The 496,919-nt window shown below is 41.6% G+C and overlaps 10 protein-coding genes across 25 annotated transcripts; 3 read left to right on the top strand and 7 right to left on the bottom strand.

The window, feature by feature from the left end:
- The first annotated feature begins 28,894 nt into the window (after positions 1-28,894).
- STXBP5L (syntaxin binding protein 5L) lies at positions 28,895-220,781 on the top strand. Of its 2 annotated transcripts, XM_065642087.1 has the most exons (27): positions 28,895-29,092; positions 46,339-46,436; positions 99,749-99,830; positions 101,907-102,007; positions 120,464-120,598; positions 129,434-129,497; positions 135,559-135,642; positions 142,077-142,200; positions 143,506-143,584; positions 143,762-143,916; positions 145,480-145,552; positions 146,887-147,034; positions 148,664-148,731; positions 149,920-149,960; positions 153,159-153,376; positions 157,333-157,505; positions 165,787-165,912; positions 168,970-169,121; positions 170,747-170,818; positions 177,705-177,770; positions 199,449-199,619; positions 214,104-214,343; positions 215,270-215,630; positions 216,598-216,763; positions 218,995-219,106; positions 219,484-219,704; positions 220,740-220,781. In XM_065642087.1, exons 1-27 carry the CDS (start codon positions 28,895-28,897, stop codon positions 220,779-220,781), a joined length of 3,570 nt encoding a protein of 1,189 aa, XP_065498159.1. The 2 variants fall into 2 exon arrangements, with proteins under 2 accessions (XP_065498159.1, XP_065498169.1); XM_065642097.1 differs by lacking the exon at positions 170,747-170,818.
- An 8,253-nt stretch (positions 220,782-229,034) lies between these two features.
- Positions 229,035-284,242, bottom strand: POLQ (DNA polymerase theta). The gene is made up of 30 exons (XM_065646733.1): positions 284,023-284,242; positions 281,663-281,845; positions 280,408-280,538; positions 278,850-279,006; positions 273,715-273,823; positions 270,874-271,093; positions 268,840-268,984; positions 268,600-268,746; positions 266,578-266,790; positions 261,560-261,702; positions 259,921-260,125; positions 258,890-259,032; positions 256,396-256,589; positions 255,966-256,090; positions 254,303-254,546; positions 250,334-253,507; positions 249,096-249,235; positions 248,273-248,469; positions 246,611-246,851; positions 245,313-245,506; positions 243,482-243,619; positions 242,047-242,221; positions 241,622-241,757; positions 239,084-239,202; positions 238,157-238,341; positions 237,698-237,809; positions 236,139-236,263; positions 234,525-234,678; positions 232,732-232,847; positions 229,035-229,148 (listed from the first exon to the last, which is right to left on the bottom strand). The coding sequence occupies exons 1-30, from the start codon at positions 284,240-284,242 to the stop codon at positions 229,035-229,037; spliced, it is 7,899 nt and encodes a 2,632-aa protein (XP_065502805.1).
- A 1,728-nt stretch (positions 284,243-285,970) lies between these two features.
- Positions 285,971-299,186, bottom strand: METTL16 (methyltransferase 16, RNA N6-adenosine). The gene is made up of 9 exons (XM_065647340.1): positions 298,961-299,186; positions 298,576-298,775; positions 296,392-296,532; positions 294,045-294,160; positions 293,153-293,295; positions 290,145-290,214; positions 288,291-288,380; positions 287,228-287,401; positions 285,971-287,133 (listed from the first exon to the last, which is right to left on the bottom strand). Exons 1-9 carry the CDS (start codon positions 299,086-299,088, stop codon positions 286,516-286,518), a joined length of 1,680 nt encoding a protein of 559 aa, XP_065503412.1. The 5' UTR covers positions 299,089-299,186; the 3' UTR covers positions 285,971-286,515.
- A 2,491-nt stretch (positions 299,187-301,677) lies between these two features.
- TNFRSF1A (TNF receptor superfamily member 1A) lies at positions 301,678-320,950 on the bottom strand. Of its 5 annotated transcripts, none has more exons than XM_065658569.1 (10): positions 320,871-320,950; positions 308,905-309,106; positions 308,463-308,591; positions 308,007-308,153; positions 306,333-306,414; positions 305,944-306,011; positions 305,617-305,736; positions 305,230-305,267; positions 303,784-303,943; positions 301,678-303,240 (listed from the first exon to the last, which is right to left on the bottom strand). In XM_065658569.1, exons 2-10 carry the CDS (start codon positions 309,041-309,043, stop codon positions 302,939-302,941), a joined length of 1,185 nt encoding a protein of 394 aa, XP_065514641.1. In that variant the 5' UTR covers positions 309,044-309,106; positions 320,871-320,950; the 3' UTR covers positions 301,678-302,938. The 5 variants fall into 5 exon arrangements, with proteins under 5 accessions (XP_065514641.1, XP_065514639.1, XP_065514638.1 ...); XM_065658567.1 differs by lacking the exon at positions 320,871-320,950 and adding an exon at positions 319,416-320,825; XM_065658566.1 differs by lacking the exon at positions 320,871-320,950 and adding an exon at positions 318,535-318,703.
- A 133-nt stretch (positions 320,951-321,083) lies between these two features.
- Positions 321,084-337,137, top strand: CTC1 (CST telomere replication complex component 1). Of its 2 annotated transcripts, XM_065626830.1 has the most exons (25): positions 321,084-321,149; positions 321,225-321,373; positions 323,862-324,108; positions 325,026-325,222; positions 326,204-326,348; positions 326,835-327,134; positions 327,306-327,434; positions 327,745-327,971; positions 329,460-329,634; positions 329,719-329,919; positions 330,155-330,281; positions 330,484-330,598; positions 330,940-331,408; positions 331,676-331,765; positions 332,050-332,193; positions 332,479-332,549; positions 333,316-333,425; positions 333,756-333,921; positions 334,171-334,251; positions 334,336-334,495; positions 334,974-335,038; positions 335,294-335,456; positions 335,604-335,730; positions 336,681-336,838; positions 336,929-337,137. In XM_065626830.1, exons 1-25 carry the CDS (start codon positions 321,129-321,131, stop codon positions 336,956-336,958), a joined length of 3,867 nt encoding a protein of 1,288 aa, XP_065482902.1. In that variant the 5' UTR covers positions 321,084-321,128; the 3' UTR covers positions 336,959-337,137. The 2 variants fall into 2 exon arrangements, with proteins under 2 accessions (XP_065482902.1, XP_065482910.1); XM_065626838.1 differs by lacking the exon at positions 326,835-327,134.
- On the bottom strand, positions 334,806-355,871 carry VTCN1 (V-set domain containing T cell activation inhibitor 1). 5 transcript variants are annotated; one of them, XM_065626884.1, is made up of 7 exons: positions 349,082-349,223; positions 348,247-348,343; positions 345,128-345,192; positions 343,420-343,767; positions 340,668-340,946; positions 339,790-339,951; positions 334,813-335,045 (listed from the first exon to the last, which is right to left on the bottom strand). In XM_065626884.1, exons 3-6 carry the CDS (start codon positions 345,189-345,191, stop codon positions 339,830-339,832), a joined length of 813 nt encoding a protein of 270 aa, XP_065482956.1. In that variant the 5' UTR covers position 345,192; positions 348,247-348,343; positions 349,082-349,223; the 3' UTR covers positions 334,813-335,045; positions 339,790-339,829. The 5 variants fall into 5 exon arrangements, with proteins under 5 accessions (XP_065482984.1, XP_065482973.1, XP_065482956.1 ...); XM_065626901.1 differs by lacking the exons at positions 348,247-348,343; positions 349,082-349,223 and adding an exon at positions 345,733-345,799 and having other exon boundaries at positions 334,807-335,045; XM_065626893.1 differs by lacking the exons at positions 348,247-348,343; positions 349,082-349,223 and adding an exon at positions 355,789-355,871.
- Positions 351,655-363,980, bottom strand: TRIM45 (tripartite motif containing 45). 3 transcript variants are annotated; one of them, XM_065626855.1, is made up of 8 exons: positions 363,629-363,980; positions 360,298-361,031; positions 359,153-359,282; positions 357,127-357,241; positions 356,782-356,908; positions 356,388-356,484; positions 355,789-355,948; positions 351,655-351,744 (listed from the first exon to the last, which is right to left on the bottom strand). In XM_065626855.1, exons 1-8 carry the CDS (start codon positions 363,958-363,960, stop codon positions 351,718-351,720), a joined length of 1,722 nt encoding a protein of 573 aa, XP_065482927.1. In that variant the 5' UTR covers positions 363,961-363,980; the 3' UTR covers positions 351,655-351,717. The 3 variants fall into 3 exon arrangements, with proteins under 3 accessions (XP_065482927.1, XP_065482920.1, XP_065482935.1); XM_065626848.1 differs by lacking the exon at positions 351,655-351,744 and having other exon boundaries at positions 355,625-355,948; XM_065626863.1 differs by lacking the exons at positions 351,655-351,744; positions 356,388-356,484 and having other exon boundaries at positions 355,625-355,948.
- An 11,053-nt stretch (positions 363,981-375,033) lies between these two features.
- On the bottom strand, positions 375,034-401,876 carry SPICE1 (spindle and centriole associated protein 1). 2 transcript variants are annotated; one of them, XM_065642233.1, is made up of 17 exons: positions 401,750-401,876; positions 401,064-401,111; positions 399,850-399,996; positions 395,646-395,748; positions 394,757-394,878; positions 392,500-392,597; positions 392,059-392,201; positions 391,685-391,822; positions 390,620-390,885; positions 386,047-386,178; positions 385,226-385,373; positions 382,685-382,906; positions 380,215-380,609; positions 378,402-378,570; positions 377,104-377,206; positions 376,683-376,770; positions 375,034-375,811 (listed from the first exon to the last, which is right to left on the bottom strand). In XM_065642233.1, the coding sequence occupies exons 1-17, from the start codon at positions 401,831-401,833 to the stop codon at positions 375,758-375,760; spliced, it is 2,460 nt and encodes an 819-aa protein (XP_065498305.1). In that variant the 5' UTR covers positions 401,834-401,876; the 3' UTR covers positions 375,034-375,757. The 2 variants fall into 2 exon arrangements, with proteins under 2 accessions (XP_065498305.1, XP_065498306.1); XM_065642234.1 differs by having other exon boundaries at positions 385,226-385,370.
- Positions 401,877-407,967: 6,091 nt separating this feature from the next.
- Positions 407,968-454,758, top strand: SIDT1 (SID1 transmembrane family member 1). Its single transcript, XM_065635613.1, has 26 exons — positions 407,968-408,150; positions 426,202-426,323; positions 427,445-427,615; positions 427,807-427,852; positions 430,710-430,811; positions 431,869-431,952; positions 432,589-432,682; positions 433,317-433,388; positions 433,757-433,850; positions 434,478-434,521; positions 438,822-438,893; positions 439,977-440,125; positions 440,778-440,851; positions 443,487-443,553; positions 444,216-444,289; positions 444,874-444,997; positions 446,062-446,179; positions 447,162-447,298; positions 448,912-449,020; positions 449,439-449,453; positions 450,235-450,311; positions 451,443-451,489; positions 452,332-452,437; positions 452,753-452,863; positions 453,624-453,737; positions 454,696-454,758. The coding sequence occupies exons 1-26, from the start codon at positions 407,968-407,970 to the stop codon at positions 454,756-454,758; spliced, it is 2,469 nt and encodes an 822-aa protein (XP_065491685.1).
- A 6,771-nt stretch (positions 454,759-461,529) lies between these two features.
- Positions 461,530-494,538, bottom strand: USF3 (upstream transcription factor family member 3). 3 transcript variants are annotated; one of them, XR_010606504.1, is made up of 7 exons: positions 494,453-494,538; positions 482,372-482,436; positions 480,120-480,148; positions 477,703-477,785; positions 476,632-476,728; positions 464,244-475,504; positions 461,530-462,874 (listed from the first exon to the last, which is right to left on the bottom strand). XR_010606504.1 is itself a non-coding variant. In XM_065639685.1 (6 exons), exons 1-6 carry the CDS (start codon positions 494,498-494,500, stop codon positions 469,035-469,037), a joined length of 6,792 nt encoding a protein of 2,263 aa, XP_065495757.1. In that variant the 5' UTR covers positions 494,501-494,538; the 3' UTR covers positions 461,530-469,034. The 3 variants fall into 3 exon arrangements, 2 of the variants coding, with proteins under 2 accessions (XP_065495757.1, XP_065495772.1); XM_065639685.1 differs by having other exon boundaries at positions 461,530-475,504; XM_065639700.1 differs by having other exon boundaries at positions 461,530-475,504; positions 494,394-494,536.
- Positions 494,539-496,919: the final 2,381 nt, after the last annotated feature.

Raw genomic sequence — 496,919 nt, 5'->3', positions numbered from 1 at the left:
CGCTTGTTAAATATTGTTAAATGGCTTAAAATTCTCAAGGAGATTTGGACTGAAGTACAGACTTTCAGTATTTTTACTACCTATATTTGTGGCTGATGGGGTTTTTTTTCCCCCTCTGTTAACAGACTGACACTTTACATATATTTCTGTGACAAATCACTTACCTGAATTATGGTGCCATTTAGAAAAAAGCAAGGGGCTGGCAGTGAGGGAAGGTTTTGCTATATTATGCATGGATATATACATATTCTTTTTTATTCTAATGGACTATTCTAGGCATGTGAGAGGCCCAGGTCACTTACAGGCAGACATCAACATAGAAAATGTGTTAAAACAACAAAGCCTGTTGTTAAAACCAAGCCCCCGTGTTGAAAAGGCTGAATTATCAGGAGCAATTCCCATCCCATTTCTGACAAAATGGAATGTGTGTAGGATGTTTCTCTACATAGCCATCTCTTGTCCACCAGTATTCGCTCACTCAGATTTATATCTTTGGCATTTTTGTTATATCAGAAAACCTCTGGAGAAGCTATTTTCAATGCCTGTGAATGGTTTTCACTTTAACTTTCATTTTCAGAAGCAAACAGGCGATTGCCTCAAGAGAGGAGAATTAATAAACCTCACAAAACTCACACGGACCTCACATAACTCATTAATGTTAAAACTTTCTGCACCATGCTGCCAGCGTTGTTAAAACGTCACCTGTTATTTATGCCGCCGCAGCCAAACGTTTCATTTATGACTGTAAACGAGCAGCAAGCTTGATGAACAAATGAAGGTGCCAAGTCCCACCCCACGCAACCCCGTGCCTGTTGCTGCCCTTGGGGGTTGCGCTGCAGCCGCAGCCAAGCACGGGGAGAACCGGGCTGCAATCACTGCAGGGCTGCACTTCACCCCAGCTTTTGCACTGCTGCCGCAGTCTCGCGTTTCATAAAGTTTAGTGCTGATCGGAAAAACGCTTACTCCTGTTTAACTCAAGTGCTTCGTGCTGCCTATGTGTTTTTTGTAGGGAGGAAGAGCCAAAGAGCCCGCTGCTAATGAAGAATTGAAGTTCGAGTAGAAAGTAGCAATTCACTGTAGGTCATGTGTGAAAAATGTCTTTGCCTGTCTGGACCTGTTATATTTCTTCAGTGCACGGGGGATTTTTCTGACACTCCTGAAGCAAAGCTGCCAGCAGGTTATAAAGCAAAAGGCATTCAATTAGAGCCCATCTATCCTTCATCGGGGTGCCCGGCTTCCTCACCCTGTAAGCCACATACCAAACCCCTGTACAGCCAGAAGCCCTGTGCTGTTCTACCTGAAACAGCTGAGGAATCATAGAATCATCGAATAGTTTGGGTTGGAAGGGACCTTCAAAAGGTCCTCTAGTCCAACCCCCTGCAATGAGCAGGGACATCTGCAACTAGATCAGGTTGCTCAGAGCCCCGTCCAGCCTGGCCTGGAATGTGTCCAGGGATGGGGCATCCACCACCTCTCTGGGCAACCTGTGCCAGTGCTTCGCCACCCTCACTGTAAAAAATTGCTTCCTCATGTCTACTAGATCCCTGGGAGCTGCTCCCCGGTGAGAAATGACCGATCTGTGTATCTCATCTCACCTCCTGGCTCTCCACTGGCACTTCCAGGCTGGGAGGTGACTGTTGGGTCCCAGGTTACTCGAGGCTGCTGGACCTGGCAGCCCAAATCTGTACCTGGGGCTTGGGTGAATGACAAAGTCCCAACAGACGAGCTGGATGCTACAGGTTTGGAGCCAGCACTAGTGAAGCAATCTTGTACTTGCTGGGGATGATGATACATAAGATTTTCTTTTAGAAGGGGTAAAAACGAGTCCCTCCGTGAGCCATAAACTGGTGGCTCCATCATGGCAATGCTGACAAACTCTGCTGCGCACAGACTTCCAAGCCTGCAATAGTCTGGTACTTTCTCAAGACAATTTCCAGAGGTCAGCTGCAGTCAGATAATTGTTACAAGGAAAAATGTTAGCATAAAAATAAGAATATTATTTTTGAGAAAACCTTATTAGATTTCCCAAAACCCACAACCTGTCATTCTGAAAGAGGCTTCTTGATTTCAAGTCCATCTTAGTAAAGACAAGAAGTGAAAGTGGCAACCAATAATGATCACTACAAACCTTATTATACATAACAAATGTGAATAACAGAAAGTCTGATAGCTGTGCAAACAAGTCACCAGTTAGAAAAGAGACAGCTGATGGAGGAAGATAAAACATTAATGAAAAAATCCTGGTTTTAAGGATTAAGGGCAGGAAGGCATTATTTAAGTATACTCAGACGTAATGAAATCCTTGCTATCATACAGAATAGGATTCAAACGGACTTCTTGGATCACCAAATCCTCCTGCTATCTGTAGAGCCATAACAAATAATCCCCTCCATTAAAATAGTGATATTAATCTTAAAGTAGTTTTTTTTGTCCCCAGATCCCAAAGCGGGGCCGGGGGGGGGGAGAGGGCGGAGCGTAGAAACCATTTTAGAACCCAATAATTTGGTTGGTTATAACCTCCTTGTGATTTCATACTAAAATCTGTTCGTTGAAATTTCATACCAAATTTTTCTGACAAAAACCAGCACTCATCAAGCTCAGTAACTTCTCTTCTCTTTGTCAGTGCCTGTAGGTCCAGTGTTAAAGAAAGCAGAGTTGCTCATCATGATACACAAAAAGAAGAAATATTCATTGAATACTTATGTTCTGTATTTGGAATGGAATAAGATGTGCTTATTTCTCAGGAAGGAATAAATATTTTCTGCCTCATCAGTAGAAACGGAGGACGTCAAATAGCAACGATTATAGCAACATACAGTAGAAGTAACAGAAAATTTGTCACAAATAGTATCGAAAGAAGTGTCTGAGGAGCTTCCTGAATCAGTGGCAGTGATTTGTAAAAAATATTGGAAGACAAAGGAAGCTACAAAGGACCAGAAAAGTGCTGAGGTTACGCTGATGATCAAACAGCACAAACCAGGATTGTCCTCAGAAATCATGATGTCCTGGGCACTGCTCTTCCAGATGTACGGAAGACTCGGTTGTACATCTGTCTGGTCCCTCCTGACCAAGCACCCATACGGCTGGTACGGCGTGTCTGCTGCCACGCTGATCGTGTGCTAGCCAGCAGCGTGCCAGCCCCTCCAAACTGTGAGTCCATACTTCAAAATGGTATTGCGATGACCTGGGCTTCCCAAGCCCAAATAGTCTGACACCAGTCCCAGGCAAAACTGTGGCTAAGCAGGTACGGGAGGTGGATAAAGCATTAATGAATGGTAGCGCAGTCAATGCTGCCAATGGCAAAACCTATTTTCGTAAAAGCAATCAATGAAACCTCTTATAAAAATGAGATGTATTTATCTGATTAAAGTTATCTTTATAGATTGCTGGAAATCAGACATGTCTGTTTGACAGTTTCATGTGTCCTTCTGATTTAAAAAAAGCTATTAAAGAAATCAGTGTAGCCTGTACTACACTGGTGAGATTAAAGACTGGCTCATAGATGTCCAAATAATTGTCAAAGAGAAAGAGCTCAGTAAGTAGTTTTCATAAGAGCCTCAAGTTTAGCCCAGAGAAGATCAAGAACTGACTTTGGTTGTGTTCCATAAATACACACAAGGGCAACAATTTCTGGCAGTAGATAGCTGTATCATCTGGCTAAGCTAGATTTGTAAAACAGTGTAGCTAGGACCAACGCTCTACAAGTTCCAGGTAGGAAGAAGAAAAGATTTTGTCCATGGAGCAGCTGGCCATTATTAAGCAAATGGTGGATTCAGCGCTGTTGGAAACCTTTGACTGTTGTTTGCCCAGGCAGCTCCTCCAAGAGCCATTGGGCAGCACTGGGCAGCAAGTCTTACTGGGGGGATCTCCGTGTGCCTCACCGTTTCGGAAAGGGGCGTGGGTGTCTTTCCATCTTCAGCACTTTGGTGTAATTCCACAGTGCGCAGCAGCGGTGTCAGCTCACACCACGGTAGCTGCATCATTACCAGCTCCCCAGCTGGCGAGCTCTTCCCTTCCCAGGGGATCACAGAGCATCAGCACAAGCATCACACCCCCAGGAGGTATTTCAGAGTGCCCATCACTGCATCTAAGCTTTATCTCTCTTTCTCTCGGTGGTGTGCAGGGCAGCCACCTAACCCGGGGACAGATGTAAAAACAAACATTCACAATACCTCATGCGATAGCAATCATCTGATTGTTGCCTGCGTGCGCTGTTTTAAAACAGCTGCCTGGGCTATTTTCAAGCAGCTGCTTGCAAACATTGCAGATGCACACTTGAATTTCATTATCTGATCTGTTGCACAGGAATCACTCGGGTAGATATTTGAGGTCATATTACATTACTTCTGGTACTGCAATTTCTGTGAAGTTAACCTTGGGAATAGAGGAATCTGCATAACCAGCACCCTAAGCATCTAATCTCCACAAAAGACCACTTCTGGGACAACCTGAAAAGCTGAAACTATGGGTCAAGGGGTTTAAACTAACAGACAGACTAACAGACAGACAGTTTAAACTATCAGATCAGCAGCACCCACAGGACTACTGAATGAGAACAAATGCTTTCCTGGTAGGAAGATCATCTTGGCCCTGCCAAACACATCAATGCCACCTGGGATCTGGCTGCACTGCATGGTTACTGCTTAGTGGATAAGCTGGTGTCCACTTTTAAAACAAAAAAATGCACAAAGGGCAAACTTGGGGTAGTTGTGGTAACGGTATCTCGGGCAGTTTTTCATAACCCAGTAGTGAAGTAGCATCAGAGCAGACCTGTGGAGTGAAAGAGCTGGTGTTTGGGGTCAGGGGCAGCACCCTGGTTCAGACTAGCTCTGGTTTGGACCCATAGACCCACTATGGGGGGTCTTAGTCACAGTCAGCAGCTGGATCATATTAGGAATGTTTCTGGAGCATGTCTTTTGCTTCCATTTCAGGTGAAAGGAATCTGATTGTGTGCTCAGTGGCTGCCCCATGTTGCAAGCCAAGGCAGGAGACGGGGGACAAGCAGGAATGTCTCACCAAAAGTGCTCACCTAATCCAAACTGAAATGCTGATCTTGAGACACCTACAGATTTTCACAATGCAGTATGCAGGAGACTATTGGAGCTGAATATTTAAGGTTATCAAACTGTGATAAAAATTGCTACCATTGGCACATCTTTTTCTTACGGGGACATTGCTTAACAGGGAAAGCTTTTTTTTTTCCTTCAAGTAATCACAGACGGCCATCCGACTTTGTAAGGGTGCCAGACTCTCACGTCTGCTGTTAAAGTGATGGAACTTCTGTTCCTAATCACACTGTGGCTGATAATGACATGGGAAGGACAACTTTGCTCATTCTCTTTTTTTCCTCACTTAAATGTAGCTTGAACAAAAAGCATTTGTATTCTACATGGCTTCTTCATATGTCATTGGAAGGAAATATAAATGCCACAAGTACATTATTTCTTGTACACCTGACCCTCTCTGAAAATGCTGAACCTTAGCATATAGAAGCATCTGCTTTTAATGCAAAAATCAGTCTTGGGCATACTCTATAGAATCTGCCTCAAAGCCTGTTGGAGTCTAGGAAACTTATCTTTGATGGGGCTCTGAACAGACCCACAGACCTGTTTCCCACAATGTGAGGTGGATTGGCTTAGCCAGTACCATAATAATAGTTTTTTCTAAAATGTTCACAATATTAAGGCATACAGAGTGAGAGACAGCATGCGAGAGAGATCTAACTATCTGTCCTACATATTTCAACAAAACAAAACATAACATCTTTCAAATCACACAGGGTTGAGTCTACAAAGCTCCAAGCACTCTTTGAGGTGATGAAAGCTCTTACCTCTCATTGACCTCTTTGGAGAATCAAGCACTGTAGGTATCGAATCCCAAGATTTACTGAGGCGGTAAGTCTTTTTTTTTCTACTCTTTTTCCTCTGGACATCAATGGCTTTGTTTTGCTTTCCTCTACTCTTGTTCTCTGATCAGTGTGTTCCAGGCATGGAAGGAGAATGACTGAAGTATGCAGACATTTTCTACTGGCTTATGACACAGCACGAATATGCTGTAATGGCAGTAGTTTGTATTTATCTTCAGAATTTTTTTTTTTTTTTTTAATCTGTCCGTCTCTTCTAATATTGACTGCGTACAAGGAAATGATATTGCAATAGCCATTGATATATTAGGTAAGGGATGGTTACTGGCAAAGAAGTGATGATCAAAGGGTGACACGCTTCTCTTCACATGAAAAGACATTTTAGTTATTTCAGAAGCAGCACTGAAAAATCTGCATCCCAATTAAGGGGTAAACTGTGTGGCTTGCAAGGTGCAAGGAAATGGCTACGAGTCCCCTCTGCAGAGATAGCTCGAGAAATGGCAGCAATGGGTGCTGTAGCAGTAGCACAGGGAGAAAACATCACAAATATGAATGGGATAGGAATAAGTGACACCATCGTCACCCATCTGTGTGAGCTTCTCTGTTGCTGTAGAGATGGCAGTTTTTTCTGATGCCCATGAGCATAGATCACTGCTGTCTGTGTGCACGCCAGGTAACATGACTATGTCCCCCTGCTGTAGCTGGCTCTCCACATGCTATCGGGTACAAAGCAAAAACTTGATCCCTCTTCCTACTTGAAGGGTTTTTCCTTATCTAACATCAGCTGGCAGACTCACAGGCCCTCTCTTCTTGTGGGTCAGTCACAAGTGCCCATCTCCCCCTCCATCTTTTTCTAGTCTCAGCTGAAAACGTCACTGGTTCTCCTTTCCTGTGGTCTCTTAATGTACTTTTTGTACACTATTATTTATTATTTAAAGCAGTGTCTGTATTACTGAACTCACTGAGTATTTTTGGGATATGGTTTTCACGAGAGAGCCTGTGCAGCATCACTGTGTTGGACTGTGAGATGACAAGACTGAGGGTCACTCCCTTCTGTGTTGGAACAGCTTTCTACAGCTAAATTGTTCACAGGTTTAGAAATACCATTTCCGGTTATTTTCAGGTGTTTTTAAAGTCCGCAAACATAACACATGCATGCATAGGTGTTTGTGCACATACTCCCATGTGTCTGTGGCGTGTGTCAGGTGGATGTGATAACCTGCCAGATAACCTGCAGAGCCTTTGCTCAGCTGCAGCTTCCTGCACCCTGTGCTGCTCATCACGCGTCCTTGGCCGCTCCACCGGCACTTCAGCCTGTTTCCCAAAGAGCTTTTGCCTGCAGCACTGTGTCTCAGATCCCAGTCACAGCTTTTCTCCCCTCCTCACCCAAACTGGCCACTTTCTCCTGCGGATTAAGCTACAGGTTTGTGATAATGTGTGTGGACAAAACATGAAACAAACTAGCTAACCGTTTCATAAACCCTGACTCTCTCCTTCAGCCCAAAAGACATTTGTTTTTATGTATTCTGGGGGGACAGTGTCTCTGCTATTTCTACATGCTGACTGCTCTTTCTGCTGATCCACCACAGGACTATTTAGTAACTCCAGCTGAATTTTCAGTCTCGAGGATCCAAGGGCTGTTGTGTAATTTATTTATTCTTTGCCTGTGATTTGTCAGCCTTTCTCAGACTTCTCCCCATGCCACTCCTCTTCCTCTCATTCAGCCATAGGTTTTCCAGAGCCCTGGGCTACGCGTGCTCTGCGGATCTGTTTTAGTTCCCTGTCAATTATTCCTCCTTGTTTACGGGAATGGCTCATATCACATTTTATTACTGTGGCTCATGTGCCTTTCACATCATTGCTTTCGAAACACTGAATTTATTCTGAAATGCATCTGGTTTTTAGTCTAGCCTCCTCACCGTTCCTAAACCCAGGGGGATTTTGTTGTTGGCTTTGCGTATTTTTTTTGCTGGCTGCAGCCATATCTGTGTTTCAGGATTATTGTCCAAGTTTCTTTGAGAAACATGGAATTTTTTTCTTCTCTTCTCTGACTTCCAAGCCTTTTAGCCATCTCTGCCCCTACCTTCTCTCCCTTCTGAGCCTTAAGTGCTGTGTTCCCTTGCCAGCCATTGTGTCGAGCTCAAAGATGAAATGACTGGGGTGTGTGAAAGCACTTGCCGACACTTCAATATTATCTTCTCCTGCAGGATATCACAGTTAACCCTGCGTCTCCGTTGCCCTTTATAACCGCCTTATTTTCATTTTGAGAGAACTTGGCTCTTGCAGCAGCATGGGATTAATACCTCAGCTGCTGCTGTGGGCAGGCAGAGAGCTGGATCCCTCTCCCATCGCATCGCCAAAGTGTCTCGCACTTGGCCACCTGTATCACAGCACGATCAAGGCCGGCGCTGAGCCGATGTTTATCCCTCTTGCAGTTCCTTCAAGTCATTATCCCCTCCTGTGAGGGCCTGATTTCGCCTGTGAAGCTGAATTTTCTAGAGGGCACACGTGATAATTTGAGAGGAGCTCCTGCTGCCCCTTATCAGAAGGAGAGAAGCTCATGTTTCTGATGGGAACTTTCTATAAACCCACTATAGCTGACCAGGGGTGGGGAATGGGAGCAATGTACTGTGTTTATGATGTAAACAGAATTTAAGACTTCCCTAGATGTTCATACTTTAGCCAATGCCAAAGAATAAAAAAGCATGCGTCAGGTCTCAGAGCACAAGGTTGTCTTTAAAATCCATGACATTTAAGAATATAAATTTTGAATGTTTATTCACCCTGTGTGTTCTGGGCCTGGAAGTGTATTTAATAGAACCTTTCTTTTTCTTTAAAAAAGGAAGCTTTTACCTCAGATACTGGAACATGGAAAACACGGGGAGGTTATAGCTCAGGAAAAAAACGGGGGAAACCATGGAAAACCGGGGAGGTTATAGCTCAGGAACGGCTCAATGCTTCAGTGACTTTGGCAAAACTGAATTTTATTATTCCAGGGTTTAGGATCTTGGGAATAGGAGAGAGAAAGAAGGATAGGCCTGGATGGAAGAAGCAGGAGAAATGCCTGGAGAGACAAGTTTGTTGCTGCAGAGAAGAGAGGGTGGCTACATCTACCTCCAAGACTTGCTGTTCCCCACCAATTCCAAAGACGGGCTCTTCTTTCAGCAGCACCATGTAACTTGGCTCTCCACAGCTTAGGCAAAGCAGGCTGAATAAGATATGATGATTTTGCTACCCTTAAAAGTCTATTGTCCTAGGTGACAACGTTTTCTTTACCTCCACCCCCCTCCACCTTACCTCCTGGCAGCAGTCCCTCTGCAAAAGGATTTTAAGGAGATTAGGCTACAGGGTGCATCCGTAAGGTGAGGGAGACTGCCAGACCCACTTTTTTTCCTGTGAGTGGCAAAAACAACTGGGAGAAATTTAGAGAGCATTTCACCCAAAGTGTGTATCTGACTACTGCAAGAAGAGAAAGCATCTCAGGAAAGTGAGAGCTCCATTGTTGGGATCACAAGCCAGGAGACTGAGAAAGAAAGGTGTTTCAAAACCTCCTTCATGTTCCTGAAGCCGGAGGGCAGACCCTCATCTTCATACGTTGTTGTGCAAAACAGACAAATAGACGTAGACATAGACAACAACACAGAAGTGCCACCACTCAGGTGGTCTTAAGTAGAGATGAAGGAAAACTCCGTGTGGGAGGTTCTATCTGTGATGAATCCTCTGCACAACAGCAGGTTAATAGATGTTATCTGCTAACAGCAGATAGGAGATCTCAAAAGGAAGAGTCTGTGACACTGAGCAACAGATCTGCAGACCATTCTCAGCTATATGGAGACAACCGATGGGGTCAAACCAGAGCAACCCAAGCTTCCTACCTTAATTGACATAAGACAACTGTTGAACAGCCTCTGCTGCTGTATAGCTCCACCAAAAGCCTGCTACCAGCCTGTGTCTTGGCTTGGAGGGATTTCTAGTACTCCACGGGAACTCACCAGTTGTCAGGGTCTTACCGAGCTGAGAAAGCTGACTCTGGGGGGCTTCTGTGCTATATATTCCAGTACGGCCACTCTAAGGCAGGTGTTAAGGGTTTCAGTCACAGCTTGTAGCTCTCAATGAACTTGGAACAATCCTGCACCCTTTCCATGCCTCAGTTTGCCTTTTCTAAGAGATAGCAGTAATGACATTCTCTTATTACAGAGGGGCTGTTGAGAACATATTAATTCATATTAATAAAGCAGTTGGATACTCTTCAGTTACTACAGGAAAGACAAGCAGAGTATTATACTTTGTTTTATTGTATTTGTATGAAGATTTAAACACTTAACTATTTCCCATTGAAAAGGAAAATACCTTTACAAAATCTTACCTAATAGCAGGTAGGAAGCAACAAGGCAAATCATAAAACAAATCTATGAAGCAACCATTTGAACATGAAGACACAGAAAACTTGAATACACACTATTACTCAAGGTATCACAACCAAATGTAAGCTGGATAAGCAGCTGAATAAACACAACTGCTGATAATTACACATAAGCATTCCTGAAAAGGAGGCGTGACCCTAAACATTATCTGTTAGGAAAGAGTATAAAACAACTTTTCCTTTCAAGAAAAGAGATTACTTCCTCTCTGCACAGGTAATGGAGGACAGGGAACAAGAACACAAAGAACACTACATCATTAGCTAGCAAATAAGCAGAGGAATTAATAAAGTAGTTGCTGTGTAAGCAGCTATGGCAAAATAAGGTGATACACAGCAGGCAACTGGGGCTTATAATGCATCTGGCAAACCAACTTAATTATATTCTTTGACAGGATAACAAGCCTACTGGAGAAAAAATACTCCATAGTAGCTTTCCGTATAGTTCCCTGAGATGTTTTTTTATGTGGATTACTGAAATCTGAATGTTTCAGCCATTGTGGGAGATCTTTCCCTGGCCTTCTGTATAAGACACTTTCAGGCAACTAGCAAGGGGACTAGAAGAGGTAGAGAATGGTATAAATCTAAGTAATGCTATGCTATGCCAGATGCTCTCTGGAGAGGTTACAGAGCTCTGTTTGAAACAATAACCATGATCAGTACGTTGGCATTACTACAGTAAAAGGTATTTGTTCCCTGTGTCCTGGTTTTGGGTCTATAAACACCATGGGATCCAGTGGTTAAAAAATGCATAGCTAGCACAAGGACTTTGTGTCACTGCTAGGAGTTAAAACATGAGCCAGGTGTGGCATGGATGACATGGATCAGATCTGCTAACACAGAGGTACTACAAAATCCAGGAACCTGGATAGGGACGAAAAAACATATTCTCAGGAGAGGTCACACAAGAATATAGTTGGGTCCATGTCTCCTGAGAAGGTATGGAGCAAGTTTTTGAACTCTTTATCTCCTACTGGTGCTCTCAGCTGCATCCTGTATGACTTTGTACTCTATGAGTCCTCTCTTATCTTTAGATTGAACGACAAGGAAACCAGAAAAGCTATTTCTTTGGGAGAGGACAACAGAGGAACATAAGGTGGAGTGCACAACTGGTGATAGATCTGTCTTGTACAAAGGCTGATGAAAAATAGCCATATACCCAGGATGAGTGCTAACAGTGGAGGATTAAGCAAGGAGGTCTCCTGTCCTGCCCAAGCAACCCCTCTCAGCTTGAGAACAGGCTGCACAGAGCCTAACCTTACCTGCAGGATAGAAAGATTGAAGCATGTACATAACTCTGGAGGGTGAGAATACACAAAGCGCAAGCTCGAGAAATGAGCTGAAATCAATAAATTGAATTTCGACCCCAATAAATATAAAGGAAGAGATGAATAAACATGAGTATAGAGAAACAGAGAGACCACAGAAAAGAGTCCTAGGATTAATGAGAACATAGTCAAGGGGGAATTGCTAGATGTGGCTGACACAAATGCACAAAATGCTATAACAAATGGATATTGGGATTACTAGGTGTCACAACTTTAAGCAAGTAACGTAGCTGGGAAGTATTGAAGCTTGTTTTGGTCAGCACAATTCAAAAAATACCTAAGCCAAATGGATGGAAATGAGACAAAAGAATGCAAGAATCAGCGAATCTGGGCCCATTTTGTTTGTAAAAAAACCCAAGTAAACAACGCTCGGTGTAAGGTTTGATTAATGCTGGTATCAGTAAGTCTCCTAACTATGGAGCTTAGAGGAATAGGACCTCGGTTCCCTGCATGAGGGAAAATTGAATCAGCCAATAATCAGCCACATTTGCAGGAATTACAGTTTTGTTCACTTGTGGCTTCACATACCATGTTCTTTCGCTTTATTTATGAACTGAACAACTTCTAACTAATAATGTTATTGCTGTGAATGCACCCATTGAAAGGCACAGGGCATGCACATATGGGGTTTAGAAAGGGTGAACCGCAGCTGTGCAATAACTTTCTGGACTGGGGAGAGGGACGCAAAAGTATGAAGAAAGGGAAGAGAGCTCTGCCTACAAGCCTCTAAATCACTGTCAGGAAACCTGCACTTTCCAGACTCAGACTAGGCCCTGGGCCAATCATTTCACCTCCCAAGGCTGGCCCGGTGATGGTAAGGTGACTTCACAGCAAAGACCAAGTCAGAGCATTTGCAAAGATGCACAGGTGACATGTGCGATACCTGACTGAACCAGCACCAGTGATGCGAGTTCAACGTTTTAGACAGAGGTTGCCAGGCTCAGAAGAAAGGCAGACCAAACCAAAAGTGATGAGCCACAGCAGAAGGCACAGATTTGTCTGAATTGGAGAAGACAGAGCAAAGTCTGTGTGCTCCTGATAGCCATAACTGTGAATAAGCAGCAACAACTGTCTCTGTTCTTCCATTTATACAGCAGTAGCTGCTGTACCATACCAAGATATCCACTCTAGTTTTAGTTTAGGGTGGAGGTAAGCATGGGCTACCACCTTGCCAAAAACCAGAAAGGGATGGCAGAAAAAAGAAAAAAATCCCAAGGGACAAATAAAGTTAAATAAGTTTAAATTTTAAACATAACCAGGATACCTTACAGGTAAGAATAGACACTGTAAACATGATGGTGAAGTTTTAGTCTTTAGTTATTTTAAAACTGGCTTGTTACATCGGTCATTGAAGAAAAAAAACCCTCTGAACACAAGCTAAACACAAACCACTGGCTTCTCATTCTGAAACAGAGCTAACAGCAACAGCCCAAAGCAAAGCTGACTCTGGAAACAAATTATAACTTGGGACTTGTTAGCTTCAGTTCTTGGGAACTTGTTAACTCTTTCACTGATAGTAGTTACTGAAGAAATACCCAGTTACCATAGCTACATCTACACTGCTAAAGGCATCCATCCTAAGAGATGCTTACCCTGATTTCCAAGCCAAGTCATGAAGCAGAGCAGTCCCTCTGATCAGGGCTAGTTCCCTTTGGAGAATTCCCATATTTTCTGCTTCATGCTTGCTCTGGGCATCATCTGAATTCCCCACAAAGCTCCAATGGCCCTGAGACACCCCTTCCTTCCTTCCTTCCCTCCCTTCCTTTCTTCCCTTCCTTCCTTCCCCTGTTTTAAGTGGGTACATGTCATGAAGCTTGGTGTAGATACTTCATTCTCCAGTCCCAGCTCTGTTGGCCTAGATAGTGACTCACCTCACATGTTTCAGATCAGCTTCTTGTGAGGAGAAGAGGTGTGATACAGGTCCCACAGCTGTGCAGAAGAGTCTGTTATGCTTGCAAGACAGGTCTTAATTACTAAGTGCAAATTGTTATTTGGTGTTAACGTGCTGGGAGAAGATAAATGAAAGCAGAGGAAATATTCAGTAGCTGCTGAAAAGGACCTACATCACCCAGACACAAGGAGATATCTCATTAATTACTTGCTTTGGTCCCCTTTGGGCTCAGAAGACAGCAGCAATAGAATTACTTTTGTTTGCAGCTGTGAGTTCTGTTTTGTCTGAGATATGTGTTCTCTATTTATACCTTAATAGTTGGTTGTGGGGGTTTTTGGACACATTTCTTTTTGGTATGGGAATTAATTGCCTACAATTTACCTAGAGCCTGTACTTCGATCCATGTGTCAATCATTCTTGTTTCATAGTGTCAGCAGCAGAAATAAGGACTACTAAGAACAGAGCAATCCTTCCAGCCTAGACTGAGCCATTCAGGATTACAGCTGTAAAATGCCAGCACAAGTAGTTATGTGATATTCAGCATTTGAATTCTACCCAAAAAAAAGTACATTGAAGTATCTGTTGCTGGACTGAATTCCAGAGGAAAATCTCTCCTCCTGAAGACCAGCTTTGTCATTCTGTTTCACTTGTCCAATATTTTCCACTGCAAATCTTGAAGAAATCTCAGAGAAAAATAGCAGAAATAATTAGTGAAGGGACTAAGTTACTAAGAAGTAGTAAAGTAAACCAGTATCTTTTCCACAGATAGTGTTGCAACTTCAGATTGGCAAGGGGTCCTAACTTGTGATGTCACCTCCTAACCCCAACCCAAATGCAAGACCAGAGCTGTCAGTTGGTGCCTTGTGAGAGCAGGACAGCTTTGAAGTTTAACCTCATATTTGAATTTCCTGAAATTTGAAAGATACTGTGGACCCAGGGACTCATTTCAGAACCACTCCTTGTTAAACGGAGTTTGTGACCCTCTTAAAAATAGCTTAGCCCTAAGATTCATCCACATCCATACCTGTTTGGCAGGGAGGGAGGGTCAGGAGGAAGCATCAGTAACTGCAGCCACCCAGGATGCGGGTCTGCCTGCACTGTCCTTCTTGCTCCTTCCCACCTCATCGCCAAAAATAATAGAACATATAAAAGAGTATTTGGTCATCATGCTTTGTCACTGCTGCCTATGATCTTGACAGTTTATATGTATCCAGGGAGAGAGGAGGCGAAACGAGAGGAGAAAAAAAAAAAAAAACAAACACAAAAAACCCCAACAAAACAGAAGGAAAGATGGAGGAGTGGATGAGAAACTAACAATTTCTAAACCTGTAAAACCTGGCAGGCCTTGGTTTTATGGCATCATGGTGGATGGCTGCACAATGTAGAGCTGACTTCTGTTGTTAGCAATACTATCAGCAATTTCCCATCCAGCTGGGAAAGATTTTTTTGTTAATACACATCATGATTTTAATAGCAAGTGTGTAGGTGGTGAAGAATTGAATTTTTTTAAACTTTATAATCAAGGTGAGAGGAGGCAGGCACGGTATATGAGAGAAACATGCAGTGTCAAAATACTCTCATCTATTATCCCCCAGGTCACACTGGTAGATCCTTCCCACCTCCCACCTACCGAGTGGTCTTAAAGTTGAGAACGATACCCTGCTCTGAACACTTGGCTTTTTTGATTTATTTATTGTAAAAAAAGAGCTAAAGGTGTAGAAGTACAGCTGAGTATATCTGTAAAGTTCAGAGGTTAAAAGTGATTGCTCACACTTTGTATCTAAAAAATGTCTACAGGCAGACCTTAATGTAAATTGGGCCTATGGAAGGGAGTCTAAACAGTGTTTGCTTAGTAGAAGATGAAAAGGAATGTGCAAAAAGGCAAAGCCCATCAAAGACAAGGCAATTAGTAGTTTTGCTATTAATACATGTAAATACAATAGAAAACAGGAGCTTTGCACTCCGGTAACTTGAGTTTAAAGCACTGCCTGCTTCATCTTCACAAGAATGTTTTTACCCTACCCTCATGACAGGGAGACTGGCTCCAGTGCTGGTTTTTGTTGCACTTTGCCCAGTAGCTGCCGAAAGGGGCTGTCATTTCCCTGTCCTGGCCGTGCCCTCCTGCTTCTGCCCTTGCATTAGCTCTAAGCTCTAGAGGTTGTGCAACTGTGGGCTGAGCTGAGCAAAGAAGCCAATCCATCAGAAAACTGACACAGCCAAGAAGCAAATAGTTTCAGCATGTTGATCTGAGGTATACTTGTGACCTCGCAAGATCTGCTACTAGAGATGGAGCACAAGGCAAGGGAGATGGCTGGTGTAATGTCAGGGTAAGTCAGGCCAGGACTGCCCTACTATCATCAACACAAAGCCCAACTGAGTGGTCATCTATTACTCAGAGATACTCAGAGCGGTGGTCTGGGTTTTTTTTCTCCTCTTTATAAAGGAAGGGGAAGATTGAAAACTCAAGTGGTTGGCCTGGTGCCACTCCCATAATTACTACAAAAATGTTAGGCCCTGTGCTAAGTTTGCTGGCCCATGGATGTGTTAAGGACTCCTCTGCACTCACCATGGGGTAGGACAGAGATCCATTCCTTCCGATGACTGTCCACTAACGGAGCTCTGTTTTCAAATACGGCATGACATCCGCTGTCTCCAAGGACGGCACGGCATCCTGATCTCTGTGCTTCTGTGTCAGCCACATTTGGTTAGGATGATTCCAACCCCTCCAATGTGGCTCTGATGTCTGAAATGTTTTGTGGTGGTTCCATAGCCTTGACCCTAAAACATTTTTCCCTCTGCAGGCTCCCTGTAATTTCATCCACAAACACACATTCAGCCACTGTCACCATACTTGACAAACACAGTACTAACTGGTGTCAGTCTCCTGTCCAAACTAACACCTCAGCTTTTGTCTGACATAATTTTGGGGCTATCTAGCTGTCAACTTGAATTCAGTATGGCCAAAACAGAAAGCTGATTTTGTTTTCTTCTCTCCTGTTTCTCCCCTTCTGTTTTTCCTCCCTTCTCTGTTACTTGCTCTTCCCAAATCAACATTGAAAACGTGTGCCCTCCTAACATCAGTACGTATTCTGAATCAGTTTTCTCCCAAGTCTCCCACCTAGGTTCAGTTTAAGTCTTGCTGGCTCCCATTATATATTATTCTAGAATCCACCCTGTCCTGTTCATTGACCCAACTACATTTCTCATATGCTATCAGTTTATCAGCTTCTGCTTCTAATAAGGCAACGAGAACAGAGACTTTACTACCTCTGTTTATTACATTATTACCATACTGGTATCCTCCTGTTTACCAGCCAGAGCAGGTTGCATGGCAAAAGAAGAGAGTGAGGCCTAAACAAGTTGTTTCAAAATATATTTGTGATGCAGCAAGAAAAAACACAAGACCATCTTGTTTAATGAATTCTGTACCTGTGAGTTACAAGTCACACCAGGCAAAAACTGAGGCTCAGTATGTTTTCATACTTGATGCTGTCAAAGCATATTTAAAAGTAATACAAGTAATACTTCTATCTCAGCATGATAGCAAGCAGTTGTAAATATGAAGTTTTGTACTCAAAAGTGATTTTAACGTAATATCAGAAAGATTGCGATATAGACCCTTACCTGTCTCCTGGTATTTTATCTGTAATTGTTCCTAGAAGTAGGGAAAACTTCAAAAGCAAGTTCAGGTCAGTCTAACTCAGCTGCCTTTCCTGAGGTAAAAGAGCATCTGAATAAAATATAATGACCCCTCTCTTCCAGGAATGATTTTGTGAGGTAGGATTCTCCAGTGCCCAGTCAACAGTCTTAGGGGATTTCCTTGCTGGATGAGTCTAGTGTGGAGGCTGCATGAGCAAATGCCTCAGAGGAAGCTAGAACAGAAGAGCTGCTTAAGAAGATTAATGACTGGATTCCTTAAAAGCTACCTGTGGAAGAGGTGTTCTCTTACGTGTGAGCCAAAGACAGTTAATTAAAATGGGTCAATTAGCCTGTGAAATACAACATGTATCCAGAGTTCAAGCTTTTATGTATTCACACCAGAAATTGTAAAATAAAGGGTGAGGGAAGACCTACTTGAATCATACAGGGCAGATGGAGAACACGAGTTGGCGAAGAGGCAGAATACCTCCTTCAGCTTCCACAAGTCCCACACTCGTGAACAGGTAAATGCTGACGTGTTGGATCCTGTCATGGGTGTACATCACAGCAACCATTTGCATTTGCAGTGTCCTTTAATATAACAGTCAGAAAAAACTATAGAGATAGAAAAATGTGCAACCTAACACTGAAACAAAACTGTTCCTTGAGTGAAGGAGTCAAATCCCAACTATGTGAGCAAGGAGGGAATCCTAAGAAACTCGAGCCTTTTTTTCTTCTAAATAAACATTGGGACACCAGTAGCATCAGAACAGAAAAATCTTAAAATGTTGAGTTTTTTGTCCTAAGGATGCAGCATAGATTGAATTTTGAAGTCCCTGGAAAAAAAACCACACCTTGATAGAATCAGTTGTGTTGAGCCAAAACTAAATGCAGTGATCAAAATACTAACTCAGCCAGCTATGCGATATATTGTAAAGAATAGACTGATGAGAACTAGAAACCACCTTTGTTCTATCAGTCACTTGAAATGCATTTTCTTCCAGATGAGTCTAGAATCTGCACAAGCATCAATGTATGTAAATTCAGAGATGAAAGCAATAATTCATACTGGTAGGAAAGCATAATGCATTTCTAGTATGAATGCCAATCATCCTGCATAGGTTGTATTCCTGAACAATGAATTGCAAGTGTACGTGCACCTGAACAAAACTGAACGTTTCAGAAGGCACACAATCCAGAAAACATCTGGGGATCTTAATGGTCAAAATGAGTGAGAAATTTGGGTTTACAGCTTGTCTGTAAGCATATGGCAGATGCAAAACAGGGCTGGGATGCTGTGCTCATGTTAACCAAGAATGGAGAGCCTCAGACATGCTTCTCCCATGATTCTTCAAGAAATGCTGGGCTTATAAGGAAAAGGTCAGAATCTATACTGTCTGGGGGACTAGAGCAAGGAGCCTTTGATGAATCACCAGAACTCCTGCAGTCCAGGCACCAGTATGCAGTATGCAAACTTAAATACCACGTCTGTTATACCTATTCACCTTCAAACCTGCCAACAGGTGAAACAAATTACTAAAATGCATGACAAATGAATGAAAGGTAGCGTACTTATATTTGGGTGCATGTTATTTAATAACTGCCAAGTTCATAGCATTACCCTTTAGACTAAGATTTATAGTTGGATTTGCTTTACAGAAGTGAGAAAATAATTCTTTAAAATATAGAAAACTGAATTATATTAGGAAGAAACTATCAAGATGCTTCATGTAATTTATCAGTTTAAACACTTCCCTAGCAATGGAGCCAAATATTAAATGTGATTTTCCTTGTGGATAGAGATAAGCATGATGTGCTGTAGCTGAGTGGGCTATGCAATTATTTGCTAGTCACTTAGTAGAACAATAGAAAGATGTTTTAATTATTTTCTTGGATTTAGGCAATAAAGCATGACTTTATGACACAGATGGGACAAGCAAGCACATTGGTCTGGCGTGTCCCAGCTAGAAGGCGGTGGGTCTGCTTGAGAGAGACTTGAATTTGCAATGTGGGAGCACGGTCCCTACCAGATATTTCAGAAAACTCCTCCTGCAGCTTCTTAGAAAACTCATTTGGTTCAATGGTCATCACACAAATCTTGAGACATAGGACAGCTGTGTTTTAATTCTCTGCTGACAAATGCACCAAAATGGCCAAGGTTAGGACAGACTTTCACTGACAGTCTGGCGAATATTAAGCTCTCCCTCACACACAGACTTGCTAACCCACTAACTGTAATCCCCCAGCCCAACCACATGGCCACAGCTCCTGCCCAAGCTTGAGAGCCTGATTCACATCAGGTTCAGAGGTGGAGCTTGGTGGCCACCTCTGTCCCTTTCCTGCCAAGAGCATGAGACTTGCTCTGTGCTCCAGTCCTGCGGGACACCTGCATCTCCCAGGACCTGTGCCACAGCCCCTGCTTCTGCTCCCTGAGCTCTGCTTCTCCCTTCTGCCACTCAGAAGCCCTTGTGCTCATCCCCAAATGTCAGTTCAAACACACCCTTCCTTGTGTTCATATCCAGTCCTGCAGCAAAACCAATGGACCACATTTCCCTCACTCAATGGTATGGTCTAGGGATATTGGTATATACGACAGGCTGATCAGAAGCTAGTGGGGTGGGCCCCATAGATATCCTTTCCTATAGCAGAAATTAAAAACCTTGCGCAGTAAGAAGAAGTGGAAACAGCCACCACTGTGATAAGATGAGGAATCAAGGCATCCTGGCTTTTACTTCATTTTTCTTTGAAGAAAATTTCTCTGGTTATCTCTTGCTTGAAATGCCTTATTTTGGAGTATAGTGGAACAGGGAGCCTGGCACAACTGAGCTGCAGACTGTCCCTCAGAACGTAATAAATCTGAGTTCTCTGGGTTTTTTAAATGGAAGAATTGAAGCAGAATTTGAATAGACCTGAGTCACTGGCAAATCCTTTCTAAAGGACAGGAGTGGAGGTCAGTGACAGATATTCTGGGCTCATTTGAGTCAACGGGAAGACTGAATAAGTATGTCAGGCTTAGTAAATGGTTCTAGTACAAATAAAATGCAAGCAACATTTTCAAAAAATAATTTTGATATTTTCAAAGCAAATATTTCCTATTTTATTTTACATTCAGTCATTTATTACAATATATTTACAAATACTTTAACACTGTTTTGAGCTTCTGAACTGGAAAATAAATTATTCCTGTCACCCTAAATAAAATATGCTAATTATACACTGAAGAGTTAAGCTCAAATCTGGCCTGAGGTGGATAGCAGGCACTCTCATTTTCTTCAGCACTTGAAGAAATGGTCATTTATAGGATTACATACAGCACACAAATTGCAGAGGGACAGGCTTTATGTTCCACATTGTGTTGCAGTTCAGCAGTGCACTAACTTCTTAGCTGGAAAGCCACTCCAAATATCTGCTACCTGAAGGATGTGGATGGGACTGCAAAGATTTGAAGCCCTTGAGACAAGACAATCCAATCCAATCCAATCTAATCCAATCCAATCCAGGCACTACCAAATTGATATTTGATATATCATGTTGGCAGAAAGAAAATCCCTGACTGAGAGACAGAGCAAGGGCTGAGGAATAATACAGCTGTCATTCCTGGCATGGAGGACATTTTTTTTAACTTCTAGGACTGATCGGATTTTCACTGTTAACATTTCTGCCAGACTTCCTTTCAGTGAAGCATCGAGACTAGGATGGAATATTTCGTAGGATATTTGCAGAGGAGACAGAACGGTCCGATCTGTCCTCAATTTGTTCTTAAATTAAGATTAAAGGGGAAAAAAAAGCATGACAGAGAGAATGGGAAAGGAAAGCATAAGAGCCATTGTGGTGATCAAATTCACCCACGGACTAGCTCAGCTTGACGTAATCCTTAGACAGATGATTGGGTGGTTTGCTGTCCTTCTGCGATGAAGGACCAAGGCACGGCTGTGGTCAGAATGTGGCCCTGGTGGGGGGAAAGGTTTGGGGGAGATGATGCTGTTGAGTATTCGCCATCTTTTCTTCATAAGCTTCATAAAAGAGTTGCAAGTCAGACTGTAGGTAGCATTTCTTCCCTGGAGCCTTCTGGTAAGGCTGTTCATTATGAAGTATTGCTTAGTCTAGAAGAGACAAGTGTATTGGTCTTGTAGGTCAATAGTAATGTATTTACAGAACATCTCAATTGTTAAAAATGAAAGACGCAGACGTGAAACTGAATGCTCTTAATGACAGAGGGATTGAAATACTGGAATGTGGGCTCCACTTTTTCTTTGTTCTTCTCCCTTTCTCTCTCTGTTTTCATCACTCCAACTCTTATGCAAATGTCTACACCAAACTTAAGCCCATCTACATGAATTGCCAGTCACCTACTTCTGGACCAAGGTTACAGCAAGTCTAGACTTTTCTATAAAGATTTTTTTGCAGAGACCAAGGATGTGATATCTGATGTTTTGTAAACTGACACATCATATTTTTGGCTCCTATGATTCATTGAACTAGCTTGAGTGAATGGACCTTTTTACCCTATAATTTAAACTGAAGGATATTGAAGGGCAGCTGAAAGTCTCCCCAGCTAAAAAGAAGCCTCTTTTCTGTGAGCATTGGAAGAAACTCCCCAAAAATGCAAACTGTGCTGAGGGCTTTTCTATACAGCAAGTGTAGACTCATTACATGCATTTTTTCCTTTCTGACTCCTTATGCTCTTATTTTATAGTCTCCTGTAAGTGGAAAATGAATTCAAAGATTCTGTTTCAAACTTGCAAGACTGTGTGGGTTTGAAAGCAACCAAGACAAGTAGCCCAGTCCTAATTGAGACCTTTGTTAGTGCAGAATCTAGTAAAATGAACTAACAATTTGGAATACATTATCTGTCACTTCAAATGCCACTGATAATTTGCAAAAAACTCAGAGCAATAACGGGAAAAGGCATAAAACGTCAAATCTGTAGCAAAGCTGACAATAAAAAGAATATTCACTTTGAATTACAGTGTTCCTGATTTGCTAGAGCTCTTACTGATTCTGCTTTAATAAAGGATCTTGTTCTCTCAAGGGATTTATATACAGTAGATTATCTAACATGCTTAACTAATGCTTTAAGTTCCTAATCTGAAAGTTTATCCTTGACAACCTGGAAATCTGTGATCTCTTGCTAACGTGTTTGGGAGACCAATTGGCCAGTTTAGTGATCTGGCTATATATTACCTGGATAGGTACACATTTCGTCAAGAACCACGAGCCTTTCTTTCTGTTGAGAATTATCACATTTTCATAGCTTTTTTTGGAAAGCTGTTCTGAGAACTAATAACAACTGACATAGAAAAGGCATCAGTTCCTGGTGTTTTGCAGCTACTAGAAAAGATGAAAATGTTCAGAATGGAAAAATCATCAATGAAAATATTTTGCAAAAAATTCAGAGAAGGTACATATTGATCAAAAGTCAGACATGTGTTTGGTGGAATCTAAAACCTCAGGGTAAGAAAATAACAACTTTGCTTTCTGACAATCTGTGTCAGTTACTAAAAATATTTTAATGAACTGTTGCACCTTTAGATACATTGGATATGCACAGGCTGGGTTGCAAACCTAAGTCATTAGCAGTTCAAATAGCCTGGCTCACAGCGGAACCTGGAAAAGCCAGACAGTTTTGTTTAATCCTTACTGGAGGGGTAAGAGGGGAAAGAGGTAGCTAAGCTAGACAGCCAGTGATCTATAAAATGAAGTGCTGAGAAAAGGGCTTAAGGGGAAGAACCAGAAAACTGTGCATGGAATACAATGCAAGCTCACTGCAGAGAGAAAACCAAAAAGTCAGCCTCAAATCTACAATAAAAGCTGATAGGAAATCTGTGGTAACATGGTACATGGCATATATCAGGGGTGTGAAAATTATTTTCACCGGGGGCCACATCAGCCTGGCATTTGCCTTCAAAGGGCTGAATGTAATTTTAGGACTGCATAAATGTAGGAGTAGTTACTGATGTGGCCCCCATGAAAATGAATTTGACACTCCTGGCATATACTAACTACCCTAGTATTTACCCAGCCTCTTAGACCAATTTTGTGTCCCAGGCAAGGCCCCACATTGTCATGACTAGAACTCAAGCTTTCGATTTGGCATCCCAGAGTCACGCATATTTGCTATAGTAAAGATAAAGCAAGTAACTGCTGTGCAGAAAATAATCACTGAGGCTTTAACTTTTCTATGGCTTCTGCTACAGCCTGTACTCCACAATCCATTAGAAAAAGACTCCTGCCTCCAGAGCAACCATATCTAGGCTGAGTCCCACCTTAGTTTCGGGAGAACCCCCTGCAAGAAATAGATTGCTCTGCTTCAACAGGACAGTCTGTAAAATCTAGTCAAAATTTTAAACCCACGATTCGTGTTCAGGTGGCTAGTGATAGTTCTTCCCTGAGACATGCAGCCCTTCCTGGGTAGGGCATATATTCAGAATATAACTCAGTAGGCCACCAAATTAAGTTATATTGTACGCCTGAGCCAAACTAAGTTTGACAAAAGGGAGACTACCCTCACCTTTCTGGGCAGGCCTATAGCTCTGCGTTTCTTTTCACTGGCTCTGGTGCTCATCTGGCCCCACGCGGAGCTAATCCAAAAGAAAACTGCTGCCTTTCCTAGCAAATTAATTTATTGCTGAAGGAGCAAACAATCTAAGGGCTCAAGTGGATGCAGGCCCTTCCCTTTCAACAGCAAGGAGAAGGGATCACCTCCAGCTGTAACAGATAACTCTATCCATGGGCTAATTTACACCTGTACTTGGCCCACTGTGCAAAATGGAGTTCTTATAATATTACAAAATTACATTCTCAGTTTTGTACAGACACATCTGACCTTGTACCAGCTTCTTCATTAAGAAATCTAGTCCCTGAACATGCATAAAAGATCTAATTTTATGGTAAATATTTCTATCCTGCATTTATGAAGAAAAAAAAAGGATAATATATTAATATATCATGAGAATGATGAATTATTTTTCTATCCATTGACACCTATGGAGGATGAAAAAGGCAGTGCTGTTTTTCAATCAGCAATCTCTGTGACACCTGGGTATCCAAAGATCCTAAAACAGTAGGAGACTTCCAGCCTTCTAATGTTAATTTTTAACGGCTCTTAGTACAGCTACAAATTTGAAGGCCCAAAGGAAACCTCACGTTATCCCAAGGATCAAGTAGAACGACACAGGTAATAATAGACCCAGCATCCTTAGTAATCCTAAACAAAACAGTGATGTTATGTGAATTAAAGCAGTCATGCCATGTGCGATTCAATCAATAGGGAGCTAAAGGGTAGGAATATAATGAAAGCAAGTCCACATGGCTTTATGGAAACAAGTCTTGACAAGCAGGCCTGACTTCACTTTTTGATGAGATTACAGGTTTGTTTGATCAAGGTAACCACATGGATGTGATAGACTTGGACCTTCCTAATGAATTTGATTTAGTACTGCTTGACATTTTGATTAAAACATTAGCATTATGTAGCCTTAATAAAACACATTAACTAGATTAAGATCTGGCTAATTGATAGAGTTCAGCAAGCTGTTCTAACCAGATACTCAGCACTGACTGGGGATATTTTTAGTGGGGCTCTGCAGGCAGGAACACTATGCTTGCTGCCATTTGATGTTCTGGAATTACACAGAAACATGGATAATATTGGCAAATGTCCCACAATATAATGAGGAATCGGGCAACTATGGAAAGTCACAGTTTTGCCTGCATTGGCATAAATGGGTTTCTGGTATTTGATTACATCCTTTCTCTTCAGTTCTGCACAAGCACAGAGGTTTTCTTGCAAGGTAAAGTTGCAAGGCTGTGGTCTAGTCTGCTGCTGACGGGCTTACAATGATTTCGCTCAATGGTCATTGATTTTAACTACTAATTCATGGATTATCAAAAGTAGTATTATGAATCACTTAAAAAGTGAAAATTCTGAAACCAGGAGCCACCTATGAATGATCTTTAAAAGGCAAAGAAGCCCTATTGCAGACTTCTACATGTCTCTATTTAAAATAGCACTGATAGTTGCCTGAGATTTAAATATGTTTGCAGCTTTACAAAGTCAGGAAATTCTAGGCCATTGGCTGAATCAGAATTTACTATCAAAAATAAAACAAAAAAGCCAGATGAGGTGAGCAAAAACACCCAAAAGAGAACTCACCAAAACATTAATGATCAGTCACATGCAAAGCATATACAATCTCTACTATTACTTACAACTAATCATCTTACCTCTGTCCTCCCTATAACTGTGACCATTGTGTTATCAGATTTTCTTCCTCTAGCACCCTGACTCCCAATCTATTCTTTTTTGCAAGTCTGTCTGTGACATTTTCTTCATCCTAATTATTTCATTTTCAACCTTATCTTTCCCTTTCCTATTTACAGTTCATGTTGTTATCTTTCCTTTGGGGTTTGTTAGCTTTCCTTTCCTTGTCACTTGCATTACCTGTGGTGAACATAATATCAGTAGGACACAGCATTCTTCAAATCGCTTGAACTGCATTGTTTTGACTATTCCTTATTCTCCAAAAACCTGCACTTAAATCTTTGCAGATTTGCTCACTCGGTCCATCCTCTTTTTCATTTCTGACTCCCAGTCACAGTCCTCATATATTTTGTTTCCAATACAAAGTTCTGTTCCTTTTTTCTGGCTACAGAAACCTATCAACCTTTCCAGTTCCATCAGCAATATATCCTTTATTTTTCATGAGGCCATAAGTGAAGCTATAGTTGTTCTTCGAACTTCACTGGAAACTTTTTATTGTTTAGATGGGGAGTACCTGTTAACACACAGTGATGATCCACAGTTGTTTGGATTTTTTTTAAAAAAAAATTCAGTGCCAGAAGCTGAAATAAACACATACTACCTTGCTTCATGGAACTGTAGGATTTACAAAACGTGGATTAGGTATTAGAGGGGGTATGAGAACTATACTAAGCACTCTTGAAGAAGCCGTAAAATGAGGCGACCAATGTGCATTGTTTTTATGACTTCATTATATAAGCAGAGGTGCTATATGTTTAGTACTGTACAGAACAAGTTTGTTCCTTACACTGTTTTAGTCAGTTCCAAGCTTCCAACTACCTTGACAGCACTGTGCCATGAGTCACTTTTAATAGCTACTTCATTTGTTTCTGACCTGAGTAACCTTTTTATAGAGTCTTGTGTACAGTATAAAGCTTCTCGTGCCACATGGCACCACGGAGGCCGGAGATGCCATCCCATGTCGCATGCTTCCACGGCCTCAGAGCAAGCCCTCGAGAATCAGCCTGGAAGATGCTCCAGGGAGACCTTATTGCGGCCTTTCAGTGCTTAAAAGTGGCTTATAAGAAAGATGGGAACAGACTTTTTAGCAGGGTCTGTTGCAATAGGGCAAGGGGTAATGGCTTTAAACTAAAGGAGGGGAGATTCAGGGTGGACATGAGGAAGAAATGTTTTACAATGAGGGTGGTGAAACACTGGCCCAGGTTGCCCAGAGAGGTGGTAGATGCCCCATCCCTGGAGACATTCCAGGCCAGGCTGGACGGGGCTCTGAGCAACCTGATCTAGTTGCAGATGTCCCTGCTCATTGCAGGGGGGTTGGACTAGATGACCTCTGAAGGTCCCTCCCAACCCAAACTACTCTGTGATTCTATGAATCACCCAACCATCCACACCAGCGCCCGGAAGGGCGGCCAGGGGCTATCTTATTCCTCTTGGGAAGAAAAAGGGGACTTGCACCCGAGGTGCCAGCCAGTTATCAGCAGACGGGCTGGACACCAACCCGCACAGACCGCTCTGCGCCCCGGCGGGAAACGGAGACTCCCCCTTTCTCAGGGCCTCGCTCTGCCACCGCCGGGACCGCGACCTCCCGTCACATTTTGGGTTTCTTCGGCCTGAAGCTGAGAAACCAACTTCAGCCTCTCTCCACTGACAGGAACTACCGCGGGCTGTGTCCCCCGCCGGCCCCGCTCCCCCTCAGGCCTCCGCCGCGGGGAGCTCTCGGCGCTCGGAGCGGCCGCGGCGCCAGGAGCCGCTCCCGCTCCCGCCGCATTGGGGCGTGGCCGGCGCGGCGGAGGGCCCCGCCCCCGCGCTGCCCGCAGGTTCCCCGCCACAAGCCTGGCCCCGCCCCCGGGCCCCACACACCCGGGGAAGGCGCCTGACAGGTGGGGGGAGGAAAAACTCGCGGTGCGGCCTTTCCCATTGGTGGGAACGCGTGCCCATCTTTGCGGCGCCCCAATCGGATGCCGCGGCTCACAGCGGCGGTCAGCCATGCTGTCCCTACGGTAGCGAGCGCCGGCATGAGGCTCCGCCTGGAGCCCACCGACCGCCGAACCGTTGAGAGCAGTCCCCACCCTCCTCCCCTCTCCGCCATTCACATCCACCCGACTCGCCCTCAGCAACCAATCGCAAGCTGCCGCTGCTGCTGTCAATCACCAGCCTTTCCCCCGCCCTTCCCTCCGGCTCCCCTCCCAGTAGGGCCGGGCGCGCGCGCCGGGGGAGGGGCGGGGTGCGGGCGCCCGGGCGCGCGCTGGTGCGGCGGGCCGGGCTGGGCGGGGCGTGGAGGGCGGGCGTGGGGGAGGAGGAGGAGGAGGAGGAAGAAGAGGAGGAGGAGGAGCTGCGGCTGCCGCCTCTGCCGGCGGAGACTTCAGTACCTCGGAGAGCGGCTGCGAGCGCGCCGGGCGGACGGGAGCCGCCGCAGCTGGCTGGGGCCGCAGCCGCGCTCCGCTCCCCCGCGCCGCTCCGCTCCTGCCCCGGCCCGCCCCGCCCCGCGCCAGGCACGGGCGCCCCTGGGGACCGTTAGGAACCGTCGCCTCAGAGCGAGCGTCGCCCCCGTTACTCCCGGCGCCGAGGGAGTCCGGTCCCCCCGCTCCCCCCGCTCCCCGGGCACGGCGACGGCGCAGGCTCGGTGACGGGGGCGGGCGGGAGGGCTGAGGGGGTCCGTCACCTCGGGGACGGGACAGGTGGTCAGCCCGGGACGGCCGGGCTGGCTGAGGGGGTCGCTCGTTACCGCCGCCCGGTCCTCACGGCGCGGCGGCCGGGGCGGCGCGGGGCGGGCGGGCGGCGGGGACAGTGAGGGGCTCCCACCCCGCTGTGGGGCGGCCGCGCACCCGCCGGGCCGGGAGCCCCAGGGGAAGAGGAGGCTCGAGGGCGGCAGCGGCTGCCGGCACTCGGCGGGGCGGGCAGCGAACTCGGTAGCGAGAGTCGCGGCAGCGGCTGCGGGCGGAGAGCGGTGGCGGGGAGTCCGCTCCCCCGAAACCCCGGAGGCGAATACACCCCGGACTGCAAGGGGTTTGAGGGGAAGAGGGCATTGAATGTAGCCGAGTTTTTGTAGTTTTGTTAAGATAGTCAAGTACCGAAGGCAGATCTTAGGCAGCAAAGACAGAGACGTGGAGTCTACTGTTTTGGATGCCGGCTCGAATTTTTTATTTACTTTTCGGTTTTAACCACTGCTAAATGTGGATTTTGTGAGCGAACCCGGTGGCGGTTGTTCCATGTTCCTTGTTTGAACGTAAATCTTAGTTCTGCTTCTTGTGGAATATTTTTCTATTTATTTTTTAAAAGGACCGTTGCAGGTAGCTTTTACGTCTGACAAAATGAAGCCTTTGTATTTTTCACTCAATTATACCTAATATTGACATTGTTTGGTACAAGGGACTAAAGTGCTGCCTCACTCAGAGGACCATTAAAGACTTTTTTCTTTCGCTACATGTAGCTGAATGTGTTGCGACACATCCTTTCTCAGTCCCCAAATCTTCCAAAAGATTTTTCCAAAATGAAGAAATTTAATTTTCGCAAAGTTTTGGATGGTTTGACTGCCTCATCCCCCAGTGGAAGCAGTGGTGGTGGCAGTGGCGGTGGAAGTGGCGCTGGTGGCAGCTCCGTGCACCCAGGAGGGACTGCAGGAGCTGCAGGGACTCCCAGAGATGAGATCCAGGAGACGCTCACTTCGGATTATTTTCAGATTTGTAAGGTAAGGGCTGTATTTTTTTTTTTTTTTTTACCATGGAAATAATAAAAGCTACATTGTGTGTGTGGGCAGTAGTATGACATCAATAAGCCTTTTACTTGAGAACTGCAGTGGTTGTATAAGAACTTTGGAATGAAAAGACAGAGATCTTGTTGATGGTTTTGGTTTCTGTTTTTGTGTGTGTATTTGTTGTGGGTTTTGTTGTTGTTTTCTTCCTGCTGCAGAGTTGGGGTGGTCAGTAAATTAGTAAAAATCTTCATTTCAGCATTCAGGTCCAAATCCTAAATTCATGCTCAGATCCCAAATGAGTAACAAGATTGTGGGCAGGAAAGCAAATAAATTGGTGCTAGTACAGATAACACTTAAAAATCATTAGAAATTCAAAATTGTATACATCTACTTCCCTTCCTCACTTTTATCATCCTTTCTTCCTTTCCTTTTTTAAGGAAAAGTCACAAGCTAGAAATAAAAGACAGTGCATTGATTACTAAAGCTGACAATTCAATTATTTTTGAGGGACTGGCTGTAGATGTGAGGGGTTTTTTTTAGTGTTAGTACTGAAGAGTATGATTATATGACAATAAACTTAGTAGGACAGCATGAATACTCAAAGTTGCCGGATCTGTTTGGCATGGGTTTTTATGTGTTGTTTAGGTCCTTAAGTGGGAATGTTCTTTGAGTAGAAAGCATAACATATCCCTGTCTATGTTTTGAATATGTTTTCTACAACAAAGCTTTCAATGGTGTTCTTAAATGCACAAGTAGAATCAGTACAAACTATTCGGTACTTCTGACCAGCCCTGGAATATGAAAACCATACTTTTGTAATGAAGACCAACCAAAAGGAGAAATTATAATCCTCTGCTGTTAACTTTGACATTGTTTGCTTTACTAGAAGTTTTGTTTGCTTATTTGTTTTGCTTAGAAGCTTCAAAACCAGAATTCTTAATTAGTGCAATTTACATTATTAAGAGTAAATTAACTTCACCTATTAAGTATATATTTTCCTTTTATTAACCAGATACCAACTGATTTGAAATTTAGGTTATGGCCAACTCCAGCACATTCTCATTTCTTTTTGTGTTTTGGAAGAAATATAAACAAACAAGACAAGCTAATAAGGCAGTTTGTGTGCAGATCTGGTTCTTGTGAAACACACAGCTTTCCTGATCTCAGATTTCATGGTTCTAGTCTATTTGGTTTTCAGCTACAGCTAGTGTCAAAACCCTTATAGAGTTCAGGGGAAGAAGGATGAGCCCCCGTGGCTTAAAGGGTCAGAGGCCTGTGGAATAGGTTCTACATAATTCTAATTTCTGGAGGTTTTTAGTTCTTTGCCACCCCAAACCCAAATAGGCTCAAACCCTTTGAGTCAACTTATTTGGTAGTATAATAGTGTGTCAGTGATCAGTGCATTAGAATAATTTCTGGTTCCCAAGACTGAATTTGACTCCTCTTGTTTATGTACACAGTAACTTAGCATTTTGTGAAACTGCAGGTATTCAGTACAGCAATTCCCTATTTTTGTCACTTCAGTAAAAAGATAATGCAAGTAATCAAGATACATTAAGGTAGCATTAGAAGGTCTGACATTCTGAGACTTCTAAGTAAGGCTAAAACTCAACATAGTTCTTCATGTTTAAGTTATTTGATAGGGCCAAAGTTCTGTATTTAGTGTGATATATTTTTATTTTGTATGGCGTATTTGCAAAAAAAAAATAAAAGGCAGCATAAGATGAAAAGAAATATTCTGCCTAGTCTCAGTTATTTCCCTTCTTTGTCTTGATATTACTTGAAGACGGTGTTATGTTCTGATAGATCTACTTGCAAATAGATCTGTTTGGTGTACAGGAATATGTCATTTTGAGAAGATTTCAGTAGGCAATATTTGCCTGTCTTAGCTCTCAGGTTGAAATGTTCTCAACAAAGTAAATATTTGTTTAGGAAGGCTTTTAGTTGTTTGCAGCAGCTCTTGCTTATGAATGCATGGTACTGCAGAAGACTACTTTATAGTAGACAAAATACTAGCTTCCTTTTTTCAAGATATAAAGGTATGCTAAAAGCAAACTTCCAAAACACTCAGTGATTATGCGCTCATAAAATACTGCAATGTTTATTCAACAGGCTCTACTTAATCAGCTGTGTTACAGTTTAGTAACATTACATGTTTGAATGAACCAACCAAACCCCACAGGCCCCGATCCTGCGTTGTGCTATGGAAGTGTACCAAAGGCAGTGGGACTTGACGCAGGCACAGCTTTCACCCTGCATGCTTCAGGGTGCAAGATCTGAACCATAATTTGTACCTTAATCAGTTGGGATTAGATTAAAAATACAGCAAAACACATAAAATTCAAGCTTTGTCTTCCCTGAGCTTTTGTTGTGTAGAACTTCCGGTATTTCAGTTGTGTATTTTCATGTTAAGTTACATAAGTTACATGGGCTGCATATTTAAGGATCTATGATCTGTGATACTGCTGCACACAGAACTGAGTAAAGCTAATGGCAGTTTTGGTTTGTTATCATCTGCAGGATCAAGGCAGATGGGCTCACAGTCTAAGTAGCACCCCAAACTGGTTTTCCTTTCTTCACTGATTATAAAATCTTCATTTAGATATGAAACATAAAAGCTGACTCATACTTAAGAATTAAAGGGCCTTACTCTGCCATTCGTATTTAAATAAATTGCCTTTTTGAAGTTTGTGGGAGGTCTAACAGCACAGATCCAATCCTCTACCAGAGCACTGTTATTATTAGTAACACACCTGATTTCATTAGTAATACATGTGAAAGCACTCTCCCCATTTGGTGACATTTTTAGGATGCTTATTAGCACAGTGTCTTTTTGAAATATAGACTAGAACTTAATAGAAGAATATGGAATATTTAATTTTACATGGAGATGCTCACAATGAGTTACTTTTGGCATTTATATTTAAATCATTAATGTAAACTTCTGTACCAAAAGACTAAAAATATTCTTGAAACTATTACACATGAAATAGCTAAGGCCTTTTTAAAAGCATGATAAATTTATATGTTGGTAGCTGTATGAACGAATCAATGGCACTCTTTTCAAAGTATTCATGTAATGAGAAATTTTGTCAGAATTGTATTTTGTGACAACAGGAAGCTGAGGTATAGTTTATGTTATTTGTAGGGCTGCTCTTGGGGTTTGGATATCGAAGTGGAAATCATGGAAATACTGATTATGGTTCACATTAATTGAATTGAATGTGCGAGATAGCAGCATCATGCCAAAAACTAGGCATGATCCAGTAGAATATGTTAGTAAAGTCTATACTAATTTTAATGGGGATAGACCTAGTTTCCTTGGTTTTGATCCTTTGTATTTTTCCCTCTGTATATAAATACATATATTGTTTTTTCGTTCTGGCAAGGATTTCTTAGGCTCACCTATGTTTGTCCATAGCATATAGAAACTAAAATACAGCACTGAGGAGAGATGTCCTATTAATATAGGATGTGAGAAGATGACAGTTAGGATGTTGTAAATTTTTTGAATAGAACTTTGAGCAGAACAAACATTAAAGAAGAAAACAGTAATTTTATTACTTTTGCAGAAGGTTAATTGTTAGGGGATGATGCAGTTGGGGACAACTGAATAAGAATGAAGATATATATTTTCTGAACATGGACTGCATATTCTTCTTGGAAATAAATTCTCAGAGAATTACTTGAGCATTTCTTGAAGAACAATCAGAGAGTTGAATTTGTAGAGCATGACGTTGATAACTTCATCCAAAAAATGTTTGAAATCAAGACCTCAGTTAAGAGCATAGTAACAGCTGCACTTTACTAGACATACAATTAATCTAGTCCAGGATTTCTTTAGCTGTAGGCAGCAACTGGATACCCTAGAAAAGGTCCAAGAACAACTGAATTAATCTTCTCACAGAATTATTCCCCAAACTCTGATGGTTATGGACTGCCTTTGAACTCTGAAACAAAAAAAAATTTATTCTCTGCAAAACTGGTCTTTAGTGTTATTACTGTCTTGAATCTTGCTGTATTATTCGTTTTGATCGTATAGTCATAGTTTTAGTATGTGCATTACCGAGTCTTTTTACAAAACCCATGGAGGCCAGAGTAGTTTTAGGTTTTCATTGAAACTGGTATGGAAGCCCATTGCCAATTACAGTTATGCCATCCTAACCCTGCTTATCCTGGACAAAAACAGGCCCTCAATTTGCATCCAATCAGTAGCCAGTTAAAATACCTTAATTATCTGGATTTCCTATAAGGCAGTCTTCAATTTTAATTCCCAGAGTTTACAGATGGTAATACTTTATTTTGTCAACCCACAAAGATGAACATTTAGTCCCTCTGACAGCAGTCAAGTAGGTACTTTAACTGCACATGCGACATGAAGCCACAGTTCAATGATAATAGAGAGGAGATGAATTTTGCAATGGCAGTTTAAGAACAATTCTGCAGAAGCACATAGCTCTGTTTTTGGTTATGAAGAATTTTTTTAAAAAATCTTTGTTATAAGCTATAAAGTTAGCTTGAGCTGTTTGATTAATCCGTGTTGTTTCCTTAGTAAGGTCAGCTGGGGTGGGGGGAAGAAAAAAACCAAAAAAACCCCAACCAACCAAACAAAACCCTCCTCAAAAAACACCAACCAAACAAAAGCAAGAAAAAAACCCAAACCTGTGTCAAGTGCTACATTTCAGAGAAACCCCATTTTAAATTTTGTATTAACTCTTACTTCTAAGTGCTCAGAGTTCATGCAGTACTTAAGTGGTAAATAAGATAGTGTTGGGAACAATTTTTCCTATATAACAGAGTTTAGATCTAATGTTAGGTGCAAAACCCTTTTCTGTTTAAAACTACAGATTCATAAATGATACCTCTGTAATTAGATGATGTTCATTTTATGAAATGTGTGATACCTAATGTATTTTTCTTTTAAAAATATTTTTATTCATTAGAAATAGGACTCATTGGTGGTAAAGAGCATAGCACATTAAAAGCTTACTTTTTAAGAAGTTTGAACATTTTAAGCTACCTATAGTAGTATAACTAGACTCTTTTTTTGTCTTTTTTTCAAAAATGTAACTATGTTACATCACTATGTTTGGTTATTAATCAAATATTAATCCTAACTGCATTAATGCAGACCCTTCATGGCCCACACATGTAACTGCAGATTCAAAACCATTTTAAGATTTTTAAGGTTGCAAAACAAAGCACTTGAAAGTTCCAGATTTCTTAAGTTTGCTTACACATATTACCTTGAATTACATGATCCCATATTTCTTCTATAGGTCAAATTTAGTAAAATTAATAGCATTTGCTCAATGGAAAGCACTTCAATATTTTTTTACTTACTTAGAACTCAGAGCATACCTGAATATGAAGTACCCCATGGACTTTTGCAACAGAAGTGCTCACCACCGTAGTTTTGAAAGCTTTATAAACATTAAGGAATAGACCTTGGTAATATTTCTGTGAGATGGAGATTTTATTATTCCTACTGTATAGGTGAGGAACTGAGGCACAGAAAATCACAAATGCCAGACTATTTAGTGTCCACTGTTTTGAGTTTTCAGCTTGACCTTCTTTGGATCTGTTTGTTTGTTGTTGTTTGTTTGTTTGTTTTAGCATATTCTATATTTTTATACCACTTACGTCTTCCCATTATGCCTCCCATTGTTTTCACATTCTGTTGCAAGTATTCTGCACATCTACAGAGGAGTCTTTAGGATAGTTATTCATATTGTCAATTTATATGTCCACCTTAGGTAACCAGATGACTCTGAATTTCCTTCCTGTCTCAAATGATTACAGATGGAATTCTGGCTCCAAATTTGACCTGTGAATTGTACCTAAGACGTCTGAATACCATCCACCTCCAGTATCTCAAACTGGCCAGTCACAAAATGGAAACATGATTAGCAGCCACATGTGAAAAGCTTAATTAATGGCCCTTGGCTTGATCATTTATAAAACTAAGTGATAAGAGCATTGATAGAATTTCCTTCCCGCAATTTTCTATCTGAATTCTACCTTGCACCTTCCTGTTTTATACCAAATAGACAAGTTTGGCGGACAACAGCTCTTTACGTTTGGTTTGTCCATAGTTCAGACCAGACTACTGTCCATGGAGGCAAAAGTTCTATGGCAGAAAAAGATTATTTATTTAATCTTTACAAGGAGGGAACAAATTCATGTTGCATAGATTATCTTAGTTTGTGTATATTCTAATTTTTCTGCTTTTTATGGTTGACTTTGCATTTTTAGCAACACAAGAATATCCTGAGTTGAAAGGGACCCACAAGGATCACAGAGTTCAACTCCTGACTCTACACAGGGCAACCTAAAAGTTAAACTACTTATTGTAATTTTATGTGCCATTTCGAGTTGGCTTTTTTTGTGTTTTGCTTTGGTTTTTAATGCAACAATTCATTAATTTCAATCACATGGAGTCCTTGGATAAAGAAAATTTCAATGACGTGGAGTCCTTGGATAAATAACTGAAAATCAGGATATACTTTTTCTTCATGAGAAAGACAGAATGTCCCTGCTCACTGGAAGTATTTATTAAGGCTAGCTTAATGTTTTCTCTGTTCAGGAATCACTTTTTCACAGGCACTGGTTCAGAGATCAGACCATCAGAACTCTAGTCTTCCTTCCCTGAGCTGATGATGAGACTGGGAAATCCCTGGATATCCTGGAAACGGTGAAAAAATACCCCCCAAAACACAGAATGTACTGAGGAGTACAGTGTCTCCACATTTACATAGCACAGGTCTGACCTCTACAATTGAGTGTGCTGATGCTGACTCTCATCCCATGGGAATGGTACTGAGTTTATACCTGGAACACAGAGCATTTCTCCCAAAGTTAGTTCCTATCCCCAAGTTTTCTCTTGTTGTCTCTATTTTGTGTTCCATCATTTTTATCCTCTTAACTGTTATTGCCTGCTAGTGGGTACTGGACACACTGGATATACTGTACCTCAGCTGTGGACCACCAGTTAATGAGAAATTTTCTTACTATTTTATCGGAAAAAGCATTTTTGAATCTCTTCTGGGAGGATGAAGGAAACCTTGTTGCCCCATATCGCAGCTAGTGTTCTGACTGTAAAGCTGTCTTGTAAAGCATTAGTTATATAAGCAACTCTTTTCCCTACTTATTCCTGAAAGAAAAAGACTTATGCTTCATTTTTTTTAAGAAATGACTGAGAAATTACTTAGAGGTTCATGGATAAAAATATGAAATAGTGGGAGATTTTTTTTTTCCCAAGTAGAAATACATATACTACATAAAACATGCAGCTGTCCTCAGTGGAGGTGGAATAAATCTAAGGCAGACTCTATTCTCGGTTGGTTAGTTTAGATGAATCTTGGTTCCTATCTGACTCTTGTTCTGAGACATCTGATACTCCCTGGCGTATGGTATATGACCAAACCCCTTTTGGAGGTCTGTGTGAAAATACTGTGAAAAGCTAGTATTAGTACCTTCACTTTATAAACGGAGATAAGAAAGCAGTAGCAAAGTGAACTAATATACCTTAAGCTACATGAATATACTGGTCTATTGCTTATTCTAAGAAAAAGTGTTTATAAAAGCAGCTTGTAAGGTTATACTAATTTGTTGCAATGTATGTTAGAATCATTATAGGGGAAAGGTAGGGGACTGTATGATTAGAAGTCTAAGTAATGTGCATCTGTAGAGAGGAAAGCAATATTGTTAGGTACAGATGGCTGGTAAATATGCTCAAATGTAATAAGATGTTATCTTTGTGCAGTGCTGTGTCCACTCCTAACAGATCACCAGCACAGACTATGAATAGTAAAAAATACTAGAGACAATCTGTCTCCTGTAGCTAGGGTCAAAGTCTGATGAGGTACACTTTTTATGGATCCTTTGAAGTTGTATACAGTACTGAACAAAAAACAAAAAACAAACCCTTAATATTTAAGGCTTTGAGTTGATGAATGCATGTACTCAAAAACGGTCAGTGGTTTATGTGCAGGTACAGGTGTGTATGGTACCATGTCTTTATGAAGAATTTGAATCCAGTCCATTAAAAAGAATCGTTTATATTTCATTTTAAAATCTGCTATATAAGAATGCTGAGATGTCATACACTCAGAGGTCAGGTCCCTTATTCAGCTAATATTCAGCTACATCTGTATGTATGGCAATCTAATATTTGTAGCATATTTTTATTTTTTTGAAGTGTCTGCTTATATTTTATTCCTGTTCTCCATCACATTTGGCTTGAACGGTACACAACATGTGGGAAGGATGGATGCTATTCTGTCTGTGTTCTTTGCAATGGTTCCTGTGAGAAAATCTCTGCATTATCCGCTGGACATCACAAAAAATCATAATAAATAACGCTCATCTCAGCTTCGTTCATCCCATTCCAACTATTGTATCCCTTAAGGATGGATGTGTGCTTCCAGTTACACCCGCTCAGCATCAGTTGTATTACAGATACATTCCATCCTAGCTGTGGATGAAAGTTAATTGTAGTGGGTCTGAAGAACCCCAGTTTACGCGTCGTTTATATCCCTAGATATATTTTAAATGCTCACTGAATGAGGCAAAGGCAGGAAAACTGGCATGTGGTTATGTAAACAGAGATCTGATTCTTATATCTTTGCATATAGTGTCTTCATTTGTGTCTGTGAGCTATGCCCTTGGTAGCATCATAGGCAATGCAGGGGGGGATAGTCATGTGCAAGATCTGCTGAATTTCACTGCTGTTAGAGGGCAAAAAGATGCCACAAAATATCTCCATTTCATTTGGAATATGTCTTTACCACTTGTGATATGAGATGCTAGCCAATATCTCCAGATTAAATTCTCAATTCAGCATCAGAAAAAAAGTTCTCAAATTGCATATAATATGCATATAGAAAGAAGGTGGGAGAAGATTAATTATGAATTAGGAAGAAATAGTAAACAATGTTGTAAATGCTAGTAATGAAATCTAGTAATAGTATTTGTATACAGGAATGCCAAATTATGTTTCAAAATAAAATATTTCCATATGAACACACTAATTAATACAGATTATCTCTATATCAAAGTAGATTTTTAACACTGTGTTTCTATAGCTTTAAAACCAAACCAAACCAACAAAAAACCCCAAATAAAACCAACTGCACACACACGAAAACCACACACTAACTTCAAGAACTTTTTTGTAGGACCACAATTGTGAAATTCTCTTGCAAAATTTTTAAAATTCCCCGGTATGACTGATTTTTTTAAAAAAATTATTTTGAAAGCAGCGAGCAAAACATCTACTTCAGAACAGTAACCACAATCAGCCGTAACCGAACAGGACATAATCAGCCTAAAGTAGCAAAGTTCCAGAAAATCTAAAAATGGGAAGACATGCAAAATAATTAGAGCTATCACAATGTTGGTCTGGTATCACTTTAATAAAAACACCTTATTATTTTTTATTTCTCATTAAAGTTATGAAATTATGTTATTCTCTGCATCCACAGTGACAATGAAGACAAAAATACTTTCCTTTCGTTGCTGTCAGACATGTTGAATGATTTTAAGATTCTTGTAAATACCCATAAAACAGACTTTCATCATACAGATGATATTCTGAACCAAACTATTTCAAGTTTTAGAGTAATATAGTTAAATGATGCAACAACAAAATCAATATGAACTACTATTTGAATTACTTTGGCTATAATGATTCCCCATTTTGCCAGAAGTCTTGCTTAAGTACATAGGCCAAATTGAGCTTTGAAATCAGTGTTTTAGGGTTGGTTTTTTTAATTATTTTACATTAAAGACAAGGTCAAATATAGTTTAATAAAACTCTGTGGCATTTTTCAATAGGTTGATGCCCTATTTTTTCTTGCCAGTTTAAAAGGCAAGAGTGGGAAGTCTGTTATAGCACATTTACTGAACAGTGAATGCAATTCCTTCATTGTGTTCTCCATTTTCATCCCTTTTTGTATGTTCGTCTCTTTTTTTTTTTTTTTTTTTTTAACTTGGTAGAGTTCTTGTAGAAGGAATGAGAAGAAGTGAAATAATTTTGCATAAGTCTTCCACTTGCGATTTCTCCAAAGGCGATAGTATCTACCTTGGGATGATTATATTCATGTATTACCCTGTAACTTATTTTATTAACTTACTGTGCTGTAACTCAGTGCTGTGGTAGATGTGGCAAGATGGTGTAGTTGTCAAGCGGTCGCTTGGCCACAGTGACACTGATTTAAATAGATTAAATTAATAAGATTAAAACCACTCTGCTTTGAGCAGGGTGGGTTGGACTAGACAGTCTGCAGAATTCCCTTCCAGCCTCATCTGTGCTGTGAACTGGGAATAATGCAATTCAGGGATCCATGTCATTTAATTTATTTGCGGATTTTTCAGTTGGAATTATATTAATTTTGTATTTTTTTATGCACTACAGTATATTTCAAAGAACAAGCATGAGGAGGATGCTTTTTGAAATTCAGAATGCCTTGTTTTCCCCAGTGGTTCACTTAACTTGGCTATTGAATCAATATGAATCATATGTGAATAAGACCATCCTTATTTGATAGTCTTTAACATCCAGTCTGCAGAACTGAAAATGACAATGGAACAACACATCTCTGAAGTTTCTGCAGAGATTTTTGTCATGCAAAGAGGAATTTTAGTGAGGACTGCCAGATTTTAGTTATTTTTAAAATTAATTGTCTGGAAGATGCCTTCGAAAGTGCATTATTTTTCAGAGCTGAGCAATATGAGGAAATTGAAAAAGTTATGCAATGTGTGGTAGAACTAGCATGTTTCAAAAAACAGTCATATGGTCTGCATAGAGACTTTTTTAAAACAGTAGAGTGAAACCAATACATATTAATAATATAGACTTGAAACTCATTTTTGCAACCTTATGTTTTAATTTTTTGAAGTATGTTAAGCTGCTTTCAAAGGAAAAAAAGGTTTCATATGGTCATAGTACAAAAATGTGTAATATACAAGTCAGTTCATGTCAAATACTCTAATATATTTATCTGATTTTTTTCATATAAGTCTAATTATCAGTGTATAAAATTTGTGACACTAAACTGTTAAGATTTTGGGTTGTAGTTGAAGTCTCCTTTATGTCCAGGACAGATATTTTCTCAAAATTCTCCCATAGCTTATTAAGTGACTTATTGTAACAAAGTTTTGTAATTTAGAAATTAAAAGACCAAACAAATTTGCCTATTGCTGAAAGTATTATTTTTCTATGTCAAAAGTTGTCTATGTAAATATTATTAATATGTAATTATTATTTGATTGTTTCCTGTGCATATCTTTTCTTCCTGCTCCTGTATTCCCTATCTCAGTAACACTTCTCTTTTTCCCTTGTGTACCCACGTTTTCCATGTTTTTTCTCTCATGTGTTTTTCTCCACCAATACTGATCTCCTTTTCCCCCTCTCTCAGATGCACTGCTGCTGGTGAAGAGAATAAGCCCATAAGAAATACCCTGCTGAGACAAATCAATGGTCCGTATCACCCAGCAGTCAGTCTCTGACAGTGGCAATAGAATATGTCATTTAGGGAGAGTAATAAGTTAGATCATCACCTGCAGTCCATTCCCTTTCTAATCTCCCATCATCCACCATCACTGGATTGGAGATGTCAAGAGTGTATCCTTAGCCAGTCCTTTCAGAATCCATTTATCAATAATGTCCATGAATTTGTCTAATGCCTTTTTGAACCTGCTGATACTGTCAGCCTTCACAACCTCCTATGGTAGCAAGTTTCAGAAGTTCATTGCCTGTTGTGTAGAAGTATTTTCTTTTTTTTACCTTTTTTTTTCTGTTTTAAAATAATCTTTCATTTGTTTTGAGTGGCTCTGTTGTTTGCTGAAAAGCAGTTCCACATTTACCTTACCCACTCTCTCGACTATGTAAATCTCAGTTATATTCCCCCACAGCTTTTTCTTCTCCTAACCAAAGTTGCAGCACTTTTGGTCTTTTCTGATAAGCTTGCGTCCATCACCTTGAACATGACTTGCCTTCATTGTATCAGCTCTGACTTGACTGCTTCTACGGATGTGGAGAACAGAGCTGCATACAGTACTCAAGTAATGGGCTCACAGAGGTTTTATTACAGCAGCAAAACAATGCCCTCTCTATTATTCTTCCTGGTAATGTTCAATAGTACTTGGCTTTTTGAATTGCTGCTGCACATTAAACCAAAGACTTCAGAGGAATGCCAACCGTGCCCACAAAATCACTTTCCTGAGTTGTAAATGCTAGTTCCAAATTCATCATTGTGTAAGCCTTGTTAAGATTTGTTTTTTTCTCTAGATGCCTTATCTTACATCTATCCTCACTGAAGCTCATTTATCACCTTCTTGCCCATTTATTCAGACTAATGAGGTCTTTCAGGAGTTGGTTGCCGTTGGTACTGAATTTCACTATCCAAAGGAGCTTATTATCAGCTATGAACTTGGAGATTTCAGTGTTCACTATCATTTATATAGTAGATCATTAAAGATGAGGAATAATATTGGTCCAAGCACTCATCCACAGAGTACCCTACTTTTGAGTTTTCTTCATGGTAAAAATCCATTAAACCCTATCCTTAGTTTTCTGTTATCTAACCAGCTCTCAGACCACAAAAAAGCTTTCCTTCAGTTCTATGACAACTTTGTTTCTTTAATAACATTGCTGTGGAATGTTATGGAAGGCTTTTGGAAAACTTACATATATTCATACCCCCTTTATTTATATGCATGCTGATAGCTTCATAGAATTAGAGAAAACTAGTTAAACAGGATTTCCCATTGTAGAAACTCTGCTGGCTTCTACAATGGTCTTTATCCATGTGCTGAGTCTTTATTCTATCATCTTGCCAGGGGCAGCAGTCAGCCTTCCCAGTCTGCAGCTCCAGAGTCCCTTTTGTAGATGGCTTTTTCCATACAACTGTTTCTAGCTTCACTCAGAGTAAAAGAACTATCTGTGGGTATCGTTATCTAATTAAAACATAAGTAGTTTTTGGAATATCCTGTGAACATGCTCAGAAGTCCTGGTTCCTAATGTAGGTTAAGAGCTAAATGGAATCCCATGGCTTGCAACTGAAATTTTGGAAAGTTTTACCTAAGCTGGTATTTTTATAAAAAATAGTCATTCGAAAAATGAAAATTTAGCCAATAAAAAAACTTATCCCTCCTGGATAATTTTCTTAGGTTGGAAGCCTACTGATATCTTGTCCTTTTTTGATCATTTCTGAATAGGGAGCAGTCTTACTAATCAGAGATTCCAGGCACGTAAGCCTATGAAGGAGGGATGTCATGGTCTTACAGCAATATAATGCATGGCAGTTCATCTTTATGAGCATGTGTTTTCACCACTACAACCTTGGTGAAAGCTGTAATCATTGATATTTTTTTATTTCCTACACAGCTAAGTAAGAGGTTATACAGGTTTCTGTCAACACTTCATCGTCTAGTCAGTAAACCAATCAATTATTTGCTTCAGTGAGACTTTCAAATGTGGCACGTTGATCACAATTTGGAAGCAGATTCTACATACTTCAATTGTAACAAATAGACATCTTCTCAAAAATTGTCAACTTAAATAAATCATTTTTGCTGTCAGGTATTACACAAAACAGAGTAGCTGTAAAATATTAGAAGAAAAGTTAAAAATTTTAAGTTTATGCAAATTAGCAGGAACAGTTTTGACTACAAACTCTGATACTGGACACATTTTAAAATTGTGTTTAGTGCTGTATTTTCTGAAGCTATTTAGAGAATATAAAAATCACTTTGAAAAAATGGTGTCTTTACAATCTAATATAAACTACCATAGAACAAAAGTTAAGAAAAAACTCTTATACTGAAAAATTGCATTATTCACCATGCGAACAATTATACTGGATATTACATATTATTACTAGTGTGACTTTCGTTGTTCAGCTAATGAAATATATCATGGTATCTTCTGCAGGAAGAGATTATTGTCGTGTTCTGTACAGCATAGTAAAATGTTCATTGGTAGAAGACTGGCAAGCCCAAGTAATCAGTTTCCTGTATTCATGTAGGTAAACTGGTTGTGTAAAGATTACTTTAATGATATATACATGCAATTCACCATAAGAATATTTGCTTAAAATTATTTAAAACAGAATTTAAAAGAGAATAATAAAGCTGAACAAAGATATATGCTGCATTTTTAGCTGCATTTGTAATTGTTCTGTTTCAAATAAATTATTTCACATATTGCACATAAACTGTATGTTCTAGGGAGCACAGACTGCCTCTAGAGAGACAGCATGCCAAGAAAAGAGACAGAAAAGAAAGCTGGAGAATGTGGAGAAAAGCAGTCCTGGCTCCATCTGCTGTCTGCTTTTTTCCTCCTTTTTTTTTTTTTTTTTTGGTGGGGAGCGGGGACGGGCACCTTTGTTAGGGTATTTGGGATAGGTAGGTCCTATATTTCTTTGAATAATTTCTTTGAAATAATTTCTTTCTGGCGTTTTAGGGTATTTTTTTTTTCTGCTTTTGCCCACTATTGAGATAGTTTAATCTGGGGAAAAAAATCTACTTTGTTTTGCTTTTTCTGCTCACCATTGATAGTTTTGATCTATACTGTTCACACTGGACACAACTCGGATTAAGTAGGAACATACTTCTTTTTGTCACCCTAGGATCAAGTAATTTTGTGGCCTTCCCCTCCTCATCTGTTTTAGTAAATGCTGTAAGGAAGCCCAGGCCCAGTTCTATAATCATTACTCATTCTTACACGTATGCTCACACTACACAGCTTTATCAGTGCGTACTTGAAAAATCTACTTCAAGTGCTAGCTTTTCATGTCGACTTTTCTCATAGCCCTCGAAAATAGAAGGGTTGTTGGACCAAAGGAGAAGAGTCTGGGGATCTGATGTGCATCTCCTTCAAAACTGATTTTGTCCTTTATTTGGAGTCCTAATAAACAAATATAAATATTTTACTTGAAAATTGTTATTTACTTGGATATTCAGTAGACCTCAACAATTTTTTAAAATTATTCTACAAATGGCAGAATTTTGCATTCACAAGAACTTCCCAATTGGAATAGTGTAAATACTCAAATTTAGAAAATGGCTGCAAAATATTATAGAAATAACACTTTTGAGTCAATCCTAGAGTTCAAGAATTTTTACTGAACTATGATCCTGAAAAGATATATATCACTGTGCTTCTGAAACATAGTTCTGTGTCAATAACGGGACCCAATTAAAATTTCCAGATGAAAAGGCTGACTGTACATATCCTGAAAATACTAAGCAGATGCTAAATATATAAGGCACGGATGCAAATAAGTCTTGACAAATACTGATCTTTGCATTCTTAGATCTAAAAAACAGTACTGAAAGCTCCAGTCATAGCTAAACATCAGAAAAATTTCCTGTGACTGGAATTGCTAGAAATTCAAATGTTATTATGGAGATTATTTCTAAAATTTATTAATTAAAGTATAATTGATGAAACATGATGCTTTTTGTATAAGGAAGAACATTTATCGACAACAATACATAAATCTCACATATAATAGAGAATTACTAGTGCAGTTAGGCCAATCATTCAACACGCTAGAAAATACTACAGTTCATAATTCCTCATTTTTTGTGACACAAGAGGTAAAATCATTTTTATAGTATGTAAGTCTAGTTCCATCTTAGATGTCAGGAAAAAAAAACCCAACACAACAAACAAATAAACAAACAAACACAACTAAATTTGAGTAATCCTACCACTTGAGAAGATGAGAAGGTTTAAAAAAAATAAAAGAACACGAAGCAAACCAAACCAGAAACAGAGTTGTAGACATATTTGATAAATGTCTACGTTAACATAAAAAGTAAGTTACTTTTCTACATCTTACTGACGAAGCATATGTTTCTGGATTCTTGCAGTCTAGAAACTAATAAATAGATATTCTTTTAAAGGAAGACATCCGTTATCAGCAATAATTAAGGTATGAGGTGAGTAAGTTTTCTTTTAAGGAAGAGGTTATTTGCTGAAAAGCATTCAGTTTTCTTGTTCCCAAACTACTTTTGAATATCAGTTCAGTTGTTTCCAGCTGTAATGGAAAAGTTGGAGTGATACAGCTGTAGAAATCATCAGCTGCTTTTTACTCAACAGGTCTGCAATTAAGGAGTCCCTTTTGTTCAAGTTGTTCCAGAGGGACTGCTGAATACTTCAGCAGACGGTTCATGAACAAGACAATTTCAAGGAAGAAAAAAAATCTTTAAAAGTTAAATTTCGTTCATTTCAAAGTACTTCCTCTTCAATCCCAACCATGTACTAAAAAAGAGTCAGTCCCAGAGTTAAATATCATATGAAATATTATAAAACATTATTATTATTATTATTATCATTATTATTACTATTATTATTATTATTATTATTATTTACCCAATTTTAGGTAAGCAGTCTCACACACAAAATGAATTACAGTTCATTTTTATGTGTATTTGTGTAGTGTAGTTATTTTCATTTTTTTTGTGTTATGTTAGTGTTCTCCCTCATCAGATTCTTCCTCATAAAAATTAGGCAGGTCATATTGGTCATAACTTCCAGGTTAAGATAACTTAAAATATTCTTTGAGGCAGTCTTCAAACTCAAGGATGTGTTGCAGCATGCTCTGTTCATTTATTCCCCAAAGTATCTCTGGAAAAAATAGAATTAAAAGCATAGCATTATAAATGAAGATTAAGAAAGGGTAAGTGCTTCAGTTGCTCATTTTGAGAACATCTTCTCTGGTGTCTTTGTTCTTTAAGTTGATATTAAGAATTTTTACCTCATAGACTCAATTCAGTTTGTTGGTTTATTGGATCTCTTCTCCTGGACATGTCCTGTTTCTGCTGAAGCTGTTGTTGAGGCTGAGGTGATTTGTAACAGTGTTTTAAAAGCATATTATGTCTCTTTTTTCAGTTTACAGTTTGGCTGCCTTGCATATTGAGGTTATCTTTCTGTATACCATATAAGCAATATATACAGGTTGTATATTGGCATATACTTCGCAATCAACTTTGTTACAATAAAATAATTTAAAATATTACTGATTACAGTGTCTCTAGAAATAGGCATAAGTGAAATTCACCTCAGTATTCAAAACACTGTATCTTTTAAAATACTTTTCTTGAAAAATATTGCAATTAATACAACCTATAGCAAAATATGGATTCTTTTCCTATACATGAAACACAACACATACATGCTGTTATCTGTGATTACAGTTCAATCACTTTGCTCATTTGCTCTGTTTCAGACGGTTCGCCATGGTTTTCCTTATCTACCCACTGCCTTAGCTTTTGACCCAGTTCAGAAAATTCTGGCAATTGGAACAAGAACAGGAGCCATACGAATGTATCCTTTCTCATTCAAAATTTTCACCATTTCTGTGTATTTGTAATACAGTGATGTGAATCATCTTCTGCAAGCACTCAGGTAAGGTTAAAGTCTATGTTGTTATGTTCTGCTTCATTTTGCTTTACTAGATGGACTGGAAAAGGATGTGCTGTTGAAGAATTATCATTAGGTCCTTACGGTGTCCAAAGAAAAAATTTCGACTGAGTTTTTGGTTTATGGTTTTGGCATATAGTAGTTGATATAAAGCAGAATTACTTTTTGGTTTTTTTAGCATGAAAAGTAGACTCTTTTCAGTATGTAAAGGTAGACTACAATGTGGTAATCAGCAAGTTGTGAATGTTGTGCTAGCAATAAATAAATTAATTGCTGCAATGCAGCTAATCAACTGTAGACATCTTCACTGTAGATATCTATGTATGAAATATTGTTTAGACTCTTCCAAATGAATGGTGGAAAATAAGTGATTTTAGGGCAAAATTCATTCCTTCCTGAAGCAGAAGGTGAAACCCTCTAAAAGTACCTGTTTCTCTTCATTAATTATAAAGGCACATCAGTACCGGCATTTAATGTATTTTTTTGATACAGTAGGAATTTTAAGTTAGAAGTCTACACAGAATAAATTGAATATAAATGTAATAAAAAATCGAAAACTTTGATTTAAAAAAAAATCTGAGAATATTTAAATGTGATGTATTTCAAAATGTTTCTCTGCATAATTTTCCTAGTTTGTCAGGGTTCACATATGTTCCAAATTGGTGAAAATACATATAAAGTAAGGAAAAAAAAGAAGAAAGAACATTACCGGAAGGTTTAAAAGTTACAGGATATGAAAGCAATAAATGAATATTTTTACAACCTTCTTGTAGCTAGATAAATTCTGGGTTTAAAGTGGGGGACAGTGCTGTATGAAATACCAATCTAATATTTTCTGGTTCTTTTGCTGTCATTGTTCCCAAGGTAACTATAAACCTAATGAACCCAGAGGCAGGTTACAAAGTAAAGAAAAATCTCCCCCTGGAGAACCAGTCTGTGCTTCACATAACATAACTAAAACTTTGTTTCCTCCATTTTTGGGTGTGCTTGTTCTGAACAGTTGCATTTTCACAAGCCTTATTTTCTATTTGATCCAGAACTTTTCACAAGACTTAACATCTAGTTATGCAACAAGCTTTGCTTTGATAGTTCTACTCTTAGTATTTACCTATACAATGAAGATTGAATATATTCTGTTTGGTTACAAAGAGGAAAATCCCCTTGAATTTGTGCACTTCTAGGAAAGTGCAAGGCTAGTGGTCATGCTTTCCTCTTTTGAGAGGTATGCAAGGTTAGAAAGCTGGAGCTTTCTCTCCAGAAACTTCATTGATATCTTCTGTGTGTGGGCGTATCAGGAATTTCAGGGGTAATGTAGATGTAGGAAGAAGACCTTGCAGAAGACTGACTCCTGAGCCCACCTCTTTTTCCCATCTCAGCAACCTGGCTTTTGTAGGAGCAATGCTGTTACTGCCTAGGCATCCTATACCTCTATAAATCCCTCCTTTAAGAAAAATGCAAATATAGAGCCTGAATTAATACCAGTTCATGTAGAATTAAGTTAAACCTGCATGTCCTCTGCCACAGGAATGGAAAATTAGCTATATCTCCAACCTTATGTAAAACTCTATGGATATCTTCTATATAAATGGACTATAAATGGTGAGAGGAACAAGGGAGAGGAATGTTTTTCAAAGCACCCTTCCCTTTAATATCTGTTCTCCAGTTTTGCTAGCAAACCCCTACCTCATTGATGGAAAATTTCCTACCAGTTCTAGCATCTGAATCAAACAAAAGCATCAAGATTACCAGGGAATTTGATTTTTTTTTTTTTTTGTTAAAGACATGCCATATCATAACATGAATTCTTCTCAGCTTAGGCACACAGATCCTGGTTTGCTTAATTGAGCATTGAGTTAATGGAAGCTGTGCTTTCAAGACAGAGGGTACCATAAAAGGAATTACTTATTTATTCATTTTAGCTAAGGTTTCTCCACTTGGCTCTCAAAGATTCACAGAACATGTCACATAAAAAGCCTAGTTGTGGACTAATAACTTTGCATTTGTACACAGGGCTGGACAGTAACCAGTGAAACAGGGCCTGGAACCACACATGGAACACCACTCATTTAAGCCAGTCTTGCTGCAACCATTTCTAATTGTTGAAATCAGGCAAAAAATTGAGACATTCAAAACCCGCCTGGACGCCTTCCTGTGTAACCTCATCTGGGTGTTCCTGCTCTGGCAGGGGGATTGGACTAGATGATCTTTTGAGGTCCCTTCCAATCCCTAACTTTCTGTGATTCTGTGATTCAAGATGTAACAGATTTAGTATTACATCTGAAAATACAATTCATAATGGAATATTTTGATCAAACTGAAAAAGTATTGGTTTTAATGACTGTCTTCCACAGCATCCTGTAAAAATACTTTTTAACAGAGCTGCACAACAGAAAGGGAATTTGTTCCACACATACATTGTGTTTGGTTGGTGCTTCTAAACAGCACTGTGAATGGAGTGGAAGGACAGACTATTTGGCTACCATCAGAGAAATGCACCCAATTCCTTATTTGCTTATTTATTGGTAGCGTGAAAAGCACCTAGTTTGGATCGGACTCTGTTGTGCTGGGCAACACAAGGGCATAGCAAGACAGAATTTATGTTTAGTATTAGTGTAATGACGGAAAACAAGTTTTCCTGTGACCAGTGCAATTCACATAATGGTACTGTTGCTTTCCTGTCTCTCTAAAAGATTCAAAAAGTGTTGGTATTTATATTGGTCACAAGGTAACAGGTCTCAAAAGACAAGCTGTATCCTAAGAAAATGAAGCGTGTAGCTCTGTGTCGTGAAGTAATGTTTAACATCACGCCTTCAGGTGATCATTTCAAATGATCCAGCAGCAGGACCAAAACTGACTATGCTAAATTGGTCTGAAATAGAGTATATTATTCATAAGTTGCCATTAGGGTACAGAGATAAATGAAAGTTCATTTTTGTATGAGAGTCAATTTGTCTTCTAGATTTCTTTTCAGGCTGCTTTAGATGCAACTGCTATAACTTCTATAGCAATGGGAATTGCTGTTGCTATGCTCTAGTGAGCATAGCAGTCTCTGTGGGATTCTCAAGGAACTTCAACCAACAAACAATGTAGGCTTTACCTACGGTGATGACTGCTGGGTACTGGATCTTCATAGGGACAGCTATTCTCCAACCACAGAGTGAGAGTGCGCTGCAAGTCATCGATGAAAGATTATCTTCCTATTACCAACACAAACTAACAATGGCTGCAAAGAAAGGGCAAAAAGCCCACTCTTGAAACAATTGCTATGCCATCTGGTTGTTCTTTTTCTTTGTCCTAAACACAGCAAATTTTATTTCCCCTCCGAGGATTATTTTCCTCTTTGAAGCTTGTTCTCAGCTCCCATACCTTTGATCATTGCTCAGATTATTGCTCGATACCACTCTACCTGGACTATCCTTGCTTCAAGCAAACACATTCAGAAGAAGAGGGTCTATGAAATTCAGTTCCTTTCCTTATTGTCTCCATATCCTTCTTGAGTTCCAGTCTGGAGAACCTTCTGACATTGCACACAATGGAACAAAGTGTGCAGCCTCTGGTTACTATCAGAGAAGGTTCTGTATCACCATTCAAGGGGGTGAGAAATTAAAAGACTCAGTCAGATTTAAGTATCTTCCTGATTTCAGAGGAAATGGGGAAGTCTGGGGGTTTGTCACATTCTTGATCTGAATAAATAGATTAAAATCAGTGTTGTTAGCAGTTATTATTCCAGTATCAGGTCTGACAAAGTGGTGCGTTGTTTTCAGGATGCATATTTCTGTGTTGTCATTTATTCAGCTCACAAATGCTTGTTAAAATTAACGATAGGTGCTTTCTGGAGTCACCGAGTCCTTTCCTTTGGACTTTTTCCACCACATGAAGGATGTCCTTAGTCAGTAAAGCCATCTAGTTCAAACATATAGAATAGAACATCTACATACTTTTGTATTGAGTTGATGATTATTTGGTGGTCAGCTGCTGTGGGAAATTCTGAAAGAGACTCTTCTATAGCTATTATCATCTTTGCATATTAAGAAATGAGGGAGAGTTTGTCTTAAATCCACTGCAAAAAACCCAGCTTACTGGGTCCAGAGTGGCCTTCACACCACTGAAATCCTATCTATCCTCAAACAGGCTTAAATTAGTAGTATGTCTTTGAGCATGTTTTAGTGTTGTCTATTGTTGTCATTAATATGTATTCTTTAGACTTATGAGATTCTTTTTGTCATGGATGCAGGTTATGGGGCATACAAATGGTCATCTCACTATTTGTTGTGTGTGCAAAAAAGTAAGCCGTCCACAACACATGCAAGACCTTTCTAACAGATGTAACATCTTGCTGTATTTCACTGTTATCAGACAATATAGTAGCCGTTTCATACCTAAGCAAACAAAATTATTCTGACTCACTAGCACATAAAAGTGAAAGCGTTGCTCTACCCTCAGCTTTTGCTTAGCTACACAGTACTGACACTTTCCTTGGTCTGACTGTGGTGCTCATCAGATATTTTCATAAACAATCCAAGTCACTATCCTGGCAAAATACTAGTTCTTTCTTGCTGCGTTACTTTTTTGCCAGATTAGTGAACTAAACTATTTGTTGCTAATCAGAGCGATGCATAAGGAAGCTGGAAGGAATGCATTGTTGAGACTGGATGGAAAGGGAGATAGAGGAGAAATAGAAATTTGGCAGTAAGGAACAGGTTATAAGCTTGACTTGTCTCACTATGTGAAATTGCAACACGGAAATCCAGCTATGGCAGAATGTGATTGTCTATGAAATTTGCTACAAAATGTAGAAATAGCCTATCAATTTTGAGTGGTATGGAAGATAGCCTATCTTTTGCTTATGTTTAAAAGATCTTCATGTGAAGCCATTTTCAAATCACAAAAATTCTACAGGCTCTGCTCAAGAAAGATTCTGCTTTTGGATCATGTTTGGAATAATTTTTTTGGCCTGTTTTATGTGTTTCTTCCCACGCTTTGATAGCAAGGGTGATTTTTGAATGTCAAACACAGGACAGCAATACTTAATAGGTACGAACAAAACCAAAACAAAACATGCCTTCAAGATGGCCAAAAAGGCCAACAGTATCCTGGCTTGTATCAGAATCAGTGTGGCCAGCAGGACTAGAGGAGTGACTGTCCCCCTGTACTCGGTGCTGGTGAGGCTGCGCTTCGAATCCTGTGTTCAGTTTTGGGCCCCTCACTACAGGAAAGACATTGAGGTGCTGGAGAGAGTGCAGAGAAGGGCAACGAAGCTGGTGCGGGGTCTGGAGCACAAGTCTGATGAGGAGCGGCTGAGGGAACTGGGGCTGTTTAGCCTGGAGAAAAGGAGGCTGAGGGGAGACCTGATCGCTGTCTGCAACTGCCTGAAAGGAGGTTGTAGCGTGGAGGGTGTTGGTCTCTTTTCCCAATAACAAGTGATAGGACAAGAGAAAATGGCCTCAAGTTGCACCAGAGGAGGTTTAGATTGGATATTAGGAAAAAATTATTCACAGAAAGGGTTGTCAGGCACTGGAACAGGCTGCCCAGAGAAGTGGCTGAGTCACCATCCCTGGAGGTATTTATTATATAATATGTGTAGAAGTAGCACTTAGGGGCATAGTTTAGTGGTGGACTTGGTAGTGATACAAGTGGGACTCAATGATCTTGAGGGTCTTTTCCAACCTAAACAATTCTGTGATTCTATAAGATTATCTAGTTCTTTCTATGAAACAGCCAATAATAAGATATTTGATTCCAGAGTTACTATCTTCAGTCAAGTGAAAGGTGAAACTTAAACCTAAGATAGCCCTATTGAACAGCACAGATCCTTGGCAGCTGATGTGTGCGGAGAGACTGTATTATCAAGAGGTAAAACTGAGGCTGTTTGTGTGCTCTAGAAAAAAAATCAGGCAAAGTAAACAAATAGCACTAATTAAATCATTGCCTGCAGAGTTCTGAGGAGGCATGGAATTTTACAATAGTTAAAGTGTGGTAAAGTATGTTTGACATCAGGTTGCATGTACTTTAAAAGAAAGAAGATAATATAACTTGAGGTTTTGGTCTGTAAGAAGGATGGTATAACATCCAAATATAAAGTGTGACAGATTTACTCTCCTTAGAACTGCTGTTTCTAAATCTAAACAAGGTTTAAATAGATCTTTATCCTTAAAATAAACTAACTGTGTTCTATGCTGTTTATGTGGTTTATTGGGCAGATGGAATGGGGGAAGCACAGACAAGATCATAAAACCAAAGTTCTGTTATTTGACTTGAAAGAATCATTGATGCATTTCATCTTTAACTAACTGTGGAATATATTTCGGATTTTTCCGGAGCACTTGAGTGATCTAGGAACACAAATCGCACTGAGAGTCAGTACTCCTAATATAAGTTCTTTTAAAAATGCCCCTGGGAATCAACACATACATAAATGTTATTTTTATGTGTGTAGATACCTAAATAGGTTATTACAGAAATTATTTTATTGTTAATCTACAAGAAAAAAAAATCATAAAAGCTATAAAAATAATCAAATTTACCTGTATGATTAAATCTGACAGAACCAGAGTTTGTGGAATTTTATATCTATACTGAGATTACTATGCATCTGGTTACGTGTGCAGTCATATATGTATTCATATTAGGTGTCTGCATATATGCATAAATTTGGGGTCATTGGTCTCACAAGCCTTTTTTGTGCATTTTAAGTAGGCAGGTTATATATGTTACAGTTACATGTACTGAGCTTTCTTCACTTTGAATTGATGTTTATCCAGGAGGTAAAAATGGAATCTGACATCTGCAAGCAAATCTACTGAGCAAAAATAGATGTTCATATATTTGGAGATGCATATAAGAGTGGCATACAGGTGGATGGATCTGGCAGCATTTTAATTGGACCCGATGACTGTACTGGTGATCACTGTCTGAAAAAAAAAAAGCTTTCTGGATGTTTGTTTCAATAATTTTATTGAGTTTAATAAAAAAATCCCACCTTACTGTGATATTGAAAAGATGACTAGTGGTTATAGTCAAACATTTTAAAGAAGTGACGTGTCTTGATTAGACTTTGTGTGAGCTTTAAAGCTTTCCCTACCTTTTTTTCTTCAAAAACTTCTGTCATCAACGCAACTGTTGTCATGCAAAGGAAATAATGCATGGCAATTTGCCCTGCTTTCCAGTCTGCTAATTATCCTTTTTAGACAAATATCCATTACCTAAATGTGGCAAACATCCTTAAAACATAGAAATTTATAGTCATACTGCACAATTAGTTATTCATTTTGACTCTTTTCCTTTTATCTAGTGTGTACTTTCATGGGAGAGAGAAATTATATTTCTCCCAATAACTTCTTTTTGTGTTGTGAGAAGAGACCTATTTCTGTCTAGCTACAGGCACTCATTCAATTTAAATTCTTGATGACTTCTTGAAGTTAAGTGCCTTTCTCTCACATATGCTCTTTACGGAGGGAGGCCACGCACTAAAGGTAGCTGTGGAGGATTGAATGCGTGTTATGAGGTAAAAAGACTACGGTGACTGTGAATAATTGTCTCTGCTTGGGGAATACCAATGTAGAAGACCTCTGGAAGTTTCGGCAACCAAAGACATCCAGTTGTGAGGATCTTCTGCAGCAAGGAACATGTACCACGTGTTGGTGGTTCAGTATGAAATGGGATAGACAAAGTTGGACACTATTTCAACCAAAAGCTTAGGTGTAGGGCAAATGTGTAATTTTTATAGGAAGATAACCAACAATGACCTGCAGAAAGTTACTAGATTTCTCTTGGCAAGGTGAATCTTTTTTGGTTAGTCAGTGCTGACTAAAACTTAACCAGCAGAAGGTAATAGAAGTGTATAGCCACAGCAGCTGGAGTCATATGGCAAAAGACACATGTGCTTCTGCTGAAGAATGTACCTTTCAAATGTTTGCTCTAGCCCCACAGTGTAAGGGAATGCAAATTATATCTGTGCCTGGCTTCTGAATTATACTGTTATTAGTATAATGTCCTTGGTACCTCTTCTGATTTTCTGCTGATATGCAAAGATTAGCACAATAAAACTATCCATAATAACTACTGTACAGACTAATAAGCAAAGTACACATTGTTTAAACACTGGTCTGTCTGCCATTGTGCTAACATTGTACTAAAATACTTGTAAGCCAAAGCCAATGCTTAGCAAGCCAACTGTCAGTGATGCTGGGTTTTGATAAGAAAGGAGTCTCTTCCTTTATATTCTGTCCTTCTTACTCTATGAATGTTTGCTTTATAGGCACGCTGCATTTGGTATTACATCGCAGATTTTGCAATTACATTGTCTTTCCTAGGTTGTTTCTTGTGGTGGGTTGACCCAGCCAGCAGCTAAGCAACGCACAGCCACTCACTCATTCACTCTCCCTCAGCAGGATAGGGCAGAGAATTGGAAAAGCAAAAGTGAGAAAATTCATGAGTTCAGGTAGACACAGTTTAATAAGTGAAGCAAAGCTCTGCCCACCAGCAAAACAAATAAGGGATTCATTCACTACTTCCCATCAGCATGCAGATGTCCAGCCACTTGCCGGAAAGCAGGGAGGGCCTCAGCATGTGGAACCATTAGTTACCTGGGAAGACAAATGCCATATCCACAAACATCCCTGTTTCCTCCTCCTTTCCCTGGGCATTGTGCTGAGCATGATGTCATATGGTATGGAATATCCCTTCGGTCACTTTGGGTCAGCTGTCTTGACTCTGTCCCCCTGGCCCCCCAAACTCTTGTGTACCCCAGCCTTCTCATGGCAGGGGCAGAGTGGGTAAAATAGAAAATCTCAGTGCTGTGCAAGCACTGCTCTACAACAGCAAAAACTCCGGTGTGTCATCAATGCTGTTTTAGTCACGTATACATAACACTACACCATACAGGCTGCCATGAAGAAAATTAGCTCCATCTCAGCCAGACTCAGTACACTTCTCGAAAATTCTACAGTACTGTTTTCTTGAACAGTTGTTGTTTTCAGATGATGACTGGAAATCTAGTGATCTTAAAGTGCTTTAATTGTAAAACTGCTACTTGAGCAGAAGCAGGATTTCAGAGACTTCTCTCTAATTATTGATACTAACTGCTGGGATTTTTTCATTTTACTAAATAGATTTTAGCAAGTCTCTGTATATATTTACATGTTGCTGTTCAAAATTAGCTGTAAAAATGCTCACAGATAATGTAAGAAGGAAATACTGGAATTTGATTCTTTTGTACTATGGTTGATTTCTGTTAGTTTGGTTGATTGGTTGTTGTTGTCATTGCTCCAAGAAAGGTAAAGCCTTAATCACCCATTACACTGCTAGATTTCAAGCAGCTACAGCATGTGCGTTTTAAATGCCAAGCCTTTTAGAGGAGTGTGAGTTTCTATTTTGTTATTTAGGTGTATTTTATACAATGCAAAATTGCATGACTTTTTATTTACAATTATGTGATCCGATCTGAGACACACTTATTTCAAATGCACTATGCTTTTATTTTGAGATGAATTGATGCGATGTGTGGTAGAAGTATACCAACATTTGAGTAGATTCATGTAGTAGGTGTGCACGTGAATAACTTCACTCAACTCTACAGTCTTTTGGAAGCCTGCGATTAGAACTTACAACCTAATTTTTAAAAATAATTATCTTTAATTGTTGTGGGTTATTTTGTTGTGTTTTTTCCTTATTATTTGCACCATGTAATTTCACAGGTTTAAATAATTTATTTATTTCAGATGTGGATAGATGTTTGCCCCAGTTCCCGTTATATTATAACAGAAGTGCTTGCTTTTTCACAGCAGTTTTATTAATATTGATTTGTAGAGTTTGAGAGATTTCACTTTACAATAAATGCTTAGAGGAAGGAGTGGCTAATACATCAATACTTCATCTATCGAAGAACTTGACTGAAAATATTTTATTTGGTTAGGGGAAGTATCCTATATTCCTTCTACAGATGTCATATGTGCTAATCAGTAGATTATTTGCATAGCTTTAATGCAGTTCATTTTATCTTAGTAGCCAAATTCATGGTAGGGATATCATTATGAAACTCAAGATTGCAGTCTTTGAATTTGGCCATTTTTAAACAAAAAATTAACTAAGTGCCAGAGTGAAAAGTGTTTAGGTGCCATTCATGAAACCAAGCAAGCAGGGTAATGTTTATTTCCCTGTAGTGTATTGATAAGAGGCTACTGAAGATAAGAGCAATTTCACGGTGATGCAGAGAAGAGATTATTTGCCTATGTCTTATCCCACTGTGGAGAGTAATCTAACGACCAGTACATAAATTTGGCATAAGTAGCAATGTCTTTCTTTCCTGGTTTTTGAGAATTATCCAACAGGTATGAATTGAGTCCCTAAACTTCTAATAAATTATAAGGTGTACATGTCAACATTTTTTCCACAATATATTCAAGCCAAAATGATTTGGCAAATTCACCATTCTTTCATATTTTCATTTTATTCTTTTCTTCCTTGTCCTCTGTCAGGTTTGAGCAATTTCTCATGTTACTTATTTATTAGGACTGCAGAATACTTTCTCCGCATTATGCTAGTGTTATGGAGTACTTGTTTGTCCTCTGATTTCAGTTTAGTGAGGGTTGTTTGTCTTCTCTTTCAAGGTGTGAAAGATTTTGTTTATTCACTCCTTGAAGGAACCAAGTCATCCAATTTCTGTGTGAGATAGTTTTGTTAAGAGATCATGTGAGCACTTGAGAGATATGAGCATATACTTGTAGAGATACATCTGCTTACATGGAGAACTTAAAAAGTTAAGGGAGGGAATTTTATAAAACCACTGTATGGAGATAACAGCACATGGAGGCCTTAAGACCTGACTGAGTACATTGTTTTACTCACAAGAACAGCCTCATTGACATCTGTAATATCAAAAACCACACTGCAGTGCCTAAGCAAGATTCAAGTGGAATTCAGGCATCTGAAATTGAAGCTGAAATTCTGAACAACTCTGCACAGTTTTCTAGCTTGGGAAATGCCTCTTCAGATGCTTTAAGTGTTGTTTGTGTAGATACCCACAAGTGCCTTAGTTTTAAGAGGGTCAAATAGCTCAGCATCTGTCTCATAATAGAGTACTAATATGATTAATCAACTAGACACTTCTCCAGCAACCTCTGTTAAAGGATTAAGATCTGGCAAACCTTCTCAAAGTGTACAAGATCAGACTGAACATAAAATACAGTGGAAGATGCTACATCTAAGAGAGATATGGGAGTTCAATTTTCTCAGCAAAAAGTTTAAACCTACACATCTCATTACACACAACATTTTTACTATCAGACCGTATATCCCTGTGAGGTGTTTTTCACCTTGAAGTGTTCCACTTTGCAGGAAAAGCAAGCAAAACCATGTCTGTCTAGGTTAATCATTTAGTCACATTATTTAAAGTAGGAATTTTGCATGCCAGTTTGTGCTCAAGGACTGCTTATAAATTTTATTATGAACAGTGATTAGATGCAATAATTATAACATCTAAAGTTATTTTTATTTTTATAGATCATGTTATATTAGCAAGACAGATTCAATATTTAATTAATAATAACATCATGTGTTTGTTTCACACAAGTTTGTCATAAAATAATACTTTACACTGGAAGATCAAATGGTACCGGATAGATTAGGTAATTTCAAAGTAGCTCTTAAATTCAGAGCTGCCTGTCTGGGCTCATAGCTCTTGTCTTTAGTGAATGTATTTATTTTGTATTAACAGATCAATGGATAGTGCACACAGATTATATTTGGGGCTGGAACCCAAGACCTCTCTTTCCCAGGTGAAAACCCGGTAGTCATGATTTCTTGTTCCATCTCTCTTAATCAATGAGTCTTCTTCCCCAAGCCTCAACTTACTGCCCTTTGGAACTGAGAGAATCGAGAGTTCCAAGAAGGTTCTGGTCAGGACATTGCACTCATAGCACATTTATTTCAACACAGTAACTGTTAATTTTTGTTTTCTCATTATTTTTAGATGCAAGAACTGCCAAACTGTTAATGGGGCAGGTTTTGCATGCTTTCTAACTACACCTTTTCATTCATACAATAGGGTGTCTGATGGATAGAGGCACCTGCAGACTTAAAATTGGCTAAACAGAATTTTTGGAGATAAAGTTTTCATCTTTAGCAAGGCCTTTTCAAGTCCTTTGGCCTTTAGTAAATAGAGCCTTTAACTTTATTCCTGCTGTTCAGATCTGTAAAATGGAAAAGCATCTACCAGTGTCAAGAAGGCTTATAAAATGTAATGCATGGTTGTAAAATTCTTTTAAGATTAAGAATACCAGAATTATATTTTCCAGAGTTATAGGAAAAGGAAGTCCTTAAACACATTCATGACAGAGTGATAAGCACTGCTACAAACATCTGTGAATTATCCTGTGCATTTTGATCACGCCTCCACAGTGTGTGATTTTTATAAAGTGAATGAATAACCACTTGCAAAGATGTATTTGTCAGTTAAAATTTCACATAAAAATGGACCTAAAATTAGTTTAAAGATAACTCACCTAAATGAAAACTGTCATCTGGACCATAAGCTTTTCAAGCTGCCAACTTCCTCAAGTAGGATGTCCCAGAAAACAAAGCCAGAAGCTCCAGTCTTTTCTGAAACAACAGGGGAAGCAGATTCTCTCAAGAGGATGACCCTTAAAATGCCTTCTCCTATGCTCCTGAAGTTCATAGCTTAGCACTGCCAGCATTGCAACTCTCAAATGAAAGGGAAGAACAACGGAAAACTTTTATTTTATAGGTTTCTTCAGTTTTAATTGAGAGATCATTGTTTCGTACTTGAAAGTAGAAGAATCGCTTCATTAGGCTGACAATTTTTTGCTACAGCAAATAAGCTTTCTTGATTTCTTTTAAGGGTAAATTAAATCACAGGGAAATCAATATCTGCAATAAGAAACCAGTGTAATTTTCAGGGCTGCTGAACAACTTAAGGACTTCAGACATTTTACAGTTGTTTAATAAAACAAAGTTTAAACTATTTTTAAAGGAATATAAATAATGCTATATGCTACATATTCCTAGAAGTAAGCTATAACCTATGCTACAAGGAAGGACAGAAAAACACTTAGAGTCCTTACTAGTTTTGTTTAGAGGAATAATTCTCTTCTGACTTTAAATCCATTAGTTAATTTAATTCTGAGCAGGCAGGTAGAATGTTGTACCTTCCTTGCTTATTTTAGCCATTTCTAGGGCTTCACGGAAAGGCATTATGAGACATGATATTAGAAGTGAATATTTTTCTTCTAAGTTCCTACTCTAACCAATTAAACTCTGAAACATAGAGTTAATATCAGTACAGTACAACTAGGTCTGCACATTCAATTAATTAATTTTCCATTAGTCCCACATCAATTATCATCCCATACCCCTACAACTTTGCTTCTGCTACTGTCAGGATACTTCACCAATCTCATGCTTCTGGACCTGCTGAGGAAGAGCTGTATAAGAGTCCTTGTCCCTACTTTGCTGTGCTGTGTGCTGCAGTGAAAGGAAGAAGCAGAGACATTCCACTTATAAGGATGAAAGAATAAAATGCAGCCTCTGTGAACGACTGTATTATTTTTTCCGTCTTCTGTCATGTGAGACTGATGTTATATCATGAGGAGAAAAAGAAAATTTTGGTGGCTTCCTGAAGCAGTTTAGCTGCTTGCCTGCTCCCAAAGTAGGGGAATGAAAGTGTCTGCTCCAATTCCCCTAGCATGTTTGAAAATCATGGGAGGGACTGAAAGTTCTTCTATTCTTCCTAGAAGGGTACCAGGTTCAGCTAAATTTATTTCTGAGGGGTAAAGCTACCAAAACTGCTGCCACTGATTTAATTGATACTGAAGAATAGTTTAAAGATCCCTTCTACTTCCCTAGTTTAGAATAGGATCCTGAAAGGTGGCAACTGAGAAGCCAAAAAAGCCCTCTTCCAGCAGTTCTGATAATGTGGTGCAGTTTCTAACAGGACAGGTGAAACTTGTTAATGATGAAGACTGTCAGAAAGAATGTTCAGAGTCTGTGTGCTTGATGTCATCTTTGTTATCCAGAAACAAGTCTTCCACTGGTGCCTAATGGTTGTCTGGCTACTGGTTTGTCTTTAAGCACAACTAGATGAGGTTCATGCTGTAGACCTGGCTAGACAGATCTCTGAGTTTGCAAAGAAAAGGAATCAATGGTTAAGTAAGGATATGTTATCTGTCCTCCATTCTGATATTTCCCGTATCTCAAACTTCACCCGTGTGATCATCAGGTCTTAGTTTTACAAGATCTGTGCTTTGACAGAGGACAGGCTATTAAAGACTACTACCTTGTATTTTAGACTTCCAGTCCAGAATAAATATATTGCACTTCTGGACTCTTCGATATGATGACCATGATCATAATTATTACATAATGGAATAGCAAGTCAAGGTTGTACATGCAAATTTAACTCTTGCAGTTGATAATATTTTTGAATTCTTGCCTTATTATTCCTTTAACACTTCAGTATGATCATATAGTAAATAATTCTCTAAGAACTAGAAATAATTTTGCTCTAGTGTAGGAATTATAACTTATTTTCTTGATTTAAATATGTATTTAAGTGTATTTTAAAACATGTTTCTGATATCTTTATCTCTAGTAGTATTGCCTAACACAGAGGAAAAAAAAAGGAGTGTATATAAAGAATCCACCAATACACCCTGTTAAAAGCTGAAACAAAGAAATAATCCAGTTTTTTAATATTCTTGTTTGAGATTCCTCAGGTTTTGTTGTAGTTATTATTGTTTTGTAAGCTTGCCATTTCCAATATGATCAAAGCATTTCACATTTTTTTTTCCTTTACCTCACTTATTAGTCTGGACACTAGTGTAAATCTAAAGTAGCTTTTCTGAGTTGATTGTGGTTGTTCCAAATAGATGTTGTACTTTCCACAACCTCATAGCCTGATTGCATGTTCCCTCAGGTTTCATTCTCCTCATTAAAATAAAATAAAATATTTGAACAAGAACATATATTTGCTTTTTATTATAATGGGCAGAATTGTATTAAAAATTGGTTTTGTATAAAGAAATTTGGACTGTTAGCCCAGCTCCTGTTCTTATAATCATAAAATCTGAATTGTATATATTTTCTTCTACATCCTGCAGGACAAATGGCATTCATATTGGTTGCATCATGTTTAATATGTAACCTAGCCTTTACTTGAAGAGAATTTGGGCTTCCAGGAATTCTAAAACTAAGAAGATCTCTCTTATTAACCAATGCCTATGGGTGTAACATCAAGGAAAGTGCAGGGAATCATTAAAAAAAAAAATAAAAACAAAGCAAACAAAAAAACCTCTGCTGGATCTCAGTCTTTTTTTTTAAAGGATGTTTAAACACTTGAGAAGTATCACATGTAAAGGAAGGTGGAATTCATTAATTTTTAATGCTTCCATTTTGCATTTGCAGTTTGCACTGACTTTCAAATAGAATGGTTCTAAATCAATATTTTATAATCTATGCCAATATGAATTAAAACTACAAAAAGCAACACTATAGAAGAGGGGAAAAGTAGTGTCTCTTAGAGAGACCTTTAATCACCAAGTATCAAAATTATTAAAACAGGTATTGGTAGAGCTATCCCAGTTTTACTGACGAGGAAACTGAGGCACTGAGTAGGAGAGTGATTTGACCCAGTCCTTAATGAGAGATAGGTAAAGAGCATGGTTTCTGTGATTTCTAGGTTGGCACTTCAGCCACAAGCTGTTGTAACTCAATGACATTTAACCTGAAAGCTTGTGTGCATGTTTTTGATGATACCTTTATGTGTTGTCTTCCAGATCATAAGAAATTTGGGACTGATTCCCATATTCTTTTGCATTGTTCTGCTGTAATAGCAACCTAACAGTGTAATATGTTAAGTCAAGTACATCCTATACCTTATTTTTGCCATATACTTTACTATTGCTGAGGCTTGACCCATACGTTTTAGATTACATGCGGCAATCTCTGGATGGCATATAATATGCATGAAATTGTTCTCAGAGGGAGGTTTTGAGCACTCTAATGGCATATATAGGTGTTTGTTTAATGTTTCATTACATACAGAAATGCTATATAAAATCCCAGGATAAATAGATTCAATGTACACATTCCTCAAATGTAAGAAGAGGTTGTAAAAATTTCATAGCCCAAATGTGTGTTGCTGTGTGTTATTTTAGTTCCTATCTGAAGTGAGGAAAAGGGGAACAGTATACACAGAAAGAGAAAAGAAAAGAAGACATTCTTGGCAGTTGTATACTTCCAGATTGCATTTGCATTGGTGGGGGGGGACACGGTACCTGGGAAAATGCTGTGTAATATGGCCAAGTGTCAGAAGAATTACCACCTGTCTCCAGTCTTGATCTTAGTTGTTCAGAACACTAATAGAACAGAAAAATACTGGTATCCCTGTAAGGGAAAACAGCTGATTGGTTGATATTTTTTAATAGAGTTATGAACTATTTACTGCCCAGGTAAGAAAAGGCTGAATAAATTGTTCGTGCTATACATCAGAATATCAGTGTCTCAGGCAGACAGAACTGGCTCTTGATATCTGTCCTTATGTTAGTTTTTAGGCTCTGTAAGCCTACATATTAAAAAAACCTCTGAATTTCTCTTTCATCTCACCAACACTCATTTCAGTCATAGTGGCAAATTTTAATCACGATTGCTTATGGGCTCGAATGACAACCAACCTCATCATCCATACTGTAGAATCCCATTATTTGTTTCTGTTACCACCTTTCCCACAAACAGAGCATGGGAAGCTTCCAGGTTCTCCTTTGTCACTTCTTCCCTGTCTTTTCTCTCTGAAGGATGAGGCAGAGTTAATCATTGAACATTCACTAAAATTATGAATGTATATATGAAGATCTCAGCCTCCAGTAGCACGTTCCTACTACTACCATAGCCAGTCTAGAGTCCTCAAGCTACTCAGTGTGAATGACATCTTGAAGGACAGGCAAGTCCTCTTCCTCTTTCTTGTGTCCAATTTTGGTTTTTTACTAATTTCAATCACTTGGGCAACCTCCCGTGCCACTAAGTGACATGAAGCTTCCAGGTACTCCACATCTTACAACCCTGAAATGCTGCTTCTGTTCTGCTGCATTCTTGTGTTCTGCAAAACTCTAGGAAACCAGTAGGAGTTTTTCTGTAGCTCTGCACGTGTGATATTTGTCATATCTCCTGGACTGAAAGCTGGTATTTTCCATTTGGCTGTTGTGCAGGGATCTAACAAGGGAAGAGAGGGAAGCTAAAACATCATGTCAGGGTTGGGACACAGTCTTCCCACAGTCTGCTGCTGTAGAATACTGTGCTGCTATTACAGGAAAATCTAATATTTACTTCCAGCAGCTCCAAACTACTTATTCTCCATATAATGTAGCATTTCTGCTATTTCACAAATCCGTAGCCACTTCCCTGTGTCCTCTCAGTATCAGCAAAAATCCACATTAAAGCTGCCTGAGCAAACTCAGGAGTTCTTTACTCCTATCTGTCAAGCACTCCTCTGCATGTTACTATGCCTCTGCAAGTTTCTCAGCTCTGATGACTGCCTTTCATTCTACAGTGTTTCAGAAGTTCTCAATATACTCAATGAGACTTACCCTGTTTTTATCACCTGCAAGAGCTGCCAGGTTTTGCACAGAGCTGTGACCTTCCTTTGCTACTGTTTGCAACAGGATATATTGACCATATACACTGATATTTGTGGCTGAACACAAAGTATTTGCAGGTATACAAAATAACTCCATAAATTCTTCTACTTGCAATTGAAGAATATTCCAGTGACAGCTATAGCAATTGCTAGCAATGGAACATTAAAAAAAAAGTTTTTAACTTCTTTTAATCCAATTGAATCAGTTGAAAAGAGGCGAATAAATATAATCTGATTTGAACAGTTCTCTGCATTCATCAGCAAGTCTCCAAAGATTGTTCAAATACTCTTACACTTTGGAGTATGTTTTTTTTCAAGTATTTATAAAAATTTGAAACTTCTTGGAGTATAGCACCACTGCAAGCTCCTGTATCTGTGGACATCTGAGCTAGGTGCTTGGATTACGGTTGCAGTAGGAAAGAACTCAGGAATGAACTCACATTCTACCTGGGAATGTGAGTACATGTTGGGAGGTCAGCCCATACTGATTGTTGTGCTGCTGGGGATAACGTTGTTGCAACACTCAGCTTTGTGAGCTCATTGTGAATTACCTGCCTGAGTTGTAGTTATATCGTTGCCGGCTGTATGATTGTCTTTTTGTGACTAGAGGCTGTACTCCTTTCATACTTTACAGTAACTCATAAATGTTTAAGACAGCTTTTGAGCAATTAGTGCTGCTTCTGCTCTAGAAGTTATGAATTTGTTACGTGCAATGATTTTCATCATGTGTCACCTTAATTGATTTCACTCAGTTTGGCAAAGAAAAGCAGTAAAACTGAAAACATGTAAGACTGCAGTTTTCTAGTTGCATGAATAATGTGCAATATGAATTCTAATCTATTTTCATGAAAAAAATAACAAATGGCTTATCCCACTCTATTCTTAGCCTGGAAATATGCTGACACATCTAATGCATCATAAGAAGTGCTTTACATGTGAGTTACCTTGGTTAGCGGCTCACTGGGTCCCCACACTTGTGCTTCCTATTTATGAAGTGAGTCTACACTTGAATGCAATTTGTTTCATAATGCTTAAAGACAACCCTTTACAGCTATTAAAATGTGGGGAAAAAAATCCCTATTGGTCTAGAAATATCTTTTTGTACAAGCGTGTGTGTTTTTTTTTTCTTCAAAGATGTAGTCATCATGTATTTCTTGTTCATCCCTTGTGCATGGCCTATCAGACTGGAGGCACTTGTGGAGAGGAAAAGCAGTCCCAAGATAAAATACTAGGAGCAGCACTAGAAGAATACTGATGCAGGTTTATTTTTAAAAATCCGCATCAAAAAGACATTTAAGGGAATGAATTCTCGACTTGTTACCATGGGCAAACATTTTTTTTCAGAAAAAGTTGGAAAATACATCTACTTGTTTAGCTATTTATTCTCCTTTCAGAATGTGATCATATGTACTTGATATATTTCCTGAAAATCATGAAGATTCATGCCTTAGCGAGTTCTTGGGTTGCAGCTGAGGTTGGTTATTTGACCTTCCTAGAGAAGGTCACCTGCCAAGGCTAGGAGCCATCTGGGTGACTGGAAATGGTGAGCTGTGCTGCATACGTGCACTGGATAAGGAAGTACTAAGGAGGAGTGGTGTTGCAGTTCCTGGGAGTGTCCTTTTCACCACTGCTTTCTCTCACTAGATCTTTTCCATTTGCCTCTTTTCATCCTTTTTTCACTGCTGTGTGTTGGGGTGAAGCTTAAGAAGGGGTCTCTTTCTAGCACCTCCACAGGGAAGGTCAGAAAAAAGCACTAAAAACATGAAATCGTTTTTCTTCAGTAGATTCCTGAGAATATCCAGATCCAGTTCTTTTGTCCTGTAATTAGATTGCCCTTACAACACCTTATTCAGAATCACTATAACTCAAGCAAAGCAATTTTGAAATGTAATCCAGAGAATACCATGTCACAGTGCATATTCAAATTAAAAAATGTTCTCCTACATATCTACTTGATACACCTGATACAAATTTGGAATTCCCATTCTTTGGATTAACATACTGAAAGCTGCAGAAAAAAATAAAACCTTGCAGGAAAAAATATGTTTTATTTGCTGCTTTAATGTGTTCAGAGCCAAATCAGACATTAAATAAAGTCACTTTTGATTTTAACACTTCAAGATATTTTTCGTTTTTTAAGGTTCTTCAACCATTAAAATTTGTATGACTGGTTTTATATTTGGCTAAAGCTTCAGATCTCTCTCCATCATCCATTAGATCAGTGGAAGCTTTGCTTTAAGTTCTAATCACATTATTAGTTTTATTCTATGGGTAGGGTGAATAACTGGAAACCTCTTTGTAGAAACTGTTCAGCAAAACCCCTTTTTTTTCCTGTGCTGATGCAAATAGTGCAAAGAATAAGAAAAAATAAAAGGTCGTCTTCTGTTTGCATGTTCTCCCTTTAAACAAGGTATGAATTTACAGCCTTTTCCTTTGTAAAATACCATTAGAAGCAGGAAATCAGGTTACTACAGAATCACTTGCTGGTTGCTTTTACTTGCTGACTTTTGCTTTTTAATATACACTGCTATTAAGTATGACAGTTCCACTTTTGATTGTCACATGGTAATTTAATACTACTGTGGCTCCAAAATCTACAGAAACAAATTCAAATTAGAAGCAAAAATTCCAAAGAGGTGTTAAATAAACTAAAGAAAGTAGTGGGAAAATCCACCAAAGTATTTTAGGCTGTAACAATGTTTTAGAACCTGGATGCCTTGTATTAGATTTGTAGTCTATTTAGGCAGATAAGAATAGGTTGATTTTTTTCTGAAGTAACAAGCCAACAAATCCAATGTAATTTAATAAGTTGGGTTTTTTTTATAATGAACACCTGGAAAAATCAAGCATTTCCTCACTTTTCTTTTTGTAATCTGTTTTTGGATTTGAGGAGTTGAGGACTAAAAGATGAAAAAAGTTGGAATATAAAATTTAACATTCTCTCGAAGAGCGCAGCTGCCCAATCGATATACACTAATCTGCCTGTGTTCCTGCTCTGAGGGCTGGTTCCATTCAGTACACTTCACCACCAGCCAGCATTCCCATCCCTCCCTCTCACTGCCTGGCGGGACGGATCTGGGAACTGGGACATACAGTCTGTGGGAAAGGAGCACTAATGGTCCCCTGTTGTGCTGGTGTAGCAGTGGAATGAGCCGTCGTGTCAGCACAAGGAAAATGGGACTGTTCAGCCAAGGGTCGCAGTGAGAAAGTCAGGACCATTACTTTTCTTGACACTGTAGACTTAAATTTGTTTAGACCAATCATGGAATCACACAATAGGATTTCCCCCTTTACTATTTAACATTTCATGCTATGGATGAAGTGAAGGTATTAACTAGATTGATTTTCAATTTGTCAGGCATCTCGCCAACATGGTTTACCATCAAAATACAAGGTAAAGCACAAAGATCAGACAAACAAGCAGGAGGGAGTCAGGTCACAGAGTTCCAAATATAATAAGATGTTTCGAAAGAGTGCAATTATATTACCAATAGTCTAGATTTTATTAACATGTCTGTTGGTCACCGAAAACTGCAAAATTCAATAAGGAACATCTTTGTTTTGAGCAGCTTCTCTTGGGATGTAGGATGGCTATTCTTTAATCAGAATTTCCATCTTTAAGGCCTTGTCTTGACAATTTTTTGGTTTTAATTTCAGAAGAATAGTTATACAAGTAGTACAAAATTCCGAATAGTTTTTACCATCATCTTCAAAAGAGTGATCTCTGCATAAGCTACCTAGTTAATTAATTTTAAATTAATTAAATAAATTAAATTACCATTGTTGTAAACTTTAACTTTCCTATTCAGATGTTATGGGAAAATGTGACTGTGCCCTTCCTAACTTTGGCAGTTATTTTAATAAATATTTTAAATCACATTTTTGCTTTATATTATTTTAATCCCATCAGATAATATACATGATCCAAAACCTCCAATGTAACTCTTAATCCATAATTTTAATATTTGCCTGGGTTTCCAAGTACCATCCTCTTTTCCCTTTACCCTTTTGTTTCCTAGTACTTTGCGGAATTGTCATGGACGTTGAATCATCAACATGTTGCAGTCTACTATCAGAAGTGAACTACTGTTGACATCATTCCTGAATCAGTTAAAAGCAGGTTCCCACAGGGCAAATATTGCATGTGTACAAATTGTTTATAGCTTCTGTGTGGTTGGTGTCGACAATAAAAGTAGAAAAAAGGTCCTAGGAAGTAAGCCATGCAGAGATTTGCTCTTTAATTTTGACAGTATATTGGCTGCTGCATGATCTTAATGAAGGCTAGAAATACAAAGTGCAGTTCTTTTTAAAATATCGCCATCAGTGGCTGAGACAGATGCTCTTTATAATGAAATTTACTTATATCTGGCATTCAAGTAGTCAAAATGGGTCTTTTTCACTTATTCCTTCTCTTCTATAATACTATTTAGCAAATTTTGTCAGATTTTATTGTATTACTAACAGATGGCTTGTCATAGAATAGTAAAGAGTGTTATGACTTTGCTTTGTCCCTTTTTCTTTTCATTCGCTGTTCTCTGTCTCTAAGTGAACACTTTCCTCTTGTGACCATGATTTTTTGCATAAGAATCTGTTCTTTGAGTGGCTGAGTTTTAAAATGTTTGATAACATCCAGATACTGCTTTTCAAGCCTCTGTTCCTTTTCTTTCAGTGTTGCAGTTTCATTATTGCTGATAGAAATCTTAGAAATATATATATAAATCTTGTATATAGAGAGCGTTATCAATCTAAACATTTTTGAATTGATATAAAACCAGGTGTGTTTCATCAATCAGGCATAATTTTACATTTTAATGTATATTAGAAATCGAGCAATATGGGCATAACAGTTGTACAATAATACCTGTACATTATATAAAACAATATACGTGGAAAAATACACATAGAACAGAGCAAATACCATGAGACCTCAACTTCCATATTGGCTTAAATCCAAAAATGCTGTAAGTTGAAGAAATATGCAAGTCTTGTTTCTTAAGCATTAAAAGGCTACTGAACTCAAATTGTTGAAATGTATTAAATGACCTATGTTATGCTTATGTTTTATCCTTCAAGTGACTGGTCCAGGGAGCTTGCTAAATACATTTCCTGACATCCTTGGAATGTAGCATGTGTGTAGCTGAGGCAGCAGTTTCCTTTTGCACAAGCAGAAAAGACCTCAGCCAATTCGTATGCTGGATTTTGCCCTCTAGACTGTAAAGACAGGAGAGACACGTGGTGAATCAGAACACATTCAGGGTAGACCTCTGTCATACTTCAGGATTTTCCTGGAGCCAGGGAAAGTTCTTATCATTATACTTATTTTTGAAAAGCTTGAGCAAGATACATAGTTGCCCCACTGACCTTTTGCAGTCTTGGAAAAACTTCCACAGCCCTTAGGTTCTTAAACAATTCTTTTAACATTCATAGAAGCAAATCCTTCAGGATTAATTTTTTTTTAACCTGTAGAGGCAGAGCATTCTTAGGTTGACATTTTTTTACCATAGTTCATCCTGCTTTTCATCTTTCCACAGGCTTTAATAGTAAAGCAAAGACTTTAGTTTGCTGGACTTCAGGATTGTATGAGCAAGATTGTATTTTACACCTGATTATTTGTTGTCATTTTTTCCCCAATCTCTATTTATTACAATCTCTTCACCTGTTTCAGATTTTCCCAACCTATTTTTTTTTACTTTTTTCCTTTTAGTTCTGAGAGCTGGTGACTTAGAGGATGGGCAATGTAACGATGTGTCCATCTGAGGGAATGCTTGTTGACCTCCAAGGAATGGAGTATCTTGCCTCAAAACTGATCAGGTCTTTCTATTTCCTGAGATGTCACCCAGCATAAGACTTGACGGGAATCCACTGCGGGCCTAAGTTTTTTTCTTTTTTCATTTCAAAGCCTTTGAAATATGTGAGGGCTATAGCACAGTGGTTTTTTATAACACAAGACAAAGGATATGTCGTACAAGCTCCAGAATATGGTAGGAATGCATCTAGTGGTATTTGAGGATGAAAATCCTTTGGGGATGGAGCTGAAAGACTGCATAGGGCAGAAGAAGCCAAACCAGGCGCATCCTTTTCACATTGCCTGTGGAGACTGTTCCTTGGAATATTCCTTCCTCTGAACCACTCCCCGGTTAGGTCTCAGAGTGAGCTAAATGCATCTCTTCAAAACAGCCTGGGAGCTAAGTAACAGTTATGTCACATGGACAGTCAGGGAATCTGTTCCTAGCTTTGCTCCTGGGTATTATTTTACTTAGCAGAGAAGATGCAGCAATCTGCCTTCCAAGCACTCCTTACATTTTGGACTACTTCCACATTGCATTTATACTCCCTTAGATTTCAACACTAGACACAAATGCATTTGATGACAGCTGTCAGAATCAGGGACACTGACTACTTAAAGGTGCCTACCTAATTAACAAGGAGTTCTGTCAACTATGGCACAGTCACTGAGGTCTTCTCCTGGGACCAGCTGCCTTAGTTAAAGACTCTGTTCCTCTGGCTTGTCAGCTAGCTGCTGTTGTCCAGCATGAATTTTTTATTTTACGGTCATTGAATTACTTAAGTCACCAATACATTAATTCTAAACATTGCACAAGATATCTGTTATGCATACATTTAATGATCTTTGGTGCCCATCCTGTCTTCCCATGTTGTCAATAAAGTATCATATTAATAAATGAACATATGATGCTTTATTATTTATTTATTATTACCTTATCAGTAAGACTTAAGACCTGATGTGAAGACATAAAATGCCAGTTCACCCTTTTCCACTGGGTTCCTACATTACCTTCATAATTTTAAAAATAATAAATTTGTTCCATATTTCCAATTTGCTTCTTTTTCAAATTCAACGTTCAGGAATTGCTTCTTAGTATGGCTTTCTCAGATTAAAGAGCTCTTTAGCAGTAGGTTTTTTCTCTTCTTGAAGCAGATTTATAAGCAATAAGCAAATCTTTTAAGACCGTCTCTAATTTCATTGTCACATATCTAAAGGCTATGGTAGCATTTGGTTTTAGAAGTAGTTCATAAGGACCTGCTTGTGTGTGATGATACCTGACTCTTATTTAATCACTACTTTTCAGGATTCAGTCCTCCGTTTTGTTTGCCTGGGCCACAGGCTCTGGAATTCAGCGGAGCTGACTTACCTTCCCTTTATGTTTCCTCAAAGAATACCCTTTGTGCTACTTGCAAATTTTAGCAGCACTGGTTTAACTTTCAAGTCACTAACATAGAGCCTTACTAGAAGTGTAATCTTTCTGATGAGAGGAAGAACCTCATGACATTATCTGATACCTTTGTTTCTGGCAGGTTAGCAATGCATATTAATAAAGGCATTTTGGGACCACTCGATGATCTCTGAGGAATGCACCTTGGCAGTCTTGCCTTACATCTGTGTAGGAAGGTCATCCTCACTGGTTAAAAGATTTGCTGTCTTCATGATCTCTATTATGGTTTAGGTATGTTTCTCAATACGTGCTAGTGATATGCAATACATCCACTATAAAGTTGGACTGTATAGATTTTGCAGTGTGTTCCACTTCTTGGCTTTGAAGGTTTATCCAGCAGTCATCTAGTTCATTTCTATGTATCTATGTATCGCCCCAAAAAATGCTTATCTAATGAAATACTGTTGGCTAGTTTTCCATAAGCAAAAATGCAGAGAAACCTCTAGAAGGACACAAATAATTTGCTGGTTGTTGTTTTCTGTTTGAGGAAGTGACTTCACGTTTATACAGCTATCCATGTGAAAGTTTTGCATGACAGTGGAATGTTTGCTTTGGGAAGAGGAAAGAACCAGTAGGAAGTATTTATTTCTCCGTATCGAGTAAGAGAATAATACCATCTTCATGGAGGGCTCTTGTCTGAATGTGACTTTTTAAGACAGTTTTGTGGCTCAGTGTAAGAAGGGAGAATGTGCAATCTGCACCGTTGAACAGTGCTTGGTGTTGACATCTTTAAAGCAATATTCCGTCTCTTTCTAACTTACATATGCCTGTTGAAACAGAATCACAATAATGCAAGAACCACATAACAAAAACCTGTGACCTGTACTACATGAAAGATAAAACTATCTCATTGTAATAATCCTTTTTGCCTTGGAAGGTCCTTATGAATCACTTTCTTTTTAATGTGATCATTAACAAATCATCACACATGGCATCAGGAAGCCTATTCTATTTTCCAGTAATTCGTTCATATGCCTTTTGAAGGTATTCCAAATATCCTGCTAGCAAATAATTTGATTAGATGAAACTATTTCCTTCGCTGTTTCCGAGCAAGATATTATCAAATTTAAGAGCATAAAAAATACACTCCATAACTTGATAGTTATAAATTGCCACAGTCCAAAATGAAGCTGGATTATTTTTACTCCTAGTTCAAGAAAAGCTTTTTGAGATTCTGTTCAGACCTTTTCTTTTTCTGTAGCCCAGAAAGTTCAGAGTTTAAAAGCAATATCACCCCTTGAGATTCCCAGATTTTAAGAGTGAAATGTATGGCATAACTGCTGAACGCGAACGTATAGGCAAGCTGCAATAAATCAGTGCATCACTCAGAATTATACTGACTCAAGGGAACATTTAAAGGTTCTCTCAATGAGTTTATGTGCAATTGATTGACTATTGTTAATATATATGTTACCTAATGGTGATATCATTCCCAGGATTTATTTTAAATTAGGGAGCCTGGAAAATGATTTTTATTATGAGAATAACAACACAATATAACTCAGGAAGCCATGTGTTCAAAATAAAAGATTGTCATGCTTATATCTGCCATTATGGTTTTAGTTCTTTCTCTTGGAAATACTCTAGAGGTGATCTTTAATTACCTGAATATACAGTATTTTATCCACGGAATCCTTAATGCCATTAAACTTAGCTGATGGTTTATGTTCAGGATAAGCTATATGTTCAGTAGTTTTATGAACATTATTTGATTGCTTACCCGTATCATAGTTACGCTCCTGTCTTCAAATGTTGCAAAGAGTACACTGGTGGGGGTTTTTTACATTTCTTTTTAGAGTACTCTCTGCTGTTAGCACAAGCTTGCTACCATGGTAATGTTGCTACATGGCTTCCAAGGCATGGATGTGGCATGTATGTGGTCTGCCTGCAGCCCAAAAAACATGGATGAGTTACTGCAGCTTTCTGTCTGGGAAGGCTTAACTAGCAGTACCTTCTGGCTGATGTTTGGACATCTTAAGGGAGGAGACAAGAAGGGTGTTGGTGACATCCATTAAAGAATAAAGAGTAAACCAATCTGCTCATGTTCAGACTGGCATCTGGACAGTAGCTTCCTACCCACTAGGGAGCAAGGGAAGCTGCTGAGTTTCACTCGTGTGCCCGTCATGACCCAGTTTGTTCTCCTCAGCAGTTTACACTCTGTGAAGCCAACAGAGGGAATGAGGTGAGCGTTTATGCAGAGAAGCAGAACAGCTGTACCGCAGCATCAGTAGCCACCCACAGCTGTAAAAGAACTGACCCAGACTCTTCATTGTATTAATTTGGGAGAATGGTAATCCCTATTAGTCAGGTATCCCTGAGTTCTTGTCCTGTTCTGTTTGTCTTTTTAATTCAACAGACATTTGTTTGCTTAAATCTCTTTGATCCCCACTCTGCCACCCCCAGTGAGGGGGAAGTATTGCTCTATCTCACAAACGGTTTCTGAAATTTCTGGCCAGGAAGTTGCATTAATGTAATTTCAGTTGTTTTAGTAAGAACTCTTATGAGTTCTTCAGACTTCTAATATTGCCAGTTAAATAAGTATGCTGGCTCTGTAGAATCTAGTCACTGGATGTTTTCTTTTTTAACTCCTAGGAGAAAATAGAAGAAAAAAATGGCTGATCCAACTGTATTTTTGTATATTTTGAGGCATATTCCAAGAAGTCCTGGTAGCACAGCTTCTGCTTGGGCCACCTTGTCCAGGAGCTAAGGGGAAGGCTCTATCAAGGCTTGTAAATAAATGAACATTCTTGACTCAAGCATCCTCGAATATTAATGTTTGTAAGGATATGACAGATGGCATCATGTGCCTGTGTACCCTCCAATCTACTCCATGTGAAACCACCATAAATTCAAACTTCTGCATTTTTCATTTCAAAATGTACAGTTACTTGTGCAAAAGGCAACCTGTTATAGCATTCTATAATGATAACCTTAACATTTAGATACCCATTTGTTGAAAGTGATGTCCTAAAAGAATGAGAGGGAAAAAAACCCCTATTCGAATGGAAATAATAGCAGAATAGAACTAGCAGAGCTATTTAGACGTAGCTTCACCTCGCTGGAGTGTGAGGATAAATCATCGTTTTGGAAAGGTATGCAGATGGAATTTAAAATGGACATTCTCACAGTTTTACAAAATGTAGGGCTGGCATTGCATGTTTCTTTTCAAGGCATGAAATTGTTATCACTGGTCTTTCTCCTCCAAGTAGCGAAATGAGAAAGGGCAATGACAGTTCCAAAGATAGGAAATATGATTAAAAAACACTGACTAATGCTTTATACAAATGCAGAAATGGCAAATGGGCATTTTGACTGAAGTGTACCGCCTGAATTATTAAATAGCTGAGGAAAGAAAATGAGCAGAATTTTGGCAGGCTTCTTAAAAAGCTCATGCAAAGTTTGCCTCTTCCTTAATTGCTCCTCTTTCTAGGGGGAAAAAATCGTAGCTTTTATCAGTTCGTTTCATCTATTTGGGTTAACTCATTGATGTTATTAGGCTGAGCTCTCAAAACACAACATTTCAGGAATCCCAGAATCTGTAGAACAGTCTGCCCTCTGCTGCTTTCATTAATAAACTAGAAATTAAGAAGGCCCAAATTCTCATCTCCTGTCTTCCTTTGATTTGTTCTTGTTAGTTCCTTATGCTTCACAGTCCTAATCTTTGTTGACCAAATTTAATTACCCTGGCTCAAAGGTAGGATTATTGGGGCTTAAAATGCCTGCCTACAGTAGTGTTGTAATATTGAACGCTTTAACACACCGGCAATAAAAATGGGGCTACAGACAATGTTTCCAGTTATATTCAGATATTCACATCACCATGGTGAGTGCACAACAGATACTTTCACCAGTGTTAATGTTATACACCACACAAGTGGGATGCTGCAGTATTAGCAGGACAAAACAGGTAACTTAATCCTGGAGAAAAAGACAAAAGAAGATTTTTTGTAAGTTTCCAGAACCTTGAATGTCTAGAAAATTAAGCTGCCACTTTTGAATAGTTTCTTTATTTCTCTACTGCTTTGAATGGAAAAAAAAACCCAAAACATACCACCAGAAAGCGGACAGATCTCCAAAGAAAATAAGTGGCAGGACCTTATATGTTTTAATCACTTAAAGGTTTTGTAAGGAAGTCAAAGAATTCCAATTACTGATTTTTGGACATCCGTTAGAGCAGTGCAGGATAAGAGGAAGGACTAGATGACTTTTTGAAGTCTCTTGATCTGTTTTCTCTGAGTTCTACCCTTTTTTATGTTTCAATTATTTCTTGGCTGCATACTATTTGAAAAATTATGCAAAATATATTCTCCTACAACCTCGCATATAAATATGTACTACTTTTCTATTCCGTGTAGCCATTTATAATAAAAATCTTTATCTATTTGTGTGGTTTTCCTACTTTAATATGTTAATTAATTGATACATACTTTGATGCATTTTTCTCTCCTACAGACATGGCTTATACAATTAGACATTAGAAACTTATGTCTAGCATCAGTATAGTCAGTGTTGTTTGTAATATCTTTGCTTTCCAAGTTAAAAAAGAAGAAAAAAATCTATTTTGTTAAATTTTGGACATTTTACTTGAATAACAACTTGACACATTTTTGCTGTGTGTAACAAATAATAAATGTGTTTTAGGATTAAATTCAAGAAAGCTTGGATTCCTGTTACCATACATACACTAAGCTTTTTAATTTTACAAACTGTGAAAGTTATAACAGTGTGTCATTTAGAGATGGTTTGATCTATAAACAATTATTGCTGAAAAAATGGAGTACACAGTTTCTGACTACAGCAATTCTTAGATCACTAGACAAAAGAAACTGAGCTTGCTTAGCTCTATGAAATCAGGTTACTTTTGAAATTGTCTAGGCACATAACTTGAGGGGTATTATCGTAAGATCATAGTTTGACAGCTGGGGCAATTCTTGCTTTCTTGGCTTAGCAAAGGACAGAAAAGAAACAAATGCTTCGGCAAGGATTGGCTCGTAATGATGCTATTGATCTGGTTCCTCTTGCGACCAAAGGTCATGCTGACTGCTAAAAAGAGAAAGTGGTTGAGCAAAAGGGCACTGACTTAGAGCGAGGTTGTCATTAGAGGTGGCTCAGTAAATATTGACCTTTCAGCTGTAAGCTGAGCTGGGATTTTTGCAGAAATTATTGCTTCTGGTTTATGTCACCAAGTGCAAGAGGCCAATTCTGAGTGCTGAACCAAATAATATGAATAATGTAAGGTTTAGGAAAAGTACAGTTGTCCAGTATAGCATCCATATTCTGTCAATTGGCTTTATATATTTATATGTTTATATATCTCTCTCTAGATATGTTTATATAGATTAAATATATATATCTTTATATGTTTATATATCTCTTTCTTCTTCTTCTTGTGTATATGTATATTTATGTATGTATACACATAGGTATAGGTGTATATATATATATGTAATCCCGAGGTAGGGTTTTTTTTTTTAGTACAAGGATTTGGCAGCATTTGAAAAGGGATTAAGGAGATATGAACTGAGATCACCTCCCTTCAAAGCTTGTGTTAGTTTATGATGTAGGATATGAAACTCAGAACCAGGGCAATATTTATTTTGTCTGTTTTCTCCAGGCTATCTACACAGCTTAGTTTTTCATGCTTATTATTTCTATCTTGACATGTTGCAAGAGGGGGAAAAAAAGATGAACAGGCAGTGTTTGTTAGATTCTGATAAATGAACTGTTGTGCATCCACGTATTCCTTAGAAGACTTTTGACTTCCTTTCTCCTACTTTAGGATTTTCTAGTGTCTTCTCTTTGTACTTCCATCTTGTTTCCAAGGTCTCAAGGATGTAAATGGAAGGATTTTCACTGTAAAATTCTTCTGTATGCTAGCAACATATATGCACTTATCAGCCTGACATGGAGGTTCAGTAGTTGAAATATAATTTCATAAGCTGGGTATTGTTTGTTCCTGACTGTTCTCCAGGACGAAGTATCTTCCTTTCTTATTTTCTAGGTTCTTTGGTCATCATTCTGGTCATTGTGCTTTTTAACTGGTTCAGGCAAATGCATGCTGACTACATAAAGCGCTGCAGTCTACTTTCATGTTATCCTTAATCTTTCTGATTTTTTGCTTGCTTTTTAAAGGAGGTTTCTTTCATTTTCTCAGTGTTTTGTGCAGTCCAGCATTTACCAGAATTTATGTTATTGGTTTCTCCACCCTTTTCTGAGTTCATAGTTCATAATGGAAGGTGACCATATCAGCATTGTAGAGTCTGTTTCATAATATGGATTCTGCTTGTTAAATACCGTGTCTCCTGAGCTTTGACAGTGGTCTCTGAAAAAATCCAGTGACTGCAGAGTGGAGAAGCAGCACTGAAAACTTACTGCAGGGTGAGTCAGATGAAACACAATGGAATAATATTTTAGAGATTTCTACGGTTTCTGCAGTCATGGGGAGTGACATTGACATTTTTCAAGGTAAAATTTGTGTCTCTAGAGATTGCCTATACAAGCGTTATGCATCATGCAGCCTCACTTGAGCTCTTTAGAAGCTTTAAATGTTCCATGGTCTTCATTTGCCCTCTACAAAAGAATGAATTTCACTGTGACTGAGGCAATGTCTTTACTTGTTGAGCAGACATTCACTATGTGCCAAATGCAGCAGTGAATGAGTTGAGTTTGGTTTGCTTACCTGGAGATTTTTTTCCAGGCTGGATGGCTTTTAGTTTTGTTTTCTAGAACTGTAGACCACGCATCTTCCGAACATCCATGAGAAAATGAAATGGGGAGGTGTGGAGTCTGGGGTTCACTGCCTGGTTTGGAGGTGCAAGTTAACATATGAGGCCTCAGCATGTCAGTTCTGTTTATATGTGGGGAGTCCTGGTGCATGACAGCATGTCCGACCAAACAGGACCAGAAAGTGGGGAGCGTGCAGTGAGGACTCTAATTTTGGCATAATTATATGGGCTTATGGCTGAAGAACAGAGCATGCAGGTGCTGTGGTACAACCAATGGCTAGGAGAAATTAAAGGTGGTCCAAGTGTAGTATCTTTCACAGTTAAATGGAGATTTTTGGTATGTGTCTCATAAAGAAAGGAAGTATTGTATATTTATTTTATAATGCTATATTCTTCAGATTGGAAACTGATGTCCAGACCAGACACTAATGTCCTTAAATAGGAAAGCTATTTTCATTAACAACTCAAAGATATCTGTGTAGTTCATGGATTTTAAATATTTTCAAAAACCAGTTTATGTTTATATATAATACTATTTTAACTCTTCTGAAAAGATGAATCCCTCAGACACATTAGTGCATGACTTTTGGAGCTGGGTTAAGAAAGGGTCATGATCAGCAGACTTCTCTCAGACTTTAGCCTAGAGCTGTGGAAAGATACTACAAATCGACTATTTCATAGTTAGCGGGGCAAATATCTTCAGGAAGGCTAAGCCTAAGGTGAAACTAGACTGTTTTCTGTTGCATTTCTCATTATGTTACCTTACTTTCTTCTCTGGCCTGCAATGCCTGAATACTCTTATTTTCCTCCTCTCTCCACTGCAATCTTTCCATTTCCCATTTGGGGATCCATGGGAGTTTTTACACAGTGTAAGAATAACTTCTGTTTAATTATCACTTTTTCGTTCTGAAGAAATAAGCGTAGTGAACTATTTTACTGAAACTCTGAAAAGGATCACAAGTTTATAGTGAAAGATAAATTATAGCCTTTCCTATTATCGTAAGTAGTATTTATTAAATTACAGAACCACATTAATATTTTCTGTGATTATATAAATTACAAGATAACCCACATTTTAAAGTACAAATAGCAATAGTAACAACCATGTAAAATTTATAACTAACAAACTTATAAATTATTACTGTAGACCAAACTATAAAAGATCACAACTGATATGTAACAATAAACAACCACTGTATTTTCCTTTTATAGATTTACAAATCTTTTGGTAAAATAGTCTTGAATTTCAAAATATTGCTGGTTCTACTACCTTGCTTATATAATTTACTATGTACCAGTTTCATGTGTCTGACTTTGTTTCACTGATTTTGGGTACCTCACAGATACCTCAAAGGTAATGAGAGTTTAGCCTTTCATAGGAATCTGGCCACAAATCATGTCACTGAAAACTGGAGGTTCTAACATATATACATATTATAAACATATATGTGTATGTATGTATTTTATTTATATGTGTATATATATATAAAAGCTCTAATGAGTGAGTGTTCTGCACATAGAATAAGAGAGATGGCTTGATAGATTGAAAGTTGTATGAATGTAAGAGCCATTCAGATTAAATAGTTATCTGTATGATTTGATGAAATAACTTGTTTTACCTCTAGATATGTTATTTGTGAAGGATAGAAGATGACTTTCTGAAAAAAACTCATCCAGTTGAAAACAAATCCCTAAAATATGGAGGTCAGAAAAAAAAATCTTTTTTAGTAATATAACTGAGTGTTTTTCGAGGATAAATATATTTAGTCAATCTGATTCTTTCTAACTATATGAAGTAAAATAAAGGTATCAAACCAGTATGTTAACAATATATAGCATGTTTTAACGTACTTATATGTCCCAAATATTTTAGTGATGGAACTATGTACAGCTGTCTGCAGAGCTTTACTACATTACTTTTCATTAAAGCCAGCCAAAAATAATAAATTGCTATGTGGCTGATACACTTTTAAAAATAGATTATTAATCATGGGAATAATGCAATACCATACAAATATCATGTGACAACAAAAATAACTGTTGGAAAGACATTGTGTAACATAACTGAAAATATTAAAAAATATCCCACATACCTCTTCAAGTTTTTTCCAGGTCCCAAGTCACAGAATTATGAATTCTGTCCCGTAAGTATTTTGGGTAACCGTAAAGCATGTAGTCCCCCATAGCTCTTCTTTCTCATGGGAGCGTGGTAATCATTGACAAATTTGCCAAGAACAGTGTAGGCGAGTTCGTTCCCCATATCACTTCTATTGATGTCAGTTTCTTTTCAGTGTGCAAAATGGGCTGAGACCCCACACGGGTTCAAGAGAAACAGGCTCATGAAGACTTAGTCTGCATCAGCAGGTCAGCATTTGGAGCAGGTTTTTTGTCACGGAACTATCTTTCGCGTCTCTTTTATAGCCTCCTGGGGAAAGGACTGACTGACAGGAACACAGCAATAGGTTGTAGCAATAGGCAGGTCACCTAGCTGTGCTAGGAGGGAGCGTGCACATGGACTTCCAGTACTTGGAACTGTACTATTCCCAAACTATTCAGCTGAATTTTAGAGCATTGTTGGAGCACAGTTCAGCAGAGGCCTCTCGGAGTAAAGCAACAATTCCACAGCCTTTTAGTTGGTCGGCTTGTCTCCCCCAGCAGAACGCTGTAGTTCGCTTGCTCTTTTGATTCTGTTGCACCAGCAATGTCTAAGAGACATGCTTTTTTCCCTAAGCAAACAGATGTAATTATAGCAGATGGCATCACTTTTGCTTGCTTGGTTGTTTTTTGGTAAGTGGTTGTATGGGGAGCTGAAGGAGAGGTCTTCCATTTACCTTGTGGTGGTTCCATCTACATTCCTTGCTGGCTGGATCCCTGGGGTAAAGGTTGTGTCCCTGGTGTGTCCTCCCAGCCAGGGAAGTTTCCAGCTGTGGGGACAAGAGTAGGGAGTGAGAGACAATATTCCTGGGAGCTTGATCCACAGTCAGCTCTGGTGGATGACAAAGAAGAGATCTTTTCTAGGTGCCAAAGAGGGACTGTATTGGGTTAATGTGCCACTTCGCAGGTGTACAGTGCGGAGGTTTCTTCTTTTTAACTTGTATTTGGAGCTACCTCCCTCCCAACGGGCCTGAGTTTTCTTCCTTTCCCTTGTTTTGGTTTGTGCCCTGAGAAGAGCTAATGTCAGGAATTCTGAGCTCTTGGGGAGCTCTGGAGGTCATCTGCTTGGGAGGAAAGAAGTGGGAGGTTCTTCTGTAGGTGTGATCACAGTGGGGCTGAGGAGCAGTACTTCTCCTGTGTTGAGGATGGGAAATTTTCAAGAAGAACAGAGGCAAGTCTACATTGTGTTCTCTCCCTCCACGCTGGGGAAATGTCTGAAGCAGTGCTTTGTGCTTTCCATAAACACAAGCCTTTCTTTTCTGCAGTCTTAGGGTAGCTTTGCATGATTCGATAGATCTTCTCTTCCTGCTCAGTGGATACCTCTTTCTGTTCCCTTATCTTCTTGCTAAATGCAAATGTGGCCTGAAGGACTGGAAGAACTCCTGCTCTTTCTTATCTTTCATGATTACAAAATTGTATTCAGACTTGTCCTGAGTTCCCGACAGTTTCAGGCTTTTACACAAATTAGTCTCTTAGCCTCACAGTATTTGTCACCAAGCAGAGACATCACAGGTTGTGTCCATTTCTGCGTCAGTGACCTTTTTATTATGCACACCTGGAACAGATTCTGGATCAGGTTGTGTGTCAGACATCAGCGCATGGAGAACTAATTTAAGTGTGAGGTGGCAAGCTTTCCTACCTGTGTAATTTCAAATGTGTTTTTTTAGAAGTTAATACAAGGCCTAGTTATTGGGTTAAGAGTGTTTTACTCTGAAAAAGTGGTCTTTCTTGATCACCACACTTTTTTAAAAAAATCAGCCAATTGAAATGGGTACTATGAAAAATGTTTTTCAGTCTCTTCTGAATGCTGTTTGTGGTAGTCAACAATCAAATGGCATTAACTTGCAGAATACATACATGCCTTCATGCTATATGAGAAGTGATGATAATTGGAGGGACTACAGAAAATGCTCTAATTTCTAAGGCAGATCTTGTATGCTGTTGCTTACCTGACATAATCCATGGTATTTTTCATCCACCTGAAATTTTGCTCAGATTTTTTTAATAATACAGCTTATATAGTTAGGGAATCAAAAGCATTTTTGTCTGAACTCCAAGAAATTACTTCCTTGTTATCTTGTATGTCATCTTCATTTCTTAGTGAAAGCGAGGGAATTAGCAGCACTAGGTGAGAGCTCTGTGTCTAACGAAAAATCAGTCGCCATTTTTAATCGTTACTAATGTCTCCTTGAAAAATCAGGCTGTTGTGCTTGGAAGATATTTATGTTTAATGTATAGGAAATTTATTTTTAAAGGTTTACGTGCTTTCTTTGAAACAAAAAGATTTTTATGTAGTTCTCAAATGATACAATAATAATAGTGGGGTTTGTCTGTTTCTTTCTCAGCACTAATTAAAAAAAGGGAACTTCTAAACCACAATCACATTCATGAACTACATAAAGATTAACTCTCAAAATGAGAAGTGCTGTTGGAGTTGAGGAAAACATTCCTCGACTTCATCATGGTGCTTGACAACGCTAGAAGGCAGAAAATATTTTCACAGAATCACAGAATGGTTGGGGTTGGAAGGGACCTCTGAAGATCAAGTCCAACCCACCTGCTAAAGCAGGTTCACCCAGAGCAGATCACACAGGAAGGTGTCCAGGCGGGTTTTGAATGTCTCCAGAGAAGGAGACTCCACAACCTCTCTGGGCAGCCTGTTCCAGTGCTGTGTCACCCTCAAAGTAAATAAGTTTCTCCTCATATTCAGATGGAACCTCCTGTGCTTCAGTCTGTGCCCGTTGTCCCTCATCCTATCGTTGGGCACCACTGAAAGGAGTCTGGTCCCATCCTCTTGACATCCACCCTTGAGATATTTATAAACATTGATAAGATCCCCTCTCAGCCTTCTCTTCTCCAGGCTGAACAGACCCAGCTCTCTCAGTCTCTCCTCATAAGAAAGGTGCTCCAGACCCCTAATCATCCCTGTAGCTCTCCGCTGGACTCCCTCCAGTGATTCCTTGTCCTTCTTAAACTGGGGAGCCCAAAACTGGACTTATTACTTAACTCATTAATTTTCGTTAATGAGTTGTCAGATTAGCCAGGCTTTATAAGTTGAATACAATACCTTGAATGATGCCATCGAACACTTTAGTAGAAATCTGAGTAGTTCTATAGATAATGAGCATGCTTTGAGAACCTGCTTTAGGACTGGGTAAATGTTTTTCATTACCCTCAGCCTGGAGATGATACTGGAATTCTTCTCTAGTTAAAAGTCCAGTTTTGAGTATGATAGAAGTCTTAACAGCTGAGATAACTGCTATTTTGAGCCACAGAGTGCACAAGAATAGTCCGTAATTTAGGAAGGTCTATCTGTCTTTTAAATCACACGTTGTTTTAGAAGTCAGGGCAGAAGAGAGGAGAAAGAGACAGAAAAACAATTAACATTGAGAAATCTGTTACTTGGACAGAAATGTTCCCAAAGTAACCTAAAAATTTATCTGGCAGGCTCTCTCTCCCTGCTGCACAACAGCACAGACATTGATTATACTAACTAGATGCAGACCATTACTTTTCTGGCAGCCTTCCTGGTCAGGAAGCACACAAGTCTGATTATAGGTGGCAGCCCAAAGCACCCCAGAAGCTCCAGTGCTTTTGTGAGGAGCAGCAGCTGCAGTTTACAAACTGAAGACTTCATACCTGCCATACCACATCACAGCTCAGTCTGATCTTTACCTAAAAAGAAGGTATAAAGATAAATAGTTTGTATTTACTTTTTATGATCTGGGGCATACTCATTCCGCCTGGACTTTATGATAACGATATTGGGACATCTCTCTTAAGTGGCTGCAGAAAAAGGCCAGTAGATCACTTCATCTTCAGAGACAAAGCTGTCTTCTCATGAAGCAAGTGGTAATTTAGATAAAGATAATATTAATAAATTTATTTCCCATTAAGAAGCAGAATGCATGCCTCATTTTCTTCAGGCGTGAATACATGATATACCTCTTAATTTATGATACTGTACCTTAATGTAAGAGTTATCATTTAGATAATTGGTTAATTGCATTACCAACAGGAGTGTGTGTTAGTGGTACAGAAATTTAACAGTTGACTGCTACATTACTAGTTTAACTCTGCACTGGTGGTTGAGCTATTTCTTGTAGTGGAGATAGAAATTACCAGTCTGTGAAATCTAGATAAGGGCTATGTAACCAAAAGGCAGTGCTTATTAGGGAAGCTTTCACCGTTTTCTCACTTTTGCCTGCCCTGTCTTTTTGGTTTTGTGAATGTGAAAGACAACTGCAGAAACCTTGATAGATTTACAGGAGAGATACAAAAATGGTTTGGCTGGAAGAAGTATGTTATAATGAGAGACTGGGGATCTCAGACTGATTTAGTTTCTTAAAAAGAAGACTGAATGATGTTTTCACTGCTTCATACATGCCTTTTCACAGGAATGAAGTGGCTACTTAAAAGGTTTTCTAAGCTTACAGAGAAATGTGTTAGTGACTTGAAATTAAAGTCTGACAAATTGCCTTAAAATTTTTAGCAATATGTGGTTAGCCTTTGAAATTATTTACCAAGGAAAGTCAGAGGGTCTTCATTTATTGAAATCTTAAACTTTATTGCTTTTCTGGAAGACAGGCTTCTGTTAAACAAACAGTATTGCATTCATTGAGGTAATACAAGAAGTCAGCCTAGATATTTTCATGCTCCAACAACCAAGAAAATTTGCTTTTTCTCCATTAGCAATCAGAGAATTTTGGTTTAAAAATTTGATATCAGGCAGAGTAACTTTTTTTTTAGTAATTTGTCTAGTGTGGTTTTTTTTTCTTCTTCTTGCAGTTTGTTCTAATGCTAATCCAGCAATTCTAGTATTATTTGTAAAATTGGAGCTGGAAACAGAAGAGAGCTAATGATGAAAGAATGTTGTAGTGCTGTGGTTAGACAATCAATAATTGACCACTTGTACCTTTTATAATAACGTGCTATGTTACATAATGATCTGAAATAAATTCAGCGCTAGAAAAAGTGAGAGAATCTTGGCAAATTAAGTAAAATCTGGTTCAAGTTTCATAATCTGTCTTGCAAAAAAAAAGTCAAAACATACCTAAATTCATGCAGGACACTTTGACATGCAGAGCACCTTGGTGCAGAAGTTAGAATTTGTGGTATTTGACTCAAACAGGGCTTAAAAAAAGGAGCAGCTGCCCTGATTTATGCTTTGCCACCTGTATTTCTACCAGGCCTTTGCTAGTAAACATTTACAGTACCTTTTCTCTTCACCATTTCCTTCATCTGAAGAATTTCTTCTCTTCGTCAAGCTGCAGAGCAGTGACACCAGGGTCCAACTGTGGCACCTGCATGTGCTAGAGGAACAGTATTGCTGGGGATATCTTTGTGGGACAAATATGGCCAGCATCTGAGTATTTTGTATCCAACGATAATGTCTGGTACAGGAAGCAGGGTTTTAAAAACATTGCAGTAGAGCGCACTAAAGCTGGTGTCACTGTGCTGGGCTGTTAGGTAAAGCAGGATGCATAACACGTTGGTCATCCGCAAGCATGGATATCTTGAAGTTAACAGAAATTTAGGGTACTAGCTGTATTGCTTAAAAACAATCCCTCCCCAAAACCACAAGCAACAACAACAAAACCTTTCCCCATGAATCTCAAAGTACCAAAAGCTATTTTCCTCTTTCAGCCACTGTAGACTATAATAGTAATGGGGCAGATTAGCCAAAACAGAGGAAATATGAAATTTAGCATTGTAAATTAATTTCTTATCACATTTTTCTTTCTGGATCCTATTCATTAACAAACATACATGGCAGGAAAATAACGTGCAATGTGTATATTCAATGAACTGAAGTGCTTTTACTTTCCAGATGAAACAAAATCACTGTAGCAGTTGGAGCTGGCAGGTAGATTGTATGTACCCTCTTTGCAGAGTTGTAATTTGAAAGAAATTAAAGAAAATTACAAGTATTTACTTTCATGAGGCGGTAAAGGAAAAGAATAGCTTGAATTGTAACCCTTGATTCTAACGTGCTGTGGATTGTTGGTGCAAAAATGAATCCTCCTGAAACTGGTAGAGTACCTTTTTTATTGTCTACAGGGTAAGTTCAGCTTTTACTTTTGAGACTTTAATGTTTTGCTGATTTGCAAAATAAAAAAGTATTAAATATATAGCCTATATTTGAGTTATTAGGTAGATAAACCATCCAGATACTTTAACTGCTATTTGATAAATATTGCTGAATATATTATTTTTTGACGTCAGAGGGACCACTTAATTTTGATACTATCACTGTCATTTTACAGTACCATTAATAAGTTGGTCAGATGATTAGTGTGCAATGAATATGAATGCTGAAGATTAGAACAGGCGCTGGGAAGTACAAATGTCTTTGTGAATTGGATTTAAAATCTACTTTGGTGTGCAAGCCTTAATTAAAAAAAGAATCATAGTTTTGTTATGAGATCACAGAAATAATGTTGAGCGACCAATGCCATCCAACTCTTTGTAATAAGGCAAACACAGATCTTAGTCCCAGGAAAAGCTTTAGTGTGGTAGATTTACAGTTCTCTTATTCTTGACAGGATCAGCATGGGAAATGTTTGTTTATAGGCTGGAGCCAGGCCTCCTGCTCAAGAGCTGATTGTTTAAAAACAAACACAATTGAAATCAAGCCACAAGAAAAACAGGCCACTGAGCTGGATAGCAAAAGTCTGGTTTAGGAATTAACCTCTTTCATGTGTATAGAGCTGAACTCATTGGAAAATCCAACTCTAGAAAAGAATGTTTCACTGTGGAATACAACAGCAGAGGACTTTTTGTGAGGTTTTAATGTTCTTGTAGAAAAATGAATATGGATATTGAAGGTACATGTTCTACATAAATCCTAGCTCAACTTGCAGGAAAGTAGCTGCTGTAGACACCTATCAAGTTCAAATTCTGATGCCTGTGTTTGGCAGAGAGGAGTGGGGAGACCCAATAGGAATAAAGATTTGCTTTTAAACATAGCTTTACATCATCCCTTTCAGAGGCATTTCTTCTCTTTTACTTACTAATCAGTTCAGTTTTTCATGCTACAAATTAGTATTATGATGTAAAATATGTAAACTATGTAACTTAATCCATCGTATGGCCTTACATTTTTATCACATACTAGGATGTGAGTACACCTCATCTTTAAGAGAGATCCATCCGGAAATCTGGACAAGAAAGCCTCTGAGCATTATCAGTAGCTGTGAGTACATCTTGTCAATGCTTATTCTAATACAGCAGCATTCTCAGAAGACCTTCCTGTACAGCCCCTGCTTTATCTATACAGATATTGGCATTTCCTTGTGCAAACCCAAACTCTGAATCTGTTTATCTACCCTTTGAAGATTCTGAGTCTTTCCAAAATATAAAAATCACAACCCAAGAAGTCTGTGTTGAAGAGAACTGGGGCTTTTATTTTAGGGTTTTCTTTTTCTTTTTTTTTTTTTTTTTGTCTAGAATATGTCAGAAAGTTCCACTGCCATTCCTTAATTTTTAAATACTTTTTGCATTACAAAGTTTTGATTGTTCTATGCTGAGTCAGTGACTTTCTGGTAGGAATTATCCAATTTTTCTGCCTCTTGCAAGCACTGACCAGCTATATCCTTCCTTCCTTTCTATCTTCATATTTCACCCCCTCTTTTAAACACTTCTCTCTATTCCAGTGTGTTTGTGAGCGCACTTGTCTTTTCCAGTCTGATTAAGTTTTCTGTGCAGATTTAGCAAATATCTTGTGGTCCTGTCCCACAAAAGCCTCTCAAATATATATTCTTTTAGAAAGTTGATAGGCTCTTGAGCTTCAAATATTGGAAATCTCCTGCTCATTTTGGTAAGTCAAGCCACAGGGCAGGGGGTGACAACTGAAAGCAAGCTGTCTAATTTCCAAATTCAGAATCACCCTAATGTTTTCCTACACAGACATCCAAAGCAATGTGATGCTTATGTGCATCGAAGTGGACATAAATACCTCTCTTCCCCTAGACTTTGCTCCGTACCAACCTTTTGTATTTATATTATTTTATCTACCTTAAAATTAATCTAGATGCTAGTTTTTATGCTGCATTTGAAACAACAATGCTAGGAAAAGTAAAACATATTTTTTCCACTTAGATTAGTAAATTTGCATTAGTAAAAAAGCAACTCAGGAAGGTAGAGGTACAGAAAGAGTGTCTGTGCAGAGGTGTTCTTTATATTTTAATATGCTTTTCAAGTCTTGCAGGCAATATAGGATTAAAGAAATGTGATTTTTGTGGTAATCGTTTGTGGGATGGAATAAAATAGATGTAGCTTTTATGTTACTTAGTGTTCAGTAAAGCTTGTTAGGGTTTAACAAAATGAAAACTAACAGCACGCCTCCACGTTTAACCTCCCAAAGAAGATTTCTGTTTTGAGTTCACATGAGTGAGAGTCAAAGGCTTTAACTAGTCAGTGGTCACCCTTCCTCATCCTCCCTACAGTTTATATGCTAAAACTTCATTACAGCTATGTGAGTAATATCTCCAACTTCTGAAAATCAATGTGGGGAGAAGCTCACCCAATTTATGTGTGTGTACACTGTTAAGCTGGATTTCTCCCTGTTTTGCTCCAGGTTTCTCTTTCATTTTGCTTGCTACATGTATGACAGATTGCTCTTATGATTCTGTTTAGACTGTAAAAGCTGCCTCTTCCTAGATGAAACCTAGCTTAATAATTAAAATTAATATGAGGACTTCTTGCTTCCTCTGCCCAGTCTGTTTCCCTGCAGGCTTCCTCCCTCACATCACACTGCAGAAACACAATTAGATGGTCTTAAGGCATTTTTCTCATTGTCTTGAAACAAGCCCGGGGCCCTGGTGGTGTTTCATATTGTGCTATGCTAGCTCTGCAGCTGTTACTGCAGATCTGTGTCCTGAAGCAGATAACAAAACCTGCAGATCTTGCCAAAGATTATAGCAATGGGAAAACAGGGCTGGGCTGATACTCATCCAGCCTCAACAGTCGCCACTGCCTCTCTTCATCTGTGGGGAGAGATTTGGACTATTGGGCGCCACCACCCCCACTAGCACCATCTCGCTGTCAGCTATCTGGCAGAGCCTCAGCACCAGAGCTATGCTTCAGCTATGGCAGTGTGTCAGTTCTCTCAAATTCTGCAAAGAATAATCCCTTGGAGGGAGGCAGAGCTCTCAGCCTTTTTAATTTGGAATGCCAAGGAAGTGCAGAAGTAGTTTTGATCCCTTCTGATTCTTCTCCAACAAAATCTAGAATTGGGTTATTCTGAAATAATACCATATTAGTATGGTAAGTTCTGAAACAGGGTCCTGCTTCACTGAAACATGCATACTTTGAGTAACTGGCATGGAAAAACTGAGATCCTGAGAGATTTGTGCTATGTCCTGTTATATTCCAAAAAGCAGTCTTTCCTTAAAATGTAAATGCTCTTTAGTAGTTATTCAGTATTCACCAACTATGCTTTCAAACCTTTACTCATGTTTTAGCCCATGTTATCTAATGGGATTATAAATTTTAATTAAAATAAAACATAAATGCTTAATTCAGCTGGCACCAAACATGAACATAGTTTGTATAACACAATCTACAAGTGTCTGCTTAAAGTGGCAAAATCATAGTTTGTACTCATTTACACCAGAAGGGCTTCCTGAAATACGTTTTAACCAGCTGCTGGTTACCTATTTCATGTAGATTGAATGGAAGGGCTGATTAACTGTGGTCTATAGTGTATTTTATTTCGGAATCTGAATAATTATGTGGCTCGGGAGGATTATAAGAGTAATGAAATGTAGATAACAGATAGCCTGTATCATGTACTAGAAAAAAAGAGTAATGTCTCTTCCACGTAATTTGTTGCTGAAAACTTTTATTAAAAAACATAACTTTTACAATAATAGAACACAAAACTATTTAAGATTGATGGCCTGATATCTGGAATGCCTTTTAACAAAGGCACATTTATAGTATCATTTATATTGAACTAAACCTAAGAAAAACCCCATCAGATACTTCATTGAACTTTTGTCAAACTCTGAATTATTTTTTTTCAATTCTTAGTTTTTTTAAAATTATATTTATTCAAGCTTGAGCAGCTTCATTGCCCATTCTGAATTCCGTTGAAAGCATGTGAGTTCCCGTATGCTTTACACATCTATTCTTGCTTAACAAATGAAATTCTAAATTAACATATTTCTTTATTAAGTGTCGAAAATAAGTATATTGATTCGCAAAAGTGCTGAGTACATAGCTTGACTGAAATTTATAGAAATGTCGTTTGTCTGTTTTTTCTGGGGCAGGAATGAAATTACCGCCTAATTTAAAATATTGAACTTCCTTTTAATACATTTTTGAATGTGAAGTATTTTCTGTCTTGTACCAGAGACCTCCTGGAATCATCCAATACTAAACAGATGATAACAGAGCTGATGCAGCTGATGAATTTGAGGAATTGCTCATAAACCGACTAACAAGCTGTGAGCAGTTTCCTGCAGTTAAATAAAATTATCTAATATTTCAGGCAGCACTGCTCTACCTAAAAAGAATGTGGTTTATGACCTCAGCATTTGTATTATCTCGGCAGTAAGATAAACACTGAAATGTCTGAATGAAAGTCTTCTAAAGTAAGTATTTCTTTTGGCATATTGATGTTATTGAGCACATTCCGTGCAACAATGGAAATGTTCAAACGGTCAAGTGAAGGAACCTCAAAACCACTTACCACTTACAAAGCCTGAGTCAAAATCAGGTACCAACTTTCTCAATGCATTAGTATGTGCGTATTAGTGCAATTTTTTCTGACTAAAGTGCCCTTGCACAATATTTCTCAGTATATACGTACTTAGACCTCTCGGTTGAACAAAAATGTTCTGTGATGTTACGCATGGAAATTTTCTGACATGTTACTGAATAAGACAAAATGTATCACCGCTGGGCATCATCAAACAGTCCACTTTTATTTCAGTGCCTCAGGATTCTATTTGCACTGTATACCTTGCTGCTTGTTCCAGTAAAATCAGAAAACTTAACAGAATGATGATTTAATTTGATCTATAAAGTTGAGTTCTTACAGTAAATATGTGAAGCAGAATACAACCTCTGCTAATGTGTTATTGGACAATCAGCTCAATTTCATAACCAATTAAGTGTCTCGATAGCTAGTGGTCTGGAGATTTTCAGGGTCTAAATTTCTTAAAATTAATTCTGGGGGTTTTGGTCTTAGCAGGTTGATTTATTAGGTTCCGCACATAACTGTAAATCCAACTTTAAAAGAAAATAGGTTGATTATAGAAAGCACTTATTTTGTGCTTAAAGGACTTCCTTTTGAATGCCTTGTTGCTAAGATGTTAATTTTTCGGAGAAGTGTGGAATTATCTTACTGTTTCAGTAGAAAATTTTCATTACTTGTTTCAGGTGCATCGATCTGTTGGTAAGCCTAAGAAAAGTAGGTTTGGGGAGATCTTAGCATCTGATAAGAGTAAGATCCAGGACACTGCTTGCAGAACTGAGCACAAAATGGCCCATGTTAAGTTGTCATAGATGTGCTCTTGATTGCTTTTGCTTTGACCAAACTGGGAGCAAGTGCAGAGCAGAGCTCATCTTAAAACTCCATAACTGCTCAGGAAACACAGAACTGTAGTTGCTGTGAAATACCTGGCATGAGGAGTTAGCCACAATTAATCAGGGCAACTGATAATTATTCTAGCACCACTGAACAAAGCAGCTTCTCTTCCCCGTATCTGTATTAGCCAAAATAGATAGCGAAACACTTTCAGAAGAGAGGGGAACCTTATTTTATCATCTGTTCTCATCTCCTACAGACTACAGAATTGGCCATAGGATCTTCATCACTGTATTCCTAGTCCAGTGGCTGGGTCTGGAACTAGCATTTGGGAAAACATGCAGCCTTGTTTTAAAGATTTCCATTAATTGGCTAATTGTTCTCTCTGTTTAAAACAGAAAGGGCAATGTGTATTCTCAAGCTCTGTCGTGACGTGGATGAAGGATTAATATATTATTTTAGTTATATAAATTTCCCATTGCAGCTACAGGAAGAATTAATATTTGGAACAATGTCTTTTTATTTTTAGATACATTTAGTTTGACACGTCTTTTGACTTATTTAATAAAAGACATTATGTGATCACTTTTCATTTTATCTTCTGTTGTCACCAGTTGTTCTTCATAACTGGCAGCTACAGAGAAAATCAGTGCCTCGTGATCACTGTTACAAATTACTAAAAATTCAATGACCACCTAAAGAAATCTGTGCTGTAGGAAAATATAAGTCTTAAGTTTTGATCTTATGTACAGTTTATATAGATAATCTTCAATTTTTTTGCTTGAAGGGCACAAAACTTACTAAAACCTTCTCTAAACCTGTTATCAACAAATTGGTAGCTTATACAAGCAGGAATAACACAAATACTAACACAACATTCACGCTTAACTTTTAAATGCTGTGGGTTTTAGTATCAAATCATTGTAGATGGTTGCATTTGTTATCAGTAACTGCAGATGTGGTAACCTGCATGTGTTATGTGTATTCTGGGCGTACAAATATGCATGGAGCAAATACTGTGTTAACTATTAATATCTGAAGGTTGAGGAAAAAAAAGAAATTAAAATGGCTGAGTTAAAGCTACCTGTATGACTTCTATTGTAAGAGAGAGTGTTAGACTACCATCTGTACCCAGTGCATACAGATGGCTAGCAAATGGTCCAATTTGCATAGTCCTCTTAAAAGGCAGTAAATTCAATAAAATGCAGTTTTGTCATAATTTTTTTTAAATTGGTGTCTCTATATGTTGTTGTGCACACCCTTGGTTATGTTAAAGTGCCTTTCTGGTTTTAGAAAATTGCAAAATACACAGCCCTCTCAATTGTTTCTCAGTTTAGTTTTCCACAACCTCCAGTATACATTAGGACAAGAGTATCATTCTCTACCAGCATATTCTCTGTAGCTTTTTAACAGATGTATTTGTAAACAAGCTTTACAGATATGCTCCTCCTCCTGTTTGGTATTTGTCATGCTTTTGCCTAAACTTGTGCCTGCAGTTGTAAACTTCTCTGAAACTACAGCTCCTGTGAATAGAATCAATACACCCCTCACTCACTTCTATAGATACCAGTTTTCACACATCGTTGCCTTTCTTGTTTTTATCTGTATGTGTCAGTGAGCTTGCTGAGGCTGATGACTACCTGAAAAAAGATGAGGAAGCCCACTGTGAATGCAGACTCTTAATGTTGTTTGTTACTACTGCAAGAAGTACAACCTCGAAGTATAGCACTTTCAGGGTGGCTGCCTGGCCATGTAGAACTTTTACAGACTAGTAACTAAATGGCTTCTTTTTCAGAGGTGAATTTAGAGGTAGTGGTTTCTGTTAATTATTTTATATATATGTATGTGTGTATATATATATGCATACACAAATGGAAATTGGAAATTATTGATATTCCAAAAATGGAATATGAAATTATACACCTACACATTATTTGCAAAACATTGGCTAGAGTCATTACCTCTGAGCATCTGCTTTTCACAAGTTGCTATTTTAGGTTTAGGGTTGACTGAGTTAAATCATGTTATTTGTACTCTTTTTCTGGAACAGATGATTCCCAAAATGACAAAGGTCTTTGAAGGTAGTCTCACAAAGAGAGGAAAATATATAGACTTAGGAGTGCTGGTAATGCTTATGGTATCAATAGTTATTTTGGGAAACAAAAGAGCTTCTAACTCATAAGAATAAAAAGTTGTGAATAGCGTTGATGTGAATTTGCATTTTACTTCAATAAATGGTCATCTTTTTCATAGCATGCGTTCAGCTATCCAGCTGTACAGGCTTGCAATTAAATACGAGCTATCTGTAAGTGCTTTAAGCCGAAAGAAATCGAAGTTGCTGAAAGCAAATTTTTCAGCTTGCATATATATCACAATGGGTATTTAACTCTTCTAGAGAATGACTCTTATGTAATTTGCATGCATGAACAGAGAAATCTATGTCAAGAAAAATAAACAAGACAAAGGTCATTGTAGACCAAAAGCTCACTCTTATTGGTGAAAAAAAAAAGTATTAATAAATTACATCATGTTTAGCATCCTCAGAGAGCAGCCAAGCACAGCAGTGTTTCACCTTCTCATAGTGCAGGGCAAAAAAAGAAGAGCTCTTTCTGTAAAATTTCTACTAATAGAAAGTTATTTAATTTAGCACAGAGAGGCATAATGTGATCCAAAAGCTTGAAACTGAAGCTAAATGTATTAATTCTACATATGGTATGACACTTTTGATAGTGAGGATAACTAACCACTGCAGCAATATACTTCAGAAATAATGGATTCTCTGCTGTTTGAAATCTCTAAGATGAAATATCTCATGGGAAGAGGAAAAAGCCTCAGTTTGAAGCCCCTTTTAAGTACAAAACCTAGGACTGTGGCATTTATTTGTACCAGAATATGTACTTTCCTTAGCAGACAAAAAATAATGTATGTGAGACTTACAGAAATTCCACAAAGGAACTGTAAAACTATGTATTCCAGGAACTGAAAGTAGCTGTGTTCAGAACTACGAATCTAGGTGATGAAGGTGTTTTCATAATTGCCATCTCTTGATAAAATCCATCCTGTGACACAGCTACAACTGACTAACCTTGTAATTGTTTTAGTTGGTTAGTGGTCTGGTTGAGTCTTTTTACCACTCTATTACTTAATTATTTAGTTAAATACGCTGGTGCTTTTTAAGCTGATAAATCACTCAACTCAGTGGGGGAGGTCTTCTGCAAGAAAAAGCTGTCCTATATTCAGGTTACACACTAAATCAATTTTACAGTTGGTTTACATAACGGAGTAACACCAGCCCACAAGCATCTGCTCTTAGGGTGCTGCATATTCCTACTCAAACATGTACCAGTCAGTGTAGATCAGATGACAGGACTCCTTCAAGCAGCAATGCTACTTCTGCAGCACCCTACAATTCCCACGTGTTTTAAAGGAGAGGCTCTAAATGGGGGTTGCCCATTTCTATGTGTGTCTTCTAATAAAAACCCATGGTTTCTGCTTATTATAACCCCTTACTTCAGTGTTTATTTCTGTACATAGAATGATTCTAGTCATGGAAGAAGTTGGTTAAATAGTCAAAAAAAATGGAGGTTTTATTTACATAGCTCGGTGTCATTTTCTTCTATGGAAGAGTTTTGGTTTTGAAAAAGGTGCCATATGTAATTTAACAGTTTTCACTCAACAGGGGATATCTGTTAGCTGCTTGGCATGACTTGACAGGAGGTCTTTTATGATAGCCTGTCTTCAGTTCCTCTGCCTTGCAAGGAGGAATGAACAGACTGCAGTCTTTGTTGTTGCAAAAAGATTTGATCTGAAAACACTTGCATCTGACACTACTAAAGAAACGCCCATCTTAACGAAGGAAAACATATCTTACCTCTAGATGTCCAGGTCCTAAGAACTTAAATGCCTGCTGCAGCTAACAGTGGTCTCAACTCCAGGAGTCAGTTCTAAACTATCTGCATTTTTGGTTCTCAGCAAACACACAAGACTTTCAAGTCTTTGGATTCCATTAGTACTAACCTCTAGAAGAATGAGAGACATCAGATCTGAAAGTATCATAGATTGAAAATGAGTCATGGAATAAGAAAGTTGTGGGATGCTTTCGAAAGTTTGGTCATAGCTCATGCTTATGAGAAGCTTTGCCCATTGATACCTCTCCTATGTAATTATTCATTTGCAGCTTTGGTGTCCACTAAAACATATCCACATATGCATGTGCTGTAACATCAGGCATTCAAGATGCAGTGAGGATGGATATGGCATGATAATATCACTTAAATACTAGTTGATCTTTATACAAGTGACCAAAAGGATTTGGAGAGAAAATCTGCATCAGGTTGTAATATTGGGAAATGGGAATTTTGTGTGACTTGTAACGGAATGGCCCAACACATGACAGTGTAAATTATTTGTTAATATCGTATTATACTGTCATGGAAGACTGCATCTTGGAAGATGAATTCAAGTACTTAAAATTAGGCATCCTAACAACTGGTTCGTGGTTTTTAATTTTTTCCAAAATAATGATAAGCTTTGGAATAATAGGATGTTGAAATACTCTATGAAAACAAGTGAAGACAGAGCAAAATATCCTATTTCACACATATAGATCTTAAAACCAGGATTAAATGTTGTTTTCAGAAAGAATATTTCTCTGTCAGAATATTATTACTGTCACACTTCTGCTGCTTGATGTACATAATTTTGATTCTACTTGTTTCACTCTGGATCCCAACAGACATCCAGACTTTGTTTTCATCTTTTTCCCTTTTATGTATTAATTAGGATAATCTGGCATGTCTGTGAAGTCCCCTGGGAGATCCAGCATTCTGATAAGAGAGAGAAGATAGTGACTGGCTTTTATCCTTGAAACCCATGATGTTTACTTTGAGGTATTCGGATCTATCTGTATTAGTCTTCCCTTTTAATATCTTCAGAGATATTCCACTCTCCTTGATAGCAGAGTCATTACTTAATAAAAAGAAAAAAAAAAGTCAAAGAATAAATTCAGTCTAAACCCTGTACTATAGCTACTTCTGCTGTATGTCCTGGTAGAGTACACTAGTAAGAAAAGATGTGACGAGATCAGGTTGTATTCCTCCGTGCTTGGCAGCAAAGCACAGAATTTGCAGAAGATGGGCTGAAGTGCCAAGAAGATGTGCCAAGTCATCATAATTCTTCAGCTCCTTCTGCTGGAAGGACCTCACTCACCACAGTTCCCAGAATATTTGAAAACCACCATCAGTCAGCAATAATGTGGCTATTTAAGCATCAGTCCCTACTTCAGGGCAGTTGGCCAGCCTGAAGCAGACAGCACAATTTCTCTCTTATTTTAGTAATTTGTGAAGTATTTCAGGGTGAACACTTAGGCAAATGAATGTGAATTATTGGAGAGTGTTTTGTTTGTTTGGGATATGCCAAATTAAATCATCTACTTTGTTAGGATGTTTCCTGGAAAATTGACTTAGCATTATACTGATGCTGAAGGGTGACAGCCACTTAATCAGGGCAATTACTAGTGTAATTTTCATTAAGGATGATCATTAGCTAGTGCCATGTATTTATACTGGATATAAAGATCAAGTTAAAGGGAAAACGCCTATCTGTTAAAAATTCCGCTCAGTTTGAAATCCCCAGTGGGTGGGTCGGTTGGTTTTGGTGCTTGTCTTCCGTCCTCTCACAACAAGTAGCGGGGAACAATACAAAGTGCCCCAGAGCAGTCATTCGAAATGGACCAAAGGATTACCATCAACCCTTAAAATGTATCCCAGACTACCATATATCTTTATTGTCCATTTTAAATAGGTTGTTTAAATGATGCACAGTTTTTTATTATTCTGTTGGTTATGATTATATTCAGGACTACAGTTTGGGAATAAGTAGCAAAGTTAGGTTTTTTTCTTGACCTTGCTGTCCTATAATGTAGTTATGGTGTTTTATATACAGCTTTGCATCTGTAGATACCAGCACACTGACATCACTGTCAAAGGAGATGAATTCTTTTGTAAAACCCTATCTCCAGCTTACAAATAGGGAAACGAAGGCACAGGGAAGAAAACATATATATATTTTTTTTTTTTTTTTACTTAAGGTTATCCAGCAGACCAGTTGGCAATGTCAGGAGTAGAGCTCAGGTCTCTGAAGGTCAGTGGTTTCCACGAAACTACTTAACAATTGGAAAAGTAATAACTTATTATTTTACAGTTTTAACCCTCAAATTTGCTAATCTATGGACTTTACTTCCCCGAGGCCAATTTTAGAACGGTTTACTGCAAGTCTCTTCACCTGTGAAAGGGGAAGTAAAGATTCTGACATTTCCCTGCAGTCCAGGTGGGCATTGGACATTTTTGTTCAGGATTTTACAATATGCTAATAAGGTCATACATAAAAAGCAGGTAGGGCTTTATGTTGTAAAATCTCATTTCTGGTCATAATCTTGATGTTTTGAACACGTATGGAGGTGTTTCACCTGTCTCATACAACATGGTTGGCAATATGTTTCATATTCATCTCTTCTGTTGTTTTACTTTTTATCATCTCTGACTCGGATGGGAAGGGCCATCATCTAAGTTAGGTAAGTGGCAATGCAGCATACAGAGAAAAAGACACAAAGAGAACACACAGTGTCACAGAGGCACCCTGAAACTCAGTTTAGACAGGTGATAAGCTCCAGACTTTATTCCAACCAGAACTGTTTAGCAGAATACCAACTAGAGACTGTGTTGTCTGAATTATTCAGCACTCTAACAACACTATAAAACACAGATTTGGATACTGGTTAGGAGATTTAGTACTACACAGCTGATTCAAACTCAAGGGAACCCACCACTATAGAATGATGATGCAAAATGCACATCTTCCCGCTCGTATGAAGTGAGGGGTCTCAGGGGTATGCAGAGGATCACTTACCCATTCAGCCATGTGTCTTGGTCCTCAAGGAACAGCCCTTAGATGGCCTGTCTAAGGAGGAGAGTCTTCAACTGCAGACCTGCTGCTCCAAGGGAAACCAACCAAAGGGGGTCTCCAGTGGACTCCATTTATACACTAGTTGAATCTGAGCTGTGGTCACTTATGGTAGTGGTCCACAAAGGTCTCTCAACCGAGGCATTTCATTGGTCAAGGGCCCTGTCTGTTGACAAAGGGGCATGTGCATGACCATGGGGGTCCATCAGCCTAGAAGTTTCTGTTGTTTTCAGGGCGGGGGTAGAGGGGAGTTGGGATGCATCTGCTACTCATAGAAAGCTACATTCATGATAAATCTGGACAACAAGATATTGCAGCAAAGCAGTGTGTCAATGTTGATTCCAAGTGAACTAGCTGGGTTGCTGAAAGCAGTGTAACTGTGGTTGCACTCAGACTGGTGATGGGACTAGGAAATGTCGTTCATAGCTAGACTTGGGTAACTGTATGGCACTGCATGGTACTTGTGTTGCTGAAACAGCAATCGTTGCATGTGCGTTTTTATGTAAGTATGAAATGACTCACTCCAAAAAGCATTTGCTCAGATTTATAAAAGAAAGCCTGCTACAAAACTGTGTTACTGACCTTACTCCTAAAATACTAATTTTATGATGTTTTAATAAGTACAAAAATCTGATACACGCCTGTGGTATATGAACCAATAATGTGTAAAAAGATATTTAAGATGCATCCTGCTGAATTTTTGCATTAATTCATGTACTTTATTTCACAGGGGAAAAAACAGGCAAGAACAGATCACTCACAAATGCACGTTTCAGCCTGATGTTGTTGGTACTTTAATTAGAACAGTGGAAAGTCAGCATGAATTCTTTTGTTTTAAAGAAATCAAGAAGAATTGAGGCTAATTAAAGGTTAATTAGAGTTTAATTGGTAGTTCTTTTTTTTTTTTCCCCTTCTTCTGGTGATAACAGGAGTGTTAGAATCCTTGACTTTGATGGCAACAGATTGGGCAGGCCTGGTGTTGATTGCTACTGCCAACATGAAAGTGGTGCTGCAGTCCTACAGCTCCAGTTCTTAATCAATGAGGTAAGGACATATTTACTGAGATTCTTCTGTATAAAATTAGTTGAGTAAGTCAATTAGTGTATTGTAATTGAGTGATATAACTTTTCACATTGACAAATTGTGCCAACAAGTAAGTGTCGTACCTCCAGAGGATGTTCACCATACAGCCTTTTAGAAGACTATTTCTGGGACTGTATGCAGGGAAAGGCATTACCTTCATATAAATCAGTATAAAGTACTGAACAAAAGACAGTCAATATATGAATGTGTGCAGGTAGAGGTAAAATCCATTAAATTACTAAATATGTTGCACAGTCCTGTTTCAAACAGAAATTAATAAATGAGCTGAAACTTTCTATGGAAAGATATTGATAGTTATTGGCTGAAAGCTCAGTAGTTGGGGATATGCTACTACCTGAAGCAAGGAAAAGCAGTTGCAGGGTTCATCAATCAAACCAGCATGCTTAGTCTTTGTAAATTGTTTGTCAAAATCAAGTTTAGGCAACATGAAGAAAAAGTGATAGATTATAGCTCGCTCTGTGCAGAAGATCTCTGGAGATGGTAATAGGCAAGAAGACTTTCTGGAACATATAAATCTGTGGTGTGGGTTTTTTTTTTTTCCTAGAACCTCATAACTTTGCAAATTATTAGCTAGTCATAGTTGAGTTTTAATTCATTTTCTTCCATGATATAAGGAAGCACTTTGGACAGTTTTGAGTCCTCTTTCTAAGCATGGAGAACTTAAAGGTTCTCAAGCAAAGAGTTTTAGTTTTGTGGTTTTTTAAACATGGGAAATATTTTTATCAACACCCATATGGAGAAAGTACCTGAGCCACAGAAACTGAGGAGGGAGAAATGAAACTTTAGAAACAATCAGTCCAGTAGAATTCTTTAGAGGAAGGCAGGGATGAAAACAGGGAGGCCAAGGTTTGAATCAGTGTTCTTTCTTTTCATTAGATGACTAGCAGAACTCCTACTGCATAGGATTCATTTGATTTCTGTGGTAGAGATTTTGTCTGACATTGCTCCAAACTCTTTGGGAGATGAGAATTAAAGCATTGATTACACTGTATTAGAGAAGTCTTGCCTTCATAAACTTTATTTGTGTATGTCAACATTGAAAAGAAGTTGCTAGGATTAGGAAGGAATTCCAAGATGCGGAAAGAGAAGTTCATTGCTCAGTCATAGTTGGTATGAACTGATCTTTCAGTTATACCCTCTCCCTTCCTCAAAATAAAGCATTGCCTTCTGCTTGGGCAATATCTAGTTCCTCTCTGCCATAGTAATACACAGGGATAGATCCTTTGTACTAGACCTGATCTGAGGTATAAATGTACTAAACCACTGAAGCAGCAGTAGAGACCTTCCTCTGCAGCCCATATTTCCATGTTACCAGTGCTTCGTGGTGAGGAGGAAGATAGTGGAAAGGAGGCAGAATAAGTTCACGTCAAGCTGTCCATGCAGATCTTGGAAGATGTCCATTTTTGGGGTACCAGAAGGAGAACCAGTCTTCAGAGTATTTCTGACCTGTGATAAAGACTCGTTCCTTTTGTCTACGTCTCTTAGTTCTTCCTAGGTCCTCTCCTCCTGCTACCTGTTCCTGCTTTCCTATCTGCATCTTCTTTTCACAGTTCTGGTTATTCATGTTATTGATATGACTACTAAGCAGTGCTTGGCACTGTCACTTGTGTGTGTATGCGTGCACTAATCCTTTTTTCCTTTAGTTTTATCCTTCATACTCGCCTTTTTAAGTGAGTGTTGTCTGTCCTTCTTTTTATTAATCTCTGTGCTTATGTGGAAATACATCAGAGTCTGCATGTATAACCTTGGTACAAAGCTTTAATTTGAATTTTAAATTGGTGGGGGTTTAATTTAACTTTGGCTGATCTTATACTAATTTAAAATATTTATATTTACCAACTCAATTCAAAATTACTATTTTTTATGGCAGAATATATTTTTTAATAGAAGAAAACAACCGTTTTTCATAAACTGTATTGTTTTCTATGGGTAGATCATTAACAGTGAGTATCACTTAAGAATAAGACGGAATTGCAGAAAAGTAATATGTTGTGCTCTATTTTGTGTCTGCTCTAGGGTGCTTTGGTCAGTGCAAGTGCAGATGATGCACTTCATTTGTGGAATCTCCGACAGAAACGACCAGCCATCCTACACTCTCTGAAATTTAACAGAGAAAGGTAAGACTATATGACACACAAAAAAAATCTCATTTAAAAAACCCCAAACTTACTTTCTGGATTTCTAATTACACATGCTTATTAGTTTGCCTTTGTAAAGGGGCATATAGTTTTGCCTTGAAATTTTTTCTTCCATTGTTTGAGTCTTGTTTCCACAGGAAAAAAAAACCTTCACTTTCCGCAGTCTTCTCAGAACTAGAAAAAAATCATCTGCTTTTTGTCTAAATGTTTTTCATTTTACCTTCCGTTTGCATGAACTAGTGTGAACAGTAGTGTGTTTGTTTTTCTCTAAGACCAGATACAAACACTGTGATCCTTTAAGCTGATCTGTTGTTCAGTACTGGCCAGAGTACCTCAGCTGGCTGTATCAGGGAAATAATACTTTTTTCTACCTTGAAAGGGCTTTATTTTTGTAAAATACTGGAAGTTTAGCAAAAATAAATTGTGAATTTAAGTAACTATGGTAAATGTCAAGTGAATCAGAGACTGATTTACTACATTTTATTTTGTCAGAACCAGATTGTAGAAATCCCTGCTGAAAATAGATTAAATGAGTCATTGTAATTTCCATACTTAAAGAAAAGCTGAGCACTTTAATCTGTATTTAATCACCCAAGTAAAACCTGCTACAACATTATGGTGCTTGAATGTTAGACCTTTATTAATAGTAAGAAAAAGTTCCATGTTTCTGTTAAGGAATTAGGTCAGTAGTCAGAAGAATGAGGTTCAGTGCATAACTGCAGTGGTTGGCTTTTTGTGAGTCCTTGAGCCATACAGTTATTCTGTACTTCATCTTTGGGATGGATTTTTTGAAATTTGAAAATATAAGTATAATGCATAGTATGGTTTTGACTGGAAGTTTAAGTGATATTGTAATTCTCTGAGTATACACATTCAGTGTTTCTTGAGGTGCAGCAACTTCTTTTAGATATTTATATATTTGCTTCTGCAGTGGTGAAAGATATCATTTATTTTACCAGGGGTATGAAGTAAACAGGCTCATCAAAGCTTTAGCTGAAAATTATTACGGAAATAGACTTATTCGACTTATTCTTTGTTGTTTATTATTCAGATACATATTGTGTTTGCACTCAAATGTCACCAAGTTGCACATTTTGTTGTGGGAAGTACTATGTAATAATATAGAAAATATACATCCTAATTTCAAAGACTTTATAACCTATAGCAAAAGTATATCAAGTGGTTTGGGACTGCATGAGGGAAAATGAAAAAGAAAAATTATATGAAAAAAATATATATATTTTCATATATATATATATAGATCTATATATATATATAAAAATATATATATAGCTGTTTCTGGGTAATAAGTTGTCCTTTTACATATGTTGAAATATTTGAATCTTCGTATTCTTATCAGGTAGGTACCTTATCCACAATTTGTCAGTGGTAAATCTAAATATTGTAGAAGTTACTCCAGTACATCTTGGTCTTGCCTTCCCAGCAAACAACCCTCCATACAACCTAAGAAATCAAAAAGCAAAATAAATAACTCAGCTACTAGAACTAGACACCGGCTCTATCTGCTGCGAAGAACATTAAGAGTAAGCTAAACCACTGAAAACTATGATAGGCCTTAATTTTTTTTAATATAGTCAGAGCAGATTTCAGCAAGTATAGCTTTAAATATACAACAGTTTACATAGTTTTCCTGTTTGAGATTAATGCAACTGGGATAGGAAAAAACAACTAGGATCACAGTGTGAAATCCAGATCCTTTAGGCCTGTGTGCATTAGTTTCACATACAAACACAGTTCATCTCCCGTTATTGTTGAAGCTGAGCTATTTCAGTGTGTTGGCTGACATGGCAGATAGCCCTCCTGATTTTCTCCTTTTAGTCAGTGCTGACTGGCGTGTTTTGAGTGAGCTGACAGCACTACAACAGTTTATCCACAGACTGACACTCAGCCTGCATGAACACAGTGTGCGAGTTGTGTTGGGTAATTAAATCCATCTACATGCACAGTGCACCGATGCCAGAGCAGTACCGTAAGTGCCCTTCCGCAGCAGAGTCACCAGGTGACGAAATCTGTGTAACTGGCTTTGGGGCTCTGATCTGTAACACTTTCTTCAGTGTTAAGGGTGTGCTGGCACAAAGGAAGAGGAGCTTTTTAAGTGGGTGACCTTTAAAGCAATTATCTCAGTTAGCTGTAACTTACTGTTAATTAGAAACTTGACTCTTACAGCTGAGATTTTGCAGTATTTTAACAAGGTGATTGAAAGTGTTACTGCAATGCTTGGAAGCAAAGAGAAAAAACAGATATTTTTTGATCTAGTGACTTGTGTGTTGGCCTATATTATTTCCTGAGAGTGGCTGTATCTTTGTCCATCCGTCTGGCTGTATCTTTGTCCATCCGTCTTGCTGTATCTTTGCATGATTTTGTGTCCTATGTTGTTAAGAGTTTCCCTCATCAAAATGAGAGCAAGAGGCTATTGAATGAATACTAGTGACTGGCTGTGCTGTCTCAGCAGTACCTGTACGTGCTTACTTGTGTGTTAGGGACGTGTGAGTTACTAAGATTATCTGTCTCATTGGCTGTTCAAGGAACTGAATTCCTGTGATAGCTTGCCTGCTCATAAATGAGCCTCCTGTTAATATTGTATAGCTGCAAATTCTGTATTGTTTATGTACTTTCAAATTAGTCAGAGGTCTGTCATCAAGCATGAAAGTAGTTAATAGGCTCAGTGCAGTTGCACGGCTATGCTACACCACAAAACAGATTCTGATTCATGGTGTCGTGCAGCATTTAGCTGTTCAAAAGAACCGCAGAATTCAAATACAAAGCAATATTTCACCATACAATCCTGTCTACCTTTTACAATGAGACACAGTTTATAGAAAGGATTTAAACTTTCTCAAGTTGATGATGGGAAAAACTGAGGAAAGCAAAAGAAGCCATGCTGTTGATTGGCATTCGCTTCCACACCTTGAAGAAGTTTTTACAAAACTTCCTTGTGCAGATTCTTTTTTTGTCATCTTATGAAGCGCGTATTGCCAAGCATGAAGAGAGCACACACTTCAAACACGTAAGATAAATAATAAACGTGTGGGGCATGGTCTTACATCAGTGCGTGTCACTTTTGAAAGTGTGATGCTCAGGGATTTCAATAACTAATTAATGCTGTTTGCATGCAATTATTGAGCTTGGAAAGATTCCTGAAGCTCATAAAGAACATCTCTTGTCTATAGGGCTGTGCTGTAATACTGCAGGGCAGGGAAGTGAACTTTGCCAAATGTCATTTCAGAAAGACAGTATAAAAAGTTTCTCCAGTGAGACTGATCCAGATAATCTCCATGTAGTTACCACACAACTCTGCCTTCTCTATTTTGTTGTTTGTTTGTTTGTATTTTTAAAAAAAGTGAGAGAGAGAGAGAAAGAAAAACCACACAAAACCCCAAAGAAACCCCAATATTACATTCTTTTTTCAGGTCTTACATCAGGTTATGGAAAACTTCATAGTACACTTGACCTGTAGGATCAATGAGAGCCATAAACTTGTCCTGGAAAGGTGGTATGCAGCCTCATTGAAATGATGAATGTCTTGGTCATAAAAAGGTGTCTAGCACAGGCATTTTGTTGTGTGGTTTTGGTTTTTTTTTCACCGTACATTAACTAAAGGATCAACAAAAAATAAGAATACAAAAATAGATTAGCTTGTTGATACCAAGAATTAACCGTTTTGATTTGACAGATTTATGAGGTCATGCAATTCCACTAGAGTAGAATGAAAATTCACATGATCCCTAAGATTTTCTTTTTAATAGAGCATAACTATGTGTGCCTTCTAGTGGATTGGACCTGAATGGACTTCCTCAGTGTGGTTCTCTGAAGCTGCAGACTGGACAATTCATGTACCTCCTTTTACATAATGAACAAGCTGCATACATTTTGCATGAAGAGATGCTGGTCCCTAATGATCCCAATAAGAAAGGCACTCAGACTCTGTAAGGTATCATTCAAAATGGTATTTATTAGAGTTAGCACTATAGAAAATGAGAGAATAGTATAGATAATCTTATATCCCTGTAGATGTTGGGAACCCTGCGTTGTACATCATCAAACAGGCCTCAAATCAGCAGGCTGTGCAGGCCCCATTCATAGACAGTTTGGTCACTCAAGTTATTGTAGGATTTTCTCACAAGAAAACAACTGCGTTCATGATTTCTACTATTAAACGGAAAGGACATTCACACTAGAACTCCCTGGTATCCACATTGTTGGGCATTTTAAATATTTTGTCTCTTTTCTTTGCAGTTAAACAGCTCATTCATTTTTCTTCTTTTCTTCACTACAAAAATCAAGATTCTGTGTTTCCCTTTATAAACTTGTGTCTTCATTCCCTTTTCTTTTCTTTGGCCTTTCTTCTCATATTAGTTTTCACTGAGCTGGTGATTAGACAAGGAAACATATTCTAGATAGGGTCCCATCTGTGCTGTGGACATTGACATTACCATTTTCTTTTGTGATCTCTGCAGGAATATGTTTACTGATGCATACCATAACAAGGTCTTCCCCTTACATGGCTTCATCTTATCAGTGCTTGTGGTCTTGTTGTGATTGACTAATATACCCATTACACTTCTTCACTGATGTATATCTAGCTAGCAGGGAATGTGTTGCTTTTCAGTGCAATCCAGTGCAAGAGGGGAAGCAGCAAAGCAAGACAAGCGAAATTGAAATTATCTTTTTCCATCACTTCTGTATCACGAGTTCCAACTCTAAAGTAAAATTCTCATTCTTTGAAGTCTGAGGCCTTGCCCTTTGCATTTTAAATTTCATTCCTTTTCTTGTACCCTACTTGTGCAGATTGTCCTTCCTCTGTAATACTGTGTCCCTAAGAGGTGTCATTAGTATTAGTACCAAGATCACTTATGAAATTATAAGGTCGGCTGTAAAACTAATACTTGAGAATCCTTCAAATGTTCAGTAAAATATCCCATTTTCAGTAAAATCAAGTGGAAAATAGAAATTAAAACTGGAATTTTATAGGATTGGTTTTAATAAATATTGTATTTAGTTTGGGGAATCTGAAAAGTCCTTGTCTACCCAGCAACAAGCAAAACATCAGAGTGTTATCGACATTCTTCTCATACTAAATCCAAGACACAGTTACTAGAAAGAAAATTAGCTGTATCCCAGCTGAAACCAGGACAATATTACTCTAAAATAACATCACCCTTTATTGACTCATTAACTATTTACTAGAGAAATCTGTTGGTTGCCATTTCCAGGAATATTTAGACTCTACTGTTGTTAACAATACTTGTTTTCTACTCTGTACACGAGGCAACGAACTGTCTTCTAATTACAGAAGTCCTGGTCGTATTTTTCATCCCAGAATATAAAAAAGATCTCTGTTTACATCCAGATCCAACCTTAAATTTAAGTATCTCTGTTCTTTTTTTAATGGTGACTTTCACAGTCTTTCCCCAAAGTAGTTTTTAGTCAACCAGGATTCTGCCAATATTATTATTTTCAGTTTCATTTCAATTAAAAATGCCCTTAAATGCATTATGCCACAGTATCTGGTTTTACACCTGTTTGCTAAACAACTTATCTGAAGGCAAATAGAGCTGTTTAAGATATTCAAGATGTATTTTTACACAGCTTTGTACATAAATGTTCTGTTTCCGTAATGGGATTTTAAAATATGCAGTCATGACATTAGCACAGTATGTAGTAATTTCATTTTTGATAAGTACTCAGAAAAGTCTCAAAACAGCAAGTACAGTTACCATGTTACATTGGTTACATATATATCTTAATTTTAAAAGCATGTATCCAGGACTTAAGAAAACACATGATGAGTAATTTGGCAAATGTTTTTCTATTTCATAGTTACCAATCAATTGCGAATTAATTCATGTTTTCTTCCCACTGGTGTATTAAAAACAGGTTAACAGAAAATGGCTGATGTGCTATATATGAATTATGAAAGAGGCTTACAACCAATCACTTCTACTTTCCCCCATCGCTAAAACTATACCAGATAGCTTCTACTTCCCCCAATCCACTTCTGAGCTGTTCGTTGGACTTGTTTACTTTATTTAAAGATTTTTAGAGAAAATATTTTGGAAAATACATAAGAAAGTCTTGGGATTTGATCTGAGACCGTGGAAAGCATATTAAGTAAAGGTTTCTAAACAAGAACTTTCTCAACTCTCAAACACCAAAATCACTGTTTCTAGCTGGTAGCAGGCCGGATGTGGTGGCTATAAATACAGTATAGTTTAAATGTTTGAAAAGTGAAATTTACTTATAACAGTTAATTAAATAACTTCATAAATGTGCTATATGTATGTGTTTGAATGCATATATAAACTCATGTGCCTGTGTGCATGTGTGCATACAGATACACACATGTATGATATCATCATGACCCATAGAATTGCCAGAGAAAAATCCATAGTTAGCACAAGTACCTGAGCACTTGACAACGGTACAGGGACCACAGGGCTCTCAGGCCCGACAAACCCTCTTTTCCAACTTACCTCTTCCTCTGTGTCACTCTGGCTGTGCTTCCTTCTATTATTTCTATGAGAAAACAAGTATCTCTTTGAAATTCCATTTTGCAGAAGAACTTCGTGAAGTTTTGGGCTTACTTCAATAGGGAAGAAAAAAACCTTCTGAAATGCTTAAAATTTTGTGTCACCTGGCCACCTCTGATTGTCTGCCTCAGTAACTTGTGTGTTGCTTGCTTTCCTCCAAAAAAAAATTTGCCTCTTAGCAATAGACATGATGTTGCTACATTCTGCAAAACTTTAGCTCATACACTAAGCAATGTGCTTGTTGTTTTAATGCTTCATAGAAAATAAAACATGTTTGTCAGTAGACTTCTGCTTTTTTGAGGAAACACAGGGAAACATGTTATGTTTTCACATAGCAGCTCTATGGCCAAGTTTGGATAGCAAAATTTAAAATAAATACACACAGCCATACACTGAACAACTATGTTTTGTGGGCTTAGTCATAACAATGAGAAGTTTGATACTGTAATACAAAAATGCACCATCTACTTTCTGATCATACATACTCATATTAGACAAGAGCTAAAAAAGATATCTTTAAAAATTTAAACAGACTCAGATAGCATGAACAGTCTACATTATCAGTGGGAACTTTCAACTTGCTACAGTTATAGTATGGTTACAGGAATTCTGTGGGTTTATTTTTTTAAGTTTTCACATTTGAGTTTTAAGACATTTTCGTAGTCCTGTTCAGATCTCCCCTTTGACCTTTGTTACATTAGATTTCCAGTGATCTATTAACGCAATGGAGAATATGCACCCGTTGTGTTGCAGTAAGTCAGTTAGGTCTTGGAAACCACCCCACCCCTTTGCTGCCCAGGCACATGGCAGCTTCAGCCAGAATCCAATGCAATGATTTAGGATCCTTTTCCTTCTGTCAAAATAAACTCTGGGCATTGTTCCAGTAAATCAGAAATAGAGCTCGTAATGTCAGTGTTGAGATTATCTCATTAAACAGTACATGAGCAGGAAAAGAAGAGAGACTACAGATTGCAGAAAAACAAGGACTGTTAATCACAGTCCCTGTCTACTGAAGCATAACAAATGAGAACAGCTGGTCTCCAATAAGTCTACATGATTTTAATTGATGGAAGCTGTTAAGAACAGAAGTGTATACATAGAAACGTATACACGAGTAAAAATGTATCATTTTTTTTACTTTGAAGTCAATTTCAGTATTTCAGTGTTATCCTGAGTCATTCAAAATAGCTTGATCAATATTGATATAAAATAGGTTTTAAATTCATAGTAAGAATGTGTGATATAACCATGGATTTGTGTATGTTGCAGCAAACAGGGGATGAAATATTAGCATATCTAGGTATGTAAAGTTAAGCTGTTTAGCAGAAGACAAGTTTTAACCTGTCATCTTCGATCTAAGCCCCAATTTACTTTTTTGAAACTATGAGAATGGGAAGCAAAAGATGTGTTTTCAGTTTATAGCTTCCGTACTGGGTGAAAGGATGAGCGTAAATCTACCCTTAGATGGTTTGTTTGTTGTTTGTTTTGTTTGTTTGGATTTGTTTTGTGTTGTTTTCATGCAGCTCCTACAAAATCAATGAAATAAGTAAATCAAAAAAACTTTCTCTTTGGAGAACATAATCTTCTTCTTCCAAACTTCACTTTTTGGCTTTCTTTTATTGCTATGAAACTCAGTGTTTATTCTTGTGGTCTGTATTGACCATCACTGCCACTACACTTGGTATTACAACCCCATTTTTACTTAACCTTCAAAGAAATTAATGGAGAACAAGTGAAGTACTACAAATAAGAAATAGTGATTTCACAAGCCAGTAGACAAGAGGAAAACCATGTATGTTGCCTTTCCCCTAAAGATGAAAAGAGGAGTCTGTTTGCCAGCCCTGTTTCATTAACTTGCTCACTTCACTGATTTTGTGGAATTTTATTCTCATTTTTGTTATCTAATGACCGTGAGTTGACATCAGAAACAAATTGGAAGCCAGTGAAAAGTATGCAGGTTTCTTCCAGCATCTTTTTAAGGAAGCAAGTTTCCATGTAACTTCCTTGTCTTTTGGGGGGCGGTGCCCAAGCCTACACATTACACCTGTTGAATCTACTGCATTCCTCTTGTGTAATACTAAAGATCTGGCCAGGCAGAGTGTGCCACTGTCATTATCAGTGGTCCTGTTCCCACATGCAAGACATCCCAATGAATTTACAGCCAAAACTGTAAAAGGGAGTTGGCAAAAGAAGGTGTCTCTTTGCTGTGCATTTGTCCAAGAAGAAGGAGAATAATTTTCTGTCATCCTGAAGATTAAACAAATTATTAGTGGCACAGGCTACAAAAGTTGTCACCCTGGGATTTCAAAAGTGATTTTTAAGCTGTTCTGGAGCTCCAGCAATGCCAGTTAACATGCTGTTGCTAAAGCAGGTAGCCATTGAGTTACCAAGGGTGCGGATTTAAATGCATGAATCTTGTATTATAGGAAGTTATAGTGCAGCTGTCTTTTGGTATGTGTTACGGTGTGTTGAACAGGCCAGCATGATCTTCTATGGACTTGTAAGAAGGTTAGTTGTAAGAAATAAAACTGGTAAATCCAAAGGACCTGTTGCATGCTGTATACTTTGGTTTTGTTTGTAAAGTGCTCATGATAACCTCATAAGGCTTTGTATAAATACATAAATTCAGTCTATTCAAGGGAGATCTTCAGGTTTACCAATCTAATAAAATGTAAGGCATCGAATATGTTTTCAAACATGCATTTTCTGTTTTGTCTCTCTTAAGTTTGAATTATCATAAGCATTCATGTCTTAAAACAACCATTTCTGGAATGCTGTAAACCATTAATTACAGTTGTGATTGCAAATTAATTTGAAACAGTAGGCTCACAGTTCAAGAATGGGCCCGACTTTAGACTTTTAGGGTTATTTCACATGTCCAGAAGTTTTCTGTAGGAACTTCTGGCTTTTGAATAAACAGAGGAACAGCCTGCTTTTACTTTCAATTTTTTTAGTAGGAAAGAAGGAAAATGAAGCACCCAACATAGTATGGTAGTGCTTTGCTTTGCACTTTATATTTTAGCTTTAAAATTTTAAAGGATTAATAATCAATCCCAATTTGTAAAAATCAGGATGCTTCAGAATGTGCCAATAGACCAAAAGGAAAAAGAAACTCAGCTAGGGACAAATTCAAAACATCTTGAGAAAGAAATAGTTTTTCAACTGCATTTTGTAGAATTTTATGGTTTCTTTTCTGTGTCTTGTATTCCTCTTTCTTATTCTTGTGGCTTCTTAAGTGTAATATTTCAGATACAGGAACATCATGAAAAATGCATCTACCTTAAACACTTTGAAAGCAGTAGTGGACCACCAGCAAGTTGACACATCCAAATGGGAGAATAGCTGTATAAGCTTTTCTGCTTTGTCAAAACAAATAACTATGTAAGGAATCTATCAGCACTATTTAAGCCTATTTGCCTAAAATGAAATTATAAAGACATTAAGTCAAAATGTTTCTCAACCTTTTTTTCTAGAAGAATTTATAGAAAGCGGGGGGAGGTGTCTCTAAATTATGTTTAGCACATTTACAAATAGCTAGAAGAATATTTTGCTTGAACATATTGATATTGAAATTATAGTTTAGCAATGGAATCCTGATTTGTGGTACCTCAGCATTCATAGGGAATCTTCCATCATTGAAATTCTTCAAATCAAGACAGATATCTGCAAATTGTTCTTGTTCGAGTGGTAAATAATTTGAAGAAGTACTATGGCCTGTTTTAAGCAGAAGAGAGTAGCCCCATATGTTTATTTCTTATATTAAAATCCACAGATTAAATTATCACAGTTGTGCAAATAATGACCGTAATGAATACTTGTAGCTAAAGCGATGTAAAATAAAGACAAATACAAACTGTTGTGTGAACTGATTGGGTAAACTGGATAATCTGAGATACTGAACTCGCAAGGGACACTGGCAAACAGATGTATTGCACTAGAAAATAACTGTTACCACTGCTTTGACTCCATATTCCATTCTTGTTCCTTTGCACGGAACATATATTGAATTGCCTCATGTAGAACAATTCATTTTACTGTCTCTTCCTTTAAAACATTACAGAATCACAGAATGGTTGGGGTTAGAAGGGACCTCTGGAGATCATCTTGTCCAACCCACCTGCTAAAGCAGGAACACCCAGAGCAGATCACACAGGAAGGTGTCCAGGCGGGTTTTGAATGTCTCCAGAGAAGGAGGCTCCACAACCTCTCTGCACAGCCTGTTCCAGGGCTCTGGCACCCTCAAAGTAAAGAAGTTTCTCCTCATGTTCAGATTGAACCTCCTGTGCTTCAGTCTGTGCCCGTTGCCCCTCATCCTATTGTTGGGCACCACTGAAAGGAGTCTGGTCCCATCCTTTTGACATCCATCCTTGAGATATTTATAAGCACTGATGAGATCTCCTCCCAGCCTTCTCTTCTCCAGGCTGAACAAACCCAGTTGTCTCAGTCACTCCTCATAAGAAAGGTGCTCTTGGCCCCTCATCATCTTTGTAGCCCGCCACTGGACTCCCTCCAGTAATTCCTTCTTTCTTAAACTGGAGAGCCCAGAACTGGACGCAGTACTCCAGATGTGGCCTCACCAGGGCAGAGGTGACAGGTCCCTTGACCTGCTGGTCACACTCTTCTTAATGTACCCCAGGATACTGCTGGCCTTCTTGGCCACAAGGGCACATTGTTGACTCATAGTGAACCTGTTGTCAACCAGAACTCCCAAGTCCTTCTCTGCAATGCTGCTTTCCAGAAGGTCAACCTCTAACCTGTACTGGTGCCTGGGGTTATTCTTCCCCAGATGCAGGACCCTACACTTGTTCTTGTTGAACTTGATCAGGTTCTTCTCTGCCCAGTCCTCCAGCCTGTCCAGGTCCTGCTGAATGGCAGCACAGCCTTCTGGTGTGTCAGCCCTTCCTCCCAGTTTGGTATCAGCAAACTTTCTGAGGGTACCTCAGTCTCTTCATCCAGGTCATTGATGAACAGGTTGAACAGGACTGGACCCAGTACTGACCCCTGGGGAACCCCTACAAACTACAGGCCTCCAAACAGACTCTGCACTATTGATCACAACCCTCTGAGCTCTGCCATCCAGCCAGTTCTCGATCCATGTCACTGTGCATTCAGCCAGCCCGCAATTCTTGAGCTTGCCTATGAGAAGGTTGTGAGAGAGGGTGTCAAAAGCCTTGCTGAAGTCAAGGTAGACACTGATCTCTACAGACTACTTTAAGAGGACTAAGCCTAAGTAATGTCTTCTAGTGATCATACTGTTTGTGAGTCAGGACATAGGCACAGTAGCATGTGAGCTAAATGATGACTTGTTTCGTAGTGTTTAATTGTAAATAGCTTGTAACTTTCATTAATAACCTAGAATTTATTGCTAAAGGTGATTCACTGAGTGGTTATAAACAGAATAGCTACATTTGGCTCCTGACTAATTTGATGGAAAAATGGAACTTAGTTCTAATTATTACACTCTTCATTAGATATTCTTCACCCACTACAGTCTTAAAAACCAACAAAGAATATTTGAGCAGTCCTGCATCTGGAAAAAATCCAGAGATGGAAATGTTCATGCAATATTTTGAAAATATAATTTACCTTAATATTCCTCTTGTGTTCACATATCCCTAAATAATGGTGGGGTTTAATACACCAATGCCTTTATTATGCTGCTACCAGGATCCAATGTAATTTATGTACCATGTCTTTTCAGCTCTACTTCACTTTCTTCTATATAGGTAATTAAAAGATAAAATAGGAATGACCAATTGATTTTAATTCAGAATAAGTGTTGACTGATGATGCTAGCTGACAATATATGTGACACAGACTTTTCTTAATTTAATTAGAACTAAATCACACTTTTATAAACAGGTGGACCACAAGAATCAGTCTCAAAGGCATGTTTGGTTCATTCACTGTCTGCTAGCATCTGAGGCGGGGGGGTGCTATTATAAATTTTTGAAATTATCTTCTGTGGTACATGTAGAATCTAATTTGAGTAGGATAAAGTTTTATGTTGTGATACAGTATCACGAAGACCCGGAAGGGAAAAAATGTCCAAATGTATTGAACTGCTATATACTTCATTTGAGTCCTAGTCATGCCAGTAAGCAATTTCAACTATTTCCAATAGTCTTATGTCAGCCCAAGAGACTGTGCATACACTTTAAGTAAATTAAACTAAATGTTTAAGTTTAACATTGGAAATTGTAATAATGGAGTTAATCTTGGATTTCTGCCTTCCTAGGATTTCCTGGTATATAATCACTCAAACAGTCCATGTTGCAGGGTAAACACTGTTATCGTTACTGTGCACAGACCCAGCTCACATCTGTCTGGGGAACTGCACAACCATCTGCCGCAAACATATCACATGATATGGACAGCAGACTGCATGGTTGCTGCTATTGTACATGTCTTTTACATGTCTTATTGAGCTGATGAGCTCCAAATTTGTATATAGTCCAGGGAGAAGAATAAATACCTCCAGAGGCCAAATAGCTCATAATTTACATCCTTTGCTTGCTCTGCTGGAGACAACTCCTTTTCTTCTTTGTCTGTGGCTTTAGCCTGTGCTTCTGTTTAGGCACTTCACGTCAGCTGCAAATTACTTGGCTTGAATATCTGTCTAAATCTTGTTGTGTGCATTTCATGACTTAAAGCAATAATCTCAGCTGTAACACTCCATTGTGAACTGACAGAAAAGCAACCCTACCCTTCTGAGAATACTGGCTAGCCAGAAGCTCTCTCAGAAAGACCAGTCTGTTTTCAACCACTGGAGAAGGAGGGGCACTAGGTGAGTCTGGTCTTCTTTGTATGTCAGTGAGGACTCTTCATAATTACTTTTGTTCAAAAATACCAAAAGATTAAGGGAGTGGTGCGAGGAGAAAAAGAACTGGATGGAAATAATTTGTGCTTGCTGATGGAGGGAGAAGGAGACTCTATACAAAGTCATGAGGCACCCTTGGCAGCTGTACTTTTCATTGCTGGGGAGAAGAAATCCTGCAGAAGTCAAGAAGCAAGGGAAGGGCTTATCTAGTGGTTTTCCTCTGTTGTGAATATTCATTAAGGGCTACATAGGCTGCAGAAGACCTGACAGAACATCAGCCAGTCATTGGCTACTACCAGGAAGGATGACCAGTCTATCAATCAGGTGACAGTGCCAAGAGAACAGCTTGTGGTGATGACCAGCTGAGGTAAGGGACATAGATTAGGGAAGAGTACTTAAAGTACCAGAGTTGGGAGGGGAGCCATAATCACTCTAATGAAAAGGAAGACTTGTGGTATGCATCACCTTCTAAAGATGATCAACTTTTTCAGCAGCTGAACTCATCCATGCTGGGACAATGCACTGTAAACTGGGTGTAACCTGGTAGTCACTGGGAGCTGCGAGGAGGCGGCTGAGCCAGGACCACAGCTGATGTGCCATGCAAGCTGCTGGCTTGTTGCCTGTCAGCTACCCGTGTTCCCAAGTTAATGCTCCTTCATGTTTCGTCTTCCTCTTCTCCTTTAAATTTGTGAGATTTCCATATTTTCTGAGAGCCTGGATAGTGTAGTCTATTTTGGTAGGATTCTGAGAGGGAGTTCAAGCTCATGTTTAGGGTTTTTTTGGTAGGAACTTACAGAAACTGACCCCTTCTGCCAGTCAGTGCTGGACATAAAGGCTATACATGTTCTATGCTTGTCCGTATTTGAGATAATCTGTCTAAGGGGAAAAGGCATAGTATAAATCTAGCTGAAATTTTGATGGCAAGGAGTGAGCAATTAAATAATTAAATTGAAAAAACTGTTCATCTTTTTGACAAAAATACAATTCATTCTTCCCCCTTCCGCAGCTCTCCCCACTCTCCACCAGGAATAGTGTTCCAGGAAAAAATTTATACTAAAAATAGAAAAACAAAAATAACAAAGCAGAGGTAGAAGGAAGCATTCTCAAAATTATCTTTGATTTTTCTTAGAGCAATATGATTAGTGTAATAAAGGTGATTTGAAGCCCTCTGTGAGTTTTTGCTAGTATTTCAGAGAATGTAGATTTAGGTTTTTTTCATTCGGCACCTTTTTTTTTTTTAAATTACATTATATATCCTGTTTCATGCTTTGAATACATTTGAAAACTGATAAAATGTTCCAGACCATTTTGACAACATAGGGACACTTTCTTTGGTATCAGTCCATGTTTTCTACTATTTCTTATAATGATCAATGCGATTCCTATTGTGGTTTGTGGCTAAGAATGTATAATATCCACATTTCTGGCTGATTTTCTGTAAGTGATCAACGTTGAGCAAGTACTCAGGTCTCCATTTAATTGGGTTCCATGTTACCTCAATCAGGTTGACAATATGATTAAATTTTGGCAGAAGCACTTCATACTGCCATAAATCACTACAACCGCTACCTTGTAAGGAAAAAAAAAAAACCCTTTCTTTCTTTCTGGCTAATTGACTGGTTTTTGTAAAGGCATCAAAGGATATCTTAATTTGCTTGTGGATTACATGACTAAGAGAGGGGTACCTTTCATCCATGGTGAAAACTACAGTATGAGTCTTCATTGTTTTCTCTTGAAGAAATTGTTATGTAATTTCAGTACTTACTGAAATGGAAGATGTTCATTAAAAATCTGAGTCTTGCTTCAAAGCCTTCAAGCCTCAAAGTCAAGGTATTATTTTCTGCAGAAGTGAAAAGCCAATAATACATAAAGCACTTTGCATTTAATTTACATAATGTAAAGGAAAACTACTTCAGAGCAGTGCATACTATTCTGAGAATATGAAAATCATATGGCTTTGTTTGGTGAAGACTAACAATGACTCATATTAAAATGCATAGTAATCCCTATGCTCTAGTTACTAAACTAACTAGTACCTTTGTTATATATCTGGATTGTCTTTGAGGGAATAGTATTTTCTTGTAAGCTCACAGATTGTGAAAGGTGGTATTTGATAATGTCTAATAACAGTTTGGGTAAACAATGAAGACTCGGAGTAGTTTTCATTGCGGAAGAAAGAACATGCAGAATATGTTCTTATCTGGCTGTCCCATAGATCCATCAAAACAAAATGAAATGCATTAAGAGGATATAGCTGAACTTAGGGAAACAGTAAAATTTGTGGTCATTTTCTTCATTCTTTAACAACACTTAATTCTCTTCTGGTCCTTCATACTGTATATCCAGAATTAGTAGCTACTGGTGCCTGGGATTTCAGACAGGCCAGCAGGAAAATAAGCCTAGTAACTGATGTACAGTGGTTAGTATTTTAGTCTGATTTTTCTCTTACTGTATGGCCTTGCTCTTGAAACATTATGTTCTTGAAATTTTAAACCCAAGGTAGGCAAATGGAGGGCATGCAGTAAATGGGAAATCAGACACCCATTTAGTCTGATGGTTGTTGTGGCGGTACGTGCTAGAGATCGTAACACAGAAGCAAATTTCAAAAAGGTAAAAAAGTAGACCAAAGCAGCCTCACATTTTGTCTGAGGTGATTTTGAGACTTTATTCATAATCAGGGTATGGGATTCCGTCTTGCTCTTCGGAGAACAAGTTTTCCACAGTACACTGTACCAGCTTGTGAATGAATTTGTCAGAGTACTGAAAATCAGTATGGCCCTAGGTGGGCTTGAACCTGCTTAGTCAGATGACACAACTGCAAGAATTAGGAGTAGCAGCATTGAGTCAACTAGGGTTCACTTTGTAACTCATGAGTTATTTGTCAGTCACAAGACAGATATATTTTCAACACTTTCACATTCACGGGTATTTTCTCTTCCTATAATTTAACAATTTACTACAAACAGAATGCTGAATGAACATCGGTGTGAAGAGTTTAAGAGGATTTATCACCCAGGGACTAGGGAGGTTTTTGCATGGGCTGGGACCTAACAGAGCATGCATATGTTTTGGAGTGCAAGAAAGAAAAGTAGAGCTAGTACAGAAATGCAAGGAGAAAGAAAAAAGGTTTAAGTATGAATCTAACCAGAAATGTAGCAAATGATGCATCTGAAGAGAAAGCAAAAGAAATCGACTTGTCTAGTTTAAGGAGAAGGATCAGGAAAAATGTGAAAACCGGTTTCACATTTGTAAAACTACAAAGTGAAAAGGGCAAATTGTTCTTTGCATCTGTTATGAACAGAACAATAAAACTAACAGCTTTAACTACAGCAAGGAATAAGTAAGTGGCATACGCCTTCTGCAGTTTTTTTCTGTCAGATATTTGTTGATCTGACTGCATCCACAATTTAAGTACTACGTTGCTGCTGGAAGGCATTTTCATTTATGCATACTAAACTGTAATTTCCATTCTCAAAGCAATTCTCTTGAAAAACTTGGTTTTCTTTCTGCTAAAGGCAGTGAAATTATTGCCAAAATTAGACAACTAATGGCAAAACTTAATCTTGTACAGATGGATAGCACAAAGCTTCTGTAGTACATAAGTCTCACTTGAATAAACAAAACAAGATTTCTGTGAAGGATAAGCCTTATTCTGGATTCATGATTCAGTGATAATTTTCCCCATAAATTAGAATGTGAAGACTGCTTATTTCAATTGTGTTCAATCCAGTGTGATAAATAAGGCCAAAAAAATTTTTGCTCACTTGAATGCATTCAATGTTAAATATCCTGACACATGATTAGCTGCTTGGAAAACTGCAGAACTATCAAAATACTGTGTAGAATCTGTTTGGAATCTTTTTGTTTTCTGAGAACATCTTACAGGGAAGAATTACAGAAAGTATGTGGAATTTATATAAATATTAAACGATACCTTTAATTCAAAGGATGGCAAATGTTCTACTCAGAGGACTTTACATGACTGAGAGGGCCAAATTACTGAATGATAACCTGCACCCCTCTCACTCCTTTGTAATTAATTCAGAAAGATTGCTGTACCATAAGAATAAAAAACTGAAATATGTATGTTCTTAAACACTGTTTATACATATGTGGGGGAGAAAGGTGTTAAGGATAAAAATTATGGCATAGCTGTTAAATCAAGTTTGTATTTGAAAGCTGTAAGCAGACTGCTTGTGGAGCTGAATGATAAATATAATAACGTATGGCATACTAAGCAAATTACCTGCTTTTTGTCACCATTTCTGAGGCTATACCATATGGTCAGATTATGTTTCAGTCTCTGTAGGTAGCATGCATTCCATTATATTTTAGCAGCAAAAGGGTTTTTATTTCTTATAGCTTTCCTTTTGCTTGAATGTATGTAATATCTATATAACAACTATAATATCAAAGAAACCTGAATCTAGTCATTTATCATCTGTGAAAAACATTATAAATTGTAATGAGAAACTGTCATGGCATCTTTCCAAGCTAATACAGCACTGGCTTATCACCCTGTAAGAATGAGTGTAGGATTCAGTGTGTCTATGATATAATACTGAACTGCACTTGCTAATGTTCTTATCTAGTGCTCTGCACTCCCAAGTAGCAAATAAAGTGAATGTTTTCTTGTGTGAATGATGGCGTTACATTTCTGATGTACAAAACTTTAATCCTGCTGATGTCAATTAAGTTCTGTTTGTTGAACTGGAAAAGTTGCTTATTCTAAGGAAGAAAATAAGCCTAACTTGAGAGTCCTGATACTGTCATAGTGGAATTTACATACTCATGGAGATAACATGACTTAGTTCAGTGCTCAAGTGATAAGGCTCTTTTTTCCTGCCCTTAATATAGGCAGGCAAGATGGCCCTGTTTTGTTATCTTTTATGAGTTTTCTGAAGATGACCCCCAAAACCCGCACATTCTTCAGAATGCTGCATCTACCAGCCAGGCTTTTCTCAAGTTATAAAATGGAAAGAACAATTATTTCATCTGCAAAAGTGTTAAAAATATTGTTGATATAATATTCAGTTCCTTTTTTTGTTTGCTTTTCCTTTCCAGGATTACTTACTGCCATCTACCTTTCCAGAGTAAATGGCTTTATGTTGGAACAGAGAGAGGAAATACCCACATTGTAAATATTGAGTCCTTCATTCTTTCTGGATATGTTATAATGTGGAACAAGGCAATAGAACTGTAAGTGCAGACTTTCTTGCATTTGTGCCTGTGGTCATTTTCATAGCTGTCTTAAGATTAATTTTAAGAATAATTTATTTTTACAAATATTAACACATCGTTTGAAAACCTTTTATTTTAATGAATGCATGTGTGCTATTAACAGTTTTGTTACAGAGCATTAAGAATTCAGATTTGTGATAGAGACCATGTAATTATATTTTATATCAAAGAAAAAGTTGCTTGGCAATCTGTTTAACTATGGAATTCCATGAAATGTAGGTAATCATTAATCTCACAAGTTCTGATTTTGCTGGTTTTATGGGAGTAGCTTGATTACTGTCTCCTCCAAATATCCTACGAAGAGGATAACGGAGTATATTGGCCCCAAGACTCTATGGAGAACTTTTCTTCATTGCACTGTAGAATCATTTAAGATGAGAATGGACTGGAGGTCTCTAGACCAAGCCTCCTGCTCATCACAAGGCTAATTTCAAAGTTAAATCAGGCTCATAAAAACCTGATGAAGTGATAGGACAGGTGTGTTAAGTGTCTGTTAAATGACAGCCCTCTGACAGGCTAACACAGGTGCCTATGTCATGGGTATGAAGTGGAGGGAGACATAAAAATCTGACTGGGATAAATCTATGCCTCCTGCAAGTAAGAGCCTAAACAGAAACAAATATTTCTCTGCTGTTTCCTCTGTGAAGTTGCAGCAAGAGGACCTGCTGCAGGCAAACTCACAGTATTTCATGCAGTTTCTGAGACATCTGCTTCATGTTGTGAGGAACCTGTAACCTCTGGCAGCAAACTGAAATTCACCAAGCTCACTGAAACAAGAGGACAGTATCTAAGAATAGGGCTACAGGCATATAGTGATGGATCTAATCCTCTGTCCCTAGCAGAGATCACACTGATAGCAACCACTTTTCTCCAAAATTCTCCCTTTCCCTTTTTTTTTCCCTGTTATTATTACTATCACCAATAACTGTCTCCCCCAAGCTGACAAAACCGATGCCTCGTTTTCTTTCCTTCCCTCTACCACCACCAAACTTCATAGGCACAGTCATAAAAATCTAATATTATCTTCAAAGGATTCAAATGGTAATCAGGATTCAGATAGTCTGCTGGTAAATCTTTCATCCAGTTCTCAATTTTGGAATGTTTGTTTGATGCTTCTCTTCAATGAAAAGTATGTGGGAAATAAGGACTGCTTACTAACAAGCTTCAGTACTGAGTTGTTGAGATAGGCTAGATGCTGTGCAAGAAGCTACCTCTCTAGGACCTTTTAGTAAAAAGGTAGTCTCTCCTGACTATCTTCTTTGTGTTGCCTATGTAGGAGTATACCTAGATTTTCCAAAATTTTTCTTGCATAAGTTGTGGAAGATAATGACAACCTAATAGAGACAGGCCTTGTCAGCTCAAGTACTTGGAGATTCTGCATGGTTACCTCAAGAGTTTCTTCTTCTAAAAAGCTGTTTTTCTATGTGCTGTTTTGGTGACAGTTGAGCATGGGTATTCATTCATTACTGCTTCTAGTTCTATCAGTCTTACTAGTATAACCCGATCCCTATAAACGTTGTGCTGGTGTAAGAAGGCTGTATCCTCTCCGTTCAATTTCATCATGTACTTCCTGATATGGAATGGAAGAAGTTGTCCTTGCCTGGATTACACAGGTGGACAGGGGATCCTGTGTGTCTCCGGATTAGTGTGGCTGCCTGAGAGTAAGAGGCTGGTGGAGACAATGGTGATGTTTGTTACAGCAGCCGCCTTTAACAGATGCTATAGCACGGCTGAAGTTGAAACTAGGTGACTTTTCTCAGTAAAGTAATTTGAACTCTCTCTGATAACAAACTGTGATGTCTGTTCCAGTACTATTGCTTTCTTGCAGGAAAAATGAAACTTAGATTAGCTTTTAAAGGGAATGTTATTAACTCTAAGTTTACTTCACAAGGATGGGTTTATGATAGTAGACTTTCCTTTAGAATTGTATTTTTGAAAGAACAATTTTATTTGCAACCATGGATATGTTGTTATGATTCTACCAATGAAAAGTCTTAAAATCTCTGGTGCACTGCACCTTGCTAGAAAGCAGAACTGTGGAAGACGTCAGACTACAGGCAATACAGAAGTATCTGCTTATGCACATGCTTTTCTCAGCACTGTCATGTTCGGTTAACTCCAATTCTCCAACAATGACTAATATAGATGTTTTCCTTTTTTTCTTTTTTGTTTGCCCCCCCCCTCCCCCCATTCTAACTCCTTCTATCACTTTCTAACACCAGATTTTCATTCTTCTCAGAAACCAGTGTTTCCGTAATTGTGCACGCTATTTTTTTTCAAAAGGAATTTTTTTTCTTCTGACTTGATTCTATTTTGTCAGACACTACATTTATCTGCTTTAAAGATTGTCTTGGTATTTGAAGTCCTTACTAGAGTATGCAAGTCATTCTGTTTCTTACAGTGCATAAATCTTCCCAGAATGATGGAGGAATATATCATCTATGTATTTTCCACATTCCCCTGGATCCAAATTATAACATTGCTGAAGACTTCTTTTTGAGCTTTCTAATTTTAGCATAAAATAATTAAATAAAACCTTTCATCCTTACAAGTTTTTTGAAGACTCCTGTTTTATAGTGAATGCTTTCTCCATTTTAGTTCTGTTCTTCTGAGTAAGAGTCAAGTCTTATGGCATGTCAGCTCTCCTGTCTCCCAAAACAAACACACTCCAAATAAATTAATACCTGCTGCTGTCAGGAGTAACTTCTGATGAAGTGCAAAACAGCTCAAATTTTCACTAGTTTCTTAACAAACTTCTAGTCCTGTACAGCTGTCACAGGAACTTTTAGGTCCATTTCTCAGTTCTTCTGCAGTCTTGTTTTTGTGGGCTTAAAGGTCAATGAAGGCTATGAAATGTTGCAGTATTTTGTATCATTAGCTCATACTTGCTTCTTGCTCAGTTGAAGGTAGCTTTTGCTTCAGGAAATTTTACTGCAAATCATTGCTGATATTTCCTTGGAATTGACCTTCATTTTTTTTCTTTCTGCTATGTATGGACTTGGTTTTGTGTTTTGTCCTTTTTATGTCTTTTCAGAACTTTCATTTTCTCAGTCATTTTGAGCTCTACCTCAGATAGTATTTGGGAATGAAGAATTCTCTGATTAATTATTTAACTTATGCCTTATTTTTGCCTACTCATTCTTCCTCATTTTCCCCTTTCTCAAGGGATAGGATCTAGTTAGTTTTTATATAGTCTCCTAAAGTCAGCTTGAGGAAATGCCTATACACAAGTATCTGGCATCAACAGTAGTGTGTTTTATTCATGATAGCCTCAAATGTGGCTGGTTTCCCAGCACCACTTCATCCTTTCCAGGAGTCGTCATATCTCTGCTTTTGCTTTTAATGTGATTCAGCAGCGTTTTTCTTTCTTTGTAGGCTGTTCCACAATGAAAGCGTAAAACTTTCCAGTCTCCTTGACAACTCTACCGTAATAGCAATCAGGGGAAACAAAACATTTTATATATACTAAAGCCACATGAGACAAAATGTTTTTGTGTGTAGACATTTCCACATGCAGTGTAATTTACTGTATGAGAGTAGTAATTACTGTATCTGTAGCTCTGATCGTGTTTCATGAGTTCTGTAAACTAATATTACTGATATAATATAGTTAACTAAATAATTGCTTCATTTAATCCTACTTGTAGTGCAGTCATGATGTCTACCCCTAGGAGAAATTGACTGTAGAGCCTAATGCCTGGCACTCCTTTAGAAGCAACACTTCTCTAGGGCTCCATAAAACATTGCTATTATTTCTATTTATACATACTTCCCTTGAGGAGATAAGAAGATGCAAGAAGTGAGGCACTGATTTGCCTTTGGCAGTGGTGCAAAGGACTAGCTTTGGGTTCCTTGTCGCAGTCCTGCAGTGGGAAAGAGATAACATCACTTCAGGAGAAGCAAGCAAGATGTATTGCCAGAGAAGATTTATCATGTCTCTCCTTCTGTATCCAGCCACAGGGCAGGTTCAGGGCAATGAGCAAAAGACTATATAGAATGGAGAAAGTTACAACCCTTTCATGCACAGTTTTCTTCCCTGCTCTGTCTGAACTGGTGTTATTTTGTATCAGTATATCCCCCTTCAAACGTCTCCCCCAAGTTGGGTCTGTGCATGTCCCATCCCAAACCAAAAGCCTCTTGCTTCACCTTGTGAATACTCTTTGTTGTCTAGTCCAAAGAGGAACTGGTTTTGATGCAAATACTTTTCTTGATATGTATATAAAACCAATGTTTCTTCTAGCCCCAGAAAGGCAGTGTGGGAGGACTGCTAGGGAGCAGGCTCTACAATTCCAAAATGCTTCAGGAACATCTGTTGTCATCACCCCACAAACTCTGTGTGTGATCTTACCTGTGATGGCGCCTTGAGTTTTAGAATATACAATTATTTGAAAAAGATGCTTTCCTATTTCCTGACAGAGTTTGTGTTATGACTGCCAAACTTCATAGACTGTATCCTCTTACTTACATATAATCAGAGTTGGCAGCTTTTAAACGATCAAGGTATTTGTGGTGAGTGGACCGTGACTGGTTGTGAGACCCTCACCCAGCTGCTCTCTCACTCCCCTCCTCAACAGGACAGGGGAAGGCAATAAGAGGGAAAAGCTCATGGGTCAAATAAAGACAGGGAAATCATGTACAAATTAATGTCAATGGGCAAAACACACTTGACTTGGTGAAAATTAATTTAATTTATTGCCAGTTTAAATGGAGTATAATGATGAGAAACAAAGACAAAAACTAAAATACCTTGTTCCTAACCCACATTTTTCCTACGCTCAACTTCACTCCTTCATACCCAGCTCGTCTACCTCCTCCTGCTCCTCCACCCTGAGCAGTGCAGGGACATGGGGAATGGTGGCTGCGGTTGGTCCATTACGGCTCCTCTCTGCTGCTCCTTCCTCCTCACGTTTCCCGCTCCAGTACAGGTCCTTCCATGGAGTACAGTCCTTCAGGATAAACCTGCTCCAGTGTGGGCTTTCCACAGGCTGCAGTTCCTTCAGGAAATCTCCACCTGATCCAGCGTGGGGTCCCCCACAGGCTGCAGGAGAAATATCTGCACTGGCCTGACCGTCTCCACGGGCTGCAGGGAAATGTCCGCTCCAACGCCTTGAGCACCTCCTCCGCTCCTCCTTCACTGACCTTCGTGCTTGCAGAGCTGTTTCTCGCACTTTTTTCCTCACTGCCTGTGCAGTGCTTTTTGGCCTTTCTTAGTTTTGTTTTCCCCAAGGTGCCACCATCTTGGCTGAGGGGCTCAGCTAGGCCCTGCGGTGGGTTTGTTGGAGACAGCTGTGCCCAGAACAGAGCAGCCCTGACCTCTCCTCACAGACACCCCCCTGTATCTCCCCGCTGCCAACACCTTGACACCTACATCCAATATTTGACATAAAAGAGCTAACAAGGATGAAATTAAAGACTGCTGGTGTACGTGTGAAAGCAAAACAACGGTTCATTGAGTCTTTTGATGGAGTGACATCCCTGACAGACTAAAATAATAAAATCAGGAGAAAATGGAAGAATCCTGACCAAGTCAGTTATAATATAAACCAACTAAACTATTAAAATACTGAGGAATAAAATAAAAGAAATATTAAGAGAATACTTACATCAAACATAGAGGAAAGAGAATGAGGAAAAATAGAATATCTTACATTTAGGGCACAGACTGCTGTGTTTGGTATCAGCTTCGCTGATAATGTATATGAAGCTCTTAATCAACAAAACAAAAAAAATAGCTAGGAACCCAATAATGAAAAGATAACACTCCTAAAAGAAACAAAAAGTGCCAAATATCCTGAAAAGTAAAAAAGAAATTTTATTACAACGTAATAAATCCCATTATCTCCCAGCTATGGTTTACAATAGATTCAAGAGAGAAACAGAGGAGGTAGGAAAATGTATCAGTGAAGGTTACCCTTTTTAGCCAAGGTCTTAGCATGGAAAACTGAGGCTACACCCCTGCAAGAATATAAGATAAAAATAAGAATGGTAGTAAAAGCCAGTTTTATGTAATTTTACAACTAGTTTGTGTGACAATGAAAGTAGAATTACTCTGAAGTTAGATGTAATGGAGAGTGACTACAGCTCATGTAAGAGTTTTCTTCTGTCCAAAACCAAATGGTTACATCCTTTGGTGAGCAACGACATCTGTATCTTAAAAAGAAAATGGTGGTTGCACAGATGTACCTGAATTGTTCTTGACTTTTAAAATTGGCAGGTACAAATAGTAGCCTAGACAGGATCAACCTTTAGCTTAGAAAGATAGTATGCTCTTTGCATTTTTCCCCCCATTTGCCCCAGTTTTGCCAATATTCCAGGTAGAGTAGCAGTGCTGCTGTGGAGAAGCAACCCAGCCTGCACACGGGTTGGTTCAGTGGGCTGGGATAGCCACCAAAACCAGAATGCCTCGTCAGCCTGCTTGTGCTCCTTCCCCCATTTTGTCTGTTGCCAGCTTAGTCATGCCTGATGTTTGCTTGGCTCTGCTCCCTCTTCTGTCGTCTGTCAGTGGTTCTGACCTGGCCAAGTAGTAAAATTTCTTATGTTGCCTCTTCCCTTCACATTTTTTCCTCTTATTCTTATCTTTGCTTCTTTGCCCATCATGGCATAGGCAGCATGTACCGCAAACGGACCTAGTCCTTTCCCTCAACATACTCTGACTTGTTCAGATAGGTGAACCTACGTCAGAAAAGAAGTTCAAATCAGCCTAAAATGTCCCAAGAGGTCATATTCACTCCCTGAGGACAGATGTACAAGCCACATGTGGGTCTAAGCACTGCCTGCAAATATCCTCATCTCACCCCTCAGTTCCCCATCAGTGCCTACCTATCCTGCCTGCTTCAAGGTCTGGTGTTGTGGAAATGTTTTGGTTTGGTTTTTTTATTCCAGTACAGGTTACTCAGAAACAGAAGCTCAGCCAGAGGGGTCCTCTGTGGGGACATGGCTTGGATAGGAATGACAGCCAGATCTCCTGCTAACTGCATCTTTGCAGAAATTGTTGTGTGCCACATCTCAAGCCAAATGGGTACTTTCTGTTGGCACCGTTAAAGGCAGCCTGTATAGAATATTACTGTATAAACAGGCTGTCCACTGCTTTCCTGCTGATCTCACTTCTGTGCTGGGTTATGTTGCAAAATACTCTTGCAGAAGCCTTAGTCACCAAGACCTCCTGTAGAAAAGTAACATGCTGCAGATATCTGTGGAAACATGATCTGCCAAAGCTGAAGATGGTGGCATGCGATCACCTCATGGAGAAAGTTCACTAAGGAAGGGGCTTACCACATTGCCCCTAGCTTTGTGCATGCAGCTAGCAGTAATGTTAAAATCTATGTGAAGGGATGGGGTATAGTCTTGGAAGGTTGTCTGGCCTTTAGGTGACGTGAAGTTTTCTATCTCTTTGGCCTGAAATAAACTTAATTTGGAAGGTCTAAGGATGTCTGGAGTAATTTTTAATTGTCTCTAGCTCAGAGATTCAAGTATTAGACAGGATCTTTGCTAGCTTGCTTTGGCCCAGCTTTGATGCATGACAAAATAGCTGAAATAGTAAAACATTCTATAGGCAAAAAATAGAGGCCAAAGGAAAGCGTGCATGCTTTCCAGAGTGTTGGAGAATACTGTTTCAGGAAGGAGGAGTCTGTGAGGATATGGGTTACTCCACAGTATTTTAATGTTTGGGTAACCTGGGAATTTTTGCATACCGCTCTCAATCTTGATTTGGAGCCTGACCTGGTAGAACAAAGAGGCCAGTTTTGCTATAGTGCAGTATTTAAGCCAGAGGAAGAGGAACAATGTTAGTTTAGGAAAATCCTTTGAGTGGTTTGGCTGAATAACCTTGTTTTGGTTTGTTTCTTTATTTCCCTCGCAGACTATTTTTCAACTTCGAGCCTAGGTAGTTTTAGATATGGCTTCCAGATAAATTCTTAGCTTTATAGACCCTGCAAATCTCTGCCATATTTATTTTCCTGGTGACCTTTGCTGAAATAAGACTAGCCACACGAGTCTAGATCTCAAGCTGAACTCCAAGGGAAATGTGCTCTGACCCCAGAATCTAGATGGAAGGAAGGTCCTCTTCTGCACAGGCATTCAAATAGCCTGAAGCTTTATGGACTGGTCCTTGTCTTCTTGCTCTGTTTGACTTCCAGAGCCTGAGGGTCTGGTCAGAAAAGATAACAGTTGAAAAATCTTCATCTGTCCAGTCAGTTTCCTATGATTTGCATTTGCCACCAGGTGCTGGACATCGGTGACTTAAGCAGCAGTCCCTGTACTAAGTTGCATATTACATTGTTGGTACATGTTTTTGGGGTTTAAAAAAAAAAAAAGAGGGAATAATCTTTGTAGAGGCTTATGAAGACTTATGGGATGAGTCTCATGGCTGAGGAGTAATTGAAATGAATGTAGTGAAGGCTTTGCAAATCCTCGGCAGATTAGCCTTGAAATCAAGCAAGTGAGGAGGGAAGGCAGAAAGAGAAGGGCTCAACAACAGAAAAGGCAAAAAAAGCCCTAGAAAAGAGGGGAAAAAAAGATTATTTTCATAGGAGGAATAGTGAGATTTTTATTTTTTTAAAGAGAAGAAAATATTCATCAACAAAGGAGGATCTTTGTCTATAGCAGCAAAAAGGAAATAGAGGAGAACATGAAAAGATATGGATAACTTTCAGATAGTTATCTTCCCCTGTTGAGCTTTTTAGAATTTCTTTTAAACTGTTGGAGGTACACGTTAACACACCTAGAAATTAAGGTAAGCATCTAGCTTTTCGTACAAAAAACATTCACAGATTTGAATTGATTTTTGTCTTGCAGATCCACAAAGACTCACCCTGGGCCAGTTGTACATTTAAGTGACAGCCCAAGAGATGAGGGAAAAGTAAGTACAACTAATGGTATAAAATGTAACAACATTTCGTAGCCTTTATTTGCCTCGATAGCTCTTTCTTTTTGCTTGCTCATTATAATCTGCTTTCTTTATGTATTTGCAAGGTCACTTTTAGTATTTTACAGTTTTTAAGAAAAAAGTTCTCTTTGTACTATTTTAATGAGTAGAAATATGTGATACAGACAATATATTGTACTTGGAAGCCAACCGGAATTGTTCCTGTTGAAATAAACTTGAGTTTTGCTTACGTAAGAATTGACTAAAAACTATATCACGACTTCAGTACTTGGATAAACAGGCTATTATGAAAGCATTATAGTAAGTTTTCGTAAGACAATAAATCTTTTCTTATACAAGAATAATAATGATACTAACCCACGTTTGAAACTTGCTGCTATTTGTGAACAGAGTTGAGAATAGCAAAGAGCTGTCAACAAGTGGAAGCAAAACATATCAGAATGTTAGGGTCGTGACTGATACCGTCAGGAGGCAAAATCTGAGTTGGCTTTATTTGTATGGTAGCTTTTCCAAAATGAAATTTGGTTGCCAGAATACTAATTCTATTAGAGCTTTTTTATTTTTCTGTTGCTACTGAATTTGTGAGCATTTTGCCTGTGTGGAAGGGACATTTAACTATCTCATCCTTTTTGAGAATTTTTGCCAATTTCATTTCAAAGTGCATTTATAAAGGACTGCATCTTACAAATGGTGTATCTGTTTGACAGTTTGTCTCACGTAACAGCTGATGGTTATTGGAAACTAGCAGCAGTTTGAATTTCTAATACTGATACGGGGGACATTACACTGAAATTAATATGGGTACCTAGAAAAACACTGGTGACTACATCTGAATTTCATTTGCATTATCTGTCCTTGCACTTATCCATGTTGCAAGATGAACTATGTGCAAATCATGCACTTGCCAGCTAGCTCTCCAACAAGCTAGATCTCTAGGCCTTTTTGGAAGAATAACAAGAGATCAAACAATGTACAATGCAGCAAATAAAGTAATTAAATGCTATGAGGCTGGGTGTTTTAGCCTCAAAGCAGAAGCCATCAAGAAATGCTATTTAACTATTTATGGCAAAATATCTGATAAAAATAAAGGCTTACTGATGAGGCATAGCTCTTGTTTGCTGGCCACAGGAGAAGCTGCTGCTGACCTACCTAAAGCACATGGTGTAGGGAAAAAGGATATGATACTAAAAGAAAAAATTATCTTGAGAGTTAATATCTCTTACAAGAATGTCTTGCACTGTGTCCAAACAGAAACCTAAGATATTTTTACTTCAGTAGAAAGAGAGAAGATGAAAAGGTCCTAGGAAAGGGAGTTAGAGGAGAACTTGCTTGGACATACAGATGCTTTTTGCTCAAAGGGCACAGTGGAGACGTCTGGGCACTGATGAAGTGTTAGCATACAACAGCAACTACAAAATCAGACAGATAGAATCATAGAATCATTTTGGTTGGAAGGGACCCTCAAGATCATCAAGTCCAACGATTAGCCTAACACTGGCACTAAACCATGTCCCTAAGAACCTCATCTATGCATCGTCTTCAAATGTGCAATAGGTAGAAGCTATCAAACTTTTTCCAAATGGTGCTGTGGTTGTTGAAAATGTATATTGGTCACAAAGAAGACTGGAAAAGTTAACGCAAGAGAAATAAATTTGAGGGCTACTGAAAAGGTTTGCAGAATTTTCCTAAAAGTTTATGTTAAATGGAGTAATGTATGGTTGAGGTACAGGCTACCTTTGAATGAGAAAATTACCTAGGCTGAGAGAATATGTGAGCGTATGATAAGCACTTGCCCTCCTCACATATGGTTCTTTGGTATTTGCTCTTGGCCATTTAAGAAGATACTGTGATAGGCAGACCTTTTGTTTCATTTAGTAGAGTTGTTCTTAGGTGATGGAGCTGTTTCAAGATAGTTCTACATACTCTGCTTAGCTCCTCAGCTTCAAGTTAACCAAAGACTACCAAGAGGTGCTGGTGGGAGAAGTTGGACTCCTCACATCACTTCATTGGGGGCAGCAGATGAAAGTGTTCTTTACCTGTGCTTCAGGAATTAAATAGTGGGTACGAATCAGTCATAATTATTGTTCAAAATACAGATATTCTTGTACTCTGTAAGTACAAGGGTACTGTACTCTGCAAGGATCCAGGGGTATATCCTTCTCTGGGATACCACAAAGTTTTTCACAGATCTGGTCCTGTTTTACTGAAGTAAATAACTAGCATTCTGCTCTGGGCACTGAATGCTTGAGAATCCTAAAACACAGATAAACCTTGCCAAATCTAGGATAATCATAAGATCTCTTTTTTGAAAGCTGGGGGAATTTTTGTGCTGACTGTGTATTCATCTTTAAAAAAATTCATTAAATTCCCAAAAGTTCTAGTTTGTAACAGTGACTGATGACCAGTTTTTCTGTACCAAAGGAATGTAATTCCAGAAGACTTCTGCCATTCAAAGTTTTTCTAGACTGCTCTCCAGGCAAACTATCAAGTCAGACTTTGGAGACAGTCTTTTTTATGAATCCAGCAAGTTGTGGCTGGAAGACAGAAGATAAAAACAATTTGGGCATTTAATGTGTCACCTGAGAACAATTTGGGAACCTAGTGATTAAGTCCATGAAATATAACGGTGACTGCCAAATCGATGAATAAGTGTATGTTAGGAACAGTGTGAAGTGCACAGACATTTATAAGTGGCAACATGATTTTTCATGCTGACACAGGAAAAGACATTAACTGCAATGATCTGCAGTTTCCCAGCAACTGGAGAAAGCTTAGCAGGAAGAGGTTTAATGTTATTAACTGTTAGCAGGTGGAGTAAACTTCCTATTTCTGAGTCTGTCTTCTGAGGTCTAATAACACTTATTATAAATACAGTGTGCATTTGGCAGGCTTGGTTTTGTTTTCTGGGTTTTTTTTTTCTCTGAGCTGTTTTGTGCTGCCAGGGCAAGGAAGGGGCTGGCTGGCACATACCAGGATGCAATTAGTTGATTGGAAAGGAGAAATCTCCCCAAAACACCATCATCAAAAGCATTTCATGCTGAAAGATTTGTTAAATCAAAACGTGGAGCAACTCCACTAGACAAGGAAGATCTTGCCAGGACTCCTGCCTCCTTAAAGTTCTGTCTAGCCTTCTTTACGATTATTAACCTAATTAAGCATGAGTAATTAAATTAGGTGCCAGGAAACACAAGCTGAAGTGAAAACTTTGGGTTTTTCCTTCCTGGACTCTTTTTACACGTTTTTCTTCTTTGTCCATGTTTTCTCCTCCAACTGCATTTATGGATGTGTTATTTTTTTAACTCGTTGAATATTACAGACATAGAGCTTGTCTTATAGATCTTTCAAGTGCTTACCATGGCCAAGAGGACTGCATATTTGAATTTCCTATGGTTCAGACAGATCAGAGTTCAGAGCATCATAAATATATTGGCAATAAGACTAGTCACATTCACCCCTTTGAAATTCTGACTTCAGTGTCATGCCACAGTACTAGTATTTTAGCAGTATGGCTACGATCTAAGCAAAAAGAAAGAAAGATTCACAGCTATGCAGCAAATCTTATCTTTCAACTTCTTACCTGAAATCACAGCACTTTGTATCTTGCAATTCTGCAGTGCTGTTGTGCATTAAGAATTTCAGCAATAGTTCAAGTGGAATGCTGTCCATGGTAGGAGGTATTTAACCTTTTAGTAATTGCTTGGAGCATGATATCTTTGCAAAAGTGTGATAAAAATCGAAAGACGAGCCTGCTTCACCAGGGAGAAGGGCTTATTATGAAACAGGGTCACATACTAAATGCTTTTCTATTTCTTCACTTTCCTGAATACGTTTGTACAAAAACTGAGATTAAAAGAATACCGGTAGATACAAACTGAACTCAACTGGTTTGGTACACAGCTGCAATACACTGGTGCAAGTGCTTGTTATGATGACAGTCAGAAAGGCACTCAGACTCCATAATATATGATTAAAATACCATTTATTGGAGGTAATACAAAAAAGGAAAAAGAGGATAATCTTGCATTCATTCAGATACTAAGAACCCCAAGTGGGACCTCCGATAAGGGCACAGCACACTGTGCTGGTCCCCTCTATGAAGAGGTTTGCTAGCATTTTGGTCTTTAAAGATCTCAAAGGATTATTTTTTTTTTTAATCTATTAATTTCCACTGTCAAGCAAAAGGATGTTCGCATGAGAAGATACTGTCTTACATTAAGATAAAGACAAGAACACAAAGGTGCTGTAATTGCCATTACCAAGTTGAAGCTGCCTACAGGCTTCTTCTTTACAATTAGCCAGCTAAATTTTTCTTGTGGCCGAGGAATACGTGCACCATAACACAGGCCTAAAAACCAAGTCCTATCTGCAGCAACACATAGCACAGCACAGGTCTGCACCTGCTCAGGTTAACTCCTGTGTGGATCACTAACTCTGGATATACAACTGTCTTCCATGTAGGATCACTACACTAACAGCCAAAGCAGTCACAGGAAGACATTTCTTTCTTCACTGTCTCAATGGCAATCTATTATCCCAGAGTACCATATGGCATCCTGACACAAGTGCTAACCAGTTAGCTGCGTGCTTTCTGAACAGGATGTCTTTTCACATTTTCTCTGCTGCTGAATCCCATATGGACCTGTCCAGAGCAAAAATGATAAATATTCCTAAATTTCTCCAGGGCAATTTGAATTTTTTTCAGGAGCAGAGTCTTAAGTAATCAGGTATTGTTCGTATTCAGGTATTAAATACATTAGCCATAAGTCATCCCCAGATTAGGTAATACATCTCCACATAATGAATATACTCCTAGTAATATAAAGAATCACATCTAGTAGGATGGGAAGTACTCACAGTCTCTTTTATAGTAATATTGATGTATCAATTATATTTAACTTGGAAACAAAGTGATGTTTTGTTTAGCAGTCCAACCAAGTTGCATTTTTAGATTTATGTAAGTTAAGTGAGTGATAGAAAAGATGCTGGTAAGGTCTCAGAGACTAAAAGATAGTCTCGTCATTCTTCTGCTCAAGTTCTTTATATAGAAACTGAAACTTCTTGCCTGCATTGTGTGATCCATGTATTTACGGAGAAAGAACAACTGCAGTCATCACTGCCAGTTGTATAAAATATTCCATAGCAGAAACGTGTGAGCCCACCCGTTTGGTCATTCCTAGTCTTCATGTCTAGGACAGACTCCCCCTAGAGGGAAGCAATTTCCAGGATGCCTAAGTAGGCCAGACTTTACATCTCCCATAAGATCTGAAATTATTTGTGTTCAAATAAAGAGTATTCAGTACAATGCAAGATCAATTATTCAGTTCCTTTCAACAGAGACAAGGAGAAAGGATTGTGTTTGTTCTTGTTTTTCTCCCTGGCATCATTTTCCTTCTCTTCCATATTTTGACAAATCTTCTTCACTGGTGTTTCTCAGGTGTGCATGCTGATATGACAAACTAGTTCTAGAAGAAGTGAAAATTGGCATACCGGTTATTTTGGTTTTCAGCTTCTAGGAAAGCAAGCAATTAATTCTCTTCAAAGTGAGTTCTTCAAAATGTTTTAAAGCAGTAGAAAGCAGAAATTAAAGGAATATATGTAGCTGAAAGAGAATTTAATCTGTGACTCTTCGGTTTAAAGTGATCTCTTGTGTGTCAGTTTTCCCTCCAACCAGGGGTAAGGAAATTAAGACCTGAGAGAAACATGCTACAGTCATGTTTTCTCAGCAGATATACTATTGTCAACACTGTCCAGACAGAAAATCTTGCAGAAACAACCAACCAAACAAAAGCAGGTTAAGGCACACTTTTTCCTCCGTATTAGAACTTAAATTGTCAGTAATGAGGAGGAGTTTATACTGAAAGATAATTTGAAAGCAAGGTATTACATTTAGTGCAAACTACAAGCTTACCCATCAGTTTGGCATTTCTTTTTATAGTGTTTATTTATTTTTAAAGGCTCTTAAGCCATGAAGTTTTTCAATATTTTTACATAACTTTTGAATCTGAAAGCATAACTGTTTGTTTCCCTCCTCCAGCTATTGATAGGCTATGAAAATGGGACTGTAGTACTCTGGGACTTAAGATCTAAAAGAGCTGATTTGAGAGCCTATTATGATGAGGTAAGAAATTTCCATTAATTCAGAAAAACTGTTCTTCAGCAGATTGTCATATGTCTTACAAAGGAGATGGATATTTATATTAAGGCATTGCTTGTTCTGGAAATACTGTTTGTGCTATGCTTTTGAAGAAGTTATTGACAACAGAAACCAAAGCCTGAAATCTCTAGTTCTAATGCATTAGGCACTTGTGAGCGTACTACAACACAGAGTCTGTTCCCCTTGGCTCTGACAAGTTCATCAGCTTCTGTGTGGGGATCCTCAGTTGAACAGTGTCGTAATGAGCTGACCTAACATATAGCTACATTAGGAATTATATAATGATGTTTACTAAGTATTACTATAACATTAATTAGAAGAAAAGACAAATTATTTTGTAGGGCTATTGATATTACCTAGTACTCTAGATCTGATTTAAAAGTTTTCAAAATTGTATTCTCATAGTTTTATCAGACAATTTTCTCTTGCCATTTGTAAGCAGATTGTATCGAACACCCATGCAGTTCTTGTATCAATGAACATGTTGTTTCAAAAATAGATATATTCCTAGTTATTTTAGCAGTAGCCCTGGGGAAAAATATACTTTGCTCTACCAGCCCTCCTATAAAGTTCACCATGGATGAATATCAAGGAAACTACAACTGAAGATAGAAAAGGACATTTTCTTTAAAGTGACCCAGGCACTAACTGCTTTCCTGTAGTTCTATTTCCTCCTTTGTTTTGCCACCTTATTACATGTAAGGAGTATACATGTTTATTTTCTCTCTAAAAAGTAATCTAAATATACCTGAATCCTGCACTCTTTCAGGCCTTTTTTCACAGACACATTAACTATACACTGGTCTTCCAGGTTAAGACTCTGGGCATCCAAATGTTCTAAAGGACAGGGTAATTTGGAGTTTAAACAGGCCAGCACTTAAGCCTCAAGACATGCCCACTAAGTTGTCTGTAACTGAGTCTGCCTGTGCATACACTTGTGAAATTTCACCTGGTTTATTACTTAAGGCTGGACAACTTTTTCCTTTTACAGCCCTCCTGGGGGGAATCAGTTCATTCAATGTGCTCAGAATGAGACTAAATAAAAGAGGATCTTCATAATACCATTTCTGTTATTTTTGTTTGCTTGTTGAGACAGAGTGGTTGGGTATTGAACATTTCTCATACAATTTAGTTGTCCCACATTTTTCAGTACTGTCCTCTGGAATATTTTTTGGCCTTTTTCTGGGTCATGTGCTTTCCTCCTCAGTGGTTACTTGCTGTGTCATTACTGCACTTTGTACAGCTTGTGATGACTTGCTATCATCTACTGAAATAGTTGCAAGATTCTTCTTTTGTCTTTAAAAGGGTCGGTTGACTAGTTATTGTACTTTATTCCAGACTTCCAGGTCCAGGTTGATAATGTTCCAGATCTGCTAGGATTCCCCTAGGAAGCCCCTAAAAAGGGTTGCTTTTTAAATCCTGGGTTATATAGCTTTTGTGAGTCACAAATTATTAGGTTGACATGTGCCATTTGGTATTTGGCACTAAGCCAAGTTTTCAAACCTAAACTGCTTCTTACAGATTGGTCACCTACAATCACAGTCCAAAAAACATTGTTCCTGCTTCCCTTCACCCTTTCACCTGGACTGGTACAAGGCCTCCATGCTCTGTGACGTCTGACCAATCTGTTGGTATCGTTATTCTAGCACCGAGCCAGCCAGTTGCAATTGCAGGGTACCTTCTGAGGTCTCAGATAAATTGCTGAAAATGTTCTGTGTCTTCACTCAATACTGAAGTGCCTTTTGGAGTGGGGTCTGAATGAAATTAATTCATCTTCATTTTTCTAACATTAGGCTTTCTTTAGCGCTGGTTTTGAAACTGAGGTAATCACCCTGTTGAATGGTGAAAGAACTGGAAATCTCATCTAACTCACCACTTCCTCTTCTGGCATCTTTAAGGTTTGTCAGATGGCATGATCTTTTCTGGCTTATTAGTGGAGCAGATACTTCTGTTTAGTATCAAAAAAATTCCCTGGCACCAGGCTTCTCCATTAAGGGGCACTTTGTGTGTACTGTGAGAAACAGCTGATTTTTCTTGTCTTTGATGGACTGTGACTGTTCATCACCAAGGCAAGTTCTGTCTTCTCTGTAATCTTCTTCAGATAGCTGTCCAGCTTGGTAATGTCACTCAAAATAAATGTCAGCACCCTCAAGACTCCATGTGAATACTCATCTGTTCACAGGATCAAGCCTCAGCTGGATTTCTCCTGTGTTATCGTTGATGGCACTGGATTTCAGTCTCCCCAGACAGCCTGTTGAGGAGACTCTCTCTTGTTATTCAGATCTATAGAACTTGTCACTGTGCAGCACAGAAGCGAGAAGTTAACAGCAGGTATTTTTTGATATAGAAGAGGAAAGGAGGCTGGTATCTACAAATCTAAATATTCTTCATTTTTAACTTTTAAGTTCCTTTTTAAGGGACTATATCTGCTGGCCTTCCGTTATTATAGAACGGAATAGTTTCATATATCATTAATTTAAATATATTTATTTTCATTCAGCCACAAGAAATGCTTTTATTTCATTGTCAGTGAGAACCATTATTACAAGGTCTCTTCCCTTAGATTTTTTTCACTATGTTGAGTGCTAGTTTTTTTAATTGAGGTCTTAGAAGTAGCGAAGAGATAGCTCAGCTGGAAGAGGTCCTCTGTATTTGCACACCTGAACACTCAGCTAACGAAGGGATCATCAAGAGACAACAGTTCTCAATCCACTTGAACATCAGCACTGTGAAATTTTGCGTGTCCTTTCTAGGCTGCATACATCGTCGTGCCAGTGGGATACTTCATATCATACGAGACTTAACAGACATGGATACGAGACTTATGTTGGATACATCTTCTTTCAGTGCTCTTATGACATGGAGATGAGCTGCTTTCTACAATATTAGCAGGATATGTCCAATACTCGAAGAAGTATGCCTTCATACTTTCCTTGCCGTCCAGATTAATGTCATGGACACGTTGCTCCTGGAATAGACACCTCACTGAGACAACCCAATAGCTCGTAAGTGGTGGAGATGAAGACTCTGTCCCATGTTCACAGACCTACAATTGCAGCATTTACAGCTTCATTCCTTACTCCACCTTCTTATGCTATACTTCATGTCTTCAAGGCTGGGAACCTTTCATAGATAAAATGTGTCTGGTCATTTCAAATGAGAGAGCTTCTCACTGAGGACAGAAAAGGCTGTACAAGTTGTATTATCTGTAACTTCTCTACTTGTTGTTCTTGCAAGCCTGTATCTTCCCTTTAAAGCCTCTCCCTGGTACTTAGTGTTTTCTCACTGAAGCTAAAAGTAGTCCTGTCTCTCTTTTAGACCTAGTGATGACCAGTTAGAGGGTACCTCAGTTTATCAACTGCTAATACAAGGAGTTCTCTACTGTGTCAAAGCTTCTCAAGAAACATGTTCTCTCTTTTGGAACACTTGGTGCCATAGTGGAGCTTGAACCTGCTGCTAAAGTATTTTGTGTCTGCTCTTCAAGGTGTCAGCTGCAAACTTTTTTTCTTTGCGTGATGGTGATTGTCATCTCAGTGGTGATATGTATGAGATATTCAGGGCCTTTCAATCAATGCTCTTATATGATGCTCTCTATAAAAGGCTTTCCTTGCAAACCCTTTTCTAAATTCCTTCAAAGTTTTATTTCCATTCATTGGTATAAAAAGAAAGCACATAAACAAGACAGATCCTTCAAAGGATTCTCAAGTTATTGTTGGAAGTTGGCAGACCCAAAAAAACCAGCCGTCTTCATAGGCAGACTGTTTAAAAGTTTGACAGGTTGTGTTGACACACATTCAGAGCTTCCTGAAGCGTAGTCATCATCTTTCATTAGAGTACATCTCCAAAATGAAGCTGCAGGGTTCACAGAGACATTTGCCAAATGACATCTCTGTATCTTTAACAAGCACTATGCAATTATGGAAGTATCAAATCAGATGTGGCCCTTGCTTTAGTGGTCCTGCAGTACTACTAACAAAAAGGATTCTTAAAATTCAAGCAATAGGGTGAGACGGGTATGATGCTTGTTCAAAATATGGTTAAAAGTGGTCCTAGAGTCCACATGAGCTCTTCTCAGTGGATGAGGTTTGCGCTTGAAGGAACTGAAATGGTGTTGGGCATGCTTAATTTTAGCACATGCTCAGTATGAGAGAAAATGGAATATGTATGCAACCACTGTGGGTATTGCAGAAGGAGAAACACACCCAATCTGGAGTGATATGCTTTATGTGCATACACTGTGTGAACATTCGTATGAGTCACTCACAGTGATGAACTCCTGTTCTACACAAATAACTGCTCCTTTTTTGTGTAGATGCTAAAGAAGTGGATCAGAATGCTAAACATACTCTACTAGGGAGAAAATTAGACTTATTTAGTACCACCTTTCAGTATTAGTTGTGACTCCCAGCTGAGACCTCCAAAAGCAATTCTGAGTATTTCTTGCCTGTTTGGGGGGCAAAGTCTGACAGGTGAGTTGCTGCTATGCCAACTGTCTGTGACAAGAGCATTCCTCCTCAGCTCCACACAACAGGAGGTTTATGCTGGCAGGTGGCACCTGGCAGCTGAGACGCAGTTTAACAAGCAGCTTGGTACAATTTTCAGCTGCTAGTTACTAGCTCCTGCTCAGACACAGCGACTGTAACCATGTGAAATGTTTCTATATGTGATAACGCATCAAGAGCAGATTCAAATTTGGCATGATGGCAAGCATGAATGAGCTTATGTCAGAATTAATTTGCACAAGGACAGACAAGCCTTCAGTGTAAGTGAAGCAGTGCTCCCCACAGATCTAAGGTTCTTACTACCTGAGGGCAATGGCATTGGACTCTGTATGAACCATCTTTTTGTGTTGTAGTTTGTTATCTTCTAGATCTTTTAGGGGAATTGTGTATCAGTCTCCCTCTGGTAGGTACAAGTTTGATTGATACCCATTATGTGACTTGAAGATAAATATCTAGAGTTTGCTTTGTTCAGCTCTGTCCATCAAATCTTTGTTGGCATGACTAGCTTACCAGTGTATTAGCAAAGGATTCATATACAAGGCATGTCAGATTCCTATTAAAACATCTGGATCATCTTAATGCAAAGGCTCATTTGTGGCTGTGTTGTCCAACCTCAAGAGCTAAGTGAAGTTTTGGGAAAGAGTCACAGCCTTTTCATTGCTTTCTTGTGATATTCCCTCCAGACCATGAGCTGTTAGCAGCTCTTATACTTATTAAAAGGGGAAGACCAACAGGGAGGTTTGAATAGTGACCAGTAGCAGTTAGGTTTCAGCTTAAGAAAAACCGATATGAACAACTCCAATGCTGACTTCTGAATATCCAGACATGATTTTAAAGTTATTTGAATAAATCAGGTAAACGGCCATTATGCAACCGTAAGTGCATGCAAGGCCTTAGCATTTCCTGGGTTGCAAAAATGGAAATTTATTAAACTGCATTAAAAAATGGGTCTCTTTTATTTACATTTACATAAAAACATATTGTGTTTCTTGCTATTTGGCAGCTAACATTTCTGGAAGGGAAATGGATTCAAGGGAAAATGTTGTGAGTTTGTGCTCCTGGAATAAAATGAAGCAATACTCTGTTTTGTCAGAAAATGGCTTTTGTTAGTTTGCAGCACATACCAGTGAAAATGAGGGACTTACACCATTATTCTTTCAGCTAGTTCAATGTAATTATGGATGTTTTCAGTCAGTTCCACTAGCTATATACAAAATCCTAAGAATGGTCTATTAATTTTTGAAGTATATAGGAGTGTGATATTCCTCTTCTCTAATGCATTATCTGTTCCAAAAGTATCTTACATCTTTGTTTTGTTAAATTCCTGTATCAATGAGACAATCCTGGCCTCTTTAGTGATTTTGGTTTCATATTGAACATCCTAGATTTCTGTGTACTTGCTCTGAAACTTAAGCATGTGGGAGAAAATATATTCAAGAACGGAGTGCTACTTCTATTTTTGCTAAATAGTCCTCTGGGGAAGACTGCATGTGTCGTATGTTACCTGCGAACCTTGTTACACAGAGTTCCCCATACATTTGCTAGATGAAGTGGTTCTAAGGAGAGCTATCAGACAGGTTACCATTGCACCGTGTGTCCCTTGGTCTTTTACTTTTCCCTTAATACTCTGATCCTTCAATTTTGATCTGATTCAGTACAAGCTTTTATACATTCTTACATTATGTTAGCATTTATAATGAATTTTTTTCCCTTGACTAGCAGTCTATTATAGCCATTGGTTGCTAAAAAGTGCTGGCAATGGACTTCAGACAAACAAGAACCATCCAACTGTTCATATACCATTAGAGTAATATAATCCAAAGTCATACCTTCAAATATCATTAGTGTAAACACTGTGTTACATTTCGGTCTCAAGTTCTTCTTTCATTTCTGTAGGCTATTCATTCTGTTGCTTGGCATCATGAAGGGAAACAGTTCATGTGCAGTCATTCTGATGGCAGCTTGACCCTATGGAATCTGAAAAGTCCTAACAGACCATTCCAGACAACAATTCCACATGGTAATTTTAATAGTTAAAATGTATAACTAAGAAGCAATACAATATTCTCCATGCTGTTTGCTAATATATATGGGGTTTTTTATTGTAGCCCCAATCCAGAGTTGCTTCTTGCATAAATATTTTAATCTGCAAAGTAGCTGCAAAATATGATAAAAATCAGAGAGCAATTTTGATCTAATTTTATAAAAATTGTTGTCATAAATACCTCTTACCAGGAAATATTTCTCTAACGTCGTCTTTTATCCAATTCATCTTAATAGTCTACTGCTGGTCTTTGACGCCTCCAGGCTATGTGATTTTCATATTTCTTTATATTTTGTACTTATATGCTCGTATGTGCAATTTTCACAAGAAGTAATACATTTTGTACAAGGCACTGTGTTCCTTGTTATAGAGGTGGTATAAGGCTCCCCAAGTCACTGCAATGAAGAATTTAAAGGAGCCATATTAAGAAATGGCTGTCTTTTATGGCTGGGGCTTTATATGCCATTGCTTCCTATAAACAAGGTTAAAAGTTATTAACTCTATTCCAAATCAATACATTACCAAGCAGCTTGACTGGGTGGAGAGGGAAGAAGAAGGGGAAGACAAGCTCTATGTAGCCCAGAAAAGTTTTAGCATTTTCTTAAATTTCCTGATTCCTTTTATTTTATCATTTTTAGTAATAGAACTGTATTTATGTCAGAAGGTACCTCTCAGAGGGCCCTCCGATCAAGTTGTTGTCAAAAGCATAGGGTTTCTGAAGTAACAAAACCAAAATTGTTGGGTTTTTTTGGTTTACAAGTGACTTTTCTCTGACTGGAAGAAAGTACTGAGCCATAATTAACCAAGAACCCATGAATTTCAATTGTACACTTCATTTGATTTTATCACTCAACTAGGTACACTCCAGAGCATGTAACATTTTGTCAACAAAAGGAATTGAGTCAATCTAAGAATGACTTAAAAAACGAATAAGCTGTTTATGGTCATAATGTGTTCAGAAAAAAGGTATACGTTTGGTCAAATTCATTGATTATTAGTTAAGTGTCATCCTTCTCAGTTATCTGCATGGTTTCTAGACATCTTTGAAGTGTGGTCTATGGTTATTTAGCTGTATGTGGCAGTAAAACCATAAAGCCACAATAAATGTAATTAATTTAGGCAAATGTATATTTCTTTTAAATGGAGCTAGTACTCATCTTCTGTGGCTTTAAAGTTCCATTCTCATACTGCTTATACAGTAGCTTCAATGTGTATGTCTTAGTTTGATATTTTTGTTATCATGATGTTTTAATACAGTTTTCATACTCTTTCCTTCCTTAGGAAAAATTCAAAGAGATGGAAAAAAACCTGAATCTTGTAAACCAATTCTTAAAGTCGAGTACAAGACCTGTAAAAGCAGGTATGTTTTTAATTCTGTAATTAATTCGATGTAACATTCATGAGTTAAAATTGGTTTAGAATCTTTCCCTCTTTCTTTTTGCAAAGCTATTTACTATTATTCAAAGGTACTAAACCCATAATGGAAAGAAATGTACTATGTAAACTTATAATTACTATGTTGGCTTTTTTAATACAGTGAACCATTTGTGATATTTTCTGGTGGATTGTCATATGATAAGGCTTGTCGAAGACCAAGTTTAACAATCATGCATGGGAAAGCAATTACAGTTCTAGAAATGGATCACCCTATAGTTGATTTTTTAACTCTTTGCGAAACCCCATATCCAAATGGTGAGTTTAACAACTAAACACTGTTATGGAGAATATAAATTAAGTGATCTTCTCTCATACCTTAATTTCATTCCAGGGACTTCCATTCTCACAGTTGTCTCCATCTCAAGAAAACCACATCACTGAGAGTAACTGGAACTCATTTGTATTATCAATATAGGAAGCAAGGGATGAGTGGACAATAAAGTATGCATAAATCTCCAGATACAAGCTTGAAATACATGAGCTAGTGTGAGGAAATATTGCTATTAATCAAACATAGGTGCTTATATTTCTAACATTTTTCGTGAGGCTGAAAATCTACAGATTTCTAAATTAATGAATTTAGCCTGAATTGCACGGTTAAAAAGTGTTTTGCTGCGTATTGTGGGGCTGCCAAATCCAAAAGTACATTCACAGAAAATGGAAAGTAAATTAAGAAAAGCTCTAAGTGAACAAGAAACTAAGTTTAGCATTTTAAGCCCTCAAGCAGAAAAGTAAAATAAGCCTTATATATGTAGCTAAATTAAATACATGCTAAAACCACTTTGTAAATATAAAGTGCATATGTGTTGCAATGTCATGCAAAAAATTAGTTTTCAGTAATCAAAGTTAGTTTGGGCCTTCGTTTAACTGTGGCAAATACAGTGACACTTCCCAGTACTAAGATTTAGTAGCCCATTTGGCTCACACACTAATATCTAAAAATTTTGGTTTAACCCGTCTTATTCATAGCCTTGTATAAAAAGAGGCCACAAATAATGTGCGCTCACAGCTGGCCTGAAAGGAAGGTAAAATAATTGCTGTCAATTTACTCAGCCTTTTGGCATCAGCCAGCTGAAGAGTATACTCTGAGCTTGTACATACTGGAATGGTTTGCTGCTGTTGAAAAGAGAGTAATGATTTCACATTTATATTTTTTGAAATAACTTCTATGCTGTATAAACCAATGCACCCTATGCATCAAGGGAAGCATTTCTTTGTTATTTTAATTGTTTATTTTTTATAAACAACAACAAAAAAATTAAATAAAAATCCAAACTATATCATCTCCTAAAGAGTGTATGGGAGGAAGGAGTTTGTCAGTATCTGAATTGAACACAGCAAACTTACAGGATTCCTTTGGAATTGATATGGAAAGTTGGACATTGTGTATCATCAAGTGGATTGAACCAACTGTTCACAATCTGTTTTTGAAGAACAGCTGTACACAGTAGAACTATTACTACTGGGCAGCAAAAACACATTTTCTGTATAATAACTGGATTCAGCAATGCAGTAATACACACAACTTATTCATATTCTATTTCTTTCAATATAACATAATGCTGGCATAGTATATGTAATATGCCAATTCTATTTTTGCTATGTATGTTGATCAGCAATACTGCCCAAAAGTAATTTCTCAGTTCCTGTCTGGCTCTAGTTTGCAGGTATGTTAGTTTGTGGATATGTCTAGGATTTGTACCTCAAAACTTTTCTTTAATACACTGTGAACATTTAGAGAACATTAATATGACTTCCTTGTTTAAAATGACTAGCAGGAGAACTCCATGTCTTTCATGCTTGATTTCTTGCTTACAGAATTTCAAGAACCCTATGCTGTAGTTGTGCTTTTGGAAAAAGACCTCATTGTAGTTGACCTGACACAAAGCAAGTAAGTATAAAGTCTTTTATGAAGTTAATTGTATATCTTAACTGTCCAGCAAATGATGATAAAAATCCAAATGTTATCATTCAATGTCAATATCCAAAATAATTCACTCTTGGTAATAATTCATTCTGTATGTTTACCTCCACTTTAAGAGCTAAGAGCTGTTAATCAACAGGAACTTATGACAGTATTTGTTCTTAAGTTCGGGAATAAATCTAAATCTGCGGTTCCTTCAGCATAGCCATCAAATGTTCACTTAACATCTAAGTTAAGTAATACTTGGTCACAAGCCGAATTATGGCTTGGACATGTGTTTTGGAAACCAGATTTGACTACTACTTATATGCATGCCTGGCTTCACTAGACTCTACAGAGACTACCACTTATGTATTTACTCAAGTATCTTAATAAATAATGGCATTGATTAATAGTGGATCTAAGAGATTATTTCATGATCCTGTTGCTTATTTAAATGACAAATTGTTCTTTCACATCAGAATCAATGTTCTTATCAAAGGGGAACTACACATCATGTAATGCAGAATCCAATTCTTATTTATTTTGTTCTGCCTCCAACAATACCAGTAATGTGCATCCACATTCACACTGGTATAACTAGGAACAGGTTTTGCCCTTAATGTCTTGAAACATTTTAAGTGAATCATATTCTGATCTCACTTTCAAGAAGAATTCAAATTATCTCAGCAATGTAAAATGTAACTGAAATCAGAACTAACTTTCCTACATTTTTGAATTGTGAAGAACATTGTACATTCTGCCAGAAGTGAGGCCTTCCTTCTTATCAGACTGTCCAAACTGACGGAAGTGAGAAATAAATTGAAATCTACTACATCTGTTATTGCAGTTGTTCATTGTAGAATCAGTATTCTACCAACCCAGTAACCTAAGCTGCTCAATATAAAATCCATAGCTGTAGACATTGTTAGATCATAGCATATATCATATCCATGAACCTGAAGCTTCTAGAAAATGTTTAACCTCTGTATAAATAAGATTTTGAGATGCTGGAAAAAAAACGTTCCTAATCCTTGTCCACACAAGTAGTCCTATTAGTCTTAGGAGCTATTTGCATGAATGGATATTTACATTACAAGAGCATTCTTGTCACAGTTGCGAAATTTTTATATCTTCATTTGAGTAACTGCGCATTATTATTGACATTAAAACCAACACATGTGTTTGAATAAATAAGGGAAAATGTACTTTATTAGTAATTATTTTACTTAGATTCTGTTATACACTTTAATATAAGAAAATATTTTCTGCTTTGGTTCAGTGTGTCACAGTGCTTCTAATAAATTCTCTTCTTTAACTAGTTTTCCAATCTTTGAAAATCCATATCCTATTGACATTCATGAGTCACCTGTTACCTGCACAGAATATTTTGCGGACTGTCCTCCAGATTTGATTCCTGTACTCTATTCTGTAGGAGCAAAACATAAAAAACAAGGATACAGCAATAAGGTAAACAAAACTAATATTTTTTTCTTAAACAAAGAAAGTAGATAGGCAACCTGTGTTTTTGTAACATGTTACCAAATGGCTTTAATTTTACTTATTTAATAATCACTTTCAAGTCGGCCCAACCAGCAGCTTAGCAGCATGCTTACAGCCTGGTATTTCTCCCTTAGAAACACCATCACTTAAGCACAGCCATTAATGACCATCATATACGACTTAATTGTTAGGCTGCTGGAGTTATGTCAGATCAGATTGAGTTAAAGGAAAGTCATCAGTGTACAACTCAAATTTGCATGGATATGTTATCTCTATCAAAGAAAAAAAGTGAAAACATTACAACTTAAAGAAGTTAGTGGAAGAGCTTCAGTGAAAATTGTGGGTTGACAACATGTCTGTAGAATTTTTATTAAATAGGGATATTAATAATTATTTTACTGAGCTACCAGTCTTTACATAATGGTTTTAGAAACAGGACAAGCTGCAGAAGTAAAAAGAGGAAATGCAGTAATTTTATAACATTTCAAGCATTAATCTGGTTTATGTTTTGACTAGAACTAATCCATCACAATAAATAAATTAGAAAAAACATTGGGTAAACTAATCAGACATCAGCAATTTTCTACGCATATTAACAGAAGTATTCTCCTTGGAGTTGCCTTGTTTTCCATGAACTGAGAAGCTGGGCCCTATCTGCTTACTTTGGATCTTCATTCAGCAAAGTACTTCAGAAAATATTCTTTTTCTCTCATTTGAATTTTTCTGCTTATCTATCCTTACCTCATATACATAGTTTCCCAAACTTTACACTGCAGGCCTGTATTCATTGCATGCTGTCTTGTGTGCTTGCTTTATTTGTGCACGTAGAAATATCCACTCTGAATGTAGATACCCACTCATTTGCCACCCGCCCATTTCTGTACCCACAAGCATCCGCTCCATGTATCCACATAACCGGTTTGTGCTCCCAGGTTTTTTTTCCACCCACTCATCCTCTGCACACATCCTTACCCACCCTGCACATATGTCATCCTCCACATCCTGTATCCTGTGTCCATACATGTCAACCTGTAGGCAAAGACGAGCATTTCGTCTACCAGCTTAGACCAAAGAAGAGAATGAGAATCTTGCCACTAGTAACCAAAGGCAGAGAAGAGATGATTATTTCATCTGTAAAAGTTGCATTGCCTTATGTGATACCTCATGGCATCATGCTCAAACATTTGCTTCTCACCCAGCTTCTTTAGTAATCTTCATCCTCAAAATAGATTCTCAATTGATTCCGTGTCCTATAGGAACTCCAAAAGCCAAGCAATCTGAAAAGAGTAGCCAGACTGTTTGTTACTCCTTCCTCTAGCACCTGTTTTGGATAGTTGAGTGTTAGCTGTGCAGAAATATTTTAAAAACATAGAACTGTAATTGATAACATAAAAATGTTATTAAGTTTCAAAAGCCTTAATTGATAATATAAAAATGTTAATAAGCTTTAAAAGCCTTGAATGCTGTGCATTTTTGTTCTTTTTATGAGCTGTATTGCTTTTGGAAGAAGATGTTGTCTACTCTTGAGTTTAAAAATAAACCAAGCAAGAGTCATCAGAATTAGTTGTGATCTCTGTACTCTTGTTGTTTGTTTAGGAGTGGCCTATCAGTGGTGGAGCATGGAACCTTGGAGCTCAGACATATCCTGAAATCATCATTACAGGGTGAGAATGAAACTGAGGATTGGTACTTAGTGTCTACAGCTTTAGTTTGTGGGTTGGCTATAGATAAGAGTTGACCCTTCACAGAGTATGGATATCCTGGCCTCTTCCCTTGAGGTACAGTTTTTTTCCTTGTCAGCATAGAAATTCCCATTTGCTGTAGAAAACAGAGCTTTATACTCAGGGATGAGCTACCAACAGGAATTACCATCTGAGGCCCCCATGATAAACAGCAAGTCTCTATACTCGTGATGTTTGGATCTTTGAAAAGGAGAATCTGTTGCAAAATAATATTTTGGCCTTGAAGGGCATAGATAATAGTATTAAAGAGGGGAGCAGCTGTTCTTCTGTAGCTGTTGTCCTTTGGCCTTCTGAAGACTTTGTATCTGGGGACAGTTTGAGGATCTATTTTAATACCCCAGCATTAGGGAGTGTGTGTTGCACTGGGGTGATTTTTAGCTTGTGAGTGGGGAGACAGAAGGGCTCAGGTTGCAGCAGAAGCCCCATGAGCAATGCCTGATTTTCAAGGGGCCGTGCTGTAAAACAGAAGCTATTCAGCTATGATGGAAACTGTGTTTCCTTCTGGTCTCAGCCATGCTGATGATAGCAATATATTTGATAAATTGTTATTTTCAATGATACTTAACACCTGTTCTTAAAAATAAGATTATGATGTGTGCAATAGTACCAATAAGGCGATGAAGGGATTATTCTCGTATTAAACAGAAATGTCTCCTTTCTCCAGCTTTACTTCAAGGATGATTTTATGTTAATAAAAAGAACATAGCTGTACGGTATTAAGCAAAATGAAGTTACCCTCTGTCTTTTCAAAGTTTATTACACATGGTATTTTCAGAGTGCATAGGGTTGATGCTGGCCCACTGCAAAGCCAGTTGTTAAACTTGCTATGAGAGTTAATTTCTTGCTGTTGCAATCTTAAAATTCATAGGGGGCTTAGTTGTCTGTAGGAAATGCGTGAAAAAGTATGTTACTAACCTAATCAAGCTAATAACAAAATATTTTCTTATAGTGAAGATATGTATCTATTATTATATATTGTCAGTAGGGTACGGAGAGTTACCACAGGAACAAAATACAGTTTTTCTGCTTATATTTAGCACTCACTGAAAGTAGAAGATATTTTAGAATTGCATCTTGTTTTAACACATTTAATTTTTATATTTTTTTAAGCCATGCAGATGGATCAGTAAAGTTTTGGGATGCTTCTGCCAGTAAGTTTCTAAAGTTCCCTTTTATATAATACTGACAAATCACTCACACACACGTATATATATAAAACTTGATAGTTAACAGTATGAGTATTAATACTTGGAATTATATAATTAGGAATAATGAGGTGAAATTAAGCACAATTTTATTAAATTAGGGGAAAAAAAACACTGCTAATGAGATATATTAGGTAGAAAAGAGTGCAAGTCTGTAAGAGGAATAAAAACTCCAGATCCAACTTATCAAAGCCTTTGAAGGATGAAGTGTTGATAAAAAATTGCTTGTTGTGTGTATAAATAAATCTAATTAGATCTAAAATTTAGTTCCAGTTGTCATGTCTCTTCTATTCTGAGCACAATATAGTTTTCACAGCTAAGTAAAAATAAAATATGAAAATACAATAACACACCTTAATATATGTCTAATCTGGTGACGGTGGAGAACACCTAAATCTTTTCTTGTCCAGTCACAATTTCCAGAAAATAATTGGGAAGCATTTCCATTCATCTTAGCAGGAAAAAGCTTCAGAAAATATGTGTTCCATACATTCTAGCTATAACTTCACATATCAATAAGCAGTATTTTTCCCTACAGAAAATATATATAGTATTTATTAAAAATATACATGCATTTTAGTTCAAAGTTAAAATATTCTGGTTCCAGTATCTTGTGTTTCACAAAAATTGCAGCAGAGTGGCCTTGTTTTCTGTCTCTTCTGTGGTACAGGGATGTCAGGGTAGAATACCTAAAAGTATTGAGCTATCAGTTTCTTACATAAGAGTGTGACAAACAAACTTCTGTATGAAATGTGAGGCATAGACAAATTTAATATGACCCTAATAACCAGTATGTAGTTGTCACCAAGAACACAGATTATGAGATACTTAAACTACCTGCTGCTTCCTTGTTGTACCCTGGCATTGTAATTATTAATACTGCTACCATGTCCAGCCAAGTATAGGGAATGTTTACAAAATTTAATGTCGGCTAAATCTGATTACTTTGTCAGGTAATTCTTTCTGCTTAGTACCAAATATTTTCACTCATCAGGATGGACAAGGACAAAATAAGGATTTCCAAAGCCTCATGTCACAAAGGAATTTTACATAGGCATGTCAAGTGAACCTGACTGGGATTTGGGTTTTTTTCTAATTTGTCTGTTTGGAAATGAAGGAAAACCGATACATGCTGTTTAGAGTATACATCTTCCAGCATTTTCAAATTATGGTGAACACCAAAAAGAAAAAAATCTAATGAGATCAACAGGAGTTTATCTGCAAAGACAGAAGCTTGAGAGAGCCTAAATATGAACAAAAATAGGATAATGACTTTTATTTAGTGTGAGGCATTAGATCTTCTCTAGGGCATATTTGATTACATACTTATGCTCTTGACAAGAACATGCAAATACAGGCATTAAAGTTAGGGTCAAACAATACAGACTGTTGCAAGACCCCAAAGCATTTAGCATATACAGTGAGGCAGGGAGCAGTGTGCAAGTCAGTTCCTCTGTAATTCTGGCAGGAATGGGGAAAGGAAAAAACTTCTCACAGGGAGTATAAACATCACCCACTAATCAGTGTACATATGCTAAAATAGGATTTTTTCTTAGAGGTAAAAGCTTAGATGTTCATGAATATTCGCAATCCGTTCAACCGTAATGGAACATTTTCAGTGCATCTCTGATGTCCTGGTCTTAGTCCTGCTTTCCAGAGCATGTACTGTGTTACTGGTACCATACTTGGTGCTTTTTATTTGCAAGGTTTTAATTATTGCAAAGGTTCATTATTTCCGAGGTCTTAACTTTTTTAATACAGTTCAGATTTCATTTGAGATTTCATAGCAAACATAGTATCCTACCGGTATTTGAAGGCACAAAACGCTTTGCTTTTAGACATGTTTTAATTGTGTAATTTTGTATCTGAAAGCACAGATTTGTGGGAGGCAGGCGATTGCTAAGCCACTGAAGCAGGTTCCAGTTGTATCTTTGCTCTAAAGCCATTGCTGTTTTTCCTTTGCCCTTGTGCAGATAATACCGAGTAATTCACAAAAGCACAGAGAGTCTCCCCTTGTACTTGTGCCCTACGATTCTGTAATTCTTCTAATGCATGGGCCCCTGATGTCTGATTTGACATGACACTCTAGATTTGCCACTGGGACTAAAGGGCATCCTGATGCCTCTTCCACCACCATCACGGAAGGCCAGAAGAATGATGTATTTATTACAGAAGCACTTGCAGTAATTTGTGAACATGTTGTGGAATTTTATATGCTAAAACTTTTAAAAATATAAAAACCATTATATGCTTAAACTCCTGGAATATATCTGCACTGCAAAATTAAAGCGTAATTTTGCTGTGTTTGTCATCTGGTTACACAACCGAAACACTGTTCTTCCATCTTTTTGTTGCTCTTTTTGCGCAATCTAGATAGAGTGATTTACCACAATTACAGTAACATACATAACAGATTTGCCTTTATGTATATATACATCTATATAGGTCCTGGGCCCAACTGACATTTTCTAACCTTATGCAATTATTAATTAATGTCACTGATAACTTAATGTAAAAGCAGTAAAAAACAAGGAGGAATAGCAATAAAACAAAATGGAGTTAATGATAATCCCTCCTTTTTGTCCACTGCAGTGGAGTTCTAGTCTTGACAAAGGCTTCTGGATATTAAGGTTTTATATACAAGTATAAATACAAATGTACTTATTAGCCAAGAATTCAAAACATTTTAGAACTCCTGTTGCCCAGACCACCACAATACTTTCCTAATGCTTTCATTAAAGTTCCATATGATCTTTACATTCTAGTAAAACAATAACCTCAGACAAATGAAATCTTAGTTTCACATCTCATTAGGAAAATAGCAGCATTATCAGAGCCTTTCTATAACATTTAGTATAAGCCTCATTATGGACCTAATGATTAACATAGACCTTAGACATCCTGTCCCAGAAAGTACTAAGAAGTATTTCACAACAAGTATCCATTTTGGAAATATTAAATATATATCCTACCAGTACTGTGTTCCATAATAATATCTGTACAGTGTAGTGCCCATCTTCTCCTCTAGGCCTTCATAAGATTCTTTGTTATGCCACAACTGAAAAGAAAATGGAAAAGGAGGAATGTTGTAACTGATTTGCTTAATGTTAGTCAGTATTTTTTGTATGTTTTAATATATTCCAGTTACTCTACAGATGTTGTACAAATTAAAAACATCAAAGGTCTTTGAAAAACAGAAAACAGGAGAAGGAAAAGCAACAGCTGAGATTGTAGAAGAAGATCCATTTGCGGTTCAGATGATGTACTGGTGTCCTGAAAGCCGAATTTTCTGTGTGGCAGGAGTTTCTGCATATGTGATTGTTTACAGGTTCAGCAAACACGAAGTGAATACAGAAATTTCAGTAAGTCCTTCAAAATTTCTGTCATATAAAAGAGCAAAATTTCTAAATCCCATCGGCTTGCCGTGTCTGTGCTCACAGACATGGAAAAATAATAAAGTTGTGTAAATATAGACTTAGGGAAATTCCATTTTAAACCTTTTGGGTGAAATCTCGATCCTACTCAATAAGTGACAAAAATATAACTGAGTTTTAGGAGCCAACTTTCCGCTTTTTTGCTTTAATAGTAACACACAGTACAGATTTCAGACATAGTTTGTGTTTAAGACTTTATGATATATTAAATCTCTGTTGTACTTACCTGCTTTAAAAATACCATCTGCTGCATGTTTTTATCAGATAATCTGCATTGTGTATGTACATCATAATACTCTCTTTAACTCAAGTTTTTCATCTCTTTAATTTATGTTCATAGTGTTTGTACCACAAGGGGACTGAAAATTATTACTGGCTTTAACAAAATAGAGTTGATTTTTTTTTTTCTGGCTTATGCTGACTTCATTTCCCTAAAAATGGACACTATATGAAATGCCAGGTTATTTATGGCTAAGCACTTGATATTCTCCTAAGCTTTCTGTTGTTTTATCCTGTTCAAATACTCATTTTTCTGTCTTCATGACTTAAGCAGTCACCTTATTCAAGATAGAATCATACAGTACACATTCTTTTAACTGCACTGTAGTCACCCTTTACTTACCGTTGTACAGCAAGTCTGACTTTGGTTTAAACCTTGCATTTTTGCACAGGAGCCACAACCACTGCTAACGGTGTGGCTGAACAGCATTTAGAATATGAAATATCCTTTCTTAAGTCTAAGAAGTTTAAGAGACTACTCTTAAAGCAAAGCCAAACTAAACATAACTGCCTCTCCTTCAGGCTTGCCATTCTCTGGTGCTGGAGAAAAGTTTGCAACTCCATACACTCTCTTGCCAGAAAGTATTTCTTTTCATCTGCCAGCTCTTAACAAACCTCAGGGGCTGACCCAAAATTTCCCTTTCATTTTCCACCTTCCGCAATTACAATTCTTTTCCTTTTCACACTATTTCTGTATACTTTAGAAAGTCTGTAGTTCTAGCCTGGCAAAAACATGTGTTGTTTTTGGCCTGTAGCCGTATGCCATCTGGTAAGGAAATTCATTACCTATAGCTGTTCTGTTGTTTTCCTCTCATTTTTTCCCCTGGAGGCAATTATTAAGGTAGCTGAACAGATGCTTTCAGGAAAGTTTTAAAACTAATGAATAGTAATTTCACCTTACTGACCAGCTCATTTATAATGCTGCTAAAATTCCTACATTTCGGTATTCTTATATTGTTCATAGCAAATGCACCTTATATTTTATTACCTATCATTTAATTTATTTATTTTCATGTCCTTTGTGGCTGAATTGCGCCAGAACTGGTATTTTCTGAAGTGTTATAATGTGTGCAATTTAACAGTTTCTCAGATTTCATCTGTAATTAAGAAGCATTTATATGAGGAATTGTTCTCTGAAGAGTTGCTTTAATATTATCTAATCTTGGTGGCATAATAACTGAGTTCTCCTGGGTTTTGTGCATTCCTGAGATGGGCCTCATCTCTTGGTTTCTACATTTTTGCTGCAAGCATTCAAGTCCTCACTCTTAAATGGTGGGGAGGGAGTTAAATAAAAAGTATAGGAGCCTTTGTTAGAATATGTACCTGACTTTAGGCTGTCTGGATTTGTCTATACTGAGACTGAGCTGGTCAGTCTCAGGATTTATTTGCTGCCTGAGGTGAGCCCAAGTTCTGGCATTTAGTGTGTTCCCTTCTTTAGCAGCCAGCCTGAATTCACCTAGAGTTCAATCTGTAAATCCCAGTATTTTAAGGACCGCATGTTGATTTCACTGCCTGACATTTTTATGTTGTTGCTGTGGCAAATGGGAAGCATGGAGGCTAGTCAGAGGTTTCTCTATGTAGCGGGGAAGTCTGCTGCTGAATATGTCTTAGAGGCATAGACTGTGCCTGGAATTTCCTCGATAGAAGTATTATTTGCATCATTCCATAGCAGATTCTGGAGCCGAGTAGCATGCATGAGACAAATTATGCTTCATATCCAACCTTGGCGTCATTGCCATGCAGTTATGTAAAAAGCATTTGCTGTTGTTGTTGTTTTCTCATCTGAATCTATTCCATCCTGTCTCAAAAGGATATTTAGGTATCCGTTAAACACGATCACTTTCTCAGTGATCAGTCTTTCCTCAGCAAAACTCCTCTTCAAAGCTCTTGAGAAGAACCATAGGAAAAAATGTTTACACTAGTTTGAATGTAGAAAGGAGAGTCAATGAACCTAGTGATGGAATTCTCCAGAAAGATCTTTACCATGTGTCAAAATAAATTGGTACAACAGGTCTTTACCTCTTCTAAGGTCCAGTCAAAGGAGGCACCAAAATTTAAAAAAAATCTCAGTCATGTTATTAGCCTAAATTTCTCCTTCTCTCTGCAAATGGACAATAGCTAGAACTTAACAAAATGAATTTTAGTAGAAAAAGGAAGACACAAAGAAAAACATCAAAAGAAGAATGATGCACTTCTAACAGGGCAAGCAGAACAACATACTCTTCAATAGTCCTGCATGAAGATTAAACAGCATTATAAATTGTGTTGGTCAGAAGCAATTACTTCCAGGAGGTTAGATTTTCCCAAGCTCAATAGTTCACTCATTAGTCTTTGAAGGCAAATGTTACCTGTAGGTTTCTTCAGCTGATTCACTTAAAAATATCTGTGGATTTTACAAAGAGAAAACAAAAGTGAAATTTTGAGAAATGACCCTTTCTCTTCTGGTTGAGCAGAATTACTTCTTTCTGAATTCTTATGTATTTTAGCACAATGGCTGAGAAATAAGAGAGCCTTCAGTACTGATCTTTGTCTCCCAATTGTCATCAAACTTAGATATTTTCTTAATACTGTCATCTCCATTCCGGTACAGATGATGTCTCAGTGAGAGATCGCTAAGATGGAGTTTGCAGTGTCTACATCTGCAACTACTTCTGATCACTTCAAAGTACTATTCAGCTATCCCAAGACCTTATCTCTTTGAGTGCTGTAACTTGGTTTTTATTCTTTTCAAAATAGGGATCTCCCAGGGCAATTCATGAGGTAGAAAGAATTGCCCGATATTTACTGTGGTGCTTTGATATGATTACTTATATAGATTTGAGCTCCCTGTCTGGTTTCCCCTATGTTTTCAAGTCAGGTTTCCTGAATTAGTGGAAATAATAGGAAGGTGTTTGGGCCTGGTTGGTCTTCTTTTCCCTATCTGTAGAGCCCAGAAGGAAAGCAAAAGGCAACTGGTTTGAACTTTGCTTTCTAGAATCTGCCAGACTCATGTTCAGTCTAAGGAATATGGAACTCTCTGTCCTGTTACCTCTGGTTTCCTGACCCCCACCCATGGACAAATGAAGCTCATTCACCAGTCCTACCCATGTTGTCAGTCTTCTGCATACTGGCTAGAACCTGTCTTGTAGAGACTCTGTTGTAGTAGCAATTGGGAAGCAGAGTTGATGATTGTTCTTTTAATGAATTTGCTTAGGAAAAATGATAACAGCAATAGGCAGAAAGTTTTCGTGACATTTTTACTGAATGATGCCTTCTTATGCCGAAAAATTATTTATTTGGGAGAGTGATTAACTTATCTTTTCATAATAAATTCTGGAAAGTTGTATTCTTGCCTTTCGCTTACAATAAAGGGGTTGAACCAAAGTCAGCACTGGAAGAATATACCTATATATTTTTCCATCAGCATAGGATAGATGACTAGTTCCTATCTGATGTTGCTGTTAGGCTGTACTAATAACAAATTATAGTCTTCTTTGCCTGCAAAGGATAATGATAAATGGGGGGGGGTTATTTTTTAAAAAAGGCTTACTGATATTTATTCAAAAGTAATCAATTTTCAGCAGCTTTCTTTATTAAATTATAACTTAGCTTTTTATTTATTTAAGTCATTAGAGGTACGGCTTCAGTATGAAGTAGAAGATATCATTACTCCTGAACCGGAAATAATTCCTCCATTTCCAGATGCCTCCTCCCAGCTTCCTTCTTTAAAGAACCTTTCAGGCAGTACCAACACTGTGGCATGTGAAGGAACGATGAAGGATAGCATCCCATGTCTTAGGTAAGTCTATGTCATTGTTCAAAGATTTATCTTTCTAAAAAGCATTCCTATCTGTTATATTAACAATCAGTTAACTCAAGAAAAAGAGGTTAATTGTATATATGCAAAACAAAATGAGAAGAAACCAGAATATGGAACAAACGAAAAAATTGAGGCAAAATAATTAACAAGCAATTTTAAAAGGATATAAGTTAAATATGGAGAAGATAAGTGTTACAGTAAAGGTTTGACTGTATTTTACAGTATGATTTAGAAGTAAATCTTGATCTCATACCCACAGTTTTGAGTGGAATACAAGCACCACAGAATAAATTAAGGAATTACTGGGCAACTTTTTTTTTTTTATTCACAAAGAGACTTCCGTAAAGCAGACATGTGCAAAGCTTTCCCTCCTTGATTAATTCATATAACACTAAAATATTTTTTATGAAAGAAGTATATACATTTTGTGGTATGTAAGGGATGGAAAGTGTTCATACTCATGAAACAGTCTTCAAAATATACAATTATGAAACAGTTGCACTGTGTGGAAGTGTATATATGTTTAGAAAGAAGCAAATTGTTGTCTGCCAGAGTACACATTGCCACTGTTTGGAGTAGATGAATATATTCTTACTAATAAGGCAGACAAATTATGGGTTTGAATAGTTTCACAATGGAATTCTGTACAAAACTCCATAAATGGTAATTTCCCAGCAATTATAGTGCACTGCTGATAATGGTTGCTCTAATTTTAGTGAATTCATTATTATTTCTGTCTAATTATTATTAAATATTTTAAATATCTCAATTATTTCAAAAGCAGTTGAAACGAACATGGCCTGACTTTGCAGATACTTTGGGCTGTTGAGCTCCTAACAGCATTAGCATTTAATATCATGACATTGTTCTTGCAAAATTAACAGTATTTTTTGTTGCCCTGGTCATTCGTCCATCTCAGTCAGGCAGCTGAAACTCAGATGTCAGTTAGTCATTAGTACAAACCTTCAGAGAGAAGTTACTAAAAAAATACCAATGTGAAATCTATTTATGCCATTGAAATTGGCAATCTCCTGGTTAATTTTTAGGAGTTTGCTTAACTCCAGATAATCTCGCATTTAGCTAGCTAACTGATTTTTGTCCCATTTTACAGTAAGTAAATGTAAACTTATTTTGGCAGAGAAGTGATTTGTCGAAGTCAAAGTAATTATACTCCTAGAACTGCTGGTATATTCCCTCTTACATTTATATAGAATTATACTGTGTATGCTCTTATCCTTTTCAATAGGGAAAGGCATATACATATCCACACTTTCCCCCAAAACCCTAACCAGGTCCACATTCCATTTCTGTCAAAAAACTTCTGTTCCAATCAGAATTATGATGATAAGATGAAAGTAGTGCTGGAAACACAGTAAACCTAGTAGAGACCTGGATGATGCTGTTGATTTTATATGCAAGTCATTCAGGTAGGCAGGAGTACAGAATCTAAGAGTGATAATAATGTAAAGCTGCAGTCATCTATACATGAAGAGGTGAATGTATAACTTGAACTATATTAATAATCCACATAAAATTTTATATACAGACTAGCTTTTAATCTTGGATCCATTGTGTTTCTTTTCATATCTGCTTCTCAACCTCATTACAGCAAATGGGTGGCACTCCACATTACATAATTTTTGCTAATCAGAAGTCGTAACGACTGAATGTGTTTGTCTGTGAATAGGCACTAGAAAGCCAGTGGTTGAAGAGGCTGAAGTAACGAAAATTTGGTATTTTTCTGGAATCAAAAGTAAATTTTACCAGGAGAGGCAAGCAGCAGTGTGGCATAAATACTGTTCTTGCTTATTTCAGAAGATTTTATAATCAAATATAAAGCTATAATAACATAAGAAACTGATGCATTTGTGATTATCCAGATAAGTATTTTTGATGTAAATACTGCTATCAAAAAGCTGTACGCAGAATGGAAGTCTTTGTTCCCAGACTTTTATTTTCATCCCAAAATTAGGTCACTCAAGGGTTTTGACAGTGGCTCCAAAATGATAAAGAACTGTCTGTGATTATCTCATGAAGAAAACTAAAAAACCAAACTTTACAACAACCAAATTCAGTGTAGCGTAACAAGAACATGTCAAGGAAATCAGTGAAATATCTACATTCCTTCTGGGCATACTCCTGCAGTCTGTTTAGGCTTATAGTATAAAACACTTCAAAAAAAAGCAATCCAAAACAAGATGAAGAAGAACTAAATATCAACATTATTGTTCAAGCAAGATGGATCATGAAACCAGAGAAACAGCTCAAATTCTTAAAGAGGAAGGTGTCACAGGATCATGGGAATGACAAACTGAATCATGAAATCTGAAACTATTTTGCTCCAGTCTTATGATGTTTCACCAACTACAACTATTCTATGCTTAGAGAAAATACCTGTGAAACAATATCCATCTTATCAAAGAAGATTCTCAAATTTGCAGTGAAAAACAGAGGGAGGAAGGTGTTTGCTTATTTTGCTCAGGTAACAACAATCTGAAAGAAAACTCAGAAGGCTCTTCAAGTTCTCTAATATTTTCAGCATGTTGTTAAAAACACATTGGAAAAGCAGTATCATAATAAAAACATATTTTAAAAGATCAGAATTAATTCTGCAGCTATTGTCAGTCTCATGGTAGTTTGTTTAGAAGAAGAAAATGATAAACACATTGCCTAAACAGATGTTTGTTAGAACTCACCATAGCAGTGCGCTTGACTCTTGTGTTCCCTCCCATCATCAATTATCTATTACAAAACACGGATGGTAAGCATGTCTGTTCAGCAGAAAGGGCATTAGACTATAGTCGTACTTCTTGGATCTCCTTCACCTGTTTTATATTTTTATAACATTTTTAATGGCAAGAGCTGAAAACCGAAAATAGGGTCCAAGGTGGAAACACTGCCACTGGTATGCCTCCTAAAGGCTTATCCATAGAGATAAGAAGTGGAAGGGCCCCATTACATAAGCTACTCTGAAGGACTCTTTGTGTAAAATATTTTGCTTCTGCTAGCTGTGAAGTTTGTTTGAAAAGAATATATAGTCATTGTATGCAAGTCTTGTTGGTAGTTCCAGTTTTCACCAGTCTCAAAAGACCCCCTCTCCCTTAGCAGCTTGGGTTCACAGATGTTTGTGCCTTTGTTCTCACCATTAATACTCCTGGATTATCCAGGGCTTCACTAAGCTTGTGGATAGAGTCACTTCAGAAATGTTCAGGGATATGTATCTGATGAACAAAGGAAAGGGCAAAGCTTTAGTGCCAGCAGAACAGGTAAGAAAGTGCAAAACTTTGAGCAAAGGTTTAATAGAAAACAATACAAAGCTATTGCCAGCTGTGGTGGGTTGTCCTTGGCTGGCTGCCAGCCACTCTCATTCCCTCTCCTCAACAGGATAAGGGGAAGAAAAGAAGACGGAAAAACTTGCGGGCTGAAATAAAGACAGGAAGATCACTTACTGGTTACTGTCACAGACAAACCAGAATCAACGTGGGGAAAAGTAATTTAATTTATTGCCAATTAAAATAGAGTTGGATGATGAGAAACAAAAAGAAAAATGGAAACATCTGTACCCCACTCCCTTTTTTCCCAACTTCATTCCATCATTCCCAACTCCTCCACCCCGAGCACACAGGCGGATAGGGAATGGTGGCTGTGGTCAGTCCATAGCAGCTTCTCTTTGCTGCTCCTTCCCCCTCACACTTTTCTTTGCTCTGGTGTAGCGTACGTCCCACAGGGCACAGTCCTTCAGGATAAGCCTGCTCCAGCGTGGGCTCTCTACAGGTCACAGTTCCTTCAGGAAATATCCACCTGCTCCACTATAGGGTCCTCCACAGGCTGCAGTACAGATATCTGGTCCACTGTGGTCCTCCTCACAGGCTGCAGGGGAATTACCTGAACCGCCTCCTCCCTTCCTTCTTCTCTCACCTTAGTACTTGCAGGGCTGTTTCTCACTTGTTTTTCTTCTTCGCTTCTTACTCCCTGGCAGCATTTTCTGCCCTTTCTTAAATTTGTCTTCCAGAGGTGCCACCAGCTTGGCTGAGGGGCTCAGCTGGGTCCTGCTGTGTGTCTCTGGCAGAACCAGCTGGAGGCAGCTAGAATGGGGCTGTGTCTGGCACATGGCATCCCCTGGCCTCTCCTCACAGAGGCCACCCCTGCAGCCCCCACTACCAAAACCTTGCCACACAACTTATGTACTTCTGCAGTCAGAGAGGGAAAAGCTAGGAGCAGGTCAAGGTCATGAAGGGGAGAAGATATGTTTATGTCTTGGAGATCCAAGTGAAGGTCTCATTCCTCATCCTGAAATGCTTCATGTATTCTGCTGTCGTATCCAGCTATGTGACTCTATATCCTCAGGTATAGTAGGTATACTCTGATAGGGCTAGGGAGTTTGAGGAAACTGCAGGACCTGAGGAAATTGCAGATACTTCTTCGCTAAAAGGATTGTCAAGCACTGGAACAGGCTGCTCAGGGATGTAGTTGAGTCACCATCCCTGGAGGTGTTTAAAAGATGTGTAGATGTGGCACTTGGGGACTTGATGATCTTAAAGGTATTTTCCAACCTAAACGATTCTATGATTGTGGAAGGCATCACACATCTAACAATAAATTGTTTAGCTCTTTTACCAGCTGCACCAGCTGGTGCTTGAGACTTGCACTCCTGTTTCTGCTGCTGCTTCTCTTCAGGCTTGACATAACCATGTATTAGTTCCAACAACGGGTCTTGTGCAACCCTGCTACACCATGTGCTTTCTCTGGCTTGGTCAACCCACACTTCAGGAAGCCTCATCTCAACTACTGCCAGCACTGCCTTATGTATCCCATCATTTTTTGGCATGCTAGAGTTGTAGCATGTTGTTGTATCTGTTGCAGTCTGTCACCAGCCACAGGTAAGAAGGCTTCTGATGCAAGAAGATGAAAGTGGTTACCTTCTTGTCTCTAACCAGGCAGATAAAGTGCTGTTCATCTCCACTATTGACTTACCTATTGTCACAACGAGATTCCTTTCCAGTTTGGGTCAAGACTATGGCTCTTGAGTGCTTTCCTTTTGCTCTTGCAACTGCAGCAACCCAGAGCAGGTAAGGGAAGAGTGTTGGTCCAGACCCCTGGCCTGGAGGTCTGTTCTCACAGCTGGTCCTGGATGGTCAGGAAGGAGGAAGAGGAGGGCAGAAAAAAGCATCCTTCTTGTTGACCTGTGCTGTCATGTCATTCCTATGACAAGGCCCAAGTCAAGTGGCTGATTACTGCTCCAGATAAATGGATATGTGAGGTCTGAACAGTGCGACAGGCAGATGAAAATAGTGTGCTAAGCCACTGTTAAGGAAATAAATTTAGAAAGACAGATGAGGAATGCCTTTTTCATTAAGCAGTAAATAAGTGTCGCTGTTTACTGCAGGGCGACAATAAACCCTGGCAGATGCTCTCCGTTAACCACACCCCCCGCCCCCCACCAAGGAAAGGTAGGAGGAGGAAAAAGGGAGAGACACTTGCAAGTTGGAAAAAAGTTACTAATGCTACTAGTTAATAAAGAAAATAATACAAAATATACAAAATCAATCTTTAATTTCCCCGGGGTAGCGCAGCGTTGCCCATGGTGGAGCTGGTGCTGCTCCAGCAGCTGCAGGGCAGGTACCTGGAAGTCCTGGGCTGGACTCTGCGGTAAACTGGAACTGGATTCAGGGATGCAGGGTCTGGAACCAGGCCTCGGATCACAAGAATGACAGGCAGGGTGCTCTTCAGATGCCGGCCATGGTCAAAGAGAGCAAGACCCTCATGATCTCCCAATTTTATAGGGTGTATGACATGTATGGGATGGAATACTTAATTGGTCAATTTTAGTCACCTGTTTAGTTCGCCCCTCCTTGCAAATGTGCCCCTCTCATTTATGGGACGTGCCAAATTTATCAGTAACCTTGGCTGCCATAGCAATAAGTCTAAACCTGGGTCTCTTCTGTGTACCATTGCTGCTGTTGTTAGCTCCAGAGCAGACAGTGTCTGGAAAAATATGCAGCCAAATTCGGAAAGCAGTTATTTAGAAGAACTTAGCTGAAAGGAAAATTCACTAAAAGAGAAACTGATCTTGTTTTTATCGAAGTCAGGACAATAAGGAAAAGATTTGGCAAGGTTAGTGAACCCTCTACAGCAAAAATATGAGCAGTACAGCATAAACTGTATGACTGAAATTGTTAAACAATTTGAGACAGGGTGCAAATGAATTTCGAAAAGGCAGTTATCAAAGATGTTGTATCAGGCGCAGGTGCCCAGGTGCTGACAGCGGGGTCTGCAGGGCGGCCCCTGTGAGGAGCTGCCGGGGCTGCCTCATGCCGGACACAGCCGTTCCAGCAGGCTCCAACATCGCAGGGCACGGCTGAGCCCCACAGGCAAAATGGTGGCACCTCTGGGAAAGCCTGTGCAAGAAATGGCAGGACACTGCACGGCAGCTGTGAGAGAGAGGAGTGACAAAATATGTGAGAAACAGCCCTGCAAGGTGAGAGAAAGAGGAGGATGTGCTCCTGGCATCGAAGCAGGGACCCCTCTGCAGCCCATGGAGAGGAGCATGGTGATGCAGGTTGTCACCCTGCAGCCCACGGAGAACCCACATCGGAGGCAGGAGGTCATGAGGTGCTTCCATATCCAGTCTTTCCTCCTCAGACCATAAAAATGTGACACATATCGTGTAGTCCTCTGTTCTTCATAATTTCTATCAAAATTAGGTATCTATTTGCTTTATACATTGTCGGTTGTGCTAATGGAGTTATGTTGTTCAGAACTTTTGCCCTGTTGTCATTCTATGGTTACCTTTTGCTTCATTTTACTTCAGTTTTCTGCATCTATCTTTAATTTTCCAAGATTGCCAGTAGACCTGTTTGCCACCAAGGCCTCCATCCTGACAGATGCAGTCAGTGTAGCTACAAAAAACCTGATAACCCTGGTTGTTGAATTATAAGCTTGAATATCCTCTCTTGAGGGAAGTGCTTACTTACTTGCTTCTGAAGAGAAATTTGTTGGATTCTTTTCCGTCATCTTTTCAGGTGTATGGGCCAGGGCTGCTTGGAAAGCTTGCTAAGTCAAATCATAGTCATGTTCAGGAGATAGTCTGCGTCATCAGAGTCATCAATGATCTCTAAGATACAGTACACAGGATAATACTGCTTATTTATGGTAGAGATTTATGTATAGAGATGTGCTTACAGCAGAAATAAATATTTCATGCCAAAAACTGCAGTCCTTCAGAATGTGTTGTCCATGGCTATATTAAGTAGCTGCTCTCCTTCCTCTCCTGATTCTTGGTCTTTGGTACTATTTTTCACAGGGACAGAGGATTTTACATGATAGACTGCTCTATTATGACTGTGCAAAGGGACACAATATAAGCAGTCTCACCTTTCACAGCTACAGTAAAAATGCACTAGCTAGTAGGCTTTATGTGTAAATTATAATACTACCTACAGTGTGAATGTACAAACGAATAATGTGATTACCTCCAAGTATTGCTAGTATTGCATGATATCTTCTTTCAGTGTATCATCACATTAAGTTCTATCGGTAAAGAACATACATGTAGCGGTCATACGGAAGTGTTCAGCTCTTGCACTCCCCTTTTATATGTATACCTTCACTACCTGCTTTGCAAGTCACTGAACTGGACATAACAGAATATGAAAAGTTGTTAATAATCATATCAGATTTATGTAGCAATCATTCATTCGTTAAGACTAGATCACTTATTAGGTAATTATACTCTTAAGAAGTAAATAGGACTTGTTCACACTAGATGAACAAATAGAATCAAGTGCGGAAGTTTTGAATATACAGTGGTGAGGACCACTACAGAAAGGTATCTTGCCTCTTTGCCGTTTTCTGTTGTGATTTACTTCAGAGCATGAAAGCTCAAAAAATACAGAAATGTCCTGTTTCAAAGTTTCGGAAGAAAGTTTTTTAGGTTTTCCATTCAAGTTGATCATTCATGATGGTTTCTAAGTATGTATTATATAGCATAAGAAAACATTCTGAAAAAGGAAAATCAAAGCAAAATGATTAAGCAAAAATTATTTTTATTGAACCCCACCTACATCAGCTCCAGACTTTCTCTTGTAGGGAATATTGAAGTTTTCAGATTTGTTTCTACAACAGAATGCTGCAAGTGCTGGTACTGCTCTGGACTTATTAAGGGGTTGTGCTTCACTATTATTTTCTCAAGAGAAGTAGTTGTTATTCATGGCCCAGTCTGTTTGTTTGTTTGTTCTTATTTTGTACCTTTTCTTCTTAGCGTTAAGACTCGACCTGTGCGAATGCCTCCTGGATACCAAGCAGATCTTGTTATTCAGTTGGTATGGGTGGACGGTGAGCCTCCGCAACAGATTACCAGTCTTGCTGTAAACTCTGCTTATGGACTGTAAGTAACTCAAAATTAAAGTTGCATTGCTTTATTGTTTATTGGACTAAATAATGTATTTTGCAATTATACTTTGAAGACAATTAAAGTCAGAGTAAGAATAAACAAAAGGTGCTATAACCCAGATTCTTGGAGAAAAATTATTTGAACTCACATAAATATTGTGATATGAGATGTTAAACTGCCGTTCTTGCCAATATTTCTACTATTCCTATTTAAAAGACTGAATCTTCTCACATGATTTTGTCCGTCCTTTCAAATAAAATCTATATACCCTTCAAATCTGTAAATTTTAAAGTTATTTTGAAAGGATCACCAAGGTGAAATACATTTCATAGAAAATGGTTATGTGATTAAGTGTTAAATGTCATTACTGCAATCATCAAACAGGACTGAAGTAAGATATAAAAAAAACTTTATCCCCAGCAAATATAAAATACTTCAGACATTGTGACACTTTATTTAATGTATTTACTTTTAACAGTACCATGTTACAAATTAGAAGTATTAACACCTGTTTTATTTCTGTTGAAATGAATCATCAAAAAACTTCTGTATGTTATGGAAGTAGAAAAGAAATTTTACAAAATGCTTCAATTACAACTGAAGATCTACAAGCTTAAAAACAAATAATAAATTTATTTTAAAGTATGTTCTGTATTTTGTATTTGATTTTATAAATACTTGAATGCTAGCAATTTATTTTAAGCCTTGTTAATAGTAAAGTCTGTCTAGATTTTCTTGTCATTCCTCAGAAGTATTACAGTATTAATGAGCAATTTCTGATTTTTTTGGTAATTTTTTTAGGGATAAGAAATATTATCTCCATGCTTGTCTATGAACTTACGGAAGTTCAGAAAAATGCAGTCCAGGAAGTAATGATCCATTTTGTTGACCACAGAGTGAATGGTCACTAGCTCTTCTCTTGACATGTTTTCCAAAATTAATATATCTCAGATTAATCATTTTCAATATGCAGATGGCTATAATTGTTTTTGCCTAACTCATTTACAGATGAGATTGGCACATGTTAATTTTATTCCTTTATTTTTCTTCTCCACCTAGAACACAGGGATTTATGAACAAAGGAATTGCTGTCACACTTTATACTAGTATAATCTTCTTTTACTTCAATATACTTTCTCTGATAATGCCTACTAACATATGCCTTAAAGCAAAGTACAAGAATGACAGAAACAAATAGCAAAATAATTTTTTACTATTCTTTATCAGTCAATTTGTGTCAAGAAACATGAAGACATATAAAACTTTGCACAGAATGGTCTTCTGGCAAATGTGACAGAGTTCCATTTTGTCCCAGGAAACTCTCTAAAATTTTTTTTTTTCTTATATTAAGCAAAACACACTTGAGAAATTTCTAAAACCGATATTTCTCTACATTCGTAAAACATGGAATTTATTCCTCAGTGTGTGTTATGATCTTTCCACATAAGCACAAAATATTGCTAAATAAAAGTGTATTTATACACACTTTAAGCTGGCGTGTATTAGTAGCTGCTTAAGCTACAGACCAGTGGAGAGTCAATGGGGAAAAAAAAGACTATGTTCATAATATTTCCATAGATGCTGTACTGAAGTCAGTGTTAAGTCAACGGTAGAAAACATGGTGTAGTAACAACCATTGGAATTAGAACCATTGTTGTAGATGGTGCCATAATTTGCCAGTTTGACAAACAGGAAAAACTCACCTCATTTTCACCCTTTACTTTTTCTATTTGCTATATGGGACCTCCTTTTTATAATGGAAGCAGAGGAAGAAAAGGTACAACAGAGAAAAATCTTTTATCTAGCCTGCTTCCCCTTCATCTCATTACTCCTCTCTTTCCCTGTTGTTTTTCCACGCACAAATTCGTATATCTCCTTTAAGATATTTTGGAGCTATATTAAGAAGGGTCAGCTGATAGAAAAGGAGAGACTTCTGTAGAATAATCGTCAGTATATAATAGTCCTGCTTAAATGAAATCTCCAACAATGCAGTGCAAGAGTTTTGCATATGGATCCTGTAGATAGTCATGCGCTCTGTGAATTTGTTTTGCTATTGAATCTTTAAAAGGTTTAATGCTTTAGTGAGATTTTATCTGCTGAGATATATAGGTTTCCCTCTGCCATGGGTAACTTCAGACCTTCTCCCAGGTCTTACATATAGACATATTTAGTGTCTTTTTGTCTCATGCTTTTTCTTGGATAGACATATTGTCTAATTCCTCACCTCAACCTCCACCCCTTCCAAGCTGGGGAGAAAGGATGAACACAAAGTGTGTTTATGGGAGAACAGAACATGCTGCTGGTCCAATACAACGTCTTCCCTCTTTCTGAAACTGGTGTCAGAAGGGAATCAGTAGTAGCAATAGAGCAAAATCAGGGTAGAATGCTTCTAAAAGGAGTTTCTAGGTAGCGAAAGAAATGAATTGTTCCGTCTCTTTTTCCTTATAACTAGACTGCAGTTCAGATCTTAGGCAATCTTACACCTCTTGAGAGGTCTTGCCCATGTTTCAAAGCACCATCAAAATGTCAGTTATGGAAGCATTTCTGAGGGGTAGAGGCTGATTTAATAGGAATCTATAAAGTAGCCAAGCTGATACACTTGGAATGAAATTTTATAAATATCTTTTAGACTTAGGTATCTTCAAAATAAACCTAAATAGATTTCATTTATCATTTATATTTAGATTTTTTAATTGTAAATTTATTTGAATTTATATTTGTATTTTATATATATGTAGAACCACTTTTTAAGATCTATGTCCAGATTTGCGGTCTTAATTTACATCAGTATTACTAGAATTATATTTAGACATTATTGCAATGCGTTTGGCATAGAAAGTTCATTAAAGTGGGCAGTTTGCTTTCTGGAATGCCAAGTTGGATACAATTTCATAAATTCAGGATTACAAATCTAAAATAATTCTAAAAGTAACCTTTGAGTAGTTTCTGAAGAGAATTTTTATGCAGAATTCATAATAATAAATAATAGTTATTGTTTGCACCAATTAATTACATGATAGTAATACCTTTGAGGAACATTTATTTTCTCAGAGTGGCGTTTGGAAACTGCAATGGTTTGGCCGTTGTGGACTTTATGCAGAAGACAGTACTGCTCAGCATGGGAACCCTTGACCTATATGGATCAAGTGACCCATACCAGCGTCAACCTCGTTCGCCTCGCAAAAGCAAGCAGTTCGCTGCAGGTAGGAAATAAATTATTGTGGTTATGAGCCTGATATGTTCCTTGGGTTTTTTTTGCCTGTGGCTTTTAAAAGTGCTTTTGAAATGCATGACTATTTGCCGACCAATGGAGTTTCTATAACTTGACAAAAGAAACCTGACATGCTTTAGGTACTGACACTTTCTCAGAAACAAAATGTTGTGAGAAGTTTATTCTTTTGGGATGGAGGTCAGCAAGTATTTTCCTTAGCTGAGTCTCAAAAAATTGTTATGATCAGAGCAGTAAATGGTTTCTCTGGCAGTCACTTGAAGTGTAGTCTGGTTTCAAGAAGTTCATACCAATAGGTGAGACTTCAGTTTAAACTTAATCGTATCTTCCAAGTGTTATTCATTGATATTTGAAGAGGCCGTTGGGTTTGAAGAAGTGTAACACCTGAGAGACATTATGTAGCATAAGTAGGTCAAACTAGCCACTTTGTTAGCAAATTGAAACACTTGATATAAGCTTACTAAATCAAAATTTTGATGCCAAGAGGATCACATTTGTAAGTCATAGCTATTATTATGCATTGTGTGTTAGAAATATTAGTCCATCAATGCAGCTACATTTTACCATACTTTTTGGTTATCTAAAAATTTATTTGTATGAGAAAAAAGTCAGAAGATCTGTATTTCAAGCTTTTTACTCTACATATTCAATACTAACGTATTAGAGTCAGACACAATAATGAAATGCGTTTTACATAGCTGTGAAATTTTAGAATTAGATTTAAAAATCTGTTTGAAGGTGAGTTTTAAATCTAACCACAAAATTATAAAAGCAGCAGATTATTGTGGGTTTATGACATCAGCATTTTCATCAGCAGACCCTGCACTAAGTCATCAAATCCTATTTCTCCATAGAGTCAATGGAAGCTGTTTTTAATTGGGAGCATGTTTGTACTCCAAACAGAAAGTAAAATTTAGAGAACAAAATGTAAGTCTTCAGATCTACTTCCATTCCTGAAAGACCATTTATTTGACTTTCTAGGCATTTAATCATGGCAAGCTTAGTTCTCTGTGCCAAGTGTTAAAGATGTAAATTTGGCACAGCTGAGGAGGGAAGAGACAAGCAGCTTTAAGCTACTTGCAGCTCCTCTATCTTGTTCAGCCAGCCTCACAGCAGCTCCTGAAGTAACTGAGCAGCCAGGCACAAGTGATGTGCTGCAGAGCCCTGTACAAAAGGCGAGGGCAGCTGCTGTAGAAAGAGCTATTGTCGGCACTGCACCACACAGGATTTCTCTGTGTTGGTGACAGTCTTGGCCAGTTCTTCAGGGCAACATTCCAGCTCCGTGGTGCTGCTAGAATGGAGCCCACTGAGGTTGAGTGACTGCTAAGAAGGAAAACGTGCATCTAGATTGCTCATAGAAACTGTGCATCTGAAAAAAAAAAAAGCCTCAGCTGCTTTCTCACCATCCATCCCACATCCTTTGTGCTTTTGATTATTTTTCTTGTTATATCTCCCAATTGGAAGGTAAGCACCTGCTGAAATTTCTTCACCTTGGCTGTTCTAGATGCTGGTTATGATACCACTTCCTTTCACTTTAGACTGTTTTTTCTCTCTTTCCTCTGCCTGCTGCTGATGCTGGTGTACTGGCATGTTCCAAAGACAACTTTTGCATGCGTGGCCTGTCTAACTTTTATCCAGATTTAACGAAACGGATCCGTACTTCCTATCAGAGTAAGTTCTATAAAGGTTAGGCAAATAGCTTTATTGTGATTGGACTATGCCTGACTTAAACCCATGTGTTTCTGCTCTGTAATGTGTTTTTTAAAACACATTCAGCATGCATGCAAATTTATTACATTATGTGACGTCAACCATGCTTATTTTTGACAAATAGCTTTATTATATAGACATTTCCGATCTGTTTTTTTCTTCCAAAAGAGTCAATGAGAGAACCTCAGTGACTCATATGGGGCAGATGGGGCCTTAGTAATGATTTTTCAACAATGTTACGTTCTTGATGACAGTGTCTTTCTTTGGTTTTATATTTATTTCAATGTACATCTACTTATATGAAGCATTTCTTGTTTTGCAATGGCACTGCCTGTTTGTAGTTATTAATTAATTCTTCCCTGTTTCCAGAACAGCAATGTGGCTTTAAAGAGTACCAACTGGATTGGGTGCTGTGAAATTTAAAATTTTAATCTTGGTTTGGTACTTGAATATTTGGCTTTGGGGAACCATCCCATGCCTCTGATCTTTAATGTGGAATGTAAAGTGGGTATAAAAATACATACATCAAAGAGAGCTATGAAAATTGATGGGTTTAATATCTTTAAATTTTGAATTATACTGATATGCAATTTATATATTAGTATTCATCTACTGTGGAATGCGATGAACAAAGCTATAATTAATTTGCAAAAATGATTGTTCAACAGATGAGCGGTATGTATCTTAATTAACCGCAGTGCTTATATGTAATTAGGTCTCCAGGATGCCTCTTATTCATCTCTTTTTAAAGCAGTTTTCACAGGACAACTGGATAGGTAATTTTACATTAATTACTCAGTATAGGCAGAATAAAGAAAGGGGTGGCAGTTGGTTTATCATCTCATGTAAATAGAGACTTGTATAGCTACTGAAATACATTTGTACACTCGCACAATAAATTCTATTCTGTTTCTCTAGACTGATTGCTCAACAACTGATTTATATGATTTTATTTCGTAATACTTGATGAAAAGTGGCCTGTTTAGTTAAATAACTAGTCCAGTTACAAATCCAGCAATCCATAAAAAGGTTTGGTGTACAGTATCTTAAAGCTTATTAGTTTGGTCTTGCTAATTTCAAGTCTGTAACAGAGAACCTGAGGGACAGGCAGCAGTAAAAGGCTTGGGGGATTCCCCCCACTGAAAAATTAATAAATTTTAAGATCAAAAATGACCAGCATTTTCATTCAAAATGACAAACGCAGACTGCAGAGTTTTTCACAACTGAAAATGTATCATCCCAAAATCAGAAAAGTCCACAAAATCTTTCTGTATATACCATAACTGAAGAGTATGAGTCTGACTCTTCTGTAAGATCGTTAGCAGTTTCTTTCCTTAAAAATTATTTGGTTGTTACTTTTGCCATTTCATACTTATACAGGAGTGTGTACTGTATGATATGAAAGATACACCAGACAAGAAGATAAATAGCAGGGTAATAATGTGTCATAGGCTTTAAAATATCTTGCTAAGTCATTCTCAAGTTATGATCTGTTATATGTCTTATCTGAGATGTGAGTTTTAAGAGGAGTATTGAGAATGGGTTTAGGATTTTGCTTACAAATTTATCTCTTCTTGTAAGGGATGATGACGGGAAAAGAAAAATAAATTATTTTTTGAAATGGTACAGTTGAAGTTGATATTATTAAGGCAAAGCAGAAGCTGTCATGTGATAACATAAGCATTACGTCTAAAGGTTGGAGGGTTATATAAGTGAAAATGGAAGTTTATGGGAAGACATATCAGGAGTTGATTCAATTAAATAATGAACCAGGAAGATAATTTCATGAGGATCAGTTTGAGAGAATAAAACTTGCAGGCATTGAAGCCAAACAAGAGATTATCAATCAGCAAGATGCTTAGGCTTTTGTTGGTTATTTTGGAGGTGATCTGCAGGAAGAAACGCTCTAGTTTAGTATCAACCTGAATCTGAGAATTAAAGTGTGATGTTCCAAAGATTAAACCAATATTATGGATGACCGTCTCAGGGAAGACAGTGGTGCTGTTAGCTGTGTTGAAGTAGCCAAGAGAGAAGACAAAAAATAATAGACACAAAAATAGAGTTCATCTTGGTGATGTTAAGTTCATGTCTGTACACTTGTGAGTACATTTTAGAAAAGGAAGAATACTACTCTAATTTGGATGGAAGGAATCCAAGTTAGAGATGTGTATTTATGAATCATTGTGAGGGGGGGAATAGATATTTATTTCTCTGTTTATAGGAGAGAATCTCCTGAAATACTGGGACAGAGAGATAAAGGTAGTGTTCGTGTTTCAATCTGGAATGCCTTGCAACTGAAGAGAGGGGGGGAAAAAAAACCAAAAAAACCCCCATAAATCAGGGAAAAGAAGCAATATTTTGGAGACACAAGGTTTTCCAAAGGAAAGACATAATCAACAGTGTCAATATACAAAGCACAGTGGTGAAATAATTGGTTTGAAATTTAGCCAATAAATCTATAGAGACCTTGATAAGAGTAATGTATACACATCCAAAACAGACTCAAAAACATCTACAGTGGACATAGAGCATTAAGACAGCATATTCTCTGGTTTGAGAGGTGAAAGTGGGAATTGACAAGCAAGAAGTGAAGAAATCAGAAATGTAATCCATTCTAGGCATACCTAATGGGAGAGACATAATTGTCCTATCAGGGGAAGTAATTTGAGGAAAATAAGAGGCTAAGATGAGGGCTAAGTGCAGAACTGGAGGTAGCTTTCTGGTGTTGATGACTTGTTCCATTTGCTATAACATCTGCTGGCAGCCACCTTCTTCTATAGTAAGAGTATGTGCCGAGCCAAATAAACTAAACTCTCTCTGCAGCAGGGCAGAACTACATTGTTGGTTGCTCGTGTCTTTCTTCTTTCTTCAACTGAAATCAAGTTGTACATGTTATTACCTAGTGGCAGACAACATATATTCAAATATTAAAACAAGTACATTTACTGCATCTAGAGAGAGAATTTGCAGCAGAATATAAAAATACCAACTTGCAAAATCAATTTGCATTTCGTGCTAGAAATTCATACCATCCGTTGGTAAAACAAGAAAATACATAAGTCTTTATGAAGCATCCAAAAAGTCTGCAAGTTCAAAGGGTATTGATCCATGGAAAAATAATTTTCAGAATGAAGACTTTTCAGTGAAAACTCCTTTTTCGTCCTTCATGCCAGGCCCTTGAGAGGATGTGAGCAAAAGTAGCCTTGGTCTGACAGCTGGACAAATAAAACTGTGTGTTATGAGTTATTACATATCACTAATTGACACTTTAAATCACACCTGGCAACACAGTAGAAGCTAATATAGGTTGAGTTTTAAGTCCACAGCTATATTCTGAACTAACTGTCATTTCCAAAGAATGCATCATATTTAAACATAAAGGAAACATAATATGGTAATTCAGTGTGAAGATAACACTGGGCTTACTTATTGGCTACTGAATATTTATGATAATTTATTTATAAGCAAAGATGTGATAGCTTTGTGTGCTTTTAAGTAAATGATCAGTCTAAATCATTTAATCATAGACAGAGAAATTTTAAATTTCAAAAATAATTTGAAATTATGAGTTCATAAAACTTGTTAGTCCATGCTAGACAGTACATTTTTTGATGCTTTAATAAAAACAAAATCGGAATCACAGTTAGCTTTGAAAAGTATCCATGGGACATGTCTTTAAAAGTGCTTTAATGACTAATGTGATATATTTACATCTTGCACTATTTTCACATGTTTGTGATGTGTTCAAATCAAAGCCTCTTTCTTTATATTGTCAATGAAAATATCTTCTCACAGGTGGTGTTTTACTTTGCCAATCTCAGTTATTTGCCTTCAGTTTTGCTGCTATGTTGTTCTTGCTCTACCTGGACTCAAAATTTTCTGGTGTATTTTTTTGTCTAAACATACCTAAAATATCTCAGGACACAGACTGGGCCTACTGAACTTCAAAATGAGAACTGAAAATACTTTTGGAATCTAATTTCAGTAGCTGTTGTAGTCTCTCAAAGATTCAATGGAAGCTAAGTTGCATGGAAATACTTCTACATGATAAATTTTTAAAATATTTAGGTTGGTTTCCTTTAAAAGGAAAAGACAATAGAAAATAAGCAGCAGCACGATGAAAAGCTTGAGAGCTCGCTTTCTTATCTCAAAGGGAAACAAAAGACAATATTTAATGGAATCATAGGTAACACACAAAAAATTGACCAATGTGTGTTTATTCCTTTCGGTGAATGATGATTGTGCAATTCATTGTCGTATAACATCTTTAGGACTGATAATTTAATAAGACTAAAAGAGACTTAGGATACATGGATAGACAATGGGAAGAACTCATTATAATATTTCTAAGCAAGAAAGGTTTATAGCAGGAGAAAATCTGCAAGTGCCAGTGCTTAAGCAAATCTAAGCATCTAAGATTAAGCCAGTGCCTCCGAGCCAGGCACATAGTACCACTTATTCTTAAAGATGGGGAATTATTGCAGTTTTTGTTTTTTAAAGCATTTTTGGTAGTCATTGCTAGAGGCAATAGTGGCTTGACAACAAGTCTAGATTTATAGAGACGTTAACTTGTTCACCATTTTTAAGTACCATAATGTGAACTGAATCTTTACTATTTTAAGTTGTAAAACTCTTGTGAAACATAAAGATGTTGGGTTTTCAGAACAGTGTTTCTGTTGGGTTTTCAGAACAGTGGTGTGATTTGGTGCATTTCCTGCTTAAATCAGTGGCACCATAATTTATATTTAGCTGTAATATTATTTCTGTGAACTCAAAAAAAATTCTAAATAGAATAGAAGCAAAATCTGACCTGGCATTTGATATTGTAACTATCACCAATAATAAATTCTTCTAAACCTTGTAGAATTCATTAATCCCAACATCATGACCATAGTGTTAAAATTTTAATAACTCCAATACTGCATTTGCAAAAGAAACAGTTTAATATTTCATATGATTTATCTGAATAGCACTGGTGACCAAGTGGTAGCAGATTTATTTTAAAACAGGTATCTATTTGAATTTTAGAGGTAAGGGTCTCTGAGCCTGAGGGTCTAGAAGCCATAAAAATTAAAACATGTCATGTTGCAGGAGGCATGGGTCTAGATTAAAGCATTTGGAAAGGTCCTAATAGGATGTTTGACTTCCAGGATACAACACACGCAGGATATGTATAAACACAGTATCAGTAGGACAGTAATGTACTTCTGAAAGTGGGCTGGTTTTCACCAGGCTCTATGGCCTGGGTGCTGTGGTGGGTCCATGTTGCTAGCAGGTGGATGGCTGTTGCTAGGCTGCTGGCCAGTCCCAAGTAGCCTATACCATGAAGTGTCAAAACTCCCTATAACAAGTGTGAACCATTTGATAGGGGCCAGAGGACACCATGAGATACGTACAAAGGGCACATTTGAACTGTTATGGCCACGCTTAGTTCACAGAATGACAGAACGGTTGGGTTGGAAGGGGCCTCTGGAGATCATCTCATCCAACCCACCTGCTAAAGCAGGTTCACCCAGAGCAGATCACACAGGAATGTCTGGGTGGGTCTTGAATGTCTCCAGAGGAGGCTCCACAACCTCCCTGGTCAGCCTGTTCCAGGGCTCTGGCACCCTCAAAGTAAAGAAGTTTCTCCTCATGTTCAGATGGAACCTCCTGTGTTTCAAGTCTGTGCCCATTGTCCCTCATCCTATTGTTGGGCACCACTGAAAGGAGTCTGGTCCATCCTCTTGACATCCACCCTTGAGATATTTATAAACATTGATAAGATCCCCTCTCAGCCTTCTCTTCTCCAGGTTGAACAGACCCAGCTCTCTCAGTCTCTCCTCATAAGAAAGGTGCTCTAGGCCCCTAATCATCTTGGTAGCCCACCACTGAACTCCCTCCAGTAATTCTTTGTCCTTCTCAAACTGGGGAGCCCAGAACTGGATGCAGTACTCCAGATGTGGCCTCACCAGGGCAGAGTAGAGGGGGAGCATAAACTTCCCTCAACATGCTGGCCACACTCTTCTCAATGCACCCCAGGATACCATTGGCCTTTACCTATTCAACATTCAGCCCATGGCAAAGGATAGCACGAGCTCAGACTTTCCATAGTATGCAAAAAGGCATGTTTAAACTTGCACATGCAACCTGTGCCAGAGATGGATCTTAGTTTGATTACAGAAACAAGCTCAAGCAGTATAAACTAATATTACTTGTTGCTGTCTTCCATGGTAGACTGCTACAAATGAATTCCTCACAAATATTTACAGACAATATAGAAGATGTCTTGTCCAAAATTCTGTGTTATAACCAGACAGCATTATCATTTCCTCTGTGTCTTTTAAAATGAGCTATCTTGTGTGAATTCATGTAAAAGTTCCTAATAGTGCATAGTAGTAGTGATATTTTTGTATTCACTTCCTTCTTTCACCGGTACTGTTCTTTTTTTCTTCCCTCTCTTCTCACCTTGTTTTAAGGTTTCCTCCCTGCATTCTGCAGCAGTTGAAAGCACAGAGTTGTTTCCACATCAGTTTTGACAGGGATGAATGAGTTTGATTCATATCACAGACACTTAAATTTTAAACTATATTTACCTAGTTTTGCACATTAGATACAGTCACACTTTGCCTACCCTGAGGCACTCAGAAAACAAATCTGTGATTTTTTTTTTTTTTTTTTTTCAAACCAGACCTAAATCTCTGTACTGACAGCCTGATAACTGCAGTTATCTGAAACAGATATTTCCCCTGCATTCCACAATGTTCCTTTCTCCAAATTGACTTTAAAGTGCAGAATATCACCAACCAAGAAAGTTGAAGCATGCCCTGTTAGATTGTAACTTAACTTTCTAACTCCATTTTTTCAGGCCTGACTGAACTCAGTGACAGTCCAGTTTCCCTGGAGCTAGAGCGTTGCAAGTCTCCCACTTCAGGTAAAGGTGATTGGCTTCTCTTCCTGCAGTCTGTATAGGCCATTCATGTCATGAATCACTGTGTTTCATTAATACCTAAGAAGCGAAGTGCATAGTTACAGTTCCAAAGAGAAGAAATTACTGGAGAAGTGCTTATTACATAGCACAATAAAATCCTAAGTCTCTTTATTTAAAGAAAAGTTAAATGGACATGGTGCATCTCGAGGTGAACAGTATGAAAACATTTGAATTAACAACATAGTGCAGGTATATTCCTATGTCTCACTTGGACTCAGGACTTTTGTTAGAGGCTTGTTTCTCTGGCTCTTTTAAAAGGCTGGCTTCTTTTTTTTTCAGTAGGTAGTCCTGATGATTTTATATATGTTATGCATATGTGCATGTAGAGAGATTATTTGAAAAATGGCAACATGGAGATGGTAAATTTTAACCATTAGAACCCACCAGTGCCTAAGTTATGTAACTTACAATGGAAATATAACCTCAAATAAAAATATTTGCCTATCAGCTGCTTTGACCCAGCAGTAGAATCTTGGTCATTTAAAAATGTATAAATGTTTCCCATTTTACCCATAGTCCTTCAGAAGGTGAAGTTAATCTCATTCCTAGAGACTTTTTCTGCAAGTACCTAGTCTGCATTGATCTCTTTAATGTGAGTTCACTGTCTTAAAGATTGTTGCTTACAGCTGTTTTCTGGTAGTTGACTTTTAAATGTGGTGGAAAATAAGGAAGTATAGCCGTGATACATTCATTTTGCTTATGGTGTGCATATCACACTTTTTTTTCTTGTAGTTTGGTAAGTATTGATACATAGCTTTTTTTTTCCCTAGATATGTAACAAATTCCCACAAGTATGCTATTCAAATCCTGTTATTATTTCACATATTTGACTTTATTATAACAGGACACATTAATCTTGAGTAGAGGCCACTAATTAGTTATTTACAAAAAGCTGAAACTATTAAAAGCATTTCCCTAACACATCGAGAATTAAACCAAAACAGCTGGTTTGAAATATCTATTTCCTTATACTATTTGCAACCCAAATTCTGTAGACATGCAAAGTGAAATAGGCTATAATAATATTGTTATAACACTACAATATTGGTATAACACTCTTGAGCTGGGCCTCAGAAACTCATGATATGGGCTTTAAAATAAAACATTTGATAGCTGACTATAATGAGACTATTTATTCTGTGGACCATTGAGATTCATATTTTCAATCTTCTCTCCAGAAACGAGCTACAAACTCCCTTTTTCTTTTTACTGAAATCTAAGAGATCACTGACTTGGTAATCATATGTGCATATGTTTAGTTTTAAAATGATGAGTGACTCCTATAGCACCTTATTTTTCTGCAGTTAACTTCCATTTTTCATTCTGATATTGATAAAAAATATCTAGTTTAGATAAATTTAAAATAATTTGCTCCAAAATTTATGCTGCTTTTTTGTTTTGAATATAATTCAGCAGGAAAAAAATAGCATATTTATAAATGTTTCTTATTTTAGCCCTTCAGTGTTATTTTCCAAGCTATATTTGAATCTCTAAAAGGTGAAATCAAGTGCAATTTTGTAGGCAGTAACTATTATCGGAGTTAACTGCTGTTTAAAATAGAAGATACTTTTCTTGTGACTGATATTAATTTTTTTTAATTAATGCAAAATTAAAATTATTTTGCTTTGGCATACCTGCTCTAAAACTGAGAAAAATCCAGTCTAATCATCTGGAGTAACTCGCTTCAAAATTGTGACCTCCAAGAACCTGGGAGCAGAACTACCCTGTGCTTTTCAGCACGGCCTCCCAGCTGCATCAGCCTTTGCACTGGCTAACATTTCTTTCTCGTAGAACACAACGGATTGATCTGCACAGTTATGGATTCATCAGGCAGGGTCCTCATGGTTCCAGTCTTGCCTTTGATTTGTTTAAGGTTCATGGCACACAAGCTTCTTAATGGAAGTGCGCTGTGCTTTTTAGAGTCCCACGATATCCGTGTTTGTAAAAGCAGTGACCACATACCTCTGCTGAAGAGAGGCCCAGACTTCATCCTTCCAAAATTTAGCAGAAACAGAGAGCACGCTGAGTCAGGTGATCGAAGTTGCTGCCCAACAAAGGTTTGATTACACCAGCTCACAAGGTTGCAAAGACAGAAGGAACAAAGTTTGCTTGTGGTTCACAGATGACATCAACATCAGTTCTTCACCTGGCAGTGAAGGTCGTGCTGGTTAATGGCCCTGAGTATGCACAGTGCACACACGAAGTGCAAAACTGCTGGAGGCCGCTAGTCTATGGGACAAACACTACACACCTGACAGCATGCCGGTGAGCAACTTCATCCTCAGTTCCATCAGAAGGGGAATGATTTGAGGACCAACATTGATGTGCCAACATGCCTGCTTGGAGACTCCAAGACAAAGCCTAGGAAGAATCCCTCCAGCACACTGATGCCAATGTAGATGGCATTTTTACATCTAAGAGTAACTTAGATTTCAGTTCCTAACAGGCCCATAAGAATAGTGTTGATAGAGGCTTCTTGGAGAACTTGAAAAATCTCGCACCTCCTCATCTCTTGGTCTGATCCTGAACGTTGCTTAGCCTGCCTGAACCACCTCAGTTTCCCTGAAAAATGTATTTTGCCTGTAACACCCTACTGCTTGTCAATGTTTTTACCTCTGACTGAGCTTCTGCAGAGACAGCCTAGGTCAACTCAGTAATTCAGCTTTGTTCTTCTTCTGCCCTGCCCTAAATCAAAATTAGGCATTTGTATTCTATCACTGATATGAGTGTTGGAGCACTGAGCAAGAGACTCAGTGCTGAAGAATACTCCTTATTTTACATGTAGGGATCGTTTCTAATTCAGTACGAACTTCTTCCATTAAGCAATATTTTAAACTTGTTTCACAAGACTGTCTTTTCAGGTGCTCCTCCTGTACTATTTATGAAAGCATGATTTTGCAGACAATGTAATTCAAAAAACAGATTCCTGTTCTGAACACCTTTCAGCCTAGAACATGAAGTTAAACCATTTGTTGAAAATATTTCTGAAATTCACAGTGACACACAGGATAGCAGCAAGTGAAGAAATACCAACCTTGCATTTTAAGAATAGTAGTCAGAGGAGAGGAATCATCTTCCTTAACCATTGGTATCTTATTTTAGTTCAATTAGTATTTGAATACCATAGTGATGTATTTCCAATACTGTACAGGGAAACAGAAAGTTAATAAAAGCATTTGAAAGCTTCTGCTTATTTGTGAATATCTGAGTGGTAGCAGTTTCCACTGTAAATAAAACGTATTCCAGATATAGCAATATGTATGGAATAATATTGGTACAAATTATGAAACAAAAAAAAATTTTAAAAACAAAACCATTAAGCTATATTAAGAATGTTTAATGAGAACAGTGATGCAGCATGGCATGCCATAGAGTGGTATTTGATTGGCTTAAAACCCCCTCAGATCATAAAAAGAACAGTGGAGATCAGGATTTTTCAATACCACCAAAATATCTTATTCTTACTTTTGCATGCCATGCTCTTTCAATGAAGAAAGTCGAACTGCATTTTGACTGTTGTTTGTGATTTGAAGGTTAAAAGTTAGGACTTTTTACTATATTCACCCTAAAATGGCATGTGAGAGCTCAGTAGTTCTGAAACGAAATAAAAAACTCTGAGGCCTTGTAAGCTCTCATAATGTAAATGGTGCTGCATCTGATGCTGGAGTCAATTACTACATACTGTATTACGGAACAGTATCCACTCCAGTGAAGCTTACCTTTATTTTTATCATCTCATTGGGAAAATTTACTTGAAGGCTCTTCAGAGTATGTTTTATATAACATGCATAACTATATATATATGTCCCCTACTGCTTTAGCCATTTATATGCACCTTCATATTGAAGCATGTGGTTGAAAATACACTGTGAGCATAAGAAAATGCATCTTTGAGAGGTCATTTATCTTTGTGTAAGATGCAATGGACAGTTTAGACTTCTTTCAGAGACCAGGATTAAAGAATTTCATCAGTCTGTGTGTAGGAAAGTGACTTCTCAAATATGTGTTCTAAAATGAAAGTGCATTTATGGTTTTTTTTCTTAAGAAATCACCTTAATATTGAGCGCTTGCATCCAAAATGCTGTTAAGACTATAAAGATCGGAAAAGGCTATGTAAAGATTTCCACAATTGATTCCCATGAGCTTTGGAACAGGTCCCTAATGGCAAGATTATGAATTTTTATATGTACTCTGATTTCAAAGTGCTGCTATCCTGATTCATTTCACTGGTTAAATCTGCTGGGATTAGGCCCATGCCATGCCAAGCTCCCACTTTCCTACATGAAATGTTTTAAAATAGCTTTGTTTCAAGAAGAATATTATTAAGTTTCCAACAGTTCCTGGCTTTTACGTCATGGGTAACTGCAAAGTAGCTGTAGAGAATTGACTCAGTTTGAAAATTATATTGTTGTGGAAAATGAGCAAGACAGTAAATGTTTCAAAACATTTTGTGTGTGTGGAAAACGTAGATTGTAATTTATTTTGAAACTTGATTATTGATAACGCTGCCAACATAACCATTTCTACGTATTGATATTAAATTAAAAAGAATGCTTAGTAGTCAGAAGACAAATCATTGAAGAGAGGTTAGCTCCAGCACTGTGAATACAAGGTGCATTTTATTACTTTTTCCAATATGTGAGGCGGTTTCTGTTCGGGTGAATTCATGCTTGCTTAAGGTCTTGAGAAAGGATGTGTATGGCAGGATGAGCAAGGAACAGGGAGCAGTGTGAACTGGCAGAGGGGAGGAAATGGGGACCTGGGTTGGGACCATGGTCCTTGGCTCAGGGACAGCAATGGGTGTAGCCCCCTTGCAGCCCATGGCGCGCAGTTCGGGGTTCGAGAGGGGGCTGAGCTCACCAACAGGGGCCAGCATCTCCTATGGACCATGAAGACAGGAGCTATGCCAGGGAGCAGAGCCAAACGCAGCCTGGATGTCAGTCCATGAGTCCAGGTTGAGATCAGCAGGGCCATGGCCAGGCACAGGAATGGCAGCAATGCAGCAGGAGCTGTAGCTCAGGGCAGGGGTGAGAGGTTGGTTCCCCAGGGGAAAGTGTTACCTGGGGTGCTCTGTCTGAGGCCACCAAAGGAAGCGGACTGTCTCTGTATTGGCTCTGAGCCACAGCAGCCAAACCAGGGCTTTACTGTGCACCTTGTCCAAGTGGCTGTCTAAATATTAGGGTCTTAAATTTGTGTTTCAGCAGAAGGAGACTGGGACTGATATTCCAAAATATGACGCAGGCGGAAGCTGCCAGTTAGGAAAAGAGCCATATGAAGTCACCTTCATTTTGAATAATATGAAATTCTCTGACTACAGTCCTGCTGTGACAACTGATGGAAACACAACACTGAATGTCATAGCTGCGAGTGCACATTTGTTTGTTGGTTGTGCCTTGGCGTTTTCACTGAAAGACCTATAGGAACTGTGTGGCTACGAGATGGGAAGTTGTTGGGTTGGGAGAGCTGGGCACTCAGCTCCCTGCCAGACTGTACCTATTAACTCTCTCTGTGCCTCTTTCTTGTCCCACAGTGGGATAACTTGACTATTTACACACTAGGCTTTTTTGGAAAGGGGCTGTCTTGCCTTGCACTGTGGCATCACCCATTCTACTTGCTGCTCTCAGCATGAATGCAAACAAAAAATGGCAACAAACTCTGCTAGCCTCTTGAACATTTATACTTCATTCTTAAACTAAACTCATTTTCAAAAGCTCTTTCTCAGCAAGACAGGTTTATGTGCCTGATCCTTCTTCATAATAGTTGTAGAGACAGTAAAATATATGTGATTTAGGTGCTAAAAATAGGTTACACAATGATATCCACATTCTGATCAGTTTAATGGTAAAACCTTAGTTTTACCGCAAAATAAGTAATATGCACAGCTTTAATCATGCTAAAGCATGAACGCAACCAGCTCCTCCTTTTGTTTTTGCCCTCTATTGACAGTGGTCCATGCTATGTCCTTTGTCAAAAATTTCCAAATTTGGTGGTGGAGACTGTGGTAGGAGTAACTCCCAGCTCCCTCAACTTCAGTTCCTTCATTTCCTCATGTTGTGTGTCTCCTTTGTCTTTTAGCCCCCTACTCACCATGTCCCCTGCTCTATCCCTGTACCCATAAGCCAACTTATCAACTGTATTCTCCTCCTCTTTCTGATCCTCAGTCCCTTCAGCATCCTGCAACTGTTAGTTTGCAGCCTTCAGGATGGTCTGTCTGTTTTATCAGTGCACAGCTGTGGCAGCTCCCAAATCAAGCCTGTTTAGAGTTCTTCAGAGGAATCAGAAAGTGCAAACTTTGCATGTGCTGTATGAGCCTGCACACAAAGCTATTTCTGCAGTCTTGCAGTTCAGACATATATACCACACTTTGGGAACAGCCGTGGCATATAACACAATACATATAATTCCTGTTATACAGAAACACCTGTAACATAGAAATAGAAGAGGTTAAACCACCAATTTGCAAAGCTCAAAGCCTCCGTGATGACAGCATTGATGAAACTCCTTGGTGTTAAATGCAGCTACTTTTTATAGCTCTGAAATAACAGACTGTCCTGAGTTGGAAGGCACTCACAAGGATCATTGAGTCCAACTCCTAAATATCCTAATCTAGATCCCAGTTTGTTAGTGAAGTGTTTTACAGCCTTCCTTAGGAATTGGTAATCCTTTTCAGAGGCCTGGTTGGGCCAGATGTCATACTTTCCTTTAAAGGAGATTATATGCCAAGTGGTGCTTCTTTCTCTATAGCACAGCACTGTTTTTCTGGAGCAGTATCCTTCCATTCACAGCTTGAAAGAGTGTATGACAGCTGCTCAGATAAAGGAAATGTTTGTAAAAGGCTGTTCTGAAAATCAAGCTGCCCTTCATGTGAGTGCCTAAAATGGATATAGGAGCCTAACAATTGGTATCCAAATGAGAGAATTTTCATGTAGTAGTGCTAGTGATATATATTTTGATGCTGGAATTATCTGAAGAGATCTCTCCTCCTTGTCCTAAAGCATCCAGTTAAAGTGAGAGCTAGAAATTGGTTACTGGGAGGGCTATGCTGGTTCTACTGTTACCAAAATGTTGCTCAAGAGCCTGAAGGGCTCTCCTGTACTTCCCTGAAAAAAGAAAGAAAAACATCCAACACAGGTGCCAGCTGAAATTTTTTTCTGCCACATTGCAGGCTTTTTAGATTATGACACTGCAAAAGAATGCAACAGAATTTCTTTACAGGGGCTCTGTGACTTGAAATGGTAAGTGGCTGTTCTGGGCATCCTTCTGACCTGAAAGCTTATTAAATAGAAATTACAAAGGGCACGTTCCTTATATTCATATCTCCCACTGTTCCTCTAGCTGTAATACTTACCGTGTGGGCCTTTCTTTAGAAGTATAATAGCTAGCTGACAAATACTTCATGGTTCACTTCTAGTAACAGATGGTATGGGTAAGGGGTAAAAGCCAGAAAAAATGTGAAAAAATACTGAATGAATACAAAATGAAAGAATCGTATTCAAAATTAAGTCTTCTGAATAATTAATAAAAGATTTCTTAAGGCATAAAATTTAATGCCGTTTTGACTGCTACAAGACATGCTTCATTTCAGTTCTCTGGTGTTCATTGTTTAAAAATGTGCTCGTGTGTAAGGAAACGAAAACATTTTTGAACAGAAGCAAAATCATAGTTTTGTTGCATTATTGGAACACAACAGATAATTAAATCTTCAGTAAATTGAGTACAATATTTTGTTGTCTAGATATCTTGTATCCTGAAGCTGCTGTATTTTGTTTCTGTGCAATGTCTTCCTTTCCATACTATTACAATAGTGTATTCTGTCTTCATTACCTGTACAATATGCCCTCTCTTTTTCAAATAATATCTTGAGGTATGATGTCATCAGAACTCATAATTTCATTGCACCCTCTTATTAAATTGATATCCAGGTGTTTAAATATTTGTGATGTGCTGCATAACCAGCATTTGCAATATTTGCCTTAATCTCACTTGTGTTTGTTTTTTTTTATCATTCCTGTTATCACAAGGTAAGATATTGCAGCACACAGCCAAAGCTGTGTAAAGCACCATTCATTTCTTGAGAGCTGGAGTAACGTTTCATCCAGTGCTTCTTTGTTCAGTTACATTTATTTTGCTGAATGGTGTACATGAAAAGATTTAAACTTTATATGCTGATTTTAAAAAGTGCTACAAATTTGCAACATGGTATTAACCAGAAGATGGCATGTTGTTTTCCCTCACTCCTTTTTCTTTCTTACTTATTAACAACCGCCTTTCTCCTTTTTCTGTTGTTTCAGTTAAAGGATCAAGAAAGTTAAGTCTGCCAACAGATCTTAAGACTGATCTTGGTACGGTAGGCAAAAGCCAACAGCTTTAAACTTCCTTACATTCATTGGCAAAACATTTTACCAACTGATTCATGAGATAACACAATAACCTTGGAGGCTTTGTCTGAAAAGGCTTTCTAAAAACCACCTATTAACCCATACAGTTCTGTTGGCAGCTCTCAGCATTTTGCTTAATATTCATTTATTTCATGTGGACATATTTTGCCAGTCATTACACACTGTGTGTGTAATACTTTATTATGAAAATGCTTCAGAACTTTTTAAACACTTGAGCCATTATAACTGGTTGTCAGTGTTGTTTATCTCTGCCTATAACACCCAGTGCATGTGCTGGTCTACTTCCTTTATTTTATGTACAAATTCTGTGCAACAACAGTGATGATGGCTGATCATCTATATTTTATGGCATCTTTGAACTTCTGAGAAGTCAGATCAGAAATCAGTCACTTGTGTCTCACCTCCGTCCATGAGACTTACCTCAGCCAGCTGTTAAGTACGCAGTTTGCTGTAAGCTTTTTCTCAATACCTCTTTAATATTTTAGTGGAAATGCATAGTGAGAGCAGAAATTTCTTCTCAAAATACCTAAGATGAAAATTCAACACCTTTCATAACGTAAAAATATTTGGGGCAGATCATGCTGTCTTCAATATCCATGTAAAGGGGATTCCTTGTGGCATTTGGGTTGGAGTGTGTTTTTAAAAAGATTTTTTAAATTCTTGTTAAATATTCTCAGTCTCAAGGAGTCCTTTCTAGTTTTGCTCTCATGGGAAGTTTCTCTTGTAAGATGCCTGAAAAAGCCATGTAGCCATGCCTCATTACTTTGAGTGTCTTTTTAGAGCTAGAAATTAAAGTTGGATCGCATCCTTGCATAATGCAGCTGAACTTAATTTCTGTCACTATGAATCATGTGCATTTATTAACCACTGTAGCACTGTTCCCCAAAGCAAAAGTCAGGGGAATAAATATGTCTTCCACATTATAAATGACTGAGGAACTTAGAAAACTGCTAATAGCTCTTGATAAAGATTAAGTAAATAAATGTTGAAAAATTATTGGGAAAGTCAATCCAGACTCTGCAGATTTCAGCATACAGAGTGATTTAGTTGAAATAACTTACTCCAGCATGAACAGTGATGTTTGAGAAATTAGGAATGTAGGAATCCAGCAAAATAAAATGTGGAGTGGAATACTGTAAAACTCATAATACTCAAAAAAAGGTAGAAGGAGTGATATAAGCAGCTATAGACCTGTAAAATTAATATTTATCACTAAATAAATGGGCAACTATTAAGAGGGAACGTGAATAGAGTATCAAAATAGCCATATAGTAGGACCTAAGGCAAAAGTCCATATTCTGCAGATGAGACTTCTTGTATTATTTATATAATATTATTATTAATAATAATTATTATTATATATTACTTAATAGTTAATAATTAATATATATTATTGAAGGACACTAAGCACAAAATAGATTTAGATCCTGAGTCATAACACAAGAAAAAGATAAATTTAATGTGTAAAAGACCAGATTTATAGGGTTTTAGAAATGCAAGAAACAAATCAAAGTAAATTGAAGTGGTAAAATCTTTACTCTATAATACAGAAAAGTTGCATACCAGAGAAAAAAACCCCTGTCTTATTGTCAGCTTTCCTGTAATCATGCTGGAATCCAGACAATATTGTAAGCATTGTCTAGAATATATTGATAAATTGAAGGCAGATTTGTGGTTGGTTTTTTGTTTGGTTGGTTTTGGGGTTTGTTTCATTTGTTTTAAACAAACAAACAAAAATAAAACAAATAAAAAAACCCTTATTTCAGTTCTCCTAGGAAGCAGGACAACTATGTACAAAACGAAAGCTGTAAAAGTTTAACAAATTCAACCTAAGAGCTTAGGAGCATGATGATCCTTCTTAAATGCATGACGTATGTAGGGAAGTTTGAAGATTAATGGAATGCATAATCCTGTCTGTGATTTTCATTTCAAACCAGTGATGTTTCTACCATTCCTCTATTTACCTGTGCTCATTATTTTTAATAATGTAGAACAAGTATAAACTAAAAATAGGTCTAAGAAGGTCTGTTTTGAAATAGTGCAGAAACTAGTGGAACTCCATGAATTTCAAAAGCTTCACACACAGCGAGAAGTATTATCAACTTGCCTCTTAAGCACTCTGTTGTTACTGCCACATCTGTCGGGTACTCCCTACCCATATTACCAAGAAGCCTGGTGGATAGCTAAGGATCAAGCATATGGAAGCAGCATTCAGTGGATAAGCTGGCAGATACTCATGGCTAAGCAACTGCAGGGGAAGGTTTAAAAAACACAAACCCGAAACAAAATGAAAAAACTTGTTTCAGTTCTCCTTTTTGACTGTCTTAGAAGGGCAGAAGATTCCTGTTAATTATTCTAGCCATTAAAACTGTGCTGAACTGCAGCTTGCTTAGTTTTACAAAACGCTGGGAAAAGCTTCTCTTTCTTTGTGTAAGGAGCTAAATTTAAGTGAGAGCTCCTGAAAAAGGTGAAGAATAATGTCTGCATTTCATGTAAGTCTGCTCCTAAAATGTCCTGGATACACTGGCAGAGCTCTTAGAGATGTTGTTTGGCTGTTGCCTGAGATTGCACCCATAGCCTGAATATCCAGGGAACAACAATACTCTCTGGCCCACACTTCTTTTAAAGATATTCAGGTCACTGTTTTCAAATGACAAGATAATGTACATCCATCCCATTGGCTCTGGCTCGTAGCTTTTCATAGAGTGCTGGTACATCACCTACTCTCAGCACCCATTGCAGTTAATTGGGAAATACATTAGCACTTGGCAGCTTACAGTTCTGCTCCCTTCTTAGGATCTGGCTCATGTAGTGCCCTTGCTTTCACATTGCTTTGAATTGTAATAGTAGAGGTGAAATAGAAGTTAAATCTGTTTCAGGTGGAAGCACTGGCAGTACTGAGAATTGCTTGGGGAGTAGTTTGTTAGCATTTAAGGGAATAATGTGTGATCTGATAACTGAAGGTGTTCTAGTTAAACCTTGTCAGGATTTTCATGACTTAAACATACTTTGGGACTCCATTTTGACCCTTGTGTGACTCATAATTTAGTTGACCTCAGCATCTTTTTATTTTGATGCAGTCATTATTATCTATCTTTGCTGAACTTGTCACCTCTGGATGCCATATCTCCACACAGAAATGTGAGAACATGCCATATGTGGGAATATATTGAAACTTTTTGATAGTTTTATCTGCTGCAGTTCATAGTAACCCAATGTTTATTTGAGTTGCTCAGAAGGAAGATGTAACACTGCATGTACTGCCCAGTGTCCATATTATCCTTCAGAGGCAGCTCTGAATGATATTATCTTTATTTTTGAACCTAAGGCTGCTTCTCAAAGTTTTCTGAAAAGACCATCTACATCTCCATGCACTGTTGCAGTGAAATAAATGATGGGGATAATCCTAATCTAGTTTAACCAAGTGGAGAATCTGGAATATATCCAGACATACACAAACGCTTTTATGTAAGAGTTTTCTAATTTTGCTTCACCAGCCACTTTAAGCATCAGCTTGTATTTTTATTTTAGGAAGTATTTCTGCTCATTTCATTAAAAGCTGACAAAGTTTCCAGGTGATCACAGGGAGCTAGACAGAAGTCCAAACTATTGATGGAGATACTTGGTAACTGCTAATTTTTATTTTATTTCTATGATCGGATGGCTTCACTGTATGTATTCATGCTATCACGTAGACTTTATTAGTCAAAGAACAAAAGAAAATGCAAATAGAAACAGGCATCTTTTGTTTCCTCTTGCTAAGCTGTGACCTTCAAAAGATGAATATAATTTCCTATGCTTTCTGCAGATATTTATAAGCAGTAAATGAATTCTTTAGCAGGTCAGAGTTAATGTCTCACGTTTTAAACAGCAGTGAAAAACTAGATGAAGTACCAAATAAGCTCAGTTTTTTCAAGGATTTGAGAAATGTCTTCTGATGCAGGGGCCCAAAAACTTTAATTCTGAAATTTGTCTTCATAAAACACAATTGTAAGGGTCAGACAAAGGAGCTTTAGTTATTACCCTGTATTCCATTTTGTCCATTTTGAACAAGGTTTGTGGAATCTGTTTGATTTTTCTTTCCTTAAAGATTTATATATATCATGAAAGAATTATAATATGAAATCATCCACCATTCAATGCCTTTGTAGTTCATTGCAAGGGAACTGTTACCCAGATATTGTAAAAAAAAATACCTCATTTTTATTTTAAGGATGAGCAGAAGGGTTACAGCAATTCTTCATTTACCCTTTCAAACTAGCATAGAGCAGACATCAGGCACTGGCAGAATTTTGAAGCTTTTAATCTGCTCTTGCTTACTGCTGCATTGTACAAACTGGTAGATGTTAAGTGGAGCATTCTGTACTAGTTTTTCTGGCTCTGGGTCTGTAATTCTGTTTACAATGCCAAAGAACATTTCAGAAGATTTGAAATTATATGAGTTGCTTTCCTTCTTGGTCTGACATTTTTAGAAAAGGTAATTCAGACATCCAACTTTAACAATCCTATTCTTGAATTACTTGGCAATATACGTTGAAAATTATATGTATTTTTGCATGCAAAGGATTTTATGGACTGTCCAGTGCGTGTCTCCTTCCAGAAGAGTAATTTCTGTTCACTTTTCAGTCTGAAAATACCAGCTGAAATGAGGAATCATTTGAACTCTGCTTGTAGTTAGAATTATAGCATAATTAAAGTTGGAAGGGACCTCTAGAGGTTGTCTAGGCCATCACCCTGCTCAAAGCAGGTCTAGGTAGACCAAGTAGGTCAGGGCAGTGTCTGGTTGAGTCTCGAATGCCTCCAAGGACAAGGGGTCCTACAACTTCTCTGGATGACCTCCTCCAGTATTTGATCATCCACAAAGGAAAAAAGTTTTTCCTAATATCTAAGCAGAATTTCCCACGTTCCAAGTTGTGTCCTTTGCCTCTCATCTGATCACTGTGCACCTCTGAGAAGTGTCTGGCTCTGTGATCCCCATATACTCAGATCAGGTAGTTGCAGAAAGCAATAAGGTCTCCCCAGAGTCCTCTCACAGAATTACAGAATCACAGAATGTTCGGGGTTGGAAGAGACCTCGAAAGATCATCTAGTCCAATCCCCCTGCCGGAGCAGGAACACCCAGATGAGGTTACACAGGAAGGCGTCCGGGCGGGTTTTGAATGTCTCCAGAGAAGGAGAATCCACAGCCCCCCTGGGCAGCCTGTTCCAGGCTCTGTCACCTTCACTGAGAAGAAGTTTCTTCTCATATTTAAGTGGAACCTCTTCTATTCCAGCTTAAACCCATTACCCCTTGTCTTATCATTGGTTGTCACCGAGAAGAGCCTGGCTCCATCCTCCTGACACTCACCCTCTACATATTTATAAACATTGATGAGGTCACCCCTCAGTCTCCTCTTCTCCAAGCTAAAGAGCCCCAGCTCCCTCAGCCTTTCCTCATAAGGGAGATGCTCCTCTCCCTTCATCATCTTTGTGGCCCTGCGCTGGACTCTCTCCAGCAGTTCCCTGTCCTTGAACTGAGGGGCCCAGAACTGGACACAATATTCCAGATGAGGACTCACCAGGGCAGAGTAGAGGGGAGGGAGAACCTCTCTCGACCTTAAGGCTGTCTTAAGGCCGGAAAAAGCAAAACAAAACAAAACAACAACAACAACAAACCAAACAAACACACCATGATTTTCAGACTCTCCTTTTACATCATGTGTGCCAACTCCCTTACCAGCCTGGTGTGGTGGACCCCTGCTGAACTCCTGCCTGGATGTCAATATTTTATTTGTAATGGAGAACCCAAAACTGAGCACAGGACTTGAGCTGCTAGCTGTGCTCTCACTGATTCAGTGGAGGATGCGGTTTGCCTTTTTTGCCGCAAGTTTGATCGTTATTAAAATGAAAAGCATTGTGAGTTGGACTGAAGGCTTTCACTTTTACAGAAATTCTTTGAAGCATTTGGCGCCTCTGCAATTTCACATTTTCAGGTTTGGATTTTGGCATTCTGTAGCTAGGACCCTACTAGCCAAAAGTCTCTTTCATCTGCTGATGGTCAGGTGTATGACAGCACCAGTTTATTCCTTAGTTAAATAAGAGAAGGTTCTGGTCAAACATGTTTAAAAGTGAACCTATTTTCATGGGTATATTAGTACTCTGCCAGTCCAAATAACCAGAATTGGAAAAAAAAAAAGGCAACAAGAGCTGATCAGTAGGTTAATTCCCAAGTATTACAGCATAATAGGCATGTACTGTGTACTGTATTTCAAATGCAGAAAAGAGGCTGTGTTCTGACTTTTAATCCTTCCAGATTAAAATAAGAAAAAAAAAATCTGATCTATATGGGAGATTTAACAAGCAAGTAGTTTAAGGGAAAGGTAAGTGCTTAAAATTATCAAAATTATATCATAACTAAAATGTTTGTAACTGATAGAGTTAAATGTAGTCATGAAGTTAAAGTAGTAAAATTTGTTAGCTGAAACAACAAAACAAGCAGTAAAGATCATCATACATTTAAGAGTTGATAATAACAAAATGATATGCAACTGTTAGGCTCACAATGTAATAGATATTCACTGTTCCTAAGTTCTCTATTTTTACTTAAAGAAAAGTTCCTTACCGAGGACTCTCAAAGGTAGGTAATTTTCCACTCCTTTCAAGCATACAAGCACATATGTAGTATTCCTCCATTCGGTGGTCTCTGTACACTTCTCAGGTTGTACTACTCTCCAGCAGTCAAAATCTGGGGCTACCCAGGGATTTACCAGACCTGCTGGGACGCAGAGATTCTCTACAGTAAGCGACTTGGACGGAGATTGAGCTCTCACACAGACTGTCACCTGTAGCCAGAGGCTCGGGCATGAGAGAAATGGTCCTGTCACCTTGTTTGGACTTAGAGCAACACCCAAAGTCTTAGTAACTGGCCTCTGTGTACATGTACAAGCAGCAGAATATTTAGAAAGTAATAATTTTCCACGTATAGTTATTTCGACAACAAAGTGATAACAAAAGGAGTATAAATACGAACTCTGAATCAGAAGTTATCAGCTATGAAATCTGGTTTTCCGACATTAAAATAAGAATGGACAACTGTTACTAGTTTGTTTATTACAATAACCTGACACGAAGTCCATCAAAAACCTACAATGCATAATGTTAACAAGTTTGGAAAAATTTGGATTTTTTTTTAGAATTGTTTGATTGCTGCATAAAAATTATATGTAAACTTCATTATATTTGGAATGCTGTATTTGAACATGTCTCTGCCTTTTTCTGTTGAGTATTTGCAAGCAAGTTATTTATATGTTAGCACCTATGGAGTGGTGCTAGCTCCATTATTTCAGACATTCTTACTTCCAGTTAAAAACAACTTTTTTTTTTTTTTTTTTAAATCAGGGAAAGAATCTTTCGAGGAATCTGGTTAGAATAGACTACAAACACTTTGGTTATAATTATCTTACATTTTGTTTATTCATTTCAAATGGAAAGGTAGAGTTTTGTTTAGAAAGTCTCCAGCTCATATGTGTCATGCTTTATTTTTGTCATGTTCAAGTTAAAAAAATGTTTCCAGTCTAAACTCTTTGAAGAATTTCTCATTTTCAAAAACAAAGAATTAACCCCAAGTTTTTCCATCTTGAAAATGCAGGTGCAGTGTTACGAATAAGGGATGCTCAGGAATAATTGTTGATATCCAATGTGGTCTTGTTGTTCATCCACTCTGCTTTCAGTGTTGTCCTCTATGCAGTTCAGGGTGTATCATGTTTCATGCTTGTGTTTCAGAATTAAATCAAGGTTTCTGTCTGTGTTTTCCTGTTTATTGCACAAAGCATACCAACAATTTTGTGTTACGTTATTCTCTTGAGGCACGCTCAGTGCTGTGTACATTTTGACGCAGTCAGTCCAGTAGTGTAGTGTTACATGATCACTAGAAATTCAGCACAGGAATATGAGGAGCAGAGTTAGATCCAAGTAGTCCAAAATTTTCCCACTGTTCTCAGAGAACAAATCTAGATTTATTTTTAGATTTTCACTGCCAGGTTTGGTTTTTCAGATATGATAATGTAGAGGTGTTGTTATGACATATAGTACTATATTCCTAGTGTTTGTCTCTTGGATGGTGGTTATTTTGTATTTTGGTTTTATCGTTTATAATTGCAGGCAAAAATACTAGTTTTAAAAAGGGCTCTGTCAGTGACAGCACACTTAACATGTTCAGCCACTTCACAGTATTTTATTTCTCTGAAAAATAAATCTCTTCACCCTGCTCTCAAAAAAATTATATCTAGGATCAAGTGCACGATAGGGGTTCGTTACCATAGTAAGAATAGCATTATATTACATAGGCAGTATATTACAATGACAGCATGTTATACTCTTAGTGTGGACCTAAATGTACTAGAAGTATGTCAATAGGGCAATTAAACCCTCCTCTATGGTAAACATACAATTTTGCTGGCAGTACATCTGTACTGCCCTCTTCTGCTAGCGCTCACACCTCCTCTCCTGCCTGGCTGACGGAATTGCACCAAGAGAAGATTATCATCCTGACTTTGTAAGGGATTTTCTTTTAAGAATAATTTCTTAAAAGTTTAAGGTGTCAGCCTATATTCTTGCTGGCGAGTGATCACACTACTTGTACACAAGTTTTGGTTATTTTACTTGCAAACCTGAGACTGTTCTTCAGGCCATTTGTACAGTTATGAGATCTCTTCTTTTCTTGATTTAAATGTGCATCTCTTTGCTGTGTAAAGAAAAAAAAAGGTTAGTCATGCTCATAATTATTACCAAAAATCTAATCTGTTGATAATACACAAATAAAAGTGGAAACAGATGGACTTCTCCTACCTTTAACAGCAGAGATTGTATGCCTTAACATTTGTTGAAGAGATTCTCTGGGACTCATTTTTTAGGTTCTTTCTGTTCCATACTAAAGCATCTCTCTCTGGTCCTCTTGCCTGCTCTTCTACTGTTTACTTCCTTATAACTTAGGATGATATTATAATGCTTCCAATTAGTCATATTTAAATTCCTTTGTTCTCAGCCTCTCTCACATCATTGGTAAGGACTGGCATTCAGCTAGTTTTCCTGTGTGAATTTATCCCTTTGTTAGAACTGAAAAAAGTCGTTGATCTTATTTTATTTTTATTTGCTATGTCTAGTGAAACACAACTTTCTAGGCAGCAACTGCAAATGGGTGTTTCTCCTTTCTTACTGACATTTTTAATACATTTGGTTTTAACAAGGGTTCAGATTTTCACAGGTAAATCGTTGGTTCCTTTTGCTTTCTGAAGAGGTCAACATAAAAGAGTTGTATGACAAGGCAAGTTGTGTAACATATACATGTTACTTTGTGTAAACTAAAATCAGCATGTGTATGTATAATAGGCTTCCCGTTTGTGTAATACTCCTCAAAAAAATTAGATTGAATTTGAGGCTCTCCAGCAGGCTTGCTGCTGTCATGTTGCACATTGCATCTCTCAGAAGGCATCTCTCAGTAGTTTCATCAAGTTCACGGTGACTAATGTTACTTCTTCAGGTCTTCTTAATCTCATCATCTCGCTGGTATTTTTTGTGACACAATGGCCTTCCATCCAGCACAATTCTGTTTCTTTTTTTAAGTGCGTTTTGGGGTGTACACTGCAGTGGATAGTGCTACTGTTTGGTAACAGGGATAGCTGAAGCATTTTTAATTCATATGGGTATCACCATGACCCCAGACAAAGGCAAACCTGCACTGTAGGAGAAGCACACAGAGAAGATTAGAGAACTTTATGTCAAGAACTTCTCTTTTATATATTTTAATACATCTTAGATACAGTTTGTTACTATCTGCTTTATTAAATCAGTGGAGCTAAGTCAGTATGAAATGGACTAATGTATTGTAGCTATGATTACTTACAACGGCTTGCATGAGCCTTACATTTTTAAATTAATGAACAGAATAGCTACAAAACGAGCCCTGGCTACTTAGTTCGCTATCCACACAAACAGGAGGAAAGGCTGCTGTCCTGGCGTGGTGGGATGGCTGCTACACAGTCTGGAGACTGCTTCAAGGATAAGTTCTGCTGAGCCAGGGTGCCCAAATGCGGTGCATTATTAACTCTTGAACACACTGCTGGAATCTAGGAGTGCTAGAGCATATCATGCAAATTCCCTTGGCCTCATGGGCAGCAGCACCTGTGGAAAGGGATAGGAGGTGATGGCAAATGCAGTGGTGGAAAAGGGTAGGAAAGAGAAGGGGACTTTCTGTGCAGTGCTTTCTCCCCGAGCAGCTATTCTCTGCCTTCTCCAGAAAAAGACAGAGTTAGGAGGTGTTGCACTATTGCATCAACAGCACAGAGCAATCCATGCTCTGCTTCTGATGTGCTGGTGTTAATGTCTCCGATATCAGCTGGTGCTTGGTATCAACTAATATTTCTGATATGAGAAAAGCCCTGGTGACCGCATGACAAAAACAGTAAGCCAGCAAGGAAAAAAAGTTAAAATGTTGTTCTTCCTTACAAATCAAACAAAGCTGGAAAAAAAGCCAGGTTTTTACAAGGCTCCTCTCTCTGTTCTTTGGGATGGTTGGAAGACACTGGTCATGGCAAAGGAGGATCAGGTGAGTCGGGTCTCAGAAGGCTAGTAAATCATTGCTGTCATTTTGGCAAAGGGTGGTAGCATGGACATCCTCACAGTCTCCCTTAGAAAGTACACTGTAAGAAACTAGTATTGTTTTTATCATACCACTTTTCTTGCACGCTTCAATTTTTTTTCAGGCTATGTGTTAAGGAACCATTTCTTAAATAGTACATAACCTTTCTTTAGAAATGTTTTATATCACTGAGCTTGTTCTGTAAAAAACATGAGAAAATGATTTTTAAATACACACATAAGATTTTCTCATATATTTGGGTGGTCTTTATCTGCTTGATTCTTACTGGCTTCTCAGCAAAAATGTTGAAGTCATCCTTCCCATAATTGTATTACCCTTTGTACATTGTCTTTTTGCTTTTACTAAGGTTGAAGAACTGCATTGCTGCTTGTTGTATACATTTAAAAATAATCATATCTAATCAGAACAGTGTTAATATACAGAAAAGTGTGTAGCTGATCACTAAAATCCCTCATCCAGTCATTCTTGTAGCACTCACTAAACTTTCACCAGCTTCAGTACCAGAAGGGATATGCCTGCAGCTTCTAGAATGAGGTCTGATTTTTTGTCTACACAGGAACTGGCTTTGCTTATTTGGAAAGGCATTGTCAAAACAACTAAAGGGATTTAGATGCCCAGATCCTATTGATTTGTTGTTGTTGTCATTTAATTTGGGCCTTTGAAGGTAACTGAGACAAGCAAGTATACTAAGAGAAACATAGCAGCAGTTGTCTTAAAATTTGGCATACTGAATAGGGGTTTAGGTGAATTGTGCCCATTCTGTACAATGTGCAGGGAAGGGGACTCACAAATGTTTTTGATGTTTCTATAGAATATGATTCTTCTTTACTCTGTTATGTTCCTCACCACTTCCTAGGATCCCCCTGGAGATAATTAGGTATCATGCTGAAACTCCTTCACACAAACTGAATTTTGAAGAAAGGAAGCAGCTGGATGAGGATGTGTCTGTTGCTGAGGTTGAACAGTCAGCCTGTGCCCTTGAACAAAGCCCCCAGTCTCAAAGGAATTTCTACTGAAATATATGAATAGTTCCAGCATATTTTGGAACATTACCTAACTCTAAGTTGGATGAATCATACGCATTGGTTTTATATCTGCTGTTAGCTCAGTTAATAGCTATGTATTAAGAAACATGATAAGAATCATGAAAGTTGTGTCTCCTACAGAGCTGTCTCGTTATGCAGTACAGATACTAAATTGCTTTCTAAACTACAATTCTGAACAATTCTTTCCAATTTTGTTCATGAAGACTGAACTGCTTTCACATGGAAAGGGCATGACTTACACATTGGAAGACTACATATAATACACTATATTCTGTATTCAGTATAGAATCTGTTTTATCATCTGAATATAGAAATAGTGTTTCATCATGTACAGTGGAGCTATCACGGTATGGTAACCAATAAATAAATTTATGTTGGTATACAAACATTCATTTTTTCCTTGGATATAAAACAAATCAAAGAGCTAATGGAATATGATACTTATATACAGAATCCTAAAGACTAATTCTCAGATAAAAATAACCTGCATTTAAAATGAAGGCAGAAACTCTGAGCTTGTCGTACCTGTAGTACTGAGCTTCCATTGAGCTTCTTTTGAATAGAAATATTGAGTGTGCTACATAAATCTGATTTTTTATTACGTTTATTACCTGCTGTTTACTTAAATTAGTAAGTATTAATTATCTGCTGACCAAAAATAATTCAGTTATACCTGGGTGTGTAACCTTTCATATGTTGAGTGGAAAATCGTATTCAGTAATTCTTCTCATATTGCCTTACCCAACACGAGAGGAAGAAAAATATCACATGAATGTTTTATGGTCGAGCCTTCATCTGTGGACTGTTGTGGTTTAAAGACCGGTCGCCCGTAAGGAAGAATAGAGTTTCAAGCAGCTGTGTTTTGTTTCTCACCCCATCAGACAGCAGCACGTGCTGTGCTGATTGACCATGGCCTCTAGCAGAGGTCCAAGGACTCAGCCTCACATCTTTAGATCTGTGGCAGACAAATCAATTGTTCAGAAGTCAGTTTCCTTAGCAATAAAATAAATCATATGGTATGTAAAGAAGAAAACACTTAGCAATATTATGGCTAGTTTTGTAATTATCCCAAATAGTGGCAGTTGGATGCCTGTCTCATGCAGCTTTAAGACAGGTGGGGAAGACGTATAGATCTGAAGCTTTAAGTCCTACCCTGTAGTAAATGACATATGTAGTTCTCTGTGAGAGCAAAAAGGAAAGATAGTTTTCAAATTTATTTGGTATCTGTTAGGAGACACAACATCAGGGATGACAGTGTTACCAGCAGTAGCTTGATAAATTGCCTCTTCAGATAGGTCAACAAAATGTTGTGGGATCTGGAGCTATAATAACATGTACGAGTTCTATGTCCCTTGTTTTTTTCAAGTATACCTTAAAGATATGGTGAGTTATTCCTACATATACCTGCTGGGCTGATAAAACAACTAAGTAGCTATTCTCAGCAGATTTGATTTAACCCATTCTTAAATATCAGAATGTACATCTCTCCTCCATTCTGAATTTTTCACTTTACTTAGCACTTCTTGTGTTCACTTTCCAGATCACGTGAATGGTCACTGTACAAGTCCCACGTCCCAGAGCTGCAGTTCAGGAAAGCGACTTCCCAGCGCGGACGTCTCAAAGGCAAACCGCCGGGGGCCTGGGCGGCCCCCCTTCAGAAAAGCACAGTCTGCAGCCTGCATGGAGATTTCTCTCCCGGTCACCACAGAAGGTGGGTGGCAATGAATATTATGCTAGGTATTGTGAATTCCTCACCAGGTGTGAAAGCAAATAACTTTAGCATGATCCTTGTCCTAGTCACTGCCCTGAACCGCTGCCTTCAGCTGACTGTTTAGAAGTAGAACAACCCCTGTGTGTTAGTGTTGTTACTAACAAGCCTGCTCCTGAGCTCTGCGCTGCCTAGGGATGCTGAACCTCACCCAACTCTTACAGCCGTCCCCTCGCCTATATGGATCGGGTGCTTTGTTCTGGAAAAGCGATTGTTCATAGCAGCTTATGTACAGCTACTGTGACAGCTAGTAGTACTAATGTTTTAAACTCTCATTGTCTCTACTTATCAAGCCTGAAAATGAGTAAGATATTTTTAGAATGTGAGTTCAGGCTTTGCACATGCACATTTATTTATTTATTGGTACTGAAGACTTTATAATAAATTCCACAATCCGTGGCCACCATTTATGGTAAAACCATAGCCCATAATCTAATAATTTTTTTCTATTTATAATAAGTCTCTTGCTTTAATGCTTGAAACAAGTCTTCAAATCTTGATCTACCTGAATGCAGAGTTTCGACAAAACTGGGAGATACAAAGTCAACCAGTCATGGCAACGCACTGCACTTAAAACTTAGAATAAGTCAGTTTTAATTTCGGCAGTGCCGGCTATCTCACTGCAGATCATTTAAGCAGAAGCTTTCAGCTGATGTGTTTTTCTTCAGTCTTGACAGTGTTCCCACTATGCTGTTCGTGTCCTTGACCCATGTCTTCCAGGCTTCCAGCTTCCCCACATTCCTGCAATAGGACAAAGCATCGTCCGTGCAGAAAAGCTTCAGTTTATCAAAAACTGAAGAAGCGTAGCATCAAAATAAATGGTATAGATCTGTAGTGTTGGTTGTGTTCAATTTTAATAATAGGCAAAATATTAATAATATTTAAACAACAGAAATGATAGGGTTTAATATTTTAATAATAAAATAATTAATTTGAACAATTAACTCTTTCAAAAATCCAGGTTTTAATTTTAATCAGGTTGCAGAATTATTTCCCAAGTGCCAAAGAGATTATGATTCCCTGTGGCTGTTGTCTGGGCTGTAGCATGGCCTGAAGCCCCTGTGGTGCTGTAAGTGGGAGGCAATGGACAACACCTGGACCCGAGCCCTCTCTCTTGTAAGGAGCATTTGTATCCTAACCTGCCCACCTGCAAAGGTGTCTGCACCACAGAAGTTCTTTACAGCTGGAACCAGTACTCCCTGATTTTCTTGATCGTTAATGGAGACAGAACAAGAAGAATTCTATAACTCAGAGTGTCTTATTTTGGTTTTTTAAATGCAAATTAGTGCAAATACCTTTGTAACTAGTGGCAAATTACTAGAATCTTTGATTTTTTTTTCTTTATGGTAACAGAAGTTAGCAAATTATTTTCTGGCCTTTCTTCTGATTACTGTGGGGATCACACAACAGAAAAATTGTCTACATGTGTGAGACCCTGTAAGAAAACATCCTAATTTGGCACAGAGGATTCCAAGATTATGTTCTTGACTGGAATGGAGTTGATATCCCGAAGTCTTTTGCAGTGTCCTCTAGCAGCTCCTTCCATTTGATTTAAGAACAGCATTTTCCTACATTCATCCATGGGACACAGAGCACAACATGGTCATTATCCAGCTCCCTTTGCACCAAAGCAAATGAGAAGTGCCCACATGATCTGTTTTTCTGACTTTACTAGGCAAGTATTAACCTTCTGCAGAGGAACAGGGTCAAAAACTGGGGAGTGAAGACATTTCAAGAGACACTGATGTTTCTTTACTGACCACTCAACCATCTCTCCTTTAGGAGAATGTTACAGTAACATGGACTCGTCAAAGATTAAGTCATAGGCTGACCAGCAAAAATATTAAATCACATTGGAGACTTCGTGTAACATATGACAAAGAGTAATCCTGAGCAATCAATTATAAGAAGTAATCCTGTTTAAATACTAAACCTACTATAAATCTTAGTTTAAACTTGGATTAATTAATGGTTCCTATGTGAACCTTGTACTAAGGCAGACTTACAGAGCTCTGAGGTGTTTACAAATTCCTGTGCATAAGAGCAGTTTCCATCTGTGTAATCATCATTTTTTCCTCCACATTAGTTATTGATGATGATCATAACATGACCCTTTCATCTACCTCTCTTTATGCATCACACAAATGTGGTAAGTACCATTGTCACATAATAGCTCATGGTGTAAAATATATCACTGCCACAGTAGTTTCTATTGCTGTGTGTTTTTCTTCATCCTGTGTAGTACCAAATTCTCTGGAATTCTTTTGTGCAGATAGTGCTGCAATATCATACATAACTGGGGCACAGTACTACCTTATTCTTTTGTGCTTGTTCTTTTCTTTTTCATTCCCATCCTCACAAAGTAGAGTCAGTGACAGGAAGAACCTACAGCCCCACTAAGGTCCCACTGACTCTTGTGTACAAAACATTTAGTAATACAGTGGCACTTTTGATGGCATGATGATGCTTTCTGTGTATCTGTATCGTGAAAGATTCTGTTTCTGTGGTTCGTCACTAATTATAATACCAACCAAGTTTAATATTGAAGTATTAATATATCTCTTTCTAGTTATAGTCATCTACCTTCCTTTCAGGCATGTGGAGTAAATTAAAGTGACATTAAAAAAAAAAATTAAAGTATCAATAGTGCCACTGAATTGGTATTACAACTGTCAGTAAGGTCAGTGAAATGACCGCTGCAGGAAAGAGCCAGACAGTTTCTAGTGTAATTTATATTAACATGTAATAAGATGGAGCATGGTTTGGGTTTGTCCTTGAGTGTGTGGGTTTGTGTACAAATCACCTTGTCTATAGACTAAGCAGTTCTATAGACTAAAATAATTTTCTCATTATTTATATTCTCTCATTAAAACAAAGCCATCTCTCTAACTTGTCTAAACTTTTTTTTTAGATGCCTGTAGTATTAGTCTTTTGACTTCTAGCTCTACTAACTCATCTGTCTGGAATGACTGACATTCCACCATTCTTCATGCATCTTGACTTTCTAGACCTAGTGTTTCGGCAAGTGGTTTGATTTCTTTCCAAAGGTTTTTATACTAAATAATAAGACTGAAGGTGGTATGATTCTTGAAAGATTCTTAAGATGGGAATAAAGAGGAGGGTGGGTGAGAAGGAAGATGAGAAAAAATATTTGAGAAGGAATATACTAGAAGAAACATTCTCTCCAAAATGTGGACCTGGCTTTGATCAAAACCTTCTGGTTGAGCTGTTCCAAAAATAAAATAAAAAAATCTTCTTGGTGCTAAGAATTTATTAGCTACTTAAGAGGATATTCTGCAACAAACAAGAGATCTATTCACAAGAAATGGTATTTTTTATATATATTCTCATGTGGTGAATCAATATACATATTTTATGCCCTCGCTAGAGCAGTAGTATTTCAGGTTAGTATTTGGTAGGATTTTATTATTCTACCTAAGTAGAATTTTTATTAGAGATTGCTATCTCAATAGTGTTAAGCACTTTTTTATACATAAAAAAAGCGCCTTTGTGTGTGTGAGTAGATGGTTCTTACCTTTTCTTAAGCCTGTTTCTGAGGCACTGATAACACTTGGAGATTTTTTAAATAATGCTTCGAGTTCCTGGTCTTTACAACGTCTTCTAATTGATTTGATTAAAAAGATAATGCATTTTGGTGAGTAATCATAAGATATCTATTATAATAATAAGTTAGTCTTCCCCTATCACATTGGATTTCAAAATCTACTTATTTAAATCTGATCTTTTGGTACAATAGGAACTGTATTCCCGGTATTATCACCAAGTGTACTTTCAAGCAACTTTCACACAGTAAATTCTCCTGACTTCATTCCTGTTAGCTGATTGTCAAGATTTTGCTGCCTCTCACCTCTTTATATGTGAAGAAGGATTCTTGATATAGAAAGGCATTTTTGAAGAACATCTTTGCAATGATGAATCATAGGAAGAAAATGGAGGGCGGGGGAGTGTCTTGTATTCCGCTGGTCAAAATATTGCAAACTGTTCAGTTTCATAAAGTGCTGATATTTCTTCCACATTCATAGAAGAATAATTCAAAATCCAAGTAACAGTAGTGGAGGAGTGGATTCTGTGTTTGCATGATTGCTGTTACTGCTCAAAACTATGTCTTTTCTGGCACCCTCATCTAACATGGAAAAACTTGAAAAGCTCTAAAGTTTTTTAAACTCAACAAGATTTTATTCCAAGCTAAAGATCACTGCTATTTCAGTTTCAAAGCTTAGTTGTTGGTTGGGTTTTTTTTAAAGCCACTAGTATCTAGGTGAAATAGCCTGTTATGTTTGTATTTTTGTCAATAATTGGCCAGATATTTAATACAGCACTTCTCAAATACCATTTATTCTATTTAAAATGTTACATATTGTCCTGTAGTATCTTCTGGTTTCATAAATGCAGTACTCTCACAGCTACGCTAAGAAATTCTTTAGTTGCTCAATATTCTATATCTAAATTCAGCAATTAATTAGAATTTTACAAGTTTTTAATATCATGTAATTGATACTAAACAATCTTGTTTTCACATACTTTTAAGTAAACTGTCTCTTCCTTGCAATAATATAAGAATTTAATTGCATTGTAAACAAAATCACAAGTATAGGAAATTCCATTGTTGAACTTCTAAATTCCTCTAGTCCTTTTTGACCAGAAGTTTTTAGGATTTTAGAAGTTACTGATTACATTTCTTTGACAAGGCTTTCTTGCGCAGGGTATAAACTTTTTTTTACTCCTTGCCTGCATTCACACAGAAATTGGAGCATTCTGTATATGTATTGTATATGTGCATGTGGTTATATCATGTGCCTGTGGTTATATCATATGCTTAGGAAGAAAGTAAAGGCAGAGTGGAGTTTTTCCTTTGAAATGTTGTGTTTGGAAATCTATTTTCTCCCACCAGCAGTGATGGAAAACTGTCTTTCTTTTTATTATTATTTTTATTTCCCATTATGTAGTTTTGAACTACTCCAGCTTAATCTCCCTTGACTAGAAAGGCCATTTTGATGTTAGTGCTACAGAATTGCTTTGAACAAGGAATCCTAACAAGGATTCGCTGTGCATTGTAATTTTCTAGAAATGCTAAGAGCAGAGTCCTTGCATTTGCTTTAGCTTTTCTTTAAAATAATTAATTTTCAACATTTACCTCAGCTTTTGGATTAACTCTTTTGATTACACGTAGTTAAAATTTGATGTAAAGCACTTGAATTGAAATGTCACTGTGAGCTGCCAAAATGAACCACTCAAGAATATTTAGTCATTATCTTTAATAACCTTATCAAAAATTCTTTGGCAAGTACAATACAATTTCCATTTTAATAGATCCAGTGTACTTTTATACTTGAAGTTTTCCTTTTGCATCTCTATATGGAATGATTAAAACTGTTTGGAGGATAAGTTGTTTTGTCTTCTGTGATTTTGTCCAATTTGTTTTGGAAATGGGTAGTATTTCATATATATTATGTACTTTTAAACTTCTTTTATTATTCAAAAGTATTTGTGTAGATCACCATAAGAAGCTTTGTAGACATCCTGGCAGAGGCTACCAGATTTTTTTTTCCTGCTGGATTTTGGTATAGGTTTTGGAGTTCTAGGATGCTGAGTTTTTTGAGGCTTTTCGTTTGGTTTTTAGATTCAGCAAATTTCGCAATGATTTTCTGTGTCTGTAGGTCAGCCTGTCATTTTGGCCTATTGTTTCTATAACAAGGCTTCCAAAGCCTCGGGACCAACCTGAATGTTAATCAGTGTTTGTCTGTATGTGTGTGAAGCCACAGAGGAGGACTGATATTTGCTTTTGTAAGTCCAGCATGCTGTAGTTAGGGTCTTGGAAATCTGATATTAAGTCGTTATCTTATAAAAAGTCCGCAGCCTGAGGAACCAGGCTCGGCTGATGTCATGCTATATATTGCAATATTTCCTACATAGCTTCTGAACAATTTTTGTCATTTTTTCTCTTGTCAGTTATGGCTCTACTGTTACGCTGTCTGCAACGGTGCTGTACACATAGAACATTGGATTTTTTTGGACTGGATGAGTGAATATGACCATTAGGTTTCCTCCCCGTGTGTCAAGGTGGGGAGAGAAGAGGGAGATTTCTGGTTTTGTGATTGGCTCCTTTTTTCTTGGGTGTATTGGGTCTGAAGCCTGCATGCTGATGCAGACTAAGTGATGACAGCCTAGAAGACAATCACTGCACTTTTCAAAGGTAGTGGTTCCTAGACCTCCAAGGAAAGAGAGAAACAATCTGGTGGCTTGATCTAGAAAAGTACTGAAGAAAAAGCACAAAATGATTCAAATGCATAGCAGGGTATTGCAGAGAGGAAGGGAATAACCTGCTGTCCATGTCTGCTGAGAAAAGGACAGGATGTAATGGACCTAAATTACTAAGGCAGAGGCATGAGTTCATGGAGACAGGAGATTAATTTTGATCACAAGAGTAGTTAACTGCAGAAATGGATTCTCTGGGGAGGTTGTTGCATCTCTGGTAGGTTTTCAGAGCAGCTCGTGCTCTCCGCCACATTCCCTTTGCCGTCCCTCTCCCTGATGCAGAGTGAATGATTTCTGGTGAACTTCCTTGCCCAAGCAGCCAGCCAAGCTGACACTGACCTGATCCACTGGGCATGGTACAGCAGTCATGGGGCCTCACTTCACAAGGCCGCTAAGAGCCGTGGCTTTTCACAGCTCGGCTTTCATAGCAGATGGAAAAGCCTTTGGCTTGAAATTTTTTCATTTATTTTTTAGTGAGGGGATTATGGCATTGGTTCTGCTTGTAAATCATTTCCATTTTGTTAGCACTTGAAATTACTTTACACTGTTGTAACTAGTAACAGTTAGAATAGTATAGTATTAAATAACTTAGAGACACTGTGGTAAGCCGTAGTCTCCACTAACTATTCCGTTTGTTACCACATTTCTTGTTGTTGCAAAGAAGCAGAGGAAAACGTTGCATAGAGGACCTAGAAAGACTCTTTCTTATTGCAGAAACCTTTATTCAAATAAAAAGAAGAAGTTATTAGGAAGCCAAAATTATTTTTTCCTGTATTTAGGACAATCACAGCACTTCTGGTCTAATGGGCACTGCCAACTCAAAGATTTCTGAACAGCAAATTCTGTATGGCTGTAATAAAACATTTGGCACCAGGAAAAAAAGCAAGTGTTTCATGGAAAGATATGTCAGCATCTTCTCTAAGGTTTTCATGTCTGTTTCAAAGAATTCCGTTTGAACGCTGAACTATGAGATCCATATGCTAGTCTTGGTGGAATATAATGGTTTCCAGAAGTTACTTGTCCATAGTGTTATGTTCTTTTTCAGTTATGGTGGAGATGAGAGTGCGTGTATTTGTTTTCTACCATAGATAAAAACCTTCTCTTTTCCTGCTTCCATTTAGGAAGGAGGTGTAGATAAATTTTTAAGGTGAGCAAGAGGCAAAGCCCAGTCTGTCTGTGATACAGACACAACAAAAATAATAGCAACTGATCCTGGGAGTAGGGGGACATTTCAGCCCACCTACTTCAATCCATCCCTTACATCCCTTAGACCAACCTGTGCCTACAGCATACAGCCCCCAGCTTTCTGCTGAATGCTGCAATTGCGAGACTGCAAAAAGCCAGTGGAGCTGTCATCATTTAGCCTGAATCATAATCTTTATTGGATCTAACCACGGGTTTACCTTAGAGGTTTAAGTGGACTTTAAGTGCGCATCTGCCTAAATCTGGTCACGACAGAGCTTGCAATACCCTATGACCCTGGAAAAAGCAGTGAGGGGAGGTTGTCTAAAGACTGAGGTGCCTTGTGAAATTGCATATTGAATGGCCTGGAAAGACCTGTGAAGAAATGGAGAAGAGCCTTGCACAGATGCATGTGAGCTACTGGTGCCTAAGTTCCACTTCTGTTGGGCTAGATAGAGTTCATGTTTGGTTTCTCCTTGGAGTACGTTTTCTGTCAGGTTCTAGTAGGATGTTAGGATCCACCTGTTTTCTTAGAGGAATCTACAAATTTTCCTTGCTTTTAAAACAACCAACTAAATGAAACTTTTGTACTTCTTACATTCACTGAATGTCTAGCCAGTTTTCATTTAAATGATGATTTGATTCCAAGTTAAGCTAATTTCAAACTGTACTCTAGGCGTGTTGAATTTGGAGGATCTGTTTTGCACTGCATGCTCAACTTTAGCATTATTCTGCTTGCTAGCAATTGCTTCAGATCAACATAAACTGTTTTTCTGTATCTGAAATAATTTTTGAAACATTTTTTGAAGTGGAACACACCATTGGGTGGTTCCTGGTACTTCTGTGGCAGAATAGAACAGGTGGTGGGCTGTTGTGTATAGAGGACTAGGGAAGAGTATAGGGATATTCTGAGGTTGTTCGAGTTATATGACAATATCTGTTCCAAAGGGTCTTTTAAAAGAAAAGCTTTTATAACTACACTTCAGTTACACAGGCAGAGGATCTGTGAGAAGGTGAAAAAAAGAGAGTCCTTTAAAGTGCTTTCACTTGCTTCATCATAACATTAACTATTTTGACTTTGTTATTGAATGAACCCAAGGTTTTTCTTCTATAATGCCTTTTGTTACTACTTTGTTATTGGGTACTTCCACATATGAAAGTTATGCAACATACTATTTTTTCCCAAACAATCGATGTTATGTAAGACGCTTCAGCAGAATGAATATTTTAGGTTGGGATTTAAGTTTTGGGAAATGGTGATGTCTTTGATTAAAAAACTTATGTCCAAATTTCTAGCTTATATCGAAACCGAGCTCTTAGTGATCTGAATGTGAAGACAGTTCGTGTTAAGTCAAGGGAAGTGATTCATAAAACTGAATATGGAAGTTTGATAGTTTACTTACTGTAAAGATCTCTTGCATTTGTATCTTTCTATGAAAAAGCTTATTTCTCCTTCATTTTCAACATGAAGAATAGCTCTGCCCTAACAGTTCCCTTCTGTTTTTAAAACATGCCGAACTAAAACCTAAGCCTGAACTTTACCATACTCTGGAAATATCAAAATAAAGATCCAAGTCTGGTGACTTGAATCTGTTTTCTCTTTCGGGCCTGTATTTGCCATCATTTCCATCAGTCTTGTACCAGTACAATTCTATGAAGCCATTCAGGTTACACTGCTATAGCTGCAGCAGCTTCAGGGCAATATGTTTCAGAACTTCTTCCAGGTAGGGTCAAGCATCCTGCAAGTGTGAGCTCCCTGTGAGCACAGACACAGCCACCCTGGTTTGAACGCTCTGCAAGCAGTGTATTCACAGGCCTTTCCACTTAGTTTTAGGGAAACTTACTTGAGTTGATCCAATAGGAAATTGTTCACAGTAAAAATTCCGGATTATTATCGCATCGTTTGTGCTTAAGACGAGTTCTGCTGCTTTCTAGTGAATTGCTTTATGTGGAATGCAGCTTCAGAGTGGCGCTATTAAAATGTGTTTGAAGATGTGTAAAGTAAACGTGCAGTATTCTTAAATGTGTGAAAACCCTGCAGCGTTACCTCCTGCCCCTTTCTCTTCTGTGTTGCTGAAGCATTGCCGTCAGTAATATGGTTCAGTCTCTGTCTCTCTGTGATGTTACTGTATGCAAATTCATGTTTGAAGTGTAATTCCTTTACTGTATGTTTACACTGGCATTCAGAGATTTGCATGCTTTCCTGACTATATGATTTTAAAAGTGACAGATTTCTCTTAAAATTTTTAGATGGTGATCCTTAAACTGGCAAATGTTTTAATAGTTTCATTAGCTTCTGTTAGGTCTGATATTTGGGATTAAGACTTTTAGAAATCTCCAAGTGAGGAGAATATAAACCATTTAACTTTGTTTCCAGAATATATTGATTTCCATATCTAAAAGGTCGATTTTTGTATGTTTTGCAAGCAGATCGATTACTCAGTATGTTAAAACCAGGAAAGGACTGATAAATAGCATCCAAGACACTGACAGTCAATTGCAAAACTCTCCAGTAGTGAATGTAAAAATTTGCCATGAAAATGTTGATCTTTGTCACTGGTAGTTTTCTTTTATTTCTCATAACAAGTGGTACTTTCACATTCATTATTCCAAACTTCAAGGAGGAAATTACTTTGTGCTTCTGTGTTAGTGCTAAATCCATTATTTTAGAATAATCACAATGACAATTTCTTGTAAAAGATGTGAGGATGTGTTCCTGTTACAGAACCCTTGCTGCAGCTGAGAACAGAGAGGTCAGAACATTCCCCTGAAGATCCACAAGTCAGTGGCATAAATATTTTCATTAGTATCCTCCCTCCTTTTTTTTTTTTAATTCCATGGTAAAGTAAGGAAATTCCAGTTTTATTTCCACAGAACAAAAGGAATTAAAAAAAAAAAATCTCTGCAAGTGCTCTGTAACGGTGACAGTTGAAATACATGGAATCATTTACTCAAATTACCTTTTAAATTCTCAGAAAACCCCCAACCCTAAATTAAATATTTTGCTAGAGACCAATGCACTGCAGTGGGACAGCTCTGTTGTGCAAGAAAAGAGCTAAGACAATAGCTGCTCAGGGCTGCTTTCCTTTAAATGTCATGATGACGGTTGGCTCAATTGTTCTTGTCCTTTTGCAATGCATGCGATTTTGTGGCAGTAGGGCACAAATCCAGACGGGCAATGCTTCAGCAATTACACGGAATCAGTACATTCTCACACGACGAGCGTCACTATACTGCTCACACATGGATGAACAAAGGTAAGACTCAAAAACACTGGCTTCGTTTTATCTCAGCATGTGAGTCCAAGTGTCCCTGTGTGTTTCTGTCAGTGAGGTGGGTAGCAAGTTAGAGGTTTTGTGGTCGCTTTTAAATCAGAAGCCTTCTATTTGTGTGCTGCTGCTCATAGCTGCAATTTAACCATCAGTCCAGTGTTGTGAAGGAAGTTGGTTCCTGAGTTTCCATCTGCATCTCACTAACCCAAACCATGCATAAGACAGGCCTGAATGAAATCATTTTGAAGAAAGCAGGACTACTGCTAGGAGAGTGGTGGTATTTATATTGTGTGGTCTTAACCCGTGGAATGCAACTTTTTGAAAGGCACTGCCCGCAGATAATAATGCTTTTGCTCAGAGCCGCTCATAGTCTAACAGCCTGAACAATCGCATCTCCCAAATGATAGTCACTCACTCCTTAGCTCTCAGGGGATGTGGGACCCCTCTGATGGTGCTCTCAGCTCCCCCTCTGCCAGCTGCAGGAACAGCCTGGAGACCTACCTGGGAAAAAAAAAAAGTGCCAAGAAAACCAGGTCTGCAAGGGGAAGAGGAGGGAAAAGGACATGGTCGTCTGAGAGAGATGGCTGGGTGGGAGCAGAGGGATCCTGGGAGCTGGGTATGTGCCTGTCAGAGAAATGGGAATACTGGACTGCCTGAAAGCAGGAGGCAACTTGGAGGCAGGAGCCTATTTGTGAGAAAGTGTCATATAGCAGGATGTTCTGCAGAGAAGAGGGAACGAGAACTGAGGAACAGAAAAGTACCTGCCTCTCACATATGTCTGTGCTGTCCTCTCACTGACGCAAGGAGTCCAGATAAATGTTGTTGGATGTAGGTTACAGGGAGTACCTGGAAGTGGTCCTGGTTGGGACTCGTGCAGAGAGATGTAGTAGCTGACGTTCTTGCTCCACCCATCATGCAGTGCAAGAATAGGAAAATATAAGAGAAAACCCAAAATATGGCAGTTGGGTTAAGGGTTACTACACATTAGCAGTGTTCATATAGGACAACTTTCAGAATATGGGACATAATTTTAAAACATAGCAGTCATGCTAGGAAAGGATATGGCAATTTTCTAAAATTTCCCCAAAAAAATGATTTTATGTTTTTCTAGGATACAATGGAGTGGTTTGTAAATAGAGAATTTGGGATAGAAGCTCTTTGAGAACGGAGTCCCAGGGAAAAGGCCTACACTAAATTTTATCCCAAAATCTAGGAAAATAAGTGATTTCTACCTTGTTTAGAGCTTGCCAACGAAGTCACATAGTGACTGCAGCCTTTCATAGGTTTTGGTTTGCTCTTCAGATATGTTTAATGACTTCAAATTTTGAGATGTGTCATGCTGGTCTTTAGAATTTCAGTTTGAGTAGTGTATTTAATAGAAAACGGCACAGTATGTTCCCAAAAGTGTCCCAAAGTTTATATCTGTTAGTGTCAGTTCTGTGAAGATGTATTAGTTAACTGTACTGCACAGGAGTGAGGAACATTTCTTGTTAATTTAAAGAGGGAGAAAGCTTGATGACACATGCAAATGGCACATCATATATTTTAAGTTCCATGTATGTCGCCTACACTAACTGCATTTGTCCTTTCAACATCTTTCTCAGTTTGAGCACCACCACATTTGAATTTTGTGTGACTGTGATATTAATACACCTGTTAAGGAGAAAATGAATTACATAATAACATTGGTGGGGGGATATGTGTGTGTATATATATATGTGGAGCCCTGCTGATCTCTTCCTTGAAATTACCGTCTTCCTGTTCTTTACCTGGCAGCTATCACTGTGCTTAGGAAGGAACTGGGCCAACCTGTCCACTGCAGGAATCCTATAAAGTGCTTGGGGTTATGGGAGACACTAATTCTTGAGGTATTAGAAGCTGTGTTTGCACATGAATAAGCAATCCCTGTTTTATGCAGATATATTTAGCGGTACTGAGCCAGAACTGGAGAGATAGAACAGTGCCTACATGAAGGTGAAATGGGGTGAGACCAGTGCTTGGAAGTTCAAGTAGACATATGTTTCTCTTCCATGAGAGCTGGGGGCAGAAGTGCCAGGGAGGGCTGTCCTCTGAAGTTACGGATGCCCTCAAAGAACAGAAGCTGGCCCAAATGGCAAAGAGTAGCGGGAAAATCTGCTCCCATCCTAGTGTGCCAGCTTTTAAGGTAGCACATAGACTGACGCTTGCTGTAGTTCCAGTAGTGCTTTGCCGTGGTTCTCTGCAGTCTTGCCCAGGGAGCTGCTCTGAAGAGGATAATTTCAGCAGTTTACATGGAGTCACCTGGGTAGGGGGATGGAATGCTGCAGTACGTTGTCTGAGGAAGAGATTCACCAGTGAAACTGCTGCTTCTGGTGAGGAGCAGGAACCCTACATATGAGGCCTAGCCCCATTTTAAGTTGGAGTACGTGAGAAAGTCCTTTTCTAATTTTAGTCTTCAACCATGGCAGAAAGTGTTCCTCTTATTAAATGTTTCTGCTGGCTCTGCAGAGACAGATCTCTCTTCTGAGCTGTGAGGATAATTTCATACCCATCTGCTTCATAATGAAAGGTTCAGAAGTGAGCCTCTTATCTCTAGTCCAATAGCTTCAACTATTTCTCCATCTCCAGAACCTCCTGGTCCTCTAGTTGTTATTGTTACAGAAGAGCAACTTCTGTGAGGTTTCCAATGACCAAGCTCTATGTTTGACTCCAGGTTGGTAGACAGCAGCACTGGCAAAAATCGTTTTGCAAAGATTGTGCCCACAGCCAGCCCTACTCTCTTCTTCCCTCTGGCTCCTTTACTCTTCAGTAACTTTTTAGCATCAGCGTGCTTGATAACCTCCTGACAGTACCTGCTAATTCCAGGAGCTCCCTCCCACATCTTTGTGTCTCCTGCCTGGTACTGGGCAAAGCAAAGCAGAGACCCTTGCACCCTACAGCAGTCAGATGCTGTTCATTGTTATTTCTCTCTGACAAGTTCAGAGGGTGTCTCGGTACCTGCGTGGTTGCAGTGGGACAATGCAGCCCTGTCTCCAGCCGCCTCTCGCGGGTGCCTGCCGAGGCTGAGGCAGAAAGATGAACCAGCCAGCGCTGGCTCACTGTGCGGTTGTTGCTAGGGGCGCAGAGCAGGTTCCTCACTTTGCTCTCTGGGAAGCTAGAGTTGATTTGCACCCTGAGACGTTTTGGATGCTGGGATCAGTTTAGCAATGGGTGTCTTTTCCCCAGAGAGCAGTTATTAATAGCTTGACAATAAACGATGGCTGTGACTGCAGCGCTAGAACGTCCTAGTGATGGAAACAAGAACAGAGGAAAGGACATGTGCTCTGAAGCTGGTAATGGCATCTCCCTTCATGTCCTGCAGCAATGAGATACATGGATTAATTTTAAATGCATTGGTAACATATTGGTCTAAAATTATTTCACGCTATTTAGAACAAGTCCTTTGAGCTAAGGCTGTTGTAAATTCTAATTAGTCTATGCTAATCTACATAATAAGCAGCTATTTCTAATGCAGATCTAACTGATGAGGTCTGACAGCATTTTCCACACTTATTTGTCCACTGGCAGCAAGCTGGCATCGTGCTGTTATCAGAATGTTTGCTTAGGTTATGAAGACTCTCTATTTTCTGAACTCTACATGGAGTTTGTATTTGCTGCAGGCTTGTGCCCCTTCTAGGATTGCTGATTTATGCCTGTTTGCTTATATTTATTTATGCAGAAAATAGGGAAAACTCCTTCAGCCGTTCCCGAAGCTCCAGCGTGTCCAGTATCGACAGGGACTCCAAGGAGGCAATAACTGCTTTGTACTTCATGGAGTCCTTTGCCCGAAAGAATGATTCCGCTGTCTCCTCCTGTCTCTGGGTTGGAACGGGCCTCGGTATGGTCTTAATCCTCTCCCTTAATCTGCCTGCTAGTGACGACTTACGGCAGTCAGAGCCAGTCATGGTGTCACCAAGTGGTAAGAGTGCAGCTCTTTTCCTGTTTATTATCTGTCTTGGTACAACAGGGCGAATAACTGCATGGTTTTGTATGGCCTTTTGGGCAGAAATTTCTCAGTGCATGTATCAAGCAATGGTCACCCACTACACAGAGGGCAGACAGGTAAATAAAGATGCTCGAGTCACTTTGGTTGTGTTAGTTCCGAAGATTACCTTGTGTTGTGGGCAAAGTTACCTGTTTCTTGTGAGGGTAGGGAAATCAGCAGAGTTCCTTCATATTGTGAAATTACAGTCTTGTGTACAGCTCTGATTCAGTCCTATCTGGGATGCTGTGAACAGTTTGTCTGTCTTACTATTGGAAAACTGCAGAGAAGCAGAAGGGAGTTCAGGAAAGGAAATGAAAATGTTGGCAGGTTGAGGTACCAGGAGAGATCCTTGGCTGATTGAGTGACAGATGGCGTAGCAGAGAGAGCAGAGAGCTGAGAGAGGTCAGGTCTGAGGAGACGCACTATGCGCTTCGTATGTTTAAAGTAAAATAATGACAAAGAACGGAGAATGCACAGGAATAGAGGTTTCCTAGCCCCAGTTTGCTTAGAAAAACAATTCTGGAAGGTCACCAGACTAAGAGCAATTTTACTGCTGGGGAAAAAATATCCTGCTAGTTCAATGTAGAGAGAGCCAACAGCCTATCTGTATGGTATTCACAACATGTATTATATAAATTATTTTATATAGGCTGCCTGAGACTTTTTCAGTCCAGGCAGCCTATTCATTCACCTTCTGTGGGGACAGGAAGAATTGAGCAAGGAAGACTTGTCACTTTATCTGAATTAAAGTTTGCTGTATTTAGAAAACCTAAATGTCAGCTATGCCACTTGCATTCCCAGTACTGACAACCAGTTTAATTGTGGAGCCAGTGCCAGTGAGAGGAAATTATATTTTGCAGGCACAGTTCTGACACTGAAAGGACCCGTGCTGACCTTCGCCTGCTTGGACTGCATGGGGACATTGACACATCCACCATATGAAGTATGGAGGGACCCACACAGTGCTGATGATGGTGAAAAAACAAGGAAAAGGAAACTTGTCATGCATTCCCCTTCCTCATCCCAGGATATGGGTGATCATCAATTTGCAGTCATTTGTTCAGAAAAACAAGCCAAAGTCTTCTCATTGCCTTCCCAAACATGTCTTTACGTCCACAACATCACCGAAACGTCCTTTTTATTGCGAGCAGATGTGGTCACCCTCTGTAACAGCGTCTGTCTGGCATGCTTTTGTGCCAATGGGCACATCATGACACTGAGGTACTTATCTAACCAATCTTGTGGCAAAACTAAGCAAAGAGGTGGCACGGTGCCCTCACTTGTGTTTGCTCCAGGGTGTCTGATGCTCTGCATTAACTCCCTTGTGGGTGCATTTAATGCCCTGCCTTGTCCACAGCCATACCTGTTCCTTGGCCTGTCTCCATATGAGGAGTTAAGGCAGCCACACAGCAAAGCAAACCCCTTTATTTCATAGTAATCTCCCACCCGTGACAATTGATGGCTGATGATTTTTAACTATCATAAAAGAAAACCCTGATAATTTTGCTCAGATATGATAAGTCAGGTATAGAGGAGTATAGAAAAAGTCAGGCATAGAAAGGGTACTGTTTATCCAGTGTGAAGTATCAAGTCACATTCTTGGCATTTTGGAAGATTTTCCACTCAGAGCTCCTGGTTCCCCTTCCTCATCATCTCCACCAGTGAGCTGACTGTGCAGCAGCCCTGTGGCCATGCTCTCAGCTGGCTGCACCCCCTTTCCCCAGCCAGGCCACTGAAATTTTGGAAAGTGCTGTCCAAAATGGTGAACCAGGAGAAGCTGGAGGGACAACAAAGGTGATGCTGGAACTTTTGTCTGCAGGGTGCAAGCAGGGCCCTGCCATGCCTTTTTCTGCAGATGCCCGTGCTATGGCTGGGGGCAGCCCTTACCCTGCAAACTGCCCAGCCACGTGGCACAAGCCGCACTGTGCCACAGGCACGTCCCAAATCTAGATAGCAGCAGAAGGCTAAGGGTCATTGAGGCAGGGCAGCCGAAACTTCTCTGTGCAAGGAAACAAAGTATGACAGGGAGGCAGCATATTTATGGCAGAATTTTTCACCTTGGAGCTGCCCTTCAAATATTCCAGTTATGAAAAGCATAAACTTAAAATTTGGATTAAAAATGCAGCCGCAGAGCAGGCGCACCGTGCGTGGCAACTGGTGACTAACCCAAGTGTCTGCTTGTCTTCAGCTTGCCCAGCCTGCGCCCGCTGCTGGACATCAACTATTTGCCTGTAACAGACATGAGGATAGCACGGACCTTTTGTTTCACTAATGAAGGGCAGGCTTTGTATCTCAGCTCTCCCACAGAGATCCAGCGCCTGACATACAGCCAGGAGATGTGTGACAACCTGCAGGTAGGGCTCAAACCCTCACTTCGTCACTTTTGTGGTGGTGTGGGAGGGCCAGTGGCCTGACTTGTCAGATGTGAATTGCCCCGTGTTCACTATTAGATTGCTCAAAAGAGCATGCCATACCAGTCTATGGTTTCTATTGAAAAGACAAAGTTTTGAATAGTTAAATAAGTAATACTGGCGTTACCAGAGATGATAAGTTGTTGCCAAATAGCAAGCATGAGGTGTGGAAAAAAATATATTTTAGTATTTAGTAATTTTTAAAGTGAAGGTTGTGCTGTGGGAGCAGGAGAGACATGTTCCTCTCCACTTGCCCTGGCTCAATGGTGCCAAAGTTGCAGAGAGGGGTCAGCAGCTCTGTCGCTGTTTGGGCTTTTTCATGACGCTGCCACCTCGCTCCTGTGCCCTGAGGGCTGCCCGAGCCCACAGCCTGCCCGCCGCAATCTCTGCTGGCTCCGTGCAGAGAAGGATTTGTGCCCAAATGGGACCCTTCACAGCCCGCTTCTCTCAAAGTGCTGCCGTGCGAAAGGCCAACTGTTAAAAACATCTGAAGGGAAAGAAGGGGAAGCTACAAACCGATAGCAGCTACAGCAGTTGGTACCAGCGTGTATCCAACCGCACAGCAACTGCCTTGGTGAAAATATGAATTGCCATATTTTTATCATTTTTTATTTTAATTCTGAAAATATCTTAAAACCTGCAGCTTTCAGCAGATAGCTGGGAGCATGAGACAAACCAGCGGGGTTAGTATCAAAAAATATGCTCTCTTTTAATATATTTTTAAACTATTTACCATTGTTTTTACTCCAATATTTGGTATTCCCCTTCTTCCATGTGAGGAAAGCATTTCCCATTGTACATTAAAATACAGTAGCTATAGAAATTGTCTAATTAAAAGAATTTATTTTGAGCAAAAGGTCTTTTCAATGTTAGATTTGGTGTGGTGGTTTGTTTGTTTTTTTTTTTACAATGAAAATGCAAATTAAAATGTCATTTACTGAAGAGGAGGAATGGTGAGAGGTTACAGGGAGAAACATGACTAATAAAAAGGGAAAAAAGGCGGGGGAATAAGTTCTAGGTTATATAATTAGCAGCAAACTAGGATAGAAATATAAAAGAAATGGTCCTGCCAGCACTCATTATGCCCTGGGGAATAACATGTGCTGAGCTGCTCAACTCACATCACAGCACACTCTGTCTCAAGTCTGAAAAAGCACTGTGAGGAGAGAGCATTGCGCACAAGCTTTTGTGCATCGGAGAAGACATTCTTTTGCAAGGAACCAATTTTTAAATGATCAAAAGGTTTGATCACTGTATCATAGAAAATGGACCTATAGTGAGAGGTTGTTAGAAGCTGGGTATTTTTTTTTATTAACCTTAGTAGCATCATATGACAGCCAAGGGGGCTCGGATGGGCAAACACAGAGCCGAGCCACAGGGCAGCAACTGTTCCCATTGCACAGCCTCACTGGTTTCAGACACTAATGGGGCTGCACGCTGTCTTTATCAGTTTTATTCTGGGGAGCTCATTTTTTTCTAGTACTGCTGCAAATAAACTTGAACCTGAGATTCGTTTGGGTCAACTGCTTCAAGATCTGGCCCCAAGGCAGTGCCTTCAGACCAGTTATTTAGCATTACTGATGGCACTGCCAAAATGCACAGTAACGAGGGTGGTGTGGTTGTATGGAAGGTGATGGGATTTGGGGTTTTAAAAAAACCCCACAAAACCCAAACAAACAACGAGCTACTAAACTCTCTGAACTGCTAGCAAGCACTGAACTCAGGTACGCTATAAAGAGAAAACAGAGAGTGTTGCCCTGCTTGCCTGGGTAATCACTAAAGCAAAACACATAATTCACAATAAATTGGTTATTCCATTATGGTGTCGTCTCTACTGTGTCTAAGCAAAATATGATCTTATCACTGGTATTTTCACTCTATATTGCTTATAGTTTTTGGTTGAGATTTTTTTTTTCTCTGTAGTAATGAACATAAGACTGGGCAGTGACAAACCAAGTCCCTTTGGAAGCATGAGTGAATCTAGTTAGCCCAAGTATTTGCCTGTCATGAAACACAAGTGTTGTTAAATACTCAGAACTGTACACGCAACAGACTCTTTTCAAACTAGTTGATTAGCTCCAATGCATGTTGCTCATTAATACGAATAAAGAAAACGTCTAGAACTGCTTTCACCTCACTACTTTTTCACATGGACTGTTGTCTGACTTTCCTAGGACATGCTTGGGGATTTGTTCACTCCTGTGGAAACACCAGAAGCCCAAAACAGAGGCTTTCTCAAAGGACTTTTTGGAGGAAGTGGACAAGCTTTCGACAGAGAGGAGCTTTGTAAGTAATTTATTGATGATTTTTTTTTTTTCTTTCTGGAAATTGATTCAGGGGATCCTCTGCCCTCGTCATCTGGGAAGGGAGCGGTAAACAAGATTGAGATCATTGATGAAAAAACAAAAATGACATTGTGAAGAAAGGGGAGGGTCCCCAGTTGCTTTCCCGTGATTTCTTCACCTTGGCAGCTTCTTTTCAGCAACTGAGTGAGGGGGCTCACAGCTGCACCATAGCTGTGCCATGCACAGAGCAAAGTCTTCCACATGTGCCACCGGCACGCCAAATGGCATCGCTGCTGCGAGCCTGCGGCTCAAGGAGGAGAAGCACTGAGAGGGGCACGGCCAGGAGCTCATTCCTGTCTGTCCATTTCTCCTTTGCAGTTGGCGAGGCCACGGCGGGAAAAGCCTCCCGCAGCCTCGCCCAGCACATCCCCGGATCAGGTGGAATCGAAGGCGTGAGAGGAGCCGCAGGAGGAGTCATTGGGGACTTGACTCGTGCACGCATCGCCCTCGATGAGAGAGGACAGAAACTGGGAGAGCTGGATGAAAGGACTGCGAGCATGATGGCCAGTGCAGAGGCGTTTTCCAAACATGCACATGAGGTAGGGGCCCGGGCACCGCGCACCCAGAACCAGGAACCACCAGCCCTTTGGGAAAGTCAAGCACAGTTCTCCCCGTTCACCCAGTCACGTTGTTTTAGGTGCGCTCGTGTCAACCGACAGGCCCCTCTTCCTGCTCCCAAACAATGAGAATGCTGAACGTAAGCTTCCATTGCACACCCCTTCCTTTCATGTTTTTGTAAATGAGCATCCATTGGTAGCCTCTGAATTTAGAACACGGCACTTCTCATCGCTCGCCTTTCTCACTAATTCGTTATGATCTTTTTTAAGCCGCTTAGTGCAGCACATCTAGGCAGCAGGGCAGAAAACAGGTAGGTGGACGTGTATACAGGAAACTTTCCAGATCTTATTGGGAAGAAGAGGAGAACATTTCTAGTATAAAACTGTGGTACAGTTATATAGAATAGGGCTTGCCTGGAATAGGCAGCTTCTGTCCTTAGAGCTGGAAACGGAAAGCTCTTCCATCCCACACGTTTAAGGCCGGGAATCTGCTAAAGTTATTTTCTTTGAAGATAAAACAACATTAAAGAATACTTCCCCAAATGCATGTTTTTCATTTAACATGCATCACATCTCTGAACAAGACCTTTACATTTTTTTATTGGCTTTTATAAGCGTGAGGCAAAAATACAGAGAAAGAACATGCCCTAAAATGCAAAAATTCAGGACCTATCTGTTGTGGTTCATAGGTAGGCTTCTTTCTGTATGAGTGAAAAGCAAGTTCCTGGTCATTCCCATAACTCTGTACTTTTTGCAGAAGGAAAGTAGTTAAAGCTCCTCAGAAAAAAAGAATCTTGTAATGAACAGCAATAGCAGGTAACTTTTTTTTTTAATGTAGCAATTATGAAATTAAATACAAGGTCTCAATGGAATCAATATCTAATGACAGTAATGTACTGCATCGCTCTTCCTTTTTTACTTACAAAGTTTGTGACAGTTAATGGGCCTGGGTCATGTCTGATACTTCATCTGCAGAACGGTGTCTTATACCCATTTGTTTCTTTCCCATTTCTGTAGGTGATGCTGAAATACAAGGACAAAAAGTGGTACCAGTTTTAGACTTTCAAAGAAGCTGTTTGTGGCTTTAAGAACACTGTTCAGGGAAGCAACATTCATTCCCAAATCTACCAGTTACTGGCCAGAGACAGTTTTTTTCTCCCAGAAGATATTTCTCTGTTATTATTATTGGCGTCGTCACAGTGGGAGTCGAGGAGAAATTTTGCGGACTGTGAGATGGAAGCGAGAATCATGTGGGTCTTACTCCAACAGCTGGCTCATGCTGTAGCCAATTTTTTTCCAAAAGGAACTCAACCATCACTGTGGCATGTAGTTTTTCAGAAGCTGTAGGTATGAACTGTGGGGAGTGCCTCTGGTTAAAAATATTCTGTACAAAACTTGAATGTTAATGCACTTATAAAACTTTGCATGACTAATTGACATCTTAAAAAAAAAAAAGAGAGAAAAAGAAAGCATGTTGTGACTGAAGAAAAATGGGATTTATTTCTATTCTGAGAAAAAAAAAACTTAAATGGCAAAAATCTTTATTTTTTAAAAGTGACATTACAAAAAGCCACTACATTTCAAGCATGTTTGCTACCATTCTCAACGTAAGAAGTTGAGCTGCATTTTCTTATCTGCTATTTATTTCCCTTGAAAAACCTTGCTTGAAATCAGTGCTGTCTAACTCCTGCCAGAAGAATAAATAACTTCAAAATCCTATGCCCAAAATTTACAGATTTTTCAAGTAGCTAGACAGGCACTATCTGAAATGTGATTAAAACATGAGCTTAGATGGTCTATTTGCAATTCAGAGCACATGACATGTCATCCTTATCTCTACTTTAAAAAAAAGTGCTCTAGATAGATCTCAGTTGCCCTTGAAGGGGCCTGCAGCATTTTTCATCCCTGTGGTGTCTGTATCACTTGGTTGCCTTATTTCTCAGTAGCAGGAACAGAAGACCAGCTTAGGAAATCGCCTCTGCAAGTTGGGGAAGGCAAGATGAGAAACCACAGGGCTGCAAGTTGGAGAGTCCTGTCAAGTTCTGCTCACAGAAGCTGTTTGGCGGCTCGCAGAGCAGAGATTTTCCTTTTTTTCGTAAGTGGTCAGTTGAAATTATGCTGAGGAAACTGCACAGTAACCCCCCTGCCTAAAGCTGGGGGGGAGAGAGATCACAGCAACAAGACTAAATGATGGGCCCGGGGTGGGGCAAGCATGAAAAAACAATTGTCCACATACGACGCTGAATTGGCACATGCATAAAATGACACAGTGGGTGAGTGGTGATTGATTTTTCTGCTAAAAGGATTTCGCTTCTGCTTCAAAGTGGTTTGTTTAGATTCTGCAGTGAACTCTGCAGAAAACTCTCCAACCTACAGCTACTTACCTATGTGAATAACTTCCCAGTCCATGGGTGTGCTGCAGCCGCGGTGGCCTGCAGGAGCCCCGGGGCCACGCAGGGCGCCTGTTAAGTCGGACTTTTTTCTAAGACTGGCTTGGAAATGAGGCACTGGAGGGAACTCTTTCCAGCAGCCGCGTCACAGAACTGGCCACCTGTTGTAACCAGGCATCCAGAATGAGAAATAAATGAGAACAACAGTATAGCGATTCTATTTTCTGTTTAAATGTATATCCACTCCGCCTGTGCTTTGGCCTCTACTGCAAAACCACTAGTTTCTGGGCAACAGAAACATTTGGGGCAGCATTCAGACCTTCCAACCAACTGTCTAGACCTCATTCTTCTGCCTTCGCTGCTTTTGCAGAGAAGCTAAGCAGTCTGCAGCAATACCCAGCCAAGGCCGCCCCACCAGCTCTGCTCCGTGCCACCTCTGCGCTCGCTTCTGCGTGGGGCCGGAGCAGCGGGAAAAGCTGTTCCAGTGTGGTACTTGTGCACCCACAGGCCACGGGGCCAGTTCCCACTCCGAACTGGTGTAACCCCGTCAGGCTTTAGGAACGCAGCCCCGGTCAGGGGCAGCGCCTGGTGCTGGGGCATCTCTCGGTTCACTTTGGTGACAAGGAAGCCACCAGGTCTGCGTAAGTTCTCGGCTGCCCCTCGCGTGGGCGGCTCATACTGCAAAGGAAGGTCCTCGCCGCCTTGATTTCAGTGGAAATGTCTTCAGGCTGGAGCTGGAGAATCGCACGTAAAAACTTAAGAGCAGCTTTATATTGCTAGATAACTAGAGCACACCCAGTGAGACGAGCATCTTCAACAAGTCGTTTCCACAATGTCTGACTGACTTTGGCTGCCAACAGTCTCTAGCTTACTAGTGAAGGAAAAAAAAAAAAAAAAAGGCAAAACCCCAAACCTGCCAGTAGATTTGCATTGGCATTTTTCTGCAACAGAGAAATGAGAATCCAGCATCCCTCAAATGTACTAATTTTTAATCCTAGACTTTCAAGCAACGTTTCTCCAGTACTCCCCATCAGGTCGCAGCTGTCTCTTGCTTTCCACTCTTACATATTTTACATATTTCCAGACAGTTACAAACTACTATTTCTGTTAAATTCACCACTTGTGACTATAATTATCAATTTTCTTGTAGTCTGTAGAGATCTAAAAAGTTGTATATGTTTGTATATAGAACATTCTATATATAAAAATATATATATGTAATGTATATGTTGTACAAGTTTGTTAGTGCACACTGTTAAATGCTTTCTATCAAGATTTACCATGTATGTGAAAAGAAAAAAACAAAACAAAACAACAACTTAAAAACTTCAATGAGGGAGGAGAAACTCTTGCCTGGTTGATTTATTGTGAAATGAGGGGGAGTGTGGGATATTTGAAAGGCCTGACCAGCCGCTACTCAAGGCTGTTAGTGAAAGGAGCAAAGATGCAGCATTTCGAGCAACGAGCACAGCGTCTGACCTGACTCGCTGTAAGAAAATTGAGGGCGCCTGTCGTTGGATGTTAGTACCATGTGCTTTCACCTTCCCCACGGCCACGGCACCACCTCAGCGAAATCCTAAACTTAGATCTTCAACATCACAATCCTCAGTTACAATAGACCAGATTGGCTGGAAATATTAGTTCAATTTTAAAAGCTTTTAGCTCATCTGGCTCCCCCGTTCCCTCACGTTCCTTTTTTTACAGGAGCTCTCTATGACAGACACATCCAAAACCAGACACACAGAACGTCAACAGCACACACCGCCCTCTGGGTTTCACCAGATGGTTTAATCTTGTGCATGGAGCTGCAGATAGACAGAGTATACAGAGAAAATACATTAAATTAGATTATTTATATGTTTTTAGAGTGGGCAAGTTTTCAATGAACTACAAGCTATTTTATTTAACTAAAAAAAAAAAAAAAAACCACCCCACTTCCATTCCTAGAGTTTTAACTCACGTTTCAAATCTCAGATTAAAAGACAAGCTAAAGGAAAATTTGAGAATCAGGTTTTGTTTTCTATAATGACTCGTTCTCTACATTTTTTTTAATAGTTCCGCAGTTCAACTATTTACATCAATTAGAAATTCCCTATATTACCAGAATATAGCTTGTTACACAAATATTTTACAGAAATACTCTACTACACATATTGTATGAAATTATTACATATAGACATTCTCTCATACAGTTTACGCATGCCTTTTACAGAAGCCCTTTCACACTACATCGTGTGCATTGTAATGAAGATATATATACAAAAATATTTTTTCAGTATACAATTTGAGAGGTTAAGAAAATACTGCAGCCTAAGAGCTGTGCTCAACCTCAAGACTCCTCAATTTGTAAACTGTCTGTATTGTAACAGAGGCAAAAAGCCAAATTTAATTATGCCCCTTAAATATCCCAGCCCCCACACATCCATTTCCATAACCTAAAGGTGAATTCAAGCACATTATATTTCAGTCTGGAATGAATTTTTGCCTTGGTATGGTCTTAGTAAGAACACACTCTCTCTCATTAAAGAACTACGTGTGGCCATTTGTAGTCAACTCTTCATCTTAGGTGTATAAGCAATAGCCATGTAAATGAGTGTTTCCATTCATGTGTTTTGTTTTGTGATTAAATCAACAAATCAAACATTGTACTTTTTTAAATAGCAACTGATACTCAGATTCAGTGTCAAGGCAACGTGGACAGAATACCTGTGGGATTTGTTAACGAGTCATTACCTGTATCTCAGCAGGAAGGCTAATCTGGGGTGAACCACACGCTCCTGCGCTAACCATGTCCTGTTCCCACAGGTATCCTAAATCAGTGTCACAAAGGGAGAACTAAGGCGGCTTTAACTGGGGCTGTTTCCAGTCCCCAGTAAGAACCAAAAAAAAAAAAAAAATAAAGAATTGATATTAGTTGTTGTACATCTCTCTCTTTTTTTCCAGCCTGCACTCCAAAAGTCTTCAAAGGTGTGTGGTTTATGTAAAGCCTTTGGATGAAGCTTACACTGCCCAGTCACTCAGGAATAGGGAAAAATGCAGCCGGGGTTGTTGCTGGGGTGGGGACGGGGCCACCTCCTCTCCCCCAGCAGCTCACGCAGGGCCAAAGCCTGGAGCCCCGCTCGTGTTTCTGTGCGTTACTGCAGGGAGCTCACGGAGCCCTCGTAACCACAGTACCCGTGCCCAGGAACACGAGCATCGTGCCCGGGCTTCTCAGCCAGCTGAGAGCACCAGCACCTCACTTCCACCTCAGGTTAAAGAGTCACCTACAAGCTGAAACCTCAGACAGGCAGAAGTGAGGTCATTTAGGGGTGCTCACCAAACACGTGCTTGAGTTGCTCTGCCAGGAGAGACTCAAAAATGTCAGCCAAAGCTACTGAGCTTCCAGCTCCCTCTTTTCAGCTGCAGAGCTACAGGAAAAAGTAGCAGGAACACCCCAAGTCTCTTCTTGAAGAAATGCAAATGGCATGGGAGAAAGGCTAAAGGACCAAACGAGATCAGATTAGGTGTGTGTCATCCCTTGTCACCTGCCCCTCTCCCACCGCTGCCCAGCTACAAGAAAGTGCACAGGGCACTTTTATTAGGCTGGGAAAGAAGGAAAACTGCAGCAGAAAGACCAAGGCAAAACAAGCTTGTGGTCTGCGTGTGAGGAACAGGACCGAGGAGCTGTATCAAATATCAAGGGCAGGAGTTGCTGCTACCGAGTCCAGGGATGTTGTGCCCCATGCTGGCAGCAGACTGAATTGAAACTCGAGTGATTTTGACAAGAAAGCAGATATGAGCTGAAGGGAACAAGGCTGCTCAGCAGCCGAAGGGGACAGGGCTCTCCCTGCGAGGAGCTGGGTCGCACGGGTTCCTGTGATGCAAAGACAAGGCGTTCCTGGTGACGGCGGCTGTTTGCCAGGGCTGGGTCCCACTGCGGTTTGCTCTGGCAGACACGCGCTCCCCCTCTGGTGCAGCGGCCAGGCCAGGGCAGCGCAGGGCACGGGGCAGGACTGGGCTGCAGAACCAATTCCACGTACACCGAGTGACAAGGCTGCGGCAAGGAACAGAAGTCCTACCATCCCTCCTCTCCCCACGGGCCGCACGCGTCGCTGCACGTGCTGTGCAGTGCTATGCGAACACGATCAGATGCGTCCCATCCTGACTACAAGAAGACAGAGAGTAACCTGCGGTCTGGTTATCGGGCGCTGAACTAGAAAAAAAAGCCCAGTTTTCACCTAAACACAGGCCTCGGCCCAGCAGAGGTGGGGCGAGAAGGGCCCACAGGCAAAAATAAGTAACGCGAGCAGCCAGCCTCCTTCCACCAACTTCAGAAAATAACAGGTATCGTCTTCTGCACGGTTCTAAGCCGTGCCTCTGCTTACCCGACCTCAGCCCTCTCCTGCCTCCCCTGCTTAGTCTCACTAACACCTAAAGTCTAATCAGAATCAAGGAATGTAAATAGCAGCAATCAGACAACGGCTCAGAGCCAGTTCTAATATCATGACTCAAATGCCGCAGCTGCCTCGCTTACAGAGCAGTGGCCACCTTTTATCTTCTCCTTTTCTCCAAATTACTGCTTAATTAAACGGAACTCGTTGAGCTTGTCTCGCAAAATAAGTTTAGTTCTGTGTCAATCCCCTTATTGATTAGCATCACTCCTGTCTAGAGAGCTTGTTGGGAAATATGCGTGAGATCCATCCTTCTGAAATTCTAAAGACAGTATGCAGGAGGGAAATACTGTAATGTGCCAAAGAACAAGCGACGCGAATTACAGCAGCTCCGGTGAGGCCTGAAATACAGCACAGGTGTGTCACCGCATGACACCCCAAGACAGGAAATCATAAGGCCACGTGAGTGGGTAATGAGTCCAACCCAGCACCTTCCCAGGCAGAGCAGACAAATGGTCAGGCACCAGGGTGCCGAGGCTCAGATCTGTTAATAACAAGAGCTTTAATGAGCTAAGAAAAGAAGCCGAATGCTGTGGATAAAGAGCTCAGCCACCAGGTGACAGATGTGGCAGAAAACCACAGTGCAGAGCAGGCAGGAAGGAGACAAAAAAAATCTCAAGATGAACTGAAATCCAAACCAGGAAAGGTGGCCAAGTCGGTGCCGAGAAGGACAGTCAAGGCATCCTCGCCTGGGGCTTTGGCTGGATCCCTCCTGCCCGTTTTGCTGCACAACAGGCAGGTGGTGGATCAGAGTCCAGGATGCAGCCCTTTGTGCGCAGGCCTCAGTATTATCTTTTAAAACTCACCACGTTCTTGAAACCTCCGTGACAGGTACTTCTGATGTCAGGATAATGGCCACACCAAAAGTGCCGCATTTGAAGTTAACAAGCTCAAGCATGCTATCGGGCTGTTGAAAGCAAGCGTGCATCCTCTGAGATCAGGCTGTAAAGGCAACTTCAAAAGTACACCTCTTAAAAAGGATCAGGCAGAAGCTCAGAAATGAAAGAATAATTAGGGGCTTGAAAATTTCTCACAGGAGGCAAGAATGGAAAGATGGAGATGTTTACATTAGGGAGGAACTGCAAAAGAAAAGACATGATATAATAATTAGAGGGATAAAGAAGGTGACAGGAGGCACCTGTCCTCCCTTTCTTGTAACATATAAGGGCCACATGATAAAAATAAGAGAATTCAAGGTCAGGCATTGTATGAAGTTAACAAAACCAGCTGAACTCGTATAACCATCACATCCATCTGGAAGGGAACTGAAACTGCAAGATGCAAGGTTTAGCCAGACCAGGTGTTAGTGAGGAGAGTAACACCCAACAGCAGCAGATTCCCTGTGAGCTCCTTCCTTGCCCCCTCTTCTGAAGCATCCGATCTGGGCAGCTGAGCCGACTCAGTCTCAGCACCAGCTCAGCCTGACCAGCCCACACTCCCAGAAGAACTTTCTGCCCGATCACAGAGACAGAGTCCAAGACGCTGGGGCGAAGTGCAGGGGAAATGTGAGCAGTTTTAACAAGGCTCCATGGAAGCCTCATACCCTACACCTTACAGGTGGGATATGAGGCTTCCCTCAGAGCCGGGTCTCTGAAGGAAGGAAGAACCAGAGGTCACCCACCGCTGCTCAGCGACACCTCTCTAATGCACCAGAACCCCCAACACCAGCAGGGCTGTCAGTTCAGCTGGCCAGACTGAGACATTTTTATCTTCATAAAAATATGAATTGCCGTTTTTAACCAATAAACTGAGTTTCATTCTTTAAAAAGGAATGGTTTTTGCTGTGTTAACTATAAGAGAGTCCAAACAACATCCCTCTCAAGGCCAGTTTGCAAGGCAGCAGTAAGATGAATTAAAACAGTCCGTCACCAAAATGATTTCCTAAAAGTCAGAGGCCAACCAAGCCCTGGTTCCGCTCCCTGTGAATGCTGCACAGCTGCTCAGTGAGAAATCCAGCCAGCTGTAAAGCCACTTCGGCACTCAATTCATCAGCAGAATTCAGTACAAATGATCCTAGCAGAGGCCTGTAAAATTCAACATTAGGTGCAAACACAATGACTATTTTTTTTGGTCCTAGACACAATTACACACAAGAACTGCCAAATCATCTTTGCGCCTTGTTTTAATAAAATAATCCAGCTCATTTCATTTGTAATAAATACATTAGGCTGTGGGGTTTTGTTTTAAATTACAGGATCAAGCATTTTTAACAGAATTCATTTAAATACTGTGCTTTTAGCAATTAATAATTTTGCAGATCTGTAAACGTGCTTCACTGTCCTGTCTGACGTTTGAAGTGTTTGGTTTGGTGAACTGATAACAGCTTCCACCACGCACTTCAGCAGGCAGATTGCGACGATGCCCGTAGCAGCAAGATGCAGGAGGATCACACCGTGGGCAGCTCTGTCGCTGCCTGTGAGGACACTGGCCCTTGCCCTGCCCAGTCCGTGGTGCCTTTCGCTTCACCGCACACGAGAAAGGTGCATCTTGTGTCAGAGCTCCAGGTCCTGCAGGTCTCCCCAGCTAGGGCCAATTTTCACTTTAACATGCAGTTTTACCGAGAGCTTGATGGCGTTTTCCATCTCATGCTTGACGATCTGAGCGACCTACAAGAAAAGGCAAGACATCAGACGTGCACGTAACTTCAATGCTCCCTTTTTCTGTCAATAGCTGGGGCGGCCGGACACCTGGACTCCTCTCCTGCGTTTATTTGCACTGACTTACCAATGATGAGAATGCAACCAAATATTTTAATCCCGATTGGGGTTTATGAATGGAGAAACTGTGTAAAGCCAGTAACATTTTATGCAGCACAGACTTGTGACTGGTTCCACACTGTTTGAGACTTAGAAAAGAGGCAAGATTAAGTCTCCATTAAACACCTGAGAGTCCTGCAGAGTCTCCTCTTTCACCCAGCTGCATAATTCTGGGTGTTTCGTGGAGTCTGTTCTGAAAACTTCAATGAAAGCAAGACACAAAACAAATACACCATAGGCGAACGGTGTCCCTCCTCACTGTGTCGGCACAAGAGGCACCCTGTGAAATACAAACTTCTGGGAAAGTGGATCACATTCGATGCAGGTGCTAGAAATCCTCCCCAGGTTCACCCTCACTGTTTTGTTGAAGCAATTCCAACATTTGCTGCCCTCCGAAGGCATTTCTAAGAAAACACTCATTTAAGTACACAGGGAAAGCAGAAGGTATTTTTGCCTGTGACTTTTTGGACTGTAAGAGACAGGATTTTTTTTCCTGGCTGTAAATAACTGCCCTGGATAAAAGGGTCTCTCTTTCCTAGCCCAAGACCCGCACGGAGTCCTGTCCTGGATTGCTTACTTCAATAAATCTTTAGGTCCACACTCATCCCACAGACCTTTTCACAGCAGAATGAAAAAAGGCTTTGAAATTACTGTGATACCTCATCTCAGCCAGAGGCCATTGCACCAACACAGGAACTTTCTGACCTATCCTTTTTCATAAGTCCCTCACAGGTGCACACAGGAGCGATTCATCCATAGTTTTTACTGGGAATGGAGGAGGGATTTGAGGAGATCAGAGCACAAGAGTTTACAACAGCATTAAGAACCAAGGGGAGATTTGTCTTCCAAAACCCTATGCCCTTACATTCCACATTTCAAAATGATCCTGATAACCTAGAAAAATGTTTTGAAATAGGATGTAATTCAGCACAGACGAGTACAGAGTAGAAAGAAGCAGGATAGAGAACTGGGATATAAATAATCTACTGTTCAAAAATAGGATGAAAAATAACTGCCTGGGCAGGAAAAAAATGGGGTTATCGGAGATTAAAAACTGAACACAGCTTACACACAGCACGCTGTTGTGACAAAGCAAGCAAATGCTATTCTGGAACACAAAAAATGTTGCTTGTGTGACACATGGATCAGTTTTCCATTCTATTTAAACTACTGCAGCCTTGATCAAGTTTGGGGCCCAGTATTTCAAAAGAAACGTGAACCACTCAGAGGGAAATTCTTTGAGAATGGTCACAGGTCCAGCACACACCATCCAGAACATCAAATTAAAGCTGCTACACCTTGAACAAGGGACAGCAGCTGCAGGGGAGACACAAAAACCTGCATGAGGTTCCTGGGGAAGCTGATGGGTTGAGACAGGGGCGTGCACCAGCACCCTGACCTGGGGGGCTTTGAGGTCTGAATTTCCTGTATGTATGTTAAGCAAACAGATTCTAGAGTTCTCAATGCTTGGCTGAAACACGCTTGCAGGAATACTGGCCATCTTAAAAACATAAATGCAATGACGCTGGGAACAAGCAAGCAGTTTAAAAGCCTTTGATTCCTAACTTCATCCACACCTTTATGTTCCTACCTGACTCCTCACTGCCAGCTTCAGCTCAACAGATGGAAGGTCAAGCCTCCTTCTGCCATCTTTGGCAATATTATCAGAGTCTTGCTATCGGGACAAGTTCTGAAAGCTCCCTACCTTCACTTTGACATTCTGCACAGACTGGGAAAGTCCTGATGCCCCAGGCACTTCACACTTTTAGCACAAGAAAAAATAGGTATTACCCCAATGTGGCCTTTTAAAAGAGGCAGCCTAGTTCACTGATAGACTGCAAACGAAAACAGAATGATCACTATTGTTTCTCTTACAAACCATTTGTAGAGATACCCTGACAGGAACACAAATTCCTAGATATATGGAAAGATATTTTTAGTTTTCTTTTGTGCACTTTAGCAGCTGAAAATAAGCTAGAGCCAGCATCAAGCATGTGACCAAACTAATTTGTCTGAATAAAAACTGCTATTGCAGCTGAGAAATACATGATTTACACTATAATAAAGCTTTAATGCCAGCAAGATGACAAAAACTTCAGCAATACAGAAAGCAAGAAATGGTCATTTCTTTTGCACTAAAAGGTATATTGTAGCTCAAAAGGACTAATTAGTTCAGGCCCTGCTTTGAGTGGGGGCTTAAGAGGGAGACACATCAAGAGATCCTTTCCAACCTAGATCTTTCCACCATAGGATAATTCTTATGGTGCATCTGAAAGGACAGCAGGCAGTATTATCACCAAAAAATATCTTTTCTGGCCCTAAAAACAATTAACCAAAGGGGTAAGAAGTACCCTGTTGTCTCAGCTAGACAGAAATCCTTGAAAAACAAGCAAATCTTGCACACACAAGGAAAGTCTGAGTCTCAGAAACATACCTTGTCTACATATGCTGGTTTAAGTGACTGCCCAGAAAATCTATGGACAGAAATACAGTCAGAAAAGCTGACAATAATATTCCTTGAAGCTGAGGCTCTTAATGAAAAAAAAAAAATACAATAAATAATAAGCAAATCCACTCACTTGGCCCCAGTTCTTCTGGGGACACTGTGATAACTTTGAGTCAGTACCTAAAGACGTAAAAGAAAGGAAACTGGGATCCTCTTTATCTCTAAACCAGCCTGCCTGTATTGAAGCAGCAGATGTCCAAACAGAGCTGGAGAAACAAACAGAAGCTTGAGCTGAGATTCAAGAGAAAAATACTAAAGCTTTTGTTTTTAACGAAATTAAAAAAAAAAATATGCTCTGGCCAATCAGTATTGCCTAAAGGTCTCTCAGACTAGGAGTTACTGCTTGCCATCAGGAAATAGCCTTTTGTCATTAAAGATGTGCATGTGCAGAACAGAAGTGGGATCCTGCATGGTGGAAAAGCACACACAGAGACACATGTAGACAGGAAAGGTACCTCAAGACCCCACAACACATTTCTTACATCAACCATGCTGCTAACCAGCACCACAACACTCCTACCAGAAAGACAAGTAGGTAGGAAACGAGTACCAAAGGGAAAAAATCCTCCTTTCCTTACATAAACCACAGCTCTACTAGTTCGTGTTCTGCGTCAGGCACCAGAAGACATGAGTGTAAACAGGGAGACAAAGCTCCCTACACCTGTCAACAACATTAAGCTACTTCAACCATCAAGGCTTGCATAGAAGTTGTACAAACTTCTGTTATAAGCAGCAAAGCACACGTTGGAAAAATTAACTTGAATCTGCAAATAAAGGGATCAAGAATACAAATACAGTTTTTCATCGAATTTAACATCATCTTCACAGAGTTGTTAGCACAGTGAGAGAGCATCCAGGGAAAAGAAGCTGAGCCCCCAGAAGGGAAGCTGGTTTGAAACATCCTAACATAGCCGAAAAAGGCTGTACCTGGATGACATCATCCTCTGCTACTTCATAGAGGAGCTCATCGTGGAGCTGGAGGATAAAGAAACCTCCGCTGATGGGGTGTAACGTCCCTCTGTTTCTCTTCCTCGTGAGCGTTCCTACACAGGTGAAGAGCACAGTATGTTACATACCATTATGTAAAGGCATGGGTTTTGTATCAAAAAACCCTTGCACATTCCTAATGCTGAGAAAAAGAACATGAGGAACATTAAAATAAAAAAGCCCACGCCTACAGATGAAACCACAAAACATTATTATTCTATCAATATTTGTACAGCCACTGAGGGAAAAATGTTCATGAAAAGCATTTTGGATATAAACATTTCAGCCTTTCATTATAAAGCTATGAATCAGAACAGAAACAAGAGACAGTTGCATCTCCTGAACAATCTGTTTTAAAAGGATATTTTAAACAAAATCATGTCAAGTTTAATCAAAGTTGGTTTACAACATTCTCTCCGGCAAGGAATTAGGATTCTGCTTTTCTTGCAAAATCATTTTAATGGCTAGTCTAAAAAGGCAGGTAGCCTACTCCCAAATGCAGTTATCTGAAACTGTAGCTACTACTCTCGATTAAAAAAAGGAAAGAAAAAAAGAGCAGTTTTTGAATAAACAAGTAAGCAACTGACAAGACCAGGACACTAGCAGGCCTTGCCTGACAAAAATAAAACAGAACAAACAGTTCCATGGTAAAAGCTTTTTTTAAAAAAAATAAACAAACACAACCTCACACACACAGACTCCAAAGTTATTTATTTATCAGGTTAGCTAACAGAAGGACTCCAGTTCACAGCTATGGGAAGGGTTTCACAGCATCATCGGTTCCTCGCACAAGCCTCACACTGAAGCAGCAATGTTGAAGAAACCACATGATGCAGGATGCTTCTCTGATGGCACAGGCATTTATAACTTGCTGAAAGAGAATTCTTTCTAATTCTTGGAACAGCTAGTATCAGAGGAGGAAAAATTGTCACAAATTCATCTACTCGCATACCTACAATTACATTGGCCAAAGGTCAGTAGCTGCTGCTCCTGGAGGGGTTGAGAAGTTTTGCCAGGCACAAGCCTTCTACTCACAGCAGACCTCCAAATCTTGTATCTAAAAATAAAACTCCCTGACACACTTCTAGAGATTTGGCAATTAATTATTTAGTTTTCCTTGTCAGTCCTACAAAAATCAGACTCTTCGTATTAAGACAGCTTCATGTTTCAGGTTGAAGCATAAGAACTACCAAAGAAATATAGCACTCCAACCGTTAAGTTGTATTTCTAAAAATATATGGCTGATGAACAAAACACTGTCTACATTATGCTAAAAAATAGTCTTCATAGCACTCCTCTGGGAATGAGCATCCCATCACACCTTTACTATCTGCAGCCGCAAGAAATTTATGCTGCTAAGTGCTTCATATAACACTCTTGCAGAGCCTCTGTACATCAAATTCCAGTCAACAAATTCCAGACATAATTCTAACCAAAAAAATATATCTTTGGAACTAGAACTTGTTCCACTCTATCTTTTCACTGCCTTTGAAGCCAGAGTATCTGCTCAGTTTTTCCTTCCTGATTTTGAGCAATTCTGTGGTAGCATCACAGACCATATAGCATACAAACTCGCACTGCCAACCTTTGCAAGATCAGCTTTGAAGCTATTGGGGATTCCAATCTGAACGCTGCAGTTTCTCCCTTCTTCCTTATGACTTTTTTCCCATTAAAACTTAACTGAACTTAACTGAAAATTTTTGCTCTAGTGTGCAAGGAAGAGGCGAGCATACCAGTCTGATCTCTCTGGAAGGAGCTCTCCAGATGTCCATGGGACTTGATCACAGAGGAGAAAGCTTCCAGGCGTCTCTGAATGTTCACAGTGGCTGTTTTGACAATGTCTGCAGCAGATCCCTGAACAGTTGTATTCACAGCCTGTCGTTCTGCCTAAACATAGACAGTTGTTCTCAAAACTCAACCAGAAAAACAAATCAAATCCAGCATGCCACAGGTTACTTAATTAAAAATAATACATGGCCAAATACAGACATAGTAAAACCTCCAGATGGATAGTTAGTCATATGTGCCTGAAATAAAGAGAGATTGTAGACTAGCTGGGGACACAAAATTTCTCCAGGTGATTGAGAAAAGCAGGATTTCCACAAATTTAAAATTAATTAATATCAAGGGTAATAACTTGCAAGAGTCACAAGCCACAAGAGGGAGAAGCATATCCATGTGGTAACAGTTTCATGAGGAGCAGAAAAATATCTCAGTCAGTCCAAGCATCACAAGACATTTCTGCCTATCTCCAAAACCATCAGGAATGGATGACCAAAGGCAAGAAGCTGGACTTCATGGACTAATGGCAAAGCATTACAGCTGTGCAAAACCACACCAGACCACACTGTGACACAATGACTTTTCACACAAACAACCTCTCTACTAATCCCCTCCTCAGACAAGAAAACGGTATTCAGTCTCTTTGATTAGAGCTGAAACATGTGCAACAAGTTACAAGGAAGCTGAAATGAAAGTGAAGACAATTCATTAACTGGTCTTTAATATGATTTTTAAAATGAACAGAAGGTGCATCTACAAAGTTTCATGCTGAAGTATCCTCCAGATTAAAGTCACATCATCTCAAAAAAAAGGTTTTTAAAAGTCTTTGTTTCCCTTTCAACTACTTGGAGTACAAACTCCCCCACCTCCTCCCTCTTCCACTCTACTCTTTAATTCCACAAGACCTGATCCAGCTTCCCACTGAAAAGCATGCCCCACAGAAATGCGCCAACATCTCCTCAGGGGGTCAATTCTCTCTCACTGACGTAGAGTCTATGACAGATGTGTCCGAAATGACCTTGATAAAAAAGCATAATGCTAGTACAAAGGTATATATTAAGTCAATATTTATCTAACAAGTTTGAGCAATTTTCCTTTGAGGGGAAATAAGAAAAAGAACAAATAACCAAAAATACAGGACTTAAATGCCCTTTCTTGTTCAAGTGCTGACAGCATATTATATACAAAGACTGCTACGTGGGAGTAACTCAGCCTCAAGAGTTAAAGCACATCACTGTGTGGAGGCTTTTTAAAATCATGTCCACTTATTTCAATAAATTACTCACTCCTGTTCCAACATGGGAGTTCTGAAGTGAGGTTAGCACAGCAACGACAGCTGTGCACCCAGTCACAGAAGACTTACGTCAAGCAAACCATGACAAAAGCTCTGTTATTCAGAAAATAACTGAGGGAACAATGAACCAAGTGAGAAGTGGAAGGTCAAGACAAAGATGGCTCATAGATCCTGTAAAAACGCAGATATGGATATGCAAACAAATCTAATACTGAAAAAAAAAACCAAACAAAACCACAAACCAAACAAAAAACCCCAAACTTCTACATACATGAGCTTTACTGTAGGGGTTTGGATCTTTAATAGCTGGCAGGTACCTCCGTCTTCCCAGGATAGTCTGCACAAACCCATCTCTCCTGCAGCTCCTCACTGTCTCCCTCAAGAATTTCTGAATGCCTGTGAAAGGAAAGACAAAATTTTCCCTAATACAGCTGATATTCCACATTGACTTCTCACTGGGGTCACTGAAAGTGGTCTGGGACACCCAAGCAGCAAAAAGGTAATTCTTTATATTTCCTAGACCCTGTCAGTGAACAAGGGCACATGGTCACTCAGTCGGCCTATTTGCAGTTCTGCTGGGAAACCTATTAAGACTTCTGAAGTGGAAGAGAGTGGGTAGTGTCAGGATATCTGGCTGTGCACAAGGAGGTAGGAAATCCATTCTGCACAGTGCCCAGGCACAAAGGATCACACATATATTATTGGTAATGGAGAGGTCAGGACCTGGACCAGCACTGGAAAGGCAAGTAGTAGGAAGGGAGTAAGTTGAAAGCAGAAGTCGGAGCCCTTGATGCCTCAGGCTGCCTGACTTCAGACTGTGTCACATCAGATTCTAGGATGAAAGAAACTTGCCCACCTGCACTTTGCAAGGGAAGGAGTTAATCCACTGAGGGTATTAAAAAGAAAGGTAACGAACATAGGTGAGACAGGGAAGAGTCTCTTTCACTGAAAGTTCGGGTAACAACTGCACTGAAGTGGAAAAAGTTAACTCCCTGTACTTTCTTTCCAAGGTTTACAAAATATAGAATGTAAAAGGAGCTATTCAGGATCAAGACTGGCAGCATTAGTCAATTCACTAGGTATGTAAATTAGCATGTCAATCTGGCAATGCATATAAGTGAAAACTCATAAGAAATGAAGTTACGATATAAGGTACCTTGCAGAGTTTGTATGTATGCACCTGTAGCGAGAGGGAGGAAGCAGAAAGTAATTTCTAATGGTTGTAAGGAGACACTATCCAGAAATTACTGGAGACTAACCAGACTTTTTACAGGACACCATTTCTCAGCATCTGTCTTCTAAAGAAACAAAGCCTGAATCTTCAGAACATAATTTTCCAGCTCATTTCCAAGTTTTATGATTAGAACTAGTTGTCTCTCATCCCATTTGCCCTCTATTCATTTTCTGATTGCAGCTCTACTCTTTCTATAGCTTTCCTAAAAATTAACATGCTTCTTAGGAATGCAACAATGTCATTTTACAAAATATGGGAGAGCTGCTCTGAGCAGCTGGACAAAAATGTGTTATATGCAAAACAGTTTAAAACTCAATGAAAGCAGAAGACAAGAACTGAAGAGAGAAATGGATATATTTAAAAATTATAAGAAGTGTGGCCTAAAGTTGTATTGTCATACAACCATTTGTATTGTCATTATGGAGTATCAAACTGCTGTGCTCATGCACTGGACTTTTTAAAAATGAAAAGCTTTTTCAAAAGAGACAGGACTAGTGAGAACTGAGACAAATTTAGGATTTGAAGAGACATGGAGAGAAGGGATTAAAAACAACAATAACCACCACCTCACAGCTCCCAAACAGCCATATCCAAACCTGTGTATCTTGATTTGAAGGATTCAATGTAATTGGCAGCTTCATTTTCATCAATCCCCATCTGCTCGCCTAATGATTTTGTTCCTATTCCATAGATGATTCCATAGCAAATCTGCCAGAGGACAGTGTGAAGAACCACAACCATATGGTGAGCCATGCAGAGAAAACAGAGCCAAAACAAAATGTGATTCACTGGAAGACAAGTGTATAGGAACATTCAAGAAGAGAGACTACCTCTGAGTCCTAGCCATTCATGCTGCTTTTTGCCACCCTCATCCCCCAAAACCCAGACAGCTCCAGCTGAAACGTATTGAGAGTGGGAGGGTCATACAAAGCAACTACCAAACCAACACGGACAAACCCAAGTACCAAACCATACTCTTGTGACTCTCTGATATTTTGAACACTGAGCCTTCCAGCCCAGAAAGCTGCTGTTGAAGTTCTTTTCCTAAAAATTACCTGTTTAGCTTGTTGCCTGGTCCCATCTCCAACAGCTTCAGGATCAATCATTTTCCATTCTGCTGCAATGCTCTTGAAGACATCAGTACCCCCATTCAAGGATTGAATGAGTCGAGAGTCACAAGACAAATGAGCAAGGATCCTCAGTTCAAGCTGAGAGTAATCGGCTGCCAAGATTAAACCACCTGAAGTCAACAAGGTAGCAGAAATCATTATTTCATAAATTACTTGAACGACATTCCAACAAGAAGGACTGAAGCTGTCCTTGCACCTTCTTCTCTGAAAGTTTTTCACAGACATTTCTATGCAACCTCAGTCTCCGTTTTCTTGCAAATATCTTCAGGGGTTGCTTCTGCCACTGCAGAATGTTGTGCCAATAAACAGTAGAAATTAAATCAAACCAATTCTTGCTTGTTTCTCCAATGCCCCAGCCTGCTTGCTTTCCATCCAGTTCCTACATCTACAATCCATTGAAAACACAAAGACAAGTGTCTGCCCAGGTGTCTGTGTAAAAGTCTGGCACCTGATTGGAATGATTGGCACAGAGGTCAGACCAGCAGACTTGTACTGAGCCAGGTCAGGCAACATGGGAACTGACATTTGCATAGAAATAACGCTAGACAGAGCGCCATTTGTGTATTAAGAGCTGCCTAAGTATAGCTCTTCAAAAGACATGTATTCTTAAAGAGGAAATGAAGGTGTGAACACTTGAATTATAATATTTGAATACTTTCCCCAGTCGAAACACTCTCCTTTACAGTCTTGTGAATAATTTTGAGGGCAAGCTAACTACTGCATTGGTTTTCCAAGTAGGCTGCTCAGTCAGATACATACTGTCATCAGTTCTTAATTCTTCATCAGATCTAGGATTTTTTGTCAACTAAATTCTTAACGACTAGCTGGCACAGAGCAGGATCTAGGCATTACCTGGGAAGGGAACAAAGGCATGCCTCATGCTAACAGCAAACGGTATTCCTCTTTCTTTGGATCTGTCTTCAGCCTGAACCTTTAGGCCATTAGGCAAAACACTGGAACGCTTTCTAGATCTGTGGAGACAAATAATTACTGTTCTTCGCTAATTTCTAAGACACTGAAAGACACATAATCAATTTTGCCACAAAGAATCCGTGAAAACAAGCGAGTCAGTAGCTTCTATTCCACTCTTCCAGACAATTCATACCTAAATATGACCATAGGGGAATTGAACAGAGGCCACATGTACACCTAAAGTGATTTACTGACTCTGAACAGATTTAGGGATAAATCTTCCTGGTACATTCAGTTTGGTCCAGAAATTGGATAATTCCACCCCAAACCAGGTAAGATGAAAGGCCCCAGATCTGTGATGGGCACATTCCAGAAAGATAGCAAATGAGTCTGATACAAATCCTAAAAACTCAACATCCCACCTTGAATGCCAAGTCTTCTTTCAACATCAGAATATGCAGAATACCCACACCAGCCAATACCTAGTACAGACAGAAAACATTTCCTCTATGTCAGCCTCATCACTGCACGCACACAAACACACAAGTAAGCCCACAGAAGCAGAGGAGCTGCAGAAGACATGGTCATAAACCACTGCACGTTTCCTCTCTACAGACTGAGTAAAAAATTGCCAAAAAGCAAGCAGGTTTTCTTTTTCCAGAAGGCCAGAAGTTTACAGTGGCACCAGGTGCTCTGCAACCTCTCAGAACTTGCTTAGCTCTCTTGTCCCACCAAGTCACTTGTAGCTGCAGGTGGAATTCTATCCATCCGTGCACCCACTGAACAGTGCACAGCTGGGACACCATTCACACCTCCTACTCCCCTCAGCACCAATCTACCAGTCAGCCTGTTGGGTTCTTGGCTGGAAGTGCAGTCAAAGGCCTTTATAAGCCCTTGGTGTCTGGGTCAGGGATCTGAGTAATTTTTTTTATCAGAATGGAAAGGTATCTCTGAGGTCAAGGCTAGTTTCAGCAAAGCAAAGCACAGAAAAGACATCATGCTTCCCTCATGCACTCCATTTTCTTTTAATACCTTGTCATTTCGGGGATGGTAGGGATCAAGGAGAAGAAAGCACAAAAATCACAGAAATAAATTTTCAAAAGAAATAAAGGTGAGGGACAACATATGGGAATCGTAAAGAATAACACCGTCCAGCAGAAGTTCCTAATTTAGTTGAATGAGCTACGCTCCTTCGGTGAGAAGCTTCTTACAACAAGGGGAAGGAGTAGTAATAGTAATTACTACGATAAAAGAGAGTTTGGACAAAAGTTTGGAAGGCCTATCTGCCTTAGACTGCATGACAGCTTCTTTTGTGCCAGCAGTCACTTCTGTGCCTTTAGAATTGGCCATCTTCCTAACCAAGTGGCTGCTTACCTAAGGAATGTAGTCTCAGTAGTCAGCCCGAGGGGCTGGCCTCTCTCAAGGTTCAGCACACCCTCCATTCCTTTGATGGGCTGCTTCTTTACAGGGAAGACTCTTAGGAAACCAGTTTACTCTCCAATTGTCCTGCAAAGCTGCTGCAAGCCTGAGCACTGCCAGAGCTATTTCTCAGAATGACATTTCTGCCTCCATGGCTAGGCCTGGTTCTTCTCCTAAAGAGAGAGGGACAGGATCCTGCTACCCCTTGGCTCTCTTCCCATAACCTACTCGAGGCACAAGGATGTTAGACATGTGGTGGTAGGAACAGACAGACAGAAGGGCCAAAAGACTTCTGAAAGTTCTCACATCTTGCTATGAGGAAAAAAAAAATGATAAGAGTCACTCAAGTGACACGTGGGACCAGAACCTGAATGGAAAGAGAAACTGAAAGGACAGAAAAGCACCACCAGGTATGAAGCTTCAAAGCTCACAAACTAGCTGCCAAAAGACCCATCTTGATGTTTCACTAGACTTCCACACAACTGTTTAGGCATTGGGATGTAATGCTATCAAAACAGGGCATTTGGTTAACAGAAACCAGATTTAGACATCTTTTTCTGCAACATGGTAGCTTTTGCAGGATCATTATCACAAACAAAATCATTAACAAAGAATGAAACATTCATCCATGTTCTCTTACACGGGGAGCTGCACAGCATAGAACAGATGAACTTTCTTCTACTTGTTCCACAATATCCTATCCTCTTTCAGAGCAGTTCTTAGAAAGTCGAACCAGATCCTAACTTCACTTTAGTTACTTTTCACACTCAAGCTTTTCATACAACTGTGAGGGGCATAATACTAATCTCACTATAGGGTTTCATAAAGAATTTCAAAAGGCAAGTGGCTACGTGGAACCACACGCTGTTAGTATTATTAGGTCTTTCATGTGTCACTGATTTTTAGGTATTTATTCCCCTGAAACTGTAAGAGAAACACTGAGTAACAAGTCACACTGACACGACAGCAGACACAGGTGAAGTCAGAAAAGAGAAATTTGACAACTTGACCACATTAAGATCGGAAGAATAGGCAGAAGCTTTGCCAAGATCCTCCTACCTGCCCCCAGAAACAGAGCGAGAATTAACATTTCCATGGGCTCGGGAGGGTGGGCTTTCTTCAACCACAATTGGCATTTCAATCTCAAAATCTCTTGGCACGTTCTGGATATTTGGTTCTGTGAAGGTTATTCGACCTGAGAAGGAAGACAAGGCAGGACTAAGGAAGAGTCCAAAAGGAGTCTCTCTTACATGCCAATATGTGTAAGAAATGAATAATATTGCTTGGTAAACACGAAAGCTATTTTAACACACCCAGACTTTTAGGGCAGATGCACGTGAAATAGCTGTTTCAGTATTTTCATTTAGCTGAAGTAGAGCACAGGCTTGATATCCTGTCTTTTCCCACAGAAAGGCTGCCCACACATACACACAAAAAAAGAAATAAAATCAGTTAGAAGTAGGATTTTGCACACATTTCTTTACCTGTAGCTGTGTGAGTCTGTGACACTGGATATATCCTTTCCATTCCCAGTGCCGAATTCAATCGCTTTTCCCTCTGTAGTGGAAACACCACTTTAGTAATGGCATTATTGATCCTTCTCCATTCCAATATCAGCCCTGGCAAGGGGTGAAGTGTCTTTAATTTCTCCAAAACATCCTTGTGGGGAGAAAAGGGCATAACTATAATTAACTGCCTTTAAAGCTTTATAAATACAGGTTTTGCAGTTCTGCAGGAAAAAAGCAACTCCTTCACCCACAGTGCGCTTCCAGTGTCACTGCCTTAAAATTAAATGGATGTCCCCCTCCACTTATATCGCCTGCACCTGGGCAACCAAAGCACCAGGAGACACAGCTGCAGTTTTATTACACACAAGGCGGCAATCACTTCTCTTTGAACTTTTGCATCCTCATCACCATTCTTAGCCTGCACCAACCAATAGGTCACCTGAAATGATCAAACAAAGCATCACGCCATAGGTCCCCTACGTTGTCTCCTCTCCACATCAGAAATATGAAGGGATTAAAAAAATTTCTAAAGACAGTGGCATGCAAACATTTCTCAAAATAACATTTTTGTATGCAGCAGGCAGCTGCAGCCTCATCCCTCCACATCACCAAAGGAGGAAATCCTCACTTTGCTTCTTGCTCCCTGCTCTGCCTTCACCACCACACTCACTTCTTCACTGCCACTTGAGTTTCGGAAATCAATACTTGCCATCCAAGCACTGACTACACTGAACAAGGGGAAACTAAGAAAACAACACAGATTAATGAGTCCTGAAAGAAAGAACATATATATCTGCTAATATCACTTGTCTGGCAAGAGCAGCCATTAGCCTGCAGCAGTTGGTATTACATGCAGCTGCACAACATTTATCAACTGGCAAGCATGTCAATAGCCTTCACATATATACAAGCTTTTGATATACTAAATTTGATAAGCCATCAGATCAGCCATTTTGAAGACAAATTCTTTGAAGCACAAAATACAGAAATGGCAGCACCAGGCAGGGAAAAGATTGTATTTAATCACTATGGTATTTAAGTATCTTTCAAGTTGATGTTGAAAAATTCTTCTACTCTTGACTTTACAAAATTATTGTGCTATTTTGGTCTTACATGTGGTTTGGGAAATCAACTTCTGCCTGATTTATTCTTATTGAAGCCTGCTATTTATAGTCATGTCCTCACCATACTCAGGCTTCAGGAGAGTAGGAGGAGTTAATAACTCTGCTAACAGGGAAGGCAGAATCCAGTTTGAATGTCCAGTGGTAACTAGAGGAGCAAAAAGGCAGTTAAAATTTACCTTCATTTAAGTCAGCATACCTAACTTCAATGTATCCAAGCAGCAGGTGTGTAAAGTAAGAGGGAGTTATTTTTACAGTGACTTCCAGACTATAACCAGACTTTACTGTACCTTGGTTGTACTGAACTGCTTGCTCAGCCTAACCCTGTTTCCTTTAGCAGTTGATCTTCTGGTATAACCCAGAGTCTTCTTGTTCCCTTGAACTTTCACGTCTCCGTTTTGTGGCAACTTCAGCTCCAGGAACAAAACCTGAAAAAGGCCAGCATTTCAAATCAGTTTCTGCATGATACTCCCAGGAGAAAACAAATGAGCAAATGAGCACTTAAACAGCTTGTTCCAACCAAAGGATAGTACAAATGCTTCAGGTAATTAAAAAGCTGATTAAAGATCTCTGCTATCAAAGTCATTCCTCCTTTTAATTAACTACAAAATGCAATCTAAAATCTCATTTTCTGAACACTATAAGTTTCAGTTCAGAGGTATGTTTTTAGAAAAGGTAATTAACTCCATCCAATAAGCGGGGTTACTGCTGACAGCCAACTGTAATAAAATGTGGAGTTAAGATGACTAAAAGTGGGAAGAACATTGGTGAGAAAAATGAAGTGTTAGCAGGGAGCAGACTTCAGAGCAACAGGAATGGCATAGGAGGAGGTGGTCACAAATACCTTTTATAGAATACCCAGAATATTAGTTTTCCTAAAAAATTGCCAAGAACTGGAAAATTAAATATATGCTCACTTGCTGACAGAACGCAGTTCTTCATTTTTCATTCTATGTTTCTGTGTAGCATTATACACTAATTAGCAGCTATTGTGTTTCACTTCACAGCTGGCAGAAGGGAATAGAAGCTTTTTTGCCTTGCACATTTTTGCAGCACAAAAATTCTGACACAAAATCAGAAGAGTAAAGCTCTACTAACATATATGAGATACTTTACATGATTCCTAACAAAATTTCCACACAAGAAACAAGTTTCTGTAGTTCAGAGAGCAGTATTTCAGAAAAAACTTTCCTTCCACTTTCCATGAAGCAGAGTGAAATTGGAGCTGAGCACTATTTCAGGAGTTCTAACTAAGACTACTGGCACTGAGCAAAACTTCTGCATTTGCAACAAAGGAGGAATATTTCTGTGGAACTTGTTTTAGTGATGGCTGCTTGCAAATTTTTACAATTTCCACATAAAGTGCAGCATTTCAGCAAGAAGTTAGTATATAGAAGATAAATAAATGGGAAAAAAAGGCATGCACAGCAATTATAATCTATTCCTATGATTCCATGTAATATGCATTAAAAAACAGATAACAAAGTTCTTCAGGAATAAAAGTATTGCTAATTTACTTAGAAATCTGTTTCTTAGGCTTTAAAAAAGATCAGTTCTATATTGGTTCTTAAAAACAGACAGTAGTTGATTCAAAACTTCGAAAGCAATGTTTCCTCCTCTTTCACACCTCTATAGGGGTAACAATGCAACTTATTCAGTACAACTATTCTTAGATTCAGCCTACATGGTATCACATCACATCTCACGTGCAGAATACTGATATTGCAAAAAAGCTTCTCTAGGCCCACACCGATCATCCAAAATATTCCAAAACCCATTTAATTGGCAGATCATCTCATGCACCATGAGAAGCCAAGGTCCTATACAAACAACATACTTATTTCCATGTGTTTTTTATTTCTAGCATGCTTATTTCCACTTATACCTTCTTTATGTCTGCTAAAGTTAGCAGAAATCAGAATGATCAGTAACAAACAGAAGATGCACAGCACTTTGCAGGCAGCAAGCTCATGAGTGTAAAGACAAATCAACTCAGAGTCCAGTCTGCGTTTTGTCTTTTCTTCATAGGCTGTCTGCCCAAGAAAGTTTTTTCTTAAGTCTAAGCGAAAGCCTGTTGAAGGTAACTTCTGAGAAAGTTCTCCCCCTCCCACCCTCACCTACCTCTGCAATGTCATCAGGGCTGGTCAAGGAGAAGCTGTGGCCAGCCAGCTGATACGCTTTGGTCTCAATCTCGCTCAGTTTAGCTTGCATGACCTGTTTCTGGGTTTCATAGGCTGTTGTGCTAAAACCAATGCCATTCAGTTCCAGCAGAGCCAAGCAATAATGGCTGGGCATCTCCACTTTAGAAAATACATCTGTAGTAAGTACAAACCCCAAGAAAAACTTCTAAAACATCAAAAACAGATCAACTGCAGAACAACAGATTAATGAAAAAAAAAACAACTGGGGAATCTTCAGTTTTTAAAATCCTGAATGTCCTGACACACTGAAATATTTTAAAATAGATTTAGCTTAAATACTTTTGTTTCTGGAATATTTTATAGTAAGAAATATTTCATAATAAGAAGTATCCAGAACTTTTAATCACAAAAGTATTTAAGAGAATAACAACTTCTGTCGAATTTATTTTTTTTCTAAGAAATACATGTTTCTTTGTGTGTCAACATTTTATAAACCGCAGACATGCTTAATGTAAAGCTTTGTAACTTGATACACTTTCATTCCACCACCCACATCTTTTAAAAATGTTCTAAGGTTTAGTTGTCACAATCATAACTGATGTGGTAAGCTCACAATAAAAGACTTCAGTGAGAATGGATCCTAATCTTAGGCTTTGGATACAATTTAGGGGAAACAATCAGAAAGCCCACCAGTAGATACATGCTTTTTAGGGTTATTTGTTTGCTTGTTTTTAAACAAAAGACAAGCATTCAGCAAAAATTAGTGTAAACATTCTGTATCATTCACCATGGGATCACAAAAGGTTCATGGACAAAAAACATACATGGCAAAGAAAGCTATATGGGCAGGCCAAAGAGCAAGAAATCTCCTTCAGAAAACATTTGAGGATTTTAGGAATTTCTTCTGACAAGGAAATGCGAAAACTTTTGAAAATATTAATGAGAAACCACAGACAGACCCACAAGTCACCTCAGAATGGCTGGGCTCCTCACCTGGGTGGTAGAGATCTGCTTGATTCAGAGACTTAAAATAGACTCTGCTATTGCCTTAACCAAGGGAACTGGTAGATATTTGGGATTTGTTTTGTTGGGGGGTTTTTTTGACAAAGGAGGTGTACTTCCAAGGGAAGTTCTCTCTTTTAACAAATGAACATTTTGCCACAGAATATACTTAAGTAAGAACTTCCAAATCTCTCTTCTCCACTGATCATTCAGCCTGTGGTAGCACAGATACCTTTACCTGCCCTCTTTGCTCCCAAGTGGAGGAGCTCTCTTTACCTGCCAGGTTTTCCTTCTGTAATTCATTATGGAGTTGGTTCATGACATTGAAGACAAGCACAGACTCGATTGCTGCTCTGTACCGCCCAGAATGATCTCGGCTGGCGCTAAGCCCCAGGCTCTGCACCCCTTGGCCGGTGCCTACCCCTTCCAGCAGAGGCAGCTCATTGGGAAGAAAGTTCGTCACCATGTTGTGAAGGGTACGTTCCTTGGAGTCAGAATCAAGCAGCCAACATGCGACCTTAAAAAGGGAGACCTCCATGAGACCTTTTTTCCATTTTACTCATAATACTACATAAATACTTAGCTGGGGGTTAATGCAAAGTTATAGTGCAGATTATTTTTCTTGATTTGGCAGGCACACTGGAGTAATTTGTAGAAAAGCTACATCATTTCAGATAAAACCTTCAAGAGGGCATAAGTCATTGAAAAGCTTCATTCTAACCCAAAGTTAATTCTGCAAATTTGAAAACCTTATCCTCTGTCAACTGAACACATCTAGAAGTGTTGTCCTCAAGCTTTTTCATTTATTAAAACCTAACACAAAGGGGATTAAATATTAAAATCAGGATCAAAACATGTTTAATCTGAAAACAGAGTTTGTAAAAATCAGAACTTGCTATTGATCTAGAATATTAGTCAAGCTGAGCTCTCCTATTTTTTTGCACATCAGCACTAGTACCAAGAATTCTGCAAGGCAAATTTGATTCACGGTAAGCCTCATACCTCTCACGGTCTTCAAAGCAATTTTCCTTATAGCTATATTTCAATTTTTTGTGTCAAAATAGGATGAAATGCAGGTTTCTACATTGTCTCTGCCATGCAAACAGAAGGTAAAAAACACATGTATATATATGGGGAGGGGGGGAGAATGTATGTGTGTATGTATATATTCATTGCATCACTAAAATGGAAAAATATGAGTATGACTCCATTTAATATATGGAACTGTGCAAGGAAAGGTGCTACTTTTATTGCTCTTAAATTTTGTCCTAAAACTATGTATTGGTATAAAAAGCTAAGCTTGTCCTTGTGTTGAACACCTCAGCTACTTACTTGCAGACTTTAATATTGCCATGATGCTGTTCAGCCCATGTGTGATGCAAGCTTTAAAAAAATCAACACCAGAAACTTCTATGCATCTAGAGCTTTTCCTAACAAGGAAAAGAAGCTGCTTTTACTTCTTTCTAGTGTTTCATTAGAGATACAAATGGTACCCAAACCTTTTGAAATTACATGTGGATTTTGGTTTGGGGAAAATAGTGGTAGCAAGGTGTTCCCACATACACAGTGGGTAAATCTTTTGCTTGTGAAGTCCTCTGCTCTTAGAATCAATAATCTGGCCACTTTAGAAGCGCTTCTGCCATTTCATTCCCAGGGCTGTTATTGCAACAAAACAAGAGTTCAGCCCTGTCTGCTGGGACAGGGGAGAGATTTAACCTCATCCTCCTCGCCCAGGGTATGAACACACATAGCAAAAGAAGTCTTCTCTACATACTGTTCTAGATTTCCCACTGGAAGAAAATGTCACTAAACTCCTTGACTGATGTGAATTTCCAAATATAAATAACAGAAGGGAAGCAACAGGAGGTATTTCTGTCTCTACACTGGTGTGTTTAAACTAGTAGTTTTACCCAAGCTAAATTTCTTAATCCTGCAAACCTTTGGATCCTCAAAATTTCCTTCCAAGGAGATGCCACAAGCCATCACCAGAGTCTTGTAGTGCTGAATGAAGTTATACATGATAAGTGAGCGCTCCTGCCTGGGCTTCTTCTGTAGGTGCAGCTGCAGATGATACAGTCTCTCTGTTACAGACAGGTTTTTGTCCAAAGGTGGCGGTGCCAAACTCATACTGATTTCTAAGCCAGGAAACACAAGCAAAAATCATCTTTTTACCTACTGTGTGATAAAGAAAGGCAAGAGAAAAATCTTGAACACAATCACTTAAAGCACAAAAACTAGAGTTGGACTGTGAACAAATAACAACAAATCTATACAGATATTACATGTTTTATCAAAGCAGACAATGTTCCCAAAAGCAACATGCTGTGTCTGTACTACTAAACAAAGGACAGCCAGGAATCAAATGCTAGTCACAAGCCCATGGTGCAGTGATTGGGTTGTGTTCAGCATTCTAGTGTCAGATTTGTTCTGGAGAGCAAAAATTGGAAGAGGTTGAAAGAGAAAAGCAAGTAAGCTAAAGAGAACATGGGGGTAAGCAAACATTTTAGCTATATACATGCTCAGCAGTCCAGTGCTTGAGCCAATTACCTGGCCTTATTATATAGTAGCACAGATGTATCCACAGCAATGTCTTCGAGTGTGTTCAACACATTAAGACTGCTGAATAATGTGACTAAATTACTCCATCACACAACTGAGCTGGGTTTGGGACACTCAAAACACTTCCAAGAGCCTGTCTGCTGAAGGTACTTTCTTGAAATGCAGTGTCATATCACCCAGCACAGCCTGTCCGCTCACTTACCAGTCTGGTCTTGTATCTGCTGCAAAGAGATATAGTAGGCATCTCTTCCACCCCAACATACTGCCAGTCCAACTACCAAGATGTCTTCGCAGCCTTGGACAGGAAATCCATCATCTTTAACTTGCTTCGACTGAGGAGAACTTGCTAAAGGAATAATTTTAAAGTTATGATTATAAAATGCTATCCATAAATGCAGAACAGTTTGGATCCTGAAAATGTAAATACATACATTTGATCCTAAATTTCTTAAAAGTTAATATATACCTTCAACGTATCTATAGGGAGAAAAGTCTGTGTTTCTTTTTGGGAAATTAAAAAAAAAAACCCACACCACACAAAACACCAAACCCAAACCAAAAAAATAAAGCCAAAACAAATAAAACAACATGTTTAGAATAGCAAAACTTTATCGTAACAGAAACAACCGCCCATATAGCACCCCTGCAAAACTCTGGCCTTTCCTAGCAATCTCTTCAAGAGTTGAGACAGAAATACATTCCCTCCTTTCACTCTGAAAAACATTTACATTTATCTGTCAAAAATATTTTTTGACAGTTAAGAAATTTTGTTGTTGTTGTTATGGATATATGACAACAAAGAATCTAACTGCTTAATCTTGTTATTTTAAAGGAAGAGTATGTTTATACAGCAGCAGCAAACTGCAGCATAAGAATACGTCTGTGGAAAAAAAAATGAAGCAATATTGCAACAATCCAGAGACTGATCCAAATTTTGCACATGCATATATTGAACAAAGTTTACTTTTTGCGAACTCAAAAATATTTAACCTTGGTTCAGAGGCAAACCCAGAAGCAACACTGCTCAGTGGAGACCCTGAACAATCTGTACAATTTACTGTCAAATATATTGCTCGTTTTAAAATATACTAAAACTTGCTTATGACATGGAAAGATACATGAGAAAGGGACTGCACAACACAGATCCATTTCAAAATTATATACACGATGAAATGTTAAGGATATTTAGACGCTCTCAAACAGAAACAAGCTGCTAAACACTTCATTACTGTCACCAAAGACCTACCAATGAAACACTTGACACCAATTTCTCTCTGTCTTTTACTAACACTCAGCTCCTTTGCTTTACTGAGACTAACAATATTCAATGAATATCAGTTAATTTTGCTCCTTTTTTGCAAACCCTTTCATTCTCCACTCCTGCTTGAAGCTGAAGATGCCACCCTGCTGTTCACAAAACTATGAGCTGGTACACAGAACTGACCTTTTTTGAATTTGCCACCAATCGTTGATTTGGGAGATAAAAGACATCTTGCTCTTTCACATGCCACTGAGATGGAGAATCTGCTTTTCTCCTTCCATTCTGCAAGGAAAGTCTGGAAAAGTGCTTTGTCACTTGCTACATCAATAATAGTGAAACTTTCAGTGCTTAAGGGAACAAGTGGAGAAACATCCTGAGATAGCTGCAGTGAAAAGCCTTGGTCTATAGTGGAATCATCTTTCATCTCATCAGCCTCAATTTGGTCTACAATCCCAGGACTGATTTGGAGTGTTTTTACCTGCTGCTCTGCATTGCCCTCGCTATTCTGCTGTGGCTGAATCAGCTGCCCTTCATCCATGCAGGCGACTTGTCTCTTCCTTGAAGACTTCACAGAGAGAGAAACAGAGCTTTTGGGAAAAAGCTTTTTTGGGGGTGTTGGAGGAATAGATGCGTTATTACTGTCTGGTGAAGGACAGGATGTTCTGTTGCTTCCCTTGAGTGGAAGTGCTATGCAGTCTGTTTTCTGAAGATTCGAGTCTTCTAGTTTGCTTTCTTTAACCTTGAAATAGCTTTTTAAATCCTGGCAAATGGGCAAAGGCTCCGGATGACAACGATCAGGTTCAAAAACTGGATCTGGCTCTTGATTAGTAAGAGGAGCAACTAACTTTTCTTTCAGACAGGAGCTTACTGAAACTGGTTCAATGCCTGAGGGACTAGGCCATTTGTCTAATACATCCTGCAATCCTGGGCTTAGTTCAAATGGGTGGTCAGTCCACACCACTGTATGGGTTTTCTTGTCTGGAGCGTTCTGGCTTCTCTGGTGCCTTGCACCTTGATGTGCTACCAAATCATTTGATCTGGGGTCATTGTTACACATCACTGGACTTCTTAATCCTGACTGACCGTCAAACGTAGAAGGAAGATCTTCCAGAAAAGACGGGGAGTTTGCATGATCTAAAACTTCGGCTATTAGATCAGAGAACGCTAGAGACACATTGTTATGCTGCGCAGGGTCCTCAAGCTCCTTCTGGTTGCCACTGACATCGAACTTATTCTGAACAGGCCTGGAGTTCTGCAAACGACGTTCTGGAGAAAGCAAAGCCCCTTGCTTCTCCACAGGTTCCTTTCTGTCAGCTCCTGTGATGTGAACAGCTGAAAGGTCACTGACGTTACTGAAGCTATCATCAAACAGCAAGCTATCACTCATATTCAGGCTTGTTTCGGGGACAGGGTGGCATTCTACTTGTACAATGTGCTCCCTACCAAAAAGGGAGGTTGCTTTATTAAGGTCTTTAGATGCAGTCTCCCCTTTCACTGCATTTTGGGTGTGGTAATCTTGTAGAAAACTGTGTAGCTGGGAGTCAGTCACTGAGAAATCACTTTCTTTAACGTAAGGTGCAGAATCTATTTCCTTCGTTACGGGCTGTAAATTAAGGCCTCTAGACTCCAAAACATTATTACTGCAGTGCTGAGCTGTGGTTTTTGTAATGTTATTTGTTGTGACAAGACTTGAAAAGCCCAGTTTCCTAACTGTTGCAGCCAGCCTTTCATCAGTAGCATTCTCAGTCCGTGAAGTGCTTAGTTTCTTGCAGATTTCCTGCCGTGGGATTGCTGCCAGCTTTGAACCTTGTATTCCCTGCTGTCCTGTAATTCCAGCTGCTCCCTCCTGTTTTATTATCATCTCAGTTTGAGTATCCAACTGGAAGCTGTCTTCAAAGTCTCTAGAGTCAGAAAACAGATTAGAGGATGGACTATCCTGACCATCACCTGCATCATAAACACCTCTGGATTTTATTAGAGAGTCTTTCAGAAAGTCCTTAGGATGACTGTTTGCTTTCTGCAGTGCTTCAGCTTGTAACAATATTCCATTGGACTTTTCGCTACCATTTTTGCCACCATTCTGAATCTGAACACGGCAGGGTTTATCCTCACCAGGACAAAAACGCACAGGCTTCTGTATCCTGCTGCCACTATGGACACGTCCATTTCCAGAGCAGCTGGCTGTTGCATTATGGTGATCTGCATCTAAAGCCATCTGCTGCTTACCAATCATCACCTCAGCACAGCTCTCATCTGTTCGCATTTTGTTTATTTTATTCTGCTTATCATCCATATTTTCATTTCTCTGTGTCCTACCACTAGCAGGTATCACTAGACTCTCTACAATATTACATGTCTCCACATCGGTGTGTGGAATACCCTGCAATGTAACAGATGCCTGAAAACATGCTCTCCCCTGAGGCATGCCTTCATTACTGATGGTAGGGTCTCTAAATAATCCTTCCATTTTATCTTTCTTCCCAAGAGTAATTGCCTCCATCTGTACAGAATTTGAGACTTGATGAGTTACAGACCCTGTTACCATAAATTCCTTATTATTTTGGTCTGAAAAACAATTATCTTTAGAGATCGTGGGGTGGAAAGCAGGAGGCTTTTGTGTGTCTACGCTAAGCATATTTGAATCTTCAAGAAGTGACCTCTGTAGTTTTGAAGCAGTATTTTTGTTCCTAGTCCGGTTTAAATGCATGTCCATACTTTTTATCAATCTAGAGGCTGAAGAATTTGTTCTCAATGTTGGTGTTTTTCCTTGTTCAGTAGAGAGTTCTGGAATTGCTCTCCCGGAATCCATCTTGGTTTTGACCAGAGAAATTCCTTCTACATTTTTATTATTTGTGCACACATTTGGCCGTTTTCTAGGACTGCACACAATATCACCATTGCCTTCCTCTGATCGAGCCTGTCTCCTGCCTGGGACTTCACTCTCAAATCTGGAGTTTTCTGTACTACTGCTTAGTCGCCTTTTATATCCCTTTTTAATATTTGATAAGTTTCCAGTTTGAGAGCCAAGGCCATTACAATGTTGAACTCTGCACACTTTTTTGCTTAACACCCTAGAAGACTCGGAAGACTGCCTTCCATTTGATCTATGTAGTCTGTCTTCCAGTTCTGACTCTCTGCTCATCACAGAGGATGTATCGGACTCGAGAAAAGACTCTGGGTTCCACTGCACTCCCATCAGTGCCAGATCCTGCTGGAGAAGTCCCCTGGCTTCCTCCACAATGAGGGAAGCTGCTTCTCTTTCAGTTAAGCCTTTCATTCCAGCCATCCAGATGCTGCGCACGGTCCGACGCTCCTCTGCTGACTCTTCGTCTTCATCCACAGCCCTACGAACACTACCGGAAAGGTAAAGGACAGACGTAAACATTCACACAGAATATAACAAACAACACAAGGAGCTGGCGCTACTCTGCTCTGCTCCCCTTTCAATTAGCTTCACAGCTTCCTAGCTTCACAGAAGCACTATATCCAAAATATAATGCACTTGATAGGAAATAACTGTTTCAGTTTTCTACATGTGAATTGATGTCAAGGAAAGATGTTACTGGCTGCACACCCCAGAAGCGCTCCCACGCTTCTGTGTCCAAACATGTACCCCAGATGAGTCCCAGCTAGGGCAAGATCCAGGCCTGAATCAATCCTGCTCCATGCACTGTTTTCCAAAGAACGAAAACTTCAGGAGCATGAACCAAACAGGTGTCATGGCACAGGCCAATAGGTACTTGATCAAGTCATTGCGCTAACATGAAAATAACCAGAGAATCTCAAATGATATACAGTAATAAACCATCAACTTCTTTGATTATATGGTGGAACTGCCTTTTAGAGGCAGCAAGAGGTCTCCAGAAAGCATTAACAATTCACCCAGGACTAATTAGTGCATTGAAAAGAGGAATGAGAAGAAAATTTAGATCTCACAAACTTATACTGCAAAGAAAAGATGCTTCTATTAATTTCAATATAATCATGGAATGACTGTGATCAGTCACAGAGACCCACATGTTATTTCTATCTAACATTCGGCATCAAGTCCCAAAAGGTTGCCATATTTAATTACAGGTTTCATCCTATAATTCTTCACCTTACGAACAAACTCCTTTACTTGACTTCTGGACTTACTGATTTCTCACCTTTTGAACGGTACTGAATTCTTCAGAGCAGTTGCCACATCATCAGGACTGGCTTTAGCAAGATCAGCTACTGTGACAAAGCCAGCATTGTAAAGCGTCCTAGCACGCTGTGCATTCAGCAGAGACACTCGTACCAGGTCACAAAGCTCCCTATGAACCCCAAAAGTGAGGCGGCTCTGGAACTGAGAGAGCAACAGCTCCATGTTGTGCCAGCCCAGTCGATTACAGAAAACCGTTACCATTCCTGGAACAAAGAAGTTACATCAGTGTCTTAACTCCAGGTCCAGTTCTGCTGAGCTGGGTTCATTTCCCCACTTCATGTGAACAGGCATTCATGTTACATTTCTCACCTTCCCATTACTTACAGAAACTAATTCATGTTTATTATAACTATGACTAGGAGCTGGTCTCACAGAACTCTAATCTAGAATTAACTAGTTTTTCAGTGAGGCAGAAATTCTGAATGACACTGCTTTTTCAAAGATGCTGATCTTTAAAGTGTGATGCACATGTATATCCTGTAACAGGATTCCTATGAACCAAACACACTGAAGAAGGCAGAACAAGCAGTGAAGGTCTTTGAGGAAAGCCAGCACTGATGTCCATAAGAGCAGAACTTCAGTTACCGAGAGCATCATAGGAGGTAGTAAAGCCTAGGATAAATGTCACAACAGCACATGGGAGGAGGAAAAGAGCAGGGAAAAGATAGTTTCTCACTCACAGATTGCATCTACAGAATATGAAAATAACTGAAAGACACAGCATCCCTCACTATTTTTACAGTGATTATAGAATACGACCTTTGTCATATGTCTTAACTATATGTCCTGTCAACAGTTATTTTACTTCCCAAATTACTTTTGTGAAAATTATTAATACTGGGAATAGAGAATTATGAAACTGCTCCAACAAAAAGTTATTTATACTACCAGAATTAATTTAAACTACTCTGCATCAGTTGGCGTGACCTTTTCATTTTGGGCCTTTGACTCATGCTGCAACCCACACACAGGGTTTCACAAGTTGAGCTAAATCTGTCTTGCAAATTGAAGGCCCACTTATGTAGTAATGGAGGACTTAGGCAATAGAAAAAAAAAAAAATCTCGGTCACATGGTGGGCTGTTACTTCTACTCCCACACGGTCCTCTTAAGGAAGTTAAGGTGACAGCTATCTGCCCTCTTATTATCTGGTGATAAATGACCCAGAAACTACTCACTCTGTTTTGAAAACTATAAACTTATACTTTCTGGCTTATTAACTTTGCAACCAGGAGAAAGCCATACTAAGTCTTAGAACCCCCAAACTTTACCCATGCTGAAAGGTACTCTTTCCTGATAGAGCAAAGCTTCAGAATGGACTTGTACTTAATTTCCATACTTACTACTGAACAAACTACATTCCTGCACAGTACACAGGTGATTTCTACAGACCTCAGCATGCTACACTAGTGCCTGATTCGACTCAGCCAGCCCCTTTCCCACAGCAAACTCTGTGGTTCCATCCCAAAGCAGGGGGAACCACAGATTAAGCTATAAAGCTGGAAGTTGTTTTACAAGACTGATTGTTGTCAGTACCACACTGTGGCTATCTTATCCCCTTATCTGGAAGGAAGGAAAACAGACTAGCCTAAGAGTCCCAGGGTATTTTGCACAGACAACTCACCTGCATAGGTGGCAGCAGATTGCTGCAAGGATTGAAGTTGGCCACGACTACAGCCATACTTCTTTGTCATATCCTTTAAGGGAACCTCACTGATCAAATCCAGAAGGGCAAGACTGGTGAAAAACCTGTGGAAGAAGTATACATGGAAATCAAATCATTATCCAGGTCACATTAGCACACACTGCAAAATGCACTGTGATAGCTAGGACAGAATGGTACTATAGCATTGCACACAGAAGAAACAGAGAAGATGGAATCCACAAACATCTTGTGCCAGCATTGTCTTCAGTTCAGAGCAGACCAGGTCTAGGTTCTCTGAGCTATCAGCTGTCTCAGCAAGGGAGCCAGTTCCTGAAAACAGACACAGAACCTGTCCACTCCATGTGTTATAGCCTCCAGTCTTTTCGCATTCACACCCATTTGTGACTACCTTTTGTGGATGGCCATTTGTCTGTGCTGTTTCTCTGTTTTAGCTATGATTTTGCCCTTTACAGAGCGAGCCAGAAAGCCTTCTTCAATCCCCACCAGTTCAGCCACACGTCTCATTGAGGCAGGCAGCTTCTCCCACAAGCAGAAAAACTGGTACCAATCAATTGTGGTCCACTCCTCATACACTGGGGTGACCTAATGAAAATAAGACAACGCAAAAAACTCTTTCAGAGAAACAAACAGAACAGAGCTCTGGGTAAACAAAAATACAGCCTAGGGAATGTGGTTAGAGCATCCTACACACTCCTCAGAGGCACTGAGTCATAACCATGCACCCTGAAGAAAGTAAAAGCTCTTCTAAACCAGGGGTTTTTAAAATATTTTTACTGATGAGATCTGACTCATATGGGTACTCGATTAAACAATTTGGAATCTTTGTCAGATTGCTCCCTCAATCCAAGGCACTAGAAGATTTTTAAGCCGCATCTTTATTCTCCTTTAACAAAACAAAACTTTATTCTTTTTTTAACAAAACTAACAGATATCTATCAACCTCTTAAAACCACTAGCAACCACACTAACCACTGTCATCGTCTGATAAAGTAGGACAGAACATAGAATTTGCTAGAAATTGCTGAAGCTTTCATTTACCTGAAGTACAAGAAATTTCAGCTTTTATTAACACTAATAAAAAAGCCATCCAAAGCATTCACACACTTTTAGACAGAAAACCAATTCTGTCATTGTTCAGTCAACACAGAGTCAGTTTCACTATGAGGAGACAAAATGTCTTTATATCTGTATCGATAAACTACAAGATTAATTACTTTGAAATAACTAGCAGTTATTGGAGAGCATTTAATATAACACAGAATATCAGATGCTGAGAAGAACAAGAGTTATTAAGGTGGAGGATTGTTTTATGTTTTTTGTTATGGATTTTTTTGTTTTCTTTTCTTTAAAAAAACCTCTTTTCCTAGCCTAGCAAATTTGGTTTTATCACCTTTCCTAAAATACAAGGTCTTGGAATTCAGTCTCATATTTGTATAAATAAAAAATTCAAGCATAAGAGAATTAAAAAGCATGATAGCAGATAATTTCCCTGTAACCCATAAGGAACACATGGAGAACTGTTCTTTAAAATAAAACAAAACCAAACCAACCCCATCAAAACTAAACAAACCTTCAGCCTTGAAAACTAACTGACTTGCAAGAAAGTATTTTAGGGTAGCTTAAGGGAAGATAATCTCAAGAACATTTTGTTCAACAGTGTATTAGACAAGCCGCAGCAGCTGCAATGTAAAGGGTTAAAAAAAAAAAAAAAAAAAAATCGCCATCACTGTCCCTACCCCAGAACAGGAACAAAAGCAATCCTTTTTTTTTTTTTTCTGTTTTGGAGATGCAAACAGGGAAAAAATACACTGGTGCATAATGATATAAATCAGTTCACTTTGTCTAGTAGAAACAGAACAAAATATAATGTGGTCCTGTAAAACAGATATGGGGACATATGGGACACTAGCAGATCCAACAACATCTATCAGCCAGTAACTAGGTTAATGAACACAGCAAGCAGAGACAGGCACCCTGCATCTCCTGCCTCCCCCTGTCCTCTAGCTCAACAACTCCTGTAACTGCGAGCATATTCTCCTCGGAGTAAACTTTTTTTTCAGGCAAGATGCCCAAATTTTGCCTTTGGTTTATCAGCCTGGTAAAGAGAATACACTTTACACTTCAGGAAGGTAAAGACCATTGTCAAATTTGGGATGACAATTGCATGATGGGCCTCTGGCGGTCATGGATCTTAAGATGTTCACTGCAACTCCATCTTGTTTCTTCACTAATCTTCACAGGTTCGTGGCCTCCTGTCCAAAGGTCCTAAATAGCGCTGCTTAGCTTTTTAAGTGTACATGCACATAAATCTTGATAAACTTTGACACACTTTCCCGTCAAAAGATTTAGCACACTCCTTCCTTTAGCCCTGGCAGCATCATCAGGCAAGTAAACTAAAATAGAGATAAATTTCACTGTTACTGAACCGAAGAAAGGCCCACACATAGGAAGAAAGCAGTGTTGTTCTCTGAGGCTTTTTTGTAGGCAAAATAGATGCTAAAACCCCAGAAGTTTTCTGAGTCTCCAAAAGTAATCTGAGATGCAATGTGCTGACCCCAAACACACAAAAAAGCCCAATTCATTTCATTAAGTGTCTCAGAAACCATTATCCTACTCCCCAAAGTTACAAAGTTCGGAAATCTTATGAACTCAGGAGTGACAACAATGGGCTTGGACAGACGTGCAACACCTGTCTACACAATAGACACTATAGGAACAGACTAGTTCTGAAGAACATTCAATTAAGAAACTTCTTCATGAAGGATGAGCTAAGCAAAGCACAAAACCCCTATGTTCCTAGAGCCCTCAAGAAGTCTGCATTGTGCTTTCTCTCCTTTCCTTAGTTTTGGCAGTACAAAACACAAAACAGAATGAGAACCTACCAAATAGACAATATGCAGATCATTCTCCAGAACAAAGCTTTTCATAGCTCGCTGCAGGTCAGCAAAGATTTCCATGGCTTCAGTTGGTGAAAGAGAAGAGGAAAGAGTAGCTGAGCCAAGATGTGTTGGATGATAAACCTTTGCTGCTAAGAAAAAACAAAACATAACCCACAAACATTTAAGTGCAAGTTTATATCTCATTTTCAGATTGCAAAGTATTTTACAGGTATCAATTCTACTAACTTTTCCTATTTGCTTTTTCAAAAAGAAATGGCATATTTCTCCATTCTGAAGACAGGAAAATGGAAACAATAAAAAGTTTAGACTTGCCTAGGTCTAAACTAGCCTTTTTCAGAGGCCAGATCACAAGCTTGGATCCCTCTAACTACTCAGACTAACAGCTGTGACAGCTATTTGAACAAAAATCACTGGAATCCCATCTGCCATCCTCCCTAGGAGTCACCATTTTGAGTATTTCTTTCTTCAGAACACCAAATATTTCCTATCATCTTTTCTTTAAAAAGAGATACCAAATAACCTGTAATGGGGATTCTTACTATTACTGTAAGAGTCTCATCCTTAGCGATTTTAAGAAAATAGCCAAAATCAGGAAAAAGTGCAACCATGTACACTAAGCAGTTCTAGAAGAGACTTGTGCTCTCTTAGCATGTACTCGTTCTTCTTCAGAAAGACAAAAATCATAGTCTATGGTTAATGTTCACAAATCCTGTAGTAAAAGTATGCTTTCTTTCAAGATATTTTGGGAATTTGTAGACTAGGATGCATCAGTGTTAGAGGTGATGTGCAGAGAGAGGCCTTTCAAGAACACATGCATGCGAAAATGTTAAAGTAGGTATAAAGACACCCTCCAGAAAGCCGAAGTAAGTCTTGATACACATGGTTCTTTAAAATAAAAACAAAAATGCAGGGAGGTTCTCATTTTAAAGTTACATTAAACATCTACACAGCTGCAGAAGGTTTACTGATTCGAAACTGCTAACTGCCCTTACTGGGAAGAACACCAGTGATACCTTTCACATCATTGCCAGAGTCCAGAACCTGAATGAATTCATTTTCTAGCAGCCACGTCACACAAGCCTCGATAGGTCCGGTCTGTGCTTTGTCTTGTGCTTTTTCGTTTCCCCACTTGCTTTCTTTCAAGCTGGATGCAAGAAGAGTGCAAGAAGCGTAGGTCTGCACGTCATCTGGGGTGTTGGCCACTCCACCCACTATGATCTGTTGAAGAAAACTACTTGCTCATATTGCCTGAGAAGCAATAGGACGGAACGTCAGATCAGAGAGCCAAAGAGACTGATCCATCAGATATCTAAGCTTTAAAGAACCAGTACGAGAGGGGAACATGAGGCAAAGCAGCTGCCACAGCTGCCAACCTTTAAGGCCTTTTCTTGGCAAGAAGCAAGACACCTCAGGTAGAAGTAAGAGGAATTATAAAATCTTATTTTGATAGCAGACATACATAGTAGCAATTTAGATTTGAGATTAGCCCTAGGGTTTTTGCTTAGCCAACATTGTGAAATACTTTTAAAAGGGTTAGAACACAAAATGTAATTTTCTGAAGACAAAAAGCAAACCAGGGAGGAGGAGTTCTCGTAAGGCTCTTCAGCATACTGGAGTTTTCTCTTAATAAATGTGAATGCTATACCCCATCATTGTTTTCCTGACTGAGTGTGATTTTTTTTCCCTTCGATTTTGTTTTTCATTTTTCACATAACCGCTTTTTCCTTGTCATTTCCATGTATGTGTCTTCCTTGAGATAGCAGAGTGTTTAACTAAAAACTTTCTTTCATGGTTTGAATGGACTTTTTTCCACGTCATAAAGCAACATCACCAGAAAGGAACCCCCATCTTTTAGATAGCTCTGATGTAGAAAAATGCGTTTAGAAATTCCATGGGTCTGATAAAAATTCAAAACCTATGGAAACACAACTTAGTGCGATGTATCACAGCACTTTTCACAAAAGATAGTAGGAGCAGTACAACAAACAAAATATATTTTAGAAGTCAAAGTTCAGTTCAAGTTCAAAAGCAACTTTTGAAAAGGAGATAAGCTCGCCTATGTGGAATAACATCCTTTTGGTCCTTTTTTACTCCTGTAGGAACTCTACAGAGGACAGCAGGCTAGAAGGAGCAAATGGGGTACCACATCTATTTTTTCACCAAAAATGTATTTACAAAATTTCAATCATTTTTGTGCAAAAGAGGTAGATAAGTTGAGGGGGGAAATAACATACTCTACAACGCTCTACAAATGTCATTATGGCCTAATTCAGTCTACAAAGTCTCTGGGATCAGGAATGTCCAAGCACCTCCCAGTTAAGACTTTCAGGTCATACAAGAAGTTTAAGAATTACACTTACTTATGCCTGTGGTTTGAGTAGATTTAAATGCAAAAGCAAAACTTAGTAACTCTTCTTTGACTGTGCTCACAACCTGATCTGCAAGAAGCAGAGACTGAAACACACCAAACGAAATGCTGAATACTGAAGCAAGCTGCCAGAACCAAGTAATATTCTTCTGAAGCTGCTTGGGTTGACAAGGGAAAAAACACAAGAAAAAGAAAGTGCACAGAAAACATTTGATGGTATCACAAAATAAACCATCCTACAAGAGTGCAAGCACAGTTCTAATTCCTCTCCACGTGTCCTGTACCTCAAGTATTGCTCTTTTCATGCTAGAAGCAACACCTTCCCCTTCTCTTCTAAGCAAACAACTGCAAACAGGCTTGAGAGATCCTTGAAGAAGAGCAGTTCCTTTTGATCTTTCTGAGGGCTTGCAAACTAAAATGCTCTCACCTTTAGGAAAGAAAAAGAAAAAAAAAAGAAAAAAAGTAATGACCTTATTATCGCATCTCAGCACTGTAATAGTAACAATTCATCAAGGACAAATTATTGGAATGGAAAACTGTAGGTATTTCTGAAAAAGCTAGATTAAAAAAAAAAAAAAACACCTTTGCAACCTTAAACAGTGTATATCCATTGCTATGTAAGAACTCCACAGACACATAATACTTAACTAAAAGCTCAGAGCAGAACAAACTTCAAAGTTACATTAGGCTGGTCAGAGTCTTGCCAAATCAGCTAAAGAGCTTCCATAGCTTCTCTCTGCATGTGCTTTCCTGCTGAACCCCTATTGCTTCTTGTTCTGGAATTGACTGGAACTATAATACACAATGACATCAATTTTTCTTCTGCACTACATCACTAAACTGAAAAGATTCTCAAAAGCAAGAACAAAACATAAAAGCTGCACAGCACTTCGACAGTTTGTGTTAAGTCAACCATCTTCCACTCCCAAAATGAAGTAACACATCTACTGAAGTAATTCAGAAACCCAAAGTTATTAATCTAAGTAACTACACATTCTCTGCATTTTCATATATGCATAAATATATATATACACACAAAATCTTAAGTATTGTGAATAGTTCCACTCAAAGTACATCTAAATATACCTTACCTTAAAATTCTCTGTCAGACATTGTTAATCTCTATCTACTGAAATTCTGTGTGAGACAAAAATAGGTCCCAGAGCCATGAAACAATAAAAATAATGGGCCAGTTCCTTTGATGAGATAATAGACTACCCATGGAAAATGCAGTGGTCACATAAAGGAGATTTTTTTTCAACAAAGCTATTGCAGAGAAACTAGGTCCCTGGGAGACACAGCTAGTTAGAAGTTTTGCCAGTTGGCACAAGATAAATTAATTATGCATAGGACAAGCTTGCCTTTGACTAAGGAGAGAGCATTAGATTTGAATTAGCTGGACGGTAAATATCATGGTAAGTTTATGATAACTTGTTAAGATTTAAGCGCACATAGTCTGGACGCCCAAGGTAATTTTGGTAGTGGGTATCTTAGTAAGATCATAGGAATGTTAAGTTATGATAAAACCATAGCCATGGTAATGCTACAGTAATTAGCAAATTCAGAGGTAATGAAAACACAACTGCACTGAAATTTAATGAACAGAATGAACTCTCTCTTGAAGTACTAGAGAAAGTTGAGAGGAGGGTGACAAAGCTGGTGAGGGGCCTGGAGCTCCTGAGGAGCGGTTGAGGGAACTGGGGCTGTTTAGCCTGGAGAAAAGGAGACTGAGGGGAGACCTTATTGCTGTCTGCAACTACCTGAAAGGAGGCTGTAGCATGGAGGGTGTTGGTCTCTTCTCCCAATTAGCAAGTGTTAAGACAAGAGGAAATGGCCCCAAGTTGCGGCAGGAGAGGTTTAGATTGGATATTAGGAAAAAATTCTTCACGGAAAGGATTGTCAGGCATTGGAACAGGCTGCCTAGGGAAGTGGTGGAGTCACCATTCCTGGAGGTGTTTAAAAGGCGTTTTAGACGAGGTTCTTAGGGACATGATTTAGTGCTAGAGTTAGGTTAGGTTATGGTTGGACTCAATGATCCTGAGGGTCTCTTCCAACTGAAATGATTCTATGACCCTATGATAATAAATATTGCAAATGCAGTATAGGTGAGTAACCACTTAAACGTGATAACACAAATGAATTACAGGATGAAAGACATGCTCAGAGGATGTGTGAAACTTTTGACATCTGTTGACTGTGCACGTTTGCCAGAGCTGAGAGTACCAAAGATAAACTGCCTGTAAGCATTGTTTTGTCAAAGCAAAGCTTATTTTGATTTTAGCAATAAAGAACATTCACTCATTTCATGTTCGGGTTCTGATGTAACCTGCAGTTCCCTCTGATATCTTTGACTCTTCAGTGTAATAAATCTAACAGAAGATGGGTATCCACTTGGCTCTACATTACCTGTCAGTTGCTCAAGACTTGGGGGAAACCCTTTCCCAAGATTCCCCTGAAAACTTAAAGCAAATAACTGCAGCCTAGCAAACAAGGGAAAAAAAATAAAAAGAAACTAAGCTGTTCTAAGATCCCTTATTGAACATTTCAGATGAGAGGGGAAGTCCAGGTTACACAGAATCACACAGAATCACACAGAATGTTAGGGATTGGAAGGGACCTCGAAAGATCATCTAGTCCAATCCTCCTGCCAGGGCAGAAACACCTAGGTGAGGCTACACAGGAAGGCGTCCAGGCGGGTTTTGAATGTCTCCAGAGAAGGAGACTCCACAACCCCCCTGGGCAGCCTGTTCCAGTGTTCCGTCACCCTGACTGAGAAGAAGTTTCTTCTCAAATTTAAGTGGAACCTCTTGTGTTCCAGCTTGAACCCATTACCCCTTGTCTTACTGTTGGCTGTCACCGAGAAGAGCCTGGCTCCATCCTCCTGACACCCACTCTTTATATATTTATAAACATTGATGAGGTCACCCCTCAGTCTCCTCTTCTCCAAGCTAAAGAGACCCAGCTCCCTCAGCCTTTCCTCATAAGGGAGATGCTCCTCTCCCTTAATCATCTTTGTTGCCCTGCGCTGGACTCTCTCCAGCAGTTCCCTGTCCTTCTTGAACTGAGGGGCCCAGAACTGGACACAATATTCCAGATGAGGTCTCACCAGGGCAGAGTAGAGGGGAAGGAGAACCTCTCTCGACCTACTAACCACCCCCCTTCTAATACACCCCAGGATGCCATTGGCCTTCTTGGCCACAAGGGCACAGGGCTGGCTCATGGTCATCCTGCTGTGCACCAGGAGCCCCAGGTCCCTTTCCCTGCACTGCTCTCTAATAGGTCATTCCCCAACCTATACTGGAACCTGGGGTTGTTCCTGCCCAGATGCAAGACTCTACATTTTCCCTTGTTATATTTCATTAAATTTTTCCCCGCCCAGCTCTCTAGCCTGTCCAGATCTCGCTGGATGGCAGCACAGCCCTCTGGCGTGTCAGCCACTCCTCCCAGTTTGGTGTCATCAGCAAACTTGCTGATAGTACACACTTTGAAGAGAGAGTTCAAGCCTTGTGATCGAGGCCGCAGCCCACGGACGGTGTGAGGCCGGTAGCGCCCCCCCGGCGCGCCGGGCCCGGGGCTTCTCGGAGTCGGGTTGCTTGGGAATGCAGCCCAAAGCGGGTGGTAAACTCCATCTAAGGCTAAATACCGGCACGAGACCGATAGCCAACAAGTACCGTAAAGGAAAGTTGAAAAGAACTTTGAAGGTTAGCATCAGACTAGACAAACACCAGAAGACTCTGGCTATCTAGGCATAAAACTCCATTGAAAGCAAAAAAAAAAAAAGGCCCTATTATATTTCTAGGTTTTATTCAGCAATATTGAACAGCTTTAGCTATTTCATCTTGGGAACACGACAGTTTTCATGAATGCAAAAATAATCCAATTCCATTTTCTAAAATTATGTTTTTAAATTTCCATCAAATCAGGAAAAAAACCCAAAACAACAACAACAAAACACAATCAAAACCTGAGATAATGCAATACTACAGTGTTTGGGGGTGAGGGGGAGGAAATCAACCCAACAGCATTTATCTTCTGTCAGCTGAATTTCATATCCACACGAGGTGTTTTTTCCAGCTGAAGTTGCTGTCCTCTACTCTCCCTACTCTATGAAAGAGTAGCAGCTGGTAATGCAGCTTTATGTTCTCATCCAAAAGACTCTGTGGAGTCGAAAAAAAATGGTACATTCATGAAGCTCATCAGCATAAAATCAACTGCTTACTGTGCAAAACATAGTCACATCAAAACTGTCAAAAAAGGTTCCTAATTATTGTAACTTGAAGAAGAAGAAAAAAAAGAAACATCAAGGAATAATGTAATTTTACACCTGCCAGCTACACTCAAGTGACGAAACCTGGAAAATTTCAAAATACAGCATGCAGCTGCCCTTTTCTTTAACACATAGGGATATCTCACAGAGAAACAGGTCGTAAAGCGTCCTGTTGCTATGCTACTCTGGCAAAAATAGAAAGTTAAATGTAAGAAGAGTCTGCTTACATAGGGATCCAGCAAGCACCAATCAAACCATCAGTAGGGCAAACCCCATTTCCTGCTTCTGTTGAACTTATTTTCTATTCTGGTTTTATATTTGTATAATCCAATTCTTCCAAACATCATCCATAAAGATAAATTTCCATTGCGAATTTAAAAAACAGGCAGGATTATTTTGTCAAACATCAATCATAGAATAGAATCATAGAATGCCCTGAGTTGGAAGGGACCCACGAGGATCATCAGTGCTGCTGTACACATGAAGACACCATATTATGTATGAACTACTGTTCATATTTCCCTGTCTCTCTGTTGCATTACTACATTCAAGATCCATAAAAGTTATGGTTAAGTTTAATGAAAGTTTAACAAATCCAAATCAAAACTTCAGAAAACAGAAGTTTGTCAAATTGTGGTTGTAGACTTTAAACACTTTTTACATTTTAGGTCTGTCCAATGAGTTTACTGTAAATTTTCTCACTGAAATTGTAAACACTTTAGTAAACTGACCAGGGATCACAAAATTAAGGCAAATGAACTGAACCTTAGAATTTAACAAGAATTCAAAGGAGAAAATAGCCTGTTCTTGAGGTAACTGACATGTAAATACCCAAGTACGTCTCATGCAGTGAAAAGAATCCCCTGGGAATTACAATTTCTACTCCATTAATACCAAACAAATTCATCTTGATTAACTTAATCATACTGAATACCAAAGGAATTCATCATGATTAGCCACTAATTGCAAAGCACTGCCCTGGATTTAATCAGGTGAACGCCATTCTTAGAGAATGTTAATAAAGCCTCTGCTTACCCTCTGTGTCTACTCCTTTCCTGCCAGCCCTTCCAGCCATCTGCTTGTAAGTGAGCATGTCCAGCAGTTTGCCACAAAACATGGGAGTTCGTATAATTACTCGGCGTGCAGGCAAATTCACTCCAGACGAGAGCGTGGAGGTTGCTGCTAGGACTCTAATCAAGCCTTGGCGAAAGGCTCCTTCAATGATGTCCCGTTCATCAGAAGTAAGACCTGAGGAGAGACGACTTTTACAAACCCAGTAATGGTGAAACTGAATTTAAGAGCTAATGGTATAGTATAGGTTGGGGAATGACCTCTTAGAGAGCAGTGTAGGGGAAAGGGACCTGGGGGTCCTGGTGGACAGCAGGATGACCATGAGCCAGCCCTGTGCCCTTGTGGCCAAGAAGGCCAATGGCATCCTGGGGTGCACTAGAAGGGGGGTGGTTAGTAGGTCGAGAGAGGTTCTCCTTCCCCTCTACTCTGCCCTGGTGAGACCTCATCTGGAATATTGTGTCCAGTTCTGGGCCCCTCAGTTCAAGAAGGACAGGGAACTGCTGGAGAGAGTCCAGCGCAGGGCAACAAAGATGATGAAGGGAGTGGAGCATCTCCCTTATGAGGAAAGGCTGAGGGAGCTGGGGCTCTTTAGCTTGGAGAAGAGGAGACTGAGGGGTGACCTCATTAATGTTTATAAATATGTAAAGGGTGGGTGTCAGGAGGATGGAGCCAGGCTCTTCTCGGTGACAACCAATGATAAGACAAGGGGCAATGGGTGCAAACTGGAACACAGGAGGTTCCACTTAAATATGAGAAGAAACTTCTTCTCAGTGAGGGTGACAGAGCCTGGAACAGGCTGCCCAGGGGGGTTGTGGAGTCTCCTTCTCTGGAGACATTCAACACCCGCCTGGACACTTTCCTGTGTGACCTCATCTGGGTGTTCCTGCTCTGGCGGGGGGATTGGACTAGGTGATCTTCTGAGGTCCCTTCCAACCCTAACATTCTGTGATTCTGCAATACTGTCAAACAAGGGGAAGAACAAACAAACTTAAATGTACGTTCGCCATTCAGTGTTAGGAACTCGAGTCGCAACACTACCTCAGTTAACTTCTTCTGAACCTTAAGCAAAGCAAAATCTCACCGTTAAGTTTTCATTATTCAACTGACAGTAACAGTTATTAACTAGCTTTTCTATAGTGCTTGTATGTGTTGTAGCAAGATGAACAACTATTCACTACATATCTACACACATTGCAAGTAAATAAGTAAAGAAATAAAATAAAAAGAAAACTGGATGTAACAAGCACAGTAGGGAACTAGGATTTAGTCATTTGCCATCCTGACCCTGGAATCCTTCTTCATCATTTGCATTCTAAGTTACAGAGGGTATCTTTCTACATTTCCTTATAGGCTTCAGGCCAATTTTGTTCCTGAGAAAGAAATCCACACTCTAAAAACATTTGGAATTATTCCCCCTACATATTCAATACCATAGCTACAGTTCTCTCTTCTCGAGTCAGTCCTTTCCCTCAGTGGATCAACAGGTGACATACACTATTACTTACTTAAATAAGAAACAAAAGATGTAGCCAGGAGCATCCGCAGCACATGCTCTTTTAATTTTTATTTTCATTGTTATATTTGTTATATTTCTTCTATTTACTCATCTATTTCACTATTAAGTTGAGGAAAATTGCTCTGAAACACTCTGGCAGCTTTAGGGACAACCTGAAAACGCTTGGGCGGCAAATCAGCTAATTTTTCGGGCATTTCACACACACACACACACACACACACCAAAGGTGTGTTTTAAAAATTGCTTTTATATAATACAACAAAGAGAAGATTTGTAACAGTTAGTGAATTAAACTCTTCAGCCACAATAAAAGAATTCAGGTTTTACCTCTAACTGTGAGATTCTCGAGGCATTTTAATTCAGTCATAAACTACAGAGGGCTTCAAAAAGCAACTGGTAAATTGCTGGTAACTACAGCAAAAAGAACCCATATGATTTAGAGAATTCAAGACCAAGATATTCAGGAATACCTGCATGATGAAATGCCACTCCCCATGGCAAAGTACGTTGGAGCACAGAGTCCAGGCCTGAGATAGAACGCTTTAGCTGATCCAGAACCTCATTGATCCCTTCTCTGTCCACAACAACTGGGGCAAGGGCTGAGTTTTTTGAAGAACCTTGAGAAAATATTTTTATAGTTTTTATTAAAATTAATTTTCATTAAAGGCAGTGTGCATATTACAGTCTTCTATTAATTACTTTTCTCTTACTCTCAGACTGTTGCAAACTGTAGAATTCCCTGGCAATGATGTCTGCTAGCTTCTCACACCAGTTCTTGGATGGACAGAAAAGCAGGACTGAATGGCCTTCACAAACAGTCTCATAACACAGGCTCACAACATGGTCTTCATCTCCCTGAATTGAGACAAAATATTTTCAATGCACTCTCACACTGAATGGGGTTTGTAAATGCCATCACTCTTCTGTGTCACAGTAGGAATCTTCTACTTCAAGTCAGAAAGAGGAGCAAACAAAGAAGACAGAGCACTGTTCTGTTAGTTTCTGTCTTGCTTTAGGAAGCCCAAGCACTAGAATGACCACACTGTTGAGGACAGCCCTAGATCTACCTATGAGTAAATTTAAGGTTTGACATCTTGCTTTCATAAATCTGTTTCTGACTGAAGGCAACATGGTACACAAAATACCACTGCAATCTCCATGTTATGGCTGACAGCAGTGGGGAAGAACTAGGAAGAGCCTCAAGTGAAAACAAATAAGGAAAACTTATCAACTAGGATGTCCAGACTAAAAGCATGAGATGTAGTTATCTGAGCATCCCCAGCAAGATGCACCCAGGAAGCACTGCTGACCAAAGACTGCAGGCGATCAGAGCACAGTGGAAGGCTTTTATGGATACTTAAATGGATGTGCATACAAAACCCTACTGTTTACAGCTTGCCTTTTTCATTTTGAGATCCTAAGAGAGTTCCTGCAACTGATCTGTTTTGGTTGGCTAAGCCAGATTCTCTTCCAGCAAGCAAGCCAAAGGAGGAAGAGAAAAAAGGCAGGTGTATAGTGAGAAATAAAAAGCACTGAAATGCAAATGAAAGCAGGGGACCAATGGCAGAAACTGCATATACACATCAAAAGCTTGGTAAGGATCCAGTCAAATTCAGCAGAAGTGGTAATGTCATAGAGTTCCCTTTCCTCATCCAGTTTTAGGCACAGAAGACTGAATATACAGTGACGGATTTCTAGCCCAAGAGGATCACCTGGTCTTATAAAATAAGCCAACTCCCTTAACTGCTGAGTCATAAGCCCAGTTTAGTTCCTTCACTTAATTTAGTACCTACCCAGAGCAACTACTTAAAAATATCCAGAAAAGGAGATATAACATCATCTTCTCGATATGACCACACAGAAGCAAGCTTTCAGATATTCTTGTCAAAAAAATTGAACTTTGTTTCAAGGATCCTTTTTCTTTCTTTGCTGTGGTACCATGCTACTGACAACAGAATGTTTGCGCACAATGAGAACTGGGCGCAAAATGCTCCAAAATACTGCTGGTATTCAGGCCATACTGTCCAACTACTACAGTAGTACTACACAGAGTGGTTGAAAGGACCGGGGAGAGAATTCACCCTTCAAAGACTCCACAGAAAAGGAACCTACAAGTAGAAAGTGCAAATTTGCCATTCCTATCCATTTGGTTCTTCCAAATCATTATAGTACATTACCCTTAACTTTTCATATCCTTTTCAAGTGTGCAAAAGGACTAAAAATTGAAAATAGATTCAGAAGAATCAAGATGGATATCTGCCTTTTGATCACAGACAAAATTAGATCATTGAGCAGTTTAGCATCAGCAGGTTCAATACCAGATTTTAATGCAAATACATTCTCCCAACAATTAATGCAAATTCCTTGGCCTAACCAGGAAACAGCTTCAGTTATGAAAGTGAAGTAGATTCCAGGACACAAGATAGGGTGGTGGGTAAGGGAAGAATTAAACTCTTTATACCTATCAAGTGCTCAGAAACAAGATAACTGCAAAGTCAACTTTGTCTTCAAGTCAGATTCAAGAAACTTCAACATATCAGTGTGTTTTCGTTTGGTTTTTGTTTAAATCAATAGAAGACAAAAAAAAAAATTGTGCTCAGTTCAAGCATACAATCTATGATGTAAACAACAAAGTCGGGAATGTTATCTATTAAAAAAAAAAAAAAATCATACCAGTAGCTATCTTTTTAACTTTAGCTGTACAAAAGGTGTTATCCCAAAACCGCTGCTCAGAGTTTTGTTACCTTCAGTTGAAGCTTGGGCTGGAATTCTCGCACTAAATTCATGGAGGAGTCATAAATGTTGCTGCCAATTTTTACCCACTCCTTGAGGGGTACAGGGCGAAAATCCGTGCAGTATAGCTCTGCATCTAACCATGAGGCTAGGAGCCCCAAGTTAGGGAGGGTAGCACTCATGCCAACTATCTGTATCCCACCAAAACTGGGACTGGTCATCTTCGCCTGTCTGGAAGTGGTTAAAAGAAAACGCAAGTTAGTGAGAACACAGGCTACTCTTCTGGAAAACAGGGTTTAGAGAAACTAACTCAATCTACTTCCAGTGTCTAAAGTGCAAAGGTATTTTTTTTCAACTTCTTGACAAAGAAATAACCCATACTGTGCTCCTAGCAAACACAATGTCAGGTTATGCATTGATAACAAGATAATTCGACTTTTTATCACTTTGAACCTCAACTTTAAGCTTCTTTAGGTACAACAGCCATAAACTGACTGCATATTTGGAGAAACTGAAAACAAACAAATAAATCAAGTATTTCTTTGCCATTAACAAAAACATGGAAATAAAGGAATGGTTCAGTCTCCACTGCAGTTTTTCTAAGCTTAAATGCCTTTCTTAAAACACTTCCATTTGTTTCAATTTCAAGACAAATAATACTAGACACACATCTTCCTAGAGCTGGGAACCAAAGTCCTTAGTTCAGCAAAGAAGAAAACAGCTTCAGTTCTCAAAGTGCTAAACAGCAGCTTCCACTAAAGGCAGTAAGAAGTAATGGACTCTTAACAGACCTGAAAAGGCAAACCGTTAATTTAGATACCCAAATGTATATTTTAATTCAGACTTTTACATCCACACAATAGGGGTTTTTTAATGCTCCTAAGCCTCCATTTGGAAAACTACTCATTTGCATTGCACTGAGACACAAATTGACACTTTAAAAAATAAAAAGGTCTGACAAATCAACGTGAGCTCAGAAACAGCCTGAACCTTCCTAGAAGATCCTGGTAATCTTGGCAAAGACAAGATAGAGGAAACAAGACTACCTAGAAGCTGGAGTAAAAAAGGCTGGTCACTGATGAGACAGAAATAAGGAAGATGTGGAGAGGCAGACTCTATTATCCAAGCTCTTCAAGCATTTGCTAGTACAGCTCCGCCATCTAGGTTGCAGATTTTTCCCCCTAAAGCAACTTTTGACCTTCGAGGATTAAAAAAGTTCCAGCTCCACCACACACTCTTTGACTGGGGAGGAGAAAAATCTGCTGCAGAATTTTGGCTGGGGGTGCAAAAGTCTCACAGAGAAGTGAGGGCACCCACGCTGGCAATGGCCATCAGAGAACATTCTCTTGATGCAAAGACACAGCCTTATACTTCAGTGGGACACCCAGCTAACCACTTAAAAAGCTATTCAAAGCACTGGTCATTCTGATAATTGGTCAGGCTGGATAGTGTTGAAAGGATCTGGATCAAGGGCCTCCCATTAAATAATAGGAAAAAAAGCATGGCAGACTTGGGAGGACATTTGAAAGAAAATGTGGTCTTCAACTCCAGGAATCTCAAGTGGATTCCAAAACAAAAACAGCAGCCACCTCCTTCATGTCAGCAACTGTCAAACTGACTAGGATGGAGAGATGGAGAATCTAGGCCCTAGCGCCCATATGGTGAAGGCTGAAGTACTGTGTCTTCCCAGGAACATTCCTTGATGCATCTGTCCCCTTTTCCCTGACAAATGTTGCTTCTTTCCTCCTTCTTCAATGCAAGGGAGGAAAGCAGAGAGTGGACCTCCACCTGTGCTGCAGCTGCATGATAAGCCAAGGTAAAAGGAGTGGCAACGCCACTCATGCTGCTCTGATACTGGCTTCCAGGACTTATAGGGAGAATATCAGAAAAAGTCAGAGGTGATTAAACCCAGAACACTGCTGGATCCTGGAAACATGGCTAAAATGTCCAGTGGAAAGCCAATGTAGAAACAGCACTTCCCTCAGGACTGAAGAGGTAGCCTGTGCTTAGCCCAGCACTGGTCTGACTCACAAGACAGGAAGCAGCAAACTGGCAAAATCTGGCTTCTGGTGCTGAGGGAACAGTTGATTTTGACTCTTCTCTCAGCACCACCAATAAAGATTAAGAAGATCAATACAACATCTCCTCCATCTGCCTTTGTCTGTTTCAAGCACTATGGTGCCACTGGACAGTTTGGTGCTGGGGATCTAGATAATGAATTCTTAAAAGCCTCTAAAATTCTTCTGAAACATCTAATCTGTTCCCCAGTGTCCAATCAGTTGTGCTACAGCCAAGAAACCATGCAACCACCGGGCTATCACATGTTATAAGGAAAACCACAGGTCACCCTGACCAATGCTAACCAAGTAGGCTATTGGCACATCCTGTCTTCTGATCAATTCGCCATTGACAAGTTAACAGCACGCCCAGTCTTCCACAATACCTGAACATTTCAGTAGCATAAACACCCTGTTCCATGAAACACTGCAAAATTAAGCAGGGCAAGTCTGCTAGGATTTAAAAAAAAAAAAAAAAAAAAAAAATCAAAAATCAAAGTTTTAAAAAAATTTAAATAGGCTAAAAAAGTAAATGAAAGCTTCAGCCTTATTTCTTTTCCTGAGGGAATGAATCCCATGGTAGCACACAAATTGAAAACCATGAGGAAAAGAGGTTTTGACTACAACAGCAGGCCTCTGAGAGGTAGTGTGATGAGACCTTAATAACCAAAATAGTCTAGGTCATCACCCTCATAAAAACCCTAGAGGTAACCCAAATTTCCAGTTGCCCATAGAACAAAATATTTAGAGCTACCATAATTTAGCATCAAAAGACAAACATCCTGGTCTACCCACCGTTTTGCAACCTTCTCTGTAACATATATAACTTTGGTCAGAAGGAGTTCCAGCAGATATCCTCGATGAGAGTCTCCCAGCATGTGCAACTCATCCACAACCACCACTCCTGATAAAGAGAAGCACTCAGGTTATGTCTGTCAAAACTCCAAACTAAGAACAGATAGCCTCAATCCTTTCATATTCCACATGATGAACTGAAAATTATATTCGTAAATCCAGCTGTGCTTTCCAACACCACTATGGCTTCCTTCTGTCACTGATCCTTCTGAGAGACAAATCGTGACCAATGTCATGACATTTCACATCCCCCACAACATCACACACACACAATCAGCTTTTCAAAAATAAAAATAAATAGGCTGAGTTGTTAGTCTGGCCACCACACGAAACAGTATTGCAGCATCTATACTGTAACAGTGTAAGGTCTTGCATGTGGGAAAACATAATCCAGAAGTGCAGCACAGGCTGGGATCTACCTGGCTGGGGAGCAGCTCTGTGGAAAGGGACCTGGGGGTCCTGGTGGACAAGCAGCTCAGTATGAGTGAACAGTGAGCTGCTGCGGCAAAGAAAGCCAACAGGATGCTGAGCTGCATTAGCAAGGGCATCACCAGCAGAGACAAGGATGTCATTATCCCACTCTACTCAGTGCTTGTCAGGCCACACCTGGAACACTGTTCAGTTTTGGTCCCCGCTACACAAATAAGTTGTGGACAGGCTGGAGAAGGTCCAGAGAAGGGCCACAAAGATGATCAAAGACTGGAAAGCCACCATTTGAGGAAATGGTGAGAGATCTGGGCTTGTTCAGCCTTGAGAAAAGGAGGCTTAGGGGAGACCTTATCACCATGTACCAGTATTTGAAGAGCGCGACAAAGAAGATGGAGACTCTCTTTTTACAAGGAGTCACGTGGAAAAGATGAGGGGCAATGGGTACAAGTTACTCCTTGGGACGTTCCAATTGGACACAAGAGGGAAATATTCCACTATAAGAACAATCAGCTATTGGAATAATCTCCTCAGGGAAGTGGTGGATTCCCCAACATTGGACACTTTTAAGATTCAGCTGGACAGGGTGCTGGGGCATCTTGTCTAGACTCTGCGTTTGCCAAGAAAGTCGGGACGACATGATCCTTGTGCTCTCTTCCAACCTGGTATGGTATTCTATGATCCAGGGTATCTGGAAAGGAACATTCTAGCACCCAAATAAACTCATCAAAAGCTTTGTTGACATCACTGTCTTAGTTAAAAACATCACTCCTTATTAATACGGTAATGTCAGAAAAAAAAAAAACCAGAGCAGATGTAATTACACTGGCATAGCCTGCTTCCTGTTGTATCTTTTCCCACTAACCAAACTTGAATGAGCTCTACTATTTAGCTTTGGCTTTCTAATGAAAAAAATCATTACATGATTGCTCTGTTGTCATCCTACTCCCTGCAAGTGACTTTTTAATCTATGAGCCACCTCCATCAAATTTGTAAGAAGTGTAGAATACTGAAAAGAATAATGTCTAAAAAGCTTTCTGAATATCCACAGCTGGAGACAACAGACCAGATTAGAGTCTCCCCTGAGGAGAAAACACAGAGCCACAACAACTCAGCCATCCAGTGCACTTCCTGCACACATCCCCACTAGCAGCAGTCTGTACTCTTTCTGGCCAGCTGACAGGGTCACAGAGGAGGCTGAAGCAAGGTTAAACAAAAAAAGTAGAGCACAGAGGACACCAGTCTTCATTAGTTCTGCTGCTGTGGATTTTTTTTTCCACTTTGGTGCAGCTATGTAATATCTTCCTGGTACAACTAAAATAGCAGGAGCTTAAGGGCAAATGTGACCTTATATTATCTGTTTCAATGCTATTTTTCCTTCTCATTTTTTTTCTCTCCTTCCTACATATGTTCCTTCTCTCTCCGTCTGTTTTCTCCCCGCTTCTGTTTCAAGTCACTTAAGTTAGAAAAGAGTGTTGCACTGCTTCATCAGCCTCTTTTACAAACTCCCACCCATCAGCTCCTCTATCTGCCTGTACTTCCTCTATTCTGTGTTCGCTTGTAAAAAATGGTAATTCATTGGTCACCAAATACATTTTTATTCAGCTACCAGAAAAAACTTCTTCCTGCTTCCCCATACAACAGTCTGTCTGAATTCTTCCAGCAGCTGAGACAGGGCAGTGTAATCAGATATCCATCAAAATAAAATTCATACAAGTTACCTTTCCAGTCTTTGTGCCAAGCAGCAGCACATTTTGCTTCCTGCAACGAAGCACAGAACTGGTACCTGCAGGCCAAAGCACAGGGAATGCCACTATCTGCTACTCAGCTATAATACATATTTAAACCTGTGCTAAGCCCATGTACTGTATTGCCCTGGCAGCCTGCAAGCTGGTGAGACCTGACTGTCACGCAGGCGCCGCGCTCTCCTCTCTTCAGGCAGCACTCACAACACACCCACTGGGATAACACAGCAGGAGCAATCAGGCAACCAGTATTTTTCACAAAGCTACCCTCATCTTAAAACAGAATTGCAGCCAAGGAGGACTACAGGTCCCAGCATGCAATGATATTTTCTACTCAGCAACACGCTCAGGAGTGCAACTGGGGCGAGAATTTTGTCATACTGCATCGCTACTGAAAATGAGGCTAACCTCAGTCTCCTCTTTCTGTCTGCAAGTTAGGTGAAGAAGACTGCTGAAAAAAACCTACTAAAAAGTACCTGAGATCTATCATACGTATTTACTTCAGAATAACTTGGGTGCTTTAAGTCCACATCCTCTTTAAAACTAAAGAGTTCTGAATGAGAGGCAGGGAGGATTTGATTTTTTAATACAATGAAACTAGTAATTTTTTAAATTTCAAGTTTAAATTTAAGAAAAGAAACAAGTTAAGTATCACAACAGCACTTTACAAATCCATTCCCAGCTGACACTTCGAGAAAGCAGTAGATTCTTCTCTAATCCACTTTCCTTTCTTTAGCATCAGTATCAAGAGTCTGAACAAGAGGAATATCATCTCCTGTGTACCTGGGTGCTCTAAACTGACACATATTATATAATAATTAGCAACACGAAATTGCTTTTAACTGCTTCATACAGCAAAGAGAGCTCTGCCAGGCAGAGGATATGAGTTTTCTCTCAACAATTTCCAAAAGTTACATGAGCTATCAGCAGGGGGTTCACATCAACAAAGGAACAGCTCAAGCTTGAGATGGAATCGAGCCAGAATTGCAGTCATCTCCCAATAACTCATCTCAAAAGAAAAAACATCCTAATTACGAACTGGTCTAAATTTAGAATTAATTAGAAAATGAGGTACAATATTGCGGTTTCAGACAAGCTTTTTTTAAGTGACAGTTAAACTGGCATTTTCAGCTCATGCCTATATTTTGCAGCTTTTACGAAGATGTATCTCCAAATGGAAAAATTGTCCATTTCTTACTTTAAAGACTATTTTTAAACTCAAATTTAATTCCAAAAATTCATTTCAAATAAGCATATAAAGGAAAAAAATACCCTTATTTCAGTTATACAGTCATACTGGGGCACAAGAGAAATAGAGGGCTGCAGCAGAGGTGTTTTCAAATGGTGAAAGAAAAACCTGCTTTAAGGAGGTATCAGTCTTGAGGACACATATTCAAACTCTAATCTTGTAATCACTTGGCTGGTTATACTTATATGACTTTTCTCAGATACACTCATCTTAGACAGCACAACAAAATGTAAGGATGGAATGGAGGTCACAACCAAAGAGATTTGGCATATCTCTGGCTTCTGAAAGATATCATTAAATAATACATTTTAGTATATTGAGTATGCTTCCAAGGCACCCAAGCCAACATAAATATGGACATCATGACCCTGCTCTCTGCCTTATGCTGGCAACACAGCTCATACAGTGTGGTGAACTGAATCCTGTTTAAAACAAACAAAACCCCCCTAAAGTAAGCAGCTATATATTGAAATAACTAATGGCATGATCGCCATTTCTCTTGCAAGGGAAGGGATGAAGGTATACATTCAAGAGTCAGGCTGGACTGCAGGAGCCTCAATTTGGATGAGCTTAAAATTCTGAACGAACACAGTCATCCGCTCATCCTCCAGCCTACTGGCAGTCTAAAGCCCCTATAGATCCAGGTGTGAATGTGTTATCCCATGATCTCACACTCTGAAAAAAAACCAAACTCCAAGGCTTTATTTCCCTTATTCTCTCTCGCGTTTAAGAAACATTTCGGGTAAACAATGCTGCAGAACATTAAGACACCAGATGCACATGGAACAGCAGTTTTCATAAGTAGAGGTCTCAGAGTAGTTTGATATTTATATTCTTAAAATAGCCATCAGCTATGTTACAAGCCACAGCGAAGATGGGAGGGATTACAGTACAAAATATAACTGGTTATAGCTTTACTGAGCAGGGAAACAAAGAGAACAAACAGGCTAGGAAAACACATCTATCTCCAAGCATGCCCTGGAAGCATAGGGCTTCTTCAGGTTTTGTATCTCCACCCAAACACTAAGTGAACACTACCATTATCTAGTGGCCATCAGGGCCATGGTGACCCAGAAGTCTACATTACAAAGACAGAGGGCTTTTGAGCAAACTACAAGCAAGAAATGAATGTCACAGCCCTCCCAGTCACCATGCCTACCCAGAGGTGCTCTATATATTCATTCCACTCATCTGGACACAGATGAGCACCAAATACAATTCCTGCTGTTCCTTGAGCTAAGTGAAGATCAACCACAAATGCCACAATCTCTGTCCAAAACAAATAAGCATGCATACATTCTTGAACTCAAACATATCCCAGACCTTTAACTCAAAGTCATTAACTAGAAGACATTTTCTAGCTATGGGAATCACTGCTTATTGCAGCCAAACACTGTCCATGGATTGTCATCCATAAACTAAAACCTGCAGCTTCTACCTACTCACCCCAGCTGTTGAGCTACATAGAATAGTCCTGACTGCCCTCCTAAATCCAAATCAGAAGTGCTCTGGAGGAAGAAAAATTGCTCAATTTTCTTATATGGCATGTCTGTCCCATACAGAACTGAGCAGGTACAAAGTATCCCATGATTTCACATGTACTCAGAGCATGTAATAAACCTCATCCCCGCAATGCTCAAGACTTAGTGTTTTACCCAGTGAGTCCATTTTATTCTCTTCTATTAGCCTATTGATTAGACCGTTGGCTTTCTCAATGGTGCAGACAGCAACATCCAGGGCAGAGAAACGTCCAGCAGGAACCATGCTTCCCATGTAGCCTTCAACTCTCACATCCACCTCCTGAAACAGCGCCTGTTTTCCAAGGACACAGAATGTCATGCCAAGGTTACAACCCTGAATTCTGACCAACACCTGCTGGAATCACATAAAAGGCTGCATCCTACAACCACAATTTATAGTACTTATAATGCAAATTAATCAGATTAAAGCCATAGCTCAGCCACATACTGCTACTTTTTTTTTTCCACTATCATTTTTTATTTCCAAAGCAGAAGCCACACAGAACACATTGCATGATAAAGCGTACATAAGTAAGAGACGGGGACCACATTTTCGTATAAAAACATTTACTATTAAGAAGGCTAGAGAACACACAGTGCAACAGTTTATAATACCAGTCGATTATGTGGAAAGAAGCCTTGCTGCTGAGAAATCCTGGGCAAAATCCAAAAGTAGAACCCCAAACACAAAGATGTCACATCTCCCACTGAAAGTCAAGAACTGCTTCCTTTCTTCCACGGCTTGTTACTGCCGTGCCAGCACTTCAGCACATTTCACGTTGCATTAACAAAAGGTACAAATGTTTGAACCAGCTGGGTAGGATACCATATGATTTCAAGTATGTGCAGCCACAACCAAACCTGAGGCCAGGAGTTGCAGAACACATCAGTAATCCTCCAGATTTACAAGATTAAAGCAAAAGCATGTCTCCGTTATCAATCACTACAAAGTAGTTTTGCACTCAGATTGTAGCATTTCCTAGCAATTTGCAAGGTTAAAATACCATCTCGGTTTAGTAACACCCAAAATGTCAGAAACAATAACAAAAATGGCTGGTTTTGTGTTTGTTTTCAGAAGTTGTTTTTACTTTGACATATTGGCTAGTGGAAAAAGTGTGTGATATGAAAAGTCTTTCAAGAAAAAAATATTTTTATTTTAAAAAGACTGTTCATACGGTAATTTTGCTTTTAAATAGCTGGGGTGAGGAAGCCAAGACATAATCACATTCTGTCAGAACAAATTTCCAGCAAAGTCAAAGTGAAACCAAAGGCACAAAATAATGGTGGAACACCCTAAGGAAAGCTAAAATATCCTTATATTCTTTCAGATTATGTTGACACCTTCTTATTGTAGTTTTTCAGATACAATCTCTAATTAGAAAATTGCTTTAAAGTTTGTATATTATAAAATCTGTGAATAAATGCAAGTAACAATGCCTTAAAAGTCAAAGCTGAAATAAAATATTTTAATCAACTCCTTAAAATTTTTCCAAGTTTCCCTTTTTGGTTAAAACTTTCATTTTTTAATCTCCAACTTATAACGAAAGCAAATTTTAAATTATCTACAAATCCTTTCTGAAACAACTCTGCAATTATTTTTTTTTCCTCAAATAAATGCAAAAACTCTAACTGTTAAAAAAATGTGACCCAACAACTACAACTCAAACATTTGTCCTCCTCGAATGCTACTTACCTGCAGATAACATTTTTTCTCCTTGGCCACGGAGACAAAGGGAAGGATGAGAAGAGCTTTCTTACGAGTCTCCAGGACTCGCTTCAAAATGAGCAATTCTGCAACAAGAGTCTTTCCAGCACTGGTAGGAGCTGAGGGGAAGGTTAAAAAAAAAAAAAAGTTGTTGTGTTTGGGTTTTGGTGGGGTTTTTTAAATTAATTTTTAAAGATTTAAAAAAAAATATGAGAGTGCTCATCATAAACTAGCATAGAAAGCAGTTACCGCATAACTTGGAGCAGGGCTCTTCAACCACTCTCCCACAGCAACAACCCTGTTTGCAGTTAACCCCATAAAGGGTCAAGAAGACTGCAAATTATTTCTCTTCTAGTCTCCTCCATTGTACTGCCAAGGCTTGTGTTCTCATTTCTGTTCCGAAAGCAACAGCAGCTCAGAGGTCAGCAAGGGGGAAAAAACGCAAAGGAACAAACAGAAAAAACACGCAATACAGTCTCTCAGTTGGACAGAAGAGCTCAGCCACTGCCTTACTGACCTAGTCCATAAATATATCAACTCCTGCTGTTTGGTGAGCATTGCTGTTTGCCGTCTACCATCCACATAAAACCATGGAGGAGATGCCACATACCAGGGGCACCCAATATACCCACTACCCAGCAATCAGGCCCAAAGTCGTCTGGAACCAAGTAAATACAACTCAAATCCAAGTCTAAGAAAATCACCCGCCCCTCTTCTAAGCCCTTCATTCTCCCAGTGCTGTTTTAGTACTTTCTTCCCATGGAGAGCAGACACGCAAGCTATCATTTCCCACAGATTTCTGGTCCACCAGTCCTACTTCTCCTTCTGCACCCAGCCCCCCCATACACTAGGAGAAGAGAAATGATAAAGGGACTGAAAAAATTCAATAGTAAATAAAATTTTCAAAGGTATTTATATGTAACATTTCTGTTATCATTCAGTTCCTGGTTGACATAGCCTGTAATAAAAAAAGAGAGTCTCATCATTAACTGACTAATTATCAGTTTCTAAAGGACAATTAACAGAGAAAGTGGGGAAAAATGTCTCTCCTCCCATCTGAAAAGGAGTCCATCAAGCCAGGTCTGAGGTACAGCAATGGGACAGGTCTTAATGGAGTCTCTTCACAAAAAAAGAGGAACTTGACCTTTTTATCTGCCAGAACAGCACCCTTCAGCACCAATGTGTTCTTGTAAATGGCACTGGGAAAGTTAGGGGGGACTGGTTTTGTCAGATGTTTGCATACCTGAGTAAACTAGGTTCTTCCCTTCCAGAACTTGTCCAAGCATTAGGCATTCTGCTTGCCATTCAAACATCTGTACTACTCCCAGGCTGTGGTATTTCTCCAGAACTGCTTTGGGAAGACCCCAGCTTGCAAGGAGCAACTTGTCTGCTTGGTCTTCAGGAACATTTACCCGCTGATATTGCCCTTTCGGAGGAGAAAATAACAAAATTAAGAAGTCAAGTATCATCCTTCAATCTGAGGTCACTTGGGTTATATACCTAGAAGTCAAACTTCTCTACAAGCTCCTGTATGATGAGAAAAGGTAACAAGAAACTATCTTCCTAATATTTTTCAATATTTCCTACGGATGTTTCACCATACTTCTTATCTCCTGACATCATCCAGCCATTACTAAATACATACTCAGAGTTTCAGCACTGATTAATGTAACAGCATTACAATGTATTTGCCATGTCATCCTTATCCAAACTGTTTCCTTTTTAAATTCTTTCTATAGAGGCTTCAGTAATCCCCACAGATCACAGAACTGCCCAGTCTTTTTTCTTGATTAATAAATGAATCAAAAAACCAACATAAACCAAAAAAGCAGCTCAAACTACTCTGCACATTCAGCTTATAAACACCAATTAGTATCTTCACATTTCCAGTTTCTCTAGCTTAATTAAGTTCCTTGCTGCTTATTTCTTTATAGCACTAAATAATTTTGTGCCAGCTACAGATATTGCCTCCTCTCTTTTTCCAAATCATTAAGAAAGCTCAACCTTTTTGTCCCTTCCCTCATCTGAGACAGAAAGCATGTTTCTGATCCACAGCAGTCTCCCCTATCACCCATGACTACACAGTTCCCATACAGTCAAATCAGGATGAAAAGTAATTTTGTGTACTGACTCTACTGCATGATGGTACCTCAAGCTTCTTTCCTAATGTTAAAACCAATGAACTACATGTAAAAGACAGATTGAGTTAAGGATTACGTGATTCTGCTGTTTGAAGAACATTTGTAGATTAGCATTGAACGTGAGTTTGAAAACTTGTGCCTTAGGGCTCCTTAAAGATCTATGTACAGAAATATACCACTACGCTAACCTCTTTTTTGCCTACTAGAAAAATGCTAAGAAATAGTCAAAATGAGGAAGATACACATTGTTGGTTAAAAGCACGGGGCATTAGATTTCTCTGAAAGAAAACTCTTCCAGAATGTGGGGCCAGTTGGGCACAGGAGTGCTGCTTACTGAATCATCTTTGAGGAGTTGTCCTGTGGAAATATGTACATTGCCTGGCTCAGCTCCATTTGCAGGAGCTGACAGACTGTATCTTGCAGAACAGAATCACGCCAGGGAAAAGATGTGACATGACTGGAGAAGAGGCCAAGAGATGTAAATGTTTTAAAGAGTTACAAAAAAAATTGTGGAAGAGATAGTGACAAGATGTTATGTAAATATCTTGATTTCAGATGTTATGTACATCTTGATGCAGCATACATCTTCATATCTCTCTTGATTCAAGAGTACAGTAAGCTGGTAAAATGTATTACCTCTAGAAGTATCACTTTAAGTAGTCCTGGCTGACAGCAGGACCACTTCATATGACATTTTGCCACAAGATGTTTATGTAACACAAGATGTTTATATAATATCGTGTAAATACAGGCAGGATGTCATATTAAAAAGCCTACTACACTTATCTGCATTTGCAGGTATCAGAGCACCAACCAGGACCACTTAAAACGATGCCTCTAGATACAATACATTTTATCAGCTTACTGTATTCTTGAATCAATTTAATAACATACGTAAACCTTGCCTCACACACCAAATACAGACTATACTGATTGTTGTATTATGGGAGCACCTAGAGGCCAAATCGAGAGCAAGGCCCACTGTCAAATGACATCCGATGAAACGAGCCCGACTTCAGAAGTGTGCATAGAACGCGCATTTTCTTACCTTCCTCAGCTAAACAGTGAACAGGGCAGGCGGACCCTTCGATGCGGTATTTGGTTCGCTACCGCCCTCGTTAACATACGCACTGCCCTCAAGGGAGAAAGGCACGGGCGAAGCGCCGGTGCTCCCGCCGCAGGGCAGCGAGCCGTCCCGGGCGCAAACGCCCCTCACCCCGGGCCCGGAGAGGCTCAGAGGGTCCCCAACCCCGCGCAGCACCGCCCCGGGCCCGCCCGGTCCCACCGCCGGCGGGAGGCGCCTCAGCGCCGCGCTGCCTCCCGGGACAGCGGCCCGCGGGCCGAGACGGGCAGCCCCGCTCCCCCGACCCCGGCACACCCCGACCCCCGCGCTGCGCTGCGCTGCGCTGCAGGCCCGAGAGAACGGAAGGGAGGGGAGGGCGGCGCCCTCCTGCGCCGGTACCTGCCGAGCCGGTGCCGGGGCTCCCGCTGCCGCGCAGGGAGAGATCGAGGCCGGGCGGGGGGCTCAGCACAGCCCGGCAGGGAGCGGCGGGGCCGAGCGGGGCCACCCTCCCCGCGCCGCGGGAGGCGGCCGGGCCGCCCGAGCTGCCGCTGCGGAGCCCCGCGGCCGAGGCTGCGGCGACGCCGTTTGGGGTGACGGCGCCATCTTCCCGCCGCGCCATTCAAATCCCAGCACCGCCCCGCGCGGCGCAGTACGCGGCTGCGCGGCCCGGAGCGGCCGCTGGGCGGCTCTGCGGCCCCGTGCGGCGGGGCAGCTGCCCGGCAATGGCCGCCTCCGTGCGCTCGGGGTGCGGAGGGTGGGCCCGCAGCAAATTGGGTCTCCACGGCACCCCCGCACGCCCATGTAACTTAAAACTCTTCGGGGGTCGCTACATCTGTACGGTGAAAGTGATGGCGCTAACTCGCTTTTTACACTAATTACAGTTCTTAATTAATATTCTTTCCCAACACGGGACTAGCTTTCCAAGTGCCACACTCACCTTTCCGACAAAGCATTTGTATTAAATAAAATGCCAAGACAGCATCTGAACTGCTAAAACAGTCATCCAAATCACAGGCTACTAGTTGTCTTTGTAAAAATAAGCAGCACTCAAGAGTATGTTATTCATGTTGTGCAGGTGAAAGACAGAGGTAATAAAGAAGTGCTGCAGGATGTGGAAGATGAAAATCAGCAAGACAAAGGTCAACAAGAGAATCCATCTCTGACCACCCTTTCCCACAAAAACCCTCAGTGTCACTCTGAGAACCACCAAATCTGACTTTTACATTGGGTCTCAGAATTTAGGTTCCTGCCCTGTTGGGTTTAAAGGTTCTGCTTCAACAAGAGAGCCACAAGCACGCAGGCTCATAGAGCTTCTTAATCCTTGCATTAAGACAGACTGATAGACAGGGAACAGCACAAAGGACAAACAGCCCTGCTTTCTGGTTTTAATGGCTCATCTAGCCAAAATAACCTCTTAAGATTCTAAAAGAGTAGGACTAGTTTTATCTCTCAGTGAGATATCAGAAGCAGTTCTGTGAAAATTCTGCAATACCCCAAAAATGCAAGTGTTTGTCCATCACCTGCAGAAGTGCTAAGAAGCATGATACACCAACAGTTAACAACAGAGGGGAAAATTAAGGCTTTTATAAATTGCTTTTAATCTCAATTTAAGAAAACATACTAATCTTTCAAGAAGTATCAACACCTAAGAGTGAACATTCAAAGTGGTTCCAGTAGCACGAACATATGCAGTATTATTTCCTTCTGTTCCTCAGGTGTATCCACTCTCCACACTCCAACTTTTTCTCCATGTTTCTCCATCTCTGCGGAGAAATGGATCACAGCATGGGAGGCTGAATTCATGCAAAGCAATGCCAGTGCTCATAATCTCAAGCACTTACACAGACACCCTCTCTGAAGCACCCGAGCCCCATGTCCCCCAGCTTCTCTTCTCACAGGAACAGGTGACTGGCCCAGAAACACTGGGAAAACAGCTGGTGGTAAAAATGACCAGGGAGTCAGGTGTAGAAGCGACAACCTTCTTTCCACTAGCCTTCCTTTGCAACAGCCTAAAGCTTCTGTACCCATCTTTGTTCTGTCTAATTAATTTCTGGCTCACGAGGATGAGCACGTGCTCTCATTCCTGTCATTAAAGCAATCTCTCAAGATTAAATGGAAGCAAAATCCTTTAAGAATACGGCTGTCATTTCAGATAATTACATTGGCATCAGTGTAAGGAATGGTCTAATGGAACAGTCAACATAGCTAAATCCTCTTTCAACCAAGCAGCTGAAAGACCTTATTTTGTCATTAAAACAAAGTTTACAAATCCAGATGCTAATAGTAGGTTCTTCTATGTTTCAAAGCCCAAGCACCAGAAAAGTACAACACACATTTTTTTTTCTAAAGCAATTATTTTAATGAACTCACACTTAGAGGATGTACCCATCTTGCTACTATACAGACTGAAGGTTAAATGCATTAAAGGGAAGAGAGGCATACTTAAACCCTCACTTGAAGACTCCTTGCTGCAGAAAACAATTCCCACAGCAGACTAACCATTTTCCACATTAGTATTGAAAAAATATTGAAGAAAATATTTCAGTAAAGATTTCTACTTAGTAACAATATATAATTCTATTGCACCAGAAAAAAAAGACCAGAATAAGTACTGTTGATATTTGAAACAGTCACAGCATAGACATATTTCACTTTAACGTATATAAAATCTATTACTTCCCCATCACTTCATGTCCACTGAAGTACACTTCAGGTACTACTTGCAGCTTTGAAAAAGCTATTTAAAATATTAAAAGGCTCTTCTATCTCCATTTTAGTCTTTTTTTTTTTTTAAGGGGAAAAAACATGTTTTGCTAACTGAAAATTTTAATCCATTAAAAATAATTTACAAAATTTGAGGATTGACTTACTTTAACAAAGTAGGAAAAAGGGCTAACTAGCAACCAGTCGAAGAATTTGGTTCCGCAAGTATGTGCACAGCTGGTTCATCAAGTCTCTGTTCTGTCCTTCAACCCAGTGCATTTCTACTAATACATCATTTCCTTCTTTCTTCACATTCATTAAACACTTAAAGAGAAAACACCTACTAGCTTCTTTGGGACTTTGTTCTTTTTCTACTGTCAGATTGCTAGCTTCCTCTGAAGGGCAAGGTTCCTCCTTTGCATTACTGGAACCTTTGCCAAGTGATGTTTCTCCCTGCTTTGCTTCTGTCTCCTCCTCTTTCACGTGCTCACTGTATTCTTCTTTGGCAGCAGATTCTTCCATTAACTCGTCACCTGTGGTCAAGTGGACATCCTCATCAGGTGCCATAAACCCCACTTCAGAGTCTTCAGTCTTTGGGTTTTCACAGCCCAAATTGTTGCCCTCCCTCTTCTTGCTGGTTTTTTCCTCTTCCATTGCTTGCAGAATACCTTCAGAAGCTCGAGGAAGTTCTTGTAATTGCCTTACTTTCTCTCGTTTCTTTCTCCTCAAATGAATCCAGGAGTTTTCAATGGCAGTCACAAAAAGGCTAACTTCATCTTTTCCACAGGGAACACGTTTATGCTGAACCTATTGCAGAATACAGCAGAACTTCATCCTTGTCCTCTCACAGTTATGTTTTCAAGTAGGATGTTGTTTTAACATATAATAATTAATACTGTACCTTCAGATCAGTGAGAATCTTCTCTACCCAGGCTCTAACCACAGCAATAGCTTCTACAGCATCCCAGCCCATAGCTGCAGCTTTGACAGATAACTCTTTGACTGTAGAAGCCAAGACCATAAATGTAATTGGCTTTCGGGGTTTTTCTAATTTTCTTCTCTTAGAAGGAGGTGACTAGCAGAAGAAAGAAAAAAAAATTACAAAGCTATGCAGTATTAGTGGGATGGCTTTTGTACTCAGAAGACATGGAGATTAAGAGTACAAAGTAAGCCACTAAACAGTCATTGACATGGACTGTGTTTCACTCAATTCCAAAGAGTTTTAGATTAAAAATAGCTAACAGGATCATATACTTCATGCTAGCCTGATGGACAGAGGGAGTTTATCCTCAGATGTCAGGCAAAAAGATTCATCAGTTCCTTCAAACTATTATATTAGCTCTCTGTGAGCTGAGAAAGTGCAGCTGCTCTTGGGAATAGAGGTTAAGTGCTAACATCCACACTTTGATCCAAGTTCACTGAAGGTTTACTTGCATCTTCTACAAGGTTGGTTAGTCTACACCTATCTTCAAGTATACATACATCTGGATGCAAAAAAGCAATTGGCTCGCATTATTTAAGGTGAACAAGCTACACTTACATTCATATAGGCAAGTCTGTGTTAGACATGTTCATATCTATCTGGTAACAGAATCTATATGGTAAGTTAAAAACAAGTTATCAGAGGCAAGCTTAAATTTCAAATCTAGCCCCAAAGTTAGCAATTTAGTAGTATTAAAAATACGCTATTTGAAGTATGTTACAAGTGACCCTTATTTTCACTGAAACTCACAGGAAGCTCCTACACAGGCTTCTTTTTTCCTCCCTAAACACAGGTCATTTGTTAATCACACATAACAACTGCTAACAGACTGGCAGCCAGCTAAGAAATCCCATGGTCCGTACAGCCCAGTGCATCCAATGTGCCAGTCTTAAGAACAGTTTATTCCGCAGTAGTTATAGCTCATTATGCCTTTCCTCAGAGGCACAGACAATCACAAGCAAACCAGAATTAAGCTACTTACAGGTACTTGTACATCATCATAGAAACTCCATGCCAGTGCCCATCTCATGGTGCGTCCTTGACAGAATTCAGTATGAGTAACTTTAGGAACCTATGCAAAGAAGCAATACAAAACTTTGTTTCGTATTAATAAACACTATTGTTTTACCGCACACATTTTCAAATTTTAAAAAATTACAAAGTTAGCATAGAGTTATTTTCTCTGACAGAAATAGATTCTTTCTGACATGGCTCATGGATGTCAGGGCCACTTGAAGCTGGTCAGTGCCAAGCCTGGTACCACTGCTCAGGATTTCCTATCTCTGTTCTGCCATGTCTGTGCCCCTTCAGAGCTTCGAGTTCAGCAACACACAACACAACCTTTTTTGTGCAGCGATCCAGCACACGTAGAGCACACATCTGCATTCTGATTCTACAAAAAGCACATCCTTTCTTCTTGTTCAGAACCTGCTCCTCTTCCATATTTGATTACTGAACCCATTGCTGTAGCATAGGAACACAGTACAAAGGTGACTAAAAGTTGGGAAACCAAACCACTCACCTGTCTGCAGGTGGCAGAAACACGTGCAGAAACACTTTTCTATATTTGCCCCAACAAATCAAATCTGAATTTAACACGGCCGTTAAATTTAAAATTCAGATGTTAGTGTTGTCTAGTCCTTCCACATATGGATGATGCAAGGCATCTATGTATGGTATGGAGAAAGTGCTAAATGATAGCAAGGATAAATATCAGCCATCTGACCTCACTCCGAATTATCATCAGCTCCAGAGCATAAGCCCCAGGTCCACACAGGAGGAGAGGAGGAAGAAAAAAAAAAGCTCTATCTTAGAACTTTTCCCACCCTTCAATTCCTAATTCTATTGAATTTTACAGTAAATACAGCAAATATCAAGACAGTTTGAACAATTAGTAGACTTTCTGGAACTTTTATGCTGCATCCTAACCTGAACCACAACACAGCATGTGCTTGGTTAAAATTAACATGTTCCCAGCTCTTATACAACAGAGATTACAAACCTGAACAAAATGAATTTGGTAATTTCCAGAAAACTACAAAAGGTAACCTCAGCTTTTCTGTGCAAGGTTCGCAAGGATTTCTCTACCTTTACTAAGACTGAGGTGCAACAGTTCAAGTATAGGGAAAAAAGTCAGATACTTGAAATTTCGTGCCTAGCTCAGTATCTGCTTTTGGCAGCAAGTTTACGGATTCCCTATGGTCTGTAGTTCATCTTTCTGGGAATTGATTTCACCATGCATTCTCTTTCCTTCCACTCTCCACCACACACAAGGACAGATCTCACAATAATTTTCTTTGTATGGCAATTAGAGAAGACTATGCTTCCTCCACAAAGCCATAAAAAAGTTATTTGCACAGCCTTCTTGCATAAGAATTGTAGCACAAGGTTCAATTTTATTCCATGGTGCCAGAATTGAACACAAACAAAACAATACTATAACTTAAATATTGATACAATTTCTTTTATCAACCGCATTGCTAGATCTCATGTTAGCTAAAAGGAAAGAAAACTAGATTATTTTTTTTTTTTACAACAGCCCTGTTAAGGCTATTTTACAGCAGAAACCCTGTATGTTCTAGAAAGGACAAAGACGTGCTTCTACATGTGATAAAGACAAAATCTGTAGACAACATGTCCTACTTACCTATCAGCTTTGAATCTACCATAACTAAATCTCAACAGTTTTGAGTGCTTCCCTAAAAAAGAATTGCAGTTTCTTCTTGAAAAAAAAACCTCAGTAAAATAATTCAATAATAATTACCCACATGCATCAGAACACAGCATATATCGTACAGAACACATACAGGATATACATGGACATGTATAAACCTACCCCCTGGATTCGAAGTTCCTCTTTCAATGGTGCTAAACTGCATTTCTTCCCCAACATGCAACTGTACCATCTGCAAAGAACACATGAACAAAGCATTTTACAAATGCAGATCAACTGAAAATGGCAACTACCAGAAATAACTACTTGGATCAAAACCTACAAGAACTATAGATTTAAAAACAAAACAACAGCGACAAAAAAAATCACACTCTTAAACAGAGTGCCTAGGACACAGCACAACATAAATTAGAACGGAAGACCCAATGACAGACAGGACAGGGGAATCTTTTCAAGTTTTTAGGAAATACATTAAGACTACTATTGAAACCGCACCTAAACAACCAAGAATCTTATTCAAAGAGAGACTTTAGTTATGTGGAAGACGTCACCCCTTACCATAATTTGTTTCAGTTTCTCTGCTTTCTTTGGAGAATGGATCAGAATAAAAAGGAATATTCAACTATTGACAAGCATTTGTGCCTCAGAAGCCGACATACTGACTACCACTTCTGCTCATTTGTAATTCATTATCCAGGTTTCCATCAGCTAACCCGTATTTCATGAAGAAACAAACAAGGGCAAAAAAGGACAGAAATTTATTTTCCCACTTCTGATGAAGCTTATCCTTCTACCCAGCTCCACATCTTCAATATCTCCAAACATTACAGCTCTGTTCTTCATCCAAGTTACTATTCCAGGTCTACAACCCCCTCTTCCATACTTTCTTGACGACTGGATCCAAAAAGTTTATTCATAAATATAGTGTATTAACGTATGAAAATTAGAGTTCCCAGTTATCAAGGGAGTTTCCTCAAGAGTATGCATCTAAAACAAAGGCAAGCACTTTAAGTTGCTCAGATATACAAATTAAATATACTTAAACTAAAAAAAAAAAAAAAAAGTATTACCAATGGTGTTAAGGGACAATTCTTTAAATTTACTTCTTGCATAATGCAATATACAGAATTTCAGGCAGCAGTATGTAAATGACAGGCCAAAATTTCTGGCAAAACTAAAACACACTTCTTTCCCAAAATTAAAAAATATGGAACCTGCAACTCCTAACTGAAGTAAGTCAAGATAACCTACTGGCCAAGGGAGTCTCTGTCTACTAACAGTTCATCACTCATACCCTTTGGTAGAGTTGCCCAACCTTATCTCTCACAAAACAGGAAACAGTATTTTCAGCAAACTGTTATTTCTGCAAGAGGTTCTCCAAGGTATTTTATTCAAAAACATGAACTGAACTATTTCTACCCCCCAAACATATAGAGCTTATTTTTCCTAAATGTGATACACAGCATGTGGGTATGTTCTATGCCTTATGCTACCAATTTATCAGATCAAGAGATACCCTCATCTCTCTTAGAAGAGCCAAGAGGAGCAATATAGGAATGATGAACATCGGTAAGTTCTCTATTACATTTGCCACCCTTCTCAAGGTCCTTATCAAGAGAAAGTTTCCTGTGGATCTACATACACCATGTGGAAGCAGAAACAATGTTGCGATTGCATTTTCAGGAAACTTCAAAACACCAGTCACTTCCTTACCTGCACCCTCACCTAAAACTTGTGTTCTATGTTAGTGATGAGTTTATTAAGGTCACACAGAAGGTGAAGATGGACATCTGCTTAATTTTTTTTTCCTCCCCTCACCTATTGGATCACTGACTAAATTCAGAACAACTGTTTCAGCTTATATTTAGTTTTGAAAAAATCACTACATTTTAGACACAATTAAGAGCATACACACTTAAAAACCGGTTTACATCAAGTAGCCTACAATAGCATTATACCTACAAACTTTGACAGGAATGCCAACCATTTCCCAGTGTCCTTGCTGGCACAAACAAGATTGCTAAAAAGTGTCAGAAGTTTAATTCTTCTGGCTTGTAACCACTTCTGAACACCAAAACCTCTATTTTATCACTCTGCCATACTATCTATCCCCTTTTTATACTTTATAAGATTTGAGAGGTGACAGAGAAAAGAATGACATTAAAAAAAACAAACCCACCATGTTTCAAGCTTTGCAAAATTGCAACCTCTGCAAACCTTCTCAACTTTTTTTCTTCAAAGCTCTACAAGACAGAAGCACTTCTAACAGAGCCAAATGCTGGTTTGCTTTGTCTTGTTTTTCCAAAAACTTTATATAGTCGTCATTTTTTTCAGGTCCATTACTAGAAAACAAACATTCTAAGGAAAAAATTTGGTATCAGATAGGTAAAGAAGATATTCTAATGCAATGCTCTTCTTAGAAGGATCTAAACAAAACAAAACCGAAACACTTCTTGAACGTATAAAAGGCAAGCTGTATTTCCTCAACTTAGGGCACTGATTAAGCAGTGGTAACACAAAATAAAATTTTGGCAGCTATATTACAGAAGGATAATAAAAAAGCCCCAAACAAAACAAAAACCAAAGGAATCTTCCAGAAGAACTAGAGAAACCATGTACAGCATCTGGGGAGGCTAAGTCTGATAGTCAAAAAAATGAAGATGTGCCATCTCTTTACCTTGTTCAAAAGAAGGTCTCACTATAGTTTTTATTGCAGCTTATGGTCACCCAAGATAGCATTCAGTACAACAGTAACCTTCAATAGGCAAAGCTGCAAAATTCAGCCAGGAAAAGATAGAAGCTTTGAGGTAACAAACAGATAACTAGGCAATGTCATTAGTCCTTCCATCCCAGATGCCTTTGACACTGTCTTTAGCAAGTATGAGAGCTAATTCAGCTGCAAGGTACAAGTGTCAGTAGTATGGGGGGGGGGGTGCCTTCTGTTTTTAAATGCCTCCAACAATGAGTTGTAATTGTTTGATGCTCAGAAGCAACTAATTCTACAGAAACTGAGAGTAATTACTGATATGTATATAACACTAAACAAACCAAACAGGTATAACTGGACCAAAGTTACTTTCCTTACTTAAAATATCATTTTCACATGATTTCTGCCAAAGAAGCAGATAAAAATGCATTGTGTTTTGTTTTAATTGGAACAAAGCACTTACCGTAACCTCTTTTTAAGCTGTAGACTATCATGAATAATTCTTTTGACAAATTCTAGTTCTCCTCCCTCAGCCATTATTTCTGTGATCCCTCCTGTATTTACAGAACTGGGAGGGGGACGCCGTGGATTTCGAGAATTTACTCCCTGAATAGAAAAAAGAACATTTGAGATGAACATTTAATGAAATGTTAGCCTGCTTTGTACATGGCTTCCTGCCTCAATCTTTACTGGGTAGCAAGTGTCACCACCTCTAGTTATCCTCCCCTCATCAGAACAATTGATAATAGACAAAGATATGTTCAAAATAAGCACAACTGAGTGAATTCCCTAGAATCTCAAACCCAGGTAAGCTACTTGTCACACATCAGTATCCTGCTAATACAAAATACGTGGTAAGACAGGTTGGTTACATGCATCTACACAATTACAACCTATACTGTTTAATTTCAACACTTAAATTTTTTTTCTACTGCCCTATATTATAGAGTTAGGTTTCTGATTATATTTACTGGGTATTGCAAGAACGGTTCTGAGCTACATGATATTGCCTAAATCACTAAGGAAACAAGAAAGAGAGACAGTCACAATGCCAGAATCTAATTCCTTGGTATCGCTGCTACACAACAGGCTCTTTAGTTCACATTTACCAGCTGTCTACTTTCCAAACTAACTCTCTAAGATAGTAAGAACTTGTGAAAAAATTCTACAGGTCATCAGTTAAGTTTTTCAAAACTCCTTTGGGGCGGAGGGTGTGGAAGGAGAAGACTGAAATGCAATTTCATAATGATTTGGGATTTTCCACTCAACCTTCCCCAAGGGAACAGGTTAAATTGTTGCTACCCTCCCGCTCACCTAGCATTGAGGTACTTTCAACATTTAGGTTGTTAACTTACCTTTGCTTCCAATTGGTTGGCAAAAAAGGGGGGGTTGCACATGCAGAAATCATAAACAATCTCAGATTCTTCTTTCAGGGCATCCATTAGAAGAGTCTTCTGTGGTACCTTAACCACTAATAGCAAACGCATTTTGTCAGTAAGTAACTTCGTATTTTCTCTAGCATGCCATTTACATTTCGGTGTTTTGTGAAACAATACATTGTATCAGAACTGTACTTTCTAAACAATACTTTCTACCAAAAAAAAAAAATTAACCAACACTAGCAGCAAATAAAGACTTCGGGTTAAAGATTAGCATACAAACAGCTTGTATGTTTATATACAGTAGTAGAATTACATGAGTCTGTCTAAAACAATAGGAACTGCTAGAGTTATACTGAGGTCTCCGATGCAACTATAAATTCACTTTAAGGCCTTCCAAAAATTAACACAAGCATCAGTTGATCACCCCACAGGCTCCTCAGAGATAAAACAAATCCTAATCTAAACAATTTTTTTTAAGATATGGAATTCTGATATGTTATTCGAGAAAATACACTGTTTGGTCTTTCTAGAGTATAAAGCTAAGAAACAGAAAGACTAAAAGCTATCTTCACAGAAGATACACCACATCAAGGTTAGCTTCAAATCTAAACTTAGAATAATAAAACAGAATGAATGTGTTAGCAATACTATGTAAAGTTACTTAGAAGGTGACAACAAAGAACTTGTTAAACTACACTGTTTAACTGCTAAGCCACATTTGACCTACACAGCTAGCTGTTTAATTCATAGTATGTAATTCTACTTGGAAATAAGAAAGTAAATAAAACCAACAGGAAGGAAAAAATGTAATAATCTTGTTGTGGAACAATTCTAAATTACCTTGAAAGCAGTTTGAAAACTTCAAGAGTCCAAGTTTTTAAAAATTTCTTAACTTACCTTTACATGCAGGGTACTCATTTTTTAAATTTTTAATTATTTTTTTAAATACCAGCAGACAAGTTCTGGCTATCACCCCATTCCAGTAAAACAGATGCACAACTAAGAACACCGTGTGATTTTTTTTAGCATTTACAAGCAATCCCCAAGCTTACCAGTTTCTATTTTGTACATATAGGAGAAATTACCTTTGGAAGAAAGTTACTGCAAACAGCATTTCATTTTCAAACAAATAAACATTACTATTTATTTCCTCTGGGAGGAAAGAAGCTGTGATGCAATTAGTAAACCACTGCCACATTACTGCTGTTTATATGATCATTGAATTTCTTTTTTTTCATTGAAGTTAGAAGAAAGAAGGCTATATCCAACAGGATCTCCAAATGAAGCTATCTGGCAAAAATTTCAAGATAAACTCTTAGAACATGACGAAAACTGTGGCTTTAAAAAAAAAAAAAAAAAACCACAAACACAGAGGTACAGAAAGATTTCTAGTATGACTGCAAAGTATCTTGCTAAACAAGTTCCTAGCTAAAGTAGAACACAGCTCTAGGTAAACAATTCAGGCCCAAGAGTTAAAAAGTGGTAGGGTGGTTCATATCCAGGCAGCGTCCGGCTACAGACACCACCAGTGGCACTCCCTCGCCCATGGAACTGGCCACCAGCAATCAATCACTTACTCCAGCTTTTCTCCTTTGGCACTACACCTTCGCATGAGGCACTTTCCTTTGCCACAGGCTTTTCCAGGATAGTGAAACACCACCACACCACTAAAAGTTCTATGATGGAAGCAGTAACAGAAACTGTTGTTGTTCTCCACATCAAGTCCTGGCTCTTCAAGATTGACAGGGAGGATGGACCAGGACAACAACATTTTCATAAAAATGATGCTTCCAAATTCCAGCAGAACTAAAGTTGTTATTTCAGAGCTGAATAATGGACCTGCTTTTTAGTATACTGAGTTCCTACATGAAATTTTCCAAGCTCATCCACAGACCAAGTCTGGCACACTGCTACTATTCCAACAGGCGTTGTTGGGACCTTATTCAGGAATGAGGATGAAGGACACTCTCTGAACAAGATATGTATATATGTGGCAGTATCAGGCAAATTATCTGAGGAGAGCACTCCAGGTCTCCTAGCAGCAGAAACAGCTTGAACTCTAAGAAATACTTCAGTAACAGACAAAGAATACGGAAAGAGGAAAAAAATAAACAACAAGGTGAGGTTTAATTTTCAGATTTTCATAATCCACACATCCCATCTCAGACAAGTTTTCTGGCTTAAGGATACACGGACCTTAGTAAACATTCTGCTTCAGTAAAAACAATTGAGCACGTGTTCGGCAGAAATACAGATTCTGATATGCCACTGAACACGGCAAAAATACATTACAACATTTGTATGCTACTAATTATCATACCTTTTATAAGATCAGACAAGTTATTCTGTTCCACATTCTTCTTGGCATAATTGAAGCACATATCATCCACTTCTGTTGCAAGAAAATACCAACCATTTAAAGTTGCTCCAAGTAATGGGTATATGCAAGATGCCCCCGTCCCTGCAGAAGTGAAGAGCCATGAGAAAGGCAAAACGAGTCTCTGGTGTTATACACAGTGTGGCTGATAACTACGTACTTTTTACAACAAAAAGAACTAATTTCAAGAAAACATTGATTACTGATCATGTTCTACTCAGTTCCTTAACGAACTTCCTTTTCTTAATTTGAAATACAGCATTGTCAAATATGCACTTTTAATAAAATAAATGATTTAATAATCTGGAATAAATTTTCTAGTAAATTATCAACTTCTTTTTAAGCAATTTATTTCTATATGATAGTGAGTAATTTATATAGTGAAAGCTAAATATATTCTGGTTTTACTAAAAAAAAAAAAATCCCTATCACAAATGTACTTTTCTTCTGCACTTTTCTATTATCTACCACAAATAATTTACTTTGATGCATACAGCAGCCAAAAAAAAACCCCAACAGTCGGTTCCATGAGACTGTCTTTCCCTGATGCCCAAAATTATCAAAGAAACAGAGATGCCAATTAAGAGATCTAAAAAGACCAAGACAAAAACAAACTGAAGATTTTGCAATATTTGGAGGACTTAAAGGATTTCTCTCTTCTACCAGTCACCTATTGTGCTGAAGTTCATTGAAATAGTTTTCAAAAATGCAACCTAATATCGAATGCATAGAAGATGGCCAACGAGTTTAAAATTTATTAAAGGAAAGCAGCTTTGCACACACCATATGATGATACAAACCTTGTATCCATCACAAACACAGGTAAAAATACAAGCCAAAAATTCCATTAAAAAAAATAATCACACTAGCAAACATCAAGGAAACAGTAATATAAAGACTGGCATGGTAACCAAGATCATTGAACTGAAGCCTTGAGGAAATCAGTAACTTTAAAGTTTTAATGTCAAGCATTAAAACATAAGTCAAAAAAGAAATTCCGTCTTCTCTGAATGTCATTATTAGTTTACTTCACCACAAAACAATCTTCAAAAACAAGCCTTTGAAATCGTGAAGGAAGATTCTATTGACAAATAAAAGATGTGAACTAAATTCAAATGTACCATCACAGGTACTTTCTAAATAATTCATACAGAATCACCAAAAATTTGAAATCCAAATGCCAATTTTATTATCTATATGTGAGATACAATTTCTTGCTCCTACAGAGCTTGCCTATTTTATTTCTAATGGAAACCAAATTATGTGCATCAGTATACATCTTAAAAATTCACATCTCTACTGAATAATTGTTTATATTAATCTGCTGCTTAATCCAGATATTGTCCAGATATTATCCGATACTCTGGGTACTGAAACTGAACAAACTGCACTGGATTATATCATCCATCTGCAGATGCTTAATTCAGTTTAAAAAATATTTTGTTTTCAACAATAAACAGGAAACCTTTAACCATGTACAACCAAAATGCAGGTTTGCTAGTATTTGGCCTAGTTTCCAATTAAGCCTCTTTTACAATTTAGCTTATGAAAACTGCTGCACTAAAAAAAAAAAAAAATTAAAAAAAAAAATCAAAGTTTAAAAAAGCTAGATCGTTCATCTGTCAAATACACCTGAAACAACAGGAAAAATGTCATTAACAGGAACGTGAGAAAATATTGTTATGCAACTCACCAACTCTCTCATGCGGACATTCAGAAGCACAATTAATAGACTGCTAATATAATTCATTAGTTAGAAGACTAAGAAAAAACACCATCTTTTTTTAAATTCCTTTAGGATGGCATTTTTGCCTGCATTACTAGCAGCATAATTCTTGCATATCCACAAAGTTAAACTCAATAGAGTTTAATAGAGTTTAATAGAGTTCAAGGCTATAAAAAGACAAATAATTGCCAGCTATGGCCATTCTTCTGTTTGTGCAGAGAAATCTTATCCACAAGAAGCCAAATGAAACACCAGTGGAAGCAGATTGCACGGTTCACAGCATGCACAGTTCAGATTTTTGTTTCTCAAACTTCGTGTTTCTCTACAGATGCATAACAAATTTTACCAGCTAGTTTCACTGATAGCAAATAACAAATTACAAATTTTGCTTTTCCAAGTACCTATGTCAATGCCTCGCCTGAGCACTTGCTTGTCGCCATCCTGGTGACCGATGAGATCCTCCACCCAGTGGATGTAGTTCAGCCTCAAGGGAACGGTAGGAATAAGCCTTTCCAAAGGGATGTCAATCGTAAGGCCAAAATCCTCCTTCAGGAGGGTGCACGTCAGAGCTCTCACCGCCTCAGGGTCCTTGAAATTCAGGCTGAAAAGGTACAAGCAGCGGTTACTGGTACCCTCTCGCTCGCCACACCCCGGGGGCGGACACACACACACGGCTGTCGGTAGGCGGCGGGAGCAGCTCCACAGCCCCCGGTCGCGGCCTGGCCCGGCCTACGCCGCCCTCTGCCTCTCCCGCCGCCCCGCCAACGGCCGCCGCGCGGGCCCTACCTCACCCTGCCGGTGAGGGTGGTCTGCACGTGCTGCTGGAACTCGGGGTACTTGGCGGCCAGGTAGGCGAAGTCGGGCGGTTTGTCCTTGTAGCGGTTGCGCGCGTGCATGGACTTGTTGAGGGCCATGGCGGGCGGTGAGGGGGAAACCGCCGGCAGCGCGGGGCGGGTTAACGGCCTGACGCCGCCACCAACCGACACACCGGCGGCCAACGCCGCCGCCCGCCCAGCTCCCGGCGCGCACCGCGGGCCCTTGGGGCGTACCAAGGCGCAGCGGGCGGAGGGGGGGGGGGGGGGGGGGGGGGGGGGGGGCGCGGAGGCGGGCCCACCGCGGTGACAGAGGAGCGTAGTGTTAGAGCTGCTGGGACGGAATCGGCCGAATCGAGGAGCGACCAACGTGTTTTATAATCTGAATGTTTTATATACGCGCATCATCGCTTCAGAGTTAGGGAGTCAACGAGTAATAAATATAAAATTATGTGAACAGCTCAGAATTCCGTTTTTCTCGGCAGCGTGAGGCACCTCTGCTCCCGTATCACAGAATCAGAGAATGTTCGGGATTGGAAGGGACCTCAAAAGATCATCTAGTCCAATCCCCCTGCCAGAGCAGGAACACCCAGATGAGGTTACACAGGAAGGCGTCCAGGTGGGTTTTGAATGTCTCCAGAGAAGGAGACTCCACAACCCCCCTGGGCAGCCTGTTCCAGGCTCTGTCACCCTCACTGTGAAGAAGTTTCCTCTCATATTTAAGTGGAACCTCTCGTGTTCCAGTTTGTACCCATTGCCCCTTGTCCTATCATTGGTTGTCACCGAGAAGAGCCTGGCTCCATCCTCATGACACTCACCCTTTACATATTTATGAACATTAATGAGGTCACCCCTCAGTCTCCTCCAAGCTAAAGAGCCCCAGCTCCCTCAGCCTTTCCTCATAAGGGAGATGCTCCACTCCCTTCATCATCTTTGTGGCCCTGCGCTGGACTCTCTCCAGCAGTTCCCTGTCCTTCTTGAACTGAGGGGCCCAGAACTGGACACAATATTCCAGATGAGGTCTCACCAGGGCAGAGTAGAGGGGAAGAAGAACCTCTCTCGACCTACTAACCACCCCCCTTCTAATACACCCCAGGATGCCATTGGCCTTCTTGGCCACAAGGGCACAGTGCTGGCTCATGGTCATCCTGCAGTCCACCAGGACCCCCAGGTCCCTTTCCCCTACACTGCTCTCTAACAGGTCATTCCCCAACCTATACTGGAACCTGGTGTTGTTCCTACCCAGATGCAAGACTCTACACTTGCTCTATTGGCAGGCATTACCTGCCCGAGGCATCCTTGTTACCTTGAAGTGCCCTTTAACATTCTCTGAAATGGCCCGTAGTCGTGCATTTCTGTATAATTGGTGCACACGGTCACTGGCAACCAAGCAGTGGCCTGGGGCCTGCTGCTCCTGGCTTAGCTTGCACAGCCAACTTTGAAATACCTGCATTTTAAACGATGGGTTACATGGTTTGATTGCAGGGAGGAAGGCTTAGATATCATACCTGGAGAAGACTTCCGCAAATTTCCCCACTTTAAGCACATTTCACATCTCGAGCAGGCACTTCTGGTAATTATCATACTGCTGTACCTGTTGAACATGAATTATGAAAGACAAAGTGTATTGCAATGAGCTTTGTACTGTCTCCTTTGATTTGAAAAAAACGAATCAGCCTAAATTAAAATAGTATGTAGGCATAGCAAAACAAAGGCTCAAACTGGGCATTAAAACTGACCTTTCTTATGAGGAGAGACTGAGAGAGCTGGGTCTGTTCAGCCTGGAGAAGGCTGAGAGGGGATCTTATCAATGCTTATAGTATCTCAAGGGTGGATGTCAAGAGGATGGGACCAGACTCCTTTCAGTGGTGCCCAACAATAGGATGAGGGGCAATGGGCACAGACTGAAGCACAGGAGGTTCCATCTGAATATGAGGAGAAACTTCTTTACTTTGAGGGTGACAGATCGCTGGAACAGGCTGACCAGAGAGGTTGTGGAGTCTCCTTCTCTGGAGACATTCAAAACCCACTCAGACACATTCCTGTGTGATCTGCTCTGGGTGAACCTGCTTTAGCAGGTGGGTTGGACGAGATGATCTCCAGAGGTCCCTTCCAACCCCAACCATTCTGTGATTCAGTTCCTGGCTTTGTCACTGACTGTTGTGAACTTGGACTCTGAAGTTTCAAGTCTTCTTATAGGCAGAGTAGGAATGGTCCTCTCTGCCTTTATACAGTACTTTGGTTCTTCAGACAAAAACGTGCCTCTGTAAGGTTAGTATTAAATTATAATCTATTATTATTCTTTTATTTGAATATATTTTTGTCTTTAAAAAGCCAAATACAAACCAAAGTGACTCATTGTATGTTGTTTAAAAATTCACTTTAAATATGCTAGCATCCTCTGACTCTTGAATATCTGAGAAAATCTACAACTGGATTTAATTTCAATCCTACTTCCTGCCCTCAGCCAGCTTCCTGTTACTTGGGGGCAGCTAAGCTTTACATACAAAAGTTCATAAAACTTGGGTTTTAAAAAAACAAAAACAAATTCATCAGACCATCAAGCCACCCACTCTCGCAACCTACTCTTGCCACTTCTGGAAGTTACTCCCTTTTCTGCCCCCACCCACAGTGACAGAAGAGAAGGTGATATGGACAAAACCAGAACAGAGGCAAAGGTAAAAATATGAGTTTTAATTTGGAGCATTTAGTGTATTTACAATAGGAAGTTTCTCTGTGGTCAAGGGATGAGAGGCTAAAGTAAAAATCCACATTACAAGTGTGTGGATAACCTGCACCTGGTGCAGGCAAATTGATTTTTGCTACTTCTGCTTCACCCAGGGTAATACCTGTGAGAAAGTGCTGGCAAGAGCCTGGAGATGGTACCGAACGCTCTCACACCCAAGTAGCAATCACAGAATGCAGTCCAGGAAGTAGTGTGAAATTATTCAACAGTTGCTAAAAAATATATTTATATATGTACACATACACAGTCCCATTTGCAGTTAGATCAGATTCAGCGAATCGTTCAGAGATAGATTAGCAGGTAGACACAAGCCTACGGATGTGTGCAAGCGCAGATTTGCAGAGGTGCTCATGCTACTCGGTAAACACAGGTACCTTCTCACCCAGACAGACACATGCATTCCTTTCCCCTCTGCACTTGGACAAACATACAGGCAGGTGTTTTGTTAATGCTATCTTACACGGGTTTCAGGTACAGAAAAAAAAACTCAAAGGAAAAAAAAAAAGCACCAACCCTCTTATCTGACTCACTGGCTCAGAATCCTTATTCCTACTCACCCTGAGGGAAATGGGGGTGCGGAAAGGATAACGACCTGTTTCTCAGACAGCCACCTCTTTCTTTTGCCACAGCAACAACTAGTTGATACCGAAAGGAGGCAATCCTCTCCTGCTCCCAGAAATAGGCACATCCTCCTCCCACTTCCCTTGAGTCAGACTTCGCAATCAAAGGGCTGCAATGTGAGCCAGTTCAACTGTCTGATCTTGCAGAAAAATAGATCTGCAAAAAGCGAGCGAGTACTTTACCATCTGAACAGCCAGCTTAACCAAGTCACCCTACAAGTTTACCCACTACATGGTGAGTGTAGCACCCGTTTCAGCAACAACTTGTCTGTAAAGCAGCTGATCTATCAAGTCACTCTGAGCTCCTGTTTTCATCTTGGTCAGAGTCCACATCTCTTCCTTTAGGAGATGCTTTCCCTTCTTGGGAAAGGAGTTGTTGCAGAGTTCTGTCTTAGCTTAAAGGTGTTGAACTATGTGGTAGCTGAGAAGCAAACCTCAGCCTTCCTTCAGCATCACCTGCTGCTGCCTCCAACAAAACCAGTTGAGGAGTGTTAGAAAGATTAGGGAGGTATGGGAAGACAGGGAAGGAAGGGAGTTATGATCCCCTCTTAACGGTCGTAGCAAGGGCAACTAAAGCAGAAATAGATTAAAGATGGCTGTGGAGGCTGCAAGGCTGAAGAGAGTTCTGGTTTAGCAAAGCCTCTTGAATAGCTTCACTGCAGCCACTCAGCTCCATTTGGTTGAGAACACAGCTGATGTTCTCCACAGTTGCAGCATGGCCCATCTGCAGTTTCCACAGTCTAAGCATTTCATACTGGGCATCTCGTAAACGCCGATGCTCCATCTCAATTCGCTCTAGATCGTGGTCGCTCAGACCCAGACGCCTCACAAACTCCTTCCACCGAGATGGCGGTACATAATCCACCACAGTGTAGAGAATAGCAGGGTCTGCAAAAAGAGAATAAAGTATGAGAACCAGGAGTCTCAAGGAGAATGCAAATAATCCATGGCTGGATGGTGCCTTGGGATCATGCATTGCCCCCTCCTGTCAAGTCTTCTACAGAGTAGCCACACAGGCTGTCATGTCCAGACTTGCCCTTATCCCTCAAAAAGCAATAGGAATGCCTCCATATGCTCTTGTGATAAGGTTATGAGCAGAGCTGAGCACACACACTTAGGGCCTTGCTGCCACATGTTCCTGCAAAAAGAATGCTCTAGGCCACCATCCCAGAGGCAGCATGTCACCTCATATAAAAATCCATTTTGCTGGTAGGGAAAAGGGACAACAGCAAGTCCTTGGACAGATGTTTAACATATACAGGCTCACAGGCTCTGGGCATGCTTCTGCCCTTGTACTGGGCTGTACATGAAGCATACACACAGGTCATGTACACCAGCTAAAGTCTGTCCAGCGTCCTCCAAGCCATGTCTGCATAATCATGTTCTCGTCTGCCCGAGCAAAGAGGGAAGGACGGTGGGAGTTTCACTTACTGTCTGGAAGCTGTGTCTTCCTGGCAGGTCTGACACAGTCCGGTAACTCATGTGAACTCTGCGGCAGAGGTGCAGGTAGTGGTGCTGCATTCACTAATAATTCTGTTTCCTTCTGGGGCTCAGGAAGAAGGATGGAAATTTCACTTCTTTTTACCTCAACCTGAAAGACATGTTTTCTTAGTCCACAATCACCCACAGCAGCACAATACACCTGTTTCCTGCAAGGAACCACTACCTTTATAAATTAAAATTTATTCAAGGTAGGTGGGGAGCAGGTCCTGAGGTTTTAATTTTTCTCACATGCTTTGTTTGAGCAGAAGGCACCAAACATCTCTTTCCAGCAGAACCCAAGGTTTTTAACTCTCTTTTGGCATCAAAAAAGGTAGTCTGGAAAAAAATATTTATTTACAAAATCAAGTAAGGCTGGGACCTGAAATCACCACCATTCTAGAAGCTCCACATGCCATCTTTCCTGTCAGCCTTCTCTGTAAGGCTGTGGAAACTCCAACCTCAACTGCTGCTTGGGCCCTCTAAATTGCAGAAAAACACTGGACCTGAGAGAACACTGAAGCAGCACTGAGAGGCTTGTGGGTCAAGATCTGAAGTGTAGTAAAATTAGTTAAACCCTCCAAGCTTGGGGCATATATAGACAAGAGGATTAAGGACCATATAACTGAAAAAAATGCATTCAGGAAGAGCAAAAAGCCAGGCGTTTGAAAAGCATCCCCTAGAAAAGGGGAAATAACATGTTAATGGCTCCACCCTCTACAGGACAAGACTTCATAGAATCATTTTGGTTGGAAGAGACCCTCAAGATCATCAAGATTAACTATTAACCTAACACTGGCACTAAACCATGTCCCTAAGAACCTCATCTATGCATATTTTAAACACCTCCAGGGAGGGTGCCTCAACCACTTCCCTGGGCAGCCTGTTCCAATGCTTCACAACCCTTTCTGTGAATAATTTTTTTACTAATATCCAATCTAAACCTCCCCTGGCGCAACTTGAGGCCATTTCCTCTTGTCCTATCCCTTGCTACTTGGGAGAAGAGACCAACACCCTCCATGCTACAACCTCCTTTCAGGTAGTTGTAGAGGGTGATAAGGGTCTCCCCTCAGCCTCCTTTTCTCCAGGCTAAACAGCCCCAGTTCCCTCAGCTGCTCCTCATAAGACTTGTGCTCCAGACCCTTCACCAGCTTCATTGCCCTTCTCTGAACTCTCTCCAGCACCTCAATGTCTTTCTTGTAGCAAGGGGCTCAAAACTGAACAGAGGATTCGAGGTGCAGCCTCACTAGCACTTCTGAATTAAATAGCCCTATTACTCAGCTCATTTCAAAAGACAAGGCTTGAAAACAGCCCACAGGGAAAAAATGTTAGTCTGGATCCCAGGCTAATGTTAGTTGAAAGCGAAAGAAAAGCACTTCTACCCATCATCTGGCTCACCTCAGATACTGGCTCCTTGGTTGTCTGCGGCAAAGCAACTTTAAAGAAAAGAAAAAAGAAAGCAGAAATTATTTTCACTTCCCCTCATCCCAGAGAAAACAGGAAAGCAGCTATTCACAATCCTACCCTCAAAAAGGTTTTACAGCAAAATGCACATGTCCCAGCAATGAGCTCACATGCACTTCCAGTCACAGCTATGGGCATGGATGCAGAGTTGCTAGAACTGCACCAATAAGGTTAGCTGTCAAATTCTCATGTTCCTCTGGTCTTGCAGCAAAGCAGGGTAATGAGATCCCACTTTTTCCCCCCTCATGTGTGTGCATACACAAATGCACAGAGAACGATGTCTATCCCAATTAGTATCACTGCACATGCTGCTGTACTCACCACAGGAGTAGAAAGATGTTATCCCATTTTCCCGGACCAGCTTCACTACTTTATTTACAATGTACAGGACAGAGATAACTCCAAATATTGCAACGATGATGCCAAGGATAAGGCTCCCATCTGGACAAAAGAGAGACGGCAAATGACTGAGAAAGAAAGAAGTAGGTGCCAGAGGAAGAACAGCAAGTGAAGGCATGCAAATGGTAGGTAGAAAAAGAAAAATGGTTTGAGAAAGTAGAGAAAAATAACACTTTATAAAAGGCATTAACAGAACAAAAGCCCACACTGAAAAAGATTCCACTGTCCCTCAGTTCCGCCAGTACTCACTCGGCCCAGACGAAGTCGGTGAGGTAGTCACTGGGCTATGACACTGCAAACATTCTTCTCCATTGCAGCTGAAAGAGCAAATCAGAGAGGTGAGCATGCATGAAATGACACATAAGCCATTTGCAACAATCCAAAGTAACAAACCAGTCAAGATGAGCCTGAAAAGCAGAGGATTGCAGTGTGGCTAGTGACTTTGGGTTCTTAGTGGGCTGACGCCTACAAGAAGGCCAGCGTGGCACAGAGGAAGACCCAATCACCTCAGAAAGGCAGAATGTTGTAAAGTTACATCAAGATGGACAAAGCCTTGAGAAAAATTTCCCTCCCCCTGTGCAGCCTGTGTCTGGTCTCTGTCCTGCTCAGTGGAGGGGCACACAAAGAAAAAAGCTCACCTGCTGCAAGGCTTGCAAACATTATTAAGTGACAGGAAGAACTGAGGCTTACACCTGCAAATTGTGTCTCTGTTCTTTGAACCTGTAGAGGAAAGAAGAAACCGTTGCCATAGTCTGGACAAAGAAGAAAACAAAAGGAGAAAAATTCACTCCAAGATGGGTGGAAGATTATCCCTCTTTGACCCAGGGGAACTGCTACTGAAGAAGAGGATTCAGTCTATGTTTGAGGACAGAGTTGGGGAGGATAAAAATAAAAAAAAGTAAGGGTACTACTGTCCTGGTAGGTCGAGGACCTCTGCAGAGGCTTGGAAAGGGACCAAAATTAGAGTGCAGCTGAAATTGTTCTAATGGATGATGACAGTTCCAGCACAAAGGCGGGGAAAGTCACTCAAGTTCAAGCATGACAGGAAGGAGAAATCACATTAGTCAGGCAAAGATGAGCGAGAAGTGGTCCCTGAGCAGCTGAGACTGGTGAGGAAGTCAGTTCAGGGTAGGGAGAAATCACTTCAAGACATGGGACACATATCCACTCTTCTCATCTACTATGCTGTGAGTGGAAGGGGTAAGAAATGAAGGAGCTATTGCTTCTAAACAAGTTGCTGAATGGAGACTGAGTAAAACAGGTGTGGACAGGAACAGGCAAGAACAGTGATGGAAGGACATAATGCTGCATGAGGGGAGGGGAAAAGGTACTAGAACAAGCAGCATGCATTCTGCAGCAAGCAAGGGACAGGACTAAAACAGTTCTACATCAGCCAAGGGGGAAGGAAATTGCTCAAGAGCAACGTACAATGACGACCCTTGAGGACAGATATAAGTGTGGAAACCATGACAGAGATTACCGAGCACCAAAGGGAATGCATTCACCAGTGAGACAGCAAACCTCATGCTAAGCAGGGTAAGAGACAGGAAAAAGATCAAGAGAAGCAGAATTTGCAAAAAAGAGGACAACAAAGTAAGGAACATTGAAAGGTCATGAACAGAACTGGATTACAGGACAAACTGGAGGGTGACAAAGCGGCATTTGGTTAAGATCTCCGATTCCTGACTGGAGATGAGGCAGCTTGGGACAGCTAACATGGGTACTTCTCCCAGACACCTGCACCATCCCCAGGTCATGCCCAATGCCACTGAGTACAGTTCAGCATTACTTGAGCAGCTCTTTACTTTAAAACACTGCACAGTACACTGTGGTGGTTCAGCAACTGACTGACAAGCAGTTCAGCTGGGCACTGGGACCAGCGGTATTTTCAGCCACTGTACTCAAAGGGCTTCCAGCAGTTGATGAGGGAAACACAATGAAGCATCAGGGGAAAGACAAAAAAGGCAGGCAAGGGGGAAATCTGCTCCAGAGCATGAAGACCTTGCTTCAGTACATGCAAGACAGAGGTACCTAAATTATGTGGAAAATAGCTCCTCACTACAGCCAAAACCAAGAAATTATTCAAAGACAAAAGGAAGGTAGAAGCTGTGATAAAAAACAGGGATTGATGCCAAAATAAGCAGAAAATGGCAGTCTTTCTAGGGACAGGGGGCAGGGAAAACCAAGAGTTGTTCCAAAACTAGTCACTTCAGGGCAAGGCACTGCAGCATGTCAGAAAGCAAACAGAGGGCTGCTAATGTCTACCCTGGTACAGTATGTCCATACTGGTGCCATATCCATGCCATACTCACAGTTGGCAATAATAATCCCATTGACACAGGAGCTGCAGTTCCTACACTGGAAGAGATCCAAGGGGCCAACCTGGTATTTATTCTTCCGGCAGCCACACACAGTATCTTGCTTTGGGCTGCAAGGAGTCTCTACTATCTGCTGGAATTCTGAGGAAAAAAAGGAGAAGCGATTATCCTAATCTCTTCCCTCATCTTCATCTGAGAGTACCGTTATGATGACAGGTGTTGTTATCCCCTAATATTCCCAGAGAACAGCCAAAAAGGCCTGCAAACGGTGTCTCAGACTGTAGTAATTTGGCAACCCTTATTCCTGCTGTCCCCAATCCTTTCCCATACACTGTCTTTCTGCCCATTCCATTGCTTACTTTTCCAAGCTGCCTTGCTCACCTTACCATCCCCTCCAGCCCCCTACTTGCCGCTACCACCCATTTTCCTCAGGTCCGGTAGATAACTCACGTGTACGGCAGTGTGTACACTGGAAGCATTTAGACATGGTGTTATCAACAGCTGTGAATGTGCCATTAGGACACTGAAGACAGAGAGGTGCCTGGTCAGGACGATCACAGTCTTTTGCCTTGTAGGTACCTGCAAGAAAATCATTTAACAGAGCTCTGACAGGAAGGCAAACCTGTTGTCTTATGGAGGATGGGTGTCACTGATTCCTCAGAGAAACTCTGGAGTTGAATGTGTAAGGACTGAGCATCGTTCCTCTCACCACTGTGAAGAACACTAACAGCCCAGAAGAAGAGATAAGGACTAAGAATTCCTCTAGGTAGCGACAGCTACCAAGGGAAGGGAGCACTGATGTAGCTGTAGGACAGAGATAGTTTGAGAGTGCAGGACAGGGAAAAGCCTCTAAGGTGAACGTCACTAATATTACTGTATTTATTTCACGTACCTGCATGGCACCTCATGCAGCAGTGGGTCCCTCTGGGATGTAGATATTGTCCTAGTTGACACTGCACCTGCCTCTTTTCTCTCCTCAAGGGGTTTGAGGGGTCTGTTCCATCCAAAGGTACCTGATGGACTTGCAGCATATATGGCACTGGAGCAATTTCTACAGATTCCTTCGTCAACACGCAGACAAATGTTAGGATAACCTGTAAATACAGAGGGAGAGGGAAATAAAGGAGAGAAACAAGGTGAGAAAACATCATATCCCCTTGCAGACTGCACAGTGGACTTCAGCGCTTACAATTAAATCTTATTATAACAGTGAGTTATGTTGACTTGACCGATTCTGATATCAGGACCCTCCACTGACAAAAGTGTGTGGGGATTATTTGCCAAGAAAAAAACAAAACAAAACAACAAACAGAACAAACCCACGCCTGCCATCTGTGTTATTAATATGGTTTATTTATTAATACAAACTGGTTGTATATACAGCAAGTATTTTTCATGATGTGCAATTTATAGATGGAATGCCTTGAAAATGCTGTAGCTTGCAAGGAAGTTACTCAAGAGCAAAGGAATGTTTTTATTAAAGAAGGCAGTAAGACTGCCCATCTAGAAACAGTTCCAGAGAGAATACATCCAGTACTTGCAGTTCTATTGAACAAATAAACCAGATGGGAAGTTTGAAATAACAAGGCAGAGGAGGATCTCACTGCATGCAAAGTACAGAAAAGCTTCCAAAACTCCTCCTGAGCAATCTGGCCCTAGAAACGTGGGAAAGTTAGATTTTCAACTTCTCCCCATCAAACATAAATTCTTCCTTTACAACTGCAGCTGTTAACATTCAGTCTGAACAGCCTGCCACAAAAATGTGCACTTTTTACTTTTCTTTTTAATTCCTTTAAGATTTACTTGCTATTTTTTGTTTTGAAGATGACTGTTGTCAAGAATTTCAACAGAAATATTAAGATGGGCATGACTGCAGTATGACTGTAAGAGAGTGTGAGTGTGTGTACACACATGAGAAGGAACAGCAGATCAAAGGGTTAAAAGAACAGCCTGTACCAATAATGAAGAACAGCATTCTCTGGACATTGTTTTCAGGACACTATTCCCAGCAGCAAAATTGAGAAATGTGCTGTTTATGTCATGGCCAAAAGGTCTACACTCTGGTAAGACCACAGCCTAGACGATTGCAGCATATCACAAGCATGATTCCTTTGCCTGTTGGCCCAACAGAAAAACAGACGCTAATGCATGTACTTCAAAAGTGCATTCAGAAAAGGAAAAAATAACAAAAAGGTTAAAAAAAATATAAAAGTAAAAATAAATAAATAAACAGGAAATAGCTTGGCCCAAGATTTATGGAGCCTGAAGTCAGCAAGTGTCTACAGCAAAGGCCCATCCCATACCAGCTGATGACTCCTGAAGGGTATGGTGGACTCGTCCAAAAACTAGTTTGTAGTGCCATGAAGAACCCCAGTGGTGTGATAAATTCTTGACAGCCAGTGTCCCTTGTCATATGTGTTGCACACAACTGATCCTGGCCACACAACCTGCATATACACGTGTTGGTGCTTCTGAGTATGTCGTGGAGAGCGTGTGCCAATGTTGTCTATGTATCGAATCACGTGAATGCATGAAAATAAACTCATTTTTTGGCAAATAAATACCACCCTGCCCCATCCATACAATCTCACACTTGAGTTTCACTACACCAAGTTCCCTACATTGTAATGTCTTCACAGCTTGCTTCATTGAAAGTGGCAAGATGTCCAGTTGTACAAGCACACCTTCAGAGTTCCATTTCTTTTTGCTTTTTCAGCTAGGGGAGTTATAGCAAAAGCAGAGTAAACCAATACGGGTAAACCACAATGCTGATACCAATTTTGCGGTTGCAATCTTAAGAAAGGGTATGCAAAATTACAAGGCTATGGCAGCCCCATGTTGTCCTGTTTCTCTCACCAAATTAAAACCTTGGGGGAGAAAGGTATATACATGAAAGCAACTTAAAACCTCAAGAAGGATAGGACTTCGCAACTGTGACAAAGCAAAAACCCCATTTTTCAGAGAGCTCTGTCATACATAGCCATATTCAACAGACCAGATGTTAAAATGGTGAACAGGAAAAAGAGAACCACATATTTAAATAGTTATCGTTTCAGACTTAATTAGCTGACCACAGGACAAATGCAAGCACTCCAACAACAACTCAGTAATAAATAAAACCCATTTCAGCAGCTGATTGTCTTACAAGGTTTGACTGCTTGCAGAAAAATGGGTAAAAGATCATTCACACAGATGGTCTGACAGGAAAAATAAAAAAATCCTGATTCTGTAGCCAATGATTAATCTCCTGACATGGGAATATATACAGCCAGCCCATAACTTAGACAAGTCAGCAATGGAAACAACAGAGGAAAGCATCGAAGGTCAAGCCAGAAACACACAGAAAATTGGTCAGATACACCTTCAAAACCAAAAGAAAACAGAAAAGGTATTTTCAGTTTTTCAAATTAAGTGAAAGCATGACTATAAGTGTAATCAAGCCAGAGTTAACACATTATTACTGATCAAAATTTGAGGAACAGAGAGTCACAGACCACAAGTGACTCACAAACCAAAGACTCAGCCTTCCAGAAAAACCATTCACATGGCAGAAAAAAAACCAAACACCACCCCCTTAAGCAGCTCCCCAAGCCATTCGGCAGTATGCTGATTTACACCAATGACAGATCTCATGAAATCCAGGAAATACATGAAATTAGAATAGAACATTTCAGTTGGAAGGGACCTACACGAATCATCTAGTCCAAGTGCCTGACCACTTCAGAACTGACCAAGTTAAAGCCTGTTATTAAGGGCACTGTCCAAATGCCTCTTAAACACAGACTGGCTTGGGGGATCAACCACCTCTCTAGGAAGCCTGTTCCGGTGTTTGACCACCCTCTCAGTAAATAAATGTTTCCTAATGCCCAGTCTAAGCCTCCCCTAGGGGAGCTTTGAACCATTCCCACATGTCTTATCAGTGGACCCCAGGGAGAAGAGCTCAGCAGCTCCTCCACGTCCCCTCCTCAGGAAGCTGCAGAGCCATGAGGTCGCCCCTCAGCCTTCTTCTCTCCAAACTAGACAAGCCCAGAGTCCTTGGCCACTCCTCACAGGACATTCCTTCCAGCCCTTTCACCAGCTTTGTTGCCCTCCTCTGGATGCATTCAAGGACCTTCACATTCTTCTCCAATTGTGTGGCCCAGAGCTGCGCACAGCACTCAGGTGAGGCGGCACCAACACTGATACAGCGGGACAATCACCTCTTTTGGCCGGCTGGTGATGCTGCGTTTGCTGCACCCCAGGACAGGGTTTGCCCTCTGGGCTGCCAGGGCTCACTGGTGGCTCCTGTTGAGCTGCTGTCAACCAGCACCCACATCCCTTTCTGGGGGCTGCTCTCCAGCCACTCTTCTCCCAACTTATACTTGTGCCCGGCATGATTCCATCCCAGGTGCAAAATCCAGCTTCTGGCTTTGTTAAATTTCATCCCATTAATTGTAGCTCAATGCTTCAGTCTATCTAGATCTCTCTGCAAGGCCTCTTGCTGCCCAAGACAGCCAACAGCACCTCCCAGTTTGGTGTCATCAGCAAACTTGCTAATGGTGCATTCAGCTCCTGCATCCAGATCATTGATACATATATTGAACAGGACTGGCCCTAGAACTGAGCCCTGAGGAACACGCTGGAGACCAGTTGCCAGCCAGATGTAGCCCCACTTACCAAGCACTGAAGCCTCAAGTCATTGATTAGCACTCACTAAGGCAAAGTTTAGAGGTCTTCTACAACTGAAAGAAGGTGATTTTCCATAATTAGATTTACAACATGCTCTGATTCTACTAACCAGCAAAAAAACCAAGTACCTACTAACCAATGCTGCATAGAAAAGTGGACAGCATGTATTACCTAAGCTGACTGATAATTCAAACCACCAAACCACATCATGCACACCGGTGATTCACATTTTTAGTAAGCGGGGACTGCCCAGGAAAAGAAACAGTCAGCAGAACCTCGAGGTTTTACTTCTGGAACTGCTGCAGAAATAAACAAAATACAGCAAATGAAAACCAGAACACTGCTTCCTTAAATCATTCCAGCCCTCTGGGTGACAGCTATATGCCCCACAACATTCTCCTTATATGTGAGGCAACCCTAGTTCCTTCTCATACCTCATGCCACCACTTACTGCCTGACAGCTACAGTGAAAAAAAACACCACACAAGCCCAAAAGCTCTTCTCAGCAAAGTTCTGGCAGCTGAGACAGGAGTTACGAGCCCCTGCACCATCTTCAACCTCAAGTATTTTTTAATTACTGCCATCACTACAATTTGCACCCTCACTGCTGCTTCTGCCCCACCAGACCATGCACAGAGAACTGCAAGTGAGGTGGTATCTCCGCAACAGTAAGTCAAAAAAAAAAAAAAAAAGAAAGAAACAGCAAAGATAAAAGTGAAGAAAGCAGAAAGATGGGGGCAGGGGGAGCATTTGAGGGCACTGTTCTCAGGCCAAGGAGAAAGAAGGTACAGTATTGGAAACAGAGGGACAGCGCTGGGAAGAGCAGCGCATCAGGGCTACTGTGCAATCACCTGCCAAGGTCCAAAAGGCTGGGAAATACTGAATTACTCAGCAGGAATGCCACAGCTGGGTGTCAGGTGCCCTGCCCTCCCTGTGCAGAGCTGTGTCCCTGCTGCTGCCTGCAGGGCTCCTCACCCTCCGGCACAAGGGCGGAGGCAGCAGTTACAGGGAGACACAGGTGGGACAGTATGATGGGAAAGAGAAGGTGGAGGGGGTTGTGCTGGGAGCGAGATCCCCCTCTCCTAGAAAACCAGTGGATGCCTAGAGGTGTCTGGAGCGGACAAGGCCAGTCGCAGAAATCAAACTGAGTGAGAAGGCAGGGGATTAGACAGGTGGGAAGTGCCTCCTGTCCCCTTGAGACCTCACACCTGTTCAGGTAAACTCAGAGGAATGCAACACTTGCTGGAGCAGATGCCCAAGTATTAGTATTCCAAACAATTCAAATAGCATTGCCCCACCATGAGGCCAACATTCAAAATAGTTTCAAATTAACAATTTCCAGAGATTAAATCTCCTTAATACATAAGCATAAAGATTAAAATTTCAGAATAGAACAATTCTGTGAACCTAGATGCACTGTTAAAACCCAAAGATTAGGAGGCCTACTCCTTTTTTTGTATACACCTAAGATATTCATAAGGTAATAAAGTGTTTCCCACCAACTTATTCAACTGCTTCGCTCAAAACAGACTTCCATTTTGCAAATTCCATTTCTAAACTAAAGAACCACCTGCAAATAAAGGGCATTACAAGTTATTAGAATTTCTCAAAATATTTCTTAATAGAAACTTCCCTTTGCTTAAGAGTTCAACGTGACACACACCAATCCACAAGTAATCTACATTATCAGTCATCTGTAAGCCTTTTTCATGAGTCATAAAAAATTAGCCAGCTTGGAAGTTCAGAATAATGAGTTACTAAAGAAATCAGGGTGCAAGATTACCCTTATGTTCTGCCATTTCCAAAATCTCTTCGAGGTTTGGTGGTTTTTTTCAGTTTGCTGTACAAAGATGCACGGAAAACCAGAACTTCTGCTTTATACATTGAGAAATGTATATTAAAGCAACATTTAAAGGAAGCTTTTCTCACTGCTGACTAAAAGCTGGGAAGGTCAAAAAAAAAGGATACAAGACCTATTATTATAAATAATCCTCCATTTTAAGGTGATCAGATGGAGGAAATGCTATATTTTAGACCTTGAATAAAACCAGGAAACTGCTAATAGCTTTCATGCAATTAAGAAAATCTGTCATTTATCTATAAAGATCATGAACTTCACATCATAAAACGTGTGTATATATACTGTATATCAAGTTAGAAAATTTTATTTAGTATTAGCAGAGATAAAGCAAAGAGTGAAAAAGTCAGCAGGTGATCACAACCATCAGAAAATAACTTTTTAATTTTTCCTCAGAAGACACAGTGGCGAACACTATGTCAGAGTCCCGAGTCAAAGACATCCCACAGCCCTGTGGTTCCCCTGCCTGTGTTCAGGACTGACTCCAACAGTGGAGCTGTACAGCCTCTCACACCGGAGCACCATCAGAGCAAGAGCTGCAGGAAGGCTCAGCAGGGGCTTCCCCCTTCAATCCCAAAATGATTTTCAGCTGGGTAGGAGCCCTTGGCCCCTGCCCACGCTGTGCCACAGCCATCTTCACGCCCCTTTGACAGTGATTCACGAGGTGAATTTGTTAAGAGTCAGATAATTCTCACGTTCTGAGTCCTGTTCATTGGAACTGAGAGACTCCTGCTTGTTTTAATATAGAAATGTAGCGACATTGCTCTGCGATGTGCTTTCCACTGTAAGGGTCCCAAGGCTGCAACAGAAAGATGTGTATTACCAAGGGTTCAAAGGAAGCACTCCGCTATCCAAGAATGAGAGTACAGAAGGGAACACAAGACATCTGTCCCAAATAAAATCAAAACCTCTTTGTCATGGTTAAAGAAAACAGATAAGAAGGAGCTAAATGACAAAATTAGTTTTACCCCAAATAATACTGCTAACACAGAAAATGGATTACTTAATTAAGGCAAAGGCATCCAAACTGACAGTACTAATTACTTGTGAGAACTCAAATTACCATGTAACTGAAATTGGCGCAGACCCAGATATCGACATTTCCCATTTGGCTAGAAGTGGACGGTCAACAAAAATAGAAATTAAAATTAGTTTGATAAACAGATAAAAGTGAAATGAATCTGGTTGGACAGAGCAATCAGAAACGAATGACATGCTATGAATCATTAGGAAAAGATTTAAGGCCAAAATGGAAGGTGTTGTTATGCCGATATATAAATCCATAAGGTAGCGCTGGTGCCAAATCCTGAGAACATAAATTAACCCAGATATGATACAGAAAAAAGTCAGAAGGATGATCAGTGGTACAGAATGGCTGCCTTAGGGAATGATTGAAAACACTGATCTATAAATTAGATGACTGAGCAGAGGATATTATAGCAGAGCTCTAAAGTCATGAATGCCACCGAGAAGGTGAACTGAGGTGGCTGAAGAAGATGAACCAGGATGGCTGTTCTCTGTCTCTTCCAACGCAAGAACTAAGAGGTGTCATATAAAACAAGCAGGAGACAGGCTGAAAACAAATACAGGGAAGTACCTTTTTAGCCAACACATAGCTGCGGTGTGGGACTCCCTGCCAGAGCGCTGAGGGTGCCAGAAACGTGCCCAGGTTCCAAACGCAATCACACCCATCAGCAGAAGAAAAAACACACTCAAGGGTCCAAAGACACCATTTTGACTTGGGAATCCCGACAGTTGCAGATCACTGGAAGCCAGGAACGTATTTTTATTTTTCATTGTCACATGTTTGCCCTGCTCCAAAACTCTCAGTAGACTGTTGGCCACTACTGGAAACAGGATGGTGGGCCCAACAGTTCTTCCTTACTATGCACTTGGTGGCTTGGTTTTCTATTTTTATATAACATAGCTTCTAACTTCAAAATTGCAATTCCTCCCTCTACCTTCAAAAGCAATCAATGCCAGAAGCACCCTTGTGGCTATTTTGTCTTTTTTCTTCATAAAATCAAACTGCCTTTAATAAATAAAACTAAAATGAGAGATACATATATTATTATTTTGTTTGTTTGAACAAGACAGAAAATACACTGGCCTAAGTGAAGACAGCTGTTGTTTTTTCTACTGTGAAGGTTAGGAGTGCACAGGGAAAAACAGAGGATGTGGAAATGAGGTTAGGACAGGCAAAAAGAGAAAATATATGGAAACAAGCTACAGGAAATGTTGAAGAATCAGAGGAAACACAAAACAATCAGAAAACTAGAAGGGAGGCATCAAGAGAATAAGAAAGGCCATGAGGGCAAATGGAGAATGATGTGGAAAGTAAATGGAAAACGGAAAGGCATGCAACAAGGTGAGAATTCTAACACTGAAAAAAATAATATGATTTTAAAGAAAGGATAATCTGTAATGAGTGAGTGTGGTGTAACTGAGAATTTGAAATGAAAGGGAAAAATGTCCTTGAAAAGAAAAATAAATCCCACTGAAGGATACTCTTCCTGCAGCATATTATTTAGCTGAAGACAACATAATGAAGTTGGGGAATTCAATGACTTTTGATACATTCTACTGCCAATAATATCAGTAATACCACATACTGCATCTGAATTAAGCAAAATGCATGCACCACTATACTTAAATCAAAAATATGCTTTTCCAGGTTTGTTAACTGCTTTGAAATCTGTACGTAGGTCGTCTTGGCAGTTGATGTATCCTACCTAAGTCCTGAGATGGTAAGTGATCCACAGTTAAAGGTGTACAGTGCTCCTACTCCACAGTTTTAGATGTGTCATCTTGCCAGTGACAGCTGTAACTGTATTACCTGGTTTCCAAAAGCTTCCAAGCACAAAACATAAAACCTCCAGTGATTTTGAGTATGGCAGTCACAACTTTTTGACTGCAAATTAACAGGTAACCCAACATTACAAGCCTAGTGCAGCCAAGCATTTGTCACTAGGATGCTCAGGCATTTAGGGATAAACAGTTTGACCTTGTAACTTGTACGCCTAAATTTACAGTCATGTCGTGACGCTAATGACATCAACCCTATCAGTGCTTTATCACACATTGCTGATATGGGATGGCCATTCAGCCCTAGCGCTCAGGTTATTCATGGAACTCTGAAATTTTTCTCACAACTAACTTTTTCACCCTGCAAAATTACAACGAACGGCTTAAAATTCTTAACCTAAAATACCCAAGAAGGCTAAAGCAGGATGACTGGCAAAAGTAAACTTGCTTTTAAACGAATTCTATCGTTTGGGGCATGGGGACAGCCCACTAATCTTTGTTTAAATGCCCGCGGAGCAGCACTAAAGCTTCCCGTGCTTTAATAGCCGCAACGCGCCCATCCCGTGCCCAGCCCCGCGCCTGGCGAGCGTTGACGGCCGCGCTGGCGGCTCCAGGAAATCCTCCGCCATTCCTGTAAATCCAGCCGCCTTCTCACTGACTCAGGGCAGAAATCCCGGAAAAGGCGCCGGCGAACCCAGCGCCCAAGCGGGGAGGGAAGGAGGGAGCGAGCACCGCCGGCCTCCCCTCGCCCCAGCGGCCCCGCAGCCCGGTTATACCGCCGGCGGCCAGGTGACGGCGGGCCAGCTGTCGCAGCTCCTGTCGCCCCAGCACCAGCTTCCCCCTCCACCGCCCACCTCGCCCCTCCGCTGGAGAAAATGTCTCCGCCGCGGCCGCCGCCCCCCGCCCCGGCACGGGGCTGCCGTCAGACAAACCGAAGTCTCCGGGGAGCGGAAAGCGGGCTGTCCGCAGACCCGGAGCAGTGCGGAGCCCTGCGGCGGCGACGAGGGGCGAACGGAACCCCGGCCCAAAAGCCAGACGGCGGAGGAGGGCGGCGGGCACCGCGTTGCAGCTCGGGGAGAGAAACCCAGAAACGGTCCGCTGCGGGGCCGGAGCCGCCGCCGGCCGAGGCGGTGCCCCGCTAGGGCACGGTCCCGTCCCGCGGGGCGCGGCGAAGCCCTCGCCGTGACTTACCGTCCCCAGCGAGCTGCAGGGCAGCGCCGGGCCGCGCATGGCTCCGCGGCCCGCTACGTCCCCATGGCCGGGTCCCCCGCGTCCAGACGAAGCCGCCCCAGCCCTGCCCAGCGCCGGCCGGAGCAGCGCGGAGCCAAACGACCCCGTCTCCGACTTCCTGCCAGCGGCGGCGGCGGCAAGAGAGAGGGCGGTGAGCGGCAGGCGGCCCGGCCCGCAGCCGCGCCCCGCCCGCCGGCGCACACCGACTGCCGGCCGGAGTTTTGCTTCAGAACTGAGAGGGACAAGCTGAACAAGAAAAAACAACAACAACAACAACAAACCCCCAAAACAAACAAACAAAACCACAAAACAACAAAAAACCCCCACCCAACCGGTGGTGTGTATCGCGTCGCTAAAACTGCTAGAAAATACACGGAAAAGGAGTCAAAGGAGACTCGCTGTATTCTTAAAATCTCCTGACATGAGCGTTTCACCTGTCAGCTGCACTTTTAATGTTAAGTTCATGTGAAACTTAAATATGTAGGTGTAAGACAGTAACTCTTTGCATCTTAACTACCCTGTCAGCGCCCCAATAATTTTAAAGAATGGCGCATTTAGAGTATACATGCCCATTCTACTCTTTTTCGTTTAAAACACGCATTTTCTTGTACACTCCAATGAACCAGCTGCATTGCCAGTGCAAATGTAACAGTGAAGCGTACTTAACATTCCGCATGAGCTCTGTTTCATTTAATATATGCTCCTAATGACAGTCTTTAAAAAAATACAGTAAGGAAAAAGGGGCTAAATTATAAAGAACTCCCCTTTATTTGTTGCCCATTAAGACCTTGCCTTCATGTTTTTTCAGAACTATTCCCACTCAAGCTGCACGTGTTAGTTACCTGGTCTTGCCTCCTTGTCCGCTAAGGGTGACAGGAATTGGCCATTTGGTACCGCAAGAGACAGGCATCATGAACAGGAGGAACCGTGAATGGGAACCACTGCAGCACTTGATCTTCCAGCTACCAGTTTGTGACAGGGAACACTCCCCCCCATTTTCTGCAACCATCTCTGTACTACAGCCAAAGCCATTAAATTGAGCTACTAGGGCTTGTTTTGGAAGAACATGCCCATTTCACGTGCATAAGAATCACAGAATGGTTGGGGTTGGAAGGAACCTCTGGAGATCACCTAGTCCAACCCACCTGCTAAAGCAGGTTCACCCAGAGCAGATCACACAGGAATGTGTCCAGGTGGGTCTTGAATGTCTCCAGAGAAGGAGACTCCACAAACTCTCTGGGCAGCCTGTTCCAGGCATCTGTCCCCCTCAAAGTAAACAAGTTTCTCCTCATATTCAGATGGAACCTCCTATACTTCAATCTGTGTCTGATGCCCCTCAAAGAACTTGTACAATTCACTCTACACACTGCCAGAATTGTTGTAGACGAAGCCAAACACCTCCACGAACTCCATCTACTATAGTCGCTTATCTGCTGTACGGAAGCCAGCAATGGCATGTGCATAGGACAATGTAACGAGGGCCACGCTGCTACATAGCTCGCTTCTGCACTTCAGGCTTGGAACAGCTCTGACTCTCCAGCAGCAGGTTCCAGGAGGGAAGGAAATGGAAGAATAACTTGTTATCAGGCTGCAGCCATCTCCAGGGATAGAGGTGGAAAAGATTTACCGGGTTTTGTGTAGTTCATTTCCTTGCCTTGAACAAGGACAATACAGAAGTAGCCCCTAAAGGAAAAATTCTCGTACACTGATAGGTACACTCTGTGGAAGAGGAAAACACATTTTTAACGGATCGTTCCAGATTTACCACATACTGTCATATGACTGGATGAGGCACACCCTTCAGTCTTCATGGATCTTCAGCCTTCCAAAGAGAGGAAAAAAAAAAGTTCTCTAGAACTGCACAAGTGTCAGAGGAATCCCCGCAAACCTTCACGTTTGACTCTTCTCGCAGCTCGGGCAGGGGAGAGCGATCTCACAACTCGCCGCACATTTGACATTTACGTGAATGTCAAACCCACCAGCGCGCATCCACTTCCCAGCTTGCGCCGGAACTGGCAAGGCACGCCACCTTCCCTCCCTCCCCGCCGTCCCCCTGCGGCCTGCCAGGCCTTCGGCGTTCCGCCAGGCCCCGTGGCGATGTGACACCCCGGGGACCGAGCCCGGCTCGCCACCCGCCTCTCACACAGCCGCTGGATTGCAGCTCGGCTGGCAGCGCGGCCGCTTGACTCCCGGCCTGCAGAGCCCTCCCGGCTTCTCGCTTCTCGCCAGCCCTCTGCGTGAGGGACGGCCCCGCTGAGGGGAAAGGCTCCCGCCGCCGCCCCCGTGACGCTGTTTACCTCAGGGGCGGCTGGGCGGGCGCGCCCACCCACGCAGCGCCCGGAGCCCAAGTGACAGCGGCCGCCCCTGCGCGCCGCCCGCTGCCGGGCCGGGCGGGGAAGCGCCGGCGGCGGCGATTGGCCGAACGGGAGGAAGCGGGGCGGAGACCGGCGCGCTCGCGGCTCGGAAGCGCTCCCGGCGGGCCTTGCGCGTTTCCCGCCGCCGCGTTGCCATGGCAACGCCGTGAGCCGCCTGGCCCGGCCCGGCCTGGTGCTGTCATGGCGGAGCCCAGCGCGGTGGTGAGTGACCCGCGAGGGGCTCCGGGGCCTCCCCGCCACACGGCGCTGAAGCCCCGCTTCTCTGCTTCTCCCTAGGAGCAGTGCTGGCTGCAGGCGGCTCGGGACTTCATCCGCCGAGCGCTCCCGGGTCGCGAGGGGCCTGGCGGGCCGGAGCCGCCGCCGCTGGACGCGGTGCTGCGGTGCCTGAGGAGCGCAGGAGGCGGGGACCTGCCGCTCGCATACAGGTGACCGCGGGGCGGAGAGGAGGGCAGGGGGGGCGAGCGCAGGGGCGGGGAGGGATGAGGGCACGGAGCAGGGGGGTGTCCCCACGTTCGTCCCTCGCCCGTGCGCGACACGTTCCGGCGGGGTCGTTCCCCCCGCGCCGCCCCACCGCGTGGGGCCCGGCCGCAGCCACGGGCCGGCGGAGCGGAGCTGGCGGGGTCCTGCCGGGAGCTCAGCACGGCGGCCCGGGAGCGCCGCCGGTTCGTGTGCGCTGCCCGCCCCGGATGCTGGGGGTGGGAGGGATGTTGCCGGAGGCGGGTAACCGCATGCGGCTGCTTGGCTTCGATGCATCCCCGGTCGCTCTTGCGGTATGATTAAGCACCGTATCCGCTACTCTGTGGTAGGTAGAGCGCGTAACCAAAGTAGGGCATCTCGCTGAGAGCGAGCTGCTGTACTGCACGGCGTTTGCACGGCAGCTTCCCAGCTGGATCCTGCCGAGATGCTCAGGAGACTGTTCCTGAGGTTGGCCTCCGAGGCTGTTGGCCAGCTGAGATCTGCCTTCAAGTGCATGTTCTCATAACGGGAGAATCTTGGATAGCGTGGTAAAAGGCTTTTGGGTGCTTACCGTCATAAAAAACACACAACTTGCTGAGAGACCTTTAGATTGGAAGGTTTGGCTCATCTGGATCTATTCCTCTCTTGCTCCAGCTTACACTGGGAAAATGTCTATTAAAACCCCTGGCACAGCTGGCTTGGGGACAAAGCAACTGGAATTGATTGGGGACTTGTGGCCTTTAATTTTATACTAGCAATTTGTAAATGTAGATGGTGAGTCTTTCACAGCAGCTAAACTGCTCTCATCTAAGCCATCTTTTTTCTATAGACTATATTGTACAATGTTTAAACCAGAATTTGGTTTATATTCAGGCGAATTCATAGAGAAGAGTTGAAGGTAGTTGGCATTTGTCTTGTATGAGGCCAACGATCTGTTTGAGTGCAGCACGCTACATCCACAGCTAACCATCAGGCTTTGGAGCACCAGAAGAGGGTCCAGTTAGTTCTCTGTATGTCCTAATTGGCATCCAGTGGACTGCTGTCATTTTGGTTTCTCCCAAAAAGCAGTCAGCACACGCAATGTAAACATGAGCAGCACTATGTAGATCATAGATATCAGAATTATTCTCCATGCTGCTCTGTCTCTGCAGATGAAGCAATTTGTTTATGTCATTTTCAGCTAATCTCCCTCCTGTTCAGATTCCTGCCAAATATACAACATAAGTACCTGCATAAGTTTACCTCTTCTGTTTTTTGGTTTGGTTTGGGTTTTTTTGATATAAATACTATATATAGCTGATTCAGACCCATCACTTGTCTAGACTAGTTTCTGGCTTTGAACCTTTGATACCTGACTAATCAAGAGAAACTCTTCAAATTCATACTCTCTGAATTTGATGATATCCTGCTACTGAGCAAGTGGGTGTTATGAATAGAGCTCCAGTTTCACAATCTAAAATTGTCAGCTAACCTCACTGGAAACAAGTACCAAAATCACTAGCTGGAGACTGGTTTGTATTCACTTTTTGAGTGTTGACGTTAGCACGGACAGAGGACTTTTGTTAATTCTCTAGCATAGAGAGCCAGGATGTAAGCAACGATGATGGATGCTGCCATGATCATGTAAACACTGAAAAGGCATAGAATGTACTGAGGATGCTGCTGTGTTCTCTCATATTCTTTACTGTGGTCCATCTAAGCATGATAGGTGCTACACTGTGGATGGCTTCACATGTGGTTGATTTGATGTTACACCTCCTTCTCCCTCCCCCTCCCCAAAGCCAGGAGGGTAGGTGGAAAGATTCAGGACTAGCTTAGCTGTGTTCTTATGAGCGAAGGCCATCTCAGATTACTGGCTTGCTGTCTCTCAGTTTTGTATTGTGTAAGCTATCCAGAGGAGAGAATTTATTCCAGGACTTTTCACAATCTTCATCTAGAAGTTGTTTAACCTTGCTTTTACTACAGTTCAGCAATATTAGTACCAAATGATGGAATTAGCCTGTGTTTGTTACTGATACTTGAACTGTGTTGAGCAGTTGTTGGGGTTTTCTCACAAAGTCTCCTATTCAAGCTAAAAATGTCTGAACTAATAACTGTTCTTCTTCCCACCTCCTCCCACATGTTTTTGAAAACACGTTCCATTTTATTAATTCTCAGTTTGTTATTTTTGCAAGTCTTCTGCATGCCTGCTCAGGTAACCACAGTAGCAAAGGATTTCTTTTTTCAGAGAGGATGCTCAAGCAGAACAGACGTGTTGACTGAGCTGAGAGAGATCATTGATAAATGCTAATGGATGAGTTGGTTCTTGCCATATGGTATCATCAGACCATGCCAGTAGCTAAGGTTCTTCTGACTTGGCTAAGCTTCGTCCACTGTAATGATCACTGTAATCTCCAAACTTTGCAGGCTGAGTTTTTCCTACATCCTTCTATATTCTTGCTTTTCTTTTTTTTCCAGTTTCATCTCCATCTCTGACCTACAGCATCGGCAATGCATGCCGTGCTGCAGCCACCTGACCTGGAGCACTAATGAATTTAAAGAATGGGCACATCAAGGACAAGGTGCTTTGCCCATGCAGAGTGCTTTGCCAAGGACTTACCTGATCTTGGTTGGCTACTTAACAGATAGAAGGCAAGAGAACAAAGAAAAATTGGTAGATGGTTGCCTGTATGTGAAAGACAATACTGGGATAATTCCGTGTGAGGTATGTCCTCAGTCTGAGGGATATTGTGTTTATTCCCACTTCTGGGACAGCATTACAGACCATAAGGGGCTTCAAATGGTCTGCCAAACTCTCTAGCAAGGGAAATAACACATTTATGCAATGGGCAGCAAATCAGCAAGCTCGTATCCTGGGGAGAGGATAGAACATGCCAAATTGGTCATTGTTAGGAGAAAAAATATTAGATGTGCTGGCCTGGAAAAAAGAGACAGCCTAATGTACAGTTCTGTTAGATTCTCAACAGTACGATGTGGCCTGGGAGACCTGGAGGCCGTAGCATTCACATCTATTTGTTGAACTCCAACTAGTGGAGCAGAAATAACTTTCTGGAGAGTTGTACTGGGTGTTCAGTGATGCATTGATGACATACTTTCAGGAAATAATAGCTTTCATGACAGTGGTATTGAATTAAAAGCCTTCTGAAGGTCATTGCAAGGCGAGTATAGATAAGTGGTAACCCCTAGAGCGGTGATGAAACAGCACTGAGCTTGTGCTTTCCAAGGAGGTGAAGACTAGGAAAAAGTTATATTGGTATGAACTTCTAACTGAAAACACGGGAAAAGAAAGCAGGTGAGAATTTTAGAAAAATAGTCTAAAAATAACTAAGCCTTGCAGTGAATTAATTATCACCTTGCCAGAAGGGTGTGACTATAACCCAGGAAATGCTAGCTGTAGAGCTCAGCAAGTCTGTTCCAGATTTGCATCTCGAAGGACAGAGGTTCTCCATGCAGGATAAGAGAGTGGGCAAAAACCACTACTCTCGTTAAGTAATGAAGCCCAGCAGTACAAGAGTTTGTGATGTGCATGCAAGGGCAGATTAGTAATGAACATTTTAAGTAAGGCTGAGAAAACATACTGTAACTCATCTCAAGCTTTTATCTCGTTATCTTTTGTCTTAGCTCCTGCATTTTGAATTTGAGTGGCTGGAGTCACTGTTCCTCTTCCCAAGCTGGTCATATATACCACAGATAGACCAGAGAGCAGCAGGGTACCTGGAAATCCTGGTGGATCCAGTGCCAGTAAATCCCCCAGAGGAAGTACCTGCCAGCATTCCAGTCCCCTACCCGGTGTCAGCTGAGCCACTGCTCACCTCCAGGTAAGCACCTGGCAGGCTCAACTCCATCATAGCACTGTTGCTCTGGTTTGGCAGGTACCGTGAAGAGCACTTGACTTAGGAAGAGCCCAATTCAGTTTCTGCCACAAGTGGAAACATAACAGTGACTGGTGGAAGTAAAAGTTATAAAACAAAGCCACTTTTCATTAATCAGCTGTCTTCCAGGACTTTACTGGAAGTTTTTATTCTGTGTTTTGACAAAATAAGACAAATCTTCATTATTTCTGGATGTATATTGATACTACAGAAAGGACATAAGAACAAAGTGATGATTCAGCTTTCACTGAGGCTAAAATCCACTCTTTAGATTAGCACAACTCTTTTTTTGAACCTACAGTGAACCAAAAATGTTACTGAAAGTAGTTGTAGATTCTAATACAAAATGAGTATACACCACCGGTCAAGTTCTTATCAGATTGCTGAGATAAAGGTGCCAGTTAAATGCCAATTGATAAAAGTAATTGTTGTCTTTAGCAGAAATAATACTGACAGTATGTGAAAATATAGCTAGTGGAATTGCAAATCTTACTGAAGTTGATAATTTCATGTTGTGCTGGATCATGTTTTCTCTTCTTGAGTAAAGAATTCTTGGTGTAATTTAATAATGATGTCACTAATCAAGCTGCTTTAGTTTCTTTTTAGTTCTCTTTTGTTTCAATTGGTTTTATCTGCTTCTGGGAAACTTACTTTAAGCTTAAGTGTTTGATTAACTCAACAGACCTAAACAAGAAAACTATTTCCATATTTCAGTGTACGCTCTCATTTTTTTTAAATGTCAAAGGGATTTAGTATATAAAAGTTAAAGCAAGAATTTTTTATCCAAATATTGTTTTGAAAACCTGTCTGAGAGATGGTCCTTTATTTCCAGAAAGTGCATGCTGCATATTTTGTTTATTTTGCTTTTGTGATACGTAAGTTCTTCTTTTATCTCTGATTTCTTTTGCCTCCTCAATTGCCCTGTAGGATTCCATGTAAGGATAGATCAAAACTCACTGTGGCAGGTGAATTGGCCAGACTCGGGCCTCTGCTTTGTATTAGCCACAAGACATTCTTCTTTCTGTTTCTGAAGTGCTTCACCTCAGCTGTTTTGTTCCCTGTGCTGGTGCAGGTAAGACCTTGGAATTTTGCTCACAAATTTCACCATCTGTATCTGTGAATGTGCTAGTTGATTATTTCTTTGAAGCTCTCCCTTGACTTCCTGGTTTGGTTTATTCTTCCTTTTACTAATTATTATGGTGGGGTTTATTGCTGTTTTGATTTTTGGTTTTTTGTGTGTTTGGGGGGGGGGGGGTTGTTTTGTTGTTGTTGTTTGGTTGGTTTCTCTGTGTGTGTGTGGTTTTTTGTTTGGTGGGTTTTTTTGTCATTCCATGCAGCCTTGTATGTAAGAAGTCTAGTTCTATGCCCTGCAGAAATACAGCCCTTCTCCCTCATGCAGTTGCAGTATCCCTGAACAGCTTGCAGATATCACCCTTTTGCTAAAAGTGCAAGGTAGTCCTCTTTAAAGAAAAGGGTTTTTTGAGTGGGTTATTTGAGTCAGGAATAATTTTTTCCAGTGCAGGAGATGCTGATGTTGATTTTGGTTTCTCTGCTCTAGAAGCCCAACCAGCTGGCATGGCATCATACCCTCCAGTTGGGTCACAGGTACACAATAACAGGCCTGAGCGTGTCCAGCCTGAAGAAATCTGGACACAGAGTGTTTGTCACTGGTGTTTCTTCCTGCCTTCTGCCCTACTGTGCAGAGCAGGTGAGGGAGCAGCCAGTGGACAGTGCTTGGCAAGGAGAATCCACTCCATCTTCTTCCCTTGAGACTGCTGAGCAGCTCAGTGGTTCCTTGGAGCTGGGAGTTGAAGAGAGGCCAGGATCAACCAAAGAGTCCAAGATCATCTCATATGTGGTAAGGATTCGTAGGGTTAGCCTTTGCCCACTTGTCGTCTAGGGTTTCAGCTCCTGGCCTGCAAGGTCTTATTTTCATCATTACTTTATTTTCCTGTTGCTTGGGCCTATGAATCTCTTATGTTCTGAGAGTCTCTACACTCCTGTAACTTTCTGTTTACTTTCCATTTAGGGAACTGTCACCAAAATACTCAATGTCCAAGCTGGTCTCTTTTTACTGGATGACAAAGTCTGCTTGTGCCTCGCTTACCAGCAGTTGTTGAACTCTGCACGTGGACTCCGACCAGGAGCATGTGTGGAGGTAAGCTGGGAATTATGAAACATAAAGCATTCAGTGGAAAAGACTGGGGATGGCTTGCAAGTGTGTGGGTCAACAGAAGACTATGGGAACATTGGAATTATTTCAGCAAGTATCTGGAAAAAAATTTGAGATCTTACTGTCTAGGTCATAAGAGTCAAAATTATTATCTGATTCCTTCCTAAGCAGAGTCAGGTCCCTCAGTCCCATTGGATTTATAGACAATCCAGTAGAGTAACAAGGGTGGCGGTTTTGGGGAGTGGTGGCAGACTAGTCATCTCCTCTCTTAAGTTGTGTGTCTTGTGTATCTCAGCTCATCGATGTCCACCTCCTGCAGAAGCCTCTGGTATCCTTCCCTTTCGTTGTACTTGGTGCTTGCCTGAGCAGCACTGTTGTGCTGAAGAGTTTTTCAAGGCTCAGCATCCTCTATCAGCCACCGACCTCTTCAGGAAATCTCTACTTACAGCTGCTCTTTCGCCACAATCTTGGTATGCCACTCTACCTCTGGCTGGTGAGTCTCCTGGAGACATTTGAGGAGAGGTGAGGACAGTTTTTCTGAAGTTGGTCTATGCATAAATATGCTTTATAGGCTACCCGGACACCTTCTAGACCAAGGGTGCACAAAATTACTGTGCTTGGATACTAGTAGCAGCAGCAATTACTTCTGGTTTGCTGGCCTAAATAAGCCATTCATCTAGATTTCACATCATGTCCAGTTGCTTGTACCTTGCAGTTGCTCTTAAGAGAAAATCCTGTACATTTTTCGAGTGCATATGCAGTAAGCCCACTGCTCTCAGGAAGCTGCAGCACTCCAGAGCGTGTGCTCTCTTACTTCTGCCTAGGAAGTTTTATCCTGACATATGGAAGCACCATAGGGATATGTGCTGCCAGTGCGGTTTGCTTGACAAATCAAGATGGGCACTGAGGCTGGAGCTGGAAAGAGCTGCTGCAGCCAGATCACAACTGATACAAAGGCGCTTGTGTCCTGGCTACTCAGCATCTCATTTTTAGATATTCTGAGTATTGCTAGTAGTGTAAGTATTCATTTGAGAGCCTCTGTCTTAGCAGATCTTCCCACACTTACTTACTTATCTCCTGGTCTTCCAGATGGCTTCCTTCTCTCCCTGAAGGCTGCACTCTGCATGGCAGCTGTGGGCCAGTTCCTGGGTTTACTTCTGGGTTCTGTTAGTGAAAATATTTGTGTTTGTTCTGGAAAAGTTATGGCTGATCACTGTAGCTGCTGCCTTGGACTTTAAAAACTAAAATGTATATATTTAATCTCAGGCAGTCAAGCAGCAGTTTATAGAATGTCTTCCTGGGCTTTACTGGCACTGTGGAATTTTTGTTATGCTTTCCAATAAAACAGCTTTAGTTTTGCCCTGGGAATGATACTAGCCATAGGTTTCAGTTTTTATTAGCTTTTTTACTTCATTTAAACGTGATTGCTAAGTCATGCTACTACTTGAAAATTGTTCCAGTGATTTAGTTGCTATCTCTTTTTATTTGAGTTCACTTTCTGTTATTAAGTCATTATTTTGACTGTCAGCGTGATCACTTCCAGACATTCAAAAGCAGTAAGCTAAATTCTGAAAGGAGCGCAATGCAAGGAAAATATTGGAACAACAGCAGTCTGTGGTTGTTTCTGTCTTGTGATTTTTTTGCATCCTGTAGCAGAAAGCCGAGTATACCTAACATGAGTAATCATATCAAGCTTAGCTGAAATGCACAGAGATCCATTTGTGTGACTTACAGGGAGATTATTTGTCCACTTGAGTTTCGAGGTTTTGCCAGTCTGTTAATTTCTGTATATTTTCCTGTTCCTTGTCTGCTTGCCTGACATAAATCTGCATTGCCCTTAAATGTTCCTTTTTAAAATCACTTCATGTTCTTTTTACATTCTTCTTAGTTCTTGTCCTACAGAGCACATTCACTCATAACAAGTAGAAAGAATCCCTGACTTACATGCAAAACTTATGAAGACGTGAGAACTGCTAATACTTCTAAATGTCTTTTTTTTGTTTGTTTCAGGTTTTCTTGTTTCTTTGGGCGCCGTACACTGTTGCTTAGCTCTACGCACCGAAACCCTGGAGCTGCTGAGAAGTTCCTTGTCCCCCTTCTGCAAGCTGTGGTTCCAGATAGAGAGGAAGCAAGAGATATTTATAATGAAATCCTAGCAAAAATACACCAGTGTCCACTGCAGAAGGTGAGTAAATGCTCTGTGAGCTGTTTCCTGTTTGTCTGATGGGAAGAATTTCAGCTGATGCTTTCTTTCTTTCTTTTTCCTTAGTGTGTGACCCTGAAGCCTCTGTGCCAGGCCCCGTCTCTGTCTGCAGTTTGCCGCATGGCAGAGCAGAAGAGCTGGGAAGGCTTCAGTCCATCACAGCTGCTTTCCCCCTTGGAGGCACAGCACATGGGCACCCAGGAGCTGAATCGCAGACTAGCCTGGTCCTACTGCACACTTTCAGCAGGAAGTTTCCAGCCCCAACTGGTAAGTGCCTTCTTCCCTTTACTGTCTGTGCCTTGAGCATTCCCAGTTCCCCCCATGCCTTCCAGCACCCTGTCTGATGCACCCTTGTTCCTCCTGTTAGGGAATGACACTGCTTTTCTTACCTGTGGTGTGTTGAACACAGGCTGAATTTGTGCCGCTGCTACACACACTTTGATTTATGGCCTTCAAAGGTGGGAAATGTTTGATGCTCTTTGCAGCTTCCTTTCTGTTGCAGATACTACTGGGTGTGCTGAGAGTCTCCTCCAGGAGCAGTTCCCTCCAGCTGCAGGACAAGACCAGCACACTTCCCTGCGTGATATCCCATAAGGATGGCAGCCCCTTTGCCCATACGGCTCTCCTAGGTATGTCCCACTAAGCTAAGTTTGAGAGTGCTGGGATTTTGCTGTTCTGCCATCCAGCTCCAAAACAAGGAAGAGGAGACCTGGTATTGGAGATGCTGAACTGTGACCGCCTGGCCCCGTGACTTCAAAATGAGGAAACTGAGCATGCTGGGTTTGTATTCTCTTTTTATTAGCTCAGCACCTTTCTCTGATGTGTTTGCAGGATCACTCTTGCAGGTGGAAAACTACCAGCTTGTAGTGGAAAGATTCCTTCAGACTGATTTTCCCTCCTGGGAGCAGCTGGCAAATCTGGAGTATGTGAGGGATAAAAAAATCAGGCAAGTCCCTTTATTCAGCGCCCAATTAAAATAATCACTCTGCAGTTCCACAGCTATTTTGGACAATGGCAAAGCTGCTTATCAGCATAATATTTCAGTGCCAAAGCAACTGTCCTTTGCTATTTGCAGGAAAGGTGTTCTTTATCAGCAACAAACCCACCACCTCCATTTTGTTCAGAATACTCCCAGCCTGGTAGCTGCCTTCTACTTCACCCTTTCCTGCTGCTCCTGCTGAACACCTGCAGGGCACTCACCAGAAATGCTTTTCCCAGAAAACCACTTGTTTCAGAGAGGCCCCTCTCAGGAACAGGGAGTTTCACTGCCACTGTTTGTTGTTTCAGTGTCTATGTGCAGTTCTACTTCGAGGATGTTCAGGTTCTCCACGCTGCTGAAGGACAAATCCGGAAAGGCCTTAGGAGTCGGAACAGCTCCTCTTTGAGGAAGAATGATGGTGGCAGCTTAACATCTGACCTGGAAACCCCAGAGGCAAAAATGCTGAAATTGGAGGATCCCAAGCCAGATACTCAGAGCGCTGAGGACTGTCAGAAGGGCCAGAGCAGCACTACAAGAACCAGCTGTGTATCTCGCCTATTCTTGGTTACCCAGAAAGAGGGTCTTATGTTAGGCAATTACCAGCTACCAAGAGAAGGAGATAGAGAGAGAGAAGGACAGGAGCTGCAGCGCAGTTTCCAAGCCACTGTGCTGTGGCTTGGCAGACCGCGGCTCTGGAGCCACTCCAGAGAAACTGGGAATCCACTGGAGCTGGAGGAGACCAGCTGTGATGGAGAAGAGGGCGTCACACGGCATGAAGTGAGGCAGGAGACAGCTTTAAGGGGTGGTTTGATAAGGCTGGAACTGGCTTCTCAGGGAGCTTGTGTGATAATTAAGGATCTAGGCTCCTAATCAATGAGAGTGATTTTTGTCTTGGTTATCCTTGATGATGCTAACCTTACTTCTCACACAAGACATCCTCTGCTGGGCTCGCTCTCTTCTTGCTGTATTTTTCATTCTACCTTTTTCCTAACATCTCTCATCACCTTTTTTTTAATTCCCCTCTCTCCTCCCCTCCCCCGCCAGGCACTACTGCTCTTCATGGGGAAGTCTCTGCGATGGTTTCCATTTCTGCACCTGGAAGGGCTGTATCGCTTCATTGTGCCCCACTGCTCGGTAAGAGAGATGTTGTTCTGCTGTTTCCTATTGGAGAAGTTTTACTGAACTGCATGTAGGAGTTCAGGAGTCAGAGGATGACTAAGCTCTTTTCAAGGCTTCAAATTCCCGTCGGTCTTGCCAAGGAACTGCTTCAGTTCCGTTTGGTTTAAATTCACGGAGCTCTGAGTTCAGTGGATATTTTTTTCTGTAAACCATCATTCTTTAGTGGCCCTTTTTTCCTATATAGCCTTCTTCTCCTTCCTTTAATAGTCCTCTTTCTTGCCTTATCGCTCTTCTCTCAGGACTTGGAAGTGTTTGACAAGCTTTGTTTTCCACCTGTGCCAGCGAAGTTCCTGAACATGTCATCCTGCCCCCTGTGTCTGCCTATCCAAGATACCTGGCACTTACAGCATGAGACATGGATCTCCTGTCTGACTGAACACCAGGTATGCTGTACCTTATTGCTCTGGGCTTTCACAGGAGACCTAGATCTCTCCAGAACTAGCTCAGAAAACTGTCTCTACAGAATGTCTTGTTGATGAGACCATTCTGCTCTAAGCTCCGTCAGAATCTGCTGCTGGGCTTCACATTTTCCTGCTTCAGAATTAATCTAGGGAGGAAGCAACAGTTGCTTGATGTAGCTCTAAGCATGCAGAGCTTGTTTTTACTGCTCTAGCTGGACACAGCCATGAACTACAATCCATCTGAGTCCCTGCTTCCCTCACTTCCAGCTGGCAGTCAGATCGGTACTGAGAGGCATGGACCAGAGAATTTCCTCCATTCCAGAAGTACTTAGCAACAGGTATGTTGGTCTGTCCCAAATTAGATGTGACTGTGCCTCAGGGAGTAGGTTTGCATTTGTCTTTATTGGAGGCAGTACTACATTAAACAGTGGTGAATTATCTGCCCTAGGAATATGGTTTGGAAATCTTCCTATGTGCAAGTAATCCAGACTGCCCCCATCCTGTTTATCAAAGTTAAAGGGATTGCAGGTGACAAAACTGCAAAATGGTGCCCAGAAAATGTTTGAGCTACAACTAGTGTGGACTAGGTTCTAAAGGTCTATGCTAAATTCCTGTCAGAAGTGGAAACAGGCCCAGCAGGGAAAATTTTTGTGTTTTGATTGTTTTAGCATAACTTGTTCAAACAAATACTGGGGTTAGAAGCTTTTCTGTTCAAAGTACGTTTAACCTGGGGTGATATGCATGCCTGCTGAAATCTTCACCAGTGCCTTATGGTAAACTGAGTTTTTCTTTAGTTGAGTTCTTCCTTTAATTAAGAAAAACAATTAGGAGTTAAGCAAATAGGAAGGCTGTAATCCCTCTCTTTTTCACTGCTGAGCCTGAAGAAGCAGAAAGTGAGTTAAAGGGGCCTCTTGTCCCTGGGTGGGGTACACTGCAGCAAGCTCACTTCAGTCCAGTACCTCAGGTGCTCAAGGGCAGGTTCCCCCGAAACTGGGATCAAGCAACAACATTCTATTGCCTCCTGTCTTTGTGACAATCTTGGTGTCAGGCCTTCTTCCACTCCCTTTGTCTTCAGGCAGGACAGAAATCCCGGTCTGCTCTCAGTTTCACAGGTTCCCTTGTTTCTTTCTCTGGTGAGATAGTGGAGAGGACCTTGTGTGCCTCTCCCAAGAATGAGAAGACATCTGTGACTCTTGGCCTTCAAAAGCAGAAAGGTAAGATTGTGACAGCCTGTCAGGTAACAACCGATTGATTCTTGCTTCTTCGTGTTTCAGAGAGACAGTGTGCTTGGCTAACTGTGCTTCTGTATCTGAGGATAGTAGAAGTATGCCAAGATACTGCATCCCATTGCATGTCAGCGGGGTGGGAAACTACAGTGCAAGTGTGTTGGAGATAGGAATGGGAATACTGTACCTGGAAAATCTGTGGGGTGGAACAGTGATAGCCTCATTGTGATGGGACAGAAAACACCTCTAGCAGGTCCAGCTTGGTGACAGACTATGCTACCTGCATGTGAACATGTGTGTGGTTTTGTGTCTCCACAGGGAGTCTGCTAGCCAGTGATCACAGTGTGAAGCTCAGCATCTCAGTTGCTCCAGGCTCCCCTGGTGTGGTGGACATTTACATTGCTGCCACCTATTTGCAGCATCTCTGGGGTTTGCTACCTGGAGCCAAGATCCTCTTCCAGAACTTGGAACGCAAAATCTCCAGGTACCCTGGTCTTTAGAACCCCGATCTGGGCCCCTGTTCTGACGTCTCTTGTTGTCTTTGAAACCATCTCTAAATCTTTCATCTTGTGGACTTTCCTCATCCCTTGCGCATGCCTTCCTGTCTCCCAGTCCCTTGCTGCAAATTATTTTCCTACTATGCTACAGATGAAGACCAGCCCAGCCATGCCAAGAAAACCGAGCGGTTTGGTTTCTACAAGCTCTTCCTGACATCTACGCTTTCCTATTGCAGATTCCATAATGTTTACTGCACCTACATTGCCTCCAGCTGCGTAAGCATCATATCTCTACCAGCTTTTCACCTACCTTCAGGGTGAGTCCTTGGTCTCTTTCCACTTTACAGTGTCCCAAGAAATGTTTCTATGTTCCAAGCTTCTCACATTCCTGTTTCTTCTAGTCCTGCAGAAGAAGGATCGTCCCCCCGACTAGTGTTTCTGTCCAACTTGCTGCCTCACCTGCAACACCTGCCTCAGGCACGGATTTTATGCCATTTGTCCTGTGTACTGACTCTGTCCCTGCAATGGGTTTGCTCACTTTGCAGCAGCATCTTCAAAGAGGTATTCAAGCTTCCACAGAGATAATTTGTGAGGAGCCTGGCAGATTTTCTACTCTGACACATCCTTTGCTACCATGTAGAGAAAAGAGGAGTTCCTATCCCAATTCCAAAATGTCTTTTTCCAGTGTTTGAAACAGACTTGCTTATTAGAAAGGGACCAAAATGACAACCAATTAGAAGTGTGCATCTGATATCAGGCAGGCTGGCAGCTAGTACTGGAGATGAAGGACATTCAGGAGGAGAATCCTACTTTGTTAATGCTCTGCTTTTCCCATGTTCACTGCTGTTGGGTGTCAGCACCTTGCAGCAGATGATTTTTCTCCCCATACAAACTCTTCCCAAGACACTCATTGAAAATGCAGTGATGTTTTTTAATCCTTTGTGTACTTTATTAGGGGAGGGTTAAAAGCAGCAGTGGCCCTTCCCCTTCTCTCTCTTATACCCACCCATACATAGCTGCAACTTTACTCTTCCTTCAGGGGAGATGCACCCGCGACAATCCACGATGTCCATCACACACAGGAGTCAGGCAAGCCAGTGCACGGTAAGTGCTGTAGAGGTGGGAAGGGGTGGGTAGGAGGGAACAAATTACACCACAGAGGGGAGGGAAAAATCAGATCAAGGATGGGATGTGGACAGAATAGCAAAGACAGAATTTAGAGTTGTCATGTCTTCCCAGATGTGAACAAACATTCCTTTCTTTTTACTGAGATCCCTTGTCTGGGACATGACCCTTGTGAGGATGCCAGGCATTGTCTTGACCTCCTTCTGCATCTTAATCTGCCTGCTCTTTCCGCAGGGTGCTGGTAGAGGATGGAACGGGTGAAGCTTTTGTGCTGTGCAGGAACCAGCACGTGGCAGCAATGCTGGGCCTGAGCCTTCTCGAGTGGGAAGCTCTGCAGAACTGTGTGCAGAGCAGGGGCAGAGTGTCCATTCAGCATGGAGAAGCTACTGGCACTGGTGTGAGTGGGTTATTTTGGTAGCAGTAGCAATTGCAGCATGCTGGGCTCGAGCCTGAGCTAGACTGGATTTCCCTTTGCTGTGGGTGTTCCAGTGGCTCCCTGGTTCCCTCTGCACATTCACTGGCAACACACCCTTTCGTTCCTTAGTGTGTTGAGGAACCTGAGGATCTCATTGCTTGCTACCTAAGGAGTCTGTGCAGGAGTCCTCTCATCTGTCGCCCTATCCTGCTGGATTTCAGCCTAGACAGGAAGCCCTCCAAGATTCTGCAGCCTGGTAAGCAAACACAGTTGGCTTTTGTGATATTTAGGGAAGGAAGGGAGGAGCTGTCTCGCCAGGCTGGGGAAGGAGAGCTGCCTTCGCTGCACACAAAGCAAGATCTTTGGAGGATTTCCATGGAATTGTGGGTGGGGGCTATGTGTGCATGTGTGTGGTAGTGGTGGCAGGAGAGAACATGTTTTATTAGCATCCCCTTTTTGCCCTCCCATCCACCAATATTAAGGTACAGGTTTATTTCTGTGGAGTGTCTCTTACACACAAAACTTTCTCTGTTTTAGAGCAAGGTTCCCTGTCCTTCAATGTGACAGGGTTCTGGCCAGCCAGAGTTACTGTGCAGACCTCTCAAATCAAGCGGGTTTTGACTTTAGTCAGGTAGAGTCAAGACTAGGCCAGGAAATCCTCACCATGGCCAAGGAATTTAAAGTTCTGAAGAGTTTGGAATTCATGGGTGCTGATATCTGAACTCAGGCTGCCACAACTACGCAGTTGCTGCATCAAGGGGACATTCTTTTTAGCTGCTTGGGCTAACACTAGTGCTTGACTTGTAAGTCCAGGTGCTGTAGGGGTTGATTTGCTAAGCTCACCAGAGGATGCTCTGCTGTGGAGAAGTTATCTTTTGGCTATCATGTAACACTGTCTGTAAGGCCAGGCTGCTGATAGTGAGAAAAGATACAAAGCCCAGTGCATCAGCTATGTGAGCAGCACGTATATAGTTCACAACATTTCACAGCACAAAATGTCTGTTTCCTCCAGGCTGGAGGGATTCTGGCCAAATGCATTCATCTGCTCACATCCTGGATTCATTAATCATGCTGTCCTTTGAGGTTTAGCAGATGCCAAGAAGCTGCTGCAAGACCTTCCCTCTTCCAGAAACTTCTACAGCTGTGTGCTAGAACAGAGCGGGAGCCCTGTACTATGTTGTTAAAGGTTCTATCTTTCCCCTTCAGCTCCACTGCAGCTGAGAAACTTTCGGTGTGGTGAAGTGGACTTTGTGTCACAAGTGGGACCTCGGCTGAGCCTGCTGTGCCTGAATGTGGAAGAAGTGGAACAAGATGCCTTAAGCTATCTGAACAGTGAGAGGATTAGGACATCTGCTCACTGCCGAGTGAGAGCCACTGTTTAACATCTCTCCGAGTGGGAGAGGAACTATGGAAATACCTACTGGGATTGGGAGCTTTTTTTATTTCCTTTCCAGTGGGAGCACGGACCTGTGAGCACAGGGTGAAGGGTGCAATCAAGAAGCTGCTGTGACTTGTGGAATTCCTGAATGGTCATTCTGGACCATTGCCATCACTGCTACTAGGCTATGTTTTGGAAGAGAGATGTTCAATATTTCCACATGATAACAGTTGCTTTGGGCATAGGGCACACTGTGTATATTTTATGTGGAAGTATCTACTGAATAAAGCCATTAAAATACAGTTTAAATAACACCATGTCTGTTTTGGTATTATGGTTTACTTGCTATATGGGGAATGAGGCAGAATGTAGATCCTTGGTTTATGAGCCAGAGCCCAGCATTTTGCAGGTCATTCACTGTCTTCATGTGGAACTGTAGAGTTGCAACAAGGGATAGTCTTCTTAACCCAATTGAAATCATCAAACTGATGGTTTTAAAGCACTTCCCTCCTCCAAGAAAAGAAAGGAAGTGAATAAGTTACTGTTTGGAAACTAAATCATGGTACTAAATCACACGACTATATGAACATTGTTTCGCATCTTGAACAGTGGCCTGAACATTATGTGGGGCTAGTAACAAGAGGAAGGCAGTGAGCTGTGGTACAAATTCACAATGTGGTACAGGCTTATCCATTTGTTCCTGATTAGGAAGGGAATGTCTGTAATGGCACACGTCAGTATCCATGGTAGCACAGCAGACTAATGGATACAACAGGATCACCATTTGAAGAGATTCCTCTCCTGTGATGACCAAGTGTTCTGCACTTGCTTTTCGCAAAATAACATCCAGATCCTTCATCTTCTGCTATAGGTTAGTAAATTCCACACACTTCTCCACCTTACTCCGTGTACAGACAGCATATTTGAACAGCTACTCTATTTTGGGTTTGTTTGTTCAGTGTTTCCCCCTGCCTTTCCCCTTTCACCCTTAGTTTGAGCCTTATATTAAACTTCAAGTGGTGGGTTTACTGAGTGTGTGTAAAGTACCTTCCCTCTCAAGACTTGCTTGGCCACTTCTAAAACCAAAGCGCAAGTAGCACAAGAGACCTGACAGATGCCACCTTAAGAAGGTTGCCAAAACAACTGAAAGTAAAAGGTCTACACGTTTTGCTGTGACAGTCTTTCTTCTGTAGGTGCTTTCTGTGAAAGGGTAATGATTTTGCTGAAGCTTGCCCCCCACCATCCCCAAAGAAAACAAAACAAAAACATAGAAGCAAACAAACAAAAAAGACAACTCTCAGCCTGAGGAAAATGTTGACTGTAAGTGATGTAAATTAAGAGATAAAAATCTTATTTAAAAGTGCAACTGAAAGTAATCCTGTAATATGAATAACGTCGTAACAGACAGTGTTATAGAAATAGAGACATTTAAAACCACACACACAAAAGAGGAAAATTTGTCTCTATAGTTGTAACTGTGCTTAAGAACTGGTTTTGAACACTTGAACTTTCCAATAGTATCTTACTAGTCTCCCTCTTTTTGTCCTCATTATGTATGTTGTTATTCTGTCTGCTGCTACACTTACTATTCACCTGTTCCTCTTCTATTTCACATTACAAATGCAATCATTAGTCCTTATATAGGCTGTCTGCCAGGTTGAAGACATAACTCTTATTCCAGGCCTGTTGGCTATTTTCTAATCCCTCAGTGTTTTGCCATTCACAAAATCCTTTTCAGAGGGTGATTTTGATTATAGTCTTCTGAGAAGACCAAATAGATGAACTGGCTCTCTTATTTATAGTTTTATTAGTGTGTTCAGAGAATCACAGGACACGAGATGGATTAATCAAATCTCTTTGGAGGGAATTAAGGTTTCCTTGCTTTTAGTACTCTGAGTTTGAAGGATCAGTTCTCAGATGCATTGAAGGCAATGCTTTTCCTGTTTGTCTCTGACCTTCTGCCTATAATCGGAATTCTGGTCGCTGGGTTACTTCAGACAAGAGAACTTATCTTGTTCCTGTGATCAGTGTTTTTCCTTTATTTATGCAACTCTCCTTAATGTGTTCCTTACTTTCTGAAGCCAAACAAAGGATCCTGTTGTTGTCATGGGTAAGAAATAATAATATAAGAGAGAAATCATCTGGCTTCATGTTTGTGCTACTACATGCTCTGGAAATGTGAGGAGCTCTTTAAGTTCTCAGCCCAAGAGGAACAAAAGCATGAAGCGCGTCCTGCCACCAGGGTAGCTGTAGTAACTGTTCCACATGGAAAGACAGAGGTGTTCCTTTTAGCTGGTTCCATGTAGCTCTCCAGTTCATCACCAGTTCACCTCTAGAGCCTACCACCCAAAGCCAAAGCTGGTGAGTACCAAAGGCAGCTGTCCTGTGCTTTGACTGTCCACAGCCCTCCTTATTCCAGGTCCTGATGGGATTGCTCAGGCTGGCAGCTCCCTCTAGCCCTGTTCCAGGTATTCCTACTAGGTGCTGTCTACTGAAGGTGCTGCGTGTGCAGTGGAGTTGTCTGACTAAAGCGGGTGCAAGCAAGGCTTGTACTGCAGCAGCCTCGGGAGGAGGGAGAGGAAAAAGTCCACGCTACCTTGCACACATGGACCATAGCCAAGGTTCAGAGAGTGCGCAGAGAAAGTTGAGGAGGAAAGGAAAAGAGAGTGAGGAGACAAGCAAGAGATGACAGTCAATGGTGTAAGAGAAGAATCTCTAAGTTGCAGAAAGTGATGGGAGAAGCCAGCAGGGAGCCTGTGGGAGGGACAAGCCACGTGTCCCACCTAAAGCTGGGGATGGGGAGAAGGTGGGCACAGGGGAAAGACACATCCTTCTATTCTGGCAGGCTTGAGATAAATCTGCTGCTGTAATAAAACATCAAAAAGTCTACACATACACCGAGCATATACATTTACGAGTTTCCCTTTCCAGGCTTACCTCCAGGTCCAGCAGTGTTTCTGATTGTTTTATAGACGCTTTATATCGACAGCAGATATAGGGGAAGTAGAAGCATCCAGTGAGAGGCTGGAAGGGAAGAGGACACTGACTCTGTGTTCCGGTTCACCAGCTGCAAGTTGGTCCTCCTTGTAATGCTGAAATCTGCAGCAGAAGAACAGCAAGAGGCTACCAGAATGGGGAACACAGCAGGGAAGGCAAAATGAGTGTGTATATTTATTCTTCACAATTTTTATGAATATTGAGAAAAATAGACCCTGTCTCTTGTGCTGGTGACCCACTGCTATGAAGCCCTCAGTGTACAAGAGTTACGACCCTTCTCATATGGAACAAGAAAAGATATCCAGACTTTTGGGAAAGTTTGAATTCCTGTGAATAAGGTGGCCTTTTCAATAAACTGGGTGGGCTGGAGTCAGAGAGACTGTCATTAGTAAGAACTAAAGGGGCCTGCTGGTTTGGTATACAAAAGGCATCTAAGCTGAACTGGCTAAAGAAAGCATCGAAGGTTGGGGTTGTTGGTTGGCTGTTTTGGTTTTGGCTAACATTCAAAGGAATACATTCTTTTGAAGTATGTCCTTCCTTCCCAGTTCCCTGGCAGTTCTGTCCCTGTGCCAAGGGAGCAATTATTACCGTGAAAAACATCTGAAATAACATGACCAAAACAGACCTTTTCCATCACCCCAGGAACAAAGAGAGAGGCTTGGATTAACCATGAATTTCAGTCCCTTCCGTGACTTAAACCACTCTCTGGCACAGGGGTGGTGGTGCTGTCAGCCTCCCCCTGATGCACACAGGTGCACTGTATAAACTCTCTTCTACGCCCCCCATGTCTGTGGTCTTTGGGTGGTGTTAAATCCTACCTGTCACTTTGATGTTGCCTGTAGCCTTGGCAATGTTGTTTTCAATCACGCAGGTGTAGGTGGCATTAGCAGTAATGTTGTGCAGAAAGGAAACCACTTTCAGAGTGATGTTTTCAGCATTCAGCTCGTAGCTGGTGTTGGCAACGTGAGGTAGGTACTCCCCGGTGTCGCTGTAGGCTGTCCAGTGCACGGCCGGTCGAGGGAACCAGCGTGGTGCTTCGCACTGCAACATGTCCCCACTGCTGCTGTTCTCCACGTGGACCTTGGGGGTGCTGAAGGCTTCGGGAGGGAAAAAGGGGGGAGAGTCAGAAAAAGGCAAATGTCTAGGAACTCGGTATGAAACACCCAATTGCATCTGCTGGTCAGTCCTGGATATTTCTAGGGTACTTGCTGCTTAACATCACAGCACCGCACATAGCCAAACAAAACACAGGGGCTCAGACAGAGGTCTGTACAGGTTGGGCTACTGGGATGTGGCTATATGGGATCTAAAGACTCCTAGTCCAGATTGACAAGAACTGCTGAGGTTGTGGCACAGCTTTAGTGTCTTTAATTCTGCTTACCAGTTACGAATTGGGTCCTGGGCTCCTAAAACAAGCATTTCAGGAGAGCTGCTGGACACCCAGCCTCCCAGAGGATACTGAGCTCAGGACCTAGTCAGACTGAGATTGCCCATGTCTGCCAAACCCTCAGCTTCCCTGGGCAAGAACCACAGCCGACACAGCCTCACTCTGCTGAAGGCTGGGGGCTGAAAGGAGTCACCTGCTATTTTCAGCAGGGAGAGGCTTGACAAAAATGATTGCTTTTATCAGATACTAGGGGCAGGGGAAGATGACTCCCCCTCTCCGCTGACTGAGAAGGGAGCCTGACCAGCACATACAGCTCCGTGATGTGACTGACGCTAAATGGGGCTGCAGCCAAGGGAAGCTCCATCTGCACCTGCTGGGGCTGAGGGCAGACGAAGGTGTGGCCTGAGCTGCAGGATTTACCTCAATATTGCCAGATGAAATGAGACATTCAAAGCCTATTGCAAACTCAGCCATGTTTTAAAGCAAAAACCCTCTCAAATAAAACTTTGTTAGCCTTGATCTCTGTACATCCATCGTATTTCCCACACGTGCATATGTGAAGAGAAACAAGAGTTTTTTAGGACAGCAGATGTCACTGATTTCGATGGAAATAATACTTGATGCAGCATTTCACATGTTTTCTCTAATGCCTTTTCTGTGTGTATTACTTTAAACATTGAATCAAGCAACACAAAAGCAGGCAGATTCACAAGTTTTCAAGGAGGGTAGGAGACCAAGTGCCCATGGGACTTAAGGACCCCTCAGACACGAGCCAAAGCCCTCCGGCCTTGCTGTTACCTGCTGTAGTCCCTAGCAGTCCTTACAACCTTGTCATTGCAAGATTAGAGGGCTGTGAGCCCAGCATCCTTTTTTTTTTTTTTTTCACTGCTGGAGAAAGTGCTTCACATGGCAACAGAGCAGAAAACACACTTTTCAGTGAGAAGTGGGAGACCTTGAAACAACACTGGCCAGACATTTCTGTGACACCGACTCTTGTGTTGCCATTCTGTCCCAGGACAGGCTCCATCTGAGTGATATGGGGAAGTGGCTGTGCCTCCAAGACATTTGTCACAAGCTTTCGCACAGAAGCTGGTGCCCACCTCCTGGTGCTTCAACTCTGCTGGGCCAAAGGAGGAGGCCGGACCTACAGAAAAGCATCCTGCCTCATTCGAGAGCTCTGCTGGTTACTTCTGTCCTGCCATGACTGGCCTGAAGAACAGAGGATCCCTCTGTGCTGCTGATATGGCTGGCCTCACCACAAAAGTGGTCACCCATCCTAAAAGTTCTTCCTCTCCGAACTTGAGCTGTTGGGCTCAAGGGATCATCAGATGTGCTGGGACCTCAGGGATCCCAGCAAAAGCCGGATAGAGAAACACCGGGAGTACCTGTGCAGATTCACATTATCCATATCGTATAGTTGGTGTAACTCACCACAGTTCCATTAGAAAGACTCAGAGATTGCAGGAAGGGGTAAAATACTGCTGAGTTCAGTGGGAGTGTGTTGTTTTGTGCCAGCGGTGAACACTGTGGCCAAGCCCAGAGGGTTCAGAAGAGTTAAGCACCCGCAAGTGAAAATTCATGTCTATGCTTGTTTTGAGGTTGACTCCTAATAAGGTGAATGATAACTCTAGGAAATATGTAGTACTTCAGATACCTATGATACAGGCAGTTTTGTGCTTTCATAGTCATTTTAAAAAACTGAATACATTAGAAAAACAGGAAAAAAATTAAATACGCTACGATTTTTCCTGGCTGGAGATACGTCTTAATTCTAGAGAGAAAAAACTATCATTTTATCTTTAACAGGTACCAAATCTGGATCAGTTAGCTACTCCCATTCTTAGGGGCTCTTTCTAGTCAGTTAAGTAGCTGGTAGACTACGTGGTAAATAGAAGAATGAAGACAACCGAGAGTATTAAAATAATAATCTTTTCTGGAACGAGGATGTGGGAAGAGCGGGTAAGGCCAGAAAAAACTCTGGAAAAGTTACAAAAAAACCCCAAAACAACAGCAACAACAACAAACCGCCCTAGTCCTATTCGGGAGTGCAGGGCCTGAGGGTGGTCACTGGAGGAGCGGGCACCGCTCACACAGCCCCTGGCATCAGCATAACCACAGGTATGTCCAACCGAGCTGTGTCAGCCAGCATATTGCAGCAGGATTTTCTTCCTTTTCTTCCTCACCTCCTGTCCTGTACCGCAGCACTGCCGCTCCGCTCCCTCTGGCCGTGGTGACGGAGCACCGGTAGGTGCCGGCATCAGAGAGCTGCACGTCTCTCAGCTCCAGGGAAGCATTGCCACCCATCACCTGGTCTGCAAACACCGCCGTGCGGCCCTGAAATGACGCGTCTTGCTCTTGCAGGTGGTCCTTCCCACCTTTAAACTCGTGAACCAACCCGGCTACTCCCGCCTTGGCCCACCGGATTGCGATGCTGCCCATCTGGATGTCGGGCTCAAAAGTGCAGCCCAGGACACCGCGCTGGCCGATGTTCCCTGGGGACGTCAGCACCGTCACGCTGATGGAGCGTTTTCCTGCAAGGAGGAAGCAAGGCGGCATGAGAAAGGTGAGCTGGTGACTGCAGAGAAAGGCCAGGCCGCCCTGCCGCTGTCGTGTACCAACCTCAAGGCTGAACTGGCACCAGCACATCGCAAGGACGCCAGTAGCAGCTACCGGTGCTGCCAGGAGAGGTCAGCTGCCACGGCTGATACACCAAAATAAAGCACAGGAGCATTTCTTTAGCAGGCAGCATGCTTCAAAAAGTAGCTACTTGTATTTATTTGAGAAGGATTTGCATGGTGTTTTCTTGCTTACTTATATGTATCAGGGATTCTTCTCTTTGCAGCTGTCAGAAGAGCGTGATTTTTGTGTCTTTTCTTAGTTAGGACCTCCCTTTAATGCAATAGAAATGGGACTGCAGGGTGTAATGCTGGCAGAGAAATGAGAGGCTGCTCTTTCACCCTTACTGGATTCCAAACTGTTTTATTTTGTTTAATAAAAGTCACCATTTCCCTTCCCTGGGGACACAGATGCTTCTCAAGCCAAATCCTAACCAGCAATCTTAAGTCCTTCCCAGACCTGGCTCCTCTTTCCCATGCAGCCCTTCCCAGGCATCCTCAGTCAGCATGCCCCAAGGAGGCCACATTTTGGCCAACACCAAAGCAACACATTTTTGTCATCTCTGAGGGAGGAGGGGAACATGGCCAATCCTGGCGGATGCTGCCCAGCTTCACAATAAATAGCATCATCTCCTCCCATCTGGGAGAAGGAGCATGGTACGTTCAGGACTTTCTGTATGTGTAGGGTTAGGGCTCCAAGCCCAAGGAAATTTCATCTAACACACCACTACATCTCCAGCAGCACATGCTGCACTACACTTATCATCCACTTGCCTCAGCTGGCTTCCCATGGAGCAACAGATGGAGTCAAACATTGAAGTTACTAACATGCCAGATAACTTTAAAAAAAAAGTCTTAATTTCTACTGTGAAAGCAGCTACACCCTGGAGCCAGCCCACTGATAAGTTTTCACAAAAACTTTCAGCTCTGTGTGCCAAATGCTGGTGTCTTCTAACCCACGCTGAGCACACAGAGCTGCGTGTTATTCAAAACCTACAAGACCTCACAGTCTCCAAGGAGAGCACAGGTCCTCGTGGTTTAGTACCACAGAGTGATATCTTGTTGAGAAAGGCTGGAACTGAAGTTGCCTGTGCAGTCTCAGTTCAGCCATCTGATACACATCTTTATAAAGCGAGCCTTCATTAAAGGGTCGCAGGTGGCACTTCCACACAAGATCACACCTCAGCCCATGCACAGGATGGAGACACGACCGTAGTGGTAGGGCAGAAGTTCACCACCCTGTCAGTAACAGCAAGAAATCCGAAGAGTCACATACCTGAGACACCAAACCCGATGATCAGGGCAATCACCGCAGCCAGGATGATAATGACTGTAGTCATACTATTTGGGGAAAAAAAGAAAGGACAACATTACCACACAGCCCACCTCTTTCACACCCTACACCTACAGTGCATGTCTGCAGAGCCACCGGCAGGAAGAAGGTCAAGGCGGGTATGCCACAGACCTAGACCACCGTGGAGCAGTGAAGCACATGACCACAATGACCACACGAGTGACAAACACTCCGGTGAGCACTCGCCATCAAAGGTGAGGGACCATGTGGCGGGAGAAGACCCAGGCTTTGCCTCTGGGAGGAGGCAGAAGGTCCCAGTGGAGGATGCTCCTTTCTGCATCCCCCGGTGCGTAAGCGAGCTGAGCGGTTCCTACTGGCATTTGCAAGGGACCAGCTGCCCAGACAGGTGAGCAGAGCAGAGCACTGAGACAGGCCCCTGACCCCAGGATATACCCGGTACGAGCCAGGCAGCGGGCATGAGGGGGCTGGAAACAGGGCCAGAACCGGGAGCTGGCTGATTTGGGGATGCCCCATGCACAGACAGGTAAGTGACTGTTGAATGAGAGGCTGAGGAGAAGATCACTTACTAAGCTACACAGGCAGAGCAGCCCGGCAGAGGAGGCAACAGGCAGCACGGCACAGAGCAGCACAGCTCAAGTCGTGCTGAGTGCAACCCATCTCCAGCACAGCCTTGGCTCAGACAGACCCCTAAGCGTGGCCTGGGGCAGGCTCCCAGCACAGCCAGTGGAGCTGTCACCTGTGGCCCTGGGTGCATTGTAACACGGACTGGGGGTTGTGGCAGCAACCTCAGCTCCCCTCTGGACCAAGCCCTGAAGCAGCTCCTCACAACAACCTGCAGGTACATCCCGGGGTGAGCAGCTCATGTGCTGCGCCTGACAGTGTCACAGGTTTGCTGAACTCAGCCCCGCTAAGGGCTGCCAGAGGAGAAGCCCAGAGAGCTGCAGGAGGTTCTCACAGGGGACTTTTCCCCTTCCCCGGACCCAGTAGGCCACTGGAGGAGCTGTGCTGCAGGAGGCACAGGCACCAGCCACGGCCACCACACCAGCGTCCAGGGCTGCCAGCCCAGGGATTGTTTTGCCCTCTTGTCCGCAGAAACTCTCGAGCTGCCTCTTCCCATCTCATCCTCAGGCAGGACCATGCTGTGAGAAGTCGCAGCCCTCTCACACACACAGAAATAACCACTCTGCTTCAGCTGCAGTCACTGGTTTGCAGTACACTCTTTCCCGACACATCAGGCAGTCTTCTGCACAGGAGTGCATCAGTGTCCATACAACCGCACTGCTCTTCCCAAGGTTAATGCATGCCTGCATCGGTTATTCACACAATCGTGTCTGAAACACCACAGATGCCAGGACTATGGGGCTGATATGGAGCTCTAGGGAGCTGCACATGTCAGCAAGCCCCTCCTGCAGGGAGCAGCAGGAGTGTGAGAAAGGGAAGATGGGTTGAAAGTGGGAACAGAGAAAGAGGGAAAGGAGAGGAGGGGAGATATTGCAGAAGACTTGCTTGCCCTCCCAGTGCCTCCTTTCCATTCTCATCCTTAAAGCCAGTAGAAAGTTGTCTGAGGAAGCCCTGTCTGCACATGCCAGCATGCTCAGGAGAAAGGATCAGAAATGTGTATTTCATCACAAGTGTGCCATCAGTCCATATAAATGTTCACATGAGTCAGCAGCAGGGCTGATGGAAAAAGCCACTCATTTCTTACAGGTGGGATGGCAATTTTGGGTACACGGATGCCACTGCCCTCTTCAGCACCCCTTGCCAGGGACAAGGGGAAATCAGGCTCTTCAGAGATTCCTCCACAGAAACTGCTAGATCCAAGAAGCACGAGGGCCTTAAAAATATTTGCCTGCAAGCCACTTGTGTGTATTGAATCAATCCGGAGTGCAGGGCAAACAAGAGGAAGCTGGCAACCCGGCCGCATGCTGACACAGTAGCTGTGTTTCGCAACAGTCCTGTCTAGCAGTTCAAGCAAAAAAACAATTTTCTGTGCATCAGCACCCCTTGTACTTCCAGTGTTTCAGAAGCACAGAAACAGGCTGACGGAGACAGCTGGGGCTGCACAAATCAGAGCCCTGATGCTGCCCTCGGTTCCTGGCAACACTTTGGCAGCCTGCGCGATGCCGATCTGTGCATCACACTCCCTTTTCTGTGGTTCCTTTCCTCAGCAGCCAAACGGGGTTTTGCCTGCAGCTCTGGGCAGCCTGAGTGCTGCTGAGCACAGCCTGGGGAGAGAGGGAGGCTTGCAGCCCCACCGTGACGGGCAACAGAGGTTTAATCCTCCTGATATCTAGCTCTGCATGGAGTCAGCTTTCCTTCAGGAATAGGTTTAGAGGTGCGAGGATCAAAAAACATGGAAGATTAAGAGATTGAAGGTCCCCTTCCTTCCTCTTTATACCAAAGCTTACTGCGGAAAAGAAATAGCGTGGCAGGGGTAACTCAAAAGGAAAAGTTTTCAATTCCAATAACTGGTTAATGGTCGCAGAGCTCAATTTTTTTCAGCACTTCAGTTTTATTTTTTGAGTTTTTTCGTTTTGTTTTGTTTTGTTTTTTTCTGAAATTAATGGAAACCTCTCACTGCTCCTCTGAAGCTTCCTGGAAAATTCACCCCCACACTGGGCTATTTCTGCATTTCAAAATTAGCCTGAAGAGGCCAATGACCTTGAAGAAGCCTGCTGCTTCCAGTAACTTGCTGCTGTCTGGCTGTGTGCAGCCGCCTGGGGCAGGCAGAGGTGCTGGCAGAGCGAGAGGATGGTTCTCAGAGCAGCAAGGGGCAGGAGTTCATTTTTTCACACCCATCAGTTATTGCATTTTCATGACAAAAGCCGGCTGGGTTGCCACTTGAGAATAACAGAGCTGGTTATTATATGCATTCCAGACTCACAAGAAATATGATGCCCAGTGGATATTTACACCATGTCTACTACTGATCTCACTTTTGACAGTGAAAAGGTACAGATGATAGTACTGCTTAAAACTTCATTGATGCCTCATGTGAGAAAGGTGGAGCACAGTTCATGCATGAGAGGTCTCTTCTGTCCTCCACACTGCTGTTCGGCTCAGGTGGGATGGATACTCACAACAGCTGAAACCTTTCTGACAGAAGAAACACAAGCAGAGATGTCTCACACACTTTGCTGGAGCCTCCAACTCCGTCCAGCCTGCAAAAGCCCACACCTGGGATGAAGAGATGCAACTTGTTGGTGGCTCTGTTCAAGCAGTCACATTTAGATGCAAGCTCGGTCCATCTTCACCAGAGGTTGAAGCAAGTTTGCCACTTTACCTGTCTGGTGGAAATATTATTTTCCACTGATCAGGAGATAAGGTTACGAGGTAGATATTTTTATGGCCTTCCCCACGATACTTCTTTTTCTGACTGCAGTTGACCAGGACTTGGTCAATAGCTCCAAAGGAAACAGAATCATTGGAAAGGGAGGCACAAAGCAGCTTGCACATCTTCCCAGCTCCTAGTCCTGACCCACACAGCAAGCAAACTTGCTGTAGGAGAGCTTCTGACTTTCTTCCCACAGCATGCTGATATGATGGAAACATAAGTGACTGTCTGAGGGCCAGCAGAAGGAATGGAGAGCCTTCTTCAAACCATTGATACCCCAACCTACCACAGCATTCAAACCTGAGGTAGCATATTCTAGCCATGCACAGTTTCTAGGACACTCATCTCCATCCTGGCTACAGCTGACAACCTGCACAGTGGTGTCTGAAAGCTACATGGCCTTACTGATTGTATAAAAGAAGCCATACTGGTATTTAAGTAGCTTGGGTCAATGCAGTATAGAGTCAAGCTGAAAGGAGATGTCTTGAAAGCTACTGGCAGCAGAGTGATACAGCTGAGGAGTCTGGAAAATACAATTCCCTCCCTCCCCTCTCCCAAAGCAGATGCAGATAATACCATACCTCCAGAAAATGACCTGGCCTTGGGATGCCATGGTCACAGCTTCTACAAAGATGAGCAAAACACCAGGTGCCTAAAGGTCCCACATGTTCAGCACAGCCCCTGTTCTTCACATGATATATTCTCCCAGGCTGTCCTGCTTAAATAACTGGACTCAGCTAAGGAGTGGTGAGCCGAAGCAGTGAACTCTCCGGAATGAGGAAGGATTGAGTATCTCAGCCCCGCCAACCAGGGTAGTCAAAAGCAGGGAGGCCAGGTTACTCACTGGGACAACAGAATAGACTTCTTACACCAGCCATTAAAGAAACATGTCTGATTCAAAACAAAAAATAACATAGCTCATGGTTTGGTGGCCAGCTAATCCGGCGGTCAGAGTGCAGCAGGATGAGTAGCTCTTGGGCATAACAGGTTGAGAAGGGCAGAGAGATTGCAAAAGAGCAGAAAAGGGAAAGCAGCTTGCACCACTGTATTCAGTTTCCCAAAGGGCAATCTGTGTATCCACACATCTATGTATGGACTGTGTTCCAGGGAGGATGGGAAAACGGGAATTATTGAGAGTCCATAGCCATCTCCAGCAAGTTTGGATGGTTGGTGGGAGGGAACAGCTTTCCCATGCAGAGCTGAGGATGTCTAGATGGACTAGGAACAGTCCAACACCTAATAAAAACCAAATTACTTTCTCTGCAATAACCAGAGTTTAAAATCAAGACCAATTAATCATGGTCAATGATGACCAAACTGGCTGCAAGTCTGAGTAGGGTTCAGGAGCGCTGACTATGCCTTGAGGGAGTACAGTAGCCTTCTAACTGGGCATGTGTGAGATTTCAGAAGTGTGCACTTAGTCTTATGGACTACGGTTCAACTCCAAAAGAGCCTGTTCACCTCCACAAGGGATGAACGTGGCCAGATGTGGTGCACAACACATAACAGACTTTTCTAGACAGCAGAGAGGGAGCTGGAAGAGGCTGTGGCTCTTGCACAGGCACCAAAGTCAGCAAATTCTATTCCAAGGCAATTAATACCCACAACTCACCACTTCCAGCCTCCTCATGCCAGGCTGAAGTTACATGTCACAACTTGTCTTGAACCTCCTCCCACATCCCACCACCTTTGACTGGTGAGAGCACAGATCTGAACCTTTACTAAATCTAGTCACCTGTTAGGAAACAGAGTAAAATTAGAAAGCAAATGGTTTCCTGCCAGGTTAGGGATTGAATTGGCTCCCCATGTGGTCAGAGGAGTGTCACATCCAGTGACATTTCTGGTGGGGCAGGACTGCAGGGACAGAGGAGCCAGAGTAGGACTTCGCGCTCTTAAGAGTGACTAGGCATTGCGTTTACTCAGCTGTTCGTGTGCTACTTCAATTTGAGCGCTCAACTGCAAAGCTAATCACTCTCCTGGTAAAGGAGCTACCTGAATGCCCTGTGCAAGGCCTATGGCAGAACTGTGGACAGGATCTACTGTGAACGCTCCAATCTTGGCTGTTACTGAAAGCACGTCCTTCATCCTCTGGCCTCTGAATGAAATGAGGAATGGAAATCTTTAACCTGAGAATTACTGACGCTCTTTGGTTGTTGCAATGGTTTAAACTTCGAAAGCAGACTTGATATGGTTTTCACTTCTCCTCTGCCGTGGCAAGGAATAGCCCTTTTTAGTCTGAAAAAAAAAATATTCTGATCTATTTTGTAGTATTCTACTGATCACTAAACTTCTTGTAATTTAGCACTACTAGGAGCTAAGAATAGCTCTAGGCCATAGTGGCCTGGTGGGAAATGTACATTAAGAAATATCCTGTTGCTCTCAGTGACACCTGATTCATGGCTGTGTTTGGTGCAGTGCACAAATGAAGTGTCATCTTTCAGCACTGGTTCACTCCAGGTCATATCTGCAGCACACCTCACTGCACAGTCAATCATCATTCCATGTTGGAAAAACAGGTCTGTTTCTCAGGAACAGGCAGCCCTGGTAGGACCAGGGCAAGTCCCATTCGCCAGGATAACACCACATTAATTTCTGAGCAACTCTCATGCTGGAGCCTACTCCTCTCTGTATGTTTATACCGCAAAAAACACTAGAGGTATTCAGGATATTTCCCAAAGAAATGAAGGATCTGTGACTACATGGTCTGCCCAGCTCTTACCACTTTTGAATCTATTAGCAAATTCCAAACAAATGTGACAGCAGGATCTGGTCTCACATGGTCTGTGGAAGCTGGTGAGCGCCTGGGGAAGAGACACAACTGTCTTCGCTGAGGGGAAGGCAAGAGCAGGCACAAAGCATTACCAGTTTTGCTGGGCCCACCAGTCAGTGCCCTACAGCTGGCCACCGCACATGCTGCCTCTTGCCTGCATGAGGGAACAGTGGAGGCAGGAAGGACCGAAGGTGAGTCAGTGTCCGAGAAGATGTTCAGTGGTCCGAGGGAGGCATGGGTACAAGAACCAGACTGCATTTGCTCTGCCCTTCCTGATACAACTTGTTTCTTCCCAAATAATAATTCTGTCAGAAGAGTTCCTTTACTTGCAGGAAGTTCATGCTTTATTTCAGTCTCACTGGAACACTGGAGGAGCTATCAGCAAAGGAGGAGGAACAGAAGATGGAGTTGTGGCAAGCTGACAAGCAGCCAAGTTTGACAGGGCGCTCAAGAGAGGTGAGGGCAGCCAGCAGGCTGAAAAAGATAAAAGATATCATTGGGATTTGGCCAAAAATGTTCTGCATTTTTCCAGCCTTGTGATCCGACACCTGTACCAATACTTGTACTTGAGAAGCACCAGAAATGGGAACACTAGTGGTCTGGAAGAAGAGCTTGGCCCGACTTATCAGCTCTACCTGTCCTCAGCCTTGCCTGCCCTTGAAAAGAAGCTGGAAGCAGCAGCACTCAGAACAAGCCCTCATCTCTCAAAACAGGGAGGTGGTGAGTCACCCTTGACTGGAAATAGACAAAGTCCTCTACCCTGCCTGTGAGCCACTGCCAGGATCTGTGTTGACATGGCACTTCGGATGGTCAGTGCACCCTTGTGAACCACCTCTTGCCCTGGGAAGGCCAAGAAGCCCTGCTGAGCCAGCTTCCACACTGCTCCTGCGATCTTCTGGGGACAAACTAGACACTCATGCATAGAGCTACAAGCGCAGCTGTGTCACCAGTGTGGTTTCCCTCCTCTGAGAAGGGAGAGATACCCTAGTGTGATACCTGACTCTAGAGGCACCTACGTGGAGTCTTCCAGGCTGCAGGGCCCCTGCCACGTCTGCCACAATGTCTTGTTCTTGCTGTGTTTTTCCTTCCAGCTACACTCTATTTTCCCAACCTAGGGAATAAGTCCTCCTCTTGCTTCCCAAAGCCCCTCCTCATGTTCATCCCCATTTTTTTTTTCAAGCTTTGGAGACAGGTAATTTTAACAGCAAGAGCTTTTGTCCTGGGAAAAATACCAATATTTACTGGTGCAGTTCTGTCAGTCTGTCTTGAAAATACTTTTGTTATCTCAAGGACCGGCTGGTGAGAAATAACATCACATAGCCCAGCAGACTAACTACACCTCCTAGTCCACCGCCTGCACGCACAAGGTTATTTACCAACCGAGCACTGGAAGCCATTCCTGAGAACGGCTGCTGGGGTCCAATGTGAGAATCTAGCAGATTAGTAGGATATGTTGATTTGGCAAAGTGTTCTGAGTAATCAAAACTGAGGACAAAGTCTGCTTGCAAATAATGGGAGGACACTCACACCTAGACCTCACAAAGTGACTAAGGTCATTAAATGTATTTTCTGTGCATGATTCTTCAAGCCATCCTCACGTACAGCCCTCTTTGCCCGAACACAGAGTGGTAGCCAGTCAATACCTTATAATCCCTGGGACTGACTGAGCCTTCAAGTCTAACAAAAAAAAAAATCAATACAAGGGCCTGAGCCTGGCAGTATCAGCACCCCATGCTATCTGAAAACTGCTCGCCCCAAGTTGACTGCAGTTCCCTGTAGGGTTTATATGTTTGCTGGTGTAATTCTCACTAACAGCTTCTTGGGAAATGTCAGCGACAGGGTGTGTAAGGGATGCATAACACAAAGAGAAAACACATTCCTCTGTCTGAGAGGACTAAGATGTTTTTAGACTGAAATTATGTGCCTAGAAGGTAGTGTCGTCCTTATGTGTTCCCTCTTCAACACAGCATGGAAGCTCTGCAAAAAACAATGCACATGTTGGGAGTGGGGAGCAAGAAACAGAAAGACACGGAAAATAAGGCATTTCATTTTACATCACGTTCTGTACTTAGCACTGACTCTGCACATAGCAGGGACAAGAATGAGTTACTGTTTGTTCCATTAAAGGTTAACTCACATTAAACTTTCACTTTGAAATTTCAGAGTCAGCAACTTGGAGACTTGAATTGCCTAACTTGGAGATTTAAACTGCCTAACCTTCCCTCGTTTGACAGTCCTTTCTGGATGATTAATGGAGAGCTATAAACAGCATTTGCATAAGGATATCTATCTCCTCTGCTGGGAAGAAGAGGCTCCAAAACTGGCTTTGTAAGAATTAAAAACAAGTGTCTTCTAGGTCTGAGCAAGCAAACAGACAGCGCACGTTTATACTATTTCTACTATTTACGAGCCAGAAAGCAAGAACCAGTCCTTACTGTTGACACTGGAGCAGCATTCCTCTCCCAAGTGACCAACAGTCAGGTCTTTGTCCCCAGCTCCCCAGGCAGTATTTGGAGCCCCTAGCAACACACACCTACCAGCAATGTTACCCCCAGGGCAGTAGCATTCCCAGTCTCAACTGAACAAATGTGTTTTGTAAAGGAAGGTATCCACAGTGTCTGCTTCCTGCAGGCAAGCGACAGGCAGCAATTGTCAGGTTAGCAGTTGCCCTTCCAGGAAAGTGCCTCTTCCTCCTCATCGCAAATGCCATTTCCCCAACTATGGGTTGGCAGCGTGCGTACAAGCCCAGACGATACATCCCCTCCTCTCCTATGGAAAATGGGACAAGGTCTCCTAAAAACAGAGCCTTGCCAAGACTGCACAAGCCAAATCCAGGAGGTTCAGTGTATTCCACCTCCTTCTGTTGCTCTTGCCTAGTTGCCCCAGTTCAGGACAGATACCTGCAAACTTGCACCTCTGGTTCCTGCTGATGCACAAATTGTCTCCAGATCTTCCTGTGGTGAGCTGGTTGCTGGGTGCTCTCCTCTTACAAGAACAAGTGCTGGATTTTGCACCTGGGACATGGCAACCCTGGCTGTACATACAGACTGGGGGATGAGATGCTGAGAAGCAGCTCCGCAGAGAAGGATCTGGGGGTTCTGCTCGATGGCAAGTTGAACATGAGTCATCAGTGTGCCCTGGCAGCCAAGAGGCCCAACCGTGTCCTGGGGTGCATCAAGCCCAGCATTGCCAGCCGGGCGAGGGAGGTGATTGTCCTGCTCTGCTCTGCACTGGTGTGGCCTCACCTGGAGCACTGTGTGCAGTTCTGGGCACCGCACTATAAAAAAGATATTGAGCTACTAGAGAGTGTCCAGAAGAGGGCTATGAAGTTGGTGAAGGGTTTGGAGAGAAAGCCGTATGAGGAGCGGCTAAAGTAACTTGGTTTGTTCAGCCTGAAGAAGAGAAGACTAAGAGGAGACCTCATGGCGGCTACAGCTTCCTCACAAGGGGAGGAGGAGGGGCAGGTGCTGATCTCTTCTCTTTAGTGACCAATGACAGAACCCGAGGGAATGTCAGGATGATGTGCCAGGGGAGGTTTAGGCTGGACATGAGGAAAAGGTTCTTCTCCCAGAGGGCGGTGGAGCACTGGAATAGGCTCCCCAGGGAGGCAGTCACAGCCCCAAGCCTGACAGTGTTCAAGAAGAGACTGGACAACACCCTCAGACACATGGTGTGAACTGTGGGGTTGTCCTGTGCAGGGACAGGAGTTGGGCTCAATGATCCTTGTGGGTCCCTTCCAACTCAGGACATTCTATGATTTATGATTCTGTCTCCAGCATCACCCCTGCAGTGCTATGCCCCACACCATCTCCATGGAGAACATACAAGAACATACAGACTGGGTGAATGACATTCTAATTCCTGTTCCCATCAGTGCCATGGGTTTTCCTTGGACTTCCTTTGGATATATTACCAACCTGACTTACTCCTACTTTGCAGGGATGGCGTAATGCAACTACAGCTTACTTGGAGAAAATATAAGAGTTGCAAACACAACAGCAGCTCCCAGGAGTGTGACTGTGCTACATGTGTACATCCAAACACGGGATCCAGCAGCATAGGTAAGGGAGAGGCAGAAGCCATATTCAGGCTGACAAGCCTTTCCAAGGTACGAACATGAACCCTTTGGAATGTGCCCCAACAAGCAGCTTTGGTCTCTTCAAGGACAGCAGAACCTGTTGATCCTGCAGAATGAGACACATCTTGGCCCTCCTATGAGGTAACTGCTCAGACTGAGTTTCCCCTTAGAGCCTGACCCCATGGGCCTCAAGTCCTCAAAAGTGGGGGCAGCAGTACAATTCCCAGAGCTTGCTCCTGTTCAGGCACGAAACAACTTTGCATACACACCTTCGGGTGAAATATAAGGCACAATTTTATTTTCCCTCATCCCCCTTTCTCAGCTCATACTCATCACGATGTTGGATTCTGGCAGCGAGGCTATGCAGTGATCACGGGGATCCTTATGGTTTGTGCTCACGCAGCAGCGAGCAGCAGTGCCCCGAGCTTGCAGAGGCTCACCTGGCCGCTCAGAGCGCCACTGTCCTGAGAAAACTCCTCTGTGAGTTGTCGCTGGCTGGCCCACCCAAACACTCTGAGCTCTCCTTCACTTGTCCACAGCACGACCAGTGGTGGCAGCCAGGGTGACCTTTGTGTCCATGGCCACAGCCTTGGTAGCCACCTGCAAAAGAAGCAGAAACATCAGCTCAACCCAAAATGGGCCAGAATATCCTAGTGTGTCAGAGGCTTTCAGAGAGTGCTTCAACCCCAGGACTTCTGTAAAACAGGGGGGCACGTGCTGTTGAGAGCACAGCATAATCAAGGGCAAAATTGCCAGGACTCCATAAAGGAAGGAGAACAACCAAGAGGAACCTCCCATTCCAATATGTGGTTCCCCAGATAAATATTTCTGTCCCCTTGCCTGTTGAGTAATGCAAGACACAGGTCTGCAGAACTCCACGCCAGCTGCTAGTGGCGATGGCCAGAGCTAGATACAGATGAAGCAAGGGAAAAGGAAGAGGTCAGCTCTATACTAAAAACATGCAAAATGCACAATGACACATGCAGGTTAAAGACAGGGAAGCTGGTTGGAATTAAACAAATAAGGGAGTTGAACTCACATCCTGAAGGACGACTGCAGTTTCTCCAGAGTACAGAATTGGACACTGTCTGACACAGCCCGCAAGCTCCCAACACGCCAGCTCTGGAGCAGGAACACTATAGACGCAGTGAAGCTTAGCCTGACTGAGAAGGGCTGAAAGACCTGGTGCCCTGCCCCATCTCCTGCACAGGTGACTCAGGTCTCTCTCTGTGCCGTGTGCTACAAAGCCCCTTAGTATGTCCTGCTGCAGTCGCATCCTACCAGAATGCATGTACATACAAGTTATCACAGTTCTGATGCATGTGCAAGGCAAGAGTTGGGCTAGAGTATCTACTCAGAGCTACCTACACTACAGAGGACCAAAGGCAACAAACTTCATCACGCCAGCAGCATGAGGAAAGCTGAGCACCCACCTGGCATTGTCCCGCCACAGGCACAGCGAGCAGCTTTCTGCCCTCCGCTTGAGCAGAATGTGCAGCAGTGAAACACACCTTGGTGCTCACGGAACTTGTTTTTCACCATCAGAGTGAACGGAGAGCCCTGCAGAGGACAAACAAGCAGAGAGGCTGCTGCAGTGAATGCTATCAGATGTTCTGTGTTTTCAAAAACCAACTGTGTGATCCTGCTAGTCAGAGATCACTCAGGCCAATCTTAAACTGCTAAGTGGTAGAGATAATCCTTAGAAAGATTTAAAGCGAATACTTGGAAAATAATAACAAATAAAGAAGAAGCAGTGCAAGAGAAACAAGAAATGCTACCTGTACATGTTGCCCTTTCACATAGACGCAGACAGCATACAAGCCTGGCTCCTCAGGGCTGTAGGAAATACGGTAGGTCCCATCACCATTATCACACACTGTTGGCATGACTGCACTACGAACAGAGAGAAGCCCAGGAAGTCAGTGACTGGCAAGAAATTGCTCTACATGGGAACCATTGTTTGGCCTAGATTTGTAGTCGGCTCCTTATCCTCAGCCTTGTTCAGGAGCTGTGGGTCTCAAGCAAGCTTAACAGGATGCACGAGCAATGCTCAAGCACTGAGTAGCTTTCACACACTCCTGCTACTGGGAGCTGCACTAATCATACAAAGGAAGTCACACGAAGCTAGCTGCACTGCAAGGATTTGTAGCAACCCTGAGCGCTGAAAGAGCAAAAGATGACAGAGAGCACACTTGAAGGTCAGATTATGCCATCAGATAAGAGCCCTCGGAAATGGGGTAAATTCACAGCTTCAGAGAGCAGTTACCTCCAGAAAAGCCCCTGAAGAAGACAGGAGATAAATGGGGCATGTTTGGATCACTTCAACCACTGTCCCAACTGCGTTGACCCCAACTCTTCTCTTCAATGCTCTGAGGAGTTCTAGGTCCTTGCTGGTGAACTCTGCCTGTCCAAAGTGAAGCTCATTGGGTTTCACAAGGAAACCTGGTGGGCAGAGTGCCAGGAAGAAAGCATCAGCTAGTTACTCAGGGACTGATTGTCTGCTTCACAGCAAGGTGGAAAGAGTTTTCCACAGGCAGTTATCAGGCAGCTCTGCATTGAGGGAGGTCTTCTTCCTAATATCCACTAATTAGTCTTTTGTGCCCACAACGTGACAGTTTATAATCTTCCAGACTTACAGGCTGTATACCCCACCCCCCACCATTTCACATCAATACAGCTGCCTACACTTCCTGCAGTGAACCCTGTGGTGACACTTCACCCTCTTCTGTAGCTGCTGTGCCTCAAAGCCAGACAGCTTTCAGCAACAAATGCAGCAACTGCATACAGGCCAGAACAAGAAATCAAGTTAATGTGGCCACAGCGACCTCTATGCCACCAAGCAAAATCCATATAATCCTCACGTGCAAACCTTCCTATGTCGTATGTGCACCTAAAGAAAGAAAGTACACTGGAACAAGGATGCTCTATTTATAAGCATCTGTGCAGCCAGCACTGCTTCTGTTCACCTTGTCAATACCCCTGCATAGCAAGTTTTAGCATTTTGTCCCTTTTTCCATCAGGTCATCCCACCAACACAGTTCCTCGAACGAGTTATGCTGGCATCTTGTACCAGCTACATTGCACCTACCATAAAACAGAATAGATGTTTTTCCTAAGCCTTGACCCCCAATTGGTTCTGCATTTGTGCCTTGCTGCTTTATAGTAACGAGTGCAGCCTGGAAACAGTTACAATTTTTTTTTTTTTTCTGATTGGCCATTTCCACTGTGGAAACACTTAGAAGCTCAAGTTTGGTGTTCCCTGCTTCTGCTAAAAAACCTCCAAACATGTTCAAATGCTCAATGGTTGCAACTACAACAGAAAGCACAATAAAGTCATGACACAGATTCTTTCTCCTAAATATGAACTAGGCATTTCTATCAAGTGTCAGAGCCTCCTGGGCTTGGTGGACTGTCTGACTCAGGATGGTCATTTTGGGACTGCGATGTTTTACACTCATTAGGTGTTAACAAAAACAGGAGCCATGGCTGTCTGCTGTTAGGGGTGGGAAGGAGTAACAACTCCCTCTGATAATGTCTAACACTCACTGAGAGTTGAATGCTTTAAGAAGTCCCAAATCACTCAATATAAATTTGAGCCAACATTGTCAAGCTCCACACAACCAAATACAACCAGTAGGAAGCACTGATGTATCAGTGGGAAGAACAGTAGTGCCTTTTCCCCTACAGATTCTGACCCACATACTGAAGCATGTCCTCTCATCTGCCCCAGCAAGGAGGGAGCCAGGGTAAGGGAGGCAGAAAGGCAAACCCAGTGACAGGGGAGTTCTCAGGAGAAATACCCACCAGTCCCTCTTGTTCTTGTGGGTGATGGTGACCCTCACGGCCTCTCCTCCTCGCCCCATCTGCTCCCCTGTGGCATCATTGCAGAGGAGGGTAAAGCCAGTCAGCTTGTTCTGACGGGCACTGTGGAGACCTGCAAGGCAGAGAAACAGAACCAAAAAGGATTCACACCGGCCATGACTGCCACCTCCCACCTATTTGAAGTGTTGCAGCCCCATCACAGCACAGCCAGGACTCTGCTGCTGGGGTGTACAGCTCCTTCCACTCACAGGGTAAAGTAAATATATAACTGGGGATCACGAGAAAGTGAACAGCACTGAGATGTTGAGCAGGCTTAGCCCAGAGGTCCGTATGGACCAGGGTGGTCTTCCTGCCTGCCCCTTCGAGCCCAGCTGGCATCTTCACAGAAGGCTCAAGGTGCACCATGCAACCAGGAGGAAGGAGGAACAGCCCCACTGTGTGGGAAACAGCAGTGTGGAGCCCCAGAGACCTTGGCATTTACAGTTTGGCATGGAAGGGATTGAACGAGCCCTGGGTCTGTCTCATCTGCCCTGCGCAGGTCATTACTGACCAGAGCTGCCTGCGCTCTGTGGGCTGGCCTGAATGTTATCTGTTTTCTGGCCCTACTCTGAGTCCTTAGTAAGCAAATACCCATGAAACCATTGATGCCAGCTATTCCCATGGCAATCTCAGCAGAAGCTGTAAGAGGAATGAACCTACTCACTCAGCCACAGAGGGGATCTGCCTGGACCCATGCTGCAGAACAGCTGGGGATGCCAGGAGAGCATCACTTGCTGGCACTGCAGGTGCCGTTCCCGTCCCCTGAGTAAGCTGTGGTCTTTGGCCTATGGGTTGCGCTTTTCGCACCTCACACCATGCTGAGGTCAGTGATGTTGCAGAAGGCAGCTCCAGTACGCTCTGTACCTCTGGCTGGGGACAGCTCTGTGGTGCCCTGCCCAGCATGGCTCCCATAGGCCCTCAGTAAGCAATGCAGCCTCCGGCAGGGCTCTAGCTCTGCCCCTAGTCAGTGCCTGGACAGCAGGGAGCCAACAGTGCATTAAGCAACACAGCACATGGGTACAGAGAACGGAGAGGTGACTTCAGGGAGCAGCATGTTCCCATTCAGCTGTTGCACAGCAGCCCATTACCTTCCCCATGCAGGGTACATCTGGCTGGATCAACCGCTTTATTGAGAATGACCCCAAAAACTTCATAGCCGCAACACTGCCCTGCTCTCTCCTGGGGAGAGAACTGGATCCCATCGTCCACGCTGGGCTGGGTGTTGTAAGCAATGCTGTTCAGCCTTGCCAGCCGGCTCCCCACCACCCCTTTGGTGATGAGGATCTCCAGGTCCGAGCCGCTTGTCAGCAAGCGCTCCGTGAACTCCACGCCTGTCCTCATGTCCAGCAGCAGCTGCTGCAGCTGGGCCTTCTGCAAGAGCAGCAGGTTTTCCTTCTGCACCTTCAAGTCCTCCAGCTGCTTCAGCAGCCGGTCCCGGTGCTCTTCAATTGCTTTCACATAGCCAGTGGCAAACAGACAGATTTCTGTGGCCACGGCATCTACACGACTGCGGATGGCACTGCCCATGTCATCAATCTGGCTGAGCACACCCTCTAGGGTGACCATGTGCTGCTGGGTGCTTTTCAGCAGCTCCCGCAGGGCATCCCCATGCCTGTGGATGGCATTGCCAGTGAAGTCATAGGGGTGCTGCCGGTGCCTGTCTACAACGCAATCCCGGCACACAGGCTGGTCACACTGCTCACAGAACAGCCTTAACTCCTCTGTGGGGTGGGAAGGGCAGAAGAGAGGCTTCCCGGCCTGGCTGCAGTCCTTGGTGTTCTCCAGCTCTGTCACAGCATGAGAGGCCGTCTTCTTCTGTCTCCTAGAAGGGAGCAACCACACATCACTTTGTGCATGTTGGATATGAAATGCAAACATCTGAGACCCCTTGTGAATGCCAGTCTGTATAGTCTGCAAGTCACAGTGTATGCTGCTCCCTCCTGTCTCCACTGAAATCCACTCTGCATGAAGTGACTCGTGGTCTCCTGAGGACAAGGCTCCACACAAAAGAGGACAGCATCTGCAAGCTGCTCATTAGAGGCTGCTCTCAGGCTCCCTGCATGCAGTCAGCACTATTTTCAGACACAAGAATCGTGTGCCCCACCATGGCCACACACAGACTGGGGAACAGGCTGGCAGGCTGCTACTGCCAGCAGCCCCTTCGTGGAGCCTGAAAGAAGTGAGATATTTGCAATTACCCCCAGAACCCACTATGACAAAGGCAGCAGGAGGGCGATGAGCCCCGCAAAGTGAAAGCTGGCAGGACGTATCTCCAAACAGTCATTTCATCTCACTGGAGAGGAATGGGACGTGTCAGGCTCCTCAGTCATCAACTCAGTGATTTTCACCAGCTTTAAGTTCACTGAAGTTAAATGAGCTCTAACATCCATTTGGGGAGAATCTAGTTCAGGCCGCTGCCAGAAGACAGTCTGTCATAAAACATTAAATATTTCAAAAGTCGAACTCCATCTCCTCTGGCCGCCAGCTTGGTCCTGCTCAGAGGAGACCAAAGATGGGACACAAAGAACCTGTTATGACCCAGACACCCACCATGTCACAGGGCAGCACTAGAATATTTCAATTTTATGCAGTTTTGAACACTGGGAACTAGTTATTGAGCAGGATGTAAAAGCCTTCTCTCCTTCCTTGTCTCCTACACTAATGACTTCTGGCAGTTGTGATGTGAGCTCCAAGCCATAAGCAAAGATATATTCTAAGGACCAAGCTTTATAGAGTTGCTCTGGCAACACAAAGCAGGCTCACCACAGGGCAGGGCATGGCCATTACACTACTTCTTTCATTTCCCACTAATCTCCCTTGGGTCCAGCACATTTTCAAAGCCTTCTAGCATTATTTGCGTAACATCTTTCAGATTCGCACTTTCCTGACTTCAACCTAAGACCTCTCTCACTTATTCGAAGGAGCACAACAGTGGCACTCAGATCCTTAGAAATCTTGCCTACGCACCAGGAAATAATTTCAAAATGGTTTTCCTTGGCTTTTGTTCTGCTCTGCCGTCAACTAAATCAGGTGCAAGCCTGCAGATGCTAGTGGGGTGAAAAAAATGGTATCAGTAAATAACATGGGAAGCGGGTCATGAGGACATATTTGCTACTGCTTCATACCTTCTGCAGTTATTTCTGCCAGTGCAGCAGGCTGCTATTCAAGGTCTCGGTTTATCACCCTTCAGCAGCTTGCATGAGTTATGAGGCATTAGCTAATCAGAATGGTATGCTGAATATTACAGCCCAGAGTGGAAAGGTAACTAAGAGTCTAAGCTATTTTACCACAGGCACCAGTATCTGCAGGGGGGCAGGGAAGTGAGGAATATGCCTCAGTTCTTTCTGGGGAAAGAATTTGCTAATCAAGTGGAAAGGAACAGCAAACATGGAGGGAATAGGCTGAGCTGATTAACCCAGTCTAAGAGGCCTCCCTGGGTAGTGTTAGTGGGTGTTTTTCTGACCTTGCCTGTCACCTCCTTGCTTCAGAAGGCCATTCAGACTTCCTGTCACTTTTCTTCCCTAGTGCTGCCTGTCCTCTGCCCTGCTCACAGGCTACTGCAGCCACTTCCTCTTCAGCTCCTACTTCTGTTCCAGGCACCTCTTCTTCCTGCCTTACTGACATGACCCTCTCTGAGGTACACAGCTCTCTTCTGCTGTGACTTCTTCAGGTTTTCCGTATTCCAACAGAACTAAATGCTGCAACATCAGGCACACTGTGAAGCAACAGTGTTACTGCTGTAGGCTCCCGGCCTCACAGAAATGCTGAAAATGCACACAAGGTACAGGGACACGACAGCAAACAGGCACGCACACAGGTCGATCATCAGGAGGTAGCAACCACAGTAGGCAGGCTAGTGTCAGGACTTCCACTAATCTCCTTTCACTTCACCTAAGGGTGCCTTTGCATATACACAAAGTAAACCTTTCTGGAGGCGAAGAGAGGCAGACCAGCAGCTTAACTTCCCCATTTTCCTTGTGAGACATGCCTTCTCCAAAGCGGGACAGCACAACACACGAGGCTCTCGTCCTGATAGTTCTCTGCCCATACCTGTGCCTGTTGGAGTGCTGTCAGTTTCCTCACCCAGCGATGCTAAACCGAGATGCAAACCAGCAAGCAGGTACCGCCGCAGGCAAAGGGCAGCCTGATTTTTGACTTAATGGCTTCACCTGAACAGGGCTGCCCAGCCTCCTGCTAGCGGCTTTGCTGGTCCCCAGCTGAGCACAGAGCATCCTCCAAGGAGGATAAGAACACACTAAGGACTGAACGGGAGGATGCGGGTTTAACCCCCTGGTTAGCTCTGCCCGCTGCACCCAGCCACACGCTGCCCTCCAGCAGCCCGAGAGGGGAAGGCCGCCCCGCACACCCCGCGGCCAGGCGGCCCCGTGCGGGCCGGGCCTTGCCACCCCCCCATCTCACCTGTGGGCCTGGCAGCAGAAGAGGCAGAGGTCGGCCCCGCACGTCAGGCACCGCCTCACGGCCGCCCCGTCGGCGCAGAGGTCGCACGCCGCCGCCGCCCCGCCGCGGCCCATCGCCAGGTAGTCGGGGGTGAGCTGGCCCACGCCGCCGGGCGGCAGCGCCACCTCAGCGTCGCACACCGGGCACAGCACGCTGCGGGCGGCGGCCCGGCCCGGCTCCCCCAGCGGCCCGAGCCGCCGCAGGCAGGGCGCGCACAGCGAGTGCAGGCAGGGCAGCAGCCGCGGCGACACCCAGGGCTCGGCGCACACCGGGCAGCGCGGCCCGGACGCCATGGCGGCAGCCCGGCAGCCGCGGGCCCGCCGGGCAGGGACGCTCCGCCGCGCATGGCGCCGCCCCCGCGCGCCGCCCCCGGCCGTTGGGCGCGAGCTGCCCCGTTGCTAGGGGAGACGGCGGCTGGGGGGCTGTCGTACCCCAACCGGCGCCGGGCCCGGTGTGAGGGGCGACGGGTGTGCCGGTGCGGCCGGGGGACCCCGCTGCCAGCTCCTCCGGGTCTCGTCCAGAAGGATGGGCCAGGCGAAGCGGGGCAGAGGGGTCCCCACAGCCCGCTTTCATGGGATTATGGAGGGTCCTGAGTTAGAAGTAACCCACGAGGATCATCGAGTCCAGCTCCTGTCCGTGCACAGGACAACCCCACAGTTCACACCATGTGTCTGAGGGTGTTGTCCAGTCTCTGCTTGAACACTGTCAGGCTTGGGGCCGTGACACCCCCCTGGGGAGCCTGTTCCAGTGCTCCACCACCCTCTGGGGGAAGAACCTTTTCCGCATGTCCAGCCTAAACCTCCCCTGGCACATCATCCTGCCATTCCCTCAGGTTCTGTCATTGGTCACTAAAGAAAAGAGATCAGCACCTGCCCCTCCTCCTCCCCTTGTGAGGAAGCTGTAGCCGCCATGAGGTCTCCCCTCAGTCTCCTCCAAGCTGAACAAACCCAGTGACTTTAGCTGCTCCTCACACAGCTTCCCCTCCAAACCCTTCACCAGCTCCGTGGCCCTCCGCTGAATGCTCTCCAGTAGCTTTATATCCTTTGTCCTCATCCTCCTTGCCGAGGCACTGAAGAGCCTCTCCTGCTCCTGTCTTTCCTGAGCCAGTCATCTGGGAAACCGCCCCCTTCTTCCACCCACCCTGGGTAGTTTTTGGGTTTCCAGTTCTTCCATCTCAAAACACTGAGGTTCTCCACCTGACGGAGCCTGCAGTTTTTTGCAGACCCTTTGCTGGTGCACTGGATGCCTTCAGGCATTCATAGTTTTTCCTTCTGATGACCAGTGAACTTGCTGAGCAGCTGAGAAGTAATAACAGCAAAACTGGAATAGGAACAGAGCCTGGCAACACAGCCAGGCTTCACTGTGACTGCCCATGGAGATCAACTGATGATTGTACTGATTCACTTTGCCTGGGAATTATGAATATTGTAGAAGGCAGGCTTTGAAATCAGAATGTTAAATCCTACATGAAGCTTCTTGGACTTGGATGGTATCTGCAAGATTGCTTTTGTCAGACTGATTTCTAATCATAAAATATTTTTTTTTTTAAAAAAAAAGCTTGTACCTACAAAACCATGTTGACTAGCACAAATGATACTCCCGTAGTGTGCTGCATTCAGCCCTTAATGACTGACCTTTGTACCAGCTTCTCCATTAGGTTGCCTAGGACCATGCCTATCTTATCTATCCTATCCTGCTGGCCCTTTTGAATGCCAGCATGATAGAAACACCACTTGAGACTTCTGGATTTTAAGTTTCCTAAGTGGTATTAAAAATCAACAAGCAGGGGAGATCTCCAGTTAGGTTTTTTTTAGGACTGCTGAGTGCAAATTATCTAAACTTACTGATCTGTAAATACTTAATGGGTGTTAATACCTCTCTGATGCATAATGGCTTGACAAAGACATTGCCTGCTTTGTGCAGCACACTAAAACATTTCTGTGTCTTTTATGTTTACATACAAGATCAAGGTTTTAGATCACAATCGAGTGCTTACAACTTTGAAGCCAATCAAAAAAGAAAGATTTCCTAACAGCCTGCTTCAGATTAACTATTAGCAAGTGAAGTGGTTGCTGCGGAGGTTAGAGACAACAAAAGTTGCGGTAATTGTGAGACAAGATGACTTGATAATGATATTAGACGTTGTGGCAGAAAGACCATTTATTTTAATCATGCTGGTGGGAGAAACAGCAAATGACACTGTAAGCATGGATGTGGGAAGAAACTGGGAGAAGAATTATAATGTCGTCCTTGCGCAGAAAAGGCAAACTACCTAGAGAACAGCAGCATCTTCCATCGCTGCAGAAGATGGTGAAATAAGCCTTGACTGGCAATTGCAGAGGAAACCTGAGGTTCTACCCCAGCTGATCTGATCTGATCATCTGCCCTGAGGCAGGAGCACAGGACAGATCACTGCTGAGTAATGTTTCCTTGAGTCATCAGCACGCAGCAGTAGCAACCTCCATATGACTAGAGGAAGCTGCAGTGAAATGGGCTGGAGAGAACGGTCACGAGAGCCCCACAAGACTCAGAAAGAAAAGAGAAGTGAAAATTCTGGGAAAAAAAAAAAAGCTAACCCAGTGGCCTGACAAACAGGAGCTGCCTGAGTACAAGCTTGTGCTTCAGTTTTGGTTACTGTCCCCATAATATTGCTTTCTTGGCTATTGACAGGCAGTGGAGGAAGCCCCTATGCCAGCAAGGCCTAAACTGTGGAAGGCAACTCAATGGACATGTACGCTGGTGCCCTGTGAATATCTTCAAGAAATGTACTGGCTAAAAAGCACTGCAAGATTTGGATTGGGAGGCCCTCTCCTGTCCTGGATCACTTGGAGTTTGCTTTGCAACTGAACAAAACATAAGGATGAAAAAAATACCATGTTAACTTATAAACACTGACAGGCAATAAAGGAGCATAGCTACAAAAATGAAACAATGAAAATGTGTCATTAAAATGACACCAAGCAATAATATTTTCCTTTTGCTGCATTTCACAAGCACTGATGAATGGCTAATTAGCCTCATTTGACCCAAGATTTACTTGAAATAGAGTCCTCTTCAAACTCATTTTCCTGCTCCTATTCTTAAAGATGTCTATCACAGCCTCGCAGAGCACTTGCTCTGGGTCACGTGTTCTTTCCCTACTGCACTTTCCCTGCCAGCTCCTTCCTCTTTTTCCTGTTTATCTGCTTCTCATTTCCTACCATGAAGCACTGGATCATCATACAGAGACAGCCAAGAGATTTGATGGTTTCCTTCCCCCTTCTCTTCAAGGACTCCTGACTAATATTTCTATTGTGTTTGCTAGTTAGCTCAATCTGGGCTACGCTTTATGCTGCTTTCTTGCTTATATTTTTCTGAAGAAATACTGGTAAAACCTTTTATATCAATTACCAAAAAATCTTTAAAGCATCGTTTCCTTCCTAGACTCATTGTGAGTAGTGTGGGGATAAATGACTCATTACATTTGGAATGGGATACTTCATGCTTCCCTGTCCCCATCTACTCTGTTAATTTGAGGGACTTGTTTCTGGATATCCTGCTAAAAGAAAAGAGCTGAAAAGGTGGTGATGTCAAAGTCATTAGTGAACAGGACAGCAAGGAGCAGGCCTGCAATCCCTGGGCTTGCAGAAAAATCCAAGATGACTGATGATAAAAAAGAAGCTTTGAAAGTTATTAAAAAATAGAGAACTTGACAGAAAACACAGAAGCTGTCAAAGTGCCACAGCCTGGGTTAATGGCAGCCAGAGGAAGGTGGAAAATAGCTTATTTGGGGAGTTTACAAAGAAAAGAAAAGTGGGACAGCTGGTTGCTTTCTGGTTGAGCAGCAAGCTCAGTTTTACAGTGGATTTGTCAGCCCTGGGAGCTACCGTGTTTAGGAAACCTCTCTGAACATGGCAGAGCTGCTAGGCTGGTCCCCTGAGAGTACTTGACACATCATTACTTGTTTCCATGCAAAAATGTTTTGTGTTGTCTATTCCCCAGCCACCCAGCTCTTTCTGTTTATATCAACCTCACTTGGAGAATACAACAAACCATCTCCCAACCCAGGCAAAATCTCTTCCTCATTCAGCTAAACACGCATTTAAAACTATCTGGCATTTGGCTGGTGGGAGGAGCATTTCCGTACTGTTCTTTCAGCTTCTGGCCCAAGAGTCTATTATTATCAGCTTGTTTACTGAGACACAGAGGCTGGGGTCTTCCTCAGCCCCCACCTTCTGCCTCCAGCCTGATGCCCCAGGGCTCTCAGAGCATGAGCACCTACACTTACCCCACTTGAAGCCAGCCAGAGTTTGGGCATTTCCCACCTCCTGAGAGCCTGGGCAGTCCCCCACGCTATAGGGTCCACCTGAGAAGGATGCCATGCCCAGCCCAGATGCCTTCATTAGTTGTGTGGTGCAGTTGCGAGGACAGATGGGACAGGAGGGTTGCAGGCTCAGACACAGCCATGCCTAGGGGTAAAGCTGCCTCTCCTTACACTGGTGCTCACCCAAGGCTGCCCCTCAGCACAGGGCATGAAGAAAGTTTAGATCTGGTTACAGGCTCATGGTTGGGTATAAAGCATAATGTAGATGTCATTAACATGCTCCCCATGAACGAGACCCTCCCCTGGCTCCAGGTTTTGTATGTGTAGTGTCTCAGACACAGTTTCTGTGTGCATTGAGTTATAAAGAAAATGCTTTTAGTTGTGTTCATGTGTCCCTATCTCCTTTGACTCCTGCAGCAGTTTTAGCTACTCAACAGTGCCCTATAACTTGTGGGGCCACACAACTGTTGCATTTTCTTCCTTTTTCTATCAGTTGGTGAAGGTCACTCCCATCAGAGATGAAGGAGTGGGACCGCTATCCCACACGGCAGAATCAAGCTGCAATGAGCAAGTCTGCCATCAGAAAAGGAAGAGCCAGTTGACCTTTGCCTGTCCTGGGCCTGGAGGGCACATGAGCGCATTACCCCAGGACAAGGCTGACATGACACAATTTCTGCAAGCCGAGGGTATGGGGGAATATGACAGCTGGACAGAAGGACAGCAACAATCCCCTGCTTGGGGACACTGCTTGGGATGGAGAGGGAGGACTTCTGCTCTGGGATCTCTCTCAGACTTTCTACAAGGCATTGTTGAAGGTACTCACTCTTCAGAGAAACACCTTCGCTACCAAACATCTCCGTGCATAGGCTCATACACTGTCTTTTAAATTTGCTAGTAGCTTTCTCTCATCAGCCTGGTGTTGAGCTTAAGGGACTAAACTAAACTGAAACTCAAGAGACCTCATTTAACATAAGCCCAAGTCTCTTCATTTTCATGTCAGCCTCTGAAGTACATTTCCATGAGCTGCTGTCAGACATCAAACCCATACTCCAGCAGGAGAGACAGAGGAAGAGGGCAGCAAAACAGCACACCTGGCAGACTAAACCCATGTTGCTCACTGAATAATGGAAGAGGCACAAACACCACACACAAACTGGAAGCAGACGGGGTACAAAGATCTGCTAACACAAGAAACACAGAAAGAAACAGCACTCGTCCTCCAGATTTGTGACAGGAAAAACAGAGTTCGAGGTGGTAAGGCAATATTCCTCTCAGTTGACAGCAGCTCTTTGAAGACAAAAGCAGCTGCAACTAAACCACCCAGCAATGCTGGCTTTGTGCAGACTTGCCCTTGCTATGGCTTCTGACCAGGCATTCTTGCTTTTCCCTCCCCCCTGCAGCTTTCCAGCCACCTGCTGCCACTTTTAGCTTTATGCTTGCTATATATATTCTTTTTAACCTCTCCTAAATCCTGCCTGCATTTTTTGAAGAGAAGATGAAATTAGATTTTTTTTTTCAAGCCAAGTTTTTTAAGGAAGCAAGTTTTATGTGATTTGTCAGGCCAGTAACCTTTTTATGTCCCCTTCAGTCATATTTGAGACAGCGGAAGTGATCTGAAAGACTGTAAGTTTCTACAGGCAAAAGAAGATTGCTAAATAAGATATTTAATGCTCACACTGAGAAGACAACAGAGCTATTCTTCTTTCCCTTCACTGCAAGGATGATGAAAGACAGGAATATGTTACAAGTAGGATATTACATGGGGATGCAGCTGTTACGGTGGTGGCAGGGGGACAACTAAAAAAATAGGGCAGCACTCCAGAGGAAAACAGGCTGAATTAGTTCTGCTGCTTGCAGAGCAGCTACAGATCACACGATTGAGGCATGTGTGTGGGGAGAACAGATCCTGCAGCAGTCTGTGTCTGTGGGGCAAGCACATAATATCAGAATGTGCCTTCTGGTAGGGTCACTTTGAGACAGCATCCCAGCACCAGTACGGCATCCACACCTGCAGCCCCCTGCTCCATGGCGCCACAGGCTGAGCAAAGACCCCACATGTGCACAGGGAGAAGGGTGTCAGAACAGGACTTTTCCTACAGCACTAGAAACAAAACCTGGCCTTGCTGTGGGGCAGAGAGAACAGGGAGCTCACTTACATGAGGTTTGTGGTCAGTATGAGACCTGACAATCATCTGGAATATTGTGTCCAGTTCTGGGCCCCTCAGTTCAAGAAGGACAGGGAACTGCTGGAGAGAGTCCAGCGCAGAGCCACAAAGATGATGAAGATTTCCTCCCTTATGAGGAAAGGCTGAGGGAGCTGGGGCTCTTTAGCTTGGTGGAGACTGAGGGGTGACCTCATCAATGTTTATAAATATACAAAGGGTGGGTGTCCCGAGGATGGAGCCAGGCTCTTCTTGGTGACAACCAATGATAGGACAAGGGGTAATGGGTTCAAGCTGGAACACAAGAGGTTCCACTTAAATTTGAGAAGAAACTTCTTCTCAGTCAGGGTGACGGAACACTGGAACAGGCTGCCCAGGGAGGTTGTGGAGTCTCCTTCTCTGGAGACATTCAAAACCCGCCTGGACGCCTTCCCGTGTAACCTCATCTGGGTGTTCCTGCTCTGGCAGGGGGGTTGGACTAGATGATCTTTTGAGGTCCCTTCCAATCCCTAACATTCTGTGATTCTGTGTGACAAAGCAGTATTTTTATGCATACAGATATATATGTGTGTGTGTATATACATATATAAATATGAAATCTGACTTGTCTGAAGGGAACTGCAACAGGTTTGCAAGACTACCTCCCTGCAGGAGCGGATGTTAATCTAATGAGGATCAGCATTTTCTTTCAGACAGGTACAGGCCAGCCTGCTTACCTCATTTGTTCCCAGGCAGGAAAGCCTGAGCTGGTGAGCACGCAGCTGCATTCAGCACAGCTCTCCTCCTTCTTTATTTGCTTGACTTGCCCGAGGCTCCTCTTCCTTCATGCACCAACCTCTTTGCCTGTGCCTGAGGCATTGCACCCACTCCGGTTTAGTTAGCCAGAAAGCAGAACTGCACAGGGCAGGGGCAATCCAAACTCTATTTTCCTCACTCTTGCTATTGAGACCTTCTGCTGAGAACAAAACAAAAAAGGTAACGAAGACAAGTATTAAGGACACTCAGGTGTCCCAGTGAGAATTTAGGCTTACTTGGATCACCCCTCTACTCCAAGATGGCTCTTTCTAAGCACCTCACTCTCTATTCCTACCTCAGAAACTCACCCAGGTGCTGAGCAGGGGATTACAGAGGAGGCACAGACAGGTACTTGCAGAGACAAAGCTTTTTACTATTTTTTAAGCTTCTGCTGAAACTATCTATACCTGGCAAGCTCGATGGGCTGAAAAGAGGCACTCATCCTTTTCCTCTTTAGTGCTGCCTCAGTTGCACCCAGCAGTTTTCAAGAAGATAGGGCTAGACGAGATTATGACTAATTGTTATTAATGGTGAAGTAACTGTACTCCACAGCCTGGAGGGAGCGGTACAAGCCCTGGCAGCTCTTTGGTTCAGCTCCACCCCACCCAGAGCTGGAAGTTCACTTCTCTGTAGCAAAGGGATGTTATCAAGAGTTAGAAACACCTTGGCTGTAATTGGGAGCCAAGCACCTTGTTCTGTGCGCTGCCTTTTCCTGCCTGCCTCATACCCTGTTAATCCTCACCTGGAAAACTGGTGGGTTTGAAGTGAAAGGTGAGAAGCACTTGTGGTTTTTGTGCTCAGAAGAAACGCTCCTGAGGCAATGCACTTACTTAGATGTCTAAGAACTGAAATAGAAGGAATATATATTTCCATAATTCTATCTGTCCATTAGTAGCATAGTAAAGAGATTATCTCCAGAGACTTCTGGGTTGATCTGCTTTATACAAAGACCACCCCCAGCAAGAAAGGCCTGACAAAAAATGGCTTACTAAAATGGCTGTTTTAATTAGACAGAATAATCTTATGTCCCTCCAGACACTAGGAACCCCACATTCATGAAAAAGCAGCTTGTTAGTCCTCAGTATGATCACATGTAGGTATTACAATGGAATAGTTGTATCTTATACTATAGACACTGCAAAGCAACATATGTATGTCACAGCTGAGCTGAATATCCAGACACGGTATTTCAGCTCTCAGGAGGAGCATCTCTAAAACTGTATGCCTGAAGTTTCCCTTATTACATAAAGCTCCGTGTGTCTTGTGCTCTTAGAGGAGTAAGTCCCACATAAAAGCACCCCAAACGTTGGCAAAAGCAAGGCACTTGGATACCATGGGGTTTAATTAGCCTCAGGCATTTAACTTGATTGCACTATACAAAAATTTCAGCCTTAGAAAAAGTACTGAAAAAAGCCAAGATAAATAAAGCAGCACATTTTTATTAGTACATTAAGCTGATGAAGCATCTCTCAGTAGAGAAAGATTCAAATAATCTGGACCTATAGAGCTCTGCACCTTCCTCTCCCTTTTGGTATAAGTGTGGCTCTAAAAGCATCCTTAAATTGGACCTTGTTTTATCATAATAGCCTTCCCCTCTCTGTATTGTAATCACAGAGGTTCTTCAGGCTGTAAGACAGACCTCCTTCCTTGCATGTCGGCAACAGTCCCTGTCACCTCAGACCTGCAGGGCTATATCATTAGGTGGTCATCACAACACCCACCTAGACAAGATGAATCAACAACAGCAGATTGCCTTCTTAATAGAGTTGGCAATTCTGAAGAGCTAAAGGTTTCAGAGAGAAATACTCTCATTTGGAATTTTCTGTTTAAAACATGCCTTTTTATGTCCTCCTAAACCCTAAAATAACCAAAAAATAAAATGTCAGACCTACAGAATTTTCAGTTTCCCTCTAGAAACTGTAACAAGTGGGTGTAAGCTTAAAAACAGAAAGTAAAATCTGTTTCTGAACTTTGTCTCTCTGCTATTTAATATTTCAAAACCAAAATAAAACCCAAACAAGGCAACACATTGCACAGAGCCTCCTTTCATGTAACTGCAGAAGAATTAATTACTATAAAAGATGAAACAATCAAAAACCCAAGAAAAACCCCTAGTTTTCCCATTTCCCAAAATAAAATGAATCAGCTATTTGCAATGAAGTTTTCAGTTTAGAATTTTGCAATCAATGTATGTATAGGAAACTTGCCCATGCTTTCCAAGGGAAACCAATTCCTATGTGGTACACCTGATAAAAGAGGAGGAGGACAAGAGAAAACAAAGGCTGCAGCTCTTCTCTGTACCTGCTCTTTACTATTGTGCTTACCCTGGTCTGTGGCAAAATGTCCTTCTGCTGACATTTAAGACAAAAAGGAAAAAGATGAAAGGCTTGTGAAAAAAAGGAAGCAAGGCAGTCAAATGTTTATCATGCAAAACCAAAAAGCCATTGACAACAAACCACACTGCACAAATAAAAGATTGGGACTAGATGATACCAGCCTTTCTGTGATTTAAAACAATTGAAAAACGGAGATCAAATGAAGTCTTAAAACTTTCTCCTTCATCTGATACAAGAACTCAGATTTGCTACTGCTGGTGACAGCTACAGTTTGTTGCTTGGTCCCTTTCTAACAAGAAAAGAAAAACAAAAAAACCAAACCAACCAACCAAAAAAGCCCCCAAGCAGTTAGTTTCTCAGCAACTGCCTTCAGTTTTATACTAGCCTGCAGAGTTCCAGCAAACACACTTCCACCATATGTCAGCTGCAGCTGGTCTGTAGCCCTGAAACACCGTGTGACCCCAGCCTGAGCTGCAGAAAGCTGCCTACCCCCAGCTGAGGCTGCAGAGGAACTGGTGGGATGGTGACCCAGTAACATGTTTCTGCCTTCCAGGATGAGCACAGAGCACTTTGCCAGTGTTGAAAGCGAGATCTGGCACCAGACCAGCCACTTCAGTGCAAGGCAGCACCCAAGCTAGTTAGCTGCGCTGAGAGAAAAAGAGTTCCTAGTTTGAACGTGCTGCTCTGCAGCTTTTGGAAGCCAGGCTGGAGCTCTGCATGGTCCTGCTGCTTCAGATGACCACGAGCTGGGTGCTCAGCACCACAAACACTGTTTTATGGGGCAAGAGGCCCCTCACTAGTCCTGACTCTGAGGCAGGACCTGCTGTCCTCCTGAACCCGAGTTCTACTGATCTTGAGGAGACTCAGATTTCACTAACAAGGCGAAGGAAAACTAGCAGCTATTTCTCACCTCAGTGTTTTTTGACTGGAATATCGATGACTCAACTAACAAAGTTATTTGACAGCACAGCTTCCAAGTTAAGGAAACCAGATGATGACTCAAAGATTAATTCCATTCCTGTATTCCAAAAGGAAATCTCTGACTAAATGGTTACAGAGAATTTGTAGTAACCATTAGCTTGGAGAAGTCAGAAGCAACAGCATTAATGTGTGGGTACTATGGTTATGAAGTCCATCCCAGCCCTGGCATTCCTGCCTCTGCATGAGTTGAGGGGCTTCTTCCAAGCAATTTTAACTTACTTCACAAAATATAGGACTATGAGCCTTCTTCACTTGCCAAAGTTCACACTGGAAAAATAAACTGCAGAAATGTCAATGAATATTTGAACAGGTCCTCTTTTGAATCCCACATTTTTTAGATATTCTAAATCTGTTTAAAAGAAAACCTTCCTTTAAAAAAAAAAAAAAAGGAAAAAAGAAAAGAAGTATCTTCATTCTCCTACAACTGAAGCAATTGAAAGGATATGGGTTGGTCCCTTTTAATGCCCCACTCCATCAATCTGTTTAGGGGCAAATTTAACAGTTTAAAAAAAAAAAAAAAAGAAAAACACTAAAACAATTTTACACAAAATTTGGTTTTGAGATTTGCAGACATTTTTCTTCCCCAGACTTGCAGATTTTTTAAAGATTTTTTAAATCTCCATTATAAAGGTTTTTGCCCAGGTTTACTACAATGTAAGTAACAGATAAATAATAATTTCCTGACAGTCACAGATTTTATTGTTAATTGTTAATAATAAAATGATGGCTAATTAAGTTAAATAAAAACAATATAAAAACCATTGTCACTACAGTATTATATACATACATAACAAAACATCTTAATACAACCGTACCTATATCACAGTTTTCTATTGCATAAAAGAATATACTTTGGTACATAGTAAATAAAGATTCTGATTTCAGCTTCAAATAGTCACTTTATATTTACTATAAAAAAATGGACTTTTAAAAAAGCAATCCTCAATTCCAGATGCAATCCCTGACATTTTAATTGCAGAGAAAACACAACTTTTGGGAGCAACTGTAAACCGCAGAAGGATCAAATTACTTCTGACACAAATTCTTATCCAGCAGGAATAGACTGGCTTCCTAATCTTCAGGTAGCTTTTGAACATAGGCACATTCCCTCATCTCAGTTTTTCTTGATTTTTTCATTCCCATATCTTATGTGAATACATACTCTAGAAAGTTTCACACAGTTTCTGAATCCTCCTGCCTTCAGTGTCTCTAACACCAATATCAGATTCTCATTTGTATTGCTACAGTAGCCTCAGTTTACAATTTTGGGAAAGGTTTATTCAGTGAAAAGGGAGTAGTGTCACAGCAGCATGTCCAGTTCAGAAACTCATTCCCAGGACTTCCTATAGTGCTCTGTATGGGACAAATAGAATAAGCATATGGACCTTTTTATACCATTGGCACTGACATGAAAGCACTTCAGAGTTAAACTGTACATCTGGAGAGGGGGACTACTGTTAATTGTGGTTCATTAAAAAAAATGTAAAAATATAGGACTCGAGTGCATCTTTCTTTACATAATGTGCATTGACAATGCAAACCAGCCTTCTTCTTTTTGCTTTTCCACCTGTAAAAGAAGAAACCAGTTGAAATTCATACATCGTAAGTTTCCCACAGACTTGCTAGTTAGTGCTGGCTTGTGTGATTGCTATGCATTAGTTCACTGGTACATCTGCCACATGCACGATGGAGGGAGTCATACTACCTACTTTAGACAACTAACTTAAGCCACGCCTACCTTAACTATTCAGAATTTCCCCTCTGGAGATGTCTACTTCACTGTCAGGACAGAGAAACTTGGACCCTAACTTTGTTTCTCTTTATCAGTCAATAGTTTAGGTTATTTTGGACATCAGGGAAGACAGTATTAATATCTCCTCATGGTTGCTTTTAAGCATACAAACAGATCTATGACTCATTTGCAAGACTGTACTACTGTCCCTGTGAAAGCATATCACTGTAGTCTATTCTTCTCTGCACGTCAGGAATCGGAAATCCAGACTGGTGATTTTCCTTTGTGTTTGGATTTATTTATCCTTCAGCAACTGACCTGTGCAACAGCTAGGTAAGAGCTCACTTGCTTCTCATACATGGTTCTACCTGTACATCATAATGATTACCTGAAATTCTCTGCAGTCAGCAGTGAAAGACTACCAGAGGTTCACAGTTTTAATACATGAAGATGCCACAGCAGAAAATGTATTTACAGTATTATTCACTTGTAAATACAACAGCTCTGTGGCAGCAAACAACTAGCGTCACTAGCACTCAGACTTCCCCTTACCAATTGCTCAGAATCCAGGCAGCCATGAATCGATTACTATTAGCCTCAGGAGATTCAAGGTATGACTAAGCTCCTTCCTCTTCTATATCCATCTTGCTTTTTCCTTACATGACACCGCACCCAAGCTTTCTGGAGGAAGATTTTTCAGTCTTACCTTTGGCCTTTGGCTGATAGGATTTAATTTCACACTTCCTGATGTGGCACTTACAGGTGAACAAGGTTTGCTAGAGTCTCCTACAGACCTGTAGACATTCAAAATGAGATTGAAAAAGTGAAAAATGGAAGTGACTAGTAGAATTATGTCTCAGATCCTGAGTTAGGACCCCTCATCAATTCGTCTTCAACAGACGTATGTCATCTGTGCTTTGTCATATTGCAGGTATTTTAAATACAAACAAAGGAAGTTGTGAAAAAAAACTATTGGGTCTTCATCCCTTTCCACAGAACTGTGTGATAAAGTCAGGGGAAGTCTGTGAAGCCAAAGAAGAACACAGCAATTTTTCCATTGTGTTCAATTTCTGCTGCATGTGCCATCAAGACACTACAAAAATGAAATAGTAAAGGGTTAATTTTACCTTCTTATACTGGTCATACTGGCAGGAGAAACACTATCTTCTTTGGAGCTATCCATAGCAACTGCCACAGGAACAGGCACTTCAATTTTCCTCCTTCCATTTTCTAGGCAATAAAGAATAGCTTGATTCTGATGAGAACACAGCAACATTGAAAAACATGCATTTCATTTCCCCATTTTTTGAGGGGCACGATATTACTGTTCACAATTGCATAGAATATACAGATCAGACATAAAACATCAGGCTAAACATCAACCCCATATCCATTCCCTGAAAATGACAGATATCACAAGCAGATACTCAGAGCAACTACGGACAACGTGGATATATATAGAATGATTCTTTAATGGATAAACGTTCTGGTTTTTGGCAGAGGCTTAGAGACTTCTGATTTCTCTACTTTGTTCCTTTAAGATTTTACTTTTTGTGACGAATTTATGTTAAAAGAGCCATAGAAGTGTTAAAAGTGTTATGATCCCACCACATGAGTCATTGCATATGTACCTGTGTGCACATGCACACGTGGTCTCTCCTCTTCCTCCTTCCTTTCCCCTTCAAGTCCTTCCCCTTATATATTCTCTGTGGTTTAGGAAAGGGGAGAGGGCGGGTGTCCTAGACACAGCATGTGTACGTGCTCACACACAGTCCTGCCTGTAATTAAAATGGCTCAGTGGAAAGAAGCAGCAGCCCTCACCTGCTGGGAAGTATTTTTGTTTATAGTTACACATGGCAGCTAATCTATGAATCTTGAATCAGCAAGAATATTCCCTTTGCTAATTTATCTCTTCAGATGACTGGAAACTCCAGTTATTTCTTTCCACTAGTACTAGCAGTAGCTTAGCAAGGTAGCCTGATGGAAAGAGCACCCAAAAGACCAAAAATTACAATGTGGTTGAGAATTGGGTAACAATTCTGCCATGATTTTTACAAGTCTGATGGAAATAACTTAGTCTTTTTCTAAAAGACCCTCCAGCAGAAAGGACTGATTAAAAAGCCTAATTCTGCCCACCAGTGATTATGTAGCAGAACTGTTCAGCAGGCAAGGACATAGCAAAGTACAGATTTACCATGAAGCGTTATATTTCCAGCAGACGAATTACTAAGAAACTAACTTCAGGAGAAGTTTAGCTGATGTGGTTTTAGCTCTCTGAAGTAAGGAGTGTTTGTACTACATGGCCATTAACAGAAAGTGTACTGCTGACCACAACCACTGATCCACGCAGGTAAGGACAGAGAACTCTCAAAAGGGGAAAAACATTGTCTTACTATTTTTTTTTCTCCTGAAGCTGGGTACTTACCAGTGCAATTTTGAGATGGGGGCAGAACAGGAGATATCGTTGGAGGGACCTTATCAGCAGCAGCTAATTTCTGCTGGTCTATGAGCTGCAACAGTTTATCACGTGCTTCTGTACTCTGACGATTCAGCTCTGCTATTCTTTCCTCCAAGCTCTTTGATACCAGATGAGTCTACTTGGACAATTGGATAATTACTTCCAATTAAAAACTTATAATTTGCACCTCCAAGGAGAGCATGCAATATATTTCAAGTACTTCTATGCATTTAATTTTCAAACTTAAAGTAAAAATCATTATATAGCACCTCGTGAAAAATCTTATTTTGTCCCTTTCCCTGTCCTGTGCCTAGGTCCTAATTGACTAAACACAACAATATTTTAAATTGGTCTTCCTACAAATAGGAAAATAAAGCTATTGTCTGTATCATGGAAAAGGGGGAGGGAGGGGAAAGGGTGTGAGAGAACAGGGCGGGGGGGGAGAGAACGGGGCGGGGGGGGAGAGAACAGGGGGGAAAAAGGGGAGGGGGAAGGGGGGGAAAGGGGAGGGAAGGGGAGGGGGAGGAAAGGGGGAGGAAAGGGGAGGGGGAGGAAAGGGGGAGGAAAGGGGAGGGGGAGGAAAGGGGGAGGAAAGGGGAGGGGGAGGAAAGGGGGAGGAAAGGGGAGGGGGAGGAAAGGGGGAGGAAAGGGGAGGGGGAGGAAAGGGGGAGGAAAGGGGAGGGGGAGGAAAGGGGGAGGGGGGAAGGGGAGGAGGGGGGAAGGGGAGGAGGGGGGAAGGGGAGGAGGGGGGAAGGGGAGGAGGGGGGAAGCCCCCAGCCATCCAGTAATTGGCTCACAGAGACATATTCAAGATGGTGTGGGGAAGTAAAAGCAATGTCTAGCAAAAGTATCCTGGAACTCATCTTAAAACCAAGTTTTCATCCACTTTGACCCATTCCTCTCACCCTCCAGTAATTGCTTCCACAGAAACACCACTTTAGAAAGTTTGCATCATCTTGTACAACTAAATGACTAAACATTACACAATATAATACAATGTGGAAAGCGACAACACACTCAGCCTACACTTACATGAGGAAATTTAAAATCTTTAGGATCCTTAATTGAACAGTAATTCAGCCACTGTGATGGAACAAAAGTAAAGATGGTAGCGAGGGCAGGGGTTAGGCATTTCTGTGATGTTAACTCCACTCACTGGGATGCTTAGTTGCAGATTAAAGGTTTTCTATGAGAACTGAAGCACCCAAATTCTGTCTTTCCCAAAAATTATGGGATTTTCACCACATGGCAGGACAGACAAGACAGATCCAAATAGTACATACCCTATAATCAAGTATTTGCAAGAGATGTACTTGCACCACTTTTAATCTCATGGGCTTTCGGGTCCCAGTAGCAAGAGAGATGCATGGCATGGATTTAAATGCATCTTTTACAAGCCTGACAAGAACCTGTGGGTTGGTGCAGCGATTTCACTGCTTATATTACTCAAGCTACAAGAGATATGCTGGATCATGTTGCAATCACACCTCCTTTTTTGCAGCATAATCTTATCCCAAACTTATAAGTGTGCTGCACACTTGTGGCTTTTCAGCACTCATATACAACATGGGCCCAATATGAGAAACTACTGTTGAGCTCCTTAGGCAATGGTAAAAATCAAAGTCTCCAAGCAAATGAATTAAAAGAATATTTCTTTTTCTACTCTTTTCCTTAAAACAACAGGCAACAGGGAAGACGCAGCCTTAAAGCATCAGTAAGCTATGGGAAAGCAGATCAGCAGAAGGAGGAACCCAGTCTTCCTTTTCTGTTAAATTCTCACCTGTTGTTGTGAAGAGTCTGGAGTAGGATTTTCGTTTTGTACTGGGTCTGGCTGGCGTAGGCGTTCACTTGTGTCTTCAGCGCAGCCTCTGAATCTGCTCAGCTGAGCTTTAATTAGAGAGTTCTGCCGTGTGAGCTCAGCTATCTGTCCCAGCAGATCACTGTTTTGAAATAATTCTTCAGCTGTGCTGTTTTTTCTAGTGTCACCTGGGCAGGACAGACTGATTTTCTCATGGGAACTCTCCAAGTCTTTGTCTGCAGGAGGAATTGCTTGCCGTTGAGAGGTAAGGCAGTTTTCCTCAGTCGTGCTCTGCGTTCTCAGGGAGGAAGGTGAGCTCTTTTCCTTGTATGGTTCGCTTTTGGTGTTTTCAGGAGGCTGAGAAATGGCTGTAAACACTACAAACAAGAAATAAAGGAATGGTAAGAAAAGAGATGTGATCCTCACCAAGGAAATTAACAGCGACTTTATTGCATCAGGCTGGTAATTATCAAGCAGGCACTAGGATTCTAACATCTAGCCTGAATGGTGTTATGTTATGGATCAAAATCACTCTATGCAAGACTCTGCTGCAAGAACTCACCAAGTTTAATATTTCCTCTTGCAAATAGTCTTACATTTACATGACTTAATTAGGGATTGAGAGAGAAGTCAGAGAGCAGAAGATAAATTGATTTGAGTATCTTAGCTGATAGATCAACCACTACTTAGTCCTCCGTTCTCCATAATCCGGTTAACTTACCTAATCAACTTCAAGTTTGTGGTTTAGTTCTGATATTTATACTCAGTAACAAAACTTTTAGAATAATAAAACAAAATAATACAGGACTTTTGGCATAATAATAAAGTAGCTATTTATTTAGCCCCTAAGAAAGGGGAAATCCTCTGGCCAACAAAAGTAGTCAGGTATTTTTTATGGTCACCATTAGCAAACCAATAATACACCACAGACACATGACCAAATATGTTGCAACACTGTCAGCTGCTACATGTTAAGGCCAAGTCAGATTTTCTGACCAAAACCAGATTTTCCATGTTTTATATACCAAATAGCCCATTTCTTCCCAAGCTTTAGCTTTTGCATCTTGAGCAGAGCATGACATTTAAAAATTTACACATAAATCTGTTTTATGAATACTTTTTCATAAAGAAACGTTCAAGAATTTTAACATTTGTTGAACCATTTAGCATCCTTAACAGTCTTAAAAGAGTAACAATACATTTCTCACACAGCTAGACTATAGTGAAGCCTAGGAATACGGTTTTATATTCTTGTTTCAAGTCACAGACAACATCTGACAGTTCTCAATGGGACTGAAGCCAGATGTTGTTCTTTGCAGAAAGCTGCTTTTAGTTCACTTCCCCCTGATTCATATGTGCCTCCCTGCAGCACAGGTGACCACCAAAAGCTTGAAGGAGATATAAACTTTTAATCATCCTGGCGACTCCTTAAATCAAAAGGACTTTAGGGTTAATTTTCTGACTTGGAAAAGACTTACAAAGAAACGCTGCTGAAAGGGGGTTAAAAAAAAAGAGGAGGGAAGGCACAAACGCTCACTACTGTGCCCTGCTTCCTGTCAGCAGCCAGCAAGCTGGCCATAGATGTAATTATCTGCCTCTCAACAACAGAGGTTTACAGGGGCCTAGCACATTCAGTAAGATGCATGTGGTTACAATGACATTTGCAGGAGGAAACAGCCGATTTTGAAAGTCACAAAGCATCCTCCCTTCTGCTCCCTTCATTAAATTTAAATGAGAAATATCATCCCTAATCATCCCAATGAACCTTCTTCCTCCCAACAACCAGAACTGAGCTACCAACCTACAAAAATTCTGAAGCCTACAGACACTGACACAAGACTGAGTTAATCCGGTTACCCAGCCCCACATAATTTCACCTAAAACTTCTTCAGCCACTTCCTGTGTATTAAATGAAACCCAATGGAAACCTATTCCCAAAGCTTTTAAAAAAAGCTCTGCTGGGAAGATTGTCTCAAAGCAAGAGCATGCAGCCTAGAGACACCCCGGGTTGTCTGCAGCATGGGCTGCAGAGGCATTGCATCTTCAATCTTCAGTGGTGCCACCATTAAAGGTGATGGAAGCTGGATTATGCCACCAGCAAACGGAAATCTGAGATGATGTGCTGTATGTCGTAGACAAAGAGCTATGGCAGATCGTACGGAAGTGACAATCAAAACCAGTACAAAATAAAAACGCCAGTCTGGATTGCCACTGACAGGACTGCAGACAGTAGATGCAGAACTGGAGGAGACAGAAAATCTAGCACCAGGCATAGAAAGAAAGAAATGTTTACCTGGGTGCAGAAGTAGGATATTCCAGCGAAAGGGCCAGTGCATCTAAGCATACAGATTAAACATTTTCCATATAAAATGCATTTCTAAAGGTAGCATGAGATTGGAACAGTAACACACTACACAGGCTCTCAAGTCTATTACAGCCAGAGAGATCTCACCGTTCTGGAGGGGAGACAACTCCTGGCTGCTCTTCTGCCGGGGGGGTGACAACAGCACAGCTGGCTGGAAGATGTGAGATGGCAAGCTTCTACCAGCTCCCACATCACCTGAAGCACCTGACCTCTGGAGAAACTTGAAAGGAAGTTCTTCCTGTGGGAATTTCAGCATACCTTCCCTGTTGCCTGTATCAGCCCTAGGCTCAAAATAGCTCAAATGTTTTTCTAAAGAAAGAGACAAAGCAGACATAGAATTAAAAAAAAAAAGTTTTTAGTACAATAGGGAAAATTCTCAATAACAACTCTTATGTTCAGGTATCTAAAAAGACAGACTAGAGTATGCTCCACACACATTACTAACTTCCTTCTGATCCTCAGGTACAGAACTCTCTCACTGGAACACAACACAATTTTTTACCGGCCTTAAGATCAAGAGCAGCTCTTATACGTAGCCTCACAATTGCAGGATACTAGTAAGAGAGCTGTTTGTAGCCCATGCACAAGACTTACAGACGGGTATTTTCGTGAGCTGCATTTCGTAACATTCTCTTGAGAAAAGCAAACCTATGCACTTGTCGTAATGAAGCTATATTATAAATTTGATGGCAACAATGGTGGAGTGGAAAAGAATTCAAAGCTTTTTTGAGCTCTCTGATAATCTTTTTATGACTTAATCCAAATCAGAGATCTCTTCAGTAAAAAATAACCACCATAATTATTCTTCCGTACTTAACTACAACTAGCTTGTGTCTACATTGCCATCTATTTTGAACATATCAGGGAGACACAAAATGAATAGCATGAAATCAAAGCTGTAGCTAGCTATGAGACCACAGTAATTTTGATATGCTTCCATCCATTGCTCCATCAGTGCTATCTTTGAATTCTCTCTTCACAGTTTTGTTCAGGGCATTTGTTCCCAAAAGAGAAGTTAGTGGAAAATTAAGCAAAACATACCTGATCCCAAAATGCAAGAGTAAAAAAAGCACCCTTCAAAGGCAAAGAGCCAGAAGAGGCTGTTCACGTAAGATACTGCTTGCAGTTCACACAACTGAGGTTCTGAGACTGAACTTAAAACCTGCCAGTCACTATTCAATGACCATGGCAAGAAATAAGAAACATTCTCCTGCCCTGCTTCACTGTACAGAGCTGCATTTCCAAAGCATCTTCCTCAAATGCTATTTGCCACTGTGATATGGCCTCCAATATTCTCTCAGCCACTCTTGTCTCTCCAGAGAAGTCCTATGTTAACTTACACATGGTTTCTGTGCTAAAACTAGCAAATGTTTCACATCCAATCAGATGCCTTAAGGGTAGAATAGATCTCCTTCTGAAGGAGGAAAAAATATTTTTGTAACTTTAGGAAGCTTTCCTCTCAGGAAGATGCATTTTCTTGAGAAGAGAGACCAAGAAAAAGAAAATATTTGCAAATTCTAGTCTTGCAGAATTGTTGTATAGGAAAGTAGGGTTTTTTGGTTTTGAGGGGTGCTTTTCCGATTGGGTTTTATATTTTGGGGTGGGATTTTTTGTTTGCTTTTACAAAGCCTGGGTAAATCACAAAAAAAGCAATCTGGTATGTGGCTTCTTCCTGGGAACCCCAGAGAAATAGCCAGAAATAAAGTTTTTGACCATGAAAATGTCCACAAAACCAACATTTAACTAAGGAATACAAAAGCTCCAAGGATTCTTGGGATTCACAAGTTACTGACCTTGAGAGTAAAAATGATGCATTTAAGCAATCAATTAGGGAAAACAGTTGGGAGAAAACTCCACGGTGAAGGAATGTAAAATCACAAAGTGAATCATGTTTGGTTAGTTTGGCCATCAATACTACTGGCTTAGCTTAGCCTGCGTCTATTTTATATATCACTCAACCGGTCATTTATCTCTGATATAAAGTCACGAATATCAAGAAACCGACTTTTGCCTGGCTAGTTAACGTGCCTCAGCAGCTGCTGTTTCTGATCAGCAGCGACCTCCAGTGTCTTATGGAAGAACCAGTCTCGTATTGTGAGGCTGCTTCAGCAACAGAAAGCTGGGATCCCGATTCAGTTGGGTTTGGGTTTTCTTTGAGGACCCTCCGAGTAAATCTGACTTTGTAAACCATCTTAATGGCTGAAGGCTACTCTTCCCCTCTTTTTGTTTGTGTTTTGGTTTGGTTTTCTTTGTTTGTTTGGGGGGTTTGGTCTTGTTTTTGTTTGTTTGGGGGGGTTGTTTGTTTGTTTGTTTTTTCAATATAATAGATGATGTATCACTTAAAGCTCAAGCCCAGGACTTGGCTAAATGGTTAATCTTGAAGTCCTGATCCAGACAGAAGGATGCCAGTGAAGAAGGAATACAACCTATAATATTGTTAAAAAATAATCTGTAGCAAATTGCTTGCGCTCACAGCAGAATTGATGGCATATGAATTTCCAGAAGTGAGATTCATGCTCACACATGAGGTATTTATTCAAGTAGGCATCTATTAAATACTACATTTTCCACTACAGGGATAAACTAGCCACAACTCCCATTTCATCCTTTACACATGCATGTACACACCTTGGCCGTTCACTGGACCTTTGCTTGCAATTCCAAAATGGTTTGGACTTTGTTCTCTTTCGGGTTCAGCCAAAGGGAGGCCTTTAAATGCTTGCGTGAGAGAGATCAGCTGTTCATCTGTTACTGTCATGTATTCCTGAAGCTTCTTCTAAAGGATGAAGGAAAAACAAAAGAGAGAGATACACAAATCTGCATTCCAGCAACAGGAATTACATTATATACCAAAGGCAGCTCTGAGAGGAATCTGGTCTCTTAATACCACTGCATTGATTTGTTGGGATTCCAATTAAGTATTAAATACTGGTGCCTCCATGTTTCTCGTTTCTCTCCTGCCTCGAATAAATCCATTTTTCCTCTTTCCTAACTTATCACCCTGCTTCCTCTCTGACACAGCTTTATCGCTTCATTCCCAAATGTAACCATTGAACAAATCTACCTCCACTGCAAACCAAAAAAAAAAAGTAGTATTTTATCTAGTCTACTCTGTTGTTCCAGTAGTGTTAACAGCATAGAAGCATGGAGGCAGATGCTTAAATCTTTAGATTGATAAAGCAAAGCTCAATTTAATGGAACTAGCATTTTCCTTAGGCTTTAAAGTTAAATATCATACAGGAAGATAAAATGTTGACTTTCCAAACATTCCTTCCCTCCCCCTGCTATGCCTGCTATTATCATTCTCAGACTCCTCATTCAATTTTATCATTTTCTTTCTGTTTATTCTTAAAATCTCATGAACGTATGACAATGCACCTCAGCACACATTTGCTGCACAACTCAGTATTCTTTGTTAGTATTCTTTGAGGCAGATGGGGGCTCAGTACCTGTATAATAGTGTTTTCTTCCCTCACTAGAAGTATTTCTGCAGTCAGAGCATCAATCAGTTCTCTATGTTCATTCAACATCTGCTCATGCTGCTGTCTCATCAGCTCTTTCTCACGCAGCTGCATTTCACTCTAAAGAGGGTTAAAAAGTTAAAAACCTACTATAAGCAACACAGATTCATATCTGGGAACAGGAATGGGTCCATATCACATCATACTGCAACAGCTCTTCCTCCTTTTGCTAAACTAACTTCATTACTTTCACAACAAAATCCAATTTTCAGGGTTTGAGAACTGTCAGGGAGATTACTTTTCCTTCTTTGTTACTCCAGACTCTGTAGGGACATCCTTGTTCTTCTGCCTTTACAACTTTTACAGGCTGTAACTACAAGCATTGTCTCTATGCACAGATAGTGTTTTGTAAGACACTGCATCTCCATACAGTAATCAAATAACTCCAGGTGTGCTTATGCTTGCCATTATCTTGTGCTACTTGTGCCTATTCTTTAGTTTTCTTAATTCATTAATGAAGACAAATTTGGCTAAATAAAGTAGAAAGTAGTTGCTTTCTAATGTTTTCCCTCAGAGAGAGAAAAAGTTCTAGAGGGTTTCATTTATATTATTTTTAAAAGAAGACAAAAAGGTTTATTTGTGATCTATTTGAGCATGAGGCAAAAGACCTTACTGTAAAGATCCTCTTGTCCTCAAAAGATGTTATCAATCTATTATTTTAAGATAGACCACTGCAGTAGCCAGGCTTCCTGTACAAGACACAAGAGTCCCTTCCACATCTAATGAGTAAATGGAACACACAAATGTCACTTTCTCAATCATCGTAGCTAAAAGAGCAGAGGCTACAAAATCACGTAAACACATCAGAATTAGAAGATGGAGCTCTTCTCCAGAAGGTTGACTGCATTTACTCAAAGGAACTCCTGAATAAGAGAACTAAATCCCATCTCCAAAACACAAGAAACCCTGAAAAGCAATTGGGGTACTCTTTTCTGCTGCACTGACAAAATTAGAGCAAGATCTGCCCATAACATACTGTAGATTATTTTCTATTTGCATTGGGACCAGAAATGAAAAACCACCAAGGAAGAAGTGTTAAGACACGACAGTTCTGCAGCCACATAAAGTGAATGAATAAATAAATAAATATTTTTGAGAATAAACCACGGATACTGTCACGAGACACAAAGGCAGATACACCTCCTTTAAGCACGGAGACAAGCCATCCATTTTCTGGTTCTCTTCTGCCTAGAGAGAACAGCTTTTCTGTATTGATCCAAGTGAAGCAGGCTGGCACAGAAAATGGAAAAATCATACGCAGTCCTAGCTTTTTAGAAACCAAAGACAGCACAAAATAAGAACTTTAAGCCTAGTAGCACTGATAGAATCATACAATCATAGAATTGTTTAGGTTGGAAAAGAGCTTCAAGATCATAAAGTACAACCATTAACCAAGCACTGCCAAGCATGAAGCTCACTGACACTGTAGATCATCTGCATGAGCTATTGAATCTACTCATCCTATGTTGCATTAACCAAGTCTTGGAAGAAAAGCTTTCAAGCAGCTATGTGTCTTACATTTATGCATGGGGAGAGTGTCAGGGTTAGTAGCTATATACATCCATTCCTACCATCAGGTAGGATTTGGGTCTGGTATACCCTGAAAGAAGTATCATCATTCCAGCTCATTGCCAGCTGCACTTCCAATCACATAAGCTTTGTTTTAACATTGCATCAGAACGTGCAGAAGCAGAGACAGAGAACGTAGCACCACAGATTAATGTAGCATGCATATACCCTTTTTGCCCTGTGAGTTTGGCAAAGAAATAGCAGAATGGGGAAAAAAAAAAATTAACATTTGGTAGACGACTGAAAATTAATTTAGGAACCATGTCAGGTTCGTCCATTTCTCTTCAAAAAATTTATATAGCTTGGCAAACATGTCAGAAGTTTCTTTTTTCCCTTCTCTCTAGCCTCTCCTATATTCACTAGCTTCTTCTTGTAGGAGTGGATCTTTTAATCACTTATTAATACAACTTTCATAAAAGATTCAGTAATTCAAGTTTCTCTTCCTACTTTTTATACATAATTTTGAGAATAAATTAAGAAACTGTAATTCTTCTGCATTCAGCTTTTCCACAGCAAAGCTGGAAAATATTTTTTTCTCCCCAGAAGAGAAAGGATATCTTTCTAGAGGCTTCAAAACCTCTTGAAGACTGGTTGTTAACCTGAAATCAGAGGCTTTTAAAATATCCACTGCAAAGTCACTTTCTTGAAATGTATTGCCAGCTATAATTCAGGCATTGGAACTTTGGTAACTCTCCTGGCAAGGCAAGACAGATGGTCCACACGAGGACTTGTTTTTTTGCTACCACCACAGGGACCAGGTTTTAGGAAATACTCAGACAAACTGTGATTCTTCACAGCAAATTCTCAAGTCCTAATTGTAATTAGAGCAGAAAAGTCACTGAAGGTTAGGGATGCACAATGTCTATCTCGAGCCAACTCTGAATATGATTAACCACACTTTGTATCTTGAGCAACTTCTGCATATTTCTACTGGTGAATTTAGGTAGTAAATCTAAAAATGTTGCAAACAATTCTGCAAGCAATAATCAGCTCCTGGAAGAAAGGAATGATAATACATCTATTAAAGTAAAAACAATATCATAGAGGTGCTCAGTAAAAATGTGGAATATGAATAAGAGTCAGCATACATCTTTCAAAATAAGTAGTCTCCTTAAACACTCAGACTCCTTGGCCTCCAGTCTGAATAGAACAAAAGCTCTTAAGATACAATGAATGTCATAAAGTAGAAATTAAGAAAGAAAAAAAAATGACAAAGAAAACCTGGAGTGGTTCGGAGGAAGCCTGAGGGTGAAGAATAACTAATTTCTGTGGAACACAAATTAAAGACAATCTAAATAGGGCTATAATTGCAATTATATTTGCAACATTAATTTGATGCTATTAAATTGATGTTTTCCCAATAAATGGAAAACATTCTATTGGAAGTCCAGAAGATTCTTCCCTGCAACTGCAAAAGAACCAAATTTAATACCCTGCTTTGGTATTACAACTTTAATAGAGAACATGCATTCTTAACTTCTCTTAAAACATAAGATCTTCTCAGCCAAAGTCCATCTTCTGATGCTCATGGCTTTTCACTCTTGAATTAATTATTTACCATTTTTTCTGAGAGAGGTCTTAAATTAAATTCTTCCATATAGATGCACCTTGAACACTCTGTTCAGTTTTGGTCCCCTCACTACAAGAAAGACATTAAGGTGCTGGAGAGATTCAGAGAAGGGCAATGAAGCTGGTGAAGGGCCTGGAGCACAAGTCTGATGAGGAGCAGCTGAGGGAACTGGGGCTGTTTAGCCTGGAGAAAAGGATGCTGAGGGGAGACATTATTGCTCTCTACAACTACCTGAAAGGAGGTTGTAGCATGGAGGTTGCGCCAGGGGAGGTTTAGGTTGGGTATTAGGAAAAAATTCTTCACGGAAAGGGTTGTCAGGCATTGGAACAGGCTGCCCAGGGAAGTGGTGGAGTCACCATCCCTGGAGGTGTTTAAAAGGCATTTAGACGAGGTTCTTAGGGACATGGTTTAGGGCCAGAGTTAGGTTATGGTTGCACTTGATGATCCTGAGGGTCTTTTCCAACTGAAATGATTCTGTGAATAATACAGCCAGACAAAAAACCCTCAAATTTTAAAATAAGGTGGTTTTTTTCCCCTTGTTCATTATATACTCTGAAAAGGAACCAAAATAGAACAGTTCCACATCCATTAGGAATCTATTGCCTTTGCTGTGAAATCGAGCATGGGGATTTAGATAACATATTCTGCTGTATCTATTAAGAGTACAGAAACTGTCATATTCTGCTTCAAAATTTCACAGAGGCCCAATGAAACTGTGAGCCACATCTACGGCATCTTGAATAGCTCTGTATTAGAGATTAAATAAACCACTTTTTTTTCCTTTTTTTTTTTTTTAAAAAAAAAACCAAACAAAACAAAACATTATACAGGCTGTCTTTTTTATGGAATTCCACTGATCCGCAGCTGTGCACTGCAATAATGAGCACTTCAGGTCATTCTTGCTTAAGTTGAAATTGAATTTGCTGCTATGGATAGAAAAAGAAAGCTAAGGAATGCCCCAAAGAAAACTGGGGATTTGGGTCCACTGCTCTAGTAACAATAGCATCGCCTTTAGAAGGCAAAGGAAGAAAACGAATTTGTAAACAAGGCTGTAGTTAATATCCTGCTACAACTCCAAACATATTTAAATAATAAATTAGAAATTATTTCAATTGGTATTTTCTGCTAACAGCCACTGGAAGACTTCCATTGCAGTCAACTCCTCCCTTTTCATTAAGGATACCCGTTTCTAGCAAACTAACAGCTTTAACTCTTAATTACATGCAATCCAAATAATAAGGAATGATAATCAGACTTCAAAGTAAACTGATTGGGAGCCAGGAAAGACCAATGTTCACATTTATAAAGTAACTTTATAGCCTTTTTCATGCACTCTAAAGAAGCAATTCAAAGTCTTCTCACCTCTTTGACGTAGCGCATCAAACGACAGAGAGCATTCACCAGTGACAAGGTAAACCCGCTGAGGCCTTCACTTCTCTCAGTTTTTTTAACCTCACGGCCTGTACATCGCTCGTATTCCTCCAATTCATGCTCCACTTCATGTATCATGCGGTTGAGAACATCTAGGCTGGATATGTTGCTGCTTCGAAGGTCAATGGGGATTGAATTAGCTGGAGAATCATCTCTCCTCTGTCTTGCAGAGTTCTCTGCAGTTTGTTTTCTTTTCACTGAGAGGGGTGGAAAAAAAAAAGTCATTGGAATTTCATCTTGTATAGAAAGCTTTGCAATACCAATTAAATTACATTGTTTATTAAAGTAAATCAAAGGAGAGGCCCTCTCTTGCCCTGAGTTAAAATGGACCACCAAAGAATAGCCCCAGACATTCCAGTTATTTTTAGATAATCAAACCCCACATTTTCTGTCACTATGTTACTGCCTTTCAAGTATGATTGCTTGGTGCTTTTATCTTAGATAGCTGTTTATGTTTTCCTATTTCTCAGTTAAAAGCATGGAAACAGTTTGCCAATGAACAGTCCATGAAAAATATCAGCTGCTTTCAGGTCTCATATTTAGTGAGCAACACTTTTACAACAATCCTTTCACATTAGAGTTTGTATCTGATGTCAGTTCCCACATACAAATGTGTGTAGAATATGAGGACCAAAATGCCTCATGAGTCTGTGCAGCATAGAATAGAAAGATATATCAGAAACAGAAAAGCCCTGCACAGGAGAGAACTCCATGGCTAGCAAGGTAACAGGCAACATCAAATGGACATATTTATGGTTCCCAGATTCCTACGGACTTTGCCAATGAACATGCAGAATACAGGGCAATATACTACACAAGGGGCTGTGGAATGTCCACCCTTAGAGATGCTCAACACTTGGCTGGATGAGGACTCCCCTAATCAAACTTTGGAGTTAGCCCTGTGATGACTTCCAAAGATCCCTTTCAACCTGCATTTTCTCACAATATTAAGGACCTTGGTCAAAGGGAGGTATGTTGCATTTAAAGGTACTAAACTTTTTGCTGTGACATGCTTTTGTTTCCTTGAGTTTGGGTTCAGCACTTGTCTCACAGTGTAAGCAGAGTCTATAGTCTCTCCGTCTTCATTCTGAAGTCTTGAATGGATTCTCTTGACAACATTGGTAGCATTGAGGGCTGATTTAAACACAAAATGAAACACAAAATCAACACATGAAATATTTCAGGTATGTTCTTAATAGTAATATGTTGGAAAGTAATTTCATTAGAAGAGCTGGCTTTTTAGTCTGGAAATTTATCTGAGACAAATTAGCGCATCTCAGTCTCTCACCCCCACCCAGAACAGGAATTCCAGACAGGATCCTGTGAACAGCCTAACAACCCTTGAAAGGATGTGATTTGGAAAGTCCAACCTGAATGATCCAATGATGGAGAAACAGTTGTTGGAGTAAGAGGCACATTTGATTCCTGTGATAAAGTAGTTTTTCTCATATCCTTTTCAGCCCACAAATGAGAATTCACCAAGGAACTTTCTTCTCTCAGTAACCGAAGTAGCCTACATTCAAAACAAGCGTAACAGTGAAGTGTAATAGGATTACAGCATGATTCTAAATTAACTGTACAGTCTAGGAAGAGCTCATTAAAATATCTGTAACTGCTCAGGTGAGTTCTCTGCTCACATTCATTCCCAGTGTGATACAACAAGGGGTTTCTCTAGAATTCTGAGGTCAGGAAAGGAGCGGGGGTGGGGGAACAGAAAAGGTAACTTAACTGTACCCTTGCAAAACCCTTTTAACTCTGTCTATTTCCAGTATTAAGAAGATGGAAATCTGAATGGATATATTTGTACTGACCTGTCAGAATTGATGCTGGATTTGAAATGCAGAGAGTCATGGCGTTCGTCTTCTGATTGATAGGTTGATAACACTTCCTCTTCTACTTCATTAAGAGCCTTTTTAGGAGACAATAAAGAAAACAAAAGGGGCTTCAGAGCAATTTCAATTTATCTTTAGAATGTAGTGAGAGATCAATTTTCTGAAGTTGTTTCAAGAAAAAAAGCAAAAATATTTGTTTCTGTGGGAACAGTTTCGGGGGGGTTTAGCGCCTAAGAAATACCACTACTGACAACTGTCTCTGAAAATAATACAGCTAGTGATTAATTCAATATCCAATATTTCATGTGGATCATTTATGTTATGTAAGAAAGACCACACACACTGTAGGATAAAAAAGCTTTAAAGACTGTTCCAAAACAAAGATATAGCAGGCAGAAAAATGGAAAAAGCCACATAGTTATAGCATTTCTAACATTTCAGCCGTTTGACATTACAAGCTAAACAACCTTGTAATGAGATCTGCAAAATGACATTTATATTCTGTGTGTAAAACGCAACCAGAACAAAATACAGTCCTACGTACCACATTCATAGCAAAACTTAAGCAATCGAATTTGAAATGAGGGTTCCTCAGACTACCAGGTATATGTGCTTCTGGGCAGGCTTCACTAGATAGCCTTTAACTATGATTTTCATAGGCACATGAGGAAAAGAAAATCTCACAAAAACTCAGCACACAACTATCAGTACACGTGTCTTTTAAAAATGTAAGCCTAAAATACAAGACAGTGCAGTACTGCAACTCAAACTGTAGATACTTGTGCAAGACAGTAGGAAACAGGATTAGAGAACCATAAGAAATGACACCACCACTTTCACTCCCACAGCCATCCTGGTCTTCATCAGTGTCCTGGTTTTGTTTAAAACAAGACCAGTTCTCTTTTAGTGAATTTTCTTTTCGGCTAAGTACTTCTAAGTAACTGCACTTTTCTGAATTTAGCTGCATATTTTTTGAGACACTGTTTGCTCCGGACTGGTAAGATGACCAATGGAATGCAGAAGAAGCTCATGTTTATATTCATTACTATGGTAACCAAGGTTAACTGATAATGGGACATATTTGCAAGGAGGGGCAGACAGAACAGGTGACTAAAACTGACTAACTGAGTATTCCATCCCATACATGTCATACATCCTATAAAAGAGGGAGATTATGAGGGTCTCGCTCTCTTCGACCATGGCTGGCATCTGAAGAGCACCTTTCCGGCTGGCCCTGAAAATCCCAGGCCTACTTCCAGGCCCTGCATCCCTGAATCCAGTTCCGGTTTGCTGTGAAGTCCCACCCAGGACTTCTGGGTGCCTGCCCTGCAGCCACACCAACTCCACATCAGGCAAAGCTGCTCTACCCCAGGACATTCTAGATTGGTTTTGTATATTTTGTATTATTTTCTCTATTTATTAGTTGCATTAGTAAAGCATTTAAAAACTTTTTTCCAACTTGCAAAGCCTGTCTTCCTTATCCTCCTTATCACTTTTTCCTATCTAAGGAGAGGGTGGAGGGGGGATTAACAGAGAGCATCTGCCGCGGTTTATTGTTGCCTTGCAATTAAACCTTGACAGATTAATTGGTGGCCCCTACAGGGAAACAAGAAACCGTACTGGGAAAGATAAGAGAAACCATGACAATCAGTGAACTGATTTCCGGGAGTGTCACATGCCTGTTCTCAAATCACAGTGAGCATTCCTGCTACAACTCATGTTATGAAAAGAAAACAGAACACAAAGCCAAACTAAATGCAATTTTTAAACAAATGTAAACAATTTTTAAACTTTTTTAAAAGAACGTGGAGTATTAAAAGTTAAACTTTTATGACTAATCGAGGCCGTGGAGTTGACTGGGGTACATTTACATCTGTGTTATAGAAATAAATTGGAGCCCAACTGGCTATGTCCCCATATATGCAGACAAAATTAGAAAATCAGAGGCATATTCTGATATGTAGCAATTAGTTAAGTAACACAAGAGTTGTCTTCTTGGTCTGTAATTACTTTGCTCTCTTGCTGATAATTCCAGAATTTAAAAGGGAGAGGATGGTAATATGAGACCATCTATGAGACATGTTTGTTTTTCATATTCATTTTCTATGTATGTTATCAACACGGTATATAAAACACAAAAGACAGGTTTGTCTGCTTGGAAACTCTACCTTTGAATAATCTTTCTTTGTGCAAACAAAAAAGCCACAGGACATGCACAGAACAGAACATAGATTACCTGGGAATCCATGACAGAGTCACTAAGGACTGAAAGCTGAGTGGGACAATCACATTTTTGTACAATGGGTCCTTGAGAGGATTCTGGGTCACAGCTAGGAGCCATTGTTACATTAGGGAAACCTAGAGGAATCAGACAAAACAGGGAAGAACAGATGACTCGGTCTGTAGTATGTTGCGAGAACTTTGTACCAAAAATCGAGTCCCTGTACTTTGCACAAAAAGGGTCACAGGAACGAACATTGCTTTAAACAACTGCTGAAGGCCAATCATAGTTACCTCAATACATTCAGCCATGTACCAGGCTTTTGTCCTTCTCAACTGTATAAATACACTCATGCAGAAGCAGCATGTAGGATGAAACAGTCATTATATACAAAACAGAACAGCAGCTTACAGAGAAAAGAACCTAAGCTTAAGATTTCATATGCAGACAGCCAGTCCTGCCCTCTAGCAGCGTAAGGACCCACAAATCAGGATAGGAAAAGAAGAAGCCCTGTTCACGAATTGCTGATAAATTTTCAACAATATCCAAGAGCAAGAAGTCAACCCTTGTAGCAATGAGAATCAAAACCTCTGAAGTGACTCGAACTGGTGCTCTGTATAGGCCAGGAGCTTGGCTGTGGAAATGGTGAGTGTCAGATGTTTCACAGTAAGAGATAGGAAATTCCAAAATGGACTGATACAGGAGAAAAACTGGCCAAGACTCACACTCCCCTGCCATGGGAGGCGTTATCCTCATCTGTGTTTCATTCAACATGAACGGGGTCAATTGTACTATGTTAGACAATGAGATGAAAACCGTTTAAAAGAGTACTTTGCAAAGCAAGACTATGAAAAGCAAGGAGATTATCTGAAATGTACTAGCACATATAAATGGGATGGTCTACCTGTTCGCGTGCGAGGAACATTCCCAAACAAGTTTCTTGCCACAGTCATAACCTGATCAGATCGTTCCAATACATCTTGCAAATGGTATTGATCAGACAGAATCTGAAAGTATAGCGTATAAGGAAATATTTCATACCGAGCAGACCAATTTTTCCTTTGGTTTTTTGGTGTTGTTTTTCAAAACAGTTAGCAAGAGAACAGCCAATGTTTGCAAAGTTGGTACTGTGCAATTAGATCCTAATTAAGATAGATCAGAAAACCATACTTCATCCTGAGTGATCAGAATTCACCTTGTTTTTCTGAAAAATTAAACAGTTACTGCTACTAGAGCCCGCATCAGCACTGACTCTCTCTTTGGAGTCAATCCTCTCACTTCCTTCTCCTTCTCCCAGCCTGACACAAACAAGAAGCTGGGTGTTTATGATACACTCATCAAAACGAAGACATATATCTGGCAATTAAAAAAAAAAAAACAGTATGCATCCTCAAATAATTTGATCTCAATGTTGTTGAGTCAAAGAACACTTATCTATATCTGATAGACACCCAAAAACTGCACTACTTGATTAGATCCAGACCAATTTAGGCAGACTTGTTTCATTCAGCTTGACTATTGAAAATCCTACCTAAAAATTAAGCCACGTCCTGTCATAAAAGTTTCAACAGATATATACACAGCTGACTACATCTGACATCAGAAGGAATCTCCACACATTTCTCACAAGGCACACCTTCTGTATCCAAGGTCTTTCTCCCCCAGTATTTGAAGTCCATCCCTGGCACCATGACAGCTGCCTCCTAAGGAGAGAGGTCATGGGGTGCAAAGCAAGAGGCTTTCAGCTACTGTGAGCTGAATGGAGCTGACTGGGGACGTGGCTCCGTGGGCAGAATGCATCTCAAAACTCCTCTCTGACTTGTGGCTCCATTCACAAAGCTGGAAATGGCAAACTAGTAAAATTATATCCCACAATCTGGGAAGAAGGTAGTTAAACACCTGCGAGGAGACCAGATACGTAACTGATCTCCATTTAATCATGGTTAATCAAATTTAGCCAGAAGCACTGCAAGTACTTTAGAAGATCCCACAGAAAAGACAGGTTCGTGTGTGCTTTCCTACTCAAAATTTGAACGATTTTTGCTCCCCCAGGAATCATGAGAGTGATTGGTCTCCAGCAGTTTCAGAGCACTATATGCTGTTATCTCCACAGCATTTCTTTCAGTGTCCATTGAAAATTTTGCTGGTTTATATTCAGGTTCATTGAAAATTCTATAGAGTGGCATTTCACCTGTTTCCCCTTGTCCCCTATTTTACTGTCCTTTGTTATACCAAGAAGTTTCCCCATATACCTAGTTTCCATGTCTTTCTAGTCTTTTGAGCCTGAATTGCACTGCATTATATTATGCTTCTCCTCATAACCAATTTAGCAAATCAGTGAATATTTATCTTTCATCTCACATATCTGCTTTTCCAAATCACTATTCAGTTTTCACACTTGATACTAACAAAATCTAGCCATCTGATGCCAAAACAATGCAGGTTTTTAGACAAAATCATGCCAGATCTGCAGAAGGGAAAGAAAAAAAGAGTTTACCTGTCCCAAAACATGATTCCTTTCCCTAACACAATTAAAACTGAAGTGATATGTTTAATCAGACAAAAATTATTCTGATTAATTTGTTTTTATCCTCCCTACTAGATCTTTTTCAGTATTAGCAGCTTCCTAAGATTCACTCTCCTGCTGAACATGTTACGAACATTTTTAGAGCATTGCTCCCAAAGTAGATTAGCTCACATTTGCTTGTAATCAGCAGAAAACAAAGTGCTATCAGCTTCTAACCACTCTCGGCCCACTTACATGCTCTCAACAAATTCACTGGTTGCTGTACCTCATTCCAGTTTAGTATTACCTATGGATTATTAAAATTCATCTTCCCTCCTGTTTCAGATTGTTACTACAGATAATTAAACAGACTAATACTAAACCCTCCCCACTATGATAACCCACTCACCACCTACCCTTCAGGACAACACATTACTTTAAAAATAAGTTGTTATAGGACCAGTGTGGTACCTGCACATTCACAATCCACAGTTACAGAGATAAACACATTATTTTTTCATTCAGATATTTAGGCAGACCAGTCCCCAAAAGATTAAATTTTTGCTCATCCATTTTATAACTTTCGCTCTCTTTTTTTTTTTTTTCCCAACCTACACTACAAGAAGAAAAACACTGGAAGCGGCATCTTCCTAGTTTTTGTGCCTGAGTCTTCTGCAGTTGAGTAGGATTCAAGGGTCTTAGGAAGCTACACTCTCACAGCAGTAAATAAGGAAAAAAGATTACCAAGATAACAGAGCCTCTTAGCAAATACAGACTGTCTTAGCCTATGTCCAGACCTGAGCTTATTGAATTATTGTGCAGGTACAATCAAGAGGCTTGCATAAGCACGATAGGGCAGGACTATTGCGCAAGTTGGTATACTGCTTATATAGAACTTGCTTAGCATAAGTAACTAAATTTGCTGTAGACTTAGGCCACAAACTCTGAACTTTCAGCTAGACATGTTGAACTTTCTACCTAGTTAAGCAAAGGAGGGCCCTCAGAGTCAGTTCAAGCCACAAGATAAAGAAGCTACAATTGTCAGCAGAAGCTGCATCCCTAGAGATAAGCAAAGGAACAGCATGTCTAGAGATGAGAAACAGTGAGAACTTACTGATGTTTTGGCTGTTGCTGTTTTCAACTTTTCAACTGCAGGTGCAAATAGCAGCTGACAGGGAGAACCGACAGACCAGCACCTAGACTGACATCCAGTCTGGTCAATGAGAGACAACCAAACACCCGCAGAGACAAGAAACAGTCTGCCTGACAAAAATGAAGGGACCTAATGAACAACAGGGAGACTCCAAACTTAATATTACAATTGGCCCAAACTGGCGCATAAGGGATGGGGAACTTAGATTGTAAAGGTAGAATTGCCCAGGGATTTCTTTGTCCAGGATCCCTCTGGAGGCACCCAGCACAAGATGCTCTCTACCACCGTACCTTTAAAATAAATTACTTAGTGGAATTTATGGAATTCATGCCTGAGACTGTTTTGGAAAAGCCAGGGTGAAGAAACTTCCATAACAGCATGATACCCTTAACACAAAAATTCTACTGTGACTGCAGAGAAACAGGTGTCAAATAGGAAACTAGAAGGCGATCTTCAATTCTAAGTACTTTAATTTCTGTCTATGCTTGAATGTTCTCAGAGATCTGAAAAAGACTTCCGAAAATTCACAAAAGGCAAAAAAGAGAAGAGGCCTGCGATGGTTAATCCACTGCACATTTACAGGACTACTAAATCATGCTTATTTTAACTGCAAGGTGAACACTGTTCATTATCATTCTTTACCAACAATTCTCAGTTTGTCCAAGTGCTGATGAGGCCTGAAAGCTCATGGCTATGATTTGAGATTAGTTTTCACAGCAAGGAGTCACCTGCCATGTGAAACAGAAGGATGTCTACCACCAAAATCCCTTTTCAGACAGTGACAGCTACTGTCTCTGTTAACTTAGCTTAGGTTTGCTGCTACAGTTCAATATTCAAAAGCAAATTAAACAATATGGATATTTTCAGTCAGAGTGCTTCTGAATGCCTAGAGAACAAGCATTTCAATTCCCAGATGATAAGCTTGTCTGCTAGCAGCCATAGCTCCTCAACCTTTGTTGTGTCCATTTTCCTTCCAGAAAAGCTCTTCCCTACCAATTTCTTGCCTCATCCTTTCTGCCCCTATGACTCTGCATTTTCTCTGTTTAAATAAGCAATAGCAGATAAGGATGTCCCTCCCAGAAAGATAAATGTTCACACTTCCATCAAATGTTAGGCAGGAGAGGGAAAAGGCAACATAGCAATAAGAACGCAAAGAATACACACTCTTTTCACAACACACAGTTTAACTCCGCAAACAGTTCCTGCTCAGATGCAGAGAGGTCTGCAGAATTACAGAAGGCACAGCCAGGCAACAAAGACCAAATGTGCAACCATATAGATTGGTTAATATGTTATGCAGCCTATTCCAATCATTGCACTCACAGCACATAGAGGAGGGACAGTGTACGCATATACAAAGCCAAATTGTCCAACAAGAGCAAATGTTGACCTATGTGCAAAGGATGTTTTCCACTACTGCTGCAAATCATGTGCAGATTTAGCTCTCACCTCATGCATCAGCCTCAATTTCCTTTTCTCCACCAAATCAGCAGCTAGTTGGTTTTGCTTCTTCCAATTTCTTTTCAGTGCTTTCTCTTGCAGTTCCAGATGTGCCAGTGCTTTGTTTTTTGATTTGTGTATTTCATGGCGACGCAGCTACATAAATGTGAAAAAAAAACATTTCAAAATCAAGGGACAATCTAAAGCAAAATTTGCAGAGTAACACTAACAAGCTCTTCTCAATTTTTTTCATTAATGCACCAAATACTATTTATGTTAACTTCATAGTAGTATAAATGACAGCCTCACAAACATCCAGAACTGTAAAATGGCATAAGTATCAGCCAAATTAAAGCGGCTCAAAAGGTGAATGGGGGAAGTCTCGTAGTTTCCATCTCCCCTACACCACTGACTCAGTAATAGTTTTCTCAACTGTAAAAGGAGGAAAAAACCAACACTACCACCTATAATATGCATACAAAGACATAATGCATTTTCCTCATTTAACACTAATGACAATCATCAGAGATATTTTCTCTCTTCTTTTAACAATGAAATGTATATATATTCAGTTTAAATAGAAATCAAATGTGTGAGGTGCTTGCTAAAGTGTCTGGAAGCTATCAAGCCAACCACTTATAGAATCAAGTCGCTTTCTGCTATTGTGCCCATCTGTCCCGATGAAACTGTCAAAACATACACGCAACAACAGCTCATGTTGCCTATTTCATCCTGGTAATCGGTGCTACAAAGGAAAGTGAAACAGAAGTCACATACTTTGTAATGAACAGGTCATTCAGTATAAAGAAATCATGTTAAATTGTTCAAATGAAAATTGAGTATCCTCAGAATTGGAAAGATTCCTAAAATAAAGCAAGTCTTTCAGTCCTTCCAGCAGAGATGAGAGTTAACTTCAACTACTCCAGTGAGCTTTCACGTATTTATGTTTATATGCTTTTATGATAGTATACACTTTACTGAAAAAAAGCTATTGCTACTGCTTCCCAATGGAAACAGAAGACTGAAAAACACCAACTGGAAGAGCTGTGCATGCATGATATAAACAAAGAGCTAACACTAAAGAGCAAATATTTTCAGACGCTTAAAAAGGGAGAGTAAACATTGGCAGAAAATATCCCCATAGGTACAGTAAACACTTATGCCAGGTAATCAATTAAATCTCCTTGCTACAGAGAACGAGCAGTGATTGCTATTACACTTACAATATCCTCAGGAGTTGCACGGTGGACTGTCAAATCATGGACAGTGCTCTGCAAACAGGAACCAGAAAACAATTCAAAAGCCAGAACTGAGGGTGAACCGAATTTTTTTCAAGTTTCATTTTAAAACCCCCTCTAAACTACAACATAATTAGCATACAATTATATGCATTTTAATGGCATTGTAAAGCATTCCACCCTCAGTGAGTTGGGCAATCCACAAAAATACCCTTATCAAGACTGTACAAGCTCTTCGGCCTAAAGCGCAGGCTGCCAGCAGGGAGGCCTGCCCTCAGGCAGGGTTATATACATCTAACACCTATAGATATCTGACCTAACCTCAAGCAAGGTTATATATACAGCTGGGAGGCCTAACCAAGGAAGTGAGAGGCGTCATGTCCACCCACACGCAACTGCCCCCTCCCCACACAAATGGGGTCTCTCCAAACGTGAGCCCCACAGAGAGAGCGGTGACCTCTCGAGGCTCCCCCCGGCCGGCACGTCCGTGGGCACGGGGCTCCCCGGCCCTTCCCCAGCCGGTAACAGGCCACAGTGTCACCCAGCCCGAGCAGCCCCGCCGCCGGTCCCGCCTGGCCGCCCGCAAGCCTGAGGAGGAGGAGCGGGAAGAGCCGCCGAGGCCGGAGCAGGCCCGGGGCCCGGCTCGGCACCCGGGAGGGGGAAGCACTCACGTCCCAGTCCCGCTTCACCGCCGACGGCTTCCTGGGGCCTTTCCTGCCGGCGCCGCGGGGCCGGGCCCCGCGCAGCAGCGACATCGCCGGGCCCGCCGCGGGGAGAGGGCGGGAAGGGAACGGCGGCCGAGGCTCGAGCGGGCCCCGCGCGCCTCCGCCCGCCGTTGCCATGGGGACGGAGCTGCCTCCCCCCCCGCCTCCCGTTTCTTTCTCCCCGCCCTCAGGGGAGGAGCGCGGCAACGGCTCTGCCCGCCCCGCGCGCCCCCAACCGCCACCGCCCGCCGCGCAGAATTCGCGCTCCGCCCGCCCGAAACGTCGTCCCTGTTTAACGCCCCCTCCGCCCCCCGGCCATCTTCGTTCACTCGCACCTCGCAGCGTGTTCCCGCCGCCCGCCCCTCACACGCGGGTGAGTGTCGCCGGTGCCTGCGGCTCCCTCTCGCGTTTTCTGTGGGGAAGCAGCTTCTGGCCCTGCCCGCCCCCGGGCGACACCTCAGGGGTGCAGAAGAGCCCCTAACCCCACGAAGTTGGGCAGTGCCTTGGCAGATACGGCTGTGTGCGAAGGGGGCTCTCTATCCTCCACATGAGCCGGTCCTATCCATGTCACTCTTCCATGCCTTCCACCTCTCACCTTAGTTTTCCCACACACTTGTTTCATTAATACCCCTCCTCACTGCAAATAGCTTCCCAAGCCATCTCTCAATGTCCCTCTGAAGAAGCCTTGGAAATTTCCCCATGTGATAATGTATTTCAGACCCTGCTATGGGTCATTAAGAGCAGAATGTCACACAAACTATTAAATAAGGTGACACCAAATCATAGGGTGGCCCTTGACTGTGTTTTAACAAACATCTCATTAGCAGGGCCAATGAAGAAGGTGCACCTCCCTACCCACAAAGAATTTCCAGCTTGCACAAAGCAACTGGTTGTTCTTCAACAAGTCATTTAGCTTACACACGAGTGCAATATATTTCCTCTAGATTTGTCCCACAAATATGCCACAGATCCTCCACTTCCCCATCACATATGTGGCAACAAGATGTCAATTACTCTGAAGGGTTGGAGGTAACGTTATGCTCACAGTGTGAGCTTAATATTTTGTCTGTTGGAGGCAGAAAGTGAAGACGTAGGGTTTATCAGCCTTTCATTCAAAACTGCTTCCTTTCTTAAAGAGAAAAATCTGCTTTCACCAAGATTTCCTGGTGCTTAAGGTCCTCATCAATCTAATTCTGGCTTTACCAACATCATTATAAAAAGATTTGTGGAAGATGCAGGTGGTAATGGTTAATGTGCTGAGGGAAGGAATCGCATTGCATGTGATATGAAAATGAGATGGAAATTATGAAGGAAGAAAGAAAGTGACAGAAATACTATGAGCATTTTCCTCCACTGAATTGCTGCAAATGCAAGTGAGTTCTTTTTATACTGGAGGCTGCACCATATGTAACCTGAAACTGAACATCAGAGTTCAGCCTGTGGTAAAGGCAATCCTTGATCCTAGGCACGTCTGCAAGTCAATGCACTGGATTCATTACTCTCTGTTTATTTGAAAATTTGGAACCCAAAAGGTTAAATTAAGGGTGCATCTGGAATTCTGTCCTAATGTAGCTTTAAGTTATCTTGAAGAACAAGATCTATTGAAGAAGAAAGTGGTACAGGCACAATTAGATGAAAGTATCATTCACTTTGAAAGCTCTTAAACCTCTCTGCTATTATTAATTACAATCAAATATAAATGTTAAATACCTAATATGAGTAAATATAATACAAGCCAGAGACACTTCTCATTTCACCAGCCTATTCTCAAACATTTCAGCCACCTATAAGAAAATGGGGAGCAGATTCTATCAGGCATCTTAAAAGCCTGTGCACATTTCAGTTCTTGTCATTCTTCACACTGCATTTACTGCAGAGTCAGAAGACGTTGCGTTATCTCTGCAGAAGCCAACTGAGCATCTACAGTGTCTGTTTACTTGCAATGGAGCTTACATAAGATGGAGACTAGATATTCAAATAGCAGTGATTTAAAACTGTTAGGTTTCCAACCAGTTTGGTTTGTTACACATTGATACTCTTTCCTCTTTCAGGCTAGTACGATTTGGGGAATTCTTTTATAATTAAGATATTTCCTCTATCCTGGATGTTTTTGCAGCACTAGTTACGAGGATAAATGTCATTTCTTTACTATGTTTTTTTCCCCAAGAACAAGGAGTCTTTCTACTTTTGTGCGATAGCAAAAAAACCCCACCAAAACCCAAACCCACACTCTGGTTCACCACAGTCCCTCCTTCCCCTGAGACACTCACAACCCTGGGCTTTGCTTATACTGGAAAAAGGGGCCATGTTATGAAACGTGCTCTGCGCACAGACAGAGGAAAGGGTCCTGAGAGCACCATCCCACTTCCTGGAGGTCTGGCACCCTGGGCTCACTGCCAACCTAGCCGTAGCACAGCTGGGGGCAGCCACCCCTTCCCCCTGGTGACCCTGGAGGCAGGGCTGACCTCCCCCTTCCCATGGGAGCTGCATTTCAGATGAGGCTCTGGTCCTTGGCCCTGCCTGAGCTACAGCTACAGCTGTGTGACAGCCATGCCTGTATCATAGAATCATAGAATCATTTTGGTTGGAAAAGACCCTCAAGATCACTGAGTCCAACCGTTAACCTAACACTGTCACTAAACCATGATCCTAAGAACCTCATCTACATGTCTTTTAAACACCTCCAGGGGTGGTGACTCCACCACTTTCCTAGGCAGCCTGTTCCAATGCCTGACAACTCTTTCTGTGAAAATTTTTTCTTAATATCCAACCTAAACCTCTTCTGGCACAACTTGAGGTCATTTCCTCTCACCCTGTCGCTTGCTACTTGGGAGAAGAGACCAACACCCTCCATACTACAACCTCCTTTCAGGTAGCTGTACAGGGTGATAAGGTCTCCCCTCAGTCTCCTTTTCTCCAGGCTGAACAGCCCCAGTTCCCTCAGCCGCTCCTCATCAGACTTGTGCTCCAGACCCTTCACCAGCTTCATTGCCCTTCTCTGAATCTCTCCAGAACCTCAATGTCTTTCTTGTAGTGAGGGGCCCAAAACTGAACACAGGATTCAAGGTGCAGCCTCACCAGTGCCAAGTACTGGAGGACAATCCCATTGACCTGGACCTGCTGGCCAACTTCCTGGCCAGACCTCAGACCTGCCTCACTGCTATGGACTTGCCTGCTGATCACAGGGCTGCGTCCATCCCCAGTTGCTATCACTGGATCTGACTTGCTAACTTACGTTCCTGGCTTGATCTCGGGCCTATCCCATTGCCATGGACTTAACATCTGGACTCTCTGTTGGCCCCATCTGCTGTCTCCAGACCTGCCTTGCTCGCCTTGCTCCCCTTGCTCAGATCCCATGGGCTGGGGCCCTGGCAGTGAGGTCCCTACTCTGCTGGCCATGTTACAGCACTTGGTTCCCTGTCCTTTAGGAAGCAGCTGGCCCTCACTGTCCCCAGAGGCCAAAGTACTGTGGCATACAGGAACACCAGACCAGTTCCGCTACTCCAGACCCATAGTTTGTCTGGATCAGCATCTCGTCTCTTACAGTGACTAGTTCTTTCCTCCAAAATACGTGCTGCCGTTCAAGAGCAAGATCCAGGTAGAAGTGAAAAGGGAAACCAGGCTACCCATCTTTATCAAAGAGGCTGAGTGAAGAGTTATAAATCAGCCAACCTCCATTTGTTATCTGGAAAGATAATGAAACAAGCTGTTTGGCAATCAGTGTGCAAGCAACTAAATAACAATAAGAGAAGCAGTAGTGAGAATGAGAAGCAGTAGTGTGCATTTGTCCAGAACAAATCATGTCAAAGTAACCTAATTTATTTCTTTGCCAAGATAACTCACTTAGTAGGTGCTGAAAGGAACATATGAAACGTATTTTGACTTCAGTAGGGCTTTTGACATTGCCTTGAACACCACTTTCATAAAGACAAATAGGTCTCAGATTATATTAACATGAGAGGGGTGCATGACTGAAAAGCAATTTCCAAACTGTAGCAGCAGATATTTTCCTGTTCATAGGAAGGTATATCAAATTAAGAGATCTGATCTGTCTGCTAGGATCGATTATGTTAATTAGTGACTTGAATGGTGGAATTGACCTTTGACTTCAAACCTCAGCAAAAACCACTGAGTTGGGCAGTACCACACTTTGGAGGCAAGGATTTGAACGAAGGTTTAACATTGCTAAATCACAGAAATAATAAGATGAAATTCAACAAAGACAAGAACAAGGTGTTACATTTGAAAAGAAATTTGAATTCTCAAATTCAAAACAAAGAAAAAATGTAGTCTTTTGTAAGGTACCAAAACATACATCCACTCAGGGCAAGTACTTTAAGAACTGCATAATTCTGCATTGGAAAGTGTGGACTATATGAAGACCCACTTCTTTGTTAGGAAGGCAACATGACCGGGGAGGAGCAATGCACTGACACCACACTAATCCCCTGAAAATGACACAAAAATTATTGGTAGCTGCCAGAGCTACCTTGGTTTGCAGAATACTGGCCTTGTGCCATCTGTCACACTGTTCTGAGCAACCCATCCCTGATGTGCTTTTGCTTTGCCATACTTACTCCTGTTGCCTGAAGCCTCTCCTCTCTGGGGGAAGATGTGCTCTCCACTCTCCTCCCTCCAGCCTATGCTCAGGGGCTCAGGAGTGACCTGTGGGTCTGCAGCGAGCAGTGGGTGGGAAGGGAGCTGTAGGGTTCAGGAGCCCTGGGCTCTACAGAGGGGAAGCCACAAGTCTTCCAGTGCCACCACTGTCCCCCAGGACAGGTCACACTGTGTACCAGTAAGGAGCAAGACAGAGTCACAAGAGCTCAGAGATGACATTGCACAGGTGTCCTGGTCTGCACAGCGTGATATTCTAAGCTGAAAGGCACACTCTTTGTGTTGGAGTGTCCCTCTTCCAGCAGATCTCAAGTGGGGAGGTTTTGCCCTTAATGCCACCTCTTGGGACTCTGACAAAAGGCAGGGTGACTTGAACGGCAGCCTGCCTCGAGGCGAACGTGGAAATCACTCACAATTGTCTTTATTTTTCTCTTGGCAGAGATCACACAAAGGCCTGAAGATCAAAATGATGGCATAACGCATGCTGACTCGTTTTGCTGAGCTTTGCAACTTTTCCTCCAAAGACAATGAATGACCCCCAGGAAATCTCTCAATTTTGAAAACAAAACCCACAATTTGGAAAGCTTCTGTGGACAAAGGCGCCACAGTTGGAGACAGCAGGCTGGCTTTGTGAAACTGCAGCTCCTACAGGTTCATCCTCAGCCTCAAAAACCTTTCAGGTTGCTTTCTAGTAATGCTCTATCTTCTCTGACTTAAAAGTGCATCCCTCCACCATGGCATTTGACACATTTCCCAGAAGTGTTTTCAACAGGAGAACACAGGAGGGGTAAGCTGTGAGAGAGACACCTGGCCCTTTCACAGCCCAACAGTATTGCTCTCACCTTGCTGAAAAGGTTGAGAGTGTCAGTAGAAGTTCCATGAACAACTCAAAGAACATAAGACGCACCAAGCCATGCTTGGATTAATGAAATGACATTTTGCTGCAGCCCTTCACACCTTTGGACTGAACTAAAAGACAAGGGCAGTTATCCCAATGTTATGAGCAGCCAAAAAAAAAGGTTTGGGATGGCCTTATGCAAGATGCATTGCAGGTGCAAGCTGCCGCTCCAGCAAGTGAGCAGAGCATGGGGTGAGGACGCCCCTGACTCGGTGCGCCGGGGGTGTTGAAGCCCTGCAGATGCCTGACATGCCTGACGATGTCGGGGAGCCCCTAAGCCCGCAGCACAGCTCCCCAAGGGGAAAAGCTCCCTGACAACCGTCTGCCAAGGCCGGCTCAGAATTTGGGGCCGGGCCCAGGGAGAAGACCCTCCTCCCCGGGGCCGGCCGGCTCGCCGGCCTCCCTTCCCCTCCCCTCCCCTCCCCGCTGGCCGGCGGAGGGTCCTTCTCGGGGTAAAGTTGCTCGGCGCCCCCTGATCGAGGGGTGGGGTGTCCGAGGCTGCCTCCCCGCCTCCCCTAGCGCCTGTGCGTGTCGCCGAGCTATTTATTTAAATTGCAAATAAAGCGCTTCGGCGCCCGCCCTGCTGGGGAGAGACGGTCCGGGTACCGCACCGGGCGGCCGGAGGGTGTGAGTGACGCTGCCCCGCGGGACCAGCAGCGGCAGGGACGAGCCCATGGCCCGGGGGCCGGCCCCAGCCCCCGGGGCTTTGCTCTGCGCCCTGCTCTGGGCGGCAGCGGCGGCGAGCGGCCCCGGGGGCAGCCCCGCACCCGCCGCCTTCGGCCGCGTCTACCGGGGCGCCGTGAACATCAGCGCGGAGCGGGTCTACGCCTTCGCCTACAGCAGCGAGCCCGGGCAGGTAGGAGCGTCCTCCTGAGCACCGGCTTCCCTGCGGCGGGGAAATGCACCGTGCCGCCCTCACCCTGCCTCCGCCGGGGCGGCGGGGGCGCCGCTGCGGCTCCGGCGCTGCGCGGGAGCGGGCCGGGCTCTCCCTCCGCGCCCGCGGTCCTGCCCGCATCCTCCCGCCGCTGCGGGGGCTGGGGGCCGCGGTGCACCTGCGGGCTCCTCTCGCCCTCCCGCGGGCTTTCCCGGCACGGCCAGGGCACCCCGGGGCTGTGGAGAGAGAGGGTGGCGGCGTCCCAGGGGGCGCAAGGTGAGCAGGCAGTATGGTGCACCCTCCCGGACGGGGGATTGGTATCCAGTGCTTCTAGCAGTAAAACGGGTTTAAAGTCTAGAATGGAATTTTGAGGATAATAGTACTACCTAAGAAGAAAAAAAAAAAAAAAGGAGAGTGGTGTGGTTTGCACTTAATAAGCCTTTTAAAAATACCATTTTCCACTCGAGTGCTTCAGTAGGATCAGGGTGCTCTCCCCTGGGAGCCCGGAAGGTGAGACAGGGCTGCACAGGTGAGGTGTTGTGAGGAGGCTGTGGGGCAGCACTGCTAAAGCCGTGGTTTTTTGGTAGGGGAAGGAAATCTGTCATTTATGTGTGCCTAGCTATTGCAGGTTTTCCCCCTTCCCCCTTTTTAACGTGTTTATCTCAAATAGCTAAGTGGTACCTTGGAAACTCTGCCTCCGTTGTTTGGATTGGGCCTTAATTGCTGGGTGAGATGTTCTGATGTACCAAAAGATGGTGAACTGGACAAATGAATCTTCCCTCCTGTCTTCAGTTGTAGAGGAAGAGAAAAAATGGAAAACATCACTTTTTCCACACCGTATTTCTAGAGCTTCAATATGAAGGGAGTTGGCAAAGATAAAAGGTGGGGAAAAACAGGGGAGGTGGCGTTAATCATTCCTTGCTCTGCTTTACTCTGGAACTCTGAAAGATCCAGACCTTTCAAGACTCGTGTTTCTTCTATTCTGTGTGTTACTGTGTAATAAAATGCACCAGGTATTCATGGGGCAGGAGTTGTGTGTTGGGGCTGTGATGCAACGGAGCGCAGCATTACTTAACTGTTGGGTGTCACCATTGAACCCAGGAGGTCAAAAGTGCGCTTTGGGCGTAAGCCTCCTTGTAGAAACTGGTGGTGGTAGTGTAAGTTAGGCTGCTTCAGGTATTGGGTATTATGATGAGGGCCTGTTGGCAGACCAGATCTTGTCTGGGGCTTGTTAGCAGAGACAGCATGCATACTGATTTCAGTTAAAATGAATCTAGTTCCTTCAATTTAATGTGCTCTTTGAAGCCATGTATTTTGCTGGACACCTTCCACAAAAAGGTTTTCTCTCCTGGAGAACTAAGGTGATGGTGGAGTGGGAGGAGGCAGGGAAGGGAGTACACAGCTGTTCAGTGGTGTTTGTGGGTATCTGTGTGCGTCTTCTGCTCAATGGCTACTTTCAGACACTAGGCCATTCCCATGGCCATAAAAAGCCAGCCAGTCCAGATCACTGCTGCATTTAAGCAGAAACTTTAGCGGACTAATCTGCATGTTTCTCTGTGCTGAAACGTGAAATCTCTGCATAGATACTGAGATTGTCAAGAACATATCTAAAAAGAGAAACTTGAGGTTTGAGGCTTAATATTTTTTTAATGCAGAACTCTCCAAGCACTGCCATGAACATGCTTAAAGAGGCCATGCAACCAGCTTGTGCTATGAAAACTGATTTAGAAGAGAAAAAACCCACCTAAATAAACTGTTCTAGGAGGCTTTCTGATGAGGGGCGCCCCAAACAGGCCCTAAGGATAAAGAAGGTTCCAGGGAGACCTTATTGTGGCCTTTCAATATATAAAGGAGACTTGTAAGAAAGATGGAGAGATGCTTTTTACCAAGGCCTGGAGTGACAGGACAAGGGGCAACAGTTTTAAACAGAAAGAGGGTAGATTTGGGTTGGACATAAGAATTCTTTTTGCGATGAGGGTGGTGAGACACGGGAACAGGCTGCCCAGAGTAGTTGTGGATGTCCCATCCTTGGAAGTGTTCAAACTCAGGTTGGATGGGGCTTTGAGCAACCTGATCTAGTGGAAGATGTCCCTGCTTATGGCAAGAAGGTTGGACTAGATTATCTTTTAAGGTCCCTTCTGACCCAGACCATTCTATGATTCCTCACTGAGAAGCCCTACAGATGGTATTCCTGAGGGGAACCAGCAGAAGCCTTCAAGGAGGTGTCTGGTATAATCAAGGCAACTGGCTGCAGGTGTGTGCAGCCCTTCCCCAGCTGTGGCTCTGAACTGATGAGAGGCAAAAATGACTGGGTCTCCTCTGGGCAGCCCGGTCAGAGCTAGAGGCCGATTTGTCCTGGTGGTCCTGCGTCTCTCTGATGATGAGGATTACTTGAAGTTTAGAAGCCTGGTGGTGGAAATCTTGACTTTGATCTGGGACCATGCTCTTGTGGGCAGGTTTTTCTTGTGCAAGGGTCACGAACATACTTAGGGGCATGCTGTCTTCTGGGTAGTTATGGGACCTTCTGAAGGAGCACAAGTCCTGCAAAAACTCGGTGTGCTAGTCCTTGGCTTTTAGTGCAGTCTTTAGCCTCGAACTCTTAGTGAATGGAGTGTCAGCCAGTGTTTGCCAGTTGCCTGCCACTGGCAGGCTCTCTGCTCTTCCTGGTCCTTTCAGTCTCCTCCTGTCTCTGTGCTGATGGCAGGTCAGCCAGAAGCCTCTGATACCTTGAGGCAGATACCACACGGATCATTAACCTTAGTTATAGGAAATTTAATTTAATAAAAAGAAAATTTTCCATGTGGAAGGGCTGCAGTGGGTGAATGTAATTGCTTTCCCTCTGAAGCAAAGCCAAGTCAGGAGTAGTCTGGCTCTGAAACAGTGTTTTGTTTTCCTGATGCTGTGGGTTCTGCTGTTTTCCCTTCTCTGCTGCTCTCTCACATGAGGGCAGACCTACAAAACAAGGGACAACTTGGAGCCAAGGACAAGGCACAAGGATTGGCTTGTGACCTGTTAGTCCCCTGTAAATGCTCTGGTTGCTCACATCTGTGGCTGCCAGGGCACATCTGAAAATGCAGTTGAATGGAGCGGTGTTTGAATGATGGATGAGAGAAGGGAGGGAATAAGACTGCTACTCCTGTCTGGTTCTTTAGAGACATCGTCTTCTGAGAAGACTTGTGTTTATCTCAAAGGATGTTCTTCATCCGCATAGTCTTCCTTAACTCCCTGGGAAACAGGTGTATATATGTGTGAGGGAAGGAGAAAAGCAAGTCCTGTGAGATTGCCGATGAGCAGATGTATACAAGGTGAACAAAGTCCAACTTGTGGCTCTGGAGCAGGGCTACTTTGAGACTGGCAAGTCACTTCCCTTTCATGCAGCTCCTGGGTGTGTAAAATGAAAATAAGGGTACTTAAATGCTGACCAAGTCATCTAGCTGAAACTCTTATGCCCATGTACGTTGCCAGGTCTCTTCTCTGTGTGTGTGAGCAAAACTCTCCTGTGTGCTGTGTAGAAATACTTCACCTTGTTCCTTGAAGGAGGAGAGCTGTCAGGCTTTTTTGCACTTGGCAACTAGGATTCAGGCCTTAATGTCTGAGGTGGAGCTGTTAAACTAAAGCACAGCTACCTCTTCTGCAAGGGGCTTCTGGAGTTGACCTGTGAACAGATGGAAGTGTCAAACTCCTCCTCATGGTGGAAAGTCTTCATTTGTTATGGGGTCATGTTATTGCTTTTCTGGTTCCCTTTTCCTCCTCCTAGCTGCACTTTTAAATTTTCCCCTCTGCACAGCTGTTTGTTTAATGTTTAACTCTGAGTGTAAAAAATACAATAATAAAAGCAGGTGTTGCACCTGTCACCGCACACCCATGGTCTAACAGCAAAGGCAGGTGTGCACTATTAGAAGTCTGGTGAACAATTAGTTGGGCAGACAGGATTATTTTATTTTAGGATCGTTTGAACTGGAGGCATCCAGGATGGGGGAAAAAATGAGCACACTCATGAGCATCTCCAATTCCACGTATTCGACATGTCCTTACTTGGTAGGGAGGATGGAAGGAGAACTGGTTTGCTGGAGCTGCCTGTGCAGTGTCTTCCTACCCAGAAGACTGAATGAGAGTTGCAAAATATTTCTGCTGGATTTACAATTGACTAGAGAAAGTTTTATGTGACAAGTGAGAGAATCTGCTTAATTCCATGATTGCAATAATACAGGGCCTTCCAAAAAGAAACAAAAGTGTGCGTAGGAGTACTGAGGGAATTCAGAGTGAATGACTCTCTTCACCACTGTAAGCTCAGGCAGTTGCTAATGGTTAATTTGCTAAAAAACAAATGCCACTAATACTGTGTTTGTGGATTTTTCCTGTACAAAGTCCTGAGTAGTGCAAGGAAGAAGACTGTTGAGGACAACAAAAGTTCTTCTTCCTAATCACAGCTCAGGTCAGCTGAATGTCAGATTTGGAAGGTAGATGGACTATATTTGGAAAACCAAGTTATCTCTCAGGGGAACAAGTTTTCAACATTCCATTTGTAGGCAAAGCTGCTGCAATCCGGACACAGCTCTTCAGTGTTCATGCAGGGCATCTTCGTTGTGATGAGCCCGAAAGCTGAGCAGTGGGCTGCACCTATTTTAGGAGAAAGAGTGGGTGATATTTTCCACCTCCTCTTCCTCCCTTGCCAGGACTAGCAACAGAGCCCAAACCTCAGTTTCCATATGGCCCAACCTTACTGTAAGCTGTGATTGGCAGTAGATTAAGCTGCGGCTTCTCTGCTGAGCAGTTTTGTCATGTGAGGATGTGTAGCCCTGGAGAGACTGTTTCCTATGTGAAGTCTATCTGAGGGCAGATCAGTAAAAAATTACTCTCAGCAAATGAGTGAGAGGGGCTGTGTACCACCACGGAGGCTTGCTAACATCATTATCCATCCTTCTTTCATGATTGCACATGGGAAAAAGTTGGCTGACCTAAGGGAAGAGGAGAAATGACACTCACAAGAAGAACAGAAATCTTTCAATTAGGTACCTTAAAGCAGAGGTGTCCGACTCATTTTCACCAGGGGCCACATCAGCCTCGCGGTTGCCTTCAAAGGGCCGAATGTAATTAACTAGTCCTACATTTATAGTCCTAAAATTACATTTGGTCCTTTGAAGGCAACCGCGAGGCTGATGTGGCCCCTGGTGAAAATGAGTCGGACACCTCTGCCTTAAACTTTGTGACCCTCTAGTAGAGAAGAAGCGCCTTTTCCAGCCCAAAGAGTGTGATGCATTTGTGCTCCTCTGTCCCTGAGTGAATGGGTCTCCTATAGCCTGGTTGTGGATGGCAGTTGCACTTGCTTTGCTCTAGGCAAGGAGCGAGAACTGGAATTCACCCATACGTTCCTCTGGGATTGTGTGGTGAGTCACTAGCTCAGACCAAAGCCATCTGTTGTAGCTGCAGGGAAACTCCTTGATCTGCTACACAGGGCAACCTGGTTTAATAAGTGGCAGTGATCAAATCTGTGTTTACTGTTCTCTGCTGTTTCACATGCGAATGTAGGTCTCACTGCAGCAGCACCCACGTCTGCTATGAGAGCTCTAGGAGGAAATTTTTCATCTCTTGCCTCTGAGCTGGTTTTGGGCTTCATGTGTAGGACTCTTCAGGCTGGAACTAAACCACCTCCCAAGTATTCCCTTGCTCTCCTGCACATTGTCTTCATATCGTAAGTCTTGGCTCCAGCCCAAGTTTCAGCCCACAGCTACACCATGCATACAGTAAAACTTTAGTCTGCTGTTTGGAGATGGAGCTATAATGAGGAGAACAAGGTAGGTTTTGTATTTCCTTAATGCTGAGTGGAAACCTACCCTTTTAGCCACAAAGACGCAGGTAGAAAAACAAATAAATTGGGGAGACTACAAGTGTTTGAAGGTCTGTCTGTAGAGCTCCTGTTATTGTAGGATCTCCAGGGCCTGAACCCTGTTGCTTTATGGTTGCTGGCTCTAGTCTGTTTACCATAGGACACTGGAAGGGCCTCAGTACACCATTTCTGGAGCCTAATATTAATGCCTTGCGAGGCAGAAATGTAGGCAGAAAAATTGATGCAAGTTACAGTATATGATGTCTGAAGCCTAGCAAGGTTCAACAGAATCCCTTTGGAATAACTTTTGTATATGTAATTTATCTCTTTTAAAGAAAACAACCAACCCCAGGAAGTGAGAGCATAGGCCGTGTAGAGGACACTGAAGAGAGACTGAGAGAGCTGGGTCTGTTCAGCCTGGAGAAGAGAAGGCTGAGAGGGGATCTCAATGTTTATAAATATCTCAAGGGTGGATGTCAAGAGGATGGGACCAGACTCCTTTCAGTGGTGCCCAACGATAGGATGAGGGGCAACGGGCACAGACTGAAGCACAGGAGGTTTCATCTGAATATACGGAGAAACTTCTTTACTTTGAGGGTGACAGAGCCCTGGAACAGGCTGACCAGAGAGGTTGTGGAGCCTCCTTCTCTGGAGACATTCAAGACCCACCCAGACACATTCCTGTGTGATCTGCTCTGGGTGAACCTGCTTTAGCAGGTGGGTTGGACTAGGTGATCTCCAGAGATCCCTTCCAACCCCAAACCATTCTGTGATTCTGTGACACAGCACCTGGAATGCTCTTGCTGCTTCTCAATGGGGTCTCTTGGCCACTCCTCACCCTGCCCGGAGCCACACCCAAAGCTCTTGCTTACAGGAGAAAGCAAAAATAAACCGTGAGAGAAATGACATGGGGATCCACTAAAAACATGCGCTTGGCCATTGTATTCTGCAGCAGAAAATATAATTTTGAAGGCTTTGGCTCTGGCAAAAACTGGATATTCAGTGAAAGGAATGGTGTGGGAGGTGGCTTTGCTTTGAGTTGGAGATGGGATCATGTGCCTGAGATTCCTTCAGACTTTGGCTTTCTGAGATTTTGTTTGTTGTGCGTTTCCCTACCTAAAGTAGCAAAAGAGAGTACATCTTGAGGGAGGCTATCAGTTTGCAGGCTTTAGGAAAGAAGCTTGAGAGGTCTGCTCTGGTTTCTTGCAGGGTGGCCTGCAGACTTCAGATGGTGACTTTGGTGCTGGCAAGCATTTTGTTTTCTTTCTAATGTGTAAGCTAATGCTGTCAAGCCTGATAACTTGTCATTGAACTAAAGAATCTCATTTGAATTTGGATGTTGTTCTAAATCTTAAAATTACTCTCTTCTTGTTGGGTTGTCCTGTTGTTTAAAATCAAAACTGATCAGGTTTAGTTGTTCCCCTGCCACCCTTTTCCCACCTCCCCAAAATGTTTAGATTGAAAAAGAAAAAATGTTCTGAATAACAGTAACTTAATCAAAATGTCTTTCCTCAGTTTGAACTCTTTCCAAGAACAGTGCAGTAATTTATAATACAAACATTTACATTGTAAGTGGAGGCTGAAATGTCCTTAAATAACTTGTGCAGGAGTTGTTGGGTAGGAAGGTATACTTTTCCTATACAGACCTCATCTGCTATTTCAGGGGATGTTCAGGGAATGAAAGTGCAGTCTGTAAAAGCTGTAGTGCAAGGGTGTGCCATCTGCTCGGTTTTAGAATATAATTTAGTATGTTTGCATAAGCAAACATTATTTCCTGCTGTGTATACTTACAGAAACACAGAGTATTTCAGAAACAGCCTTCCTTACGTTCTTTATGCTGATGTTTTCCTTTGGGCGTAGAAATAGCTACCTCAGTGTGGTTTAATACAAATTAACAATGTTTTAAAAAAAAAAAAAGAAAAGAAGAACACATTCAGGATACATAATTCAATCTACATCTGAAGTGTCACTGAGGTGAAGAACTTGGGGGCCAAGAAATAACCAGATATTTGTTGTGTGACAGTAATCCCCAGAGTTATTGCCATGAGCTTGGGGTAAGGCAGCAAATTTTGAAAGGATATAAACCATTTTGTTTCAAGGGTTGCCCTAGCCCAGAGTTCCAGCTGCTGTGGGTTAGGAAGACAGTATTTATTAGAGTGTAGTTTGTTCCTGAACTGGCTGTTTTAAAAAGGATTTATTTGTTTACTTTTAATGTCTTCCTGAAGTCTGAGGGTGGTCAAAAACAGGTACCTATTTCATCCAGTATGGCAACTCCTCATTTTTATTTCTGGCTGTCCTGGAGACTCCCTAGTGACATTGGTTAGAGGACAAAATTTCAAAAAGGAAAAAGATAAATATTAACATGCTTTGTATTTGTCTTACTTCCATTTACGCTACACAGACACTGTTGCAAACAAGTGAACTCATGGGAATGTCCATAGCAGAGTGTAAGTCCGCACAGCATATTTGCACAAAGTTGTACTTTTAAAGGAAAAATATTAATCCTGGAACAATTACGTTAATGTGACTGAGACTGTGCTTGACATACCCAGAGTGTGTCATTTAGTTTATGATGCTTCGGATATTTAATACTCCTGGCAGAAATGTTGGAAGAAAACCGTGGACCAAGGTTATTTGACAGACTCCTTCTGGCAATTAAGACTTATTGACATTAGGGCACAAAGACAGAGAAAGGCTGAAACGGATCGCTCCTCTGAGCTCTTGCTTTTTTTGTTGTCAGACAGGAGTGATGCTCATTTCATAGGAGGGCAGGAAAGAGGTTCTGTAACACCTGTCACTGTTTTAACTGTTTTCCTTCAGGGTCTCGGCTTCTCCCTGTTGTGTTGGCAGTGGGAAGTGCAACTGAGTTTGTCACTGACTGGTATGTGCTTCATTCACTCAATTGCTCTAGCCCATCCAGCTGAGTCTTACTTAACTTGATTTCAGGATTTATATAAAAATGAAGCGCCTCTTCCTTGTGCAGCAGCAGACAGCAGCAATTCAGTGGCTTTTGTAGACGTATCCTGCACTGAGGCCTTCCATTGTAACTAGGAGCCTGCGTGTTTGCTTGCTGGATGTGTTCCTTGCCCACAGGTTTGGCTTGGTGCCTCGTCAGGCCCACGACCAAGTGCTGTTGCAATGTGGATCGATCATCCCCATTGGTCTCACAAGGAGCGGCTTGTGTGTAGGTGCAGCGGAGAACATGGCAAAGCCCTGGTGTGATTCGAAGGTTTTGTTTAGCATGAGATGGTGGAAAGGAATCCATAGTAATGATCTTGAAAACGTTTGCTTGCAGCAGAAACTGTTGTTGCAACCTCCTGCTTGCCTGTAAATTCACATCCCCACAGTCTTAAGTTGATGTGTAATCTCTGTGGGAAATGCAGACCTAATAATCAGTCCAAGGACTCTTTTGTGTCAACAAGAGCCTGGTTTATTTTGCTTAATATTTGCAGCCATGTTGATCCAGTTCAGCTGTGTGAATTTGCGACCAGCTCCTTCTGCCTGTTCCCAACTCAAGGATGGAATTCAGATATGTTGGTGTTTTGTGGGGTTTTTTTGTTTGTTTATTTGGTGTTTCGGTTTTTTTTTGGGGGGGTGGTGGTGGGTTTTTTTAGTTTTTTTTCTCCCCCTATCTCCAGGGTGATGATAGAACTGAAGTACAAATATTTGTCTTTCCTGGTCAAACGTGTTGTAATATAGTGCTGAGAGCTCTCTTTTTATTCAGCTGTCTAACTGCTCTGTCCACATTGAAATACAGGAAAAAGCTCAAGGTCAGTCAAATGAGAAACAACTGTCATGAGCTTGACTGGTGAGTAGAGGTGCACATGGCAGAGTCTTGGCAATGGGAAGCAATGTGAGGATTATTATTTTAAATAAAAACTGTGCTTTTTAGCAGGAGTTCCTCTTGCCTCTACATGCAACATAGGTAGGATCTTAATTCTGTGTTGGGAGGGAAGGGTCTATGTGAGGGGAGCAGTGGTTCTGTAGCTGGGAGGGGCTCTTGATTTCATTTTAAGAACAAGCAGTTCTGACACATCTTTGGAAAGGTGTGGAGGGAGAATGATATTTGAACTAAATAAATCACCTTTTTTCCCTTTGCCTCCTGCTTTTTTCCCACTATTCTAGAAATATTTTGCTGTAGATAATGCCCTTGAGACAAATACCAAATGCTGACTTTCAAAGGGAAAGATGGGACTACTAGTACTGGCTCAGTAGAGAATTCATTAAATCTGTTGCATGAAAATATGTATGGAGTCTATCTTGAGACAACAGAATCTAGAAGCAAAACATACATTAAAAGTTTAAGGCAGATTAATTGGAAGAAGGCCTGAAAAAGCACAAACATTGGTTCATAGGTGCTACACTGTTATCCCTTTCCGTTGTGATGCTTCTGCTAGGCAGTTCGCCCTGCCAAGCAACCTGTCTTTCTCCAAGACACCGATTTAGGGTTCCTTCCACTCTTACACAAAATAACAAGAGTTATTGACAGTAAATGAGAGAAGCCCTGCTTGCAGTTCAATGTTAATACTTTCTCTGCTTTCTGAAGCTTCCTCATAATTGCATCTAGATTCTGCTGAACTTGGTTGCTCTGATATCCCCAAGCTCATTTTCAAGTGGTGGGGAGGACCTGGAGGGAGTTAGTTGGGAACTTCTTGTGTAGGTTTGGCCCACAGGCAAATCCCACCCGTTTTATTGCCGTGTTTTGGAGGAATAGCTATTAGGTCAGGCAGAGGCTCATCAAGCAAAGCTTTGTGCTGCTGGGGGTTGCTGCTGTATCCCTGAGACCTGTGAGGTGGAGAGTGGAGCTGCATTCTGGGACTGGGGTCTGGCCCTTCCGCTGGAAGGGCAGGATCTGCCCATAAGAGGCCCTGTGTTTCTGTGGTGATGGTGTCAGGGTAAATAACTAGATGGACTGGAGCCTCAATCACCAACTTCTCAATCACTCTGTTTATTTCCTGGGCTTTTATTAGAAAGGTTTTGATGGGGTTAGGTGGTGTGATGCTCCTGACTGATCTTGGCTGTATGCAAACAAAGGAGAGCGGAGGTATTCACTGCAAATGAATTGTTAATATATAGAGGTGAAATTTAAAGTACACTGTGATCTTCTTAATGAGCCGCTCTGTAAATGTTGTTTGCAATTTTCTGATGTTCCTCTCTGTCTGAAATACCTTATCTGAGCGTGGCTTGGGAAGCAGTTTTGCCTGTGGAGAGCGCAGAAAGGTGAGAGGAATGAAAGAAGTGGGATGGAATCACACCCATGAGCCCATACTTAGGGCAGAGGTGGTCCTGCCTCGATGCAGCTGGATGCTGCCCCCGGGTGTTTTCAGACCTAAGAGAACTCAAGGCACCTGAATGTGGGCTTCTATGGGAACAGGGCAACAGAGCTCTAACCAGCTTTTATAGGGAGCAAATGCGGAGTGCTAAACATAGGGAAGGTGGAGAGAGGTTGTGTATGGTGGTAACATAGTATATACTAGTTTTCGTGTTGGTAAGAAATGAGAGTAAGTGCTTAGATTTTGAAGAATACTGAGTCTTGAAAATCTTGCCTCTTTCCTCCTGATAATCTTATTTCTTACTAGTGTTACACTAGCAATGTTATAAGATAATGGAAATGGCAGCAAAGCTGAGTAAATGTTGTAGATGGTGTATGGTCAGCTTAGTTTTGTGAACAGAGGAAAACCAAATGAGGGACCTTCCTTCCCCTCTCGGGCTTCTCCATATCAAAGTGTTAATCACCAAAGCTGTTGTTTCCTTTCCCTTGCCCTTCTCTGGGATAGATGGGAAACTTTTGTTGTTGTTGTTGTTACTATGAGAGTGGTCAAACACTACAACAGGTAGCCCAGAGAGGTTGTGGAGTCTCCACCAATGGAGATATCCAAAACCCAACTGGGCAACTGGCTCTAGGTGACCCTGCTTGAGCAGTGGGGTTGGACTAGATGATCTCCAGAGATCCCTTCCAACCTCAACCATTGGGGGATTTCTGTGATTTTATATTTGAGAGACACTGTGTGGTTGACTTTTATACCATGGTAGGCACCGAACATGTAAGTGTCCCGCACCTTTACCTTTGTGGTGATGAGGTGCCACAGGGACAAAAATAAAACCTTTCTTGTAGAAGGGTGTGGACTGCAGGATTTTCCCCCTGACACTGGTCTAGATGCAGAGTAGAAATCTTAGTCCCAAATGTTTGCTCTGTGGCAGCTGCTGCTCTTGATACCCCCATGGAAATATTGCAGCCCTTCCCTGGCGTACGGGTACAAGAGGCACAGGTAAGCCATGTGCTTAGTATCTTCCAAGACTCATCTTGCACAAGCTTTGGTCATTGGGATCAAAGATGAGGCGAGATGGAGGTGTCATCCTGGGGAGGGCAGTTCTGCTAATTTTATAATAACATTGGCATCAGTAATTCATGTAATTGCATGAACAAAATTGTTTTGAGGTCTTTTTGCAAAGACTGAAACTTTGAGGAACACTAGAATTTGAAAAGCATGCTGGGGTCTCCAGGTGAGATATTAGCAGAGCATCAAAGAGGAGGAGAGAGGGCAACTGCTCGAAAGAGTCAGAGGGATGCGACTTGGAGGGGGGGAAAGGGGAATGCACCCCAAGTACTGCAAATGAAGCTGCTTCTTGGCCGTTCAGTACTGCAGCAGGAAGGTGGCAGAGCTGTGTGTGGTGAGCTGCAGGCTTTATAACACTGTTCCTCTCAACCTGGTGTTTCTGAGGGCCAGGCAGTAGAAACTATACAGGGAGCAGCTCTCAGGCTTTGAATGTCTCAGTCACTGTCCCCAGTGAAGCTCTGAACACATTACTTGTGGCCCTCTGCCTCTTTTTGCACTCTTGAGTCTCAGCATCTGTAAAATGGAGATGATTACTGCTGCAGACATATAGCATGTCACTGCAAAATCAAGAGGCCTTTCAGTAGTTGTACATTCAGTATATGGGGGAAGATAAAACTCACAGAAGTCTTTGGTTACCGGAGCAGACCCTGCAGGCATCTGCAGTGGCACTAGCCACAGCAGCAGGGCTGCCTGAAAATAGATGATCAGTCCCTAACAGAATGAATTAATCTTGGCATTGCTTGTTGACAGTTAAGTAAATATCTAATAGCCTTGGATTCATAGGCAGGTCTTTTTTTCCTGCCACCCCCTGCCTTTTTTTTTTTTTTTCTTTCCTTCCCTTCCTTAAAGGAAACTTGACTGCTCTTAGACTAGTAAACCATCTAATCTGGAAGAGCCTTGAGATCTTAAAAAAGATATGCTCAGTGCATTCACCTGTAGGTTAGGGAGAGAAGCAAGTATCAGTGTTGACAGCAAAGAGGAGGCAGTTTGTAACCCTGTGCACATAAGGGCAATAGCTCCTGCTCAGGAGCATTCCAGTCACCCTGGGAGAGGAGCAGCAGGAGAGCTCAAACTGGGATGTGTAGCAGCAGTGGGAGGCCTGTGCTGGGGAGGGTCCAGCCTGCTTAATTTTTCAGCTGCATTATTGCACCTCCAGCCATGGTCTTAATTAGTTTTCCCTTCATAGGAAACAAAAATGCTAAATCTTTTGGCTAGATTCTGCAATGGACATTAAGGCCAGCAGGAGGGTGTCAGGGTGAAAATGTGTGTGAATGGAGTGCGAATGAGTCATTATATGAGAAGTTTAACTGTTGGGCTTGTCCAGGAAGTTCTTACAGAGGTGGCTTTGTCTTGTAAAAGATGGGGGATTAATGCTCTACAAATTTGCGTTGGGCAGTTAGAAAGCTGCAAAGCTTTCACACCTGGACTACCGTGTCCAGTTCTGGTCTCCCCAGTACAAGAAAAGTACAGACTTATTGGAGTAAGTCCAGTACAGGGCCCACAAAGATGATGAAGTGGAGCATCTCTCCTATAAGGAGAGGTTGAGAGGGCTGGGACTGTTCAGCCTGAAGCAGAGAATGCTCAGGGGAATCTCATCAATGTGTATAAATACCTGATGGGAGGGCATGAAGAAGGAAGAGCTGAGTTCTTCTCAGTGGGTGCCTGGGCAAGAGTGACAGTACAAGAGGCAGTGGGCCGAGGCCGAAACCCTGGATATTCCAGCTGAACACTTTTTTTTTTTTTTCTTTCTTTCTTTCTAACTGTGAGGACAATCAAAGACTGGAACAGGTTGCCCAAGAGGTTGTGGATTCTCCATCTGTAGAAATATCCAGAACCTGACAGAGCCCTGAGCAAATTTGCCCAGAGAAAATCTGGTAGGGATACAAAGAGTGAGGATGGGATGCTTATGTCCTGTTAGGCACTGTGAGTTACTGTTTCCTGCAAGGGCAGGAACTGCCATTTCAAATTGGATTCATAATAGAGGCTGCCAAGGGAAATAGACTCCAAGACTTGCATGTCCTCCTGGGATTTAAGAGCCTGCCTCATCCAGCAGCCAGCTATGCTGTGCAGATACTTGCTGCTCCCAGGTTCTGGGCTGCATCAGCAGAACACAATGTAAGAGTCAAGGCCAAGGTGGAGTCATAGCAGTTAGAAAGTTTTGTTCTCTGCTGGGATTTATAGTGCGTGAGGCAGAGTCTGGGTATAACTCCTTCAGCTGTTGCCCTGGTCCCCTTCTCCAGTATGGTTTAGTGGGAAGGGAAATCAAGTTAATAGTGCTGCAGCATTTGCAGCATCGGTACACCTGTAAGCCAACCTAATTCCAGCCACAAGCTCCCAGCTGCTGTCCCCATAAGCAGCCTTGTTGGCTGGGTGATCTCGTTCACCCAAAGGTATGCTTGGGACTACATCTCCACAAGGCTCTAGCCCTTAACTGCAGTGTACTCCCGACTCCTGAAGTAGGTGAGGGCTGTTTTCTCATCTTTCAGTTTGGGTATGAGCTGTAGGAAAGGGATAGGTGGTGATCATTCTCATCTGCACATGCGATGCTTCTCTTGTTTGTGAAGCAGCACATGTTCCCCATATCTGACGCAGGGCTTCACAAGGCAGGCAAAGGTCTTGCAAAGCTCCTGTAGTGGTAAGGATGCAGACCTCAATACCTTGCAAACTTCACTAGGGGAGAGAATCCTTTTCTTTTGGACAGGACTTGGAGAGCTCCGCTTTGTCCGGTGGATATTAAGAAAACACTTCCTTGCATCAAGTGTTTAGGGATGTGGACTTGGTGTGGTATTCCCCTCTCTTCATCTTAAAGTCTAGAATTCCACAAATTTGCCCAGTAGACATTTGAGATCACATAAAATATCTAGTTAAGATCTTGGACTATGAAATACTAGTATTAAAAATAGTTCTTCAGCCTTGTGTTGGTAGTGTTGTGCTTGCCTGCTTATGAAACAGTATTTGATTAGATGGCCATGGCTCCTCAAATAATACACTGTAGAATGCAGGTAGCATGTATTCTTACCTTTATAAGCCAAACAGGATGAGAAACTAATAAAGCTAAATAGTACACTGTACCGCTGGGGATAAATGATTTGCTGCATATACACCATAATGCAATAGTGGGAAGAACTTGGATTTCCAAGGGACATTAAGACTAAATCATAGAATTATCCCTAGTGTATCTTAATAGATATGAAAAGCTATACTTTTTTATTAAAGAAAGATAGAGCTCTCTCATGTGTTTCGTAGAATACTTCAGAGCAGGTTTTTTCTTCTGGCTGACTTTTCTAAACAGCCTGTGAATTTCTGTTTGTGTTTTTTCTCTTAGAATCAATATTGAAAAGACTTAGTTTGCTGAAAGGGAAGATCCGAGGTGGGAAGAAACAGCATTCTCACTTGTATACAACTTTCACTTCTGTGTCCAAAGCCTGGGCAAACTATAAAAATAGTACTTTTTTTCTTGTTTGTTTGTTTGTTTTCTTTTTAATACCACTCAGCATTAGCATATACTTTAAACATCCATTACATTTCTTAAGTTGAGAATTTAGAAGTAGAGATGCAACTTCGAGTCTTCCAATGAATACAAATGATTCTACTAATTTAAAGTAAACCTGACTACCTGCAACGTATGCATAACCCATGTAGTTTCTGTATTCATGAATTCAGCGCAGAAGAGAATTTCCCAATGTCCAGCCTGCATTTATGCGTAGTTGAGGGTGCATAACCCAGTAGTACTGTTTGCTCTGGGTCTGATGTGAGCTCCTCACTGGACTGTGCTGACGCACCCAGCCTTGGAGGGTTCACAGGCTGGTATCCAACCAGAGGCAGTGTAAATCACCTCGTCTGTGGAGGTGGGCTTGCTTTAACTGTTCCAGAGACAAAAAGCTGCTGGACAGGTAGCTGGAATTGTCCTTCCTGCAGTGACAGTTGGTTTCCCGTGGATGGAGAATGGCTCTATGTGCTTGCAGGACTCTGGCTTGACCATCATGTCTTCATGCTCCTTAGATTTGTTTTCTTGTTCAGTTCCAACACCGCTTTGTTTGGGTCCCTGTACCTTGTCACAGTGACTTCAGCAAACACCTACAAACAAGCAGCAGCTTATTCAGCCCAGTCCCTGCGTTTCCCAGTTATACCAATGTGTGCTGGCTTGAGGTCCCCAGCCCAGCAGGGCAGCTGCAGAGACTGAGGAAGCGGCAGAGTGACCTTTCAGTGCTGGCTGGTGGTGGTGGCAGACTACTGTGATGCCCTTCAGGTGTTGCCTGTCAGTTTTGCTTTGTGATGGTGTTTTTCGTAACTTGGTTTTAGCTCTCTGCTGTGAAATTTACTTGGAAACAAAATTGCATATGTAGTTTTTGTGGTCAGAATGAAAAGCTGGAAGGCACGCCAAAAGAGTATTGCAAAAGTTTAGAGACCAGAAGGCAATGGAAAAAGATTCCATTGTTTGCCCTTCTATCTCAAAGGAGTTTTAATGATTTGTGATTTTTTTTGTTGAAGACATTATTTTTTAGGAATTGGTGACTGTAGCGTCTGTATTACGGTGATGATGGCAGGGAAGTTGATAATGATTATAGCTTTTAATAAGGTGTTTTGTTCTAGTAAACTAAACTCCAATGGGAGTCTAGAATTGCTAAACAGGAATAACTTGGAATTTTTCTTTTTGACTTGTGATTGCAGGTGCAAGACCTTTTCTGAACTTGCTGTCCTCAGTGTAAGCATAAGCTGCCATCTCAGGTAGCTGCCCTTCTGCTACCTTGCTAAGTCTGTATGTTTTTTTCAGAAGGTAGCGCCCTCCCCGCCCGCCACTTTCTATGTTTACTCTTCTTGGAGGGTAAATCAAAGTTCAGATATCAATGAAAAGCCTTTCACTGGTGAGAGTTCATTCTAATCTTTCAAGATGTTGCGGGTTTAAAATGGGTATATCTTATCTACCTAATATGGTTTCAATTAAAGGCCTCTAATCAAGATGTACTGACTCTTCTGGTGAGTTATGCATTCTTGTACCCTGTGTTCTTGAGCAATGTCTGCAGCTCTGGAGCGGGAGCTGAAGAGATGTTATTTTCAAATGGAAATGTGCCATTTCCTTTTGATGCAGACAAACTACTTGCTTTTGCTTCTCAAAGCAAAAAGTAAACTGAGGGCCTTGTATTTTGCAGCTGTCCTACCTCTGCAATTGTGTGGTGGCCAGGTAATGTAAGGAGAAATTTCACTTGCTGGTGCAGTGGGCTGCATTAAAACCCTTGCTCACAAATCAAAGCAACCTTCCTTGGTGGAGGGCAGTCAGCAGTGTATTCCTCTTTTATTAGGTGGAGTGTGTACAGGTTATGATCATCTTGGTATCATTTACAGCAGAGTCGGGTGCTAGCTGCTAACCTGCTTTTTCATCCCTAACTATTAATGTAATCTTCAGTCATCTTTGTGACTTTCTCAGTAATTTTGGTTGAGTTGGGTACATAAGGGTCCAAGCAAGAAAATTCATAGTTGTAGCCTTGGGTCTATGTTTTGTGTATGCATTTGCTTAATTTTATAACAGAAGTTATTCAGGTTGCTCCCAACTGGATAAGTGGAAGCTACTGAATTTTCTTCCTCTTACATCTGCTGCATTTGTCCACTGTGTTTTGTCTGACAGTCACCTCTGACCTGGGGACAGGGTTGTGATTCTAGATGAGAGCAGCAGCAAGGAGGCACCTTCTGTAAATGACTTCTGGATCTGAAAAACCAGTCTAGTCACAAACACTGCTGATGTCCTTGTGGATATTGCCATATTGGTCAGACTGAAGAAGTTGGACAGGCTTCTCCCACCTAGATTTGGAGCTGTCTTGTTCTTTGCCTTTGGCTGATACCTATCTGTACTTTTCCTTTCTCTTCCCGCAGGTAGATGCAGTGCGGGTGAACGTGAACAGCAGCTCTGAGAACCTCCAATATCCTGTCCTGTTTGTAGTTCGCCAACAGAAGGGAGTGCTGTCATGGCAGGTCCCACTAATTTTTCGAGGCCTGTAAGTACTGGAGTCTCTTCCTTGTAACACATTGGTCCGCCAGTTGTATCTGGCATCAGCCTTTCTCAAGTGCTAGATCTTGATACTTGTGTACACCCCAGGGCTTGGTTACAAAGCACACTTGCTCATTGTTAGCTGAACACAGGAAGACCAGGATTTGGCAGGTAACCTCTCACTTGGCAACCTGCTCTTGTCTCTTAGTTTCTCAAATACGTTCGTGGAGTACCAGGAGGCTTCTCTGCTGGGGATCTCTGCCTGTCACTAGTCAGTTAATCTACTGAATGGCACCGTTGTCATTTCCACAAGTTGCTTACAGTGCTTGCAAGTAGTTATTGGGCTCTAGTTTGGAGCAGGGTTTGAACAAGCTCTTGAAAGAGCACCCTAACTGCTGCGTTACAGTGCATTTGAGGAATAAGGGTTCTCTTGTTTCTCACTCCAGGTGCACCTATGTTGAGTCTATTCTGGAGGGTGGGTGGTTGTTTTGGGGGTGTTTTCTTTGTGATAGGTATGCTGCTGTGTAGCTTTAGCAATGTCAGAGCTAGTTAGGCTGCAAGTGCTGAGACTTTACTGACACTTCAGACAAGGGATAGGAGTAGTTACATTTATACAGTCCTAAAATTACGTTCAGCCCTTTGAAGGCAACCGCGAGACTGATGTGGCCCCCGGTGAAAATGAGTTTGAAACCCCTGCTTTAGACCATCTGAGATGTGAAGCTTCACCCTGTGACTGAAATCCTGACAACAGGCAGCAAATACTCTGCAGTGTCCTGCCTGATGCAGGGGATGGTTACAGCAGCAGCTGTTCTGGGCCATCATTGCTCTCTCTGCCTCCAGTGAAAGGCGGATGTGCTAGATCTGCAGATGGCACAGGCAGCCTCCAGGGAAGTGAAATGCTGGGGATCCCAGTCCCTTGTGCAGACCACAGGAGGCAACTGAGGTGGAGTTTGAGCTCTGGATGAAAGACTGAATTGTCCTGGCTTTTCAGATTAGTATTTTGGTTATGCGACCGGGGGAAAAATAGTGTCATTCTTAGACATGCAGAACAACTTTTTAATGGCTGTCTCTCTCTCTCTCTTTCTCTTCCATCTAATTTTGCCTCTGCTCTTCCCCCGGCTGTTGTAGGTATCAGAGAACCTACAATTACCAAGAAGTGAGTCGGACCCTCTGTCCCTCTGAGCCAACACCTGAGATAAGACCTTCTGACCAGACTATATTTGTGGAGGTCTCTTCCATGGCACCATTTAATATTGCATATGAGCTGCTAGTCACCAGGCTCGAGAACTTCCAACTTGAGTAAGCTGGGATGTGAGAATACAAATTTTATTTCTTCATGTGTCTGTAATAAGGGGAGTTGTTTTTTCTGCCTACTCTTCCCTTCTTTTTCCTTCCCAGAAAAAAAAATATTTTGCTTAATCTGAAGGTATTCTGTGTGTATTCCAACTCTGAAAGTTTCAGACTTCAACATGCTGGCATTTCTTTTCTAGGACCAACAAAGCCTTTAACTTTACTGCCAGTCCTTCCCAGCCCCAGGTAAGGAGCAGTCCTGTGTGGTATTGCTTGTATGTCTTACCATATCCAAATGGTTGATGTGATCCTTTGTTAGAGATGGCAAAAGCCTTAAGTGACTAGGTCATTTCCCTCTTAGGATGCAGGGAAGCTTCCTTAGTGTTGAATTTTCTGTAGATACAGTGAGGAGGTGGCAGGGCCTCAGCCCCTCTAGGGGCACAGTTGGGTCCTCTTGCAAAGCAAATAAGTGAACCAAAAGCCATGACCCAGAGCAAATGAATGTCATCTGCAGTTCAGCAAATTCTAGAAATGTACAGAAGTCCAGAGGTCATTGGGTTGCTACACTTCATGGGATGTAAGACAGTGTGCACCAGTGTCTTGTTCCCGCAAACACTGGTTCAATTGCCCTAGTGTGACTAGCCGAGATTCAGTCTTTACTGGAGAAAAATAAATACGTAAATAGGTAAGCTGTAAAGGTACAACAGAACTCAGACTGCTATTCTTGCTCAGGTAGCAAGCCAAGTTCTGAAGTGATAAATGAAATGCCTCAGAAGTTTGGTTATTCAGAAGACAGCACACATGTACAGCACATCCAGCTGAGCAGCCTTGTTTAGAGCCCAGCAGATGCAAGAAGTCCTCTCTTGACTGAAAATGCTGTTGGCAGTAACTATAGTGATACAAAAAGCTCGTAGACCTGGATGAGTATGTAATTTACCCAGGCTGTCTGGTACTCCAGTTTTGTTGTTGCTGTCACTGTTGGTGACACCACTTAATTTTAGGTTTCCTATTACCAGGTATTCCAGCTAGTCTTCTTTTGCTGTCAAATGTCTTAAGCTGGTTTGTGCACACATGCAGTATTTTCTATTACGGAAGCATAGGGAATGGTAGTGGCTCTTTATACAACCTCATTACTTAGGATCTTGTAATTTGAATGTAGAGTGTTTAGGATCTGGCCTGGAATTAACTTTGTGACTTTTATCACAATTAATACGAGATTGACTTTTAATTATAGGCCAGATGTACAGTCCAGAAGATGCGTGCTTCTTAATTGGTCCAATGGTGAGGTTTTTGTAAATCTAAGTATTAAGAAGTTTGTAAGGGGAAGAGGAGGAAAAAAAAGGCAATTCAAAATGTAGATGAGTGTTGTAATAGCCTTCAGACTGGAAAAAGACAAGCATAACAACCGTAGGAGTTGTCGTCCAGAACCCAGCTCATGCCTGAGGGCAGAAGGAGAAATTAGATATGCTCTCATAGATCAGGAGTATTGTCTGGGTCTATTTATACCACTCACAGTCTGTGCAGGGGAGCACTGCAGGTCTTGATGCCTCTTATCTGAAATAAATGTGGCTTAAAAAGAAAATTATAGAAGGGTCCTCATGAGTGACTTCCTGAAGGACCTAAAGCTTTCCAAGGGTAGTGCACCTGGGGAAAAAGGAGCTCAGACCACCAGCGTCCTTACTTGGCAAAGAGATAAAATGTGCTCTGCTGAAGAAACTGGCTTGGTGAGTTTTCAGTTTGTAAGGACTTGTGGTTGGAGCCAGCACTCCCTCAGCAGTGAAGGGACCCTGCTTGGAGGGGGATGGTGGGAATAAGTGCTTTAGTAGAAATGGGCAAACTTGGAAAAAGCCTGGGTGATTTCTTACTTTATCTCTGCCTTTTCAGTTGGGGGCCCTCCTTCCTGGGAAGGAGATGGGGGAAAGCAAATTTGAAAGGGCTGGCCCTTGCTCTGCCCTAAGGTTTGTGTGACATAAAGGGAGCTCACCAGTTGGGAATGTCTCAGGTTAAGGATTTTGGAGCAGGAGCTCCAGTAGTTTCCCTCCTCATGGGCTATGCCTGCCCCCGCTGCAGGTGACTATAAAGAAGGGAGGAAGGTAGCTGGTGTCAGTCCTCAGCCTTGCGTCCCCTCAGAGGTGGGATGAGGTGCCCATCAACCCCCATGTAGCTCTGACTGTGAATTTGAGCTCTCAGGGTCTGGTCTCCAAGTGGGACGATGGGAGCCCTTGCAACAAGCCTGCCTGCTGGGGCAGGCACAGAAACCCTACTTCTGCAGCAGCTGGCTGGTGTAGTACATCGAACTTTTACTGGAAAAATGTGCAATTGATGTTGTCTGGGACATCTTTTTGCCCAAATCTGAAAAGACCCTTGCTGACACAGGGAAGGGCATCTCCTGACCCCACAGACTGTCCTGTGGGCCTGCTCAGAGAACGGAAACAAAAGAAACACCATTCCTTGCACCCAGAGTAAAGGTAGGAATACTGACAGATGTTAGTCTTTTCCAAATTTTTTCAGAGCTATAGCTGAAATATTTTCAAAGCTGAAGTGAGAAGTGAAAACTCCCTTTACCCCTTGCCCTCAAAACCAAAGAAAACCAAAAAACCTGAATCCTGCATCTAATATCAGGCATTTATTTCCAAAATGCTCCACAGTTTCAACTGTTTGACTTAATACTTTCCACAATACTTTCTGTCTTTGAGGCAACTCGTCTGAGATAAACTCCGTGATATGTTCCATATATGAAGTACAGCCAGCAGTGTGGAAATACCTGGAAAATTACTCATAGCAGCATAAAACGGAGTAGGGTATACAATGAAGTCACTTTAGCTTGATCACGTGGAAAAAAGCTTGAAGAGCAGAGGCTATACCATATCTTGCATGTTGAAGATGTCTGTGTGCTGTGCAAGGAGGAGAGTTGTCTGTATGTATTTAATCTGCTCTTCTGTAGTATAAGGTCCTAATATTTGAAGTCTGAATTTTTGTGAAAGCCTTCCATATCCAACCCCAAAGCCCAGCTTGGTCTGTGCAGGTATCTTAGTGGGGTTCAGAAGTTACTGGCAGGGGTGATTTCTGGACTGTAACTCTCAGTACTCTGCTTTCTCCTCAGTATTTTCTGTACAAGTTTCCTCAGGATGTTGATTCAGTCGTTATTAAAGTGGTGTCTGATGCAGTCTACCCATGCTCGGTTGTCTCCGTCCAGGATATTGTGGTAAGTCTGAGCAGAGAAGGGTAAGGAGCTGCCTGCTGGAGCTCTGTGTGTTCCTGTGAACGGCTCTCTGCCCCAGCAGAGAGAAAAGCCCTAGGAAGGGCTTCAGCCTAGTGTAGTGGTGGTGACGAGAGCCCCTGAAAGAGAAATGAAAATCTTGTGGGAAGGAGGCAAGGAAGCTGCGGAGTTCAAGCAACTCACGCAAAGATTTTTGTTGCCAATAGGTGAACAAGCTGTTCCTCTCCAGCCTGTCCGTAGGGCGTTTGTGAGGTTTAATACCCTGCTGCTGCCTTGTGACATGGGTCTGTCTCTCTGCAGAGTGGTATTGGGTGGGATACTGGTGGCTCAGGGAGGGGACAGTGCTGTCCCCTTGTCTTTTCCCTTGCTCAAGGCAGCATGGGGAACTTTTGATTTCCAGGCATGATGTCTCTCCTCCTTTCCAGTTTGATTTGCTCTCCATGCAATTACTCATCCCCTTTCCTGGGAAGGGGAGAACACCTGTTCCCTGCCATGGAGGTTTGCTGTTGCTTGCAGCTGGGAAATAGCCTGGTATTTATCCTCATTTCCTGTGTCCGTGAATGATGCAAGGACCTGCAGTGTAGGGGCAGCAAGATGTTGACAGAGGTGCAAGATGCCTTGGCTGCTGCCTCTGAAGTCCTGGCAGACAGCTTTAATACCTAGGGTGAGGAGGTAAATGGGTAACATTAACTCCTACCCACATCCTCATGTTTAAATGATAGAAGGGCAGGAGGGGAGACTGACAGGGCATTTTCAACCAGCCAGGTACTAAGAGTAGTAGAAAAGAGTAAGGTGGCTGAATCCTCTTCTGGGATTAAATTGCAGGCTTCTTGTGAGAATGTCAACATCGTGAGTGCAGCTGCAACTGGTGTCTTCAGAGAGGCTTTTCGGACTTCTGAATGGATCCTGATTGTTTTGTTCCCTTTGTCAACCCAAGCGGGGCCTTTTTCTGCTGCTCTGCACTGTCTGTTCTCCTGCTGACTCCCTACAAAATCAGTTTGGATTTTGTACCTGGTTTAATCCCTAGTTGTGTCTGTTTCAGTGCCCAGTTTATGACTTGGACCATAATGTGGAGTTCAATGGTGTTTACCAGTCTATGACCAAGCAGGCAGCTATAACAGTGCAGGTGAGACACTGATTTTTTTTTTTTTTTTTCTTTCTTTTTCCCCAGTGGTGTGTAGATTGGAGGTTTTTTGGTATTTGTTCGTTCCTGCCCCCACCCATCACTGGCTTGTCTTATGCATCCCTAGTTTTATTTTGTTAATTCTGGTGTGGCTGCAATCCTTTCTTTTTATTAGATCAGCTGATAGAAGAGATATAACCTTTTACTACAAAACCTTGCTTACATTTGCTTAGGTAGGTGTGTTAGGTCTTAGGTGCTGAGGCTCTAGATCAGAGTGGCTGCAGCCAGGTGTCGTCTGTTCAAGCCTTGGCTCTTCCACCGAGTGGTGGTAGTGGGGCCTTACAGTGAGCAAAGCTTAGGTAGATGGTTTGCACGAATCAAAATAAATAAACACATTAGCATTGGTTTGCTTGTACTGGGGCACTGCTGTACTGCATACTGGTGAACTCAATCAGCTTATTATGAGCAAGACAGAAGCCAAGCTTTGTCGAGAACAGGCAGATCTCTGTAAGTCTGGTGCCTGTGTAGCAACTAAAACCTGATCTCTGGCCCTGAGGAGATCACCACCTCTGCTTTGTACTGGAGGGAGAGGCTGTTTCACTTCTCATAGATTCTGTTGTCTTCTGTCCTCCCATGCAGAGAAAGGACTTCCCAGGTGAGCAGTTCTTCATTGTGTTTGTCATCAAGCCAGAGGATTATGCCTGTGGGGGTTCTGTGCCTTCCTCCATTCATGGTAAGTTGTGCTGGGAGGCAGATTTAGTTGCTTCATCCAGGTGGTGGAGCAGCAGGAGTCCTTGGGGACCTTCCTGTGGGCTGACACAAGGATGGTCATATAGTTGAGTCTTATCCAGGTAGCTGTGAGGAAGACCGAAGTCCTTCCAGGTGTTTTTTCTCTTATCCTAAAGCTGTCAGCAGAGCCATACTGGCAGGGTATGCTAAGCCCTGCTGAAAAATAACAAGTTGCTAGCATGGCATCCTGCATAGAAGTGTTTTGCCAGCAGAGGTTTGGGCAAAGGCAAAAATGGTGTCCCAGGATTTGTGGTGACAAAAACTGCCCTTTGGGGACTAGAGGAATAGGAGACGAGATACCTGTGGGATTCAGGCATCCAGACTTGAGCAATATATGGAAGACTCAAACAGGGATTTCTAGTCTGAAAAACAGGCTGTGGGTAGAGGGGAGTTGAGGGAAGCATGTGGAAAACGCTGTACATTTAGAAGTCTGGGAAAGGTTTAGAACAAAACCACACACAGGTTTTAGTGAAAAGCCAGGCCCTGGTGTTTTTGCAGGTGCCAAGAACTGAGATAAGGGCCAGAGATTGTTAATGTTTGGTTGTTTTTACATTTGGTGTACACTTTGCATTTCACAGGGAATGTCAACCGTACCTGGAACTTGCAGCGGACAAAGAACCTTCAAGTGACGATTGTGCCCTCTATTAAAAGTCAGTGTCTTTGTGCTCTGTGCAGCTTTATGGGGGGACTTGGTGGTCCTCTGTAGGAGGGTCTGACTGAGACAGCAGCCCTCTGATGGGATGGGGCAGAAAGCACCAGCAGAGGAGTCAAAACCATTGCAGCCCTGGTCCCTTCTAGGTGTTGTGTGGCACAGGGTGGTCTCATGGGCACACCAGCTGGCACTAGGAGTGAAGAAATGGTGGGAGACCTTGCAACAGATTCTGGTGATTTGTCTTAAAGGACTGTTTGGGGCTTGGCATTGGCACCGGGTGGTATTGGGAAGAGCAAGACAGGAACGCTGACTCCAGGAAGGGCTGTCTCTGCTCTGTGAGCTGACTGGTGCTTTCTCTTCCCTCAGAGTCTGTTTATGTCCAGGCCATGTTCTTCAGCTTCCTGAGTTTCCTCTCCTTTTACTTGGGATCAGTGGTGGTTGCTTTTGTGCACTACATCAGGTGAGTTGAGTTTTACAAGAACAGCCTTTCTGTTTCTCTTCCTGCAGTGAATTCAGGGCAAGTGGGGCAGCAAGCATCTGAACAGAGCAGCGAAACAAGCTCATGGCTACTCAGTGGGCTCCTACTGACCAAAAGTGTGTGTGTGTGCGTGCTCTTTCTTGCTGTTATTTTTAATTCGTTGTGAGCACATGTATTGCTTGGCACCTGCATTGAAAGAGGTGGTATTGGCTTCTTAAGCATCATGCTGATGTGTGCCTCTAGCTCCTTCTGTGCTTTCCGTAGATTCTTACGTGCTTAGTCCTCTGAGCAGGGGAGTTTGGTTTGGGAAGGTGTTCTGAGAGTCTCTCCCAACATGGAGTGCACGATGGGACGGTCATGTAACTGGTTGTCCTGCGTCTGGTAGATAATTGAGGGGGCAAAAAAGCCCTCTGTTACTTTGGAAATCTGAGAGGTGGACATCAAGCAGTCATGGCTGAGCCATGCCTAGTCCAAACAGTATTTTGTTTACTTATTTTTTTTTAGAGCTTGCACAGTGTTTCTCTGTTGGTGTCCTTGGATAATGCTACCATGGCTGGCAGGTGGTGGGGTTTGTTTGCTATCTCATGAGAGCTGCCTGTTCTTTTTCAGGGTTCAGAGAAAGGCTTCGGCTGGGAGATTGAGCCCTGAGGATGGTAAGGTTTCTCTTCTGTTGTGGGACAGCTTTAAGTGGACAGCACAGGTCCCAGACCAGGCAAGAGACTGTTAGTCAAGTACCTTCTGTCCTTTCAAACCTTCTTCCCTGTACATGTACCACATAGTCTCTGCTGCTGAAAGATGTTAAAGCTTCCTCTGTGTCCTCACAAGAGAGGGCATTTGAAGCAGGCTCCACTGAACCTGGTCCTGACCTCTGCCCTGAGGCGTTGGCTTTTAGAGGGGTGGAAGAAGGGCAAGCCTTGGCTAGACCTGGTTACAGGCTAATGTTACTACTGCCAGGTCTATTAATTTTGAAACAAGGCACCTTGAGTTTGTCAGCTCTTATGCTTTATGATTTCCTGTGCCTGGTTTAAGCATAGTGTCTCTAATTTTTTAATTTAAATTTTAATTTGTTTTTAGTTAGGAGTTGCAAATAACTGAGTGAATGAATGACTAATACAGTTAGGCAGTGGTGTTTCTGTTATTTACTTTGGTATTGGATTAAGTTTACTTCATGCTGCACCTGTATTTCAACATACTGCAGATTTCTGCATTAAAAAAAAACATAGCCGCATCTAAGAGGCTACCAGTGAAAGATGGAAATTTTTTGTCATGTGGATGGGGGGCTACTGGGACTTTCTGCTTTCTGGAGAAGTGTGAGAAGCTGGCCATCTCATTTTGTTTAAGTATTAGTGTCTGCAAAGTAGTTCAAAGCATTGGTCTGAGGATAAAGGCATCACCATTTGTACCTCTCTCTTGGGGAGATGGAGGATATTATGTTTTGGTAGCATTGGAAGGTTCTTGGTGTGTTCCCTTTTTTAATCCCCAGTTTATTCAGTCTCTCCAGTCTGCTATGTACCACCAGATAAGCATACTAGTATGACTGAGCTGTGCTTAAAGGATCAGCAGTGGAACTTCACTCTGACCTGGCATTACTTGAGTTAATATTTCTACCAAGGGCCTGGGGGCATTTGGCTTCTCAGGAGTGGCTTCTTTAGCCACTGAGATCCACATAGGCATCCCTGTGTGTGGAATGTGTGTAAAAGGTTTTCTTCACAACCAAATGAGCAGGGGACTGTAAAAATGTGCTTAAAATATTCTAATTTTAAGTCATTTGGGATGTATCCTGCTGTGAGACAACAGCATGTCTTAGAGCACTGGAGAAATGGGAAGGGCCTGTGTGGAGTTCGGGGAAGCTGAAGGGACCCGACCGAGGCCCTGGAAGAGCTTCAGGGTGACGAGACAAGGGGTCACTGTTTAAGGCACAGTCTCAGCTGGGTGAGACCAGCAGCCCCAGGGAGTGCTGCTGGTTCTGCAGCTGAGGGTTCAAGTACTGAAGGCAGTTTAGAAGCTGCTTTCTAAGCTGCCCTGGTAAGAGGTGGAAGTTAAATTCTGCTGCTTGGGAAGTTCCCAAAGGAGCTGCAGTGCACAGATGCTGGGCTTAGCATTGATCTAGAGGGCAGACAACTGTTTTCCTGGGAATGGAGGATTGTTTAACAGTATCCCTGTGAAAGGACAGAGTTTGCAGGTTTCCTTCCAGAGTCACCTGCTGCATCTGTGACCTGTCTTCTCCCTTTTACTTTATACCACATTCATAGAGTCCTTTCCTCTGGGAAGAAACCATGTCCTATCCTCGTGCTGTTTCTTTTTCTATTGCGTCTCTTCAGGGTGTGTGTCTGACTGATGCCTATAAAATGGTAACTAGTATCTTCCTTGTCACAGAATAGTTTGGCTTGGAAGGGACGTTCAAAGGTCATCTAGTCCAACCCCCCTGCAATGAGCAGGGACATTTTCAACTAGATCAGTTGCTCAGAGCCCCGTCCAGCCTGGCCTTGAATGTCTCCAGGGATGGGTCATCTACTGCCTCTCTGGGCAACCTGTGCCAGTGTTTCACCACCCTCATTGTAAAAAATTTCTCCCTTATATCTCATGGGAATCTCCCTTCCTTTAGTTTAAAACCCCTTGTCCTATTGTTACAGGCCCTACTAAAAAGTCTGTCCCCATCTTTTTTATAAGCTCCCTTTAAGTACTGAAAGGCTGCAATAAGGTTTCCTTGTAGCCTTCTCCAGGCTGAACCACCTCAACTCTCTCGGCCTTTCTCCATAGGAGATGTGTTCCTTCTGTTCTCCTGATCACCCCGGGCACACTAGCTTTCTCTTGACTTTTTTTTTTTTTTCTTCTTCCCACCCACTGGAATTTCTCTTCCTCCAAAGTACCCCTGGGCCTCCCCTTCCCATTCCCCACCAAGAAAATGTGGATGGAGGTGCTGAGCAATCTGTCTCTGCCTGTTGTCTTTGAATATCCTGCAACTCCATGTGCCCCTTTGCTCTTGTCACCCATCTTGTGCCCATCTTCTGTGGTTAACTTTTTTTTAATCCTGTGGGACACCTTCCATTCCACATCATCACCGTCTGGTAGAGGCAGTAGCTGGAGGAACCACACCTAGTGCGGTACATTTACTTTGCTGACTCACACATGGGGAAGTGGGACTGAAATTAGTAGGTGAGCTGGATCTGAAGCAGGTGTTAGAGACAGGGCAGAGTGTCTCTTCTCCTTAGCCTCCCTGCTTTGTCCAGATTTAAATCTTTCCATGGTTACTTGGGAGAGAAGGTTGACAAGTCACTTGAGAGCATAAAGCCTGGTAAAAAAATAAGGAGGGAATGTCGGTGTGGGACAGGATTAATGGGAGAAGGAAGCGTGCATGTGCCTTGGTGTCGTGAACATGGGGAAATTATTTTCTTTCCCTCTTCCCAGTGATCTGGACTTCCAAATGACTTTAAAGCAACAGGAAAAACTGCCATGAGAGAAGGGAGTGTTGCACAGCAGGTGAAGAGTAAAGGTGGATCTTGCTCCTGTAGCAGCCTGCAAAAACATCCTGCTAATCCTAGCTCAGGGCTAAAGGAGTGTCACGTGGGGGTTGTGGTGTGCCAGAGCCTTCCCTCTGGTGCTCAGTCCATGCCATGTTGTCCTCTTCAGACGTTCCTCTGAGCTGTTCGTTGTCCTGTCAGAGGGATGGAGCAGGAGGGTACAGAAGCTGAAATGGAGACCAATTCTTAGCCCACAGCCCACCAAGCATAGTGGGTGTGTCAAAGGAAAGCAGGAGTTTGGACTTGAAACATCAAATGTCATTGGTGGATGGGTGCTGCCCTGCCTAGGAGTTGGGCTCAGGCAGGGAACAGTTTTGGAACTCTTTACATACGTGGCTAATGGAAATGGTATAAAAACCCACACAAAGTGTTACAAAAGTGCCCCAAATTGCTAGCTGTTAAAAGGAGTCTGCCTGTACCTGTCAGTCTGGGACAGATCAGGTGCTGGGAAGCCAGAGGTGCAGTTTGGGAAGACTGACCACGGCCAGTCTGCAGTAAGGTTGCTCAGCTTTAAATACTATCCCATGTCCTATGTCCTTTGCTGCTGACTGTCCACATGATATTGTTAGGAGGGTGAAACCTTACAAGCAGCTGGGCCTGTCTTACTGTTTTTCACCACTGGAAAATGTGGTTCTGCGCCTCCTGCTCTTTTTCGCTCCCTTTTGGGGAAATGGGTGTTTGACCCCATGGTGAGGGGGTTCAGCTGACTGTGTTTACTGATTTATTTGATACCAGTTCAGCAGCTGAGCCCAAACACAGGGGGATCAAACAGGTATCAGGCAAAAAGACAGACTGTGAAGCCAAATGGTGAAAGTCTCGGTGCAACCTGACTGGGAGATGCAGCCCTCCTTGCTTCAGGTGTGTGAGCAGGAGGCAGGGACTTCACAGCCCCCAAAGGTTTGCCCCTCTTGTCATCAGCATGAGATCATGACTGCTTTTTTGCACAGAGCACTTTTGCTTTCTCCTTGCTTGATTAAAACTACGTAGCAGCTGTCTTGCCGAGGGCTGTCTACGACTCTTCCAGGAACAACTGGGGGCAGCAATATTTGAATATGTCAATGTGTGAGGAGGAGAAAGAGAAGAATTAGAAGTTCATAAGGGTGCTCTGAATATCGTGAGACTTGCTCTAGAATTTGCCAAATATTGCAGCCACATAATGTGATCCCTGCAGAGTGCTGGAGGGAGGCTCATGCTTTTGTGAGCTGAACTGGCAGCCTCTGTGGGGAGGCTGAAGGGAATGGGTTTGCTTCAGGTTGCAAAGCAAAGGTTTCCCTTTTGCACAGTGTTCTCTAGGGGGAGACGGCCATCTGTTTTGGAGGAATGCCATTTTTTCCCAAGCCCCTCCAGCTCTTCAAGCTGTTTGTATTCACCTCAGAGATGTTTTGCAGCACTGACATGAAACTAATTGTCCCTTTTGGATCTATTTCCACAGGATCTGGGATTATGACATCTTCACACCCCATCACAGCCAGCACCCCTGAGGGAAGCAGCTATGGTGCTATTGGTACAGTACCCTCCAGAACTGAGGACACAGGGAGGGTTCTGCCTGGGGCAGGGGAAAACACTTTAAAGTGCTTTAAAGCCAGAAGGAATAAAGCTGCAAGCTGGTTTAGGAGCAGCTTGCAACTACTTGGAAAAAAAAATGCAGCTTGGGAAGTTCAGGTTGCAATTTAGGGCAAAACACCTACATCAAAAAGGTGGCAAATCTTTGGAAGAGGTGCCCAGAGGGCCTCTGTCGTTGGAAATGTTCATCTCAACTAGACAAAGCCACAGTCACCTGATAAGTGTTGGTGACAACGCTGCTTAAGCAGGTGTCACCCAGCTGTTGGGCTGTGAAGGTGTGACACCTGACAAAGAAACATGGAACTGGTATTTCATGAGGTCTGGGAAAAAATCAGGAGGATTTAAGTCCTGGAATAGCACCATTCTACCCCCCTCCCCAGTTCCCAAGGTAGTGCTTTAAAAGCATTTGGGAAATGAAACTTGTGTTCTCCTTAGGCCAGTATGGGCGGAGGGCTGTCTGGGAGCTTGGCCAGCCTGTGGGAAGTGCAGGCAGGTCCTGCTGACCTGCAGGTGACCAATACTGTGCATGCAGTGGGAGCAAAGCTGATGCTTTCCCTGCTTTGAAAAATTGTCTTTCTCCCTCTTTGTCTTTTGTTCTACAATATTTTTAGGAAAGTTTATATATAAAGCTTATATAAAATCTGGAGACTAACTAGGTCAGCCTTTTTTTGACCCCTGAACAGTCTGCTGCTTTTCCTAGAGCTTTCTGGTTTGTCTCAGACTTCCAGATTTCAGAGCCCAGGTTAGTAAGAGTAGAAAATGTTATAGGTGAAAAGTAATAGAATAAAGGCCAGGGAAAAACCAAAATGCTGCAGAGCAAGGAAGATGGTCCTTGAAAATGCTTTTAGCTGATATCCGAGATTTTTAGGAAGGTTTGTGATCATGGAGAAACTTGATCCCTGAAGTGGCCATATCAGCTTGTCCCAGCAAATTGCAGCTGATGTCTGGGGCAGCTTTCTTGTTGCTGTGCATAGAGGGATTAAACCTTTACCCTGCCTGTTTCCTTCTCCATGCTCTGCTCCAGACGAGTCAAGCTCCAGTGGCGGACATCAGTTGTCTTCCCCTGAGCGCAGGCCAACAGCTGGTTCTGACACAGACAGCTCTGTGGAGGAGGAGAGTGACTTCGACACCATGCCAGAAATTGAAAGTGATAAGAACGTCATCCGCACTAAGGTACAGCTGGCGTTACAGCTGTGGCTGTGATGCTGGGCCATGGAGACATCTTGGGCCAGGACCAGCACTGGTCACTTGCCAGGGTTTTTAAGCTTCTGCTTCCCTTTCAGGGGGATTTCATCTAATAAAGCTGAATGTGCTTTTTAGTGCTCTTTCAGACTCTAGAAAGTTTTTCTGCTGTGCTAAGTGTGCTGCTGAAATGAGTGATTTAATATGGCAAATCAGAATGTATTGGGGACTTTTAGGAAAGGAGGAAGAAGCCCAGAGTGTCCCAGAAAGTCCAAGGAGGTGGGACAGCATAGGGAGAAAATAATGTGCAACAGTAGATAGTTATCTGATACAAGTAGTGTGACTGCAGTGGATATACAGAGGGACTTTAAACTAGCAGCTCTCAAACTGCCTCTTTTTGTCACCCTGCACTGCTCTGTATGGTCAGAGTCATTCATGGAGGTCAGAGGGTTTTGCAGAACTCATTACCCAGAGAATCAAGTGATACAACGATCTCACTGTGTAAAAGAAAAAAAAAAAAAGGTCCAAATAGCACCAAATTGCATGTTGTCCAAATACTTCAAGATCTTCTACTGGCTTCTAATGGTCCTTCATTAGTTCTTTTCTGTTTTCTTCCCTCTACCCCCACCCATTAATGTTTTAGGTGTTCCTCTATCTATCAGACTTGTCCAGGAAGGACCGAAGGATTGTCAGCAAAAAATACAAAATCTATTTCTGGTAAGGAGAATACAAACTGGTAAGGCCCAAGCTATGAACCCAGTCTCTAGTTGTGGAGTCTGTCCACACGCCCCTGTTCCAACCAGTAACTGCAGATCCATGTAACCTCAAACAAGGATATTTATGGACCAGTACACGTGTGATCCTGGTAATGATTTCTGGTTTGCATAATTGCTTTTAAGTACGGTAACAACGATTGTGCTGAGACATACTGGGGAAGGGGACTTCAGCAGGGCCAACTTTGGCCTTTTCAAACAATTGCTGGAGGAAATCCCGTGGGCAAGGCTGCTTGAAGGTAAAGGGGCCCAAGATAGTTGGTTCACATTCAGGGACTGCTTCTTCCAAGCTCAAGATCAGAGCATCCCGACACGTAGGCAGTCAAGGAAGGGAGCCAGGAGACCTGCGTGGTTAAACAGGGAACTGCTGGGCAAACCCAAGTGGAAGAGGAGGGTTTACAAATCATGGAAGGAGGGGCTGGCCACTTGGGAAGAATATAAGGCTGTTGTCAGAGGATGTAGGGAGGCAACTAGGAAAGCTAAGGCCTCCTTAGAGTTAAACCTGGCAAGAGGGGTCAAGGACAACAGGAAGAGGTTCTTCAAATACATGGCAGATAAAACTAACACCAGAGGCAATGTAGGCCCACTAATGAATGGGGTGGGTGCCCTGGTGACAGAAGATACAGAGAAGGCAGAATTACTGAATGCCTTCTTTGTCTCTGTCTACTCTGCCGGAGGCTGTCCTGAGGAGCCCCGTACCCCTGAGGCCCCAGAGGAAGGCAGGGCAATGGAGGAGTCTGCCTCAGTTGATGAGGACTGGGTTAGGGACCAGTTAAGCAATCTGGACATCCATAAATCCATGGGTCCAGATGGAATGCACCTGCGGGTGCTGAGGGAGCTGGCTGAAGTCATTGCTGGACCACTCTCCATCATCTTTGCCAAGTCTTGGGAAACGGGAGAGGTGCCTGAGGACTGGAGGAAAGCAAATGTCACTCCGGTCTTCAAAAAGGGCAAGAAGGAGGACCCGGGCAACTACAGACCGGTCAGCCTCACCTCCGTCCTTGGGAAACTGATGGAACACCTTATCCTTGGTGCCATCTTAAGACATATCAAGGATAAGAGGGTCATCAGGGACAGTCAACATGGCTTCACCAAGGGGAAGTCGTGCTTGACCAACCTCATAGCCTTTTATGAAGACGTAACAAGGTGGACTGATGAAGGCAGAGCAGTGGATGTGGTCTACCTTGACTTCAGCAAAGCATTTGACACCGTCTCCCACAGCATCCTCACGGCAAAACTGAGGAAGTGTGGACTGGATGATCGGGTAGTGAGGTGGACTGCAAACTGGCTGAAGGAGAGAAGCCAGAGAGTCGTGGTCAATGGGGCGGAGTCTCTTTGGAGGCCTATATCTAGTGGAGTGCCTCAAGGGTCAGTTCTGGGACCAATACTATTCAATATATTCATCAATGACTTGGATGAGGGAATTGAGTGTACTATCAGCAAGTTTGCTGATGACACCAAGCTGGGAGGAGTGGCTGACACGCCAGAGGGCTGTGCTGCCATCCAGCGAGATCTGGACAGGCTGGAGAGTTGGGCGGGGAAAAATTTAATGAAATATAACAAGGGAAAATGTAGAGTCTTGCATCTGGGCAGGAACAACCCCACGTTCGAGTACAGGTTGGGGAATGACCTATTAGAGAGCAGTGTAGGGGAAAGGGACCTGGGGGTCCTGGTGGACAGCAGGATGACCATGAGCCAGCCCTGTGCCCTTGTGGCCAAGAAGGCCAGTGGCATCCTGGGGTGTATTAGAAGGGGGGTGGTTAGTAGGTCGAGAGAGGTTCTCCCTCCCCTCTACTCTGCCCTGGTGAGACCTCATCTGGAATATTGTGTCCAGTTCTGGGCCCCTCAGTTCAAGAAGGACAGGGAACTGCTGGAGAGAGTCCAGTGCAGGGCAACAAAGATGATGAAGGGAGTGGAGCATCTCCCTTATGAGGAAAGGCTGAGGGAGCTGGGGCTCTTTAGCTTGGAGAAGAGGAGACTGAGGGGTGACCTTATCAATGTTTATAAATATATAAAGAGTGGGTGTCAGGAGGATGGAGCCAGGCTCTTCTCGGTGACAGCCAACAGTAAGACAAGGGGTAATGGCTTCAAGCTGGAACACAAGAGGTTCCACTTAAATTTGAGAAGAAACTTCTTCTCAGTCAGGGTGACGGAACACTGGAACAGGCTGCCCAGGGAGGTTGTGGATTCTCCTTCTCTGGAGACATTCAAAACCCGCCTGGACGCCTTCCTGTGTAACCTCACCTAGGTGTTCCTGCCCTGGCAGGGGGATTGGACTACATGATCTTTTGAGGTCCCTTCCAATCCCTAACATTCTGTGATTCTGTGAAATTGGCACTCAAACACAGCTTGTGGTCCACATCCTGGATTTTCTTGTGCCCTCAGCATTTACCTCCTATTTGCATTTGCTCTTCTGCTTCAGGAGATCACAACCAGAAGCATAAAGCTCCAGCTGGGAGAGCAGGGTCAGTGCTCTTCCGAGGTGCACACATTCCTCCGCAAGCACTGTGGGGCTCTGTCCTGGGTGTACACCGATTGTTTTGGTGTGTGTAACTGCTGCCACTGTCTCCTCTCTGCAGGAACATCATCACCATTGCAGTGTTTTATGCCCTGCCGGTCATCCAGCTCGTCATCACTTATCAGACGGTGCGTTGGGCTCTGTGTGGCTGTTCCCTGTGCTTGGGTACTCTTGCCTTTAAACTTGCTCTGTGATTTCATGGCCTAAGGGTGGTGTAACTGGGATCACCCAGGAATCCTGCTCTGCCTGGGCAGCAGTTTACCTGAGCTGACCTCTCTGCACCGTGTGTTGAGTGTTGATACTGGCTTGGCTCACTGAGCTTGCAGTTCTGCTATTTTTGCTTGGGAAGCAGGAGTGCAGCCGTTTTTCTGCTCATCCGATGTCTCATTTGGGGCCTGTTGCATTTTAGAAGCTGGAGGAATCTGCTGTTATCTCTGAAAGACAACTGAAAGCAAGTAGGGTTTGCTGTGATATGAGTGATTTCTCTTCTCCTCACTCTGCCCTTGCTATCCTGCTGTTATTCAGGTATCTGCAAGCAGATCTATTAGGGGTGGGGTTGAGAGCATGCAATATGTTTCCCCCGAAGACTGTTGTCAGGTTTGTGGCCTGTGGCAACATCTTGTCCATCCCTAAAAGCTTCACCTGCAGATGTCAGTACTCTCCTGTGCCAGTGCTAGCGTCTAGGCTTTGTCCTGGTACACCTTGTGTACCTGCAGTATTTGCACAAAACAAATCCCCCAGAACAGGGAGGATTTGCTAATATCAGGTCTCCCACCTCCTCTCTGTCTAGGTAGTGAACGTGACAGGCAATCAGGACATCTGCTACTACAACTTTCTGTGTGCTCATCCCCTTGGGGTGCTGAGGTAAGTGAGCCCTATGGTCACTGCATTATTATCCTGTGCCTCCTGAGTGTTTGTGCTGTGCCCAGGTTAGGATTTTATCCTTGCCAGGCTCACAGTAACTGTGTTGATAAGACTACTGAGAGTTTAGGACTCTGAGCTTTCTGTTTTGCTCAGCTGTAGCTTTCTGTTGCAGTGGGACACATGCACCCAGGAACATATGGCACCTGGGTGCCCCTAGCAAACCTATGGCACAGCAATGAGGTGCTCCTGTGCTCTTTTGGACACTGTCACTTGTATTCAAGGAGCAGCAGCTCTGCAAAGAAGTTCAGATCCATCCTTTCAGTGCAGCATTTCTCTGAGCTAATGCAGGAGTGCAAAGAAAGCCCAGAGTTGTGAATCTCACAGAGGAAGTGTTAACTGCACTGGGGCGGGTGACCTACGCAACCTAAAATTGTCATCCAGGCTGTAAAACTGGCAGGTGTTTGGCAGCTGCTCAGGTGGAGGATGGTGGGGGGGAGAGCAAAATGGATTGAGCTTATCATGGCCCAGGGTTCAGCTTTCTGCTGCTGTGCTACCATTGTCTTAAACCTTCTTTTTCCCTGTAGTGCCTTCAACAACATCCTCAGCAATGTGGGCCACATGCTGCTGGGCTTTCTCTTCCTCCTCATTGTGTTGCGCAGGGACATCCTCCACCGTCGGGCCATGGAGATGAAAGATGTCTATACCCTGGTAGGAAGCACAGTTGCATGGGGCTGAGTGGAGGGAGGAAGGACAGGGGGAACTTAAAAAGCAGAGTGATGGTGGGTTTCCATTTGCCTTCCTTGCTGGGGGATTGAATCCTCCTCTTTTTTCCTCCCCTGAAAAGGTTCTTGGTGGGACGCTTATGTTCTTGTGCACTCCAGTACTTTGCTGCTTATAGTATGTGCATACTGCTGTGGTGACCCATCCTGGGCTTGTGAAGACAAGGAGATGACTAGAGAGACGGCTCCCATGGCTGTAGCTTTTCCTCCATCACTCCCTGTGCAGGAACTGGGACAGTAGGAGCATCCTGAGATGCTTTTGTTTATAGTGAGGTTTGATTTGTCTTATACAATCAAGAGTTCCTTCTTGGCTCACTTGCTAGCAAGAGGGAATAGAGCTGCCTACAATAACCCAGAGGAAGTTGGCTGCCTCTAGCTCTGAAGGAGAGCTGCTCATAGCCAGGGCTTCTGCAGTATCTTTTGGGAGAGGATGGAGAAATCTGCAGCCCTGTGGGCAGTGGTGCCAGTGATTTCAGGTGACAAACAGCTCTATTTTCACTGACTTGGTAGCAAGCAAAGGTGTTACCAGTTTTAAGGGTCTGCTGCTTGTGGTTTTCAGATGAGATCTCAGTCAGATTGTGATAGGGATGCCTTCTCACCTGGGCTGATGAGCTCTGCTCCTCAGATGCTTTAACCCATGTGACCACAAGAGCAAGGCTGCTACTCTGGATCCCCAGTGCCCTCTCAATTTTGGGCAGGAGGTAGCATGGCACAAGGTACAGGGCAGAGGTCTTTAGTCTCAAGATGTTAGTACCAAGACACTGAGGTCTGCAGACCAGAAGTTTCTGTGTGATTAGCTTGAGATTGCTGCCTGTGGATTCACCTGGCTGTGCAGTGTGGCTAAATGCAGAGCGTATGGTTACACACAGCACACCATGCTGCACTGGTGACTGAAGGACACGTGTAGGGATTAGGAGGGATGAAGTGATGGAGAGTGGAAGCTTGCTTGTCATCAGGACAGTGAGCATACTTTACAGCTCTTCTCTCTTCTAGGACTATGGGATCCCAAAGCATTTTGGTCTCTTTTATGCTATGGGCATCGCTCTGATGATGGAAGGAGTGCTCAGTGCCTGTTATCACGTCTGCCCTAATTACTCCAATTTCCAGTTTGGTAAGATGAATTTCCTTTCTCCTTCTGAGCTGGAGGTAGGATTTGCCATGCTCTCCCCCTGCTGAGTTGCTGGCATTTCCCATCCCTCTACCCTTGCAAACCTTCCCTGGAGTCTGCCTGTTCCAGGATTCAGTCAGGAAGCAGTGAGGCTTTGGATGCCGGGGACTAACACATTTCAGCCTCTTCTCCAGACCTTGGGACTCTGGTAGTGCACTGCTTTCAAGAGCTCCCTTTGCTTTTGCAGTTCAGTGTTTGAAGATAGTAAGTGCACAGCCTGAGTGGCAGAGTGCTCAAGCTTAGGAAGTCTGTCTGCCATCTCAGTGGAAACTTTCCTCTGTGGGCTCCTTTGCCTTCCTGGGGAAGGGAAGACTTAGGCAGGATCTTGTCTGTGTGTGTAAATACCTGATAAGAGGGAATGAAGAAGAGTTAGCCAGGCTCTTCTCAGTGGTGCCTAGTCACAGAACAAGAGGCAATGGACACAAATTAAAATACAGGAAACTCCATCTGAACACAGGGAAAAAAAATAATAAAAAAATATATATTTTCTCCTTTGAGGGTGGTCAAAGCCTGAACAGGTTGCCCAGAGAGACTGTGAAGTCTTCTGTGGAGATATTCAAAGCCTGACTGGACACTGTCCTGGACAACCCTCATAGCTGACCCTGCTTGAGCAGGGAGTGTTGGACCTGACAACCTCCAGAGGTCCCTTCTAACCTCAACCATTCTGTGATTCCCTGCCTCTTTCCATACTGCACTGTGGGCACTTATTTTCTGAGACTCTAGATTTTGCTGCTGCAGAGCACAGTAGATGTGCTGCAAGATGGCAAAGCCCAACATTCTCTACAATGTAGTGCAGCATCAGGGATTTGTACCTGCCAGCCTTGGGCTTGGTCCTGCTGCTGCACTTCTTTAGATGCACTCAAAGCAGCTTTTCAGCCTACTGGCAGTACCTGTTTTGACTGATCTTGTTGTGCTCCCTCCACAGATACCTCCTTCATGTACATGATTGCAGGACTGTGCATGCTCAAGCTCTACCAGACCCGCCACCCAGACATCAATGCCAGTGCCTACTCTGCCTATGCCTCATTTGCTGTGGTCATCTGTCTGGCCGTCCTTGGAGTGGTATGGCTCCCTCTCACCTGCCTGCTTCTCTGGGGAGGAGACAGTGTGACTGGGAACATAGCTTAAGTGGGAAAATGGCTAGAGAGAGCTGGAGGGTAGGATAAGAGCGTGTTAAGCAGCTGCAAGCATTTGAATTCCCAGTGCTCTTGGGTTTACCTTTTCCCTTCCCCTGGGCTTGCAGAGAGGGGAAGAGCAGAGCAGTTTTCTCTAGGTGGGCTCTTTTTTGGGCTTTGTTCACCACATGCCCTCAAGAGGAGAAATGGATGCATTCAGGTGTCTGTGATCAAGCATGCAGCTGTTCTCCTGCAGGGTGGCTCACATTGGAGGAGTGGGGTGAGGCTGGCTGAGCTTCCAAGACAAGTGTCCTCTATCTAATTTCTTGTGCCTCTTTCTCCCCTTTGGAAAACACTGTGCTGCTGGGTACAACTCCTGCAGTTGGCCTTGCTGTCTTTGGAGAGATACAGGGTTAGGATAGTGGCTGGGGGGCTCCCAGGAAAGTTTCTGGAGTACCTGCCTGTAGAAGGGCACTGGAGCAGAAGGGATCACCAGAGGGTTGGTCTTGGACAGGTCAGGCTGGTCCAGGGCTTTGCCCGTTTGCTCACAGCATTGCAGGTATTGAGCTGGGCTTGCCTGAATCCCTATCCTGTGATTTACCTTGGAGGTCTCTGCTTCTGTTTTTTTTGGAGGACTCTCTTTCATTTGGCAGTAACCAGGCATAGTCCACTGGACTCTTGCTCTGAACTAGCAGCTAGATCCCAGTGGGCTGCCAGCCCCTCACTACCACACGTAATGCAGAACACCAGTTGATTGTGTGAAGTTCTCTGGGTAGGAGGCTGTCCATGGGAGAAGACATGCAGGAGCAGCTGGTGAACTTGGGACTTTCCAAGCGTCTCTTGATACCTGTGGTAGACCTGCACACCCACGTTCAAAATGCTGGGGTTTTATTATGGGATGCTATTTCTTTTCTTGTGAGATGCTTTGAAGCTCATTTCCACACAGGAAATGTTCAGGCAAGTGCTGTGCCCCTGGGGAGGGTAGTGCGTGGTCACAGCCTGATGACAGACCAGAGTTTCTGGACTCCTTAATGTGTAACTGAAGAAATTAAAGTTTTAATATAGCATTAACCTGCATTTGTAGGTCACTTCCTGTCCTTAAATAGAGTGAACGTGTACAACAGGTGCAATTGCCTGCTGAGCAGCTTTGTCCTTTTTGGTCTACTATGGTGCACTTGTTAAAGTAACAGTTGGTTCCCTGACAACCTTTTTAAAAATCCAGCTCCTGGCTGGAGAGCTGCTGCCCACCTCAACAGGGAGAGCTTGTTTAGCCTGGGAGTCCCTGCATTTCTGCTCCCTGGGCCAGCTGCAGTCCTTTCAAGCTGTCATCCTTGTCTGAAGGGACATTCAGAAACAATGGTCTGCTCTCCAGAAGTGCTGAGCTCCTCTTGCTTCTCTGAACTTTATTTGGATTTATAGATCTGGTTTTGGGTTGGAAGATTTGGGGGTTTCTCTTCCACGTTCAGTGAGGTTCTCTAATACCCCATGGTGATATAGGAAAGAAAAGGATCAGCCTGCTGGTAACAGGGCTCAGTTTACTTTTAATATGTCTCCTTTCAGGTGTTTGGGAAAAATGATGTGTGGTTTTGGGTCATTTTCTCAATGATCCATGTTCTGGCCTCACTGGCTCTCAGCACCCAGATCTACTACATGGGCCGCTTCAAGATCGGTAAGGGCTGTGACTGAACCATCTTGCTCTAGGGCATTCGGGTGCCTCCTGTCCTCACCTGTGGGAGTTGCCTATGCAGCAACATCTGTGAGCACGGTCCTGTGGCCTGTGCTTGTGTTCTGGGTTATCCTGTCCTCTCCTCCGTCTGATGCTCTTCCTGGCCTCTGAAATCCTTGTGCTGCTGCTTCCCAAACCCATGGGAGTCAGCACGACCTGTCTGCTCTGTGGTGGCAGAAGAGCTGAGCTCTGAGGGAGCCTGCACTTCAGCTACAGCTCTCCCTAGCCCTGTGCTCAGAGCTGTGGGCTACAGAAAACCTCATCATGGGGTAGGGAGGGAGAGGGTCTGGTGGGGAACCTGGCGCTTGTGCTCTGTTTACAAGTATATTTCTCTTTCCTCTTCTGCTCCTATCTGCCTCAGATGGCCCTGACTCAGGTAACTGTCAGCAGCTCTTATTTTTTTCTCTCTGAGCTGATTGAGCAGCGACAGAGCAGCTGAGGATGTGTGGATGTGTGTGGGGAGGCAGGCTCGCGTGTCAGCTGGGGTCAGCTCTTGAGAAGCGAAGTCAGTTTGCCAGCAGCACTGCCAGTCCCGTTCCTTGGCAGGAAGGGGGTGATACAGCACAGGAGACTTTTCAAGCTCCGCATTTGTTGCTGAAGTGGGGGCGAGTGTGTGTGTGCGTGTCTGTGTATCCCCGCTGCCACTGATGGCTCTCCAGTGAAGCTTCTGCAATGATTTTGAGAGCAGAGGTGTCTCCAGTGTGCTCTACCCCTCTAAGGACTGTGGGATGAGTTTCTGCTGTTTCCCTGCTCTGGCACCTTGTTCTGTGGAAGGTGCTTTTCACCTTCCTGCACCACATCTCTCCTCCAGAGATGCAGTTGCTAAACCAGCCTGTTTATACATACAGTGAGGGCCTATTTGACTTCTGGGCAGTGCCAGTGGCAAAGGGATTTTTCTTTCTTTCTGTCTTTTTTTTTTTTTTTTTTTTTTTTTCAAACCTTTCACTCTGGCCAAATGCCATCCACATCCTGTGGTAACTGCCCTTCTGCTCAGCACAGACTGCTCCCAAAGGGCAAGAAAACAATCTGTGGACACCCTGACTCTCTGCAGGCTGAGTCCTCTCTTATCAGCCCATGGGTGTCCACGTCTTTTCCCCATAGGCATTTTGGAGCTCACTCTGCTGGCAGTTCTGGCTTTTTATCCTCTTCTTTGGCAGACTTGGGGATATTCCGACGGGCAGCGATGGTGCTGTACACAGACTGTATCCAGCAGTGCAGTCGACCAATGTACATGGTAGGTAATTTCTCATCTCAGTGATTGCTCAATTTCTAGGCAATGTGCAGGGGAAAGAGTTGTGGCTATTTGAAAAAGTGATGCTGTCCTCTCCCTACTCCACACAACTGTTCAGGTATGTGTAGATCTCTGCTGGAGCAGTTTAACTCCCACTCTCAGGCCTTTCCCGAGCTAAGGCTTGGTGAATAAAACATCAGAGAAAAGGTGAGACAGGCATGATAGGATTTGCCTTTGCTCTTGCTCTATGGGGGCATCCATTCAAGGAATGGGTATGAGGTTTTGTGCAGCGCAGCCTTTCTGGGGAAGGTAGTGACTATCTTGGCTCTGTAACTTAAGGAACAGCTATTCCTATTTCTACAGCACCTCAGGGCAGACAGCAAAAAAGTAAGAAACAGTAGCTGTTACCTTGTGTCCCACTGATTACATTCTTCTTGGCATAGGATGCTCATTAGGCTTGAAGCCAAATGAAGGTTTTAGCCATGAGCATCCTTTTTATTTATTTATTTTTTAAAATTTATTCTCCCATCTCTGAATAAGCATCAGACTGAGTTGCAAGCAAACTCAGTGCACGCAGGCATAAAATAAGCCTGGCCAGTCCGAAATAGGTACATCTTCAGAGCAGCTGTAAGCGTAAATGCGCACACCCCACGGATGTAACCCTTCTGCCTGCTGTAGTTACAGCGCTTCCCTAGCTAATGGTGAGGTGGGTGAAAAAGGGCTCTGTGGATATCTGCAGGATGTCCAAGGCTTTCCCTGCTGCCTATTTCAAGCACGTCCTTGCTCTTTGCAACTTTTTTTGCTGTAAAATGGTGGGAAAGAAGGAATCTAACTAGAAAAACATCAGTACTAGTCGAAAGATTTGCAGAACATCCTGAGGCTGATCCTTAAGTGCTGGGCTTGTCTTTTTTTAGATATTTAGTCTCCTTGCAATACTTTCCTCAAATTTTTGAGGGCCGGAGCAGTTTCTATCTGGCAGAAGCTCCTGCAGAACAAACTTCAGAGCCAGGTGCATGTGTGTTTGCAGGAACCAGACTCCAAATCCTTACACGATGCTATCCTGAATTTCTGAGGCAAAGGCCTCTTTTTGAATTTCTTTCTGATTTCATATGATCATCAGTGTCTTCTCTTCAGGACAGGATGGTGCTGCTCGTTGTTGGAAACCTGGTCAACTGGTCCTTGTAAGTAGCAGGGTGCAGGTGTCTTGCATACTTGTGCACGTGGGCAGCAGGATTCAGTACTGACACACAGGTGGTGTGAAGTGATGGGGATGTGCAGCAGTGTCTGTGCTATAGTCCTGTGCTGGGGCCTTTCTGACGCATTTTGGCAAGGAGCTGGATCCGATGAGCAGAGGATGGCAGGCAGATCCATAGGATGCAGCGCAGCACTGCAGAGCTACGCGAGGCATCCCTGAGCGTTTCAGCTGGTGCTGTCTCGTGGCTCGTGTCTGAGCGAGCTCGTGTAGGGCTGGCCTGGTACCACAGTGCTGTGTTGTGCTGCACATGTGTTTTCCACGCAGCTGGGAGGTCTCTGGCTCAGCCAAGGTGCAGGAGACTTGACAGATGCTTGTTAGTCACAGTCTGGCTCAGCAGACTGTGACTGAGAGTCAGAGCCTGGCTCAGCAGCAATTGCCTGGATGGAGGGATCAGCTCTCGAATGAGACCTAAAATCATTGCTCCAGGCTCCTGCTTTTCACTAGGCCTGCCTTGTGTTAAACGTACAGATCTGGGGCCAACTCCTACCAAATGAGATGCATTTGGCCATGAGTTGGAAGCAACCCAGGGCCCTCGCCTGTCGTCTGGGGTCTCCATTTGCTCTCAGCAGCTGACCGTGGCTGAGTTTGCTCTGCTTCTCAGCAGGGAGCAAAGGTGAACAGGGCATTTCCTCCAGAAAACTGGGAGACTGTGGCAGTGTTGCTCTGTCCTGAGGTCTGGGTGGGTGCAGTGGGTGGTGGTCAGTTTGGGGATGTCCCCTGTCCCCAGTGAAAGAGGCTATCTAACGTCCCTTCTTCTCTCTCTCTCAGCGCTATCTTTGGGTTGGTGTATCGGCCCAGAGACTTTGCCTCCTACATACTGGGGATCTTTATCTGTAACCTGTTGCTATATCTGGCTTTCTACATCATCATGAAGGTAAGGGAGGCAACTGTAGCTGTCCCTGGCATGTCTGTCTCCAAAGGGGAAAGGATAGGCCTCTTTTTTTGGCTGTAGTCTGGGTTCCTGTGGTGCTGCAGAAAGATGGGGTGTTGTGAGGCTCAGGATGGGACAAGGTGTTGTTGCTGGGGAGGGATGCTGGGTAGCCACCTTGGGATGGCTGGGCCGTGCCTCTCTGAGGTGGGCAGCCCTTTGCAGATGCAAATGGTCCAGGCTGGCGTGTCAGCCCTATGCATGGCTCCAACCTCTAGGAAGAACTCAGGGCACGTTGTGAGGTTTTGTCCCTGTCTGCAGCTCCGCAGCTCTGAGAAGCTCCTGCCCATCCCCTTGTTCTGCATCGTGGCCACAGCAGTGGTGTGGGCAGCCGCCCTCTACTTCTTCTTCCAGACCCTCAGCAGCTGGGAGGTAAAGTTCCCCTTTCACTGTCCTTCTGTCCATCTACATCTCTTGTCATCTTTCCTTCCTGTTGTTTGTTTTACACAAAAAACACTCTGGGGAAGAATCTTGAGCTGCTCATGGAGAACTGAAAGGGTTTAACTGCTTCAGCAGACTGGGAAGGGAGCATGGGAAGCTGTGTTGAGCCAAAAATGACTATATGCATGGAGCTGTGGTGAGACCAGCTTGACCATTTATGACCCAGGTGATCTAGAGGTCACTGGTCCTCACTATGGGACAGAGGAGGAGCTGGGGATCTGAAAGCAAAATTTGACAAATCCTGACCAGTGCTGGATAGAAGACTTCTCCCTGGAGCAGATGGCAAATGGGGAATAACCTGCTTGGGGTTATGGGAGCTCTCCGTGGCCTGGGAGGCTCTTAAATCTGGATTGGGTGCCCCTAACAAGATACTGCATCCATCTCCATGGAAGCGAGTGGCTTGCCGCAGCATGGTTTGGTGGAGGCTGTGCAGCTTTTGCTATGCAGGACCTCAGATGCGGAGACCAGAGGGGCCCTCCCAGATGTGGGTTGTGGCCCTAGTTCCATCTCCAGGTCTAAGTATAATGTTGTGCTCCTGCCCTGCTCTTACCACATGCCCAGCCAGCACAGCACTTTGCCCTGGCTCCTACATGGAGACTTAAGACAGGGTGATCTCCAGAGGGTCCAACGTGGCCAGCCAGGAACCTGTGTGAGTAGATATTGGGTCCTGACACCCTGCCTGCTGCCCTAGGAGACTCCAGCAGAATCTCGGGAAAAGAACCGGCCGTGCATCCTGCTGGGCTTCTTTGATGACCATGATGTCTGGCACTTCCTCTCTGCAGCTGCCTTGTTCTTCTCCTTTCTGGTGAGTTCTACTCAGCCTCCCACTCTGCCGTATGCGCGCGCTCTCTCTCTGCTCTTCCTCCTTGTTCCTCTCTATCCACACAGAGCTGTGTCTGCCCCAAGACCCCACAGAAATGCCCCAAGTCCTCTGCTTGGCTCTGCCTCCAGACATCCTTCACAGTGGGATGCCCCTTGTCAGTGGGATCAGGGATCAGACTTTCTCCTTTGGCTTGTCTCCCTGTGCCTCAAATTCCCTCTGGGGCTGTGGGTCACACAGCTGTTGTGGGGAAGCTGAGGGGCTCCTGGTGTGACCAACCCTCTCTTGGGTTTGTGAGGACCTCTCAGAAAGGGACACTACTTCCTTTGATTCAGGTAGTAGGATCACTGGTGTGGAGCTTAGTTCACTCCTGGGCTTTCCCTCACTTCCATATTCGACTCCCGTGCTCCTCTACTTGGTACCTCTTTTCAGGCCTGATGGTCTATGTGGTGGCAAAGGCAGAGGCATCCTGTGGAATGGGGTTACAGCATAGTGTTCTGGGAAAGTGAAGTGGGAGACCTTAACCCTAGCTGTGCAAGATGTAAGCTGTTTGTGAAGGAGCTGCCCGGCCACATGCAATATTTAAGCTGTGATCAAGCAATTCCCACCCTGCTGACTCTTGGATGCCTCTTCAGAGGCTGGTGGTGAGGAACCAGCTTACAAGCAGCGTCTCCATCGTGGCTGGGGCAGGATTACCTGCTCAGGTCCTTGCAGCACTTGTAGGCAGAGCTACCTGTCAGCTGTGCTGCCAGAGTGGCTTGCTGGAAGCGTTACGGAAACAAAGTTCATGTCGTACACGGGTTGCTGTCATGACTCTTGTACATGCTGGAGATGTGGCCCAGGTGGAGTCCTCATGTGATGAGACTTCATCGGGAGCTGGTCATTCTCTCCAGCTGTAGGCTGGCCAGCGAGACCTGAAGCTGCCTCGTGCTTTCCTCCTCAGGTCCTGCTGACCCTGGATGATGACCTGGACACGGTGCGCAGGGACAAAATCCCGGTGTTCTGAGTCCCCAGGGGACAGAGGCGCAGGGGTGTCCTAAACTGCTCAGCCGAAGGCACCAGGCAACCAGTATCTGTGGGGAATGAGCCTGCTTCTGTGGCCGACAACCCCATGGGAGCAGGGGAGCCGGATCCCACCGCCAGCACGAAGGGGTGCTGCCATAACTGAGGTGGGACTGGGAGGGAAGACAATGTTTGCTCCTTTCCCACCACACACTCTGGGGCAGGCGCGACCCAGCGGCTGAGGCCAGCGCGCAGCCCTCTGGCTTGTAGGTGCAGCGGGTGCTGGAGCCAGTGAAGAGGGGAGGAAACGGGGTGTTTGAGACCTTTGCTTCCCTTCCTCCCTGCTGATGTGCTCCACTTCCTCTTGGGTGAGCGGGCTTGAGAAGCGCAGTGCAGCTGCTCCCGCATCAGCAGCCAGTGCCTGTACCCTGCGGGCTGCGGCCCTCGGAGAGTCACTTCGGCAGCAGCGGGGAGAGCGTTTGGTTCCTGACCTGCAGCTGCCAAGTGAGCTGTGGACTCCCAGCTGAGGTGGCGGCGGGGGACTGTTTTCTTTTTTGTTGGAGAGGCTCCTCCTGCAGCTGGCGGGGAGCCATGGTAACAAGAGAAACCAGTCCAAGGGACTGCAGCATTAGAGGGAGATGGTGACTAGAACTGCCCAAGAGTGCTCTGCCAGAGGCAGAACCTCCCGCTTTGCTCTTGCGACCTCTCTTGCTGACACATGTTAAAAAGCCTCACTTCTCTCTGGCGGGTCCCACCCCGGTGCTTGTCAGCATGATGGTCTTCACAGAACCAGAAGCATTGTCCTCGAGAAGCCCTAAGAGAGACTGTGCAGTGAAGCTACAGCCTTGGCTGGCAGCTCCTTGGCCTCTGCTGCGTGGCCTTGCCAAAGGGGCAAGGTGGAACGGGGAGGCTGTCCAGCAGCCTCGGGCTTTCTCCTCCCACAAGGTTGCTTTGGGCAAACTTGGTATAGCAGGTGCCTTTGTGGGCTGGGAGTGTGGAGGAAATTTTGGGGTAGTTAGTGTTGAGCTCTTCAGCTAAAGATCTGGACCAAACTTCTTTCCAACTTTTCTGCATCTGAAATAAGTTTTTAAATGGCTTCTGCATTCTTCCTGAATTCTCAGTTATTTAAAAAACAAGAATAAGGTGTGAATTATTTCAGGCCTTACATCTAAAGTGTGACCTGTTTTGCTAATTTTGAATTTAAAAGTGTTCTTTGAGGCCTACTGTCCTTATTCTTGTCATTGTTAGAGCATTTTTCCTTTGGTGTATGTGCATATACATGGTGATGCAAAGGCTCCATTCCACCTGTGCTTACCAAAGCAGAAGGCTATGGTAATTTTCTATTCTGAGAAGTCTCTATCTCCTAGAAATGTTTTGCACTAGCTGGTTTTTATTTTTTTTTCTAAGTTGGAGTTTGTTAAGATGGTCAATAAAATGTTCTTGGCTCTCTCCTCTGCAGGTTGATCTGAATGCTTCTTGCTCCAGCTCTCAGCAGCAGCAAAGAGAGCGCTCGGGGCAGAGGGGTGCCCAGTGGTGTCACACAGCTGCTGTTATCCTTGGGTCCTTAGAAGCCTCACAAACAGTTTCCTGAGCATTGGTACAGGTGACCTGCTTGTTCTCTTAACCAAATTGCTTTTGTGGGGCTAGCTGGAGTAAAGAACAGACACTCCTATTTGTCACAGTAGCCCCTTTGGCAGAGTCAAGAGAGGGCTAGGGGAGGAATGACACAGAAAGGCTGCCAGCAGCCGTCTTCCCCAGCAGAGCAGAGGTGGTGGTGGTCCCTGTGTCCTGCATTTTATTACAATACTTTGGGCCTGACTTGCCAGTTTGCCATGCAGGTGGAGTTGTGAATATTCAGTGATGCTAGAAACAGAGGTAGGTTTCTCAGGCTTGTGAAGCACAAGCTTCTCTTCCTTGACAGTGTCAGCATGGGCTGCAGGGAAGGAGATGGCACTTGCTTTTGTCTGAGTAGCACCAGTGGAGTGTAGTACTGAGCCAAGGATAGTCCACATTTTCCATTCAGCCATCCTGCAGCCTTGCTGTATGTTCTTGGTCTATCTAAAATGGCAGAATCCAATATTAGCTACACAGGCCAAGAAGTCTGAGATGCACAGAAACTCCTAAATTCTTACTAAGCTGCATAGGTCAGGGACTCCTGGTGGGGCTGTGGTGCTCTGTCTTGCCCAGCACGGTTACACACCTGCTACGCAGATGGAGCCACCTGGATTTCTGTGTCCAGAGGTGTATGAGTGTTCCAGCTGACAGCTTCTTTGCAACACTTGCTCTGTGCTGCCCTGTCCCCTCCCTGCAAATGCAAGGGCTGCTGTAGGAGCTCAAGTTCTCTGACTAGTGAAACCAACATTTGTTGTAGTAATATCTGGGGTGTGCAGGATGTGCCCTCTCAAGGGCTCTACTTGGAGGGCAGACAGAAACAAGCAGTGATAGCACTGATGCCAGCGCCATCTGTTCACTCCTTTCTCTCTGCCCCGGCAGCAGAAGCAGAGATCTGAGGCACAGCTGCACAGAGCGCTGCTGCGTGGTGCCACCTGGATGCTGCAGTGCTAGATCTCTTCGGAGGTCACATCATTTGCTCCTGAGGTGATCCAGGGAGCAAGCAGGGCACTGCTTTGGAGCTGGGACTGGGGAACGTAGCAGGAGAAGAGGGGAGAAAATTTCCTGACGGAGTACTCAGGACAGGCCTTGTGTGCACCTTCAGGGTGGGTTACAAGGCTTTGTGTGGGGAGGTGCTTGCAGGACAGCAGTGCTGGCATGGGCAGGACAAATCCTTGAGTGCTGGGGGCACATGGGGTTTGAACACAGCCTGCTGGCACCAGCAGGATGACCACCAACTCCCATGAGTTGCTAAACCAAAAGAAGCCTCTACTTGAGGCAAAGCGTGCTTTAGATCTCCTCTAAGGAGGAAGGCTATGCTGGGGTGGTTAAAGGTCCTTGACATGGATATACTGCCCTACTGTTGCCTGAGGAACTGCAGCAGCCTTTAATCTTGTAACTGCCTGGTTTCTCTGGTGTCCATGCTGCAATCACACCATGCAGCTGCAATTGCACTGTGCAAAGAACTCCAGAGCCCACTGAATCTTCTTATATGAAGTGGGTGAGTTTGGCCAGAGACTCCAGTGAGGTTTCTGACTAGAATTAGCAAATGCTGCCTCCCTCAGTCCCCTTGAGCCAGAGAGATGGGAAGAAGACGGGCACTGGTTCAAAAACCTGTTGATCTTGGCAGATCATCAGAACTGGTGTACAAGCAGGTATCTGGGGGGAAGCAAGACTTGTAGGATCCAGTGTGGGATCCTGCTGTTTGTGAGTCTAACCTGAAGTCCTCTTTGCTCACTGTGTGGCCCTCATACACCCTGCTTAGTCAGGTGCAGGATGGGCTCTTGCTTTGCAGGACGGCCCTTTCTCCATATTTAGGTGTGGAGAAAGACGAGCAGCTTTTCATCTTGTACAAGTATGTTCTGCTTTTGGTGTATTTTGTGGTGCACAGAAGTTGAGGACATAGGACAAGCTGTTCAGGTAGTAGGAATATCACCTCTGTGCCAGGCTGAATCAGGGCTTATGTGCACCCAAAGTTGGTCCAGTTTTGGGGACACATTTTCATAAAAGATATTCCTTCTCCCAGTGTCTTCCATAGTCTGTAGCCTTAGACCTTGTCCCAAGCTTGTATTTGTTTCTAGCCAGGAAGCTGGTTATCTTCTCTAAACAGGAATGTGAGGAAAAAATGTTGAACAGCAGTTGGAAGGCTCGATATAGGAGGCAGAAGAGCAGCATATGGGCTCACTGAGCTGTGCCGAGATGAGCACAGTATGTGAATGGCAAGGTGGTAGCAGCAGTGAGGCAGAGAGGTTAGAGAAGGGTGGAGAACAGCACAGAAAAAGCAGAAAAATGTGAGAGAATTAAGTTAAATACAAGGAAAATTGCCTCAAGCCTAAGAGTTGGGAGGAAGAGTTGGAATTGCCTCCCTGTTGCTTCTGTGCTTCCAGCTTGATGCACCAATTTTTAAAATTTCCTCTTAGTTTTACCCTGCCTGCTGGTTTCTGTTCATATGACAATTGTCCGACCTGGTGGCTGCAGGGGCCTGCCTGACCCAGTGGCTGCAGAGGTTCCTCAGTGGCTCTGGCTGGCGAGGTGTCTGGCTGGGCACCTGGGTGGCTTTCTGTTTCCCAGCTGTCCCGGTTGAGCTTGGCTACGCAGCTCTCCACACCTGAAATGCCGCTTGTGCCTTTAGTGCCTCTGTCCTTTGCCGGGTGACTGCTCGCAGGGACGGAAGAACAGGTCCCTGGGTAGGTGGGGGACCTCCATTCCCTGACTTGCATGTGTCACGTTGGTGGTGTTGTTTCACCTTTGTTCACTGAAAAAGCTGGTGTGAATTGTGTTAGGAGGTGGGGGCACTTCTGCTGCCCACAGGCTGGTAGTGGGGTCCCTGCTTCCCCCATCACGTGCATCACAAACTGCTTTAACAGCTCTTGTAAGGAAATTGTTCACTTTTCTGGTGAATCCTGTCCTCAGTCAGTTTAAGTGGCTTGCTGAGGAGCTTGAAGGAAGCAGGAGCTGGTCTGGCTGGAAGTGGCAGCTGCCAGAATAACTCTGTGTGTGTTGTGGAAGCTGTACCTGCCCAGGAGCACCTGCCCTGAGCTCTCCACAGGTGGTCATTAAATACTCGGGCTCATTTGCCACGTTATGAGATATGTTTGCTAGTTTTATAAGCAGAAGAGCTACTAAAACTCAGCTTTGTATAATTTCTGTTACACCTCCATGATTTTCCCAAGTGCAAGTCAGTGCAGTGCTGTGGTTGGCTCAAGCAATTTTGGGTGGCCCATGGGCAGAAAGCTGCTGTTGAGCAGGCTCTGTGCTACCTCCCCTGGTAGCAATGAGACCTGTCTCTTCCCTCTGCTGTGCTCTTCTCTTCACACGGCTCCCAGGCACCTGAACTTGTGTCCCCTCTCCCTCAGCTGTGTTAACCTAAGCCATAGAGGGGAGGTGGATACAACCATATAGTCCTTGTTTTCTCAGGAAATGTAGGGAAAGTTGTTTTTCTGCCTGGTACAACTCAAAGGAGACAGAAATGGCTTTTTAATAATAATAATAATAATAAACCCCCCTCACATTTTAGGGAAGCTATGATGATCATGTGAGCTGACAGTGTTACAACTACCACTGAAACCTCTGAGGTGGTAGAAGAACAGCCAAGGCAGGAGGACCATGCTGTGCTTTGAAATGTGGAGGCACAGTTTTAGGGGAAATGTTAACTTGGCCACAGTTAAAGGTAAATTGTGTGCCTGTTAAAACAGCAGCATCTACACAGAGCAAATAGTTCTTTGGCAGGGGGGCTGGTGGTGGTGGTGGAAGTCAGCAATGATAGCAACAGGGAGATGCTGAGTTTATCCAGTGCATTATAGGGTGTATCTGAGGCTGAGGGACACCAAGGGTATGTTCCACCTCTAGCTTAACATGGGGGAAGAAACACTTTTGAGCCAGTTTCACTTTTTCCTTTGTATGTGGTTTCCCTCACATACACTTGCATGTAGCTGTGCAAAGCGTTGGAAGGATCCCAGAGGCCCCCAGGAGCTTTCAGCCCAGAGGAGGCCAGGAAGGCTGACCAGCAGGACCTCTGTGGCCCCAGGGCTGCTGCTGGGGCCTCTGTGGAAGGTGGAAACTGTGCCAGCAGCCACGCGTCACCTCCCACAGGTAAGCCCTGACCTGCATCTGTTGTAGTTAGCCAGAGGTGAGGGCATCAGCCCATTCTTGAAGGTATTTGGATGCCTCCTGTCCTGTTGCTCCTCCCCTCTGCTGTGACAAGAATGAGCAGACTGCTACAGCAGGGAACTCTCCCTTTATGTGTTGGGCTGTCAACACGCCCTGACATTGGGGCTGTTGCTCTTGGGCAGTGCTTGGTGCAGTTAACTAGCCCTGCAGTGCAGTTAACTAGCCCTACCTGGGCCCCCTCAAGGTAGGGAGAGTGGTTTTAGAGTTGGTTACTGTGACTACTCAGAGACCATCCTTAGTTCTGCACACACCTTCCTGATGTTCCAGTGAACAATGGCCATCTCTGACTGCAGCCTCCTCGTTTAAACTGCAAATACTGACTGTCACTGAAGTAACAAAATGGAAGCTCATCTGTCTTAATACTAAATTTTAGCTAAAAAAAAAAAATAAATCTTCCATAAAGGCATCTTCAGCATCTACAAGAATTTTGAGGTTTACAAGCAGTAAGGCAGCCTGGAGCCCCCAAAAGGTTTCATAGCAATTGCATCAGCTCCTCCCATATTACACAGCCTCCCAAAAAGCCTTTGCTTACTGTGAAGCATCTCTACCAGTCTCATCCAGCCACATCCTTTAGATTCAAACTGTGAGAAAAGACCTATCTTAGTGCACTTCACAACCAACATGGCATGGACAGCATCTACTGTGCATTATTTAAGTTCTTCATGATCAGTATATGTTTCTTCTGGATTATGTAGTTTTATGTATACAAATAAAGTTGTGTATAACTCCTGCATATGCAGAGAATATACATCAGTGAAGAACTATAATTGTAAATTCCCAGCCTCAAAACAAAGCTTTTATTTTTACCCATCTTGAAGAGTGAAATGTGGGGCTTTTTGTGGGGAATGAAGCTGTACCAAAAAATAATACAATATTCAAAGTGCGTTTTTCTTTTTTTTTTAATAAAATACTATCATGTTCATATCTATACAAATAATTATTACAACTATTAAACAAAGTATTACACTTAACAATAGAAATCTCTGAACTCTGAACAAGATCATGGTTTGGAATATTTACATCTTAATGCAACACATTTGTAAAAAGATGTTAAAATAAACAGAACAAGATCTTATTTACAATTGGAAGATGATGTTCCTGTTCATTCATTATAGATTTCTACTGCAGAGTTCCTTTTTTTCCATTACAAAATAGTAAGGACTTTCCACTGGGGCTGTATCCAAGTAATTTACAGCTGTATAAAACAGAAGCACAGCAAGGAAACTCCGGACTGAATATAAATAATTTACATTGTGGAGGGCAACAGCATCTTTGATTAATCTCGCATGGCAAAATCCATATTTGCTTCCCTTCTCACAGTGAGTGGGCAGGAACAGGGGTAGAACCTGCTGTGAGCTTGGTTGTTTCACATTTGTGACTGCTGAAACAGCAGCATATTGCAAACTTGGAACCTACTTGTAAAAATACTTTCAGTGACGCAGAAAGTAATACTTCTTTTTCCTTCAAGTTTATCTCAAAAAAACTGGTATCGGCAAATAATAAATGGCTTCTGCGTAATTAAGCAGGGCTTATTTGCGGAGAGACAATGGTTTTGTATTGTAACGACCAAAAACCTCTGCTAAATCTCCCACTGGTTCACAGAGTAACTTGCTCTCAGTTTAACCAGTGGGAATCAAGCATCAGTGCTCTGAGGTTTTAGATTCACTCGAGGGATGGCAGAGGCAGTAGGAGGTTGAAAACAGTCACACACAAACCTGTGTCTGCACTGGCCCTCCTGTCCATGTGGCTGCTCCCTGTGCTGGATCGGGGCAGCGGGAGAGGAGAACAGCAGTAGCAGATAACTTTGCTTAAGTGATGATAAAGGACGGCACTCCTTACATCACTGTGTCAGAAAACAACACAAATTTGAGTGATTTGGTACAAGTAAATTCAACGCGACTTTGTCTTTCCAGTCAAAGTGAGATCATTATTGAAGTGATGAGCATGGAACTTATTTGGGGAACAGCGAAAGATCACAGCTCTTAGCACAGCTGCCTACACTGAGTCATCCAGAAACAGATTACGGCGTGAGTTTGTGACCAAGTCCTCGAGCCAGGACTGCACAAGTACCTCCGAATAAGGTGAAGAGACAACAGGAGATCAGATATAACGAAATGACCCCTTTTCTCCAGCCATGCTCTGCCACATGATTTATTTCCTGTGACAGCACTATAGTCACCAACCACAGCAGCAGCAGCGCAGCTTTAAAGTGCAGTAGGAAATCTGTGCAAAATTCAGGAGGCTCTGTACTAGCACAGCGTTTTGTTTATTTTTTTTTTTTTCAGAGAGGTGCTCTTCCACCTGGGCAGCAGTGCAGTGACTGGAGCAGGGGGCAGGAGCTAGAAAACACATTCCAGTTAGGTTCAGCCACCAGCTCAAGCCATTTCAGTTCTCAGTTTCCATAGCTGTTCTTAAATGAGGTCCCTTCTCTCAATGAAAAGGTATGCAAATGTTAATACATTACTACTTTACTGCCCGCTTTCAACTTAGTCTGACTCTGCTCTTGCTCTCCTGGGCTTCTTAAGGGATTAACCGAGGACTACACTGGCGCTTGTGCAATACAGCCCTACAACATTTGCCATTGTTCGCTGAAGTCATTTAGGCCAAGCTGAAAGCCACAGACACACACCACGTGTCAGCTCTGGCAGTCCCACCGTTGAGGTAGTTCTGAACCTTTTCCTTCTGCTGCTCATTTTGCTAAATTAGGCAGCACAGGGTATTCTTCCTTTCTCCAAAACCAAAACCAAACCCCACTTCAGTGTAAGTAACCATTGAAAGAGTATTATGGAAGGGAAAATGCCATTGTCAGGCTAACAGATTGCAATTAAAACCACAAAATATTTTTCTAAATACATCTTGAAAAACACAGGAACTTTTAATTGCCAGGTAATTCTTAGAAGAAAAAGATAAATTGTTGGTGTCATAGCTATTTGCTGAAGAAAATGTATTTGTTTCTTGAATTGTTATTATAACAAGTAAAACAATTATTTGATCTGTGAAACTTTTGTCAACCTTTCCTTCCACCACCGCCCCTCCCCACCAAAAAAACCCAAAAAGCATATATCAAGGTAAGGTGAGCCTTTCTTAATGTCTTACCAACCTGATACCTAAACATAACAGCTTCAATGGTAGGGGAAAGGAAAGAAAAAAGAAAGAAAAGTTTCCACTCAAAGGTTAAGATGTCGCAATAGCCCCTCTACCTGGGAGCAGAGCCCAAAGGTCTGGGAACCCACCAGAGGTCGGAAGCTGAGACCCTGACCTGTCACTGGCACAAACTCACCTACAAACCTAAATGCAAGGAGCTGTGCCCTGGCCTGGTCAACGTGGAAGCTCAGGGGTGATTAGCTTATAGTGAAGAGGAAAACTAAAACAACTTCATAATTAAAACCAACAAAAATCACTTAACATCTAATTTCCTCTCTTTTAATGTGAAATATCCAGTCTATCCACTGTTCTTCCTAAAGGCATTTGAGCATGAACATATGAGAAGCTGAAATCTGTGGCAAACTGACAAGTTCATCTTAAACCAGGGGACCTGGTCAGACCTAGCATTCAAAGACCATCTTGGACAGTGAATTAGAGCAAAGGGCTGCACAACAGAGCTGATGTTTCTTGTAATTAAATTGATCTGAAAGCCAGTCAGCAGTGTAAATAACAGAATTTGGAGAAATGTGTTTATACGAAGCTCTTGCAAATAGGGCTGCCTACCTTCTTTGTCATAGCAGTCTTCCTGCTCCCACACCAACGCCACAGGATCACTTAGCATCACTTACGGCACGTAAAAAGACTCACACTGGTATGTGGTTGAACTTCAACAGAAATTGCCATGTTCAAAGAGGGCAGTGAAATGATACTTCTCCATCCTGGTCTCGGCATGTTTCAGAAAAAGTCCTGAGAGGGACGACAAAGTGGTGTGGTGATTATGCAGGAATCACCATGCCCTGTCACAGCAATGCAGGGTGCAACCCTCTAGTAAAGACTGAGGGTCAGTCACGTGGTAATTACTTTTGAGCCACACACCACAAAACAGTGCAGTTCCTGCCAAGTTGCTGTAGTCTTTATCTCACTAAAATGCCCATGTTGTGATTACCTGCACTACAGGTATCTTGTGAACAAGGTCGCTACTTTTTGTGGTTGTCTTTGTAAACAGAAAAGGGGCACATGTAACTTACTGAACCAGTTACTGCCTCTCCAGAAAATGATGCCCAGTACACACAAAAAACCCCCACACATCATAATCACAACTGACATTTCCTATTGTGAATAATCAGGATTGCATTTAACCTTGATAGACCACCAGTGAAATTAATAGCAAAATCAATATGAAGGAATAAATATGTAGAATAGAATAATAGAATAGAATAGAATAGAATAGAACAGAACATTTCAGTTGGAAGGGACCTACACGAATCATCTAGTCCAAGTGCCTGACCACTTCAGAACTGACCAAGTTAAAGCCTGTTATTAAGGGCACTGTCCAAATGCCTCTTAAACACAGACTGGCTTGGAGCATCAACCACCTCTCTAAGAAGCCTGTTCCGGTGTTTGACCACCCTCTCGGTAAATAAATGTTTCCTAATGCCCAGTCTAAGCCTCCCCTAGGGGAGCTTTGAACCATTCCCACATGTCTTATCAGTGGACCCCAGGGAGAAGAGCTCAGCAGCTCCTCCACGTCCCCTCCTCAGGAAGCTGCAGAGCCATGAGGTCGCCCCTCAGCCTTCTTCTCTCCAAACTAGACAAGCCCAGAGTCCTTGGCCGCTCCTCACAGGACATTCCTTCCGACCCTGTCACCAGCTTTGTTGCCCTCCTCTGGATGCATTCAAGGACCTTCACATCCTTCTCCAATTGTGTGGCCCAGAGCTGCGCACAGCACTCAGGTGAGGCGGCACCAACACTGATACAGCGGGACAATCACCTCTTTTGGCCGGCTGGTGATGCTGCGTTTGCTGCACCCCAGGACAGGGTTTGCCCTCTGGGCTGCCAGGGCTCACTGGTGGCTCCTATTGAGCTGCTGTCAACCAGCACCCACATCCCTTTCTGGGGGCTGCTCTCCAGCCACTCTTCTCCCAACTTATACTTGTGCCCGGCATGATTCCATCCCAGGTGCAAAATCCAGCATTTGGCTTTGTTAAATTTCATCCCATTAATCATAGCACAGTGCTCCAATCTACCTAGAACCCTCTGCAAGGCCTCTTGTCCCTCAAGAGAGTCAACAGCACCTCCCAATTTGGTATCACCAGCAAACTTGCTACTGGTGCATTCAACTCCTGCATCCAGATTATTAATAAATTGAACAGGACTGGCCTTAGAAATGAACTCTGAGGAACACAGCTGGTGACCGGTCACCAGCCAGACGTAGCCCCATTCACTACAACCCTTTGAGCTCTGCCCTTCAGCCAGTTCTTCACCCAGTGTACCCCAAACCTGCTCATTCCACAGCTGGACAACTTGTCCAGAAGGATGCTGTGAGGGACAGTCTCAAAAGCCTCACTAAAATCCATAAAAACTACATTCACCGCCGTCCCTTCATCCGCAAAGCAGGTGACCTTATCATGGAAGGATATCAAATTAGTCAAACTGGACTTTCCCTTTGTGAGCCCATGTTGACTGTGCCGATGATTGCATTGTTCTTTAAATGACTTTCAGTAGTAGCCGGTACGATCTTATCCATAATTTTTCCAGGAACTGAGGTTAGGCTAACAGGTCTGTAGTTCCATGGGTCTTCCCTTACAACCTTTTTCCAGATTGGAATAACATTGGCGAGCTTCCAGTCAGCAGGGGCCTCCCCAGACTCCCAAGACCTTCGGTAGATAATTGAGAGGGGTCCTGCTGCAACATCTGCCAGCTCCTTCAGTATTCTGGGAGGAATCCCATCAGGCCCCACGGACTTGCGAACATTCAACTGATACAACTGGTCCATATAAGCTTAGAAGCTCACTCCAGTTTTCATCATGAAGTACTGGACTTTCCCCAGCAGAGGAAACTAATGTGGTATTACATGAATGCCTGGAATGATGAGCAGGATTAACCTGGAAGACCTGGAAGCCAGGGCTTAATTTTTTAAAATTTGTCTTGAAAGCCAAATGCAGTGTTACACACAGAGTGGCATTTAAAGAGACCAAGAATGGCTGTCTTCCTTCCCTCCTAATGGTCTGGATGAGTGTGTAATGCACAGCGTAGCTGCTGGTTCAGTTCCCCTGTCTTTATCATCCACAACCCACAGAGCCACTCATCGTTACGGAACTCCTTCCATCACCCAAGGCAGCCCCATCAGGATCTACTGTGCTAGGAAAATCAATTTGATCAGAGAGTCTCATCAGCCAACACCCAGACCTGCAGTGCGCTTAGTCGGAGTTGAGGACAGACCATCATTCCCAACCTCCCTGCTCTCTGCAGGCCAGTTGCTGCCATTCGGTCGGTAACTACACTTTGACAGCCCACTTCACAGCCAAAATCAGACCAGCTGCCTTGCTTTGAAGTAAAATAAATATTCTATCTATTATTTTTAAGAAACACAGAGAACTGATGCACCACTTAGATTTAATGTCCAATGATAAGCTCCATCTGAATTAAAAAGTGATTCCGAACTTGAATCAGAACAGGAAAACAACAGATCCCAGGTTACAAGGGTGGAGACATTGTCAGGATGGACTACAGACTTTTTTGTGCTAAAGCCTCTTTACTTTCCTTGATTGGTGTAAAAGGAATTAGCAAAAATGAGGCCTGGGCAGTCAAGCTATGGAAAAAACTTTCAGGTCCCTCTTTGTGGGTCCTCCTCTTGGAGATGGAGAAAGATGTTCCCTTCTGCTTTTCAAAGAAAAAAAAAAATCCCTAAAAAACAGTCCCAGGGAGCCTGCTCTTCCCTAACCCCGCCACTAGGAGAGGCACCGGGGAAGAACCTGTGACAGGTCCCAGGAGCAGCAAGAAGATGCACTGGTGGGCAACACACAAGGGTTTCAAGCTTACCCTGCCCAGAGAAGATGCCCTGGAGCAGCTTTTGCCCCTCCTCAGCTGCTAAAGAGATGATTGCATACAAGAAGACCCGAAGCTACTACGGTATTTAAAGAATCAAAAGCAGAATGTTATTTCCAAACACAAAAAAATTAAAGACAAATATTTCTGCCTTGTTTGAAGAAAAATCACACTGTAGAACCATCAAATAAATAAAACTTACCTAGTTCTTCCCTTTACTTTAAAAGAAATGAGATCAAAACTCGTGAAAGCTCTGGAGACTCAGCTAGCCCATGCATGTTCACTCCGTCTCTCGCTCACATACAAACGCATCCCCCCCTTCCTCATGGTGCTCAAATCACAAACCTTCGTGGTATGCAGCGTTGCAGGTTTGACACGTTCATGGTCCTGCAGCCATAATCATACGAGTTTGGACAAAAGGTGCATTCAAGTGCAGAGTACTGATACTAACTCGGGCCTGATCCTGTCAGCAACATTAAGTAAAAACTGTGCCCACAGGGATCTCCACTCATTTTGCAGGATGCCACAGGCTCAGCCCTCCTCCCACGTGCTGCCTGGTACAAACAAATGGCTGTCACTCACAGAAACCAGAAAGCTGGTGTTTGAGCATGGGCCAAAGAAAAGGAGAGGAGGGAGAGGAGAAAAAGACATTAAGAAGGTGCCAAACAAGGTACAAAACCCACCCTGAGGTAACTTGCAGCATATGAACAATGAAATGGCAAAAAATAGGAGTGCTGTCTCTGCTGAATACACTAGAAGGAGTTGTAAGCTACATTAAAACATTGACCAAGTTCAGCAGTAAGTGAAGCCATTGTTAAAACAGATCCAAACCAAATTATTCTCAGAAACAGATAGTCATGGGTTAAAGAAATCTGAATTTTCTAAACCAGTATTTTTAATTGCTGACCAATGAAACACATAGTAATTTTTGTTGGGTTAAGTCAGCCTTAAGTCAAGTGTGTGTGACAAGCTTCAAACAGACAAAAGCTGCACAACAAATGTCTTTATCAATTAACACTGAGTTAACACAGACTTGACTTTGTATTGAGGCTCTTGAAAATATTTTACTAAAGAAAGAGAGAAACCCAAGCCACTTCAAGTTCGTCTGTAGTTTCAAGTAAATGCATCAGAAACAAAATAAAACCTGTAGCATTTGTTTCCTATCTGCCATATGGATGCTCTCTTTCCTTTGTTTAACATCCACATATTACTGAGTGTGGCCCTTTCCCTGGAACAATCAGACATCAAACTTGATTGTTGGAAAATCAACAACCAATATTTGCACAGCTCTCAATGTTGCATCCTTACTGTTTACTAGTAAGCATTGCTATAGGCACTGGTGCTTTAAAGTTAGGAAGGTGGATGGAAATACAGTGTGTATTTAAATATGAAAAGTACCCATATACATACAGTTAGGCAAAGAAACAGTGAGCTATGAATGGTCTCTTCAGGGATGCCAGTAAGATCCACTTTCTTCTTCTTAAATATACAAACAATGCATCAGACAAGAAGTCAGTCTAGCAGTTTTCATACAGCTGAGCTGCAGTCATGACCTAGAATATGGCTTATATTGTGGGCAGGTCGGTTTGAGGACTGCTTGGAAGAATCTGAAGCAGATGTGTTTGCAATGGAAAGCAAAGGCGACATTGCTGAACCATCTGGAGGAAGAGCTGTGGCTATTTCTGGAAACAAAGACGTCAAGTTAAAATTGGATAAGTGCGATGTGTTGGTCATGTGCATCGGTGGCATATCCGGAAGCAAAGGAAAACTTGGCTGCGCAAAACCAACAGGCCTCGGAGGAGACAAAATGGATCCAAATCGATTGTTCAAACTTCCGCTACTCGGCTTCTCTGTGCTTGGGTTAGGAAACATTTGATTGGGAAAGTAAGGGATAGAAATGTCATTGGAAAGGGTAGGGTGGGCAGGAGAGTACGGAGGATAGAAGGACGGCAGCGTATTCTGAGGATCGACCGGGATTAGAGCTGGTGTTCGAGTGGCACTAGGCTGGGTGACTGGTGGGATGAAAGAGGTATTGGCATTTATCGGTGGATTCATGCCACCCTCTGGAATAAAAGGGAATCCAAAATTCTGAGAGAGAGTATGTTGGTCAGGGGCTGCGTTATCATTAGACACTTGAGGGCCATCAGACATAAATCGGACAATGCTTCCTCTTTTTTCTATTGCAGACTGCTGGCGCCCAAGAATCATACTGCCACTGGTAGACAGGGGAAGATGGGGAAGACTAGGGTCAAAGACGTTCCCATGTCTTTGATTTCCAGATCGATTCCTTTCGGGCTGACGTATTTTAGAACCTGCACTATCTTGCAGAGGATGCCTCGACCGCTGAGTAACTGAAGAATTTGGCTGACGAACAGACGGTTGCCCTTGCTCGCCATTTCCGTGAGAAACAGCAGGGTGAGGGTGAGTTGGCCTCACAACTCCATGCATGTTGCTAGAAACGGGCGTATTCATGTGGCTCTTAGTTCCATGACTGTCTGTCATCCTCATGGGATTGGACTTCTGCACAGAGATGTTAGGGCTTGTATTGCGACCCTGAATATCTCCCGAGGAAGAAGAACTCGAAAAAGGAATAGTCAAAGAACTGTTCCTTGTGTTAATTGCACCAATAGACATGTCACAGCTCTCCCTACTCTGGCCATCACCATCTCTTCGGATGTGGACACTCTCCCGTGCTGGGGGACAGTTGTACTCAATTGTGGAGGAAGCGCCGCATTGTGTGTTCCTTTGATGTTCTGAGATTGATCTTTGGCTTCCACTAACTTGATCTCCAAGATGAGGGGCAAGTAAACTCTGCATAAAGCTTTGGTGGCATGTGTTTTCATTCTCCCTTGATGGCAGGGTATTTCCTGGTGGAATACCCTGTACCGGCTGGTAGGGCAATCTCTTCTGTCTCTCTATGGATGGCCCAGTATTTTGACCAATTCGAAACGCTTGTGACTGCATGCCCCTGAGGGATGACACGGAATTACCGATTTCACTGTTTCTTGAAGCCTGTACATCGAAATTGCCTGTCGGTTGTTGATTGGGTCCAGATGGCTTAAATGTCTGACAATCAGAAAGCCGCTGCACATCTGATCCAACTGTATGGTCGACAGATAAGCGTCCCTGCATATTATGAATCGCCAACCCTTTATTTCTAGAAACATCAAGGTAGCTTCTCATTTCAAGCTGGTCAGAAACCCTAGGGCCTTGAAGAGATACTCCTATCCTCTGTTCTGAATTAGAGGGCGTCTTCCCAATGAGCGCCTCTGCAGAGTAGCTGGAAACTCTATTTCTTTCCTGCCTATGAGGGGTGCATGTCATATCTGATGGTCTGGTTACGATACTTGCCTGTGACACCATTTGCTGCTCTAAGCCCCTTGAGGTCATAAGTCTCTGCATCTGATTGTGCCCTGACACATGTTCAGAAGCTGAGCCTTGCTGTCTGCTGCTAACATCTTGCTGCTGTTGATGCATAATATCCTGATTTATATGGCTCTGAGGGTGGTTATGATGGTTTCTGCTTGTTGCAGGATTTTCACAGTTCTTTTCAGGCTGGGAAGCTCCAAAGTGCTGCTGCATCTGCTGCTGCATTTGCTGGTGGTGAGGATGAGGCTGACCGCCTTTTTGCCGTGTTTGATCACTTCCGTGGTGTTTTTGCTGTAGAGAAAGTTGTGTGGCTTGTGTTCCCTGGATGAGATTGCGTTTCTTCTGCATCTGCACCTCCTGCTGTATTGTTCGCTGTTGGTGGACACCGTGGGGTTGAGAGTGGACCGAGTTTTCCCCATGAGTGACATGGTGCTGCAGCTGATACAAGTGGTGCCTTTCTCTTAACTGGCCAGCCTGCTGTTGCTTTAAGTATGGATGACTGCTGTGAAGGTGAGATATGCCTTGAGCAGGAACATGTTGAATTGGCTGCAAGTGCTGCCCTGCCTGGCCTTGCTGCTCTGAAATTGATGGCTGAGAAGCACATTGAACTTCAGTTTGTCTCAAAGCTGGTGTTACAAAGTTGCTGTTAGATGGGAATAATCTGTTAAGGCCATCGGTGTGCCCTTGATTGCTCACTGATGCCACGGAATTGGATGAATTAGGAGGAATCTGACTGACTAGCATCTGTGTTTGATCAGCAACACTCTCTGGTGTTCGGTTCATCAATGCCATCCCTTCCAGCCTTATGGGCGTTGTCTGGCACTGCTTTTGCCTCTTTGCCGTAGAAAGCAGAAGGTCATCTTGAACAGCCCGCTTGGCAGAGTCCTTGCGACCTTCATGAGTTTGCTGCTTTAAGTGTGATTCCTGCAGCTGGGGAGCCTGCATGGTGCTTGCCCTAATAGCATTAAGTTGTTCCTGAGCATATTCACTCATCATAGCAGGTCCTGGAGACTGATTGACGTATGTGCTAGAGGGAATAGAGAGGCCAATGGTTGCAGGGACACTTGCTGGCTCTGAAGACTGGGATAAACTCGAGCAACTCACAAGGGGATGGACAATTCGACTCTGGTGTATCAGATTATTTACACTTAAACTGGTTATGCTTGGCGACTGGGAAGTGGAAATCTGCAAAGAAGTGTTTGATGTTTCCACACCTCCTACAGAGCAGCTTGGCTTTTCAACCTGTCTATCAACATTTGCTTGTACTGTATCCTGAGCACTGAATTTGTTTGGTGCTGCTTCCAACGGCCCTGCGTTTTCTTTCACTGGTTGAGGCTTAAAAGGCTGTTGCTCTCTCTCCAAAGGTGCAACCTGTGTTGACTTCGAGATAGCATCCCTCACGTTAACCTGTATTCCCCCCCCTCCACCTTTCTCTAGGCTTTCCTGGTCAAAAATTGCTCTTGCTGCAAGAGCTACAATGTCAGTCTGTTCTGAAAATGTGCAGCTGTTACATGTACTGGTTGAAGTGCTGCTAGTAACATCTTCTCTGGTGGTATCTGGCAACATAGACGCAACTGAGAAGCCTCGACTGCTGCCAGAGCTAGTTGACATTGGGGAGTCTGCCTGCCTGCTAGTGATAAGGGAAGCACCCACTACTTCCTGATCAGAAATGCAGGAGTGATGCTGGGAGAGCGTGTCACCTTCCGTGTTCATTAGCAAGAGTTCCTGCTTCTCAGGCAAACCAACGTTTGATTCTGCTGATTTAGAGTTTGCCATGGAAAAATCAGAATGCTCCCCCTGAACAGCAAATGAAGAGGTTTTTTCTGCAGCTGTTCTTTCTTTCGTGAGATCGGACAGCATTTTGGTTAGACCCTGTCCTTCTAATAAGTCCACATCTTGCATTACCACTGAGGAATCCTGCGCAACATTGCAGGACTCTGAAATCGTTCCTGCCTTGGAAGTATGACCCGCTGTGCTGCTCTGTGCTGCTGATGTCCCAGCAACCTGAGAGTGTGTCACATGTGCTTCGGTACGAGAGGATGTTAAGGTGCTGAGGGGTTCACAGGGTTTGGGTGACTCCGATGAGGCAGAGCTGGTTGGCAGATGGTTTTGAGACCCAAGGGCCTGCTGGTGAGGAGCAGCATCTTTGGCAGTCGGCGGGGTAAGGGCCAGCTGCTCTGACACCACGAATGGCAGTGGCGAGGAAGCAGGCGCCTCTGCTGAGCTTGACTCGGGTTCAGAGCAGGTTTTGGCTGCCTGTTCAGAGCTCATACTCTCTTTGGAACGACAGTCAGAAAGGCTGATGCCACTCGATGCTGCTACACCATTCGCCTGAGATGTTGCTAAAGCTTGTGAAACTGCTGGAGCGTTTTCAAGCAGCCCCTCGCTGTTTGATGGCTTTGCCACCATTTCCACAGAAGCACAGTCCACCTTCCCTGCATCTTTGCAAGGAACGGCTGGACAGGACACTTTACTGTTGACTGCTTGGTGTTTCTTTGTACTTGGCTTTTTGTTTGTCCTTTTTGATTTTGCACTGGATGGCAAGCCAGCAGCTGCTTTTTTGGGGGAAGCACTTATTGAATTAGATGCACTAGTTAGTACTGAAGCCTCTGTGGGTACTGAAGATGCCACAGAAGTGGGTAATGACACACAGTTAACTGTGGCAATCTGGTTACTGACAGTTGTGGGATTGGCAGGGTGGCTGAGAGACAAATGTAAGCAGCTCTGTCCAGCCATTTGTGATATGCTTTGATTGAGGTTAGCTAAAGCACCAAATGTATTGAGGGCAACATTGGTATTTGGATCCTCGCTGGTGGTAGGCTGAATGATTTGCAGAGGGGCTTGATTTGAAGCTCCAGATGAAGACATCACAGGCTGCAATGCAAAAAGCTGCCCGTTTAATGAGATAGTTTGAGGATGCTGTTGATTTGACATTGTAACTGAAAATGTTTGCGTGGAGCTAGAAGATGGCAAAGAGGATGGTCTTGGTAATATATGGACAAGGTGTTTCCCTCCAAAGGTCTGTGGAAGAGAGGCATTTTGTATGGAGCTGCTAGAGTTCGCAATTGCAGTCGGCCCATTCACAGGGACTCTTACAGAAGCAGAAGGCGGAGCAGAGAGGAGGGGAAGAGGATTCTGGTTAGCAGCTTGTATAATTACAATTTGCTGGCTAACGTTTTGGCTGGGAACTTCTGCTCTCACAATTGGAGGGCACGGCACAGGGTTTGGAGGCTGGAGAATGATGACATTCTGGTTTGCTGGCGCTCCTGTAACAGCTGACACGACTGGCTGAGCCATCTGAATCACCTGCATAGCTGAATTTAATGGAAGGATATTTCCTACAGCCTGAGTTTTAACCTGTGGCTGGCTGATTAATGGCTGCATAGGTAAGGGTGGGCACGAGGGCAAGGTAACTACAATCTGTTCAGCTGCCTGACCATCCCCAGGCAGAGAAGAATTCAAACTGATACTTGTGGTCAAAGGCCTGCTATGAGCAGAAGATACAGTACCAGCACCATTAACTGGCTCGTTTAATAGTGCAGTCATTATACTGGAGGGCGCTTGGCTTAGTGGCTGAACAGTATTTCCCGCTAGCTGCAAAGTTGTCCATGTGGTCTGTGTGTTTCCAGCTGAAGGCATCCGTGTAAGGCTACTCATGTTTTTCAAGTCTGAAGTGCCAACACCTGAAGAGCCTGAAAAAGACCAGCAGTTCTCTAGGGGACTGGCAGGCAGAGTGCTTATTGCTGTTGCAGCCTTAACTCCTTCTGCTGCAGAAGTCACAGGCATTCCAGCACTACTGACTAAGTCTGTACTTTTGAGGACATTTACAGAGGAAAAACTATCTGCAGTAGACAGTCTCACAGATGGCACACAAGCTGTATCTGTGGTTGAAATGACACAGCTTTCCTGAAGGTCAGTCCTAGAATTGTGTGTATTTGAGGAAGTTGCATTCACCTGTTGAACTTGGGAGGCTTCTGTGGAGGCACTGGAAGGAAGGCTGATTCCCTGCAGGAGTGTTTTCTTTGTTAATTTAGTGCCCTCCTCATCATTCTTACTTTTGGGGACATTTTGATCATTCTGTGGTGCATTACTTGAGGAGCACTGCAGTTCCTGTTCTGTTCCAGATCGAGACGCACTCTGTGAGCTGGCAGTAGCAGCGGCAAGCACACCTCGCTCATTCTCCGGGGTGGAAAGCTCAAGAACATTTCCTGCTGGAACTGCCTGCGTGGAGGCCAGTGGCGGAACAGTAGTTTGTGACCAGGGCTTGTTTTCTGCAGGGTAAACACCAGAAATCGTCACGGGAGTCACTAGGTTGCAAGTTCTCTGGACTGGCACAACATTGGCTGTTTGTTTTTGTAAATTATGACCAACATTAAATGTTATTCCCTGGACAGATGCTCCCTGGTTATTTCCATTGGGTTGACTCCCATTTGAATAGACAATGATGTTCTTTTGAACCTGATCACCAGGAATAACAACTGAGACCTTTGAATTTTTGAGATTTCCCTTCCAGTGGATTGTAGGGTCATCATACAGGCAAATATCATTTGCTTTCAGTAGTTCAATGTATCTCCCATTTTCCTTTTGCAGTTCATCCAGCTGTTTCCGGAGTTTTTTAATCTCTTCAGCTACAAAACAGTGAGAGCGCTCCATTACATCAGCACCAGCACAAATATTAGGTACTATGTTACCACATGACATGGTGAATAAATACTATGTAGTATTGAAATAAATTGTTAATAGCACATGCTCTCTTAAAATGGTTCCCATAACATAAATGAAGACTCTTACCCTGATAAGCCTATCTATTGAGTGGGAAAGTGAATTAACTTCACAGACCATTCCATTACCAATAGCAGCATATGTCAAATTATTTAGTTAGAAAAAACATCAGGACTAACTCAGATTAAACTGAATACTAATCAAATTGTTTAATTACTGAAGGAAAGATGAGCACATTACTTTATCTTTTTTTTCCTGCTCCTTTGCAAGCACTGCAACTGTTTTTATTTAACTGATAACCTCATAGCTTTCCAGGACAATTAAGTTTCATTACATCTATAAATGATACGCAAAATAAAATACAAAGCACTTATGTAAAGCCACAAAAACCAGCAATGCCCTTGGAGATGGCTCACCTAAGTAGGAAAATCATTTAGGTTTTTGAACCCAGTTACATCAACAGGATAAAAATAAACTATTTAGAATTCCATCATATGGGTAGAAATAAAAATCACAAACTGCAACAGTAGCTCTGAGATTGTCATACCTCCATCACTGTATTTTTATGCATCTGTTCAACAAAGTTTTATATGCTGCATTTTTATAAAATAGGCTTTTATCACTTCCACAGCATTTGAAAGGAAAAAAAATAGCCCTATGAATGAAGGAAACTCTACATTTTTGATTAAAAAAAAAAAAAATCTTATTGAAGTTTGTCAGAAATCATTCTGGTCACTACAGTAGAATAAATCAGGACAGAATCTATTAGATGATGTTGCATCACCTATAAGCTCTGTAATTACTTTACATAACAACGTGATTGCTTCATCATCTCATAGTTATATGTAAGAACCTGCACTTGGGCATTCTGTTGGCTTCTTGTTTCAAGCTACTCTAAGCTGCTGTATTTTTCCTGTATGTCTTGGGATTTCCAAGTCTGTTGATCCAGGCTTTGTTGTTAGTCACTGCTAACAGACACACAGCAGAAGTGAGTGGCAGAAATTCTAGAGCTTCCAGCAGTGTCTGTACTTACCCTGCTCATTGTTCCCTCCATTTAACAGAAGTTCATCATTCTGTCTTTTCATTTCTGTTATATACTTAAACGCCTGATCCAGGATCATGTTCTTGCTCTTTGGAAGAAAACATATATAAAATTAGAAGAAAGGTCTGTCATTGGTAGATCCATTAATGATGAGATTGCACTTACTCTAAGAGGTCTTTACTTTAAAAATGTACTAACTTGAATGACTCTCTGAATATTGTTGGGTGGGTTGGTTTTTTTGTTTTGTTGTTTGTGTTTGTTGTTGTTGTTTGTTGTGGTGGTGTTGTTTTGTTTGGTTGTGTTTGTTGTTTTTTTTTTTCAGATGAACCCCAGGTTTTATGAGAGATGCCACGAGTTTTTACAGAAAAACATCTTCAGTGCTGGAGCTGACATTTTCTGATGCCTGGAGGTAGGTACTAAGGCCACAGAATTTGAACAGCAAGCATAATTTCCTGATGAGCAGCATAAAATTCCTGTTCACTAAGAAACACACACATCACATGAAATTTCCAGGATACTGCCTTGTAAATATTTTATGAGGAAAGAAAGAAACATGGAACAATTGTCCAGGGAGGTGTATGCATAATTTTGAAAGTAATATACTGGAGAATACGGAAAGAGAAAATATGCCATAACCCCTCCACCATCTTCCTTTTATGAAACTATGCTTATTCTGCCTGCAATACCTCTTGTTCACTTCTTAATTTCTTCTGCTGTTCTGTAGGAACAGCCTTTGCCGTAGATTGCTCTGTCTTGAAAAAGATACTTCTGTGCATCAGCATCATTTGTCTTGCTTCATCTTTCACAAAGACAGTGTCTTAAACACTTTCAGATAAAAAGCTCAAAATCTGTCTAATTACATTCATGTGGCCCTGCATTTAAAAAAAATGAAGTATATTAAAAATATTTTTTGAAATACTAATAACTAGTAAGATTTTTGAGCATATTAATTCAAACAGTTTTCCTAAGGCAAATAGCAAAAAAGTATTTATACTTCTACAGACAAGGAAACACAGAAGCGTTTTACAGGAAACTTGTATGCACCTCGGAATGGACACTCACCTGCTTCAGTGCTGGAGAGCAGGGAATGAGTTCTCCAATTCTGTTTATCCCAGCATTAATCTTCTTCTTTCGATGTCTCTCCACTAATTAAAAATAATATGCACTCTGTCATTTGGTTGAGCAAGTCAGCACAACAGCAGCACAACTAGTACCAATGTAAAGCCTCATAAATACATTATTTCACGATGTATTGGAACCCTTGGTAACTTGAGAGTGGAAAAAATCCTCTAAAGTAAACCTCAGCTGTTAAGTTAATACTGAATGGAATTAAGAGCTGTAACATAAGAACTAATATCTTCAAAAAGTGGGCATGTTCTGGACCCCTTTGTGGAAAAGAAAAGTTACTGCATGTCAAAATTCGGGCTTTGATAACACTTGCTACCTGAGTTTCACGAAACCCTTTCACAAGGCAGATAGATCAACTTTAGGCACACAGAAAGCAAATGAACCAAGATTATAGAAAGAATCAGTTGCAGATTTGGGAAGGAAATCAAAGTCTCTTAAATACTAATGTCAGGTCTAACACCAAAATAGAAATAATTCAAATTTTATCAGTTTTCAATCTTAATTTCAAATTTATATTGATGGAGTGGCCAACACTGAATACAGCTGAAGCTCTAGGTATACCGACTATCAGTTACTCTTTTTTGTGTTCAAAGTGATAAGTGTTCTGCAAGGTCTAATTATGATTGGGAGTAAATAAAATATTTGATAAACAGTATTTCCAGTGAATTACCTATTTTGGAGAAGGTCAGGAAATGCTTCGTTTATACTGCACTAGTGCCATCATTTACCTCTTCACAAGGCCTAAACACTGGCACAAAGGGTCTACGCTACAAGTCTAACAGTATAAATATCTTCGGGCATGTTTTTTTCAGACAGTCTTAATCTGCCCACCATAATCAGTTATTTCAAATATAGTTCAGTCTCATGTTGCTATTTTTTGGACTGAGATATTTTGGTGTTCTATGCAAACTAGAACTATTAGATGTCATTTCCCCAAAGAGCCTGAATAAAAAAGTTTTGTCGTGGCTTTTGCGCAGCTTTTGGTGGCACACAATGATCCACGGGTGAGTATATTTTATTGTGCCCCTTAACAAAGGATATACTGATTTAATTTAAACAGTTTTACTTCAGTAGTCTGTCACTTCAATTCACATTTTTCAAACTACTAAAATCTTTTTTGTTTCAGGACAGGCTGGTGGTGTTGATAGAGATAGGCCTAAATACACTAAACACAGTAACACGAAGTCTCTTCTGCAGGAAATTTACCATATAAATCAGAGCAGCTTTATAAACATTAAAACACATGATCCTTGGGACTTAATTTTTACATATCTTACTAATATATACAGATATCACAGTGGCTGTGAAGTGCTACTCCTTTGTTTTCATAATATTTTACATGCTTTACTCAGCTTCTCCAGATATTAACGACTAAGCAAGCTACAGGTCTGGAGGGAGTTGGTCTTCCCATGTTGCACAGTTCAGGCCACTAGATGAAGACTTTGGAAAGCGATTGGCAAGTAAAACAGGAACTGAGAATTAGAACGAGATCAGCAATCTTAAAAGTAAACTTGATAAGACTATTTCCTGACACATCTTAATCCTTAAGAAATCGGCCACACCCTGGACACAGCCTGACAAGCACTATAGTCCATAGCCTTCACATGGAAACTAGGCAGTCGTCTTTCCAGTTGAGTTTGTGACGATCACACAGTAGTGCTGTTTCATAAAAGAAAAACTGGAATCAATTTGTTAGGATAAACAGGCCCAAACCTGTCAGAGCCTTTCCTGTATTTCTGTACAGACCCTGTCTGTATTTCTGCTGCTACTTGCAGAAGATGCCACTGGATCTGGACACTGACAGGAAGAAAAGGCCACACGCTGCCCAAGGGACACGAGTCCTGCAATATACAGATGGTATTCACACATATGCCAATATCCAGGTGGGTGCCTCAGGGACAGGCTACAGGAATCTTTCTAATCCAGGGAACTTCTAAAGCTCTCAAGTTGGATATCCACCTCTAATTTGCTTAACTGTTTACCTCTTTAAGAGAGGTGGGTATTATTTGTGTGTGAATGCCTGTGCACTTATTTTCCTTTAGAACCGAACACAACTTAAATTGTTTACTTCTTAGTTTACTAGCGTTGGAAAGCCAGGGGCATGGTCCTACTTTCATACTTGGGCATGCTACCATGACCTTGTACTGCAGAAAACAGCAAACTAAGAGACCAGTCAAGAAGCCCTTCTGCACAGAGATGCTATGCAAGGACACAGAAAGGTCTTTTGTAGGGTCGGTGTTTTTGGTGTAATAAACTCCTACAGAGGAACCTTCTCCATGCAAAATATGTTTTATTAGTTCAAAGCATCTGTGCTTATTTCCAGGCCAAACAACAAAGCATAAAGCTCCTACCTGCATTATGTGTCTCCCGGTTTTTCTTCCTGTGAAACATAAAGAGAAAACAGTGACATGAAACAGAAGGGGAAAAATCTGCACACAAACAAATGTTTCTTTTATTATTTCCATTACAGCTAAAAATACTAAATATTATATTCTGCTCTGTGAACAAGAACACAGTAAAAGTCACATTCGCAAGGATTGATTTTAGACATCGGTATTAAATAGTTTCTAACAAAAATTCTTTCGTGTTCGTACCTCAATAAATTTCAGCATAACAAGGCATACTGTAATACCCCATTTGATTATTGCTACATGTATTTATAGGGCAGAGCTGGATTTTTATGTTTATGTTCAGCAAAAATTATCTAGTTGCAATAATTATTGAACACCATCCAGTGTCCAATAAGGGCAAATATTAAAAAAGTAGAACTAATTTCTGAGCAACAGCATAGTTAATTATTTGTTTGAAATGTTGCTTTTACATTCACCAGATCAATGAAACAGGAGAAAATGTTACCAAGCAAATTGATTTTTCCAGACATGTTACCTTCAAACATCATACCTCTGGTATCAAACATGCTTCCTTTGTGTGAGAAACCAGAATTACCGTTCCTCTGCAGTTGTTCTTCTTTCCTGCCTCAAAATTCTTTCTAGGTGTAATTTGGGCACATGAGGGTTGTCTTTGTTTTCAGATGTTCACCTGGAATTTCTGGACTGACAGCAACCAGGTCAGAATCATTGTGCAATGCTTTAATTTGCTTTGCTGGAAGTCAGTAAATCGCAAATGTGTACTCTACAAATATAAATCAGATGTACTGCATACGTGCAGTAAGCCAAATACTCTCAGGAAGTATAATAAAGCAAAGCACCTGTTTTTTAAAAAAATTAATATTCCAGAAAAAAAAAAAAAAAAATTGAAAGATTTCTGGCCAGCAGCGCACTCCCAGTCTAGATGTTCGGCTAGAGTACGCAAAAAGCAGAGTAGCATCTTCTACTCTCCTTTTCTGCTGTTACAGCACAGTCCATATGTAACAAGGAATTTGAAGTGAGAATGCAAGATACATGTGGATGACACCTGTGATTACTATGGGGCTAGTATCCTTTACACTTTGAGTTGATATACATTTATTTCTGGTAACTCACCAAAAGTAGCGTGCATCTTAGAGTAACTTAGTCAACAATTACAAGATAGTAACATTACTGCAGGTGGTCAGACCTGGAGACATTTGCTAAGAAATGCCTAAAGATGAACATCTTCAAGTCAAATGCCAACAGAAGCCTGCATAGTTCTACGACTATGCAAGAAGCAATGAATTTTCTGTTGTTTGAAAACCTGTGCCACCAGGACAGGAATGCATGTAAAGTATCATTTTAAATGGTTTCTTATTTGACAGTAAACCACAGTTCTCCCACTTATGTCCAAAACAACCATTTGCCATGCAGAACTGATCATCTTACCTAAATATGCACAAGCATGTAAGGGCTGGAAAGACCCAGCTGCCCATTGATTCCCAGTACCAATACAGAATCCAAAATACTTTAGTAGCAGGGTAAGAAAGAGTCACAAAATCCAAAGACCGAAAAAAATTTCTGCATGGCTAATCAATGTTCTCTCTGAGCTTTTCTTATCATAAAAGCATTCCTACATGGCCACCTAGCATAAAAAGTATGCTGTATTTAACTATAGACTGAAGGACTCCCTTACCAATCAGGTATTAGATCAACATGCTACTACAAAGGAACAATAACCCGGAAAAGTTGTAGTCAGCTCAGAGTCATTTTGTTACAAGTTTTGGTCATAGTGTTGCTATACAATCTCAAGATGTATTTGGAGTTCCAACAGAGATCTGAGATGCAAGATCCAGATTCCACTGGGAATTGAGGAAAAGATCTAAACTACTCTGTCATAATGAGTATAGTGACCCCCCCAATATCTACCAGGAGTCTCCACAATAATATAGATTGCAAGCTAACCTAGGCGGTGACACAGTTTTATACACATTGGCATAGTCAGTGTAATAATCAAAGAATCTCCATTGCCTAGGTGGCCCAAGTAGATATGTCTTTGACAAATAATTCAGCATAGATAGTGGAAAAGAGAAAAGGAGTTTTGCAGACAGTTCGCAAACTTTTGGATCAGCCTGGGCCAACCCTCAGAACTTCTTGTCAAAACCTTTATTGCCAAACTTTTAGCTAGAAACTACATAACTGTGACATGACTGCAGACTACAGAACTACAGAACTATTTTCCCACAATAACTCACCGATGTTGCTTCTTAGTAGGTGTCTCATTCTCTGTCATCTCTGGCATGGTTTCGGAGAAGAGAGCCTGAAGAAAATTGAGGAAAGAATTAACAACTCCTTCACTCTTCTGAATTCTTAGAACATGACATCTGTTACATTGTTTTGCCATTGACCACAAGGACAGGGCCATACTACAATGTATGCACAAGTCCATCACCTTGAAGAAGAGCAGCTGGCCATGTAAGCATTAAAAATGATGTTACCTATCAGGGAGCCTTGTGAACCCCTGCTGTCTATGATGAACTGCTTTCCATTTACTCAATTGCTTTAAATATAAAAACAATTATAATCCAAACTACTTTAAGGATGCAAGAAAATTAGAGTACATGATTGCTTTTTGAATGGGAGGAGGTACAGCTGAGCGCTCTTTCATCAGTCCTTCCTAACCAAGTATGTGTTCAATTCCCAGTTTTAAATAAAGCATGAATGCTAAGCGAAATACAAGCTACAACAAAGACATTAAATACAAATTTAAAGTGCTACGAATGTAGCAAATTACAAAACTTACTTGCTATTGAATTAATGTACCGCTTAAAATGGCCAACATTTACAAAATAGTTAGTTTAGATTATTTTCTTTGATATTAAGTTCTCACTATTTAAGAAGTGTTTCCAAACCCAATATTCATTTTTAAAAGAAAATAATTCTTCCAATCTATTATCTTTGGCTGTACAAAATAATCTTCCTCAAATTAGTAAAGCTATTTCATTCTTCTGTATGCAGTGGAAACAACCTTTTTAATATGCAGCTACACATAGTCTGTAAAACTACCAGCAGCCCAAATCTTTCTTCCTCTTAAAATACTTCAGCAAGCTCATGCTGCTACATTGCTACAACCTCACAGTTCTTACCAGCTTTGTATACCTCATATACTTAGCCATGATTTACAACAAAGATCAATTCCAAGGCATAGATAATAACTACTCAAATGCTATTTTTTTTTTCCTGTAAGACAGTGTCTTCTTCATTCAAGTGACTGCTGGAGCTCCCTTTTCCAGTCTTCCATGCATGTTTTAAAACAAGCCAAGCTTCAAACAGGGACTTAATCCAAGCTTTTAATCACAAGGAAGGTGCCCTTGAGATAAATAGACACGATTTACTCCCTTTATTCCCCCTTGAAACACTTCTATTCTCATTTTGCATTTACCTAATAAAATGGTTGCAGGAAATGAAACTCAAAAGCTTACTTTTGTGATTGTTACCTACATATACCAACTACTTTTGCCTATAAAAGTAACCTGTTAAGACTACTGTACAGGAAACTGAAAAGGACTGTTTATCCTGGTAAGAGTAAAAATCCCTTTGATAGCTTTCGGTTTGGTTTCTGAAGGAACCAAGGTTTTCTTGTTACTGCACCGAGTCTCTTCATCCACTCGCTCACAACAACAGCTGGTCCCACTGACCCACCTAAATGGAACCTCTCAAAGATATGAAGTTCCCAGGCATTTACAAAAACCTGAGCCTGAGCAGAGAAGGAGGAGCGAGGTCAGTGCTGACACTGCGGGTAAGGGACTGGACACCACTGGGGTCTGTGACCAGCTCCTCAGCATGTGCACACTGGCTGACCAGCTGCTGCCAGACTGGTCACAACATGCCCCGCCTTTTGCTGACGAAGATGTTCCAGGCATTAAAGGGCAGGAAAGCACTATCTTGGCTTTTCATAGAATACACGTTCCCAATGCAAACCAGCTGGCAGTCTCCTAGGGCAACCAGACTGTTCCCAGAGCTTCTGCCACAGTTAAGGAAAGCAAATCAATGCCAATAATAAGCTAAAACTTGTTACACAATCCACTTGTTTTATAAGGTGTCTGCAAATAACAACAGATAGAAAAAAACTTAACTGCTTTTAGAAATTTTTCCTTTACCTTTTTTGTTTGTACTATCTAAACTCAAATACACTGGTATTTTTCCTCCTGCGGACTTTACAGAAGAACATACAGGAACACCAAAAAGAAAATTCAAGTGATATTCCCTCATATCTACATTAATTTTTGTTTTCATTTATAATTTTCAGAATTTTAAAGACATAATTGCTCGTGACCATTTACTAACATGTAGTTTCAGGACAGCATAATTGTAGGGTCATTCTGAGAAATCCTGACCAGATCTGCTTAAGAAACTTGAGGAAAAAAAGAAACTTCCCTATTAATCACCTAAAGATCCAACTCCCATGTTTATTTTCCTTGCTCTACTGTTTTTGCCTCTCAAGTCTTCTTAGGTTAATATGGCCTCATTTATTTTTAAACCTTAGATGAGGGGCAGAGAGGGAGAGAGATAATGTCTACTGACTCAAGTCTCTTACTTGCTGATGATGTTCTGAAAAGTATTTGAGGAGAAGTATCTCTGGACATTCTGCATCCATATATGAGCTGCTGGCACCCTCACACACTGTACTACAAACAGACTGCAGTGGCACACAGTGCTAGTAAAGAAACATGCCTATGCAAACTATCTCCTGTGGTCTGGATGAATGTTATATGGAAATAGGCCTTTGGGAGGTAAAGAGCTGTAATTACACAATTAGTGCACAAGCTAGAATCACAAAGACCAGAGCTGTCATCCTAAAGAGTGTTCTCAGCTACTTGTTATCAAAATAAGGGGAATGTCACTCTTTTCTTTAGGAAATCACAAAGCAATTGCTAGGAAAATCCTCATTATTCCCATGTTCTTTTGGTAAGATTCACAAGTTACCACACACTAATTTAATGACAGAAGTGAGAAAGTATGAGAAACGTCTCTAAGTTGCAGGACAGTGGTCACCTCCTTGGTTTTTAACACTCAGTGATCTGCAGTACACTCCAAAATAGAAAACTATTTTCAAATAGAAGATAGATATCTAATTATGCTATGCTTGACAAAGGAGTCAAAAAGTCTGTTCTGATGGTGAAAGCTAGGTGGATACAAAGTGGACTGCAGACAACTTTCTCCTATAACAGGTCATCATCTCTGTGGGTTACGTTACCTGTATTAGATGAGAAAGATTGTCTGTACTATAACTGAGGCTGAGCGCACTCCCACTCTGATGCAAGAGCATCTGTTGGTGAGCCAAACCTTGCTGGCAGCACATTGCCTAAAGAACAAATAATTTCTTTTTCCTGAAAAAAGCTGTAACATGTAAGTCATCATGGTCTCTCAATAGTGGGACGAAGAAGATTATGTATAATTGAGGAACCCATCCACACATGAAAGCTGTATTTGAAACATTGAAGACCAACTGGACAAATGGAGAAGCTACAGCTTCAGCAAGAGCCAGTCTCATTTGCTTTCTGACACGACCTTATCTCCAAATGAAATCTCCATTCAGAGAACCGTACTTTGTCACAGGGCTTGATAACCAATGTAGAATAAAAACATAAAAACTTTCATTCTGGCCACCATGATATAGCCAGAATACTATTCTCCAGTTCATTTTTTGGTTTTAACCTAAGATCTTCTTTGTTCTGTAACTCCAAGGATCCTCACATAGTCTGTTTCTAAAACTGTGTAAGGTCTTGAGGAAGTAGCAAGTAATTTTCTGATAGCTACGCAACACACAGACACAGGCTAAACTGACTTGCTTCTCTCTCTGAGATCTCTAACTAACAAGCAGTGCAAAATATCCTAGAACTGAAATGATGTGCAAGGCATCCAGAGAGATCGTGTGTCAATTTTTTAAATTCATCTTTTCCGATGTAAGTCATCAAGTACAAAGGATTACATGGTCAAGTTCTTGAATATTTTATAAGCTTGGGGTTTGAGAAATCTGACACAAGCTAAGAACTTGTCAAGGATTCATGATACAGGAAGCAACATTGTATGAGTCTTCACTATAAAGGTCCTTTACAACATGCAGAAGAGATCCATCCTGAGATCTGGTTACAAATACTGACCTGTCGGAGCAAAGGATTTCCCTATGAATCTTAATGGGGCTAAAAGCAAAAATGGCCAAGGTAGAAGGTACCATAAAACGGTATGTCAGTTTTAATGTATAAGCTGATGAAGCTTACTCCCTAACTCCACTGTTAAGACACATAATTCTTAAGTACATTGACTCTACAAGAATTAGTTAATGAAACCTGTCTTCAACATTCAGAATCATGGAAACTGGCAACTGAACAAAAGCACTTCCAAAGCACCTGTCCAGAGAGTGTATTGCCATGTCCTTCAGAAAAGGCCAGCATGTTATTCCAGAAGTGGTGCTTTCACTCCCCAAAAGCCCCACACACTCTGCCCTCAAAGCCAAACAAAACCAAACTTTTCAGTGTATGTTTTGTCCCAAGCTCCTCACAAAAGGATTTAGTGAACGGATGAGAGCTCATTCTCCTTTACAACCTCAATACTATTTCATACCTTTACCCCTCAGAGCTTTTTCTAAATAAAGTGGGTCCACTGGGCAATTGATTCAGTTCCAGGAATAAAGGACCCAGCTTGTGATCTGGACGTTTGACAGATAGTTTTGAATATTACTGGCAGGGATAAAGCTGCAAACTATTTCAGTCAGATTTAACAGAGAGGTCCAAACTAAAGATAGCTGAGCCCAGGTGATGAGGGAAAGCAGGAACACTTTCTTAACAACCACTTCCAAAGATGAAATTTAAAAGCAAGATCAGCATATGTTAGGCACCAGAAAATGGAACCACTAGATGCAAACCCAGAGGAAAACTGGATTCCAGCGTTTTAGAAACTATTTATTTAGCTTAGGAGAATTACAGTACATGAGCTATCCAGGGGTAAAGAAGTAGCTCTGAAAGCGCTAGAAAAAGTAAATGAGACTACTATAGAATTTTAGCATGGACAATGGAGCAGAAACTAAACCAACATTTTCAAGATATTACTTTGCAGAGGTTTGAAAGGAATGGACAAAGGGAAGGGACAGACTCATACCATGATCCTGTATGTTTTACTTCATTAGAAAGTCATTCCAAATATTAAAATGCCTTACCTCCATCTTCTTTTTCTATAACTGTCTGAAATCACCTCCCTATTGCCACCCGAGAGAGACTTGGCAAGAATATTTTGAAGAGAAACTAGAACTGGGACATCTCTATTGTGTTCCTTAGCAAGGGGTAGCTCCAACAGCTAATTTTCCCAAGCTAAGAAACACAGAGTCTTCCCATTCCTACCCAGAGTAAAATAGAAAAACTACAAAGTGAGTAAGATGGACTGTAAAGCCTCTTGAGCCAATTTACAGGTTGGATTCTCTACAACTTGCTGACCACAGTAGGTATAAAATATGACCTCAACAGATGGCACTGCTTCAGAAAAAGGCAGTACTTAATAATCCAAATTATCAGCTGTTGAGACTGTGCATCCCCTTTGGCTACAGACTTAAACAAAAACAAACCCAAGAAGCCCCCAACTCTCCCCCACTTCCATTTAAATGAACAGAGACACCAGCTAAGTACCCAACAGCTGCCTCCAACAAAGTTCTGAACTTGAGTCATGGACAGAGCGAGACAGAAGAAAGGGTGTGCAAGTGTGGAGTGCAAGATTGGTTAGAAGCTCAAAGGCAGAGCTGCAGCTCCCAGTTAATATCGCAGAGCAAGGAAACTGCAAGTCAGAAGTACAGAGCACATACATGCTGACTGAATACAGGTGAATACTATACCAAATATAAATTATGACTATTTTTAAATTGTTTGGATATAAATGGTAACTACTGCAGTTGCAACTGAGGAGAGTGATGACAGACCAGTGGTTGTGTAGGCAAGATCAGACTAGAGCACTATAAGTTTTGACTTTTTCAGTTTTATGCACCCTTCTGAGAATTTCTTAGGTTCTGAAAGAGGTTAGGGTATTACAGAATCACAGAACAGCTGAGGTTGGAGGGCACCTCTGGAGGTCATCTGGTCCAACCTACCCTGCTCAAGCACAGTCACCTAGAGCCAGCTGCCCAAGACTATGTCCAGACAGTTTCTGAATATTTCCAAGAATGGAGACTCTACAACATCCCTGTACAACCTGCTCGAGTGCTCAGTCACCCTCACAGTAAAATAAGTGTTTCCTGATGTTCAGATGAAACCTCCTGCATTCTTGTTTGTGTCTATTATCACTTAGATTGTCACTGGGCACTGCTGAAAATAACTTCTTTGCACCTTCCCTTAAGGTAGTTATATATCTTGATGAGATACCCTCTGAGCCTTCTCTTCTCCAGGCTGAACAGTCCCAGCTCTCTCAGCCCTTCCTCAGATTAGAGATGCTCCAGTCCCTTCATCATCTTCATGGTCCTTCATTGGACTCTGTCCAGTATGTCCATGTCTCTCTTGTACTGGAGAGCCCAGAACTGGACACAGGACTCCAGGTGTGGCCTCACCAGTGCTGAATAAAGGGGAAGGATCACCTCACTTGACCTGCTGGCAATACTTTACCTCATGCAGCCCAGGATACCACTCACCTTCCTTGTGGCGAGGGCACATTGCTGGCTCCTGTTCATCTTGGTGTCCCCCAGGACCCTCAGGCCCTTTTCTGCCAAGCTGCTTTCCAGCTGGGTGACCCTCAGCGTATATTTGTGCATGGGGTTGCTCCTCCCCAGGTGCAGGACTTTGCACTTTCCCTTGTTAAACTTCATGAGGCTCCTGTCAGCTCATTTCTCCAGGCTGCCAAAGTCCCTCTGGACAGCAGCACAATCCTCTGGTGTATCAGCCACTTCTCCCAGTTTGGTGTTATCATCAAACGTGCTGAGGGTACACTCTGCCCTGTCACCTAGATCATTAATGAAGATGTTCAACAGGACTGGACCCAGTATTGACCCCTGGAATACATCACTAGTCACTGGCCTCCAAACAGACTTTGCACTGCAGATTACCACCCTCTGGGCCCAGCTGTTCAGCCTGTTTTCAACCCAACCTTGCTTACACTGAGATGTAAGTTACACAAAGTTCTGAAAGGCAACCTACATTGAAACCTGATGCATCAAAAAATAACAATTTTTGCTTGTTTTAGTTATTTTAACAGAATCTGAATGCTAACAGAGTCTGCAACATATGCTAAACTAGCCACCTAACTTTCCTTCGTTAGCAAATTGCCCTTATGGTAGTAATAAGAAAATCTGTGAGATGATTACTCTCCCCTACTGTCCTAACTGCTCCAAAATAATGCTGAGATGTAGCCTCTCCCCCACTTCACTGGCACTCACACAACAAGCCAGACAAGAATATGACTTCAGCTTAAAATTTACTCTACAAAAGGATTGCAAAGACACCCCTTACTCCCAAACAAGTACACTGAAACTGTTCATATTGGTACAAAATTGCTTCTCACGGTGGCAGTGCTGGCTTAATGCTTGTGGAACTATGACCCTAGATGATGCTAAAACTAGTTAAACTTCTCCAATTACATAGCAAGTCTCAGAATTTACAGCAAGGTAGAGACTTATGTGGAAGAATCAAGCATTTAAACTATAGGTACATAATATTTAAACAGCATCTCTGAATATTATGGATTCTCCAGTAGAGAAAAAATGAAATGGTGTTCCTTGTTGCTGATTTGGAGTTGCTCAGTGTTGGGCTAGTACCATTTTATATTATTGTAGTAAATTAGTGAGAAAAGCTGTAGTACTGAGCAAAAGGCAATTTCCAGCCAGTCTAAGATTTGTGTTCAACTTCTAGCTGACAACTTCACTGATGCATGAAAGCAAAGCAGAGTCCAACTTCAAAGGTTGAAGGCTGGCATGAATTAAGTGTCCCATAGGCCATCTACTCATTACAGGCTACAGATGTGGGCAGATGCCTCAAATGGCCAACTTTTTTGACTTTAAACTTCAGTTACTTGAAGAAGAAACAAAGCTTTTTCAAGATAAATTCTCCTCTTCCCATAATACCTTTATACTTCTTTTAATACAGTCGGCAGCCTAAAGAACAATGTTTTCAATAATCTTCTGTTAGCACTGCCCACCACACCAATGACTTCCAGATTATAAGATCTGAGAAAGCTGCACTTAGACATAAAAGTTAATAGATCCACACTCGGATCATTCCAACCTCACTAGAGATGGACCACAAATAACTCATTTTGGCATCAGACTACTGGCAGGATTGAGATGTGCTTTTAGATGGCATGGATCTCATTTCACGGTCTTCATCTTGGTTGATAACCTGACAGAAGTTCAGGTAACTGGATGAGAAAGGCACTTGTTAACAGGAAGCATGAAACACTTTTAACAGTCTGCTCCTTTCCTCTTCTCTGAAGCACAATGGCACACAGTGTGGCTGACATAAAATATTGCTATCGTATGTCATGGTTGCAAAAGTAACTCATTCGCCTTAGAAGACTAATGCCATAGCTTTTCATACAGGAAACAAACTTAGTTTACACACAATTTGTCAATCCTGTGCACACAGCAAAATTTATTTCATGCTTACTCAGAGCACGGCAATAGTGCTACTCTTGTAAGGTCAAGCCAAAGTACACTCTGGACACATGATATGCACATTTAACGGCTGGAATTGTATTTTAACCCGCAAGCTAGGCTAGCTTTATGTAATCTGGGCACTGCACAACACTTTTTAATCGGGGAGTTGTGACCTTTACAGGTTTTACTGCAATTTGAAACAAAGGAAGCCCTACTGTTCGGCCACTCAAACTGAGGTGTTTTCACTCAACTTTCCAGAACACACACACCTCACATTATAATTGATACCCGTCAGAACAGGAAACGTGCTCCTAAGGGACTTAACTTGAATAAAGGTCACACAAATATGACAGAGATGAAGAATGCTAGCATAGGAAGTTATAAAGTGACCTGCAATACTAAGGGTGAGCAGTCCTTCAGACTGGAGACAAGTATAAGGCCTCTTCAGAAGCCTGAAAATTACAACTAGACCCAATACAAAATGGTTAGGAACAATAAAAATGTCAGATGCTATGCACGCACAAGTTTCACATATCCGTTTTTATTTAAATACCTGGTTTGTACACACAACTAGGCACACCTCCACTGGCATTTTGATAATCTGAGACAACACTCAATATCATTATTTAATTTAAAACTATCTCAGCTGAAACACTGCACTGTAATATTTGTTCACTATCCTTCAAAGTGGCATAGACTTCATGACATTTTTTACAAGTTCTTATGACGCAAACAGCTATGATTCATTGAGAATCCACTCACATCAAATGCTACACTACTTATACCTCCCCACAGTATTGTGCCATTTACAAAGTTATTTTTAAGACTAACTTGGATCCAAAACATTATTACAAAAACACAAGCACTACTGTACAAAAATTAAACCACTGAAAGGTCTTGTCAAATCCAGCTTGTCCCAGATCATGACTTCCCTATGTATTTCTTTCTTTCTTCTACCCTATACAGTATCCAACTTCAATCCATAGAGTGTATTAATTTATATCCAAGCTGGATATGATTAGTTACAATGTCACACACCTTATGCCAACACACTCTGCAAATTAAAAGCATACTTGAATAGAGCACTATTCCAAGGCCCTTTGTTGCTGAATTTCTTATACTTCAACACCTGGAAGCCAGAGGTATTCTTACGATTTCAGCATATAGGTGGAAAAATACCAACAAAAATACAACCCGCAAAAAGTAGCTCTTTAATTCCTCCCTTTAAAATAGTCAGAAGCACCCTCTATGTTCACCCAAGAGGAGACAAGATGAAAAGCAGCTGGAGTAGCTTGGGCAGTGGTGTCAGCAGAACACATTCACTGTATTTTTGCTTTCTTGTTCATAAGACGTCTGAAATTTCAGACTACAACTAAACTTCAGCCACAAACCTAGAGTCCGCGATGCACACAGCAGGCACATGCTAGGCATGCATCACAGCATTGCTTGAGTGACAGTCACTTCAGTCTGTCCCGGGTCAGCTTCTGCGAACACTACTTGGAAAACCAGGAACCAAAGAGCAAAGCCACTATCAAGCACTTATATCCTAACTAAATCTCTGCAGCTGTCAGACTCCTCCAGGATCCACCACCATATTTCATCTACTCTATTAAAATCTTCCCATATCTCTAAAACCAAAGGGAATAAGTCTCTAAGGAAAAAGTAATACCCAAATACTTCAAGGTTTGCAACTGTACTCATACTGCTTTACATATCTGATACATTAATTTGGACACATGCATCTTAAAATCATGCTCGTATGAGCATTTTCTAAGCTTATTTCCCATTCAGTGACAAATGCATTTTCAGTTGTCAAATCTACTTCACCCCAAAATGTACCTATGAATTATTATTATAATAATATTATGGCACTAATTGAAAGTCAAAATTAAAAATTCTAATTCCATAAAATAATAATAACGATTTCCCCATAGGAAGCTTCTTTCTTCCTATTTGGCCAACTACTGCACACAATTGATGAGTGACAAAGCATGTCCTGCAGTTTGTTAAAGTGCTATGTAATGTAATCACATAATTAAGATTGTCCCAATGCATTGTATATGAAAAAGCAAAGATAAAATCATGCTTCCAAACCAAGCTATTAGATTACTTGACTTCTGAATGCTTAACTGTATGACCATTAAGCTATCTTTGCTTAAAATAACCATATGTCTGAGTGGAGTCTAATGAAGGCCAAGTCATTATGTGAAAAGTAAAAATACAGATGTGTGATTTTCTATGTACTTATGGCCAGTGACTCAACACATCACTATTCCTTTCTTCTTCACCCTAATGCCACCCTTTCCCTACAAACTTCCCTGGACAAATAGCATAATGAGCTACAGCTGTATTCAGCCACGTGTATGCTGCTGGACTCAGTTCACCTCTGCTGTCTGTCACAAGGAGCTGGATTCTAGGTGCTCTGCCCTTAGTGTGAGCAACAATTGTGATCTTCTGCATTTGTTAGATGTTGATTTCCATGAAACTAAAGACTTCAATCTCTTTAAGACCCCCGTCACTGGGAAATTTGACTGAAATCGGCCAGAGAACTAAAATTACTAGGTGAAGAAGGAATAGCCACAGCGTGTCCATAGCCGTCTTTCCTTAGGAGACCAAGCTGGCAACACACCCAACAGGAAAGGTTAGTTTCCAGGGACCAAATTCTAAATAAAAAAGCTGGACGTTTACACTGTAGTCTGAAGCTGACTAACTTCCAGGCTGACATGGCATACAAGAATACACAGAGGTGATGCACAGCACATTCTCTATCCTGGACTAGACTGAAAAGATGTTACAGCTGAGAAACAGTGCCCAAGTTTTGCTCTCTCCGAAACGAACTTTTTGCACAGCGATTTAGGGTCAATTGTCTCAGATCACCAGGATTTCAAAATGATTAAAACACCCCAGGTGACTTCACCTTTACAGTTTCCCTGACAACACGCACCAGCGCTTCGAAACCATCTCCTTGCAGACCGGAGGGGCTCCCCGACCCTCACAACCGAAGCAACAAAACTTCTCCGGAGCAGAAGCCAGGCCACCACCACGATGCTGCGTGCAGGAGCACCCGAGGGGCCGCAAGCACCGTCACCACAAAGAGCCGCCCCTATTCCCCAACCGCGTCCCCGCCAGGGACTCCACCGCCCCGGCCTGTTCCGGCTCCGCAGCCCCTGCCCAAGCCGTGCCCGAGGCGCCCCGGGCAGCCCGGCCCGGGCGCACCTGGGGACACCGGACGGCGCGGACAGACAAAGGGGCGCCGGCCGTCCCCACGACAGTGCCGCCATGGGCGTCCCGCTGCGACAAGGGCGGCGAGCGGTACCCGGCCCAGCCCCGTGCCCCGGCCTCCCGCCGCGGCGCCCCGGCCAGCGGGGGAGGAGGCCCGAGGCGGCTCCCAGGGGTGGCGGGGACGTGGGGGGAAGAGCAGAGGCCCCGCGGCAACGGGGCTTCGGCCCTGTTGCCGTGGCGACGACGGCGCCGCGTGGGGGGCGCCCTTTGCCAACCGCCTCCTCAGGGCAACGGTCGCCGCGGGGGAGGGGAGGGAGGGGCGGGCTGCGGCCACCGGCAGCCCCCGCCCGCGCCCCCTCAGCCCCGGCGCCGCTGCCGTTCCCCGTCCCGCCCCTCTTCTTCCTCCTCCTCCCCGCCCCCCTCCCGCTCACCAGGCTCCGGTCTGAGCGCAGGCGGCGGGCCCACCCCCGCGGCAGCGCCCGGCACTCACAGGGGGGCTGGGCGGGCTGAGCAGCGGCAGCCCCACCGCGGGGACCATCCTCCGAGCGGACACCCCGTGTCAGCGCGCTGCCGCTGCCTCCACGCCAATCCCCTCCCGCGCAGCTCACCCTGCTGCTCACACGCGCGGCGCAGAGCAGCCAATCCGAGCGCAAGGGCTGAGCCTTCGAGGCCAATCAACGAGGCCGGGACGGGGAAGGCGTTGCTCGCCACAACTGGGCGGGGCGGAGTCGGCAACGGCCAATCGCCACCACAAACATTGGCGGGGCGGCCCAATCAAAGGCCACAGAGGTTGAGACTGGCGTGCGAGCCGTCAACAAGTTAAGGTGGCCGAAACAGGAACTGTCGAAGACCGGCACCTCAGTAGACCAATGAGGAGAGCGGGCAGGGGAGGGGGCGATAGGCGGGTGGGAATTCTTAAAGGGGAAGCTGCCGCGTTGATGCTCTGTGTCGTGCCGCCGCTACCTCAGCGCCGGCTTAAACTACCTCTTCCCCAGCCGGTCGGAAACCGCCCGCTCCGCCTCCCCGCCGGCGGGTAGCGCTGCCTCCCCGCCCGCCAGTCCCCGCCTCGGCTCCCCCCTCGCTCGCAGGTAAAAAAAAAAAAAAAAAAAAAAATTAAAAAAAAAAATTTTAAATATATATATATACACACACACACGGTTTTATATATTTATATATATGTGTGTATATATATAGTTTGGTTTTTTTTTCCTTCAAATTTAAAATATTTTTTCTGTCAGAATAGCAGCGTGACGGAGATGTACTTTAAACCGAAAACTCTACGAAGTGGCTGTTGGCAAACGTTGAACGCTGAATTCAGCTGCTGCCAGTCGTCCAAATGGAGCTGATCTCCGTTTTAGGCGGATAGACCTCATTGATAATAACACACATTGAAATATCACCCCGCTTCCCCAGCAATCAGGCTCTGGAAAGGAATTTAGATTAAAAAAAAAAAAAATAAAAAAATCAGCTGGCTATGATTTTCCAAATCATAAACAGCAGCTAGCTGTTTATTAGGAGCCCGACTCCTGTGACTGTTCTTTGCTATCCTTAATTAACAGAATCAGTTGTTTTAGTACAAGCTTTATAACACTGTGCTTATTTAGGTCCAGGGAGTAAGACCCTTCATCCATCTTCCTCATGAATTAATTCAGAGCTTAAAAATTTTTTCTTCTGCTAAATTAGGGGCTCTGAATCATTAACAACCCCCACTACCTGAGCTTTTATTTCCTTTTACCACCTCTCTAATTCAATTACTAGTCACATTAAGGTAGCTTCCCATTTCCAGTCTCAATCATTTCCTTTCACAGATATTCTGCAACAATTATTTTCTGGAACTCATTCCAAATGTATTTTACAAGTACTTCACATCTCTGCTCACCTGTAGGTGATACTAGAGTTACAAAGCCTCTTCTCTCCAAGACAACTTAAAGGCAGAGCTGTGATGTTTAGGCTTTATGGAAAACATAGATGCCTTTTTCCCAGAAAGCATCTTGTGTCCATATACCTTCCTAAAACATTATGTAATAAAAGCAGGGACAAGTTTCTGAAGCAGCATCCCAGAACTTATTTGCTGCTGAAATGAGTCAGAATAGCAATTAGATGAAAAAAACGCATCATTTTGAATTCTTGCTGCTTGCAAAATAATCTCACAGCTGACAATAGTGCAAGATTCATTTGCCAGCTCTTAAGAATTTAAGGTCAATAGCTGTTTTTGCAGAGAAATTCTAAAGTTACTGTATATAGCAACTTCACAATGTAAAGTATAAATGTAAATGCACATTTTCAGCTTTCATATTTTTTAGTTCTGATGTGACACAACCAAACTGGACGACTATGAAATCTGAAATACTTGTGCTCTGTCAATTTATTCCAATATAACCTGTGAGGGGATTTGTTTGCCTTTTTTTTTTTTTCCCTTTTAAATGGTAGTGTGCTTTTTTTCAGCAAAGGCTTTCACTAAAAAAGCAGCACCCACTCTCCAAAGCAGCAAACCCAAGTTTACCTTCTGCCACCCTGCTGTGGCCTGGAGTGTTTGAACTCATAAATCTTCAGATTACCAGTACATTGTTAGATACCTGAAATACACTAGCAAAAATCCAGCAGCAGGCAAAAATGCACTGGTGAAATCATATAGAACACAAAATTGTTGAACATCAGTAGCCTTTTTCTGCTGGTGAATATGGACTAGTAATTATACGGCAAGGTAGCTTAAAACAAACGAACCAACCCAAAACCCAGGTTTTGCACAAATATTTAGAAATGCTTTACCTTGACGAGATGAGATGATTTGCTGTTAGTATGAAGAGTTTCTGCAGCTTTATTTGAAATAGTCTTAACCAAGACCTACTTGAGTGCTTTTTTTTAATGGAGGCATAATACTTGGCTGTAATGCAGGCTTGGATTCAATAATTCAGTGACTAGTAATGGCCTGACTCAGTGTGATGATGCAGCAGCCA

Source organism: Caloenas nicobarica, chromosome 1 (assembly GCF_036013445.1).
Source record: "Caloenas nicobarica isolate bCalNic1 chromosome 1, bCalNic1.hap1, whole genome shotgun sequence".
In the NCBI taxonomy this organism is placed as follows: domain Eukaryota; kingdom Metazoa; phylum Chordata; class Aves; order Columbiformes; family Columbidae; genus Caloenas; species Caloenas nicobarica.
The sequence above is the reverse complement of the archived record's forward strand: the minus strand, read 5'-3'. Positions and strand labels throughout refer to the sequence as shown.

What these genes read in the sequence shown, in the direction of transcription:
- METTL16 (XM_065647340.1), bottom strand. Translation starts at nt 299,088, where the DNA reads ATGGCCCTCAACAAGTCCATGCACGCGCGCAACCGCTACAAGGACAAA. An exon ending in ACCCTCACCGGCAGGGTGAG is followed by an intron (nt 298,776 to 298,960) that starts GTAGGGCCCGCG and finishes GTACCTTTTCAG; the next exon opens with CCTGAATTTCAAGGACCCTG. An exon ending in AGGAACTTCGAATCCAGGGG is followed by an intron (nt 288,381 to 290,144) that starts GTAGGTTTATAC and finishes TTCTTTGCATAG; the next exon opens with GTTCCTAAAGTTACTCATAC.
- SPICE1 (XM_065642233.1), bottom strand. Translation starts at nt 401,833, where the DNA reads ATGTCGCTGCTGCGCGGGGCCCGGCCCCGCGGCGCCGGCAGGAAAGGC. An exon ending in ACTCTGTCATGGATTCCCAG is followed by an intron (nt 392,598 to 394,756) that starts GTAATCTATGTT and finishes TCTCCTAAAAAG; the next exon opens with GCTCTTAATGAAGTAGAAGA. An exon ending in CTATCAGCCAAAGGCCAAAG is followed by an intron (nt 375,812 to 376,682) that starts GTAAGACTGAAA and finishes CTTCTTTTACAG; the next exon opens with GTGGAAAAGCAAAAAGAAGA.
- STXBP5L (XM_065642087.1), top strand. Translation starts at nt 28,895, where the DNA reads ATGAAGAAATTTAATTTTCGCAAAGTTTTGGATGGTTTGACTGCCTCA. An exon ending in AGTCATGGTGTCACCAAGTG is followed by an intron (nt 214,344 to 215,269) that starts GTAAGAGTGCAG and finishes TATATTTTGCAG; the next exon opens with GCACAGTTCTGACACTGAAA. An exon ending in AGATGTGTGACAACCTGCAG is followed by an intron (nt 216,764 to 218,994) that starts GTAGGGCTCAAA and finishes TGACTTTCCTAG; the next exon opens with GACATGCTTGGGGATTTGTT.
- TRIM45 (XM_065626848.1), bottom strand. Translation starts at nt 363,960, where the DNA reads ATGGCGTCCGGGCCGCGCTGCCCGGTGTGCGCCGAGCCCTGGGTGTCG. An exon ending in ATGTACCCTGCATGGGGAAG is followed by an intron (nt 359,283 to 360,297) that starts GTAATGGGCTGC and finishes TCTGCCTTGCAG; the next exon opens with GTCTCCACAGTGCCCGTCAG. An exon ending in CTGCAGTCGTCCTTCAGGAT is followed by an intron (nt 355,949 to 356,387) that starts GTGAGTTCAACT and finishes CTTCTTTTGCAG; the next exon opens with GTGGCTACCAAGGCTGTGGC.
- VTCN1 (XM_065626875.1), bottom strand. Translation starts at nt 349,113, where the DNA reads ATGGCATCCCAAGGCCAGGTCATTTTCTGGAG. An exon ending in GCTGCGGTACAGGACAGGAG is followed by an intron (nt 340,947 to 343,419) that starts GTGAGGAAGAAA and finishes TCCCTCCCGAAG; the next exon opens with CCTTCAGCACCCCCAAGGTC. An exon ending in AGGCAACATCAAAGTGACAG is followed by an intron (nt 339,952 to 340,667) that starts GTAGGATTTAAC and finishes CTTCTGCTGCAG; the next exon opens with ATTTCAGCATTACAAGGAGG.
- USF3 (XM_065639685.1), bottom strand. Translation starts at nt 494,500, where the DNA reads ATGGTCCCCGCGGTGGGGCTGCCGCTGCTCAGCCCGCCCAGCCCCCCT. An exon ending in CCTACTAAGAAGCAACATCG is followed by an intron (nt 480,149 to 482,371) that starts GTGAGTTATTGT and finishes TATGTTTCACAG; the next exon opens with GAAGAAAAACCGGGAGACAC. An exon ending in TGGAGGGAACAATGAGCAGG is followed by an intron (nt 475,505 to 476,631) that starts GTAAGTACAGAC and finishes ACTGTTTTGTAG; the next exon opens with CTGAAGAGATTAAAAAACTC.
- POLQ (XM_065646733.1), bottom strand. Translation starts at nt 284,242, where the DNA reads ATGGCGCGGCGGGAAGATGGCGCCGTCACCCCAAACGGCGTCGCCGCA. An exon ending in CTTCCAGAGAGATCAGACTG is followed by an intron (nt 232,848 to 234,524) that starts GTATGCTCGCCT and finishes TCACCTGTGTAG; the next exon opens with GAACGCTCACGAGGAAGAGA. An exon ending in CAGAGGATGATGTCATCCAG is followed by an intron (nt 229,149 to 232,731) that starts GTACAGCCTTTT and finishes CTTTTCTTGTAG; the next exon opens with GTCGCTCAGATCGTCAAGCA.
- SIDT1 (XM_065635613.1), top strand. Translation starts at nt 407,968, where the DNA reads ATGGCCCGGGGGCCGGCCCCAGCCCCCGGGGCTTTGCTCTGCGCCCTG. An exon ending in GATTGTGCCCTCTATTAAAA is followed by an intron (nt 433,389 to 433,756) that starts GTCAGTGTCTTT and finishes CTCTTCCCTCAG; the next exon opens with AGTCTGTTTATGTCCAGGCC. An exon ending in GAGATTGAGCCCTGAGGATG is followed by an intron (nt 434,522 to 438,821) that starts GTAAGGTTTCTC and finishes CTATTTCCACAG; the next exon opens with GATCTGGGATTATGACATCT.
- TNFRSF1A (XM_065658566.1), bottom strand. Translation starts at nt 318,573, where the DNA reads ATGCGCGGCCCGGCGCTGCCCTGCAGCTCGCTGGGGACG. An exon ending in GTGTACACACTGCCGTACAC is followed by an intron (nt 308,154 to 308,462) that starts GTGAGTTATCTA and finishes TTTTTTCCTCAG; the next exon opens with AATTCCAGCAGATAGTAGAG. An exon ending in ACCGACTTCGTCTGGGCCGA is followed by an intron (nt 305,737 to 305,943) that starts GTGAGTACTGGC and finishes TCTTTTGTCCAG; the next exon opens with ATGGGAGCCTTATCCTTGGC.
- CTC1 (XM_065626830.1), top strand. Translation starts at nt 321,129, where the DNA reads ATGGCGGAGCCCAGCGCGGTG. An exon ending in GAAGTTTCCAGCCCCAACTG is followed by an intron (nt 329,920 to 330,154) that starts GTAAGTGCCTTC and finishes TTTCTGTTGCAG; the next exon opens with ATACTACTGGGTGTGCTGAG. An exon ending in GGACATCTGCTCACTGCCGA is followed by an intron (nt 336,839 to 336,928) that starts GTGAGAGCCACT and finishes TTTCCTTTCCAG; the next exon opens with TGGGAGCACGGACCTGTGAG.